The 440,380-nt window shown below is 42.9% G+C and overlaps 3 protein-coding genes and 1 long non-coding RNA gene across 13 annotated transcripts; 1 reads left to right on the top strand and 3 right to left on the bottom strand.

The window, feature by feature from the left end:
• Positions 1-6,865: 6,865 nt before the first annotated feature.
• On the bottom strand, positions 6,866-19,570 carry RIPPLY3 (ripply transcriptional repressor 3). Its single transcript, XM_006125989.4, has 4 exons — positions 19,349-19,570; positions 18,244-18,310; positions 8,954-9,021; positions 6,866-8,145 (listed from the first exon to the last, which is right to left on the bottom strand). Exons 1-4 carry the CDS (start codon positions 19,456-19,458, stop codon positions 7,995-7,997), a joined length of 396 nt encoding a protein of 131 aa, XP_006126051.2. The 5' UTR covers positions 19,459-19,570; the 3' UTR covers positions 6,866-7,994.
• Positions 19,571-32,239: 12,669 nt separating this feature from the next.
• On the top strand, positions 32,240-242,063 carry HLCS (holocarboxylase synthetase). Of its 7 annotated transcripts, none has more exons than XM_006125992.4 (11): positions 32,248-32,358; positions 52,413-52,565; positions 63,120-63,282; positions 70,254-71,224; positions 75,174-75,353; positions 107,637-107,908; positions 223,737-223,804; positions 224,757-224,917; positions 230,760-230,874; positions 237,059-237,272; positions 237,954-242,063. In XM_006125992.4, exons 3-11 carry the CDS (start codon positions 63,231-63,233, stop codon positions 238,123-238,125), a joined length of 2,205 nt encoding a protein of 734 aa, XP_006126054.2. In that variant the 5' UTR covers positions 32,248-32,358; positions 52,413-52,565; positions 63,120-63,230; the 3' UTR covers positions 238,126-242,063. The 7 variants fall into 7 exon arrangements, with proteins under 7 accessions (XP_075767852.1, XP_006126054.2, XP_006126053.2 ...); XM_006125991.4 differs by lacking the exon at positions 32,248-32,358 and adding an exon at positions 34,921-35,014; XM_075911715.1 differs by lacking the exon at positions 32,248-32,358 and adding an exon at positions 36,438-36,623.
• Positions 242,064-244,854: 2,791 nt separating this feature from the next.
• Positions 244,855-328,173, bottom strand: SIM2 (SIM bHLH transcription factor 2). 4 transcript variants are annotated; one of them, XM_006125990.4, is made up of 11 exons: positions 327,999-328,173; positions 316,129-316,211; positions 307,050-307,139; positions 299,808-299,916; positions 282,340-282,425; positions 272,681-272,880; positions 263,433-263,539; positions 257,826-257,973; positions 253,985-254,153; positions 251,832-252,237; positions 244,855-247,618 (listed from the first exon to the last, which is right to left on the bottom strand). In XM_006125990.4, exons 1-11 carry the CDS (start codon positions 328,171-328,173, stop codon positions 246,891-246,893), a joined length of 2,301 nt encoding a protein of 766 aa, XP_006126052.2. In that variant the 3' UTR covers positions 244,855-246,890. The 4 variants fall into 4 exon arrangements, with proteins under 4 accessions (XP_006126052.2, XP_075767896.1, XP_075767888.1 ...); XM_075911781.1 differs by lacking the exon at positions 327,999-328,173 and adding an exon at positions 317,282-317,649; XM_075911773.1 differs by lacking the exon at positions 327,999-328,173 and adding an exon at positions 316,754-317,099.
• Positions 328,174-399,847: 71,674 nt separating this feature from the next.
• LOC142826964 (uncharacterized) lies at positions 399,848-432,129 on the bottom strand. The gene is made up of 3 exons (XR_012901262.1): positions 430,715-432,129; positions 423,361-423,518; positions 399,848-400,857 (listed from the first exon to the last, which is right to left on the bottom strand). It is a non-coding gene; the product is annotated as an uncharacterized LOC142826964 (long non-coding RNA).
• Positions 432,130-440,380: the final 8,251 nt, after the last annotated feature.

The following is a 440,380-nucleotide window of genomic DNA, read 5'->3' as shown; positions in this document are numbered from 1 at the left end:
ACATCCAATGAAGAAGCCTCTCTCTGCGGGGAACCCAGGCCCGCCATAGACAAAGGCTGTTGTGCTTCTGCAGTCCTTCTCTGGGGGGGACCAGTAAAAACATAGGCAGTGTCCCGTATTCTCTGATTTTTTTTTTTCTGGCTGGACACCTGCCGGAAGCCTGACGTGGGTGGCTCTGCCCCTGCCAGGCTTTTGCACAATCATGGGTTCCCAGTGGTGTTTGCGGCCCCGACTCCAAGCTGGGAGGCCGAGCCGCAATCGCCACTGGGTTCCTCTGGTTGTGTCAGAAGCCTGGTGGGGGCAGAGGAAGTGGCTGGGAGTCTGCCCCCACAAGGCTTCTGCACAATCACAGGTTCCCAGTGCCAATCGTGGCCTCGCCTTCCAGCCTGGGAGTCCCAGCTGGGTGGCGGGGCTGCGATCGCTGCTTATCCCGTGTTCCTTATTCCCCCCCCTCCCCCCGACCAAAAAATACCAGGTGTCCGGTATTTTTTGGGAGACCATCTGGCAACCCTACCACCTGCACTGCTGCCTTTGATAGAGAAGCAGCACCAGGGTGGGAGGAGCAGGTAGCTCCGCATGAGCCTGCATGTGTGGGGAGATAGCTTAAAAGCTGTCTTTTCACATGCAGCAGCTCCCGCCTCACCCTCCATGCTGCTGCCTCTGTATCATAGGCAGGGCTTGACAAATCAGGCAATCTGCTCGCCTTTGGCGAGTAGGTTTAACCTGGTGCAGCCGCACAGCACGGTCTGTGCATGCACAGCGCATGCTTCCACACAGCTGGCAAGCAGGGCTCGCCACCACTTGGCGAGCCCTGATCATAGGCATCGCTGCAGGAGCAGGGAGGCAGGCACCTTCATGGGATCCAGTGCTTGCGGGGAGCTGGCTTTTAAGCTGATTCCCTCCAGTCCTCCCCCTGCACTGCTACCTCTGTGGGAGGCAGTGAGGGTGGGGGCCAGTGACTACATGGGAACCAGCATGTGTCTTAAGAGCTGCTCCCCTATTCCTTGCTGCCTCTGATAACGAGGCAGCAAGAGTGTCTGTGTGTGCCTGTAGTCATTTAAACAATAAGTGATCAAACAAGGCTTATGGGTTAATCCTTTAAATTACTATAAGCTAACATCACTATTTAATAGTTAAAACAAGTTACCATTTCATTAGAAAAGGAAATAAGGTATTTTGGAAAACTGTATGCAGGATCTGATGCTGATGCCATTGAAAATAACCAATGTTCTGCCACTAACTTCAAAGGGAATCTTTCCTCCACAGGCCAGCTTGCTATATCTGGATGATCACATGGTGGTTGTCAATTTGGAATCTATAATCTAAGTTTACTTGGTAGGTTGTTTTTTTTTTTATTATTATTGTTGTTTAGTTGTTTTTTTGCAATGGGAGAGGAATCTCTAGCCCTCAGAGCAATGAGAAAAATCCTCAAATTTTCAACTAAACACAAACCAATATAATGTTGTCTACCTGTGCCTGAGTTTATGTAGCTTGAAATAATAGTTCTAAACTGTGTAGCTTGCCCTTGTTCATCTCATTGGAGTGCTAATGCCAAAATCAAATGACTATATTTTAAATGGCAACATTAAGGATACATCTACACTAAACATTTTCTGCTGAAAAAACTTGAATTAGCATAAGTCGGGACATCATTAGCATATGTTCTGCCATTTCTTTTTGCACAAGGGGTTTTTGTGTCCCTGACCTGGAGAGGCATACGGATCTTGCGCAAAACGGGGGTTTTGTGCAAAAAGGGAACATCCACACTGCTTCTTTTTGCGCAAAACCCCTTTGCAATCTGCTAATAATGTCGCGATTCCTGCGACTCATTAGCATACTTTCTGCCAATAAAAACCTCATAGTGTAGACATAGCCTAACTAAATTGTTGGTCAGAATATACAAAAGGTGTGTCTTGGAATCTCATTTTGATGTCTCAGATATTTGAGTGCAGCATTTGATTTGTGACCGAAACTGAAACTGACCAGCGGCTGAATCGGGACGCCTGGGGCAGAGCAGCTGGGGTGCGCCAGGTTGGTCCCTTAGCTCTGCCCCCTGCTTCCCCGATTCAGCTGCTGGTCAGTTTCAGCAGCGGCTGAATCAGGGAAGCCGAGTGCAGAGCAGCTCCAATTGTCCAGCAGCTGGAGCACTTCCGGGTTCCTGATGGTGCCAGACCATCAGGAGTGCCAGAGCATTGAATGCCGGACCAATTGAGTTTTACTGTAGTGACCATATATTTACTATTGCCTAACTATTGGTGGGGAGAAGTGTCATCAAAAAAAAAAAAAAAAAAAGCAACAGTTACCAATTTTTTTTATTTGGAATTCATGACTTAAGTTACTCCAGGGATATCCTATTTTCTCATATGTAATTTCTAATTATTTCCTTGTTTCTTTAACTTTATAGAAACCAATTTAATTTTAATTCTAACTTGACATCTAGTGAAAGCTGTGGTTCTGGTGTCTTTTAAAGTAGGGATTAAATTAATTCCCAGTTAAAGAGGCACAAATCCCTGCAGGATAAAGAAGAGCTACTGGAAAATGCCTTCAAGCCCTAAGAGCACACAAATCAAAGGATTATAAATCTTTAACAAAGATTCTATCAGTGATGAATGTGCCATTTCACTTCCATTGATCTAGCACAATTATGGGAAAACTAACAAAAAGGGCCCTAAGTGACAGACAAACTGGGGCCATTTGTTACTTAAGTGAAATTTGCAGGCACGTAACTCAATCTTTGCTTTTCTGTCATTGAGTGGCAGTACTGCAATGACATTCTGGTGACCTTTACTTCAACTTGAGAATAATTATCAATTTCAAAGATTGTCTTCATGATCAAAATAATATATTCTGTAACACAATGTATATTTTTATGAAGGTTTTTGAATTCGTGATAAAGGTTAAAGGTGTCTAATGTTTGAAACTGACATATCTTGACAGAACATTGTGAATGCTGAGTCTCTTATTACATGACCTTACATGCAGCAGTAATTAGGTATATTTCATTCTTACCAGGTTGAAGGGAGGGGCAGCTACTTTTCACTAGTTCCCTGCAACTAAAGAAGCAGCATTAGTTTTATCTGTTAACTTATTTAAAAGGGTGTATCCAGTTGTCAGCTCCAAGTTACCAGATGGATGATTCCAAAACAAAACCTGACACGATCAAAGTGTGGTGCTGGTTTTACCTCCTTCGCTCCTAAAACATACCCGGATCTGGAATAGACTATATGTGATCAAATATCCACTTCCTCAGAGATTGGCTTTAGTGATGCTAAATCCTAAATTTACCCTCATTTTCACCTCTTGGCCTGACCTTATCAATGGTATCTTGTCACCAAGAAGATTAGTAGTATTTAGTGGACTGCACTGGGGCACATTTATTCTTGCTGAGCTAAGCACAGGGGGTAGCCTTTTGCCAGATTGTGCTCTTACATGACTTCTATTCTTTTTGGCTAGTTGCTTTAAAGGAATTTTGTTTTCAAAAGCTTTTAAATGCCCATCGCCATGATTTGGTTGGCTATTCAGGGCAAATAAGAGCCATGTGTGGAAACTGACATCTTGTCTTCCAGACAGTGTTGAGTTAGATCATAATCGAGCTCCTCCTGTAGTGAAGACCAGGAAGGGTACTTTTGTAGTGTTTAAAAGGAAAAGACCCAATACTGCTACCACTGAATGAAATAGGATGGTATCTGTGGTTCCCAACCTTTTCTATATGATAATCCCATATGCTAAAAGACTCGTGTGTGCATGCAGACACATTATGTTCCTGACTATAAAGCTGAGCAGCCATGCAAAAGATACACCACTGATTTCAGTAGGAGCAGAATGAGGCTGAAATTGATGAGTGATACGAGATAGAAACCTGTGACTTTTTTTTAATGTGTTGCAGTATAGAATGAAGGGCTTAGGGTATAAATAGAAGATGTTTTTATGATGGTTTCTTATTAAATATTTCACAACATTATGTATTCAGTTACACTCATTTTTATTGGAAATATGTTAATATGGGGTCTGTAGACAATACTATAGTGAGATCTGTCCCCTTTTGAGTTGGGTGCTCAACAAACAGGAAAGGAAAAAATCCCTCTGGGGTGCTTACAAAATATTTACATAAGGCAGGCATGGGGATAAAATATTACAAATAAATGAGCATGGTGATAAATTAGAACAGTTATACAAGTTATATGTAGTGCGGTTTGTTTAATTGGGGAAGAGGAATAAAATAATGGAGTAGGAAGTGAAAGAAAATGAAGAGAAAACCTGCTGGGCAAAATTACAACTCAGCATGTGAGTGGCCAGGGACATTTCTGCAGGTGGGAGGGAGAGTCAAGTAGAGCAACACTCTCCATAGGATTAGACTGAGTGAGCACTCCTCACTGTGACATGCAGGTACACCTTTGCTGTTACAAGAGTTGTCTTGAGTTGTTCTACATCCAAAGAACCATCTTTGGAGTCTAAAATGAGAGTCTCTGGCCACACATTTTTCCTATGGATTTCCCTCAGTGGAAGTTCAAGGCACAGACTCCTATAATTAAGTTATAAAATTCATTCATGCAAATCAGAAAGTTAATATTAGCAAAGTTTGTTTCTGCTTGTTAGGCAACATGGAAGTTGATTTGGAATTTTTCTTGTATTAGTTGGGGCAAGCTTCATCTCAAAATATATGAATGGCCTTATTATTTTCCCGAAAGTAAATATAAACATACTGATTTGGGTAATTATTAGAAGGTGTCTAAACATATTGACTACCAATGTCCTCCTAGCCTTCAATTTAATTGTGTTCTGTGTAACAATTTTAGGCAAGTTCAGAAAGGGATTGATACATTATTGCCCTAAATTGTAATCTAGCACTTGCTGGAGGAAATATAATCAATCACTTTATGCTGACAACTATCAAAAGTCCTATGTAACATGAAAATCAAGGTATATTTTAATTATAAATCTTAACTTCCAAACAGGTACATTTGTCACCATAAGATAGAATGTTTCAAGTCTTTTCTTCAGAGTACTAAGGTAACAAACTCATTACTATATGGATACTTTGTGGCCACATCTTTGCACAAGTGATGGATGATTCAAAGGTCATTGAAAGCCTCTCTGGGTCAGGCCCCAGATGAATTAACAAACCAAAGCTAAAAAGTGCAGGGAAACAGAAGACGGTGTATACTATTTGTTCATTTGGAATCTTTTTTGTTAAAGAAGCTGGTAATGGATCTTTTCATTTCTGCAGCTTTTATAGTAGTTTAAGCATTGCCATAATCTGAATCACATTCATGGTAGTCATAGCCTTGTGCAATAAGGATTTGTAAAAGAAATCTTCCTATGTTACAGAAAAGATAATTTACAGTTTAACAAAAATAAGCAGTTACTTGCGTTTTCTTAATGTTTTCGGGAAAACAAATGACCATTATAATCATTGTTAAAAATGGAAAGCCATTAAATCTCCTTCTCAATCTTTGATTCCATATTATTTTAAAATGGTATTAAATGTTTCAAAATAAAGAAATATTACGTTGACCTTGAGTGCCCCATGTGCAGTATGTGATTATGGTGGCATACATGGCCATGTGCCTATACTAGACCTCTGCTCTCTATTTTGTATAGAGAACTAATTCTGCCACCCATAGCTTCTGTGCCACAGTCCTGAATACTAGCCCTCTCTCTCTTTCTCTGGAAAAAAAAGCAAACATCAGCATGTCAGGATACCCAGTGGCTGCCATCTCCCAAAAAGGATCTTTCAGCCTGAAGGCTTTCAAAGATGTCCTATAACTTGAGAAGTAACAATACAGACATACTAGCATAAAAAGATGTCTTTGTGTGTACTTTGTTCAAAATTAAAATGTACAAATGTGAATTTTGTGCCTACCACTACTGTTAATTGATTTTAGATTACGTGGATTTTACAGCACTCGGGTTTTTTACATTAAATAGTTTTTAAAAAGTTAATGATGCATGATGAGAACCTTTTGAACTCTTAATTAAATCTGTCTTTAAAACGGTTGGTTTCTGGAGTCAGGGACATTCCCTGATTTCAGATACACTCTTTTCCTTAAAATCCCATTACTCTCATGCACTGAGCATGGAACAAAACCCAACTCCTTCAGCCAATGAAGTAGCAGGTAACTAACACTGACCCTGATCCTGCCATCTCTTATTCATGTGAGCAATCATGTATATCCTAAAATGATCTACAGAAGACAATACATGCACTTAAATGAATAACTACATGATCGGTCTTATTCTGTTTCCAGAAGTACACTGTAACCATGAGTGACTGCATCACAGAGAAGAAAATAAATAGTAAATTTCTTTTTAACTACATTAGAAATGTAGGGGCTAAGGAGAATATTCATGTTTCTCATTATAAGTGAAACACTTTATTTTTGAATGTGTATATAAACTTTTACAGAGGAGATTTTTTTTAATTAAATTGATATTGTTCCATTAAATCTAATGTTATGGAATGTCTTGTACCCCAATTCTGCAAGCAGTTACTCAAGTACAAAGCTTTAGGCACAAGAATTGTCCCACTGATTTCAACTGAAATATTCATGGACATAAAGCTAAGTAAATGCATAAATCTTTGCAGAATCAGGCGGCTACTCAAAATAAGATGGCAGTTAATTATTTTCAAATAACTAGAAACTGTACAAAATATTTACAAGACAAACAGTAATATTCCAGCGAGACAAATGAGAAACTAAAGCACAACTAGGAAGAGTTATTTTGAATTTGGAAGTTTGGGACTGTGCAGGGCTATCCTTAGAGGGGTGCAAATCCCAAGACAAACCCCTTCCACCACCTCAAGCCCTGCCCCTGCTTCACCTACCTTCCTCCAAACCCCTGTCACACCTTTTCCTGCCCCTGCTCCACCCTGGTCTACTCCCATTCCACTTGTACCCTTTCCTGTCCCAACCAGGAGTAGGACAGTCGAGTGGTACCAGTCGCTCTGCTGCTGGCCACCGCACCCCCCAGGCCCTGCATCCCATTAAAGCATGGGACCTGAGACAACCACCTCAGCCATCCTGTGGCCTGTTGGTGTGTGTGTGTAATCAAGAATCCTTTCAAACCCCTGCTTATGTCTCAGTGTGTAATCTGAAGCAGATTTTTAAAAGCTCCACCTAGAAAAAGGAACTTGGCACAATGTTGTTAAAATGGCTTATAAAAGTAATTTAGTCATCCTGAATCTGAACACAAAAGAAATCAGAGGATTTTACTCTCTAAATACAAACTTTCTAATTGTAATATGCTATGCTAAAATCCCAGATTCAAACCCAGCACTTTTAGAAATGTTTAGAATAGGATTTCAATTTTGCAGTTTGAACTTTTTTACTTTGTTGCACATTTGTAATGTATGTAAGGTCCTTCTTAATTCTCTAATACACACCTGAATTCACTGTTAAATCATATTTTATTATTCATGCTTTGGCACCTCTTCCAAATTAATGGCAGAGCTCTTTTCTGATGACTTAGGAACCAGAACTCGTAACAGCTTATAAGCAGAATCCCAGAGGATCCAGTGGGACAATGGATATGACTTTCTAATATTTCACATTTCACCAAAAGATCTAATTTAGAGAGATGTTGGGGGGCATGTATCCACATGCTAATATTTTCCCACCATCAGGCATAAATTTTTATCTTCCAAAGCAACATAAACTAGTGTTTGTGCTGAGCACTGTGCAATGGTAACAGAGACATTAATGGTCTTAATACAGAAGTTACTCCAGCCAGAGTCAGCTTGGGGCCACACAAACCTCTGCAACTTAAAATTCTAAAAAATTGCTACATAGACTTTTGTTCCTGATAGCCTCCCAAAAAGAAAAAAAAACCTTCACTGTTTGTTGCCATTTGCATCACCCCACTATTTTTCATATGACAGCAAGAAGATGATTCTCACATGACCTTTAGATCTGGTTTATATGATGTTCACTGGTAAACACAGAGACTATTTTTGTCCCTTGATTTAAATGGTCCTTAAAGGCTGAATATGTTCATTAAAAAGCTGAATTCCTTCCTTCCTCATCATCTTCAGAATCAGAGTCATCATTGTAGAAGTGAATTGTGGCTTGTACTGGAAAACTGGCCAGAACCTTCTTTCCAACGTTGCATAGGAACTCCTGGGATTTTGATTTGGGCAAATAAAGTCTAGTCAAACAAAACAAAACCACTTATAAAAACCATGTAAAATTTTTCAATCCTTTTAGACGAACTAACTCAAGGTTTGTGTTTGAAGAATACATTGCTTCCCTTCCTTATGAAAGGGAGGGTCCTCTGCATCCTTAATGGCTTCTCACTTGTCTTCATCTCTCCATCTTTTAAATCATCCTTCTATCTAAAGGACTCACTGAAGTAGTCCTAGCTCTTCCCTGATCAGTACTATTAGTGTTGGCAGTGAATATTAATCCTGAGTTACTTTTGGGGTAAGGAAAGGGCAAATATTGGGTTAACCAGAGGTCTCTATTTGGCAAGTGCTGCTCCTGAGAACATGAGGAAATCTGATTTTTTAGAATTGTGCTGACGTGGAAGTCAGACAGGACAGGTTTGTTAATGGTAGTGTAGAATTTAAGGAAGGATTCTGAAAGGATCCTATCTGTACCAGGACAGAGTTAAGGGCTATGATCTGTTGATTTTGTATGGGGATGGTTCTACTGGTGAGATGAGTGTCTCTGGGAGGAAAAGGAGAATATATGTACTATTAGATACCTGGACTTTCAATTTCCTTTTTTTAAGGGATGATAATTATACAACCTTAATTCACAGTGTGGTAAGTCTGGTCTGTCAGGACTCTTTCATGGCTTTCTAATGTCATAATTAGCATATTGCTTCAGCTGCTTACCTTGTGCATCTTCTCAGGTGAATTACACAGTTTGACACTGCCATAGAAGGAATTTACTACTGAAGAAAAAAATACAAATTTAACTTTTCCCGAAGCAACTTATAGGATTCATCTCACCTCACTGGATGCTGAAACCCCAAAGCTCCTTTTGAGCTAAAATTTCTCTGATCACCGTCCAGTTCAGACTGTAAAGACACATATGTGTGATTTAGAAGCAGCTGTAAAAATTATCTATAATTTTATAATTTTCTTGTCACATATATTAATTAAATCTTAGGTATTATAATATTAAACATATGTGAAGTATTATAATAATATAATATAGTTATATGTTTTAACTACCTGTACTCATACTTTAAATTTCCTGTTTAAATTAATAATTAAATATGTCAGGCTTTTGTTTTAAAAGAAACATTTAAAAATTATTACTTTTCTAATGTAGCACCCATTGGCCCCAGTTCATTCTGCTAGGTGCTGACTAAACACACCAAGACACTTTTTTGTGCTGGTTGGGTTCAGCTAGAAGCAATAACCTCTAAAATGGGGGACTTGAGACTTACCACTTGGTGCTCTTCCTAGTCCCCGGATACTGCAGTGGAATACTGGGAGATACTACACTAGAGGCACTGTGTATTAAATGTTAAATTGAAGTCCCTTTATCCTGGTCCTAGAGAGGGTGCTACTGAGTGAACTCAAAGAACCCAGGGTACTTTTCAAAATGAGGAGCATACCAAGGAAATTAGATATAAAAAGGATTTTTTTACAGATCATCTGTCTACCTGTTCATACAGGATTTTCTAAATTATCCAACTTAAATGTATACCCCAAATTAAAAAACACAATAAGAGAACAAAAAAATGCCACCATAGCTTAACAATTAAGTAAAAGAAGCAGTGACAGATAAAAAGATATCTTTTAAAAAGTGGAAATCAAATCCTAGTGAGGAAAACAGAAAGAAACATAAACTTTGTCAAAAAGAATGTAAAAATATAATAAGAAAAGCCAAAAAGGAGTTTGAACAACAGGTAGCCAAAAACTCACAAAGTAATACCAAAATGTTTTCTAAGTACATCAGAAGCAGGAAGCCTGCTAAACAACCATTGGGGCCCTTGGAGCACTCCAAGAGTACGTCTAGACTACATGGCTCCGTCGATGGAGCCATGTAAAATATTTTACTCAGCATAGTCAAAGAAGCGGAGATTTAAATAATCCCTGCTTCATTAAAATAAAAATGGCCACCGCGCTGTGCCAACGATCAGCTGATCCAGCGCAGCGCGGCAGTCTAGACACAGCGCGGTCGACAAGGGAAGCCTTTGTCAACCACCCCGGTATGGCTCGTGAAACTTGGTTTACCCCAAGATATACCCCAAGATGATAAAATCATGGAAGAGAAGCTAAATGAATTCTTTGCTTCAGTTCTCACGGCTAAGGATATTGGGGAGATTCCCAAACCTGAGCCATTCTTTTTAAGTGACAAATCTGAGGAATTTTCCCTACTGAGGTGTCATGAGAGGAGGTTTTGGAACAAATTCATAAACTTAATAGTTACTAATCACCAGGATCAGATAGCATTCGCCCAAGAGTTCTGAAAGACATCGAATGTGAAATTGCGCAACTATTAACTGTGGTTTGTAACCTATCCTTTAAATCGGCTTCCATACCTAATGAATGGAAGATAGCTAACATGACACCAATATTTAAAAAGGGCTCTAGAGGTGATCCTGGCAATTACAGACTAATAAGTCTAACGTCAGTACTGGGCAAATTACAGTAAAACTCCATTAGTCCGGCATCCAATGCTCCGGGACTCCTGATGGTCCGGCACCATCAGGAACCCGGAAGTGCTGGGGCAGCTGGACAGGCTTCCCCCATTCAGCTGCTGCTGAAACTGACCAGCAGCTGAATCGGGGAAGCCAGGAGCAGAGTAGCTGGGGTGCTGCTGGGTTGGTCCCGTTGCGCTGCCCCTCGGGGCTGCGGGACCAACCCGGCAGCACCCAAGCTGCTCTTGGGGACGCCTGGGGCAGAGCAGCTGGACTGCTGCCGGGTTGGTCCCGCAGCACCAAAGGACGGCGCTGCGGGACCAACCCAGCAGGACCCCAGCTGCTCTACCCCAGGCGTCCCCGATTCAGCCGCTGTTGAAACAGAACAGCGGCTGATTCCAGGAATCAGCGTCGGGATTCAGCCGCTGCTGAAACTGACCAGCAGCATCAATTTCACCAGCAGGCTGAATCCGGACGCCTGGGGCAGAGCAGCTGGGGTCCTGCTGGGTTGGTCCCGCAGCGCCGCCCCTTGGCGCTGCGGGACCAACCCGGCAGCACTCCAGCTGCTCTGCCCCAGGCGTCCCCAAGAGCAGCTGGGGTGCTGCCAGGTTGGTCCCGCAGCCCCAAGGGGCAGCACTACAGAACCAACCTGGCAGTACCCCAGCTGCTCTGTCCCAGGCGTCCCCAAGAGCAGCTGGAGTGCTGCTGGGTTGGTGCTGTAGCGCCGCCCCTCAGCGCTGCGGGACCAACCCAGCAGCACCCCAGCTGCTCTATTGTAGGCATCCCCGATTCAGCTGCTGCTGAAACTGACCAGCAGCGGCTGAATCAGGGACGCCTGGGGCAGTGCCGGACTATCGTAAGGGGGGGCTATGAGGGGTCTGGGGTGGCATCCCCCTCATCCCACCCCACTCCAGACCCCTCATAGCCCCCCCTTCTGATAGTTCGGCATATCTGATAATCCGGCACCCCCTAAAGGTGCTGGATTATCTGAAGTTTACTGTAGTTGAAACTATAGTAAAGAATAAAATTGAAGATGCATAAATGAACATAATTGTTTGGGGGGAAAGCCAACATGGTCTGTAAAGGGAAATCATGCCTTACTAATCTACTAGAGTTCTTTGAGGGGGTCAACAAACATGTGGACAAGGGGGATCCAGAGTATATAGTATACTTAGATTTCCAGAAAGGCTTTGACAAGATCCCTCACCAAAGGCTCTTAAATAAACTAAGTTGTCATAGGATAAGAGGGAAGGTCCTTTCATAGATTGGTAACTGGTTAAAAGGCAGGAAACAAAGGGTAGGAATAAATGGTAAATTTTCAGGGTGGAGAGAGGTAACTAGTGGTGTCCCACAGCGGTCTGTCTTGAGACCAATCCTATTCAATGTATTTATAAATAATCTGTAGAAAGGGGTAAACAGTGAGGTGACAAAATTTGCAGATGATACCAAACTGCTCAAGAGAGTTAAGACCAAAGCAGACTGTGGAGAGCTTTAAAAAGATCTCACCAAACTAAGTGATGGTATTATGAGCTTTGGTGGGCACAGCCAACTTCTTCCGATGACCGGACATGTGTTTTGTTTTGTTTTGATTTGTTTCTTTGGACCCACAAAGCTCATGATACCATCCACATGTTTTGTTAGTCTATAAAGTGCTACCAAACTACTTGTTGTTTTTTAAGTTTATCCATAATAGAATGTGGTACATCTAAAAAAGTATTGGCATAATGTATAAAGAAGGCATGAAATGTTTGTGTGTATTTTTCTGTAGGTAATGGTTTATTATATCAATAATCCAGTTCTATGGAATAATCCATGACAATGAGAAAACTAAATGAAAACTTTAATTTTGGACTCTTGTTAAGCATTTTAAAGGAAAGGATTTCTTAGAATATAATATTTTTAAAAGCAGCAAATTAAGTAACTAAGAAAATAGCTCCTTGATTAGCCTCTCATGTAGTGATAGAAATGACAAATAACTGTACTCAGTAATATTGACAGTATCGTACTGTGTATAAAAATTCTAACCACAGGGTAATCCCCACTTACTTGCCAATAGTTGTAGGCTTCCAGGAAATAACACAAACAAATTAAATATAATTACTCTGAATATATTGCAACAGGAAATACATGTAACATAGGGTATAACAATATTCTCAGAGTGACTGGTACCCACAATGAAATCAGTGTTTCCTGTAAGCTGGGCGGCCACCCAGGGGAGATTAAGTGCTGCCCTGCTGATTAGCAGAGTGTCCACAACCAGCAGCATGTGTTTCTACTGGTGGTGCACATCCACACATGCGTCAGTCCACATAACAAAAAATTCTTCTGCACATTGATAGAAAAAATTAGAGGGAACATTGGGATCACACATGAATTTTGCTAGTCATGTCACCTGATAAAGCAAGAGTAAAATTTAGTGCCTCATAGTATTAATCCTTTCCAGGGTCTCATGATGACCATGATTTCATCTATGGACCAGTTAGCCACTTGGCTGACTGGGTCCAGTGCATCCCAAATGACTCATCATGGGATAAGATAAGTTCCTCCACAGATTTAAGTCAGTGGTTAATAAAATCCCCCAAACCCTTGTCCTCTGTCTTAAGGGGACAAATTAGGGAATAGAGGTCTTCCATGCAATATCCTGACTAACTAACGGTGCATTCACAGCTCCCCAGATATCATCAGGCTTAGAGATCAATCTGGACTTTTCAATCACTGTGCAAGGGCTGATTATAGCTGCTTGCAGGGATCCTCTTCATGCAGCAGTCGTATGCTCAAAGATAAATGAGAACAATATTTGTCCCTCCTCCTTGTATAAATCTTTTATATGCTTTAAATCTGTTATCTTCCCCCTTCATTCTTCTCTTCTTCAGTCTAAACAAACCCAGTTTTGTCAATCTTCCTTCACAGGACATGTTTTCTAGACTTTCAGTCCTTTTGTGGCTCTTCTCTGGATTTTGTCCAATTTTTCCACAGCTCTCTTGACACATGGTACCTAAAACTGGATGTAATACTCTTGTTTGAGGCCTAATTGGCACTGAGCAGAGTGGAGGAATTACTTCTCGTGTCTTGCTTATAATACTTTGCTAATACATCCAAAAATAACTGCTTTTTTGCAACAGTACTATACTGTTGACTCATAGCTTGTGATCCACCATGATCCCCAGATTCTTTTCTGCAGTACTTTTTCCATAGGTAGTCATTTCCCATTTTATATGTGTGCCACTGATTGTTCCTTCCTAAGTGGAATGCTTTACATTTGTCCTTATTGAATTTCATTCTATTTACTTTCAGACCATTTCTCTAGTTTGTTCAGATCATTTCAAATATCAGTCCTATCCTTCAAAGCACTTGCAATCCCTCTCAGGTTGGTATCATCCACAAACTTTATAAGTGTACTCTCTATGCCATTATCTAAATCGTTAATGAAGATTTTGAACAGAACAGGGTCCAGAACTGATCCCTGTGGGATCCCACTCTATATGTCCTTCCATCTTGGGTGTGAATGATTTATAACTACTCTCTGAGAATGGTTTTCCAACCCACCTTATAGTAAGTAACTCCCCCTAGGTTCTATTTTTCTAGTTTGCTTATGAGGTCATGTGAGACAGTATCAAAATCCTTGTTGAAGTCAAGATATACCATATCTGCTTCTTCCCCTCCCCCCCCCGCTTGTTATCTTGTCAAAGAAAACTATTGTATTGGTTTGACATGATTTGCTTATTGATCACAGTATTTTCTTCTAAGTGTTTGCAAATTGATTACAGGCAGTCCCCGGGTTACATGGATTCGACTTACATCGGATCCCTACTTACAAACGGGGTGAGGCAACCCCACACTAGCTGCGCCTCCCCCCCAGCAGACCGCCGAGACGTGCCGCGGTCCTGCCGCCCGCATCCTCCGCGGCGAGAAAAGCCGCTCAGCGTCTTCCTGATCTGCTGCCCTCCCCCCCCCAGCAGACCAGGGAGATGCGGAGCGGCTTTTCTCAGCAGACACCTTAGCTTGAGAATAAAGGACTGAGGGAAGTGAGGTGTGGGAGAATAAAACTGAGCTCTGGAGAAATGTTTGGCTAGAGTTTCCCCTACAATATGTACCAGTTCCGATTTACATACAAATTCAACTTAAGAACAAACCTACAGTCCCTATCTTGTACGTAACCCAGGGACTGCCTGTACTTAATTATTTGCTCCATTATCTTTGTGGGCATTGAAGTTAAGATGACTGGTGTAATTCCCTGAGTTGTCCTTATTTCCCTTTTTATGGATTGACATTAAATTTGCCCTTTTCCAGTCTTCTGGAATCTCTCCTGTCTTCTGTGACTTTTCAAAAGTAATTGCTAGTAATTCAGATATCTTTTTAGTCAGCTCTTTGAGTATTCCATGATGAATGTCATCAAGACTACGTGACTTGAAGACATCTAGCTTGTCTACGTAATTTTAATTTGTTCTTTTCTTATATTAGCTTCTGATCCTACCTCATTTTCACTGTCATTCACTGTGTTAGACTTCTAATCTCTACTAACCTTTCTGGTGAAAGCTGAAGCAAATATTCATTTAGCATATCTGCCATCCAGTTCTAATGTATTTATAGACTATCATTCTTGTTACCCTTTGTGACCCTAGCTAGTATAATTTTGTTTTTTTGCCTTAGCCTTTCTAATTTTGTCCCTACATACTTGTGTTATTCATTTATACTCACCCTTTTTAATTTGACCTAGTTTTTACTTTCTGTAGGATCCCTGTTTTTGGGGGGGAAGAGGGGAGAAAGGAAGGGTTGAGTTTTATATTACTGAAGATTTGTTTAAGACAGTGTGGTCTCTTGCCATACTTCTGACCTTTCCTTTGAACATTTAAATAATGTGTGTAGTGTCATGTAGTATTGTTCATACTTAAATTTTCAATATTAAAATGTTCTAGTATATATTTGACCTACATTTTATATGATCTTCCCTTTGAAATGGGTATTAGTAATTTCATCAGCAACCATATATCACACATTCCTGTTTTAAACCAAGAATAAATATTTAGGTATACATCTCATTCAGTGCCTGTATATGCCATCACATTTTTACTATTAAATTTAACTTTGTGATATAATGTGTAACTTTTTAATATAAAGAAATTTAATAGACTTCTTCTCTGGCATAGACAACGTTGGGAAAAGGTACATATGTATTTAAGGTTGAAAGAAAACCTATATGTCTTGTGTTACATGAGGGAAAGTATATTATCAGAGTCCTGTAGCGGCTTGAGCAGTTGCTGCTCAGTGGTTCCCTGCAGCTGGTGCTACTAGCCCTGGTCCCCCTCCCCCACTTCCCCCCAGGTATCAGGCCCCTGCAGCTTCCCCAAATCATCAGGCCCTCAGCCATATACACCTCCCAGCAGTGCCTCGCACCTGCTAAGATTCAGTCAGGGACATTTATGGTAAGTCATGGACGGGTCACAGGTCATGAATTTCTGTTAATTGCCATGACCTGCTCATGATTTTTATTAAATAAGTCTATATTTAGTCAGAGATATATGATGACTAAACATTACACTGTCACATACGTGCACTTAAGGACTGAGGTAAGACTGCTTGTGTAATGTTGCCAGTTTTCCACTCTATAATGTTTTGCTGTGCAATTTTCATTTTCTCAATGTGCTTTTTGTATGGGATTTCCTGTTTATTTTATAAAAGGAAGAGGGAAAAATAAAGCTACTTCGCTCTTGAGGACTCAAAACTCTGCTGATGTAATATGTGCAACTTCCATAATGCAGAATTACTTGGCTAGACACCAAATGAACATCTTGCCTCATGCACCTTAGGAAGATCATAGATAGATGTCACTCTTCTGCAAATGTAGGAACTCTGTAGTTGAAGAAGCTCGCTCAAGTCTATTAGAATGGGCCTTCCCCCTTGTACTCTCTATATAATGTAGGCAAGAATCTTCCTTAGCTATTGTGCACTTGCTAAGGAGTGAAGAAATGAGGCTTCTCTCTTTCATTTCTCAATAGTTCCCCAACTGTGGAGACTTCTGGTTTAATGGGGGAGCATGGGTGGGCCCTGCAGCATAAAGGAGAAGGAGGGTCTATACAACAAGGAAAACATTAATATTGAAACCAGTTCTTTGAACCATGCATACATTTTTAACCAATGACTGGCTCCTAGCAATTAACATTTATGAACTTCATACTTTTGGTAAATAAATAGTGGGAGCTAGGTACAGCTGAAAACCTCATGTATTGGTTGCATAAAGTGTTTTATAGTGATGTGACGTTTCAAAGAAAAGAGCATTGCAGTTGCCTGATCCCTGAAACCTTCATTCTTCTATGTTACTCTCTTTGGAACTTCTAGCTACTTCATTCCACAAGCTCTCACTGCTGGTTCTGTGTATCCACATAGCTGAAGACTTGCTAAGGAGTGTTAGGTGGGAGCCCCACTCATCTGACTGATACCTGTCAGCAAAGCCTAGAACTCTGATGTACAGGCAGTCCCCGGGTTACATGGATCCGACTTACATCGGATCCCTACTTACAAACAGGGTGAGGCAACCCCGCACTAGCTGCTTCCCTCCAGCAGACCAGGGAGACGCGAAGCTAGCGCCCCCCCCAGCAGACCAGGGAGACACGGAGCGGCTTTTCTCAGCAGACACCTCAGCTTGAGAATAAAGGACTGAGGGAAGTGAGGTGTGGGAGAATAAAACTGAGCTCTGGAGAAATGTTTGGCTAGAGTTTCCCCTACAATATGTACCAGTTTCGACTTACATACAAATTCAACTTAAGAACAAACCTACAGTCCCTATCTTGTATGTAACCCGGGGACTGCCTGTATAGGCACATTCTTCTGTCAGCCTGCTGAAGTTGCCTTCTTGGCTCTCTTTCAGAAGCCATCCAAAAGTGGGTGTCAGCAACAGCTCCCAACCTTAAATGGTCCACACAAAAAAAAAAAGGAATAAAAGGTTCTCCACAGCTGTACACCTTAGGGGAACTGTTATAAGCAGTGACTCTCACAAGGTGTACACTATGGATCATTGTAGCCTTAACCAGCTATGCCTTCAGTAACTTCTCAGATACACAGCTGTGGTTCTGATCCTGCAAACACTTATGCATGTGAGTAGTACCATTGAAGTCAGTAGGATTATTTGCAAACTTAAAGTTGAGCATCTGTGCATAAATTTTTGCAGGACTGGAACCTTCATTACATTTATTAAAGCCTTCTTTGGAGCTATGTACTTTGAGCTAAGCCAAATAATAATAGTAAAAACTTATCACCAAAACATTAAGTACCTTTGACTAAAGTCTATTTTATACCACATTTCAAACGTCTTCTCCTAGTTGTTTTAGCTGCAGTATTGTAAAAAAATCTCCAAACTCACTTTTTTGTTCAAACTTTCTTACTCACCCCATTCACAGTTAGGCAGAAACTAAGCATAAAACATTGTCATTATTTTAATGGTATCGGCATGGGAGTTGTTGTCCAACATTAACTTCTGTGCTTCCTCTACTATTATATCCCAGATTCTGCATAACAGAGTTATAAAGAAAATACCTTGAAACTATTGTTCTATTTTTACAATAAGAAAGCTGGCCTCCTGTGTTCCAGTTTTCACTTTTTAAAAAAACACACTTGTTTTTCTTTGATGATTTTTCCATAACTTAACCTTACATTTTCTTGACGTCCCAGCTGAGTGTCTCTTTCTGTGAGAATCCAGGGTCTCCATAATGTAGGATTGCTGAAAATATGAAGAACAGCAACATACTCTCATAGATAATTCTTTCTGACCTTGGCCATATTTCAGTGCAATGATAATTACTTTCATTACATGCTGTCTGTGTCTTTGAAATAAGTTTATTTTTGGCTCAACACACTGATATTGGTCCAACAGAAATTACCTTGACTGCTTTGTCTGTCTGATGTCCCTAATTAATGTGGATTGCACCTGGCTTTACATGATCAACTTGAGTGTTTTTGCTTATATTTTGATCACAGGGTGACGAATACATTTATTAAGTCAGCAACTTATTGCATTGCAGTGATGACTGCTAACCTGAAATCTAATAATTTTAATAAAAACATACCCACTTTCAGGTATTACAGCAACCTCTTTATCCCTTCTAACTTTTTTTTTAATCTCACAATCATATTTACCTGTTTTTAAATGTCTTTTCTCTTCTCTGTTACTAAATACTCACACATACTCTGCTGTCAAATTCTCAAAGTAAATACACTAAAAAAACAGTTCTCATCTTTCAGCTAAGGTAACCTTCTCTGTAACTAGAGCTAAATGCAGAATGTACTGTTTGGAAACGTTCTTCATTTAAAGGGACTTTTCCCCTCAAAAAATAACAATTCTGACCAGTTCTATAATGTATTTGTAACATGTAAAATAGTAGATAAATCACAACAGTGTTTTCACTTATTTTTAACCTGGTAATTCTTTATGGTGCAGCTATTTCCAATCAACTATTTGAGAAGGTCACAATGATAATGTGCACTTAAAGTCTAAACAACTAGATAAGGTAGTTATTTACATGATTTGTTCTGTTGCAAAAGGCACTGGTATGGATCCCAGCATGTAATTTAACAGGTGGTGTTATTTGAAAGAATGATTTTATCCATAGACACAGAGAACACTGAATTTCATTTCCAGAGATTAAATACCTGCCTATATGCTCATCCTGTCTTTGCCCATTGTCACTACATAGTAATCCTGCAAGAGATTTTAAAAACAGGGGTTTTGAGGAAGCATTTCTCCTTTCTTCTGTCTTACCTTTCTGGCTGCTCTCTCCGATGGAAAGAATGCAGCTGGATATCTCTGGAAGAGTGACAGAGCTGAGTCACTGTAGCCTGGAACAGATGTTTAGCTGCAGCAGCCTCCATAGCACTGGCCTGTCTGCTGTCTAGTACTCCTCTGCCTGGCTGCTTCTCCAGGTATTTCAGCTCCTCCTTTACTGCAGTTCCTCAAGAATACTTATCTAAAACTAGCAAGCCTTCAGGTAAAGGGAAGGAGACGGCCTTAATGAGTTTGTTTTCTCCCAGGGTTTCCAAGTTCTGTGTAGTGTAATAAACACAATATGTTTATTTACTTCAGTCAGTACCTGACAGTGGAAATAACCTAGAGGGTTTCTCTTCCTGCCTTTGTTGTACTGTATCTTTTTACTTACTTTTATTTTATGTGAAGTACACTGTGAATATATGGAGTTGTGTATAAATAAAAAATTAAGTAGGAAAATCTTCAGCCTCAAATATCTAACAAAACAAATGGGGAAACTGCCTATCCAGTCCCCAGGTAACTTCAAAAATACCTTTGTTTTAAAATTGCAAAATAATCTGTTAGTTCCAGATTTCAAAAAAGGAAAAAATACCAGAGTAAAGGAAGATGAAAACTTAAAATGCAGACCTCATGATTGCCATAAAAGCAGAGGATGTTACTTTTTTATCTTGATCTGTTTGGTGGGAGGGAAGAGAAAGATAAGAGATAGACCCTGCAACAATGCATGCTTGGTAATGAATGCCACTCCTTTGAAGGTTTTGCTGTTGCATGATATATAATACATATTTTAAACTACCAGAATTACACAGAAATAAACATCATCTAAGTTTCCAATCCATTGGCTTAATTTGGGCTACTATTGACATTGACTATTATACTGCTTGAAAGATTTATTGCAGCTGGTTACATTACCTGCTTTTCATTGCTATGGTTCATTTGCTTCTGTTCACCTGGCTTTCTTTATGTCTTTGATTTTAGTGAAGACCCAATTCCAAATTACAAAAGGATTGTAAGAACTTTGGGATAGATCCTTTTTTCACTTAAGCTGTTTTTTCATTGATTCAATAGTAGCAAGATTGAGCTTCCAAATATGAGAATGCCTTTTCTTAGGAAATTTCTTTGGTGAAGACAGCATGCGCAAAGATCCTTAGTCACAAATCGTATAACCCATAGCGGGTTGCCTGAAGTAAGCCCTCAAAACTGTCAGCCAGGATGAGTTCAGTAGATGAGGGTCCCACTTTTTCTCTAAATAAGACACTATCACTCTCTAGCAGTGGTATTAAACTACTTCTGAGCTACACATTGAAGCACAATTCCTGGGAAAGCATCAGTGAATTATACTCCATTCAGAGAGGGGGGGAAAATCCTTTGAGAAGAACTTTTTTTTTGGCAGGAAGGAAGTGCAGTTACCATAATTATTAATGTAAAAGCTCTTATTTATTAAAATATCTGGCATCAGGGAGCTTTATGTTATGTGTGTCTGACTTCATATCACATTTGCTCACTTTACCGGTTAAAATACTTACTTTCCTCACTGCCATTCTGGCAGCCTAAGTTGGATTTGACAGTGAATCTGGCTACCTTCTAGCTTTTGCACCCTCACAAGTAATAAATGTTCTGTAGTTTGTGCTAAACAAAAACAAACAAACAAAAAAACCCTCTTAAAATGCTATTTAGAATAGCGTATAGCTCATTCTTTTGTATTTTTATTAGCACTGGAGTGGTAACAGGAGTGTAAACAATAGTTTTATTTTTTTAACAAAGCAAACAGATCATGCTGAAAATATACAGAGATTGGATCTGTTAAACAGGTGTCATTTTTACATTCCCTTTTCTTACTATAATCATACGTCCACAGGTAGAGCCCTGCACGGATATAAAATTTGTATCTGCATCCACAAAAAAGAGCCACGGATATCTGCATTAACATTCATCGATTTGGATATCTGTGGATATGCAGTGGATATCTGCCAATTTATAGGGTTCTAGATACAAAATTTGTATCCACATCTGCATACATATCTGCAAAAATGAGATGTGGAGGTCTGCCTCCATGGTTACCCGCAGATACACAGCAGATATTCATGGATTTGCAGGGCTCTTTTCATAGGCAGCTTGTGGTAAGTACACAGACTTTACCCTTAGGCACCAAAGGGCATGTCTGCACTGCACACTTATTTCAGAAATTTATATTTCGAAATAGCGCATAGACACAGCAAATGCCACAGAAATAGCACTGAGCTATTTTGAAATAGAGTATCCACACTCATTGGATGCTGAAGTACATTTAAGGCCACCCGGAACCACTTCAGGCAGGGCATCAGGTCAGCAGTTACTTCCTGGAGCTGCTGCCTGAGGCTATCTGAGACTTGAGCATAAAGGGACCCCCCAGTACAGCCGTGTCTCAGGTTCTTCTCCTTTGCCTACCTCCTTGAAGGACAGCAAAGCCTTTTCTCTGCCTGATCTGGTTGGCCTTGTGGATACCTCAGCACTCTAGCCATGGAGCCAGACCTGCCTCCCAGCAGTCAACATCTCTTATATATCTTAGTGCACCTCCTGCTGCAGTTTCTGTGGGCTGCCTTCCACACCCTGCAGGAACAGGACCTCCAGGCCAATATGGGTCACCTTCTCACCTCTTTCCAGGCACTACTCATCGTACATATCATGCACCACTGCTGCTGGCAGCTGGACACCAGCTCCGACTGGTGGGACCAGCTCGTCCCGAAGTAGTCGGACGACCAACAGAGGCTCCAGAATTTATGTATGCAGAAGGACCCCTTTCTGAAGCTGGGTGAGTGGCTTGCTCCTGCCCTCTGACGACGGGACACCCATATGAGACCCACCATCACCCTCCAGAAGTGATCACCATTGCCATCTTGAAGCCTGCCACACCAGACAGCTATTGATTAATCAGGAACCAGTTCAGCATGGGGAGATCCACCGTTGTGGCCGTGGTCATGCAGGTATGGTGCTCTCATGCTATTGTCCCAGGAAGTTTTTCAGTCTCTCCTTCACAAAGTTCTGATGAGAAATGGGGCAAGTAGGGGTTGTTCCTGGTGTGTGGGGACAAGAGGAGGAGGTGGGGCTCAGGGGCCTCCTGAGGGCTCTGGTAAGCCTGTAGTTCTGTTTGTTTGTCTCCTTCTGCAGATGATGAGGACTATCAACACCATCCTGCTGCGCAGTCATTAACCTGGGCAACGTGGACACCACCATTGCCAGCTTTGCTGCTATGGGCTTCCCCAACTACACGGGGGTGGCTATTGACGGCACCCGTATCTCCATCTGGGCCCCTGACCACTGGGCAGTCCAATACAGCAACCAGAAGGGGTATTTTTGGATGGTCCTGCAGGCCCTCATCGACCACTGTGGCCTTGTCACCAATATCTATGTCAGATGGTTAGGGAAGGCGCATGATGCACATGTCTTCTGAAACTCCAGCCTGTTCCAGAAGCTGTGTGCTGGCACTTTTTTTCCTGACCACACCATCAGGGTGCTGATCTGTTTTGTGGGGGATGCAGCCTCCCTTCTGCTCCTGGGCTCATGAAGCCCTACACCGGACACCTTGACCCCACCGAGGAACGTTACAACACCTGGTTCAGCAGGGTCTGTATTGTTGTTGAGGTCACCTTTGGGCATCTCAAGGGGAGGTTCCATTGCCTCCTCACCTGGCTGGACCTCAGTGCGTGGAACGTCCCCCAGGTGGTGGCAGCATGTTTTGTCCTTTACAATATTTGTGAAATCAAGGGGGAGACATTTCTGTCAAGATGGGGGGTAGAGGCTGATTGGATTGGCAGGGCCTTGGAGCAGCCACATATGGCTGCTATCTGGCAGGCCCATCAGGGGGCTGTGTGTATGTGAGAGGCCTGGAGGAAGAATTTCCCACAAGGACACCAGTGACACTCTTCCCTGGGCCTCCCCACAAGGGGCCTGTGCATTGCCCCTCTCTGCATTTCCTCCCACATCCCTCTCCTCCCTTCCCCCCTTTCCTTCCCCTCTCCTGCAGAGACAATAAAACACACTTTTTGGGAGAAACAATAGACTCTATTTTTATTATTGGGGTAAATGTAACTGGGGAGAGAATGGGAAAGAACCTGGGATGGGGGAAGAGGGAAGTGAAAGAGGAGGAGGGAGGAAAAAGGGAGGTGGAAGGGGGAGGAAAGGCCCAGGGCAAGGACTGGAAGTGGCACTTGCATTGGATGGTGCCACTGCCTTGTGTGCGGGGCCCATAGCTGCCGGGGGGGGAGGAGAGAAGTCAGAGGGGCAGGAGGCAGCGCAGGAGCGGCCACCCGCTGGTCAATGACCATGTGGAAGACTGTGCAGATAGATCGTCCCTGCTACAGCAGCTCCTGCCAGGTGTCACATTGTAGCTGGAGGTCCTCCTCAAATCTTCAGCCCTGTTGGTCCATGGAGCCTTCATGCATTATGGTGTGTGTGTGTGTGCATGCATGCGTGCATACATATAGGCTACGTCTACACTGGCACCCTTTTCCGGAAATGCTTAAAACGAAAAAGTTTTACGTTATAAGTATTTCCAGAAAAAGCGCGTCTACATTGGCAGGATGCTTTTCCGGAAAAGCACTTTTTCCGGAAAAGTGTCGGTGGCCAATGTAGACGCGCTTTTCTGCAAAAAAGCCCCGGTCGTCATTTTCGTGATCGGGGCTTTTTTGCAGAAAAGACTACTGTGCTGTCTACACTGGCCCTTTTCCGGAACAGTTTTTCCGGAAAAGGACTTTTGCCCGAACAGGAGCAGCATAGTTTTTCCGGAAAAGCACTGACAATTTTACAGTAGATCATCATTGCTTTTCCGGAAAAGCAAGCGGCCAGTGTAGACAGCTGGCAAGTTATTCTGGAAAAGCGGCTGCTTTTCCAGAATAAGTGGCCCAGGATAGACACAGCCATAATGTATATAATATTTTACTACAGCTTCGAATAAATGCATAGTATCTAGTCCTGTGTACTGTAGTTGGTATGCCAATAAAGGGTCACTAACAACATGTATGAAAAACAGTGACTGGTATTTAAATAACAGCGTATTAAGTATACAATATGAAATAAAAGCAAAAATCTGCTCACATATTTAGGCAGCCTAGAAGTTGTGCTGCTAATTGAAAATGATAGCTGATGGCTAAGTCCTAGATCCTGTAATCACATCCATGTGGATGGATGCTTCGGATGATGTGCCTGTTGACTTCAATGAGCAGGGCTTGACAAACGGCAGTGAAATCTACTCGCCAGCCCTTCACTGCGCATGCGCAAGACCCACATTGCCCATGTGCGCACCGCCGGTGAACGGGGCAACCAGCTGAAATCTACTCACCATAGGCGAGTAGAAAGAGCGATTTGTTGAGCCCTGTCAATGAGAGTATAGCTGGATCGCACTATGGCTCTTATTGCAAAATCAAGGCTCAAATTATTGTACCTCCCTTAACTGGGACTCCCTGGTTAGGCAACATCCATGGTCCATGATGGACCACGGACGTTCCTAGACCAGTGTTTCTTAAACTTTTTAAGACCTAGGAACACCAAACAATAATTTTTTATGAGAAACACCATAAGCAAAAAAAAAAAAAAAAAAAAAGTGTGTGTGTGTGTGGGGGGGGGGGGGGGGAAGTTATTGAACAACAACAACAAAAAGGTCACCTACCCCTTCAAGGGTGGCCATTTTTAACTCTGTTGTTCTCCGCAGCACACCTCTGACTGCTTCATGGCACACCAGTGTGCCATGGAGCACAGTTTAAGAAACACTGCCCTAGATCATAGAGTCCAGGAAGAGGGAGGTCTGGTGGTAGGGCAGGAGCACCATAAGGGGTACTAGCGACTCAGCTGGGAGCTCAGAATGTGTGTGGAGGGGAGAGAGGATGGACAGCATGGTGGGAAGTTTTAGCCCCAGCAGAGCTTCCTGGCGCCAGCAGCTGCGGAGCTCTAGACTGGCCACGGTCGTGGACCTCCAGCTCCGACCCCAGCCAGGGAACTCTGGCCACAGTGGCAAGCAAGGAACTCTGGCTCCATCCTTAGCTGAGGAGCTCCGCCTGTGTTCTGGCTCCAGCGGCTGCAGAGCTCCAACCCCATCCCTATGCCCTGGCCACACAGCTCCGTCCCCAGCCACGGAGCCAGGCAGTTATGGATCTCTGCCCTGGCTGCAGTGCTCTGGCCATAGCACTCCAGCCCGGTCCAGGAAGAGCCCCTGGGGGATGAAGCAACAGCGGGGCAGTCTAGAGCCCTAGCCTGGTTGCAGCACAGCCACGAAGGGAGGGACCTTCTCTGGATCAGCATATTTCCTTGTTCAGGACCAGTCAGGCATCCAGGGAACTCTGGCTCCATCCTTGGCCGTGGAGATCTGGGAGGGCCAACCTGTATTATGTGTTGAACTTCAATTGCATAAGCAATCTCATTGGCTTCTGTTGGCTAGTCACATGCTTACATTGCATTTGCAGCCTTAAATTTGCATTTCCTCATTTTTTTGACTGTTTCCTTATGCAGCCATAATCTTAGGGGATTTTAGTATGGTTTTTAATTAATTTTGCTAATTCAGAACTTTTGTTAGTGCTGTTTCCTAACCCAGTATAATTGTGGAGGGATAATGCCATTCTTGAACTCTAATTAGCTTCCTAGTTGTTTTTTTTTAAGTACTTACTGTGTACTCTCAGATAAAAAGCAAGTAGAGTTCTGCAAGTGTAGGGATTGTTGAAACAAACCAAACAAAATCAGAAGAACTTGGAATCTGAAACACTGTATTTCTTTAGAAATTGTAATTTTATTTCAGAAATACTTTGTGTTTTGTTGATAGACATTTACCATTTGTTGCCTAGAAACAGTACAGATGTCAATCCTTAGGGTTTCCTGTCTACTCAGGAAAGCACCCCTAAAGCCCAAACACTGAGGGACCAGAATATTGTTACATAAACAGTGCTGAAGACATGTAGAGAAATGACCATTTCCTTTATCTCTGTTTACGCAGTTAGCATATCCAGTTACATCACAAAGTAATGTACCACTCTGATTTGCCTTGTATATGAATCACTTCCATACTACCATTACTTTCTTTAATTCCTACTAACTTGGGGGAGGGTATGAAGTGGGGATATGGTTGCAGAAGTGGAATGAGTGGACAGGGAAAATAAGCTTATTTATATGGCACTAGCCATAAAAATGCTTGACTGTTGGCTTTTTTTTTAATGTCAGCATTAATTCATTTACAGTTTCCCCATTTTTAAGAAGGAAATACGATTTTCTGTGTTTTATGAAAGCATTACATTTTGTGAAGTCTGATAAAGGTAAAGATCTACAGTCCCCATCAAAAGCATTTTGTTTGATACAGTTAATATTTCTGATCAAATATTATTTTTGTATTAGAGAGGAGAAAGTGGGGGGTGTTTTCCATACTTTTGATATTATCTGAATATAGCTTTGATAGAAGGGCCTGATTTAGACTTCATTGGGATTTAGTAGAGGTAATTTAATTGTCAGGATCAGGTCCTAACACAGTTTTATTGATATTTGGGAATTTTGCTTCAGTACATGACTTTATTGTCTTTGAGGACAAATATGCAAATTTCTCTACATTCTTTTGAATTTATTTGATGAATATGTTACTAGACAAATCTTTGTGTAAATCCATTTTACTCTCACCATCCTTTTTAGTGGGAAAAAAGTGTTTCAGTGGGGAAAAAGAAGGCCTTTCCTCAAATTATCACCTCAAGGACAAAAAAGCACTAGATTTTATTTGGGAGCATCTGTTGTCACTCATGTATCTCTTGGGTGCAGTATTGCTGAATTATAATGTCTCAATTCTTACTGCCTTCAAAATACAGATTTGCTGTAAAGTGGGTGGATTAGGTAAGTCTTTTCCTTTGTTTTCAGTTTCTCATAAAAGAATTAGAATAATTTTTGCACCTTGCATTACAGGCAGTCCCCGGGTTACGTACAAGATAGGGACTATAGGTTTGTTCTTAAGTTGAATTTGTATGTAAGTCGGAACTGGCTCCAGATTCAGCTGCTGCCACTGAAACTGACCAGGGGCTGACTGCAGGAAGCCGGAGGCAGAGTTGCTCTGCCCCCAGCTTCCTAGAATCAGCCTGATCAGTTTCAACAGCTGCTGAATCTGGAGCCTGGGACAGAACAGCTGGGGCGCTGCCCAGTAGATTCCCACAGGACCAACCCGGCAGCACCCCAGCTGCTCTACCCGAGGCGTCCCGCAACAAAAGCCTGGTCTGCTGGGGGGGGCGCACTAGCTGTGTCCCCTCCCCCCCCCAGCAGACCAGGGACACCCGAGCAAAGCCGCACAGGCGGCGGGACCCCCGCCGCCTGGGTGGCTTTGCTCCTGTCCCCCTGGTCTGCTGGGGGGGGGGTCCAGCGGCTTTGCTGGACCCCCCCAGCAGACCAGGGAGACCGGGAGGAGCTTTTCTCACTGCGGAGAACACAAGTGGCGACCTGCAGCCCGTGAGCTCCGGGGCGAGAAAAGCCCCGTTCGTAAGTGCGGATCCGACATAAGTCGGATCCACGTAAGTCGGGGACTGCCTGTACTTGATAATAGTTATACTGTAGCTAGAATTGTTCATTAGGGCTCTAATCCTTCAAATACTTATGCATGTGTTCATCTTTATGTAAGTCAGTGCTGGTTTAATGTGCTATTGATATCCGCCCCATTATTATTTTGTATGGGGTTTTTTTGTTATTGTTTCTCTTTTCTTTCTTAAACCTGTTTTGCTACTCCCTTACAAGTATTCTCATGTCTACTTGCTAAATTTCTGACTTCAGTAAACTTTCCCTATTTATTAAGTGAGAAAGGGCTTGTTTACTCTATTTGAGGCAAAGGATATCACAATTAGGCAAGCAGTGTTCAGGTAGGATACATTTTATTTGTGCCACCCTCCCTTAGAAATTAAACCAACAAAGAAAAACGAAACAATTTGTACTTCATGGATATTTCAGAAACTATACTGATGTAAACAAAACATTTACACAGATAGGCATCAGGTTGGTTTTTCTTTAATCTCTATTTTATTGATTTTATTTTATTGGGTTTGATTTGGTTCCATGTTCTACTTTTAATATGTATTTTTATTTATAATTAATAAACATGCCATTCTTGATTCTCGTAGGCAAAAAAGTTAGTTACCAAAACACAGTTGCTCACATTCAATGTCACTGAAGGATTAACTCTCGGTTAAACAAAGGTACCTGTCCCATCAATAAAAGATTAAATAAACAGATAGGGTTTTGCAATGTGTTTGAAGGTCAGAAACAGCTCTTTGTACTAGTGTGGAGGAAGTGCATTTCAGAGTTCTCCCCTGAAAATGTAAGCTTTGCTTTTTTTGCTCTCCTTTTCCATGTAGTTATGTAAGTGTTTTGACCTGTGTAACACATTCTGCATAAAGTAAAATCTCAGTTCTGGAATTAGTATAGTCCTCTATTCACAGAATAAAGACTGAATAGGTTGTGGCAGTACAAGTCCATGTGTTCCTTCATTTTACTCTAACGGAGGGAGAAAAGTTCAGTTTTTGTATTTTGTCCTTTCTGCTGAAACTGCCAACAATTTCAAAACAGAGACAAAAATCAATGAGCTGCTCTGTCTAAGCTTGAAAGCTTCTCTCTCTCACCAATGGAAGTTGGTCCAATAACTGATATTACCAAAGGTGACCAGACATAACAATATTATCGGGATGGTCCCAATACTAGAGGCTTTGCCTTATATAGGCAACTATACCCCCCAAAGTCCCCATTTTTCACATTTGCCATATGCTTACCCTAATATTACCTTGCTTGCTTCATCTCTTTGATATCCTGGCAACCACTTTAAACCAGTTTTAATTGTTGTGGGAATCTAAAATTATGTCAAATGTGCTTTTTTATGCTCCTTATTCTTCATTCAAACACTCACTATTAGACTGTTGGCTCAAACTGTCCATTTGTGGTACTGAAGGGCCAAGATGTATGCACTAGATTGAGTTGAGTGTTGTGACAATGTAGTTATTCAGGAGGGCGGTCGGGATTTACTGCCAAGGTATACTTACAGGTCTCTGGCTCCATTGATGATGATAACCAGAAGGCTGCTTGCGTGTGTGCTCAGTGATGTGGGCCGTGTTGACTTGTGCACTTAGTCTCCACAGAAGACCCCAAGGGAGCCCCAAAGACCACAAACCAGATAAGGATCGAAGGTGCCAGGCCAGGTTTATTGTTAAGTGAAGTACAGTAATAGTTGTCAGTAGACTCTACTGAACCACTATGCATATGTACCCTGTAGCAATGGAATGACTCCATCAGTGGGAAATTTCCACTGCCCCCTAGGTTATCCAAAGATTGTCCCCTCAAGACACCACCTTATATACAGGTACAACAAATCACACTTCACTGCTGATGTATCAGATTGCCTCCCTATCATGTTGTCAGGTTACCACCCTCTGATGCTACTTAGATACTACTCATCACCCTGTATCTCATGGTTTGATTAGATCATCTCTTTTCATCATGCTGTCATTTTAGACCCTTTCCTGAACCTGAGTCTGTATCTTGAGGAGTGGGTACCAAAGTCTTTTTTAATGAGCTAGTGATATCATATGCTTTCCACTTATGACCAGTACCAATTCATAGAATCGTAGAATCATAGGGATGGAAGAGACCCCAGGAGGTTATTGAGTCCAGCCTCCTGTCCAAAGTAGGACCAATCCCAACTAAGTCAACCCATCCAGCGCTTTGTCAAGCCGAGACTTAAAAACCTCTATGGATGGAGATTTCACCACCTCCCTAGGTAACCCATTCCAGTACTTTACCACCTTCCTAGTGAAATAGTTTTTCCTAATATCCACCCTAGACCTTCCCCACTGTACCTTGAGACCATTGCTCCTCATTCTGTCATCCATCACTAATGAGAACAGCCTCTCTCCATCCTCTTTGGAAACTCCCTTCAGGAAGTTGAAGGCTGCTATCAAATCCTCCCTCACTCTTCTCTTCTGCATACTAAATAAACCCAAATCCCTCAGCCTCTCCTCATAGGACATGTGCTCCAGCCCCCTAATCATTTTGGTTGCCCTCCACTGGACTCTCTCCAATGCGTCCACATCCTTTCTATAGTGGGGGCCCCAGAATTGGACGCAATACTCCAGATGTGGCCTCACCAGAGCCGAATAAAGGGGAATAATCACTTCTGTATACTTGCTAGCAATGCTCCTCTTAATGCAACCTAATATTCCATTAGCCTTCTTGGCTACAAGGGCACACTGTTGACTCATATCGAGCTTCCCACCCACTGCAATCCCCAGGTCCTTTTCTGGTGATCTGCTACTTAGCCAGTCAGCCCCCAGCCTGTAACAATGGTTGGGATTCTTCCGTCCCAAGTGCAGGACTCTACACTTGTCCGTGTTGAACCTCATCAGATTTCTTTTGGCCCAATCCTCTAATCTGTCTAGGTCACTCTGGACCTTATCCCTTCCCTCCAACATATCTACCTCTCCCCCTAGCTTAGTGTCATCCGCAAACTTGCTGAGAGTGCAATCCTTCCCTTGAACCAGGTCATCAATAAAGATGTTGAACAAAACCGGCCCTAGAATTGATCCTTGGGGCACTCCTCTAGAAACTGACCACCAACTTGACATTGAGCTGTTGATCACCACCCATTGGGCCCGACAGTCTAGCCAGATTTCTATCCATCTTACAGTCCATTTATCCAATCCCTTAACTTGCTGGCAAGAATATTGTGGGAGACAGTATCAAAAGCTTTGGTAAAGTCAAGGTATATCACCTCCACTGACTTTCCCATATTCACAGAGCCAGTTACCTTATCATAGAAGCCAATCAGATTGGTCAGGCACGACTTGCCCTTGGTGAATCCATGTTGCCTATTCCTGATCATTTTCCCTTCTTCCAAATGCCTCAAAATGGATTCCTTGAGGATCCCCTCTATGATTTTTCCGGGGGCTGAGGTAAGGCTGACTGGTCTGTAGTTCCCTGGATTGTCCTTCTTCCTTTTTTTTAAAGATGGGCACTACATTTGCCTTTTTCAAATCATCCAGGATCTCTACCGATCTCTAAAAGTTTTCAAAGATAATGGCCAAAGGTGCTGCAATTATATTTGCTGACTCCCTCAGGATCCTCGAATGTATTAAATCCAGACCCATGGATTTGTGTATGTCTAGCTTTTCTAAATAGTTCTTAGCCTGTTCTTTCTCCACCAAGTGCTGCCCACCTCCTTCCCATACCATGTTTCTAGTGCAGTAGTCTGGGAGCTGACCTTGTCTGTGAAGACAGAGGTAAAGAAAGTATTGAGTACTTCAGCTTTTCCCATATCATCTGTCATAGGTTATCTCCCTCATCCAGTGAGGGCCCCACACCTTCTCTAATCACCCTCTTCTTGCTAACATGCCTGTAGAAACCTTTTTTGTTACCCTTCACATCCCTTGTCAGCTGCAATTCCAGTTGTGCTTTCACCTTCCTGATAACTCCCCTGCATTCTCGAGCAATATATATATACTAATCCCTAGTCATCTGTCCAAGTTTCCATTTCTTGTAAGCTTCCCTTTTTATGTTTAAGCCAATTTTTGTTCTACATGTGGGCCTATTACCAATTAGTGTTTTGCACTCTCAGCCCTGTTTGTGCCAAGTTCTGTAAGCTGGGGCCTGCTGTTACCTGCACAAATTTCTCTATCCCTTCCACACTGTAGAGACACACACCTTTACCCAGTTCCTAGGGCTCAAGGTGAAACCCTGTTAATTTACACACCCACCTTTACCCAATTCCTAGGGCTCAGGGCGTAATTTCCTGCGAGTTGGCAGGATCTTTAGCCACTGAAAGAGCCTCACACAGTAATATTCTTATTCTCTATTTATTGACAATTCCCAAACAAGCAGAATGCACATGCTAAGCACACAATGTCAAGGTCACCAATCCTGATAAAGACAGGCAGACTTCCCCTGTTGGCCAGGCGAGATCAGTCTCTCTGGATCTTAGCTGCTGCACGTCACGGTTGTGCCGGAGAATCCTGGTAGCTCTGGTTTTAGGCTGTCTCTTGGAGGTGAGTAGTTCTTCCAGGTCTTCCCCTTCTTCTTGGTGTTCCTTTCTATTCTTGTTTTCCTATTCTGGTCTTCTTCTAGCTGGTTTCCTTCTGCTTCTATTACTTTTTGGACCCTAGTTTATATAATGAAACCTGAGTCCTGCTTAGCTATACCTTAACCCAGGGATTCCCAAACTTTTTGACACAGGGACCAGTAAATCCATTCACGAGCTTTTGGAGGACTGGTAACATTCATTTGCATATTTGCATATTCATTAAGCAAATGATGAATATTCAAATAAGTTGTTTCTGGTCCTCCCAAAGCCCCCAGTGCCAGCTTTAGTAAAGCTTTTGATACGGTCACCTGCAATATTCTTGCCAGCAAGTTAAGGGAATATGAATTGGATAAATGGACTGTAAGATGGATAGAAAGCTGGCTAGACCAGGGTTTCCCAAACTTTTTACTTTAGTTGGAACCTGTTTTTTTTTCAGTACTGTTTTTTGCAGCCCAAAAATATGACCGCATATAAAAAAATTAAAAATTAATAACTTTTCAATGTTTCACCCGGTTGCATCCTCTGCCCAGCGTGGGCCAAGGCTTGGGGAACCCAGCGCCACTCCAGGAGGCAGGAGCAGGAGCAGATTGGGGGTAGGGTAGCTGGCTAGGAGGGAGGGTGCAAGGAGTGGTAGGGTTGCCAGGTGTCCAGTTTTGTACCGGACAGTCTGGTATTTGAGGGTTCTGTCCGGGAAACAAATTGAGAAAATACCAGACAGATAAAATGTCCAGTATTTTCTAATTAGGTAAGTTTTATTATTATTAGGTTCATCAGTCCATAGCTGCGAACCGCCTGGTTGGTAGATGTGCTCATGCTGCGTGAGTGTGTCTACCAGCCAGGCAGTTCACAACTACTTGAGGGAGGGTATGGAGAGAGCGGGGGGCAAAATGGAATCCCCAGGGCCAGACTCACTCGTGTGCCCGGGTCTGTATGTGCCTGGGTCAGTCCTGCTTCCCACTAGCCGATTTGCTCCCCCCCTCCCCCGCTTCTCCTCCCAATCTCCCCTGGCCAGCCCCGCTGCCCCCGGCCAGCCCTGCTTCTGGCAGCTGGTTCGCTTGTCCTCTTCCTGACGATCTCCTCTGTCCAGCCCACCTTCCCCTTGCCCCTCCCCAGCCAGCCCACTGCCCCCAGCCAGCCCTGCTTCCAGAGGCTGGATCTCCAGTCCTCTTCCTCCTCCTGATCTCCCCCGGCCAGCCCCACCCACCCTCCGTCCAGCCCTGCTTCCGCCACTTGGCCGCCTGCCCCGATCTCTGCTGGACAGCCCCGCTACCCCCAACCCTGTTTCCGCCAGCCACCCGTACACCCTCTCCCATCTCTGCCCAACAGCCCTGCTGCCCCCAACCCTGCTTCCTGGCAGCCGGTTTCCCCCTACACACACACCTCCTCCTACCCCGCCCCGCCCTGCTCCCCTCCCGACAGCCACGCTGAGACCTGGTATTTTTTTCCCATGGCCCAGTACCGGGCTGCGGCCCATAGTTTGGGAAATGCTGCCTTACCCAATTATTTTAGTATAATTTTACTAACCAATCATACCCCACCACCTTAATTGATTTACACCTAGCAAAATTAATTATACAGCAGACAGAAACAGCTACAAACCAGACAGAGATCACACAGTCAAACAATAGGAAAGTATGATGACCATAATCATAGAATGAGAATTCCACAACCACAACTATTGATAAGCAGTTTCTAGCCAGACAGAATGGTGTTACTTAAGTTTTCTTTACCCACCTTGAGATCTGTTACTTTAGCTGTTGACAGTGGGGGGCTATTAGGACAAAATCCCCTTCTCATAGTCTGATGTGACACTATTTTAATGCAATTTAGATGGAATGTGAGTATGTGACTCCGGGCCTTACATCTAATGGCTGCTGCTCTCCACTCTGGCTGCAGAAGAAGGCTTTGGCTACAGGCCTTCCAATATTGTTACAGAAAAACCATATTGTTACACTGCGTCTTGCTCACCACTTAGCATTGCTTTATGTTAGCCATGTTTTGTCCATTGTTAGCTAGGCCTCACACCAGTCCTGTGTTGCATTGACTTATGTTTTGGGCCTTCATCTTACCACAGACAGCAGACCAGGGCAACCTGAGCTAGTGGGATGATGCCTGGCAGCCTGGAACTGTATTCCTGTACACACGAACTACTCCTGTAGTGACTAGTATATTAGAATCGACAACAGGAATGAAGATTGCTTTTTAGGAACCTCCCTGCTGCTTTACCTGCAGCTACAGGAGCATATTTATATCACATGCACAGGCAAATTTGGGGTCACACAGCTTTTTCTCATCCATACTACCTTCCCACAACGGCTATCCTGGACTTTCATTCAGCAAACTAACTTATATGTATTGCAACTTTTAGCTGTGTGAAATCAGGCTTATTTTGCCCTCTAGTGGTTGGTCTAAAAAGAATGTTTTGCCCTCTAGTGGTTGGTCTAAAAAGAATATTACATTTTGATGTATAGTAGATGTAAAATCTATGCTGATGGTGTTGCTATTCCTTTAAGAAATAATGATGCATACTGGGATAGGGCTAAGGGTCATTGTTGTATCCATTTTTAGCAAGCCAAGATAAGATTCCGTCTTTTTGAGTATTGTGTGAAATTCCATACTAGGTAAGTATTTTAGATATAAAATAAAGAATACATTATTCTATTGTATTTGAGTGTAAAAACTGCTATATAACACCACTAACTGCAAATAAGATGTTAAAACTGACTTAGAGAACAGAATTTAGTCTTCTATTCTAAATTTTGCTTATGTGTATAATATGCATGACTACTGTTTTATTTACATCTGTGATGCACTCATGTAAAGCTGAGACTCTGTAATCTATCACCAGTGTGCTGAGTCATTCAGTTCCCCATATTCAGACAAACTGTTGTATATGAGCAAAGCAGAGGTCAAGTAATTCCTTTATCTCTTTCTCACTTGCCTGGGAGAAGGAGTGTTTGTAAAACAGAATCCACTTCCTGGAGGTGTGTTAGTGTTTATGGTAAATATAAAATGCTATTTTTATAGTTATAATGTTATCCAGGTAGCTGCAGTGATCCATATGCTAGGGTCTTCTCCAGTCTCCCTGGTTCTAGTGGTGAAGGGACTGAAAAGGAGCATCTGGGAGATGCTCCTTGGCTACGTCTACACTGGCATGATTTTCCAGAAATGCTTTTAACAGAAAAGTTTTCTGTTTATTTGCTATAGAAGGAGCAAACTAGTAGTAAGAAACCATTAATGGTGAATCACTTGATATACTTGCTGCATATATCACAGCTAGAGTTGAGGAGAATGGAATAAAAAATAGGAGTGGAGGAGCACCATATCAAGAAAAGGCAATAGGGTGGTGTTTTGGAGATATGGTTTCAATTCTTGACGCTGCCAGTGCTAAAGATCTTTTTTGGTGCCTGAAACAAGTCATTTAATTGCCCACTCTGTTGCTTCTATAAAAGAAGGATAGTACCTGCTAAATGCCTGTGAGAACAAAATACATCAGTGATTACAATGCTTGGATACTATAGCAATAAGAGCCTGATAAGTACCCAAACAGAAATATCAAGCCAATATATGCTATAATTTGTGGAAAGGGAAGCACCCTATCACTTGACATTTTAATTCAAGCACAAGTTATGCCATTACTGACATAATGTCAAGTAAGCAGTAGAACTGAGTATTGTCCTTTTCAATTATGCTTATGAGCAACCTGCACATAACTATTTTCCTCTACAGGTTTGTAGCCTCATTTTAGCATCAACATCACTTGGGTTGTTGTGGTGGGAATTTGCCCCCACACTGGTCTAGGGAGGGTTAATGAGGATGAGAGGGGGCCAGTTAACCAGCTAAGCCACCCATTTCCCCTCAGCTGTGTTTTAAGTAACCCTGGATTGTTGATGGAGCCCAGCTGAGAAGGAACCAACTGGGCTAGTATAAAGCCAGGAAGTTGGCAGCAGAAAAAGGCTTTAGTCAGAAAACTTGCTATTTCTTCTAGGATGTTAGAAAGACAGGGAAAGAAAAAAACTTGGAGGAGAGGGTGTAAAGCTGAAGGAAAGTGTAAGATGGTTTAACAGAGTGCAGACCTTGGATTGGAAGGGGAGTCTCTCAGCTGCTCCTTTTTAGAGCCAAGTATTCACAGGAATAGAGCTTAAACTTTTAGTCCTGCAATAAACTCCATGTGGACAAACCCCTGAATTCTCACAAAGCTCCATGGAAGCCAGCAGGGTTACATACCAGGTAGAGTGGTCTATTCCTATGGGTCTGCTTGAGAAATCAGTTCTTAAAATGCAATACTTGGTAATCAAAAGTTAATGCATGGGCTTTTGTAGAACCTAAATCTTAGTCAAGCTTTTTCGTAGTTGCCTTTAAAATAATAGCTTTTTAAAAAAAGGAATGTTGTTTTTCTCGCAATAGCAAGGCTACTTATTGGTCTTCTAATCACGTTTATCCTGGCGTTTGCTTCCTTTTGTTTTTGTAATATATCAAATGGTCATATTAGAATAAGTAGTATAGTAACAGAGATGTAGCAATATTAGTCTGCTCTTGCTGAAACAAAAGACAGGACAATGCAGCACTTTAAAGATTAACAGGATGGTTTATTAGGGGATGCGCTTTCCTGGGCCAGCCCAGGCAAACTTATCCCCTAATAAACCATCCTGTTAGTCTTTAAAGTGCTGCATTGTCCTGTCTTTCGTTTTAGAATAAGTAGAGAGCCCCTTTCTTCAATTCATTCTCCTAGCCCGTCAAATGAATGGCTAGTATTACATTTTTTTCCCCCCTTAAAGGTTCCCTTGGGTATATGATACCCGCAATTTCTCTGTGCATTTTGTTGGTCGCTTTTCTCTTTCCGCTAGGAGAGGCCTACAGGGGCGCTGACCCAGTAGCTCCAATCTGTTTTACACCAGCGCGGCTTGAGAACAGCTCTGCTCACCCCCCCGCAGGTGGCTGGCGCTGTGCCAAGGCGCTGTGTGAGGGGGGCGGGGCTCTCCCAGCGCGGGCCCAAGTGTGCGCCGCGAGCCGGCAGAAGCAGCTGCGCTGCAGTTCCCTGCGCAACAGGCTGAAGGGAAGTGGGCGTGACAGCAACAACCAATCAGCAGCCGATTTCTAGGGGGCCTCCAACTAGCATCGCAGTTAGATTGGCCAACTGGCGAGCTCCTTTCTCTTTGCCGATGGTGGGCGGGGCCGAGCAGCCAATCGGAGAAGAGCAGACTCCGGGGGGGGGGGGAAATCCCCCCGCCACGCCCTTTCCCCCCTAGTGCCTCCCTCCCTCCCTGCGGTGGGGGTGGGGCGGCCGGCCGGGCCATGCTGATCACTCTGTGCTACCTGTACCTGTGGGCGCGCTGGGGGGCTGGCTGGGCCGCGCTCATCCGCCGCACTGTGCGCCGCCTGCACCGCGCGCGCTGCGCCTTGGTCTTCAGCCGCTGCGGCGGCGGCGCGAGCGGCTGCCCCCTGGCCCAGCGGCGGCGGGGGCGGCGGCGCAGGCAGGGGCTGCCCGGGCTGGGCGAGGAGCCCGTGTGCGTCAGGCGGGGGGACAAGGTCTTCTTCACGGAGGAGACCCCGCAGGTACTCGCCGCGCCCGGCCTCCTGCGCGGGCCGGCCTGGGGCGGGGGAGAGGGGCGGAGCCGCACCTGCCGGGGCGCGGGGAGGGGTGGCGGTTGGGGGGGGGGGGCGCGCGGGGGTGTCCTTAAGGGCTTGTCCTGTCGCGACCCCGGCGGGGGGGGAGGGGGCATAGGAGGTAACTCGGCTTGTTGGGACAGCCGCAGCGCTCGGCAATGCCCCCTGGGCTCAGCGCTAGAGGAGGGGCAGCTGCACCCCCCCCCCCCCCCGGCACGACCAGTCTCCTCCCGACTCTCGCCTAGTCCTGCTGAGCTCTAGCTGGAGATGTTTGTTTGGGGGGGGGGGGACAACACCGTTGTTAACCTCAAATAAATAAAGTGTAGCCCTGGGTTCCAGTCAGGAGAAGTTGAAGATGAGAATCCTGCCCCCGGGCGTCTCAGAAATAAAATGCAAGATGCGTAATCGGTCTCGTAGTGGCAAGACAAGGCGGGTGAGGTAATGGCTTTTATCAAACCGACTTCTGTTGGGGAGATGGAGGAGTGTTGAAGCTCCCCGTTTTTTTTTTCCCTCACGTCTCTCTCTCGCTCTCTCTCTCCAACTGATGTTGGTCCAGTAAAAGATACTACTTTACTCGGTCTTTCTAATATTCTGGGACAGACATGGCTACAACTATGCTGCATACAACTGTGTAATTCTAAGAGTCATCAGTAAGTTTGGTGCCATACAAACAAGATTAAAGACTGCCTGTGCTGCTTTGACCTTGCAGGCCCTTATCAATGTATAAATATTAGAACACCATACTGACTAGGGTTTAGTGTACAGTGTATTCTGGTTTCTTTATTTGTATAAATCGTTCATCTTTTACTAAAGGTTTCTGTGGAGAGCAACGTTTATATACAAAAGCACCTAGGCTATGTCTACACTGGAAGCTTCTTGCGCAAGAACTTTTTTGTGTAAGAGTTCTTGTGCAAAAACTCTTCCACAAGAGAGTGTCTACACTGGCATGTGCTTTTGCGCAAGAGCATTCGTGGCAGTGTAGACTTTCTTTTCCGCAAGAAAGCTCTGATGGCCATTTTAACCAGAGGGGCTTCTTGCGCAAGAAATTGATGTTGCCTGTCTACACTGGCCTCTTCTGGAAGAACTCTTGCACAAGAGGGCTTATTCCTTGTGGGGAGAGGAATAACTCTTCGGGAAGAAGCCCTGTTTTACAATGCTATATTGTAAATTTACTTCTGGAAGAACAGCCGTTCTTCCGCAAGAAGCTGCCAGTGTAGACGTAGCCCTACTGTGATTGAGCTAAAAGCCTAGTGATGAGCTGAGTTTTAGCCAGACCAGTGTAGCCCATATTAGGCTATATTGCGGGGGGGGGGGGAGAATGTGTGTTTACTCTGTGTATTGAATGTATTAACATTTTAGTTTAGACAAGGCAAAGTGTTTTTAACTGGTCAAGATGACCCTCAGATGCAAGATTAAGGCTTGTTTCAACAAATTAAAATGTTAAAATATAACTTGTTTTGTGTAGTAGTGTGTTAACATCCTAGTGTAGATGTGCTTTTGATATAATCCAGATAACTTTCTCATAAAAAAAATTAAGGAAATTTGACCTAAATGAAATTACACCCAGCACAAAGTAGGTGGATAACTGGTAGAAAAACTGTACTCTTCAGTAGTTATCAATAGCTTGCAGTCACATTGGAAGGGTACATCTAGAGAATTCATGGAGGGAGTTTTGCTAGGTCTGGTATTAGTCAATATTTTTATTCAAGTTCATAATGTAATGGAGAAAATGATTACAAAATGGCAGATGACGCTAATCTTGGGGGAAGGGGTTATTGTAAACCCTTGTGAGCATAGGATTGAAATTCAACAGTAGAAGCCTATTTATTTGACCCTCCATTATCTGCCCATCTATATTAGCCAAACACTCAAGTCCAAAAGTAGCTTTGCCTGTGGCGGCTAGATGGTGCTGCAGCCTCACACTTTCCTGTTTTCCAGATTAACTGAGTTTTTGATAATGTGATCTGACCCTGGCCCCGATTAGATTGAGTGAAGGAGATTGTACTGTAATAGTGAAAAATTGAAGTTTTGGTCTTTATCAGTAAACTGCAATTAAGTAAAGACATATGCAAAGTTTGATACTTCTCAGGGCTGTGAAGTACCTTGCTTCTACTTGCCTTTAGTATTCCACTCCAACTCCACTGGCCCCAGCCGATTCAAGTGCTTACAGGTCCTGCCAGCGTTTGCTCAGCAGTCTTGCAATTGATACACTTCAACCCTGAAGCCTTTCAAGCATCTCTGTTCAGTGCCCCATAGACTGAATATGTGCAGTGTTTAGAGATTTGCTGTTTACAAGAAAAATATATTCCCAGCTTACAATTTCCACTTCTCATCACTGCTCTGGTTCATATACACTGGCTACATTTACACTGCGCATTGTTGCACAAGATATGCAAATGAGGTGTGGCAATGAATATCGGCATGCCTCATTTCCATTCCTAATGAGCCACCATTTTTGCAGAAGGGGCTTTGGCCCAAGAAGAAGCTGTCTACACTGTGCCTTCTTGCGCAAGAAACCCTTCTTGCCAGGAGCTGTTCTGCCGCTTATTTTCCGGGAGAACGGGTCCTCGCAAGAAGGTTTTTTTTGCGCAAGGAGCATTGTAAACAGCTTCTTCTTGCGCAAAAGCCCCTTCTGCAAAAATGGCAGGTCATTGGGTATGCAAATGAGGTATGGCGATATTCATCACTGAAGCTCATTTGCATATCTTGTGCAACAACGCGCAGTGTAGACATAGCCTGTGTGTAGATACTTCTCTAGATAAAGAATGTTTATTTAACAGAGCAGAGAGATTGAATTACAGGTTGGCCCTCACTGGTCCAGCACCCTCGGCACTTGACCAGTCCCAAATGAGGGAATTTGCTGGGCTAGGGAAAGGTCCCCTTCTACCAACCCTCCCTATTGTTGGCCCCAGCTGCCTTCCCCCCTGTCCCCTTCTGGGTTGCTGCAGCCCTGATAGCTTAGGCTGCCATGACCCTGGTCCCGGCCCTGTTACTGGAGCTGCCATGGCTGTGAAAGCTCTAGCTGCACTAACGGGGCTGCTGTAGATGCTGAGGCCCCAGCCCCGGCTATGCTAGTGGGACTCCAGTCCTGCCATGCTCGCAGCTCAGCAGGGTTCCCAGCTGCCAGCCCTTCTGCCACACTCAGCCAAGACCCCCCCTACTGACATAAGTGGGAGACTGGAGAGTTCATATTTCTGAGTTATAGTTTTAGGTCATGTCTAGACAAGCACTTATGGGTGTGAAAAACCCACTCCTCTGTGTGATGTAAGTTTTGCCAGCATAAGTGTTTGTGTGCCCAACATTATTTTGGTAGGAAACTTTTTTCTGTCAGCACTCTTAGAACATGAGCACTCTTAGGATATGCCTGCAGTGCACTTTTGTTGGTCAAACTTTTGTTGGTCAAAGGTGTGAAAAAACAGCCTCCCTTCATTAACAACACTTGTGTGGACAGGGCTTTGTTGGCAGTAGATGTTCTCCTGACAACAAAGCTACTGCCCCTTGTTGGAGTGGTTTTATTTTGTAGGTAAGAGCTTTCTCCTGCTAACAAGGAATGGCTACACTGTGGCTGTGTCTACACTGTCACGATCTTGCGCAAAAGCAGCCGGTCTTACGCAAAAACTTGCTGCCAGTCTACACTGGCCGTGTGTTCTTGCGCAAGTAAACTGACGTTCTAATGTATAAAATCAGGGCTTCTTGTGCCAGAACTCTGATGCTCCCGCTCAGGAATAAGCCCTTTTGCGCAACTGTTCTTACGCAAGAGGCCAGTGTAGACAGGCAACATGAATTTCTTGAGCAAGAAAGTCCTATGGTTAAAATGGCCATCAGAGCTTTCTTGCGCAAGAGAGCATCTACACTGGCATGGATGCTCTTGCACAAAAGCACATGCCAGTGTAGACACTCTCTTGTGGAAGAGTTTTTGCACAAGAACTCTTCCACAAAAGAGTTCTTGCGCAAGAAGCTGCTAGTGTAGATGTAGACATTGTGCGTTACAGCAGCAGTGCTGTAGCAGCGGAACTGTGCTGTTGCTAGGTTTGCGGTGTAGACATAGATAGCCTTATAGCTGCACAACTGTATTGGTACAGCTGTACCACTATGGGCTTATTAGTATAAACATGGCCTCTAGTCTGCAGACTCAGAATTATGGTTAGGCCTTAGGATTTAGCTTAGTGGGGAGTTACTTTTGCAGCTAAGGGTTTGATTATTTTCTGTTTTTAAATGAAAGATTGTGCAGAATCTGTCCATGCACTATACATACAATCAGTCATCTAATAGGCTAGATAGGATGTGTTATTTTTTTTAAATGTGGGATTAAATGTGTCCTGGTGTTTCAGTTAGATAAAATTGCTGTACACAATGTTAGGCTAGAAATAACTGCATTTATAAGTTCAGAGAACTTATACAAGAATAACTAATCCAAAGAAAGATATTTACCACTCAAACTTTAAAAAAAAAAAAGGAGAAACCTTATTTAAGGAAGAAATATTATATACCTAGTAGGGATGTAAGTGGGTAGTCAAGTAGACTATTTGCATTTTCCCCCTCTCCTTGCTGTGTCTATATCAGAGGCAGCAAAGGGGGGCAGGAAGCAGGAGCCGGTACTGGGCGTAAACGACTTAAAAGCTGGTCCCTCCCTCCAGCACCATCTCTGCAGTGCTGCCTCCTCCCACCCCCTGCTGCTGCACAGGCAGCAGCGCAGGGAGGAGGGTCTGGCAAGGGAGGCTGCTCTGGTAGCAGCCTATGTTTGTGGGGGGTCCCCAAAGACGGGCTGCTGCTGGCTGGGCAGGCAGCCTGGCTTAGTCCTGGCTTGCACTGGGACCAAACCCCATTGCAGGTCTGCGTTTAAAAGCCAGCAGGAGCTGGGGGCAGGATGTGCGGCTCCTACTGTGTTTTAAATTGCAGAGCTGCAGTAGGGTTTGGTCCCAGAGTGAGCCAGGACTGAGCCAGCTGCTTTCCTCTATAGACTAATCAAGTAGTAAAATAACTGCATTTTAACATGCCTAATACCCAGCACAGTGTTACCTGGGGAACTGAGGTAAGCAATTGTTGTGTGAGTTAAGGCTAGTGGCAATGACTAACCCCAAGGCCTAAAGCAAGGTGTCCCCCTCCCAGAAGCCAGATTCGGCCTGGTGTTACGTATCTAGTCACCGTTGGATTGGGTAACCACAAATCAGGCTAGACTAATGTTTAGGGCCAAACCATATATTTTGAACATTTTAGCCATCAGGCTTTCTTGCACAAGAAATTCATGTTGCCTGTCTACACTAGCCTTTTGCGCAAGAACAGTTGTGCAAGAGGGCTTATTCCTGAGTGGCAGCATCATAGTTCTTGCGCAAGAAGCACTGATTTCACACATTAGAACATCAGTGTTCTTGTGCCACAACTCCCCGCCAGTGTAGACAGGCAGCATGTTTTTGCGCAAAAGCGGCCGCTTTGGTGCAAGATCGTGCCAGTGTAGACACAGCCCGTATGTGTGTCTAACTACAACATTTTTCTCCCCTCCTTGGTTTAGTTTTTGAGAAGCTACCATTTACACACATGCTGTATATACTTAAATATTAAGAATAGTGTTTAGGTCTGTAATGTTGTTTACATAGGCTGTTAGAAGTTTGGTAGTTCTTGCATTTGTACTTTTTAACAGGTTCAGAAATTAGGTCTTAGCATTTCAGAGTAGTGATGTAAAATCCAATTTAAAAAGTTTACCAGTTAGACATTAAGCCAAGTTTGGGGGCCCTGCCTAGGTTGGGCTGCTAGTTAACCACTTACTTGGTAAGCATCACCTGCAAGGGTGATGCTTACCGGGTAACCGTTTAACACTTTACATCGCTATTACAGATATGTGTTTTTTCTTATAAAAGGTTTATAGAAGTTATTGGCCATTTTTGAGTTTTAAGAGTTCCAAAAGAATTATGACTTTTATGACACAATCAGTTTCTTGGACTCAGGACTGTTTCTACCTGTGTCTTTATAGTGGCTCTTCAAACCTGGTTGAAAGTTTGAAGGTTACAACAATGCAAATTAATATTTCTCAGTATACTGTTTAAAATGGATTCAATTATTACTTACACTCTAAGAGAAAGCTGTTTGTAATCTAATCATGTTTGTTTTTTTCTACATGATTTTAAAGTGCTAGTGATGTGATGTATGGGTCTCTGTCCTCTTTCCAATAGTTAAATCATACGCAGGTGCAATACATAATTCTTCTTCTAGTCCTGAACCTTATGGTGAGGATAGTTCAGTCCTACCAGCTTGGAGTCCTCTGAGGCTTTCAGTGATGTCATTGCTTGTTTGTTTGGCTCTGGACTGTGGTCAGTAGCTTCCTTAATACAAAGCATCATAAGGTCATAAATGGCAGCCTCTCAAGATTACCTCTGACCTTTATCAAAGCAGATGCTTAAGATAATGAAAAGTTTTATGAGCTAAATCCTGTTGACTTTAAAGAGTAGTTGTATTGACTCTGCAACTCTCATTAGTAAAGCCATGATGCCTTGGTGTTATAACCCACTACCAGTCCCTTCAAGTTAATTCTTCACTGAATTTTAAAGATTATATAAAAACTAAAAAGGTTGAAATATTTTCATTTGAATATTGATTGATTGTACACCTTTTAAAGCTTGTTGGGAAAACTGACACTTATTCTGTTATATGAAATTAATAAAGATTTACAGTACACTTTAGACCTGATTTGCTCCCAGTATGGCTTAGTGCCAGAAATGTCTGTGTAGTTTTGAAATATTATTCCCATCAGCTCAAATTAGTTAGATTCTGTAAATGCAACAGGAAAAAAATTCTGTGGTTGAATTAGCTTTAAACACAGTGTGTGGTAGAATAATAAATATTAGATGGCTTGCTTAAGTGTTGTGATCTTCCAAATCAATATTTCTACATTATTGTTTATTGCTACTGAAAGTAATTATAATAAACATGCTTTCAGTGAGTTAGAAGATTTTAGAATACTACTACACTTGAAATCATGTGATGTAAGAAGGAGAGAGGATGGAGCATAGTTCTGAAACATCAGAATATTTGGCTATTTTTAAAGGTGTGGTTGATAGGAGGACAGGGACACAGTGTGTTTTTTAATTAGATTGCAACTTTATTCTTAAAATATTTGGGAATACATGGCAGATAAAATTGTACAGTACAGGCAGTCCCCGAGTTACGCGGATCCAACCTATGTCGGATCCGCAGTTACGAACGGGGTTTTTCTCGCCCTGGAGGACAAGAGCGGCGGGACGCCCAGATGCGCCGTGGTCCCGCCGCCCGCGTCCTCCGGGGCGAGAAAAGCTGCTCCGCGTCTCCCTGGGAGACGGGGAGCAAAGCTGCGGAGCACGCGGGCAGCGGGACAGCCCAGACGCGCCGCGGCTGTCCCGCTGCTGGCGTCCTCCGAGGCTTTGCTCCCTGTCTCCCTGGTCTGCTGGTCTCCAGCAGACGAGGGAGACGGGGAGCAAAGCCGCAGAGCATGTGGGCAGCGGGACAGCCCAGACGCGCCACGGCTGTCCCGCTGCTGGCGTCCTCCGAGGCTTTGCTCCCTGTCTCCCTGGTCTGCTGGTCTCCAGCAGACGAGGGAGACGGGGAGCAAAGCCGCGGAGCATGCGGGCAGCGGGACAGCCGTGGCGCGTCTGGGCTGTCCCGCTGCCCCCATGCTCCGCGGCGTTGCTCCGCGTCTCCCTGGAGACCAGCAGACCAGGGAGACACGGAGCAAAGCCACAGAGGACCCGGGCGGCGGGACCGCGGTGCGTCTCGTCTGCCGCCCGTGTCACCCTGGTCTGCTGGTGGGGGGGGGGGCGCAGCTAGTGTGCCCCTCCCCCCAGCAGATCAGGCTTTTCTCCGGATGCCTGTGGTAGAGCAGCTTGGGGCGCTGCCGGTTGGTCCCGCATCACCGCTCTGGGTGCTACTGGACCAACCCGGCAGCACCCCAGCTGCTCTGCCCCAGGCGTCCTGATTCAGCCACTGCTGGTCAGTTTCAGCAGCGGCTGAATCAGGACGCCTGGGGCAGAGCAGCTGGGGTGCTGCTGGGTTGGTCCAGTAGCGCCGAGGAGCGGCGCTACTGGACCAACTCAGCAGCACCCCAGCTGCTCTGCCCCAGGTGTCCCCAAGTCAGCTTCTGCTGAAACTGACCAGCGCTGACTACAGGAAGCCCGAGGCAAAGTTGCTCTGCCCCGGGCTTCCTGGAATCAGCGGCTCATCAGTTTCAGCAGCAGCTGAGTTGGGGACACCTGAGGTTCTTAAGTTGAATCTCTATGTAAGAACTGGCATCCAGATTCAGCCTGTTGAAACTGATCAGCGGCTGATTCCAGGAAGCCCGGGGCAGAGCAACTCTGCCTCGGGCTTCCTGTAGTCAGCCGCTGGTGAGTTTCAGCAGCGGCTGAATCTGGATGCCAGTTCCGACTTACATACAGATTCAACTTAGGGACTGTAGGTTTGTTCTTATCTTGTACGTAACCCGGGGACTGCCTGTCCTTGGAAATGATCATGGAATTACCTATGCTTTAGGGCTGCAGTTACACCTCTCCCTGTTCCATTCTGGTTCCAGCCATCCAGGTTCTGGGGTTCTGCTTATAGGTTAATGCTATAGACTACACACATTCCTCAACCCCTCTATTAATTTTTTAGCAGGCTGGCCAGCAGCCTGGCTCAATTCTGGCTTGTGGCAGGACTAAGACCTATCTCTGCTATGGCTCTGCATTTAAAGTGTATTAGGAGCCAGACGGACATGCAACCCGGCTCAGTTCTGGCTTGTGCTGGGTCCGGGAGCTCAGATCCCCCCCTAGACAGGGGCTGCTGCCATCCTGTGCTGCTGTTTCTTTATCAGAGGCAGCAGCACTGAGCTAGAGGCAGCCAGTCCATGAGCAGAGCTGGTTTTTAAATTGGCTCCCCTTGTACACCAGTTCCTGTCTGGCATCCTGCACTGCTGCCTTTGATATAGAGGCAGTAGCACGGAGTGGCAGGGGGCTCCTTGGGAGTGAGGCTGGAGTGCACTGGCTGCCGGCCAACACAAAAGGTTCCCATGTAGGTTCCCACTAGTCCAGCCGTGGCCAGCCCGAGGCTTGTGAGCCGCATGCGGCTCTTGCTCCCCAAAAATGCGGCTTCTGAAGCTGCTTCTGCGCCCCCCCAACGACCCCCGTTGGCTCTCCGCTCGACAATTCTGGTCTGGGGGGCTTTTTTTTTTTTGCTTGACAATTCTGCATTTTTTTCTGCCACTGATTTGGCTGTCTTTGTTAAATGGGTTGGCCACTCCTGGAGTAGTCCCTCGACTACTCACTTCCCCCTCCCCTCCGCTGCAAGAGAGGGGAGCAGGAGTTGGTGCTGGAGGGAGCCAACTTAAAAGCAGTTCTCCCCAACACCCTCTCTGCAGTGGGACCGGGAGCTAACCCTGCTTTGGCTCCTCTGCTTATTGACTGACTAGCTAGTCAATGGAAATTCCATCGACTAGTTGATTTAACTAAATGTAACCCCTATAGCGGGAGATGCAGAACAAAGGATTTCCTGTTATTTAAGATGAATTGGAGTCAAAATAACAGAAACCAAGAGATGTAGATATAAACACCAGAAATAGTGCCTGTCAATTGTAGGGCCCACTTCTCCCACACAAAAGATTCAATTTATAGGAGTATGTCTCGACTTGACAAGGGCAACTGCATCCCTTCCTGTGGACTGTTTCCAAAAATTATGGCCTTGGCAAATACCTTACTGTCCAGTCCCTGAGCAACAGCACATAATTGCCTTCAGCTCCTGGGGCATGTGGTGGGGTGCAATTTCTGTTGTCCACAAGGCTTGCCTCCAAATGAGATGTTTACAGGGATGACTGGGACAGGTCTACAAGCCCAATATCTACCCACTATCCAAATCCCTCATCCTCCCAACACTGGTAAAGAAATCCCTGAAATGGTGGACAAGTCCACAGTACCTTTGTTCTGGATTCCCCTTCTATCCATCAGAACCGTCCGTCTCCATGATGACAGATGTTCCTTAGAGGATGGAGTGCTCACCCACAACATCACTTGACCCAGGGTCTGTGGTCCAGCAGCGACAAGAACCGACATATAAATGACCTAGAACTGCGGGCAGTCAGACATCCTTGTGTGAAATTCCTCCCATCATTGTCAACAGTCATGTCAGACTGTATGTAGACAATGTTGCGGCAATGTTTTGTGTAAATCATCTGTGCAGGGCCCAATCTTGAGCACTTTGCACAGAAGCCATAGCACTTTGGATCTGTTGCCTCAAAAACGGCATAAATGTTACCGCAGTGCACCTTTCAGGCATCTTAAACATGATGGCAGCTGGACTCAGCAGAGCCCACCTGACCGAGCACGAGTGGCAAATAAACCTGCACATATTGTTGTGTATTTTTCGACAGTGGGGCCACCACACCATAGACCTATTTGCCACACAATCCAACAGAAAATGTCACCTGTTCTGCTCCAGGGTAGGCATCAGGAAAGGGTCTATGGGAGCCTCCTTCCTCGTCAGCTGGTCATGGCACCTCCTGAATGCATTTTCCCCCCATACTCTTGTTGAACAAGATGGTCCATAAGGCAAGGAAAGACAAAGCACACCTCATTTTTATAGCTCCATCATGGCCACATCAACCATGGGTTTTCCTTTCTAATGAGAGTGTCCTGAGTGACGCCAATCCACTTGCCACACAGCCATGATCTCCTTCTTCCCTCAGGACCCCATGCCACCTAACCAAACCTTGACTCGCTATACTTGAAGGTATGGCTCCTCAATGGTTCTCTGAACTAGAACTGATTTGCTCACAAGAAGTACAAACAGTCCTTCTACACAGTAGGGTGCAGAGCACTCATAAGACTTAGCTTGAAAAATGGAAAAGATTCATCATGTGGTGTGTACGTCACCAGGTAGCACCCTCAACAGCCTCCTTACCTGCCATCCTCGACTATATTCTCTACCTTAAATAAGCAGGCCTTGCAATAAGTTCCATTAACGTTCACCTTGTTGCTATTACTACCTTCTACCTTAAGATAGACAACTCGTGGATATTTGCACATCAACTCACTAAGAGGCTTTTAAAGGGTCTTCTAGCACTTTATCCTGATATCACCCCACCAACACAACCATGGGACCTGCACCTTGTACTGAACACTTCAACCCAGCCACCCTTCTAATCAATGGCTACTTCCTCTCTCCTGCACTTATCCATTGCTTTGGTGAGATGGGTGGGAGAGATATCAGCCCTATTGGTGGATCCCCTATAAACCACCTTTTTTTAAAGACAAGCTCTTTATGTACCCACCCCCAATTCCTTCCCAAGATATGCTCATCCTTCCGCCTCAGACAATACCTCTTCCTACCTTTTTCCCCAAACCTCATGCCAACTCCTCTGAGATAAAAACACACGCCCTTGACCTGTACAGAGCGTGCTCTTTCTACCTACAATGAACTAGACCTTTTCGAGCGTCTCCAAGACTGTCAATAGCAAACCATAATAAGGGCCAGGCCCTCTCATCACAAAGACTTCTGCCTGGATTTCAGACTATATTAAGCTCTGTCACTCCCAATCAGAAGTGGTCCCTCCAGACAACATAAGGGCACATTCTCCCAGAGCCATGTCTACCTCAATAGCATTCCTCTGTAAAGTACCCATAAGCAGGGTTCAACAAACTATAGAATCTACTTGCCCGGGGAGAGTAGATTTCAGCCGCACGCCCCGTTTACCAGCGGCATGCGCAATGCGGCTCTTGCGCATGTGCAGTGCGGGGCTGGCGAGCGGCTTTCTCCGCCGTTTGTCAAGCCCTGCCCATAAGAGACATTTGTGCAGCTGTTACCTGGTTGTTAGACCACACCTTTGCAAAGCACTACGCGCTTACACAGGGACCTCTTTCCATCCTGAAATTTGCTAAGGCAGTCCTTTCCACTGCATTTCTGCAAGAGCCAAAGTCCCTACCTACTTAATCCAGAATAGTTTTGTAGTCACCTAGGCTGTGTCTACACTACATGCCTCTGCCGACAGAGGCATGTAGTGTAGACGTACCCCTAATGTGGAACATCCACGGGGACATCTCTCTCTCAAAGAGGAGGTTATTCACCTGAACAGTAACTGACCTTCTTTGAGATGTGTCCCCATGGGTGTTCCACTACCCTCCCTTTCCTCTCCTCTGCTTAGGAATTTTGGCCTCCTCACTGGCATTATTCCAGGGTAGAAAAGGAACTGGGGGGTGGAGATCACGCACTTTCATGATGCCTGCCACCTAGGAGCATGTAGCTGCAGGTGTGCACATGCGTAGCCTCAGGGATATTGCCCTAAAACAGTGGTCTCCAACCTTTTTACACCCAAGATCACTTTTTAAATCTCCGAACAGGTGAAGATCTACCGCCCCGCCCCTTTCTTGAAGCCCCGCCCTCTCTATTCTCCTCCTGTCCATCATTTGCTATCCCCAGCCCTTACTTACACACTCTGATAAACAGTTTATTTTTAAATTATGCGATGTATAAAATTAAAATCACGTGTTTATAGTTATGCAATAAATGGTCTGTTTTTTATTCATGCTATTTAAATCTAAAATGAAGCATTTATAATTACACATTTTGTGGGAACAGAGTTCTGCGGCTGGGGACAGGGAAGAGGGAACAGGGTGCTGGGAGGGCAGAGGACAGGGTTCTGCAGCTGGGGACAGGGTGCCAGTGGGGACAGGAATAGGGACAGAGTTCTGTAGCTGGGAACAGGGGCGTGGGGACAGAGTTCTGTGGCTGTGGAGTTGTGTGCCAGTGGAGGCAGAGAGTCCCCTGTATCTGCCTCCTCCCAGGATTTCCCCTCCCCCAGAGGGAAACCAGCGTGTGCCTGCCCCGGGGCTGACCCCCTCCGGCGCAGGAAAACGCCCCGTGTGCGCCTGCTCCGGGGGCTGACACCCCCCTCACCTGGCGCAGGGAAGCCTCGCGCGCGCATGCCTGCCCTGGGATCCCCCCCACGGTGCACGCCTGCCCCCCCGCGCGCACGCCTGCCCTGGGGCCGACCCTCCCCCGGCGCAGGGAAACCCCACGCATGCCTGCCCTGGGGTTGACTGCCTCCTCCGGGGTTGACTCACCCCTCCTGTGCGGTGCAGAGAGCCGATGCTCCCTCCCTCAATACACCCGGCAGAGCAGCTAGCACTACTTCCGGAATTGCCGGAAGTGGTGCTAAGCTTCGGACTTCTGTCCATCCCTGGGAAGCCTACACTACCTCCATTTTCACTTGAGATAGGTAGTGGGGCTTCTTGGGGATGGGAGGGAAATGGGGGTGGGGCAGAGAGGACGCCTCGCGATCGACTGGTCGAGGCCTCGCGATTGACCAGTCAGTGACCACGGCCCTAAAACCTCCAGTCAGTGGCTCGGGGGCAGCACTTCCACAAGGAGTAACGGTAGTTCGAATTACAGATCCTAATTCAAACTACCTACTCCGTGCTGCGTGTAGCCGCGGGCACGGAGTTCGGACTAAGGGGGATTTAAAAATGGCGGCGCCCGGGATATTTATATCTTGGGCTTCATTTGCAACTCCGGTTGCCCTCATTTGCCTACCTAGCTCGAACTACCGAGCTAGTGTAGACATACCCTAACTCTCCTGTGTAACAGGAAATTGGTAGTTTGGCTTTAAAGGTTGATACAAAAAGAGCCAGTCATATAAGTATCGAGTTAGCTGTTTAAATGTGCAAGATAGTGGAAAATTACTGTAATTGGTGTAGGGATGTGAACAACTAGCTGAGTAGTTGGCTATTTGATGACTATCCAATAAGCATTTGCTTAACACAGTATTTGACTAGTCCCTTCCCTCCCCTGCTGTCTCATCAGAAAGAGGCAGCAAGGGAGGTCGGGGGGGGGAGAGAAGAGGGTGCTTCAAAGCAGTGCTGCCACTTCAAAACACTATGTGCAACCCAGGGCCAGCTGGGGAGTCCCCAGGCTGCACACGGCATTTCAAAGTGGCAGCGTGTGTGGCGCCCAGGATCAGCTGGGAACTCTCCCACTTACCTCAGGCTCCGTGTGGCGCTGCTGCTTTGAAACACCATGTGAACCTTGATGCTGGGCTCCCTGTGGCATTTCAAAGCCGTAGTGCCCAGGGTCAGCGGGGGAGTCGCCAGCCGACCCCGGGCTCTATGGGGCGCTGCCGCTTTGAAACACTGCAGGGAGTATGGGGCCAGTGGAGGACTGCCTTACTTTACTGGCTCCGGGCTCCCCGCAGTGTTTTCGCCTTTGAAGTGTAGCAACAGCCCTGGAGCTGTTTGTGCACTTCAAAGGCAGAGGCTCCCTTATCGACTAATCGAATAGGCGATGCAGATTTCATCGACTATTTGATTAGTCAAATTTCGTTCAACATCCCTACTTAAAAGCTAAGTACTTGCTAATTAAGGAGCATAAAGATACTTCAAAGGAATTTCCCAAATATATTCATCCTTCTTTATTTCTTGTTTCTTTTAGTCCCTTGATGACTTAAACAAATGGACTTTACTTCTCATATCACCTTTTATTTATTCTGATAAAATACCTGATGCAGATCATATAGCATTTGTGACTGAAAGTGTTTCTGCCCAGACAGATGATTTACAGTCTGTATCTATCTCCTCAAAAAAGGTGAGTAGATATGTTCATTTTTAAGTATAGTACTTATAAAATATGTTTAGTAGTTTGAACTGTTTAAGAACCCTAACTCTGGAAAAAAAAGTTGTATTATGTGATAGCTGGATATAAGAATAGTGGATAAGGAACAAAATATAACTTCTATCCAATGTACCATATTTATCCTTCATTGTGTTTATAATCCACTGTTGCGGTGTCTGTCTTTAAAAGCACTATATTGTATTTCAGAATCAAATCACAGGCATTTTGCTAAAACCTTTACTTCTTAGCAATGTTCTTAAATAAGTAGGTAGATGGCAAGTGTAAAAGCAAAGGTTTTAAAATAGGAAGAAAAGTAGTAGGCAATCAGTCTGATAAAACTGGTTATTGGATTATTGTGGTCTGTTAACATTATACGGGAGCTGTAAATTTTGAGAGAAATTAAAGCACAAACTACGATGATATTGAGGTTTTTGGAGTGCCACAGACTTCCAACATGATCTTGGGCAAGTTACCTAGGGTTTGATTTTCAGATGTGCTGAGCAATTACCAAACTGGGTCTCTTTTACAGCCTGCTGCTATTATAGGTTTTCTCGTGTACTGAGAGAATGGTATGGTAGATCTCAAATCAATAAAGACCTCAAGACTTTTGGAATATGCTGGTCAACCAGTTTTACTTTTGTTTCTTCTGCCTGTCCCTCCTTTCTCACATTTGTCTCCAGACTTCTTCTCCTTGTCCAGATCTATTCTGTCCCCAACTATCTTCTATTCATTTAACTTTTTTAAAATTTTCACTTTAGAGAGAGGTGAGAGAGAGACTTTGCATACGCAAGTTTGAAGAGGGAAAGTAAGGTTGAAGTCTGTTACTTCTCACCTTTATCATTTATTTAAAAACATTTTTGCTGTTAATGAGCATGTTCTTTCTGGAGATATAAATCTACAGTTTGAGAACTGCAAAACTAAGCATCTGGGCGGTATCTTCTAGACTGAACATGGAGTCCCACTGGATAGATAGAAAGAGGAACCTAAATAATCTATACAGATTCCTCTGGAACCCTGTAAGATTGGATCCCTAATCCGTGAACTATTAGAACTCATTTGCAAAACTTTTCTTAAACATTACATGAATATATACTCATACTATAGAATTAGAATTTATAATCCCTATTCCATGATGAGATCTTTGAGCTATAATGTATCATAATTAAAACTCTTTAGAGAAAAAAAAGCATTTTATAAAAAAAAATTAAATAAAAATAATTTATTTTTTTACTTTTTAAAAAATGGTCATTTATCCACCTTGGTCTAAACAAAGTACCACTTCACTTCAGGGAAAGGGAGTGGGTAAAACTGATTGTCGTAGAAGAGGAGAGAGGGTCAAACTTGAGAGACCCTATTACATTTTACAACTTTTTGCTCTACTGATTTATCTGAGGAAAAATGGATATAAAATCCTGAGAGGAGGTGTCAAGATAAATAAGTATGAGACTCCTCTTGTAGACCTGAAGAGTTCTCCTTTATATTATTTGACAGTGTACCATTGAGTTAAAGATCTTGCCAGAATGTTTTCTGCTCTAGAGCTGTTGTCTCATTTACAGTTTCTAGAAACTATATGCTAACAAGACAATTCCATCTTCCACCTCTCATGAACATTTTGAGACTACTAAAGATGCCTTATAAATATATAGAGTTATATGGTAAATGAAGTTTGTAAACTTTAGATCAATATCTGTAAAGAGCTGTCTGTCTGAATCTAGTTCCCTTGAAAAACTGAAGATCAATGCAGGAGCTCTGTGTCAGAAAGCTGGGGATTAACAGCTGTGCCAGCATTCTAATCACTTAAACATCTATTAATCCCTCCCTGAGGTGCACCTGACTGTGCCTAATTAGAAGATTAGAATGGGCTGAAGGAACTGAAGAACTAATTAGTTACTACAAAGCATAGAAGGAGGTACAGGAAGTAAATGCTAAAGGGAGAGGTTGGCTAGTGTAGCAAGAACCAAGAGGAATCTCTGGGTGGACACATCCATTTTGTCTGCCTCCTTGGCAGTAGCATGAGAAGCAATGGATGCTGTAAATGATGTGGTATATGGTTAGTAAAGGTGATGGCAAAGAGCAATGTAAATAATCCGCATGGTGATATTTAACAAAGAAGGATCTCTGACTAATCAGTGTAGGCACAGAAGAGGATAGTAGTGGGATCCCAGGGTTTCATAGGCCCATTTATATTGAGTGTCTTAGGGCCAGACTTCAGGCATTTTCTGAGACTGAGAGATACTTGAAGGGAGAGGGAATTATTCTTGAAATTATTTACCCTGACACAAGAATTCTGAAACCTCAGAGCCAGGTATGGTGACTTTTTCCTAGGTATGTTAATTAATAAAACTTTGTATATCTATCATGAGTCTGAGTTGAATTATCTATAGCTTCAGGTTTTCCTTGTCCTGATCAAATTTATCTTCGGGGGGGGGGGGGGGGAGGGCATACATCATGTCACTTAAACTGACCTTTCTCATAATTCATCAAACAGAATTTCAAATTCAAAGAGAGAGAGTTGAGGTTTCAACAAAGATAAAATGATTGGGAACTGCAGATCTTAAAGAAGGACCATAGTCCACCAAATCTGATGACATAGGTTCACAGATATTGTGCCCATTATAAAATTTTACAGATTTAGAATTTATATGTAAGAGCTTTAGTTGATAAAGATATGATTGGGGGTTTCCTTCTCCCAGATTTCAAACTAGAAAGAAAATTCACACTAATCTGTGCCAAATCCCTAATTGTGAGTTGGGAAATTTTCTTCTTTTAGAAGTAAATTCAGTTTAGACTCCCCAGAGATGAAATTACATGGGATGATCAGGGGAATGGGGAATCAAACAATTTCCAAGTCAAATGTCTAATATTACAAGATCATATACAACTGAGGAAAGAGTGGAATAGACGTCTTAATCTTTAAATTGGGGCTATCCTGCTATTCTCAAAATTGTGAGAGAGAAGGCTCCTCCTCAGCTCACTCCATCTCATGGATGAGTGATCCATCTCCATGATCACTGCTGTAATACTGCATCTGCCTATAAAGGGGAGAGGGTGAGCTTCTCTCCAAATCTATCAATGCAAACCAATTCTAAATGTTCTATTTAAACTTCATAAACTCCCACTAGGAAGGAGAGACTCCTCATTTAATCACACCTTTGTCTAATATAGATTATACTAGAAGATTTACCTGGCATTTCCCAGGTCTGGCCTTGGGTGGAGGTGGAGCTGAATACCTTAGTGGCTAGCGTCTCCCTGGGTGGTGGTGGGCCATACGGGCTTCCCACAGGTGCTCCCTGAGAGCGTGGGAGCTGCGCAGAGGCATAGTGAAGGGGGAACAAGGAGGGGCAGTTGCTCCTGGGTGCCACACTAGGTGGGTGCCGGGCTGGGGTGCGAGTGAAGTGCATGCTGCTCTGGCCCACGTAATGCTTTTGAACAGAGACCCGGGAATTGGCTAAGTGCTCCCGACTCTACAAGCTGTGAGCTGAGGCAGCAGGGCTGGGCGGCAGTAGCGGCCACTTTAAAGGTTAGATTTCTTTACCTGGCTGTTCCGTTCCTTTGGTGCCTGGGGTGGGGGGGGGGGGGCGGATCCTGGTTCAGGAGGAGGGGTGAGTGCATTGGGATGGGAAGCTCGAGGGGGGCCTGGCTCGGGGAGAGGTGGGTGCATTGGGGTACTTAAAATTTTTTTTTAAATAAAAGATACTTTATAACAGAAGGGAAAACCTTAAAAAAATAATAGTCTAGTTATATTTTAAAGACTAACAAACAAAGATCAGGCATGTCAAACTTGAAGCCCACTGAGGGCCACACAAATGAAAACTGATAGCTTTCAGAGCAAGTTGTAATTATTATTATAGATTATATTTTAGGTATATTTTATATTGTTTTGGGTCTTGTTTTAATATAATACAATAATTTGATGTGTAAAATTGTTATTTTCTCATAAAATAATTTTTAATTTAAATATACATTTAAGGTACTTCTACATTTTGTATATGATACATAACTTGTTTTGTTGAAATAAAAACAAGTATAGACCATGGTCAATCAAGTAGAACAGGCGTCTGTGAAAATTTCAGATACTTTGTAAGTTTGAGATTTTGCATAAACATATAATTATTCATGCAATTGCAAAAATTGACATATATTGATATAAAATTAATATACATTTTGTGATTTTATTTGGAAATAAATAAATAAAAACCAAAAAATTAACAAAATATCTCCCTCCACTCCCCCAGAGCCAGGCACTCCCGTATCCCTGTTCTAACCCAGTTCCCCTCCATTCCTCCAGAGCACCCGCCCTGTTCTAACCCAATGCCTCCTCCCTCCCCCAAAATCAGGCACTCCCCCCATACCTAATGCCTGGGTTCTGGACCCAGTGTCACCGCCACCACACATTACTTCCTCAGGTGCTCGGGAGACATGAGCACAGCAGCCAGCTGTGAGCAGGCACTTGATGCCTCTGCAGAGCAGCCCAGCCAGCTGTGATCTGCACTCGGCCACGTGCTCTGAGTGGCCAGTGGGCTGAACTTTATTCTTTTATAAAATGGAGTGGCAGGCCACAAAAAAATTTCGATTGGGCCACATGCAGCCCTCCAGAAGCCTGTTTGACATGCCTGATGTAGATGGTGGAATGAGCTTTGTGGGCACAACCCACTTCCACCCACGAAAGCTCATGATACCATCTACATAAGGGGTGGGCAATAATTTTTGCCCAGAGGCCACTTAAAAATTTTTCAAAGTAGCCCTGGGGTCACCACAGAAGGGGCAGGGCCTAAACAGGAAGGGGTGGGGCTATCCAAACAATGATTGGTCTGGGGTGGGGGAGCCCCTTTGCCCCCTCCTTCCCACTAGGCACCCATGTCTCTGATAGGGCAGGAGGACACTTCGGGCGCTCCCCCACCCCCAGGCCAATCAGGGTTTGACGGAGGGGAAGTGCAGGAAGCCTTCTCCTGCCTTGCCAGGAGTACGTGGTGCTTGGAAGAGCCGCGTGCTGCTTGCAGGGTGGGGGCAGAGCAGAGAGAGCTTGACATGCTTCCCCACCCCCAAGCCCTAATTGGCCTGGGGGCAGGGGAGCAACAGGACCTCCGTGGGCCGGATCCGACCCACAGAAGCCCTTTTGCCTACCTCTGATCTACATGTTTTGTTAGTCTTTAAAGTTCTACTAGACTAACTCAGCTACCCCTCTGAAGCTTATAAAAAAAGATTCTATACTATTCCATTCCTTTTTGCCTCCCTGTTTCCTTTCTCCTTTCTCCTGCGATTTGGGCAGGCAGGAGTTTTGGTAAAAATGTATCAGATGTACACATGGTGCCCGCTCTACCTTATCTGGTGCTGGATAATCAGAGCCTCAGTTCTAAAGGAGTTGGCATTTCTGAAGTGATAGATGACCCCACATTTTGTTGCAGATTTTCTATCTCCCAGTTATAGCATAGATTGGGGATTAACGTGGCTTTCTCAACTAAAAGTCTTATACGTGTTCGGATGATGTGATTGTGAACACCTGGAGAGGCAGTCAGCTCAAGGCCAAGTTGGCCTTGAATCTTGATATCTATGGCTTCAGTTGAATGGCATGTGCGAAATTTGGAAGAGCAGCTCAGAGAGACCTCTCTCCTTTACTTCAGGATAGAATCTCATGGCAGCCTGAAGGAAAAAGTCCTCAAGGCAGACAGAAAGCCACGCTTGCAGGGTATCCTCAGCCTTAGGCTACTTACTGCTTCAAGTGCCTTCAAGAAAGTGAGGGTGATTCTTGTGTTGTGTGTTACTGCAAAAAATTTTTACCTAAAACTATTATTTCAACAGGTAAATTAATCTCTTACATTAATAACTCTCATATAGTTTTTCACTGTGCGATAATGTGAAAAACAGTTAGATTAACTAGGTAAGTAAATGGGCAGTTAGGAAGCATTATAGATTGCTTACAATACATTTTTTAGGTATCTTGTTAGTCTTTAAAATGCTACATAACTTTTTTCTTTGTTTCACCAAGATCAGACTAACATGGCTACCTCTCTATTACAATAAATTTGATATGCTCAAAATCTTTTTTACTTTTTATTCATTAAAGCAATGTTACTCACTTGCTATAACAGTGGTTTTAAATGCTTGAATGAAATATAGTGATGAAATTCATATTTAGGTTGTATAACATTAATTTATCTCGTGTTTTATAAAACTTACATATTTAAGAATTTGACATTTTTTTATGTAAAAGACATGAACCTAATGAGAATGGGATATGAACAAATTAAAGAGGAAAAAAATTGAGAATGTAAACCCCAAAACTTTATAATGTATATGTCTGTAGTTAGTAAAATAAGTAATTCATTAAACAATAAATATATGAAGAGGTGGATTATTTACAGTGGTGTAGTGAGGAGGGTGCCGGGAGGGGGGGGAGGGAAAGTGGCCCCTAGGTGCCACACTAGGGAGATGCCAGTATAGTCCCCCATACTCTCCCGTGATCTTTCTGCTCATCTTCTCCTCCTCTGCCCGCTGCCACCGGTTGGAGCTACCTCCTCCCTGCCTCTCTGCCCTCAGCCTGACCCCCTCCACCTCTGCCAGAGGGTTAGTGCATGCGGGACCCAGCCCCAAACTGGAGGGGGTCAGGTAAGACGTGGTACAAGCTCCCCCCACTCCTCCCGGGGTCGGGCTCAGCTGTGCACCAGGTTTGGGCCCCACCATTTGGCGGGCGGGGGGGGGGGGAAGGTGCCAATTTTGCCTTCACCCCTGGACGCATAATACTCTCACTACGCCTCTGTCCTGGGGCAGGCTGGGGTGTTGGCTGCTGCCAGCCAATTGCTGCCCCCATGTGTTCATTACACACTATAACTCCATCCTTCCAGACACCTCCCTTTTCATTTTATGAGAAACAGTCAAATTTCAGGAATGTCCCATTGTCGTGGCACACCCAGACTCTGGCCTTGCTTTAAGTTGGGCTAAGAGAAAGCTGCATACCGAATTTGGTGGTCCTAGTTCTTATAGTTTAGGAGCTCTTGTACAAATGGACTCACAGACTGACAGATGCACATTACTAAAATATATAGATTACTACCTTTAGAGATTCCAGGGAGGGAAAACCCCTTACTAAAATTCTTATCTTCACTGTTTTCATCTCCTCCAGTAGATTAAACCTACAGGATTCACTACTTTAGCCATTCCATATTTCCAGACTCTCCAAGCCTATGCAGCATTATGACATTAAGGAAGTGTCTGCTTATTTGCTGAGAGCAGCACAGATTTCCAGAAGTTTCTGCACTATTTCCTGCTGGTGTGGTCTGGGCCTTTCAGACCCTGCTCTTTTTTTCACTTCTCTGGGTAGCTCCTCCTTCCTCACAGGTAATAGGTAGGTTCACTTCACTTCCCATCCTCATTATTTTCGGCTTCTGGGCTTCATTTAACCCAAGGGTCTAGCACACACCTTCACTTACTCAGCATTTTAAGGCAAGCTACCACACCACTGGGCTCCAGACTCCAGTAGGGCTTCCACCCTTGTAAGATGACAAATTTAGCTTCCATACTTTCCTTAGTTATGTTTATAAAGTGCTTTGATTCCCCCTAGAAATAGAGGATGTTAAAAGATAAAATAGTAGTCTTAGAAGCATGATACTGACAGTATCCTGTGATTAAAAAAAAAAAAGTATGGAATTAAGATAATATTTATTGAATTAGATTAAATACCTTTGGAGTCCATTGTGTTAATAGTCAAATGCGTGTGCGCCATTTTAGAGTTTTTTGTTATTTTTTTAGGGGATGGGGAATGCTAATATAATTTTCTGGTTAATGGCTCTTTGAAGCGGTAAGAAAACATATTGGGTAGGGCGTTGGAAGGACTGCTCCTGCCATGTAAGGGTTGGGATGAATTCTGGTAAACATACTAGCATGTATGCAGGGTCTCTTACTGTCTCGAGTACGTTTTTGTGGGTAATGCTTTTAACTTATGCATAAAATGAGCTTGACACTGCATAGATCTTTCGTCTTTTGTACCTTAAAATTGTTCTGCTTTAGACAGGCGCTTGTAAGAAGGCACACCAACTAATCCAAGTCACTTACTTTTGCTTCCTGCCCTTGTACTCTTCATGTAATTTTTGTGTTTGAAAGGTCTGTTAGAGGTGTATTTTAAGTGTTGGGGCAAGTGAGGAGATTCAGCTGTAGACTCCAATGCTTTCCGTACTGTTTAATATAGGAAATCCTTCTTTGTGTGCTACCCAGGATTTCCAAAGCTATGATACGTCTGGGGGGAAAACTATTGGTTCCATTTTCCTTTCCTCTCAAAACTTTTCAGAAGTGCTCTTGTTTACCTTTGTCAAGACTGAAAGTGATGTAGCAGCTGCTACAGGCAGTCCCCTTGTTATGTACAAGATAGGGACTGTAGGTTTGTTCTTAAGTTGAATCTGTATGTAAGTCGGAACTGGCATCCAGATTCAGCCGCTGCTGAAACTGATCAATTTCAACAGTGGCTGAATCTGGACACCAGTTCTGACTTACATACAGATTCAACTTAAGAACCCCAGGCGTCCCCAAGTCAGCTGCTGCTGAAACTGATCAGCAGCTGATTCCAGGAAGCCCAGGGCAGAGCAACTCTGCCTCTGGCTTCCTGTAGTCAGCCGCTGGTCAGTTTCAGCAGCGGCTGACTTGGGGACGCCTGGGGCAGAGCAGCTCGGGTGCTGCTGGGTTGGTCCAGTAGCGCGGCCGCTCCTTGGCGCTACTGGAGCAACCCAGCAGCACCCCAGCTGCTCTGCACCAGGCATCCTGATTCAGCCACTGCTGAAACTGATCAGCAGCGGCTGAATCAGGACTCCTGGGGCAGAGCAGCTGGGGTGCTGCCGGGTTGGTCCAGTAGCGCCAAGGAGCGGTGCTGCGGGACCAACCGGCAGCACCCCACCTGCTCTACCACAGGCCCCGGGCTTTGCTCCACTTCTCCCTGGTCTGCTGGGGGGGGGGCACTAGCTGTGTCCCCCCCCAGCAGACCAGGGAGACGCTGAGCAAAGCGGCGGAGCACCCGGGGCCGGACCCGCGGCGCTTCCAGATCAGCGCCGCGGGTCCGGCCCGGGTCCTCCGCCGCTTTGCTCCCCGTCTCCCTGGTCTGCTGGCTCCCCCAGCAGACCAGGGAGACGGGGAGCAGCTTTTCTTGCCCTGGAGGAGGCGGGCGGTGGGACCAGGCGTCCCGCCGCTCCAGTCCTCCGGGGCGAGAAAATCCCTGTTCGTAACTGCGGATCCGACATAAGTCAGATCCGCGTAACTCAGGGTCTGCCTGTTCTTCATACAAGACGTGGTCCTTCTTTGATAAGAATGTTTTGGTGGTGTTTTGGCTGTACTTGAGCTTACATACGGGCGTTCTTAGCCACTATATGAAGAAATAACGGTTGAAATTGGGAACTCTATCTGTCCAGGGTAAAGTTAATTTGCAGTACAGGCAGTCCCCGGGTTACGTACAAGATAGGGACTGTAGGTTTGTTCTTAAGTTGAATTTGTATGTAAGTCGGAACTGGCGTCCAGATTCAGCCGCTGTTGAAACTGACCAGCAGTGGCTGAATCAGACACGCCTGGGGCAGAGCAGCTGGGGTGCTGCTGGGTTGGTTCCGCAGTGCCGCTCCTTGGCGCTACTGGACCAACCCGGCAGCACCTCAGCTGCTCTGCCCCAGGTGTTCCCAAGTCAGCTGCTGCTGAAACTGACCAGCGGCTGACTACAGGAAGCCCGAGGCAGAGCTGCTCTGCCCCAGGCTTCCTGGAATCAGCCGCTGATCAGTTTCAGCAGCGGCTGAATCTGGACACCTGGGACAGAGCAGCTGGGGCGCTGCCGGGTAGGTCCCCGCAGTGCCGCACGTCGGTGCTGCAGGGACCAACCCGGCAGCCCCCCAGCTGCTCTACCCCAGGCGTCGGCGAGAAAAGCCTGGTCTGCTGGGGGGGGGGGAGATGCACTAACTGCGCGCCCTCCCCCCCCCCCCCCAGCAGACCAGGGAGATGCGGAGCGGCTTTTCTCGCTGTGGAGGACACGGGCGGCGGGATCGCGGCGCGTCTCAGCAGTCCCGCCGCCCGCGTCCTCCGCGGCGAGAAAAGCCGCTCCGCGTCTCCCTGGTCTGCTGGAAGGAAGTGCACCCCACACCGCCGGAGGCGGCGACAGTGGGGGAGGCACCCCGCACTAGCAGCTCCCCCCGGTTTGTAATTAGGGGTCCGATGTAAGTCGGACCGACGTAACCCGGGGACTGCTTGTAGTTATTTTTTTAAAACAGCATGATTTTAAGAAAACTGGGTTTGAAAATGTGTTCAGTGATCTTCCTTGGGATTCAGATTTTTTTTAAGATCATCCCTTTTTGAACTGATGATTGTCTCCCCGTGTTTGAATTGCACTAATCTCATTATTTAAGTTAATACTTTCTGTGTTGGTTCTGCCTGTTTCCTTTTAGACAATAAACTCTTTAAGTGTAGACATACCACCTTCGTTCTGTAATGCTTGTCCATGGAGTTATGTCAATTGAGAAATCTTCCCTCTTTAGAAAAGGAAAATGCGTTTGTTTTTTATATTCTCAGATTGTAAAATGGTCTGACTATTGTTCAGCTTTGGCCTATAAACCCGGAGAACCTTATAAATTATTTGCTGAAGCAAGTGTGGATAACTTCAGTAACCTTGGAATAGCATTCATGGAAGACAGACTTCAAATGGATAATGGAATGGTGCCGCAGAAGATTGTTTGTAAGTATCTTTACAGAGCACTTCAGTTTTAGCAAAGTAACTTCAGTGTTTCACTTACTCTGTCTTCTAATGAATACAGTGCTTATTTATACAGGCATAGGAATAAGTGTTCCACTTTAAACAGAGGCAGTCTCGTTTTAAAAGCTAATGCTAAATATAAAAATCTGAACTGTAGTTAGACTGTTGTTTCTGAGTTTTTTAAATTTACATTTGTAATATGCACTGTTAGAATGATGGCTGAAAAAGTAGTTGAATGTATTTGAAATGGTATTTAATTTTTTAAAATATTTTAGTCATTAATGCGTCATAAACTAACCAATATTTAATGTCCCCATTATTATAAATTTAAATTTTTGCAGACAAATCCCAGAGTATCTTAGGAGCTACTGTATAACTCTCTGTAAAGGTTAATAGAAACACCACAAAGATAGTACTTGTTCTTCCTTTGTTGGTTGCCCTGTATATTTTATGGTAACACCTCTGCCTCTTCCTTCCATTTTGTCTGCTCAGAAATGGATTTACTTTTGCAACTTCTGCTGTTCATAGGGGTTTTTGTTTTATTTTGTTTTAAAACCAACTTCTGATGCTTTTTTATTCCTGCTTTCTGCACCCCCTGACTTCTTTTCCAGTCTAAGACATTTGAACTACGCTGCTCTGCCTGAGGACCAGAGACAGTTGAGATTTTTCCATCTCCTTCTTTACTTGTGTCCTATTTTCTTTCTTGTTCATCACAAAGTGATTCCATCTTATCCAGTATAATCCTAGATTTTTGTAGTTCAGTTTTGAACAGCAGTGAGCACCTTTTTTTCTTAGGGAATCATTTTTTCAGGGCTTCTTGTCTCACTTTTCACCTTCCCCAATGGTGGTATAGCAGTTGAAAAGAGAATGCATCTGGGATACCTGCACAGGAGTAGCAGAAGGGATACCATGCTACAGATGTTTTCAACCTGTGAACCCTTGTTCTGTCAGGAAAAGGAGTTCAAAAACTAGCTAGCTTACTGAAACCTTCACATTACAATACAGAATTAAAATCCTGAGCACCTGCAGTTGACAGTGACTTCTATGGAAGTTCTGTTGGTTCGTTTTCTCTGAAAAAACACATCTTAAGTGTTCCAGATTAAGTGCCCAAAATCTTAAGATTCTTCAAGCTAGCTGGATTCTTGTAAAAATTTGTCCTGTATGGCTTATTAAAAGTCACAATAAATAATTGGCAGAGTTGGAAATAGAATATTTGACTTCAGATTGTGGAGCATAAGAATGGTCATACTGGTTTAGGGTCACTCCAAGTATGTAGTTGTGTTCCTGACCATCCTGGGTGGTGGTAATTGATGGACCTATCTTCTATGAACTTATCCAATTCATTTTCCCATTTGTTTTGGCTGCCACTTGCACGTTAAGCAGATGTAAGGAGTTCTCTGAAATAAGATCATTAAGTGGCAACAGCTAAAAGAGACCCCTGTCATTTTGTTTATGTAGTTGGCATTGTGTTTTCCCCATGCATTCGTTTGCATTAATCAACATTGAATTTCATATGCCATTTTTCCTAGTCATACAGTTCTGTGCGATCCTGTGACAAATGCACTGTTGTATTCACACCTTACACACCATAGTAATAATCTTTGTACAAAGTGTGCCTTTAAAGTATCATTTGAAAATTCATAATTTTCTGGTAATATTTGGTCTGGTAAAATGTGTGGCAACATGTGAAGTTATAAGATTGCTCTGTGTAATGATGTGTGATGGTCTGGACTAGGCCCCAACGCCTCCGACAGGAGGCTAGAGGCCTTGCCGCCACCCATCCCAGCTGGAGGAGCAGAGCAGAGGTCCTTCAGATGCTATTAGAGTGGCTGTCTCTGTGGCAGCCAATCAGGACCCAGCAGAAGGGTATAAAAGAAGCTGCAGGGTTCGGGCCTAACCAGTTCCCTTTAGGAGCTCCACCCAGCCAGGTCTGTACCCTGACTGGGAGATCAGCACTGCAGCTAGCTCTTAGTGTGAGCTGAGCCTAGATTTGGGTAAAACCCAGACCCAGTGGCCAAAGACTAGCCACAAGCAGAGACTTACTAGTACCGTGAACAGGGCTAGTCAGGCCCTGGTTCCAGGACTTTGAGGGCAACCGGACAACCTGGCAAGGATCCTGCACAGCACCCCTTGTCTGCAGCAGAGCGCTCACCAGCGGGCGGACCTGTTACATGATAACAGTTTGTTCAAGTTACAGTGTTAGGGTAACTCCATATGAGGTAGCAAGTTATGTGCATATTATTCCCTTGAAGGAATAATGGAGTCAGTACATTTGCAATGTCCAGGAAAGGGCTGGTGGCAGAGGACATATATTTCTGAGGGGAAATCTGAGACCAATGTTGTGGTCACCTGATACTAAACTTGAAGGTTAGTAGGTGCCAAGGTGTGGCTGGCTGGCTGTAGCACACACGGATGTAGCTGAGAATACTTACATGAGGGAATGCTGTTCAGAAAAGGGCAACAAAAATGATTAGGGGTTTGGAATGGGTCCCATATGAAGAGAGATTAAAAAGACTTGGACTTTTCAGCTTAGAAAAGAGGAGACTAAGGGGGAATGTGATAGAGGACCATTAGATCATAATGTGTGGAAAAAGTGAATAAGGAAAAGTTATTTGCTTATTCCCACAGTATAAGGACTAGGGGTCACCAAATGAAATTAATAGGCAGAGGTTTAAAACAAACAAAAGGAAGTTTTTCTTCATTCAGTGCACAGTCAACCTATGGAACTCCTTGCTAGAGGATGTGGTGAAGGCTAGGACTTTAACAGGGTTCAAAAAAGAGCTAGGTAGGCTATTGGCTTCTTCAATGGCTATTAGCCAGGATGGGTAGGAATGGTGTCCCTAGCATCAGTTTGTCTAGGTGACAGGAGAGGGATCATGTGAAGATTGTGTTGTATTTCCTCCCTGTGGGGCATCTGTTATTGGCCACTGTCGGCAGACAGGATACTGGGCTAGATGGACCTTTGGTCTGACCCAGTATAGCCGTTATTATGTACCCTTCAGTTATTTCTTTTCCAAACTGGAAAGTCCAAGTCTTGTTAATTTCTCCTCATATGGAAGCTGTTCCTTATGGCAATCGTGTCTGTTGCTCTTTCTGTACCTTTTCCAAATCCAGTGTATCTTTTTTAGAAGGGGTGACCATATCTGCATATAGTATTCAAGATGTGAGCATACAATGACTTTATATAAAGGCAATATGATATTTTATGTCTTATCTACTCCTTTCCTAATGTTTCCCAAATTCTGTTAGTTTCTTCATTTTTAGGCTGCCACTGCACATTGAGCAGATGTTTTCTAAGCACTATCCAAAATGAATCCAAGATCTCTTTCTTGAGTAGTAACAGCTATTTTAGACCATCATTTTTGTATGTATTGTTGGGGTTATATTTTTCTATGTACCTTAGTTGGCGTTTCTCAGCACTGAATTCCATCTGCCTTTGTGTTGCCCAGTCACTCAGTTTTGTGAGATTCCTTTGTAACTCTTTGCAGTCAGCTTTGGACTTAACTATTTTGAGAAATTTTGTAACCTTGCTGTTTTGTAAGCTTTTCAAGAACGTTATTTTATAAATAATACCATCTACATGTTTTGTTAGTCTATAAAGTTTTACCAGGTGATTTGTTGTTTAAGTTTATCCTGTACAGACTAACTCCTCTACCCCCTGAAGAAATGTAGAAGTTTAACAGTACTGGTCCAGTGCAAATCCCAGCATCACAACAGTCATTTCTGCTTTTTTTCCCCTTTATCTTTTAAGTGGAGTGCTGAGCATTATTTTCAAGATGATCTAATGATCCTTCAGTTGCTTGAATGACGAGTCTTCTGTTGTTCTTAATCACCCTGCCTCCCCCTTGTTATAAAAAACTCCTTGTTGCAAAGGCAAAGATGCAAACAGTTCAAACTCTGTTGCACTTAAGAACTTCCTTTGGAGCCAGGGCATGCAACTTTAAGCAGACCTCAAGTATAAAATCCAGGGGTTCAAACTTCAGGGGCATGCTGTTGCCCCCCATTCCCTTTTAAATGATGCAATTGGCAGCAAGGCAAAGGAAAGGGCACCATAGGTTACAGGGCAGAGGTGGTACAGCTGCTCATTTGTCTGGATTGTACCCTGGTGTGTCTCAGGTCCCTTTTGATCTCTTTCCAGTCAGGTTTGGATTTAACTATTTTGAGTTACTTTGTATTTTCTGCAAACTTTGTTGCCTGTTTTTTAGCCCCTCTTGCAGATCATTTATAAATACGTTGAAGAGCATTGTTCCCAGTGTTGAACCTTGGATACACTGTTTACTTCTCTCCACTGTGAAAACTTACCGTTAATTCCTACCTTTTGTTTCCTATATTTTAACCACTATGGCAAGGTCCCCCCTCAAGCCCCTTGTCCTGGGACACCTTCTGGTTCTGGGACACATTCTGGTCCACAGATCAGCCAGAGACTCTTTCCGGTGTGCTCACCTGTGCCTTTTATTCTCAGCCCTCTTCCCCTCCTCCCCCATTTACAGAGCTTTGGGTTACAGCAAACTCAGCCAGCTTCTCCTTCTGCCTGGGGAAGCACACTCAGACATACCCTGGCTCCTTGCTCCTCCCCCTTTACTTCCCCTCTGGTTGCCTTTTACAGCCCTCTGGCTAATTCGGTCCACAGCTGCTTCCAATAGCCTTTCAGGCCTGGGCTTGCTCAGTCATCTGCAATTGGTCTTTTCAGCCAGACTGCAGTGGCAGAGCTCTGACTTAGCCAGCAGTCTGTCATACTACTTAGGGGTCCATTCCTGCCTACCTCGCTTAAGAACCTTTAGTGGTATCTAACTGCCAGATATGATCTAGGGATTTACAAAATTAAATGTAGACACTTTGTTTGAGGAGAGGTAAATCGTAGTGTCTAGAAGGAGCAAACTTTTTTAGTAGTGTAAAATGTCAACATTTCTGCACCACTGTAAACCTTTCAGGAGTTTGATTTTCATGAATGCTTCCAAGTTTCACTGCTTGGTTACAACATCAGACATCAAAATACAGAAGTGTCATAGCTAGGGCCCTACCAAATTCACAATCATGGGAAGGTGCAGGTGGTGGTGATTTCAGTACCTATCTCCCTTTCAGATAGACTGTCAGACTCATCATGAGGCTCACTTCTTTTCTGTGGCCTGGATTTCTCTTTGTCTCTCACCTTCTGGTCTCCTTCTTCTATAGAATGTGTTGAAATTCACCAATTTCATGACCACAGGATTTGAAAATGGGTAAATTTCATGGTTTCAGCTGTTACAAAACTGAAATTTCAGGTTTTAACTGTGGGATCCCAATCCAAAAGGAGATGGGGGAGGGAGGGTCACAAACCTGTCTTAAGGTGGTCAGGGGACTGCTGCCTTCAGAGCTAGACTTTGAAGGCAGCAATGGCAGAGCTTCCTATAGCCACAGGAGGTTCCAAGAGGTAGAGGTGGGTCTGATCTCTACTAGGGATATAAGAGAGTAGTCGATTAGTTGACCACCCAATAAGCTTAAGCTTACGGTGTAGTTGAGTCAGCTACTCACATTCTTCCCCCTTCCCCTTGCTGCCTCTATATCAGCAAATGGGGGCAAGCATGAGGGGATCCTGTTTAAACTGGTTCCCTCAGCACTGTCTGTTCTCTATCAGAGGCGGGGGGTGGGAGAGGACAGGGCTGGAGAGGCTGCTTTGGCAGCAGTCCCTGGCCATGGGGGGTCCCAGGAGGAAGGTAGGACTCCCTGTGGACAGGGGCTGTTGCCCCCGAAGAAGCCTCTGTTCGTGGCCACGTGTCATGGCCAGGGGCTGCTTTGTGGGCAGCAGCCCCTGTCTGTGGGAATCCCAGGGGCTGCTCCTGGCTAGGCAGGCAGCCTTGCTCAGTCTCACCATGTACTGGGAGCAAATCCTGATGTGGCTCTGCAATTTCAAAGTCAGTAGGAGCTGGGCAGTCTGCCCCCCTCTCCTCTGGCTCCTACTGACTTTGCATTTTAAATTGAAGAGCCACAGTGGGGTTTGGTGCCCAACCTGGCACGAGCCAGGAATAAGTGGGGCTGCCTGCCCCATTAAGTAATATAGTAGATGATAAAAATTCTATTGACTACTCAATTACTAAAATAACCTAAATTTAACATCCCTAATCTCTACTGTGCTGCTGGGAGCACCTAGCTGCTAGTCCTGGCCATCTTAGGAGGGAAAATATTTGCACACTGCAGTTGTTCAGAAAGCTCTGCATCCGTTCCCCCATACTTGTCTCTCTCCTTCCCCTGCCCAGTCACAGCTAAGGATCCCTCTTTGATGATGTGCTTCTAGCAGCACAGGGAAGATAACATTCAATTCCACAAGTCTCCGCCAGCTGCAGGAACCTTAGGCTGCTGCCAAGTCCAAAACAATGTCCTGCAGCACAGGGTGGCACTTGGAGGTGGGCCTGGTCTGGTCCCCTCCCTCCCACATCACCAGAGCATTTTGCAATGGAAGAACAGGTTGTGTCCATCCCCTACCCAGTTGGAGCTAGGAAGCCCCCTTTGATGGTGCACTCTTAGGAATCAGGAGACATCAGATGTCACAGGGAAGGGCTTATTTCACAATCTGTGCTGTGCCTTTCACAGCTGTGAAATTAGTAGCACGCTCTAGTAGCTAGAAAATTGCTTACTTTCTCATTTTTACCATATAAAACAAATCAATTGGAATATAAATTTTGTACTTCTGTATAGTATATAGTGCAGTATAAGCATGTCATATGCAATTTTAGTTTGTACATACTTTGCTAGTGCTTTTTACATAGACTGTTGTAAAACTAGACTGATATCTAGATGAGTTGATGTACTGTTTGGAAGATCTCTATGTACAACCAGAGGTTGTGCCCTTGGTTAAGAGTGACTGATGTAAATGATGTATCAGGAGTTTAAATCTAATGCCAATCTGTGTATTAGGAGTAGTGACATAAAATATTACTGTTTTTATATAGCTTAACTTTTCATTTGAAATCTCTCAGCTGTCCATTTACAGGAATCTGCTCTAAAGGCTCTAGAGCAGGTGGCTGCATCTACTGAAGAAAAGAAGAACACTGACTGCGCGCAAATAGGTGAATTGATCCCTGCTCTTCCATTTGAGGCTATAACTAAACAAGGATCAGTATCAATTGATTCTACAGGAGGAGGTGACCAAGAGTTGAGAGAAGAGAGAGAGAAATCCAGGTCAGAGAAAAGAAGTGAGCCTCATGATGAGCTTGATAGCCTATCTGAAAGAGAAACAAGTATGGGGAAACATCACCACTTGCATCTTTCCAGTTGCCATGAATGTTTTGAACTTGAAAACAGCACTATTGAATCAGTCCGATTTGCTTCATCGGAAAATATTCCAGACCTTCCAGATGATTGCAGTGCCAGTGTGGATGAGGTTATTGATGGTGGTCTGGCAAGAGAACTAAAAAGGGTAAACCTCACTGGGAAGCCTCCCAATGTTTTAATTTATGTAGGTTCTGACCCTATGAAAATCAAATTTGAAAAGATAAAATCAGTTATCAAGGAGTGTATTGATACAAATAGCTACACGATCTACCAGCTGGTTGAGGAACAGGTTCTGAAAGCTCCCTGGCTTGATAACTCGCTGTTGTTGGTTATTGCCACAGAGGAACCGATTTCTGAGGAGAATCACAAACAGTTCCTGACCTACTTGTCAAAAGGTGGGAAGATTTTAGGACTTTCTGCCTTGTTCACATTTGGCACTATACAGATAAGGAGCAAAAGTGAACTGAAGAAGACCATCCAAGAATTAGTATTCTATAAAGCAGACAACAGTGAAATTAAATTAAACTTTCTGACGAGTGGCAATGTTTTTGAGGAAGACGTTAAAGGAAACTTCAGAACAGTGAAGTCATTGAGTCACTTAAATAATACAGATGAAGATATGATCATTGTTCAACTGCCATATGGAGACTGCGGAGGAGAAGCTATTCTGTGTCAGGTACTGTATGTAAGAAGAGCTAAGTGCCTTATTGTCATAGTATACTGTACTTATTTTGGTGTTTCCCGGGGTTTCAACTGACTTCCATTATAAGTTCATTTTTGTTGCTTCTCTGCAGTACTCATAAAGACTACCTGTCTCAAATTCAGTAGGCTAGGCAAAGAGCTGAGGCACAGTTTTTCTACCTACTTTGAAGTTGTGTACAGAGGATTCTTCAATTATGGGATTCAAGTCATTAAAGTAGGAAAAATAGCATTTTGCCTTTTGTAGTGAAATAGGAGAGAGATACAAATATTGTTTACTGGGCTCATCTTACTGAATTCTGGTACAGAGAACCCAATAAAACAAACACAAGAATATAAACTTTAGAAATAGGCAATCTTTACCGTAATTTTAATTGTAGGATAAATTGAGGGGTGGGGTGAGGTTTCTGGACTTACGTATCAGTGTTTATTCTTCAGATAATCATCTTCATCTTGCAGTTACTTAGTTCAGAAAATGTCATCAGGATTTCTCCAAGGTGCTTTTCCCTCATCCACAGAATGTACAGATGAAATTCCTTTCATACTCACTGAGCTCAAGGCAAATCCCCCCCATTCCTTGCTTATACTAGCTGTCAGATTTGCCGTTAGCAATTTAATCTGTCACCTTCCCATATGCCTTTTTTGTAGTTTTCTCACCTAAATGTATGGAAAAACAAATTTTGGGGGAAGTTCTGGAGTATCTTAGGTATGCAGTGATCATGTTCCTCTTCAAAGCCACACCGATTTGCCAGTGTTACTCTTGAGTGTCACTGCCAAAAGACTATAGCATCGTGGGAAAACTTGGTTTTGTTATAGTTTTGTATAACAGCTTCTGCCACCCATGTGTGAGTACTTGAACTAGAAAATTGATTAGGCACTGCTGCTATTAATTTCTTTCAAGTTGCATGGTAAAACCTCCTTTTCTGTAGTATTTAAATTGACCTTCTCCTCTAATAAAATTTAATACTGCAGTGGGTTTCCTGAGAAAAAGGGCAAGGTGGAGAAATTTCAGAAATCAGATTAAAAGGATTAGAATAACAGTTATGATTTTTACATTAGTTCCAGTCTGCATCTGGAAAAGGTGTATTGTTGTTCTTTCCAGGGCTATATTTATAAGAGTATTTGTAGTGTCATCAGCCAGTGAATATTCCAAGTCACAGGGTAGTTATTTCATCTTCTGCACTAGACCAATTACATAACATTCCCTCTTGAATTCAATAAATTTGTGTGGCTGAATTATAGAAGAGTAGATAATGCATATTATAGCAAAAATAAAATGTGCAAAAATGTATTAAAGTACAGTACAAGTAATTGCTATGCCACTAGCATTTAAATGTATTTGCACATAGTGGAATAAAACAAATGTAGCAGAACAATATACATGTATTAAACTTCTTGGAACTTACGTGAGATACAGTGTATAATGTATAGGTGGACCAGTCTGGACTCTGTATTTCAGCTGTGCTCCTGATGGCTTGTTGACTTAATGTGCAGGAAAGCAGTATGTGAATGTACAGCACTCTAGTTTGCTTACATACTAAATCTCTATGTGGATCCTAAAAGTGTCATGGCTAGCTTTCATTTATTGGCTCTTCAGAAATACTATTTAGTAATATTTCAAAGTACAACAACAGAACAACTATTAGCATGTGGTACCAGGGTCCACATGACTAGTTAGTGAACAACAGGGGACAGTGCTGTATATTTACAGCTTGGTTTGCTGTTTGCAGATTGTGGAGACAAGCCTCCATAGTTCACCTCTACTTTGAAGAGTGAATCTTTATAAAATAGTACTGTAGGTTTCTCTGGTAGGGTTCCAGTACAGTTCAAAAATAAAAAGATTTTTGTTATGCTCAATCCTGTGATTTAACTGCATGACTCAGCCTAGGTTCTTTCTGCCTTGTTCCTCACTGCCAATAAATATTCTGCAATCAGAACTGAATTTCCCTGGTTCATGAGCCAGACTAGAATCCAGAGCAGCCTCATTTATGTAGTGATAATAGTAGTAAAAAGTAGCAAAAACTTTTAGTCACTAAGTGGATATGGACTCCAAATAAGTGCAGGAGTCAGACCAGCTGATTAAGAGTAGGTTGTAAGTGACTTGTCGACTATCCGATGAGCAAATGCTTATCGGATAGTTGAGTTGACTAGTGACTTAAAGTCAGTTCTCCCCCAGTACAGTTTCTGTGGGGAGAAGCGTCAGGGCCGCAGTGGGGAACCGGTGGTACTTCCACCTCTCAAAAGCAGAAGCATTGCGAGGTGCCTGGTGCAAGCTAGGGACTCAAACAGCCCTTCTGGGGCTCTTGTATATTTCAAAATCAGGGAGCGTGGGGGCGAGTGGGGGATTGCTTGAGTCCCCTGCTGGTCGTGCTCCCCGCGGCACTTTTGCCTCGGAAATGTAGCAGGAACTGGCAAGGCTCTTGCTATATTTCAAAAGTGAAGGCTCCTTTATCTGCTAATTCAGGGGTCTCCAATCTTTTTGAGCATGAGATATCTTTGAGTTTAACTGCAATTCAAGATCTACTTCAAATGTAAATACCCTTGCCCCACCTCCTTCCCATCCCTCCTCCAAAGCCCTGCCCCTGTTCACTCCATTCTCCCTCTTTTGCCCATCCTCACTCACTTTCATCAGGGGCAGCGGGATGAGGTGCAGGCTCTGGTCTTGGATTAAGGGATCTGGAGTGTAAGGGACTCTGAGCTGCTCTTGGGGCAGGCAGTTGGGATGTAGGAGGGGGTTCTAGGTGCAAGCTTTGGAATAGTATTTGGATGCAGAGTAGTTGGGGCTAGGACAAGGACTTGGGATGCAGGAGGGGGTTCATGACTAGGGTAGGAGTTTGGATGTGGGGCCCAGGAGGGTTGGTGATGCAGTGGGGTTAAGGCAGGCTAAACCCTGCCTTGGCCCACTCTCTGAAGCAGCCAGCAATCTCCCTCCCAAGTCCTGTTGTGCCCTCTCTCTGCTCTGTGGAGATAGGATACAGGGTGGGAGAGGGAGCACCCTGACATCAGCACTCTCTCCTCTCCCTCCCCTGCCCTGCACAGAAAGCAGGAGGCTCCCAGGGGAAGGGGCAGCTCCAAGGCAAAGGGCAGGAGATGAGCAGCATTGGAGGGAGGAGCAGCTGAAGTGCTGCGCTTGATATCCTATTGGCCAAACCAGTCAGGATCACCTGTCAGAGGCTCCAAGATCTACCAGTAGATCCCGATATACAGGTTGGTGACCGCTGCACTAATTGAATAGTACATGCAAATTACATTGACTATTTGATTAGCTGATTAATCTAAATTTAACATCCTTAATTCAGAGAGGGGCATTTTACATGCTTTTCAGAGAAGAACGATAATTTACCTATAGCTTTAGTTGTCTCCTTGGAAGTTAAGGATTCATTAATCTGTACTAGTACAGGTAGTGCAACCTTGGAACTGGACTGGTCCCAAACAAGGGAGTTTGCCGGACCAGGGAAGGCTAGGGCTTTCTGGGGAGCCCTTACCTGCTCCCCTCCTGGCTGCTAACCCCGAGACACTGGTTGGGCTGTGCTCCTATCCCCCCACCTCTCCCCAATGGCTGCTGGCCACCAGATTCGCAGTCTACAGCTGCTGGGGTTTTCTGGTCTTGGGGCTCTCTGGTCCAGCAACATCTTGAACCAGAGATGTTCAACCTCTATTTGCTACACCGTGGATTTATGTCTAACAGTCATTTAAGATGTCAAAACTCTACTCCATTAATATGTCATATTTGTCATCATATAAAATATACCCTTACTTCTAACACACAAGTCACACTGAATTTTACATGGCTCTTATACTCAATTCAGCTAGTAGTAAATTAATAGACAAAAAACCATTTTTAGGGCTGTTTTGCTTTTATCTATGTCAGCTGCTGTCTTTCATATTAGTGACTTCTTTCTCTTTATTTTTTTTTACCTTCCCAGATATACCTGGAGATGGATATTTCTTCAACTACACAAACCCAAGAAGACTTTAATTTACTCAAAATGAACAATGTCAAGAGATATGAAGTTCTTAAGGAGATCCTGACATTGCTTGGCCTGAGTTGTGAATTAAGTGAAGTTCCTTCACTAACTCCTGTTTATTTGCTGTCTCCTAATGAGGTGAGGTTTTTACTTAAATTGCAGACATAAGAGTCAAACTAAGTAGCTTGTCACATGATTTCAAAAAAGCAAAATTATCTTTTTATAGTTGTGGGGTACAAAGGGCTGCCAAATTTTTAGGGCCAATTAGTTTTAAAGTTACTAAAAGTTTGTCTACAGAGCTCTGAGAGTGTAGAGCCATTTTAGGGATGTGGTTTACACTACTTTAGTCACATGGTGTTCCTCACCATGCCTTATGAGTTACCTTTATTAAAATAAGAACAGATATAATGTCCTAGTGAGTGGGCCAATTTTTGATGGAAGCATTCTTCTTTAGGTAAGTCAATAACGGATTTTCAGAACTAGTATTTGTGTTCTGTTTTAATGAGCTTTTGGTAGGACATTGCTGAACTGAGAAGAAAACTGTATCTGGTTAAACAAAGCACACAAGATCTTTTATAGGGGAAAAGGCAGTACGCTGCCTTTATTGAAAATACAACAGTTGAATATGCTTTTCAATCACTCACACACAAACACCTTGCGCACACACTATCCCGCCAGAAAATGTTATAGTTACCAGTACAGATTCTGTATCAGTCTAGTGGCCAGCTAGATTGAACAAAGAGGGGGAGCAGGGCCTTTGTTGGTTGATCGATCCAATGCTCTTCTGGAGTTGGTGGCAAGACGAACCCAAAGTTCCATAGCAAAGCACCCTGCTTTTATAATCCTTTTCTCTGTTGAAATCAATGGATTCCGCTCTGTCAGCCTGTGACCGGAATGTTATCTTGTTGATGTCAGTTGTTCCCAAACATCTCTTAAAGGCTCATCCTGTAATCAGTCGTCTTTTGGGGGTACCAGCTTTACTTCAAGGCTCGTCAATCTGCCACTCTGCCAATCACTCCTTATTACGGGTACGCATTTTTGACGCCGGGTTGTCTGTAGTCTGGTCTTTGCCCACACTCAACCTCCCTCTTTGGCCATCTGGTTCTGAGCAATAACTTTTGCACCTTATCTCGACACATTCATTCCCTTCTCACACATATAAGCAATGTTACAAGGGCTCTCAAGGTTATACAGCACAACATCAACATCTGCATTGGCAAGACAAAGAGGCGCTGTAAATCAGGCAATTAAGGCCTCAGTCTTCAACATCCTTTTAATCTCATTAACACAATATCAAAGCTATCTTTTTACTTAGGCCCATTTACTAAACTCGCAAAACTTTAGAACAAAGAAATAAACATTTAACTAAAAGGACTTAATTTAATAAAATAAATGTATATTAATATATATCTTATATTGCTATATTATTGCTACATTACTATATTACTAAACTTAAAATACAAATATAAGAAGAATAAAACTTTCAGTTCCAACAAAACCAACTGGGAGGGGGCAGAAGTGCACTTGACCATATGGAGATGGGTTAGTAGTTAGATGTCATCGATCTTAGTGAAGTTCAAATCTGGACTTGTAGCTTATCACGATAAAAATACTAAGAAATCTTTATTGGATTGGATTAGTTCAAAGGTCAAGCAAAATTACAGCGATACTGATGATAAATTTTTGAGGAAGAAATTAGGAAATAGCACACTCCTACTTTGGTTACACATGCTTTTCTTGTCCATTTCATGGGCTTGGGCAGGTCTTTGATTAGCAAATACAACAGTTTAAATCTTTATACTTGATGGCCTAATTGGACAGGTTAGGTGTTAAATGTCACTTAATTGAATAGTCGAGTAACTTCATGAATTCTTATCAGTTATTCGACTATTCTATAGTCCCCAGGGACACAGTTGGTAGCCAGCATGATCCGTCCCCACTACCAAGGAGTCCCCTGCCACTCTACGCCGCTGCCTCTGTTGTGTGGGGTGCCAGTTGTCCTCGTGGACCGGCTGCCTGTTGTCCTATGCTGCTTCCTCATACAGACACAGCAGTGTGGGGTGGCAGTAGCCCCTGTCCTGTGAGAGGGAGGTCTGAGCGCCCAGACCCGGTGCAAGCCAAAACCGAGCTGGGTTGCCTGCTTGCCTGTCTCCTAATACACTTTGAATGCAGAGCCACGGTAGGGGTAGGTCCTGGACTTGTCGCAAGCCAGGACTGAGCTGGCCTGCTGGCTAGCCTGCTAAAAATTTTACTGGGAGAGTGGGGTGGGAATGCATGTAGTCTATAGCATTAGCCTGTAAGCTTTTGCTTATCAGTTGATTGACTACACTATTAAAGGACTTAACAGATATGGGTTGCTTAATGGAGGTGGCCTTCTTTAAAAAATAAATTCATGAATTTAAAAATAATAAAACAGAACTATACTGAGGTGTTTTGTGGGAAGGGTGTGTTTTGAGTTCATCTTAAGACAGGACTGGAAAATTTAGTTGATCTAGCCCAGTATTCTGTTTGCTGACAGTGGCCAATACCAGATGCCCCAGAGGGAGGGAACACAACAGGTAATCCTCACGTAATCCCTCTCCTGTCACCCATTTACAGACAAAACTGAGGCTAGGGACACCATTCCTATCCGTTCTACCCATCTTGGCTAATAGCCATTGATGAATCTAATCTCCAAGAATCTATCTAGCTCTTTTTTGAACTCTGTTGAAGTCCTAGTTTTCACCACACCATCTGGCAAGGAGTTCTGCAGGTTGACTGTGCACTGAGTGAAGAAAAACTTCCCTTTGTTTGATTTAAACCTGCTGCCTATTAATTTCATTTGGTGACCTCTAGTTCTTATATTGTGGGAATAAGTAAATAAATACATTCCCTTATTCACTTTTTCCACATCAGTCATAATAAACAAAACTCTTTTGTTTAAATACTTAAATTTAAAAGTGCTTAAGAAAAAAACAACCTCATCTGTAAACTCTATTGCTTTTTTAAGATACAAGAGGTAAAATGATCATGGAAATGTCAAGGAATTTCATATTCCATTTCTAGCTGTGCTTTTTAAAAAGACTGTAGAGGTAATACAGGTTGGACCTGCCAGGTCTGGCACTCTTGGCACCTTACAAGGGATTTTGCTGGTCATTTCTGGGCCCCAGGCCCGGCTGCTGGCAGCTGCCAGCCTCCCCACAGGCTCCTCCTCTACCACTACCCCACTGCCATGCTGGGCTCCCAGCCCCACCAGCTCTGCCACGACTGACCGGTGGCTTCTGTCCTCACCATACCTGTTGCGGGAACCCACAACCTCGGTGCTGCCTCCCAGCCCACCGTAGCTGACTGCTGCCCTGCTGCCAGAGCTGGCAGACTGCTGCCCCACCGGACCCCACTGGCATTCCAGGCTCAACTGGACTTCCACGGCAGGGCTTATGTTCTCAGTTATCTGTTCAAATCCATTGTGTTTCAGGCTTTTAGTTGGATCTGCTTCAGTGACTAATCAAAACAATATTTAAAAATTTAAAACTTCAGGTTACAGTATGGCATGTCTATGATGGCTTGCAGTTTGGAGTAAGGGCATGAATGGCAATACCCATCTAAATACTGCTTTACAACTCCTCTCTGTGAGTGTAAACATCAAAGCTCCTGAGTTTGCACTGATATAGTCTCCTTCATTTTACTTCATTGTGAATTAGAATCTGTTAATTTGTGCATGCAGCATCCACACAGGGGATTGATCAGTGCAGCACTTCGTTATGTGCAACTTCTTATGCCCTGTTAGTCCAAAGAGTGGAACTGTGTAGTTTTGTCTTCAGTCTACTCTTCCTTGCATAAAGTCCAGCACAGTGTGACCTCAGTATTTATCATGACCTCTGGGGACTGCTGAAAGCATCACATTAAAATAGCTATCAATCTCTGTGATCTGGGAAAACTGGAGGCAGTTCAGACCTGTTCATTTAGTTTTTAACTGAAGTATCTCACCACAAGGTGTCACTTCTGAGCTGGATTTACACACAGAGTAGTTAGAATCAACATTGTGAAATTAGGGAGAATAAGGTTCTTGCGTGATGTATTGTGCATAGGTGTACACATGTTCACAGTGGCAAAACATTTAATATTTAACTTTCTTTAATTGTAAAAAGCATTGAATATCACAAGAATTCAGAAGGTGTGCAATATCAAAATACAGAGAAACTAACAGAGTCCATCTTTATTAAGCATCCCCCTTTTGTATGCAATTATCCAAATGTGGAACTGGATTGTACTTACGAAGACTACTTTAAGTAAACTAATTTTTGTTGATCTATTGTGTATTGATCTGAGAATGATTTGTTATAATCAAAAAGAGAATTTGGAAAAGCTCTGATGAGCATGATTATTTCTTCTAGCTAGGAAAACAAGTGGTAATTTCTTTTTAGTGGTCAGTAACGAACTTATGGTGTATTTTTACAAAGTGAGAGACATTCCTCCTTAGATTTGCATAGTATTAGGTATTCATGGTTACTTGTATGTCACGTGTTTCACAATACTCGCAAAAGTATATAGAACTTTTTGGAGATATGTTATTTTGGTATATGTTTGTGTAATTTGGAAAAAAGTAAAATGAGTTTGAGCATCGCTACATTATATGTAGCAATTACCAAAAATTCTGTTCATGATACTGCAAGAATTAAGAAGTTAATAACTTTTTTACCCAAAGTTAGCTCCACATATTCTTAAAGATTTATCTCTGGTGTTAAACTGGTCAGGTGTCAACATATAACACAGTGAGATTCCCTGTAGGTACCTATATTTTTACTGCATTTCAAGGCTTGCTTCAGATAAGTATGTATAGTGTTTCACAACCATCATTCTCCTTTGGTAGTCCTGTTATACTTGATTTTACATGGGAGAACAGAAAATATTAATATAGTTTTTGAGGGTCGTCAAAAATAAAGAAATGTTTTTATCATGCTGAGGTTTGTCTTAGGGCACATCTACATGGCAGGGCTAAAGCCGAAATAAGCTATGCAACTTGAGCTATGTTAGTTGCATAGCTTAAGTCGAAATAGTTTATTTTAGCTTTTGGCACTGTCTACATAGCAGGAAGTCAGAGAGAGCACTTTTCCTCTGTCTTCCCTTACTCTTTGTAAAATGAGGGTTGCAGGAGTCAGAGTAAGAAGTCCTCCAGCTTGACGTTATTTTGACATTATGTCAAATATGTTTGACATAGTGCTTGTAGTATAGATGCGGACTGTGTTATTTCAGAATAAGTGACATTCTGCTGTGTAGACCTAGCCTTAGTCCATTACATCCACAATACATAACTACACTTCGGGGAGTGAATATTCTCTGCTCCTGAGTTTGGAACCCTCCGATAGCGTGCTATTGTGTTGGGCTAAGTCTACTTGCATTCAGCTTGTCTTTGTTGAGATTGCTGTAGGGAATCTAAAAAATAAAATAGAATACACATTGACAATTAATACTGTGATCTATACGGTCTATGTGGGTCTGTTACATGTGTGTACATGATTTTACTGTAATGTAAAGAAAGAAAGAATCCAAAATAGTCATTTCACAACATTCAGAAAGTCATAACTAAAAAAATATCCTTTTGAGTCAGAATTTTATGGTGTTGCCCTTGAACAGATGGTGGCTTTAGATAGGTAGGCTCTATGGCTTTCAAAGAACTCTCTAGAGATCCATAGCAATTCAGCATTGGTTCATGACATCATTCGTGCAAATCTAGGAAAAATGGAATATAGCCCAACTTACAACACTTATTCCCTAGCCTCCACTGTGACCTGTAGCTAATCTATGCATGAAAGATCTGGAAAATAAGAACAGGGTTGTCATTAGGTGGAGTTTTGTGAGATGCTGTCATATTGCCATTATTTAGAAATAAAGGTATTGTCCTATAACAAGAAAGATCAGGATTCAGTTCTCTAAATATATAAATTTCTGCTTACATTGTGCCTCTTCAGCTAAGATAATGTACAGAATTTAAACCAAACAAGATTATAAAATACATACCGAATGAAAAGTAGAAAATCCAATGTTATTGTCTCTATACAGTTGAAATATATTGCTCACAAGAAGCGTACCCATAAGCATTGTCTTTATTTTAAACAAACATTTATGAGTATGTGGATTTGCTGATCATAATGAATGCATTTTTGTCTTTTATGACTCCTACCCATTCTTTGGTAATTGATTTATCCATGCCATAATGAGGTATTGATTTGATTCTTCAAAGACAAATATCAGGTTTTAGATTGTGACAGGAATTTATCATTTTAATCCGTCTTTTATAAAATTGAACCTATCCGGGAAAATGATGATCATGGTTAATAAAAACCTCACATGACTGAGAAAAAATTACCAGTGTTCTTTCATTTGTGTGCATATATGCATATGTGTGTGGTGCTGGTTTAAATTCAAAGTTTTACGTGGCATAATGCTTTGTAGTAGTAGTTACTAAGAGATCAATAACGGTTTTGGATTCTGTTGTGTCAATCACTTGAAGGTTCATTTTAAGAAGTAATTTGAGCTCCCTCCAAATGAAGAAAATCCTGAAATTCCAGATGTACTGTGAATGGAATCTGGCATATGGTTATCTTGTTGGCATACTGCAGGCCTTAAATGAAGGGCTAACTAAATAGCAGCTGTTAGATTAAAGCAAACATTTAAAAGCCATGGTGCAGTGTTTACAACTATAAATATTTGTAAGTGCCTTTTTTAGTTTTTGTGTATATCATTTTCTTAGTATAAACTTGAATACTCAATTATCAGATGTTGAACCAAGGATAATTCTAACAGTGACAACATTACGAGGAAATTAACACTAAATAGCATTGAATGCCGGGTTGTTGGGTTTTTTTTAAGTGTACAAGGCCTTGTCTGTGTGAGCCTTTCAGATCCATTTCCCGCCATTGATAACACCAGATCATCTCTAATACCAGTAACCCCTGTGAAAATGCTAAATTAGGTAGGGTACAGTGGATACAAATGTTTTCATTACTATTGTGTACAGGGCTGCCCTTTACAGGATTAGATGGACTGTTTTCTAATGCCAGTGACTGGTGCCCTGCCTACTTTATTATTCCATTTATTAACACTGAAGCTGCCTCCCTATGCACTTACTCAGTTTTGGCACCTTTCTTGGTAAGGAAGCTTTGTAAGAATAGAAGACTAACAAATTTAGAAGCATATGCACTAAGGGGGGAATGCTGCTACATGTCTGCTGCTGATGTGAGCATAAAAAGCTTTAGTGAAGCAAGAAGAGTGTTTGTTTGTTTAGATTTATCACTGGCAGTGAGACAATTGTAAGCACTTCCGTGAGATCAGTCGGGGGGGTGTTTGATTTATAAGGAGGCTATGTCAATTTGGAATTTGCTATGACGACTGGAATTACTAGCCTCCAATATTCAAAAACTATGATTCAAGCCTCCCAAAATCAGGAATGGATCAACGCAACATGAAACTTTTCAAAAAGAACAAATTTTGCCTTGTTGTTCTGTGCAGTCTCGTATTTGAGCTTTTAGAATACACTTGGGTTACGTTTCCAAGCTTTCCAAGCTTGTGGCTGTGGAGAAACAATTTTAAAAAATGAAACCAAAGTTCTAACTTAATTAGTTAGTTTCTGAAGTCAGAGATTTAAGAAATTAATCAAATATGTAATAAAATGCACAAGTTGGCAACATTGTATTGCTCTATGATGGCCTCTTGGCTTTTTTGAGTTTCTCTAGAAAAGATTTTTCAGCTACAGCAAGAATGCTTAATAAATCATGTCCATTTCAAATATTACAGGCAGTCCCCGAGTTACGTGGATCCGACTTATGTCGGATCCGCACTTACGAATGGGGCTTTCTCGCCCCGGAGCTCTCGGGCAGCGGGACCGCCCAGAGCGCAGCGGTCCCGCCACCTCGAACTCCGGGGCGAGAAAAGCTGCTCCGGGTGCCCCTGGTCTGCTGGGGACCGTCTCCAGCAGACCAGGGACACCTGGAGCAAAGCCGGGGAGGCGGAGGGGTCCCGCGCCTCTGAGGCTTTGCTCTGGCAAAGCCGGGGAGGCGTGGGACTCCGCCGCCGCTGCGGCTTTGCTCCCAGTGTCCCTGGTCTGCTGGAGACGGTCCCCAGCAGACCAGAGGCACCGTGAGCAAAGCTGCAGCTTTGCTCCCCGTGTCCCTGGTCTGCTGGGGGGGGGGGGGGCGCAGCTTGTGCGCCCCGCCCCCCGGCAGACCAGGCTTTTGTTGTGGATCCTGGGGTAGAGCAGCTGGGGTGCTGCCGGGTTGGTCCTGCAGGGACCTACCTGGCAGCCCAGCTGTTCTGTCCCAGGCTCCAGATTCAGCTGCTGTTGAAACTGATCAGTGGCTGATTCCAGGAAGCTGGGGGCAGAGCAATTCTGCCTCCAGCTTCCTGTAGTCAGCCTCTGATCAGTTTCAGCAGCAGCGGCTGAATCTGGAGCCTACAAATTCAACTTAAGAACAAATCTATAGTCCCTATCTTGTACGTAACCCGGGGACTGCCTGTATATCTGTATTTCATGGGCGTGTGTAAGTTGGATGCTGTTGGCTCTGAGCTTTCTCAGCTCCTTGTTGTGGTTCTGGCTTTAACTATTGTGTTTGAGAGACCCAGGAGTGAGTATAGAAATAACTAGGCATAAGAAATTTTTCCTACAAAGAAGACTAGAGGCAAATCTGAGGATTAGTAAATGTTGACTATGCATCAGCCCACCGTATAGGTAGGGCCTCACCAAAATGGATCATTCATTTGGTCAATTTTGTGGTCATTGGATTTTAAAAATTTAAATTTCAGGTTGAACCTCTACTCTGGCACTATCGTGCCTTGACCATTGCTGAACCAGAGAATTTGCAGAAGCCTGAGAGGTCAAAATTGTCGAGCAGCATTACTAACACTTCCACTGCTTACTGGGCTCTTAAAAGACTATAGGGGTGGCAGCACTACCTTTGGAGGTAGTCAGCTGGAGAGTGGCGACTACTGGCTGGGAGCACATCTTTGAAGGCAGACCTACCTCCAGCAGCAGCGCAGGAGTAAGGGTGGCAATACCATACCATGGCAAGGGTGGCAGTCCTGCTACCACCTCCTAAAGTAATTTTGTGGTCCCTTGCAACTGTCTTTTGGATCAAAACCTCCAATTTGAGAAATACTGGTCTCCACCAGTGAAATCTGTATTGTATAGGGTAAAAGACCAGATTTAATGGAATTCTATGCAACTATTTTTCCTTTGTTCCTTGAAAACTGAGAGAATGTTTTCAGCCAGGAAGGTGGTACGGTCTCAGGTTTTAGCTCTAATGATGATATTTGAAGTTTAAAGTGTACTGGGAAATTTGGAGTTTAATAGGTACGGAGTAGGTATCTATTTTTAAGAAAAGGGGGCAGGAGAGAGAAGAGAATATATGAACTTAAAAATTGCATCATTGGTTTTTTTTAATTAAGAACAAGTTTTTTGGATGTATTCTTATTCCCATTTATTTTAAAGCAAGAAGGGCTGAAGCAGACAAGCCAAAGTGTGGGGGGCGGGGAAGGAGGTCTTCCTGGACATGTTGGAAAATATACAACTTGGATTACTCGTGCACTTAGAACTACATTGACTGATGGAATGTGGGACTGATGACAGGGGATGGATTACTCCGTAACTATTCTGTTTTGTTGATTTCCTCTGAATCAGCTGGCATGGGGCACTGTCAGAGAACAGGACAGTAGGCTAGATAGACCATTGGTTTGATTCTTATGTACATTGCTGACTATCTTATTTTTTCTTATCTAACTCAGCATTGTGATAAATGAGCATTGTATTTTCCCCTATTTTTTGCGTATCACCTTTTGTGATATATTGAATATATATGGGGGAAGGGTGATGTTTACAGAATATGGAGGATGTTTTGTCTCTTAACTGAATCTCTTGTACTATTCCTCTGTGCTTGGGAATTTATCTATTTTGTCTTGGATTTTTCAGCTCTGAAATTCAGACCCATCTGTGTTGCTTTTGAATCTCCCAACCTGAGCCCCATGAACCCAAATCAATTCTCCCTGGCTCTGAGACTCCTGTTGTGGGTCTTTCTTTACAGTATAGACATACCACTTGGCTCTGGCAAATTCTGTTAGTGTTTGTGAATATGAAATACTAACTTGACTCACATTATATTAAAAAAGTATTGTAAGTATAATAAATTTGATAGAAAACCTTAAACTGAGAGCTGTATATTGTCAATGCCAACAATGTATTTTAGTATTCTTTTAGTTTTTACTAATTCTATCACTGTTTCCCAGACTTTCAGCAAACAATTTTACCTTTAATAAGAAACCTTTTTGCTCATTCTTGCTATAAAAAATATCATAATACTGTAACATTATTTTAACAGAGCTGGTGTTACTAGCTGATCATACCTGATTTGTTGGACAATTAACTAGGGAACAAAAATCTCATTGTGTTTTTTATGAAGTACTGCTAACTTTAAGTGCAACATGCAGGGTATCCAAATGCTGTATTAATTGCTTTAGATTTTTATCTTAACTATTTGTTCTTTTAAAAAAGCACGCTAAACAAGTTCTCCACAGTTCTTTAATCATTTATTGATAAATGAACAAGTTTGGAAGGTTAGTATGCTTTATTCCCTGTATACTCCTCACATATTTTTGGTTGTGATGTGTGCATGTACATACACTTGATTTGCAGTATTCAGAAAATAGCAGCTTCACTCTTACTACTAAATAGGTGTCAGTGCTAACGAATTAGTTAAAACTAAACAAAAAATAATTGGAAGTCATGGTGCTTCTTGTAGTCAGACCTCTTACTTTAATGTTACAATACTATCTGTTAGCCTTTCTGTAGTTAAGAATCTCTTACTTCCATTAATTCCTTATTTTTGGATTATTAGATGCCTTATAGATTCATTGCAAGGTAGACTACATGTGTTCTTTTTCCTCACATATTTCCAATTAAAATTGGTTTTAAAATGTATTGCAATGGATTTACCTTTATCACATTGTGCTCTGTGATATCACAGCACTTGTAGGAATATGCAGTCTCTATTGGTTAATTCCTGAAATACATATATAGGGACTGCTGGATGAAGTTTGAGCATTAATTCTTAATTTCCTTTAATTATCTTTCCTTTCAGTTAAAGTAGTAGTATGAATGTGTTACTTGTCTAAGGCTCTGAACAGAGTTACCTGGACACTCAGTATCTCGTTATTCTTTCACTTCTTATTTTTATTTTCATCTATCTAAAGATGGCGCAAATGTTAAATAAGTGTGCAGTTTTTTAAAAAACATGTTCTTGGTCTAAAATTTTGCATATCACATTAAAATCTAGGATACATTTTTATAAGAGATTTATGAATGCTGGGAGAAAAGGGAGTTTACTAACGGCTGAACTTGCACAGCTGTAATTAAAACTTCCCAAACAAGATTTGAACTGGACTTTGTTGCTTGGCAAAAGACGTATCTAAACTGTGTCAATGTATGATACTTTATTTAGTTAATTGTACATTTAGCTTATGGATTATTTTCTCCATATAAATGATATGTCTGATTTAAATCTGTATTTAGAATTCCATAAATAAGAAGATTCATGTTGACTTCATATTATTTGTCTGGAAATCCTGGGTGTTTAAATGAGAAATTAATGACTTCTCATTCATTATAATTAAATACAATATCCTAAAATGTCTAAATAAAATTATCTATTATACAATCTATGTTTTACATTCAATTTCCTTTTAATATAAGTATTTTTGATAAATGCAGCCATTTTGGGGTAGTCCACAAAATCTGTTGAAGAGCAAATCAGCCATTGTAACAACATAATGAATGTTGCTCATTCAAATACAGGAGTTCTTAGTTAAATAGACTTTTGGCCTTTCAGAATTGGTATGGTTCTGTTTTATACATAACATGCTATTTTATTATGCATGCACGGTATTAATTTTTTTAAGGTATGCTTTCGGTTCAGGATGGCGTTTACCCTTTGACCTACCCGCTTTCGTACAATAAACAGTTTGTTGATGAGAGCAGCTGCCAAGAAGATTGCTTCCAGACAGTTCTAATGTAGCTGTATGAGAAGAGGAAGACAAAATGTACCTCACAAGGCTAGGTGTTGCTGTATTACCTCTTCTATGCCTCCATTTTATGACAATGGCATATCTTCTGTTTAGAAAATCCATAATGTTCCAGATACCATAAAAAACAAGGTATTTCTCCAACTTTAGCCCTTACAAGAACCTTGATTTCTATATTTATATTTCTCTATCTAAACATTAGCAAACACCCTTTTCATCTTAATATTCCATGAATTCAATAATTTATTATGTTGTTAATTCTTCATGGTTGGCCTTTTTTCAAAAGCTAGGTATTTCTCATTAGTACGCTGGAAAGAAAGAGGTGGGATAATAACTCCTTTCTTGTACTGATTTTGTATGCATGAATGGTAATATGTATAAGTCTTCCATATAGTTTTGAAATTAAGATGTAGTCTTGAAAAAGATGTCTGGTACAATGATCATACTTGGATATAAATATTTTTATCATCTACTGTAAATGTGTGTAATTAAAACAGTGTAGCATTATAGAGCTCATGAGAGACACTTATAACAGAGTAGTATCAGTCTAGAAAAGCTGTATGCTCATCAGTTCATGTTTGAATGATCGACAGTGGTGGCAAAGTTTTTATCTTATCAGTTGCAGTCTGAACAAGAAAACTTCATTCCTTGAAGCTGTGACTGCTGACACAGCTAAGTTGAGGGCAATCTTTCCCTTTCATTAATAGCTGCTTCCTTACTATCTTTGTTTAATCTCACTGACAGCTCTCTTAAGCAACCTCCTTCAGGAAAAGTCATATTTTTTTAAAAAAAATTAGTCAGCACTTTTCACCTAACCACTGTAGGCTTCTGTCAGAAAAGTGGGGCTGACCAAACACCTGATTAATATATTAACTTTCTACACACAGTCAGTGAATTTTGGGAATTTGATACTGGTCATGAATTTAAGTTAAGCTCCCAACCATGAAAAAAATAACCAATGTGGACTAACCTCACCCAAGACTCAAGCACTTTATTAGAAGCAATAAAATCAAGACAGAAGATCAAGAGTATAGTAAATTTTGTTCAATTCTAATAAACTTACTAGACAATATGCTGAAAAACTGGCAAATTTACATTGAAAAATCCGCAAATTAGTCAGTGAAATAGTCTTGTTACTTTAGACTATTCCCACAAACCAAACAGTAGACATCATTATAAAATATTCCAATACCTATTTTTTAAAGAACAAATTGAGGATTGGAAAAAAATGTGAAAACTTGGTCTTGATACTGGTTAGGTCACCCAGAATAATTGGCTACTTTTTCTCTATTTTAAAACCCGTTGCTAGTTTTGTTGTTTTTCTGTTAAAATAACTCAGATGCTAAAAATAATTGCATTGACCACCAGAGCCCTCAACAAACCAGGTTAATAATACATTAAAATCTGTCAAGCTTCTTATCCCCCTACCCTCACTCCAAGATTTGTTTGATTTTTTTTTTCAGCTTTGTGTAAACTAGTCCATGTTAGTTCAAAAATTTCTCTAAAATTGGGACACACAAAATTCTTTTAGATTACTTTGTTCACATGTTTCCAGTGGTCTAATGTCATTTCAGACATCTTTATCAGCTGGTCGGGGAAAGCTCATGACACCCGTGTGTTCAGAAACTCTAGCCTCTTTCAGAAGCTAGAGGCTGGCACTTGCTTCCCCTAGTACACCATCAGGGTTGGGAATGTGGACATGCCACCGTGCATTGTGGGCGATGTGGCCTACCCTCTCATGTCGTGGCTAAAGAAGCCATATACTGGACTCTTTGACTTCAGCAAGGACAGCCTTGATGCCCACCTGCGCAGGACGTGCATGTAGGCGGAATGCACCTTTGGCATCTTAAGGCATGGTTCAGATGTCTCCTGACCTGCCTGGATGTGGGGGAGCAAAACATCCCCCAGGTGGTGTCAGCATGTTGTGTGCTCCATAACATAGTGGAGAGGAAGGGGGGGATGCATTCCTTCCAGGGTGGGGGGCAGAGGCTGGTAGGGAGGGAAGGGCCTTTGATCAGCCACGCACAGATGCTATCCAGCAGGCCCATCAGGTGGAGGTGTGCATCTGGGAGGCCCTGAGGAAGAGTTTCTCAAAAGGCAACCGGTAATACTCTCCCCAGAGCCTCCCCACTAGGGGCCTGTGCCTTGCTCCTCTGTGCCCTTCCTACAACAACCCCTCCACCATTCTTCCCTGCAGATGCTGTTTATAACCAATAACCTGTTTGGTTATGAAAACAGAACTGTTTGGTGATTTATTTGGGGTAGAAGTAACTGGGGAGGGACCAGGGAGAGAACCTGGAAATGGAGTGTAGGGAGGAGGTGGGGGATGAGAACCTTGGAGGGGGCAGGTGAGGGGAGGGAGAAGGAGAGGCTCAGGGCTGGGAGTGGCATGGGGCTTGGGTGCTTTCTCCATCTTCTGTGTGGCAACCTTGGGGTTGTGGGGTCCAGGGATGCTAGGAACAGGGTCAGGTATGGGAGCTGGTGCAGGGCTGGAGCAGGAGTTGGCTCCGGGTGGGTCAGGAGAGCATGCACAGTCACGCACATGTTGTGTCCCTACTGCAGTAACTCCGTCCATGTCTCTCTCTGCCACTGCATGTCCTCCCAGAGCTTCTGGGCCAGTGTCTCATGCAGGTCCTGGAGTATGACTACATGCTCCCGCATCAGGTCTTCCTGGGTCCTCTGGTGCCCGTGGCTCCTTTGAGGTCAAGCAGCTGGCTCGGGTGGTGTTTTCCGTCCCCCTGTCACAGCTGGTCCAGCTGGGGACAATAAAGAGAGATGGTCAGTCATCCCTGGAGACACTGTCCCTGAAGCCTTGCCCTCATCTGTGAGCTGAGACCAAGAGTTCCCAGGTCATATGAAGGTGATGTCCTGGGAGCAAGGCCATGTGGGGCCTGGATAGCAGGCCCTTTCTTACAGGGGCCCAGTTGTCCCCAGGGGGCCATGCTTCCCCCTTCTCCCCCCCGCCATGTCCCAGAGACAAGCAAGAATGGGAAATTGTTGGCTGCACTGGGATATAATGGGTGTGTGTGTGGGGAGGGGGGGGCCTTGAGATGGCTCGACTTCCATCAGCGTACTCCAGGTCCAACAGTGATATCATCCCAAGGGGAGAGAACTTGTATCCTTGGCCGCTGGGGAATAAGGGATGAGGGTTTTGTGGGGGAGGGTTGGGTGTGCAGTGCACACACCTGCACCTGACAGTGCTGTCCCCAGGAATGGGTGCTGCCTTGAGTGTGCAGGCATGCCCATGTGGCACTCCAGATTGTGTCCTTGTCCCCAGTCTCCTTCTAGTGATGGATCCTGCTGGGCGGGTGTCAGAGGTGTGGCCAGTCTTCTCAGAGTCTGTGAGCAAGAGCACAGGGTGCTCAGGTGCTGTCTCCTGAGGCTGTGTGGCATAGACTGACGCTGCATGTGCATCCATGTGCACGGACTTCAACGCAATCCCCAAGCCTAGAAGGCCGAGCGACGATCACACTCCAGCCCCTTAGTGCCTGCCACGCCCATCCTGTCTGTGTGGGAAAACTATGACCACTCAACTAATGTTCCCTCCCTGGCCTTGGAGGTTGTCTGGGACACATCCAGGCTCTAGGGCTCCAGGGTGAGCATGGTTATGGTGTTGGCAGTGTCAGGGTCCTCCTGCTCCTCCTCATCCCTGGCTGGGACCCCCGAGTAGGTGATGGGTGTCTCCAGCCCTGAGGGGTGGGGAAAGGGCTGTACCGCCCCCCAGGATGCAGTGCAGGTCTTCATAACGGGGGCAGGCATAGGGTTCTGCCCCGGAGTGCTTTTTCACCCTGGCATAGGCCTGGCGGAGCTCCTTTATCTTGCTTCGCATCTGCTTCTGGTTCCTGATGTGGGCATTGGTGGCCAGGCTGTTGGCCATGTGGTGGTATCTGTCAGCATTGCAGTCTGAGCAGAAAGACTGGAAGTTTTCCTCCTCGCCCCACACCTCGATTAGGGCCAGGATCTCCACTCCAGACTAGGGAAGTAAAGGATTAGTTAACTACCCGATAACCAAATGCTTATCAGATAGCAGGATAGTTGACTAATTGTTCCCACCTCCTTGCTGCCTCTATCAGATACAGGCAGCAAGGGAGGAGGGAGGGGGGGTACTTATAAGCTGCAGTGCCACACAGATTCCAGGGACTCTGTGCAGCATTTCAAAGCGGCTTGGAGCCTGGGATCAGCTGGGGATCCCCATGCTGACCCCGGGTTTAGTGTGCGCTGCCGCTTTGAAATGTCCGGTGGAGCCTGGGATCTGCTGGTGAATTCCAGCTGATCCCGGGCTCCTTGTAGAGTGCAAGCTTTGAAATGTACAAGAGTCCCCTCTTGTACATTTCAAAGGGAGAGTGCTTATCGACTAATTGAGTAGTCGATGGAAATTCCTGGGAGCTGTCAGACTGCTCCCTGGGATGGGCAGGGGACTCTTGAGGGGCTTGAGTGTCAGCAAGAGTCCACACATGCCTTGTCCACACATGCCCTTTTCCAAAATAGCTATTTCAGAAGAGACGTTATTCCTCATGCAGTGAGGTTTACCAAAGTCGGAATAAGTCATTGGCTATTTCAATTTTATTTAGAAATAATGGAATTGCTGTGTAGATGCTCGCATTATTATTCCGGAATAATGATGCAGTGTAGACACACCCTAAAACTAGTCCAAAATATATACCAATGACGTATACGTTGAACTGTCTGCTTAGTCTCAGAGGCTGAATAATTTTCACATTGGCTGAGTAATTTTTCCCAATGACATGTAAGGCTAGATCAGTGCTGCTTTTTTTTTTTTTGAGGACCCCCCCCCCCCCCCCCCCCCCGAACATGCTAAATGTAACTGGCTATGGAGTGTCCTTGTTTGATTACAGAAAAGAAGAATGTGGGGGATTTTTAAGCATCTGTACTTAAATGAATTGTGATGAGAAGAGTAAAAGGGTACTCACCAGAACAAAGCCAGTGTGTGGCAGGACCAGATGGGGTGGTCATAGTGGCCCAAAATGTACCCAGGAGTAGAGGGTGTATTATTCTCCATGGACCTTGGTAAGAATTCTGTTTTGAGCTAGCAACATCCACCTGCCCACCCATGGGATCAGAGTAGGACTAATCATCAGTGGGCATTATCCTACTTGCCTTGTTATGGTGGAGTAGGGAAGGAATTTTTCCAACTCTGAGAGATTGGGTGGATTCTTCTCTTCCCCCCTCCCCCGCCCCCGCCTTCACTCTGATTGGAGACACAGGAGGAAAGAGAAAGGAGGTTAGGTCAGAAATGTCACATTTTAATAGGTAACAGGTGTGGTAGATGTCTTGTGCACACATTCATTACAGAAGTGGTATAGTTAATGGATAAACAGGCGTTGGAAGAGAGTTCTGGGGGAAGTATCTCTGAAGGAAATTGGACCAAGGAGGGTTGTGGCTCCTTACATCAGATACGGTGGGGGACCTTCCCACACTCCTTAAATCTCATACAATGAGGATGGCAAGGTTCCAGCAACAGTGCTGGGACTAGTTTGGGATGTAAGAAGGCTGGCCCTCCCAAATAATTGCAAGTGATTAAGGAAATACTGATGACCTGCACAGTATAATTTATTGCTTAGGAATTTCCAGGTTAGTTAAGTGAACAAAGTTGCAGCTAATTAAACGGCTTTCATTGTGTCTAATCTTCCTTTCGGTACAGATGAGGTAATGAAAATGGTTTGAGCTAAGCTAGGCTGAACCTTCTGCTTTCCAGGGGCGGGCTCAGCCAGTCAAGGTCTTGGGAGTTATACCCTGTGACTCATGCCATCTGAGCCTTTGAGATGAAGAAGGCCTGAATTGAGAAAAACACCCCGAGGGGTAAGCAAAATGCTCTTAGACACAGTTCCAGAGGAGGATCAAAATTGAAGAGCTTGCTTATGGATCAAGTTGAAACTGGATTTTGAGTGTTTCTGCAGTTTGAACTTATTTTGTAGGTTTGTTTTTCCTTTGTTTCCCTATGTGTTTGTAAGTAACAATTTTAAAGCTTTTATTTTATTTATATTTTAAATAATAGAGCCCTATGCAAGGCTCTAGGCAGTCAAACACCCTCCTGGCCCACTGCACCTCACTTCTCTGCTGCGGCAGGAACTGGAGCTCTCTGGGGTGGGATGTTCTACTTCCTGCTGCTACTGAGAAGCCACATGCAGTGGGCTGAGAGTGGTGGGGAGATGACTTCTCTTACCACCTCCACACCAGGCCTCCAAAATCCCCCCTAGACTCCCATCCATAGGATGACAGGGGTGGCTTGTGGGGAGCCCCCAAAAATATGGGACCTGGGGCGGCCCCCCTGATTCGTCTTATGGCTGGGATGGTTCTGTTTACATCTTTGGAACAGCCTTTTTGTCTTACTGGGCAAACACGGTGGCTGCTCCCACTTTACTTGCTAGTATTTCCCATCTGTCTCCCTGTGGAAGGAAAAGTGAGTTTCCCTTCTCCATTCCACAGAAATTTCTTCTGAGTAGGGAGGTCACAGGCGGCATAGCCTATCCCCTCTTACTGTTCCTTAGAATTAAGGGTGTTTGATTCTTTTTTTTTTTATTTTGCCTCCAGACTACCTGAAGAGGGCCTTTATTTCTTCTCCCTTCCTTAGCTAATAAGCAGACCTGATTCTGCTTGTTAGTTTCTTGTTACTATGCCTTATTCTTGTTCTTTTATACAGTGAGGGTGTCAAGGCTGTTCCCCACTCTGGCACGACAAATGCAGAAGTGGGGGCCTGCAAGAGCACCCCAAAACCTTGTCTCTACAGGCTTTGGTACAAAAACTTCCCCCCAAAATCCTAATAGCCAGACTTTGGGGAATATCCGCTGTCACCTCCCAAGTATTTCAAGAAAACCAGGGAATAGATCACTTGGGAAACCTTCTCCCTAAAACCTCAGATATACCTCAAGCTCTTTTCTCCCCCAAAAGAGCTTGAAAAGAGAAAAATAATCTGCGGTCTGTGATAGCTGACCCCTGAGTCAGACAGACAGGCAGACCTCCCAGGACACAAAAATGAACCAATACCGGTTAATTAGAAAAAGAAAACAAACTTTTATTATTAAAACAAAACTATTGTTGCAAGCATAGCTGAGGTGGCTAGATGGTAAGAGCCACCCAATTGATATACTCAGAGAACATTCCCTGGGTTAGAAAGCTTCATTACAAAAGAGAGTGAGAAAAACAATTTTAACAAAACAGACATCCATTCCAAATCCACAAACCAGAAAATAATAAAACCTGATAGGCTAACTAAACTTTGCCCTACTTACATATTGTAAAAGACTTTCCTTGGAGAGAAAGAGACAGCCTCCCAACTGCCTGTTACCTGGAAGAAACCACTCTGACTCAGACCAAGGAGGGGAAAAGATAAAAAATCCATTGTTCCAGTTCGAAATCCCTACCTTCCTTGCTATTGGTTGACCAGATACCTGGCTAGGGACAGGAGACATAGTTAACCTCTTAGTCCCCAGGTGCTGGTCAACTCTCCTGGTTATGATAGAGGGTCAGGGATATAACAACGATTTCATCTTTTAATGGCAGTTTCTCTGAATGATAAATGGAAATGGTGACTGAGAGGCTTAACTCGCATTGTGTACAAGATATAGGTTGGACCTCCCAGGTCAGCACCCTCGGGACCTCACTTGTCGTGGATGAGGGATTTTACTGGACCAAGGGATGCCATTTCTGCTCCCTGCCCACCGCACTGCTGGCTCTACCCCCTAGCTGGCCTGCCTCCCCACTGGGCTTTCCTGTTTCCTCCTCTCCCCCCTTCAACTCCCCTGCAACCCTGCTGAGCTGCACACTGGGATTCCCAGCTCCTGCTCCCCTTCTTCCCTCAGCAGCTGGGCTTCCTGACTCCTGTATACTTTTGTGTACACAAAATCGTGCTGAGCTCTCCCTCCCTACTGTGTTGGGCTGGGCTTCTCCTGCTTGTGCAGCATTATCTGATCCTGGAACATCCTTGGTCATGTTGGACCACAAATGTTGGTGGACCAGAGAGTCTCGATTTATAGAGATGCAACCTGTATTTTACAGTATTTCAATGGAAGGTGGTATAAACATGGCTACTCATTTACCTTACTAACATAGAAACATAAGGATGGAAGAGCCCTCAGGTGGTTGAGTCCAAACCCCTGCTAAAAGCAGGACCAATCCCAACTAAGTCATCCCAGCCAGGGCTTTATTATGCCAGGACAAAACTTCTGGGGATGGAGATTCCACCCCCTCACTAGGTAACTCATTCCAGTGTTTCACCACCCTCCTAGTGAAATAGTTTTTCCTTATATCCAACCTAGCCCTCCTCTGCTACAACTTGAGATCTTTGCTCCTCATTCTATCGTTTGTCACCACTGCAAACAGCCTTTCTCCATTCTCTTTGGAACCCCACCTCAGATAATTAAAGGCTACTATCAAATCCCCTATCATTCTTCTCTTCTGCAGACTAAATAAGCCCATACCCCTCAGCCTTGCCTGATACATTGTGTGCGCCTGCCCCCTAATCTGGACTTTCTGCTGGACTTTCTCCAATCTGGCCACGTCATTTCAGTAATGGAGCAGCAAGCAGGGGGGAGGAGGGAATTGGATGCAATACTCCACCAGTGCCAAATAAAGGGGAATAATCACTTCCGAGATCTATTGTCAGTGTTGCTACTCATGCACCCCAATATGCTGTGAGCCTTCTTGGCTACAAGAGCACACTGTTGACTCATATCCAGTTTCTTATCCAGTATAATACCTTTGTCCTTTACTGCAGAATTTAGCCAGTTGATCCCTAGCCTATAGTAGTGCTTGGGATTCTTCTGTTACAAGTGCAGGACTCTGCACTTGTCCTTGTTGAACCTCATCAGATCTCTTTTGGCTCAGTCCTCCAATTTGTCTGTCACTCTGTACCCTGTCCCTATCATCCAGCATAGCTATCTCTCCCCCTAGCTTAGTGTCATCTGCGAACTTGCTGAGGGTGCAATCCATCCCCTCATCCAGGTCATTAATAAAGATGTTGAACAAAACTGGCCCTAGAACTGACACTTGGGGCACTCGACTTGATACCAACTGCCAACCAGACATCGAGCTGTTGATTACTACCCGTTGAGCCCGACAATCTAGCCAGCTTTCTCTCCACCTTACAATTCATTTATCCAATTCATACTTCTTTAACTTGCTTGCAAGAGTACTGACATATAAAAAGCTTTGCTGATGTCAAGGTATATCACATCTACCACCTTCCCCATATCCACAGAGCCTGCAACCTTGACGAGGAAGGCAGTCAGGTTGGTCAGGCATGACTTGCCCTTGGTGAATCCATGTTGACTGTTCCTGATGACTTTCCCTCTTCCAAGTGTTCCAAAATGGATTCCTTGAGGCTCCTCTCCATGATTTTTCCAGAGTCTGAGGTGAGGCTGACCAGTCTACAGTTCTCCAGATTCTCCTCCTTCCCTTTTTTTAAATATGGGCACTACATTTGCCTTTTTCCAACTGTCCAGAATCTCCCCCAATCATCTTTCAAAGTTAATAGCCAATTGCTCTGCAATCACATCAGCCAACTCCTTGGGCACCTTCGGATGCATTCGATCTGTCCCCATATATTAGTGCAATTTTTGTGTGTACAATTAAAAAATGTATTAAGATGTGCCTATTCTTACTCAATATAAAACACGTTTTTAACTAACTTAGTTTTAAGGTTGTTTTATGAAACACTGTAAACATTTATCTTCTTTACGGGAAATGAAAACCTTAGTGGCATCCATGGAGTATTTTATCTCTCCTTGGCCAAAGACCATTGCCAAAACCTTGTCCAGCAGTGGCCTTTTCTTGCTGCTGGCCTCCTATTAATGTTCTGGGCTAGAGAGGCCATCACTTTTGCTATTTTATAGATGAATTCTTACTCCTTTTCTAAATTAAAAATATAAAAAGGTGTTGTCTTAACTAAATGTGGAAATAGCCAAGGCGAAGGGGGAAAAATGTTTAGCCATGTGAAGGTGTAATGTCTGTCAGAACAACTACACTAGCAATGGATCGATCATATCCTCTAAACTACTGCTTTTTCCATCTGTAGTCTTCACTAGCAGTTAACATTTATAATAAATACAGAGCCTTAAACAATTTAAGGTAAGCTCAGTTGGTATTTTTCAAATATAAACACACTTTATTCAGTATGCAACACTGTTTTCGCTTAATATTCAGGCAAACCTAAATGTGTTAAACTAGCCATTGGAGGACTCCCATGTCATTCTTGCAGTCCATTGGAAACATATGCAATTACAAGGTGAAAAGGAAATTTATGTAGGGGTTATAGAGTTTAAGTAAGGTTCTAGTTGACAGCTTTTTTTCAAAAGTGAGTCTCCCCTTTCCACCTTTCAGTCACATACCCTTTATTTTTGCCATGCTTTGTAAAAGATCTACCCATTTTACATCTTCTATGATGCTACCATCCTTCCATAGTAGTCCAGCTGTGTTTGACTTCATAATATGTGGCTTCTTTTCTAAAAACATACTTTAGTAAGCAGTGAAGTAGTTAAACGATAGTTATTGCCAACATTGGGAACCTGGAAATGGTAGCTGAAAGTGCACAAATATTTGCAACAGAAAATTACCTTTTTTTTTAAAAAAAGGGGGGGGGGAGGAAATTGATTAGTAGTCTAATCTGCTACCTTGTTGCGAGATCTTCTACCAACTTGATGTATTGGTATCAATGTTAAATACCGTTTATATATGATTGAGAATTTAATAAAATGTTTGCCAAGTGTCTACTTCAAAATTAGGAGGAGGTAAATAGAATTTTAGTATTATGGCAAATGCAAGTAGCTGTAGCTGTTTGTGTCTAACTGTGTTCATATGAATATACAGTAGAGTCCCGATTATCTGACCTAAATGGGACCGAGGGGTGGTCGGATTAATGAAAATGTCAGATAATACAGAAACTGGTATGAAATCAGGTTTATTACTTATTATTCTACAGAACAACTAACATAAAAGTACAGAACATTTAGTATGCAGTATGGCAAAACGCTAAAGTTATTGTTTAAAAAAATTAGTGATTGAAGTTTGTTTCCCAGCTTTGTTTCTCTTCCTTCTTCTTCGAGTGGTCCCCGTGAGTGCTCCACTCAAGGTATCGGGTCCATCACGGCACCGCTGGTCGGAGGCTTTCGGTAGCCGTGGTCGGCCGGGCCGCACATGCGCAGTTCCAATCGCGCGCCGTTCATGCCCTTTCTAATGTCTCACGGCCCGTCCCCTCACCAGTTCCTCTCAATCGTCCTCGATTGCTGGCAGAACTCCGTTGCCTCTCCTCACAGAGACAGCCGCTCTATAAAGAAAAGTTTTAAAAATTAGTTTTCAGCATAATAGTTCCTTAGGTAGTTGGTTAGTTAGTTAAAAAAAAAAGTTTTTTCTCTTACCATTTAGATAGTTAGCTGTTCACTGTTTGTTCCGTTATAGTTAGTTTTTGCTGTAAGACATTTCCTGGGACCCAATATGCCCGAATCACCAGGATTAAAAAATGCTCCCAGTGCAAAGACGCTATGCTGGTGTTCGACGACCACGCTGCATGTATTTGCTGCCTGGGGGAATCGCATGTTCCACAGAAGTGCATACATTGTTCAAAGTTAACGGCCAGAGCGCGTAGAGACAGGGACATGCGATTTTAATTAATACTCTTTGATAAGACTTTATAGCCTTCGGACGCAGCCCCTCAGGATCCAGCTCCAGTACAAAAAAGGAGAGTGTCATTGCTTGGGGTGCTGGCCTCAAAAAAGAAAAAAGCCTCCCCCATCTGTCCCTTATCTGCCACTTTGCAGCCCAGGCTGAGCCGAGACGAACGGCCGGGCACTTTGGGGACCGTTCGGCACCCACCTAGGGCCAGGGCATGGGCTAGTACGTTCAACATCAGTGCCAGCACCGTCATCCGCATCTAAGGCAGGGCACAAAATGGCGGCATCCTCGGAACGGGAGCGATCAGCACCACAGATGGCACCGTTAAGATCCGATACGGCACCGATCTCGGGCCCACAGAAATCACACAGCCCGGCACCAAATACGGCGCCGAGAAGCCTGAGTCAATCAGCACCGAGCCCGGTGAAGGCGGTGCCAGCGGCACTGAAAGATCGACATGGGGCAACAACGGTGTGGGACCTTGGAGATCGCCTTGGGAGAGCTCCAGAGCCAGTGTCGCACAAGACCCGAGAGACGGCACCACCCTCGGCATCGCGGCAGGACCGCCATGTTTCATCAGCATCCGTACCGGCTTCAGCCATGGGTTCTCCTCCCTCATCCGCTTCACGTTCACCAATACTAGTGAAGGAAGATAACGACCATCCTCCTGCCGAGGATACTCATAACGTGACCTCAGTCCCCACGAAAGTGGCTAGGAAATCGGCACAGAGAATATCTTCGCTGTCTCCATCACCAGTATTTTCACCAGCACCCTCTCCATCACCTCCCCTCCATTACCCATCCCATGGCAGATCTCAATCTGGGATTGAGCTTCGGTACCTGTGCAGTCCTCCGTCGTCAAGACGGTACTCGAGGTCCCATCATACTCATGTCTACAGACATGGTCCACCTCACCACCTGACCTCACCTCACAGGTCTCGGTCTCCCACACGCTCCCCGCCTAGATCCTATTGGAGCAGACACGACAGTTCTTATTCTTCTAGAAGATCATCACCAGAGTATTCCGATTACCATTATGGTGCTTACCGCGCTCCCTAGAGGCATGGCACATGACGCTCGTGTTCTCATTCGTCCTGCTGCCACTTATCCTCTAGCAGGCAGCACTCACCACCTGCCCATTCCCAGCAGAGGGCCCTTTCTCTGGGACCCACTCCTAACGTCCCTTCTCTCCCACCACAGTTATCCGAGCCAGAAGAGGGACAGATTACGGACACAGAGGAGCAGCCACAAGATCTTCTACCGGCTGACCTTTCTTCATCATCCCCCGATGAGGCCATCTTCGCAGGGAACACCTTTCCCCCAGATGATATGCACGAGTTCCAAGACTTGATTAAAAGGGTTGTGGAATCACAGGACGTTCAGTTGTCAGCGGTCCAAACTAAGCAGTACAAGCTGCTAAAGAATTTGCACCCTAGGCAGTAGTCCAGATTGGCTTTGCCTATTGACGAAGCAATTCTGGAGTCAACCTCAGAGATCTGGCATACTCCAGCTTCGACCGCACCAACATCTAAAAGAGGAGAAAGAGGTACTTCTTTCCATCGAAGGGATCAGAATTCCTCTTCACCCACCCCCAGCCGAACTCGCTGGTGGTGGATACAGCCATGCAAAGAGCTAAGAACCCGCAGGTGAAGAGCACAGGGGCAGATAAGGATGCCAAGAAGCTTGACATCTTTGGCAGAAAAGTCTATTCATCTTCCACGCTGCTCCGCATTGCGAACTGTGCAGCACTGTTGTCCAACCACAGCTTTTGACAACATAGCTAAACTGACGGATGTGGCACATAGGGATTCCGAAACCAACAAAACATTATTATGAGCAATTGTATAGGAAGGTTACGCGTGCTCAAGGGCGTGCCTTCAGATTGCTATGGATGTTGCAGATGTGGTGGCCTGCTCTGTAGCAACTGCTGTGTCTATGAGAAGGGCTTCATGGCTAGCGACAGCGGGGACACCTAGGGATCTGCAGGCCAAAGTGGAGGATCTCCCCTTTGATAAGCTCACGTTGTTCGCAGAGAAAACAGATGAGGTCCTCCACACAGGCAAAGACTCGCGAACAACATTATGCACGCTCGGGATGTATGTTCCCTCATTCTGACGCAGAAAATATTTTCCATATCAGCAACGGTATGATTTCCAATTTAATAGGCAGCAGAACCGTCCTTTTGATCAGGCACGCCCCGAACAGAGACCGCAGCACAGACGCCCTCAGCCACCTCGTCCAACTAATCCATTGGCATCCAAGCAGCAAGTTTGACTTCTTTGTCGAGGGCATGCACATACCAATTGTTGCTGTAAACACCATTGCCACCAAACCCATTTTTCACCATCGTCTACGGCCCTATTACCACCAATGGACCGAACTAACATCCGACAAATGTGTATTGGAGATTGTAAGGAAAGGTTTCACCATCCCCTTCACTTCCCTTCCTCCCACCACCCCACCAACCCTTTCCCTCTTCAGGGACGAATCTCACGAAACCCTCCTACTGCCTACTTACTATCAGGGCAATAGGGTCCCAAACGAGTTCAGAGGAAGAGGGTTTTATTCGCGGTGCTTCCTAACACAAAAGAAAACAGGCAGTTGGAGACCCATCCTCGATCTTCGCGGTCTGAATCGTTACCTTCGAAAACAGCGCTTCAAGATGGTGACCATTGCTACAATTATCCCATACACAAACGATTGGTTTGCTGCCCTCGACTTGCAGGATGCCTATTTCCATATAACTGTACATCCAGCACACAGATGTTTTCTCTGCTTCGTAATAAATGACAAACACTTCCAATATCGTGTCCTACTCTTTGGCCTGGCCTCAGCTCCGAGAGTTTTCTCAAAAACTCTCGCTGTCTTTGCAGCACATCTCCGACATCTCAGGGTTGTCACTTTTCCATATCTTGACGATTGTTTGATCAAAGTGGTGTCTCAACAAGAGACCGCGCGGATGGTTGCTGTGGTCAGATGAACTTTCGATTCTCTCAGCCTCATACTAAACAAGCAGAAATCAATGCTAGACCCAACACAAAGCATAAAATTCATAGGAGCAGTTCTCGATTCCTGCACAGTGAGGGCGTATCTACCACTAGACAGATTCTAGTCAATTCAAAATCTAGTCTACGTACTCGACAAGGCGCCGACAGTCTCGGTACACGATTGTTTAAAGCTCCTAGGTCACATGGCCGCAACCACCTTTGTTGTCCCTCATGCGCAGCTTCACTTAAGAGCCCTACAGCACTGATTGGCAACTGTATATGTACCTGCAAAACACAGCATCCACAAAATAGTATCTCCTCCACCTCACGTACATACATTCCTATGAGGGTGGGTGAAGTCACAAAACCTCACAATGGGAGTCCCATTTCACCGGCCACAGCCTTCAGTCCAGATCACAACAGATGCTTCCCTCATTGGCTGGGGAGCTCATATGAACGACGAGCATGGAGCGCAAGTGGCTTCCCAGCGAAAGATGTCTTCATATCAATCTCTTAGAACTAAGAGCCATCTTTCATGCATGCAGACACTTTCTTCCACACCTGAAAGGCATGTCTGTCAGAGTCCTGACACAAAAGGCAGAGCTATGTAGCACTTTAATGACTAACAAGATGGTTTATTCGGTGATGAGCTTTTGTGGGCCAGACCCACTTCCTCAGATCAATATGTGGAAGAAAATCGGCACAACCATATATACCAAAATGATACAATCAAAAAAAATGAACGCATGTGAAATTGACAAATCAAATTTTAGAACAGAGTCGGAGTGAGGGGGGAAGGTAAGTTTCTGTGAGGTAATGACATTAGGGGTTATAATTGGGGAAGCCTCATCCCTCGGGTGTTACAGAAGATCAGAATAGAAGCAGCAACAGTAATCCTGATAGCCCCGGCTCGGCGGAGACCGCCGTGGTACCCGTTCTTGCACAACATGTCACTTCGCCTGCCCTGGCCTCTCTCTCTTCGCCTAGACCTTCTCTCGCAAGAACAAGGCTCGCTTCTTCATCCGAAACTGGACGCGTTATATCTGACGGCATGGCTAATAACTGGCTCAGACAGAACGAAACCCTGTGTTCAGACCAGGTTAAAACAATATTGATATGTTGCAGAAAGAGATCTACACAAAATACTTACTTGGCAAAGTGGCGCAGATACTCGCAGTGGTGCCTCCAAAACAGTGGAGTAACTTCCTCTTGCATTGAGGTCATGCCAGCATCTCAGTAACATAACATCACTAGCAGTTGCCTCCTCTTGTTGTTCAACATAAGCCAGTGCCGCCTCGAGAGCCTTGATCCCTTCGCTATGACTAATTCTCTCCGTTTTGTCATTGTCATTTGTCTCTTCATCTTCATCATCTTCATTGTCGTTGTCATCTCAATTCACCAGAGCTATGATGTCGCGGTCAGTCAGTTCTTGTTGCTTGTCTTTCTCCATCCATTCCTCTGTATATCATCATCATTCACCTTCTCACAGCCTAGAATTTGTTGTAACAAATGTAGCAGGTTATCACAATTTTCTTGCACCATTTCTTACATGTTTTCGTCTTCGGAAAGTAACTTTCTTTATGATCTTGCCAGAGTTTGCGGTTCAATCTCTTCCCATGATTGTGCGATCCAATAAATAACATCTTTTATGTTCAGTGCCTTTAGTTTATCTAGCATACCATTTCCATCGTCTTATCGCCTCAATGAGCGCAGTTAAAAGCTTACGACGATATTTTTTTCTTTAACGCTTCAAGCACACCCTGGTCCACAGGCTGACACAACGAGGTGATATTAGGAGGAAGAAAAATCACTCTAATGTCCCCACTGATCAGTTCATCCTCATGAGGATGAGATGGCGCATTATCAATGACAAGTATTGCTTTCCTCAGTAGGTTTAGCGAATTCAAAAATTGTTCTACCGAAGGAAGAAATTCCTTGAAAAACCAGCCTCGGAAAATTGCTGAATCCATCCATGCATTCCGCTGATTCTTGTACAAAGCCGGTAGAGCAGTAGGTGCTATGTTTTTAAAGCTCGTGGGTTTTTTTGCCTTTCCAGTAAATGTGGAAAGGCATTTATTAGTTTGTAGTTACCAGCCGCGTTACTACAGGCTAAAATCATTACTCTTTCTTTACTTCGTTTATACCCAGGAGCTGAAGCTTCAGCCTGGGAAGCTAGAGTTTTTGAAGGCAGCATTTTATAGTTTAAGCCTGTCTCATCGCAGTTATATATCTGCTCACCTGATAATCCTTCATTGTCGATGAGACAATGAAAATTTGCTTTAAATTTCAGAAACCCTTCCAGATTTGCCGATAATTTTTTGCCACATATACTGAGCTGCCTTAACCCAAATCTTTTTTTCCAGTGATCAAGCCAACCTACACTAGCCATGAAATCAGGTTCCCCTTCATTAAATTCCTTTTGGAAACTCAGAGCTTTCTCTTGCAGAATCGGGCCTATAATAGGCATGCCCTTATTCCTTTTCTGTGTGAACCATAAGAACAACACCTCACTCACTTTTTCATATTCACATTTTTTCATCATTTTTCTGTCCTTCAGTCCTGTACTTGAGGGTCGATCAGAGCACCACTTTCCCAACTCACTTCTTTTCCTCTTCTAGTCACCAACTGTCACTCACCCCACACCGAGTTCAGATGCAATTTTTAGCATGGACTTGCCTTTGTCTATTCTCTTTAACGCTTCAAGTTTTTGTTCAATGGAACGAACCACTTTTTTTCTCTTTTCACATTCCGTGTTCCTTAAACAATACAATTATACTACAGTAAGGGGAACATGCAATTGGAAAAATGAAACACAATCACAGCACAAACATAAATCAGTGGCATAGAGGAACAAACAAAGCTACAGCCATGGTGGTATGTGATGCATGGACATGTAAATAGCATGTTGAATGGCTATGTCAGATAAACCGGAAGGTTGGATAAGCGAAGGTTGGATAATCAGGACTCTATTGTATATGCAACTGCTGATGATACTGCCCCTTGTGCCATGTGCCTTGTTGAGATGCTATGAAAAGTGTGTAGAGCTTTTGACGATGAGTATCAGTCAGTTTGAGTATCTGGATAGAAATGTAATTGTACTATTGGTGGGTTAAGAAATTAAGGCCTAAATCCTATATACGCATACTCAATGTGAGTTGGAAATATTTTTTCTGAGTTAACATTTCGATACTTAAATTAAGGTGAATATTTTCCTTGGGATTGTTTAGAACACAAAATAAAATTTTACCTGGTTGTAAGAAATTAAAGCTAAGTGCTGGTAAGAGATAATGGGTGACTGTATGTGGTACATGACAGAGGCATATAAAGACTTCATCGGCAGGAGTTTGGGAATACTATATATTTTATGTAAAGTCACAAGTTTGTATCTCAGATTGGTTCAGAGAAGCACTGCTAAAAACTTTTGTGTCATTAGTTGTGCATATGCAAAAGCTAAACAATGTTTGAGAGAGTTTGATAAATATGATTGGAACTGTTTTTTGTATCTTCCATCTGTAAAGTCAGGTTGTTAGTTGTTTTAGCTCAGTGGGCATAGCTGAAAGGAGTTATAAATATTTAAAAATGACAGACTAGAATCTCTGGACCTAAAAATGTCACTATTTAAAAGCCTGTTATCTCAGGCCCTTTTGTGGCTAGATGCTAGTTCTCTGTCCCATTGGGGAAACATTTTCTTCTTCCTAGAATAAACTCATTTTTTTCCGGAACTACCGGGTTTCAAGATAATGTACGTCAAAATCATTACTTGAATATATAGAAGAAGCTATAGCTTTCACAGGAAAGAGTGGCCCAGCCTGATAGTTGAGCAGATGTAAACTTTGGGAGGAAAATCCGTAGCAGGAGGGTAGAAAAAAGTCCCATTTTTTTTTTAAAGTTTCACTGTGATTTTCATTATATTAGAGCAATTCCTTGGAAATACAATTAGCAAGAAGTAAGCATGTGCCACAGCCAAATGTGTATTAACTATTCTGCATTTAAGACACTGGAGTGGGACTGCAAGCAAATAGACTGGATTTAGAATCTTCTCATTTGGTATAAATTGGGTTATTATGCTTATTACTTAATGTTTTGGGGAGTCATTTATCCACAAGTTTCAGATCCTCAGCTTCTTTCACTGGTGCACCAGACGTGTAATAATGTATTGAAGATTTGAACATTTGGGAAATAGCTTAAAAGTTAGTATTTTTTTTAATCAATACATCAATAGCTTTACTTGCCTTTCCTGCCTTAGTTTCAGTATGTTGCCTACTGGTTTTACCTTCTGTTCCTAGTTGATCTGTAGATATCTAATCCAGTTTAAATTAATATTTCAGAAAATGAGTAGAGAAAAATACGACAAAAAGATAGCTTCTTTTTTGTGGGTGGCTGACTTCTTGTTCTCAGATTGGTACTTAGCCTAATTTTGGAAGAGTCCCAGCATCAACTTTACTTTGGCTGTTTAGAAATAGCCGGTGTTTTAAAGAGATGGCAAAACATCTTATATAAAACCCTCTACAGTAGCATTAGATAATTCCAAAAAATGTATTAATGTGGAGCTGTTGTTTCAAGAGATCTCACAGGACCCATGTAGTCCTACTCACCCATTCTCTTAACTTTGTCTTCAGTATAACTTTTCGCACTTCTAAGGCTCTGTAACAAAAGAAAGACAGCTGAGCATCTAAGTAGGATGCTTTGGAATGAATGTGTGTGTAAACTATGATTTGTGAGTCCTAATTGTACAGATTGTAAATTAAAATGTTTCAAACAGCATCATAAGCTCTGACAAAAGAGCAAAATGGTCAGTGGCTTTTATACACTGATAACAGAATTCTCATAGGGTATGTCTACACTTGCACCCTAGTTCGAACTAGGGATGCAAATGTAGGCGTTCGAAATAGTCAATGAAGGGGGATTTAAATATCCCGCGCTTCATTAGCACGATCTCGCTGGCACGTTACTCTGCTCGACAGCTGTTTCAAAAGTGAAAATGCGCGCTGGGACGCGTTGGCTCGAACCAAAGTCCCGGCGCGCACTTTCACTTTCGAAACAGTTGTTGAGTGGAGTAACGTGCCGGTGAGATCATGCTAATGAAGCACGGGATATTTAAATCCCCGCTTCATTGACTATTTCGAACGCCTACTTTTGCATCTCTAGTTTGAACTAGGGTGTAAGTGTAGACGTACCCTTAATTATGCAAATTCTTTTATAAGGTATTTGTTGGCTTTTTTGTTAATCTTTGCTAGTTCCTTATATTGGCCAGTTCAAATAAAGCCTCACCCAAATAAGATTTATCGGTATTGAGGTCCATTTTTAATAGTTGTCACAAACTCTTTTGCTAGTATTTTCTACTGAGGAATTGTTCACCATTATGAAAATGCTTTTTACTTAGTCGTTGAATCATTTTCAGTAAACTCTGGGTCCTGTGCTCTGTAGCATAGAAGCATTAAGTGGTTAGCATGCCAAATCGCAGAGTATCCATGTGTTTTTAGGTTGGCTCTACTCTTGAATAGGTGAGACAAAGAATGTCTCCACAGAGTCACCAACAGTCTTGTGGTAGGAAAGGGGTTGGACTCTGAGACCAGGAAGCTGAAAAGGAGGTTGGGTTGCAGGTCAAGGAAGTGACAGGCAAGGAGGCAGATCATAATAAAGGGAAGCCTAGAAAATGTATGCTAGTTTTTCCAGTGACCCTTTTAATATAGATGTTCTCAGAAGAAAGTTTGTGTTCATTAATGTGCAATTGTACATATTTCTCTAATTTTCCTTCCCATAGGATATTCGTATTTCTTTCCTGAAGTGGCTTGGAAAAAAAAAAGATGCTCAGGGATTAATAAAATCCAGCAAGATGACCCTTAAATTTGTCTCATCTTACAAGCCAGAAATGGAGATAACGCCATCTCTTATACCAGTTGTCACTGACGTGGGAGGCTTCTCATCTGAACATTTCAGCCTTCAGATGTATCAGCAGAACCTGCTAACAAAGAAGCTTGGGAAGATAGTTCTATTGGCTGAAGTGACCTCAACAACAATGAATCTTCTTGATGGGTAAGGTGCTGGTGTAGACTATCTTTGATAAACATGAAGAATTATATAATGGTAATGAATTGTATGTAGTGAACTACACTACAATTAAAATGCTCAGCTTGAAGTTGAAAACTTTTTTACTTAGCTTTTGCTCAGTAACTTTTATATACACACAAGCTGTTTCTGCTATTGATTAGGAAGTAAGAAGGAAAGAGACTTACTGTTTATTTGTAAATGCTTAGGAAATGCTAGATTCTGTAGTAATGGAAGCCTTACAAGCATTTAGATTTGCCAATTACTTTCTTGGTAGTAGGACTGAACTGGTTTCTCTGTGGCAAAATGTTAATATTTGTAACTACATTAGATAAGCAGCTATAGAAAACTCAGGATTTTTCTAAACTTGGCTGAGTTTTCTTATTCAAAAAGCCATTTTTTCTTTGTAATAGTATACAATTTTTTATATCCCGTTTAATTCCCTTTTTGGTGACTTGATTATTTCACTATTAGATTTTTGTTTCCAAACATTCATTAGAGATAAAATACTTTTAAGCAACACATAAATGACTTTGGTAATACCTATGCAGGATGTCTGTTGAATAACAGTATAACCTGTTTCATCTGAAGAAGTGGGTTATGTCCACAAAAGCTCATGATACTATCTACAGTTTTTGTTCATCCCTGAGGTGCTGCAGGACCATTCATTGTTTACGTTTTTTTCAGTAGAACTTAACAGTTAAATGCTAGAGACTACCATTTACAAGGACTATCATTGTAATGTTTCAGAGCATAAACTAATCAGATGGTTGAAGAAATCTGTCCCACGCCCCTATGTGATATGGCACAGTTGGCCACATACACAGTCAGTCATCATAGCTGTGGTCACAGTTCATTAGTTAATCCGCAAGAAGATCTGTTGTTCTTTATCTGTAGAGCCCAAATGTAGGTCTTACATAAAATGTTTTAGGGTGTATTTTCTTGGTAAAGGAATAGGTGGCTTTGATTAAAACAAAATAAAGCACTGAATTTTATCTAGAATGTGTCTGCATTAGAATAATTTTATAGTAGTTCAAATGTTATGTTTAAGTAACTATTTGAAAGTGTTCATTAAATATTAGCAGTTTTTTCTGTGGAGTTTAATAGTAGTAGATGAAAGGATTTTTTTTATCTGTTAATTTAAAAATTTACATTTTTCCTGATATATACTTTCATCTGATACATAAACAGAATATACAAAATTACTTAATTTATTCAGAAATCCAAAATAAGATACAGAAACTCAAGCAAATTTTGAAAACTTGAAAGCTTTAACATTGTTCAGCTAAATAATTTTAATTAAATTATATTAAACTAATTAATACAATAATTTTATTTAAAAAATCCTTAATATGGAGACAAAACCAGTTAATTTTTCTCACTAAGTGTTAAAGCTGCTGCTTTTGATTTTTTTCCCTTTTTGTTTTTAGCACATTAATTAAAAATAAGCTTAAATCTGAGGGGGAAAAGTAACTTTTTAAAAATATTGGTCCTGCATTAGAATCTGTATGAGTGGAACAATGCATTCAATTTATATCAACATAGAATTCAGTAGCAATCCACAGAGACATAGGGGTCCATTCTTCAGGCTCTTGCATAGGATTTGGTCTGTAATTTTTAGTGTTAAGATTAAATCAGAATAATTATTATTGTCTCTGAAGAAACTGTTGATGTGATACTTCTGTTAATAATTAGGGATCACACCATGGTAGGGGAATACTGTGTAGATCTCCAAATCAGGAAGAGAATGTGGATGAGGCATTTCTAGAATAAATAACAGAAATATTCAAAATACAAGACATGGTACTAATGCAACACTTGAATTTCCCAGTAAGATGGGAAAACACAATTTCCAGTAAGATTGTGTTGGACAAAATTGTGGAGGGCTAGATTAGAAGGGGAGAGAGAGGCAGCTCTAAAAAGCAGAAAAGCCTCTCCTACTTAGCCAGAGCCTAATTCAGGGCAGCCTGGAACAGCTGACCCAGAGTTATCAGGGGCAGGGGCTGCTACAAATTAATTGAGGACCAGCTGATTTCACTTCAGGTTGCCACACATGCCATTTTAAAAGAGCCTTCCCTGCTGGGAGAGGGGGAGAGTGGAAGAGGAGTTTGGAGGAAGGTGGAGAGGAGTTAGAACTGATAAAGAAAGAGTCAGAGAAGCTGATAAAGAGAACATCATAATTGCCGAAGACAGGGGAGAAGATCAGAGGCTCTGACAGGGAATGTTTAGGCTCCCTAGTTTAGCGGGTGAGGGGAAGTAGTATGCCTGTTTTGTCTTGATATTAATAAGGCTTTTTACACAGTTTCACATGACATTCTCATAAGTCAATTAGGGGAATTCAGTCTAAATGAAAATATTGTAACTTGGGTGCACAACTAGTTGAAAGGCCACTCTAAAAGACTTGTAATCTGGCTAGATTTCAAGCTGGGAGGGCATATGTAGTGCACTCCCACCGCAGTCCGTGCTGGGTCTAGTACTTTACAGTATTTCATTAATGATTTAGTTAATGAAATAAAAAATATGCTTATATAATTTTCACATGACACCAAATCAGGAGGGGCTGCAAGTATTTTGAAGGACAGGATTAGAATTCAAAATGACTGACAGATTGGAAAATTGGTCTAAATTCAGCAGAATGAGATTGAGTAAAGACAACTGCATAGTACCTTGGCTAGGAAGGAAATAATCAAATGTACAGCTACAAAATAAGGAATAACTGGCTAGGTGGTAGTACCACTGCTGAAAAGGATCTGAGGGATTATAGTGGATCACAAATTGAATACAAGTAACATTGTGATCCAATGATAGAATAATTTTAGATTTTTCTGTGGTATAGTAAAGGGGGTGTCTTATAGCATTAGTGAGACATCAGCTGGAGTACTGGCTCCAGTGCTGGGTGTCACATTTTAGGAAAAATGTGAATACATTGGACAGAGTATAGATGAAAACAGCAAAAAGGATAAAAGGTTTAGAAAACCTGTCCTATGACTACAGGCTAAAAAAGTTTGGGCATATTAAGTCTTAAGAAAAGAAGTCTCTCTGGGGGATCTGATAAGTCATTAAATATGGTAAGAGATATTTTAAAGAGAACAGAGATGAGTTGTTCCCCATGTTCACTGAAAGTGGGACAAGAAGTAATGAGCTTATTGTGCATCAAGGGACATTTAGCTTAGATATTAAGAAAACCTTTCTAACTTTGAGTAGTTAAGCTCTGGAATAGGCTTCAGATGGCAGTTTTTAAGAACACCAGTCAGGAATGGTATAGGTCAGTGGTTCTCAAACTTTCTGGGCTCCAGAGCCCTTAACATGTGTAACAATTTATGCAGAGCCCCAGCGGTCCACTGATTGTATGTGTTGTACCTATTGATGTTTCCAGTTTGCCAACCTCGCGAATCCCCTGGAGATGTCTCGTGGAGCCCTGGGGCTCTGCGGAGCACAGTTTGAGAGACACTGGTATAGGTAGAGTCCTGCCTCAGCGTACAGGTCTGCAGGGCAGGCCTTACCATGAGGCAAACTGAGGCGGCCGCCTCAGATGCCAGACTGTGGGCGGGGGCAGGGAGGTGCCCCTAGGATCCATAGTGTAGAAAATTGTGTGTGCTGCTGGTGATGTGAGGGAGCATGGGGGAGTCATTTGAGCTCCCGCCTCAGGTGCCAAAATGTTGTGGGCCAGCGCTGCAGGTCTGGACATGACTTTTTGAAGTCCCTTTCAGTGCTACATTTGAGTGATTCTATACATTTGCACTGACGTTTGTTTCTGATTATGCAGTGGCAATAGGAATATCTGAACTCTTGAGTGTTGGAGGTGCAGGGGGGAGTGCAGGCATGTACCAGCTCCCTGCATGCACCGGTTCCTGTGGAGCTGACTTTCCTCCCTGTGTGCAAGCATGTAACCATTGAAATTTTCAGTGGTTACATGTTTACAAAAAAAAGAAACAATTTTTAACATCCCTAATTGAGACTCACTTTGGGGTCCCAAACTACAGTTTCAGCACCACTGATTTAAAGGTATATTAACTAGAAAAAAGAGATGAGTCTTATAGATTGAAACTTGTGTGTGTGTGTGTGTGTGTGTGTGTGTGTGTGTGCGCGCGTGCATGTAATTTGCTTACTTTAATCTAAACCCTTAAAGTGACAGAGTTGTATTGGTCTGTCAATTCAGAATGTCTTTCAGAGCAGACTCAAGAATAACTCCTAGAAATCTTTGCCTCAGCTGCTCTGCTCCTCTTTGATGAAGAAGCTTTAATTCTAAATCCATGTGTTTCAAACTTCACTGAGAACCCCTTCTGACACTAAAAATTACTACATAACCCAGGAGGGGGCCCCTGAAGCCTGAACCTTGAGGGGTGGGGATGGACAAAGCCCAGTCTCCTCCATCCTGGGTGTGGGAGGGCAAAGATGAAGCTCCGGGGTTTCACCTGCACCTGGGGGGCTTGTAACCTGAGCCATGCTGCCCTGTGCTGAAGCCCTTCAGCTTTGGGCCCAAGCAGTGAAAGCTAGGGCTTTGACTTTGGCCCTTGGCCTCAGTAAGTCTAAACCAGCCTTGGCAATCCCATTTGAAAGCAGGGTCATGACCTTCTTAGAGGTTCCAGCCCACAGTTTGAGAACTGCTGTTCTAAATCAAAACTCTCCCCTTGGCATAGTTATTCCAACTCCATGAGAGGGGGTTGCTACGTTGATAGGAAAAGTTATCTTGCTGATATAGTGCTTTCTAAATCAGAGTTGAGGGGTGTTAAGATTGGCATATTACTACATCACTTTGAGTGTGGGTTTTTCACATCTGAGATATATAGTTATACTGAAGTGTGTGGTGTAGATCTGGCCTTAGTTTAATGTCCCTTGTTCTCTGAGGCTACGTCTAGACTGGCATGATTTTCCGGAAATGCTTTTAATGGAAAAGTTTTCCATTAAAAGCATTTTCGGAAAAGAGCGTCTAGATTGGCAGGATGCTTTTCCGCAAAAGCACTTTTTGCAGAAAAGCATCCGTGGCCAATCTAGACACGCTTTTCCGCAAAAGAGCCCCGATCGCCATTTTCGCGATCGGGGCTTTTTTGTGGAAAACAGTACTGTGCTGTCTACACTGGCCCTTTTGCGCAAAAGTTTTTCGAACGGGAGCAACATAGTATTTCTGGAAAAGCACTGACGATCTTACATGAGATCGTCAGTGCTTTTGCGGAAATTCAAGCAGCCAATGTAGACAGCTGGCAAGTTTTTCTGGAAAAGCGGCTGATTTTCCAGAAAAACTTGCCAGTCTAGACACAGCCTGAGAGTTCAGATAGCAAAGAGGTAACTAGTTTTCTTGTGATCCTGTTTTATCTTTTACATTTGACCTTCCAGTTACTGAAATGAGTTACTTGGCCATTCACTAGTCCTTTGTGCTTTCCTATTTCTTAGTGGTCTATTAAATCTTGATAGGTCCCCGTAATAGTTGCAGGGGACCGTTTGCATGTCTGGATTCACATATCCAGAGCAAACATTTTCTGAGTTACAAAGTGAGATTGATTCATGCAGCTAAGTTACAGGTTATTGTTTTAAAGCCTAAACAATAAGGCTACATCTACACTACAAGTTTTCTCAGCAAAACAATACGCTAATGAGGGACTCATTTGCATGAGTCATGATCTCATTTACATATTTTCTGCCGATCCGTTTTTGCCTATGGGTTTTTGCGCAAAAACAAGCAGTGTGGACGTTTTCTTTTTGTGCAAAAACCTCTTTTACTGCAAGATCGGTAAACCTCCTTTTTTGGGGCATAAGGATCTGGCGGGAAAAAGGGTTTTTGCAGAAAAAGAAAATGTCCACACTGCTTGTTTTTGCGCAAAAACCCCCAGGCAAAAACAGATCGGCAGAAAATATGTAAATGAGATCACAACTCATGCAAATGAGTCCCTCATTAGCATACTTTTGGCCGAGAAAACTTGTAGTGTAGATGGAGCCTAAATGTATTAATATAAAATTAGAACCTACCATACAGATGAGCTAGTTTGGTTTCTAGCTATGAGTTTGTCAGTTATTAGCTAACTACTACAGCCATGGCCAAAGCGGGCACCTGGTTTACCAGCACCACAACTAGTTTCATGGATATGTTCTTCTTTCAGCCTCTTTTATCTCTGCCCACTGTCTATCTTTTGTTTTCCCTGTTTCTAGTGTTTTTTTTTTCCCCACTTTGGTATGTATCACCATGTAAGATATCTTTCCACTTTCCATTCTTGCATGTCCAAATCATTGAAGTTGTCTGTTTTGAGTCTTCTGAAACAATGTTATTTCTTACCCTCATCATTTTCCTATTAGTTTCAAGTCTACAGAAAATAAAAAAATTCTGTGTTCCTCTGTCAGTTCATTTCTGCAACCAATGTCTTATATTTGTTGGCTTTAGTCATATTCCCAGCATTCTGACTCATACAGCAGTGTTGGTGGACTGTCTCTTGTATCTTGGTTTTTGTTTTTACTGAAATAATTTCAGGTTTCCAGATCTTAAACTTTCTGAATGCAGAAATCAGGGTTCAAGTTGTCTTTTTTGTCATTTTCACAATTCCCATTCTTTTGTATAAGTTGTCCATTTTTTTCAGTTATTTTTCTCTAAGTTTGAACTTTATCCCGTCCTTTTGTTTCCCAGTTACTGTAATTTTGTCTTCTCATTGCCAATGTTCACTCGGTTCAGAGACTGGATGGCCTCCCAATGAAATTGATCAAAGTAATAAACATGAACATCCGATTCATGAGTGGAGTGAGAGATGACAGGAAGCTGATAGAATGGTTTTATATGTACATTATCACAGTATTTGTTCAACTTGGTATGTCTTCCTTCCTCTTGGTCTTGTATGCAGATGTCAGCACTTGATGTCCAGGTTCTGTAACCAGAGGATGGCCTCTCTATCAAGGGAGGGTAGATGTCAGGTTGAGAGCAGTTTTCTATTCATCTGAGTTGTTGTTGGGAGGAAATAAGAATAGGCTTGTGCAATGATTGTGGCAACTCTGTTGGAACCAGGGAATAGCCTAGGGTATGTCTACACTACCCTGCTAGTTCGAACTAGCGAGGGTAATGTAGTCATCCGCAGTTGCAAATGAAGCCCGGGATTTGAATTTCCCGGGCTTCATTTGCATGAAGCCGGCCGGCGCCATTTTTAAATGCCGGCTAGGTCGGACCCCGTGCCGCGTGGCTACACGCGGCACGGACTAGCTAGTTCGGATTAGTTTGAACTAGCGGGGTAGTGTAGACATACCCCTATTGAGTCTGGACAGGTGGCCAAGGCAGCAGGTGTACAGTGGAGTCCTGGCTTTGCTTACTAAGTGAGACTCTTTACCACCAATGCCTCCACTCTGTAAGGATATAGCCTGGCCTGCTGACAGGGGGAACAAGTGCCCTAGGGCCCATGATTCTAAAGGGCCCGGGACTCCTCGTTGCAGCGACTACTACTGAGGCTGCGGCAGCGCCCAGAGACCTTGGCCCTTTAATTGTCACAAGGGCACCATCCAGTGTGCTCTGGGAAGCTCTAAGGGTGTGAGGGCCAGTGTGGGGTGTTCTGGATGCTGCTGAAAGTTGGCTGCCCCTTCCTGGAGTGTGGAGCCAGCCTTCCCCACCTACATACACCTTGCCTGTGGCTGTCAGCTTACCTGGATATAACTTTCAGTTCCCTAGCAATGCTTATCATTTGTGCTATTATCCAAGAGTGTGTGAGTTGATGTAGCAAAAGGGTGTTAATCCATTGCGAGGGGTATTACACTCTGGACCAAAGGAATAGAATGCCTTCCCTGAATACAAGCAGATCTTTGCATTGCTGATGGAGGAAGTAATGGCTGTAGCACTGGGCTCTGAAACAAGATGAGTCATGTTATTTATGAGGACAGTGAATAACCTTAGATTTGCAGACAGTCCTGAGCTCATAGCATTGACTGAGAAGGATTTAAGAGAATAACTGATAAGGGATATTGAGAAAATAGAAAATTTAGAAGTCCTCATCATTAAATAGCCTTTTGCTGGAGACGGGTGTCCTGGCCAATTTTAAATTCTGTCTACAGGAAGATTCATTTTTCATTACCTGACAGTGTGGCTGGTGGTATTGTGGCCTCGTTGTGTTGGCTGACATACACCTTTATTCATATGTAGTTTGCAATTCACCGAAGCACTTCGATGCTTTGAAAGCCAATGGGAGCTGCAGGAGTAGCACTTGCATTCAGGGGCAGTGTGAAGAGCTGCTTATGGCACCTAGGGGCAGGGTGCCAAGGACCTGACTGACGCTTCCAGGAACTTTGTGGGGCTAGGACAGGCAGGGCAACTGCCCAGGAGTCACTTCAAGTAAGTGCTGCCTAGTAAGAGCCTGCACCCCAATCCACTGTCCAGCAATGAACTCCCTCCTGTATCTAGACTTTCTCCTTGAGCCTGCACTTCCAACTCCATGTGCCAGGCTCTGCCAAGACCACCTTCTACACTCTGAACCCCTCGGTCCCCGCCCAGAACCCACATGCCAGTCCCTTGTCTCATCTTTGTGAAAGTGACAGTGGGGGACAACAGACAAAGGAGAGAAAGGAGATGAAGTGAGTAGGGCCCCTGGAGGGGCGCCAGGGAAAGGGGGTGGAGCAAGAGTGTGTGTGTGTGACTAGACAGTTGGCAACCCAAGGTCCAAGCCAAAGGGAAATTTTTTTGGGGGAAAAAAGGATCTCCTTGCTTGCACTAAAAATAATAGCCATTGAATTCCCTGATTATGCAAAGAAGTCTAGTAAAAATAGTGTGTTTCAGTTCATGTTTTTGTAAACAATTTTTTAACAGCAGATTTGGCTTTTGGAACTTTCAAAATTTTTATTCAGTGAAAGCTGTTGATTCTTTTTGCTATTACCTAAAGGGTACTTTGCACAAGTATTGCATCTTTTATTTCAGTAATTATACTGCTATGTAATACTCATTGTGGCCTGAGGTGTGTTTTTTTTTTAAAGCTGTGCAACAAATGCAGCAAGGTGTCTACCTGTAAAATAAAGGTTTCAAACTCCAGAGATGATAGCTCTTGATTTGCCAAATTTTAAGTCAACTGAAAAGGTGATATAGAAGTCACTTTGTAGGCATTAAACTGTGGTCAGTTAATCAATAATTGTTAACATAATGATGATTAGAAGTATGCTGTTTAAGTTTCAGAATGTAAGATGATTTGAGGTTTTTCCTTACCTTTTCTAAAAGCTGAATGCTGTACCTTACTCTTTCTTCTTTCACACCCCCTGAAACCTCCAAACTTACATATCCACCAAAAATTAAGACATAGAAGAAGAAAGGAGGCTGGAACTAATTTAATGGCTGACTGACCTCACAGTAGAGAAACAGCCGGAGCCTAATAGAGGTCTTTGTCTACATTTCCACCCTGGCTGGTAATGTGCCAGTCAAAAAGTCAAGCAATAGAAACAGGTGGAAACTATTAGACCTGTCATAAAGTTTGAAAAATTGATTCTGGAGTTTTAAATGAATAGATTGAACTTGACAGTGTTGTCCTAAAGATTCTAAGGGAAAATTCTGCAGTTTAATTTTAAATCCCTTGATTATTCATTAGCTCTCCAGACAGCTTGTATTGACGTCTTATATATATTAATATACACACTGTATTATTGTTGGCATACATTTAAATGTACTGTGGTAACATACAAAGTATGAATACACCTTTAAGTACCTTAAATTGAAGCGTATTAGACTAATTGTAAAATAAAGATTTGTTTAGATATTTCGGCTGATCAGTAATGCTTTTGATTTTGCATGAGATATTACTGTTGCTAAGTCCTTTGAGAATATTATCTTTAAACATTTCTTACTATTTTTTTCATTAATCAGTAAAAATGTGTAATGATCATGAGTACTTCAATTTAAGTCTCATTCCAGAGTTTTTGTCTGTCAATCAAACGATCTATCACCAAGTTACCTGAACAGGTTAACCTTTCCAGTATTAGGCCCTCATAGCATGTGTGGGATTGTATGATTTAGCAGTCTTATTATTTTTAAGGATACAGCTGGAATAATGATACAAGTAATTCACTGTAGGGACATGTTTGTTAGTCCAGGGGCACTCAAGAGTTTGATAAATAAATATTTCTAGCATACTTTTATTGAATGGAATAGTTGAACTGTTCAAAAAAATGGAGAATATTAATTAGGTATACATGGTGAATGTTTAGTTTTATTCTTTTAAATGTTATAGTTGATATTAATAATGTTTTAGATTGTAGACTGACTGGGTTTTTGTGTATAAGTCCAATATATGACCTGTTTTAAATGTCTAAAGGGGTGTGTGTGTGTGTCAGTCAGTCAGTCAGTTATAAAAATGCTATTGTAGGACATACTCCACCCATGCATAATGGAAAGAATGAGCTTAAAAACACTCTGTGAGATGCAGTAGCTATGGACATGACACATGATTGTATTCATACAGCAGGACAGTGAATTTTAGGATGGGAGCAGAGTGAGTAAATTGTTCTCATATACCTGATCAATAGGGATATTTAATTAAAATGACAAGTCAAAATAAATACTGCTCAGTGATTTAAAAAGCCCTGGGGCAAAAAATACTCTGAATTTCTGGGATCTCATTTAAGTTTTCTTTAATGCCCTTTGAGAATTGCATAGCCTAAAGTTCACAAAATTGTGACTTCACTTGTGCATCTCATTTTGAAAGTCTCAGAGGTGTAGTGGTATTAGTCTGTAACTAAACAAAAAAAAACAATAATGGTCCTGTAGCACCTAAAAGACTAACAAAAATATATAAATAGTATCATGAGTTTTCACGGGCACAGCCCACTTCTTCAGATGATAAATATGAAGCAAATGGCCCAGAGTTTAAAATATGAACCAGAAAAATATAGGGTTGCCAGGTGTCTGGTTTTAAACCAGACAGTCCAGTATTTGAGCTTTCTGTTTGGGGAAACAAATTGAGAAAATATAAATGTCAGGTATTTTCTAAATAAGATGTAATGTAGATTGTGATGTAATGTCAAGTGTGTCCGGTATTTTTGTTGAAACCATCTGGCAACCCTAGAAAAAGAGCAGAGAAGGGGAGGAGAAAGAAAGGAAAAAAAATCCTGTTGATTAAAGTGTCCATGCTAAATGATGCTGTCATGGCTCCTTCCCCGCTCTGGCACAATAAATGCAGAAGTGAGGGCCAGCAAACATAACCCAAAATCTTATCTACCAGGCTTTGGTATAAAACTTCCCCCCCAAAATCTTAAAACCCTAGATTTTGGGGGATAAAAATCTCCGCTGCCACCACCCAAGTATTGATGTGAAAAATCAGGGGAGAGATCACTTGGGAAATCCCAGCCCTAAAGTACAAACTAGGACACAACCATTAACCAAATACCAGGTTAATAAAAAGAAAAGAGAAAACTTTTATTAACCCCACAATATTCTTGTTGCAAGCATAATGACTAGATAGAAAAGTAACAAAATAATACACTCATGGAGAAACTTCATGGGCCTAGAATTTAGTTACAAAAGAAAGCCAGAACATCAGATCCCATTTCCCAAACCATAAAACAATAAAACCTAACAGATTTATCTAAACTTTACCCTACTTACAGAAGTGAAGAATGGTTTCTTGCAGAGAGAGACATGTCTGTCTCTCTCAGTAACTGGAGAGGAACTCTAACAGGACAAAGGTGGGAAATCTAAAAATTCTTTTGTCCTAGTTTGAGATTCCTACCTACATTCCTATTGGCTAACTCTACCTGAGTTAGGTATAGTTAATCCCTTAGTCCCCAGGCTGCTGGCTAACCCTCATGATCATGACATGTGATGTAATGTCAAGTGTGTCTGGTATCTTTGTTGAAACCATCTGACAACCCTAGAAAAAGAGCAGAGGGGGAGGAGAAAGAAAGGAAAAAAACCCTGTCAATTAAAGTGTCCATGCTAAATGATACTAATAGAGTAGGCTGTAAGTGCCTGATAGTTAGCTTTTGATGTTATTTTGAAAGGTGATTTAAGACTCAACATTAATTTTAAAACTGTTCAAGTTATTTTATTCAAAGAGAAGCAACAATGAAAGGTGTAAACAATTCTGTGTTTCTGACACTTCTAGGAAATTGATAGTGAAGTGGAACTTGAAACAGCAGTTCCAAAGAACAGATAATGTTTAGGTTGGGAGCGAAATAGTAAGCTGAAAATGCATGGGTCCAACCTCTATCATTTCTTAAGCCTTACCTTCTCTAAGTCCTGGTTTAAAGCTTACTTATTCCAAAAAGCCTGTAACTATTGCCTTCCTACATAGGTAACTGAAAACTTGAAAAGAAGGTATAAAACAAATTGTGGAAAGAAGATGGGTATATACCAGGCTATGCCATAGAAGTCCACCATCTTATAGCATCCTGTCCCTCGTGCTTACCTGTTTAAGGCACAATCCTGCAGACACTTGCAGTAGCTCTCACTATGGTTTATCTACAAAGGCCAAAAAAAAAAAGTCTGTCTTCCTATTGTCATCTTAACTTGACTAAAAACCTCCTTTAATGCTCCTGTAGACATAGTTTGCTATGTTTAAGATCGTTAAAGCTTGTCATGTGGTAGCTAGGTATGTTAGCAAATGTTTATTTTTGTAAACATGTAACTGCCATTTTTTTCCCCAGCAATTACACATTTACATGCAGGAGGGCAGGCGGGAGAGCTGGTTCTTGCAGGGAGCACTGGTTCCCACCTACTCCCTCTGCTGCCTCTGCAGAGGCAGCAGTGGGGTGGGAGTGGTACCAGGCAGCTCCGTGGAGCCAATATGCACAGGGCTGGATTACCAGTATATAACTGAACTATATCTTATAGCATCTGAAATAGAATTCTAATTAGTATTGAAAATACCCAAACAATTTGTCTGACATTTGTTACTGTAGTCTTTCATTTTTACATAACCCTACATGATAAGGTATTCAGTCATTTTGCAGTTCCAAGCCCTGCATTTTTTTATGCATTGCCCAGAGAGAGTCGTCATTTTCATAGATATTGTCTTTTTTCCACCCTTCAAAAAGGTCCAGGTTAGTGAGCAGGAAAATTCATGAGTAGCAAAAGGGATAACTTTTTCGTTCTGTGGCGACAATGTGTATTGTTTCTGGATGTTGTCCTTAAATCTTTGTTTTATCCTTAATATTCTCTTCAGAGTTGTTTAAAAATGTTCAGTGAAGTGCAAGTAGAGGAAAATCTGATATATGTAAAATAATGGGGTACGTCTAGACTGCAAGCTTCTTTCGAAAGAGAGCATCCACACCTCAAAACCAGATCGAAAAAGCAATCTGCTTTTCTGAAAGAGAGCGTCCAGACTGCATGGATACTCTCTTGAAAGAAAGCCCTGATTGCTATTTACATAATGGACACCAGGGCACCCGTGCTTTTTTTGATTGCGTCTTCTTTCGAAAAATGTCCCTGTTCTGTATCCACACATGCCTTTTTTCTAAAGCTTTTTCGAAAAAGGCGTTCTTCCGTGTAATTTGAAGTTTACCGATGTTGAAAAAAACCCTGTGTTCTTTCGGTTTAATTTCAACAGAACGCGATTGCAGTGTGAACGCAGGTGAATTTTTTTTTTTAAAAATGGCATTTTTTTCGGAAAAACAATGTAGTCTAGACATACCCATGGAGAGAGAGAGAAAAGGTCCCTGAATAATTGCTGACCCCTGGTTATATTTTGGAGTTACAAAACAAAGTCACCATGTAAGAAAGAAATGTGTGTAAACAGAGTGGACTTTGCAGGTGGAATAATATATGTGCAAACAGAAACCTTTTTTAAAGGTACATAGATTTAAAAATTATTGATGACTAAAAAAATCTACAAATAATTTAACTTGCATGTAGGGTATGAATGTATAACTTGATTACTGAGACAAGAATCCAGCAGAAGTTGGTCCAGGAAAAGACCCTTGCCTACCTCACCCTCCTCGTCTCTCCTAACATCTTGGAAGCAACAAGCCTACTGCTACACTGCAGATAACCTGATTATTGTAAAACACCTGATTATTGTAAAACACTTGAATTACTTACTTATTAAGAAGGTTCAGGAAGCATTTTTTAACTTCCTCATTGTTCAAGTCATTATCATTTTACTTCAGTTTTATAATTTGACATGCAAGTCTTGCAAATAATAAAAATACAAGTCTTTTCTCTCAGAAAAATGTGTGTTCTCCCCTATTAAATACTTCCCTTGCCTGTCTACAGGACAGCTACTTCCATGTTCTCACTCCTGAAGGATTTTCTGGTTTTGTACCCACCTCGGGTGATGTGGATTAGATCAGGGAACAGAAGAAGTCTCTTTCCATTTGACAGGTCCTTTTGCTGCTATTGGACAAGTCTCAATAGTAGCCTGTTTGTTTCTTATTGGTTAAGACAGTTGGGAAGGTACAGTACTTTTATTTGTGTGTGTGTGGGTGTGTGTGTGTGTGTATATATATATATATATATATTTTACTCATTGGTACTCTATGGCAGCATTTGAAATGAAAGGGCTTGACTCCAAATTGATAATTAAAAATTGTGAAAAAAGTTTTTGTAACAGAGCCAAAAGTCATTTCTTTCCATGCAGTAGGAAAGCCAAGAATTCAGATGTACTTGACTCCAATTTGGTTCTGTGCCATTCCCAGTCATTTTTCCATGATACCAGTGTTTTTCATTACATGCTTGTTGAAGGATTTTGTATTTCGGCTTGTCATCTCCACAAGCATATGCCTTGGGGTTAATTTTCCTTGCTTCTCTTTCCACCTGTTAGAAACAGACCCTGAGTGTTTTAAAGAATTGCATTCCTAGTTTGCTGTCATGTACCTTGTGTGTTTGTTTTTCATGGCATTGGAATGAAAACATGTGCCTTTTCCTTTTATGTTAAAGATAGTATATTTTTTTCCTGTTAATAAAAGGGACCGCCAGTTTTATGGGTTGCTGAATATTTTGGGGGCAGGTTTGAGGATCCCAAACTGGGAGTGGGTTATGAAAAGTAGGTACTCTCCTTATGCAATAGATGCTGTTTCCAAGATAGCTGCCTGCTTGACCCAATCACACTAAGGGCAGGTCTACACTGCGGTAGAAGGTTGGCTTAAGGTACGCAATTCCAGCTACATAAATAACATAGCTGGAGTTGACATACTTTACGTAAAGCTAGAACGCTGTCCTCACTACAGGAGGTCGATGGAAGAAACACTTCCGTTGACTTGCCTTTACTCCTCGCGATAGCAGTGTTGCCAGGGGTGTCCTCAACATTCGATTTAGCATGTCCCCACTAGACCCACTAAATGGAATGCTAGAAGATTGATCACCAGTGTTGATCTTCCCAGTAATGTAGACATGCCCTAAGAATTTGGGAGTTGGGACTGACCGGAGGAAAGTTGAGCCAACGTATTTTGCTTTTGGAGCTCCGTCAGCCATTAATATTGTGCAAGAGGATGCATGTAGAAGATACTCATAGCTGTTGCAATAGAATAGGATCTACTGGTTATGTTTAATGTAGGAATGTTAAGGACTAGTTGACTGTCAGATAAGCAAATACTTATTGGATAGTCAGTCGACTTCTCCTCTCCCCTTGCTGCCTCTATCTAAGGCAGCAAAGCGGGGGAAGAGGAGGTACTTCAAAGTGGCAGTGCTGTATAGCTAAACCCGGGATTAGCTGTGCGGCACTGCTGTGCGTGGAGCCCAAAGTCCCAGCTGATTCTGAGCTCCAGCACAGCATTTCTGCAGAACCCGGGATCAGCTGGGGAGTCCCAGCTGACTCTGGGTCTGGGAAAATGCTGCGCTGAAGCCGCAGTCAGCTGTGGAGTCCGCAGCTGATCCTGTGTTCTGCTGGGGAGTCCCCAGCTGATGCCAAGCTCCATGCTGCGCTGCTGCTTTGAAATGTACAAGAGCCCTTGCACATTTCAAAGTTGTCACGCGGTGTACACCCCGGAGTCAGCGGGACTTCCTGCTGGTCCCCAGCTATATGCAGAGTTCCGCATTCCTCCTTTGAAATGTACAAGAGCCCCAGCAAGAATGTGGAAGTACCTATTGACTAGTCATTGACTATTCAACTAGTAAATTAACCGTTACTTAACATCCTTAGTTTAATGTTCTTTGATGTGAAGTTGGATAGGAAGAATCTTTTCTCCAGCAATGGAGGAAGTCATGCTGTGTGCAGATGCTGTGATTTTTGCCTATCTTCGTTATTGTAAAGTTGAGTTAAAATCTTCGCTTTAGTTTGAAAGAAAGTGAAGCTAGTGGCTTCATTGTAATCTCTGTTTTGCATATATGAAAATAGCCCTAAATTCTTTCACAAGATTGTATGTTTTACGTTCTTTGTTAAAGACAGTTAGAATTACAACCTCAAGAATAATTGCAGATCAGGAATGAAGTGTGTTGGCAAGATTATGTGGGGAAGTATGTGCAGCACTTGTTCTAGCACTGTACCTGGCTACATATATTGATACTTTTCTTGGGGGGGGGGGGAGCAGAGAGTCTGTTCTTCTGCCAGGTCAAAAAGTAAATATTAATATTGTTTCAAAATAATGCAGTGACTGTTTTTAAAAGCTTACAACTTTAAAAGATCATGTGACATTTGCCTTAAGCAATAAAAATTAGAAAAACACAGAAACTGAATTGTTGTTCACCTAAATCCCAATGGCCTAATTTATTTTCTTATACTCATAGTTAAAATATTTTAAAAATCTGTTTGTATTCACAGGAAGGCTTGCATTTATCACACTTCATACCATTTAGCTTGAAATGCCATGAACTGCAGAACAGTATGTAGAAAATGAGGTTCCCCTATTGCAGTTTTGTGATCCCCAGGGTTGCTGTAAAATGCTGCACCTCATGTTTCTTTCAAAAGAATTTACTAGCATTGTTCTTGTTACTTAGAATTGTTGGAAATGGATGATCCTCCAGATGTTTACTTTGTGAACCTAAACTGATTTTTTTATTGTATTATTTTCTAGTATACATGGTAAATATGTTTAACGGGTCCTTTAAAAACACAAAAAGTCCCAATTCTGTGAATATACATTAAAAGGGTTATCACAACTCGTAGACACTTCCCTCCCTATTTGTGAATGCTTGGACTGCCCCCGCCGCTCTCAGTTGCTACTCTCAATGGAATTGTGTGCCAAAAAATTGAAAATTCTTCACAAAAAAAATAAATTTTATGCACAAAATATTTTAAAATTCTGCATATGTTATTTGTCACAATAACAAATGACATAATTATGCCAGGTTCAATGCTTTTGGTAATTTATTTAAAAATACCTGTCAGCATGTATGTCTGTAGCAATAAAAAACAAAAAAGATTCAGGAATTATTTTTTCACAAATAGATTCCTTACAGTGTATATTAATACAGAACTCATTTAAACCGCAATATCAATGTCTCAGACTGTCACCCACTAGCAGTGCTATATGCCCTGTGTTGTTGGTCTCCCCCGCCACCCCAAAATCCCATGCTTCCTGGCCTGGTCCCACAGGCACAGCAGTGTGAGAAGGGCAGCTTCTTTCTTTACCCTATCCACAATCTGGGACTGCTCCTGCTCAAGAGCTGCTGTTCTTTGTTCTGAAACTACAGCAGCCACTTCTGTTCTGAAATTTGATTTGTCCTTTTCATATGTGTTCATTCTTTTGATTGTATCCTTTGGTATATATGGTCGTGCCTATTTTCTTCCACAATTTGATCTGAGGAACTGGGTCTGGCCCACAAAAGCTCATCATCTAATAAACCATCTTGTTAGTCTTTAAAGTGCTACATAGTCCTGTATTTTGTTTCAGTAAGACATATAAGTCGTCTTATAATATGACAAAGCATTGAATATGGAGTCCACGAAGAAGGGCAAAGGAGATGCAGCTATTCAAAGAAGGGAGATGAGGAGGATAATAATGGAAGAAGGGTGCAAATGTATGTTTTTAATGATTTTATGTCTTTGGCAAATGTGCAGCATTTGAGGGAGAGAATGAAACAGCTCTCTTGAGCAGTTGCATCATGATTAACTATACAGCCAGAGCAGACAGCAATATGTATCAAATAAAATCAAGTACAGCTCACATGAATTCCTACACAAACCATACCTGGGTGCAGTGTTAAGCACTGACTTGATCATGTTAGTGTAAGCTCAGACTCTCCACCCATACCTTATCTCTCTCATTTGTTATCAGTCAAGTGTTACACAGGGTGGCTAGTACAACAGCAACTTTATTTAACACAACAGTGACTTAACTCATAAGGCAACTAGGCTAAAGAATAAAACACAACATGAAACCAGAACCCGAAATACAAGTAACAAAAACTGGGGCAGTACAAATAAGAGGGGATCATACCACCATGTTCTCAATGCTCAGAGACGAGGTAGGCAGATGTCTCAAGACGGGAAAGGGAACTCAAGAAAGGAGGTCGGAATCGTAGATGGATGCTCAGGGTGACAGACGGTTTTCCCTTTTCTTTTCTTCAAATCTTCTCTTATTGACCCGTTGTCCTGTGTGCAGTATGCGAACAGGGAGGCAAGTGATGGAAGTGTGTGCATATGTGTGAGTAGACATAAGGGACCCAACTGCCTGGACCTTGTGCTGTTATCCTAACCTAAAATGAATATGCTCTGTGCCAGCAACCACTACAGGATTTGAGGACACAGAGTTTCTCTGCCACTGGAGATTGTACCAGACTTTCTCTGGCTGGAGATTTCCAGACTCTCAGTGGTGGGCAGCAACCAGTCCCCTGCCTCTGACAGCCTGCCCCAGCTGCCTGAAGAGGCTACCAACGAGCTGTCATTTCAGCACCACAGAATTGCTCAGAGCCATAAAGGGCAGGAGGACTTTAAGAGGGCTTTATAAGGCCTCATGTTGCTTGGCAGATTAGGATAAGGTGAGCCCATTTCCCCCCTTGTTCTTTTCTCACCTTTTACAGGCATGAGATGGTTGACAGAAAGACAGATCACTACCTCAGAGGAAAAACTAAAAATGGTGGCCACAAAAACACTAGTACCACTTCCCCTGTAGGAGGCCCTTGTTTATTTGGTAATTGCTAATGTTTGAAGTACTCATCAATGGAGATGGATGTGCAGTATCTCCCTCAGTCAAAAAGATTGCTGATAACGTCTCAGATGAGATGGAGCAGTTTTGTTTTTTGAAATGGAGTGGGAATAGGGAGATATCTTAATTTTCTTTTATGCAGGCTAAAAATAGTCTTACTGGTGCCACCAAAAGTTTTCAAGTTGATTCTAGAGATCATTCATGTAGTTGTGATCTGCTCTGTCAGTTTTTCCTTTCACCTCTTTTGTGCAGCTGTAGAAGGCTCTCCATCAGAAAAATTACTAAATAAATGCCTAGATAGAGCTATTTGTACAGCTTACTTTTATACTTAAATCTGTTCAGTGATACTGTGTGTGAAAAAACATGTTATTCTTTTAGAATATACCACAAGGATCATGAAAGAGTAGATTTGTGTAGAACTGACTTCCTAGGCTCTTAGATTTTCCAGACTGTTAAATGCTAAATAAGGAAAACTAAAATAGGAAATGTAATTCTCAAAATAAGTTTTCATTACTTCACTACTTAAACAACAAAACAAACCCCCATAACTTTCAGATGAGATTCTATTGCTTGGGGAGTCACCCAGACAGAATGATGGTACCCCTTAATCATTATGCTTGGGGCTCATCTTTAGACCAACATAGTTTGCTACTTTTATAATTAACTAGTTAATTTCAACTTACTTTGTCTGTGATAGTTCTAAAGAGAAATAGACTTGTTAAAGTAAACAAAGGTACCTTCTGATTTGGAATAGGTACTACAAAACCAGATAGATGAGTTCTGGAAAGTGGTCTTTACATTGATACTGTAGTTTACCCTTAAATGTTAATAAACAACATAGAGATGGCAGTATTTAGATCAGTTATACATTATTAGTTTTAAATAAGTTGTATTTTGCTGGACCAAATAATTAAACATACATCATATATTTAGTTGCCCTGGAGTTTGGTTTTCCAGCAAGAGACAGAACTTGATTTTGCTCATACTTGTGTAAATTAGTAGCAGCACTTGAAACAAGGGAGGTGATAAATCCACCTGTATAAAAGCAAATGTAAGTAATTCAGTTAGGCACAGGCTGTTATTGAACTATTTAGTGTTGACATTGGATTTGAATATATGTCTGACAAAGTACTGTTTCAGTATCAGAAACAGCTCGTTGCTGTGTAGACACCTTGAAAGAAAATCCTGTGGCTGGCCTGTGCTAGCTAGCATGGACTGTGGGGCTGTTACATTGCTGTATTGACTTCTGGGCTCATTGGAGTGTGAGTACTCTGGAGCCTTCTCACCCAGCAGGGTACAAGATCCCAAGCTCTAGCCTGAGCCCAGATGTCTACTCATCAGTGAAACAGCCCCACAGCCTGAGTTGTTTGAGCCCAAGTCACCTAGTGCAGGCCAGTTGAGGGTGCCTAGTAGTTAAATATGAACTTCATCCTAGCCCTAACGGTGAAGAAATGATTACTGTACAGGCTGAACCTCCCAAATCCAGGACTCTCTGGTCCAGCAACATCCATGATCCTGCAAGGCCGCCGATGTTGCAGGACCAAAGAGCCCCGAGAGAGCAGGGTCTGCAAAGTCCCTACCAGGCCAGAAGTGTCAGTTGGACCAGTTGGTGTCAGTTGGGCCAGACGGCATTTGAGAGCTTTCACCCTGGCCAGGGAACTCCCAGCATCAGTGGGGTCGGGTGGCCCTGGCCAGGGAACCCTGAGAACTCCCCGGCAGCAGCAGGGCCATGCAGCAGCCCGGGACCCCCAGCCAGAGAACCCCGGTGGTGCCACCAGGGCTGGTCTAACAGCTCTGGCCAAAAACTCCCAGGAGCCCCCTGGTGGCAATGGGTTCAGTGGCAGCTGGGTGCCCTGGCCAGTAACCCCCCCTCCCCTGCCAAGGGGGTAGCAGAGCTGGGCTGCAGCAACTGGGCAGGCGGTGGCTTGGCAGTCTCAAGACCAGGAAACCCTAGGGAACCCCTAGGGGTACTGGGGCCAGCAGTGGCTGAATGGGGCTGGCAGTGGCCGGGCGACCCTGGCTGGGGAATCCCCAATGGCAGTGGGAAGGGAGTCTCAGCCAGATGAGAGTTAGCGGGGCAGCAACAGAGTGGGGGAACCCCAGCTTTGAAAGCCCCAGGAAGAGGAGCCAGCAGCAGGGCAGCTAGCAGTGGGGCATTGTCCTCGCCTGCTCCTGAAATCTCCCTGGTTTGGGACGGCTCATGTCTTGAGGGTGCTGGACCACGAAGGTCCAGCCTGTACCTTGCATCTCTTTGCTTAATTTCCTTAGCTTCCCTGCCTTCAGTATATTCTTTGTGCCATTGGTCTCTGAATAGCTTTGTCAAAAACATATATGTGTGAAATGTAAAGCTTTGCAGAAAAGTCTTGTATGATCTCAATAAGACATCTGTTAGGCTTCTTTGGTAAAAGAAAAAAAATCTAACATACCAAACAAGGCTATGGAAAGGAAGGAACAGCATTTTACAATAACTTCAGAATTTTAGAATGAAATTAAATTCATCAGTTCTAAAGATATTTTTACTTGAAATCTTATAAATCAGTTCTTCCTTTTGTGTGCGTGCGTGCATAATTTTATTTATAAATCCCTTCAGACCTTATATGGAGTATCATACCAGATGTGAGATTAAAAAAAGAAATTGCTGGTGGCCACCTGCTTAATGTGTATTAAAATCTTGTGTGGTAGCTGATGTCATACAGAATGCATGTGATAGGGAATAATTTTTAGTAGACCATATCAGGTTAGTAAGGATCAATGCTAGAAGAATGTTTAGAATTTTCCATCAAAATATAGCCATCTGTTTTGGAAACAGGGAAGATGAAATAATCACCGTAAGCCAAGGGATTTGAAAAAGCAATTGAATGAGTGGGATTTTTCCTGTGATAGTAGCAAGGACTCTCAGAATGTACAGTTGAATATAGTGCTTGTTCCCAAGACAAAGTCTTGAAAAATCAGCAGAGCATTAATCATCTCTTTTCATCTTTCTTTTTATTTTCCTATAACCTCATTCTTTGATCACTCAACTGCTTTTTTTCATGTAGGTTACTCAGGAGCTCTGAAACTTAGTGATTGCTGCTTCTGGAGCTCTCTTCTCTTCTCTTCTCTTCTCTTCTCTTCTCTTCTCTTCTCTTCTCTTCTCTTCTCTTCTCTTCTCTTCTCTTCTCTTCTCTTCTCATCACTGACAGTGAACAAAATATAAGCAGGCACCATCAAATAATATAGTGTGAGTGTTTATGTGTATATAATAGGAACTTCTCCAAGGAGCTTACCATTTTAAAAGGGGGTGAATGATTTAGTAAACAATTTCAGTTTCTTCTTCAAGTGATTGCTCATGTGCATTCCAATATAGGTGTGTGCACACGCTATCGGAAGTTTTTCCCTCAGCAGTACCCTTAGGGCCAGCAGGGAGCCCCCAGGAGTGGCGCCGGTATATCGGCCCATACATACCCTGCTGGCCCCCTCACCCACTCAGTTCCTTCTTACCACCTCAGCTCCTCAACATGATCATTGTCTTCATTGTTTTTCTTCAATCTCTAGTTAGTGTTCAGCTAAGTGTCTGCAATTTAAGTTAAAGACTCTTTTGTTGTTTTCTGTTGATCGTTCCCCGCCGCGGCGTGCTGTATACCCACAGCAGGACATGCCCGGCCCACAAGGCTTTAAGCCAGTGGTCCCCAACCTTTTGGGGCTGCGGGGCTGCCCGGGGGCGGGAGCTGGCCCTGATCACTCGGCGGGCGTGCATAAATGCCCCGGTGGGCACTGCGTTGGGGAGCACTGCTTTAAGCCCTGCAAAAAGTGTAATAAGCCTATGCCGTGTGGTGACCTGCACTCATTGTGCTTAAGGTGCCTGGGAGAAGCACACCTTACAGAGGCATGTAAAATCTGTAAGGCTTTCAAGCGCCTGACGAAACACAAGAGGGAGTCGCACCTTAAGATCTTCTTCATGGCAGCGGCGCTCTGACCGGCACCGGCCTCCCGGAGCACACTGGCCTCAGTGTGCAACAGTTCCATGCACCATGCCTCTCCGGCAGCACGGGGGCCCCAGAGCGGCTCTCAGTCGCTGGTGCCTCAGAAGAGGCGGCCTAATGAATCGGTCCCCGCCTAGGTGTGCATCCTCCAGTGGGGCATGTGGTGCCAACGACCCCGGAGCCCGGGCCTTCTAGGTTGGGTGGGCCTGCCTCCCAGTGAAGGGACGTGAGCCCTCAGGAGGACTTCCCAGAGCTATCCACACCGGAGGCTTTGGAGGCAGCGAGGGTTCTAATTGATTCTTCTCCCTCCTCTCCTCCTCCGACTCCGGCACCTCCTAGGCGCCACGGGGGCGCTCGGCACCGATTGCCTCCTGGGGCGACCGAAGGCGTGGTGCATGAGGGCAGACATCGCCTAGCCCTGACAGCACCGCATGCCGCACTGGCCCCCCCGGTACTGGCCAAAGACACGGCACCAGACTCGGCGTGGCCACATTGCCCAGCACTGTCACCGCCCCAGGGCCCATCGGCACCTGCCTCCGTGCGGGACTCCCGCATGGCCATGCCTCCTCTACCACCTAGGCACTGTGGGAAGCTGGAGTCCATGACTTGGCGCACTGCAACTCCTTTGGCATTGGTGCTGGCACCGCCCTGGTCCACCTTGGAGTGCTGATCCAACTCAGAGGCGGAATCTGTCCAGTCCTCGAGGGCCTCCCGATCTTGCTTGTGGTGCCGCTCCTGCCCTCTGCACTGTTCCCGGCACCGTAGTCCTCCGCTCCCGTACCAGCAGCAGTGGGCTCAGCCAGTTCTGGTGCCCATGGTACAAACATAGCCCCCCAGCCTCCGGGGCAATGGCCCTTCTGGACTCCCTGGGCTTACCACCAGAGCCAGGGTGTGGACCCACCCAGACTGGCTTCTGTCTCCTCGGGGCCACCTCTTGTCAGGTCCCCCACCTCAGGACGTTCCCTATGTCCAGGCCAGTCGTCCTCAGGTCCAGGGGGGAGCGCAGCTCCAGTGAGCCAACTTCCCCCCTCTATGTCCATAGACACCTTGGACGTTCCAGGTCGCAAGGATGCCCCTATGGGTGAGGTCCAAAAGGGGTCATCATCCTCCTCCCCAGACAAGTGTTAGCCAACTCCACCCCATCCATGCCCTCCATGGATGCTAGAGCCCATCAGGACCTTCTTCACCGCCTGGCCCACAGTTTCTGACCACTCGGATCCTACTGTTGACATTCTGCATGCTGATACCCTCTCTAGAGTGGCTCTACTGGTCAACAAAACAGTGGCTAAAATTTCCAAAGCCCTGTGGCAAACTCCCACCTCTATTCCTCAAATGGATACGCGTGTGGAAAGGAGGTATTTTGTCCCCCAAGAGGGTAACGAACACCTCTTCTCTCACCCTCCCCCAGGCTTGTTGGTCGTGCAAGCTGTTAATCAAAGGGCGAGACAAGGGGAGCCTGCTGCCACCCCTTAAGAACAGGGAGGCCAAAAAGTCTGACTTGCTGGGATGGAAGGTCTACGCATCTGGGGACATCCAATATTGCATTGCCAGCCCGCAAGTCCTCTTGTCCTGTTACGCATACAACACTTGGGCGTCCCTGGACAAGTTTACGGACTTGCTCCCTAGAGACTTCCACTCAGCGTACAAGGCTCTTCATGACAAGGGGAGAGCAATCTTCAGAGTGGCTCTCCAAGCGGCTCTTGACGTGGCGGAAGCTGCAGCTTGAGTGATGGCCAGCGGGGTGGTTCTGCACTGTAGCTCATGGCTGCAAGGTTCTGGGGTGCCACTGGTGCTCCAAAACACCATTCAGGACCTCCCGTTTGAGGGTCCCTCTCACTCTTTTTGGAGCAGACCAACCAGAGGTTTCATGGTCTCAAGGATACCAGGGCGACGTTAAAGTCCTCGGGCCTGCACACTCCTGCTACCCAAAGGCATGCCTACTCAAATAGGAATGTTCCAAGAGTGCTTCCCCAGGGTTCACGCCCCGACTTCGCCCGCCGTAGGATCAGGAGTAGCAACGGCAGGAACGAAAGGTGCTGGCTGCTCCCAGCCCCTAATAATAACCAGAGGCCCCCTAACAAGCCCCCGGGACCTCATTAGGGGGTTTTGATGGGACTCTCAAGGGCATCTTATTAGTCTCCTTTCTACATTTCCGGAACCGTTTATCCCATTTCGTCCAGGCCTGGTGGTCTGTTACTTCGGACCGATGGGTGCTGGAAATAGTGGAAAGGGGTTATGTAATCCTTTTCCACTCACCCTCTCCTTCCCCATCCCCTACCCCGTCCCTTTTCAGGGACCTCTCTCACGCGCCTCTACTACAGGAGGAAGTAAATCATCTCCTCACTCTAAGGGCAGTGGAATGAGTTCCCCCTGAGCTTCGGAACAGGGGATTCTATTCCTTTTACTTTTTGGTTCCAAAGGCAAAAGGGGACCTTTGTCCCATTCTGGACCTCAGAGCTCTAAATTCCTTCATCGTCAAGACAAAATTCAAAATGGTGACTCTGGCGTCCATTATCCCTTCCTTAGCCCTCGGAGACTGGTACGCTGCCCTTGACTTAAGATGCTTACTTTCACATTTCTGTGTAAGATTAGATATATGGAATAAAGAAAAGTCTTCTATGAAAACTGATGCCATTGCTTAATGGCTGTGTATCAATTGGCAGAGACTCAGAATAGCAAATTCACGTTTTGAGGAAATGTATGTCTGGTTACATGCCTGTAAGATTTTTTTATTTCCAATATATTTTAAGTGAGGGGTCTGTTAATTTGCCTATCAATAGTAATTATATGTATTTTCATCTAGGCATATAACTTGGTGTTCGGAGTAGATGAGGCACAAGCTAATGAGACAGAGAATGCATTAATTAACAGCTCCTGCAGAAATTGGGTTCTTGACTTTTTGTTTTTAAAGCATTTTGAGGTAGAAAATAATATGACCAATGTTAGCTGATAAATAAAATATCACTGAAAATATGAAAGAGTCCGAAGAGGAAAAGTCTGTTTCCAGCTACGCGATAGATCTCAACTTGGCAAAGAACATTGAAGCCTTTTCTTTCAAACCTCATTGCGTTTGGGGAGTCTTCATCCTTATTCAAACTACTGGATGATTCTATAATGCCAATATGTAGTAGTAATATTGCAAATGAAAATTGGCAGATTTCCATAAGATTTTCTGAGATCAGCAGAACAATGAGGAGTGAATCGAAAAATTGACTCTTAAAACTTTGTTATGAACAAAAGCAAAAGATTGTGAGACCAGAGAAAATGTTGTAGTAATAAAAGATCACCACACTTGTAAGTTGCACAAACACTGGGAATAGACAAGAGACCGTATTAATATAAATTTGTTTTGTATATTTGGTAGACGGGAGAGAACTCATCTTATTATATTTAATAATAATGACATGAGCTATTGATTGCTTATAAGTAGGACCATTTTGTGGCGCGAAAAGACTACAGAATATTTTTATGGAAACCAGTTGGTTCAGGGAGCATGGAAATCTTTAAGTTGGAGGATTGTATTAAGTAATGTCAGGTTTTGAGAAGAATGAAAGGAAAAGAAAACTTCTGCTATATATTTTTCTGTCAAGTTAGTACTTGACATTGCAATTAGAGTCTTATCGCTAGCTATCCAGCAGTGCAGACTAGAGTAGCATTTAGTTATGTGAGTGTTTGTTGGTTATTGTCATGTTGATGAGGAAAGGCTATTGAAGATCCTTCATTTCTCTTTCACTAGTGGAATATAAAAGGTGTGGGGAGGATGTTGAATAGTCAGTATTTGGGGTAAGAGGAGTGTGTTCAATAATCTGCTGCCCATCTGACACAACATATACAGGTTCCAGCATCTGATGGTAAAGCTGTGAAGCGAACATGTAGTCCAGCAATAGACAACCAAGAGCTGCATGTGTGGCACTCCTTCATCTCAGTGTGTTGCATGATTCCAGTGGTGGGCCTTCGCCTCCCGCCGTGGCGCTTGGCTGATGTCTGCGCCGCTCAGCCGGGACACCGCGGGGGAGCCCAAATAGCTGCTTGCTTCGCTTGCTCCCCCGCAGCGGCCCGCCCCCTGGCCATGTACATCACTGCACCAACCCCCTTCCCCTCCCGCCATGGCACTTGGCTGACTTCTGCGCCGCTCATCCAGGCCGTCGTGGGGGAGCAAGCAGCCGTTTGGGCCCCGCACTCCCTGTGCAGCACAGCATGGGGAGTGCGTGACCCATACGGCCACTTGTGCCACTTGCTCCCCCGTGGTGGCCCGGCTGAGCTGCGCAGAAGTCAGCCGAATGTCACGGCGGGAGGCAACAGTGCCGCCCAGAAGAAACAGCAAGTGTTACAGAGTCACAGACATTGGACTACTATATTTATGATGAGTAAGCTTCTGAGAGCAATGTGGGCAGACCCCTTCACTGCAGACCCTCTCCATATGAGTAAAGAGAAGACTGTTGTGTAGCTGAAGTCATTACATCAAAGTATTCAGTAGAGTAAAATAATTCAGAAATTAATATGAATAGATTTGTATTAGGTTTTAGTTCTAATAAATTGTGCATGTGACTATGCAAGGTTGAAGCCTGAAAGGTGTTTTCTTTTTTTACCAGTTTTCTTGTGTCATTTGTGGCCATGAAATATTGGAAACGTGAAGAGATAAAGTTTCAAACAGAGGGTTTTTTGCAGTGTATTTTTTTAAAAAAAGCTTTTTGTCAGTTGATAGTAATTTGTAAGTGTCAAATTGTTAAAGCAGATAATTGCCTCCTTCTCTTAACAGAAATAGCTGAGTGAAAATCTGAAGTATTCAAGTGTTTATTTTAACACTTGAAACACTTATTACTCCAAATATTCCCCTGTTGTACATAGTATCTGTTATACCAGATGTGCCACCTACAAATTAGATGTGGCTCATAAAATTTTGTAATCCCAGGTTTCTATACAGCTTTCCAGAAGTGATGTTTTCTTTAGGTTTGTTCCCTATGTCCAAGTTAAGTTTGAGGCCTATAATTTTATGTTTCTTAATATTAAGATTTTTGTACAAAAATTTCCCATTGTATTAATGCATACCTTGTTCAGTTTATCATTTTAAGAATTAAAGACTTAGGTTGAATGGTGATGAGCACCACAGAAACAAATAACAATTATCTATGAATATAGGATCTACATCATCTACAAACAAGTGTGCTTTTGTATTGTCTGGTAAGTGTACTTGTAGGTGTTGACTAAAAAATACTACTCTCAGAAATATGAAGACAGCATTTATGCTTTGGTACATGTATTTACTAAAATTTGTGCTAATTTTATGCTTTTGATGTGTAGGTGGAAAATGGATAAACTGGCATATGAGAAGACCAAATCTGTTTGAAAAGTGTATATATGGTTTATGTAAATATATTCAAATGATAATGTTATAAGTACAGTACAATCTTGTATAGCTGCATGTCCCTGACAAGTAAAACCAGGTGGCATACAATAATTTAGATAAAGGGAGGGAAGCCTTTTGACAGGCTGTGTTTCAGGCACCAATCCTAGAGCTTAATTAAGAGACTCAAGCCAGCTTTGCAGACAGGCTTCGCCGAATATATTGTTTAATTCTGGCTAGGGTGGCAGGCTCAACTAATATGGAACCCAGTGATTGTGGGGAATCCTGTTAACCAACTGTGGTTAACTAGAGTTCAGTAAGCTAGATTGTACTGTACTTGATAAAGTCACTTGAAGTATGAATTTCTCAAACCATTTTATGAACATCTGTAGAGGTGACAGATACTTAACTATATAAAAAGTAAAATTGAGTCAATCATGTTAGTGACCAGCAACAGACTAAGCACTACACTTTCATTTTAAAACAAACCCAGTCACTTCAATTGTTTTCTTTTAGTCTGTTATATATTGCAATATTTGTAAAGGCCTCTTTTCATAATGTGATATTAAAGTCATTCAGGGAATGAACTGTTAGGCAGAAGTATTTGCCTGGTATGTGTTTTCAGTTTTATGTGTTCTAGTAAATCTGAGGTGCTTCGTGTTGGTTTTCAGGTTTCAAAATACATTAACTATGTATCCATCTCCTGCACTGGCCCATACTGACCTCATTACAAAAAGGGTAGGAATGTGATTCCTCAATGTGGTTTTCATAAGTAGGCTATTTTTGGTGTGGATGCGATACTGTGCATACATTTTTGCAGTACACTACAGTAGGTAGTGTATTTGGTTTTCCTGCAGTTGGTTACTTTGTAAAGTGCTTTTTATTTGTATGTATTCAGTCTGGAACATTTTGAAACACTGTTATTGGTATCATTAGGTGTATATATAATGTGAGATGTGCATTACAGGCAGTCCCCGGGTTACGTACAAGATAGGGACTGTAGGTTTGTACTTAAGTTGAATTTGTACTTAAGTCGGAACTGGCATCCAGATTCAGCTGCTGCTGAATCTGACCAGTGGCTGACTACAGGAAGCCCGAGGCAGAGTTGCTCTGCCCAGGGCTTCCTGGAATCAGCCGCTGATCAGTTTCAACAGCAGCTAAATCTGGACGCCTGGGACAGAGCAGCTGGGGCGCTGCCGGGTAGGTCCCCGCAGCGCTGCACATCGGCGCTGCAGGGACCAACCCGGCAGCACCCCAGCTGCTCTACCCCATGTGTCCCCAAGTCAGCTGCTGCTGAAACTGATCAGCGGCTGATTCCAGGAAGCCCTGGGCAGAGCAACTCTGCCTCGGGCTTCCTGTAGTCAGCCGCTGGTCAGCTTCAGCAGCGGCTGACTTGGGGACGCCTGGGGCAGAGCAGCTGGGGTGCTGCTGGGTTGGTCCAGTAGCGCCGCCGCTCCTCGGCGCTACTGGACCAACCCTGCAGCACCTCAGCTGCTCTGCCCCAGGCGTCCTGATTCATCCGCTGCTGAAACTGACCAGCAGTGGCTGAATCAGGACGCCTGGGGCAGAGCAGCTGGGGTGCTGCCGGGTTGGTCCAGTAGTGCCGAGGAGCGGCGCTGCGGGACCAACCGGCAGCGCCCCAGCTGCTCTACCACAGGCATCCGCGAGAAAAGCCTGGTCTGCTGGGAGGGGGGGGGAGGCGCACTAGCTGCGCCGCCCCCCCCCCCCTCCAGCAGACCATGGAGACGCGGACGGCGGGACCGAGACGCGCCGTGGTGCCGCCACCTGGGTCCTCCACGTCTCCCTGGTCTGCTGTGGGGGGGCCCCCAGCAGACCAGGGAGATGAGGAGCAAAGCCGGGGAGGACCCGGGCGGTGGGACCGCCCAGATGCTCCACGGTCCCACCCGGGTCCTCTGCGGCAGCACCGCGGCGCGTCTTGGTCCCGCTGTCTGTGTCTCCATGGTCTGCTGGGGGGGGGGGGCGGCGCAGCTAGTGCGCCCTCCCCCCACCCGCCCCAGCAGACGAGGCTGTTCTCACGGATGCCTGTGGTAGAGCAGCTGGGGTGCTGCCAGTTGGTTCCGCGTCCTCCGGGGCGAGAAAAACCCCGTTCGTAAGTACGGATCCGACATAAGTCGGATCCGCGTAACTCGGGGACTGCCTGTATTTGCTAGTACAGTAAACTCCAATTGTCCGGCATCCAGTGGTCCGGCACTCCCGAGCAGTGGAGTTGGGGAAGCCATGGGCAGAGCAGCTGGGGTGCTGCCAGGCGCTGAGCAAGAGGGTGAGGGGCGGGGCTGCGGGACCAACCCGGCAGCACCCCAGCTGCTCTGCCCCCAGCTTCCCCAAGTCCGCTGCTCATCAGTTTCAACAGTGGCGGAGTTGGGGAAGCTGTGGGGCAGAGCAGCTGGCTGCTGCCATGTTGGTCCCGCAGCACTGCTCGGGCAGAGCTGCAGGACCAACCCGGCAGCACCTCAGCTGCTCTGCCCCGCCACTTCCCCAAGTTGCCGCTGCCACTTGCAGCCCCAGCTGGCCTGTCGCCTGCAGCTGCATGGGGCTTCCCTCGCCTCCCTGCTAAATGGTGGAGGGTTCGCCCCACGCCTCGCCGTTCCCCACCGCCCCCCACGGCCCCTCCTCCAGCATATCCGATAATCCAGCACCCCTGAGTCCCAAAGGTGCCGGATTATCGGAAGTTTACTGTAATTTGTGTTGGATTATTGTTTCCGAAAATTCCTCAGAATTGTAGCACTAATTGTTCTGCACATCCTGAACTCAAAACTCCGGTCATCTGAAAAGGTGGGCTGTGCTCATGAAAGCTCATGGTACCATCCACATGTTTTGTTAGTCTATAAAGTGCTACCAGATCATTTGTTGTTTAAGTTTATCCTGTACAGACTAACTCAGCTACCCCCCCCCCATACTGAAGCTTCTGTATGTCCACTGTAATTCTGTCCACATATATTCAATAACACCAGCTGTATTGCAGAACATCGCCATAAGTTTTGATGCTGCAGGCATCCTCAGTAGCTCTTGTGTGTCATCTTGCTTAATATATTCATTTCCTATTAGGAATCTAATTGCCTGTCAAAATCGTGACCATAAACCACCTCCCCATCTTGTGTGCGCCACTTTCTGCTCTTGTGGTCCACAATTGGAGAATCTGATCTTCTGTAGATGAGGAAAAATCTTTACTGGCAACTCATTCCTTTCAAGTCAAATTTTAAGATCCTTGTTACCACTTGGTAAGCTCTATACAGCTCTCTTAATTATCCTCCTTTGTTACGGTGATATATGTGCTCATTGGTGCTAGCTGACAAAAAGGTTTCACTAATGTCAACAGCTCCCAATAGGCCCTACTCATTCACTATATCCAACATATTGCTGTTATAGTATTTATCCATAGATTAATCATCAAAATGTTCAAAATTCTGGGTACAATATTTTCAAATTATGCAAAATTATGCATATTCTATTTGACAGCATAACACAATATAATCACATTAATGTCAATTATTTTTGTAATTTATTTCAAAATACCTGGCAGCACGCATGTCTAACAATACGGACAACAAAAAATATAATTACTAGTTATATTAATGCACAACTTTTGAATAATAATTCATTTAAACTACAGTACAGAAACATGTTTCTTGCAGCCCTCAGATGTAGAGCAAAGGCTCAGAGGTAGGGGGAGTCATTGTAATAGAGGAATTGAGGGCATGGGCAGTAATTGCTGGGAAGAAGAATGGGAACCTGGAAGCTTATTGGGTATGTATGAAGACATATGGAACAGGGCATGGGGGGCAAGTTATGGGGAGCTATGGAATTGTGGAGTCTCCCTGGTGCAGACTCTGGCTGACATTTAGCTTCTCCCATTCAATCAGGCACATCTGTCCTGGTCCCCATGTGTCCCCCAGGCTGCCACTCCCATCACTTCCTGCCCCAGTGTGTGGGGGACACTAATTTTTTGTATGCACAGTGGTGCAGAATTCCCCCAAGAGTAATAGATAGGGTCTTGTGAAGTATAAAATGAGCACTGGTGTCATTTTGGTCATTAATATTGTGAAATGTATGTCTTGATATTTAAAAAGTTAGGTATATACTGAAGCTATATCTTGAGATTCTGTATCCAGATGACAGTGGCAGTGACAGATTTTCTCTGGTCTTAGGGAGTGTCTGTCTGTCTAGCTAACTGGAGTATAAATTAAGCATTGTTCCAGGAAGAAGGACTGTTAAGCAGAGATGGGGTCTACCTGTAAAGGAAGGGGAAGAGCATATTTTGGTAGACTGGCTAACTTAGTGAGGAGGGCTTGAAGGGGGCAGATGACCAAAACCCACAGATAAGTAAAAAACATGGAACTTTGGGAGAAGGGTTGGAATTTGAGAGGATGATGGGCTTTTATAGCAGGGGTATTGGAGAGAGAAGACAACTGAAGGGGGGAATGGGTGTAATCAGAATCTTATCTCTGTATACTAATATGAAAAGTATGGGGAATAAGCAGGAAGAATTTGAAACAGTAGTAAATACACACAACTATGACATTGTTTGGCATCATAGCATCTTGGTGAGATAACATGCATGACTGGAATATTAGTATAGAAGGGTATAGCTTGCTTAGAGTGGACTGGAAGGTAAAAAAGAGAAGAGATGTTGCCTTATATTTAAAATGCCTACGCTTGGGCTGAGGTTGAGATGGAAATAAGAGACAGATCAGTTGAAAATCTCTGGGTAAGGGTAAACGGCGTAAGAAACAAGGGTAATGTAATGGTAGGGGGTCTGCTACAGACTACCCAACCAGGAAAAAAAGATGGATGAGACTTTTTTTGTTGTTGTTGTTTAAGAACTAACACAGAACTTGGTGGTGATGGAGAGAACTTCAACTATCCAGATATCTTTGAGGAGAATAACACAGATTATCCAACAAGTTTTTTAATGTATTGGAGATGTATTTTTATTTCAGAAGACAGAGAAAGCTACTTGAGGTGAGGCTGTTCTAGATTTGATTTGGACAAATTGATCTTCTCAACAAGTTTATTCCTCTTTTTGAATTTAAGGACTAGATTTCCAGAAGCCCTGCTTGGCTCAATCCATCTCCCGCATTATACACACTTCTCTCATCTTCACTTTTACCGGGCTGGGGCAGGAGTTTGGTGGTGTGGGTGCAGGCTTTGGGCTAGGATTAAAAAATTGCACGTTGCTCCTGAGAACCATATGGATAATTTCTTTGGCAGTGAAATCACTAAAAGTTTTTGATGTCCAATGTGTACAATTTGGTGTTCTTGGTACATACACCAAGTTTTGCATGCACAATTCATTATTAAAACAACCACTTCAGAGGGAACTCCATTGTACTTAGCTGGTGGTGATCAGCCATTGCAAGATGCATGGTAAATAGTACTGTTGCTGGTTGATAATACTGTGAGGAGGTGGAAAACATTACTTTCTACAAGCTAGAAATAACTTTAATTGTTTGGGGGTTCTTAATGTAAAGATGCTGGCCCCTTCTCAATGAATTCTCATAGAGACTGTAGTTTTAACCCTGGAACTGTTTGAGCAGCTGACCTTGGAGAGGAGTTCTGAGAGCTTGGATTTTCATGCCAATAACTGAAAGCCTAGCTAATAAGCTACAGAATCTCTCACCTGTGTAAATTCAGCTGAGTTGATTGTGGGTTAAAAGTTCTCATCTAATGTTTGGTCTTCCCACTCTCAGATGAGTTTGGTCTCTTTCAGTTCTCACATCAAATGGTCAACTGCACTTTGTGCTAATTGACAGATGTATCAGAGAAGCAAATAACTACCTGGACCATAAAAAAAGTAATACTCCTTTTGCTCCCAGATCAGGGTTCAGACTTCCCTGCTGCCATACTAGTATCCAGAGAGGATATTAATGTGTGGAGCAGCTGGGATGAGAGACTGAATCTGTCTCTAATCATAAAAAGACAGTGCCATAGGAATGCTTTTGTTATTCTTCAAGTGCATGTTCACGTCGATTCCAATCAGGTGTGTGCATGCCACATGCACGAGCATCAGAAACTTTTTTCCTTGGCAACTCCTATAGGGTCGGCCGTGGAGACCCAGAGAATGGTGCCACTAGATTAGCAGTTGTATACCAGCCCTGCCACTCCTTCCGTTCCTTCTTACTGTCGTGGTGGCGTTGCAACTTCTAGCTGTCATGCTTAGGCAAGCCTCTAGTCCCTAGCTTAGTTCCCAGTGAATTGTAGAGTTATAGCTAGTAGTTAGACAGACAGTAGTTAGTAGTGGGCTATTGTGCCTATGCATTTAGACCTCTGAGGTACTAGGGCATACCTAATGCCCCAGGGTTTAAATCTCGCATTGTTTGAAAGAATCCAGTGCCAAACAATGATTCACACGATTCGTGTCTTAGGTGGTTGGGAGAGGATCACTGGATGGAAAAGTGTAAGATCTGTAAGGGGCTCAAGCCCTGTATGAGGAAGGACCAAGAATTTCTGCTCCAACAGATACTAATGTAGGTGGCGTTGAGACTGGTGCCATAAGAAAGGTCGGCACCAGAAGCAAGCGTTGTACTTAGCACTGTGGCCTCAGTGCATGAAACCACACTGAAAATGGGAGCGGCAAGGGACTCTACGCACTTACGTCCACCAGCACTGAAACCACCGGCACCCAGGTACTGGTCCATATCTCTGGCACCATGCAGTCAAAAGGAGGCCAGAAGATGGATCTCCCCATAAGAGTCACCCCCAACAAAACCCGGCATAGCATAAGAAAACCTTTGCGCACAAGGCCCAGAGCTTGCCATTGACTCTGGCCCTGAGGAGGGCACCACTGAATCCAGCACACAGCCTATTGTCATAATATAGCAGCCCAGTGCAGGTGCTAAACTCACTGTCTATGCTGGACGTGTAGGAGGCCGCAAAGGACCTCATTATGATTTGCAAGATGGGAGTGCCAGTGGTGTGAGACAAGCCACTGGCACTGCTGAGAACACATCAGTCAAGGGGCAAGCCAGCAATGCTGTGGCACCCACAGTCTAAAATGAGCAGAAGTCTGCAATTCTTGTTGTTTCTGGTGGCAACATCATGGTCCTCACCTCAGTGTCTGGCATCTGAATTGGACACTCTTTCTTTGTGCTCTCATAGGAATCGCAGCAGCAGGCGCAGAAGGGACCCTCTGGCACTGTGGTCATTGATGGACCTTTTGGACACCTTGGGCTTATCATCAATCCCAAGGTGCTTCTGGGACATTTTGATTAGTGGCACTCAAGAACGCCCTCAGCTACGGTCTTACCCACAGAGGCCTCTGGGCCCATTCCTATGCAGGAAGCCACCCCATTCAGAGATGGGGGAGGAAGATCATGGTCTGCCAGCATCATCTCTGAACCCACTGCCCTGTCTAGCTTTTTCGTCTTCTTCCCCGGATGAGGCCATAGTGGGCACCTCAATGGTGGAGCCCATGCCAGTCAATCACAGAGTGTACAGGAGCTCTTGAGACAGGTGGCATGCAACATGAATCTTCTGATGGAGGAGGTCCAAGAGTTGGAGGACCCTATGGTGGACATACTGACGCCGCAGGGTCCCTCAAGGGTGCCATTACCAATAATAAAGACCATCTAGTCCAACTACAATTTGCTGTGGCAAATGGCAGCCTTGATTCTACCCAAAGCAAAAGGAGTGGGGAGGAGGTACTTTGTGCCTTGCAAGGGTCACAAATTCCTTTTCTTGCACCCTCATCCATCCTCGCTGGTGGTCTCAGCAGTGAATGAGAAGGAGAGGCAGGGCCAGCAAGCATTAGCACCCAAGGCCAAAGAGGCTAGGATGCTCGACCCTTTTGGCTTAAAAAATATATTTAGCTAGAGGTCTTCAGCTGAGAATAGCAAATCAACAAGCTATCTTCAGCAAATATTCCTTGAAGTCTTGAGAGGCAATGGCTAAATTCAAGGAGCTCCTCCCCTTTGACTCCAGACAGAAGTTTGTGGCACTCACTTTGGAGGGCTGAACGGTTGCCAGAACCTTCCTGCAGGCCTCACTAGATTCAGCAGACTCAGTGGCGAGAACCCTGTCCACTGGGGTTGTAATGTGCAAATCCTTGTGGCTTCAGTCATCAAGCATGCTGCTGGAGGTTTACAGAGCCTACAGTGCCTCCTATTTGAGGGCTGGAACTTATTCTCTGAGCACATGACTCCAGGTTCCATTCGCTGAAGGACTCAAAGGCCACTATGAAGTTGCTGGGCATGTGTACCCCGGCAACACAGACACACCCATTGAGGCCTCAGCCTTCACAGTAGAATAGTGATAGAAATGTAGCCGTGTTAGTCTGGTGTAGCTAAAACAAAATACAGGACTATGTAGCACTTTAAAGACTAACAAGATGGTTTATTAGATGATGAGCTTTCGTGGGCCAGACCCACTTCCTCAGATCAAATAGTGGAAGAAAATAGTCACAGCCATATATACCAAAGGATACAATTAAAAAAAAGTGAACACATATGAAAAGGACAAATCACATTTCAGAACAGAAGAGGGATGCGGGGGGGGGAAGGAAGGTGAATGCCTGTGAAAGGAAGGTGAATGCCTGTGACGGGGGGTCACTCCAAGATTTTGGAAAGTGGTCGAGGACCGCACGCTTCCATGATATTAGTGGAGGAGATGTGAGATCTGGGATGGAGGTTGGGTGCAGAAGGGAGCTTGGGGTAACGGATTGGAGTGCAGGAGGGAGAATGAAGTTTGGGGGGGAGTTTTGTTGAAGGAGTCTGTTGTGACCTAGGGCAGGGGACTGGAGTGCAGGGGTTTTGGGTGTGACCTAAGGTAGGAGGGGATTGTGATCTGGGGCAGAACATTGATGTGCTAGATCTGAGAGGGGGTATGGGTGTAAGGGGGAGCAGAGGGTTTGAGTACAGGCAGTCCCCGAGTTACGCGGATCCGACTTACGTCAGATCCGCAGTTACGAACGGGGCCCTCCCTCTCCCTGGTCTCCAGCAGACCAGGGAGAGGAAGCAAAGCGGCGGAACATGCGGGCAGCGGACAGCCCAGACGCGTCTGGGCTGTCCGCTGCCCGCGTGCTCCGCAGCTTTGCTCTGCTTTGCTCCCCGTCCCCCTGGTCTGCAAAGCAGAGCAAAGCAGAGGAAAGCCGCGGAGCACGCGGGCAGCTGACAGCCCAGACGCATCTGGGCTGTCCGCTGCCCGCGTGTTCCGCCGCTTTGCTCCCCGTCCCCCTGGTCTGCAGACCAGGGGGACGGGGAGCAAAGCAGAGCAAAACCACAGAGCCCGAGGGCGCTACTGGACCAACCCAGCAGCACCCCAGCTGCTCTGCCCCAGGCGTCCCCAAGTCAGCCGCTGCTGAAACTGACCAGTGGCTGACTACAGGAAGCCCCTGCCCCGGGCTTCCTGGAATCAGCTGCTGATCAGTTTCAGCAGCAGCTGACTTAGGGATGCCTGGGGTTCTTAAGTTGAATCTGTATGTAAGTCAGAACTGGCGTCCAGATTCAGCCGCTGTTGAAACTGATCAGTTTCAGCAGCGGCTGAATCTGGACGCCAGTTCCGACTTACATACAGATTCAACTTAAGAACAAACCTACAGTCCCTATCTTGTACGTAACCCGGGGACTGCCTGTATGTTGATTGGGGAGGCAGAGGGTTGGGCAAGGGAGGAGCTGGGGTGCCAGAGGCAGGCTCTGGCCAGGAGACTTGCCTGCCTGCAGGGCTAAAGACTTGCAGAGCTTAAAATGTTTCCCTGCCAGTCAGCCTGCTTGCTTGGCCGTGCGCTTCAGTGAATAACTGAGCCGAGAAGAGGGAGTGTGGTGGTTCTTGGCTGTCTGTTGTTCAAACAGGCAGCTTCCATTGGCCAGTTTCTGGACAGAAACCGGCCAATGGCATTGTGCTGGGGGCAGGGGCAGCTCCTGAAACTCCCCCCCCCCTTAAGTTTTAAAACAGAAATGGGGCCCGGCAGCTGCATTTCTGAGTGTGCGAGGCTATTGGGCAAGCAGGGGATCCTGCCTGGGTCTCCCCGTTACCTGCACAGGCCAGATCTGGTGGCTTGGAGGGCCGAATATGGCCCTCGGGCCATATTTTACCCAGGTCTGCATTAGACTATTGGGTCTTGCATACAGTTGGGATGGGATATTTCCTGCAGTCCTTCTCACTCCCACTTTCCTGCTCTCCTTTGCTGACCCCTCTTCAGGGACTTCTCTCACAAGCATCTCCTTCTTCAGGAGGTCCAGTTGTTCCTTATGCTGGGTGGGATTCAGGAGGTAAAGGGCAGAGGGTTTTACTCCCAATTTTTACTCATTCTGAAGGCAAAAGGGGGGCTGAGGCCCATTCTAGACCTACAAGGTCTCAGTCAGTACATGTGAAAGCTAAAGTTCCAAATGGCCTCCCTGGCCACTGTTATCCCTTGTCTGGATCCAGGTGACTGGTATGCTGCCTACAACATGACGGATGCATATTTTCACATTGCGATTTAGTGCGGGGGAAGCAGTTAATGTACATGTTTTCCCCCAATACCTCTGTTTCACAGGGTCCTGTTGAAGGCCCATAGGGACAGAGCATACCTGATCCTGGTGGCATTGGTGTGGCCATGCCAGCACTCGTTCTCCACCCTCCTCAACTTGTCAGTGGAAGCCCCAAATATCTCCCCACTCCCTCCAGACCTTCTCATGCAGGACCCAGGGGCAATCATGGCATGGAGGCTGAATGGCTCAACCCTAGAGCTTCAGTGCTCAGTCCAGGTGCAGAAGGTGGTCTTAGGCAGTAGAAAGCCCTTCACAAGAGCTGCATACCTAGTTAAGTGGAAAAGCTCTTGGTGTGCAGAGCGCAATATTTTGCCTGCACTGGTCCTGGTTTCCACAGTATTGGAATACCTCCTACGCTTGCAATTTCAGGGTATGGTGCCTTCTTCCATTAAGATCCACCTAGCAGACTTTTCAGAATGTCACTTGGGTTGCTCCCACCATGTCCTGTTAGTGTACCCTCTGCTGACTTGTTTCAGGAAGAGTTGGATGGACTTCTCTCTTACTCCCACCCACTACACTTATGTAGTACATCAACCTTGTTCTCAATGAACTCATGGGACCCCATTTGAACCAGTGGTTGAAGGTTCATTACTGCACCTTTTGCTGAAGGCTATGTTCCTGGTAGCCATTATGTCCTCTAGAAGGATGTCTGAGTTTCATCAGAGCCCTCATACACAATTTTTTTTACAAGGATAATAAGGTGCAGCTTAGACCACACCACACCACCTTAACAAAGGTGGTTTCTGAGTTTCAAATGGGTCAGGATATTTTCCTTCCAGTGTTCTACCCTAAGTCCCACACTAATGCTAGGTAAAGGTCATTGCACATGCTGGATGTACATAGGGCCTTAGCATTCTACATTGAATGTACAAGGCCATTTAGGAAGTCTACACAGTTATTTGTGGCAATAGCAGACAGAGTGAAAGAGGACCTGGTTTCAGCCCAGTGTATATCCTCAGTGTGTATGCACTTGCTATGACTTAGCGGAGGTCATGCCCCCTTGGTAACAGGACACTTCACTAGGGCACATGCCTCCCCCACTGTATTCCTGATGCAAGTTCCTGTTCAAGAGAGATGCAGGACAGAAACATGGTCATCATTACACATGTTTACTGCACACTATGCCATTGACAAGTTCTCAATGGAAGATGCAGCTGTTGGTAGGGCAGTGCTTCAATCAGTGGTTCCTAACTCTGACCCCACCTCCATGGTGTAGTGGCTTGGGGTCATCTGATTGGAATCAGTGTGAATGAGCACTTGAAGAAGAAAATACAGTTACCTGTTCCATTAATTGTGTTCTTCGAGATAGGGTGTTCATGTCCATTCCAATACCCGCTCTCTTTCCCCACTGTCGGAGAAGCCAACAAGAAGGAAGGTTCGACAGTGATATATTACCGCGGATATAGCGGCACCACTCTAGAGGTCTCCACAGATGACCCTATGGGAGCTGCTAGGGGAAAGTTTCTGATGCTCATGCATGCAGCACACACACACCTGATTGGAATGAATGTGAACAACATATCTTGAAGAACACCAGTTACAAAACAGGTAATTATCTTTTATCTGAGCATGGTTGCTTGCTGTGCCACAGGCCTTTAGAAACAAAACTGTTAGACTTCCAGTTATTTCTCCAACTGTAGTGTTTTTCTTGGAAGCTGTATCGGGGTGCGGTACTTACTGATAGAATGCTCAGTAATATGGAGGATTTCTTCTCTAATCACAAATGTACGTTATTCCTAGATAATGCAGAAAAGCTAATGTTCTGAACATGGAACTTGACAGTACTTCAGATTCAGCCCTTTTAAGTCTTTTCTAAGTTCAGGTGGTAGTGGTGGGGAAATCCTGTAATCTTAGGAACAAACTGAATCCTATTTGGAGATGCAGGGAAAATCCCACTAACTTCAGTGGGATCGAATTGTGTCCTTTAACTTCGTAAATTGCTTTTTACAAATGTATTTAAAATATGTAAAAAAAATGCAGATACCAATACACTAGTAAAATCTTACATACTTTGGACTGTAATGTTTGAGATAATAGAATTTGTATATGCTGTAAATTGTAGACTCAACTTGGTAAAATATTTTGTGTAGTTTTCTTTATATTAGCTTTTAAAGTACTATTGCTTTTTCTTTTTTCAAAAAGATGTGTATAAATATCCAAATTTGTATTGAATACTTTGCATTTCAGGGATGATCATAGGTGTCTAAATTAGGATTTGTCACACAAATAGTCGCTGCCATCTCTTGTTTCCTCCTTGAAAAATCCAGCCCTGCTAGGTGGTTAGGTCAGGTTATTTTTTGTGCTATAGAAATTGTTCCAAAAAACCCTTTTCTGTAAATGAATTATCCTTCAAAGCGAGAAAGATATTTGACTTGTATGTTGTTGACACTTGCCAAATGTTTCTCTACTGGAGTATTGAGTTAATTTGCAGTGAGCCAGGTAAGTACATAAAGCTCTCTGTAGAATTTCATCTTTTCTCCCCGCTCGCTCCTATGCCTTCAGACAGCAAGTCCTTCTTTTGGTCTTTTGCATTTGAAAGTCATGCATTTCTCATGCTATCAGTTTTGTTTTAGAGATTCTGAGGTTCTGTTTTGAACATAATAGTTTCTTAAAAATTGAATGCTTATGAAGAATGTCAGGTAACGATCTGATACAGTGGAAAAATATATTTCTCTTATTGTGTGTCAACAAAGGTTCCTTGCTTTTTGTAAGAATGCAGTGGATTTCAACCTTTTTGTCATTGGCGGAATCCTGAATTTTTTTTTAAAGGAAATCTTAGACATAGTTTGCAGACTGAGGGGCATGTGGACCACAGGTTGAAAACCACTGCTGTAATCCAGTTAAGTTTTATAAACTGCACAGGATCATCACTGTCTTGGGGAGACCTACAAAAATATTTTTTATGCTGCTGAAGTGAGTATTGTTGATTAAGTAGGCTGTACTCTTCTGAGCTAGTACTGTACTGGTGCTTTATGGTCTTGCATAATCCTCCCAAATCTACTTTTTTTGTTCATTACCAGAATCTGGGAAATGTCTTCTATATAGATAAGCTGCCAGTGTGTTCATAAAGCAGTCTGTGCGAGTGGCGCCTGCCCTCTTTTGGATGAGTTTTAACTGCAATCATTCATAGCATTTTTTGTAAGAGTAACAGTGTTAGTCCAACTGCCCTAGCCAAACTCCAGTTTAGGTAATCATATTCTACAAAGCTAAATTTCATTTTCAAAACAAAGTTGTTTTACAGAATATGAATGATAATATCAAGGCTCCTTATCTGTAGTAAGCCATCCATTTCCCTTACAAGAAATAGAGAAATTCAGTTTGTTTAAACTCTTAAATGCTATATGGAGGTAAAATGATTAGTTAAAAAAAATCATAAGACATTGCAAATATCCTTGCTAGTAAGTCACAGCCAGGATGGATGGGGTGATAAATTTTTAAAGCCAGTGAAAATGGATCAAGCTGAGTAAAGACAAGTCTTTATTGATGAATGTTTTCTGGAAGCTATGTTGTTTGCTTTCAGATTTAGCTGCTGTTTGGACAAGTAGGACTCATGTTACTTGCCCAGAATTGAGAGCACAGCATCAAGGTTGCAAATATAAAGAACTTTTATAAGTCTTATACTTTTTCCTATTCAATATATTGACTATATTTCTATCAATAATTTTAAATTCTGTATGCTAGCTGAGTAACAGAAGATACTAAGGGTTAACAGTGCCATCTTTGTAGCACTCTGGGCTCAAGAAGCAAAGATTGAGCTAGAGAGTTGTAATTGGATTTCAAGCAAGATTTGTGGAAGTGACGACAAGACTTTCTTCTCATGCAACATTACACTGAGAACAGTTCCTGTGCTGAATTATAGCAGGCAGGCAGTAGTTGTATCTTTCAACCCTACATAAACTATTTCATTTTCATGATCCTGATAAATAGTAATTCATTTTCAAATGTCAGATCTGACAGTGTAATTGTAGCCGAGTCGGTCCCAGGATATTAGAGACACAAGATAGGTGAGGTAATATCTTTTCTTGGACCAACTTTGGTTGGTTAGAGAGACAAGCTTTCCAGCTACACAGATCACTTCCTTGGGTTTGAGAGAAAGTTACCTTGAGGCCTCGTCTACATTGCCACATTACTGTGCTGTAACTCTGTCGCTCGGGGGGTAAAAAACCACATACATGCATAGAGTGCAGAAAGTTACAGCACTGTAACACACCAGTGTTAAACAGACTGTCAGTGCTATGCTACTTCTCTTGTGGAGGTGATTTATCTGCAGCTCTGGGAGAAATGTCTCAGCGCTGGTGCTATTACTTCACTTCTGCATTAAAGCACTGCCATGGCTGTCTGTGTAAGTGAAGCCTGGGCTTTACACATTTAGAAATATAGATAAAGCCTTAATGTCAGAACTAAATGTAAAGTAGAACAGATTGTTAATGTAAGTTGTTGTAGCACATATTTTAACAGACTATTCAAGGTAAATGTTTCTTGTTAACACCTCTGTAGTCATAGGACAAAAAGAGGTGGCTAGTGGGACATAAATCCAGTCTCTGTTCAGTCCATGATTTTTAGTGGTTAGCAGAATAAAAATCATGGACTGAAGAGAAACCCTAGATTTATAGGTTATTAGTATGATCTGTAACTCACTAACCCTGTCTTTTTTCTCTATTACTCCAAAAGTATTTGTAACCCTTCTGCCAGGACAAGTTAATTGCAGCAAGGGCTGGATTCAATATCTAGGGGTCTCTTCCCAACAACATAATACAATGCCGGCTCGAGCCCTCACCCAGTGACCTGGGAAATCTTACATACACCCCTGGGTGCCTCAAAGAGGCAATTCTTCCCCTCTCACAAGCTCAAAGCCTTGGTATAGCAGTAAATCTTTAATAACACAAGGTAACCGACATCAGCATTGAAGTGGGAAAACACCACAACTCAGATTCATAAACCAGACATGAGCAAAGACCCAGCCACAGATCACCCAAGGTCCCCAAAAGTCCAACACCCCAAAAGTCTCTGCCCCGGGTCAGTGCCGCCCCAGGGTTCAAAAGTTCACCTGGCAGGGTTTTACCAGCACAACCTGGGTGCAATGGAGGGGGCAGGGGTTGATACACCTTACGCGGTCCACCGGCTGTTCCACCTCTCCGTAGGTTTCTGCTGCTGCCGTTGACGCATATCATTCCACCACACTCCACCTGCTGTCCTGTGAGCTGCTCCAGCCATTCCATGGAGCAGTGTCTGCTCTGCCAGCCCGCCTCGGTCCACACTCCTTGGCCACCAGCTGGTAGGTCCCACAGCTGCTCCACCGGCTGCCCATCGGTTGTCCCCGCCAGCCACTCGCCTGCATCCACCAGTCACCCCCGCAGACTGCTCTGCTAGCCGTCCCATGATCTGCTTTGCTAGTAGCTCAGCAACAGTGATTTCAGCTCTTCAGCAGTATGGCACCAGGCTCCCCTCAGTACCCAGTGATTTCAGCTCACAGTAAAAGAGCCTCAGTGCAAGTGCACCATTGGCCCACAGTGAAGCCAGCAAGAGAGGAGGAGGAGGAGGTGCAGTTGGTGTGTTTTGGGCCCTCAGACAGGACTCCCACCACCAGGTACAAAGCCTCTCTTAGTCTGACTGGGTTTGGAACCCATGCCCCTTGTCTAGGGAGTGCTACTTAGTTTATGGAGAAACAATTCCACTATTTGATTCACATAATCAGGATAACAAAATTTTATCCCCCCTGCCTCAATAACAGAGATACTTGAGATCCCACAGTGGCCAAAGTGACCATTTGGCTGCTGAGAGCACATACTAGGCAGGGTGGGCATGCCTATGCAAATGAATTAGCCCCTGAAGTCTTTTTGCATCACTTGCCACAGTTCATCCCCAGATGTTAGGGTAGGGCTTATCCTGACCCTGACTTGCCACAGTTCACCAACAGATGTCAGGGTAGAGCTTATCCTGACCCTGCTTACATATTAATGGGCCATCCTATCATGAATGCTTTCTTACAATATGTGCCAACTTCTTGTTGGAAACATTCTGTTCCTATTTGCATTTTTGTTGTGATGCTGGGAGTACCTTTCCCAGACTTGAGGCAGGGCTCTGTGTGGTTCAAAAGCTTGTCTCTCTGACTAACAGAAAAGATTCCAATAGAAGATCTTACCTCAGCCATTGTCTCTCTAACTGTAACTATTAAATTTACTGCACTTTTCAAATCATAGTCTTGTCAGGGATTTTCACCATTAAATTGCACATACAAAATTAATTGTTTTATTTATTGTACTTGCCGATGTTCCCCTCCATCCTCTTTGAGCAAGTTCCATATGTGTGTTAAAACATTGAGTATTCCTGCTTTACACCCAGTTGTTCCAAATTAATACTACTACTTTTTCATATGGAAGACTACCTGAATGACTCAACGCATGTTCACTCTTTCTTCCTCCGCTCTCTTACACAGTGGCTATCTAGAAATGCTGCTAAATTCTTTGATATTGCCAGTTTGAAGAAAGTTGGATGAAACTCTGATTGAGTATTGCCAGTTAGTAGAATCTATTTTTAGATCTGTAGCATATTTAACATATTTAATTTCTTTTCCTTGTGACCAGCCATCAGCTTCCACTTAAAAGGTTATTAAAGCCCATTAGAAAAAGTGTGCATACCACAGTGCTAGATTTTTATAAACAGTTGTTCGTCCTTTCTCCAAAAAATGAGTGAAGTGCCTTTAATAGAATAGATGTTTTGATTTTAATAACAAAATCAAGCACCTATATCCACACTATTCATAACCTCTTCTCCCACTTTGTATAACCTCAGCAATGTGCTGTAGGTACAGATGAAGAGGAAGGAAAATGGGTTATTTGGTGAGGCATGAGGTGTATGATCAATGTTTGTTGTTGTATGAAATCACAATCAAAATTGACACAAGTTGCTATTAAACTCTATTTCCTGTGTTAGAAAAAGTCAGTATAAGCTAAAAAGAAACCTGCAGGAGTAGATTTGCACATAGACCTTAATTGGCCCAATTGACCTTCAGTGCTGTATTTACAATTGCCTTAAAATTGTAAGCAGATGTTTGAGAAACTTTTGTTAATAGGTCCCTAACATCTGTTTCACCAGTGATATTGCCCACCAAAGCAGTTGTAATTAGTAGAGCACCCACTGCACACATCTTTTTCTTGCTGGCCTTAATGATCATATTTCTCCCCTAGGTATTATAGCAAAATCTTGTTGGCAGATTGAGTTTAATAAATTCTGCTTCATTTCTTTTATACAGAGGAGCAGTGTGTTAGCCAAGTTGTGGAATAATGTAATAGCCTTTCTCTGTGCAGAATTATCAACAATATGCAGTACAGTATCAACACATCCACTAACACTAGACATAAGTCAGGATGGTAAAACAGGCAAAATGGAAGGAAAGAAAAGTCCCTTGGCTTCAACTTAGCATCCATTTCAGAGAGATGAACAAATCTTCTTGCTTGTTCAGTTTCTGAAGCAGCTTTTTTAAAGAAATTATGACAATCTGTGAGGGTAAAAGTTCAAACTTATATTATTTGCCAGGCATCAGAGCTATCACAACTACCTATTTAAAATAAATTGTGATTTGAAAGTTATTTAATGTCTACTTTATAAAATATATTATGAAAGCACAAATTGGAGGAGAACTACTAAGCTGCCTATACCATCTTGTTCAGTTATTTCTCTTGGGATGTGGGTGTCAGAGACCAGGGGCCCCTTTCAAGAAGAACAGGATCTTTATGGAGGTGCTCAACTTGCTCATGAAGCAACTGTTCACTTTCACCACGTACAGGGTCTTTCTTTAAAAAAAAAACCCAAGCCTGGGAAATTCAGTCATATAGAAACACTCCCTTGAATATCCACTATAATCGGTCTGCTTCTCCCCTAGTGACACAGATTTCACTAATAGCACAACCACAAACCATACATCACACAACTGTAACTCTGCTCTCATGGGAGAGGAAGAAATTTGGGCAAAGTGATTCTTAAAATCTGATCACCTACAGGACAGAGGCTGTGTCCAGACTTCAGAGCTTTTCTTTCGCCATCCCTGTAATCCTCATTGTATGAGGAAGAAGGGATGTGTTGAAAGAGGAGGTTTTTCTGAAATTTGGTCCCAGGTAGACGGGCCAAATTTCAGAAAAGCCTCTTTCGAAAGAAAAGTGGAGAAAGATACTCAAATTGTGGTTCGCAATTTGCGTATCTTTTCCCAGCTTTTCTTTGTAGCATAGACCAAGCCAGAGTTAGGGTTGTGGTGTGAGGTTTGTGGTTTTTTGTGGGTATGTGCTATTAAGGGAGTCTCTGGATGCAGGAGCAAAAAAGTATGTACTGTAACTTTAACTGGTATGTTACATACAGAACAACATTAGCTAATACACAGTATTTTTGTAACTTAGAATTACATTTTCAGCTTATGTATTATGTAATGTCTAACAATTACCCATTCTAATTTATAATTTTAACTGGGAATGTTAAGTTTACAAAAAGATTGCGCTAATCATTCAGCTAAAGAAGGAAAATATTTTGGTTATGAATATTCGCATCCTCTGTCAAGCTTCCTGATGCTGTAAAGAAAAGAATTTTACACTCTCTCTCAAACTGAAACTAGAATAGTCCCCCTCAGTATATTATATTAAGAGCAATATTCAAGAGTACCTTCTTTTTTTGTTCATTTTTTGTGCTGTTACTTTTACAAATGACCTAACACCTGAAACATGGCTGGAAATAAGTGTTGGTCATTGTCCACTACAAGTTCCGTTTCTGTGAAAGCTATTCAGGTATGTTATAATCACATTTTAAAATACCTCAGTATAACTTCTTTCTTCACTTTCCTTCCCAAATAAAAAACTGGAAAATAACCTATTTTTTTATTTTTATGTGAATAATAATGAAATAGGTTTCTCTACAAAGACGCCAATAACACTTCATTTGAATTTTGGAAGGAGACATTTGCCTGCCTCTCTACCTATTTACACTGACTAATGTGAAAATTTTAAAACATTAACATGAAAGAGAGCATGTGGCAGCACTTTTGAGAATTTTTTTTCAGGCTATGATGATGTTTTATTGATGCTTTGGGTGTTACGAAATCAAGAAACTGAATATGTGTACTATGTCACATCTGATGTCTGAGATCTCTTGTCAAATTAAAATACCTATTTTAAATAAGCTATTCTCAAAGGGCTATACAGCCCACTCAATTTTGAGTTGTTTGAGCTCAAAGTGACAAGCTTAACTTGTTCAGGTTTAGTGGATTTGTTACCCAAAATAGGTCAAATTGTATTTAATTAAATTTGCCAAATAATAAAAATTCCCAGACATAGAAGCAGTGTGGGAAGTTTCATTGTGAAGTCTAAAGAAATTTTGACACAGTTGAATTAAGAATGTTGTTTAAGAGAAACCCTCCCTACCCTTTATCTGTTACATGGAGAGGGGGAGATTTACAAAACTTCCTAAAAGATATAAGAGCACAGTCAAGTGGGACATGTTCTGCTAATTTCATATGTAGATATTACTTTGACTGTTGCTCAGGTTGGAGTGCGGGCTCTCAACCCCACTCCCTTCCCTTCCTCAGAGGCTTCAGAATCTGAGCTGCAGTGTCTACCTTGCTATTATTAGAATACTGGTGTCAGCCTAGGATGCATCTGGGCATGAGCATCTCAGAATAGACATGTCCATAGTCATTTTTGAAAATCTACCCTGAAGTTGTTCATGTGGCATATCATTTACTACTTTAAAGGGTATCTGGATTTTGTGACATTTAAGACCTCATAAATATATGTAAATATTTCAAAATGTCAATAAAATTCCTTTGAAATGTTTTGTTAAATCTTCTTTATAGATGTACTAGAAGATTTGCCTATTGTTGCGTGGGTCCTTAACTCAATTTTTGTTTTTTTGGAAAATAAAATGAAAATGTACATGCTTCATTTAAATCATTGATTTGGGATTAGGGTGGGGATAGGGGGTTGGGTATGCCAGCTGCCCTGGGAAGAGAGGTCTACCACAGCCCCCTCTCATTGCAGCAACTTGGGGCTAGATGAGAAGTACCTCTCCATGGCCACTGCAACTGCAGAGGGCAGGGATGCATGTTCCCTTGCAGGAGTAGATTCCGGTTGGTCTGCCCCCTGCGCTCCCCAGGCAAAGTGAGGAATGCAGCAAACTGCACTTTCCCTTTGTCAGGGAGCAAAGGGAACAGCCAGCAATGTTCCCGTACAAAGTGAGGATGGGGGTGAAGAGACCTTCGGCCCTCCCCAAGAGGCTGCTGGGGCAATCCTGGATGGGGGGGGAGGATGTGCCCCCAGCTAGCCCTTTTCATCTGCCTGATAATTCTGTCTCTCTTGTGTATGTTTTTCTGAAAAGCAGTCCCATTCCATTCTAGACACATTTAGAATGGCACAACCAAACTCTTACCTTGCCTTAAATTATGATAAGAGGAATCTGTATACCAATTTTCGTGGTCCTAGCTCTTATCATTTAGGAGTTCTTGAACAAACAGACATGAAGACAAATTCTCTCAAATATATTGTAGATGTAAATGCCATTAATAAGAATATATTAATATGAAATTTGGATTTTAAAATTTTTAAAATTGGTAGATAATATATGAACACTACCAACTTTAGTTTTAAAATTGTATATAGATGTTTCACGTTTGTGTGTACAGATATCTAAAGCAGCTTTGTTTACTAAATTCCTGAGCTGAAAATGCCTTTAGACCTGATTAGAGACAAGGAAACTAAGGTAATATCTTTTATTAGGCCAGTTTCTGTGGATGAAAGACACAGACTTTTAAACTATACAGAGCTCTTCCTCAGGTCTGGAATACACTTAATATACATAAGCAGTTTCATAAATATGAAGGAATACTGAAAATACGTTCGTAGTGTCAGTCATAATGTAAAATGGTGGCATCCAAATATTCGTGTCAGTAATTTTTACTATCTAAACTTGGATTAATTTGTCAGTATTGAAGACTGTATGATGTGTTGTCATTTCACATGTGTATAAAACACTGCTGAAAATTATTGGTGTGAAATCTCAAAGCTTTGAAATAATAGTCAAGGAAACTCTATGAAGTAAAAATCTTTAATGTTCAGAAATAGAATTTATGCTAGACAAAAATAGCCCATTGAGTGCTACCTTTTTTTTTTTAAATGTGCTCAGTTGTACTTTCAAGATTGCCCTTCCCTACTGCACCTTTTCTGATTACACCTGTTATCATTTCTGGATAATCTTCTGTTGATATTGTAAAGGTGCAGTAGGGAACGTTGGAGGTAGACAGTCAAGAACACCTTACCTTACCAAGTTACCTTAATGCAAACACCTCTCCTCTCCATGAGCAGCAGATGAACTTCTGGCTCCAGAAGGTTAGCCACTGGCCAGCCCCACTTCCCTTCACACATCAGAGCCCAGAGGTTCCCCCTGTCTTTGGCTGTCGGTAGTCCACCCCAGCCCTCCCACAAGATGGGTGGTCTGCATTCCCTTCAGTCCCAGTGTAGGCAGCCTCTGAGCACAGGGTAGGCAGCACCAGCTACACTCGGTCCTGGCCAGAGGCCAGTTGTGGCCACCATAATCCCAGTACATTTACTTGAAGAAAAGCAGCCAGTTTGCCTAGGCAGGAGAAAATGAGGAAGGGCAAAAAGGAGGCCTTGCAGGCACATTGGGGCTGTGTTGGGCTTTTATTGGGTTTTTATTTTTTGTGTATTTGTTGTATAGTGATGGCTATATTTTACTATTTCTGGTATGAGCTCCTTTAGACTTGTAGGTATAATTACACCTCTTTATTCAAAGAGTGCCAGGTTGTGTTTTACCTTTTTGTCCTTATTCCCCCTGCCTCCCCCCTTTTCATTTGTCACTTAAGCACTTACCAGCTAAACAGAATAGTGACTATCGTGTTATTGCTGTGAATTTCAGTTGTGTGTGGTGTATATATATTTAAAAAGAGCATCAGTATAAATCACCATGACCAGTATTGTCAATTTTAAGTGCAGAAATCCTGAGCTAGGCTGGAAAAAATCATGGGTAGCATTTTATTTGCCTTCTGGCGTCTGAGCCTTTAGGTCTTTTATTTTCAAACTTTTCTCTGCAATTATGAGGGTTGGAAACTTACAGGGTGTTTTTTTTAAATAAGAGTTAATTTTCTTACGTAAAGCCTATCCATATATTGTATTAAGTAAAACATCCTCGTATTGTTAGACTTCTGATAAAATCACAAGAGTTGGCAACACTGCATTTCCATGGCTTCAGCACATCTACATTATGGTTTTAGACCAATGTAGTTACACACTGATGCACCAGTGGCTTTAAAAAACCCAGTGTAGTCAAGGCCTTATGCAGAATGCGAGTTAGGCGGGAGCTCGTACTTTTTCTTTAGAAATTATTTTGCATGTGATTCTCTTCTAAATGATCATGGGCCCAGCTCTTCTCTGCAGCAATACAATTCACCATTGGGATGAAATTTGTTCCAGGGATGTCTGAAGAAACTGAATTAGAGGGTAGATGGTAATAAATAATAACCTGAATATTCTTTGACTCCAGTGCAACATACTTACAGTTAACGATCACTATTGTTCTTAAAGTCAGGAAGCAATAAAGTGCATAAATAAGTATTGTACAGGTATTGTTAAAGCTTATTTTTTTTCCATTTCAGGAAACATGGTCACATTTTGTTGCCAATTTATATGTTGTTGCTCTTTAAAAAATTGCTGTAGAGGGAATAACCAGGAATCTTGAGTGTACTGAGTAAACACCTGACTGAATGTATAGAATTTCATGGTTTCACATTGGGCTGTATGGAAAACAGTAGCATTCATTATATAGCTTGACAAAATGTTCATGATTGCAGTTGACTTGCAAATTTCTCTAAAATTACACTTCTGTGAGAAAACAACTCTTTCAATGTGTAAAAATTACCATTCATTTCTTTGGTTTTGACCTCTCTTGATCTTACTAATACTTAGTTACTCTCATATGTTCTAGCCTTGGCTGGGAGGAAAAAAGGGACTTTTAAATTTTTTTTATTACATTCCTGCCAGAGATGTTGGGAGATTGTTTCTAAGAGTTATTATAACAGCGCCTATTAGCTAAGTTAAGGATCAATTCCCTCTTCTATTATAAAACTTTTTTAGGGATTTATTAGTCAGCCATTTGAACTCTCTTTGGAATGAAACTTGACATGGAAGTTGTCAGCCTAGATGCTTTTGTGCGTGTGTGCGGGTGCATGCGCATAACATGTGTGTTTAAAATTATTTGGTTAAGCATATTTAAGCAACGTTTAATACAATAGTGTTCAATAAACGTTGCTTTTTATTTTTTATTCTTAAAACTTCTCAATTTTTAATATGAAAAAATAGTCTAAGTAATTAAAATAAGATCCTCATCTTTAAAATAAATAAAAATAATCTGTGATTTTGTATACTTGGTCTTCAAAATATTTTGCCCAATTAAACTGTGAACATTAGAACTACCACAACATATGTGACTAGATTACTACACAACTGGTCAGAAGATTTCTATAATAGTTTTTGTTTGATTTACGTAGTGAAGTTCATCAGTTGCTGTTAAGTCTTATTTTTGAAATTGAACTTTGCTCTTAGGAGAGCCAGTGTTGCATACAATAATAGACACTTTGGAGCAAAATATGTACCCCCAACTTTAAAGTTTACTTCCAAAACTGTGAATTTCAAGTAAATACTATTGAACTATGAACTTCTAGTTTTCTTGCACTTTTGTATTCCTGTGGAAACAAGTAACCTTGGTGTAAGGAATGCATTCTTATTATCTGTCTTGTCTTTACTTTTTCTCACCCAGCTTTGTCAGTAACAGCGTTTTGAGGACCTGCTGTTCCCTCCACCCTTCCCAGAGTTTATGTAACCCCCTTTTTCCTCCCTGGGTTACTCGGGAGCAGGTCACACTCACAGGTGTGCCTGGGCACCTGATGGTCTTGACATAAAAGGAGATCCTGAGCACCCCAATGGTACAATGTACAATGGCGGTGCCTCCACCTGGCTGGCCTTGTACACACTTACTGGTATGCCTTGAGATCTTTACTTAAATAAACAGGGTTTAAAAGATTAACTATGAATAACATTAAAAAGGGCACAACAATAATTGGAACTTACATATCTAGCGTTTGCACTGCCAATACTGATCCCACCCCAGAGCGTGCACACCTCTGGACTCAGAGGCCCAGACTCTTGCTTGCATGGGCATGCTTGAAGAACTGCAACTGTAATGGAGATTCTCTGCAGATAGTGCGTATGAAGGTCCAAGCTAGGCAGAAGCTCTGTCCCAGGCAGCACTTTCCCACAAATGCCCAATTACTTACAGTATCATGCTGTGCCTATCAGAAGCAGCCTGCTAGATCCCAGTTCCAAAGGCATCTAGTCCCAGTCTGTAGCTGCACTCTAACAGCCCCTGTACTGGATCAAACTCCTCCACAGCAGCCTGGCTCCTTTTCTGTTCCAAAATCCAAAGGCAGAGTCCCAGACTGCTAGGCCTCTCTTCTCATGCACATGGAAAGACTCAGATCTCCTACACAAGAGTATCTTCCTTCCTGTTTTTCCCAAGGGCTCATGGGAATTGTAGTCTGTGAGGCTGGATTGCAGCACACAGGATCGTCCCAGAAAATAAGCAGACACACCTTTAGTATGGGGACTATATTTATAAACAGAGACAGGGTCATTAAGATAACCTAAGGTTTGATGTGAAATTAAAGATCTTTAGATGATCCTGAAAGCATTCCCAGCTACTCCAGTTAAAATATAGGGAACAAAGGATAGGAATAAATGCTGCATTTTCAGTAGGGATGTCAACATGTAGATGACTACATGATTAACCGATAAGCTTGGGCTTACTGGTTAATCCTATCAACTACACGCACTCCCCTGCCCTTACTGCCTCTGTATCGGAGGCAGCAAGGGGAGGGAGCCGGCAGCATCGGATCTTGCAGAGTCACCTGCCCCTCCACCATGCTGCTGTCTCAGAGCCTGTACATGGAGGAAGCTGGCTTTCAAGCTGTCTGCCTCTGCATAGTGACTCCCATGAAGCCACTTCTCTCCTCTCCCCACTCTTTGTGCTGCTGCCTCTGACAGAGGCACCGGCTGGTGGGAGCCAATAAGCACGTGGGTGGGCAGGGGAGGCTGTAATGGAGCAGCCTCTGTCCGTGGTGGTCCCAGTAAAGATACCAATTATGGACACATTCAATAACTAAAATATGAAAAGTGTATAAATATTCTGAAAATAGCTTCTCCCCAAAAAACTGACAAAGTATCCCTAACACAAAAACATACCTCTTCAAAAGTACCTACCAGCAAAAACAAAAAGTGAATGCCTTTGACAGTGAGAAAAATATTGTTATAGCTATCTGCCATGTCCTGCAGAGTATCCATGAAGCAAAGGTGGGAAATTTCCACAAGAATGGAGGTGGAACTGCCTGCTGAATTAGAGCAGTCATATACAGGGACTATTGGATGAGCTCAACATGGAGCTATACGACTCAGGGAGGCTTTGAAAGACCATTTTGAGACTGAGACGAAATAGTGTGTAGTGTTTATGGTATGCTCTACCTGCTCCTACTCTTCTGTGTCCTGATAGAAATCTTGTGATTGCTGGACATGTAGGAATAAAACATTATTAATGCACTTATTAATTTTGTGTGTGAATCATCTGATGAGTTGGAATTGGTGCTTTCAAAACTGCTTAGCACTCAACAGTATATTTTGAGTTAATAAGGATATTCTTCCAAATAATTTTTTTTAAACAAAAATCAATGCAAAAAATCCTTGTTCAACTTTAAAACAAACAATTAAATAAGTATGTTCTTGCACATTCATAAATTCAGTTCTAGAGTCCATTTCAACTGCATATTCTCCAAGCATGGCTTTCAGATGACTGTATGCAAAGCTGTGATTGTCTTTAATGTCCCCTGGGCTGGAGTGGTAGGTCTAATGTGGTGACCCGTGATGCCGTGTGGATTGTTGAAGGGGATGTATAAAGAGGTTCTGATATTGAGTTCTCAGTGAGCTGCAGAGGGAAGTAAGCCTGCATATCTACCAGACTCTGCAGCATTTCGATTTTTCTGCTCAAATAGCTCCATTATGTCCTGGTGCATCTCTCTCTCCTTTTCTGGGACTCCTCTTCGCTCTCTTCTCATGATTGGGGCATGGGCAGTCTAACCTACTGATCAGACCAGGAGTCAGACTGGCTCAGATACCGGAACCTCAGACTCTGAGAGAGACCAGAAGGCAAACAAAGTGTCAGGAGGTGGGCAGAGTCAACTTACCAGGAGATCAGAAAGTCGTCCTAAGTAGAGAGATCCAGTTGTATGGTCTACTTCCTGTTCATGTGCTGACTTTATACAGAGACTGTGACCAATCATGGCCCCCAGCATTGTGTCAATTTGATTCCATAGCTGGAGTCTTCCATTATGGTTCATCTTTTGTTCTGTCACCTGTTAGTAAGTGAATGGGTGGCAGGTTATAATTAGAGATGTAAATACCCACTTAAAAGTTAATCACTTAACAAAAGTGGGTTAACTGGTTAAACAATATGCTTAATGAGTTAACTGTGGAGGGCCAGGATCCAAATGGTCATACAGCAGAAGAGAGGGGCTTGCTCTGGCTGGCTGTGCTCCAGGTGGAGGGCTTGTACCAGCTGGGCCCACCACACCACAAAGCAGGGAGCTTGCTGGCCCTCTGGTTAACTGGTTACCCTGTAAACATTCTGGTAAGGCTATTGCTAAACAGGTAACCAGTTAACCTTTTATATCCCTAGTTGGAACTTACAAACTCCTAACAGTCCTTTAACTAAGATTCATGATCTGCATTCTCTGACAGCTGTCCACAGTTCATCCTCCAGGCCTTGTGGTCTGGGTCTGATATAGTGCCAGCTTACAAGATCTCACTGAACAAGTAGGTTATCTCAAGTTCTTTTCTTTCTCCTCCTTATCTGGCTCAGATGATGTGTGGGTGTGCAGGGGGAGACCATGGAGGCACAATAGATAAAACAGCAGACATACTATATTCAGAAAGTGAAACTTAAGATGCTGAAATTTCTCTCCTTGCTCCTCAAAAGCTTTAAGTACTGTACTACCTTCTTACTATTGTTTGTGATTGCTTTATGCATATCACCAATCACAGCACTAGTCATGTTTAGTATGGCCCGCTGTGGGGGTTGGGGAACTGAGGAGGAAATGACTCAGTAGCATGATCCTACTTTTCCAAGTCAGCCCTCCTTGGAAATTTTTGGGAACAGATTTCCCAAAATCCTGCCGAACTCTAGAGCAGGGGCCAGCAACGTTTTCAAACCAAAAATCCAAACTACATCAAAATTCAGAACAAGCGGTCAATAAAGAGCCATATAAGAATTCCATTTGCACGACTGAAAATATACAACTTAATATTATTGATAATTGACATAATAATAATGGCATAAATGAAATATTGTACTCTCAGACTTAATTTAATAGCACTTCTGCTGCATCTTTACACACAGTTCTTCGAAGTTTGCCATAACTGGTCAAATGCTTCATGCACACATTCAGGATGTCTTCTGTTAATCCTATGGCAGGGAGCTAGTGATGTGAGGGTGCAGGAATCTGGGTTGGGGTATATGAAGGACTCAGGGCAAGAAACGGAAGTGTATGATGGATTCAGGCCACAAGGTTGGGGTGTAGGGAGGTGCAGGAATGTTGCAGCAGAGGACTGGGGATATGGGGGTGCAGGAGTCGGTGGATATGGGAGTATGAGGGGCTATGGGCAGGGATTCAGGAGTATGATGTGCTCAGGGTTGGGGGTGTGTGTGCAGGAGAGGGTTATGATGCTGCAGCTAGATGAGCACTGGGCCCAAATTGGGGGCTTGTTGTCCAGGCTCCATTTTTAAATAAAGTAAAATATTATGTCCAACACAAAATATTTCAACATTGTTTTTATGGCAGGAGTGGGGAACCATTTTTAGGTCGGGGGCCACTGACCCACAGAAAAATCAGTTGGGGACCACACAAGTGACAAGCAAAAAAAAAAAACCTCCAAAAAACCCCAACGCTTACTCGTGACCCCCCCAACTGAAACACCTCATTCTGCTGGTGCTCCAGCCCTATAGTGTGAGGAGGAGCAGGGAGGACTGAGGTTCAAGGCCTCAGGCCAGATTTACTCTTTTGGGATTCCAGGGTTAGTGGATTTTGTTTACTGCCCCCCCCCCCCCCGCCTCTGGGTGCCAAAAATAGGGTTACCAGGTAGACCCCCCCCCCCCAAATACCGGACACACTTGATCATGGGAAGAGGGGGAGGGACCGGCTGGGAGGGGGGTGGAGCTGGCAGGGATGAAGGGAGGTGGAGCTGGTGGGGGGGGAGCGGAAGGGGGCTGCGGGGTGGGATGAGAGGAGGGGGGGCAGGAAGCAGAGCTGGTATGGGGGAGAGGTGCAGCCACTGGCTGCAGCTGGAGTCCAACAGGCCGCACCCCCAGCAGGCACTCCCTCTAGTTGCTAGTAGAAGCCACTCCCCCCGCCCGGCTTCTTTACGCAACTAGAGGCTCTCATCTGGGAGGCGGGGCCATGATTGGCACTGGGAGCCTCTGGTTGTGTGCAGAAGCCGGGCAGGGGCAGTGGCTGGGAATCCCAGCCACTGCCCCCGCCCCGCCCTGCCTCGCTTTTGCATGCGACCACAGAGCTCCCAGCGCCAATCTCGGCCTGCCTTCCAGTCGCTCCCGCGCCCCCGCTAAGGCTTCCGTTCGGCGCCCAGCTGAAAATTCAGAAAATACCGGACATTGCACATGTCCGGTATTTTCTGAATTTTTCTACTGGACAGAGGGCGCAAATACCAGACTGTCGGGTAGAAAACTGGACACCTTGCAACCCTAGCCAAAAATGAGGCATTAAGTGTGCAGGACAGGGCTGCCAGTAAATGGGATCGAGAGGGGAGTGCAGGATCTGAGTGTGAAGGGTTGGCATGGGAGGCCTGCAGGACATGTGTCCCGAGGAAAGGAAATGTCAGTATGCCTGGAGCCATCTTTGGTTCTTGGTTTCCCCCACACAGAGAGAAGGAAAACTCTTGTCGCGCAAAGCGAGGTTTAGCCTGCTTGTTCCCTGCATTCCAGATCCGGCAGGGAGGGGGCTTTCCTCCCCTCCCTTCTCCACAGGAAGCTGCGCTAGCATTCGAGTCTTGCTGGGACCATAAGGCTGTAGCACCAGCGCTGGCTCCTTGGTGCAGGGAGAGCTGGGGCTCCAGAAGAACCATATCTGGCTACTTACAGTGCCACAGGTTGCTGACCTCTGCTCTGGAGGGGAATGAAAAGCAAATAGTAATGCTTCCTCTCTTGGTATAACAGTACCTCCTCAGGCATAATTCAGTTAATGAGAAGTCAAAAGGTGTGTCCAGCTACTTTGGAAATGCCATCCCTGTAACTGAAAATAAATCTACACACTTACCCAAGGGTTCCTCCCCCTGAATCGGGCTCTATTGGATGGATTGCAATGAAATCAAATGCAGATTCTGATGCACTGTACAACTGAATATCTCAGTCATGTGTTCTCCACATTGCTCCATCTCTTCCTTATCCACATCTCTCTTGCTGTTCATGGCAGAGATCTGTGGCTCAACCTCCTTAGAGGTATCCACAATGGTGTGTGTGGGAACGTGTAGCCAGTATGGTGAGCTGAACAGTTGCATTCAGCAATGGAGAGCTGCGAAGGTGTGCTCTCCAATCCAATCAGGAAAAGGAATTTTTAAAATTTGCAGGGCTTTAAAGGGGAGACGGGCTGCCAGTCTTCATGAATGTTGAGCAGTGGAGTTCACCGCTAGCATTCATTTGTTACAAGAGTAGTCATTGTGGGACAGTTGCTGGTGGATAGTTAGGATCAACATAAGTAATTTAGTGTCTACACTCATTATGCATGGATCTAAGAACATTGTTCTGCTCAAGGAGGAGGTGTTACTTGTCAGCACATCTGTGGGCTTCCATTGGGTAGGAGACATACTTTAATGTACACATGCACAATTAGATCACCATAAACTCTTTTGCATCAACCTAATTTTGTAGAATAGTTTGGGTGTGAGTATCAATGGGTACTCAATTCTCTTCCCTTGGTGCTAAGCATGCTGCTTTTTCAACATTCCGAGAACTGGCTGGCCAGTGACGTACTTGTGTGGGCAATGAGTTGGGTTTTCTGTTTTGTAGTGCAGGTTGCCACCAATAGCCAGAATTGGTTTTTACATAGCCAGAGGCTTAATTTTTAAACCGAGATTGTTATGACACTTATAAACAAGAAGTAATCCTGTGGCATCTTAGAGACTAACCAAAAATATATATATATATATATAGTATCAAGATGAGCTTGACTGAAAATGTGGGTTTTGCCCATGAAAGCTCACAAACTATATATATATATATTAATCTATAAGGTGTCACAAGACTATTCGTTAAGTATCAGAGGGGTAGCCGTGTTAGCTGAATCTGCAAAGGCGGCGAGGAGTCCTGCCTTATAGACTAACTGAAGTGTAGGAGCATAAGCTTTCGTGGGCAAAGACCCACTTAGTCAGATGCATGTAGTGGAAATTTCCAGAGGCAGGTATAAATATGCAGGCCAGGATCAGGCTGGAGATAATGAGGTGGATCCAATCAAGGAGGATGAGGCCCACTTCTAGCAGCTGATCTGGAGGTGTGAACTCCAAGAGAGCAGAAGCTGCTTTTGTAGTTAGCGAGCCATTCACAGTCTTTGTTTAATCCAGAGTTGATTGTGTCAAACTTGAAGATGAACTGTAGCTCAGCAGTTTCTCTTTGAAGTCTGGTCCTGAAGTTTTTTTGCTGCAGGATGGCTACCTTTAGATCTGCAATTGTGTGTCCAGGAAGATTGAAGTGTTCCCCTACAGGTTTTTGTATGTTGCCATTCCTAATATCAGATTTGTGTCCATTGATTCTTTTACGTAGGGACTGTCCAGTTTGGCCGATGTATATAGCAGTGGGGCATTGTTGGCACATGATGGCATATATTACGTTGGTAGATGTGCAGGAGAACGTACCAGTGACAGTATGGCTGATCTGGTTAGGTCCTGTGATGGTGTAGCTGGTGTATATATGTGAGCAGAGTTGGCACCGAGGTTTGTTGCAAGGATTGGTTCCTGAGTTTGAGTTATTATGGTGCGGTGTGTAGTTGCTGGTGTGAATATGCTTCAGGTTGGCGGGTGTCTGTGGGCAAGGGCCGGCCTACCTCCCAAGACCTGTGAAAGTGAGGGATCATTGTCCAGGATGGATTGTAAATCACTAAAGATGAATTGGAGAGGTTTTAGCTGGGGACTGTAGGTGATGGCCAGTGGTGTTCTGTTGGTTTCTTTCTTGGGCTTGTCCCGTAGCAGGAGGCTTCTGGGTACACATCTGGCTCTGTCAATCTGTCTCCTCACTTCCTCGTGTGGGTATCGCAGTTTACAGAATGGTTGTTGAAGATCTTGTAGGTGTAGGTCTCTGTCTGAGGGTTTGGAGCATATGCGGTTGTACCTCTCTGCTTGGCTGTAAACAATGGACCGTGTGATGTGTCTGGGATGGAAACTGGAGGCATGCAGGTAAGTGTAGCGGTTGGTAGGTTTTCAGTATAGGGTGGTATTGATGTGACCGTCACTTATTTGTACCGTGGTGTCCAGGAAATGGACCTCCCGTGTAGATTGATCCATGCTGAGTTTGATGATGGGGTGGAAGCTGTTGAAATCATGGTGAAATTCTTCCAGAGTCTCCTTCCCATGGGTCCAGATGATGAAGATGTCATCAATGTAGCGTAGGTAGAGAAGGGGTGTAAATGGACGGGAGCTGTGGAAGCGTTGTTCCAGGTCAGCCATAAAAATGTTGGCGTATTGTGGGGCCATGCTGGTGCCCATAGCAGTGCCACTGGTCTGAAGGTATATGTTGTCACCAAATCTGAAATAGTTGTGTGGGGGGATAAATTCACAGAGTTCAGCCACCAGTTGTGCTGTGGCATCATCAGGGATACTGTTCCTGACAGCTTGTACTCCATCTGCATGTGGGATGTTTGTGTAGAGCCGTGGTCCCCAACCCGGTGCCCGCGGGCGCCATGGCGCCCGCCGGGCTCTTTACATGCGCCCGCTGAGCAATCTGGGCTGGCAGGTGCCAGCCCCGGGCGCATGGCCGGTCCCGGCCCCGGGGGCGCCGCACGTACCCTTGCCGGCGCCGGCCTTGGCCCCGCCCCCGGGAGCACCGCGCGTGCCCTTGCCGGCGCCGGCCTTGGCCCCACCCCCGGGAGCACCACGCGTGCCCTTGCCGGCTCCGGCGCCGGCCTTGACCCCGCCCCCGGGAGCACCGCGCGTGCCCTTGCCGGCTCCGGCCTTGGCCCCGCCCCCGGGGGCGCCGCGCGTGCCCTGGCCCCGGCCTTGGCCCCGCCCCGCGGCGCTTACGGGGGGAGCGCCGGCCCCAGGCGCGCGGCACTTACGGGGGGGGGGGTGCGCCTTCCCCGGGCGCGCGGCTATGGGGGGGGGGGGCCGGCTCCGGCCCCGTGGCTATGGGGGGGCCGCCCCCGGGCGGGCAAGTGTCCCCGCCCCCTGGCGCCCGGCGGGCGAACGGCCACGCCCCCTGGCGCCCGCCAACCTGAAAAGGTTGGGGACCACTGTTGTGGAGAGCCTCTACATCCATGGTGGCTAGGATAGTGTTTTCTGGAAGATCACCTATGTATTGTAGTTTTCTCAGGAAATCCGTAGTGTCACGGAGGTAACTGGGAGTGCTGGTGGCGTAGGGTCTGAGCAGAGAGTCCACATAGCCAGACAGTCCTTCAGTAAGAGTACCAATGCCCGAGATGATGGGGATTTCCAGGTTTGTGGATCTTGGGTAATAGATAGAACAACCCTGGTCGGGGCTCTAAGGGTGTGTCGATTTGTTCATGTGCTTGTGTAGGGAGTGTTCTGAGCAGATGGTGCAGACTATTCGTTGTTTTTAAAGATAGACTAACGTGGCTACTGCTTGATGTCTCTTATACTCACTTTTAGAGATACACTGGAGTGAGTTGAATCTGTATGTGCAAAGAGCTGTGTCCAGTGGTGTGGTCCTAAGATTTTAGAGATACAAAACAGGTTTGGGACCAATAACAACCTTCATTTCCTTTTGTCAGTTTGTTAAATCTTTGCTGCTTATGGCGAAACGCCTTGGGCCTTTCTTCATACTTCAAATCCTTTTCCCTTAAGGAAAAGTTTTCCTTTGAGCAGTTTTTCAGTTTGAATTATTTCCTTTAACCCATAAAAAAGTGTCCATAGACTAAAACGGAGGAGATGAATGCCTGTTAACTTCTGTTACTCGTAGCTAGGAATATGGTGTTACCTAAAATTGAGAGCTTGCAATTAAGTCTTAATTTCCTTTTTAATTTTTTTTCCTACCACACTGTCATTCTCACTGCAAATTACGCATAGCCCTTTACTTCTGTGAGGTTTAACACTCTCACAGCTTATTATTGTTATGACCTGGTCTAAACACAGCTTTGTGGCAATTTTAGGGATATTTTTTAAAACTCATATTGGCACAACCTCTGTTGTGGGTGCTGTAACGCAGGTATATTCCAATGTAGCAATAAGTTGTGATTCAAGCACATTTATGTTGATATAACTGCATCCATACTAGAAAGATTATACTACTTTAACTATTACTAGTATGATTAAAGAACAACTTTTGTATGTAGATAAAACCTTGGATTAAAAAAAGAGATGTTTCTGTAGGCAATGTGTGCTGCTTACTTCATTTGTCAGTGGAACAAGCTCACTTGTGATTTTCAGAGGAAATTTTTTGTTTTGGTGAACTCACCAAATCAAGAAGTAATTGGGTAAAAGTACATTATTGAAGTGCAAAGAAAAGTAGTGATTTTTATACTTATGTAAATGCTTACCTTATGTTTTAAAGTGCTTTCTTTAGATATAAGCAAGAATAGGTTTTTAATCTTTTACTTCCCATATTTGTAAATTATGCTTATGCTGTACTTTGGTAAACGGGATTTACTCAATTAATCAAATTTACAGATTAGTTTTTTTATTGATCACAACTGTTTCATGCTGAAGGTCAATGCTAATGTACTTTAAATCTTTAATTGCTAATCCTTTTTAAAATTAATATTGATGTTTGTTGATATAATCCCTACTAATAGAGAATTTAATTTGTTTGGTGCAGTGAAGTACTTTCTGATATTCCTTAATGCATTCATGGAAGTAAAAGATCACTAAGTAAGCAATTAATTTTTTCTATTAAAAAACCCAGAAAATGGTGTGATTTAGCAAAAAATTCATGAGTTCAACTTAATATGTTCAAACAACCATATTTTTGTGATGTATTTATATATTTGTTATATATAATGCACCATAACTTAGTGTATATGACAATAAAAACATTTGTGACAGGGTCAGAGCAGAAGGCTATAAAAAAGTAGTGGAGAGAGTGTGTGTGTGTACACACACACCCCCACACACACCCCTCAGATTGAGGGGATCTCTGTTTCAAGGGTAACAGGGAGGGGCTGGTTTGGAGCCAGCAGAGGCAGTCAAACACGTAGGGCTAATTTGACCAGGTCTGCAGAGTCAGGACAGCTTAGGCTAGTTAGGACACCTGGTGGTAATTAAGAAAACAAGTTCAGACTGGCTATAAAAGAGGCTTGCCTGCAGTTGGAGCATGCGTATACCTGAGAGGACGGAGGAGGGTGCTGCTGAAAGCAGGAGGAAAGGAGACAACTGAACACTGGGAGGATGAACCAGAGAGAAGGAAAGGGCTCAGGAAGGTCTGGGGAAGTAGCCCAGGGGTCTTGGAGATGTCTTATAGCAGGTGTCGGACTAACACAGGCAGCTGCTATTACAGGACCCTGGGCTGGAACCCAGAATAGCAGGTGGGCCCTGGTTCCCCCCAACACCTCCCTCCCCATTTCCACTCAGGAAAAAATACTTTATTCTTCTTCAAATGATTGCTCATGTGCATTCCAGTTAGGTGTGTGTGCGCAGCGTGCACGTGTGGTCAGAAGTTTTTCCCTCAGTAGTACCCTTAGGGCCAGCGGGGAGCCCCCTGGAGTGGCGCTGGTATATCGGCCCATATATACCCCTCCTGGCCCCCTCACCCACTCAGTTCCTTCTTACTGCCATGACGGTCATTGGGACAACTCTCAGCTCGTCTAGCGATAGTTGTCTTCAGTATTGTTCTCTGTTTCTTCAGTTAGCGGAAGTACCTGCAGTTAAGTTAAAGACTCTTTTGTTGTTCTTGTTGTTTTCATTGCTGTTTTCCGGCATGCCCAGCCCGCAAGGCTTTAAGTCCTGCAAGAAGTGCCACAAGCCTATGCCCTGGGGCGACCCTCATTCCTTGTGTTTAAAGTGCTTGGAAGAGACGCACCTCGCTGACACCTGCAAAATCTGCAAGGTGTTCAAGCCACGAATGAAACACAAGAGAGAGTTGCGTCTTAAGATCATCCGTATGGAGGCGGCTCTCCGGCCAGCGCCAGAGTCGGTGCTGGGTCTTCAAAGCGCACCGGTGTCGGTGCTGGATTCCCCCCTGCACTGTGCCTCATCGGCACCGCAGAGACCTTAACACCGGTCTCGGTCTCTGGCATGACAGAAGAGGAGGAGGCCTAACGGGACAGTGCCCTCTGTGCGCCCTTCATGGGGCATGCAGTGCCAGCAAGTCCAGAACCCGGACCTTCCAGGTCGGGTGGACCTTCCTCCCAGTGTAGGGAGCCAAGCCCCTTGGAGGACTTTCCCAAATCCTCCACACCGGAGGCCTTAGAAGTGGCAAGGGTGCTCATAGACTCTTCCCCCTCGCCACCCCCTACTCCAATGCCTTCCAGGCAACACGGGATGTCCCAGCACCGGCTGTCAAAACAACCCGAGGCCATGGCACCGGAGGCCCAGGCCCACCGCCCTCCCCTCCCGGCTCCACCGGCACCGCCCGCAGCACCGACCAGCGGCACATCCCTGCCCGTGGTGCCCCATCAGGACGCAGCACTGGATACACCGTGGCACCATACTCCAGCATTGGCTCACACCATTCCAGCGCCTACCTCTGCACCAGATGTCCGTACCACGATGCCACCGCTGCCTTGGCACCGTGGGAAGCTGGAATCTATGGCCAGGCATGTAGCCACTCCGCAAGTGTCTGTTTCGGATCCTCCCTGGTCCGCCTCGGAGTACACATCTGACTCCAAGGTGGAATACACCTGGTCTTCTCAGGGCTCCTGGTCCCACTCGAGGCACCGCTCCTGGCACCATAGTCCGCCTTGTCCATACCAGCAACAGTGGACGCAACCAGTCCTGCTACCGATGCTCCAGCAATTGTGGCCTCCTCAACCTCCGGCCCAGTGGCCATTTTGGACTCCTTGGGCCAACCTCTGGCCAGTCACTGCTCCCCAGCCAGCAGTCTCCTGGTCCTTTGGAGAGTGCGGCTATGGTGAGCTAACCTTCCCCACCGTCGTCCACTGGACGCAGCAGGATCTGGCACTTTCAGGGGTATCTGTCGGAGAAGTCCGAAAGGGATCATCATCCTCCTTCCCTGACGAGGCTCTGAGAGACCCTGGACCATACATGGCCTCTATGGACAACAGGGCCCACCAGGACCTCCTCTGATGTCTGGCTCAAAGTTTGGGAGTCCAAATGGATAGGGTGTCCAATGACTTCGAACCCAAGGTGGACATCCTTCATGCGGACGCCCCCTCTAGAGTGGCCCTCCCGATTAACAAAATGGTGGCCAAGATCTCCAAAGCCTTGTGGCAGACTCCCGCGTCCATCCCCCGTACGGATAAGTGGGCTGATCGGAGATACTTTGTTCCCTAGGAGGGTAATGAGTATCTTTTTTCCCATCCCGCACTGGGCTCTTTTGTGGTACAAGCCGTGAATCAAAGAGAGACACAAGGTTAGCCCGCCGTTGTCCCTAAGAACAGGGAGGCTAAGAAAACTGACATGCTAGGCCAGAAGGTCTACGCATCCGGTGGTATCCAGTACTGCATTGCAAACCAACAGATCCTCTTGTCCCGGTATGCGTTTAACACCTGAGTCTTGATGGACAAATTCACGGACCTACTTCTCCTAGAGTCCTGCACAGAATTCAAAGCTCTCCATGAGGAGGGGAGAACGATTTCCATGGCAGCTCTCCAGGCAGCTCTAGACGTGGCGGACGCTGCTGCCCAAGTAATGGCCTCCGGGGTGGTCTTATGCCACAGTTCCTGGCTGCAGGGTTCTGGGGTTCCCCTAGAGCTCCAGAGCACCATACAAGACCTCCCTTTTGAAGGCCCCTTGCTCTTTTCTGAGCAAACTGATCAGAGGCTCCATGGCCTGAAAGACACCCATGCTACCCTAAAATCACTGGTCATGCACACCCTGGCTACTGTGAGGCGCCCCTTCCCCATTAGGAATGTTCCTAGAGCACCTCCCCAGTGTCCGTGTACCGACTTCTCCCGCCGTAGGACTAGAAGCAGGAACAACAGGTGTTGCCCTCGCCCTACCCCTGATCACAACCAGGGGCCCCCCAACAAACCCTCCGGTCCCCATCAGGGGTTTTGACGGGACCAATGAGGGCAACCTTACAGTCTCCCCATTTCTCTTCTGGGACTGTTTATCCCACTTTACCCCAGCCTGGCGGTCGGTCACTTCGGACCACTGTGTGCTCAAGATAGTGGAAAGGGGTTATGTAATCCCTTTCCACTCTCCTCCCCCTTCCCAACCTCCTATCCTGTCCCTTTTCAGGGACCCATCTCACGAGCCTCTGCTTCAAGAGGAGGTCCAACATCTCCTTACAATAGGGGTGGTAGAATGCGTTCCCCCCGAGTTTTGGGGGAGAGGGTTTTATTCACACTACTTTCTGGTCCTGAAAGCCAAAGGGGGTCTGCGTCCTATCCTGGACCTAAGAGCCCTCAACTCCTTCATTGCCAAAGCAAAGTTCAAAATGGTAACATTGGCATCCATAATTCCCTCACTAGCCCCCGGAGATTGGTACGCTGCCCTCTACTTAAAAGACACTTACTTTCACTTTTCCATTGCCCCCCACCACCGCAAATTCCTCAGATTTATTGTGGACCCTGGACCACTACCAATTCACAGCCCTCCCATATGGTATTTCCATGGCCCCTTGGGTCTTCACCAAGTGTATGGCGGTTGTAGCCGCTGCACTCAGGAAAAGGAGTATCCAGGGGTTCCCCTATCTAGACGACTGGCTCCTGAGGGGGAGCTCTGAGTCGCAGGTGCTAACGCACATCACCGTAGTGCGTGCACTCTTTGATGTCCAGGTTTAACAAAAGACCTAGATCAAGTCATCCCTAATGCCCACTCCAATAATAGAGTTTGTGGGAGCCATCCTGGACTCTACCTCAGTAAGAGCCTCCCTTCCCAAGTGCTGGTTTTTCATGATACAGGCGGCAGTCAGGGAGCTTCAGAACTTTCCAGTGACCACCGGCCAAACTTGCATGCGCCTCCTGGGTCTCATGGCCACCTGCACTTATGTAGTGCAACATGCCAGGCTCCGTATGCACCTGCTACAGATGTGGCTATCGCGAGCCCACAACCTGGTCGTCCATTCATGGGACAGGGTGGTGACAGTCCCCGCTCCTGTCGTCCTCACGCTGAACTGGTGGACCAACCAGGCAGAGGTCTCCACGGGGGTACCATTTTCCAGGCCGGTACCATCCACCCAACTCGTCACGGACGCGTTGGACACCGGCTGGGGAGCCCACCTGGAAGACATCCACATGCAAGGTATATGGTCTATGGATGAGATCTCCCCACATATTAACATAAGGGAGCTCCAGGAAGTCCAACTGGCTAGTGTGGTTTTCCTTCCCCACTTCAGGGGCAAGTCTGTCCTCATCCTATCGGACAACAGTGGCATATATAAACAAGCAAGGCGCGGCCCATTCCCCTCACCTGTGCTTGGAGGCGATTCATCTGTGGGAACTTTGTGTCAGGATGGATATTCACCCGACGGCCTTGTACCTCGTGGGCTCCCAAAAGACCCTGGCGGACATACTGAACAGGTCATTTGCAGGATACGAATGGTCTTTGAGGTAGGATGTAGCCCAATCTGTCTTCCGTGTGTGGGGGTCTCCCCATCTGAACCTCTTCGCCACAGGGCAGAACAGGAAATGCCACCTATGCTGCTCCCTCATGGGACAGGGACAGGGCTTACTGGGAGATGCTCTCCTCCTCCCCTAGTGACAGGGCCTACTGTACGCCTTCCCACCATTCCTGCTAATCCACAAGGTCTTATTCAGGGTGCGGGAGTTCAGGGCACCCCTGATTTTAATCACCCCAGCCTGGCCCAGGCAACATTGGTTCTCAACCCTCCTCAACCTGTCATGCAAGAGACCCATGACACTTCTCCCGGAGCTGATTACCCAGGACTAGGGCAGGCTCTGCCACCCGGACCTATACTCGCTGCATTTGACAGCGTGGAAGCTCCGTGGCTAACGGCCAAGGAACTTCAGTGCTCGGAATGGGTCCAGGAAGTCCTACTGGGTAGCAGGAAGCTCTCCACTAGGGCCACATACCTGGCTAAGTGGAAACAGTTCTGTATCTGGGATGCCCAGAACGGGATACACCCAAGGCGAACTGCGATCCCCTTGATCCTGCATTACCTGTTAGATCTCAGGCTCCAGGGCCTCTCTTCCTCTTCCATCAAGGTTCATTTGGTGGCCATTTTTGCCCTCCACCCAGGGAAAGGGGGAAAACTCTGTTTGCTACCCCTATGGTCAACAAGACCCTGCATCCTCTCCTACACCCCTCCCCCCTCTCCTGCATCCATAACCCCTCCCTGACTCTGTACCCAATGTCACCACTCAAACCCTGTGCACCCCCATTCTCACAGGTCATAACTCCCTTCCAGGCCCTGCACCCTCTCTTACACCTCTCCTCCAAGCCAGAATCCTCTCTTGCACCCGTAACCCCTCCTAGACCTTGCACCCTAAGTCCCTGCCCCAGATCATAACCCCTTCCTTCGCCTAAACTCCCTCTTCAGAGCCCACACTTCCTCCTGCACCCCAGTCCTATACCCCAAGCTCCCTTCTACACCCCACCACTGTCTCAGACCCTGCACTCCCTCCACAGAAGTGTGGCCCTTGACCACATCATAAAATCTCGGTGTAGATGCCTATTAAAAATGATTGCTCACCCCTGTTCTGTTGTCTTCTGAGGCTGCATCTATTGTTCTAGAGCTACCCCTGAAGTCAGATCATGACAAAGCACCTCATCTTTTTGTGTGTGTGTATTTTATCCTTTAACAATCTGTGAGAGATGGGAAGTGTCCATTTGAATCCACTGTGATCTAAGGCTACTTGGCATCTCATTGGAGGCATTTGCCACTTTGCTCCATTTGGTACTAAACCAGTGAGGGTGGTGAGAAATGAAGTGGCGGGTTGGCTTATGTCACTGTGAAAATCAAGTGCCTGACACATCTTAAATCAGATGCTTAGATATTTCTGGGTACAATTTTTTAAAGTTTAAATTAGTCAGCTTTGGCTTCTGCTGGTACTTAAGCATTAAAAATGAAATGTGGTCAAGCAGTACAGGCTTTCATTTTATGTTACGGTTTTGGTTATCACATGGAAAAAATCAGCCTTCTGTCGTTTAATTTTCTGTATTCCAAATATTGTATATTTAGGTATTTTTTGAGATAGATGAAAACTTTCAATATGCTGAAGCACCTACCTAAAACTGCATATTTTTAGTGATAAATAGCAGACTTTTGCTGAAGTGTCTGCTGCTTTTAATTGGCATACTTGTCAACATGTAACCTTAGAATATAGACACCATAGCAACAGTTTTAACAGTCTGTTTAAAAGTATCATTGTGTGGAGCACAAATAGAAACATCTTGAGTCTTATAGTGTTTTAATCTACTTAAAGAAATGCTTTTCAATCCATGAAAAAGCATTTTTTAGATCTTGTCGAACACCTGTCTTAGTCTGAGGAATAAAAAAATACAAGAAGTTCTCAAATGCCAAACTAGTAGATGTAAGGAAAGCATAACTAATTCAGTCAAGAGACAATTATAGACCTTTAAACCAGAGGTAAACAGTATTTAAATACTGTATTAGATTTAAATTAGAGACTCCTGAAAATATGAGGTACTGAAAGTTCACATTGCAGTACTCTTTAATAAAATTTGTTTGAAGTGCAGTCTGGCTCCAGTTCAGCTAGATGCTTAAGCCCATGCCTAACTTTAAGCCCTTTTACTTAGAGTACCACAGTTTAGTGATCAGATGAAGAACTAAAGGAATTGGAGACAGTTGTGAAGATGATGGTTGTTATCCACTCAACTGTTAGCAGTAGCCTGATGAAGTATTTGAGGGCGACATTTTCAAAAGTGTGCTCAGCTTTTGCTTAACTTTGCTCCATTGAAATCAAAGGGGTTACGTCTAGACTGGCATGATTTTCCGTTAAAAGAATTTTTGGAAAGGAGCGTCTAGATTGGCACAGACGCTTTTCCGCAAAAGCACTTTTTGTGGAAAAGCATCCGTGGCCAATCTAGACGCGCTTTTGTGCAAAAAAAAAGCCCCGATTGCCATTTTCGCGATCGGGGCTTTTTTGCGCAAAACAAATCTCAGCTATCTACACTGGCCCTTTTGCGCAAAAGTTCGGACTTTTGCTCAAACGGGAGCAGCATAGTATTTCCGCAAGAAGCACTGATTTCTTACAGTAGGAAGTCAGTGCTTTTGCGGAAATTCAAGCGGCCAGTGTAGACAGCTGGCAAGTTTTTCCGCAAAAGCGGCTGATTTTCCGGAAAAACTGGCCAGTCTAGACACAGCCAGGGAGTTTTACTACTGACTTCAGTGGAATCAGCAGGCTTTTGAAAATCCCACCCTTAGGTTTTTTGCCATTTTAAGGCTGGTAAATAAATCTGTCTCCAAAGATGATCGTAAGTGATGCTCTAAAGAATATATCCTGGCTCCAGAAAGAGACAGTCTGCTAACATCGGTAGCAGTTAGCCAATTTCTGGCTTTGGGTGGGGGCAACCAAAATTATAAGTGAAGGGTGGGAGGCTTAGCTTCGAAAGTTTGAGAACAGCTCAGGGTGCAGGGAGGGGGTAGCTATGGGCTGAGTCCAGACAATGTGGCTAAGGTCTGTGTGGACATGGGGGGGGTAGCTCAAGGTGTAGGAAGAGGAGTGCTAGGGGTTGTGTGCTGGGAGGGTTTCCCCTGTGGTCCCTGTTCCCAGAGATATCTGCCAGCCATGGAGCCAGATCTTTCACCTGGGCCACTCTAACTGGCTGCATCTTCAGAGCAAAAGGGGCTGGAAACTGAGGAACAACTTTAATCCAGGGCACCAGCAGGGGACAAAGAAATCCTGCTGCTTCCTGCTCCATCACACTTGCCAGAGCAGGAGCTGTCCTACGTTGCCTGATTTCCTCTAAACCTGGCTGATCAGAGGGGTAGGTGTAGGAAGAGGCAGCACCCTTATATATTGGCAGCTCTGCCCATGGGCACAGGGCTCTGTCGCACAGGGAGCACCAGGGCTCAGGGATTCAGCCGCATACTTTCTGACTTGAACTCTGTGGGAGATGGTGAGATTTGTGACTTCAGCTCTAAGCCTCCTGACTTCATCTCAGCAGAAGGCCTCGGCAATTGTGACCTCAGGTCAGCAGAGGGCCTTGAGAATTGGGGGCCGCTGGAGCTCAGACTCTGGTTTTCAAGCTGTTGGGCTCTAGTTGAGGTCTATTGGAGAGCTCACGGTGACGGAAATGTTGGATCATCATCACTTTTCAGAGCGCTCATTAGTATTGGGTCCACCAGTTACTATCAGAGTAGTCTTCCCAGTGGCCAGGTCACCTGTTACAATGTGATGCAGCAGAGTTTTCTGCTACTTTAAAAAGATCATCCTGGTAAAGTTGGATGGGTTTGGTACTCTCATTCTGACGAACTAGTGCTACGTAAAGGGGTTGTGTGATGCTTATACATAAGCCATTTGTGGTTGTCTCTCTGGCATGTGAGGCCATTTGAATCACAAGCAATCGTCCTTTAACATAGGAAACAGATAATGTTGGTGACATTGTTTAGCACTGTAGTAAAATAGGATGTTTGAAAACTTACCTTGTTATAACAGTCACAGAACTAGTGAAACTTGGCTCATCGTCCTAAACACATTTACATTGTTTATTTCATGTACAGATATATTGTTAAATAATGCTCATCTGAAAAATGGTGTGTGTATAAATATATAAATAATTGTGCCTACAATACAGATATATTCAAGACTCATTATTTTTGACAGGCATCGCATAAACAATAAAAATGTCTTGATTAGCAACATGCAATCTCTTCTGATATCCCCTGTAAGTATTTGCTATCATCTCTGTATCAAATATAGTTTAATAGTTCTTACCCTTTCTAGGTTACCATGACCCTCTTTCTTCACTGTCACAGTGCTGAGTTTATTTCCCATAATTGGCTTATCTTGGTAACTTGATAATAATTGATATTCTGGTATGGAAAACTGAGTACAAACTTTTCAACTGTTCAGAAAACTGAGGCTTGAAAATTATATCACCATTGCTGGTATGCAATTTTTACTACAGAATTAAGTTGCCATTAAAGCTATTTTTATTGCAGCTTTAAGGGATGATGAACTCCTTTGGAAGAAAAAAGGGACAGTCCAACATAGTTGGATTTCCTTAACGTGTGTGTGTGTGTGTGTGTGTGTGCGCGCGCGCACACTTATATTTATCTGTCTGAGAATAGTTTTATCTGAAACACATTTTTGCTAAAAGATGAGACCTAAAAGATCATCAGCAATATTTCTCCATGGTGACGTATTCTGAGTAGTATTTCCCAGACTTTCATGTACATAGCTGGTAGTGAGGCTGGCTTACTTTTGTGTGGCAGGATAATATTCATAGTTTATAATTTAGTGATTAGGACATGCAAAATCATTGTCTAGTTAGCAGCTAGAACTGTGTGATCTTCCCAACATGAGGTAACCAGTGTGTTTCTAACATTTAGATTACTTTTAGCTCAATTGTATAATGTAACTGATCGATCTGTAATAAAGCATTATTCTGTAGGGGTTGAAGCATTTTGACACACGTATATCTTGTAGGTTGTGAGAAACTAAAGCATTTCCTATGTGTCAACTTGTTTGTGAAATTGCACAGCTTCAGTGTCAAACCAGTCTCAAAACAAGTGTTAGATACACCTCCTATTTTATAACAGGGATGATACAAAATGTTGTTCCTTCTGTCAACCCCTCCATCTCTGCATGTCAAACAATTTCAAAAGTCAAATTTTGTCTAAGTAGTTACTGTTTATACCTCTGTTACCTGGTGATGTGAGATAATCACAAGAAAATTGTGGCCATTTTCCTTGTTGCAGAAATGTGAGGTTTCAGAACATTTCTAAAGTTCAGGTACAAAATTTTCACTTCCCTTGTACTGTGAGATGGGTCTTTGTTTTGAAATTTGAGTGCTGCTCTGAAGAAAATTAGCACCTATTTCTACAGTGATTGGGAGAATGGAAAGCCTGTTATACAAGAGGAAACTAGAAGAGCTGGGTTTGTTGAGTTTAGCAAAGTGAATACTGAGGAGAGATGATGGCTCTTTGTAAATACACCAGGGAATGAATATTAGAAAAGGAGAAAGCTAAATATGCTGATGAAAAATATTGGCATAAGAATACATTGGTATAAACTAGACATGAATAAATTTAAGCTTGAAATTAGAAGAGGGTTTCTAACCATCAGAGAGGTATGAGTTTCTGGAACAGGACAAGGAAGTGTAATAGGGGCACACAATTTAACTAGTTTTAAAATAGATCTTGATAAATTCATGGCTGGGATTATGTGATAATATCACTTTTGATATGGAATTGGATTTAACCCAAGAAGTTCCATTTTAGGCTTATATTGCTATATTTTACCCAGTCTTATGAGTGCACATGCCTTTCTCGTGCTTATACATCTTGCAAAAAAATCCTGTTCTTATTGCACAGATTAAGTAATTGTACCACATAATAGTTGCATCCCTGGAAGTGAAATGGGAAGGAATGGAAAACTTGCATAATACGGTTGGAGTCTCTTCACAACTCCAACTCCCACCATGGGGCTTGATTAGGTTTTGTGACCCTACTGCCCTAATTCTGCAGATAGTAATGGGTTATTCCCAATATCCTCTACATAACAATGCACAGAGAACCCAAACAGAGCGTAGCTTTACAGCACCACAAAGGTATGTTCCTTTGCTATTTGAGTTCTCCCAGTCCTTCCCCTCCTTCCCAAGGAAGCAGTAAGTACAGGCCGTCCTTGCTATAAGTGCAAGATACGTTCCAAAAAACTTGGACTTACAGCAAAACAACATAGTTGGGAATTTTTTCCTCGTGGCTGATGTCCATTTGTGCAAATTGTTTTGTTTGGTTTTTTTTGCGTGACTTAAGAGCGGGGAATGGGAGGACTTACAATGCATCAGTTCTTACAAGTGTCAGTGACTTTAGTGCGGAACAGATGTACACCAGGGTGACTTACAGCCGGGTTGCCCTGTGCCCAAGATCTCTTGCTTCTGGAACCCTCCACACACATGAATAGAAAACAGGATTTCCCCTTCAGAAACACCTAGTCTATATTTAGATCCTTCTGGTCAGGAGAGCCAACAGACTCACTGGGCCCTGCGGCAAGGTGTGGAGCGGGCTGGCTCCACACTCCCAGAAGGAGTGGGGCCCAGAGTGGCAGAGGCAGGGCTGGGACTAGCCAGCCCTTGGTGTCTCCAGGTCCAAGTTGTGCCCACCACCCCGCCAGCCCTCACTGCCATTTGGAGTATGGTGCAAGGGGTTTTGACAGTGATTTATAGAACCCTGTGCAGATACCTGCAGAGTTGCAGAGTTCTAGACGCAAAATTTGTATCGGCACCCACATCTGATTCCACAAAAATGAGCCCTGGGTATCCACATCCTTAGCTCAAACAATTTAAAGTGATTTTAAAGCAGCCACTACTGCTGTCATAATAGTGGCAGTGGTAGCCTGGAGTCCTGGGCCCTTCTGAATCTCCGGGCCCTATAGCAACTGCTGCTTTTGCTTCCTACATGTCAGCAGGCCTGCTTCTGGTTCCCATCCTTTGCTGTACTCACGAGTCCATATTATCTCATGCACAATAGGTCTCCCTTCACATATATTGCTGCTTGTGTTTTAACATCTTAAACTTTCACCCTCTTTTTACTATAAACAATGAGGATTCATGTTGCTGTGTATTTATAGTATTGCAGTTGCAACATGTGAACTTCTCCAATAGAACTTTAATTGCTTAAGGTTTTTTTTATTTTTTACCTGAATCACAAGGAACAAAATCCTGAAAATGTGTTTAGACATGTACAGTAGATGTTACTAAAAAAAATCTGAATATGTTCTGTACTTAAAATATTATTTAAAACTGGTTAGGTCATGCTATTGTGCAATACATGTGCAACGTTATTGAAACAGTGTTTGCCACAAAAATATTAATGTTATTTCCATATCGTGTAAGTTTTCAGTGATTAATTTATCTGGAATCTTTGGTTGTCACTGTATCTCAAATGTATTGGCTATTTTCTATCAACTATATTGTACAAAAGTTGATTCTTTAAGAGCTTGCACTTTTAATGAGCCATTTTATTGTCGACACTCAGAATCTAATAGTGTGCCTTTTTGGTGACGTTGTTGAGAATTTTAATGCATTTTAGTTCTCATTCGGCACGGCCTATGTGCTCCTCACAGGAGGTTCTTTAGAAATAGGATTAACTTCTAGAGGAATGCATTAGCCATGACACAGAAGTAGCCAAAGCTCTAACTAGCCTGATAGATTGCTCCACGCTTCAAATCCCTCTATCTATCTCTCCCCTCCTCCCCCCGCCCTTTATTGACAACTTCTCATTAAGCGGCTAGAAGCATTAGTGTATTTAGGAGTTAGAAGTTTTGTATCATCTTAGTCTGATCTCATATTCGCTTTCTGAAATTAATTCGACACTGCTTTACATGTTAATCCGCAAAGGATTGATTTGGGGAAGGTCAGAGCAGTGCAGCCTCTGAAAATGGAAGAAAAGCTCCACTTAAAACAGCTCATTTCAGTTCCCAGAAGTAAGTATAGATGCCTTTTCATTGTGACACTTAGCCAGCTGTAGGAGACTTGGTCATCTTGCAGAATACATCAAACAGTGTTGTTTGATGTGGTCTGCAAGAAAGTTGAGCTAATTAAGTTTAGCTTCATTAACCAATTGCAGTTTGAAAGTTGCACAACTGCTCTTTGAAAGTCTTCAGTGTAACAGAATAAGTAATCTTCTTTTGGCCATAAACATAATTGATAATTGAGTTGTACTTTAAAAGCAACAGTTTTTTAAAACAGCACTATTTGATGGTTCCTATTTATTTTCCCTCTATCTCAACTTTCCTTTCCAGCATACAGGGAATTCCATAGTCATTTTTTAGGACATACCCAGAAAAAAGACATGAATGTGGATCATGTTGACGTTGGATCATTACGATAAAGATTAGTCTTTCTTCACCTAGAACTACACAAAAGATCAGGAGATTTGAATGACATATTGCTGTGGCAAAAGTGAGCTAATAACTTCTCATAAAAATAAAGGAATACAAATAATTTGATTCTCTCCATATGTATAATTATAATGTGCTGTAAGTATGCACACACAACTTTTGCAAAATATAAATAACTCTCTACCAACCCAAGAACAAATTTAAACCGCTGGGTCTTTTTATATGCTCTCTAATGATAATGACAAAAATATATTTTACATTTCCCCTTTAAAAATAATCATTGCAAAAATATGTAATATATTCAACAAAGTACTTTTCTGTCAGTTAAGATCTTTTTGTAATTATAAGAATAAAATCCGTTCCGATTGTAAAAGTGTAGTTCATTGACTCTGCATCTTTCTAATGCTAATGGGCTTTTCATTTTTACTTGAATGTTTGCTTCTTTAGTTTGTACTGGAGCAAATTATGAGCAACTACTTTTTAAAAATACTCATTGGTTTGGATCTATGTCTATGTTCTGAAAGTTCAGACTGACTTAATTCCTCTGCTTCATGCCCATGAATATCTGACTTGAGTGTCATACTCTCAAAAAAGATATACAAAGAGTCTTATATGAAGTTCACAAATTCTACATTTTATTGTTTCATTTTTCTAGTTTGAGATGGAATCATGTTTATCCATTTATATTGCCTTTTGAAATCAGGTATTCGGTTATGTGAAATAAAATCGAGAGTGTAAATCCAACAGACCCCCTATACAACAGTATATATGCCCCAATGTACCACTGGGGTAAGTGGATGCTACTCTTTTGACTTTAGTGGAGTAGTATCTGCTTATTTACTGTGAATGTGGTTTATGGATTCTATATTATTTAGATAGGTCATTTATATTGACTGCTTTTTTTAATTTGAGGAAGCCCACAGATTGCTTGTTTCCTTTATCAAAACTCATGATTTCCTAAGTAGCCTTTAATTTTCAATTGTTTGTGATGATTGATTAAGATATTGATTTTGATGGCCAACATTTTGAAAATCTGAACGACAGAATTCAACAGTAAAGGGTGAGTTTAACAGCAAAAAATGCCTTAAAGCAGCGTTTCCCAAACTATGGTCCGCGGCCCAAAAAAAATGCCGGGCCTCAGCGTGCCTGGTGGCTGCCGGCCCTTAGGCCGATTGACCCATCTGGTCGAATCGGGCCCCGCGCCCCTGCACCCGGAAGTGCCGGCGAGTTAAGAGTTGGGCCCTGCTCTAGCACTATGTGGAGCTGGGTCTCTCCCTGGCTCTGCCTGGAGCGGGCCCGCCCCTGCGCGTCCTCTCCGGCCCCACCCCCAGAGCGTCCCCTCGGCCCCGGATGTCTCTGCCGCGCGCGGCTCCTCCTCGCCGCCTGCCGCCCATGCGCGGCGAGGACGTGACGTCACGGCCCAGGGTTTTGAAACCCGCACGAGGTACGTGGTGGGGCCCTGGCTGGCTCCGGGTTTGGCCTCCGGGGCCTGAGCACAAAACCGGCTCGTGCGGCGGCAAGGAAAGGAGAGGGGTGGGGAAAGGGGTGGAAGGAGAAGGGGCTTGGGCAGGGGAGGCACCCAGGGACAGGGGTGCGGGAGAGAAAGACAAATGCCAGAGGGCCAAGAGCAGACCATGAGGGAAAGGGCAGGAGGGGAGTTGTCAGTAGGAGGGGGGAGGGGGTGATGCTGGGAGAGGAGAGGAGGGGGGAAGGGCATTGGGGGCTGGAGGGGGAGGTGCTGGGAGAAGGCTTGAAAGAAGGGATGGGCATGAGGAAAGTCAGGATGGAAAAAATTGTGTGTGAGGGCACAGAGGGGCAGGAGGGGAATGGGGCAGAGAGTGGTGAGGGGGTGGGTATTAAGGGAAAAGGATGCACCAGGAGGGTGCTGGGCTAAGGGAAGGTGCAGGTGCCAGGGGATTCTGGGGTGAGGAGGAGGGGAGAGCTGGCCACCGGAAGCAGAACTGGATGGGGATATTGAGGGGCCGCTGGAAGCAGGGCTGCCAGAGGGTGCGAGGTTGGGGGCAGGGAGCTGGCTGGGGAAGATGTGGGCGGGTTGGGAGAAGTGGAAGGAGGGCTGGACGCAGGCAGCGGGGCTGGCCAAGGGAGACTGGGAAGAGAAGCGGGAGAGAACTGGCTGCCAGGGACGGGGTTGGGGGAAGTGGGGCTGTCCAGAGGCGCAGCAAGGAGAGCAGGGGGAGGAATGAATCGGCCTGCAGGGAGTGGGACTGACCCGACCCCGTTCCCCTCTCCCCCCCACCCACAAAGCACGAGTTAGTCTGGCACAGGGATTCTACTGGCGTCCGTCCCCTCCCCTCTCCCCCCCCCCCCCCACAAACCCCTCGAGTAGTTGTGAACTATCTGGCTGGTAGACACACTCATGCAGCCTGAGCACATTTACCAATCAGGCAGTTTGAAACTACAAACTGATACATCTAGTAATAATACAACTTACCTACTGAGAAAATACCAGACATGTTATATGTCTGGTATTTTCTTCGTTGGTTTTTCATGTGTATATATTTTTGGGCTGCAAAAAGCAGAACTGAAAAAAAGGGTTCCAATTAAAGTAAAAAGTTTGGGAAACCCTGGTCTAACCAGCTTTCTGTCTGTCTTACAGCCCATTTATCCAATCCATATTCCTTAACTTGCTGGCAAGAATATTGTAGGTAACCATATCAAAAGCTTTGCTAAAGCTGGCACTGGGAGATTTGGGAGGACCAGAAACAACTTATTTGAATATTCATAATTTGATTAATGAATATGCAAATATGCAAATGAACATTACTGGTCCTCCAAAAGTTCGCAAATGGATTTACTGGTCCCCGTGTCAAAAAGTTTGGGAACCCCTGCCTTAAAGGGAAAAAAACATATTTAAGACTGTCATGCCATTATCTGATTAGTGATTTAATCATGTCTAAATTGCACCAATTCATTCTGAGTCTCTAGGAACAGAAGGACCTTTGGTAGGGGGAGTGCCAAGGTATAAGCCATTCTCCACCTCTGCTTCTCTGGGGAGCATGAGGCCGTCGTGTCTAAAAGATAACACCTGCCTTGCTTTGCCCACAGGGGTAAAATCAAACCAATAACTCTTACACCCGATTGGTATGGAAAACTGTAAACTGCTCTTATTGAGTCCATCTTATACATATCACTTATTTGTTAGCACAGAACATTATTCCAGAAAAATAATCTTAATAATTACATACTGTATTTGAGTAACATCGTGTGTTCAGAAATCTCAAAACACTTTACAAATATATGATTTGATTTCACTCTTCAGAAAATTATGTATAGGGAGACTGGGGGATGGGATTCTGCAAAGCACTGAGTTAGTTCCATTCTTCCCGGATTCTCAGCATCAGGCCCTTAGCAATAGTCACAATAATCACTCAGCTAATCAGGAGCACATTAGGGAGTAAAATTCAGCTCTCCTGAAAAGTTCTTCGTTGCTTATAAATATAAATACTGGGATAGTTTTGTTTTCCAAACTTATTTTCCTAGGAAATAAACTCTTAAAGCTTGAGCTGTTTGTTTGTTTGATAAATAGCCAGTCTTTTTCCAGGGTGCATTTTATTGAGATTGGCACATTAGCATCAAAATTATAGGGGAAGAAACTTTGAGATTCTAGACCCAGACCCAAAAGTATGTGGCAGAGCAAATGAAAGTTACAGAACTGATGCATTTGTTGTTTGGCTGTATTCTTTGCATTGCTCAGCAGCAGTTCCTGTACTCTGCACAGGAACAGTGTGCTCAACATTTCTGAATCAGAAATACACGAATGTATATTTAACATTGATGCCTCTAGCAGCAGAAGCCCAGGAGTCCATGAACACTAGAATATAATGTCATAGAATTTTGCCTTATGACTGAGTTTAGATCCTGTCCTTGTTTTAATGAAGAGAGATGAAGGGGAAAGCAAGAACTGAATGTTCCCTTTTTTCTTTCACTTGTATTTTTATTAATATTTATCTAAACTATCTAAAAATGGTGCTAGGTGTGTATATCTATAAATGGCAATGGTCAACTTATTTTAGGCTAAGCTTTTTTTTTTTTTTTTTAATGAGTAAGTTACAAAACATAGCTTGCATAGAAGTCTTCATGAAAGAATGGGGTAGGATAAGAGAGAATTTTTTTTAAAAAAAACCCAACAACTTATCCCCTTCAGTATTGCTGCTTTGCAAAACTCGACTGTCAAACTGATCTGGCATTGTCCTCATGTAATCTTGGAGTAAACCAGAAATTAAGTAAACTGTATAATGGTAAAAAGTAAATTTAAAACTTTAAATGCAATTTGGAAATTCAAGATATCATCAGTAACATAGGTTAGGATTTTTTCTTCTTGAGCTGACTTAATTGTCAGGAATATCACTTTTTATAGGAAGACGTGAGATGATAATCAGTAAGGATATTGGTAGATCTCATTTAAAGTAGTCTTGAACTTCATATTTTGTTGATCTTTATTAATAACATAAAAGTGGTTTTGTATATAATACATTATCATATAAGCTTATGTGTATTTTTTGGTAGCAGATTTCAATATGAAAGTATTCAATTTGATTACAACCTGTAAAGCTTGTATTGTTCAGTATTGGTCAATATCTGATATGTTGTTGTGTGATAGGATGTTAACTGAAGCCATACATGATCAGAGTTTTATTTTAGTTAATAAATATAGTGTAGGGCAGTATAAGAAGATAATTTGGAGTGGGGAGGCTAGATTTTCAGGGTAATTAATAACATTTTTTAAAAATCTCTACAGTATGTCTCCTTCAGGTTTCTAAGGGGGGAAAATGCTCCATTTTTCTGCTTTGGAAATTTAGAGGGATGGAAACTGCAAGTCTTCAAAAATTATTTCTTTGTCCTGATGGATGAGAAACATTTTCACATGAAAGAAACAAAGCTAAATTGTTTCATATGATCTCTGATTTCTACCTGCTTGTCACCTCATGAAAGTATGTACGGTACATTTATTTTTATGACAGGCAAGAACGTTTTTTATTACTCATAATATTCATAGACAAAATATAAGGAATAACTTGAGCAGTGGAAAGTAAATTAGAATGTTTTAAAGTATCTGTTTTGTGGGTATAAGATGTGGAATTTTAAACTTTTAATTAGTGCTGTCATAGGAGCGTTATAGATGGAGAAAAGTTCATCTAATTAAAAATAATACAATGCAAGAAAGCAATTTCTTAAATATTAATTTATTCAGATTAATTCATTAAAACTTGTGGGAAAAGTATAAAATATACTGACTTTGTTCTTCAGTACTTAATTCATTTCATATTAAAGGAAAATTCATGTCTGACAATACTGTGGACTAATGTATTCTCATTTTATTCACAGAAGAGATTCAGCAGAGTAAATATAGTGCAGACTTTCTCATAGTATCCTGTCCGTTCGCTTTAGCAAGTTTTGGAGGGACAAATTTTGTAATTAAATCTTTCAACATCAGTCATAATCCCTGTCTGTAGTGAGAAAGCATTTATGGAATATTGTGTTCAATCTGAGCATCTGGGAATGGAAAAGCTGTAAACAAACAAGAGGGAATTCAAAAGATGACAGTGATTAGACTCAAGGAATTGAAACACAGGAAGATTACAAGTACTGATTTCTATGTCTGAGGCTTGACTAAGCAGTGGCAGAGATTGAGGACATAACCAGATGTAAATATTTGAAGGGTATGAATGCAGTGTAGAAAGATGACTTAGCATAGATGCAAGGGAATCAGGGGAAAAAGTAGGAGAAGCCTAGTATCTTGGAACATTCAAAACTAGAATGTGGGATATTGGAAAAATGACACGGGTTACTGCACTTTAATATTGAACTGTAACAAGTGTGAGAGAGCTTAAAGTAAAATAACCAGTTAAAGGTAACATTTTAGATCAGGGTGTTTTACCTTTCGATACATCAGTTCATGTGCAGATATCATAACCTCCTCTGGCTGACATAAATGCAATTTCAATAATTACATTGTGAATCTCAGGAAAGGATCAATGCTTAATTCCCTAAAGCCGATTGAAGTCATAGCAGCCCGTTTTTACTGTTCCCAGCTTCTTAAGTATTTTTTCAGCTCCCTTTACATTTGGTCTGTTTCAAATCTTCAGGTTCTGCAATTTGTCAAGGTCCTGAACTTTGCAGTGAAGAGTCCCCTAGTTACTAAATCTTGCTGTTCTCCTCAGCCCTCAACCCCGGATTATTTCTACTCTCAGTACTCAAATTCAGTTGGTGTTTCTGATTGGCTGTTAAAACAGTTTCTTCCAACTTCTCTTAATTCATGATGTGTTCATTAACCCTCAGATTGTACAAAAATGCTCACTTTTTCCTTTATGCCTAAGAACTAAACCAAAGCTCCTTTGGTAAATATAACTAAATAAAACTGTTAATCATTGATTTAAAATAATCATAAACAATCACAAAAGTTGTGTTTTTCACAAACCTCTGTGCATGACCACCTGGAAACACGTAGAGAAAAATACTAGGACCTTTCACTGTAAATCTGAGATTTCCTCCTTTCTCTATTTTCTTTAGTTGGCCTCTATTGAGACCAGTAATGGTGCTAATTATGGGAGGAAGGTGTCTTTCATAATGCGTATGCTGCTTTTTCGAATAAAACTAAAATGAGGCTACCACTCACTTCAGACAGGCCACCAAATATGTCTGTTTGCTACAAGTTTTATATAATTTTTAACTGGTAATCCACAGGTAATAGGTCCCTTACCTAATACATCATTTCCTTGGGTCATCTATTCCTTGAAATTACTTTTTTTATGCCATATCACATGCAAATGTTTTGCTCTGAAATGAGAGACACTTCTTCCAAAGTATTCTTAGACTCAAAACAGCTTTTAGGAGTTGTGTTGGTCTTTCCCCAGTCTAACACTGTTGAGAATGTTTAACGCTGTTGGCCCATGACTAAACAAACAGTCCCTTAACAGGCAAGTTTCAAGAACTGTGAGCCACTCGTTCAGTCACAAGTATCAAATAGGAGCAATGATATGCCCATGTGTAAAAGTACATATTTCTGAAGACAATGCCCATGAAAACATAATACCAAGTGGCTTGGTTTATCCAACAAAACACATAATTTGCTATTGTACTGTATAGCATTGGGGGCAGAGGAAAGAAGGACTCAACAAGCTGCACCTCGGCCTGGTCTTTTGCAGATGTTTAACTCAAATTCCTGCTCTAAGGATAATATGAAGTAATCTAAATTTCCATCTCCAAAAGAGCCGTTTCTTTAATATCTTAGCCAATTCAGGGCTCCTGATTCTCCATCTATAATGTAACTACTGTGCAAAAAGGTTCAGTGTGAGAATTAAACATTCAGCAATTCTTTAGTCTTTATCAATCTGACAGATTCCTTATGGGAAAAAAAAGTCTCCATAGAAATTTAAAGAGCTAATTAAAAAAAAATACATACACAGTGACCCAATTTAAACTTTTCCAGTTAGTATTAAGAGCCACAGGTTTCACCTAGGAACTTTGTTTCCCAGGCTGTCCATCCTGATAGGAATAGATTTATTATTACTTATTAAAGCTGTAATTATTACTTATGTAGCAATTTAACTATATAAAGTAATGTATGGTAACTGAGCTGTGCCAAGTATAATACAGAATGATACTAACATATGGAATGATATACAGTATAGGCATTATGTCTGGAATACTTTATAGAATAAGAGGCCATTTTGGAATCTCTTCTTCTATTACTGGGGCAGTATTTTCAACATCTGACACTCTAACAAGTGTCTGAGGTTTCCCCAGTATAATTCCAAGCTCCCTGTAAAAGCTAAATAAAGACTTCTGTTTTAAGTTTTACTCTTTCATGTAATAGATCTAACTTGTTGAACATACCATCTTTTAGTTCAAATGCAATTGTTTTCTATTGCAGAATAATTTATGGCTATGTAGAGACTTGAATTACCATCGTCCTATAGCAAGCACATTTTGTCCCTGAGTGTTTATCTGTCAAGTGTTTTTAGAAAAAAGGACTGATACAAGCAAATCTGATTCTTGAAGAAAACAAGCCTAGATTCAGGGTATGAATTTTTCTTCATTACTTACCAAACTGCTCTATCATGTCAACTGTGAAGATTGAGAGTTTCCCTGGAGTAGCAGAAGTAATAATAGGGATTTTGTCTAAAGCTGGAATAAGTGGAGGGAGTTAGTGGATGAAAGTTTCCTGTCAAAAGGAAGAGAATGTGTAATCTTGTGGTGCAACTGAGTCAAGGCTATAATAAAAGGAAGAAGTCATACCTTGGAATCTACGATCCAGTCTCCAGGCTCAGCAAGTTTATTAAGAAATTGATGCAAAAGTCTTCAGTGCCATCATCTGTTGCCAACATCTTGGATCCATCCCAGTTGGGATTTTGATCAGGCTCTGCGTCAGAGAGCAGCATTTGTTGCCCTGCCAAATAACTTCCTACTTCCCCATGTAAATGGGGGAGCATTTTAATCCTTGTCTTGCAGAATCTGAGCCTGTCAATCGCCAAACTGAAGAAGCTGTAGAGAAATAGCTCCCGAAGGTTTAAGGGCACCTATTTCATCTCCAGCACCTCATATGGGGCACTACCAGGAAGACTCAAGTCTTTTATATAAAAATACATACCACACATGTTCATTGGGAGAATTAGCAAGAAACAGATTTGTATGCCAGCAATATACAGACGTTACTCCTAACTCCTTGGTAAATGTGAACTGCACCATCTCAAAGCGTTCTTGATGCTTAAAAGATCAACAGTTGGTTGAACAGCTGGCTTAACCTGAACCCAGCTATAATTGAAATGGTTCTGTTAAGAGGAAACCACTTTGTAGACCTCTCAGCCTCAATAAAAACAACTCTTAAACAATGGTATCCCACGCTAGATAGTTCATTTACTCTTTGTTAGTAGACTTGGAGTTCTCTAGGTTGTACTGCGTTTGGGTACCCAAACAACATTGGTGACAAAAAAAAACCCAAAAAACTTCTCCTGTTTGTGTCTGGCCAAAAGATTACACCTGGGATTATGTGATTTAGATAATGCTACAGTGATCCATGCTTCCATAACATCTCAGTTTGTAAGAATGACTACCCTTATCCTGAGAGCGCTCTGATTGACCCATAGTTGCTGCTTAGCAGCTCAGATAATCAGAACTACAGATATTAAAAAGCAATTAATTAGGTAACTGAGTAGCCACTGAAAATGTTAGTGGTTACATGCTGCGGTCTCGGCAATATAAAGCTTAGCAGAGCTTGCAGTGCAGCCGGCTCCCTTGGAGCAAAGCTGGCTTGCCCCACTCCCGGAGAACCAGCTGCATTGTGAGCTCTGCAGTATACTGCAGAGCCCAGCTCCCGGGGAGCCAATACACACTGGCTTTTAAGTTGGCTCCCACACTCACCCCACTGCCAGGGAACCATCTGCCATCCTGTGCTGCTGCCTCTGATACAGCAGGGGAACAGGACCAGGAACCTGCATGTAACCATTAACGGTAACGGATAGCCCAGGCTTATTGATTAATCATTTAAATTATTATACTTTTACCTCCTTACTCAGGACCACATCACTCTCCATGGCTTCCTATTGAACACTACATGTTCACTATCCTGATGTTTAAATCCCAGTATGAAGTTGGTCCTAGGAACAGGAGATACCGTTTCTACCCACAACAGGTGCATCCTACTGGAACAGTGAGTCTGTCATCCAGCAGAGTGGCAAGCTCATGGTGACGGGAAACCAGACTTTCACAAAGGCTGGAATGGGGACGTTGAAGCTTAAAAAAAAGTTTTAAAAAATGTTTTAAAAAACCCAAGCAAACAAAACTTCTAGTTTGAGCCTTTAGAGTGCACTCAAATCACATTTTCAAGCTTTCCTTCCCAACCATCAGCGCTACAAATGTATTGTTTTTAATGAAAGCTGAGATTCTCACATAAGCCCTAGTTCTAGGAATCTTGTAGTTTAAAAAAAAATCAAATATTGCAAGGCTTCCATTAAAATACTGACAATTAGCATATATGCTCATGCTGCCATGGCTACACTCTGTTGTTATTGTGCTGGTTTATTAAGCATTAGTGCTAGTATGTCTCAAGCTGGGAATCACATCCCCAGCGTGAAGTTTAGGATTAGTAGCCTAGTGGATGATCAGGGTGGGGAGAATTATAGATGTGCTAGATCTTGATTTTTAGTAAGCGTTTTGACACAGTCCCCATGACTTTCTCTTAAGCAAACTAGGCAATTGTGTTAATTAAATTACTAAGATTGGTGCAAAACTGGTTGAAGGAATGTAAGCTAGGTCTGTCTTGGGTCTCGTACTATTAAATATTTTTGTTAAATATTTGGATAATGGGGTAGAGATCATGATTATAAAATGTATAGATGAACCCAGGCTGGGAAGTTTTGCAAGCACTTTGGAGGACAAGTTTAGAATTCAAAAGGATCCTGACAAATTGGAGAACTTGTCTGAAATCATTAATATGAAATTAAATAAAGTGAAAAATATTTTACTTGGGAAGGAAAAATCAAATGCACCACTACAAAAGGTGGTTGTATTACTGAGATGGATCTGGGGGTTATAATGGATCACAAATTGGTTATGATGTAGTTGAAAAAAGACAAATATAATTCTGGGTGTACTAAGACGAGTGTTTTATCTAAGATAATGGAAGTTGTTGTGCTGCTCTTTTCAGCACTAGTGAGGCCTCAGCTGGAGTACAGTGTCCCATACTGCATGCCACAGGTTAGGAAAAATGTGAATAAAATGGAGAGAGTCCAGAGGAGAGCAATAAACAGGGCTCGACAAATCATGTAATCTACTCGCCCATAGCGATTAGATTAGAAGCTGGCACAGCCAGCGCAGCGTGGTTTGCGCATGTGCAGCTTGCAGAACCACACAGCTGGCGAGCAGGGCTCGCCGCTGCTTGGCGAGCCCTGGCAATAAATATCATAAAAGTTTTAGAAAACCATCCTACCCTAAGAAGAAAGGCTTAGAAAAAGGGTATGTTTATTCTTGAGAAGAGAAGATGGTGATGTTCGGGGGTGGAACCTTATAATGTTCCAATATGTTAAGGGCTATAATAAAGAAAACAGTGGTCAATAATTGTCCATGTTCACTGGATGTAAGACAAGAAACAAGTGGCTTAATCTCTCCCAAGAAAACCTTAGGTTAAATAGGAGAACTATATAAGTAGATAAGCACTGAAAGAGGCTTCCCAAGGTGGTTGTGAAAACCCGATCACTAGAAGTTTTTGTGATTAGTGGTCTAGGTATACTTGTTTCTGCTTCATCACAGTTTTCTGGACTAGATGGCCTCTGAAGGTCCCTTCTAGTTTCTGTGAATCTGGACTCTATGGCTATGTCTACACTGCACAGTTATTTTGGAATAAGCTATTCTGGAATAGTTATTCCAAAATAGCTTATTTCCGGAATAGTTATTTCAAAATATCTTATTTTGAAATAGCACGTCTATACTGCAGGGACGCCTCAAAATTAGGCAAGCTTTCCTAATGTAGATGTGCTATCTCAATTTAGAGCCCCAAGAGGAATAACTTAGAATGGCTCTGAGGGGCTATTTCGAAATAGCAGAAGTGGAGTGTCTACATATGCCTTATTTAGAAATAGCTATTTCAGAATAGGCATTATTCTTCGTAAAATGAGGTTTAAAGACATCGGAATAAACCGTCCATTATTTTGAAATAATTTCAAAATAACTGTGTAGACGCTTGCATAATTATTTCAGAATAATGGCCATTATTAGTAACTCTTTGAGCAAATTTTCTCCAGAAACAATTCCTACAGTAAATGATTCTGTAAGGAATTTAAATGCAAATTCTTGACCAAGTAAAGGAGGAAATATGTCACTCTCAACCAAAAGCATGTGCAGTTTGACTCTTCTGTATACCCATAAATTTTGTTTTGATGCTGTTTGTGGTTGAATCAGTTATTCCACAAAAGCAAGAAAAAATAAATTATATTTGCCTAATGAAAAGGGATTTTGAAGGTAATCGATTGCTATTCTCAATATAAGTTCCTATAGCAATAAAAACTTTCTTTATAATTTGTTAAAACATGAGTGCATTTTTATTGCCTACCCCAGTTTCTCTAACTTTCTCAGTGTGCACTTTATATATATGAAAGGAGAAATTTTCCAAAGGGAAAAGGTGATTTACAATAAGCAGAGAGAGAGAGACATTTTCCAAAGGGAAAAGGGGATTTATAAAATGTACAAGTCCTATAAAATCTGTAATTGTGGGGAAAACAGTCATTCCATACTCTTTCCTATAAATAGACGGTGCACAGCTTCTAAATAAATCAGACCCTTAAGTATCCCTGTGCCAGATTTGAATTATAGTACCATGTATTAGGAGATTGTTGTACTATATGGAAACAGAATAAGTAACACATTCATTTTTGACAGGGTGCTGCCATAATTGTCTGTATTGATATGTGGATATGACACTTCTGAATTTAAGCAGTAATAATCTCACACATGGTTTGTTAATAGTTAAAGTGAAGAATTAAGAATGGATTTGTACTATAGTTCATAAGTTCATTTAAACAAGTTTTTCTTAAGTAAATGAAGGCCAGGTATTAAAATGAGATGGATGACAAAATAACTGTTGCATTTAGGGTTGCCAGGTGTCCAGTATTGACCCGGACAGTCCGGTATTTTCAGCTTCTGTCCGGTAAAAAAAAAATCAGAGAATGCTGGGCACCTAAAATATCCGGTATTTTCTGAATTTTTCCCCAGCCAGGAGGTGAAAATGCCAGGCACCTGGCAACCCTACAAACACTCAGCGCCCGGCCCCCAACACCCCCTCTCCCCCCCCCCCCCCGGCCCCTGACCCCAGGCCCCATGCTTATCTGGTTCCCCAAGGCTGCCGGCACAAAATGGCTGCCACCCAAAAGACCTAGGGGAAGCAATGCTTCCTCTGGGTATTAGTGCTCAACTCCTCCCCTGTTCCTATCCCTGCATTTAAAGGGGACATGCTGTTTTAATGCTGTTTTATTTTAATTTTTTTTTTTTTTTTACTTAAGTCCTTGGAGGGGTTTTTTTTTTTTCCTCAACAACTTTGGTCTCCCCCCCTTTTTTTTCCTTCAACAGTATTTTTTTCCCGGTGGTTTCTTTTTTTTGGGGGGAGGGAGGGCAGAGGGGTGTTCGGTATTTTTGTTTCAACCATCTGGCAACCCTAGTTGCATTTAAGTAGAAAATTAAAAGTCATTATTAAACTGTATTGCTGTAATCTCCTTACTTGGGACCATCAACCAACCATTCCTATTGTCTTGAAAAATTATCCTATGCCTTTTAAAAAATGAATTTGATTTTGGTGAATGATATTGTACAGGCTGTTTTAAATCTGAAATCCTATACGGAACCAGGTATAGCCCAGATGGAAATATAAGCTTTATTTTGTTGCTTTTCCAATATGTTTTGAGCATGATGTGGAGGAACCACCGCTAGAGAGGGCAAAGTCATCTTCATCTTTGGCTTGTTTGGATTGCCCACAAGTGCGTGGTTAGTGCTGTTTGATTTGGTGCTTAACATGTGTCTTTTTTTTTTCAATGCGAACTGTTCTTTCTGTGAAGTAACCCTTTCAAATTGAGGCCTGGCAAACTTAGGAAAGCTGCACTTTGATTGGATGAACACATCTTAGTTATTCAGAAATTAGATAGAAAATCAAGTTTGATTAAACACTTGGTTGTCTTTCACAAAACCTTTTCCTTTTCATAGATCAGCTCTTGCTATAAAAGTCTTTTGATATTTATAGTTTGGTATTAAGGACTCTATAAACAAAATTATATTTTATCTTTCCTAATAAAAGGAAATATTTGGTACAAAATTACTCACCATCTCCTGTTATCTTAGTTCTATTCACACAGCTCCCAATGCATTACCTACTCCCAGTGTAGGAAATTAAGTCAATGTAAAAGTATACTCTGTTTTTTAAAAAGAGGTCACGAATAGCCTTTCTTTCCTTGGTAGTTGCCAGTGTTCTTATTACACTTCATTTATATAGTTGGAGGACTCGGGAAGGACCAGCTGGGCTCCCTGTCTGCACTCATCAAGAGTTAATTTCTGAAAGAAGTGCTGTTGTCATGAACAAGTGCAGAAGGTGCTCTGGTGGTCCTGCCAAACAACAAGAGCTCTTAATTAGCAGAGATGTTCAATCAGGCTGCTTAACCTGCCACAAAGCTGTGGAGGTCATGTTCCTTTCTGCTATGCTGCCAGTGTAAAAAAAAAAAAAAAAAAAAACCCCAAGAACTGATCCCAAATGTTTTTTTGGTGTGAGCATGGTTCCTCAACACAGTGCATGATCTACTAATGTATCTTCACGGTTTTAATGCTGTCTGAGGGGTGTCTGTTTGTTTAAAGCAATGTGGGGATACATGGGTTTTTGGGGGGGTTTTTTGTTATGAAATGATCAGGTTTTCTCTCTCAGAAAATATCTGTTAAACACTAATATTACTGATATATGAAGAGTCACAAGCTTTTTTAATGGTTAATTCTGACTTTTTTCTGATTATTCTAAGCAGTTGTATGAGGTATTTACCAAATTTAAAAAAATCCCACAGTTGAATTGTGTTGTAATGCATAAGATGATATACTATGCATGTTATAAGTTATTATATTAAATACTTACATCATTTCTGATCTTACATTAAAGAATTAGTAAATTACATGAGGGAAGAATTCCATTATCCATCTGGCTGTCTTTTGAATGGATCAGTGACATTTGTAGAACCAGTGGTTTACAGGATTCATGGTGAATCATACTGAATATTTAGTGAATCCCCTGATTACTGGGAGAGAGTCTCCTATGTAACTTGAACATATACAACAGCATTTTAAAATAATTCTGTACACAAACACAAAATTGAACCTGTGTTTTGATATCAGACCCATTGTTAATATTTATTAAATTAAATTACATTATTTGTATTACTGTTGTGTCTGGGAGCCATGATTATGGTGCTATACAAACAGAGCAAAAGATCATTCCTGCCTGAGCTTATGTACATTAGTTTTACTAGTAATATAGGAATGAAGGTGTGGTAAGCACTTCACAAACATATATATTAAGGCACTTAATGCAAACAAATAGAAAGTGAAGCAAGAGAAATAACCTAAAATAATAGGAAAATAATTTTTTACACAAACCTACAATATATGCTGCACAAATGAGGTGTTCCTTCAAACAAATGTTAAGGAACTTCAGTTGCTAGAGAAAGCAAAGGAAATGGAGGGGGCTTGTATTCTTGCAAACTGGCTGAAAAATTTATCAGCACAAAAAGAACATCTGCTTGCTTGCAGTTTATCACAAAGATTAATAGTTAGGGCTGTGAAGTTGTTTATTTTGTGAATAATATGATTAATTTTAAATTGCAAAATTAATCACACTGTTAATAGAATACCATTTATGTAGATATTTTTTGTTTTCCACATTGAAGTATATTAATCTAAATTACAACAGAACACAGTGTGTAGTGCTTACTTTATTTTTATAATACATATTTGCGCTGTATAAGAAATAGTATTTTTCAATTCACTTAATACAAGTACAGTTATGCAATCATTGTATCATGAAAATTAAATGTACCAATATAAAATTATTTAAAATACACTGCATTGAAAAATGAATCACTGTAAAACTTTTGAGCCTACAAGTCCACTCAGTGCTGGTTCTTGTTTGGCCAATAGCTCCGACAAATAAGCAAGAGATAATGTTGCTTGTTTCTTGTTTACAGTGCCACCTGAAAATGAGAACAAGTGTTCATATGGCATTGTTGAAGATGGCATTGCACGATGTCTTGTGGTTCGATTTATTTTAGTTCTAAGAGAAACCAGGATACTTCAGAGAGACTTAACCACTTTCTTATTTATTATGAGCTTTAAGTAATTAATATAGTTGTTTGTTTTACAAGCCTTAAAAATTACTGTGCAATTTAAACCTTAAATGCTATAAATTCTAAAACAATTAGTATAGTGCAAAACAATATAAAAGCAATTAATAGAAGATTTATTGTATTACAATAGTTAAGCCTTACACATCACCCGTATGCCACATATAGTACCAGGCAGGTGGTCCCTTTAACTCCCACACTTCAGGACACCGTGCACTGCATACCCGGTATGAAGGGTCTTTTTTACTTCTAGTTAAAATGAGCAGGACCTATGGATCAATCCTGCTCAATACCTCCCATTGATTCTTTTTTCTAAGACCATTTTATAGCAAAGCAAGACTTGGTCATTCTAATACCATCTATCAATTGATTATATGTTATATAAGATACTCAAAATGCCTAATGCCCTTATTTGGGCTACATCCTGCTACTCAAGATGCTGCAAAAACTATGTGCTTGGGTTAATGGTTTTATGGCTATATCTTGAATTTTTGCTTATCATAAAGAGTGTACCAGTACAGGGTTCCTCCCAATGTCCCTGTCATTGTCTCACTGTACCATGATATATCTGCATGACTGTGCAAAAAACATTCCTGCCTCTCAAAGCTTCCCCACTGGCCTTGCCTGCGTGCTTATGTGCACCAGACTTGAGATAGGCCTGGGTTTTGCTTTGTTACAGATCCGCACTGTGGCCAAGGCAGACATTATTATTTTTGTCAAGGCAGGGCTGTCCAGGCTCCCCTACAGAAAATATTTACATGTCAGATGCACTAAAGATTCATATTTCCCTTCATGCTTCACTCTCCATTACAGAGGTGATTCGTCCATGTTGATAATAGATTCTGCTTAATAAGGATCCAAAGCAGTGCAGACCAATTCATTTTCATCATGAGAGTCAGATGCCACCAGCAGAAGGTTGATTTTCGTTTTTGATGGTTTGAGTTCTGTAATTTCCAGATCTGAGTGTTGCTCTTTTCAGACTTCAGAAAGTATGCTCCATGCCTTTTAGAAAGCATTTTGGAAAGTTCTTAAACCTTGAGTTGAGTGATATAGCTATCTTTAATACATGTCAATTTGTATTCTATTTAACAGTGCAACTACAGTGCAACTGCTTTTAGTTGCGATTAATTTTCGAGTTAATCATGTGTTAACTTTGATGAATTGACATTTCTATAATAATGAAAAAGTGAATGATATTTTGCTCATCCATTTAAAAAAATTTACTCTCTACATATAAAGTAATATTTTGCATAGCTAGAGTCAAATTAAATACATAAAAAATATAAGATCCAAGAAATATACCCTGAGCCAAATCCTTCACATAAATCAGGGTCAAAGCTGTTAGAATATATAAAAATGTAATTCCAGTTCTGAATGTTTGTTAGACTATATGATTCTTAGGCTGCACACTAGTAAAGAAAAATGTTACTAAAGTTAAATGGGCACACGTATCAGTAAGATTGGGCCTGAAATGTGGTCCAATTAAAATTATTAGTCTGGTGAGGAAAGTCATGTGGATTCTTGTAATATTAATGTACTGTACGGCCACACCAGTCTGCTCTCTGAATCAAAGTGGTGGGACACAAATTTCTTATTAACTATTCTGTTTAAATTGACCTTTTCAACAGATGACTCTCTTCTACTGAGAACTTTTTAGATGTCTCTTTTTATGTAGTTGAAGAGATTTGGCTCCCTTATGCAGGGGTACCACTTCACATATTGGTTCGGGGAGGGGACAATTTTCACTGACATCAAAGTTGGCTGGTCAGGAAAGGTGCACGACTCCTGTATCTTCTGGAACTCCTGCCTGTTCTGAAAGATGTACGCTGGCGTTTTTTCCCTGATCACACTATCAGAGTCAGGGAGGTGGACATGCCCATCATAATCCTGGGAGATGCAGCCTACCTCTTGATCCCCTGGCTCATGAAGACCTACATGGGCAGCCTGGATCACACCAAGGAACACTTCAATGCCAGGCTGAGCAGGTGCCGCATAGTGGTGGAATGTGCATTCAGCCATTTAAAGAGGAAGTTCGGGAGTCTCCTCACCCATCTGGACCTCAGCAAGCGCAACATCCCTGTTACGGTGGCAGCCTGCTGTGTGTTCCATAACCTATGTGAGAGCAAAGAGGAGACTTTTCTGCCTGGATGAGGTGCTGACACTGACCAGCTGGCTGGGCAACCGGACACCAGTGCCATCACGAGAGCACAGCAAGGGGCTGTGCTCATTAGGGAGGGCTCGAGGGGGAGAGTTTCAAGAAAGGCCAGTTGAGACTCTCTCCCGTGTCTCTTCACAAGGGGCCCCTGCATTCCCTGTACTGTATATGCCTTTTCTCCCCCACCCCTCCCTTCACACCATACCTCCTCCCCTGCAGAGCACATAATAAAGACATGTTTCTTGAAACAACAGGATTGTTTATTTGGAGGGACGTAGAACTAGGGGAGGGACTGGGTAAAGAATCTGGAATGGCGAAGTGGGGAGGGGAATTCAAAGATGAGGCTGGGAGTGGCGCCTGCTTCTGGCTAGTTGGGAGGCTTCAGCTGCCGGAGAGGTCCCACTGTCCTGTGTTCTAGAGCTCCAGTGCCTAGTAGAGGAAGCCGTGCGAGGGTGGGGATGTCATGTGCTCCATCACCCAGATGAAGAAGGAGTATGTGGCATCTGCTGGCTCCTCAGCTGGTCCCAGAAGGCCTTCCTTTGTTCCCAGTTGGCCTGGCACTCTTCCCGATCGGCAGCCTGCTCCTGGTACTGTTCCTCAAGCCTGCAGATGAGGGACTTCAGGCACCCATCTGATCCCTCAGAAGGTCCTCCTGGGTGCATTTCTTCCTCCAGATCATGCAGAGTCGGGTAGTTGGAGTGGGAGGTAGGGGATGCACCAATCTCGCAGCTGGCCCAGCTATGAAGAAAATTTGCAAAGGCAGTCATCCTAGAAGAACCTGTGTATGAAGTCTAGCCCTAATCTCTGAGCTGATACCCAAGGTCTTAGTTCAGACGATGGTGATGTTCTTCGAGCAAGGCCATTTGTTGCCTGGTGTGACGGGGCACCATCGCCCCTCACGGTGAGTCCCGCCGAGCAGGGTTTGGTCGGCACCCAGGTGGAGAAACCCCGGCAGTGCACTGAGTGATCCCGCGCGGCGCGGTGGCTAACCATGCCAAACAACCCGTGGGCGGTGGGCTTGGAGTGCGGCGATGGGAGCAAGGATGGCATGGAGGCATTCCTCCGCCCCGTGAGCCCAGCGCAGCAGGGAGGCAGCACGGCGTGGGGAAACGTGGGCGCCATGGCAACCCGCAAGGGGAGGTGAGCAGGCTTGGAGACACGACAGCCCCGCCCCCTGGACGTCAGGCAAGGTGGAAGCGGCGCAGCGTTTAAAAGCGTTGCTGCCATACCCAGAAAGGGGGGATGGGAGGAGAGAACAGCCGGGGCCGTGGCGCACTGGGAGAGAGCTCGGGGGACGGCTAGGGTAGACTGGCGCTAAGAGTCCGGCGACTCCGGTCGACTGACTCCTTTTCTTTGGCAGCCTGTCCGTCAAAGGGAAGGTGAGCCTAGAAGTGGCAAGAAGCTGCGGGCAGTGGGAAAGGAATCAGTCCAGGGCAGAACCCGGCAGGGTTGGTGAGCTGACGAGTTACGGCGGGATGCCCCATCAGCCGGACCGGATCCGGACCGATCCGTGTCCTTAGGGCCCTGGGCTGGGGCCCGTGAGTGAGGGTGGGCTCGGGCCCCCCTTCTCTCTCCCCCGTTGCCTTGGGGGAGTGCGGTAGACTGTCGGCAACACGGAAAGTGCATCCGCCGCGTCGGGACGTTTGACCAAGCGGCCGCCCAGGAGGGCGTATGAGAGACAATAACCCCCAAGGAAGGGGGGGGAACAAAGGGTACAGCTGGGTAGGGCTGGTACACCTGGACAGTAGGCACTTTCCAGCAAATACACAGATGTCCCCAGGAGAACATTGCTACGCCTATGGCCCAGGGACAAGCAGGCATGGGAAGGTGCCAGTCAGGTCAGGAGTCTTGAGGATAGGAGGGGGCAATGACGCATCTTGGTTTCCTTCTGTGTCCCACATATGCTGTGTGGTTCCATGACCAAAGACTACTTTGTAGTGGCTTGTCATGGGAAGATGTCCCACCAGAGAAGCCGGAATAAGGCAGGCCTCTCAAGGAGCCCTGTGAGAAGGACTAAGGGGTTCCTGTGTGAGAGCATCATGGATCTGAGTGCTCTGGACTGGCGCTTCATGTGCACCCACGTGTGTAGGCTGTTGTGCGACACCCCCCCCAGGCTGAGTAGGCAGAAAGGAGTGTGCTGTCCCTTACATCCCATCATCTGCCCCTGCGTATATATAGAGAAAATTATAGAAGTCACCTGAAGTGCCTTCCCCCATTCGTCTGAAGCCTGGGAGCCATGCTGGGAGGAGCGAACTGGCTCCAGGGTGAAGAGCAGATCCTGGCTGGCAGATATGGTTACCTGCTGCCTCCTCATCGTTGTTGTCCGCCACCCCACTCTCTGATGCTGGGCATGTCCTGGCCAGACTCCACGACAACAGCAGGGGACATGACCAGCTCCCTTCTAGCATGGCTTCCAGCTGGTTGTTATATCGGCAGCTGTGTGGTGCCACCCTTGAGCATCTGCGCTGCTCCCTGCCCTTGTGGTAGGCCTGCTGGAGCTCTTTGATTTTCATCAGGCACTGGTGTGGCCTTTCTCGGGCAGGCTGCCAGCAATTCAGCTATAGAACTCTGCATTCCTCTTTCTGGTGCAGAGATCCTGGAGGTTGGTCTTATCCCCCAGACCTCGATGACGTCCAGGATCTCCGCAGCTGTCCTGACTGGAGCACTCCTGCATCCCTGGCTAGTGGCAGCTGAGGGAGCAGCAGGAGTGCTGATAGCTGTCAGAGGCTCTGAGGGAGTGTTGGAGTTGCTCATTTCTCCTTCACTGGCTGCTGCCTCATGTGGGGCTTTCAAAGCTGGCCACATGCAAGAAGCCATTCTCCTGCTGCCAGGAGTTTTAAGCTCCACAGGAGAGGGGGAGCAGTGGAGATGCCAGGTGAGGCCAGAGGAGTCAGAGCTACAGCTGTGAGGTGCCTCTGGAGGCCAATTATTTTGAATTAGCACTGGAGCATCCACAATAATGCTATTTCAAAATAACTATTTCAAAATTAGCATTATTCCCCAAGGAGAGCAGGAGAACACATTTCAAATGTTTTCCCCCTGTTGTTATGAAATAATGGGCTTCATAGTGTGGACACTCTGCTTATAAATTCGACCAAAGGGGGTTTATTTTGAAATAACTCCCTAGTGTAGACCAGGGCAGGCTGTATTAGGGTTAAGAGTTCTGTCTGGAGCTAGGGTGAGTAGACCTCTAGTACAAAATTTGGGTGCCCACCAATTGATGCCTCAACATTTTTGTGCATATAAAATATTGCCGATGGAGGGAAATTAAAACAGCTACCAGACAACCCATGTTAAATTTCCTGACTACAATGGAAACATTGTTTATTAGGTTTTGCATTGACCCTTATTCACATTAAATCATGTGTTAGTCTTTAGGTTATGTCGTTGAAATGCAGCTTTTTGTAAATTAAAGTATTATTGAACACGAATAAGGGTTACAGAATCTGGCCTTTTATTAACAAGGAAAAAAGAAAGTATTCCTCTCAAGAGCTCCATTATTAATGTAAGTTGTTTGGTATTGCAGAATAAGCTTCTACATGGGTTTTTAATTTTGAAGTTATTAGCAGGTCCTACAATGTCTCATCTACTTTCCCTTTCTTATGGCTGTATCAGAGAAATCCTGGAAACTATGGGAGGAGTTGTCTTCCCTGTAAGCACTGTGCTTGAGCGGTCAGGAGAAATTCAAATGCCACTCAGCTGATTAGCAGAGCATCCACTGCTAGTTTTTGTGTTTCTACTTGTGGTGCACTTTCACACGTCTTGGTGCACATACAAAAATTTATTCTGCACATGGATGGAAAAATTAGAGGGAAAATTGAAGAGGTCCCAAAGCTTTTTATTGTTAGAAAGCATATCATATAGAAAAGATCTGGGAATCACTGAGCTTCTGGAAACCAACTTTCCATATGTTTGACTTAATGAAAAACATATTTTCGTTAAAGTATTTATTTTCTACATTTCACAAAATTACTTATATTTTGAGGACTAACATAAGCATTAAAAAGTGATTATTCATTTAAGGAAAATGCTTCTTATTAAACTTGCCTATATAAAATATTTAAACTCTATTGTTTGAAATATACAGTACGATAGAAACCTCATCCACCTAATTATATGTTCTTTGATTTAATATCATAGGAATTTCATATAGAAGGAGACTATGTAGCTATATGAATGGAATAAAAATACACTGAAAAACAAAACAAATTAAAAAAAACCTTATTCAAACAGGGTGACGCTGTTACATAAATATTCATAGTGGGTTCAGTTATTAAAAGTCTTACATGAGTAGTACCTTATGCCAAAAAAAAAAGAAGTCTTATTTTAAGAGAGTAAGGTTGGCAGAAGCTTACCCATTCATAGGTAAATCAGATTTTACAATATGTATGCTTCAACAAGTCTGAAAATTCCTAAAAGAAGAAAAATCTATATTGTGGAAAAATATCTCTTATCATGTGGATAGTGAGATGGTTGTTCATTAGGTCTGTATAAAAATATAAAGATTTAGTGCTTAATACTGTTGGGTCACTCCCCAAATTACTCCTAGAGATCTGTCCCATATATGGGTAGCACAGTTGGAATCTTTGCAAAGGGAACAAAAGAGATTGTTATGCTCTTAGAGCTTTTTGTACTTAATGAAGTCCTGTGATCACTGTCTTGATCTTCCACCTTCTTTAAAAATAATGTTAATTTAAAATGCTTTTTTAGTGTTACTCTAACATGGAATGTTGAAAATCTATATTTGAGAGAGTATGTCTTTGTTCAAGATATCCTTCTAAATGGTAAGAGCGAGGACCATCTATTTTGGTTTGCAGCTTTCCCTTATCATAACTTAAAGTAAGGTCAGAGTTTGGTTGTGCCAGAAATCTGGGATGTAACTGGTATGGGATTGATTCTTAGGAACCCATACAGAAAAAGAGAGAGAATCATTCAGGCCCTGATCTCCCCACTCCTCAGGCACCATTTGGCCAGGGAAGGAGACTGTGATATGTTGAATGTTCAAGTGAAATGTAAAGATCGTTCAAGTGAAATGTAAAGATCATCCCTTGGCTCTTTTCTTAAGAGTTAGGAGCTGGGTTTCCTGGCCATATTTCCTGTTAGTTTTTCATCTAGAGTAATTACACGCTGGCCATCTAAATTCCTTTTGTGGTTTTAAATTGGACAAATCATTTACCTCATTTTCTGCAACCAACTGTTGAGTAGCCATGTTGTATGCTGTTAAACAGTTTCTTTGGTTAACCGCAAAGGTGATCTCACTTAATGGGCCAATATTTGTGTGTCCACTCATAGAACTCTGAATGGATAGAAAATTTTTATCTGTGTCCAATCCATGATCGGCAGATATGGTCCATGGATATCTGTAACCAGTGTTTTTTGTGTGTGATGGTACTGCCCGGTACGCAGTACCGGCACCTCCAGATGCAGTACCAGCACCTCCAGTCAGAGCTCAATGACTTTTCTCCTGGAGTACCAGCACCTTTTTTTGTTGTCGTTGTTAACAAAAAAAGCACTGTCTGTAACCATGGGTGTAAAGTGGCTATCTGCCAGTTTTCAGGTTTCTATCAGTTCAACTTTGTAAAGTGCTTCTGGCTCTTGTAATATGAAAAGTGCTTTTATTTGTAAGATCATGGTGCTTGTGTGTTTGCAAGCTTATAGGCAAGGGAAAAAAATATTGTTTTAAAATTGCCTAGTGCCTTTCATCCAGAGATCCCCAACATCCATTTCTGAAATGGAGAATGGCAGTTCTTAACTAAAGGTGCAACCATACATATACAAAAGTTCAGGACAGAACACCATGGCTAACTGAAAATATTTAAACAACAAATAGTCTAGCAGCACCTTAAAGACTAACAAAACATGTAGATAGTATCATGAGCTTTCATGGGCACAACTACTCAATGAAAGCTCATGATACTATTTACATGTTTTGTTAATCTTTAAGGTGCTGCTAGACTATTTGTTGTTTAAATTTTTCCAGTTACAGACTAACACAGCTACCCCTCTGAAACTTTTTAAAATATTTAGAATTTTAGATGGTCAGAAAGTAATTGTATAATTGGAATTTAGCCAATATGTTTGGATTGGTACTTCTAATCTGGAGTAGTAAGCATTAATTATGGTTTGTAATTAAGTTGACACAATGAACCATAATGGTTTAAAAGAGCAGTTATATTTTACTATACCAGAGATTCATAGTTTATTAACACTTTAGGACTGAGGGTTTTATGTAGGTACAGAGATAATGAGACCTTTTTTGCAGTACCTGTACATATATCTGACATTCTCTGCTGCCGCACTCAGGAGACAGTTTGATATATTTTAAAGTGCACTTGGTACACCGTAAGCCATCAGCTGTACACTTTGGGAATTCCTACTCTGCAGTTAGACACAGCTGGCCAGTGCCAGCTGACTAGGATTTGGGGATACTTAATTTCAGTGTAGGTGTTCAGGCAGGATCCCAGAGGGATCCTAGTGCCTAAATATCTTCACCACAATTAAACAGCTAGATGAGCCTGAGTCAGCTGGCATGAGTCAGCCACAGGTTTTTAATTTCAGAGTAGACCTACTCATAATCTCATGGAGACATCTCTGTTAGTAGAAGAACCAAATAATTATTAGGGAGGTGTATGAGGCTCATAGTGGACAATTCATTGAGAGGATACCAAGTTACAAATAATGTCAATTGCAACAATTTTAAAGGAAAAATATAATTGACGTGCACAACAAACTCCCTATTTAAACTTTATATTTTCAGTGTTGAAAGAGATGTTAATCATTAAGTTCTAATTAACATCAGTGGGAGTGACAAGGCAATAATACCTATGCAATTCTGAGAACATACTTCTCTGAGTTTTAGTTAAGTGCTTAAAAACTTAGAAATTTGGTTAAGACAGTTCTCTGAAGGACCTGAAAATAATGCATTTAATATGGGGGTGGGCAATAATTTTTGATGGGGGGCCACTCTAATAATTTGGTAAGTGGTCAAGGGCTGCACTCTTCCATTGTATTAATGGGGGAGGTGCACAGGGTCTGGGATGGAGGTTGGGTGCAGAATGGAGCTTTGGATTAGAGATTTGGAGTGCAGGAGAGGGTATGGGATCTGGGAGAGAGTTTGGGTGAAGGAGGGGGTTGTGATTTGGGGCAGGAGATTTGGGTGCAGGAGGTAATACAGAGTCTGAGAGGGGGTATAGGTGCAGGAGAGGATTCTGACTTGGAGGAAGAGTGTAGGAGAGGATACAAGGTGTGGGAGGGAATTGTGACCTGGTGTAGGAGGGGGTGCTGCGATTTGGATTATGGCCGGGGATAGGAGATTGAGGTGCAGAGATACCTCTAATATCCCAGAAAACCTCTGCAGTCTAGACATAGCCTAAATCATGGAATCGAATCCAGTCTTCTGCCCAGTCCTACAAATTGCTTCATGTAGGAGGACTCAGTCACATGGAGAGCCTCACTGACTTCTGTGTTTCTCAATATAGTCTAAGAGTCCACTCATGTAGAACAAATTGCATGATCAGAGTCAAAATTAGTAGTAACCAAAAATCAGGAAAACTAGTATACAGCGAAAGTAAATGATACATTGGTAGAGTGTTATCCATATGATGATTGGAAAGTATTTAACTAACATGAATAAATTAAACTTTACAAGATCTTGATGAAATGTCAATAAATTTTATGTACATTTTAACCACCGATAACTGAGTCACAGAGGTTTTGACTTTTATCCAAGTTCACTCTGGTATTTATGGAAGAAATTGCATATAAAGGTAGAAAAAAGTCCATGTCCAAACAGAATATAATTCAATTTTATATAGTGATTCAAGAATCTCAAGCTTTTGAAGCAACATAAAATACTAGAAATGTAGTGTAGCTGACAAATGGGGGTAGCTGTTTTGGGATTTAACAATAGCTTGCCTGCAGTCTTAGATGTTGTAAATCATTTTATAGACAAGGAAATTCAGCGAGAACATCAATATCATCCCTAAGCTTTTTTAAGTAACTGAGATCTTCAGCATCAAATACGTACCCAGTGCCATTAACTGTTTGTTGGCCCTGTTGAACTTCCTGGGATTTTTTTTGGGGGGGGAGGGGAAGCTATAATATGGAAATTTATTGATTCTGTTGTTTTTCAATGCTGAATTGTCATTATGCCCCTCCTTCTCCATACTCTTTCGTTAAAATAAGTTGGAGTCTGCACATCAAACATTTGGGTTAAAAAAAAAAAAGCTTTATGGGCTACAAGGCTTCTGTGGCAATGGAAACTTAATCCCAGTTTGTCTGGAAAACAGGCAGCCATGTGAACAGCTGCATTTCATGGGGCCCTGTTACAAACTGTCCTACAGATAGAGTTTTCAGTGGCTTACAAAGCAAATGAAAGTATAAAAGAGGATTTAGTCCAGGTATAGTAAACAGCTACATCAAGAACCTTGCCTGCCTAGCTGATTTGCCCCCTTTTACTTTCAGTCCAAACCTTCCTGTATTAAACCTGTATTAAATATAAGATATGACAATAATGAGCAGTTTAGTGGCTTTAAAAGAAAAAGAAAATAAAAATTAGCCATTCACAAGAATAATAGGTGAGGTCAGGAAATGTTTGATGCTGGGTTAAGTTACTCTTTCTTTTTTACCCCATATTCTGTTTATACAGCAGCTCACTTTATCTACTTATTTATCATATGTTTAAAAAAATCTTAAATATTTTAACTTTCAGCTAATGCTGCTTTAATCAGCTTTTCAGATCTTTGGTAGTTAAAATCTGTTTTAATAATTGACTTATCTGATTGCTAAGTTAATAAGCATGCATGTGAATTCTTAGTGTAAGTAGATGCACAGCTCACAATTAATGTTCTCCCTATTTAATGAACCTGTGGATCAAGCAACTTTAGGACACTTTGGAGATTGATAACCTCCAAATTTGACAGATTTTTTCCTCTTGCTCAGTTTCATAGTTTATACTCTGTGTGTAATACTACGTAAAGTCAAATATTTTTCTTTAAGGTTAAAAAATACAACAAGAATCAGTTGTAGTAACTCTACAAAAATAAATCATCATGCATGTGTGAAAGGGAGAAAGAAGCCAAAATACATTTGTTTATGTACTATTTTAAGGAATTGTTGTGGAAGGGAGCAAAAAAATATTTAAAAAAAAATGACTTTCATTGGTAATGGGATATGGTGCCTTTGACCTAGGTCATTGGTTTGTATACAGCCCAAATTGGTATTGACAAGAAATTGTTACCATCTGAAGGTTTTTTGTTATGTGTAAATGACATCATAATGTGATTTTGTGGGCAGATGTTCTCATCACAAAAACTACCACTATATCAGCTCCTTGACTGTCAATCTCAGAATTCAAGGATTATGAAAGGATACATACAAGTGAGCCACTTCACTTCTGTAAGCTTCACCCTTTACATTTAACACACTGATGGAGCAACGTTTTATCAGAGACTTGTGTTGTTTCTGCCCATGCTATAGACAGGTAGAGGAATCTGTCTCCATATTGCTGCCTAGCAATTTTCTTAAGGTCTTGAACTCATAAAATTACAAAAATTGTTTCAGAGCTGTTCATTTTATAGTCTCTGTCACATTCTGGGGTGCAGTCCAGACCACTGAGCAGTTGTGTTATTACCTGACCAGTAACACAGTGCCCAAAATGATGATCTGCTGAAGCACTGTTGAATGCTTCCAGCACCCATACCAGCATGTGCATGGTTGTGTGTTAAGCAGCTCTGACTCAGCAATTCTAATTCCAAAAACCTGCTTGTTACACAGGTATCACACTCTGGCCTCTCTCCACCTTGTGATGCCTGGCAAGATAAGACCAGCTCTACCCAGTCCTGAATTTTCCCAAAGCTGTGCATTCTAGAATGACTAACCCTCTCCTGGATTATTTAGAAAGAGATTAAGGTCTGTTTGTTCCTTTAAAGCAGGGTTATTCAACATGCGCCCTGCAGCCCATTTGTTTGCGGCCCACGGGGCAGTTGGATTTATGTGGGGCTCAACACATGGCCTGCAGGTGGGAGCCAAAACAAAAAAGTAGACAATATAATGGTCTTTTGTTGATATGCATTTTAGTAGTTAAATTCCTGGACTGTCATTGCTCATTAAAAGTGTTGTCATAGGGGTGGAAGTCGGGTAAATACTGCATTTTATTATCAGCAGCATTGATTTAAATGGGGCCTGCATGTTGTGTAGTCTTGCCTTAATCTTTGTATTCATGCCTGTCTGTGAAAAGTTATTTGCATATATTTGCATGTATGTGCAACCACACTTAAGTTACGGCCCTCGGCATGTGCTGTAAGTATCATTGTGGCCCCTGGGGCTTCCAGAGTTGAGTAGCCCTGCTTTAGAGATACAGTACCCAGCAATTTGCCACATTCACTGAAATTAATACAGGAGGCCCCAAAGATGTGGCTGCCCAAGTTCTGACCGCCCGCATTTACAATAATTTTTTTAAGTGCTGAAGGGACTGGAAACTCCTGACTTATGTTCTCAGCCTGCATTTACAATGGCGCACAGTGCCTACCATAAATTCAGGTTCGAGTTACGACACCCTCACTTGCAACGCATTCTCCAGAATGAATCGCATCACAAGTCAGGGGCCTCCTGTATTTGTTTTTTATCAAGCTCAGTCATTGATATGGGAAATAGGTATGTGGGGGTGCTACAGCTCCCCTTGCCATTCAGCCTAGCACCAGGGATGACGGCTAGACTCGAGCTCCCCTTGCACTTGCAGTCGTGTCTCCCGTGATGTGTCACATGGTTTGATCAGAGGAGAGACAGACAGCATTGAACCAAAGACTCACTTCCCCCAGTGGCCACTCTGATATCTCATCCCTCCAAAAAGAACCCCTTCCTTTGCATGTTACGGTAAACAGTCCTCTTCCTAGGGCTTCAGGTTGTCCTGACACAACCAAACCCTGATTTAAAGTTAGGAGAAGAGGAAGCTGCATACCAAATTTGGTATCCTGGCTTAGATTTTACCATTTAAGAGGAATTTTTGAACAAATGGACTCACAGACAGACAGATGCACTTTTAGTATAGTCTAGTGTTGGTGGTCTTTTCCATCTAAGAGATGCATTTGAGTCTTCACCGGCACACATCTTAAAATCTTTCATTTTTTTTCTTGTCAGCAACATTGGTTTTTCAGGATTCATATCCATAAATTACTATGGAAAAAATTAAGCTTTTCACCACTCATACTTCATAGATTTTGAGATGCCATGTTTTTTCCACGCTTTTATATTTCATCAAAGCATATATTCAAATTCCCATTTGTTTCTAAAAAATTGAAATGCACAAATAGACTGAAAGTCTGAGAAACAGGGCATAAAGTATTAAGATTAGATAAGCAATAAATACGGGTAACAGAAATTTCAGGAGTTTTTCCATCCATGGTAGTGCTGCAGCCTTCATAAATTTCCCGGACCAATTGGAAAAAGTTCTTAGGCATTCCAGACTCTCATAATGTGGCAAAAATGAGCTGGTGGGGCAGGGACCTAGAAACATTTGCCAGGTTGAGCCTTGCAATGGCCCCTTGCCTCTATGCCTTACTGGCCTTATGGATTGCATTCTGAGGGAGAAAGTTTGTGTTTGTAAAAATCTTCACATCACATGAAGCCTGTCTGGATAGAAGTGTTGGCTCCTCTGTTCACCAACCAGTCTGTGACCCCACACGTGAGGTGGTTGGCATACAGTTTGTACATGATGAAGCAAAGCAAGATGGGTCTCTAGTTGATGGGGGTCATCTCGCTTGCTGTTCTGGTAGATGAGCATAATCAGAGATTTCTTCTAAGAGCTGGGAGTACAGCAGAACTGTGCATTAGTTGAAAATGGCAGTGAACACCAGGCCACCATGATATTGTTTTTTTCAAGATGTTACAGCGAATGCCATCTTTTTCTGGGACTGTGTTTTTGGTCTCTTGATCACGTAAAGTCATCTTCCAGATCATCCTGTGAATAGACCATCCAGAGTGGAGGATGAGGGCACCCTGGTTGCTACATGTTGTTCCAAGCTATCCATAGTAGTGTGCAGCAGATTTGTTCCCCTCAACCCCATTGTTCTTAATTTAGTCATGTAGCTGCTCATTTGAGTGATCTCCAGTGGTGTAGGCAGTTTCAACTTGAATGGCAACAGAGTGAATATTCTGACCTACGCAGATGATTTGGTCCTGAATGCAGACAACCCTGAGAGTCTCCTACAAATTCTTGATGGCATGAGCCATGCTACTAACTTGATCAGTCCAGCTATGATTCTTTCCCAAATCTGTCCTATTTCTTGGACAGCTCAGAATTGCAACTCACAGATCATGTAAAATGCAAAATCAGAGGGGCACATGCAAAACCTCAAAATACAGCTGCTTGAGTACTTTCCGGTTACCAACATGAACAATGACTGGATCAGAAACCTGTTTTTGGATCTTGCTACCAACATAATAAATGCAGATTTGACATTCCCAGAACAAGACATCTCGCTGAACTGTCATGTGACAACTTCTTGAGCTTGTCTTCAAATAAAATCCCTGACTGACTTCTGGTTACGAGTTGTTACTGAATATCCAGAACTTTCTTACAAGAGTCTAAAATATTTGATGCCTGGGATTTGTGATCCGTTACTTGCCAGTTTTTAAATTCTCAGCCATTTTCAGCTTTTTTTACACTTTATGAATTACACCTGGATAACAGAGTACTTTTTTATATATTTTATTTTACTATAAATTGTTTAAATAGTGTCTCTTGTTTGCAATTATCCCAAAGTACTTGACAGGAGGTTTGGGAATTATTTCACCCACTGCTAAAACACAGCCTCTTCTTGTAACATGGCAACTAGTTTACTACACGCAACAGTTTAGAACAGGAAACAGAAACTGAAGAGAAGTTTTGGTAGGCAGAACTTACTTACTCAAATGAGAATTTGGTGAGGAGACTGGGGCTAAAATCTCTGTACAGGCAGTCGCCGGGTTACGTACAAGATAGGGACTGTAGGTTTGTTCTTAAGTTGAATCTGTATGTAAATCGGAACTGGCGTCCAGATTCAGCCGCTGCTGAAACTGACCGCCAGTTCTGACTTACATACAGATTCAACTTAAGAACCCCAGGCATCCCCAAGTCAGCTGCTGCTGAAACTGATCAGCGCTGATTCCAGGAAGCCCGGGGCAGAGCAACTCTGCCTCGGGCTTCCTGTAGTCAGCGCTGGTCAGTTTCAGCAGCGGCTGACTTGGGGACACCTGGGGCAGAGCAACTGGGGTGCTGCTGGGTTGCTCCAGTAGCGCCACTCCTCAGCGCCACTGGACCAACCCAGCAGCACCCCAGCTGCTCTGCCCCAGGCGTCCTGATTCAGCCGCTGCTGAAACTGACCAGCAGCGGCTGAATCAGGACGCCTGGGGCAGAGCAGTTCGGGTGCTGCCGGGTTGGTCCAGTAGTGCCCAGAGCAGCGCTGCGGGACCAACCAGCAGTGCCCCAGCTGCTCTGCCCCAGGGTCCGGCAACAAAAGCCTGGTCTGCTGGGGGGGGGGGAACACTAGCTGCGCCCCCCCCCCCCCCCAGCAGACCAGGGACACGGGGAGCAAAGCCGCAGTGGCAGCGGGGTGCCGCGCCTCTGAGGCTTTGCTCTGGCAAAGCCTCAGAGGCACGGGACCGCGCCACAGCTGGGGCTTCGCTCCCGGTGCCCCTGGTCTGCTGGAGACCGTCTCCAGCAGACCAGGGGCACCAGGAGCAGCTTTTCTCGCCCCGGAGGTCGAGGTGGCGGATCGCTGCCTGTGAGCTCCGGGGCGAGAAAGTCCCGTTCGTAAGTGCGGATCCGACATAAGTCGGATCCGCGTAAGTCGGGGACTGCCTGTACTTGCAAAAGGTGCCCTGTTTATTATCTCATCTAAAAGGTGATAGATGACAGGGTTGTATAAATTCAGTGCCTTTTGTTCTGACTCAGAGGGAGTTACTTATGATCAGAGTAGTAGGCTACGTCTACACTGGCCCCAAATTCCGGAAAAGTCATGCAAAGCTGGTAAGTCAGAATAGGGAAATCCGTGGGGGATTTAAATATCCCCCGCGGATTTAAATAAACATGTCCGCCGCTTTTTTTCCGGCTTGGGGAAAAGCCGGAAAAAAGCATCTAGACTGGCGCGATCCTCCGGAATAAAGCCCTTTTCCGGAGGATCTCTTATTCCTACTTTGAAGTAGGAATAAGAGATCCTCCGGAAAAGGGCTTTTTTCCGGAGGATTGGGCTGGATCAGGGCCAGTGTAGACGCTCTTTTCCGGCTTTTCTAAAAGCCGGAAAAAAGCGGCGGACATTTTTATTTAAATGCCGCGGGGGATATTTAAATCCCCCACGGATTTCCCTATTACCATCTGAAAAATTAGCATGCCCCTTCCGGAAAAGGGGCCAATGTAGACGAGCCCTAAATGTTTTAATCTGGGCAAGAGCAGTTAGATCTGTTCTTGATCAGTATAACTCTCTGGTTCACTTTTGAAGACATCACTCATAATATGTTGTGATAAATTTGTTTTACTACAACCCAATAACTACCCTGTTTGTTAAACCTTGGCACTGGAATTCATTTTGAATGAAATCCATTTCATTTCCATTTATTTTGTTAGCTTTTCATAATGATTCAATTAGGGGTTTTTTTTCCAAGTAAAGAAGGGTCATGAATTGAAAGATTGCTTTTTGAAGGAAAAAAATCCAATTGTGGAGAATGGGTTTTTAAAATTAAATTGAAACAACTTAAGTCCTAACTTCCCCTCACATCTCCCTTGGAAACTCCCTCCTTTAACATAACCTTGTGGTCTTGATGATATTCACAGAGAAGCTGATTTACTGAATAAAGAAGTTCTTTAAGTTTTGAGTTTTGGAACATTACCAGTGTGTCTGAACCCTGGTTTCAAATTTTACTGGCATTTTGTTGGCAAACCAGTTTTTTGAGTCCCTTCTTATTTGAGAATGTTTCCTGACACTTTTGGCTGCGTGTATTACTGTGTTTTTTCACATTCTGTCTCTTTTTTAAAAAAGTATTTAAACATATACAAAGAATTAATTATAAAATTTGAATAAAAACACTAGAAAAATTACCAACAGAAAAATACAGAGAGCACAAATAAGTGCCATTTTTATTGCTGAGATATCAAAAGTAGCAATGTTATTTCCTGTCCAGTCACTGGGCCCAGTCCTCAAAATACTTCAAAGGAAGGTGCTTACAACTTTGTGTAGCTATACTGACTTCATCTTCCTCATGATAGCAGTATGTCTTGTAATATGTGTTTATAGATTTGGACTGTAAGGTTGACACTTTTGTTGCTAGCAGAGTTTTTTCCCCAATAACTTGCCAATGTGTGCGTAAATGTAAAACATTTGGTTTTCAGTCTGTGGTCTGTAGATGCAAGGGAAGAATTCCAAAGATCCACAAATGAAAAAGTTGAAAACTGCTGCTGTAAAGGAACTTTGTTAGCCCAATTTCATTCATGGTGTCTGCAGATACAAGTCAGAAAAAATATGATGATCTAGTATGGTAGATTTTTCCTTGTCCAATAAGTGTTATAGCAAGGTAGGAAAAGCTAGCAGTGCAAAATTTCAATGATTTTTGTATATCTACAGAAGTTTGGAATGCCGTCGTCGCTTTTTTTAAAAAGAGACTGATGGAAACTAGTATATCTGGAGATTTAAAAGAGACTACAGGCAGTCCCCGGGTTACGTACAAGATAGGGACTGTAGGTTTGTTCTTAAGTTGAATCTGTATGTAAGTCGGAACTGGCGTCCAGATTCAGCCGCTGCTGAAACTGACCGCCAGTTCTGACTTACATACAGAATCAACTTAAGAACCCCAGGCGTCCCCAAGTCAGCTGCTGCTGAAACTGATCAGCAGCTGATTCCAGGAAGCCCGGGGCAGAGCAACTGCTTTATGTGAAAGTCACTTAGAATTATGCTATAAAAGATAAATTTACTGGTAATCTACTGATGAACTTCAATACGTGCATTAATGATTGGTAGGCTAGAATGGCTATGATTGTGTTGCAAACACTGCACTAAAGAATCAACAATTTCAGGTAGTCTACACCATGTAGAAATAGATGGCTGTCCAGAAGTAGCTGGATTAGAGGCCCTTTTTATGTAATTATTCTGTGAAAATAAAGGGTAATTTAACTTGCAAACTGCTCTGTTCACAAAGATGCTTTTTTCGCATAGATAAACTCATAATTTTATTGGTATAATTTGAATTTAGTTAGAATAACATGTAGAAAACCTAAAGACTGTAACAACTTAGGAACAGAGTAAAGAGTTCTTTAACATGATGGGAATAGCAGGTAGTACACAGGAGAAAACTGAATGGATTTTTAGCAAAGAGACTGAATAGTTTGACAAACGTTAACCTTGAGTTTGCATTTATTGACGTACGTGAGCTTTAAACTAGACCATAGGAAGTTTTAATGTGATATTTTTTGCCGGGGGGGGAGGAGGGGAGAAGGAAATAGAAAGATGATTTTTTTAACTTAATTGAATTGTGAGTATGCACAAACAACTTATTTACCTGATGAATAATTTATTATTTTGTTGTTTGAAAGAGGCAAAACCATCGCTCCTCTAAAATTTGTTATATGACTTCTTATTGGCATACAACAATGTGTTGATATACAGAATTCTACTATAGAGGGTATTTTTATAACTAAGAATTGGAATGGAAATGTCAGTTGAACTGTCATTTAGAAGTAAAAGTCTTGTCTGATCTTAAAATGTATTACTGAAAACTTGTTTTCCCTGTGAAAACAAGTTATTGAATTATAAAACCATACAAGCCTGAATTATAAAAAGCCTGAATTATAAAACTATACATCTCTCCATGTAGTAACCTAAGCATTTCTGTCATAGTGCATTATGATCTTTTATTATCTTATCCTTTTTTTTATGGTCCTAAACATCTTTGTAGCTATTGAAAATATTTTAATTTGTATCAAGGGGGGAGGCTTTGTTTTAGTACAGTTTATTTTCAGCTCAAACTATTAAGGCAATAGATTAGACATTGGGTTTCAGGCAGTATAATGAAATATGTAACTATATACATCATCAATATGTACACGGCTAATTTCTAGAATGGATATAGTGGACTATGGGTCTGTGAATGTAATAAAAATAGAACAGACAGTTGGCAGATTATCTCATCTGAAATATCATAGGAGACCTCAATCAAGTGGCACGTTCTTTTTTTCAGTTTGTCTAAAAAATATTATATCTTCGTTCTAATACTAAGTGTTTCCAATTGTATGGCATCCTCTGTAAATGAAATTACAAATATAATCAAGCAACTTAAAGAGTGTTTTTTTGGGGGGAGGGTTGTTTTTTGGGGAGTTTTTTGTTTGTTTTAATTCTCCCTCTGCTCACCCAGAACAAAAACATTCAGAGTTAAGGGCAGAAGACTGCCTCTAACTATGCCCAGGTATTTCAACATCTGGAATGTAATGTTGCCTTTTGGAATACCTCTGCAATATTGTAACACAGCAGGGTAGATTAATGAGACTTTCAGCCTTTAACCCACAACATCCATGAAATTTATAGTTGTCAGGCACTTAACATTATTCAAATGTAGTTTCGGTGGTTTCAGTTCCCATTTTATTTCATCTTGCTATATAAAGAAAAGCCATCGCATTGGCTAGCTGAAGGGATTGATGATCTTTGGCACTGATATTTCTATGAGCCATTTAAATATTGTTTACTGCTTTTGACAACATAGACTATAATTTTGTGTAAAAAATTATTAATGTGCTAATGTATTACCATTTGATATTTTAGCGACTTTAAATATCTGAAGTACTATGATCACAGGTGAGGTACCACAAAAACGTCATTCAATATCTTCATCAATGACTTAAATATCAGCACAGAGAGTACGCTTATTAAGTTTGCAGATGATACCAAGATGGGAGGGGTTGCAACTGCTTTGGAGGACAGGATCATAATTCAAAATGATCTGGACAAATTGGAGAATTGGTCTGAGGTAAACAGGATGAAGTTTAATAAGGACAAATGTAAAGTGTTCCACTTAGGAAGGAACAACCAGTTTTACACATACAGAATGGGAAGTGACAGTCTAGGAAGGAGTACGGCAGAAAGGGATCATGGGGTTATAGTGGACCACAAGCTAAATATGTGTGACGCTGTTGCAAAAAAAGCAAACATATTTCTAGGATTCATTAACAGGTGTGTTGTGAGCAAGACACGAGAAGTCATTCTTCCGCTCTACTCTGTGCTTATTAGTTGTAGTATTGTGTCCAGTTCTGGGCACCACATTTCAAGAGAGATGTGGAGAAACTGGAGAAGGTCCAGAGAAGAGCAGCAAGAATGATTAAAGGTCTAGAGAACATGATCTATGAAGGAAGACTGAAAGAATTGGGCTTGTTTAGTTTGGAAAAGAGAAGATTGAGAGGGGACATGATACCGGTTTTCAGGTATCTAAAAGGGTGTCAGGAGGAGGAGGGAGAAAAATTGTTCTTCCTGGCCTCTGAGGATAGAATAAGAAGCAATGGCCTTAAACTGAAGCAAGGGAGGCTTAGGTTGGACATTAGGGAAAAGTTCCTAACTGTCAGGGTAGTCAAACACTGGAATAAATTGCCCAGGGAGGTTGTGGAATCTCCATCTGTGGAAATATTTAAGAGTAGGTTAGATAAATGTCTATCTGGGATGGTCTAGACAGTATTTGGTCCTGCCATGAGGGCAGGAGACTGGAGTCAATGACCTCTCGAGGTCCCTTCCAGTCCTAGTATTCTATGATTATGGAAAGGAAAATTTGAAATTAAATTGAAGCATTTTTTTCCAGAATCATACAAGTATTTTTTTACATGTCAAGTAAATTTATTTTGAATGGTTCAATCTTCTGGATTCATCAGTGAGATCTTCTGTCTGCATTATGCAACAATTAAATGCCAAAACACAGAACTTTATGAAAACATGAATTCATATCACATTATACCAGGGTGGGCAAATACTGGCCTGCAGCCTGGATCCAGTCCACCAGGTTTAGCCTCTGGTGGGTCCCTACCACAATATTTACATGTGCCTCCACAAGTATGTACCTTCGCAGCTCCTGTTTGCTGTGGTTCATTGTTCATGGCTAATAGAAGCTGTGGGAAGTAGTGTCCCCTGCTGCACTGCTTCCCACTGCTCCCATTGGCTGCAGCCAGTGGGAGCTGCGGTCACCAATACCTGTGGAGGTGCAGGTAAATATAGTGGCAGCTGCCTGCTGGAGGTTCATCCTGGTCACTTGCTATCATTATGTTGCCCAGTCCTGCATTATACCATTGAGTAAATCCTTTTCCTCCAATCTAATCAGTGACAAATATAATAATTTATTTCTTCAGTGGGAACATCAATAGCTAAGAATGCAAATCCACCTACAATTGCTTCTTTCTTATAGTAAAGAAAATTCAAGCAGCTTTTCTTTTCCAGAAACAAAACAACCCCACTCACCCCCAAAAAGCCCACCACAATTTATTAAGTTCAGAAGTACGTTGTTATTTCTGTGGTGCTGTGTGGACATGCTCCCAGAGCTATCTCAGATAGCAGAAATAAATCTTTTTTCCAGTTGCCTCAGACTGGGTATTAGCACCTTCCCCATGTTGTGTCCCTCCTTACAGAATTTCCTCTGGCCTAAACAGTGCAATCTCACTGTTCTCAAACTCAATCTTGTTAACTGCTGACAGACGTCCAACAGCTCAATACATATGATCCCTTAATCACATCTCTTTGGTTTAGAGGTCTGTGTTTGGTTTCAGAAGTAATTTTTTTCTTGTCTTGATTTTTTTTTTTACCCCCATTGGTAACATGACTATCTATTGTTTGCCTGCTATTTAAAGAACCTAGGTCATATAAACAGAGAGATGACAAACATATTTGTTTCAGCAAAATTTGTAATCTGTCCTTAGACCCATTTTTAGATGTAATGTCCTTGTTGGAGTACCATGAATTCAGTATTGTAGCTGAAGTGATGCTAATGAGTAAAAAGGACCAACCGACCTCTCCGGATCTTGCTACTACCTTTCAACACAAGGAAAGGTGTACTTCAGTATTAAAGATTGACTGTAGATAGGCAATCATAGTCTCAATAAGCAATTCATGGTGTCCAAGAGAAACAATTCTCAATCTGTATTTCATGTGAAATGGAAGTGGGATTGGCAAAGAGATCTTCTGGCTAGTGTTCTTTGAAAATGTTTTACATTGGTTCCTGCAATAATGTGAAAAAAAACTCCATCTGTTGAACCTGTTAAGTCTCCTGTCAGCTGTGGTTCAAGTATTTGTAATTAGTAAAGGTGTTTTATGGTCCAAACCTGTTTTTGACCCTTAGAATAACCTACTGCTTTGATAGTCATGTGACCAATTGAACCATTATGCAGAGATGTTCTGAGACTTCAGGAAGCGGTTACTTTTCTGTATTTTTGCTCTGTTTCCTCTCCCTTATCTAGCCACAGCCATTAATAAAATACCACTTTTCAAGTTGAAAAAAAGGGCAGATGAATAGCTCATTCAGTAGCTGTCTGCCATAACATTCATTCCCAGTAGGCAGCAGAGGGTGCACTTGTACTTAGTAGTCCTTACTATACAGTGTCATTATCTTAGTTATAAGAGAACTTTCAAATCCTTGAATCTATTTCTTAAATTCAGACTAAATAATTTTGAATGCCACTTAATCTTTCCTGAGTAGTATGGCACATATTGCCTTCAGCAAAACCACCCTTAGTTTAAATGAATTACTCTTTATTTGCATTAAAATGTGATTTTTTTCAGACTATAAATTATTTAGTGAATTTATCTTGGTTAGCCAACACTGGTAATATCATATAGATCTTTTCTATATGTTAAATAATTTATCTCTTCCCCAAAACTTAAAATGAAGAATCATAACACAATGGAAATATGTTTAAAACCATTCTTATAGTATGTTTTTTTTAAAAGTTAATGTTGACTCATTTGGTGGTGTTCAAGTGCACTTTCTACATATTCCCAGAGGTAAGTTAGTATTCTTTTAAGTGAAACTATTTTAACAGCAGAGCTCAAGTCTAAAACTAGCCAGTGTTCTCTAGAGTTCTCAGAAGGTGTAGATTTATTTACTGTAGTTAAATCATAATTAGTTCTCAGGGGATAGTGTATCTTTTAAACTGCTTTATTGCCACCATATTGGTTTTCTAAATAATCAGAAACTGCTGCTGTTATATTCTAGAGTATGAACAAAAATTTGCTGTAAGTAGAAACAAATGCCTCGAATAGCTACTTGTTACTTATTGAAGATAGTGATACAAGTTACAAGAAATAAGCACTTATTTGAGAAAACTGAGGAAATGTGGCCATATGTGTTTTAAAAAGCATCTTAAATGAATTATGATTATATCTTTTTTCCAAAATTATAGATTCATTGTTATTTCACTTGATCATTTCTCAGTTTTTTTCTCTTTTTGGATTTTCCCTTGCCCTTTTCACCTAATCATAAATTATAACTGAAAATGAATAAATTATGCTTTTAATTTGAAGTAGAATATTAGCTTCTGTTTAAACGTTGGTGCTAGATTTTTGTGAACATAGTTGACTGTTCTAGTTGACCATCTTTTTCCCTTAATTGGCAGGTTGATGTTTGATTTGCCTCAGGAAATGGATTTAATAGCAATTGCAGTTCAACAAACACAAGGGAAAGGTGAGTAGGTTTTCTTGCAACACTAACAGAAATAAGATACTTTATTGAATTTATTCAGTAATATAGCTTATGTAGAAAAATGTATAGACACAGTAAAAATATTCTTGGATAGATCAGAGAATTGACAATTGGAGAACAATTTTTCACTGATTTGAATCCATCGCAGGTAAAAGTGACCAAAAGTAGTTACCACCTTGATAATTTTGGTGTCTTATATAGAATGAATTGCTGATCTGGTTGTAATTTCTGCTGAAGTCTTCTACATCACACAAACTATCATCATTACAGTTGGTACTGAACCAAACCTGAATTGATTTCATTGCAGCAGAAGAGGACCCTGAATTGGCATGGAGAAGTGGTTCTCAGTCTGTGGCCCAGGGGCTACATATAACCCAATAAGCACGTAGCACCAACATCCTCATAGCCATAGAGGTAGCGCATAAATATTTTGTTGGTGTGGCTCATATAACAGAGAATGTTACATATATAGTTTACAGTGGTAAATAGGTTGAGAACACTGACATAGGGTCTGTTCTGTGGATAGAAGGCTTCAGTCTCCAGGAACCTCTCACAAGTACTTTTTCAATTAAAAACAGATAAGTAGTTCATAAAAACATATGATCTCCAAGATACTAAGGAATTTTGGGGAACATCTCGTGCAGCGCTTTTGATTTCTTTATGAAGTTTCTATAAAGATGACTACCTGAACACACATACACAAAACCAATATTTTATAGTAGCTGTAAAACTGAATATAACTTTCCTTCGAAATAAACTAGAACAATTTTAGAGGTCTCATTGTAGATTTTTTTTCAGGTGGGTGTTATTTTGAGGAAACTAAATCTTATTCTATTGCTCCTACATTAACTAGTATGAGCTTTGTAAAAACAAAACAAAGCATCTACTATTTCTCTGTCTTGTTTGTTTATTTAATCTGGTGGACTTTTTTCAGGTCGTGGTGGAAATGTCTGGCTCAGTCCTGTTGGATGTGCTCTATCAACTTTACATATTTCCATTCCTTTGTGTTCCCAGCTGGGACAGAGAATTCCTTTTATTCAGCACTTGGTATCCCTGGCTGTGGTGGAATCAGTGAGATCAATACCTGGCTATCAGGTATTAAATTTACATTCATTTTAATATTCCTATTATTTTCACATTTCAGTGAGTTCAATCTTTTAACCTGACCTTCATAACTAGGTTGTGTCATTGAAACCATAGCATAGTGAAACTCAGACAGAGGTTCATGAGCCGCAAATTGCTCTTTAATGTGTTTCCTGTTGCTCTTTGCAGCACATGATATAAAAAAAAGCTTTAATTATTAACCAATCAGGATACTTTTTCTGTGTTATTAACCAGTTGTAGTTTTGTAGCAAATTTAACCTGGCGCTGCTTGGGTGTGTAAGGGCACACCCAGGCCCTGTGAGTAAACGGGAGGAGGGGGCAAGGCGGGAGAAAATCCCCAGACCCTGGGTTGAAGCAGTGAGCGGCAGGAGGTGGGGGGGAGGTGGAGAAAGGGAGAATTGGGAATCCTCGCTTTGTGGGTGAAGTCGCTGGTGGGAGGGGACAAGGTAGGAGAAAGAAAGTATCCCTAGGCCCCATAGGAGCCGTGCTGGGGTGATGGAATGGAATCTTCAGCCTCTGGTGATGCGGGAAGGAGGGGGAAAGAATCCCCAGGCCACGTGAGGGTGTGTTGGGGGTGGGCAGTGAAGGGAATCCCCATGCTCTGGGTGAAGTGGTGGAGGGGAGGGGGAAATTACTAGGAGCCTCACAAAGGGGGAATCTCCATGCACCTCTGTGGAGCAGTGGGGGAGGGAAAGTGTGCAGGCCCCAATAGGCAAGGGGGTGGAATCCCTAGGCTCTGTAGCAGAGTAGGAGGGTAATGACCAGGCCCTGTATCTGCGGGAGGAGGGTGGAGAATCTTACCCATAGAAGGTGGCCTGGCCCCAACATGCAGAGTCCTGTCCCTACCCGGTCAGTCTTGTGCTAGTGTGGCTGTCCCCAATGCTCACTCTGAAGTATCCCATCCCTGCTCACTGTCCCCAGTAGTGTGTGTGCATCCCTGCTTTCTCTGCCCCTCCCTTCCCATGTTGTGCAAAGCAGCCCCATTCCTGCCACTTTCCATTTTCTCAGCACAACCGAACCCTGACCTGGCTTTAAGTTAGGAAAAGAGGAAGCTGCCTACCACATTTGGTGGCTCTAGTTGTTACGGTTTAGGAGGTATTCTTACACAAACAGATGGACAGACATTTCATATATACATATTCCCTGACATTTTGTTCAAATATGAATATATTGAATCATAGTAAACAAAACAATGAATTCAAACTACTCTGGCTCTTTTGAGCAATGTTCATCCCTAATTTGGCTCCTGATTTGCCATGGAGGTCTGAGTATCGCTGCCATGGAGTCTAACTCTTTGGTAATACTGGACTGTATAGTTTCCGGGTGATTAAAAGAATGGATGGATGTGTAGAGTTCAGTTTTATTTGTGTGTGTTTTTAATAGCTCTGATGCTTGCAGTGAGTGCTTTCTATGGACTAGATTGAGTCTAATAAATTCATTTCATTTATTATCTGATGAGTATTTGAGTCTCCAACTCCAACAGTGAAGATGAATTTACCTTTTAATTTGTCTAACTGTTGTATTAATTTGTTTTGGTTATGAGAGTCTTGAAGAAGAGTTAGAAAAACTGACAAAAGCTTTTTGTGTGTGCGCATTTCAGTGGCCACTTGGTCCATTTTAAAGGATTTTTTCCAACGCTTGTTGAAGGTTGAAAACTGATTTTTAAATTAAAAAGATAGGAGTATTGCTCTCGGGGGAGAATCAAATGTCCTGTCATCAGTGTTCAAATGAAGAACCAATCTTCTTCACCTCATACATCTCCTTTTTTTTTTTTTTTTATATGTTACCATAGACTAGTATTTGCTAACTATAAAATTTTGGTATTTTACAGAAGTAGTTAACTAAAGCACATGTTTCCTATATTACTCAAAATCAATGACTTATACACATTTACACATGAACTTTATTATAGTGGCACCCAGTCACTTTGTTGTAGTTTAGGATCTGTCAGCCATTCTATTAAAACCTCCTAACTTCATAACTTGACTGTAAAAATTGCTTCAGACTGAAATTTTCAGTGCAAGATCTTCGGCTGGGGAGGTCAATATTTTTAACCATTGAAAATAAAAAGGAGAAATAAGTGTCAGTTGTTTTAAAGTACTAGTCCAAAAGCAAAAAATGGATTTATTAATTTAAAAATCTTTTTTGCTTCTGTGCCTCTCTCCATATTGTGGCATATGTATAATGGCTAATTTTCAGTGCATTTTTTTTAAAAAATTAGTCCATTGAAGAGCAGCAACTTGATTGACACACTAGGTGGTGATGGTAACACAGAAGGAATAATTGTGTCTATAACACGCACAGTTGAGTCTGCTGAGTATACATTTATATTTTTTTTAAAGTTTATTCTGACCATAAAGAAGTTGAGTTCATCTTGAAAGAAATGCACACACATTCATCCTAAGAATGAATTAAGTACATTGTTGGAGCTATTAAATTCCATCATCTCAGTGTTCGCTAAATAAAGAGGAATTGCAATATCTGCTTTGACGGTTTGTCATCATTCTGAACTCAGTGGAACAAGGGATTTCTGTACTCCATTTTTAGGGTTTTTTTTTTTTAATTAAACACAGACAATGGATTAAAACAATGTTAAGGTCTGACTGAAATCCATAAAAGCAAGGAAATTTAAAGCTAAATCTGAAACTCTATGCTTCAATTGTTCCATTGGACCTAGGGTAATGCCAGTCTCACCACATGGTGGATGAACACACATATATACCATATGAGTGGCTGGGAACAATGGGCTAAGTTATGGATGAGGTTTCAATCTTAGCTCTACATTTCCATACCTTTCTGCATAAGTCAGACCTTTATTACTACTTTAACATACTTTTGTTCAGCTCAAACTGCACATAAGAATTTTCATACAAAAGTATCAAATGTATACATCTCAGGTTATTAGTCATTTTTAGTGCTGTGTCTTTAGTGTTCACAATTCTAAATGAACAGCAGTTCAAGCTACTGTCTATCGTTCAGAATTCTCAGTGGGAAAATGTGACAGTTCAATTCAGAGTTAAATTTGTAGATGACAATGCTCTGAATACAAACAAACTTTGTGTACTATATATTTTCTAGTGTCCCTATCTCAGAACAGTATTTAAGACCCAGTACATAACTTACAAATAAAAATGTGCCACCTCTACATCAGAGCAAAATAGCATGTTATATCTTATATTTTGATGGTAAATGCTTAGGAAGCAATGGAAACAGCTCATCTTGCCTCATTGTTACAACAAAAACTCAAGTTGCCACTATAGTTCATCTTGAAAACTAGTACTGTTGTAGAAATATCTGCTGTTTTCCATATTCAGCAGATAGTTCCTTAGCAGTGCAAATGTTTCTGATCTATGAATTTGTCTACATGGAATGCTAGTGCTGAACAAGCAGGGATGTGAATTTATAGCACAGTAGCTATCTTGCTCTAGTTCACCACAAGGTACTCTTATTTAGATGAAAAATGTCTTTGATTAAGCTTAGTGTACTTTAAAGTGGAGTTAGTGCAAAATAGCTATTGCATAAGAATGGCCATACTAGGTCAGACTAAAGGACCTTCTAGTCTAGTAACCTGTCTTCTGATAGTGGCGAATGCTAGGTGCTGTGGAGGGAATGAACAGAATCAGTAATCAAGCAAGCATTCCTATATCACCCCTTCCCAGCTTCTGACAAACAGAGGCTAGGGACACCATCCTTGCCTATCCTGTTTAATAGCCCTTGATGGACTTATCCCTCATGAACTTGTGTAGTTCTTTTTGAACCTTGTACTCATGGCCTTCATAATATCCTCTAGCAAGTAGTTCTAAAAGACTGACTATGAATTGTGTGGGGAAGAAAACCCTTCCTTTTGTTTGTTTTAAACCTGCTGCCAATTAATTTCATGAGATGACCCCTAGTTCTTCTATTATAAGGAGTAAATAACACTTAGTACTTTCTCCATATCAGTAATGACTTTATAGATCTCTATCATATCCTCCTTAGTCATCTCTTTTTCGACTTGAAAAATCCAACTTGCCTCATAGGGCAGCTATTCCATACCTATAATCATTTTAGTTGCCCTTTTCTGAACCTTTTCCAGTTCCAGTATATCCTTTTTAAGGTGAAGTGACTATGTCAGCATGCACTATTGTGCTTTAAATGATACCCTAACTTATTCCACACTAACTTCCCCATGTAGACAAGCTAAAAATGTGTATTTTTAATTCCTGAATTTTACAGTTTTACTTAGTAATGATGTGCACAGGATGCCTTGAGAAGATCTGTTAAACCATTCAGCATGTCAGGATTAACTGTCCATGCTTAGAAAATTATCTCTCTTAAGAATCCTCTGAAAATCTGCATTGAAATGTGTACAGTCAAGTGTTGTGGTAATGATATGAACTAGTGATGTTCTCTTACAATTCTTTATGATACCAAAATAAGTTAGCATTTCCTGTACAGATATGCAAAGACATCTGTGTAATGGAATCCTCCCTGGCCTTTAAATCTGCCAGGAAAGTAGACATAGACCCAGGTGCAGTTTTCACACATCCTGTAAAGGGATTTCATAATCTACAAAAGGGGAGGGTGTAACCAGATTCTTGTACTCATGGAGCACCTCCCATAATTTGTCTCTTGGGATCCAGTCATAAGCAATTTTTCAAGCTCCAGGAAGCACATTTGCTTTCTTTTTACATTTAAGTAGCTGGTGCAAAGTTTAATTCAGTTCTGTGGTTTTAACAAAAACTTCTCTATTGCAATGGAATGGTGTCATATAGTGCAGTTTGTGTTTCCAATACCATGGTATAGATTGAACATAACTGCATAAAAGGTGAATAGTTTTAGAACTATTTACATAGTTGTGAACTGGAATTTTCTCCTGTCTACTAAATTTCCTTCCTGATCTTCAGAATATCATTGCCTCCCTGTCTGGCTTCTGCAAGGACCTTGGGATATATTTGTTCTGATCATTGTAGGCAGTTCTAGAGATGCTTAGCAAAGTTGATTGTCTTTCTTGAATAGATGATTTGTATCATGAAACAGATTTTTAGGGAGAATAAAGAAATTCAATAAATTTGTAGGCTAATAGATTAAAGGCTAGAAAGGATTATTGTGATCATATGGTCTGCCCTCCTGTAGAATAGAAGCCAAGGCATTTCCCTAAAAATAATTCCTTTTGAACTATTGTTTATTTTTTCTTTTAAAAAATCCAATTGTGATTTAAAAATGGCCATTGATTGAAAATCCTCGTAACTCTTGATAAATTGTTCCAGCTGTTAATTACTGATTGTCTGTTATTTTTAGATTTACAAGGAAGACCTCTGTCAGGTTATTTTAGAGTCCCTATTTTTCATGATGTATAGTTCCTGTAAGCCACTAATATTCACTGGATAGCTTTTTACTAAATAACTAGCCTCACATCTGTGATTACTGCCAGCCTTCATAATATACACCACAAAACTTGGGTTGGATCAAGGCAGCCACATGATGCACATTTCTGTAGAATAAGCCACAAGAAAGGGCAAGAGTTTTTTTTTTTCAAGGTGACAACACCAAATTTCTTCTTGGTATTTGGATTTTTGGCAGTCATGATTTAATGTTACTACCCTTACCAGAGTAATCTCAAATGCGTGCTTAGTCATGACAACTCACATTAAAAATATAGTTCTGTGTCTGATTGATTGCTCTGTAAAGCATTTTGATAATTTAATTTTTTATTAAATGAAGTATATCATGTTCCATGGTAGCAGAGAAAGAGGGCATTTCCAGAAATACTGAGTAATGGCAGAATCTACTGTAGTTTTTATTTAAAAAGCAGCAAACTATGGTTGTATATATAAACATTTATTTTTTTAAGGATATTGACCTACGAGTGAAGTGGCCAAATGATATTTACTACAGTGACCATATGAAGCTTGGTGGGGTTCTGGTAAATTCTACACTTATGGGAAACACATTTCACATACTTATTGGTAAGTGTCCAAATTATTTTCAGACTTGTCAAGCCATTTCTTCTAAAGCTTTTTTATTATTCTTAAAACCCTATACAAGTTCACATTAGAAGAAGAGCACATAAGTAGTATTGGTATGTTATGTAAACTATGATACTCTCAAAAATAAATGTCTTCAGTGATCGATACCATTCCATACCCGGAGGAGTTAAATCTAAGCATCAGGGCTGGTATACAAGATTTTGAAGAATTAAAAATAACAGGTATGGAAAATTTCCTTTGTCAGTGAGTCTCAAAAGTAGGGTAATATAGCGAAAAGTTTACTATATTTTAATGTTTTTTTCCCAACAAGGAAAAGTAACTGAGATGTTAATAATTATGCTTTTTAACCCAGCAGGAAATGAGTATGTACGCTCAGTATTTTCATTCCCCCATTTGTTTTTTCCTAATTGTTTGATAATGATCCTTGGTTGATGATATGTATGTCTCTCCACAAAGAAAATAAAATGAATAGCTAGTTCTAACACATTAAAACTTATTGCAAACTTACCCTAAAACTGTTCTCATTTCAGGAAAAAGCCTCCAACCCAGGGAAGATCTTTTTTTTCCCTGGGATCTCTGGCTATTCCTTAGGGTGTGTCCAGATAGCCAAAGCCCAAGAGCCTGAACACTTTGCATCTTAAATAAACTTCCTTTGGGCCAAGAATTTGTTGCAATATTCCCCACCTTCCATGGTAAATTATTTGGTCAGACCCTACTAGTTGGGGTGGTCACATCTCTTCCTAAGATCAACCATGGCTTAGACTTAAAGAATAAAGGAGGCTATTTACAGGTTATCACCCAGACATTGAGATGTCCAAGCATTCAAAACACCCTTGATGGCTTCCATTTGCACATTTTAAATCCTAAACCATTCCATACCCCATATTTCTAACTTTACATACCAAAAAGAAACATACACCAAAATAAGATATATGGATCCAGCAGAGTGTGACATTAAAATTGATACTGTTACATGAGGTATTTTATCCAAAGCATCTTCAAGTTATACATATTTGTATACATAAGACAATGTCATATAGAATGGGGAGTGGGTGTCCATCACACAGCTATTGCAACTTCTGTTGAATTCATACCTTTAAAAGGTAATTTTCTTTGTTAATGAATTTAAAATAATAGACGGTGCTTGGAGACATGGTTACAAAGCCTTCTCTATGTCTTTTAGAGCATTTGGTCTTTCCATTTGGTTTTTGTTTGTTTGTTTGTTTTTGTCATTCTAATCCAAGGATAATACCGCTAAAATTAATTAAAAAACATGAATGTCAACCCCATCTTAAAAAGAAATAAAAATAACCTTTTTTATGGAGTTACTTCTCTTGATATCTACTTACATCATGTGTTAGACATGGAACTGGTTTAAAAAAAAAAAGTACCAATTCATATTCAAACTGAAACTTATTCAATCCATTTTCTCGGTCCTCTCTTCTCATTTTCTGGGGAGACTTCATGACAAAAGTAAATCTGGAAAGAAGGTAAGCAGTAGAACCTGTTTTATAAACTAATTGGGGATTGTGGAATTCAATAAATCCAAAAACTTATCAAATTGGAACTCTGGAAATGATAGTAGGTACTGTGCATAAGTTAATTTTATCAGTTGTTCAGTGATAAATGTACATAATGAATGCTGGCAAATGGATATAGTGTACCTGACTGGTCTTGGAGAAAATTGCACCTCTTTGCCACTGAATCTCTCAGAGTATATCTACACTAGCCCCCTAGTTTGAACTAGGGTGGCTAATGTAGGCATTCGAACTTGCAAATGAAGCCCAGGATTTAAATATCCCGGGTTTTATTTGCATGTTCCTGTCCAGTCGCCATTTTTAAATGCCACTAGTCCAGACTAACTGCGCGTGGCTACATGTGGCAGTTAAATGGTAATTCAAACTAAGTCCTTAGTTTGAATTACCTGTTACTTCTCCTGGAATGAGGTGTAACAGGTCATTCAAATTAAGGACTTAGTTTGAATTACCGTTTAACTACCACGTGTAGCCACGGGCAGTTAGTCCGGACTAGTGGCATTTAAAAATGGCAACCGGACGGGAACATGCAAATAAAGCCCGGGATATTTAAATCCCGGGCTTCATTTGCAAGTTCGAATGCCTACATTAGCTTCCCTACTTCGAACTAGTGGGCTAGTGTAGACATACCCTCATTCTTTTCAAACCAGTACAGCCACTTCATGCTTTCAGCCAACATGCTTCAGTGGCCAAAAAAAAAAAAAGTTTGTAAGATCAGTGTTCATAAAATCAGAATTCTGCGTTAGTTTCATTTACTAATCAGACCCATTAAATTGGAAGTTCCTGAGATTTCGGTACCAGTGTCTGTGCTACCAATGGAAGGTTTTTTTCTGGTTTACACCTCTTCCCCATATTTCTCTAAAAAATACGTGAGCTGGTAAATGCATTGAGTGTTTTGGTGACAGCATTTAGAGTACAGAGTAATCTACCCATTCTTAGTTCAGTATCATGGGCAAACTCCCACAACTCAATACAGGCAGTCCCCGACTTACGCGGATCCGACTTATGTCGGATCCGCAGTTACGAACGGGGCTGCCCCGGAGTACACGGACTGCGGGACCTCGCGGTCCCGCCGCCCGTGTACTCCGGGCGAGAAAAGCTGCTCCGCGTCTCCCTGGTCTGCAGACCAGGAAGACGTGGAGCAAAGCCGCTGCCCGAGCCCCCTCCGCCCCCCGCGGCTTTGCAAAGCCTTGGGGAAGCCGGCAGCGAGGCAGCCCAGGCGTGCCTGGGCTGCTCCGCTGCCGGCTTCCCCGAGGCTTTGCAAAGCCGCGGGGGGGCTCGGGCAGCGGGGCAACCCAGGCGCGCCTGGGCTGCTCCGCTGCCGGCTTCCCTGAGGCTTTGCAAAGCCGCGGAGGGGCTCGGGCAGCGAGGCAGCCCAGGCCGCCTGGGCTGCTACGCTGCCGGCTTCCCCGAGGCTTTGCAAAGCCGCGGGGAAAGCCGGCAGCGGGACAGCCCAGACACCCTGCGGCTGTCCCGCTGCCGGCGTCCTCAGAGGCTTTGCTCCCCATCTCCCTGGTCTGCTGGGGTGGGGGGGGGGCGCAGCTAGTACGCCCCCCCCCCCAGCAGACTAGGCTTTTCTCTGGACGCCTGTGGCAGAGCAGCTGGGGCGCTACCGGTTGGTCCCGCAGCGCCGCTCTGGGCGCTACTGGACCAACCCAGCAGCACCCCAGCTGCTCTGGTCCTGATTCAGCCGCTGCTGGTCAGTTTCAGAAGCGGCTGAATCAGGACGCCTGGGGCAGAGCAGATGGGGTGCTGGTGGGTTGGTCCAGTAGTGCCGAGGAGTGGCACTACTGGAGCAACCCAGCAGCACCCCATCTGCTCTACCCCAGGCGTCCTGATTTAGCCGCTGCTGAAACTGACCGGCGCTGACTACAGGAAGCCCGAGGCAGAGTTGCTCTGCCTCGGGCTTCCTGGAATCAGCTGCTGATCAGTTTCAGCAGCAGCTGACTTGGGGAGCTTGGGGTTCTTAAGTTGATTCTGTATGTAAGTCAGAACTGGCGGTCAGTTTCAGCAGTGGCTGAATCTGGACGCCAGTTCCAACTTACATACAGATTCCACTTAAGAACAAACCTACAGTCCCTATCTTGTACGTAACCCGGGGACTGCCTGTATACAGAATGTGCTATCTGTTTTCTGCAGACATGTGGCTTCATCATTAGCTAAGTTGAATCATTTAATTCCAATGTGGCAATGGTAATAAATATCAAGAGCGGGGACACACACTCACACTCACACTCTCTTTCTCTCCCCCTTCCCCTCCCCCCCAAGGTAGTCAGCTGAATTTAAGTGTCCATCTCAGAACCATGCAAAGCAAAATGCAAATTTGCTCTTTAACTAACTGGCATTACCAGGTTTTCTACTTATGGCAAATCATTCATTTCATATATCCCATGAAGAGATATCTGTGGTTTCAGCCTGTTCACATGTTTGTCAAACTCTGCAAGATAGATTATGATTTCTCTTTTGCTGTCTCAGTTTTCTTGGGGAAAAAATATATGTATATATATATGTTTGAATGCAAATAGCTGTGTTTGAGTTATTACTACTTAGCATACAGGCAGTCCCCGGGTTACGTACAAGATAGGGACTATAGGTTTGTTCTTAAGTTGAATTTGTATGCAAGTCGGAACTGGCTCCAGATTCAGCTGCTGCCACTGAAACTGACCAGGGGCTGACTACAGGAAGCGGGAGGCAGAGTTGCTCTGCCCCCAGCTTCCTGGAATCAGCCTGATCAGTTTCAACAGCTGCTGAATCTGGAGCCTGGGACAGAACAGCTGGGGCGCTGCCCGGTAGGTTCCCACAGGACCAACCCAGCAGCACCCCAGCTGCTCTACCCGAGGCATCCCGCAACAAAAGCCTGGTCTGCTGGGGGGGGGGGGGGGCACTAGCTGTGCCCCCTCTCCCCCCCCAGCAGACCAGGGAGACCCGAGCAAAGCCGCCCAGGCGGTGGGACCTCCGCTGCCTGGGCGGCTTTGCTCCTGTCCCCCTGGTCTGCTGGGGGTGTCCAGCAAAGCCACTGGACCCCCCCAGCAAACCAGGGACACCCGACAAAGCCGCCCAGGTGGCGGGGGTCCCGCTGCCTGGGCGGCTTTGCTCCTGGGCAAACAAGCAAAGCCACCCAGGTGGTGGCTTTGCTCAGGTGTCCCTTATCTGCTGGGGGGGTCCAGTGATTTTGCTGGACCCCCCCCAGCAGACCAGGGAGACCGGGAGAAGCTTTTCTCGCCCTGGAGGACACGGGTGGCGACCTGCCGCCCGTGAGCTCCGGGGCGAGAAAAGCCCCATTCGTAAGTGCGGATCCGACATAAGTCGGATCCGCGTAAGTCGGGGACTGCCTGTATTATGTTAATTTTTCTTATCTTCTTTAGATGATCCACTTCACTCTACTTCCAATTGTATTGATATATTTTGCCTAGATACTACCGTAGATCAGTGTTTCTGAAAGTGCTCTGCAAAACCACTTTGAGAAACATGCTAACTGGCTGCACCGATTTGTATTAGAGGTACCGTGGCCACGAAGCTTCATAGCTTCCATTGGCTCTGGTTCACCATTTGAAGGCTCTGTGACCGCAGAACCAGTAAATAAACAAACCGGTTCAGCCAGTTAGCATGTTTCTCAAAGTGATTTCATGGATCACTTTGAGAAACACTGCTGTAGATCTCTATTTTGGGTGCATATTCTAGTTGTTTTGTTTTGAGTAACTTAGTTCCTGAAAATCACCTTTATCTCCAGGTAATCCTACGTGAATTAATTCTATAGTTTTTTGGCCTTATGAGTATGATGTTTATAAAATAATGTAACCTACTGCTTCCTACACAATGGGAAAGGAAAATCCACATTATATGTGGGTTGCAGACTATAAATAGTTAATACAAAATTTTCTTAAATCTCTCAAAACTTTTTTGAGAAAGCTGCAAGAAAGCTCCCCAAGAGCCATATAATAAGAATGGCATTTTGCCAGTATCATCCTAGCTGGAGAGATCTCAGTGAGAAACTTGAGGCTTCAAAAGGATACTACACCAAGATAGATTAAACTATCTGGAATCTAACCCTGAAAGTCTGACTCTTCAGGGCTTTTCCCAGAAAGACAGTTGCTGACTTATGAGCTGAGGAAAAAGTCTTATTTTTCAGACACTAAGATCAGTTAACTGTAGTAAATAGAAAAGACTGAGAGTCACATTCTGGGCTGCTACATTCATAGTGTGGTTAATCCTCTGCTTTCAGGGTTTTTTTGGTAGCTGGCTGTCAATCCCACGGTTAAGCGATTTTTCAGTTTATTGGTAATCTAGACACCACAGCTAGCACCTTGCTGGTTCCTACATCTTCATTGTAGTCATAAATTATGAATTTGGCAAGGTGGCATTTTCTTGATGGGACCATATTGGGGCTGTCTGAACTTTCATTTATTGGCAGAAAGGAATTTAAAGGAGAATGTGGACATAAAATGTTAGCTGGACTATAATTAGCATGCATGGATTTGGGAACACAGGAGATTGATGAATGATGGTACAATGCTGAAAACTTTTAGAAAGCTTTGCACCAAATGATTGAAGAAAGTACAAATGCATTTGTTATATGATAAGAAGTAACAAACATTTCCTACTCAAGACTCTTGACTTTTCTTCCTCAGGCTGTGGATTTAATGTGAATAATAGCAGTCCCACCATATGCATCAATGATCTCATCATGGAGTACAATAAGAAAAGTATGACAAAGTTAAGGCCCTTAACAACAGACTATCTGATTGCTAGGAGTGTAACTGTGCTGGAAAGACTGATAGACATGTTTCAAGAGAAAGGACCTAATGGAGTTCTTCCATTATATTATAAATACTGGATACACGCGTAAGTATAGCTGTCTCTTCTATTCTTCTTTTCCTAAACTTGACTTTTAGAGAATTGGGAATAATGTATAGGTGTCTTGCCTTCCATTGTGAATGTTCCAGTATATTGCCTTTTACAGCAGTAGTCATTTACTTGTGTTTTACTTAAGAAAATATTTTGATTATTTATATGGTTATATTAGAGGAGCCTAGATCAAAATTTTAATGTATTGGTGTTTATTATACAGTTTCGCTAGGGATCTTGCATGAATTATCCCACAAAATAGAGACAATGTTCAAGGTTTATAGGGAGGTTTTTTTGGTTTTTTTTGCCTATGTTGAAGTGCTGTTCTAATTTATCAAATTTTTTGTTGTAAGTGTAATGTGAATTAACCATGCATTCTGCAAAAGGGGTCTATGGAGAAAATAAAGAAGCTCTACTAAAGATCATTATCTCTAAAGATTCAGAGAAATGAAGAATAACACAGTGCTTTCCCTGTACTATTTATCATAGTTTTAGTTTGTTAGTTATCCATGTTGAATTGTTTTAATAATTGATATCAAATCCCCAACTAGCTCTGGTGGATTTCAACCATTGTTTCATTTCAAGAAGGGAAAAGTTCATGTGTAGCTAATATAATTGGTTATATTTGTGATGTGTTAAAGTGTATTTTTAAGTAATAACCAATGCTTTTTTTTTAAGTGGTAAGCAAGTCCATCTCTGGAGTGAAGAGGGCCCAGTAGCATGGATAGTTGGAATAGATGATTGTGGATTCCTTCAAGTTCATGAAGAAGGCAAAGGTGTAGAGTCTGTGCACCCAGATGGTAACTCATTTGACATGCTGAAAAATCTTATCATTTCAAAGCAGCAATAGACATTGCAGTTGGTGAAAAGGCTGCCCTAAGAAGACTGTTCAGTATTTGGGGCTTAGCAGGTGAACTTGGCTATAAACAGTATATCAAACATGAATAATTTGGAGGTGAAGTATAGAAGCCACAAATAGCATCTGTTGTTTCATTTCTGCTCCTTTTTTTCTAGTGGCCCTAATGACCAGTTTGTATTTTCTATGCATTTTTCATGTTGCATATTTTAAAGTATAGCGATGAAAGATAGCTTCTGATTAGGAGAAATAGTTTTTTTTACCAATCTCTGGTTACTTCTTTATTAACATGGATAGTTAAGTTGAAAGTTGCTACACAAATAAGTGTTATCCCATTACTGAAAACCTATAGTCTTTTGCGATAGCTATTTTTTTAAATCACTCATTCTTTATTCTTTCCTCATTCTGTAACTGGATCTCTGGTCTGTAAGTCCTTTGCACCTTTCTTGTGGGTCTTATGCTTGGATGTCCCCCCCCTCCCAGCAGTGCCTGTGAACTGGGTTCATTAATAACCCCCAAGATACAGCTATTTTCTGCTTTTCTTAGCCTATTAACTAGCTCTTATTCTTAGTAAATCACCCCATGCCTCCTTGTACCATGGTTTTTCTTTCAAGAGCTCTTATCCCGCCTCAAAAATTGCCCAATTATTGAATCACTTATTGTCATTGCCTATGCTATAATTGGCCATCATATCCTCGGTGCAAGGCTGGATAGCAGTGTTGACTGTACTTCACTCAATCCCTGAGAGCTGAACTCCATCTAAATGATGAAATAAGAGAAGGGACCTTGCTTTATGGTCTCCTCTGCTAGCAACTACTCCAGTAAAAAAGGCATAGTGAGGGGACCTCTGTTTCATTCTATTTGAAATCTCTTTATTGTACTTTCATACTGTGTCCCAAAGCAAGCCGCCTCTTGTGGTTTAATAATTGAACCCAAAGGATTTAAGGCTTTTTGACTTGAAAGTGCCCTGCTGTCCAAACTACAACTTATACCTAACAGCTTTACTGATTGAGTCAGATCCCATCAGTATGTGGTGAGGATGTAGATGAGAAGCTGAACTTGAGCTCCCAACTGCATTGATAGGTTTTCAAGATCTTCTGGTCCAGTCATATTTTCATTTACAGCTTGGTCACCCGAACATTGACCTCAAGCCAATCCCCTGAATTAGTGACCTAGCCAGGGGTTAGCTATGTCTTCTAATGTGGACTGCCATTTGGTTATTACTACACCCTTATCCTACGAAGCTTGGCTAAACCTAGTGGGTTCTCACAAATACACTCCTGTCGTTTAGCAAGAAATGGAATTTATGGGTTAAAGTTCATTTCATAAATAACCAGAAAATGTAAGGAGATCTGTTCAATTACAAATCCAAGACATCTTAGAGGAGAGTTGACCTGTAATGGTAGATTAGAGTCAATCCTTCCTTACTAGGATTTGGATACATTGTCAGTAAATGGCTGGCAATTAAGTTTTCTGTGTATTTACAGTAAGTATTTTGACCTCCATGTTATAGCTTCTCTCTTTCTGCCTTTCAAAACAGTTCCTTACATCAAACAGCATTGTACCCCCAAAAAAGGGAGAAGTAACACAATCAAGACTAAATATTGAGTGATGTATTTTTAATAATTAATATACTGTATATGAACAGTAATACCCAACTTCCCTCATAACATTTTGGTTAGAAAGAAAAAAGCTTAGTTTTAATACTGCTTTGGGCTAGGAACTTTTGACTACTGACTTACAGATGTGTATTGTTTTTTTTAATACTCAAATTTAATTTTGAACTTCCTAATCTTAAATACTGAGGAACTTTTGTGATGTATTTACAGCTTCCCTTTTTATCCTAATAGTTTTTTGCCTCCTTGTCTCTTCTTTTCTATCTTTTCTTCATACAATTTATGAACGATACATGTTGCTATTTGTTAACAGCAGAAGGCAGAATTTTGACACTGCTTTTTACTACTTGCCAGCATTTCCCGCTATAAGTAGTGAAAAGTAAATTCAGCAATGCTCTTGGCTCTTCTTGGTCTGGTTTATTTCATTGTGAAAACCTCCCCTTAATACAGAGCAGTACATTCCCAGTCTGATTCTTGTATTGCTGAATTAATTCTAGAAAACAGAAGTTTGTGCTACAGTCCTTAATATAAAATCTGACTGTTACTATCAGGGTATAGTCAGGCAGCCTTTTTGTAAAAACACGCTTAGGGGCATAGCCTACTTTTCCCCCCTCCCCCTTTCAGCAAGAAGGATAGTGCAGAAATCCTCAACTAACCTGGCCCCAACTACTTTCTGCCCAAACTGTCCATACTTGTAAACTTTCCCTTTCTCTCCATCTGCTGAAAGTGAGTTGTTAGAAGGACAACACCCTTTTCTTTCCAGCTAGCTGGACAAAGACTGAGGGGAAAATGCACTATTCCTTATGGGCAGAGCTGAGTTGCTTTACAATTCCTTTTAGCTGAAATGTCTCAGAACCTGTAGAGCAGGCAGATGTATGACTTTAAGTATATAATGAAGGACCAACAGTCTTTCATAGCTGCTATTATTGCTTTTTTGGAATTCTGTAGGGGATACTTAATGAAAAATATGTTTTGTTTATGTTTTAAGCTGTGATGCTGTTCTGGACATGTCTGCACTGGAAAATTATTTAATTTCCTTTTTGTAAATGAAAACTAATGACTTGTGGACATGTCAGAGTACAAATAGATCGTGTGGGATTACTATTTTTCCTTTATGCTTTGTAATGGCTTGTTCTTGTGTATATAAGGCTACCAGTTGTCTTGAGAGGAGAAAAACAGACTTGAGTTCGATGGAATATTTCTCATAAACCTGACTTTTTGCTTCAGATATACCAAAGAATTTTACAAAGAAAATTCCTGTTTTATACAGAACAGCTGAATAAGGTCATTCTAACTAGCAGTTGTTCTTGTCAAGAAAGCCTTTTTTATATACTACTCTCATCTGAAGGTTAATAGGGAAAACAGCCAGTAATCTCATCGGTTTTGTGCTAAACATGGCAAAAAGTCTCAGAATATTTGTGTAGCCACTACTTGTTTATTAAAAAAATCCCTTGTACAAAATAGATAAAAGGATAGATACGTATGGGCAAAGTAGAATTACATCCCAACATCCATAAGTATCGCACTGAAATTGTGCTATGCTATTAAAATGTTCAGATTAGTAAGACACCTATTTCATTTTTAGTCTGTCAAGCTATTTTCTTGATGAAGTCCTTTCAAAAATATATCATTATGGGACCTATATTTCTTAATTTGAGGGTTTTTCCCTGGCCTCACTTGTAAAACTCCTCAGATGTAAAAATACCTATGGAGATTGTTTATTGATAGCACTACTACTTCTGAGCAAGTGTGGGCGTGTCTAAAAGTGTCTTTCTATTCAGACAGAACTGAAATCATTTCCAGTGTTTTTAAAATTATATCGTGCACTTAAATTTAAGAACTTAAGATCAAAGCACATCTCACTCTTGTTATAATGATGTATAAGAGTTTAGTTCATTTTTAAATATATATTCTGCAAGAATAATATACCTCAAGGGCTATTAGCTAGAAATTGTATTGAAAAATGTTTAAATCTTTATGCTCCAGCTCAACTATTGCAGATAAGAAAATGTTTTGCTTTTGGTGGGTTTCTGGCAGACGGTGGGAGGCATTTAAAGATTATTTTGCTCTCTTTGATTCAGCCATAGAATCTTAGAAATTTTAAAAATTCCAGTTCTGAAACTAATTGGGGAACTGACACACATAGTTATGTACAAACTACAGTTCGGAAATATTTGGCATGGAAAGTAGTAGTTACATGGTTGAACTGAAGCTTGAGGTAATATCTCTTTTAGGGTGTGTCTAGACTACATCCTTCTTTCGACAGAGGGATCTAATTAGGCACTTCAAAATTACAAATGAAGCCAGGATTTGAATTTCCCATGCTTCATTTGCATAATTGCGTAATGGTGCTCTTTCAAAAAAGTGCTATTTCAAAATTGAAACCGTAGTGTAGACGCAGTTCTTTCGAAAATGAGGCGCTTTTTCGAAAGATCCTGTAAACCTCATTTTTTAGATTTACAGGCTCTTTCAAAAAGGTTTCTTTTTTTTGAGAGAACTGCACCTAGACAGCGGTTTCAATTTTGAAATAGTACTTTTTTGAAAGAGCGCCATGATGCGATTATGTGAATGAAGTGCGGGAAATTCAAATCCCAGCTTCATTTGCAATTTCGAAGTGCCTAATTTCCATCCCTCTGTTGAAAGAAGGATGTAGTCTAGACACACCCTTAGTGGGGTAAGATGCCATCATTAGAACCTATTAAAACTAACTGATTTCCTGATGAGCTATATTTATAGAGCACACATGCATTTGTCAGCGGTATTTATGCTACTGTATGCATAACACTGGCCAGGTATGTTAGTAATTAAACTGTGGTGAAGCTGCATTTTCACCATTAAAGTTTGGGAACAAACACGGAAGAATTATAACAATTAACACCGTATTGCCCCACAAATAGTTTAGGAAAAGTATTTTCAATCAAATACTATAAATTGTGATGTATTTTAAAATACTCACTTGGTAGTTTTTTTGCAGCAGATAAGATTATTTTCAGACCTTGAAGTTAAGGCTGTTTCTATAAAACTACTATGCATAGTTGGAAGACAATATATTAAATCCTTGTATTTTATATTTTGAAAGAAAAATCTAAGTTAATGCTGTCAAATCTGTGTTTACAATTAAAAAATCTAAATGTTCAAAAAAAATGGCTATGTGTCTTCTACACTTTATGCTTGTATTTTTAAAAAGTCAAACCCAGTACTCTTGGCTAGAGTATTTATGAACACTTTTATGTAATAAATAAGCAAAAGATGCTTTATTTTTAAGAATTACATGCATAATTTTGATCATTAATAGTGTGTGTGTATTTTTTGTTTACTTTTCACATGTATTTGCCAAATGCTTCATTTCTGCATCATATTACAAAAAATAATGATTTGGGGGAAAGTGGACCCAAACACACGTGTTCTGAGAATAACTGAGATGGATTGAAAAAATACATTTACTGGATGGAACATTTTGTGAATTTCAGAAAAGTACTACTATTCCAGCAGATATCCCATTCTTTCATAAAAATAGCATCTGCTTTGTGTGAGCTTTATTTTCTCACTTTTAAGTTGTGCATATCACTGTTTTTTGAATGAGTAAATCCACTGAGTAACTCTTTAGAAACTTCAGGGCTGTATTCAATAGAAAAGTGCATTACTGCACTTAGTGTTGTGATATTTCTGCTAATAGCATACAAACTTTGAGACACCAATAAATGATTGTTTCCAATTTCTTTCTTCATTAAAGCACTATATTTCTCTTTACGTACTTTCCTTGCCATGCCAAGAATCCCCCTAAGAAGTAAAAAAATCTGTTGAGTAGCACAATGAAGTATTTCTGGCTCAAATGAATAAGGTAGAGAGAAGGGAAATGAAATTTTTTCCCCTAGCATATTCTGATTTACACTCCACCTACGTGGAATATTTTCCTAATATTAAAAAAATTGCCCTCAATTCTTGCACCGTATACCGTGCTGAGAATGCACAGTGAACATCTGTCCTTTAACTGTCAAAGTATATATCTAAACTCCTACTTTATAGAATTCTTCATTCATGTTCCAGATGTGAATATGCAATCAGTGTTTCTATTTTGGGGTGTCCTGGGGAAATGTTGCACATTTGGTTTTTTAGTTACAAATATATGTTCTGAAACTTAATCCACATTATCATATGTAAATGCATAATTGATTCTCTATTTTCTAACTATAACCCTCTATGTATCAGAACCTCATATATTGTAAAACATCTGCAGAATGATGAAACACCTCTATAATGCATATTCATTGAATACAGGCACAAAATATAAATAACAAAGTAGATGCTGGAAAATGCTTTGTGGTATTGTACTTTTTAAAAAAACCTAAAGCTAAATTTGTACCTTTCTGAAATCATGTTTTCATAATGAAGACCTATGCAGGAGAACAGAGAAATACTGATTTTTGTGTGCAGCACACCTTACTAATGATATATGTAACAAAATGCAGTATGAGAGTGTTGCTCACCAGGTTTCCTTTTAACAATGCAGACAATGTTAGTTTGCTCATTGACAGACATTTTTAATATTAAAATATTAACACACAAGTTTTGGCATCATGACTCTTTCAGGAATTAAACTGGGTACATCTATTAGTAATACCAGTTTGGAAGGTCAATTAAACAATGAAAACAAAACACTTCTATCTAATCATATCAATACCCTTAATCGGAATCACTTGTAAAATTCCTTTTAGACCTGACTCCCTCCCCCCTTCTATCTTTAGAGAAGCACAGAGTGCACTTACATTTTTGTAAAGGCATCAAAATTCTAGTAACTACTAGTAAATACTTTTGTTGAGCATTATAATGAAAGTATGCAAGGGCAAAGGAAAAAAGTACTTTATGCAATTTAAAAACTAAGTTAACTGTGACCTTGCAAGTTGAATGCATCAGATGACTTGCAAAATAAGGCTTTCTTGATGCTATTGATCTTTTCATAGTAAGGCAGTAAAAATATAGAAAATTGTTTTTAACACACATCTTTAAAGCATTTCTGCTTACTGTGTTTAAACATTTACTATTTTAAGTATTCATAAAAACCTAGGAAGGTGAATGAATTTTGTTGCTGTGTATGAAATACAGAAAATTCTTTATTGATTAAAAATGTTTATATTTTATAACAACTTTTAACATATTTGTCTTTAATAAGGTATAATTCATGAGCATGTATTTTTCCATATTGCACAAGACATGAGTACTTTCTTTAGCGATACTCCTACAGAGCATGAGACATTTCTATTTAGCTGTGGCAGATAAAAGCTTTTATAATGTAATCTAGCCTTCAAGTGAACTAAAAAATGAAGCTAAATATTGCAGATTCAAGTCTACAGTGCAATCGTCCTATTTAAAAAAAAATCTGGCTCCATTGTTTCCATTTGTTAATGTTTACATTTTAGGGAATCGTTCGTCATTTTCTCAAGAGCATAAAGAATTTGGGGAGGTGATGGAGAAGGCTTTGTATGCTGATCATGTCTACTCTGCAGAACATACATGCAGTAGAAGAACTTTAGAGAGTGTTCATAACTCTGAAATGTTTGCAACTGAACAAAACATGGTTCTCTCGAAAGTTTTCAACTGAACATTAACAGCTTTGAAACTTTATTATACAGAAGGCAAAGTGCTGCTTTGCTTTGCTTTTTTAGTAGTTTACATTTAACCTAGTCGTGTGCTATATTCAGGTAAGGGGGCATCTCTGCTGTTGCCTGATTGTGTACTTCCAGTTCCAAATGAGGGGTATGGTTAACTGGTTAGTTTGCAACTCTGGTGTTTGTAACTCTATTGTAAAAACCTATGTCTCTTTATTTCCAAATTTGTACATCATAGGAACAGGTAAAAATTAAAAATTGGTACTTTATTGAAAATACTAAACATAACCAAGCAGCTGGGGATTTTCTGCTAATTTTAAATGTTTTTCCTCGATGTCATTGACTACACCTAACAACGAGAGCTGTGCCAAATGGTCAGCTCTAAACACAAATGTACTCCAACAGCTTTTTGTAACTTGCAGATGTTTCGTATGTCCAAACTGTCCATCAAAGTTTTTTGTGGTATGAGGGGATCTGTTAAACCCGAATCTTTACTTAGGGTCGATAAGAAGAATTCACTTTGAGAGAGACCAGCTTGTTAAAACCTGAACGTTTTCATGACTTTAGAAATTGTGGACACGATTTGAACCAAGCTTGTAAAGGTTTCACTGAACTCTCTTTATTATTTCCTTCACTTATCTATAATAAAAAATTTCTAGTGTTCCTATCACGATGGTCTCTTAATTTGTTTGAAAAAGTTCACATTCTCCTCCCACTGGTACACACTTCAAAAAGTTATTTTTTATCATAGCTTTGTTGTTGTTGTTGAGAGTAATTTTCAGTCCTTGCTGTATGACTTTGTTGTGCCAGTCTTGCTATGACAAAATCAATTAATATATACCTTGTGTCTTTGAGTTTGACATTTTATCATCCCTCTGAAATACACCATGATTGCAACAAGCTATGAATTCCTGACTCCATGTTAAAATATATCAAAAAGCTAGAATGATCAAACTTTGTTTTAGACTATTAAAATAATAAGCATTCCAAGACACAGTGATTTGTCACTAGCTCATGCAGTTATTTCATGGATACTTAGGATTAATTACCATGTTTTATACACAGTTCATTTGTCTGATCATTTACAATACAGATGCAAAATTGCTATAATATTTCACAGTGTCTGTCATAACATTTAAACAAAATTTTATGGTTTATATTAATGGTAAAAATCTTGAATATACTTAGAGTCCTGTTTTTAAAAAAAAGAAAAAATAGTTGTCTCTGTATAATTCTAGGCATATAACACCCTTTAATTGTATTACATGTTGTAAAATAACAAAAATATGATCTTTATATGGCTTCTTACTAGCAGACTCTACACCAGAAGTTAATCTGTAACAATGAAGCACTGAAGCTAGATGTGTATTTTTTTGACCTTTAAGGTACTATTACACATGACTTGCCAAGAACACACACAAGTTTCTCTCACTGACCTTCTGCCATGCTCAGTAAATGTAGCCATGTTTTCTCATGCTTTTTAGAAATCATTACAGTTCGGATTTGTTTTTAATTAAGATATATGTTTCTATTATTGTCACCTCCCATTGGCTATTATTACAGACGTTCCAATATAATGGGGTAGTGCAGTCTCCTTATGGGTTTCTGGAGAAGAGGCTGATGATGGACTTTGGTTTTTATAAATAAATGTATTTACCTCTTCAGAAGTGTATCCATAATTTTCTGCTACATGTCCTGTTGCTGTACACGATGAAGTTTGAAATGTACCATGTTTGGCTAAAACATGGTGATAGTTGAGAAATACAAATGGGACTTGTCCAGTAGTTCTGGTATCCATCATGTGTTCGTTTTCAGAATCATGATCAAGCTTTACTGTCATTCTGTCACTGTTGTCTAGTTCATCCAGATTTGTAGCGTGATGGCTAATATGCCCATATCTTGGTTCTTTCATACATATTCTCCGTGTTTGTTCATATACTGTTGGCACTGGCAGGAGATGACTTAATTGTCCAATAGCTTTAGCCTGGAAACATTCTGATTTTGGTAACAAAGAATTAGCTATGGAGTTTGAAAAAGTCTTTTCATTGATAAACACTTTTTCTTGTAGGTCTCTGCTGAAAGCTAATTTGTTTTCTTCTTTAATGAGATGATGAGATGAATGTAATCGGCTTTCCATTTTGCTGGGTTTCGTGATACTGGAGTTGTAAATCTCTTCTTTGTATCTGGTGTTTGTCATGGATGTTGCAGAGCTTGTAAAGCTGTCACATGTAGCATCTTGGCTGTATCTTCTGTTAGGTATGGGCACTTTTAGGGAAAATAAAGAATATTAATTGCTGATGAATGGAGCTCATGTACTATGAGTTGTGTTAGAGACAATCACTTTTTAAAATTTAATATTAATACCAGCGAAGTTTGAATTTTATCCAAAACTGGATGACTTTAGTAGCTTTGACTCAGACCCTTTGACTGTGCTGAAAAAAGAGTGTGTAAGGCAGCTGATAGTTTAGTTGCTCCACATTTCTACTTTTCAACTAGGCAAATGTTTTGATTGCATTGTTAAATGAACTTCTCATTGTCTAAAAGACTGTAAATTGGTGTTTTTTTAAAAAATGATTAAATCAGGAAATTTAACAAGGACTTAAACATTTAAAAAGGAATATTAGTGTGACTCTTAACAAATCAAGTGTATCAAAATTTTATACTGCTGAAACTTCTTTGTGAAGGTTTCAAAAATCTATCCCCAAAATACGTTACATTTGTATTATGTATGCAATTGAGAGTCAAACAGGACTTGACTCTTGTTGCCAATTTGGGAGGAAATAGTAGTTGGACTCTTAGGCTACATCTAGACTGCAAGCCTCTTTCGAAAAAGAACATCTAGATAACAGAGCACTTTCAAAAAAGGCGTTAATCCTCATAAAACGAGGTTTTCTGCGGTCGAAAAAGCTGCTGCATTCTTTCGATTTACTTTTGAAAGAACGTGGCAGCAGTCTAGATGCAGGGGAAGTTTTTTCGGAAAAAGGCCACATTTTTTCGAAAAAACCCTGTAGTCTAGATACACCCTTACAGAAGCCATCAACAAAGGGATCTAGACTTATGTCCTTTATTGGTTTTTTTAATTGTTTCTTTGAAACAAAATCTAGCATTAGACATTAAAAATATCTGTAGCAGAGAAGCTGAAATGCCAATTTACTATAAGAATATTATACTTTTTGCTTTTAAGAGAGATTCTGATAGGTCAAAAACAGTCCAAAAACTTAATGTTTGAAGGTCAGAATATTAAATCATGGATGAGCCTAAGGTGCAAAGTCAGATTTGGATCCCGGGTATCCCAGAATATCTTCAGATATATTTGAATGTGGTATTTTGGTTTCATCCATCTATCTCTCTGAAACACAAAAATGTCTGCTAGATCTTTTCTCAATAAGCTCTATTCTGTCCAGGGTTTAAGGATTCATTAGTCAGTAACTGGTTGCATTGTTTTCTTTTTGTCTCACACTGCATTTCTGTTTCATGCCATTTTGCCTACAATAATGAGAGAAGCTACCTACCTATTTTAGTTCTATCCTCTCTGACTGAAGTTAAGCAATATTCAGCCAGAATATAAAATGCTGTTTCTAGTTAGTAACAATCTGAGCTTTCTATTCTGCACCACCATGATTGCTTGTGTAGCACATCTGCTGAAGATGCATTAATGGCAATGGGCGAGTGTTTTCCTGTCAGCATAAAACTCAGCCTTCACAAGAGGCGGAAGCTATGTCATTGAGAGAGCATCTCCCACCAACACAGTGCTGGTATGGACAGTGCTTAATTTGATGTAAGGCTCCTAAGTGACTTCTGAAAAACAGACCTTGGCTCTTTCAAAAATTTCACCCAACATCTTATAAGGTATGGCAACATTACAGTTAGGATGTGCTTACCAGTGCAGGCAGAAGCACTAGGTTTTCTTTTGATCTAGCATATTAAAAATAGCAGTCTAGCTGGGGGAAGCCACTCATGTATGTAATGGTTAATTTACTAGTCGAGTAGTTGATGGAATTTTGATCAACTACTCGGCTAGTCGATAGGCACTTCCACATTCCTCCTTTGAAAGGTACAAGAGCCCCCATTGGGAAGTCCTACTGACTCTGGGCTGCACGCTACGTGGCAGCTTTGAAATGCACAAGAGTCGGCAGCGCTGCATGGAGCCCGGGGTCAGTGGAGGATTCAGCGGGACTCTTCCACTTAACCTGGGCTCCATGCTGCACTGCAGATTTGAAATGCCACGCAAAGCCCGGGGTCAGCTGGGGTTTCGGGCTTCGCGTGGCACTTTAGCAGAACCCGGGATTAGCTGGGGACTCCCCAGTTGACCACGGGTTCCACGTGGCATTTCTCCAGAACCTGGGGTCCTCAGCTAACCCTGGGCTCCAGGCGTGGCAGCGCTGCACAGCTGATCCTGAGCTCAGCTGTGTGGCGCTGCTGCTTTGAAGTATCTGACAGAGGCAGCAAGGGGGGAAAGGGAGAGAAGGGATATCAGATAGTCGACTTGTCCTAACATCCCTGGTATGTAACGTAGAGGTATGAGTGGGTTTGTACCCAAGTTGCTGCCTCCGTTACCTCAAGCTACAGTGCTATTTTTAGCATGCTAGCTCAAACAGAACAAGCTTATATCTGTCAACCTATGCTGGAAATCACACTGCCAGCCATGGTGTAGGTATCCTTACTTAGGGTTCACCCTTCAGTAATTGCTGACATCCATACACCTAAAATAGTCACAGTACTGCTACAGACACTAGTGAAGCCAACTACACACCATTTCCATGGATTTCAGATGCAGTACCTGACTAATAGAAAAATTTGGTCCAGCATGCTGGACTTAATTTTTCCTTTTACTTATCAAAAATTATCTCGCAAATACTTCTTTTTGGAAATTTCATACAAAACAGTATATAAACTCTAACAGACAAAATGACTCCTTTCCCAAGCAAAAGCAGTGCAATTCTTGTAATAACATAAGACATTTACTGCTCATTTCCTAGGGCTGAACTGTGTGGAGTAGAAGCTGTTTTTACAATGGCGAAGAATCAATTCTGGACTCTTTTCCTGTCAACTCTCTCTACCCCCTCAATTTTATTCTGGAAATAAATACACCTTTTCACACTAGTTAAGAAACTGTACTCTTGTCACCTTATGCAAATTCACAACATTCATGAGAGGAGTTTGGAACAACCTTAATGTCCACTTTGCTCAGAAAATGTATTTACATTGAACAAGGCAATACGGAACTCTTTCCTTGTTGTTTTTTTTCACCCAAAATGCAAAGGTAGACTTGTATTTGCAAATTGGATACAAAGTCTCAGGAACCAAGATACACAAAGTCTTCAAGACTCATTCACTAAAGAACATGGCAATATCATGGCCACAGACTGCTTTGGCCTTCATGGCAGAGATGAGTAAGGCCACAGATATTACTTGAAAGCCAGTTTAGTCAGTCACATTAAAATCAATCGTCCTGCATCTTCAGGCATCACTTTTCAGAACAGGGTGCCCAGGTGAATGAATCCTGGGCTCACTAAAAGCTTTTGATCCAATCTGTTGTCTCATGGTTTCCCACCAGTCAAGACATTGCACAGAAGAATGGTAAACTTCCTTTCTTCTGGAAATATCTCTGCTATTCAGTCTTAACTAGTGGTTTCCAGTTTATCTATGTTACTTGCAGGCTCCCATTACCACTGTTTTTCTTTTCTGCAGAGTGATGTATGCAGTTAACCACTGAGTAAAGAAATATTTAAAACCTATTTCACACAAGGAGAGGACTGATTTTTTTTCACCCTCTTATTTTATTTTTTCATATACCATTTCCTAAAGCCTTAAGAGTACACTTCTGTAGGTTGCTCGGTGGAAGAGGCCAACATCCTGAGTTGAGTTGCCCCCATCTTTGTGGTCAGGTGGAACAACTCCCATCAGTGAAGTCATTGCCCGAAGAAAATTAGTAAACAAGACAATTTCCCATTAATTTCAATCCTAAAAACACTTACTAATTACATTAATTAGGGAAACAGTAAGACTAATACTTTAAAAATAGGTACATTTTTGAAAAGCATGGCTTCCCTTTTGTATGTATGCAATCACGCCTGTACTTTGGCTTTTGCGTTTGAGTTGTAGGTGCAGATGTGAGTACTTCCACTTCTTTCTGATCATGCTGGCACATTCTGAACCTGCATTTAAACTAACTGTATGAACAACCTTGGGAATTGTCCTGTAAAAGAATTGGCTTTTATGAAAATTTACACTCATGGCTTTTTTTTGTTTTACAAACTAACAAAAACCCATTGGCTTTTTTAAACTACATGAAATTCCTATTCAAGTGTTCAAAGGGGTAAAAGAGTAGGTCTAAATGTCATGACAGCATACCTTCTAAACATTCTGGATGTTAAACCCACACTTTTTTTGTGTTCAGTTCCATATTTCATATTTTAAACATACCCATTAAAAATATCTGTGTGCTATGCTGCTTATTTTTTTAAACAACACTCACCTTCATAACTCTGTGCAAGATTATGACGTGCGATATTCACTGCTTGATCAGGAAGATTTTTAGATGGCGACTGGCTGGTGGGTACTAAAGAATTGGTGTAATGCCATTGGCGCTCTCCACTTGTCTGCAGCGTACTCAAGAAAAAACGAGCCACTTCACAAGGTGATCCTTGAGCTTGCCCACATTTAGAAGGCATTTGTTTTTTGCTACTGAAGACATGAGACTCTACAGGGAAGTGTCCATAATGGTAAGAGAAAGGCAAACTATACGAGGGCGCATACAAAAGTTCACTGTTTTCTGAATGGAAGTTCTGTTCTTGTATGGTGCCAACACTCCCTGGAGGGCTGGATCTCCAGCTTCCAACCTGGCCACATTCCAGTTTGTCTGTTTGGAATGAACTGAATTGCTGAAAAATAAAAGTGTTCAACTGTATCCATGTAACACTGCAGTGTAGTAGCCTCCAGCCCTGCCACCTGGAACTATGACCTCATTAAATCTCATAAGCTAAGTAGTGTTGAGGCGGGTCAATACTTTGACACTGAAGTTGTAAGGAAAACTGGTGATGCAAATGATGTCAATGTCTCAGTAGATAGCATTCTTCCCTGAGTAAACATCTCCCACAAAGGCACTGTATTAAAGTATATAGTTGCTGTGAAATAAGGCTACTGATCAATTTATATTAAAAACTCCATGTGACTTTTCCCCAGAGTTGATCCCTTAATCATAGTGTTCAGTCAAAAATCTTACTCAGATTAGAACATAAGAATGGCCATACTGGGGCAGGCCAAAGGTCCATCTAGCCCAGTATCCTGTCTGCCAACAGTGGCCAATACCAGATTATTATGCCTATCTAAACTTTCCCCTCTATTTTGTAACTCGACAGAGTTTAATCACGGTGTAAGGAATACTGTACACCAAATGGTACACTGTACACAAAAACTGGCTGCTTTTCAAAACTGTGGAGATCCTTTTAAATGGCAGGTTTGCGACTCCGTGGAGATCCTTCAGGATACATGCTGCTATGTAAATACAAGAAACCCCCGCGTTACGACGGACAGAGTTGCGACCCCCCCCACACACTTATGACCATTTTTGTAAGTGCAGAAGGGACTGAAAACTCCCGATTTGCATCCTTAGCCTTCATTTATGATGGCACCTATCGTAAATGTGGGTTCAAGTTATGACGCCCCCTGACTTGTGACGCTTCCCTAGGAACCAATCGCGTCGCAAGTCGGGGGCCACCTGAGAATACTGTTCACTGACTAAAAATAGCAGTAATTTTGTTGTAACAGAAAAATAACTTCGGCACTGCCTCAAGTCATCTTAAGGGCAAGGAAAGCTGTTATGTACATAGAGATCAAAGGATATACTGTCACGAAAACAGGTAATCTTGATTAAATGACATATGAGTGTCATTTGCTTATGTTAAAAAGATTAATGTGGGAAGCTTTGAAAAGTTGGCAAATTAAGATCTGTTCTTTCTATGTCTGTTAAATACCACAACACAAACTTCCTATACATGCTTTACTGGCTCCCACTATGTTAGTTTTTCCCCATTTCTGATACATAAAAAATCCAGTTTTTATCATTTCCGAGGGCTGTTACAAAGGAGGTCAATATTCTTATTCCCTATTTTATAGACTAGGAAACAGAGGCACAGGGAGAATAGGTGATTTGCCCAGTCACCCAGCAGACCAGAAATTGAACCAAGGTCTCCTAAATCCCATGTCAGCATCCTATCTACCAAGCTATACTCTGCTACATGAGGAAGCTGACAACATTAATTTGGAGCCAGATCCTTAGTTAGCAAATAAATATTGGTGTATTTTTACACCAGCTCAAATAAACCAGACAGTATCTGTTCTGAGTTAGTGTTCTTTTTTTGCCAAAATCTGAAAATCTAAAATCCAAAACCTTTGAGTTCTGAATGACAGCCAAATAACCCTGAAAACTCTCCTTGCCCAATCCCATGTTTTCTCTATTTCTGCTGTGCCATTTACAATGGCCTTCTCGTGACCCCCAAAAAAGGACAAGTCTTGAATTTCAAGGGATTTTTTTGGCACCATTCTGCTATCAGCAGGTAAATCTCATGATGATCAAGCTATTCCCACAAATGCTCTCTGTACTTGTAGTTGAGTATTAGTGAAAGTTACCTGTTGCGGATAAGGAGTCATTCTGAGTTTTGCCTTCATTTTATTACTTTTGGGTTTCGCTACTTTCCTTGTTTCTTGTGAGGTAGGCATTGAGTTCCTACATGAAAACTGTGACTTAGAAATGTTAACCTGGTCCAGTGATAACTGAAGTTCTTTATACTCAATATCTCTGAAAAAGAATGATTGTGATAGGTTAAATACTTCAATGTAGTGAACAAATGAAAAATCTCATATTTGAAAATAATTTAGCTCCACAATGTTTTCATTACTGTCCACCCAAAATATTCATTTAGTCTGCAGTGGTAGAACTTGTTTGGGGGGAAATGAGTCAGAAAGACTGATACAACTGCCACAGAAGAGGAATGCAAAAATTTCACCAGGAACAGGTTGCAACCTTGGTATTAAAACATCCCTTAACATCTGAATTTAAGCTCTCCTAACTCTTTTTTCATCCTGTGGCACTTTGTCTTGGACAATGCTGGTGTGGAGTGGATCTAACAGTAGGGCAAAGATTAGTTCAGTGTCCGCCCATCTTCCTCTAGCATGAGTTCATCTGTTCCCTGATATATCTGAATACTGATATAAAAGAGGGAATGTGCTACTACAAACCAAGCCACAGAATCACTGGCAGTGTTTCATTTTAGGAGATATCTATCTTTTCTCAGATGTAATCTGTTCTATACAGCAGATTTTAGAAATTATGTTAGATAATTGTGTACAGTAAGATCTGGATCTTTCAGGTGTGGGGCTTCTGAAATGTTGTTTGGTGTGTTGGTTTGTTTTTCCATTTATTGCGACAGTTCTGATTTTTTTTTAAATCCATTCTTTCAGGTCTTAACCAAATCTTTTTAAAGGGCTGTAGAGATGATCCTGACAATTACAGACTAGTAAGTCTAATGTCAGTACCAGGCAAATTAGTTGAAACTATAGTAAAGAACAGAATGGTCAGACACATAAATTAAATGTAACTTGCTGGGGAGGAAGTCAACATGGTTTCTGTAAAGGGACTGGACTGTATGCAGTGGGTACAGTGTACTTAATTTCCAGAAAGCCTTTAACAAGGTCCTTCACCAAACGTTCTTAACTTATAACAAGTTACTTTACTTAAGAGGGAACTTTCTTGGATAACTTGTTAAAAGATAAGAAACAAAGAATAGAAATAAATTGTCAGATTTCAGAATGGAGAGAGAGAACTAATGGTGTCCTCCATTATGGGGTCCATACTGGACCATACTGGGACCAATCCTATTCAATAGATCTAATGGGGCCAAATATAATGCATCCAAGGGTGCTGAGGGAATTGGCTGGTGTGGTTGCAGAGCCGTTAGCCATTATCTTTGAAAACTCATGGTGATCAGGGGAGGTCCCTGATGATTGAAAAAAAGCAAATGTAGTGCCCATCTTTAAAAAAGAGAAGAAAGACAATCTAAGAAACTACAGACAGGTCAGCCTCACTCCAGTCCCTGGAAAAATCATGGAATCAAGGAATCCACTTTGGAGCACTTGGAAGAAAGGAAAGTGATCAGGAACAGTCAACATGGATTTAACAAGGGCAAGCCATGCCTGACCAATCTCACTGTATTTTATGACAAGGTAACTGGCTCTGTGGCTTTGGGGAAGGCGGTGGACTGGATATCCCTTGACTTTTGCAAAGCTTTTAATATGGTCTCCCACAGTATCCTTGCCAGCAAATTAAAAGGAAGTATGGATTGGATAAATGGACTGTAAGGTGGACAGAAAGCTGGCTAGATTGTCGGGCTAAATGGCTAGTGATCAATGGGTTGATGTCTGGTTGGCGGTCGGTTTCAAGTTGAGTGCCCCAAAGGTCAATACTGGGGCTGGTTTTGTTCAACACCTTTACCAAAGACTTGGATGAGAGGATGGATTGCACCCTCAGCAAGTTCACAGGTGACACTAACTTAGGAGAAGTAGATACATTGGAGGGCAGAGATAGGGTCCAGAGTGACATGGACAAATTGGAGGATTGAGCCAAAAGAAATCTGATGAGGTTCAACAAGGACAAGTGCAGAGTTCTGCACTTGGAATGGAAGAATCCCAAGCATTGTTACAGGTTGGGGACCAACTGGCTAAGTAGCAGTTTGGCAGAAAAAGACCTGGGGATTACAGTGGATGAGAAGCTGGATGAGAATCAATAGAGTGCCCTTGTAGCCAAGAAGGCTAATGGCATATTGGTGCGCATTCGGAGGAGCACTGCCATCAGATCTAGAGAAGTGATTATTCCCTTTTATTTGGTGCTGGTGAGGTCACATCTGGAGTACTGCGTCCAACTCTGCTTCCCTCCTCCACCCCTCCATTACAGAAGGGATGTGGACACACTGGAGAAGGTTCAGTGGAGGGCAACCAAAATGAGTAGGGGGCACATTACCTATGAGGAGAGGCTGAGGGATTTGGGCTTATTTAGTCCATTTAGAAGAGAAGAGTGAGGGGGGATTTGATAGCAACCTTTAACTACCTGAGGGGAGGTTCCAAAGAGGCTGGAGAGAGGCTGTTTTCAGTGATGACAGAACAAGGAGCAATGGTCTCAAGTTGCAATGGAGAAGGTCTAGGTTGTATACTAGAAAATACTGTTTCACTAGGAGGGTGGTGAAGCACTGGAATGGGTTACCTAGGAAGGTGGCAGAATCTCCATCCCTAGAGGTTTTTAAGTGCTGGCTTGACAAAACCTTGGCTGGGATGATTTTGTTGAGGTTGGTGCTACTTTGGGCAGGGAGTTGGACTTCCTGAGGTTTCTTCCTACCATATGATTCTAACATTCATAAATGATACAGAATTTTCTAGGGATGGAGGCTTTGAAGTAATAAACACAGCAAAGGGCTCATGGCTCTGGCCCTTGCAGGAGTAGCGCTGTGACAGGGAGCTGTTAGCTATTTAAATAGGATCCTGCTGCCTGAGCCACACCTGGAAATTCAGTGACATAGGCAGCAGGATATAAGCAGAAAGTGGCCAGATGCAGTCTGCAAGCCGGATCAAAGTGTTAGGTATACCAGATCCGCCCCCGGGCCACATCTTGCCCAGCCCTGATCTTTGTGCTTCTGTTTCCTGCCTGTAAAACTGGCATAATATTTCCTTTTGTCTTGTCTAGTTAAACTGTAAACTCTTCAGGGCAGAAACTCTGCTTGGCATACAGAGGTTCTGATCACAAGTACAGCCTGCCTCTAGGCTCCATGATAACCCAATTAATTACCAGTCATGTGACATGTTCATCCCAAAGTCATTGGGATTCTTTTGGATGCAAGTTAGTAGTGTGTAAAGGTAACTCAATTTATCGTGTTTCATTTATACGATTTCTTCTACAAATGAAAGAGAGGGGTTCTGGGGAAAGATAAATGACTGTAGATTGTATACAGGTTAAACCTCCTAAATTCGGGACTGTCAACATGTTGCTGGACCAGAGACTCCCAGTGCTGGGGAATGCAAACCAGCCAGGAGTCCAGAGGCAGGGAGCCCCACGGGCAAGGCCAGCAGTGGAACTGGCTAGCCCCATCCCTGGGGAGTCCCGGCCAGGTGTGGCAGAAGCAGGATCATGGTGACTGTGGAGCTCCGTCTCTAGGGAGCGCAAGGCAGCCTGCTGTGCTTGAACCCAGCAGCAGCAGGGCTGCAGCCCAATGGCAGTGTGGCTGGAGTGGGCAGTGGACCTCCCCACTCCAGCAAAGTGTCTCATTCAGGACGGGTCAGGTCCCAAAGGTGTTGGACCACGGAGGTCCAACCTGTACAGGATGATACCAGAAGAGATTAATACAATAAACATAGATAAATAATTAAATTAGCAATAATTAAGTAGTGATAAATGTGTTTAAGGGTACAAAATATTTTGACTTACGTAAGGACATAATTGACACTCACTATGCAGTGAGGCCGTGATGAACGGCTGTTATGCACAATGGTAGCATAACTCTGTACCCAAACCCAGCCTCCATGCTTGGACAGTAGTCGATAGTACTTGGTTGTGACCTGGCCTTTCACCAACACTGTGAACATAATGCAAAGAGTATTTCACATTGTTTGACTTTGTGACCAGTTCCTACAGTGGTTTATTTATAAATAGGAAAACCAAGGAAACTTGCCCTCTATAAACTCTGCACTTCCCTGCAAAGACCACGCTCCTCTATCCCCCAATTTATTCTGCACTCATGTCCTAACAAAATAATGATTTATGGAAGTGCAATCACCACCCCTATCTTTGGACTGATTTTTTTTTTTTAAGACCCAATAAGGAGGATCCAAAACTATTTGGAAACAGAGAAAGAGCTGCTTTTACTTTTAATTTTACCACAGTATTTGGAAGCATTTGCAATTGATAGATTGAAACATGATTGAGCATTTGTAATGTATTTTTGGCTGCATTACTTTTTCCCCCCAGGAAAGTATATTTTGTGTTCTGAAGACTGAGCTTATTTTTTAAACTTGACAAATTTAAAATGTAGTTATTTTGTTCTGTTCTTAAACATACAAATAAAGAGCAGTCTCGGGAAGCAAATCAGTTACTGGAGCGTTTTTACTGGAGGTGTAAATCCCCTAAACACCGTGTTTGGCTTCTCTGTGAAGGAGTATGCTAAAATTGGAGTTGGGTATAAACTCCAAATATTTAGTCTGGCTCCTTCTCCATAGATCTCTTTGGTTCAGTGCCAAAAATTTAACTAATACTTCACAACAAGGCAATAACTCCAGCTCTGGAACATTCTTATATGACCCTAAAGAGCTTACTGGGAAGCTCTACCTCACTTCTTTTCCACGCAACTAAATATTTGTTTTAAGTTGAGAAGGCAGTATGTGATGTTCAAATGCTCCAGGTTAGCCAGTAGCAGCAGCTCGCTATAGGTTTGTATGATACACACTATGAAGAAACAGAGATTCTTGCTAAGGCCAGGTCTACACTATGCGGGGGGGGGGGGGGGGGGGGGGTCAGCTTAAGGTATGCAACTGCAGCTATGTAAATAACACAGCTGGAGTCAGCCTATCTTAAACTAAACTTGGCATCATCTCCATAGCAGGAGGTCGATGAGAGAAAGCTCCTGCTGACTTGCCTTACTCCTCGCAGCAGCAAGGAATACCAGGGCCAACAGGGGCATCCTTAGTGTCCAATATGGCGAGTCTTTATTAGACCCACTAAATCGAACCCTGGAAAAGTGATTGCAGAATGTCAATCCTCCCGTAAGTGGAGGTGTGACCTTACTCGAAACCACCCTGAGTCTACATTGCACTGAACTGGATGCTAAAGCTCTCAGATGGAATTAGATTGATTTTTCAATTCAGGATCAAGCTAATAAGTGGACCTGACAAGCAATAATTTTCCACTTTAATCCAGTGGTGGTGGAGAAAATGAACACTTGAAATAAAACTTTTGGGTTCATCAGATTACTTGTATTCACAAAGTCATTTTGATGGTGATACATCCAGTAGTAGGGATGGAATAGAAGAGCACCCATAGTACTGTACTTTATCATTTGGTAGTTAATGACCTGTTTTTTGGTTTTGGGGCTAATTATGCTCTTGTAATTCTGATAGTGGTCAGATGCCACAGTGATGTGCATGTTGTGAAGGACCTGGTTAGAGAGATTGACATGCTAGAGCTAGATATTTAAGTTAAACGAGTTATGGAAAGATCAGAACCTTTGCTCTTGGTACTGCCTTCCCCCAAGTTTGAGTATGCTTGTAATTACAGTAGGCAGGTAGTTTCACAATAGCGTCCTCTCATTTCCATCTACACAAGTGGTAACTCATTAAACTTTTCTTCAAATCCAATCACTTTTGCCTGAATTCCTCAGGAAATACCCTCCAAAATTACTCTGACTAGGTCTTTCTGGCTTTGGAGTTAGCTCCTGCTCCACCAATAGACAAGTCCATGTTCATTTTGAAGCTACTAAGGTAAACTGCAGCATCCTTTGAGAGAGCGACCAGTAATCCATCATGGTAGATGCCATATTGTTTGCTTCTTTTACCTCAGAGTCCCTTTTGAGTTGTCTGGCTTTTTATACCATGTTCAGTTGCCCTGTTTCTCTAAAATATAAATTAACTGAAAGGTTAGGCTCTTGGACAAAAACAAAGAATCTCATTCTTCAATTTGCTGTTTTAGGATTTAGTATCACAACTCTGATTAATGCTACTGTACATCTGTGATGTTACTAATCAGACTTATCCAGTTACATCTCTGTGCATCGTGCTTTCATGTTTACCTGTGCTCTAAAGAACTCAAAGCCTCTCAATGATACTCTCTCATTTTGGCTTTGTGTTCTAAGTTTTCCAAAAGTAAATTAGGGGAGTGAGTCTCAGCTCAAGCAGACAGTCTTGCTATCACTCATCAAGCTAACATGCTAAAAATAAAATGTAGCCACAGGAGCAGGAGGGGCTAGGTGTGTCACATACGTGCCCATCACCACCACTAAGCATGTGCTCAAGGTGGCCACCCCTTCCTGACAGTGACGTCACTGTGGTTACACTGTATTTAGTGCACTAACTTGATCAGGGCTAGCATGAGTAGGTCTCCTCAAGCTGAGACTCACATTCCCAGCTCAAAATACAGTCATACAGTCTAATTCTCAGGTTTCTCTAAATCACTAGATGATTTGAATTCAAGATAAGTCTTCCAATGCATAAATTAACAGTAATAGAGCACCTTCTGCTCTATGCATCCACAGCAGAGTTCTTTGTGCTCCACCCTTGTTTTGCCAGTTGTCTTCTCATTTTCTTAATTCCTGTTTTAGGTCCTCTATTAAGACAATGTTTTAAAGCTTGCAAAAGAAATGAGGAGTAAATATAGCACTGCAGTTTCACTTCCTAATTCTGCATGAACAGTGTCTCTCCTGTGCTAGGGATGTTAAATTTAGATTAATTGGCTAATTGATGCAATTTGCATTGACTATTTGATTAGTCCATAAGGGCACCTCCACCTTTTAAGTATAACAGCCCCAGTGCTATTGCTACATTTCAAAGGCAAAAGCGCTGCAGGGAGCATGGGGTTAGTGGGAGACTCAAGCAGTCCCCAGCTGGCCCCAGGCTCCATGCGGTGCTGCCACTTTGGAGCAGCCCCTCCTTTACTCCCCCCTCCACCCACTGGCTGCTGCTTTCTGATAGAGATAGCAAGGGGGGAGTGTGGGGAAGCAACTTGTTGACTAGTTGTTCACATCCCTATCCTGTGCTGCTGCTGTTGGTAATCTCTGAAGAAAGCATGTTGGACAAAGGATAGTGGCCACAATTCTAATACAGAATGTTAGCTCAGTTTGCTGTTGACCTTGCATTAAATTGTTCTGTCATCTGCTGCCTGAGACCTCAGTGATGTCCTTCTGGGAGAGAAGTGTCCATTACCAAGGTAACTTGTGTAGGCCCAAGTCATCCTCACTGCAATCAGCTGGTTAGGGTTCAGCTGCTTTTTACTCTTGGCTGTTTGATTTAAAGTTTTCTTTTACCATTTCTGAATGGCTGTTGTGGTTCCCTGCCTGGTTGAGTGTGAAGGCTGAAAATATTGGTTAGATGGGCTAGCCTAACTGGTCTGTCATAAATGGCTATTTTAAAAGGCTACACAGATTTCATTAGAATGCATCTTTCACCAGCCTGTGCTAACGGTTACAAATATAGAGAAACTGATCTTTCAATCTTACTCTTGCTATTGCAAGAGTAATTGTCTTAGTTTCTCCTGGACACACTGGATTCCCTACAACTGCATGGTCAGTGGCTGGTGCCCCAACAGCCTAGCAAGTGCAAACACCAATAGTGTCGTCCTCAAAGTCTTAAGCATTACACTGGGACCAGGTCTACACTGGTGGAGAAAAATCAATGCAAGAAACGCAACTCCAGCTACATGAATTACGTAGCTGGAATCAATGTACCTTGTACCAATTTTCTGAGGTTGACCTCCCACTGTGAGGCCAACAGAAGAAAATTTTCCATCTTCCCTCACTCCTTGCCACACTGAGGAGTACCCATGCCAACGGGGGAGCCCTCAGCATTTGATTTGGTGGGTCTTTACTAGACCCATTAAATCGAACCCCTGGAGGGTTGATCACCAGTCAATCCTCTTGCAAGTAGAGATGTGACCTGGGAAACAACAGGTTCAAGGAAGTGCAGAGTTTAACCTGCACCTCTCCCATTATACTGAGCATTGTGCATATGCAGGTTCCCTTTCAGGAAGCAGCTATATGGCAAAGAAATGCCAGCAGCTGTGCGTTGTACTATGTCTGCCCTGGCATAAGGATCTCGTTCCTGTACAAACTGGCAGCAATTTATGGAGCAATCAGAAACAATGGAATTGTAACAGCTTTGATGCACTGAACCCTCCCTACAAAGCAAGCAGGCTCAGGAGAAAAGACAAAGCTGAAACAAAGTATTTTGTTTGCATTGAAATGGCTTCACTTTTCCTGTTTTGTAGATTATAAGTGTTTTAGGCAGGCACTCATGAGCTGTGGTAAGCTTCCCCTGTTGTACAGCAATTCCTTGCACACTGATGGTATTGTAGAAATAAGAAAACTCTCTGAAATATCAATATTTTTTCTTCAACCTGGAAACTACTAAATGTTTAAAACAGGACACTATTTTTATATCTGCATGTGTTCAGCAAAATATGCACATCTACTACTCTTGCCATTCTTATTACAGCCTTTATACTTTTAGTGTGATTGTTTCTTTCATGGTTCTAATGCTTGTCTTATAGTTTTGTTTTATTTTATTTTAAAAGCATTAATTAGCTCAGGTTTTTTAGTTCCCTAATTAAGAGATGTAAGATGTAAATCAGATGTAAGATTTTTCTCTCCAGATTAACATCAGGTGACTGTTAATAATCAGACTGTTTCATAGAGTCTAAGTTGTGTACATTCAGATCTGCCAATCTTTTACTGTTCATACTCAGGCAATTTTGATGGATGGTGGGGGAGTTATAACAATGCTCTATGGAGGCACAGAAATTTGTACATTTTATACCTGTTTTAACCATTCTTGTTGCTCACTATTTATACCATGCTCATTCACATGCTACTAAGGAACATGCATTTCAGAATGTTTGTTTTTATTACTTCCAGCATTTTAGACATACATTGATTATTATCAATGTGCTTGCAAGACACCATGAAATTGTTGCACAACTTTTTTTTTTCTCAAACCAAGATTATTAAGCAATTTTTCAAGAGAATTCAGCACCCACAATCAGGGACAGATTTTCAAAACAGCTCTGCTCCCATTTGGGCAACAAAATAAGTAGCCACATACATTTTAAAAAGAACACAGCATGTTGGATGATTTGAAAACCAGACCATTTATTTGCTACCTGAATGGGTGCTGAATACTTCTGAAAATCTGGTCTCAATGATGGGTGCTGACCATTTGAGATCTGGCCCTTTTTGGGTTAGTTTTCCTTGAACCATACAGTACCTGTTTGCAGAACTCCTGACTACTTCAGACTCTAGAAGTCTGAGCCAATCATATTATGCGAATTACTTACAGAGATGGTGAGCATATCGTAAATGGAAGACATCGCAGCCATGAACATGGTGGTAGAGGGTCTTCTCTATCAAGTCTTGGGGTTCGTATCCAGTTAAATCAGTCACCCTAGAAGAGGAAGGGATGACTCATAAGCAGCATATCCAGAAATATTCAGTTTCAGTAAACTAATATTGCTTTTGCCAACTTATCAAGTGCTAAAAGGCTTCAGCGAAAACAGACACAATCATCTTTTCCAGAAATTTAAAACCTTGACACACTTTCCAAATACAAGGTGCAGCAGTGTTGTGCACCAGGAAGTGAACAGTGTCCATTAATTTATTTTGGCATTCGATTTTTACTTTGCTTATCTTATTAGCATCAACGTTGGGGCTACTAACATACATCAACCTCTTCACAAGGACCCAGTTGAAGAGCTGTTGGTTGAGTGGGCAATGTAATTTTTTATTATTTTTTAATACTGACACATTTTCTCTTGCCTTTGCAAATGTATGAACATAGAAAGGATAATTCTACTGTGGCCATGGTCACAGTCTTATAAATATGTTCAAGCCAAGAGCCTAAAGGATGGCAGGCAATTATTCCATTTTGGAAGCTGAAAGGAGAAGGAATGACAGCAATGCCTGGAAGTTAAAGGAGGAAAAGAGTACATGTATCTCTGGCTGAGAATCACTGCATTAGAGGACCCTGGGCCTAGAAAAGCATGGAGGTTGAGTGAGTGGCTAGTGGACTGCCTAGAGTATCAGTGAAAGCTGACAGGTTGACAAGGACAGTCCAGTGTCATCAGGACAGTCTGTTTCTTCCAGAAAGAGATGATGGGTGGTTAGCTTGGCTGAGGAGAAATCACAAAAGCTTTTCACAGAAAGATTAAGATGTACCAGACCTAGATGTATAGACCTTTAATTGGTTTTACCTTTTGCTTTATGGGCTTTGTTCTTCTGGGAGAGAAAAAAAGCTAACACTGTTAGGAACTACTAGAAAAGGAATAGATAATAAAACAGAAAATCTCATAATGCCACTCTATAAATCCATAGTATGCTCACACTGTGCCGTTCTGCTTACCTTATTGTGAAGATATATTAGGACAGTAAAAATGATTAACGTCTATGAAGGAAGATTACAAACAGGATGTATATCAAACATTGTTAAAACTGAAATACCCACCCAGAGAAGTGAAAAAACAGACTGACAGAGACAAAGTACCCAGACATGAACTACTTCAAGACAGGCCCACAAGAGAAAAGAACAGAATTCCACTTGACATCTACAGTCCACAACTTAAACCCCTCCAACACATAATCAACAATCTACAACCTATCCTAGAAAATGACCCATAACTCTCAGAGGCCTTGGGGGAAAGGCCTATTCTCTCTTACAGACAACCCCCTAACCTCAAACAAATTATTTTCAGTAACCATGCAACACACCTCCATCATAATCAGCCAGGAACCCACCCCTGCAATCAGCCCCGGTGCCAACTCTGCCCACACATCTACACAAACGATGTCACCACTAGACCCAATCACATCAGCAACCAAATCAGAGGCTCATTTAACTGCACATCTACTAATGTGATCTATGCTTCAAATGTCAGCAATGCCCCAGCACCATGGGTACTGGCCAATCTGGACAGTCTCTATGGGAAAGAATTAATGGACACAAATCAGATATCTGAAAGGGCAATACACAAAAATGTGTTGGAGAACACTTTAATCTTCTTGGACATTCATTACTGGATCTCCAAGTCGCCATTTTGTTTCAGACTAATTCCACAAGCCAAATACACAGAGAAGGGTTGGAACTTAACTTCATTCACAAGTTTAACTCTTGTGCAAATGGTATAAATGGGGATATCGCATGGCTTACACATTATCTTCCACATCTTAATGACTGGCTATCCCTCCGAAGCTTTTAAAAAGTTCAGGTCAGTTTAGACAAAAAATGACTAAGGAAGTATTTAACAGTGGTCTATAAAATCATGAATGGTATTAGGCCAGTGTTGTTTACTCTTTCACATAATAAAATTAATAAGCAGCAGGTTTAAAAACAAACAGAAGGCAGAACTTCATCACACAACACACAGTCAACCTGTCAGCTTGTTGCTGTGGGATGTTGTAAAGGCCACAAATATAATTAGATTCAACAAAGAATTAGATATGTTCATCGAGGACTAGGGTTGTTAAGGACTAGTTGACTAGTTAACTATCCAATAAGCAAATGCTTATCAGATAGTCAGTCGACTAATTGATTCCTGCCCCGCTGCAGAGGCAGCAAAGGGAGGGGAAGAGGGGGTACTTGAAAGCGGCAGCTTTGCACAGCTGAGCCCAGAATCAGCTGTGCGGCGCAGCTGCTTTGAAATACCAAGGCAGCATTCAAAGGGGCAGCTGCCACACAGCTGACCCCTGGCTCAGCTGTACAGTTCTGTGCACGTGGAGCCTGGGATCAGTTGGGGACTCCAGCACGAGGATCAGCTGTGAACCCCACGGTCTGGGGAAATGCCATGCAGAACCCGCCGTCAGCTGAGGAGTCCCCAGCTGACCCCTGGCTCCATGCATTCAGCACCGCAGAGCCAGGGATCAGCTGTGTGGCGCTGCGCACATGGAGCCCAGGGTCAGCTGGGGACTCCCAGCTGATCCTGGCTCCATGTGGCATTTCAAAGCAGAAGTGCAGCATGGAGCCCGGGGTCAAGGGATGGGACTATGAGTGGCCTGCTGACCCCGCGCTCCATGCTGTACTGACGCTTTGAAATGCGCAAGAGCCCCTGCTGGGGACTCTTGTGTATTTCAAACCTGGCACCCGCATGCAGCCCGGAGTCAGCAGGACTTCCCGCTGGCCCCAGGCTGCACACAGAGTTCCACATTCCTCCTTTGAAATGTACACGAGCCCCAGCAGTCTATTAACTGCTAGTTAACATCCTTGTTGACGACAGGTCCATCGATGGCTATTAGCTAAGAGAGTGTCAGGGGCACGCCCCTGTGGTGTGCTGGGTGGCATCAAACCTTCAACTGACAAAGTGGGATTTGGTAACAGGGGATGAATCATTTGAAATTGCCTTGTTCTGGGTATTCTCAAACCTGCAATTATCTACTGTGGGCAGACAGGATACCGGGCTAGACAGCCCATTGGTGTGACCTAGTGTGGCTGTTCTTATGTTCTGGAGCTCCGATCTGAGTCATTTTAATCTATTCTGGTAACAGGTTCCACAAGTGAAACAGCTAGGAGCTGCCACACTCCGCTGTGCCTGTTAACATAGTTGAGAAACAGCCCCAGAGCCCCATCTAAGGTCAATTGGATCACAAGGTTGCATCCAGGATGAGGTGTAGGAAGCTTGGATGTGGTGTCACATAACAGGTGCCCTGGTAAGTGATTAAAATGGGTTTAAGAGAGAGTTTACCCTGTAACTGTGATGGGTACATTCAACTGCCATTGAATTACTGCACCTTGAGCCCTGATCAGATTTCATTTACATCCGTCACTCAGAGCTCAGTGGAATTAAAACAAAGTGGTTTCATGGGGCTTTCTTGCTTAACTAATTCTCAAAGACCAGCTCAAATGAAAATCCTGGATCTGAACATTGCTAGATATTGCATCTGCAGGCCCTTTCCTTTGCAGATACCCATAAAATGGTCAAACTACCCCTAACCCCCCCCCCCCCCCCGAGTAAGGATGTTAAGTAGCGATTAATTTATTAGTCAAGTAGTCGATGGAAATTCCATGGACTACTCAACTAGTCGTTAAGGAAGGGTGCTTAAAGTGCTCACTTCCAGCTTAGGCTGCATCTGAGCACAACTCCCAGCTGCTTCTCTGCACTCTTAAAGGGACAGAGAGAAGGCGAAATGCAAAGATGCTGGCTCATTCTCTGGTCCCCTGCCAGGTATCAGAACAACCCTCACACTGCCACTTTGCATTTTTAAGAGACACAGAAGTGGCAGCTGGCCTGTGCTGAGACAGACAGGCTGCCACTGCTGTGTCCCTTTTACAGACACAGAGAGGAAGCATGAGGGTTGTCCTGAGACCTGGCGGGGGACCAGAGACTGAGCCAGCGTCTTTGCATGCCGGCTCTTCTCTGTCCCTTTAAGAGTGCAGAGGGGGGAGGGCGCAGTACTCCTGCTTGATGGGTATTTGAGTACTCCTTAACTCAGAGTTTGAAAAAGTTTTGCAGCTGTATTTATTTCTACTCCAACCATCACTGGTATCCTTTTGGGGATGTTAAAGGGGGCTATCGACAAGGAAAATACAAAGGGGAACAGGGATGGCTAAAATTATCGACTATCCCCTCCAATGTCCCTTGAAACCGTGGCTATGAATGGATACACATCTCCTAGGTGTGGTACTCTGTCCCATCTATTGCCACTAGGACCACTTAGAGAGACTAATGAGTCTGTACTACATCTTAGCCAAGGAACCTGTGGCTTTTAGCTCATGTATTTAGCTACAGAGGTCTCAGGTTCAATCCACCCTCTCCTCTCCCCTTTCCCCCGCCCCCAAACACACACACACACACACACACACAGATGATTGGGGTCTGTCAGTGTTACACATACCACAGATTGCTTTTGACTATTTTGACTATCTGGCTATATGAAATCCTGTATGTTTAAATTTAGCTGAAATTGTTTCTCCTTAAGGCAGATACATTTTGCCATCTTCTCCTATTACCATGTAGGGCATGATTATTCCCTTGCCTGTGTGGGTACACTACAAATACAGTAGAGTCCCGATTATCAGGCCTAAACGGGACCGACAGGTGGTCGGATTACCGAAAATGTCGGATGATAGGGAATCTACTGTAGCCGGCGCCGGTTGGTCCCCATCCCTGCCTGGCCCTGGCCTCTTCCTTCCCTGCAGGTCCCGGGTGCGGGCCGGGAGAATGGTCCCACTCGCTGCCCCGTCGCTCTCCTGGAGCCGCTGATGCTGCTCCTGCCGGCACCGCTTCATCCCTGGGAGCTGCAGGGTCGAATAAAGCGGAATGTCGGATTACCAAATGTTGGATAACCCGGACTCTACTGTAGATGAGAGTACACAGCAATACCTTCCTGTCTCTAATATACTCTCACAACAGGTAATAATAATTTGGACAGCCGGGCTGGCGCATGCCAAGGGAAAGTAGCTGGCCAGCACTACTGATAATGCTGGATACGCCAGGGCTATGTCTACACTGGCAGCTTCTTGCACAAGAACTCTTTTGCGGAAGAGTTCTTGTGCAAAAATTCTTCCAGAAGAGAGCATCTACACTGGCATGTGCATTTGCACAAGAGAGGTGCTTTTGCATAAGAGCATCCATGCCAGTGTAGACGCTCTCTTGCACAAGAAAGCTCTGATGGCCATTTTAACCAAGGGCTTTCTTGAGCAAGAAATTCATGTTGCCTGTCTACACTGGCCTCTTCTGGAACAGCTCTAGTGCAAAAGGGCTTCTTCCTGAGCGGGAGCAAGAAGCCCTGATTTTATACATTAGAACGTCAGTTTACTTGCACAAGAACACACGGCCAGTATAGACAGGCAGCAAGTTTTTGCGGAAGAGCGGCTGCTTTTGTGCAAGATCGTGCCAGTGTAGACACAGCCCAGAAGTTCATCTTTGTGGAACAGGGGCAGTACCTCATCCTTTTGCTTGCTGGCAAGAGTGGGCACAGTACTGGCTGTATCTTTTACAGTGGTTTAAAAATACCTTTTGTTCACTGTGTTCCTATCAGCATCTCTGATTAGACTCTCTCTTATGAAAACACTCATGCCTCCAGTCAACTCCACTTTGAATCACAGGATGAGAAGTAGTTCTTCTGCTCCATGCCTCAACTGAAGAACAGTAGCCAGTTCTGGGTGCCAACATCTCATGAGAGATGTGGACAAACTAGAACAAGTCCAGAGAAGAGCAACAAAAATGATTTAAAAAGTCTAGAAAACATGACTGCTAAGGGAAAATTGAATACATGAATTGTTTAATCTAGAGAAAAGCAGACTGAGGAAGGGACATGAACACCCTTTTCAAGTACATAAAAGGTCATTGCAAGGATGAGGGAGAAAAATTTTTGTTCTTAACATCTGATGTTACCTATCAGCTCAGTGTTCTTGGGAGAACCAGGCTCCATCACTCACTGAAGATCCTTCCCTCCCTCTGCTTGAATTAAAGCCAAAGCAATAAAAAGGCAGAAGATGCACCTAAAAACCCCTCTGGAAAATGGTGTTACCCTTAAGAAAACACTCTTAGCTGTTTCCAAGATAGGACAGAAAGACATCTCCATTAGCATACAAAATGGAGAACAGCACTTCCAAAACAAGCACTGCACTGTGGGATACAGAAAGCCAGACAGCATTGTCTGGTGGGAAACCTCTGCTCCAGATAATAATGAACCCGCATCTGCTCACACCCAGATCAATAATTATCAGACCAATTTTAGTAATAAATCCTCTACTGGTATTCAAAATACTGAAATTGCCTAACTGCATTATGAGCTCCCTCAAAGGAACCCAACCCATAGCCAGGAATGATCAGTTGTTATTGTCTAGCCTAAACAACACAACTTTAGATTTGTTTATGGGTAAACAGATGGTTCAGGGGAGTAATTTAGTGTCCCCTCCCCCTTTAACCTACAAAAAAAACCCTACCTATGGTCAAGTAAAGTATTCTGATGCCTGGATCTAAAATCTTCATCAATTCCATTGGGACTTCATCTTCACCTGATCATGCTGGGGTGCTGCAACATTCTAGACCACCTGGGAACCTCGATCAGTTCAAACTTCACGGAGTGATGAGACCTCTCTTCTCCCCATCCCTGTATTAGCCTTCCCTACCCTGCCTTAGTTAATCAAAATTATGGCTTGCTAGCCCTAACACAGATAGATTTAAGTTTGGCTCCCCTTGTATGGTTACTACCTACAAATAAATAACATTAAGTGTTAAAGCTGGTTGCTTTTCTCTCCTCACCTTGGGGGTGTTGTTTTGGCTTCCCCATTCACTCTGCAACAATGTTCCTTGTACCTAAGCTAAAGATCCCTGTATTGTCCAAAAATCCTGTGGGGTTTGCTCATCAAGTAAGTTATTAGCAGAACGATTGTGGTGGGAAAGTGGGAACAGGGAGGTTTATAAGGGCAACAGCTTATATTGCTGTTAAACCCAGGCCACTAAGTCCAAGGGCACATGAGGGTCACAGCTTGGTACTGCTATGCAAGCCAGCTTACTGAATCCAGGGACATATAAGGGTCAGCTTGTGAGTGCTGATTAACCAGTCCTCTCTCAGAAGTTCTTCTGATTCTAGGGTGGGAAGAACCCAGTCCTGGGGAGCATATCCTGCAGGAGAGCTCCATTGGAAGAGGATAGAAGGGAAAAGTAAAGCTCCATATAAAAATACCAGTAACACAAGCAGCATACTGACAGGGTTACTCTTATGTAGGAGGTTAACTCTAACAAAATGAGCATACCCAAGAATAACAGGCAAATCTGGTACCACTGAGGACAGGAAAAGAAGCAATGGGGTTTAAATTGCAACAAGGGAGGCTTAGGTTGGACATTAGGAAAAACTTTCCTAACTGTCTGGGAGGTTAAGCACTGGAATAAATTGTCCAGGGAGGTTGTGGAATCTCAATAATTGGAGATATTTGAGACCAAGTTAGATAAACAGCTGTCAGGGATAGCGTAGCTGGAGTTTAGCCCTAATGTGAGGGCAGCGGACTGGACTTGATGACCTCTCGAGGTCCTATTAGAGCACTTCATCCTTATCTTAGCTCTGCCATGTACAAGCCTAATGCTCAATCTTAGGCCGTATCTACATTAGATATGCTACAGCAGCACAACTTCAATACTGCAGCTGCATCACTGTAGTACAGACACTTACTACAATGGCAAAAGGTGTTCTTCCATCATTGGAGAGAAAATCCATCTCTGAGAGGTGGTAACTAACTATGTCAACAGAAGAGTTCTTCTGGCATCCTAACAGTGTCTATAACCGGGGCTTAGGCTGCTTAGCTAGATTACACAGAGCACCACATTTTTCACAACTCTGAGCAAATATAGTTAAGATTAATTTGGTAGAGTAGACCAGATTTCAGTGCTTAGCAACCGGATGTGTTGCATTTCACATGCAAAAAAATAAAGTGAAAACCTACATGAAATTGTAACTTACATTTCAGCAGTAGGTTTCATTGAGCTTAGCCTGGAGACACAATATACTTATGAATGTTTAAATTGCCCTAAAAAAAACTTCTCCTGTGGATTGGACATAGACTTTTTCCTTGAAACTACAGCATGTCTTGGAAGTGAAAAACTAGGTAAAATTTTGTTCCACTGTCCTAGTAATGTGGAAGGTTTTTTTGTATTGTTTTTAGCATTATCTGCCTGTCGGTAGTTAAACCTATCAGACTAGAAATCTGATAGAAGGGTCTTCCCTGGAGATGTCTAAAATTGGATCATACAAATAATCAAGCTATATTATAAGGCATAATTATGTTTAAAAAAGATGACTGATTTCATGTGTCCCTGAGCTCTGATCTGTGCTTTTCAGTTGCCCATGTGGGAGTTTTTAGTATCCAAATTGGTTCTATCAGTAGAGTGTGTTGAGATAGTTCTGTTGGCTATTTCCCATAAATCCAGGCAGAGCTTGTGCCCTACTCAGTCTTGCAAGGTGTCCCAATAGCTACTCTTTTTCTGAAGAGATTGAATATAATGGGTTTTTTTTAATTTCCATTTGGCAGTTCTGTCACTTGTATCATTTCATAAGTCAAAAATGTAGGCAAGGTTAGGAACATTAGTCTCTCAGCTAAGGTACTGAACTAGGACTTGGGAAATCGGATTCAGTCCCTAGCTCTGTCACAGACTTCCTGTGGCACCTTGGGTAAGTCGTTTAATATCTCTGTGCCTCAGTACCTGTAAGAGAGGCATAACAGTGCTCCCTTTTTTTCATTTTTTAATCTAACGTGCCTGCTAACATTTTAAACTCTTCAGGACATGAAGTGTTTTACTGTGTTAGCACAATGCCTAGACCGACCTCAGTTAAGGCCTCTGGACACACCATTACACAAATAACTCTAGTATAGAAACAGGTTCCACAGGCTTGATATTTTAAAGTTAAAACACTGCCTTATTTTCTGAGGATGAAATTTCCACATACTTTTACAGTGCTCTAGTTCAATTCTAATTGATAATGTAATCATTAAAAAAAATTCAATACACTTCATTTTAAAGGTGTATTTAGAAACCCTAATATTTTGACAAAACAACTTCCAGATGCTACATGATGGAAACCAAATGATTTTGCTTACCTGGAATCAAGGAATATAAGTTTTAAGTCCAGACTTGCTCTGAACATGAACATGTTACTGTGAAGCTTGATCTCAGTGATTGCACTGGGAGGCAAAGACTGACCCACAGCCACCAGTCCTACAATTTGATAGCAAGAATCATATAAGGACATGTCCAGCATATACTGACGTATCTTCAAATAGCCACTGCAATGGATCACCTACCAAGTAAAGAAAGCATAGTAAATACTTGAAGGTAAAGAAAGAGGTGTTACAGATGCATCTTGTTGGCATCTATTTCTCAGTCTTTCCTGCATCTATTTCAATGGTAATACAAGCAGTTTCTCTGAACTCCATTTGTCTGGCTATATAGTTTAAAGCTGCTGAGCATTTTATTTCTAAGTAGAAATGGAGTTAGGTTGTGTGCCCGCATTACTGCCAACAGCACATAGTAATTTGGTGTTAACAATTCAAGGACCCTGTTACCACATGGACTGCTCTTCAGTAAATGCTGTAAATTAAGGCTCTATAATATACATTTAATGTAGATACCATAAGAATTGTTATGCATTAACCAAATACACTGGAATTTGCTTTAGATGGTAACAATTACACAACAGACATATGTACAGGCAGTCCCCGACTTACGCGGATCCGACTTATGTCGGATCGCAGTTACGAACAGGGCTGCCCCGGAGTACACGGACTGCGGGACCTCGCGGTCCTGCCGCCCGTGTACTCCGGGGCTTTCTCCGCGTCTCCCTGGTCTGCAAAGCCGCGGGGGAAGCCGGCAGCGGGACAGTCCAGACACCCCGCGGCTGTCCCGCTGCCGGCGTCCTCAGAGGCTTTGCTCCCAGTCTCCCTGGTCTGCTGGTCTCCCAGCAGACCAGGGAGACTGGGAGCAAAGCCGCGGAGGACCCAGGCGGCGGACCGCGGTGCATCTCGGTCCGCCGCCCGTGTCTTCCTGGTCTGCTGGGGTGGGGGGGGGGGGCACAGCTAGTACGCCCCACCCCCCAGCAGACTAGGCTTTTCTCCGGACGCCTTTGGCAGAGCAGCTGGGGCGCTGCCGTTTGGTCCCACAGCGCCGCTCTGGGCGCTACTGGACCAACCCAGCAGCACCCCAGCTGCTCTGGTCCTGATTCAGCCGCTGCTGGTCAGTTTCAGCAGCGGCTGAATCAGGACGCCTGGGGCAGAGCAGATGGGGTGCTGGTGGGTTGGTCCAGTAGTGCCGAGGAGCGGCACCCCAGCTGCTCTGCCCCAGGCGTCCTGATTTAGCCGCTGCTGAAACTGACCAGCGCTGACTACAGGAAGCCCGAGGCAGAGTTGCTCTGCCCCGGGCTTCCTGGAATCAGCTGCTGATCAGTTTCAGCAGCAGCTGACTTGGGGACGCTTGGGGTTCTTAAGTTGATTCTGTATGTAAGTCAGAACTGATCAGTTTCAACAGCGGCTAAATCTGGATGCCAGTTCCGACTTACATACAGATTCAACTTAAGAACAAACCTCCAGTCCCTATCTTGTACGTAACCCAGGGACTGCCTATATTCCACGCTCTACTTTAACAGCCAATTTGATGTATTAAAACTACTTCTAATGAATGTATTTTTCTTTATGATGAAAAACAAATACATTCTAATCATTTATAATAAGGGATCTATTCATAAGTATATATTAGACACATTATAAAAATTGCTTCTTTCCAGTCAGGATTGGTTGGTCTCTGTTGGCAAATTAACAATGTCAATACCTAGGGGCCAAATTCTAGCCTCGCATACATATACATAATTCCAGTTGCTGTAGGGATAACATATTAATGTATTAAAAATGTGATTCCCCCAAATGGAAGTGACTCCCCATAATTTTTTCCCCACAACTTAAAGTGTTTAGATTTATTATTAATTCTTCTTATTATTATTATTATTTGTTAAGATTGTTAAATGTTTAGATTTATCATTATTATTGCCCCTTTAGAATATAATGTATTAGGTCATGTAACTTAGAACTGTTAAGAATATAATCCTATGTAGCCAGAAACAGCACCCCCCCCTTCTGTGCTCCAGGGCATGCTCAAGTTTGTGCAAGGGGGCTGCTTGAAATTGACATTGCAAAGATACATTGTAACAATGCATTGTCAAACCACTAACTGCTATGGGAGCCAAGCCCTGTAATTGACTAAGGGCATTGTTACTTAATTGACGCCTGTTCTCTTTAAAACATTGTAACTTTACTCAGAACTCAGAGAATGTTTTAAGCAATACCACCCAGAAACTTTTTGTAACTACAACTCTGATATATGTAAAGTTATTATTATACAAAAATATTGTATGGGAAACATTAATTAAGGAATGTATGTAAGAGAGAGAGTGCTTGGACGATGAATGAATGGTTCTGTGAGGTGCCAGCCTGAGAATACAGCAACAAAGGGCTGAAGAAGGAATCAGGTGCCAGTGCAACTAAAAGGTGTTAAGTGGAGAAAACCAAGTACTGGAGGTCCACCCGATGAGATCACTGACGAGCACCTGGCAGCCACCCTGGAAACATCAGCATGATGCAGCAATTTCCATAGACTAGCATGGGAAGAAATTCCTACAAGAACTGGACTAAAAAACTATGGAGTCAGAGTCCAAGGTTCTGCTGCCAGCCTACCAGGAGCTTCAGATGCGCATCTGATCAGGACTTCGCTCCCCACTACCATCACTTGTGTACAGAATACCTGGCCAGTATTCTGTCACAAGCAACTTCCAGGCTGGTAACTATAACAATACACAGAACCTGAATGAATGGATGAATGAATGTTTATATGTATAAGGACACAGACTGGCTTAACCTTGTGAGGAGGGCTTTAAACTAGGTTTGTTGGGGGCAGGTGAGCAAAGCCCACAGGTAAGTGCTGCATGTGCGGGACTGGGAGATGGGCTGGAAATGGGGGGACTACGGCCTATAATGGCAAGGAGAAAGGAGGGTCAGGGCACAACAGGGAGGCAAGATCAAATCAGTATCTTAGATGCCTATATACAAATGCGAGAAGTATGGGTAATAAGCAGGAAGAACTGGAATTGCTAACCAACAAATACAACTATGATATCATTGGTATTACAGAAACCTGGTGGGATGGGACGCATGATTGGAATGTTGGTATGGAAGGGTACGGCTTGCTCAGGAAGGACAGACAAGGAAAAAAGGGAGGAGGGGTTGCCTTGTATATTAAAAATGTACACACTTGGACTGAAGTGGAGATGAATGTAGGAGATAGCTGTGTAGAGAGTCTCTGGGTTAAGCTAAAAGGGGTAAAAAACGAGGGTGATATCATGCTAGGAGTCTACTACAGGCCACCTAGCCAGGTGGAAGAGGTGGATGAGGCCTTTTTTAAACAATTAACAAAACTATCCAAAGCCCAAGATTTGGTGGTGATCGGGGACTTCAACTATCCAGACATATGTTGGGAAACTAACACAGCGAGGCACAGGCTATCCAATAAGTTTCTGGACTGCATTGGAGACAACTTTCTGTTTCAGAAGGTTGAAAAAGCTACCAGAGGAGAAGCTGTTCTGGATTTGGTTTTAACAAATAGGGAGAAACTAGTTGAGAACTTGAAAGTGGAAGACAGTATGGGGGACAGTGATCACGAAATAATAGAGTTCATGATCTTAAGGAAAGGTAGAAGGGAGACCAGCACAATTGAGGTAATGGATTTCAGGAAGGCAGATTTTGATAAGCTCAGAGAACTTGTAGGTAAGGTCCCATGGGAAGCAAGACTGAAGGGAAAAACAACTGAGGAGAGTTGGAAGTATTTCAAAGGGACGTTGTTAAGGGCCCAAAAGCAAACAATTCCGCTGTGTAGGAAAGATAGAAAATATGGCAAAAGACCAGCTTGGCATAACAAGGAGATCTTGCACGATCTCAAAATAAAAAAGGAGTCATATAAAAAATGGAAACTAGGACAACTAACAAAGGATGAATATAGGCAAGCAACACGGGAATGCAGGGGCAAGATTAGAAAGGCAAGGCACAAAATGAGATCAAACTAGCTACAGGCATAAAGGGAAACAAGAAGACCTTTTATAAATACATTAAAAGCAAGAGGAAGACCAAGGACAGGGTAGGCCCACTGCTTAGTGAGGAGAGAGAAGCAGTAACAGGAAACTTGGAAATGGCGGAGATGCTCAATGACTTCTTTGTTTCGGTCTTCACGGAGAAGTCTGGAGGTGTGCCTAACGTAGTGAATACAAGCAGAGAGAGGGTAAGTTTAGAAGATAAAATAAAAAAAGAACAAGTTAAAAATCACTTAGGAAAGTTAGATGTCAGCAAGTCACCAGGTCCTGATGAAATGCATCCCAGGATACTCAAGGAGCTCATAGAGGAGGTATCTGAGCCTTTAGCTATGATCTTTGAAAAATCATGGCAGACAGGGGAGATTCCAGAAGACTGGAAAAGGGCAAATATTGTGCCCATCTATAAAAAGGGGAATAAGAACAACCCAGGAAACTATAGACCGGTCAGTTTAACGTCTGTCCCAGGGAAGATAATGGAGCAGGTAATTAAGGAAATCATATGCAAACACTTGGAAGGTAATAAAGTGATAGGGAATAGCCAGCATGGGTTTGTGAAGAACAAGTCATGCCAAACTAATCTGATAGCTTTCTTTGATAAGATAACGAGCCTTGTGGATAAGGGAGAAGCGGTGGATGTCATATACCTAGACTTTAGTAAGGCATTTGATACGGTCTCGCATGATATTCTTATTGATAAACTAGGCAAATATAACTTAGATAGGGCCATGATAAGGTGGGTGCATAATTGGCTGGATAACCGTAGTCAGAGAGTTGTTGTTAACGGTTCTAAATCCTGCTGGAAAGGGATAACAAGTGGAGTTCCTCAAGGGTCTGTTTTGGGACCCATACTGTTCAATATCTTCATCAATGATGTAGATATTGGGATAGAGAGTACGCTTATTAAGTTTGCAGATGATACCAAACTGGGTGGGGTTGCGACTTCTTTGGAGGATAGGGACATAATTCAAAATGACCTTAGCAAGTTAGAGAAATGGTCAGAGGTAAACAGGATGAGGTTTAATAAAGAGAAATGCAAAGTGCTCCACTTAGGAAGGAACAATCAGTTCCATACATACAAGATGGGAAGCGACTGTCTAGGAAGGAGCATGGCAGAAAGGGATCTAGGGGTCATAGTGGACCACAAGTTGAATATGAGTCAACAGTGTGATGCTGTTGCAAAAAAAGCAAATATGATTCTAGGTTGTATCAACAGGTGTGTTGTAAGCAAAACTCGTGAAGTCATTCTGCCGCTCTACTCTGCACTAGTTAGGCCTCAGCTGGAGTACTGTGTCCAGTTCTGGGCGCCACATTTCAAGAAAGATGTGGAGAAATTGGAAAGGGTACAGAGAAGAGCGACAAGAATGATTAAAGGTCTAGAGAACATGACCTATGAAGCCAGGCTTCATGAACTGGGCTTGTTTAGTTTGGAAAAAAGAAGATTAAGGGGGGACATGATAGCGGTTTTCAAATATCTAAAAGGGTGTCACAAGGAGGAAGGAGAAAATTTGTTCCTCTTGGTTTCTGAGGACAGGACAAGGAGTAATGGGCTTAAAGTGCAGCAGGGGAGGTTTAGATTGGACATTAGGAAAAAATTCCTAACTGTCAGGGTGGTCAAATATTGGAATAAATTGCCACGGGAGGTGGTGGAATCTCCCTCTCTGGAGATATTTAAGAACAGGTTAGATAGACATCTGTCAGGGATGGTGTAGGTGGAGCTTGGTCCTGCCTTGAGGGCGGGGGGCTGGACTCGATGACCTCTTGAGGTCCCTTCCAGTCCTATTATTCTATGATTCTATGATGAAGGGTTAAGTAGTTAAACAACGTTGTTTGCTTCTATCTTTTCTTTATTTTTTTAGTATTATCTTTACAATAAATGTGGCTTTTTGCCTTATCCCCCTCATAAGATCCTACTTGCTTTTATTTGGTACAACATTGCTGTCTACGAGAGTTGCACGCATCTCTCTGGTGTTAAAAATTAGCTATTTAAAGTGTAAGAAGGGATAAATAATGGTTTGGGCAACAAAGATAAATGCAAAATGTTCTTAGTAGCAAAATGTTCTTATGTACATTCTGGCAAGGTTCTGTTCCATATATCATGAGGGAAACTCCACAAGTATCAAATATCAAAAACACGTTCTATACATCCTTCAGTTTATTTGTAAAGTTCCTTTGTTTTGACTTGTACATTCTTCCTGTAAAAAGTAGCATGTATCCACTGCCTTAAGCAATCCTTGGCAATCCGTTATCTATATAGCTAGAAATAGATTCCTCTGAAAGCTCTCCCATTCAAACATTAATTAATATGGTAGCCAATAATAACCCAGTGATAACAACATACTTAAAATCTCCCTCCTTGTTCCCTCACAATTAGGCATATTTGGTTTCCCTTGCACTTAGGCTATGCAGCGGATATTTTCTGAAGTGCTGAGCACTGACTATCTTTGAAGGCACTGACTTTCTTGAGAGCAGAGTTACAGCAATTCTAGAAAAGCAGGGCTTCAAGAGGGACAGTGGCACAAGATTCTGCTTGCTGATAAATTGTCATCAGAGGGAGGCACTCATGTCTGCAGGGCATAGAGATCACAAAACACTGGAGCACAGCCATCAGGACAGGCATCGTGGGATACTGGTGGATGCTAGTTCTCTTGACAAAGCAAACAACAGAGTCCACAGTGGCTCTCTGTCGAGAATAAAGGGTGCAGAAAAGACAAAAGTGTCTTGCAGGTGTGGAAGTTTTTTGTCACCAAAACTGAGTGTTTTTCCTGACAAAAGTTGCATTGTAGTGTGTGCGTACTCTCTCAGGGTATGTCTACACTACAGCGCTAATTCGAACTAACTTAGTTCGAATTAGTTAACTCGGACTAAGCTAATTCAAACTAACGCATCTAGAACTAAAAACTAGTTTGAATTAGCATTTTGCTAATTCGAACTAGCGCGTCCACATTAAGTGGACCCTGAAGCGGGGTTAAGGATGGCCGGAAGCAGTGCCGGCAGGGCATCAGAGGAGGACTTAGAGCGTGGAGATGCTGTCTCAGGCTAGCCGAGGGCTGTGCTTAAAGGGTCCCGACCCCTACCCCGGACAGACAGTTCTCAGGGGTGCCCCGCTTGCAAAGCAGTCCTGGCTTGGAGTGCCCTGAGTGCCCACACTGGGCACATCACAGCACTCAGCCATCAGCCCAGCTGCACTTGCCGCAGGCTGTCATCTGGGGAGAGGGGGCAATTGGGGGGCTGCAGGAGAGCTTCCACCCCCAGAAGCCTGCAGAGCCAGCCCAGTCCTCCCCATCGGGGGCTTGTGCCCCATTCCTCCCTCACCTCCTTCCACTTACCCTTCCCTAGCCCCTCTTCTTGATGTACAAAATAAAGATAACGTGTCTTCCAAAATGGAATCTGTCTTTATTGAACAAAACTGGGGGAGACTGGGAAAAGGAGGTGGGAGAGGGGAAGAGAGATGCTGGGAGAGGGGAGGGCAACTAAAATGATCAGGGGTTGGGAACAGGTCCCATATGAAGAGAGGCTAAAGAGACTGGGACTTTTCAGCTTAGAAAAGAGGAGACGGAGGGGGGACAGGATAGAGGTCTCTAAAAGCAGGAGTTGGGTGGAGACGGTGCATACAGAAGAGTTCTTCATTAGTTCCCATAAAGAAGGACTAGAGGACACCAAAGGAAAGTAATGGGTAGCAGGCTTAAGACTAGTAACAGAAAGTTGTTCTTCACAAAGCAAAGAGTCAACCTGTGGAACTCCTTGCTGCAGGAGGCTGTGAAGGCTAGAACTGGAACAGAGTTTAAAGGGAAGTGAGATCAAGTCATGGAGGTTGGGTCCATGGAGTGCTATTAGCCAGGGGGTAGCAGTGGTGTCCCTGCCCAAGGTTTGTGGAAGGCTGGAGAGGGATGGCACGAGACAAATGGCTTGGTCACTGTCTTCGGTCCATCCCCTCCAGGGTCCCTAGGGTTGGCCGCTGTCAGCAGACAGGCTACTGGGCTAGATGGACCTTTGGTCTGACCCAGGACAGCCATTGTAAGCTCAGGGCTCAGGGTCGGGGGTCTCAGTGGACCCCCTTGATTCTCTTGCACACCTGCTCCCGGGTGGCCAGGCTGGCAGCTCTCCTGCCCAAGCCGGCCACTCTCCTGTGCCTAGTGCGGAGATCGTGGACGAGATCCACGATGTCCGCACTAGCCCAGGCGGGTGCCCGCCTCTTGCGGTCCCGGGCAAGCTCCTGGGAGCCGCCAGCCTGGTCCCGGGAAGATGGGGAGGGCTGGGGGGCATCGGGTGGGTGGCTTGATCCGTGCCAGGTGCAGGGTCTGCTGGCTGGGTGCTGGCAGGCTTGCACCTGGCACGGGCACCGTAGCCAGCCTATGCCCCTTTAAGGGGTCCGGGTCCGGGAGGGGGGCAGACGAGTTTCCCTGGTGTTGGCCAGAGTGGCCACCAGGGAAACCTGGGGAGGGCTAGCCTCCCACTAGTTCGAATTAAGGGGCTACACACCCCTTAATTTGAACTAGCTAGTTCAAACTAGGCTTAATCCTCGTGGAATGAGGATTACCTAGTTCGAACTAAGCACTCCGTTATTTCGAATTAAATTCGAACTAACGGAGCGCTAGTGTAGCGCCTATGAAAGTTAGTTCGAACTAACATCCGTTAGTTCAAACTAACTTTGTAGTGTACACATACCCTCCCTGTTTTGTCAAGGAAAGGCATTTTTGACGACACAACGTGCCAGTGTAGACACGGCCTTAGAAGAAAAAAAGGAATGCAACCACATACTCATGTTTCAATATAAATTGGGGGCTAGAACAACCTACATTGCAGGACAGGTGAGTAATGGGGACTACACTTACAGAAATAATTGTTCATGTTTAAATGGGTAGATAAATGTCTGCACCATAGGAGAACTCTAAAAATACCAGGTCACTTTGAGGTGTACACATTTATCTGCCGTAGAACTCTGTGCATTTATTCTCCCATAAGATAAACATATATCCACAGGCAAAATAAAGCTGAAATTAGTATTACAGCATTTCCCATCACCCATGTTCAAGAGCAGTAACTATTAAAACAATAAGTGACGATGAGTCCTGTGGCACCTTATAAACTAACAGATTTATTGGCGCATAAGCTTTCGTGGGCAAAGACCCACTTTGTCAGATGCATGCATGCATCTGATGAAGTGGGTCTTTGCCCATAAACGCTTATGTGCCAATAAATCTGTTAGTCTATAAGGTGCCACAGGACTCCTCGTCGCTTTTGCAGATTCAGACTAACATGGCTACCCCTCTGATATTAAAACAATGTACACTGAGAGGTTGATGATAATCCTGAGATGGTGGTAGATATTAATCCTGAATTAAAATCTGCAGGCATGTGGGGAGCATATTCTGATACCCATATTTATCCTGAATAGTACCTAACTCCACAGGCAGTCCCACTGATTTGAGTGAGATTATTTTCTGTGCTGTTCAGGATGAATAAGGGTACCAAAATCTAGCCCATAGTTTCAGGATATACTGTTGCATTAATAAGAAAATCTGCACTTAGGGGTGGCATTCTGATGCTTTTCTGCAGCAGACTTTGCTTTATAGCTATCCCATATAAGAAAACCTGTTACTCTTTAAATATCAAAAAGCTTCAGCACGTTACCTTGTAGCCGCTACACGTCAACCCTGCATTCCTCTTGGCCAAGACACACTTCATCCGGAGAAAAAATGATCTTTCTATTTCGTACTCTGAAAGCATAAATCCATGGCAGTTTAATTATTAACAGAGGCTTCAAAAAAATCACCCATAATATTTATTTTGACAATAAGTATTTGCCAGGGTACTTCAGCCATTTATATTAACCTTTGTATTGTCATTATTATTTTTAGGGAAAGAAGTCAATAAAAATATGGCCATGACACATTATTGTCCCCATTCATGATCAGCGGTCTCTGCTGAAGATGCTGATAGTTATGATTTATTTTAAAAGTTAGAGTTGAAGGCTGTGATGTTTTGGGGTTCACTCAGGCTAGTAATACTTGCTTTGTAATCCTGTGTGTCTTGTGATTGTGCAGCTCACTTTGATCACTGTGATGGATCCTGATTAGAAAGGCCAGTAAAAATCTAGGAACACTGTTCAAGTCCGTTTCTCTCTCACCCACAAAAAGTGTAGTTTGCTAGATTAAATTTTAGATAAATGGGTTCACTTTTATTTGCATGTAGTCATCTCTACCTTTATTCCTTTTACTGGGCATCACTTAATCTGCCCTCTTTTGTTACTACATTTGTTTTGCTGTCCTTATGAATCATCAGTGCTGGTACAGTTCAGTGAAGTGTGTGATCCTGCTCAGATGGTAGATGTGAACGTTCTACTGTCTTTATAGAGGCAGCAAACCCAACACTTTTTCTGAGAAGATCTAGTTAGTGAGAGGGACTGGACCCTAGTGAGAAGACCTGGACCTTGAAAGAAGAATGATTTAGAGTGAATTCGGACCTGGGAAGCACTAAGGTCAGCCTGCAAAGAGTATTCACGTTGGGCAAATCTATGGCGAGACTTATGGGCTGCTGAGGTAAGAGCTCTGACCCAGTGCTGCACAGTCACACAAGATAACCAGGGCTACAAGGCAGACAATGACTGAACTCCTCGCTGGCCTCGGTGAATCTCAGAATGTCACAGAGGCACTGGACCTCCAAGCTTTAAACAAAAGGCCTTTCCCTTGAGCAGTCACATCTCAGCATCTGCTGGCCTCAAGTGGAAGGTACAAATTCAGTCTCCAATATGGTAGGATCATGGTCTTGGAATCAAGGTCTTGGAAGCAGAATAGGAAACTTATTGAAAAGTTCACAATGTTGTAATTTCCGTGTACAATTCCAGTCATTGGGTCAAAACTTCAAGCCTAAATATTTTATAAAGTTGGTACATATTCAGGGCACTAACAAGCAGGCTCCTCTTAAGGTAAACTTTTAAGCAAAATATTTTTACTGGAAAAGTTACTAATGTTTTGTTATTTAAGCTCTGCTCTGGCTTAAAAAAATTTCTTATAAAAATGTAAAATCATCCTGTAGCAAATATTTTTTGAGGAGAACTGTGGTGGGTCTAATAAATCTAAAGGCAGTCAACAGTCCTAACCTTTTGCTATGAATGCTGCTGTTTTAGCAGGGAAGGATAGAAGCAGCAGAGGAATCTCACTCTGTACTTCAATGAATAAAACAAAAGGAAAAACTAGGTAGCATTTTAAAGACTAACAAGATGGTTTAAATAGGTGATGAGCTTTCGTGGGCCAAACCCACTTCCTTTTGTTTTAGCAAGATCTGACTCACACGGCTACCTCTCTACTACTCTTCAATGAATAGGCACTTCAAAAGGTATTTTCAGTTACGTTTCAACACATTGATTTCTTCCCAGCCTGAGGGCTTGATTCAAAGCCCACTGAAGTCAATTAGGGTGTGTCTACACAGCACTGTAACTCGAAATAAGATATGGAATTTGAGCTACACAAATTGCATATCTTATTTCAATGCTATTTCAAAATAGCTTATTTAGTCATTTCAAAATAAAGCGCTATTCCAAAACGTCCCTTACTCCTCGTAGAAATGAGGTTTACAGGGATGTTGGAATAGTGTGCCCAAAATAATAGGCTTGCTGTGAAGACATGGGATAGCTGTTTTGGGATACTCCAGTAGCGTTGCAGTGTAGACGTACCCTTAGAGTTGTTCCATTGACTTAATGGGCTTTGGATCATCCCCTTGTATATCATTCTAACAACCTATCTTAATTTGACTTCACTGCAAATGCTGTGTTGTATATTTTTGTTCATCTGTCACCCATTTAACACCTGCAATTATTTTAACCTCAGATGCTACACAGAAACTATTAACTCTCTGTGTTATACTCTATTTAAAAATCTTAGAAAGCATCTAAAGAAAAAGGGGGCACTTTTCATGTTAGAGCTCTGCTTAAAGGAATAAAAGCAATACACACTGACACTCACGTAGTATCAACCTTCCAAATGAACAGCTTTTTCTGTTCAGTGAACTGAAGGCCAAATGATTTCCTTACAAACTTAGGGTACGTCTACACTACAGTGCTAATTCGAACTAACTTAGTTCGAATTAGTTAATTCGAACTAAGCTAATTCGAACTAACGCGTCTAGAACTAAAAACTAGTTCGAATTAGCGTTTTGCTAATTCGAACTAGCGTGTCCACATTAAGTGGACCCTGAACCGGGCTTAAGGATGGCCGGAAGCAGTGCCGGCAGGGCATCAGAGGAGGACTTAGAGCATGGATATGCTGTCTCGGGCTAGCCGAGGGCTGCGCTTAAAGGGTCCCGACCCCCACCCCGGACAGACAGTTCTCAGGGGTTCCCCGCTTGCAAAGCAGTCCTGGCTTGGAGTGCCCTGAGTACCCACACTGGGCACATCACACCACTAGGCCATCAGCCCGGCTGCACTTGCCGCAGGCTGCCATCTAGGGAGAGGGGGCAATTGGGGGGCTGCAGGAGAGCTTCCACCCCCAGAAGCCCGCAGAGCCAGCCCAGTCCTCCCCATCGGGGGCTCGTACCCCATTCCTCCCTCACTTCCTTCCACTTACCCTTCCCTAGCGCCTTTTCTTGATGTACAAAATAAAGGACAATTGTGTTCAAAAATGGAATCTGTCTTTATTGAACAAAACTGGGGGAGACTGGGAAAAGGAGGTGGGAGAGGAGAAGAGAGAGGGTGGGAGAGGGGAGGGCAACTACAATGATCAGGGGTTGGGAACAAGTCCCATATGAAGAGAGGCTAAAGAGACTGGGACTTTTCAGCTTAGAAAAGAGGAAACGGAGGGGGGACAGGATAGAGGTCTCTAAAAGCAGGAGTAGAGTGGAGAGGGTGCATACAGAAAAGTTCTTCCTGAGTTCCCATAAAGAAGGACTAGAGGACACCAAAGGAAAGGAATGGGTAGCAGGCTTCAAACTAGTAACAGAAAGTTGTTCTTCACAAAGCAAAGAGTCAACCTGTGGAACTCCTTGCTGCAGGAGGCTGTGAAGGCTAGAACTAGAACAGAGTTTAAAGGGACATGAGATCAAGTCATGAAGGTTGGGTCCATGGAGTGGTATTAGCCAGGGGGTAGCAGTGGTGTCCCTGCCCAAGGTTTGTGGAAGGCTGGAGAGGGATGGCACGAGACAAATGGCTTGGTCACTGTCTTCGGTCCATCCCCTCCAGGGTCCCTAGTGTTGGCCACTGTCAGCAGACAGGCTACTGGGCTAGATGGACCTTTGGTCTGACCCAGTACGGCCATTGTACGCTCAGGGCTCAGGGTCGGGGGTCTCAGTGGACCCCCTTGATTTTCATGCACACCTGCTCCTGGGTGGCCAGGCTGGCAGCTCTCCTGCCCTAGCTGGCCACTTTCCTGTGCCTAGTGCGGAGATTGTGGACAAGGTCCACAATGTCCGCACTAGCCCAGGCGGGTGCCCGCCTCTTGCGGTCCCGGGCAAGCTCCTGGGAGCCGCCAGCCTGGTCCCGGGAAGAGGGGGAGGGCTGGGGGGCATCAGGTGGGTGGCTCGATCCGTGCCAGATGCAGGGTCTGCTGGCTGGGTGCTGGCAGGCTTGCACCTGGCACGGGCACCATAGCCAGCCCGTGCCCCTTTAAGGGGTCCGGGGCCGGGAGGGGGGCAGACGAGTTTCCCTGGTGTTGGCCAGAGTGGCCACCAGGGAAACCTGGGGAGGGCTAGCCTCCCACTAGTTCGAATTAAGGGGCTACACAGCCCTTAATTCGAACTAGCTAGTTCGAACTAGGCTTAATCCTCGTGGAATGAGGATTACCTAGTTCGAACTAAGCACTCCGTTAGTTCGAATTAAGTTCGAACTAACAGAGCGCTAGTCTAGCACCTATGGAAGTTAGTTTGAACTAACGGCCGTTAGTTCGGACTAACTTTGTAGTGTAGACATACCCTTACTGTCACTTTATGCCAAAATGCCACCGTTCAGATTATTTCAGAATTATGGTTTTAATATTAAGTATTTTAAAAGTCTAATTTAGGATTTTTACAATGATATTATATTTGACCGAAATTCTGGCAAAATATTGGTATTATCTGTTTATTTTACTAATGAAAATTAGTTTCTTGTGGTAAGCTTGGGCGCGTCACTGAATGTCATACCTTCTATCAAATTTAAATAAGAATATACACAAGGAGGTGGGAGGAAGCTGTAGAAGAATGGTCCTGGGGTTAAGGCATGGGATTTGGCTTTGATACTGGTTTTTGGTGTGAGTTTCAGCAAGAAACTTACTCTGCATCAGTTCTTTATTTGTAAAAGAGAGACAATACTTTCATCCCTCATAGATATGTTTGGATGGTACCCATCACCATTAATGGTTATGAAGTTATTCTAAACACCTGAATACAAGATGAACAATTTTTATGATAAGTTATTTTCTAAAGATCATTTATGGAAATAAAAGCAGGGTCTTAAACTTCAAATAAATGTCCAGACCTAAAACAGTCACACTAACATGTAACCTCAGGAACCCTTTTCTTTTTTTAGAAAACACTGTATTTATTAACAGAGCCAACGAATTTTAACAAATATTTCTGTAGTACTAACTTTATAATTCCATCAAGAATAGGCTTTGTGTATATTCTATACAATAATTCCAATACATAGCCTGGCCTTCTTGAGTCTGAGGGCAATGGCAAACTAATAAAGTGGCAGTTTGACAACTTCTACCTTCCTCAGCAAAAAATTCTCAATCTCTCACATTTCGTGGTGAGGGACGATTCTTTCCTGAGAAATTCTACTAAGTTTTTACCATCTTGTGACAATTATCAAATGGTTAATCATATATTTGTGTCTATTATACAGCACAGAAATTCATAAAAATACCTGTCATGTCCTTAAAGGAGTTTCCAATCACTTTTCAAAGTGTCTGAATTTTTTGATTCAGCTATCCATATGTGAAGAAACCAGCCCACTTTCTTACATTCATTTCAGCATTTGCCCATGCCAGTACCATAGATGTGCTTAACAGGCATTAGGTACTATTGACAGAGGAGTTTAACATAGTTTCCTTTTATGAACATGGATATTGAGGTACAAGGACTGCTGTTCCTAACACACATCCTTAATTTCCTTGCACAAATCTGTATTCCACCTCTTCATGAAAAGTGCATCTCTTCTATACACAAACTGAAAATAATTGTATATAAAGGTGGAAAATAGATCCTTGTTGTTTCAGAATAGTGACTAATAATATTAAACTGTTAATTTTCTGCTCGGGTTCACCTTTATGATGGTGAGTTGAAAAATGTTGCAATTGCAGATAATGTTACAAATGGAACTTCAGTATCTCTTGCAAGCTGATTTTTTTTCTTCAAATTATCTGAATCAAACATCTCAGAGTAATTGCCAATCCGTGTAATACAAATATGCTGCCAGGTTTTTAAGTTTCCCGGGGCTTTATTAGGGTAGAAGTTGGTGTTATGTACTATGGACATGAGAAGAAATGGGTCTGAGCTTCATTTTTTGTTATCGCCAGGCCTCTATTGTTGTGCTCAGAAAAGGGTAGGTTCTAAATTATTATAAATTGTCTTAATCCAAGGAATCATGTGGCATTTGATTGTAGGACACTGTGCCTGTTCTCTCTGTCTAGTTGTTACTCACTCTCTTCTATCTCCCTCCCCCCCCCCCCCCCCAGTTATCCAATACAACAAATTTCTGCAATTTTTTGTAGCATTAGTCTGCCTGTTTGCCAAGGTCCTTGTAGGCCTGTTTGGCTTCTTACATCCTCAAATAAATATCCTCCACAGGGCTGCCAACCATCAAGATGTTTCCCGGGAATGATTATTGCTAATGTATGGAAGAGAAAACTGATCAGAGGTAAGATTCATTTTAACTGATACAATTCTCCATAGATGTGAGACTTTGTACTTTGACAGCTTTCTACATCTGTTCTAACTTAATCAGAGTGTAATTGATATTATAGAGAACCTGCTTTTTTATATATGTACTGCTAGCTTATTTTAATAAGCTAGTCACCCATTTGTATTTATCATTTATGGTTTTTTCAAGTTGGGATCCCTATCAAAATCCCAAAATTTCAGACTTATCGTAGTTTATTTTTAAACCTGAAAATTTAGTAAATTTCAGGTTTTCCTCTAGTAATTCAAGGAGCCTTTTCTGTTTCACTCATATTTCTTCATACTGTCACATTATCCTGTGCATGTATCTACTATAATGAACTCTGTATAGTGTGCACTTGAATAGATTCCAGCTACTAAAATAAATTAGCTCATTAAATACCATATATACGAGAAATCACAAAAAAGTTAATGTAAAACCCAGCATAACGCAAAATAATTATTTAAACACCTACTTTGCAACAAGAGTGCCAGTTCCTAATCCAAGAAACACATTAAGAAGAAAATTAGAGAGAGAATGCATTGTATCTGGGGGTTTTTAAATAAAATTTACTGTATTTTAGTTTCCACAAAGTGTGTCATTTCAATTATCCCTTTTTCCTTTTTTAGCTGGTATATCAGACAATATGTCTGACTTTAAGCACTGTTTAAAAATAAAATGGCCTGCTTAGAATTCAGTGATTTGTTCTTTCCCCTCAACCCCACCTCCACCCCCCTCTGCTGCAAACAGGATAAATGTCATAGTGCAGTAAATGAAGAACATCTGGCTATTTTGGATAATGAATTTATGCATTTGTTCACTCACTGCACATGACTACGAAACAAGATTCTCTAAGCATTTCTGTGAAATTATGGTTAGCTTTACACAACCCGAAATTATCCTTTGGGGTGAAAGTATGAAATCCATCTTCATTGCTCTAGGTCATCTTTCATCTCTTATGAAAGAAGGCAGATACTAAAATCCTGGGAATTTATGTTTTTCTTGTAACATACATTTAGAAAAGATCATCATGTTTCTTTCATGATTCCTCCTCATACATTACTTTCCATGAGGTAAAGGTCACTGCTTTATATCTTTAGCCCATACATCAGAAGGGCGTGCAGGTCAGGTTGGCAGGTGGTACAAGGGCGGGGAGAAAAAGATGACCAATGTTGCCTGCGGGTTGGAGCTGACATGTAGATGCCCACTGATCACAGTGTGTCCTGGATGTACTTGAGGGAGTGGAGCAACTCATTCGTTTTATCACTGAAAAGCATATGGTTTTTGAAGGGGAGGTGCTCAAGTGTAGCTTGAACCTCCTTCAGGAAACTGCTCAACTCCAGCCAAGAGTCATGGCACAGCACTACCCCAGAAGCCAGGGAACAGGACTCAGTGCTGGTGGCATTGACAGTGGCTTGAAGGGTCACCTTGCCAACCAGCTTGTCTTCATCCAAGAGACTTTGAGAGTCCTGCAGCTTTTCAGGGGGGAAATGAAGGCCTGGAAGTCTGCCAACTCAGTGTGTGATCATAAATTGTACTTAGCCAGGCCTGGAAAGTGGCAATGCAGAATTGGAGACATTCGGAGGAACAGATTGTGTCCCCAAGAAGGTTGAGTTTCTACACTGCCCAGTCTGAAAAGGTGGATTTGAAATGTTGTTGGCAGGCTCATGAGTCACATGGACCACCAAGGACGTAGGTGGAGGGTGAGAGAACAAAACGTCTGTTCCCTTGGATGGCACGAAGTATCATCACTCTGCCCACTCAAGGGTGGGGGCATGGAAGGCTGGGGTGTACCAAACAGTCTATGCATGGAGGATGGCATTATATATGGCAAGATGGTACAGAAAGGTTCAAGGGATTGCAGGATGTCCAGGAACAGGTCCTGGGGATCCCGGGTATCTTCCACAGGCAGATGGGAGGCTGCTGTCATGCAACGAAACAGGGGCTGATACTACACATGGCCAGAGAGATGAGTGCATTATTGGTTACAAAACTGGAGGTGCCAACAGTACTGAGGGTGCTGGCAGGAGCAGGAGTATCCTGAGGGGCCTCATAGGCAGTAGGAGGAATGGTGTTGATCTGGTATGGACAATGATCCAGGCACAATGGGAGCCCAGGGTAGCAGTACAGGTCCCAAGTGTGCCAGTAAGGCCAAATACATGGGTTGCCATGTGTAAGGGAACCACAGGTCGGAAGACAAGCTGTAGACTGGTGGATAGGGCTGGCTCCAGGAGTCCGGGCTGTAGGATCATGCCATTGAGAAAGGCAGGGTTAGGGTTGGCAGACCAGTACAAGTCCAAAGATGGGTCCAGCAAAGGCAGGGCTGACAGGAACAGAGGCACAGGATGGAGCAATGCCAGGAGCAGGAGTGCTTCTGTAGCAGAGGACGGCAGTCCAAGAGCAACCAGAGGGCCCAAGTGTAGAGGAAAGCCAGGACACCACAGCATCACCTCAGCCACTGGCCTCAAAGGAGCAGGTGTTCCAGAGTGTGTGGCTCTGGACAAGAATGGACGGTCCTGGAGCCGAGAACTGTGCTGGAGGCGAAAGCAGTGAGCCAGTCACTGTGGCTGAAGGTGTTGGACATCCAAAGCACGGTGGCTGGTCATCCAATCTGCAGGAGAGCTCTTTGGAGCAAGAGTATCTGGGTCGACCCTAGATCTAGTGTGGCTCAGGGAGGCAATGCTAAGTTTACAGGCAGTCCCCCGTTGGAGACTCATCTTTGTGCCCATGATTAAGCTTCTTATGTGTATGGCAGCACCAGGTGAGAAAGTCCCAGAGAAGGACTCACCACTGATGATGGTTGGTGCTCTAACATATCTGCTGCTGCTGGATCACACATCACACAGGAGCACATAGTCTCCTCCATAAGGAGCTTGCGTAGGTGACACTCTCTTGCTTTCCAAGCATGAGACAGGAAAGAGCAACAGATGGAACAGTGAGGGGCAATGTGGGCTTTGCCCAGGCAGTAGAAGCTGTATTGGTGCTCATTGATCATAGAGGAGTGGGAGCAAGAACCACAGTACTCAAACCTAGCTTGCTGGGACATGGTGTCGGCAAGAGAATTGTCCCAAAGGGAAAGTGTAAAAGGGTGGAGACCTAGCTGACTGATTTATCTCTATACAGCTAGAGGGGAAAAAAGCTATACCCAGAAGAAAAAGTGTACAATAGTTCACTTAGCAAGCTAAGAGCACCTAGGTACACAAGTGTGCTGAGACTAGTAGCCTTCTAGACAAGGCTGAGAGCTTCTAAAGGAGTCTTTGATTCCTAATCCCTTTAACACCCATCAAGCCTTAACCAGGGTGCAGGGCTACTCAGGAAAGCCCAGGCTTTAAAAAGCCTGTTCTTAAGTGACCAAAGAAGCATAGCAAATAGGAGCAAAAGGAGGAGGGGGTTGGAAGGGAGTTGAGGACAAGCTTGAAAGGAGCTAAATACACTTAACGGTCTTTCAGCTAAAAGCAAAACTGCCTAATTAAAACAAAACACACATGAAGAAAGGAATACGCTGTAGGAGTAAAATGAGAATGCGGGCAGAAACCCAGCAACAGAGTGATGGTTATTGCAACTAATATAGCATGTATGATTACCTGTCCTCTGGCACGTGGCATGCGCGTGCATTCGGTGCAAGGAGCTCCTCGCCCTCAGAGACAAAGTATGGGCTTTGAAGACCAGGGTGGCTGTACTGGAGGGGCTAAGGGAGGCAGAGAGGTATGTAGACAGGGGTGGCCTGTGCCTATAGGCAAACTAGGCAGCCGCCTAGGGTGCCAAGTTGCATGGGGCACCAAATTCCAAACCCTGCCTCTTCTATTTCCTGTGCCTTACCTGGAGCACGGCTTCCCTGCGGCCAGGAGGGGGGGGGGTAAAGTCCTGGGAGAGGCAGTGTGTGGGAGGGTTTCCCCTGTACCGCGGGGGGGACAGGGGTCGGCCCCGGGGGGAGGAGGAACGCGGGGGGGGGGCCGGCCGCGGGGGGAAGGAGGGTTGGCCCTGGGGGAGGAGGAACGCGGGGGGGGGGGGGGTTTCCCTGTGCCACGGGGGGAGGGGGGGGAGTCGGCCCAGGAGAGGCACTTTCTGGGGGGGTGGGATCTTGGGAGGAGGCAGGTGCAGGGGAATCTCTCCCCCGACTGGCACCCTGTTACCTCTCCCCGGCCCCCAGCTCCCGAACTCCATCCCCTGGCCCCCAGCCCCAGAACTCCAACTCCATGCCCAAACCCCTGGCTCCCAGCCCCCAGCCCCCTGGCCCCCAGCCACAGAACTCCATCCCCAGCCCCCCTCTCCCCAGCACAGAACAAAAACCCTCAGTTGATATCTGCCCTTGGGGTTGGCGGGGGGGGCTGACTGCATGGTTCGCCTAGGGTGCCAGTTGCTGGCAGCTAGTCTAGGGCCACCCCTGTATGTAGATGAGGCTTGCCAGGACACAGTAGAACAGTCCTACCTCCAGTCAGAGAACCTCTGTGCTGTAGAGAAGGGTGAAAGTCTGAGGGAAGAAAACCCAATTGGAACACAAGGAAATTATCCCATAGTTGGGACTCTCCTTCCAGGTGGTGATATGGTATCCTCTCACACTGGAGGCATCCTGTCCATGGGAAGGGAATACCAGTCATTAGGAAAAGACAGATGGTAATAATGGGGGGATTCAATCATTAGAAACATAGATAGCTGAGTTTGTGATGACTGGGAGAACTGCATGGTGACTTGCCTGCCTGGTGTGAAGGCTGGGGATCACTCAAGACATCTATATAGACCTATGTATAGTACTGGGGAATAGACGGTTGTCTTGGCACAGATAGATACCAATGACAAAGGATGAGAAAGAGGTCTTGGAGACCAAATTTAGGCTGCTAGTTAAGAGACAGAAGTCCAAAACCTCCATGGTAGTGTTCCCTGGAATGCTTCCCGTTCCATGCACAGGGCTAGGTACACAGGCAGAACAGCATGGATAAGACAATGGTGTAAGGACAAGGGGTTTAAAAGAACTGGGAAAACTTCTGGGAAAGGGAGAACCTTTACAGGCAGAATGGTCTCCACCTAAAACCAAAATGGAATCAGATTGCTAGCACTTAAAATTAAAAAGGCGTAGAGCAGTTTTTAAACTTAGGGTTGGGGGAAAGCCAACAGGTGGGGAGAAGCACATGGATTAGACAGAGACATCTCTGAGGGGAGGGTCTATTAATAGAGATTATTCCACTGAAGATCACAGCTTCTCTTCAAGAGAACACAGATTCTCCATGTCCTCGTAAAGAGGAGATGATGGAAGACTATAAAATATGGTTAAAATCAGATGAGAAACAACCAAATGAAAAAGAGTTCCATTGATTTACATCATGTAATGGCAGACAGCTAAATAATGACAAGTTTTTAAGGGCTTATATACCAACACGAGAAGTCTAAATAATAAGATGGGTAAACTGTGGGTGGACTCCTCACTTCTGAACTCAATCAATTAATTTTGCCAATCACAAAACTCCCTTTGACTTCAGTGGGGCCAGGTTTTTACTCTAGACTTTACACTGGCAAGGTTTTTCCAGAAAATCATCTGATTTTCCGGGAAAACTTGCCAGCTGTCTACACTGGCCGCTTGAATTTCCGGAAAAGCACTGACGATCTAATGTAAAATCATCAGTGCTTTTCCGGAAAAACTATGCTGCTCCCGTTCGGGCAAAAGTCTTTTTCCGAAAGACTTTTGCCCGAAAGGGCCAGTGTAGACAGCACGGTAGTGTTTTCCACAAAAAAGCCCCGATTGTGAAAATGGCGATCGGGGCTTTTTTGCGGAAAAGTGCTTTTCCGGAAAAGCGTCCTGCCAATCTAGACACACTTTTCCGAAAACGCTTTTAACGGAAAACTTTTCCATTAAAAGCATTTTCTGAAAATCATGCCAGTGTAGACGTAGCCAAACAGTTGAGTCCATAAAGGCTTTGAGAATTAAAAAAAAAAACAAAAAAAAACAGCAATGTGATCAATTAAACAATAACCACCCCTCCGTCAGTTTTAAAATGTGACAACTAAGCCAGATGCATGTCCTGAAACACTAAAGCAACCCACCAGCTCCATTTTGTATTTTTGTGACCCACTCTCTGCTCTGGTCCAGAAACCCTATGTGAAGAGGGGGGCAGGAGGCTGTTGGTGATTCCTGTTCCATGAGCTTGAGCCCTGTTCTTCATTGCAGGCACTGTGACCTGACCATCAGTGTCACAGCACCACTATTTTGGACCAGCTGCCCTAAAGGGCAGAAGTGTATGTTTCCTTAAACCAAGGCCCTCTGATGGGTTAATCCGAGCCTGGACACAGCAATCCATCTAGAATTTTCCCATGAACACACTCATGGTCATAATCCACTATGTGGCAAACACAAAGGATTAACTTCATTACTTTTGCATGAAGATATTTGCCTAAGCAACACAGGAACAACAACAAAAGTCTAAATTCCAAAAAAGATGTTGGCAACTATTCATCTTAATTTCCACCAATACATTATGGAAGAGAAAATACGCATATAGAAGTTGATTACCAATCATTTCCAAATTTGTTTAAAAACTCTAAAAGGACCACCCAGAATCCAATGTATGATGCAAAAATCTCTCCATGTGGAATATAAAATTGGTAAAGGAGCTACACATGGCAGATGCCATGAGCAGAGCAAAAAACAAAATATCCACCACCTAAAAGGAGGTATGCAACTCACCATGAAGCAGGTGTCTACTATGGTGCTACTTATAAAAATCAGCTGATCTCCACACCGCAACACAAAAAATCAGTTGTGTGTAAACTGAAATTAACATTTTTTACAAGATCAGCCTAAAGAAAGAGCATAATTACACCTCGACCTGAGACTATTTTGGAAAAAAGAGTAGTATGTACCACAATATACAGCTATAGGGAAAGGGACCAATTCTTCAAAAAGTGTTGAGAAAATAAATGCTTTGCTGACTAAAATACATACCAGTTATCTCGGTCTAGAAAATGAAAGCAAGGAACAGCAGACATCCTGTTTGGGGCTGAGATTAGAGCTTCTATAATTAATGTGTCAATGCAATGCATATAGAATTACTTCAGACAAGCACAAACAAAAAAGCCAGTCATTAAATCCTATCCTTACCCTGAATGAGCCTTAGAGAAGACCTCTTTGAATTTGACATTAATCTAGTTCCTACTAATGTATCACAACTTTAAATTAAAAGAGCTTTCACAACTAACATGCTCACCAGATAAAGGATAACCATTAAAAAGTTGGCAAATGTGTCAAGCTCCTCCTGCTGGATCTTTTCACATTAGTCTGGTGAGTGTCCAACTGCTTAATCCTACGTGCTTTTAGCTTGCTGGAGCAGGGCAAAGTTTAGGCACCATACTTGGCTTAAGACTCTCCTGCACTCCAGGGGCATACCTTCTGTGTCCAACAGTGGGAACTTCATAGTCCAGTTCCCTAGAAACTGGTGCCATTTCCCCTAATCTTCCCCCAACAGTTCTTGCTCAGCTTAGAATCTAAACAAAGCATGAGCTCCTGGTTTACAGCTTACCTTTTGAGGAGTATGAGCTAAGGGAACCTATGAGACAGAAAGGCTTTGCACAGAATCCTAAAACACTAAACTCTTTACTTAGAAGCATAAGAAATACACAGTACTATGCACCTACATGCATTTCTCTGCCTCAGATTTCCTTCGCCACTCTGGAGCGTTCTTTCGACTTTGATAGAGTCCTCTGGTATGTCTAGTATACTTTTCCTGAAGCTCATGGCTTCTCTTCAGGAACATGAAACCTTCTTTACCCCAGCTAGTTTTCTCTGTCCTTGGTTGGGTCCCACCATTAAACTAGAGCTCCCTGACCCCTCACTTTTCTCTTTTTCTCATCGTCCCCAAACTTCCTGTCCCTCTAAAAGCCTTCAAAATTCCTCACATTTTTGTCACCTTTGTCCTGTTGGGGATTCCCCACTCTCTCCATTTACCCCTCAGTAATTGGGTGGTGGTCATCCTTCCCCATCTGGGTAGGAGGAAGGCCACACCACCTCACTACCTTGTCAGGATCTCAGCCTAGTATTGGGGAAATTAGCAAATTGGTACTAGTGTCCTGACGAAGTGAACAGGGACGGGTTCCCAGATCGGCAACTACCTTCGACTTGTGGAGCAGGTTCTCTCAGAAGTCAGTATGCCCCATCCAAAGGCAGGTCTGAACAGTCAATAGGCTACAGCCATATGGCTCTTTGGCTACAGCATCTGCTCAGACCCCACTCAATCTCTACTCTCTTGCTACAGTGATAAGGCACACCCAGTAGTCATTCAGCTCTGGCGGCAGAATCAGAGTAAGCCCACAGTCAATTAGTCCAAGCCCCTTCAAGCAGAGCCAAAGGAATCTAGGGTTGCCAAATACCTTCACAAAAAATCCCAAACATGGCAGGGGACCAAACTTGTTGAGCAAAAAAAGAAGGAGAAATATGGCTGGTATTTTCTGTTGTTGTTTTTTTTAACCAGACAGTAGAGGAGATTACCGGACTGTCTGGCCAAAAACTGGACACCTGGCAACCCTAGAGGAATCTAGCTGTTAATTAGCTCTTGGCTTTTGCAGCACAGCCAAACAAACCCAGTAGTCATTTAATTCTGTGCTCTCATTGCAGACCAAGAGCAGATCTAAGTAGCCAATCAGCTTTGGACTCTGGTTGCAAAGCCAGAGAAAAAACCCCAGGGATCGGACATCCTAAATTCAGCAGATGACTGATAAACACAGGCCAGTGGGCCTAGCAAGGGGAGGCTGCCACCTCAGGGGAGGGGTACCAAGTGGGGTTGGGGCTCACTGTCCTCCACCAGATCCCAACCCTGAGCCGTAACAGTGGTGTAGTCAGCGGGGGATTCTTGCCATAGCACACCGACCCCACCTCAGGAAGAGCTGCAGCCCAACTATGATCGGCTGCCCTGAGTCACTTCCTCCTCTCCCCTCAGTGTGGACCTGGATCAGCAGGGCACTGTCTGCATCCTCCAGATAGGTGACCAAGGTGACCTTCCAGCAGGTCTGGGGCAGCAGCAAGCTCCGCAGTAGGCAGAACATCTCTGGGCGCAGCAGCAGGGTCAGTTTCCGGAAGCATCTCCATTCCAACTAAGCAGAAGGCCCCGCCCTTTATGCTTCCCTGTTCTGGTGACACACTTCTGGTAGGAGTGAGGCAATCCTGGCTGCACCCACTTATACAGGGAAGGTGTTTCCTCCCCACTGGCTCGAAGGGAGGCCACCGCAGCCCCACTACACCCTGCCTTCAGACAAGCTTCACTCAGCCTCCTTGGTATACCCATTGTTCAGTCCAGAACCTGGTCATTAAAGGTAATAACTTGACTTTACTATAGAACGTTAGATAGATGTTCTATAGCTCTGTCAAAAATGGGGGATTCAACATCCACACAGACGATACAATTTTAATTACTTTCTTGGCAATTTTCATAATACTAAATTCACACAATCCACTAGAATTCATAAGTTGCATGGGCAGTTTTCCCAAATCATCACAGCTGGACATGGAATACATGAGGATAGATGTTGATTTTCAATAGCAGATTTTCAAGAGTTTGTTGAAGGTCGGCCGCTCCATCTGAACTCACACCCCTCTTGCCAAAACAGCCACAGAACAACATGTTGTCTACAAGTTATTCAAAGAGGATAAAATCTCTCAAGGAAATCTAAATATGATGGATACATCGGTCCCTGGAAGTCTACCAAAAGGATTAGTTCCCCCAGAACTATGCAAATAAATGCTCAAACAAAAACCTCACTTCTGACAGAAGTTCAGTTACTCATACCCTGAACAAGTACAAAATGTACAATGATGACTGGAGAAAAGAGAAAGAAAACACTATACTTTGACATAAATACAACACCACTGTCCAGTGAGATAGCTGGGCAGCTAGTCCACCTCAGAATGGACAATTAAGTTGGAAGCCAGTTAGTGTTGTTAGATCTACAGAGATATTGAGAAAACAGACAACCAGAGATACTTGGGAAACCATTGAGATTTACTTAAAATACCTGAGACAGCCCAGAGATCTGTCAATACATGGAGAAAAAACAATGACAGTTTGATTCTTTAAGGAAAAGATGAGTGTACACAAAGACCTCTGTTCATTCTGGTGGAGTCGCTGACAAGACCCCAGGAGTGGCGATTTCACAGACACATGTACAAGCTGTGTCCAACACTAAGCAGAAATGCAACATCCGCAGCCTGGTGCAAGTGTCACGTTATTAATGGCCATGTCCCGAGAAAACCAATCCAACACTTACAGGACTGAAACAAGCTATAACTGATTGATTTAAGTAATTTTAAAAATGTGTCAATATGTATTGAACATGATGAATCTGAAATGTTCTGTTATTTTAAAGTTCAAAATATTTTCATAGGGGATGTAAAAGAGAGGGTAAACAGAAATCATTAGTATGGCAGTAGTTATGCTAATAACATGATGTAATATTAGTAAGTGAGGGGCAATGCTAATTAGTTGAGTATTTGAGCATGCCTACTGTGGACTAGATGTTTCCAATCTGAACTATATGTTTCATATAGGCAAAACACTGTATTGATTTTCTCCTCTGACATGCCTGATTGTTTACTAAACTTTACACTAAACAGTACTGTGCTAGATCAGTACTCAATACTCCGCTATACCTCCACATGCTATAAGAAGTAACACTGGTGATGCAGTAAATGACTCTTTTTGAGTTGGTAATGAAACAGCACCCCAGTTTTATGTTCGGGAAAAATTATCCTCCTAGAGACGCTCTCTCTTCATTAAGACACTAAACCCAAGTCATGACCACTTGTGGTTATTAGAGAAACTGTTGCATTCTTCATAAAAAGAAACGGTATTCCCTCTGGTGTCAAAGCCAAGTCTAACAAAATGCATTTAGACACGTCCTCGTATTTTCTATTGGATAATGTATTCTTCTTCCCTTCCCTCTGAAAATACTGTATAACATAGCTGTAATGTTCTACCTCTGAGGTGGCTTCGTAGCAGAGGTGCATGAAATGATCCTTGTGCAAAGTTTGAATAGAAGTTAAAACTGCAAATGATCCAAGATCCTTTGGGATGAATAATACTAATAAATCTAGAAAAGTTGCTTATTACCTATGCTGCTGCAAGCCAAAATGCCGAGCTATAATATCAGCTTGGTATCCAGTCTGCATTTGTGTACGCTAAACTTTACCAGATAATGTATAAGCTTCACATGTTGAATGCAGCTTTCTTTTTTAGCTTTTCAGCTGCAATTTGATCACATTTCCTGGAAGTACCTTGTAAGAGGTGAGGATGAAGAGGCTGGTGTGCTGTAAGCACTGCTGTCATCTCATCATGGTCAGAAGGATGTATATACTCATAAATGCTATTGCCAGTAAGCTCCACCTGTCAAGAGACATATAAAACATTAGGCAGTACAAATGGCCTTTCTTTTAATAATATAAAGCATTCTTCAGTGACCTACGTATACTACATCTGTATACTGTGAATATAGTCCATTACTCTTACAATGTGTGGTTTTTACTGGACCAAAACCATGTCCCAAATTATACCTATTAAACTGAATCATTCCTCCTTCAGTGGTAACTAACACTTTGGAAGCTTTTGTGGGAATTTCTCGTGCTATTTTGTACACAGGGGAGTTGCTAGTGAAGAAAGCTGGCAAGTGAAAAGATGAGCTAAAGGAGCTATAGAAATGTTAGCTTCCCACAAAGAGAAAAAAGTTCTCCACAAGCTGCATAAGCTATTCTCACAAATATACACTAAAAATTGTTCATATTCCCAGAAACCATCACCTAGGTTCTGTCTGTGTTTGAAATTTAACAGCCAAGCCAGCAAATTAATATATTTCCTGTTGTTGGGTTTTTTTTCAGTAAATACCCTCCAAAAATACAATCCAAACTCATCTTAGGTCCCAGTTCAGTCCCCATTTAATTCAGTGGAGCTATTCCCACTTACATCAGTGAGCACTAGATCCAGCACTTCCTGCTTCAAATAAATGTGCAGAATTAAAAAAGCATAACAGCTCAGCCAGAGGGGTTTTTTTGTTTGTTTTTTTTTGTCTTTCATTTCTTCAATATCATATGCTCCTATTTCTCACCTGCTCTGAACCTCTGTTCACATATGGGTGTGTTTCTGTCATATGTACATAATAAATTTAGAGGCTGGGAGCACCGTTATAAGTGCCATCTGCTGTGTGTCCTTTTTGCTAACTTTATTTGGCACATGTAAAAATGCATCAACAAAAAGTCTCCAGATAGATGTAGTAATGGATTTAAGTAGAGAACCAATACTTTGAGCCTGTGTTTTAAATTAGTGTCAGGCTGCCCAATTGTTCATTGTGGCCTGATGTGCATTGGGCCCCAAAGATCAGAGACAGCTGAGAGGTGAAGTAATTTAACCTATTCTTCTGGGCCAATCCTACTGATTTGCTAAGATGTGTGAGTTGCCTTTTCTTTAGAATAAATGAAGTTGTCTAGCCCACAAAGCAATCTTTTCCTGAAAATGTCTCTCATAGTTCCATTTTCTGCATTATTCATGGAATGTCTCTTCCCAGCACTAGACAAACTAATTCTTTCTAGCCATCTATTGCTTACTGTTCCCCCTCCACCTCTCTCTCCCCTCCCCACCTTCACTTCCCAAAAACCCTGGTATACATTCAATATTCCAGCCAGCTATTTGCACATTCTTTAAACAGAAAAAGTTTTCAGTTGTACAAGGAAAAATGAGACATACCACATTAACTACGTTAGTTCACATAAATCATTGCCCCTACAAGAAAAAATCTGGAACCATTCCTACTCAGGATTATAAGTGGGGACATCAATACCAGTGTATTTTAGCTTTAGCGGCTAGGGAAGAATTGGAAGTAAACAAGAATGAATCTTGCAACTTGTGATTTTTTTCACTCTTTGTAAAAGAAATAAAACAGGCAAAAGTAGCAGAATGATCCATAATATGCCTATTATTGAGATAGGACTATGACTTTCACAAGCACTCTAATATTGCATTTTTAAAGTATTGTGATTTGATTGCTCTAAGCTCAAAAGAGACCAGAACAAGCAAAAAAAAAATCTTATTAGAGAAAGACTGAGTTTGGGTGAATGTTCAAACTGAAATAGGGGAGAGGAAGTATATGGACTTTCCTGTCCCTCTAAGTTTAACCCTCTCTCTGGAACCATCCACTCCAAAAACAGCTTTTATTCTTAGCTCACAAAGATATTTCTGAAGAGCAGGCTTTGTGCCTTTGAAATGAATCAGACTATACCAAATGGAATGTGGTTATAAAAAACATTCATAGGAAGGAAACTGTGAGATCTCTCTCATTCTACCCCCTGTACAAAAGCATTCTTCCTTCTATTTGCCCTGCAAACCTAATTACAAACACCAATTAAGTCAATCCAAAAGATTTGCATCTTTAATTGATCATAACCATAATCTTCACATGGGATCCAATCCTGCAAAACCTAACTCCTGAGAGTAGCTCTTGCTCTTACAAATAATCCTACTGAATTAAATGGAACTACTCACCCAAGCAACTACTAGTCAAGGAAGGATTCTTACATTTGGACCCATAGTCACAATTTTACCTACACTGAGATTCAGATCATATGGCTTACATCTCAAAGTTAACATAGCTAGCTTTTCTGAATATACACCTAGGGATAAATTCTATTCTGTTATGCATGTTTAACCCCAATGAAATCAGTGAAGTTCCGCATATGTAAGTGACAGCAAAATTTGACCTGTTGGGTATTAAATATAAGAAACCTAAAGCCATTTTCAAAAATCTGGGGCTATGTAATAGTCAAATAACCAAAGAGTGCACATTTTGGTTATCTAGTCACTGTCTCCAGGTATGTATATTTTATATGTGCTTTTAAAACATGCAATAAAATACTAACAACTTAAAAATAAATTATATGGTTGAATCCATAAAACTCCTATTGACTCACAAATTTGGCTTATTAAACCAGACCCTGGATGAAGCATTTTAGTATTTGTAAATACAGGCAGTCCCTGGGTTACATGGATCCGACTTACATCGGATCCCTACTTACAAACGGGGTGAGGCAACCCCGCACTAGCTGCTTCCCCCCCCTGCAGACCAGGGAGACACGAAGCTAGCACCCCCCCTCCCCCCCAGCAGACCAGAGAGACGCGAAGCGGCTTTTCTCAGCAGACACCTCATCTTGAGAATAAAGGACTGAGGGAAGTGAGGTGTGGGAGAATAAAACTGAGCTCTGGAGAAATGTTTGGCTAGAGTTTCCCCTACAGTATGTACCAGTTCCGACTTACATACAAATTCAACTTAAGAACAAACCTACAGTCCCTATCTTGTACGTAACCCGGGGACTGCCTGTACCTACTTATTACTGGTTGCATTTGTTTCCTACTAAGAGCTTTTTTTGTGTGCAACTCAGCTGTATATTTTCTTTCTGCCAAGAAATGACTCATAAGAAACGGAGGACTAAATAAATGGATTCTGGAAGATAATCTAGTATATAAAGCAGAATGTTTGTATGCTAATAACTTGGGCACTATAAGAGCTACCGCAACCAAACTTTGCATGGGATAACCTTTCCTCCAGGAGAAGGTTTTAAGGTACTTTTGGCAGTGCGGGGAGAAGTGACTTCCCGGGGGAGGCGGTGGGGATAGTCACTCACTAAGACCGGTGGCAGAGGTGCGAGGGGAGGGGTGGCGCTCCAAGCAGCAGCTGCCCCACTCACCTTTATCAGGCCATTCCACTGCACAGGTGCCTCCTCCCTCCTGTCCGTGATGTCACTTGGCCCGGGCCCCTCCCCTCCAGCAGCAGCTGAGGGTTGCCAAGCGGCGGGCTGGAGCTTGTGGCCACTGCTAGGGGGAGGCTGCAGGTGCAGCAGGGCAAGCCCAGCAGGGAGCCAGCGGCAGCAGCGCTGGGAGCAGCCCGAGGAGAGGGGACCCAGTTGCACAGCTTCCTGGTCGCGTGGCAGGGAGCCCGGCACCTTCTCGCTGCAGCCTGCGGGAAAGGGGAACCCCCAGCGCAGCCCCATGGCACGGCAGGTAGCGGGGCGAAAGTTTCAGGGTGGGCGGTGGGGTTGTTGCTCCCCATACACCTGCAGCCCTGGGTGCGAGCTGGGCTGCCCCGCCCACCCTAGGGCCCATGCTCACTTCCTCCCGCCCCTCACACGGGGCACCCTCAGCAGGACCCCAGCGCCTACCCTGAGCAATGCCAGGTAACTCCAGTTAGTAATTATATATTTTGCCATTAGCATACTTACTGGAAAAAGGCAAAATAAAAACACTAGTAAGTTCAGATGTTTTTGGTTAAATATTTCAAGATTTATCAAAAAATCGAATATGTTTGACTCCCTTGTGGAATCAGATAATTGTTGGAGTTCCAGCCCAGACTTTCAAAACTGCATACTATTATTTTTCACAATTGTTTTCTTTACTTCTGTTTTAAAAGGGTTTTCTCTACAGTCTATAAGTCATGTAAGCACTAACGTATGTACATGTACACACAGATATAAGTTGTATTTAAACTGTATAACCCATATTATATCATCAAGTTTTCAGCTCAAGTCCTCACAGAATTTAATAAGTGATTCTGCTAAAGATTTGACATTACAGTATGGCGCTGCTGCTTAGATACATGGATATACTATTTGCATTTTTTGAACTTTCATATTCAAAATGTTAACACAAGAATAAGTGGATCATAAAGTAAAATGGTAATATGAATTTAAATGGTAACGGGTGATGCATTGTGCCAGCAGTTTTTAAGAGCCGCTTCACCGGGGAATTTGTCCCATTTATCATTCATGGAGTAAAGACATATAGGGCAGATTCTCAGGTAGCGTAAATCAATGTAGCTTCACTGACTTTAATGGGGCTATACTGATTTAAAGCAGATGAGCGTCTGGCCCTCACTATTTACTATTCCTGTTGCAAAAACTGACAAGAATTAAGCTAGGGCTTTTAATAATCATTGCTTCTGACACTTGTATGTACATTGTGTCTAAAAATTTGTATTTGTGGGGAAATACAAGTTAAAAAAAATCTTAATGATACTTTTACAACTGTAAACATTCAGTGTTTGGCTTCCAAAAACCTAATTCAGAAGGGGAGCATCTAGACTACATTCCTCTTTCAAAAGAGGAATGCAAATGAGGGAAAATGAAATTGAATTTAAGGATTGTGGATGATATTCACGCCTGTGCCTAAGGCCAGCATATGTCCTATTCAGAGACCTGAATTAGTGCACAGGTCAGAGGTTGGCAAATACTGGCCTGCAGGCCAGATCTGGCCTGCCAGGGTTAGTCCTGACAGGTTCCCACACTGCTGTATTTATCTGAAATTCTGCAGGTATGGGGGAAGGAAAAAAAAAATCACAGCTTCTGTTGGCCACGGATCACTGGTCCTGGGCAATGGGAGATGCAATCACCCATACCTGCAGAGGTGCAGATAAATGTAGCCATTGCAGCCCACCAGGGGCTAACCCTGGTGAATCGCCGCTGTTTTAGGCTATGTCAGGCGTGGGGAACCTCAGGTCCGGTTGCAACCCCTGGCTTGCCTGGATTGGCCCCTGAGGCTCAGCATTAGGGAGCCCACGCCAGTGCTCCCCCCCCAACCGCCACTCCACCGCAGGGCTGGAGCACACAAAATCTACTAGCCTGGGTCCCCTTAGGCTTTGGTGCATGAGGGAATGTGTGGAGTGTCTTTCTCCTTCTCAGTCAGGGGCTACATCAGTGAGGGTTTTTTTGTTTCTCGCTTGTGTGTGGCCCCCGACTGATTTTTCTGTGGGTCAGCAGTCCCCAACCCAAAAAAGGTTCCCCACCCCTGCAATGATCCACTGCACAGAGATAAAACTGAAATAATGTATTTAAATCTGGCATATTCAACTTCCTTTTTACTCCAATTGATTCTGTAGTTCTGTGATTTCACTGGGAGAGATAAATGCGAGTGCGCACACCACAGTGAAATCTACAACATCCTGAAGACACATCAGTTCTACATTAAAAAAATTAAAACAAACAAATAATCTAAAAGGGAAAGCATCTAAGCAATTAGCAAAGTAACAAACACTACCGCACACAAATGACCACCAACACAAGGGAATGAAGAACACTTCAACAACAGTTGGTGGAGCACCCATTGCTACAGAAGAATTATTTTGCGTAGGTGGCTCAGTTTAACTAGCTATGGTTATGATGGATCTTTTTAATATGTGAGTGAATATAAAGATGCTTTGAGTAAGAGTTCTAAATGGAAAATAGAAAATACAGCTTCTTATTTAGAAAATATTTAAGGAAAAGGCAATACATAAGAGAAATTTAAATATCCATTTAAAATTATGAAAAACACAAATATATGCAACAGCAGACTTGATAAACAAGTGGTTTACATTAAAAATTCTCCTTGTACATGTTCAAAAATTCAGTAGAAAAAGAAAATGTCCCCCGCTCCTTAGAGTCCCCACCACCATACCCAGTGCAAGCCTCCTTTTTCCACAGCGCCCTGCACCCAACCCCCCAAACCCTCCCCAGTCCCCAATATTAGCCCAATCCCCAGTGCCCGCCTTGCCCCTGTAGCCTCCTCACTACTAACCCCACCACTCAGAACCTCCCAGTGTCAGCCCCCATACCTCTTAGAGTCCCCCACTTCCTAGAGCCCCCCAGTAATAGCCCTGCCCCCAAAACCCCCAGTTTAACATCACCCTCAGAGACCCCCCCCCGTGCCAGCTCCCCATCTCTTAGAGCCCCCCGCCCCCAAAGCCCTCTAGCACTGACCCCACCCTGGAGTCCCCAGTGCCTGCTCTGCCCCCCAACACCTGGCCCTGTGCAGCCTCCCATCTGCCTGCTGAGCAAACCACGGCGTCCTGGAGGAGACCCCGCCCCTGCCCGGAGCTGGTTGGCTGAGAGGCAGGGAAGGACACACCTCTCCCAACAGCCACTGCAGGAAGGTGCATCCCAGCCCCCAGAGCCACTATGGCCCGACAGTCAGCAGTTTGCGGCCTGGCACTTGGGAATTGCTGCTCTAGATAAGGCTGAAAGGGACCATCATGGTCATCTAGTCATTTAGACTGACCTCCCGCACAGGGCAGGCCACAGAACCACGCCCCTGTGCTCCTGTAATAGACTCTCTTGATATCAGCAGTTCTTAGCATCACACATAACCCAAATGGTATGGACTGGAAAGCTCAATGTTTTTCCCCTGAGATGTACAGCATTACCACACAGGCAGTAAATTTGAGTTCCAGGCTCAAGCTCAGAACCTGGCTTGTTTTTGCAAAAACATTTACTAACCTTCTTAAAGGTAACAAAGTAAAAATGTAATTGACAAGAAAAGATACAGGTAAGAATCACTGCAGCTGTAAGTAAATGGCTTTACTAAAATGACAGACAAGTTTAATTCAGAACAAAATTGAAGCTTAAGACTGCACTGCAAAAAACTAAACCTAGTACATGGAGCCAGATATTACAATTGCCTGCAATTGAACATCAGTATTTAACAGATGGACAGAAAGTTACTCGTACCTGGGATAAGCCGAGATGAACAGATGCAGTTTCAGAGATATACATAATTTTGCCGTCAGATGCTACCACAAAAACAAATCCATCTAATGTCTGTAAGAAAAAAATATTTTGGATTAAAAAAAAATATCTATCCATTTAGACTGATAATTTAGAATAAAGATTTTTAAAGTGTTCCCCCTCCTGGGCAGAAAATATATTATTAAAAATAAATATTTAACCATACTGTCTCTGCAAAAAGTACTAATTAGGGAAGTGAAAGTGTAAATGTGTAAACAATTAACCGATAAGCCTGGGCTAAGGTTACCAGATGGGTTTCAAAAAAATACCAGACACACATGATCTTAGAACGGGATGGGGGCGGGACCAGCCAGGAGGGGAGTGGGCTGGCCAGGAAGAAGTTGGGGAAAACGGAGCTGGTCGGGGGAGGGTAGAGGGGAAGGGAGCGGCCGGCGGGGAGCAAGGCTGGTCTGGAGGGGATCGGGGGAGCGGAGCTGACCGGGGGAGATCGGGCGTGGCGGAGGCAGCGGTGGGGATCAGGCCAGCGGGGAGCAGGGCTGGCCGGGAGGACGTTGGGGGGAGCGGAGCTGGCCGGAGGGAACCGGCTGGCAGGGAGCGGGGCTGGCCCGGGCGCACGCAGATCCTGGGGTGTTACCCATCCCGTGCACGGTCCCAGTAGGGCGCATAGGCGAGTCCAGCCCCAGGGATTCCATCCCACCCCCACCACGCTCCTTTCTACTGCATAGTTACGTACTGCCTGGTGGGTAGACATGCTCATGCAGTGAGAGTGTATCTACCAGCCAGGCAGTACTCAACTATGTACTGATACTCACGATAATAATAATAAAACTTAATTAATTAGAAAATACAGGACATTTATATGTCTGGTATTTTCTCAATTTGTTTCCCAGACAGAAAGCTCAAATACCAGACTGTCTGGTTCAAAACTGGACACTTGGCAACCCTGCCCTGGGCTTATTGGTTAATGTTCACTGTTATACGCAGGCTCCCCACTCCTGGGGAGCTAGCTGCCACCCCAGGCTGCTGCTTCCATATCAGAGGCAGCAGCGCAAGGGTAGCAGCCAACTCTCCGGGGCAGAGCTGCAGGGGGAACTGCTGCTTTTAAGCTAGCTCCCAGCATGCACTGGCTTCCGCCTCACACTGCGATTGCAGGTAACCATGTAATAAGCTGGTTATCCAATTACCCACTTTTTAACTAATCACACATAAATTTGTGAAATCTACTTCACAGACTGGCTAACCTTGTGAGGAGGGCTTTAAACTAGGTTCGACGGGGACAGGTGAGCAAAGCCCACAGGTAAGTGCTGAATGTGTGGGACTGGGAGATGGGTTGGAAATGGGGGGGACTACGGCCTATAATGGCAAGGAGAAAGGAGGGTCAGGGCACAACAGGGAGGCAAGATCAAATCAGTATCTTAGATGCCTATATACAAATGCGAGAAGTATGGGTAATAAGCAGGAAGAACTGGAATTGCTAACAAATAAATACAACTATGATATCATTGGTATTACAGAAACCTGGTGGGATGGGACGCATGATTGGAATGTTGGCATGGAAGGGTACGGCTTGCTCAGGAAGGACAGACAGGGAAAAAAGTGAGGAGGGGTTGCCTTGTATATTAAAAATGTACACACTTGGACTGAAGTGGAGATGAACGTAGGAGATAGCTGTGTAGAGAGTCTCTGGGTTAAGCTAAAAGGGGTAAAAAATTAGGGTGATGTCATGCTAGGAGTCTACTACAGGCCACCTAGCCAGGTGGAAGAGGTGGATGAGGCCTTTTTTAAACAATTAACAAAACTATCCAAAGCCCAAGATTTGGTGGTGATGGGGGACTTCAACTATCCAGACATATGTTGGGAAACTAACACAGCGGGGCACAGGCTATCCAATAAGTTTCTGGACTGCATTGGAGACAACTTTCTGTTTCAGAAGGGTGAAAAAGCTACCAGAGGAGAAGCTGTTCTGGATTTGATTTTAACAAATAGGGAGGAACTAGATGAGAACTTGAAAGTGGAAGACAGTATGGGGGACAGTGATCATGAAATAATAGAGTTCATGATCTTAAGGAAAGGTAGAAGGGAGACCAGCACAATTGAGGTAATGGATTTCAGGAAGGCAGATGGTGATAAGCTCAGAGAACTTGTAGGTAAGGTCCCATGGGAAGCAAGACTGAAGGGAAAAACAACTGAGGAGAGTTGGAAGTATTTCAAAGAGACGTTGTTAAGGGCCCAAAAGCAAACAATTCCGCTGTGTAGGAAAGATAGAAAATATGGCAAAAGACCAGCTTGGCTTAACAAGGAGACCTTGCATGATCTCAAAATAAAAAAGGAGTCCTATAAAAAATGGAAACTAGGACAAATAACAAAGGATGAATATAGGCAAGCAACACGGGAATGCAGGGGCAAGATTAGAAAGGCAAAGGCACAAAATGAGATCAAACTAGCTACAGGCATAAAGGGAAACAAGAAGACCTTTTATAAATACATTAGAAGCAAGAGGAAAACCAAGGACAGGGTAGGCCCACTGCTCAGTGAGGAGGGAGAAGCAGTAACAGGAAACTTGGAAATGGCGGAGATGCTCAATGACTTCTTTGTTTCGGTCTTCACCGAGAAGTCTGGAGGTGTGCCTAACGTAGTGAATACAAGCAGAGAGAGGGTAAGTTTAGAAGATAAAATAAAAAAAGAACAAGTTAAAAATCACTTAGGAAAGTTAGATGACAGCAAGTCACCAGGTCCTGATGAAATGCATCCCAGGATACTCAAGGAGCTGATAGAGCCTTTAGCTATGATCTTTGAAAAATCATGGCAGACAGGGGAGATTCCAGAAGACTGGAAAAGGGCAAATATTGTGCCCATCTATAAAAAGGGGAATAAGAACAACCCAGGAAACTACAGACCGGTCAGTTTAACGTCTGTCCCAGGGAAGATAATGGAGCAGGTAATTAAGGAAATCATATGCAAACACTTGGAAGGTAATAAAGTGATAGGGAATAGCCAGCATGGGTTTGCGAAGAACAAGTCATGCCAAACTAATGTGATAGCTTTCTTTGATAGGATAACGAGCCTTGTGGATAAGGAAGAAGCGGTGGATGTCATATACCTAGACTTTAGTAAGGCATTTGATACGGTCTCGCATGATATTCTTATTGATAAACTAGGCAAATATAACTTTGATAGGGCCACGATAAGGTGGGTGAATAATTGGCTGGATAACCGTAGTCAGAGTGTTGTTGTTAACGGTGCTAAATCCTGCTGGAAAGGGATAACAAGTGGAGTTCCTCAAGGGTCTGTTTTGGGACCCATACTGTTCAATATCTTCATCAATGATGTAGATATTGGGATAGAGAGTACGCTTATTAAGTTTGCAGATGATACCAAACTGGGTGGGGTTGCAACTTCTTTGGAGGATAGGGATGTAATTCAAAATGACCTTAGCAAGTTAGAGAAATGGTCAGAGGTAAACAGGATGAAGTTTAATGAAGAGAAATGCAAAGTGCTCCACTTAGGAAGGAACAATCAGTTCCATACATACAAGATGGGAAGCGACTGTCTAGGAAGGAGCATGGCGGAAAGGGATCTAGGGGTCATAGTGGACCACAAGTTGAATATGAGTCAACAGTGTGATGCTGTTGCAAAAAAAGCAAATATGATTCTCTCTGGAGATATTTAAGAACAGGTTAGATAGACATCTGTCAGGGATGGTGTAGACGGAGCTTGGTCCTGCCTTGAGGGCGGGGGGCTGGACTCGATGACCTCTCGAGGTCCCTTCCAGTCCTATGATTATCTCCTTACAGAAGTCATGCTGCACTATTAACGTGGATTACTTTAGAACATAGCACAAATCCTGAGTTACGTGATACAAAGGAGACAATCCAATGCTATGCAAGCCATTTTTATGATAGAATGACAAAATTGAGCAACGTTTTATATTCCTTCTATTGTATTTTTATGAATGCCTGTTTAGACCAAAGATTATCATCTTCATAGCTATTTGAAACTTGCTGGAGATAAAAAAGCCCATGACATTTTCAGAAAGAAACAAGACTGTCACATATTGAAGTTCTTCACTACTAACACTGAAACTTATTAACCATAACTAATGGTAACATTTAATGCAAATATAGGACCTGATCTTGCTAATCCTTACTCACACAAGGGCTAACTTGGAATTAATTGTTACTGATGTGAGTAATTGTTACAAAGACAGGACAAATAGGATAGAAATGAAAACTGTAAAAAAAAATGGCCAATATTTTCAAAAGTAACTGATGATTTTGGTTGCCTCAATTTTTGGGTTCCCAACTTAAAATTTGAATGAGGGCTTGATTTTTCAGAAGGCCAATTCTTAAGTAAAAACTGAGGACTCTAAGAACAGTAATCATTTTTAAACTTCCTGATTATATACCTATATCTACACATAGATCACTGAAAAATAAACATGTATTTTGAAATGGAGAAACTAATTTCTGAAGTACAGAGATAAAACAACTGCTTTGTCTACTTACTAATTCATATTTTAGGATAGTGAACTAGGAGGAAATCAATAAAATCCTGTAAGAGTGGGGCACACAATGTGGCCCTAATAAAAATATTCCAATTTATTCTCTGGCCAACTAGCTATTTTTACAGCATGTAATTGGAACCAGATTACTTTTTAACTTTACTCTTATTTCACCCTTCAACATAAACAGAACTTTGTAGATGTATTAAAATGGGAAAGAAATTATTGTAGCCTTAAATAAAAAATTTCCTTTAAACATTCTTTGTCAACTTGCAATTGCTGTTCCCAGTCTTATTGTTAAATATGTGTCAATTCTTTCATTAGACTCTATTATTGTTAGGGATTTCCAACTCAACTAGAAAAACTGTTGCATAGAGTTGAAATTTGGCATACAAAATTTCAGCACAGGTGAGGAATTGACAATAAACGTTCAGGCTTACTGCAATTTTTGAGCATGCATAATTTAGAACTAAAATCAATTTTATACAACAGTTACAGGTAATTAGAGCCTCTTTTGATACTAAACAAAATATAAAATAACTAAGAGATGAAGTGGCTGCTATACATGCAAAGGCTTTCATAAAGGTTTTTACTACGTATCTACATTCAAATTTTCAAGATTGATCACTTGGCTTGGAGCCATTGCTCTATTTGAATTTATATCAAATATTTTAAGTATATATTTAATAGGCAACTTGAAAACATCTCCAGGAAAGAAATCACCAAATCGCGCTTATATGTATTAGGGATTTCAAGCAATTAAAGAAAATGAATCGTGATCAATTACACTGTTAAACAATAACAGAATATCACTTATATACATGTTTTGGATCTTTCCTATCTTTTCAAATATTTATTTCAACTACAACACAGAATACTAAATGTACAGTGTCCATTTTATATGTATTTTTATTACAAAAATTTACACTGTAAAAAACAAAAGAAATAGTATTTTTTAATTCTCCTAACACAAGTACAAAAGTGCAATCTCTATCATTAAAGTTGAACTTACAAATATAGAATTATGTACCCAAAAAACTGCAGTAAAAATAATGCAACGTAAAACTTTACAGCCTACAAGTCCACTCAGTAATATTTCCTGTTCAGCCAGTCACTCAAACAAGTTTGTGTATACCTGCAGGAGATAATGCTGACTGTTTCTTGTTTACAATGTCACATGAACATGAGAACAAGTATATGCATGCCATCATTATAGTCAATGTTGCAAGGTATTTATGTGTCAGATACGCTGAAGATTCCTACGTCTCTTCATGAATGTGTCCAAGTTGATGGTAGATTCTACTTAATAATGATCAAAAGCAGTGTGGACTGACACATGTTCATTTTCAACATCTAAGTCAGGTGCCACCCACAGAAGATTGATTGTCTTTTTTTTTCCCTGGTGGTTCAGGTTTTATAGTTCCACATTGGAGTGTTGCTCTTTTAAAACTTCTGAAAGCATGCTCCACAACTTGTCCCTTTTAGATTTTAGAAGGCATGTCAGATTCCTAAACCTTGGCTTAAGCGATGCAGTTATCTTTAGAAATCTCACATTGGTATTTGGGTTTTGTCAAATCTGCAGTGAAAGTGATCTCTAAACAAACAACATATGCTGGGTCATCATTCTAGACTACTCTAACATCAAATATATGGCAGAATGCAGGTAAAGCAGAACAGAAGGCATACAATTCTCCCCCAAGGAGTTCAGTCACAAATTTAATTAACACACTTTTTTAACAAGCATAATCAGCATGAAAGCATGTCCTCTGGAACGGTGGTAGAAGCATGAAGGGCATACAAATGTTCATCATAAATGGCACAAACACTTTACAATGCTGGCTACAAAAGTAGCATGCAAACATGTGTTCTCACTTTCAGGTGACATTGTAAATAAGAAGCAGATAGCATTATCTCCCATAAATGAAAACAGAAACTTATTTGTCTTCCCAACTGGCTGAACAAGAGTAACGGAGTGGATTTGTAGATACTAAAGTTTTACATTGTTTTGTTGTAGAGTGCAGTTATGTTACCAAAAAAAAAATCTACATTTCTAAATTTCACTGTCATGATAAACAAATTGCATTATAATTCTTGTATAAGGTGAACTGAAAAATACTATTTTATCATTTTTACAGTGCAAACAGTAATCAAGAATAACAACAGAAAGTGAGCAGCGGATACAGTGTATTCTGAATAGTAATTGAAATCAATATATTTGAAAATGTAGAAAAACATCCAAAATATTTAATAAATTTCAACAGGTATTCTATTTCTTAGCAGTGCAATTAAAACTGTGATTAATCCCAATTAATTTTTGAGTTAATAGCCTAGGCCACACGTGGGTGCAGTATGAGGGGTCACACTGTACTGCTAGATGAGTCACGTGCATACTTAGATTTTTATTGCTGAATCCGAGTGCCCTCACTTCTACCGCACTTTTCTGCCACCCTCCACCACACGGCACAGATTGCTTCTGATTAATCACATGAATTAACTGTGATTAATCGAGAGTGCTAATACTTGTCTGAATGTATATCTTTTCTAACTGATCTATGCTTTTGTTCTTTTCTTGCTATTATTGGTTATTTGCCTCAACTGTTTTACCTAGCTCACAATGCTTTCTAGGTTCAATCTTAAAAAGTATTCCAAGGGCCTGACACCATACCCTTGGAAACTAATGAAGAACTTCTACCACTAATGTCCATGTTTCTAAAATTGTAGTTATAAGAAACCTTCAGGTTTTCAATGTACTATTATTCACCTCACAGTATCTTATGTTCAAAACAGTGAGATTGAAGAGAGAGACAACTCATTGCACTAGAACAGTGTTCCCCAACACGGTGCCCGCAGGCGCCATGGCGCCCGCCGGGGCATTTGTGTGCGCCCGCCGACAACCTGGGCCAGCCCCGCCCCCTGCGCGTGGCACACGGGAGGCGCCGGCCCCAGGCGCGCGACACGCACCGGCGCCTGGTGCGCGGCGCTCGGGTGGCCCCGGCTCCGGGGCACATGCGGGCGCGCGACGCCGGTGCCAGCCCCAGATGCACGGCTCAGGCGGCGGCGCTGGCCCTGGACCCACGGCACAAGGCGCTCGGGCGACCCCGGCCCTGGGGCACATGCCGGCACCGGGTGCAAGGGCATCCCCGCCCCTGGCGTGCCCCTGCCCCCGGCCGCCCAGCACGTGAGTGGCCCCACCCCTCGGGGCGCCCGGCGCGTGAGTGGCCCCACCCCCCGGGTGCCTCTATAGGTTGGGGACCACTGCACTAGAATTTATAGACCTCAAGCCTTAAATCACATGAACTGTACTAAGGATGTAATAGTGTAGTTGATTAACTGATGAACCGGTAAGTAAAAGCTTACTGGTTAATGCTATAGACTACATGCATTCTTCCCCTTCCCTCCTTGTGGATCTGCTCCCGCCTGGCACCCCACACTGCTGCCTCTGATGCAGTGGCAGCAGCACAGGGTGGCTGCTGGCCCCACCACTGGGGACTACAGAATAGTCAAGTAACCAGTAAGAATTAATAAGGTTAATTGACTATTCAATTAACCGATATTTAACATCCCTAAATTGTACCAGTGTTGCATACTTCTTAGAACATCATGTACATAGTGCTTAGTACGATGGGACTTGGACTATTCTGATACAAACTTGAAAAGAAATAATTAATTAATACAATAGCATGAAAAGCAGAGTGACAAAGCTCTCTGAGTGCACCTTTGACGTCCCACAGCTAAAGGTAGACAAATGGTCATGCACTATGTTAGGAATGAGTTTCTGAAAGAGTTTTCAGCACTCATAGATCCTAGGCCGAGTTTCTCCTTAAGTTTAATCACCACCCCAGTGTCCACTTAAAAACAGCTACATAACTAGAAATTAACCTTTGCCAATAAAACCGACCATTAATAACAATTACAGTTTAATATGTCTTTCCTTGAAGGTTACAAACATAAAGCTCCCTTTGGGTAACCTCCCAACACTGCTCCCTAAATTCTCTGCTGCCTGGGGAGTCCACATGGAGAGCAGAAGAATTCCAGAGCAGATCAACAGGATTTGGAACAACTGTATTTTCAGGTGCTAACGTAAATAGGAGATCTAATCCAGATGTTCACCTCCTGCTGCAGGAGCCATACGCTCTTTTAAAGGTTTTCCCTACTGAGCAATCTGTGCAGAACTATGATCTCCCATTTACAAAAACACTCTGACTGGATTGTTGATAGTAAATACAATCCACATTGCAATTCACCAGGGGCCGGTTGTAGTACCAAAAATGATTCCTTAGTGGTGTGGGGAGAGGGAGATTTATTTGTAACTGTTGGACTAGTCTTACCAGGCAAACTGTTCTTATTAATGTAGGCTGTTTGGTACTGCTAAAGTTCAGCAAAAAATTAAAATGACTGGCTTCTCTGAACAGCTGAAAGAAAACTGTGGGTCTAGGTTGTCTCAGCAGAATGATTTCAGTTGTGTGTAAGAACTCGGTGAGAAAGAGAGGGGGAATAGGGAGGATTCATACACAGACACAACACAATCCCATTCTAAAACTCGAGTAAAGCATCTTCTACCTGAAGCAAATGAGATCCCAGCTCTTTAGCCACATTATCCAAGGGGCCTATTCTGCTCGGCTGTCCCCAGGCGTCGCCCAAGCCTGCAAAAGAACCGACAAAGAAGTTAGAAACGAGGTGATGGGCATGAACGCGAGCCGCGCGTGAACCCGGTGCACTGGGCTGCGCAGGGTGTGGGGCGGGGCGGGCGACACGGACACCAGAGCACGTCTCCCCGCGAGTTAGTGATGCTCCCGGTAGGTGCAGTCGCGCCGTGACCTGGGGGCTGAGGCTCCGGGCGAGCTGCGCCTGCAGGAGGCGGCGCGCCCTGGCCCCGCGTTCCTTGCAGTAAAGTGCCATGTGCGTCCCAGTCCCGCGGCCTGCGCCGGGTGGTTTTCCGAGCCCTCCCCCCGCCCCACACACACAGTTACACACCGGGTCCTTTTTAAACGTCTCCCCTCGTGCTGAGCGGGCGAAATCCTGCGGCTCCCTGGCTCCCTTCCCGCCCACCCTCTAGTCACTCTTGAGACTCTGGAACGGGGCCTGCAGGGCATCGGCACCTTGTGTCCAACCGCGGGGAGCCAGGCCAGAGTCCCTGCGGCTGCACTACGGTCCAACAAGGGGCGCCGCGTCCTCCTGCTCCTACCCAAGCGAGCCTGGGCTGGAACGTCCCTCGGCCCCACCAGGCTGCGGGCCCCGCTCCTGCAAGCTGTGCCCGACGGCAGCGCCTGCCCCGTGCGGTGAGGGCGGCCGCAGGGCTGAGCCCGGGCGCTGCGAAGTTCCCATTGACTCTCCGCTGCAACTGGGGGCAAAAGCGGCGCGCGCGTGTGTAGCGAGCGCTCAGCTGCGCCTCGCCCCGGGCCAGCCAGGAGCCTGGGGACAGGCACAAGCCCCTCGCCCTTGGCCAGCGCGGTGCGCTCCCTGGGGGGCTGTGGCCCCGCCCCAGGGCGGCTGGGAGCGCCCCTCAGGGCACCGACCGCGCCCGCAGCAGAGGGCTGGGCGCAGCAGCAGCAGGGGACGGAGTGTCACTGGCGCGGAGGAAGGGCCGGTGGGGGACAGTGGCTTGGCTGCGAGCCGCTTTCCCGGCTCGCCCCGGCGGCGCGGGCTGCAGGGCGGGCGAGGGACTGCAAGCGGGTCGGCAATGGCCACTTCGGGGCTGCCGAGCGCCTTTTACCCCGCAGCGAGGCTGAGCCGGGCCCGAGCAATCCCGCGGCGCGGCGGGACCCAGCAGCGGCCTGGCTGCCCCGAGGAGCCCAGCAAAGGCCGCAGTTTCGGGGGCCGCACGCAGCCCTGCAAAGCGAGAGGCCTCGCTGCGGCGCTCCCTGGCCGGGCTTTGCCACCGGGACCTGCCTGCCCCGGCTCCGCTCGCCGCGAGGTTGTCCCAGGGAGCCGGGGCTCAGGCTGCCGCCCGGCGCGGACCACACAGCGCTCGCCACGCCCCGGCCTGGGGGGAAGGCCGCAGCCCTAGGCCGCCGCTCTCCCTCCCTTCCCCACGGTGCTTGGGTCCGCAGCGCGCGGAGCGGAGCCAGGAGACGCTGGACTCGGGGCTGTCACCGCGGGCGAGAGCCTGGGTCCGACACCGGGGCCCCGCTGTGCAAACTCCTCCCAGGGTGCGGGGGAGGGGAGCCGGGCAGTGCCGCTTTGCTTCAGTGGCCTGGGGCTAAGGTTTGGGGCACCTCGTGCGCGCGGCCCCGCTGGAAAGCGCCTGTCTGTGCTTCTCCGGCCATTTTAGTTGTGAGGCCCCCGGAGATTAGCCTCACCCCGGCGCCAGCAATAACGCGGCCAAGCTACACGGCACGGTGGCCAAGGCAACTTGGGCACCTGCAGCTCCCCTGAGGGAGGCGCTAGAGACCAGCCCAGAATCGGGGCAGGGAACGAAGCGGTCCCGAGTCACACCCCACCTGCGGCCCAGCGAGCCCCCTCCCCCATGGCCCTGGCAGAGGCTGCGCGCAGCCCCGCTGCCCTTGCCTGTCTATGCGGCTCGTTGAAGCCACGACGTAACCAGTCGCCCCGCTGCACACTCAGCCACTTGCAAGGGACACGGAGCGGGGTCCAGACCAGGCCACTTCTGTTACACCGAAGGAGTTAGTATTGGCGGGGGCCCTGCTCTCAGGCCTCCTCTCCCCTCCTCCGGGCAACTCTTTGTCACTGTTTATTGCTAAAAGCTGGGAATTAGGCGTCCGGGATTTCCCTTTGCTTTGCTTCACTGGCTGCAGGTGAAGCAGACAGAGCCTGGTTCAAACCCCAGGTCGTGGGGAGGCTTGGGACAGGCAAGGGAGGTGAAGGGGGGCGGGAAGGAGAGGACGAGAAGGTCAGTATAATTCTGTAGTTAAAAAAAGGCAGCTGCTGTGCTGCTCTTACAGACCGATATTAGTGCTAGCCCTGCTGTCTGTATCCAGATTATGAACTCCATGGCGCAGAGACTGTCTTTCTGTTCTGTGTTTGTGCAGCGCCGAGCACAATAAGTCCTGACCCCCTAACGGCTCCTAGACCTCAGTAATACAAATTAATAGTAATATTAATAAACAGTGTTTCAAGGACATGATTGTTCTTACTCCATCTCCGCCATTACCACTGATCTTCCTGTAACTCAGTCATTCTTTGATATGTCTGTGCCAGAGGTATATGTCTTCTTTGAACACAAGCATTAGCCATCAGATTTGCCTAAGTGGATGCTTCAGAAAACTGAACGGCAGAATAATTTTACCTATATAATACAGGCTGTTTGTTTTAGCTTTCGGGTATCGAATAGTCTGACTATACTTCGTAAGTATTTCCCTATGGGGGTGAAATTTCATTGTTTTAAATAAACAGCTTCCATTTATCTACTACTGCTATCCCTCTACTTATCTCAAAGCACTTTACAGCCGTTTACAAATTCTACTGCTAGGTAAACTATTCTCATCTTTCTCTGCTGAAATGCAGCCTTCGCTGGAATGGAAAGTATCTGCTGTTTAAAGGAGCACAAATATAGTGAATTTCCCTTGGCAAAATGAGGCTAAATGAACGAGTTAGTAATTAATCGTGTTGCTGCACAGACTGCTCCTTTTTAATAGTGAAAATTATAAAGTCACTTTGGGCCATTCAATGAATTCACTCATAAACAGTACTGGTACGAATTTTTTAAGTGCTTTTATGATTAAGAGGTCTCCTGACTAATTGAAGTGTAAAACAGGTTTGTTCTTTGAACTAATTAAACAGAGGATTTTCAGTAATGGTATGTGAACAACTGTCCATCGAATATACCAATAGCTAGTCTTATATTGGATTGCATCATTTGATTTTATCAATATCATGTCAATATTTCCACTATTTTAACGGAGTCTTCAAGCTCAGACATAAAATCTCCAGCCATGTTTTCCCAACAAAATTTAAAATCGGTTTAGCCATTTCAAAAATTTATTAAATTTGAATATGTTTAGTGTATTCTTTTGATACTTTCCCATATTTAAATCAGAGGATTTTGTCATTGTAGCAGTCGAAATATTTTCTCAGAATATTATTTACAAAGGCGCAAACAAAGCGAATACACCCTTAAACTCCGAATAAGGGGACCGCTGCACCTGAACGGCTCTTCCTAGGGACCTGGAGATGAATGCAGTAGACTCAGAGGAGCTATTCCTGTCTAACCAGTAAACACGGTACATTTCACTCATTGCGCTGGACTAGCCAAAAGTGCTTCTGGTACAAAGTAAGCGTTCTGTAAATTACTGAAATGTAATGTGTAATTACTTAATAGACCTGAATGGTTCCAAATGACTAGCTTGCAGACCGGTTTTAAGGGACTAGTCTATAGAGCAGATCTCACAGAGCTGGATGGACTAGAATAGCTTCAAATAAATCATTTTGAAGGAGGCGTTTAAGGTGCGAGGAAGCTGAGCAGCTGAAGGATTTTTTCCCCCTGAAAAATATGAAATATTTTAACTACAGTCAAGGGGTGCCGTTGTTTCCCCTATTCTGGTTTAAATGTATGGGATTACGTCTATCAATTAAGGTGAAATTTCTCTGGAGCAAGTCACGCTCACAAAGCCACCAAATTCGAAGACTGAACTCCAGAGTCGGGCACTTTCGTGCCACAAACAAACTGAACCCGAAAGTAGCCTGTTACCGGTAGGGGAAGCAAACGGTGAAGCAGATTGTCAAAAAGAAAATATCTATTTTAAAAAAACAACTCAATAAGCTGCATGCCCTTGTCCTGGAGGCTTGAGTTCTGAGTTGCTTCTCCAAAGCTCATTTATGCAGCCACGCAGCCATTTTGGGTAAGTCAATGATCGCCTCTATTTTATAAATGTTAACTGGCTCTCCTCACTTTCTCCATTTTGTATTCTCTTCGTCCTAACTCCCCTGCGCTCTTTCCTCATTTTGATGTTGGTGTGCTGGGAATGCAGGGCGGCTGGGTGTCCCTCTAACACCAAGCGCATTGGAACTTAAATGTTGGTTGAGCCTTTGCGTGTTATCTAGTGTGGCCGGTTGTGGTTAGAAGTATTCCTGGAAGTTTCATCACATGGTAATCTTTAATGTAAAAAAGAATCTTTTATTCTCGGAGACTCCAGGACAATGCTGCCGAGTTGGCAATCCTGCTGCAAATAACTAAGTAACAGGTTGTATTTCTTTCCCACACATTGAAGATTTTCTGTAGTCGGGACTGCAGGGGCCGCTTGGAAACTGGCAACTTCTAGGGTTTTCGACGGGAAAGGCAAAAAATTCCATGGCAGGGCACTTGAAAGTAGAACAAACCTCGTGGATAAACTCTACGGCAACTGAGTCTCGTTTTAAAATGTTCCCTTTTATTACAAAGTATAGACACGAATCTCTCCTTCAATCTGACATCTTAATATTCGCCTCGTGGTACTTCAGGGGGAAAACTGGGTTAGCTTGTAACAAAACCTGGAAGCATTTTAGGTAAGGAAAAGGTAAAAGCTTTTCCCAATAGCTTTTCTCTGTGGGGTTCTGCTGAAAGAATGACTTATGTAAATATATCTGATTGCCCCGTATCTTGGAGTATTCCCTTTGTGTCTCTCCCGTGTTGTACAGCCCCACTCCCCTTTTTAGTGCACGACCCTTCGCGTTATTCAACAGCCATCATTCAAAGGAACTTGGGTCAACTACAAACGTTGGGGTTTCATCGCTGTCTCCGAGGGGCATTTCACTAGCTGTGGGGCATCCTCCCCCGCTGGCTTTGCGAACAGCTTATGAAGAAGAAAGGCACGTTGCAATTATACAAGAGGCGGGAGGCAGCGGCAAACCAGGCGACACCACCCGTCTGCAAAAGACAAAAAAGGTGGGATGTCCCCCGTCTTCCTTTCCCTCTGTACTGGAGGATCTGATGGCAGCCCTAACAGCAGCCAGGTTTCCCGCCGTCACCCATGCACAAACACATCCTCTAACAGAGACAGGACCTAGCCTGATCCCCCAGCCGTCACGGGGAAAATAATCACTGGAGCTACTGGGGTTCGAGGGACCCCATCACTGAAGTCAAGGGTAAAGTCCCTTTCATTTCTTTGGGGGCAGGATCAGGGCTAGTCCCACCCCGACTCTATTCGGGACCGTGGAACTCGCGAGACACCTGCAGGTGCCCTGATCAAAGCGGGCTCTAGATCCGCAGACACAGGTAGGGAGACGCATTTCTCGCCTCAGAGGACTAGCGCTTCCCAGCCATCGCAAGTCGCGGGGCTCTGGAATTCCAGCGGTTCTGTCTCCAGCTGCTAACACACTGTCTGTCCTCACCTTAACTCTACAGGGGTTACACTAAATGGGATTGGGGGAAACTGCCTTGACTTTGTGGTACATAAATTATCGCAACACTTGACAAAATTAGATCGATAGCGTCCTTCAATAGTTAGCGCAGTCTTAGCTGTCGGAAGCCGCTTGGGTTTTAGAGATAGCTAGGACGTAGCAGATTAAGAGGAAGGGATAGGGATCTTTGTCTGACTCTGGGACTAGGGCATTCCTGTCCTATTAGTGAATTGGAACTCTAATATAATATAATTAATTATTTTAGATCCACTAAAGATGTGTTAAGAGTCCACTTATTTTCTTTGGTATTTTTTAAGTCGCGTATTGGAAACATTAATGCGCTGGGGTTTAAGATTTCCCGAGGAAAAAAATGGGGTTTTTAGACCAGCTCAACCCAGCGCAAATCCCAAATACAAACGAGAGAGAGAACCGCGCCTGGATGAAACCTATTTAGACGCAGGAGTGTGGCGGATATATTAGAAAGTCTCACAACAAGGGCAACATAGAAAAACTACAGGGCAGAATTGTCATTTTCGGGTGATCGTGCCACTCACATTTACGCTAGGAGCAAACTGAAATGAGTCTTGTCGCAGATGAAAAAAAGCCCAGCTGCTAAAAAACGATGGAGGAGATTATTAAAAATCCCTGGATTATTATAATCCTCTCCCGATTTCCAAATCTTTCTCGCAAGCAGCCCACGATATACCTGTGACTGCTTCCCAGTTATGTATACCTCCAACATTTCAGTGAGCTCTAAATACCACCGATTTAGATTTAGAGCAAGCCTCAAAGGAAACCCTAATACCGTCAATTTTAATAAACCCTTTAATACCGCCAACTACTATTAGCCGTATTAAAATAGGCATGCACGGCTTTGTAAATGGCTCACTCTCAGCATTGTTTGTAGCCTTTAAAGAGAGCCTTTAAAACCTCGCAGTTATACTGAAAAAGACTTGAGCTGAAACTGTTGCAATTCAATCTGTGTTATATTCCTGTCGCTATTTTAAATACACGGAGGACAAGAAAATATTTATATGCCCTTTAAAGAAAGTAAAATTTCTATTTGTAGGATTAAGTAACAGATCCCAGATTTTATTGTAAAGACATAAGGCCAAACCCAGAAATAAAAGAAAAATTCACAATATCTCCCAGGGTTTGGTTTGGTTTTGAGGTAGTGGTGGGAATAGTATATGCTACATTTTTAGTCACTTATTAATCAGCTCATTCCTTTTGGTTTAATCATTAATAAAAGGGCCGTTTTGAAGCTAGTTGTGGAAAATGTGTGGAGTCACAATTTAACCTCAGCTCCGTAATCTGGTGGAAGGGATCTTTTCAACCCCACAATAGTCCTTCCTCCGCCCCTTCCACTTGTTCATTTGTGCAAAAACAGATTGACAGCCAAACACCAAAAATATCTCCTGGTATATTTTTGTTCTGCAGTAATAAATGACTTGGCAAAACATCAAAACGCGCCAGGGGAAGATGTTACAGAGGCTGAGTGTACGGACATACGTTCTGTTTCTGCCTCCTGGAAATTAATTCAACAATTTGAAGGTTGGAGCAAATTCATACGGAAAAAAATACTATACAGATGCACGAAATTATACCCTTCAAGACTGGCCCTTTGGGAGAACGAAGGTTTAATGTAACCCTCTTTTGACACTCACTTCGGTGGCCCTGTTCCCGACCCTACCGCAGGGAGTTCTGAGGGCCCAGACTAAACTGTGCATCTTCCAGCCATCCAATAAATAGTTCGATGGGAAATCTGATTGCACCAAGCCCCAAAGTCTAGCGGAGCGTAGATATGTTCACAGCCGCTGATGAATGCCTTTTCGAATGCCTTAAAAGTTGTCTACACTATGTGCCGACTGATTTTTAAACTATTAGCTACTGAGACTTTTTTAAAATCCACCCATTTTCCTGGCCTATGCAGGGCTGGAAGCGAGTTTCACAGCTAGACAATAATTCTGATCAAATGTACCGGAATTTCGATGGCCTAGCAGCATATGACCTCTCTTTCCCACCGCTCCTCAGAGCCTTAGCCCAGTTTAGAAACGCAAAAGTGGCTCCGCGTTGTCATGAAGATGACGATTCCGTAGAAAAAGTGGATATTGACACACAGGAGAGAGTGGTGGTAGTGCACTTTACCTTTTGTATTTATAATGTAATTTTATATCTCAATATAGGTTCTTCTAGATTTTATTCACCTTTTAGAAATTCTGGCACAATAAAAGGAAGCTGGTTTCCAGCCAGGAATCACTCTTCCGGGACAAATTCTGCTCCCATGGATGTGACTAGCAAATTTCCATGGACTTCGATGGGATCCAGATTTGGCCCTGAAGACTTCTTGGTTGTCTGTCATGCGCGGGTTAAAAAGTCACATCAAACACTGTTGTGGTCATATATGCATAATATTTACGTCTTGGAGAGACACGATTGTTGATGGGTACATTGAGTCACTAGACATCTGCAAAACCTTTAAGTAATTTTCTGTTACGAGAGAATTTCAAATACTGACTGCAGACACAACATCATCTATTCCTCTCAAAAACCAAGATCTCAGCAAAATATTGTATATCAGAAAATATGCACGATGGCTCTTTCCGAGATCAACAAACGACGGCTCTCCAGGCTCTGTTTCACTTCGGGGCACTGATCCCAGCCTGCACTTGTCTGCAATCTTAAATCCAAAAAGAAGTTATTTCTCTTTTGCTGACTAAGGCCATTAAATAACGATATTTGGGAAAATATCAAAGGGAGAGGGAGACGTTCATTATAAATTTCCCTATAAAACAAACCCAGAAACATTAGCTCTTTCCTGAGGAAAGATACCCAACTATGAAGGGAGTAATTGACAGTGAAAGGAATTATGTCTCAAACAGTTCCCCACAAAAGTATCTGGCAGAGAAGAGAACCCTGCTTAAACTTTGGAAAGTTTCAAGCTACGTTTTAATGGACATGGCTGAAATAATGTAAATACCACTTTCCAGCGGCTCTCCCCTAATAAGTTTTTAAAAGATCTGTTCGGAAATTATTCACTTCGTCTTTCATATACCGTTTCTCGGAGTTCTGGTTTTAAATATTTGGTATGCAGTACTTATGGCAAAACAGTACACGTTTGTCACATGTATTTTAAACAAATGTGGGGAGTGCATTTGGTCCGAAGCGAATTTATACTTAAGACACCGCCATCCTAGATATATACACTAGCAAGCTTTCATCCTCTGGTTTTGAAAACCCGCCCCTCCCCCCCAACCCCTGAATGACATATTTAGAAAAATACATACATTGAGAATTCTCTGGACAGGGACAGGTCCTATTACAGGTTTTCCCAGACAAAACTCCCCTATTGAACAAACTTTGCCAATTGAGCAATCACGGTGTGTTCAAAGAACAAATATGCGATCAAAAATTAGCAACTCCCCCCCCCCCGACATTACTACAATATACTGTATTTTTTATTTTGAACTTTTATAATATGACTTCAATTTGCGAAAGTCATTAGCAATATACCAAAGCACGGCGATGTTTTAATTACTATAACTGTAAATTAATTCATGTTATATGTTTTATAGAAGCCTTTCGTTTAAAACAGAATTATTGGTGGTAGGTAATACTAAACAATCATTGCTCATAATTATCGATGTAGCTGATAAAGCTGTTCTCGTTTTTCATTTGCTACCCTGTCATAAGCTCCTTAGAAACTGAGATGAATAACAGACTTTTTCATTCTGGAATGCTAATTGTTCCTCCCCTCCCCCATCATCTGTCCAGACAGGCCAAACAAATCACAAAGGGGGCGATTTGGGTTTATTTAACCATCTAGAGAATATTAACCAGCGTTTAATTTCATTTCTCTCAACAGTTTAGTGCTCACACAAAGTGACATATAACAAACGGCCCCACACAATGTATGTCAGCTGGCCACTTCCGCTCAGTGAAAGAAACGTCTGAAGTGTGTACTTGTGTCTGGGGGAAGGTGTGCGGTAGGAAGGCGGGGTGTGATATTTTCTGGATTCAGTGTTTGACTTTACAAAAAAATCCGAGGGAAAAATAAGTCTTATGTACATTGCTCGCTCTCCCTGTAAAGGACACTGTGTTTACGGCTCGGTCGAGCAGCCTGGGGTCTGCACAGCAGCGAGAGCCAGTTTCTGATCCCTTTATCGCAGCTGCATTGGCCTGCGTATCCCAAAGGCGCTAGCTAGAGACTCCGAGGAAGGCGCTGCTCAGTGGGGAGTAAGGGACCATAACTACCGCGGACACGGGTCCCTCATTTCCCAGCAGATTTTCAACTGCCCCGAGAAAGGCCGCGTCCTACAGTCCCGGCTCGAGCAAAGCCTCCCTTTGCAAAAAGCCCCACTGGGGATTTGGTCCGAGTTACGGTCCTCCCCGGCCCTTGCACACGCGGGGCCTGATCATTAGCGCCCAAAGATGAAATCTTTAACCTGTAGCTCATTTACAAGAGAGTTTATTAGTCTACTTACGGAGGCGAATTGTTTTACAGCTCGTTTCGCAGCCGCGTTCCCTGCCAATTAACCCCAGTGTTTAAAGGGGTTGGCGTGGGTGCAAAAGACGCGGGCGAGGCTGGAAGTGCAGAGAACTCTGCGCTCGGCGTTGAATCCCTGAAGGCAGGTGGACTCTGGGCAGGGTTTGAGGACCATCCGGCTTGGTCAGTGCTGCGTTTTCTGAAACAAATACCCGCCGGGGATCTCTCCCCTCCCAGGACAACGAAAACAATTTCCCATGCAATTAGTAACGGGCTGGGAGAGGGACCTTCTAGCAGATGTCCTCAGCGTTATGTAACTAATTATCTCCTCCTGCTGTCCAATGGACTCCAGGCTGATGCATCCTGCCAGGGGGTTAATCGCGCCGGCCCACCTAAGGCAACTCATTCTATCCATCAGGTCCCGGCGCGCTGCGGCTGCTTGGTTGGGGTTGAGAGCGGCGCCGGGGCTGCTGCAGGCAGCGCGCTGAAGGAGGTGAAATCAAACCAGTCTGAAAGCGGGGCCCGCGTTTTAAAGCTGTTGGGACAAGAGCGGCGCGCTAAGCGCCCGGCAATCGAGCGGACAATGTGTGTGGCAGAGAGGAAACCAAGCCCCAGTAATGGTCTGGGCGTCTCGGTGTTCTGGCTAGTGCTCTGCGTGCCAATGTTTAGACTCCCCGTGCCTCCTGGAAAGGGCGGGAGGACGGCTTCAAAATCGCACCTGCCAGTGTGTGACTCGTCTATTCTTCCCGCGTGTTTGAAATAGGTTCCTTTGTTGTGGTGTCCGCAGTGTTCCATTTATGGGGATACATCGGCCGGACTCCTAAGAAACTTCTACATCTCCCCCGCTTGCCAGGGAGGTGCGCGGGAATTGGGGCTCTCCTATTTTCCACACCTCCCATGCTTCAGGCTTTCTCACTCCGAAGTGGGAGGGTGAAGATAACGCTAGGGACCAGTTAGTGTTTTAGCCAAAGCTATTCTTGGGTCCTAAACCTTCTCAGTGAGGTGCCCGACCAGCTGTGTGTAGGCTGGATCCCCTCCCCCATTCGGCCTCGGTCTGGTCTCTACACTTTGTCCGATAGCGCCCTAAATTAGGAAAATAGCTTTTAAGCAGCACTTGCCTCCCAAGCTAACCGGCCTCACCCCGCCCCCCACCCGGAAAGAAAGAAAACAAAGTCACAGAGCGTACCAAGCACAGATCTTGCTTTGTGTGTAATCAGCTGCCTGGCACCATTTCCCCAAGATCTAAGCAGCCGTGAGTTACAGCTCTGCGTCTTCGCCTCCCTGCTCGGCCGGACTCAGCCTAGCGCAACACCGCCTCCCAGCAGCCCCGCTTCAGACTCCGGGTCTTGATTGTTTACGCTTTAAAACAATGCGGATTCATACGCGTAATCTCGGTGCCAATCGCTCTGCCTAGCACCTTGGGCACAGGTTACAACCGGAAACACCGTTCGCACAGGCGGCCTGGAGCGGGTATGTATAGTGCGGCGGGCGGCTATTTCTAAACAGTCCCTGCCTTCCAGGGCAGACAGCCACCCTTCCAACTACAGTCCCGGTTCACTCACATCCTCTGGCACCCTTGAAGCATCAGCTAAGACATGTGCCTCCCCCCATGCATAGCCCCGGCCTGCTGCGAAGCAGCAGGTGCCCCCGAAGCCGCCGAGGGATTTACCTTCTGGGAAGACAGCGCGCATTTTCAGGTAGCTGGTGGTGAGGCGGATGATGGAGGCCTTGTCCAGCTGGGAGGTGATGGCTGAAGGCAAAGGCAGCAACTTGGCCAGTTCATAGAACTCTCCATTTTCTTTTTCCCTTCTAGTCTTCGCAGCATTCTTGGACTTTTCCTTCATGGTGGCGGTTGCAAGGCAAGGGGGACGATGACACTGGCATATTAGACCCGATCCTTCCGGATTGCTGCGACCATGGACTTTGACTTGATCGTTAATACTATGCGCCTTTCAGACCCGGAACGCCCCTCCGCACAGAAATTGGGCGAGGAGGGCGCAGGACCTCGGTGCCACAAGCCGCCGCGGGTCTGAAGAACGCAGTTCCGGACTGACTCGGCAGTGCAAATATTGGGAAGCAGAGGCCACAAAAGATCTACGCGAACCAGGACCGCGGTTACTGCTGGAAATGGTTGGCCTGGTTCACAGAGAGCATATCCCCTTTTTTTCTTTGTTTAGCGAGCGATTCCCTCCATGCAACTCTTCCCCCTCCGAAAATCAAAGCCTTCGAGCCACTGCTCAGCAGGAAATCATTATGCTAGGCAGTCTGCAATTATTAAAAAAAAAAGTTTTGTCTTCTAATGAACTCGTGGTCCCAGAGCCTAAGGTGCAGAGGAAAGCGGGCAAGACAGGCCCGCCATAAAATGAAAGTCACAGCCGGCGAGGAGGGAGCTAGCGGTGGGATAGGCTCTAAAACTCCAGGCTTGCTTTTCCTTTATACATTTCCCTCTCAATCAGATCGGGGAGAGCGACCGCTTGTCTTGCAACTAGTGCTGGAGAAATATGCGGTCACCGCACACGTGTGTGTCAGACTGTGTGTATTTTAGACCACTCGTGCAGCACTTGCCTGAAATTCTGCCTAGCCCTAACCCCGTTCACCTTTCATCAAGATTTGGGGAAGAGTGTCTGCAGCAGCCAGCTGATTCCGCTGCTCCAGCCCGCGCTCTAACTCCGGTTCTCCCGAAAAGTTAAATTCAAGGATCCATTTTCCTTCGGGCCAACGCCACTTCGGTGCTGTCACTCTCCGGACAAGTCCAAGTGCTGGCCAAGGCAATTCGGCAAGAAAGGCTTGATAATATATAGAGAGATTTTATTTGACACGTATTCGAAAAAACAAACAAACCCCAAACTGGTGCGAAGCGAGAGAGCTATTGACACGCGACTCACTAGAGAGGACTCTACCTTACAGGAGCAATAAAGGGTTTTGCTATTTCACCTTCCAATAGCTGACAGCAGCATTCTCCGAGCTCACAACCCAGCAGCGATCAGACACAAATTCCTGCCTCTCCCAAATCCTAACTTCAGCGCTCCCACGCACAGAAACACTAATCTCCGCTGCTTCCTCCGCCTTTTCAGGAACAGCCAGACGCGCTGGGGTGGGACCTTCGGCTAGTTCTTTAGCCAAGGCTGGAGAAAGCGAGCAGCGCCTCGAGTGGGGAGGGGATAAATGTGCCCCGTGACTTGTCCGCCCGAGCAGCGCCTTCGGAAGGACCCAAACACAGAGGCGCAAAGAAAGGACGGCAATTAGCACTTGCAGTGGAAGGGGGGGGTGGGGGGGGGGGAACGGGAGGGGGAGGAGTTTTTGGCGCAGTCTCCGGCTCAGCGTCCGGATCCCACTCACTCAGCATATTTTACACACCCGCATCTCCAGACACGCAGATGTCTGCGGCGGTCCTGCGTCAAACACAGGCACTGTGGACATATTATAAATAGCGCGGCTGAAAATAAGGGGCGGGGGAGATACGTTCTGCTAATATCCGAGGCTTTGAGCTGCACAACAAGGCGGCAGCCCGGAGAGAAAGTGCTTGAAAGAAGCGGGGGCTGGCTAGAGTCTCATCTCACAGACCATCCAGATCTCCTCTCCTGCCATTGTCCTTGGCACATCGGAGCGATCCGGGTCCACTGAGTGCGCGTGCGCGCTCGTGTGTGTGTGTGTGTGTGTGTGTGTGTGTGTGTGTGTGTGTGTATACACACACACACACACACACACTCACTCACACACACACGTTTCGTTAGCCAAGTATTTGAAGATTCGCCTGCGCTCGCGCATAGTCAATTGCAAAGGCGGCCCCAGCCTGACGCTGAGGCTCCAGGCTGAGAGATCCCTGCTGGTTGTATAGGACACTCCGGTGAGTGTGGAAAGTGTTTGCCGCTAACAGCTGGGAACCGTGAGCCCCGGCGTGGTTTCAGTGGGCTACAGGATCGGGTGGGAGTGAGCTGTGCTATGGTGCACATACGGCACCGAGAGATCAGTGTCTGACGAGCTTCAGCCAAAGTACTCGGGCCTTTTCTTTCCGGAGTATTAATCCATCGATATTAAATCTGTGTCGGTGGCGATCACACAACCAATAAAGGGGAAATGGACGAGGACTGACTAGCAGCAGCTCCCAGTTTTCTTTCGCTTGAAGAAGGCAAAACAAACCAGGCCAAACAAACAAACAGCAAGAAACAAGGCAAGGGGCGGTTATCAGCCCGAGTGCTACTCTGGACAGTAGTTTAATAATCCCGAATCCCACCACCCTGGCCCTCAGTGCAGTCCCCTGTGTGTAGCCGCGCTCCCGCGGACAGATCCAGATGCGCACAATGTGCACGCCCAGTGTGGGGCAGATACACGCGCACGGGGCCTGGGAGCAGGGGGGTAGGGAGATGATCCCCGCTCGCGGCTGCTGTGATTTCTCCAGCAGCGACTGCGCCTCCCTCTCCTTTGTTCTGTAGCAAACAGCTGGATGGGAAAAGACAACCCCAGGGTGCTGCTGGGAGGGGAAGCCCTGCCCTTGGCACGCTGCCTTTGTCACCCCCCCCCCCGCCAGGGTACCTCACGCCCAGAGGCTCCAGCCTCCCCCCTTCCCTCTCCCGAGAGTCCCCCAAAGTCTGCTGGATTCCTCTCATTTCTCACCCTTTCCCCAACTCGGTAGCTTAAGCCCAGTCCTGTTGATCCCGCGAGGTCACCGCCGGCAGCCCACCCCCGCTACATCCCTGGCATCCCAAGCACGTTTGCGGGTCCATCTGCCTGCAGGGAACACGGGACACTGGTACAAAACTGACCCGCCCCGACCATCTCGCAAACTTCTCTGGCGGCTGATCCAACCCGTGCGTGTGTGTAGGTCTGTTACAAGCCCGGCGTACTGCTCCCTTCCAGCGGGATGAGGGTCGCCGGGAAAGTCCCGGCCCTTTGCCCGGGCAGGGCTGTTCCTCGTGGGCCTGAGTGGATTCTCCAGGCCGCTGGCAAGCCCTAAACTTCCAGCCACGGCCACGGCAAGAATTTCCCACCAGCTCGCTGGCCACACGTGTTAGCCTGTAGAACGGCCCGCGGGCCCATATGCTGCCCCGTTGCTAACGGGATGTGACCTTTCAGCGCAGCAGGCGCGGGCGCGATAGCGCAGGGAGAGAGGTGTTTGTGGGTATCTGGCTGGCCTTGCCAACTGAAGGCCGGAAGGGCGTTCACGTGCGGTAGGGAGCCCCGAAAGCCTGGTGCTATTGCTGGCGGGGTCACTGGGTAGCTCCGACAGGCGATTTAAGAGGAAAGTACGAGGCACAAGCGCCAGAGAAAGTGGCTGGGGCAGAGGGGAGCTGTGGAAGATTTATTCCAAAGTACAACAGCAAAATTAACAGCCACTAACTCACCCCCAGCGCCAAGTGGGGGAACGCAGCTTTAAAAAAAAAGGCAAACTCCTCGCATTAACAACACGTGGCGTGAAAGCGCTGGCACCTTTCTCCGCGCACAGGGCTTTGCAAGGACGGAGGGACTGGGGAAAGCCAGGCTCAAGTCGCGCGTCTCACCCTCCGTGGTCTGGAAAAAAGGGGGATCTGAAAGGGAAAAGACAGAGGATGTGTGCGCGCCCCCTAAAATATCTGGTCAATTTTCCGTGTCAACTACCCCCAGCTGGTTTCCCTGCAATTTACCTGGACTCTGCTCAGTTTCTGCGGACACTTATCCCCTAGAGCTCACAGATCAGCCAGAGCTACAGCAGCAACGCGCAGATATTTACATAATTTAACCCAATTAACGGTGCTATTGTTATAGCTGCTCCAGCCGCAGTTACAGGCGATCCGGCTTCAGGCAGCTCCAGGCTGTACTGCGAGGGCGACAATTTTGTAGGCTTAGGGATTTATTTGTGTTCCGACTTGAGCTATTAATCGGTGCTTAGGCTCCGCGTGAAACTATATTTCCACAGAAATAGTCAGGATAAATATAATTTAGCAGATCGCATGTTTGCAAACCACAATAATGGTCCTTAAAACTAATCCTGACGCTCCGCATCCCGCTGCAGTGGGTGTTTAAGCTATCACGCTCCTCTTTAATTATCTTATTACACCAGAAAAGCAAATCACCCTTTGCATAGTTGTTTCGGAGAACGCTGTGCTCTTTAATCTCCAATTACCCGACAAGGAAAGTTATATCCCTGGGCAGGGCTTTGCTGGATTCAAAATATATCGCTCCCTTGCTTTTCTAAACTTCGGTAATCAAAGCTCCTCTTTTATGTTCTGCTCCCAACGAGAGCTCCTCACTGACTGATCTTTTTACCAAACACGCGTCTATATCTGTCTCGCCGGAGCTTTTAACAAAGGGGACCCTTGTCACTTTTTCGGGGAGTACATTTCAAATTGTTTCCTGAGATGGTGGAATAAATACCATCCCGAAGGACTTGTTTTCCATCAGCATTTTGTGCGTTAACATGGAAACTGCAGACATCTCTTAACTTTCTGGCCACTGAAAAGTTCGTGCCTCGTGGAAAAAAAAAGGGGGGGGGGGAGCTGCACAAATCCTCAGACAAAGAAATTGTGCATATAAAATCTCTTTTCTCCCACTACCTATGAAATTGAAAAAGAGCCGTCAGTATAATTTTCTCAACGCACGGACATAATATATCATCCAGCAAATAACCAACCCATTATGGCTATCATAAAAAGAAAAAATATTTGAGCATCTTTGGTTTTATAAAAACATGACCGGACATCCCTTTTTTAATAAACCTTGTTTGGTCTTTGGAGGCTAAAAAGCAAACTGTCCTTGTTCTAATTGCTCCGGCTTCTATAAATGTGTTTTGAAATCCCACGCCAGCTTTTCCCATACACTCTATATTTTATTCAGTAATCATGATCGTGAAAACCGATTCCTATAGCGAGCCATATCAATGGCTGGAAAAGGGTTTTGGATTCAGAGAACTGCAAACTATTCTGAACTGGGGAAGGAACTGTAATTAGATTTGACCTTCACTTTCACGCAGTATGAAGAAAATCAAATCAGTTACACATGTGAATACCTAAGTGTGAGCTTGTTTGTCTTTCCCGGTAATCGATGTCCCAATGTAATAGCAACATATTTTGCACAAATCCTGCACAAACAAGACGACCGTGTTTACAATCGGCGATAAAAGTTCTTTCAAGCCGCGTTAAATTAGAAAAATGTCACTGAAATTTCCCCCTACAAACCTGGACCTCTCAGATGATTCCCTCTCTTTCAATCCCGCCATCATTTTTTTATGCATTATATAAGAGAAATTTAGTCAAAGCTGGTCGCATTAGAGGGTAGGGGGTAAAGGGAACATTTTAGGGGAAAATATCAAAGACAAGATAGACGTATTTAAAAGTCACGTAGAGGGGAATTGCATGCTGTATCAGATAAGACAACATGTTTCACTGTTTCTATTTTCCTGCGGGATATTTTTGATGCAAATGAAAAATACTTTCCCCTAAAGCGGCTACGATAACTGATTATTCCAATCAACCTTTGGATAGCAAAAGGAAAGCGACCGTGCAGTAAATTGCATCAAATAATCTTGGATGGGAGAAGGTTCTTTTAATCAGACGTTTGAAATATAATCTCTAATTAGATTAAATTTAAAATAAATGTACATCTCTGAAATCGTGTCCCAAACTGACCAAGCAGTGTCCCAAACTGACCAACTCAGATCCTTAATATACTTGTCTCCTAAAGACCGTTTGGTAAATAACTCCCAATAAACTTGGGACGCTGCTACAAAAATCTTCCTCTCTGGTGTTTTTCCTCGATCTCCTTTATTAAGAAATTCCACACATGGGCTTCGACGATAAAATAAATACAAACTCGAGAAAGGAGGCGTAGTTCTTGACTTTGATTTGCACCATTCTTTGGCCGTCCGAAGAGCCCGTTTTAAGGTAACCCGTTGGCTTTTCTTTTCAATGAAAATGCTGTGATTTTTTTGCTATTGTGTAGTTTGCGCAGAATTTCATCTTTCAACAGCCCACACTTAGATTCACTCCGAATCAATTACTACCTCCCCGTCGGCGCGCGGAGCGGGCCAGGAATCAGCAGAAAGCAAAAGGCTCGAATCTCTGGACTGAGTCCCAGGGGAAATTGTTTACACGTGTCACTAACTCGAGACTCCTGCTTTAGAAGGAGACTGTAGAGTTGGGCGCGAACGTGGGTCGGTTTGGGCGGGTTGGGGAGAGAGGGGCCACGCGCCAGGGCTTGCTGCTGTTTTGCCCTCGATATTGCTTAGCCCAGGGAATGGCCAAGCGAGTCCTACATTAGCGAACGGCCCGGTCCCCTGGCCGCGCTGGGTTCCCCTGGGCTCTCGGCGCCAGGAGCGCTGCGATGTAACTTCGCGCCGAAATGGACGCGGTGTGGCCGCGCCACCACGCACCGCTGGAGAGAGGCCCGCGGCCCCGCCCTGCTGCCCGGCGGGAGCGTGACCGAGAGGCTGCTGCCAGGGACCCCTCCCCTGGGGCTTGTTCTCCCCCCGGCCACGTGGGCGCAAAGGCAACTCTGCCCCCATCCGTGGCGCGACTGCGGCTGCAGCGGAAGGGGGGTTTACACGGGCAGCTCCAGAGTTCTCCTCACTGCCACGCCGCTTTCCGGAGCACGAGGCTGGGGCTGGCTCCCCGCCCGGGTGCGGCTGACGCCTGGTCCCACAGCCCGGCGCATTGCTCCCGGCTGGCCCCATCCATCACCTCCTGGCTGAAGAACTCAAAGGGTCCCCTAAGGCCGTCAGCCCCGCCGCTAGTTCCCTCCTGCCCCGGGCCGGGCCAGGCCGGGCGGGGTGCTGCGTGGGCAGCCCTGGGTAACGCCCTGGTGCGTGGGTGGCAGTGGGGACCAGCTTACCTCAGGGAACAGACCCCAACTTAATTCAGCGTGGTGGGGCTTGATCAGAGGCACTGCAACTGGGAGAGGGGCGGGGGATTTGCTGCAGCACCCCTTGACTTGACGTGGTTTCCATCACACACAGGGTTTCCAGGTGAGTTCAAGAGCTCTCAGGACCCCCACTGTACCCACTGGTGCAGCGCCCATAGACTTGATCCATATTCGACCAAAAATCTAAAGGACTCATTTGAGTAAATGAGGCTGTAGCTTACAGACCCCCTCTATTCTCATCAGCACAGCAGTAAGAGAATCAGAATGCTAGAACTGGAAGGGACCTGGAGAGATCATCAAGTTCAGGCTGCTGCCCTCATGGCAGGACCAAGCACTGATCATCCAGGATAGATGTCTATTCAACCTGCTCTTAAATACCTCCAGAGATGGAGGTTCCCTTTAGGTCCCCTTGCTGTAGGCTCCTTTGCAAGAAGGCGGATATAAACTACAGAGTGATGCTATCTATTCACAGTGCAGAAGTCAGGGCAAGGTGTGGAGCTGTCTTCAACACACATTAACTGCCCTTGGCCCTGTAAAGGTGGTACCCTGCAGGCTTGAGTTTTGTCAGATTTATTTGGAGGTCCGGAAATCGGTGTGCCTAAACATTGATCTGGTAAAGCTTTCCATGAGGAAGAATGGGGATTTCTTTAGTCTTCGAGATCAACAAGAGACAAAAAAGACGCAAGACAGAGGAGAGAAGGCGTCTCAACATCTGGCTGTTTTAATATAGCACAAATAGCAACGTCTAGCACACTGATGCAGTTATTAAAGATGTGTATAACTTAGAATAACAAGAGAAGCCTCCTATATCTGGAGGCAAACTTCAATCTAAAAGGAGGAACAGTCAGTTAAGCTGTATGGTCCATTCCCCTTTTCTCCTTTCTGCAACACCGCAGAAACAAAATGATCAAAGCTAGGGATATCACTCATTGTGTGAAGAGGCCCAAATTATAATATTAAATATAGTCCAGTGTCTACATTTAGGACTACAGACTATCCTCAGTCCAGGTTAGAATTCCTGCTGGGTAGTGATGGTGCTGAGCATTTTTGAAACTCTGGCCAGTGGAGGCTAAATTGAAGCCGGGCTCTTGAAATGAGGTATGACAGATCTGCCCATGCTTTATGAAGTGGACTTATGGACACAAATATGCCTAACTCAAAGATGTTTGGGACAAATTGTTTTATGTAACCTATCAATCTTAATGGTTTAATCTGCTGGGTCTATATATCTTATTTTTGTGTATGCATCATTCTTGTGTGTAAAGTTAGATATATGGCGTATGGAATGGTTTATGGTTTTTAAATGTGCAAATGAAAGCCATCAAGGGCGTGCCCAGTGCTGGGTCGTCTCAACATGTGGGCAAACATATGTAAATACCCTCTTTTGTACTTACGTCTCAGAAGTGGTTGGTCTTAGGAAGTCACGTGTCCACCCTAACTGTTAGGGGCCGACCAAATAATTGTCCATGGAAAGACGGTATCTATAAAACAATAGGAAGCCAGGAGTTTCTTTGTCTTTAGCTAGTGTGGCACACCCAGTAGGATAACTAAAGACCCCAGGGAAAAGGGGACTTCCCTGGTTTTGGTGGCTTAGCTGTAATAAGAACAATTTTAGGGCGAGTTTGTAATAAGTTTGTACAGAGGTTTTAGTTTTAGAATTAGCTAAGTGTTTTCTGTTATTTTAAATTTGTAACCTACTTTGCTCTTCCTGTTCTCACTTATAACCACTTAAATCCTACTGCTTGTACTTAATAAAATCACTTTTATTTACTATCAAGCCCAGTGCAAATAATTGTTACCTGGGGGAGCAATCAGTATGTACACCCTCCTTTCATTGTTAAAGGGGACTTACCTAAAGAATTCATTTGGGATTCTGATCTTATTTGGGGAGTGGTATCCCAGGAAGCTGAGCCCCAAAATGCATTTTCCTTGGGCCTGAAGAGTTTCAGTGTCTGTACTGCTCCTCTCCGAGGGGGAGAAGGATGGGGCAGTGATCTCAGCTCAGTGCCTTGGCTGGAGGAAACCAGGGAACTGGCCCACCAGGACAGGGTAGCGAGAAGCCCCAGAGAGCAGGAAGGCAAGTGGCAGTGGCCTTGTCAGCACCCCAAGTACCCTCACGGAGTCTTCTATGACTGCACCTCCTCACATAGAACCTTTAGATCCTGCAGAATCTGAATATGCCACATGGTCTCCATAAATCAAGCCAGCAGGCTGGGTATTTGACACCCCTGATTTTAAACAATGGTATTTCTAATATGTCAGTCAGCACAGTTTCTAGATACCAAAGGTAAAAGCTAAGGACTTGTATTAATTTTGAACTTAGAGGACCTTGCCCTTTACCTCTGCACATACTTTAAAGAGTGGTTTTGGAATTAGAGTATATAACTAGTCTGGAGGGAGGGGGAGAATGGTACAATCAGTGAAAATTGTGCTGTGTGGAATGGAGTACAATAGGGGTACGTCTACACAGCAGCGATATTTCGGAATAATGGATATTATTCCTAAATAACTGATGTTATTCCTAAATAACATAGTGTGCGTCTACTACACTACAAACCTTTGTATTGAAATAATGTCGAGCTGGAGGACTTTTTATTCCGACTCATGGTAACTCCTCGCATTTCATGAGGAGTAAGGGAAGTCAAAGGAAGCGTGTTTTTCCTTCAACTTCCTGCTGTGTAGAGAGCGCCAAAAGGAATTAAGCTATTTCTACTTCAGCTACGCAATTGATATAGCTGAAGTTGTGTAGTTTAATTCGACTTTAGCTCGGCTGTGTACATGTACCCTAGGAGAGCCTAATCAACATAACTTTCAATTGCAATTAAACAATGATGGAGGAGTTTCAGAGTAAGGCCCCAATTCCACCAAGGTTTATGCATGTGCCTAACTGTTTACACTGAGAGGAATCCTACTGAAAACAACACGACTACTCTCAATCCATAACATTAAGCATGGTTTAAGGGTGCCAGTTACTAATTTTTCTAATTATAAACTGAATCCTTAAAGCCTCTGGGGACTGGGGAAGAACAGTTCTTTAGAGTTAGACATGATGCACGTTACTAACATAGGTCTGTGGTGTTCAGCTTACACAATGACTGGCATATTGGAAATACTGTGGAGCTTCTCAAGTGAGCTCAGTTAATCAGATTTTTTAATAGTTGCAGGGTTAGACCCTCGCATGGTAGCAGGGTGTCAGCATTGGTATTTGCTCAAGAACTAGGGCCAGGTCCTGCAATCTCTTAACTAATACTCGCTAGTGCCAATAGCTACTGCTCTCAGGGGAACAAAAATAACCCTCCATCTACTAATAAGTACAGATTCCTTGGGTTCTGTTTGGAACCAACAGAATTGCCACTTGAATCATGATCTCATTTTGACATTCAGCTGGTTGCCTCTGTGATTGAGGACCATTAGGTGAGCATGGGCTGTGAGATCAACCTTCTGCATAGTGTGCTCCTTGAACCCATTGCTGAAAAGAAGGTACATAACACTAATTGACAAAAAATTCAAAATTTATGATGAATAATTTCCAAAAAGTGTTACATTGATGTTGTCAGAATTATGAGATTAAGCCCTTGAACCTGTAACTCCATACAGTATGTAAAAATCAAGCACATGTGCAAATCTTTGCATGATTGAGACGCAAGATTGCACTGAATCATTTTCAGCTCTTTCGCTGAACCTGTATTATCATTACTGGCTGACTTTTGCAGGATGCACAGATCACCATTGGTAACTGAAGACAAAATTATTTGCAGTGGGCATAAATCTGGAAATAGTCATCTGGGATGTGGGTTGCATTTCTGCCCAGGAACAGAGGGAAGGAGAAATCAGTGTTCTCTCTCTCATTGCACATGTGGCATTTTTAGTATTTGTTAAAGGCTACTTAAGGTAATTGACTAGAAAATCCCTGCTGTTAAAAAAAAATAAAGGGGACCTTTTTTAGAACTAATCAATTTATTTATATTTCTGCACTGAGTGTGATCTACATGTTATTGCACTGGAAGAGCTGTCAGTGTTGATGGATTAATGCAAATGGATGACATTTACAAAAAAAGTATGTGTAAGTTATATACACACTGACTGCTGATGTTTGTGGGACAAAATCCATCAGTTGATTTTCTTTTTAATTTTCAGTTTCTGAAGAAAAATACGGTTATTTTGGTCTGGCCAACTTGATTGTTTCATTTGGGCCTGGTATTTGATGAATTTTCTGAAAGTATTGCAAAAAAGGGGCAATTAATATTAATTATCATTAGCAAACATTTGTCTCTGCTGATATAGGCTGCAAAGCAGTATTTCTTTAAGCTACAGTAGATAGTTTAAAAGGTGAAAGTCTTCCCTGGGAACATGAGAAGCAATATATCAACCACAGGGAGGAAATATCCATGCTGCAGAAATAGGAAAAACCTAGTTTGAAAAGCACACACTAGAGTATTTTTGTTTCATTTGTCTGAAATCCTCTGAACATTATGAAAGTGTTTTCTTAGCTCTGTTCGCTGACTGGAGCTAGTGCTCAGTGACCCTCAGCTTGTATGAATAGTGTGACTAATCTAGTGGGAATGAATAATGAACCTTTAAGGAATATAGGATTTGATGCAAACTCTTTTTGGGGGTGTGGTATTTTTGGCTGCTTGGCATTAGATATATTATAAAATGGTTGTCATAGGAACTTTGGTAATACTTTAAGGTAACATTTATAAATACTTTATTCATGATTTAGAAATGATTAATATAACTTGCTGTTTCTACATGGATGTATGTTTTACCATTTTGCAAGCACATTCATAAATAATTGTATGTATTCCAGTTTACAGATATATGTTTAAAGGTTGCTAAAATATCCTGACTAAATTTTTTTAAATCTGACTTCTGAGTATTTCATAGCATATCCTATAACAACTAACTTGTAATACATCCCTCACCTCCTCACAAGGACTGATTGATACAGTATTTAATCAAAGAACTAGGTGTTTCTGGGGCATAACTATCTTGGGTTAGTAGGGGAAGTACAGGCTCTAGTGAAGTTGCCTCACAAGTCTAGATCCATATATTGGAATCAGACCTGCACCACTTGATCCCTGCAGCCACATGAGACCCATATGCCCATAAGGAACCCCCACTGGCTTCACAATGACTCTACATAGGCACAACAGTATTGCCAATTCTGTACACTGTATCGGGGGGTGGGGGGGATTTTGATAGCCTACTAACATGCCTGGACCCCTCCCTACAGCTGGAATACCATTTGTTATGTTCATTGCTGAAAGCAAGTACAAAGGCCATTTCTGAAACCTTAGCACAACTAACAAACCAAGAGAGGAGGGGGAAGTGAGTGACCATGAGGACTAAATATGACCCTGTGTCTTCCTGCCAAATATGATAAGGGTTTGCCAGATGGAAAGGCTGGCAATAGTTAAATATGGCCGTGTGAAATATAACCAGTGAACTGATAGAAAACCACAAACTGCAAGCTGAAAATGCCACACAACTTCCTCTTCAGCAGTTTTGTTTAAAAAAATGAACAAGTTATATAATACAATAATATAAAAAGAAATCTGAGCTTGATAGACACCTCTCAAGATCCCCTTTAGACAGAAGGCTGGCCACTTTTGGCCTAGAAAGTCATTTGACTGCCTCAAGATCTTGGCTAAATCTGAATCTAGGGTTAATTTGGGGTGCTCTGCCAGGCCTGGATTTTGGGCTCTGCGCATTCAGGGCCCTGCGCTGCCCAGCTCCCAGCTCCACCCACCGGGCCGGGAGCCACACGGTTCAGCATGCTGTCTTGGGCCCTGCACACTTTTTGGCTGGGCCTGTGCTCTGCTACTCTGTAGGAGATGTGTGTAAAAGCTGGACACTGAATAAAGTAGAACCATGATACTCCAATTGAGGCTTTAGAGCTGTAAGTGACTCTATAATGGTCTCCCCTGCATCTCTTTGCAGCATGACAGGAACACTGGAACAGGACAATAAACACTGAATAAAACTAAACCCCGAATATGATGGAAACCACTTGAAGGCAGGGAGTACAGAAACACTTCCACCATCTTGCCTACCAGCACCTATTGCACATGATATTAAAACACTGTATAATTTAGTTATTAAATCAAGGAGGATTTTTACTATGTTACTAATAGACAGAGTTGATAAAATAATAATATTCAGTCAGGTTTTTTTTCCATGAGAATAATATACACAAACTAGCAAATGAAACAATGAACTGACACAACTTTGGCTCCTTTGTTAACGTTGATCACTAATTTGGCTCCTGAATCGCTGAGGTCTGAGTATTACTGAAGTAGGAGCTTTAAGTGAAAGCGCTTTTGTTGGCTTGCTTGTATGAACTATCTGTTGGTGGATTTATTGCCTGTCACTGCCTCACAAAGAGTAAAGTTACCAAGAGCTTTGGATTCAGCAAAACCCTGGGTAATAGTACCCACATGGATTGGACAGCAGGCATGAGAAAGGGTCTGTGTCCTGGGGAATATGGGGAAGGCCTATATGAGGATGAGCATGGGAAGGTTCGTTATTCATCCACAAGCTCACTCTCTGAACTGCCACTGAGGATCTGGCACTGCGACTCCAGTCTATGGGATGGAATAGCAGTCCTGGTGGGACCCTGGTATTCAGCAGACTTGCTCACTCTTTTCAGGTTTGAGGTAAATGAATATTGCTCTCTACACCCTCTGCATTTTCTTAAAGCCAAATGACTCAGCCTTTGTAAGGGTGCAATGGAATCACCCTTGGGATGTCTTTCCCAAGCTCTGTGGCAGAGTGACGACCTCTGGGTTCAACTCCTGACTTCCCATAATGTGCTTCAACTATAACATCAACTTTATTCTCCTTAGATCATCAGGACCCTCCTCACTAGCAGCTAGATTTCAAAGAAGATTCTGCTTTGGTACTCCAAGAAAAGCTAATAACCACAAACCCAAGTGCACTCATACCGAAATATTTCAAAAGCATTCTGAGCATCTATTCACCACGTTTGCAGGTATCAATAACTATCCACAACAAACTCATGCCAGTCAAGGGTTTATATCTGAGTTGCTCAATATTCTGCAAACATATCAGGATGTTCAGCTCTTCATGCAGCAGACTCATGTTATATTTTAAATTATTGCTTCAATTAATGGCTATAACATAGCTTGTTTTTTTATCAAGACATCTACATGCCCGTGGCAGCTTCTGGAGCGTATTGATTCTTCACTGAATAACGAAGCCACAGCAAAATTCTTTGTTAGGACCACATTAAGGCTGAGAAGATATTGCCCTCTAAAACAGTCTGTGTTCTAGGCACTGTTTCTGAAATTATGTCCTTGTGAACCCATTAACACCAATGGGACTATTCACATATGTAATATTCACTTACATCAGTGTGTACGCAGAAGCAGAGCCTTAGTCTGTAAATTCAGGGGGCAGAAGGACCCTTTCTTGCTGTATGTTTGGAAAGCACATATTGCATTATGGGTGCTAGAAGAAACAAATCAATAACTGCAGATTATAACTCTGTGACTGGAATTAGAATACTCAATAGCACAGACTTAATTTGTGTGTCCCCACTGGTGAAAATCTCCCATCCTGTGGGAGGAAGGTGGATAGGGAGTAGAAGCAATGCTGAGTTTTGTGTTGAAACCTTTTAACTACAATGTTTCAAGCTCCAAGCCTGTACCCATGGATGGGTAGGATGGCTATGTTCTAGGCCACATCTCTATAGATTGAGTTCTGGGTTTCTCTGGACAAAGGCCCGGAGAGCCCATCAAGAGCAGCCGTAGGAAGAGTAGTCATAGGAAGAGTAGCCCTAGCCATAGGAAGGCAGCATACAGTGTCTCCTTGGCTCTATAAATCAGGAGGTATATATGCCTAGGATTACTTACACATGTAGCCACTAGTCCCTGGAAAGCCAGAGAAGTCTATGTTTGGAAAGCTCTGGTCTCTTGTCATTAGCAGTATACCATTGAATAGACCCCTAGCATTCTTTAAATCACCCCAGGAGCCAATGTGCTTTTATACTGTATTCTGGTATAAGATACCAACCATCTATTCTTGGTAACCTCCTGAAAAAGATAGATTAGAAACAGGATGTTCATATCCCATGGCTCCTTACTCCCCTCCAAATCTAGATGCCTCTCACTTCCTGTGAGGGGTCCCCTATGATCCAGGGTTAAGGAAGTTTTCCAGAGTTTCTCCTGCAGCAGGAAGGAGGGAAAACTACACATGCCACAATGGAAAAATGATTAGGAAACTCCATAAAAAAGAAAGTATGGCATTTTCTCACCCTTCTTCCTGCTGGTATGTCATCTTAAAAGTCACTAAATCACTGCATCACTCAGGTTTGGCCTGGCCTCCTATCAATCGCGATGAAGGAACAATAAATCCACATTTGAGTTAACAGTGGTGTGACCTCTGGAGCAGGGAGCTGGACCTTGAGATACAGCCATTGCCATTGCGAGGTACATGGCTTGTTCTCCTCCCTTCCCCCTGCTACCCAACGCTCCCTACATGCTATTTGTCCCCTTGGGTTTTTTTTTTTGAAAGTGTGTTGGGGCCTCAGTTTCAGATTTAGCCCTGCCTCCTTCCCCCAATCTATGTGGCCCCGGCTCTAGTGAAAACCGTTAGCTTCAGGTGGCAGTCAGTGTAGATTGTGGTCCTGCATCTGGAAAACGCTGCATTCTACCCTAGCTTACATAGAGAGCGAATTGCTGCTCTATCTTAGGGTAACCAAAATAGCGGAAACAATGGCAACCTTCATTCAATACACTGTTCACAATAATTGTGATACTTGTTTGCAGTCTCAGAAAGGAAAACAACCTAAACCCTGCTCTACTCTTGCTCCTGCCAGGCCCAGAAAATCTGGTGGGGCCATGTGCAAAAGCTTTCACTGCTGGACTTGTTCTTTACATAGGGAAGCAGACCTGTTTATTTGAAATCCTCAACCAAAATTGCCCCTGAACTTGGTAGGGTTTGAATTAAAATAGCATCAGTAATTATCCTTACTATAAGTTTGGTCTCATCTAGAGAGCAAAGGGCTTAAGTCCCTAGGGCTGTGTAGCTGATATTTTTGTGAGCACTGCATTTTTTAAAATGTTCCTTATCTGAGACACAATGTTCACCCCACAGTGAGGTCTGATGTGCCTTTATCCAGTGCCAGTTCACAAATAACCACCTCCAGGAGACACTTGAGCTCTTGATTTATCCCAGGATTTGGGTATCTCCCAAGGTAGCCATAAGGTGAACTAGCACAACCACAAGTAGAGATTTCTTGCATTGCCATTGATTTCTTCTTTAGGACCAGAAAATAACAGAACAGGATTCATTTTTTTCTCTTTCCTTTCCTTCTCTTCTTTATCTTCTGTTTCCTCTTTAAGCTTTGTACATTCTAGGAATTGTCCAAGGGAAACAGTAGTTGGAGTGAGATTTGAAAACAGCAGTGTACCCTGCATATATTTTAAGTATTGGATTGCACAGAGGAGAAATAATGTTAGTATTGGAATCACTATGCCAATTCCTTTAACCTTCCAAGAATATCCATTGGGAATTAGAAATACCTCCAGAAACAGAGACCGTGTCAGACTGAACTGGATATTTATATAGTTAATAAAATTGCTATGCCTACTGTCTTCACAAACCTGGCCACTGAAAGTACTAGCCTCCCTGAGATCGTGTGATGGAATTTGAAGTCAAATTGCAAAAGTATGAGGGATCCTGGTAGACAGAACAGAAATTAATCTGGTCTGAAGAGAGTGGAGGGAGAGAAAAGAAAAGCAGGAGGAAAACAGAGAATGAGAGTCACATCAGCATGTCTGGCTAAAAGGATCAGCTGGAGAACTGATTGACCTTATAGGGCAGATAAAAGAGCAGGGCTAGTTAACAGATTAGTGAAGCTAGGTAAGAGAGAAGGATCTGATTAAATTAGGAGAAACAAGATAGATATTATGGAAATAGGTTCTAGAGAAAAAAGTAGCTGATAAAAAGGAAGACTGAAGATCTCCAAAGGTTCTGATACAATTTTAGACAAGAAGCTGAATCCTGAAGCTTAATAAAGTCACCTACAAAATCTCTCTGAGGTTTGCTGTAACACTAGTGAAAATGCCAAGTTCTAGTGCAGTGGGCAGGGCTCCCACAAAAGGGCTAAACTCCAGGAAGCAGTGTCATGGCCTTAAAGTATGAGTTTAAAATGTTCAGTCGCTGAGGGTTTTTCCAATGATGTCATGTTTATAACTTGACAGCCTTCTATGGAGCACTGGTTGATGGGGAACCAGAGAGAACTGAGATGACCTCTTGCCTGCCCAAGTGGCTGTTAAGTAGTTTAATTAGTTTTTTTCAGATTCAATTGCTAGAAAAAATAACTTGCCTCTGGACTGCTACTACAAACACAATATACAGACCACATATTTAATATATTAAGCAGGATTATTCTCTCCATATCTGCTTCTGTGATGGTAAACAGCAATTGTGCATTTTATTTTCTTGAATGTAATCAAGTCCCTCTCTTTTTGTAAATAAAATGGAAAGAAAAAAATGATCAGATTGTCTCTGTGACAAAAAATGAGCAAAAATACCCACCCACAAAAATCTCTATAACTTGATTTTAGCCGTGAAGCAAGTTAAGGATGGTGTTTTAGCCCTTAACTCTGAATTTCCTGGGTTTTGTCAAATTAAATCAGAAACGTCAAGTCATTTTACTTTAGGCTATTCTGAGCAAGTGTGTGATCTGTATTTTTTTTTTATTACATGAAGCTTTGTCTCAGTGTTATTTGATTTAGGCCACTAATGGTTCTCAACTGATTTCATTTTAGTATTTATAAATTTTCCCACAAAGGTAGACATACACAGTGTATGAATAACTTAAATCGAGTACCGGTAATTCAATAAAAAAACCAACTTACTGAGAAAATAAGATTTTAACTGTTGATCCAGAACAGCTCTGCATGTAAACAATGGATCTTTGATGTTTACTGTATATTATCATCTGTTAAATACAAAGATGACTGTTTCCTCTGGTGTGACAATTGGCTGGAGGCTCTCACTAGTAGCCATTATTAGTAGCAATGACACGTTAATTGAACTTCACTGCTTCCAGGTGTGTGGCACACTCCAGGGTCACATAGTGCACCAGAGTTTCATGTGTATTCAATTACTGTTGCCTTATGAAGGAATGCAACATATCATGCATTACAATGTCAGTTATCACTTTTTAATAGAGTAGCAGGTAAACTGAACCAATCAGCTTTCCTACTTTAGGTTTCATCTCACTATAAAAATTAGGAGGAGACGGACAGAAGGAGAAATCAAGTACTGTATACTATCTCCAAGCAGTCAGTCAGCATTTGTTCATCCGGTGCCCTTTATGCCACACATACAGCCAACAAACGAATTACAAAACACAGATTAGTATGGTCTATTGCTAAGTCCATTGTGGTGTTGGAAACGGAAAAGGCTAATACTCATCTAAAGAAAGGAATTATGTGCTTGCATTTTTTTATGAACACAAGCTGTTTACAAGGAATATGTTAGCTGTCTGTCTTTGCGCTTTGGATGTTCAAGGCACAAGATTCAGGGGTTTTCAGAGACTATGTTGTCCATACTATTGACATTCTGCATTCTATATAGCTCAGTGACGATGTCCTCACCTCTAAGCAAACTCAAGTTTCAGCCATTTCTCAGGGTAAGTCTTCCCCCACTCTACATGCCAGAAAACATCCTCCTGAGTAAAGTACTTTAATCATTGAGACACACTTCTTTCATCTCCCCATCCAATTTACCTTCCTTTCAACTTCTAACTGGTGGGGATTGTCAACGTCTCCACCAGTGGGGCACCATTCAAAATTAGAACAAAACCCAACCCTTTTATCAGTTTCCAAACATGGAATCTTTTGAGCAATTTCAGCTAATGGGATGCAAGAAAATATATTCTTGTACTGTTATATTAGGGATTATAGTAATATTCTGGCTTTTGATCTATGATTGCCAACATGATGAGGATTCATTCCCTAACTTCAGCTCCACACTCAGCAAATGTTTTCAAAGTATGTTTTAGAAATGTTATACCGGGATGATCCTATGACAAATGCAATCTGGGTTCTGCAATGGCCATCTTTAAATTAATCAATGACATTTGTACTTGCATAAGTTTGTAGGTAAGCCAGTACAAACCTTATGTTAGCAAGGTTTATATATGTGTCCCTTTAGTGCTAATTACCTGAATGCTTATATCGGGGGAGAGGAGAGGAGAGGAGAGGAGGGATTCCTTTTCTGACTTTTTGATACCTACATATATGACATTTATGTTAGAACATAGGGAGTCTAAATTAGGTCCTGAACCTGAAAGGGGAAATAGATGGGTAGATTCCTGTACTTTATAGGAGATTTGTTGAAATCAGTCAAACTTCATATGAGTCTAAGGGCCTATCCACAGAACCAATTTCTGGATCAGGGCCCTAGACTGTAAATTGTTCAAGGCAATGGGACCATGTCATCTGATGTATGTGAAAACACTGCACCTAGCTAAAGAACTGTATATGTAATGCACTGGAGAGAGAGAGAGAGACTCTGTGTTCCTGCCTAATCAAGGTTTAAGAACCCATCCAAGGCTTTAAATGAAAGTGCAAGGTGGAATAGGATGCCATTTGTTGTAGTCCTGAAGCCAAGCAGACTGTAATCAATAAAACTATTACATCACAATGGTAAGTTAATGGGGGATTTTAATTAATCACCAGAATTCTTTATGGAGATAAATGCCTTAATAATGGGTTTCACATGATTAAGCAAACTTTCCATTAACTTTGGATCAAATAATATGCATAGTAGACCCAGATCTGAATATATGATGAACTGAGTGAACTCAAGTGCCTTAGTTCTCCCATCTTTAAAGTGGACATAAATGAGGAGGAAATAGGATATTAGAACATTCATTCTCTGCTAGGCTAGGGTTTCTTTTGGATACCAGGGACTGGCTTGCTGCCTTCCTAAATTGTGTCAGAGAGATCTAGGGTGCAGCTTTGGTCCATGGACCAGTCATTGAGAAATACTGGTGCTAGACTAAAAGGCATTACAAAAGCCAGTGTATAGAAGCTGAATTTGGCCAACTTTGATGTGGAAATAAGACAACTTTTTAATAGTGAGAGTAAACAACCACTGGATTTTTTTTATTTCAAACAGATTTGAACAGATTTCAATATGTAGGCTCTGTTGTTCATCCACTAGCAAGGAGAGATGTAAAATGGTTAACTGATAAGAATGAGCTTTACCGGCATGCTTAAAGGGTAACTGATTAACTGGAGGGCTGAGCTGGGGAGTAGCTTGCGAGGGGTGCAGTGGGCCTGGCCAGGACCGGAGCAGCCCCCTGCCTGCAGCAGGCTGGCTGGCAGGACCTCTGGCGGTTGTTGCCCCTATCTGGAGCAGCCCCCACTAGGGGTTCACCAGTTAAATGATTAAAATAAAATAATTTAACATTTGTTATGGGCATTTACATCCGTGGTTTTCTGCAACACGAAGAAATCCTTAAATGCAGTTCTGTGGCTAAATTATGTAGGGGATCAGACTAGATGACCATAATGATTCATGCTGATTTTAAATCTACAACACTGTCCACAAATCATATAGGAAATCTTTAGCAGGCAGGGTTTCCCAGTCCCCTGTGCCTTACCACGTACAATAGTCAGTGTCATATAGAGGGGAAAAACTATACAGGCAGTCCCCGGGTTACATGGATCCGACTTACATCAGATCCCTACTTACAAAGGGGGTGAGGCAACCCCACACTAGCTGCTTCCCCCCAGCAGACCACGGAGACGCGAAGCTAGCGCCTCCCCCAGCAGACCAGAGAGACGCGGAGCGGCTTTTCTCAGCAGACACCTCAGCTTGAGAATAAAGGACTGAGGGAAGTGAGGTGTGGGAGAATAAAACTGAGCTCTGGAGAAATGTTTGGCTAGAGTTTCCCCTACAATATGTACCAGTTCCGACTTACATACAAATTCAACTTAAGAACAAACCTACAGTCCCTATCTTGTACGTAACCCGAGGACTGCCTGTATTAAAAAATAGACTAGGGGGCAGTGCCCCCTGCTTGCTACTCCCTCTTTGGGGGTAGGCAGTCCTGGCTCCCTTCCCCAGCTGCTGGGGAGGGCTCGGCTGAGGTGTGGCAGTTCTGCCCTGCCCCAGCTCTCTCCGGCTGGCTGTCACGTCCCCTGAGGCCAGGCCAGCCCCAGCTCCTCCTCCCTGGCCGGCGAGGGGTCGGGCTGGGCCAAGGCTGGCCTGGCTGTCTTTCTCCAGCCGCCAGGTGTTTGGGCCGAGGCTGAGACTCTCCCCACACCAGAGAGGGTCTGAGGCCACCCCGGCTCTTGCCCCCCTCTGCTCTTGCCCCCCTGGCCTCTTCCACCCCCACCCACTGGCCTTGGCTCTTACCTCCCCCCGGCCACCAGGGAGGGGGGCCGGGGCCAGACTGTCCAGGATCTCCCCCTGACCTAGGATGTTTTGAGGGGGCTGCGATATGGGGAGAGGGTGCAGCTCCTGCCCCCCTGAATCACCTGAGAGAGTGAGGCCCCCTGGAGTACTGGAGGGGGGAGTGGAGAGGCTACATGGCTTATCCCCCCCCCCTCCCGAGCACCAGGTGGGAGGAGAAAGGCCACGTGGCTCGTGGCTTCCACCCCGCTCCAAATGGTGGGGAGAGGAAAGGCCATGTAGCTCCTGGCTTTGGCCCCCCGTCCTGGAGCATGGGGTGGAGGAGAGGAAAGGCCACATAGCTCCCAGCTTTGGCCAGCTCTCCCTTCCTAGAGCACGAGGGTGGGGGAGAGGAAAAGCTGTGCGGCTCGCAGCTTTGTTCCTCTCTGGGGAGGGGGGCTGCTCCAGGGCCTCTCCAGTCGCACACAGCAGCTGAGCACTGGGGAAGTGAAGGGATGGAAGGAGGAGGCAGGCGGGATGCAGGGTGATGTGAATTGATGCAGGGGCCTCTGTTGTCCTGCAGGAAAAACTATTTTTATATATAGAGATAAATGAATCCCGTCAATTCCAAGCTAAAATAAAATGTTTAGGATACACTGTGACAATTCTCTAAGTTCCCTGGTGTCAAAAGAGAGTCATTTTAATGGATTATTCTTAGTAATACAATTGCCCCAGGCACCACTTAAATATTTTTGTAGTGAACATTTTCTGTTTAAAGTTACAAAAACACCCACATCCATACAAAATTAGATAACCGAGATTATGCCACACCTCATTTAGCAGAATCAGAGTAATTGGCCATGTCTATGTCTGATTTCTCAAAACACAACAAAAAACAGCAACTAATTCTAGTTTTAACACAGTATTTTAAAAAATGAAAGTGTAAAATGTGGACTGTGACCATGTGATGTATAATTATGTATATATGCTATATATAAACATTAAATACAATTTATTTTTAAATTTAGTACACAAAGGCATATTGTTAATAGACCTTCAAAGTAACAGCCTTGAAAGATCCAGTATGTTTTATACTATATGAATTAAAATAAAAAAATACAGAAAATGTGAATGATCTTAGCAATAGAATAATGTGTAATGAAGAAGCATGAAGCCTTACACAGTGGTGACTCCTGTCTTACACTTCTATGCATCATTAGCATTAGCAAGTGAGTGATTTAATATCTTCTGGTCTTTGTTGCCAGAAGGCAGAACAGCCTTCTTTCATAAATCTCTCCCTCACGTTTTATTGAATTTTGTAAATTATTTTTTCTGATGGGACATAAGTGTGTCAATTCTGGCCGTGGTTTTTTTGATGCTGATGCCTGCACATTAAAAATGGGACTTAGGAAATTCATCAGCCCCCTGAAAAGATAAAAAGGCAGTAATGTTTTTAAGACACTTTCGGGGCCCAAACCCCAATACAGGAAGATGCTGACAACATGCACTGACTTCCACAATTTGCTCATATGATTACAGTTAAGGAAGCACTTTGGAACCTTCCTCAGTCAGAGTTCAGACTAGATTCGAAATGGTTGCTTGGAAGCAAGGACTTCATATCATATTAACATTAGCAACTGTCTAGCTACCATTTTTCTCCCACAATTCTGCAGCAGTGGCACATGGACATTTCAAAAAGTTTCTTGTTTTAAACAAACATTTCCTCCCTCCTCTGCTAACGTTTTAAAAGTAAGTCAAAACTGGGCATATAAATATTTTCTTGCTAATAGATTATAATGCTATCTTACATTTGGGGGGTGGTATTTTTATCCTATGTCTCTCCCCACCTTTTTTCCTCTTTCATCTTTCCTCTCCTGCTCTTCAATTTTTCTGCCATCTCTTTCTTTAAATTAATGCAGGAAGAAGAGCAGAACACAGTGCAACCAGACAAAGCATTGCAAGGGACAGCAGGAAAAAATGACAGCATAATGGGCAAGTGACATACAGAGACCAAATCCAATGGGTTAAATCCTGGGGACCGGTAAAGGAGCACACAGTGCACGTCAGGAAAGATGCAAAGATGACTTTAATCCACTCTTGCAATCCTTCAATATGCACCTCTCGATTGTTTGGCCTCCAGGCACAAATCAGGGCAGACATTCATTGGCTGCCATGGGCCCCAAGGGCTACAGCGAGCTTTGGCCATGTCTTATGTCCAAACTGCATTTCAAAACTTACACCAGTAAGTTTCAGATCCCAGGTCTACAGATTCAAGCTCAGGTTAAATTGCTTAAAACAGCTGTGCAGACATTTGGGCTCTGACTGAAGTCCAGCCACCTCCTCCTTGCCAGTTTGAGGTGGGTTGTGGCATGGTAGCCACTAGAGTGAATGTTAATTGAGGATTCCTCTGTGCTGGCAACGGGGCCCCTCTGAGCTAGAAGAGCATCACAAAATACCATGGCACATTACACGGTATAGCCCTTCTTGTACCATACTTCATTATCTTACCCAAAAGAAGTGTTTCAAACTAATAACTCCTCCTCCTGATCATGCCCGTCCTTTTTCCAGGGAGGGGAGAAGAGGAGAAAACTCCAGGAGGTCCATTAGATATCTTAAATGATCCTGGTAAGCATTTAGACACTACTTTGAAAAGTGATACAAAAGCACCAAGACAGATTTTCCTCTCTTACACATTTAGTTCATCCTGACCTTTAAGGAGAAACCTTGAATCTAGTGAAGCCAATAGGAGTTTTGTGATACACATCAATGAGGGCAGGATTTTACCTTTGCTCTGAAACATTCCTGCTAACAGGCAGGAGTTTTCCTTGCAAAGAAGATGTCTTTTCCCCCTCACATTTCCTTTGCTATATCTCATGGAGTCTTGTATAATTCCATCTACAACCGGGGAAATCTGTCTATGGAGAGATATATTTGGAGGCTAAAACTTGGTCCCATTGAATGGACCAGGATTTGTCCATTAGTTAATTCACAAAATCCAGGATGGAAACAACATCAAGGTCACAGTCATGCCATTAGCATAATAAGCATTATCTTCTCTTGGATTAAATAGTTTAATATCTGTTGTATTTTCCCCTATTGATCCCCTTCACTACTGACAAACTGAAATTTGTCAAAAATCATTCATAAAAATGATTCACCATTTAATTCAGTTTATAAATGATGTTAATGTATCTGGAAAACTGTCTTTATTCAGTTCTGATTCACACATTGGATGCCGATTATTCCACTCAAGCACTTCCGATTATTCCACTTGAATATCAACCCTTCACTATGCTCCAGAGATAAAATAAAAGTCAGCTATATTTATTATTCTGAGATTAGTTGACATCAGGATCAATAAGTCCTGACAGAACCTATTAACATTGTAATGAGTTACACGGTAGTATTCTAAAGGAGTGTTGGCAAGTCATGACTCCTTTAATTAAGGACACATTTCTTAGACTACTGTAAATATATATTAAGAGGTCTAGAATGTGAAGTTGTCACTTGTCAATTCCAAAAAAAAAAAAAAAAAAGGGCAACACATCATGAATAAAGCTCAGAAAAATAACTATCCAATGTCTATAAGAACTGTTATATATGACATGACCTTTTAAGATGTCACTCATCTCAACCAAACAGATAAAGCTAGATATTAGCCATGGGTATCCTGGATGGTTTTCATGTATTTAAAGAAATACCCATGATGTCCAACATCCTTGAATGTCTGTACTTTACAGGAGGGAGAATATGGGCATGTATTACAGGAATGAATGGCAAGCAATCAGGTACAATCAGCTAGTGACTGAGTAAATGTGAAAGTAAATAATTATACAAGCTTTACTAAGTCTTAAGAAAAGAGCCAGCAGGATTACACAGGAGGGTATTAGGGAGAAATGTACTTGCACAATGATGGGTTTTGTGCATGCCATCACTAGAAAATCAGGACACGGTAGGACAAAACCTTGAGAAATTGCATTAACATGATGTTAAACATGACTCTGCAATCAAGTCGGGCAGGGACTATCACATTGAACATATTGGTTGTGGGTAAAAGCTGCTGACCCTGTCTATGTTGACTGCAAAGTCATATTTAACATCATGTTAACATGATTGCTCAAGGTTGGGCTCTAACAAAAAATAATCTTTTTGTGAGGAAAAGTCGTAGAAAGCAATCACCACAAAAACAGCAACAACAGTGCTGTACAGATATAAGGATCACAGTAGTAGAATCAGTGTGGTGATCCCAGCATTAGACCTTTAGGGCAGGACAAATTTAGACCGTTAAAGGAGAAAGAGGCTAGTAAGGCTACCCCATAAACCTGCAGAAATATGGAAGCCGCCAGAAAAACAATATCATTAGACAGTAACTCCTCCCCTCCTGCTTACCTTATTCACACAAGCAGTTCCATTTACTTCAGCTGGACTGCTTGAAGGAGTAAGTTGTATGTGATTCAGCTCAGTCTTTGTAACATGCTCTAAGCATGGGAAGCAGTAGTAATTATTACTACTGAGATGGGGAAAAGCTTTGGGAAACGTTCCCAAAGATTGTGTGTGGTTGATACAAAACATGCTGATAATTTCTTATTGTTACCATGTTTTAGGATATTGCCACCATGAGTTTCTGATACCTACCATGCAAAAACAGATCACACTGATATAGTTAAGAATAGAAGGCATCACCTCCCCATGTGATCTCCCATGTGACTCTGCCCCACCCCAGGACCTCCAAACTTTCCCCCTCTCCTCTGCTCCCCATTCTCTAGTGGTAAGAGGAGTGTGGAGGTAGGGGGGAGGGAGAGCAGTACAGCAGCCAGAGGAGTTGCTAGCAGTTTTGCTCCTTTCCCTGTTCAGAGGGGCAGCAGGAAAAGGATCAGAAGGTCAGCAGCTCCTCTGGCTGCCACAGCAGTCCCAGTCCTGCCCCCCAGACTCCAGCCTTGATTGTACACAGGGATATAGCAGCTCAGTGGAAGGCCTGGAGATGGCCAGCAGGGAGTCTTTTTGGTACACCAAACTGGACAAAAATAACCAGCTGATAGGACGTACTGTACCAACCCACTTGCACCACTGATGCCTTACAATGTATGCCTATTTGCATATTGAGCCAGATGCAGATTTAAAAACTGCAAAAATCTACAAGACAGGAGTATACAGGCTATGGATAAAGACACTGGATTGTTTTGATATACTTCGGGGTTCAAACAGGTATCTGGGATCTTTCACCAAAGAGGCAAGCTGAAAGAGAGCTCTCATTTAAAAAAAAAAAAAAGAGCACAGCCAGAGAGCACAGCCAAGGCTGATGGTAAAATACTGGATCGATGAATGTTGCTCCATGAGACATTCAAGTACCTAGATAGGTCAGGCTAGGTTCTGGAATGTGTGTTATGATATTTGATATGTAACCATTTGCTTCTAATACTTCCACTTGCTATCGCTCGAATTTCTATTCTTTGTTAAATAAACTTTTCCTTGTTTGCACTCTAAATATAGCTCAGTGCTGCATGTGGAGCAAAGTGGCAGTCAGAAGGGGAGTGTGCTGCCTCTTTGGAAGCAGCAAGTCTGTGACTGCAGTGAATGTCCAGTGGAATAGGGTCTGGAAACTCCAGAGAGAGACACTTGGAGGGCTCAAGGCAAGGAGCAAGCCTGCTGCTAACCTGTTGCGAGATAGCAGGACCTGTGTAGGCCTCGTGCAGAGGAGCACTTGTGTTGCCTGTGGCTTTTGGAGTTGGGGAGCTGGCTTCTGACAGCACAAACAAGGTTGCAGATGATAGCAAGGTGCCTCACAAAACTGGGCATCCCACTTTCCAGAAGGGGGCCAATGAATGGGTGTGTGAACCCACTGACACTCTTCTATACTTATCTACTCCTCTTTGAAAGGTAAGGGTGTGTCTAGACTACCTAGTTTTGTCGACAAAAGTGGACTTTTGTCGACAAAACTATACCAGCGTCTACACTACCGCAGAGTTCTGTCGACATAACGTCGACAGAACTCAGCAGTTTTGTCGACGCTGGTATACCTCATTTTACGAGGCATAACACCTTCTGTCAACAGAACTCTGTCGACAGAAGGTGTTATTGCCTGTAACATTGCGTCTAGACTACAGAGTTCTGTCGACAAAGCAGCTTGCTTTGTCGACAGAACTCAATGTGTCTGGACGCTCTTTGTTGACGGAAGTTTTGTCGACAGTATGATAGCAAAACTTCCGTCGACAAAACTTCCGTCGACAAAACGCGGTAGTCTAGACGTACCCTCTGTCAGGCATTTAGGCTACGTCTACACTACAAGGTTTTTTCACAAAAACCAGCGGAGCGTCCACACCTCAAACGTGCTTTTGCACAAGAAAATTGACAGGACAGAGGGCTTTTGCCAGGAGAGTTATTCCTCTCCCCACAAAGAATAACTCCTTTTTGTGCTTCAGCTCTTGCGCAAAAAGGCAGGTGTGGATGCTCTGGAGGGGTTTTTGTGCAAGAAATCCCTAACAGAACAAGTACAGGTGCTCTGATGGCCATTCTGTGAATGGCCATCAGAGCTTTCTTGCGCAAGAGTGTCCATGCAATGTGGACACACTCTTGTGCAAAAGCGCATCTCTTTTACGATGCACTTTGAGGCCTGGACGTGCTTTTGTGCACGAAGTTTTTGTGCAAAAACTCTTGCGCAAAAGGCTTCCTCTGCAAAAACCCTGCAGTGTAGACAAAGCCTTATTGTGCAACATGGGCAAACACAAGCATAACCTGGGAACTGTCTAAATCCTGGCATTACTATACCCGATAGGCATAGTATAGGGTATTATACAAAAGGTGCATAAAACGGTTTGGTGAAGTATGAGAAATTCTGAAGGCATCTTGCTTTTTAAAAGAATATCTGTGTAAAAAAAAATCTGTATACACTAGAAGAATAAAATGGTATGTGTCAAAGTTTCACTCATTCATATTCAGACCTGCTGTATGTGGATGCAAATCTGCTGACTGCAGTGGAGTTCCATGCATGTAAATTAAGTCCTATTTCTTCTCGGAGCTCAGTCTCTCTCTTTTTAAAGCATGCTTTTAAAAGCATCTCACTGTTCTATAGAGGCTTTCCCCATAGGTTACAGTGAGAGAGTTAAAATCTCCCTCATTTTTTTAAACTTCCTCAACCAGAATTGTGCTATTTTAAGTGTTCTGAACAAGGTCCTGACTCCTGATATAAAGTCCACTGAGGCTAATGGAAAGACACCTATCAATTTCTGTGGGCTTTGAATCAGGCTCTCAAAGCCTTACAATACTATCAGATACCATGGGAAGACTGGAATGTTTCAAATGCCAAAAGTCTTGCAGCAACTCAACAGTTTTCTGGGAGGAGAAGATGCTATTTGGTAGGCATTCATGGCAAGATTCCTAGGCCCTGACTTAGCAAAGCACTTACATACTTAAACTGAAACATATGAACAGTCCCATTGACTTCCTTCCAATTTATTCACTCCAACTTTAACTTTGAAAAATTGCCTTATTGGATTTTTTTTTAAAAAATCTGCACAGGAAATCATCTCAACCTTTTTTTCTGAAGATGAAGTGTTGTTAATCCACAGGTGTAAATAAGTGTCACTTCATTACAGCCAACAGAGCAGCGTTACTCCAGTTAAGGATGTGGCTTATATTTCATAAATTGCTGTTCTATGACTTAAAACATAAATAAGTTAAATTTAGGATTCAAAGCTATGGCTGTCATAGTAGGCTGCCAATGTGTTTGGTATCTAATATGGTTTGAAAGGCCATCATGAACCACGTAAATCCCATTTAATCTCCAGTTTGAAGAATTGAAAGGATTTAGGCACTGCACAGGACTTGAGCTAGCCCACTACACAGGGGTGAATTTCACCTAATTTGAATATTGCCCAGAGTCTTTCCTTTCCTGTATTCCCAAAATCATTCCTAGCAATTTTGGTAAGATTATTATATATGTCTAATGAAATGGACTAGGCCAATAAAAAGCTTCCAGTGGGACAATTCCATGCTGGTTACTAAGCAGTTCTGGTAAAGAATATTCACTACTTAACCTCCCTCCTTAATGAGGTTATCTGAAGAAGCAGAGTTTGTAAGTAAATGCTAACACTACAATACAAGCAGACATTATGTTTCTACTCCTAGACTGCACTTTTAACATGTTATTCCTTTAATGGTAACTGATCAGGATGATAAAGAGGACTAGAGCGGCCTATCCAACAAATCTTATGAAAACAGAAAATAAGATCCAGGAAATAAAATTTATAGAGCAGGAAAGGTTTAGTGACTTCACTACTCAGGTTACCAGCTGGATATCAATTTCATCATCAGCGAGCTTCAATTTCCTGTTTTGCTGATCATAGAATTACTTTTTTTAAAAATGTTTGCACAGCCCATATGGCATCATCTTTACAAAGATTAGATATGGGATTGTTCTTTTATGAGGGATTAAATTGTATGTTTGTTTTGTGATATTTTAAGAAATAAACAAAGATATCTGCACGGTCTGACTAGTTATAATACCTGCAACACTACTCTATTTTTATCATTGGAAAATATAATTCATCTTGAAATGTGCATTAGAACTCTGTCCTTAGCTGATTTGTGTTCTGCTTTGGACGTCTTCCCTCTGAGTGAGTTATAAACCCCCTAGACTCCTGGAGCTTAATCATACCATTATATATTTTCTCTAGTCTTCCTTATAGAAATCTCTGTTTTTCCCCTGTACCTACCTCTATAAATCAATAATTATGTCATCTCCCTGCACCTAGGAGCATTCAGAATAACTCTGCAAAAGGGATGGTCAATTGCTTTCTGTCACACCACTATTATGCATAGAAAGCCCATAGAAAGAAGCATAAACTCTGGCAAATGAAGTATAAAAATATAATTAGGAAGGCCAAAAAAGAATGTGAACAACAGCTAGCCAAAAACTCAAAAAGCAATTGTAATTTAAGTATATCAGAAGCAGAAAGCTGGATAAACATACTCCTTCACAGAGCCGTAAGCAGGTGGTGTTGGTGGGTGTTTGGATAGCGGTGGGGTTTGGGCTCTGGGCATTCTGGGCACCACCAAAATTTCCACAAACCTGCTGCCCCTGGAATTAGGTACCTAATATTAGGTATCTGAACTTGGAAAATTTTGGCATAAACTCTCATTGATATAAACAAAAAGTCTTTGATCTCAAGTTTCCACAGTTTTGATGGGAGTACAGGCAGTCCCCGGGTTACATACAAGATAGGGACTGTAGGTTTGTTCTTAAGTTGAATTTGTATGTAAGTCGGAACTGGTACATATTGTAGGGGAAACTCTAGCCAAACATTTCTCCAGAGCTCAGTTTTATTCTCCCACACCTCACTTCCCTCAGTCCTTTATGCTCAAGCTGAGGTGTCTGCTGAGAAAAGCCGCTCCGCATCTCCCTGGTCTGCTGGGGCAGGCGCTAGCTTCGTGTCTCCCTGGTCTGCTGGGGGGAAGCAGCTAGTGTGGGGTTGCCTCACCCCGTTTGTAAGTAGGGATCCGATGTAAGTCGGATCCATGTAACCCGGGGACTGCCCGTACTGACCTCGCAGCAGGCACTTTGCAGGGTATCCTGCCTGAAAGAGAGGCTGCCCTCGCTAGTTGGTAACCTACTATATATTTTAGAGAGTGTGTCTGTCTGTCTGTTCAAGACTTCTCCTCAACAATAAGAGCTAGGACCACCAAATTCCATATGCAGCTTTCTCTTATCATAACTTAGAGCAAGGTCAGGATCTGGTTGTGCCAGAAAAATAGGATGTGCCTGGAATGGGATTGCTTCTCATAAAACAAAACAGAAAAGAGATAGAATCAACAGGGAGGTGAAAAAGTCAGGCTTGGGGCATGCCTCCCCTTTGGGACTGCTCCAATTTCAAGCCTCCCACCCCCTGGTGCCCTTTATGGGGGGGGGGGCGGGGGCTGAAGCACCTTCTCTCTCCCTCCCAATTCATACAGGGACATTGCTGGCTGTTCCCCTTGGTCAGGGAGAAAGAGGAAAGTGCATGGTTTGCTACATTCTTCACTCTGACTGGGGACATCAGGGGGCAGACGAACCTGGACCTGCCCTAGCCGAGGGACATCCAGCCCTCCCCCAGCTGTGTCCACTGGAGCTGCAGTGGCCATTGAGAGGCACTTTTCATCTGGCCCCAAGTTGCTGCAGTGAGAGGGTTGGAGTAGTCCTCTCTCCCTGGGGCAGCCTACAAACAGAACCCCTCATCCTCAGCCTCACTCCAGAGCAATAATTCAAATGAAGCAGGCACATTTTCATTTTATTTGCCAATAAACAAAAAATTGAACTAAGGACCCAAGCAACGCTGGGTTACTCTTCTAGTATTTAGATATATGGGAAATAGGTAGCAGAATTCTTTGAAAATCTGCCCGCTGGACTATCAGGGTACATCTATACTTGCTCCCTAGTTCGAACTAGGGATGCAAATGTAGGCGACCGAAATTGCTAATGAAGCGGGGATTTAAATATCCCACGCTTCATTAGCATGATCTTGCCAGTGCGTTGCTCCGCTCAACAGCTGTTTCAAAAGTGAAAGTGCTCGTCGGGACGCGTTAGTTTGAACCAAATCCCTTGGTTCGAACTAACGTCAATCCTCATTTTTTGAGGAGTAATGTTAGTTTGAACCAAAGGATTTGGTTCGAACTAACGCATCCCGCTGCGCACTTTCACTTTCGAAACAGCTGTTGAGCGGAGTAATGCACCGGCAAGATCATGCTAGTGAAGCGTGGGATATTTAAATCCCCGCTTCATTAGCAATTTCGGTCGCCTACATTTGCATCCCCAGTTCGAACTAGGGTGCAAGTATAGATGTACCCTCAGATACTACAATGCTGACACCTCCACATTCTGTGCTGCTATATCTATGGGCACTCTTGATAAACGAGAGGACAAGTTGATCAACCTCTCATCCAAACTATCTTGCTGCCCCAATGCCAAAATACATTGACTCTGACTAAGAGTACGTCTACACAGTAGCATTATTTCAGAATAACATAGTGCATGCCTACACTACAACCCTTTATTCTGAAATAAGGTCGAGCTGGAGGACTTCTTACCTTCACTCATGGTAATCCTCATTGTACAAGGAGTAAGGGAAGTCGAAGGAAGAGTGTTCTTCCTTCTTCTTCCTGCTGTGTAGACAGAGGCAAAAGCCAAATTAAGTTATATTGACTTCAGCTATGCAATTGACGTAGCTGTAGTTGCATAACTTAATTTGACTTTAGCCCTGCTGTGTAGACGTACCCTAAAAGAACTATATATTCAGATTTAGAATTAAGATGTTAAAGATTTGCCTTCATAAAGCTGGCTACTATTTGATTCTGCCTTACAAAAAGCAACCTGTCTAATTCCAGGTAAAAATCACTTTGTGCGCCAGTTGTGGTAAAGTTTGAAGACTCTGAAATAAATGTATACTGGTCAGGGGAAGAAATGAAAATGCTTTTTCTGATTCAGTCAGAGAATCTACATATATATGGGTTAATATTAGAATTAGTACCAGGGGATTTGAACAACTTACATTCTGTGAAACAACAGTATGCATCCAGTACCTTCACAAAGCTAACCAACCAAAGTGGACAATTGTACTGAATGTGCAAACTCAGCACTGATCAACATGTTGAATATTTCATACAGAAGCTAGAGGATTTCAGGGTGTTTACTTAGAAGGACATTGTGGAGAGAAATTCCATAGCAGAATTCAGCAAGCATTATTATACGCCTCGTCACTGCCTTCATTCTGTTTCCCCACCTTTATTGTTTATTTTTATATATAGTTCTTAATGCCAGTGAGGGAAAAACAGTGGAGCAATATCAAGTGGCAATTGTTAGGTAATAATAAAGAATAATGCAATTAATTTACTAACATACTAACACTGTCTCCGTTAGAACCAAACAGAATATTTTTATAAGGTTCAACAATGTTTGGATACATGGCTGCCAGTTAGTCAACCAAATTACATGCTGTTTGAGTGCTATATACAGCAACCTCTAGATTACACAGTCTCTAGTTGGAAAAATTCTTAGTTTTCTCTAGTTAGCCAATTGTCTTTGGGGCTTATGAGTGGAATGAAATACTCTTTTCTATTTTTATTTAAACATACAGCACAAATTTATATTTGTATGTGGTCTTTCCTTCTTGTTGCTACTAAGGATAACCACACAAAACTATTCCCTTTGTTGCTCTCTAACCGGATTTTGTTTCAATAGGTGCCCTTTTGTGGAGTTGAAATTCAGCTAGCACTCATGTCCCATCAGGGCACACATATATAGACCTGCAGCTATTTACGCCAAGGAGCATTTGTCCTACTCATTGCAAATTCACATGGAATATCTGGTAGGGCTTAATACTATGAAGTAGGACATGCACATGGGAGTTTTTGACAAAGGCTGCTTTTAACAGACTTATCAATCTATTGTGTATTGTATTTCACTCACACATTATGAAGTAAGGCTGAGGAAAATGTTCACCTATGAAAGATTCCCCAGAGAGAAGCATGCTAAGACTCCTAGTCTTTCTATACTGTTATGAATGAAATTCAGTGTTTTAAAGTATGAACCACAACAGAAAGCTCTGGAGCTTTCCACTGATTTTTGTTTTCAATTTAAGTAACTGCAGTAGAAGTGTATGTTATACAGAAATGTATAATAGACATACATAGTGAGAACAGTATACAGCTATTTCAGAATGCTGTATACAGTATACAGCTGTTTCAGAATGTTGGGTATAACAATGAAACTGGCTACAGTTCAAAGAATACTCCATCTTTTGGAAGCTCTCATGACAGCCAGGAATTAGGCCCTTTACGTCAGAGGTGATGGGGATACTCTTACAGATATGAGAGGGCTTTAGTATAAGAGAAAGCTTTAAGGTTTTTCCTTATCAGTATAGCTGAACCACACAATTATCTCTCTCCCTCTCTCCTCTATTCCCAAAAGAACACCATATCGACAGAGAAAACAGCTCACATTTATACTGCAAGGGTTATACCTTACAACAGTGGAACCCACTATGTATCACTGTCCAGAAATATATACAGTTTTCACTCTCATAGATAACTGGGGTTCCCCACCGCCTTGTAACTTCCTGACAAAGATGGTTACCAATATAATCCATGTGAGGAAAAGAATCACTATGTAGGAAAATTAAGTTTACAAATAATTTCCATACATGTTATTTCAAGATCACCATCATATTTTTCTAGGTGGCAAAGTATCACCATATTACAGGATGAATCTCCTTACACCAAGCAACATCTTTCTTAAATCTTCATATAATCATCCCAGAAGGGATTAAAAAATGGGGCTTGTTTCTGCTTTAAGTCTTACTATTCCTACCCAATGATGTCAAGGGACTTACACTATTGCAACAAATTAAAATGTGGCCCTAAATTATCAGTCTTTAAACAGTGGGCCAGAGCTTCAACTTGCATAAATTGTTGTAACTCCATCGAAGTTACCGGAGCTATGCCACTGTATGCGAGCTGAGATGCTAGTCCAATGTGTTATGGAATACTGGGGTATGAAGGGGGAGGGGCAGCAGTAGAACCCTTACACCTTTGGTGCTCAGACTTTTCCTATCTCACCTCCCTTTACTAGGACTGGAATCTCATCTCCTTTGCTCACAGCTGGGTCAGCAGAGGAGCTTGGGACGAAGGAAGCGCTGGGGGCAGGAGTGGGGATAGGGGAGGAGCTGAGGCTAGAGGCAGGGAGGGAATGATGGCAGAGTTGGGGAGTAGGGTTGCCTCCTGTCCAGTAAAAAAATTCAGAAAATACAGGACACCTAAAATGGCCAGTATTTTCCGATTTTTTCCTGGCCAGGAGGCGAAAATCCCAGGTGCTTACCGGGTTCCGCAGGGGAGCTGTCTGGTCCAGAGCAAGGAAACAAGATGGTGGACGGCCGCTGGCAGCTGTTAGGGCCAAAAAGCCTCAGAAGCATTTCTTAAAGGGGCCACACTGGTTTTTTTAGATTTAAAAAAAAAATTTTTTTGTCTAACAACTCTCGGGGTCCTTTTTTTTTTCTCAATAACTTTGGTCTCCCCCCTTTTTTCCCCTCAACAGAATTTTTTCCACAGTGTTTTTTTTTGGGGTGGGGAGGGCTGTTCTGTATTTTTGGTTAAAACATCTGGCAATCCTATTGGGGAGGGGGCAGAGCAGAGCTGCAGCTGGAGGTAGGCTGAAGGTGGTGCCGGGCTGGAGGCAGAGTAGTGCTGTGGCTGGAGGTGTCTCGTGAGATGGAGAAGAGCTGTGTTCAGAGCTGGTCCAGGGGCACAACAGGCCTGGATGATACTCCCTATCCACTCTCCATGGGTCTAGACTGAGCCCAGCTGCACACTGCTTTGAATCTTCCTCTGTACCGCCCCATAGGGGTGCACCCTGCAGTTTGGGGATCACTACTACAGTTACAGTGAAAACTGCTACAGTCATCGGTTTTAAAGTAGATTTTATGTTTGGTTGGTTTTTAATGCTTTGTTCATAAGTACTAGAATGTGAAAATTAAAATATCTGTAGTAAGACAAATTTTTGTTTTTCCATCAATGTTTGTAATGCACTTAGCCAATGCGCCACCCACTTCTGTAACATACAGATTATTTAAGTTCCCTGGACTAGATAGTATCCTTGTTTCACATATTTTTAACTGATCAGAGATTCCTCCACCTGATACAGTACTTGAAACTGGCAAAAGCAGTATGTTCTATCTTCTGTCAGAGGCCTTTTATATACATCTGGGTTTAAATTTTGGAACCTACCACAAATCTTGCATTTTTCTTTTAGCTTGTGAGACATAAATGTGATCTATGCAGATATGCTTAAAAGTAACTGATCCTTGTTTTTAGTATGGAGGTAACTGATCCCTGTTTTTTAGTAGGTAATATGTATGTATTCAGATAAAAACAAGACCCAACCTGAACATTCACTCCAAACAAACTGGAACTTGAGAGGGGTAGCCAAGTTACTGTGTAACTGGAAAAACTTAAACAACAACGAATAGTCTGGCAGCACCTTAAAGACTAACAAAACATGTAGATGGTATCATGAGCTTTTGTGGGTAAAACCATTTGGGTTGTGCCCATGAAAGCTCATGATATCATCTACAGGTTTTGTTAGTCTTTAAGGTGCTGCCAGACTATTCGTTGTTTTTGAAACTTGAGAAACTGTGAAGGTTTTAAAAAACATTATATCCTCTTCCCTTCCACATTTAGCAATGATTGCACAACTTTGCATTTTTAGGTTTTGGTAAAACCAGAAATGAAAAAATAAAATACAGCAAGAAAAATTGTTTGTCATATTTCTGGCTTTGCCCAAAACAGTAAAGTCTAATGAGAAAACAGATCTCCTTCATTTCTAGTCTATCAAGACCAAAGAGATTTGAATAAATTGAGATAAATTCTGTGGATTTGCTCAGCACATGAGCTGAGCGAGACTCTATTTTTGAGTCAAAAGTAACCATACTCTCACTGGTTTGGGTTTATATGGAGTCCTGAACCTACTGTTTTGCTTTGAGTTTGGGATTCAAATTAATCCAAAAGCTCAAGCAGAAATGTAACTGCCATCTTGATTTTTCCATTCCAAACTGCAACCTGGCCCATGTTTTCTTGAACTTTGACCGGATTTTCCAGAAAATATGCAACAACTGCAGCGAACCTAGCCCAAATGTAAGGGTCTTTATTTCTATCAAGTGGCAACTGAAGTCCCAAGTCAGGATTGGGGCATCTATGCAGTTTATACATTATACAGCTACTCAGGTGGCTATGGTTCCTGTTCAAAGTACTTTGAAGCTACCATGAAACTTCCATTCATTACAAATAGCTTAAAGGGTTCTAGTGACAAGGAATAAACCTATATGCTATTTAGAACTTTTTTCAGGAAACTTAAGCAGCCAAGAGAAAGTTTCTGAAAAGTATCTATTACTGTGTTGCAAACCCAAAGTGCTTCCCTCTGGACTAAGAAGTGGTAGAGTCTGTTCTTTTGGGGATTTTCAAATGAGCATGCATCATTTCGTGTAATCTGTGAAGAATATAGAAGACCAGGGTGTCGTGGTAAGGGATTTTTTAAGACAACACCACCTACAGATGTGCAAGTTAGTAACATCAGGAATATGAAGATGTGTCAAGGACAAAACATACCAAACCAACCTGATTTCATTCTTTTACGGGATAACTGATTTGGTGGGTAGGAGGGGAAACATGATGGGAATAACATACCTGGATTTCAGCAAGAATTTTGTCACAGTTCTACAAGGTATTCTGATAAGTCAGAGGGAGAAATGTGAGCTGGACAGACCTACCATTAAGTGGATATCTAATTGGTTAAAGAACCATAAACAAAGGTTAATTATTAATGGAATGATGCTGGACTGGAGGGAGGTCTCAAGCGGTGTTCCACAGCGAATGGTTCTGGCTCCAGTGTTGTTTAAGATCTTTATTCATGACCTGGATGTAGGTACAGAGCAGGAGGGACAAGTTTGCAAATGACACAAAGCTAGCGGGCATTGCCCACACTTTGAAAATTCAGAGGGATCTTGATAAATAGAAGAACTGGTTATAGACAACCAAGTGAAATTCAATATACAGTAGAAACAAATGTAAGGTGCTACACTTAGGGAGTAAAAACTAAGGCACAATTACAGAACGTGAGAAAACTGACTTGGCAGTTGCACTGCTGAGAAGATCCGGGAGTGAAGGTGGCTCATACCTGCAAAATGAGTCAAGAACGTGATGCTGTTGGGGAAAAAAAAGCACAAATGCTATTTTAAGTTGCATTAGCAGGGGCATATAATGCAAGTCACTGGAGGTGGCAATCAGGATATGGAGAGGATGTGTGATATATTATGCCCATATTGGTGTACATAACAAAATTCATGTGGGAGTGGAGCTGAGGGGTTCAGAGTGTGGCAGGAGGCTCAGGGCTGGGGCAGAGAGGTGTGAGATCTCTGGATGGGGAGGATGGGTGCTCTGGGACTACACTGGTTGAGAGGGGACTCCCCCCAGCTCTCTTCCTGTAGCAGCACCGGAGGCTGGGACCACACAATAGGGACCTGTTGAGGAGAGGTGCCTCAGAGCATGTGCAGTCATGCAGTTTACAGGGAACTTGGGTGACAATACTTGATGCTCAGGCCTCAGCTAGAATAGTGCCCAAGTTTGGTCACCTATGTATAGAAAGGAGTAGAGAAGCTGTACAAGGACCCACAGGTAAATGACAAAGATGATCAAAGGGATGGAATGCAAGCAATATGCGCAAAGGCTGGAGGAACTGGGTATGCTAAGTTTGGAAGAGAGATTAAGGTGGGGGAGGGGAATGGTAGTGGACTTCAAATACCAAAAAAAGCTGTCATAAAGATGGGGAATATCTGTTCTCTCTTGCCACAGAGGGCAGGACAAGAGGCAATGGGTTCAAACTTCAGCATAGTGGATTTAGAGTAAATCTCAGGAAAAAAACTTCCCAAGAATTGTAGGACAATGGAATAGACCGGGGGTTTTCAAATGCAGGGTGGTGGCTTGTAAGGGCAAACCGCTAGCTGGCCATGAGATGCTTTGTTTACCGGTGCCTCTGCAGGTACGGGTGATCACAGTTCCCTATGGCTGCGGGTCACTGTTCCTGGCTGATGGGAGTTGTGGGAAGCGGTGCAGTTTCTGCAGTACCTAGTGGTATTTTGGTCCATGACAAGGCCTCTTAGGTGCTATAGTAATATAAATAATAAATATTTAATCATATTGGTGACTAGACCTTCTAGCCAGGATAGCAACCCCAGTGTGCTTGGCACTGTAGAGACAATCCATACCCCCAAAGATCACACAGAGAAAAGACAAAGAGTAGGAAGGATGCCATTGCCATTTTACACCTGAGGAATCAAGGCACAGAGATTGGCTTGCACCAGGTCACAAGGAGGGGTCTGAGACAGAATGGAGAACTGAACTCAGATTTTCTGAGGTCAAACTCAGTCCCTTAAACTCAATACCATTTCCCTCGGTACGGCTTGTCTACACAAGCCCCCCACACCAGGCATGCATGAATTGTAGGCTTGGTATGTAAGTGCCCTTGCTTGACCATGAAAGTAAGAATTTAGTTTGCATCTGCAGGGCCTACTGTGGATAGGTACTGTGCAGGGTAGTCTGACATGAAGGGACATGCCTGTAACACTTCATGAGTGTTTAGTTCAGCAATGGGCAACCAAAACTAGCAGGTGACCCTCCTTTGTCTCAGTGGGTTGCATGACCAGTGGTGGGCAACATGTGGCCCAGGGCCCACTGGAATTGCACCTATGGCTTGTGCACCTCCTTCCTTCCCTCTCGCCCCACACCTCACAAGCCCAGGGCCCTCGAGCCCCACACTTCCTATTCCTCTGCCTCCCTCCCAGCACTTCCACAACACCATGAACTGGCTGATTTGCGCTATGTCCCAGCTCCTCCGCCTCCCTCCCGGTATGTCTACACTACAAAGTTAGTTTGAACTAACTTTGATAGGCGCTACACTAGCGCTCCGCTAGTTCGAATTTAATTTGAACTAACGGAGCGCTTAGTTCGAACTAGGTAAACCTCATTCCACAAGGATTAAGCCTAGTTTGAACTTACTAGTTCGAATTAAGGGGTGTGTAGCCTCTTAATTCGAATTAGTGGGAGGCTAGCCCTCCCCAGCTTTCCCTGGTGGCCACTCTGGCCAACACCAGGGAAACTCTACTGCCCCCCTCCCGGCCCCGGACCCCTTAAAGGGGCACGGGCTGGCTACGGTGCCCATGCCAGGTGCAAGCCTGCCAGCACCCAGCCAGCAGACCCTGCATCTGGCACGGCACAGAGCCACCCACCCGATGCCCCCCAGCCCTCCCCCTCTTCCCGGGACCAGGCTGGCAGCTCCCGGGAGCTTGCCCGGGACCACAAGAGGCAGGCACCCACCTGGGCTAGTGCAGACATCGTGGACCTCATCCACGATCTCCGCACTAGGCACAGGAACATGGCTGGCTAGGGCAGGAGAGCTGCCAGCCTGGCCACCCAGGAGCAGGAGCGCATGAAAATCAAGGTGGTCCACTGAGACCCCCCCCCCGACCCTGAGCCCTGAGCTTACAATGGCCGTACTGGATCAGACCAAAGGTCCATCTAGCCCAGTAGCCTGTCTGCTGACAGCGGCCAACACTAGGGACCCTGGAGGGGATGGACCGAAGACAGTGACCAAGCCATTTGTCTCGTGCCATCCCTCTCCAGCCTTCCACAAACCTTGGGCAGGGACACCACTGCTACCCCCAGGCTAATACCACTCCATGGACCCAACCTTCATGACTTGATCTCACTTCCCTTTAAACTCTGTTCTAGTTCTAGCCTTCACAGCCTCCTGCAGCAAGGAGTTCCACAGGTTGACTCTGTGCTTTGTGAAGAACAACTTTCTGTTACTAGTTTGAAGACTGCTACACATTCCTTTCCTTTGGTGTCCTCTAGTTCTTCTTTATGGGAACTAATGAAGAACTTTTCTTGATGCACCCTCTCCACCCAACTCCTGCTTTTAGAGACCTCTATCCTGTCCCCCCTCCATCTCCTCTTTTCTAAGCTGAGAAGTCCCAGTCTCTTTAGCCTCTCTTCTCAGGGTGACCAAAACCCTGAGAGGAGTGGGAAAGTCCGATACCGGGAAGAAATGCAGAGAGGAAGGGGCAAGAAAGGAGGACCCATGTTTCGAATGGAGAAGATAGGACGATCAACTGGTTACCTGAAGTGTTTGTACACTAATGCGAGAAGCCTGAGCAACGAACAGGAAGAACTGGAGGCCCTGGCCCAGACCAAGAAATATGATTTAATTGGGATAACAGAGACTTGGTGGGATGACTCGCATGACTGGAGTGCTGTCATGGAAGGGTATAGACTGTTCAGGAACAACAGGCAGGGGAGAAAAGGAGGAGGAGTTGCACTATATGTAAGAGAGCACTACGATTGCTCTGAACTCCAGTATAAAGAGGAAGAAAAACCTGTTGAGAGTCTATGGGTTAAGTTTAAAGGAGCAAACAACAGCATTGATGTTGTGGTTGGTGTTTGCTACAGGCCACCGAATCAGGTGGATGAGGTAGATGAGGCTTTCTTCGGACAATTGAGCGAAGCTTCCAGATCGCAGGCCCTGGTTCTTGTGGGGGACTTTAATCACCCTGACATCTGCTGGGAAACCAATACGGGAGTACACAGGCAATCCAGGAAGTTTTTGGAGAATGTTGGGGATAACTTCTTGACACAGGTGCTGAAGGATCTGACCAGGGGCCGTGCGCAGCTTGACCTTCTGCTCAAAAATAGGGAGGAACTAATAAGGGAAGTGGAGGTGGGTGACAACCTGGGAAGCAGTGATCATGAGATGGTAGATTTCAGGATCCTGACCAAAGGAAGAAAAGAGAGTAGTAAAATACACACCTTGGACTTCAAAAAAGCAGATTTTGACTCCCTCAGAGAGCTGATGGGCAGAATCCCCTGGGATGCTAACATGAAAGGAAAAGGAGTCCAGGATAGCTGGCAGTATTTTAAAGAAGACTTATTGAAGGCACAGAAAGAAACCATCCCGACGCGTAGCAAGAGAGGCAAACATGGTAGGAGACCGGACTGGCTTACAGGGGAAATCCTTGGTGAACTTAAGCACAAAAAGGAAGCTTACAAAGAGTGGAAACTTGGACAAATGACCAGGGAGGAGTTTAAAGGTATAGCTCGAGAATGCCGGGGGGTTATCAGGAAGGCGAAAGCGCAAATGGAATTGCAACTGGCTAAGGATGTGAAGGATAACAATAAAGGTTTCTACAGGCATGTTAACAAGAAGAAGGTGATCAGAGAGGGTGTGCAGCCCCTAATGGATGAAGGAGGTAACCTAGTGACAGATGATGTGGGGAAAGCTGAAGTACTCAATGCTTTCTTTGCCTCTGTATTCACGGACAAGGTCGGCTCCTGGACTTCTGCGCCAAGTGATGCAAGATGGGATGAAGATGGACAGCCCGTGGTGGGTAAAGAACAGGTTAGGAACTACTTAGAAAAGCTAAACGTACATAAATCCATGGGTCCGGACTTAGTGCATCCGAGGGTACTGAGGGAGTTGGCAAATGTCATTGTGGAGCCTTTGGCTATTATCTTTGAAAAGTCGTGGAGATCGGGAGAAATCCCGGATGACTGGAAAAAGGCAAATGTAGTGCCCATCTTCAAAAAAGGGAAGAAGGATGATCCAGGGAACTATAGGCCGGTCAGTCTTACCTTGGTTCCTGGAAAAATCATGGAAGGGATCCTAAAGGAATCCATGTTGAGGCACTTGGATGAGAGGAAAGTGATTAGGAATAGTCAGCATGGATTCACAAAGGGCAAGTCGTGCCTGACCAATCTGATTAGTTTCTATGATGAGGTAACTGGCTCGGTGGACATGGGGAAGTCAGTGGATGTTATATACCTTGACTTTAGCAAGGCTTTTGATACGGTCTCCCACAATATTCTTGCCAGCAAGTTAAGGGATTGTGGATTGGATAAATGGACGGTAAGATGGATAGAAAGATGGCTAGAAGGCCAGACCCAGCGGGTAGTGATCAATGGCTCGATGTCAGGATGGCGGTCGGTTTCTAGCGGAGTGCCCCAAGGTTCGGTTCTAGGACCGGTTTTGTTCAATATCTTTATTAATGATCTGGATGAGGGGATGGATTGCACCCTCAGCAAGTTTGCAGATGACACTAAGCTGGGGGGAGAGGTAGATACGCTTAAGGGCAGAGATAGGGTACAGAATGACTTAGACAAATTGGAGGATTGGGCCACAAGAAATCTGATGAGGTTCAACAAGGACAAGTGTAAAGTCCTACACTTGGGACGGAAGAATCCCAAGCATAGTTACAAGCTGGGGACCAACCAGTTAAGTAGTAGTTCTGCAGAAAAGGACCTGGGGGTTACAGTGGATGAGAAGCTAGATATGAGTCAACAGTGTGCCCTTGTAGCCAAGAAGGCTAATGGCATATTAGGTTGCATTAAGAGGAGCATTGCCAGCAGATCCAGAGATGTCATCATTCCCCTTTATTCGGCTTTGGTGAGGCCGCATCTGGAGTATTGTGTCCAGTTCTGGGCCCCCCACTACAAAAAGGATGTGGATGCATTGGAGAGGGTCCAGCGGAGGGCAACCAAAATGATTAGGGGGCTGGAGCATATGACTTATGAGGAGAGGCTGAGGGACTTGGGTCTGTTTAGTCTGCAGAAGCAAAGAGTGAGGGGGGATTTGATAGCAGCCTTCAACTTCCTGAAGGGAGGTTCCAAAGAGGATGGAGAGAGGCTGTTCTCAGTAATGACAGATGGCAGAACAAGGAGCAATGGTCTCAAGTTGTGGTGGGAGAGGTCCAGATTGGATATTAGGAAAAACTATTTCACTAGGAGAGTGGTGAAGCACTGGAATGGGTTACCTAGGGAAGTAGTGGAGTCTCCATCCCTAGAGGTGTTTAAGTCTCGGCTTGACAAAGCCCTGGCCGGGTTGATTTAGTTGGAATTGGTCCTGCCTAGAGCAGGGGGCTGGACTTGATGATCTTCTGAGGTCTCTTCCAGTTCTATGATATGGGACCTGTTCCCAACCCCTGATCATTTTAGTTGCCCTCCTCTCTCCCACCTCCTTTTCCCAGTCTCTCCCAGTTTTGTTCGAGAGAGACAGATTCCATTTTTGAACACAATTGTCCTTTATTTTGTACATCAAGAAAAGGGGCTAGGGAAGGGTAAGTGGAAGGAGGTGAGGAAGGAATGGGGTACACGCCCCCGATGGGGAGGACTGGGCTGGCTCTGAGGGCTTTTGGGGTGGAACCTCTCCTGCAGCCCCCCGATTGCCCCCTCTACCCAGATGGCAGTCTGCGGCAAGTGCAGCCGGGCTGATGGCCGAGTGCTGTGATGTGCCCAGTGTGAGTACTCCGGGCACTCCAAGCCAGGACTGCTTTGCAAGTGGGGCACCCCTGAGAACTGTCTGTCCGGGGTGGGGGTCGGGACCCTTTAAGCACAGCCCTCGGCTAGCCTGAGACAGCATCTCCACGCTCTATGTCCTCCTCGGATGCCCTGTCGGCACTGCTTCCGGCCATCCTTAAGCCCGGTTCAGGGTCCACTTAATGTGGACATGCTAGTTCGAATTAGCAAAACGCTAATTCGAACTAGTTTTTTAGTCTAGATCCGTTAGTTCGAATTAGCTTAGTTCGAATTAACTAATTCGAACTAAGTTAGTTCGAATTAACGTTGTAGTGTAGACGTACCCTCCCAGAGCTTCAGCAGCTGCAATTAGCTGATTCAAGGCTGCTCAAGCTGTGGGAGGGAAGAGGAGGAGTGGAGATGGTGCGCAAATCAGTGGCTTGGTGGTGCTCCAAAAGTACTGGGAGGGAGGGGGAAGAGCAGGAATTGCAGGGGTCCAGTGCCCCAGACATGGGAGAGGGGCATGGGGAAAGGGGAAAGACAGGGGATGTATGGGCCACAAGTGGAACCCCAGTAGGATACATGTGGCTCGCAGGTTACCCACCACTGGTTTTAGTCTGTGTAATTCTGAAGTATTAATTTTCAAAGAAGCCTTTCTTGTGAGGGTTCATTCCCTCTTTTAATTACTTTCATTTGGAAATGGATTTTCCCAGCGAGTCAGCAAGTGCTCACAGCACATGGGATGCAGATTGTTTTGCTTAGCTGGTTTCTCTTCAGCTGTGTATGTACCGGGGAACCTCTTTCATCTCCGCTTTAGGGTTTTGTTTTTCTTCTGTTAATTGGTTTTGCAGATCCCAGGTTTACTTTATGATGAGTGGCTAAAGTACATTGCCCTAACTGGAACTTGGCTGACCTTTCTGGATCTCTTCTACATGGGTACACTTTTCTTCAGCCTGTTGTTTGTACCCAATTGCTGGGGTATCATTGCAGTCCTTGAAGTCAGAGTCTTTGTCCTTTTTCCCAGTGGAACGTTTTGAGCTTGCTATCAGCCTCTCTGAGCGTCACTGATTCCAACAACACGCACTAGAGTTATGAAAAAAGTCACATGGGTGGGAAATTTGTCTCCCTTCTATCCCCCTCCCCATCAGGAATAAAAACAAAGTAATTGCTCTTTGAAATGTTAAAAAAAAAATCCCTTCTTTGCCAGTTCTAATATGCAGATTTCTTAACAGTAACAGTTTGATTTGACAAGAACCCCCAGGGTTAGAGAGCATATCTAAGGTTTGTTTCTATACTCACTTCTGACATCTCATCCCCCTCTCACTTCATTTGGCTTTCTTCTCACGCAAAGTAATAAGGGAGGGAGGGATATCTGGAATGATGTAGTGTTAAAGATTAGGATCTCTCAGACAGTGGAAGTGCTCCTTATCGCTGGAATTTAAGATATGTCTACACTGTGATAAAAGGCCTAAGTCATGGCTGCAGGCCTGGAACTGTGGAGGAGACAGCCAGCTCAGGCTTGCAGGCCTGGAACTATGGAGTTACCACATTGCACTTGGGCTGGATGGGTGAGGGTCTCAAAATCCAGGCTCCAGTCCAAGCCCCCAATGTCTACACTAATTTTTAGCCACACAGCTCAAGTCCCATGGACCCAAGTCGGCTGAGCCAGGCTCTTGGTTTCAGCGCCATGGGTTTATCATTGCAGCGCGAACATATATCCTTAGATTAATAGATTCCAAAGTTCCAAGGGACTGCGGTGGCCATCCAGTCTGACTTCCTTCTTGCCAAGCCCAGGCCTTCCCTGGAATAATTCCAGTTTGAACAAGAGCCTACCTTTTAGTGAAAACAGCCTTAAAAACGGCCAGTGGTGGAGAATCGGCCATGACCCTTGGTAAAATTGTTCCAACAGCCCAGGAGCTCTGACAGCCTCCAAGGGCCCCTGGGCAAGGTGTGGGATGGGCTGGCTCTGCATTCCCAGAAAGGGAAGGGAGGGGGGGCCTCTCAGGCAGAAGGGGAAGGGCTGGGTGCACTTCAGTCTGGAGCATGTCGCTGCCCCCCACACCCACGAGCCCTCCATGCTGCCGGCATCAATTTGAAGGGCCCAGAGCTTCAGCTGCTGCTTCAGTAGCAGGAGCCGCCATGAGCCCTAGACCCCTCTGAATTGCTGGGCCCCAAGACAATTGTCCCTTTTCCTCCCCTACCCCCCTATTGGTGGGCCTGTAACAGTCAACTGCCCTCACTATGCAAAAAAACACCCCACTGCTAGTCTGAATGTGTCTGTCTTACATTGCCAGTGAGTGAGCCACTGGATCCATCTCATCACACCTTTACTGGACTGAAGAGTCCATTATCCACCCTAACCTCCTCCTTTGCCTTTAAATGCACTGCAGAAGCACTGCTGCCACCCAGTGGCCACAAACAGCAATTTTTCAAATACACCAGTGACCAGCAATAGAGAGTGCGGTAGCGAGCCAGTTGGGAACCTTTTATGCATCTTCAATGCTCTAGGAACAGGTGCATTCCAATGCTCAAGAAGTATACCAGTGACTGACTAATGCACAACCTGGCATGATTCATTGCTACAGGAATGAGTGCAGATATGGTTCATTCATCTGAATCATTAAAAACATTCCAAACTTTTAAATTTGGGAATTTTTATTGAAGGTAGAAAGACCAATATCCTTACACTAGGAAAACTAGTTCCTATTTGAAACTAAGGAAAATAGCAGGAAGAGTTTATGTTCTAATTGTTCAAGAGGCATTTATATTTTAAAATTTCTGTGTCATGCAGATAATGCTTCCCACCTCAGTAAACTCTAAAGACTCTTCTTCCTGCTCTGACCACCTTCCTGCTTGTCTAGAACTAGGATTGCTGATGCTGCTTCTAAATATCTCTCTGTGCAGGATGAGCAATTAGGATGCAAAGATTAAAGGATAGGAAGGATGAAAAAGAATAGGAGGCTGCTAACTGTCATTTGGAGAAGGGATTGCTTGACAGAGCCTCGGCACTCAGAAGTAACAGTTCCTATGAACCCAGGACTAGCTCTGCCCCTGCTTTCATGTGCTGAGCCCTCAGGACCTTCCATTCCCAGGACCACCTACTATATTTTGCATGCAGTCTCTATGGTCCTGTCAGAGCCTATTTCTTAGGTTAGAACAATTAATTGTCTCCCCCACCCTTTTGCTTGTGGTTATGGTCTGAATGTATTCTAGATGATTAGACTGCTTTGTCCAGCATTTATATTGGGTGCCCGTTTCCTATATGACGTGTCATTAGATCCCGTGGCGCAAATGAGGAATAAGCTGCATTATTACTGTCAGCAGAAGCAACATTATTATCTTGTCAGAGGTGGTGTGTCCAAAAATCTAGGGCAGAATAAACTTAAAATGAGCCATAGCAATATTGTGGTTGCTTAGAATTGAGCCACACTAAAAAGGCAGATATATATGGCATCAAAAGGAACTAATCAATATTCTTGTTCATATTCTACATTCATACACATTATATCACAGGTACACATACAAAAGTTAGCCTACGTAAATGCTCTTCAAGGCTTCTACAATAATTTTTTTGCCTTTCAAAACAACCTCGGATTTATTAATGTAGCAATTAGTATGCTGATCATGTGCAGGATGTTTAAATCTTTATTGGCTGTATGCACCACCAAATGTTTTAGTTTTATTAAACCTTAGCCTCCTGCACATTGCTGTTTAGTGTGTGTTACAAAACTAAGATCAGCTCTGACTGTAATGTAACCCACATGTTGGATTGCTTGCTTCACTGACTTACTGAAATAGCTCAGGTAGCAAGTAATTTCTTACTATCCCGTTATAAAAAAAGTGTGTGTTAGACACACAATGTTTGCATTATTTGTTCCTTTTCAGTTAGAAAAGGGAATTTATACAACTATCTATTCCATTCCTGTCATTATATTAGAATGCTTTAAATTATATTAACAAATGGCTTTATGATATTAAGATAAGCACCATACATTTCAAAGGAGATTTGCAATACAGTAGTGAAATGGCTAATTTAGCATACAATTTTTTCATCATAGATAGTGAGACAGTGAGATATATAGTGGGTGGTTTTCACAAATCTGTGGAGTAAGTGTATACTTTTCCAACAGTAGCTTAGGTTTTCAGGGAGGTCTATGGATTGTAGCAAGTCTAGAAGCAAGCCCCAGTGCACACTGCACTTCATACTTTGGTCATTTCCCTACCCCCCTCAAGATAGAAGTTTAACATGGTAGAGTATTCCCGCGAGAAGCCCTCATTAAAACCCAATTTTCATTTTCAGGAGACAATGCTGTTCTGTCTGCTAACTGGTAGCCAGAGACTAGACCGGACTTGACCAATTAGCAGGTTCCCCCCACCCCCACCCTTGGCATCCGGTTGCTGGACTTGTGTGGCCATCCTGCAGGCAAGACTAAATTCAGGGCTGTTACGGTTTGTAAAATATTCACAGCAGGTGATTTAAGAGGTAGGGCAGGTGATTCAAAAAAGACCGTTCCCCTCCCCCAGCTTTACCAAGCTCATCTCAGCTGGAAGGTATTTTGCCGTTCTTATCCCACCACTCTGTTATCCGAGATATTCTAGAAACAAATTAGCAATTTTTCTTTTATTTTAAAAAAGTGAACAACGAGCCCAGTGATCAGACTGACAGCTTTGAAAACAGATGTGCTCTCTCTATAGCACAGGAACAGGCAAGGCAGTCCAAGCTTTTCTGATATGACACTATCAATGTAACCAATCCAGAACGTCCACTTACAGGCCTTTGAATGCAGTTCTGGATGTATGGATGATGTACTTGTTCTCTTTCTGCTGAGACTATCAACAAAGATGACCCCAGGGGAAAAAAAGCCATGGAGAAATAGATCACCCTTGTAGGGAGACAGTTAACATGTGTTCCATCAGAAGGCAAATATGAAAGTCAACTAAGATTCTGTTGAGGAAAGTAAGGGGTGAATTTCAGCATCTAGCCTTTAATAATGACCTGCATACAGATCCCAGACGATATAACTGTGTTAACTTGAGTGTCCCATCTCATCTCATATGCCATGGAATCATTAAAAAAAAAAAAAGAAAAAAGAGGCAGACTACAGCAGACAAAGCCATCATGACATTGTTAAAAAAAAGAGGTATTAATTGAGCTCTGTATTGGTGTCCTGTGACATTTTCATCAACTGTTTACAAATAAGAATGCCTGTTTTTTCTAACTGCTGAGAACTTTAGCTTTGAAAGTAGAGTTGGGTTTGTTTATATTTTTATTGCACATCATCATCAGTAATATGGAGCGTTAGGTCAAGTGATGGCTTTGCCCTGCCGATCAGGTATGTCTGGAAAGCTGTAATAGGGACCCCTCAAATAGGTAAACAGGACATGAACAAAGCTTCTTAAAGGAAGTGGGAATTCTCAAATAATAATAGGTGACCTCATGATTTCAATGAAGTTAATGGCAAAACTCCTATTGACTTCAATGGGACAGGATTTCACCTTTTGTCTTCTACTTCTTCTGGATGTTCCTCCCAACCTGGCGTTATCGGGGCTCAGACTCAGCCAGGTAGCCTCCATCTATCTAAGGTACTTTATAGCCCCATAATATCTGAGCACCTCAATTTTTAATGTAGTTCTCCACACCCACGCCTGTGAGGAGGGCCGTGCTACTTTCCCCGTTTCACCGAGGAGGAACTGATGCACAGAGATGACTTGGGCCAATGTCACACTGGCAGTCTGCAGCAGAGCAGGAAATTGAATTCAAGTCTTTTAAGTCCTATGCTGATACCTTAACCACTTCTCCCATTTGTGGTTATACTTAGAATAAATTCCTTAAATATGCTGTCTAGATCCACTGAAAGAGGGTGTATGACAATGAATTGCCAGTAAGCTCCAAAGAGATGATTTCTATTATTTTGACTAGTCTCTCTGCAGGTCCCTGCTTCAGCAGCTTCTACAGCTGCTCTGTTAGTGTCATTTTTTGGTAGCTTCTCCCTTCAGTTTTTCTCTCAAAGAACATGTGGCTGGGGGAGGGGAGGCATGAGGTCCTACTGCCTCTGGAGTGGGGGTCCCCATCAGAGTTCTGGGTCTGGCAGGTGCTGGATGCGTGGCCAAGTGGCCCTGGCTGGGCTGTATTTTACTTACTACTTGCTTAAGCTGCTCCTGCAGCTGCTTATGTATCACGATACTGAGGAAGTCAGCTAATGGATTTACTATGCCACCAAAAATCTTTTTTTTTTTTTTTTTTTTTTTGTAGAAGAGTCATGGACAACTGGGCAAGGTATTGAAAGATTGGAGAAAAGCAGATGTAGTGGTGATGTTTAAAAAGGCATATTTCTGGCAGTTGCCATATGTCTAACTTGTGTAGTAAAGTAACAGAACAGATGTTAAGAGATTAACCCTGAAGGCCTGATTTTGATGAACACCTTAGAACTAGGCCCTAAATTTGTAGGTCACAATGATCATGATTCAGCATGTTGTCTAAGCACAAAAAAGGAGGAGGGGGAGTCCCAAGAAAACTGATGTACTGAAAGTTATGCATAGGCACATGCTTAAGTACCTTGCTGAACGAGGTCCAAACTATCAGAAAATAAAAAACGTGGATCTATAAAGAGATCTTCATAAGCTTCTTTTTCCAGGATTACAACATTTATGAGCAAAGAAAATGCAGTAGAGTCACGATCCCTGGATTCTTTCCCCAGCTCTGCCAGAGTCGTGGTCTGGGCAAGTCACTTAGCTTCTTTGTTTTCTTCCATTTCCTTATTGGAAAAACGGACACAGTGGTCCTTGCTTTCCTTTGTACATCACTTTGTGATCTACAGCTGAAGAAGAGAGCTATCCAGGAATTTAGTCGTAGTATTGTTTGGATTTTAGTATTCATTTTCCAAAGGCATTTGCCATTAAACTAGCTATGATAAAATTACAGGACCATCCATTTTTATGTTTCAGGAGATAAGATATTTGTATAATGTTGACCGATTAAATGCATTATTGGGTTTAACATTTGTCCCTGAAATATCCAGTAACAGCCACTGGCACAAAGATTACTAGGGTTACCATTGATTTGGCCTGGCCTGGTCTCTACTATACTCCTGTATGTCTTTTATTAAACTCTTTTGGGTCTAACTTATTGAACACTAAGTCCATGTCTTCACTAAATGGAAGATCGATGCTGCTGCAATCAATCTTCCAGAGTTCAATTTAGCATGTCTAGTTGAGACTTGCTAAATTAAATTCAGAAGGCACCCCCATCAGCATCTGGTACTCCTGCTTCTGTGAGGAGTAAGAGAAGTGCTGTGGGAACTGCGGGGAAACTTGAAACAAGGTACAACAACACACTAATTTAAGCAGCCCTCGGACCTCACAAGTCCTTCTGTTTTCTTTGTTGCTGATGACTTGCTCAAGTAATCAAATCAGCACCATGGAAAACAACTTCTATATGCTTTTACTTGCATGAGCTTTTACAGGGTGTATGCGTGAATCACATACTTCAAACAGATTTCTCAAGCCCTTGATTTTCTTGACAGAAAATTAACATTTCTGGGCCAAAAATAAACAAACAAACCTGGCCCTGTATATGCACATGTTTCTAGTAGGATTTGATCCCGGTTATGCTTAAGTATTCATATTCTGTATAGGCAGCAGTGTCAAACAGCAGGCCAACATATAACTGCAGCTACAATGAACTTTTGGCCCCCTCAAGTACACTGAGCCCACTAATCCCTCTCCACCAGGACTACTAACTCTACCCACTTTAGATTTTTTAGAATAACAGCAATAACAGTCATCAACAAACAACTCCCCTCCCCCCACAACCGCTCTACCCAAAACAAAAAAAAAACACACATCATCAAAAAAACCCAAGCAAACCACATTTCATGTGCAGAATTATCCTCCTGGAGTCACACTGCCTATTAGACCAGAACTGGCAATATTCAGTCTTGCAACAGCGACAGGTTTAAGAACCAATACTGCTGACCATCAGGGCTAGAAGAGGGAGCTTTGTACCAAAGGAAAATTTCCCTTTTCCGGTTGTATAATGGACTAGCTTTTACCCAGGGGAAAAATCAATCACATTTGTGACATTATGTAGGAAATGTACACTAGTCTTTGGACAGAAAGTGTGTGACCTAATAGCCTTTCCAATCTTGCAATAGCTAGAGATACAAAAATGCCCTCCTTACCCAGTTCAAAGAGGACATAGAATACAGAGCAGATTGAGTTCCACTGCTATTCTGTAAGTCTTAATGAGCAAGCTAGTGCATAATTGTGAATATTAATGCAGTTATCAAATAATGAGGGGGCAACCCTCTGTCTTTGGAGTTTTGTGCAAAAGCAGTATTTTCCCCTCATGAAGCTTTAAATGAACATCAAGAGGTGTTGGCCTCTGCCAGATTATTCCTTTCATTTACCTATGTTAGTGATACCCAGAGTGAGGCTTGAGAGCTGCAAGTAATGTGTCTCCCGTGACTCTTTACAGTGCATGAGATAAAAACACTGTCTGATTTACTTATTAACCAAAACAGGATGTTTTCCCTATGTTATTAACCAGCTGCAGAATACTTGGTCATTTTGCCATGAGAATCACATAGTAAGTGAAACAATGAAACTATACAACTGTGGTTCTTTTGGGGAATGTTGATTCCTACTTTGGCCCCAGAACCTCTGAGGTCTGAGTTAAACATGCACACGGCTGCATTTTGGAACAGGGCGCCTCCCCCTTCCAACTGTAGCGAAAGCAAGTAAAATGCTCTTTGTTGCAGGCAGGATTGAGTGGGGAAAAACCCGAGTATGGTAATTATAGTTTTAACACTTAAATTTAAGGGATAGAAAGAGCTAGGATGTTTTGCCATCTAATTATTTTTGCATGATTTAAGGACGGCTTGATTTATTTTTTTAGTGTAAAATAGTGTCTGAATTCCTTTTTTAAAATATTTAAAATCAACTTTTTTGTGGTAGCATGGGAGAATCTGTCTCTTACAGGGTTTGCAGGATCTGAAGGTTTTGTGTGTGGGCAGGAGCGGCCCTTGACTAGCTGCCAGCAACTGTCGCACTAGGCGATACGTGCAATCGGCACCCCCACCTCCAAACCCCTCAACAATATTGCACCACCATTTGGTGCCCCATTTAACGTGGCACCCTAGGCGACCACCTACTTCGTCTATATGGACGGGCCGCCCGTGTGTGTGGGAGCAGGATAATAGAGCAAGAAACAATCAATGCAAGACAGTGTGGGAGTGGGGTTTGAAAAATAGTCCAAAGCAAGGCATCGGCAAGCATGCCTAATTCCCAACAAAATCAGAGGGGGAGACAGCACTTACAGTTACTTCACAGGTTTGGTGCCATGATGGGTAATTGATAGACATAAGAAAGGCATAATAGTAAAGCCCACGTGGAAGATTAAGTGAACATTTGCAAAGAGAAAGGACCAGGAAAGGGAGTATCTTCTCCCCATAAAAATATGTAGTTTGGTGTCATTCCTGACAAAAAAAACCCCACACAAATAGAAAGAAACCTGCTGCTCTTCTGAAGTATATTTGTAAGACAGGATAGTTGTTGCTCCCATCCCTTCATTCTCCCTTATAAAAAAAATAATTTATGAACCCCCAAAATATCCACCACTCCCATCTCTCCAAAATTCTATACCTGTTCTCGTCCCCCAGTTCCAACTCTGCTGTTCAGCACCCCTTATTTTAATCTCGTTATTTTCTCTCCTTATCAGCCCTACTGGTTCCACCTCCTCTCTCCCACTTAACTTCAATCCCTCACTCCCTCCTCTGCTCAGGGCTGTTCTTTCTATTTTTACTTTTCTTGCATTTATGTTATGTGGTAGCCTACTCATCTGCGTAGAGCAGAAACATCCAGGTACCATCAACATTCATATTAACAAACAGAAAAAACCCAGATTTATTATAATCCACCCAGTAATGACACACATTGATCCCAGTACTTCACACATATGTTGATTTTCTACCAGACACAGCCAGCGGCAATAGCACATGCACCAGTGTTAGTGGGTTCATTCTGATCTTTTTATACCAGTTTCACAGCAGTGTAAATCCACTGATTCCAATGGAATTATTCCTGAATTACACCAGTGTAAGTGAGATCAGAATCTGGCCCAATGTGCCCTCTTGGAAGTTAGTAAGATGGGGATAAAAAACACAGGGCAAATAATTCAGACATATAACATTTAAATGTTGCTTATAGAGTGAATGATAAAGCTTAGCTCATTTAGGTCGATTGCTTATTTTCCAAATGGGGTGTAGTAAATACGTATTCTGTGTCACGCATCCCATTGGGATGGGAAAGGAAAAGAAATAAAGGAGAAGAGCGCTACAAGAAAAGGAAGGCAAGCAGTGCAGTAACTAGATAGAAAGATTAGGAGGTTAAATTCTTAGCCAGTTCAAACTTTTGGCCGTGCACTGCCTCTCAGACTGAAAACTTTTAAATTTAAACCAGGAACCTTTTATCCAGAAAGCTAATTTCTTTTGTTTGCAATGCCCAGGAAGTCTTGCAGCCCAGGATTTTCACAGGATTCCTTGAAAGTTTCACTTTGGTCTTAAGAAGATTTCACCTACAAGTGCTCTCCTTTTCTGATAGATCCAAACAAGACTCACCCTTTTCTATGAAGATTAATTTAGATTTTCTATTGCAGAGGCAGACATTCCCCAGTCACATGATCCTTGTTCTTTTGAAAACTAGGTAAAGCCTGTAAAGAGGCAGCTGTGTTCCAAGCTCTTTGAACAGTATCTCTTATAGAAGAGGAGAATGGATAATCTGTCCTGCAAACACTGTTAGTGAAGACTAGTAATCAGTATAGAAGGAGTCTGCACTGGGAATGAATGTATCAATTTATCTCAGGCTGTGCACTCCAGAGATGGGTTTTGCTCTAGACTGGTGATTTTTAAGCTTAGTCTGTAACTAAACCACTTTCTTACTGCAATTTAAAACCAAAAGCTTGAACATTTTTCTTGATACAAAGTTCAAGAATATTCCATTTTATTTCTGGTTCATCATAGGTTTGAACCCTGATCTTTTGATACAACCGAAACAAAGTGCAGTTCACCCTTTCCTTCCTCCAGATAACCTGGCTATAAACCAATAATTAAAAAGCATAGTTGTGGAATGTGTAGGATTTTTTTATTTGCAAAGGTCATGTAATGCACTTAGAAAGTGGAAGATGTAGAAAAAGTGTCTCTCAGTGAACTGTAGTAAATCATGATCTGCATGGTATCGTTTTGATATTTCAGAAAAAAAGCTGTGTCTGCATGATAGTTTGTATGGCTTTTATTCAGTGCTTGGCAAAGAGGAGGTTAAACACATTACTAGCTGTATCATTCCCCAAAACTATAGGTGGGATGTTCAAAATTATTCATTGTTGAATTAACTCTGCTCCCACTGAAGTCAGAGAATGAAATCCTGGCTTCACTGAGGTCAGTGGCAAAATTCCCATTGATTTTCAGGGAGCCAGCATTTTACCTGGGATATCCTACCATTGGTTTCAATGAGTACAGAGCAAGACCAAGCTTGAGCATTCTTGAAGATCCCGCACTACAACAGATATATGCTTTCAATGGAGAGACTGCATAGGAAGCCAAGCCAGGAGGCAGCTGGCATGCCTATGTACTAGTTGTACCATAAACAAACAACTCCCCAGTCCCTTCCCTCAAAAAAACCCCAGTAGAGAGGGGCACTTGTCTGAGTGTACTGATTCAGCCATCCGGTACTACCATAGACCCATTCAGAAGCCTTCACAAATACCATGAAATCACTGGAAGCCACTATACATGAGGAGACAAGAATCCAGTATAGGCCTGCAGACAGAGCCAATGGGATTTCTGGCTGCCAAAGACACATTCAACCACCATTCTACACGGATTCCCCTACACCCCCCCTAGTGAGGAGTGTACACCCCCTGTGAATTTCTCCACCCCAGAAGGCAACTGGTTACATCACCGTGTTGCCCAAGTGATCCATTTTGTCTGGTATTGGGTTACAAATCACTTGAATGCTGGGATAATGACCAAGGGCAACAGTGCATGGGGTGTGATGGAGCAAAAAGTGAGGGGGGGGATGTTAAAGGAACATTTCTTTGTTAGACGTGTGACTGGGAAACTTATATAGATACATCCTTCCTAAGTAGACAAAGATTTTAAAAATGCATTACTGCTAGCTTGAGGTGTCATTATCTTGGGGAGTTTCTGTACTAAACCTTTATCATCATAATTTTTACAACAGAATGGCCATACTGGATCAGACCAAAGGTCCATCTAGCCCAGTATCCTGACTTCCAACAGTGGCCAATGGGTGATTCAGAGGGAATTAACAGAACAGGTATCATCAAGTGATGCACCCCCCGTTGTCCAGTCCCAGCTTCTGACATACAGAAGCTAATGCAGGGCAATAATTTCTGATGAGGAGCTGGTCCAAGATTTTGGTAAGTGGTCAAGGACTGCAGGGTTTGGGTGCAGAAGGGAGCTTGAGGTAAGGGGGCAGAGGTGTAGGAGACGGGGTGGGGACTGAGAGGGAGTGTGGGTGAAAGAGGGGGTTGTGAGAGGCAGGGGATTAGGGTGCAGGGTCCAGGATGGGGTAGGAGTGCAGGAGATAATTTTGACCTAGAAGAAGGATGTAGGAGATGTAGGGCTATAGCAGGGTCTGGAAGGGAGATGTAGCCTGGGGGAGGAAGGATGCAGAGGGTTTGAGTCAGGGAGTTGGGAAGCAGGAGGGGTTGGGATGCCAGAGTCAGGCTGTGGCCAGGAGTCACCTACTTTAAGCAGTTCACAGCCAGCAGACCAACAGGGACCCTGACGAAGGTTCCCTGCCTGCTGCAGCCCCAGGCTGCTCAAAACAGTTGGAGACTCCCTCCATGTGCCACTCAACACCACATGCCCCTTAGTTGGGGGCGGGAGACTTCACACACTGCCCTGTCCCCCGGCCAATCATTGTAGCTCCTATTGGCCACCAGCCAATGGAAGCTGTAAAGACTGGCCTGGGGGTGGGGGCAGTGCACAAAGTCTCCTCCCTACCAGGGGCACTCAGCACCTACAGGGAGCTGCCAGCCATTTTGAACAGTCTATGGCTGCAGCAGGCACAGAGCCTCGCTCAGGGTTTGGATGAGGGTGGGCCACAGGCTGTGGGCCAGATCAGAAGGCTTGGCAGGCTGGATCTGGTCCATGCAGGGCTGGATTACCCAATAGGCAGACTAAGCACGTGCTTAGGGCACCAGCAAAGCAGGGGCACCAAAAAAGGAAGAGATTTTACGGTATAGTATTGTTTTTATTTTGAATTACATATGGGGGGGGCACCATAATCTTTTCAGTGCTTAGGGCCCCTAACGGTCTTAATCCGGCCCTGGGTCCATGGGCCTGATCTTTCCCACCGTTGGACAAGGGACACTTGGATCATGAGGTTGCATCTCTGCCCATCCTGGCTAATAGCCATTGATTGGCCTGTCCTCCAGGAACTGAGTAATTCTTTTTTTAACCCTGTTATAATTTTGGCCTTCACAGCATCCCCTGGCAACGAGTTAGAATCATAGAACCATAGAGCTGGAAGATACCTCAGAAGGTCATCAAGTCCAGTCCCCTGCCCAGCGCAGGACCAATCCCAACTAAATCAACCCAGCCAGGGCTTTGTCAAGCCGAGACTTAAACACCTCTAGGGATGGAGACTCCACTACTTCCCTAGGTAACCCATTCCAGTTCCCAGGGTTGACTGTGTGTTGTGCGAAGAAATACTTTTTTAAAAATCTGCTGCTTATTAATTTCATTGGGTGACCCCTAGTTCTTGTGTTATGTGAAGGATTAGATATCACTTCCTTATTCACTTCCTTCACACCAAGCAAGATTTTATAGACCTTGATCATATCTCTAGTTAGTTGTTTCTTTTCCAAGCTGAAAAACCAGTCATTTAAATCTCTCTTCCTGTTTCATACCCCTAATCATTTTAGTAGCCCTTCTCTGTCCTTTTCCAATTCCTATATATTTTTGGGAGGACAGGATAACCTTCCTGCAAACAATATTCAAGATGTGAGTGTACAATGGATTTATATAGCAGCTTTATGGTATTTTCTGTCTTATCTATCCCTTTCCTAATGGTTCTTAACATCCTGTTAGCTTTTTGACTGCTGCTGCACATTGAGGGGATATTTTCAGAGAACCATCTGCAATGACTTCAACATCTCTTTCTTGAGTGGCAACAGCTAATATAGACCCCAACATTTTGTAGGCCTAGTTGAAATTGTTTATGCCCAATGTCTCTTGGTCAGTGTCACGCACAGTTGCCTCCAAAACTTCTGCAACCACTTTACCTACTGTTGACATTGCTACAGGTCCATTACGAACCATTTTGACGTGGTGGTCTGGGATGGCCCACTTTCAGACAATTGTAACAACTCATTTCTGAACCTACATGGCTGCCCTTATGTGCGTGTGTGCTCTGATGCTAGAGCAAGCTGCTCACAAAGCTGCAGAAACATAGCTTTCTTCATGCAAAATTTCTGGAGACACTGCTGGTCATCCCAGGTCTGCATGACAATGTGGTCCCACCAGTCTGCGCTTGTGGCCCAGCTCTAGAAGTACCAGTCTATATAGGGGGGCATCAGTGGCTATCCTGAGAATTGTGGGCAGCAGGAGCAGCCGCCAGTACAAGACTTCCATGGCTGTACATTCTTCTCTGTCAGGTGCCTTTGGTAAACCAGAAAATATCGCTGGACCTTCCCGCAGCATCTTCTGGATGCTCCACCCATTTGCTGAAAAAAGAATGAAAGTGCAAGCAAAAGATGCTCTCCAAATGGGGACACCACCATGTTGCTAGTTCTGGATCCCAGGAGCATGTGGGATGTGTTAGAAACTTGGTGGTTTGCAACAACTTCCTGTGACTGTCCACCCTGAACATTAAATTCTCCCACAATGCATCACTAACCATGGTGGCCACCACTGGGGAGGGCGCTAGGAAGCTCAGAATATGGGGGTTTGATCTAGATCTGCATACTGCTGTATGGATGCTGGAGCTCCAGGTTTGGGGTTCAGACCCAGCAACTGTAAACTAGGGTCACCAATGAGCCTGGACACTCAAGCAATGGATAAATGTAGCCATACCCTATACTTACAGGTCTTTGCATTGCTATAGTATCTTTCATCTAAGGATCTCATATCCCTTTCCAAAGATTAATCAATTTAACTTCACAACACTCCTAAGATAGAGTATTTTGAGATGAAGTAAGTGAGGGAGCGATTAGGGCCCCAATTGTATGACTATTTAAGCACATGCATAATGTCTCACACACGATTGGTCCCAGTGGCATCGATGGGACTGCTCACACGATAAAAGTTACATACATGCGTAAGTGCTTGCAGGGATGAAGCCAACATGACTTGCCGAACATCAAAGGGAAAGTGGCTGAACCAGGAATGGAATCTAAGTCTTTGGATTCCTAGTCATTCCTAATCAAAAGTCCATCTTACCCCAACTACAAGGAGGTGAATTGAGATTTTAAATAGAAGGAGCCATATTTTTTTTTTAAGCTTGTGATCTATCTTGGTGATGTGTTTTGCAACACATATTTATAATTGGGTAAGAGATAAACATAGGCACATGGAAAAAGGTGAATAGAAGCGGCATCGTGCGACCCAGTGGCTTTGATTGATGGAAGAGGGACTGAGTGCAAAAAAGTGAAAAAGGAACCAGGAGAAATAAAAGCGGCCAAATACCATTAAACTCACACAAAAGGACCAAGTATGTTGGGTACATGTTCATGGTATATTTAAAGTAAGTAGGCTTGATGAACGGTTGTCTCCTTCTCCCATTTTCTCCAATTATTTTATTGATATGGTTATTTAAACAGGGGAAAAGTGATTGGATATTGACACTTTTCTCCAATTAGATCTTGGAAAGATTTTCTAATGAACACTGATGCAATGGTGTTATAACTGTGTCACTCCCAGGATATTAAAGACAAGGTGGGTGAGGGAATATCCTTTATTGGATCAACTTCTCCTGGTGAAAAAGTCAAGCGTTTGAGTTTACATAGAGCTCTTCACATCTGGGAAATTTATTCAGAGCATTATACTGTAGCTAAATACAAGGTGGAACAGACTACCTAGCATAAGTAGTTGGCATATTTCAAGGGATCAGTCAAGGTAAAGAAATATTAAAAGGTATCACCCTACCCACTTTGTCATTTATAAGAAATGGACACAGATTGGAAGACAAGCAGGAAGACTGCTTTGGTCCATTCTTTTTTAAATTAAAATACTGGACAGCTGAGGTTATATGATACCCCCAACATAATGAGTGCCTAATTTCTGACTACACATACCTTACTCACCACACACATATTCATATTTAGAGGATGGGAGGAGACAGACTGATAGATTGTCAGGATATTTTTTCATAAGAGCTAGAAGTAACTGCCTGGATACAATGTTAATAACAATGACAGATTCTAAGGGGCTGAGGTGTGCAGTTACAAAAGACCAAGCCAGCTGCCTCATCTAAGCAGGCACTTAAAACAAGCATCTTCAGAGCCTAGCTTCAGACCTAATTGCAACAAACCCCCATCTGTCAGGGAAACTCCAAAGATTTTCAGAAGATCTCAATGGCTTTTTTCAGAGGTGTGTATTGCCATTTATGATATTTAAAAAACAAATGATATAAAACTAATTAACTTAGAGATGAAACTACCCCTCTGAAAAATAGAAAGATCAAACTACTTCTCATATTTGGCCAATGTAGAAGGAAAAAAAGCTTCTGTACATAGTTATTATTAATGATCTTGTGACAGACGGCTGGCTAAGCCAGAGCTCTGCCACTGTTGCCTGGCTGAAGAGGCTGATGGCCACAGCTGAGCAAGCCTAGGCCTGAAGGGCTATTAGAAATAGCTGGGGGCCTCACTGGGCGAGGGCTATATAAGGCAGAGGAAGGAAGCCAGGAAGGGGCAAGAAAGAGCAAGGAGCCAGGGTGCGGCTCAGTGTGCTCCCAGGCAGACGGAGGAGCTGGCTGACTTGACTGTAAGCTTTGTAAATAGAAGGTGGTGGGAACTAACAATAAAAGCACAGGTGATGGCACCAGAAGGGTCTCTGGCTGATTTGTGGACCAGAAGGTATCCCAGACCAAGTGGTCTGGGCAAGGACTCCACCACAGATCTTTAAAGGACATTACTCATTTTCTTCCAAAGTTGCCCTCTGACATACATATAGGCTGCATTTAGACTGCCATGATTTTCCACAAAAGCTGCTGCTTTTGCGCAAAATCTTGCCGCCTGTCTATACTGGCCGTGAGTATTTGCGCAAGAACACTGACTTTGTTAGTTAAAACTTTTCCGTTAAAAGTATTTGTGCAAAATCATGCCAGTCTAGACGCAACCGTATAGTACCCACACATGATCTAGAAATGTTCAAAAAGGCAGGATCTGACCAATCCAAATCCCTCAATTGCTAAAATGTGACAATAAAAATGAAAGTGAATGCAGATTCATTGCGCCAAATATTTTCAGTATTTCAATTGTCACAATTATACCTATCAACTGATAAGGGAGGGTACCTCACACTGGCACCTCCTTTTATGTCAGATCCTTTGGAAACAGAGCTGCAAGATGGCTGAGACTATACTTGACTTCTAAAAACAAATGGAAGGTGCTATTCTCATCTCATCAGAAGCCTGATGGATTCTTTAAAGTCAGAAACCAGATCTTTGAAAAGATCCTAGTAGAATTACTTAAATAAACTTTCAACAGGATCCCAGAGTGCTTCCTGAGTTCCCTGTTTGAATGCAATTTGACCCTGAAGAAGTGAAGCTTATTCCCTTATCCACTCCCTTCCCTCCCTATTAGCTGGCCAGTCCTGTGGCAATAAGAGCAGGGCCTTGCACTACACAAAGTACTCCTAGATCCCTAATTAAAGGTACTGTATGCCTCCCTTGGCAAACAATGGTTTAAGTCTTAAAAAATAAATCAAAACCAACCAAATAAAAAAAACAAAAAAACAAAATCCCAACACCACTACCCAACGCCTTTCTGTTTTGTAAGTTCAGCAGCAACTATTCAAGTCACCAACGGTAGTATTTTCTCCCATCCTCACTTTTAAAAATGTCATGAGCTCTGTGTTGCTACGATGATGTTTGAGTAAAACTACACGTTTTAATCTAGTTATAAAAATACATACATAAAATAACCCCTCCCTGAAGGTTCTGAAGACCAAAGTGTATTTCGCTAATAGCATCAATTGAGAGACTTGCTAAGTGTTCAGCAGTCTTGAAAATCTGGCTACTTTATTTAGGTGCCTAAGTGTGAGCTGAACTCTTTTGAATATCTGACCCTAAAGCCCTGATCCTGCAAGCCATTTCATGGGGCCAACTCCCCATGGAGCCTGACTGCCTTCAGTTGGGGCTTCATAGGGGCAAAAGAGGTTGGACTGCCAGGAGCAACATATAGGATTGGAGACTATATGCTTTCAATTTTTTTCTGCACTTACATGCTTAGTCATCCTTCAGCCTCTTTTTTTTTTTTTTTAACAAAAGCCAAACAAAAACAAACAAACAAGCAGGGCCTCTACGTAATTTTTGTATTTCATTTGCCCAGTGTATTTATGGTGTATTTATGTTGTGTAATTATAAAGGAGTAATTGAAAATTGAAATGAAAGCCATTTTCAGTGACCTGCTCACTTTGACTAGAATTGGTTTATGAATTAAATCCCTTGGCCCTTAATGTTATTCCATCTGCCCTCTTGAATTACCAGAGGAGTGTAATATAATTAGGCACAGCACCATTTCATTTAGGTTGAAAATCTCATTGCTCCAAGAGATGAAGCTCTAGGCAAACAAATGTACCATGTTAGAATCATAGGAACACTACCACTACTAAGTTACTTTTACTCAAGAATGTCAGCTGGACTTAGTGTAAAGAGCACCACTAATACTGATGTTTACACATTTAAATTTGTAGCATATACACTTTCAGCACAATACCTTGAAAATCAAGGCAAAAACTGATTGTTCGAGGAAGAAGAAAAATCTCTCCATTTCTATAAATAATGAATTTTATTTAAGATGTTAGATCACAGCTTACCTGTAACATACCTCAGAACATACAACACTATTTACAATTGGGATTTGACCTGTGGCGTGTGTCTGTGACTACCAAAATAGTCAATTGATTCAGGAAATTTAGGGCTGCAGCACCTGCAACCACTGAAATCAATGCAAATGTTGCCAATATTTCAGTGGGACCAGGACTTATTTGTCTCCACTTCCTCCATTTTTATCATGGCAGTTAACATCACCAGTCAGCCCATCCTCCTGGCCAGTCAAACTGACATGTCACTTTCACATCTTCCCCATGTCCCTTCACTGGTACCATCTCCTCCCTGCCATTCCTTTGATAATCTCTGTCTCTTCAAAGCCTTGCATAAGTCTGTTCCCTTCACTTCAACCTCATCTCTTATGGCTTCACCCTCTGCCCTCAAGCTCTGCCACTGCCTGCCTGGGCAGCCCTATCTGTCTCTCACAGCTAGTCCATGTTTTCTTCCATGCCACTTCCACACATGGAATGACAAGCCCAAGCAACTCTTCTATCCTCTCTTCTTTCAATCCCTCCTCTATACCCTCTTCTAGGATGAAAACATTAAGGAACTAAATGAGCTGATTCTGGCAAGCTTGTGGGTTAACTAATTGGAGATAATCTACCTAATAGGCAACTGAAACAATGTACATGACTAGACTTGACATTATCAAGGCACTCTCACTTGTATGTGGCATCCCTCCCCCAGCCTCCATCTTTGTTTTTTACATTTTTAGATTACCTGCTCTGAGAGGAAGGATTGTCCTCTCAAGTTTGTACTTGTACTGGGCCTAGCATGTTAGGTGCTACTGGTAACAAATAAATAGTAAGATGAGTTTAGAGCTCCTGAAAGGTGTCATTTTGGAAACTGAGGTCCTTGCTTCAGCCTCACAGAACTTTACAACTCTGACTGTAGAAATTTAAGCGTCTTCAACTACTCCACTGTTGTGTGTCCGTTCAGGAAGGGCCAGAGGCAGCAAGTAGCTTAATCTGTCTAGCCATTCACTCCCCAGCCTCCAAGTTGGGACTGCCCACAAGGCTGCTGTGTGCTTGGACGGTAGCTTTTAAGCTGCAAACAGCTGCATATTACTGTACTAAAGTGAATTGAAGCCTTCAATTCACCTTACTTAAGAGAGACTATGAAGGTAGTTTCTGTATCTGAACTGAGAGTTAAAGTATGGCTGGGGGGGTTCAACTTAGGGGCAGATTCAAAATTATGGTGAGGAGTAGAAGACATCAGTTGTTCCTGAAAAGGTGTAGGCCCCAAATGGCAGAGATCTCATAAGACTAGGTATTCTTGTTAGACTTCCATCACTTGGGAAAAAAATAAATCTCAAGAGAGCAGATCTCACAAAAATTCAAGCACATTTGAACTGGAACAGAACAAGAAGCCAGTTCCAGCTTTGAGCCCAACACAAATCTGGAACAGCAGATTGAGTGAGTTATATGGGAAAATCAATCTTTAGCTATAAGGCTGTCTTTCCAGTTGTTTATAGATGTATTTAATAAGAAATGGACAGCAGTGGTGACATTAAATTATTTTCTTGGCTATCACTGCAGTCTGCAATGTCAAATTATTGGTATGTTATCAGTTATACTTACAGTATATGTAGTCTGAGTTATCCTGGCATTATGGTAAAAGATTTTATAAAAATTGACTGGAAGAAACCCCATACATTTTTACATTGGTTTAATTTGCTTTAAGTGTTACATGGCATTAAATTAACATGTGCAATGTGTGCATCATATTGTGTAAGTACACAGTCAAATTTAAGTTGTTGTTTAATTATTAAAAGTAAAATAAAACCAAAAAAGCCTAAAAGCTAGATTTAAACTTGGTTGTAAGCTTATTATGATTTAGGAGTTAACTTTAGTTAAATGATTCAGAAAATGTGTATCTACATAAATCACCAAATTCCCATCTTTTGAGGCAGCATTCTTTAGCATCTATTAATCTAGTGTTGGCTGCTCTTGAAGATCTATATGGGTCCCAGAAGGGATTCTGTATCTCCTAATTAAAACTGTATGCCTACGAGAATTACTGCAAAAGTTATTTTTAAAAAAATACTACCCTCTCTTAAAAATGAGAATTACAACTCAGATTGGAAAAAAAAAGGAAGTGAAGTGGAAGAGATTCTTTTTCTACATACATATTTTAAAAACAAAATCATAACATGCATGCTGTAAGAAAGCAACACTCTGGCTTTTGCAGAGTAGTTAGTTCAAGCTATCCCCTTTTGTGCTGAAGATGAGGTCTTACATTTGATGAAATCCAGGACTATAGATCAATACACAATGGGATCACGATATGCTCTGGAAAATGTAGTTCCTGCATCTTTAATATTCTCTATTTCCTTTTATCTTAACCTTCACATTCCCAGGAGCTTAATAGTTCTTAGTCAGGTTGGTGGCTTCAATACCTCCTCTTCATGATGGCAGTCATGGGTCTTCCTCCTTGCAGTGTTGATGAACATGAGATACCCTCATTTATTCTACAGAATCCACTGGAAAGGGATACAGAGGCCAGACTATACATGGATTTTCAAATTAATTCTGAAGGTCAGTTAGTATATGCAGCATTTGGGTAATGTTATCTAGATTTCAGAGATTTGGTTACATGAAAGTGGGAATATAAAAAACACTTTAGCATGTAGCAGAGTACTATTGCACACATTTGGAAAGGATCAAATCATGACTACCTAAATCATTCAATAAAATCTTGAACATAAAACATCTAATAAATTGTAATGGCAAAGGCTTGTACAGAGAGGCTGAAATTCCAGCTATGCTCTGAAAAATAAGAGTTTGGTCACAGTCACTTTTTTTTTTGCTGACTTTACTAGCCACTAGCTGTAAGTGTCCTGTTTCACTGGAACACCACAGAAGATGTTTGGCACCAGTCTCAAAGGAGAAATTATGTGGTACACTGTGCTTTGCTTTATGATTTTGGGGATACTTCATTAATCCCTGAAGTCTCAAGTCACTTAAGACCATGACTAAATAAAAACAAAATTAAAAAGGTGCATGGTATAAATGCAACTCATAATTTAAAAAAAAGTTAAATCACAAGATGCCTAGGATAACAAGGAGTAATAAAAGATTTCATAGTAAATTACTGATTTACATTGTGATAGTATCTTGCATGAAAATAAGACTCGCTAATTCAGTTACATACACCATAACTAAAACAAGAATGCTGCTAGGACAAGATTTTTATAATCATATTAGTAAGAATGATTGACTCATGTTCCAAACCTTGTTCTTCACTGTCAATAAGCCATCAGCTCCAGTGCAGAAAGAGAAAGGGGGAAAAGTCTAAACATCTTACTACAATAAAGCTGAAAGGGAATATAATCTACCTAGGAGGAATACAAGAAACAAATACATGCATCCAGATAGCAACAAGGCATTTTAAAACACTCAGGGTAACAGGGCATGTAATGAAACCACCTCTCATTGGTCTGGATTGCATCCCAAAAACACAATACCTGGGTTTCATGAATTTTAGACCTCACCCCTTTTACATAGTGCATAGCGTTAGGGCAAGAACAGGTATAGTTTAAGAGCCTTGTGCCATTACAGTCCCTGAAAGTTTCTAAATTGGTTTACTGACAGAAGTATCAGGACCAATGGCACTGACAAAAGTTATGATTTGCAATTAAATAATTTTAAAATAATATAAATTAGAATCTAAGCATTTAACAAGGTCAACTGAATAATTTACCACAGAAATGATATAGTTGTATAAAAAATAGACAAGAATAAATTAAAATAGAAGAAGTTACTTTCGGTAACAAACCTGCATTGGTGTTGGGAATAGAATACATGAGGCAAAAGGTCATTTCCAGTCCTAGACTGTGGGGCTGAATTGCCTGACTAGTCCCTTTGCATTTCCCCTGAGAAGGGGCTACCTTCCCCTGCCCCACCTGATATATGGTGAGACAAGGTGAGTTAAGGGATAACTTCAGGGTGAGTTAGGGGACCAATTTCTGTTGGTGGAAGGGACAAACTTTTGAGCTCCACAGAGCTCTTCTTCATCTTGGCTTTCTAGGACTAAATAGTATGCTATTAAACTGAGGAGGTGAAATATTTGTATCATTAGCAACACACCTACCCTGAAACAGGAAAGTTCGGTTTAAAAACCCCCAAACCCATCAAAAATGCAAAGGATGACACACTGTATGGCTTTATAGTAAAATTCCTTAAAACGCCAAATAATCTACATCTAAAAGAATTAACCTGAATCCTATGTGTTCAGAGATTATCATGTGTCAGAAATTGCAATTAACTCATGTAGGCTTTAAATTTGTTGTTAGTATTTATTTACTCAAATTCCAGATAAAAATCTGAGAGAGTCAACATCTCTTCTCCTTCCCTTAAGCCCCCATTCAATATCTCTGGTTCCTCCAAATAAGCAGTGTTGTCTTCAAGTCATCATTGTCAAGTCCAAGTCGAGTCTCAAGTCTTAATTTTAAAAATGTCAAGTCATTTTTGTACAAGCCATCAATATCGGCATTTTTGGACAATTTTTTCACCAAGTTGATTTAACAAAATTAGCAAGTCTCAAGTCAAGTTACAAGTCACAAACAATGAACCGGAGTCGAGTCTCAAGTCGAGTCACCTAGGCGACTTAAGTCGGACTCGAGTTCAAGTCGTGGGACTCGAGTCAACAATTCTGCAAATAAGACCTCTTCAACAAAGAGGCAAGCTTGGACATTCCTCATATTTAGAGGGTAAAAATAGGCCAGGATTTCCCCTGCCCTTCAGGCCTTTTATATCAGAGAGGCAAGGAAACAAATCCTTTTCCCTCTTCCCCTCGTAAAGTTATGTTTCAGCCAGGTAGGTAATATTACATTATCCTCAAGAAAAAAAAAAAGTAGAGCACCAATTTCTGCCTAATATTCACTCTTCTTAGTGAAGTCAGAGGGGAAAAAATGAGAACTGACGAGGGTTTTTCATTTATATCAAGTTAAAAATATATCCGTGATTTCCAAATGATTTCCTGTAATAGGAAACCCCGATTAATGCCATAGAACTGAATGTTGATTCATGGAATTAACTATTTCAAGCCAAGACAAAGTGCATGTCATATCTCAACTTCAACACAAATATTGTTTTTTCCTCTGGAATTGGACGAAGTCTCTTTAGAACAGGAAGAAAGCCACACCCACATGCATGTGGACTTATAGATCCATGTCCAGGCCATCAGGATGTTCTAAATTACTTCTCCCCGCTTCCCCCCAAAATTGCAGCAGTGAACTGGGATACAGGATGAGATACAAGCATGTATGTGTGCGCGCGTGATTGTGTGTGAGGGGAGGGAGGGATTCTTATTTATTTACACCTACAGCAAGAAGCCAGGCACAATGAAGCTAGGATTGTTCCACGTGGAAGCTTTCCAGTGAAAGGAGTAAGAGGATAGTTTTCCCTCATTCTAATAAAGTTCTATATCCAGTGTCACATAACAATGGGAGAAAGGGAAATTTGCCCAGATGTAACTATACAAAAGGCAGTTGGGACTTTTTAAAATCCACATAGGGCTTCAGATATAATTCTGTAGAGTTTACATACTTAGCTTCATGGAAGCAACACTGGGGTCTTGAGGATGAGTCCATCTGCTTGGATTTAAACCTACTAGGTAGCTCTGCAGTGCCAATTCCCTTGCTCCCTGCCCATGTTTCCTCCCTTGTCCTCCATATTTTCTCAACATTTTTCTGTCTTAGTATTTTATTGTTTTTCTTGAAAGAACTAAAAAAGCCCAGATTTTAGCTCAGCAAGTAACCATACTAAACAAGAAAATGACACCACAAAAGGACTGAAATTAAATTATTTTTTAAAAAAGCTATCCAGGAAGAACTGCTGCATAAATAACTATAGGTAAAGATTCTATCAAATGGGGTTAGGTGAGCAAAAACATGGTACTTGGCAAAATGCCTTCAGAAGGGATGAATGAAGAGAAGATAGATATAAAGAGGCATACAAGACATACTATGAAAAAGCTAGTGAATCTGGCTCAAATCCCAATACCTCAGGTGTTGAATTTGTTAAAATGCTACAGATTAGAATATTCACAAAAATGTTTAATGCCTCTCTCCTCACTGGCAGCTAATGCAACTATACAAATACAGAACTGGGAGGAGTATGACAGGAATGATAAAAAACTAAATGAGAAGCTTTATTTAGAAGTACAGTGTAGTGTCAATTTTTTTAAAAAATTGGAAGGTTGGTAAGCTGAGAAATAACTATAGTACATACCAAAGTTTTAGTATCAAAAGTAGTAGGGAGCATATGCTTGCATGCATATAAAAATACAGGTGCTAGTCACGGTTAAGGCTGATTTGATCTTTGTACTCCTCTCCATCCCACTCCACTCCACCCCACAGGCTAGGCAAATTAAACTAACAAACCATGCATACTTTTTTTAATACATGTCAACCTAATTTAGAAAACCAAGGGGAAAAAATAAACTAAAAAAGGCCCTAAGAATCCTTACAGAAGCTATCTTAAATACATTCAGAACACAAGGTGCTCCAAAAGAAAAGCACAAGAAAAGCCCAAAAACCCTAAGCATTGAGTCACCTAATTCAAATCAGGAACATTTTAGCGCATTTAACTCCTGACATCTACCAACAAGACAAAATTGGGAAAAGAGTCATAACTTGAGGATGATGCTCAGAGCTGTAATTGCTGCAATCCAGTTGCAATATATCCATTTTATGAGATGTCTGTCTTGCAAAATAACGTCCTTCCAGTGATTTTATGGATTGCTGTCTCAAGGTCCAAAGCCTACTAAAGACAGTGGGAATTTTTTCCAATAATTTCTGTGGCTTTTGACTCAGGAAAGGGAATTTGAGGTGCTTGTCTTTTCCTACTCTGTTCAGATAGATTTTGCACAAATTACTCTTATTTCACTTTCAATCAGTATAGTTCTGCACTGTAAAAATCAAGTATGCTGAGAACAGTTATCAGCATAGTGATCCTACTGAACCATGCTAAGTATGCGCTAATTAACACCCTTATATCATCATTTAAATCACCATTGAATCTGTCCAAAAGTATGAAGAGGATAGAAGTCTCTGAAAGCATTTACCCTTCTTGGCTGGCTGGTTTAGCAAGGGAATCAGATGCAGGAAATGCAGCGAGTGAGAACTGAAGACTGGACGTAGGGTTCTATAGGATTTCAGACTGAAAGCGCCAAGTCATGCACTGACACGTACCCTGTATGATCTCACTGACTGAGCAAACAGTGACACGAGCCTTAAGATTTAATCTTGTTTTCTGATATACTTATATTAAAAGAGAAACTATTGAGATCATATGGTCAGAGGCTTGTTTTGAAGGCACACACCTCTGAATGGGGAGGTGAATCTAATGTTTTCCTCTTCCATGTAGGAGGCCTGTCAGAATGACAATATTGCACAGCACAGTGCTTGAGAAACCCTTGCATAAAACAAAGCCAGGGGTTGTGTCTAGGGAAGTCAGCCTTTGCCAACACTGCTAGTGCTAATGGAGTAAGATGGTCTGCAAAAGAGTGCTTGTGACATAGAGCCCCAGAGCTTAATCTGTAATGAAAGAGGTGCTGGGGCTCAAGCAATTAAAAAAAAACCATCTAAACTTTCAGAACTGATGCAGCAAGCCCAGAGGTGGGGGAGAGAGGCTATGAACGGCCACGCCTAGAGGTGCGGGGGCTCAGCCTTGCCAAAAATGAAGAACTACAGAGTCCAGATGGAAATCTGGCATTCTGGAAAGGTAACAAAAGCACTGTCAGCAAAAAGGGGTGGAAACCATCCGCTGTGAGAGACTGCAAAACCACAAAAACCATACCAGACTGGAATCACCAAGGGGAGAAAGGATGAAGATGAGGGAAGGTATCAAAGACCACCATTTGCATCGACTTTTGCAATTACCACTGTCTGACTGACTAGTCTCTCTCCTAGGATAGGCTTTCAGATTCTGGCACCTCATAATAAATATTCCAACAAGAACAGGAAGACACAGCCCAAACGCATTTTAAACACCAGCTAGTAAGATGGACACATTGCAATGTTAAAAGTGTAATCTTGTGGTCCTCCTTGTGTAGCTTATTACTAGTTTAAACCAATTTGACTACCACTATCCATGATTTTGTTTTGTTTTTTTGTTATAACAAAGTATTTTTGGAGAATGTTTCAGAAGTCCTAGTTTTTTTCCAATTGGCACATAACAGCAAGTTGCTTACAATGAATCTTATGACTCTGGGCCAAGTCTTGAAATATATAATCAGTTGCAAATGTTTTGGGGTGGATGACTGACGAATGCAGTAACTTTATCACTTCTCCTATTTTTTACCATTAGCCAATATTAGAAATTTCGAGGCAGGAAGCACTCTTTTTTTGTTTTTATTTTTTTTTAGCAAAACTGGAGAATAATTTAAACAGCTGCTAGACACTTTGAAATTGTGGGTTTCTAGTAATAATAATACAGTAGCGACGGTGCAGTAGCATCTGGTCTAAAGTGTTGCAATCCAGAATGTGGTGATAGTTTTTATCACAATAGAAATTAACAGAAATATACAGTATTTTTACCATCCCTTGCAAAAGTATTTTCCTTTCCCCTATAATCAAGCAGCAACTTATTTCACTCTGCTCCATTGCTATACATTATGTTTCAGCAAATAATACAGACTCATTGGAACACAAAACATTCCCCTTTCCAGTCATTCCATTTTTCTCCTATTGTTCTGTTGAGAGAACAGCCAGTTGCTTCATTTAGATCCTCCTTTTTGGAGTTTCCAAACTTATTTATCATTTACAGTGACAATTTTTCCACTCAGTTGGTCATCTGTGATTTGTATATATAATGAGAACAACCAGGAGTGCATTAATAAGGACTGGAAGAGTTTGGAAGGGTTATATACCTACCATTTTATTTCAGGGCACAAGCCAATCTCTAACAGATAGGTATGGGTACTCCATACATTGTCTACTTCATGTTTTCTTGCACCTTCTCCTGCAGCATCTGGTGTTGGCCACAATTTGAGATAGAGGGGACTGGACGGACCTCATCTCTGATCCAGTATAGAAATTAGACAGTAAATTCTGAACACACACAGCCAGATTAACTTGTCTGTGAAGAGCTTTAGAATACTTCTAAAGCTCTTGTTGTAAATGAGGTGGGAATTGTAGATGATGCTGGAGTATATAAGGTTGCATCAATGACTAATCTAACTGCCGTGGGAGCTTTTCCGGGGGCGGGAGAGGAAGATCCAGAACACCTGCACGAGTCATTTATTAGAAAACCAGCACTCCATTCGTTCAAAGAAGCTCACCTTACTTTGAGGTTTGGAGGGCAATCTTTTCTCATCCATTTACGTTTCAACACCAAATAAATCTCTCTCAGTTTACGGCATTTTTAAAAAAACAGCTGAAAGTGGAAAAAAGTGTTTAAAAGTTAAAGCACAGTTGCATTTAATTGCTTATTTTTAAAAAACAAAAGCTATGTAATAGGCAAGCCTTAAGCATTCATCCTTTTCTTCTACTCTCAGCTTCTGCTTGTCCCCAAAGAACTTCAGTCCAACAGTTTGAGGGGGTACTTTAACCCCTAAACCAAACAAAAATAACTTTCCAGCCCCAGCTAATATGATAAGGTACCTTTCGTCCAAAAATCAAGTCATAATGGGCTTTCCAAACTTGTTAACTGAGGTACACAGCACTGATATACATTGATAAGGTATTGGACTGGCAGGCAGGAGACCACAGTTCTGTTTTGGGCTCTGCCCAGTGTTCCCTCTAAGGTGTGTGCCTGCATGGATACTCACCAAGAATTTGCCTCCTGCCTACCTTCTCACCACAGCCTTGCAGTGACTGCTCAGCTGTTCGGGGGAAGGGGGTTGCATGGCAGGTAGTTGCTTTGCCCCTGGAGCAGCACGGCAGCTACCACATGGCCCTGGTTCTAGCTTCAGTCCTTACCAAAGGCTGGAGCTGCAGGTTGTGTGGTGGGCGGCTGCTTCTCCAGTGACTCCAGCCAGAGCCAGGGTTGCATGGTGGAGGGGGGGGGGGGGGCGCTCTAACAGCTGCTCCTCCAGTGGCCCTGGCCAGGGCCACATAATGGTGTGTGTGTGCAGAGGCTGCTCCAGCAGTCGGGGCTAACTGGGGCCATATGGTGGGGGGGTGGGCTAACTGGGAGGATCTCTTGGGGAGCAGCACCACTGGTGGGTGGCACAGTGGCACACATCTAAACAAGCGCACATCATCTCATTGGGGGTGCTCACTCCGCTCATGGATGGAAAATCTTGGAGGGAACACTGGCTCTGCCGTTGACCTATCATGTAATCCTGGGAAAGCCACGTTACCTCTCTGTGCCTCTGCTTCATTTTCCACCCTTGGCCTATAATCTCCCGTTAGAATTGTAAACTCTAGGGTAGGAACAGTCTTTTACTTTGCATTTAATACAGTGTCAAGCACAATGGAGCCTTCACCTCAGCTATTCTAGGGAGGAGGGTGTACCTATAGGTACCACCACATTATAAAATAAAGAAACAAGGGGAGAGAGAGTGTCTTAACCGTAAATTAAGTGAAATTCACAACAGATTTTTCCCTACCAATATTTGCCCCCCCCCACACACACACATTCAATTGGACTTCTGCCTCTTCTGTGAAGCTTTCAAGAACATTCATTAATGAAGAATGAATTTTGCAACTTTTGGGGCAGATCCTCAGCTGGTGTAAGTTTTCCTAGTTCCACTGACTTCATGGAAGTCAATGCAATTCACCCATCTGAACTTCTGCTCCTTTGTTAAAAAATATTTACATGTTCATGCTAGGTCACTGGGATAGAGGCACTGTTTGCACAGTAGGGCTAGAGGATTTTAAAAACTCCTTTGCCAGAGCTGTGGTCTAGAGGCAATTAAACAAGACAGAGAAAAATAGGAGCACACTTTTGCACATAGTAACTTTTCAGAATTTAATTTTGTTTCACCAAACTGACACAATAGTAAGTCTCACAGTGAGAATTTTTTAAATATAATTATGCCTCAAACAAATTTTGTTCCCTATAATATTTTTTAAACTTGAACACCTTAATTCTGTTTGCTGCTAATTCTTGAAAACTGATGCTTCTCACCAAGTAACCAAAAGTAAAAAAGGCTTCCAGCTTTTCTCACAATTATAGAGGAGAGCCATACTCTCCCATCCAGGAAACAGTAACAATGACATGAACACAACAAATTGCAGCCACCCAATAAAGCTTAGATTTTGAATAATGAATACCTGCAGCAGATGCTTGAAGAAAAATCCAAGGAGCAAAAATGAAACAATTGTTGAACAAATTAAAACAATCATGAAGTCATTACAATTTCCTAGCAGGTGTTCTGAAAGTAAAGAGGAGGCTGTATACACTGAATACATTTTCCCACCAAAAATTGTTGGCATAGCTCTAACAGAAGCACTCAGGATGAGAATAACACTATTGAATTCAATGGCATGTTCAGTAACATCTGAATTCTGTCACCACGGTGCAGTGCAGTATGTAGGAAATGAAAAAGTTACAGCAGACATGGCCAAAAACAGGTGCAAACCAAACATGGAAGGGCTTGCTGGGACACATATCAAGGCCCTTTTCCTTCTTTACCTTACAAGGAAGCAGGAAAAAAAGTCTTATGTTATGTATTGATTAGAATGTATTATACTAGGTGATCCCTCTCCTACTGGCTAGGTTATAGGTGGGTGTGATTTGAGAGCGAAAGGCCTTAGGTTTGAAATAAATTGTTTTTTGGTGGGTGGTAGTGCCTTTTGCCACCTCTGGGGTAGCCAGGCACTACCGTGTGAGGGGTGTGGCTGCAGTAATGTTGGATTTTTTATACAACATAGTCTCACCACCCTTCCTTCAGAAACCTCTGATGTCACAATATCAGAGTATGAAGGGAAGCTATTATTCCTCGTAACCCTTCCCCCTCCAATCTTTCTCTAGACCTTGCCTCATGTCCCTCCCATTCGCATACATACAGTATGCTCAGTGGCTTTACATGGTGACTCATTTCTTGTCAAGTTCAGGACCTTCCCAGGTGAAGCTAGATGTTGTGTCCACTCTCACAGAAAGGATGCTTTGAAGTAGAGCTGGATGACATTCTCTCAATTGAAAAAAAACTGAAACCAAACTCCAAATACTTTTACCAGAACAGTTTTCAGGTTTCAGTTTTTTGACTGAAACCCAGCATAAATATTGCTACAGGAGATTTTTAAAAGTGAAAAGTTTCCTGTTAAAAAAAAAATCCTGACTTTTACTAGTTCTGGTTTGTGGCATCTAAGCAACTTTAGCAACTACCTGAGACCTCTGATTCCTTGGGGAGAAAGGCCAATCCTCGCCTACAGACAACCCTCTAACCTCAAACAAATTCTTTCCAGCAACCACGCAACATACCTCCATTATAATCATCCAGGAATCCACCCCTGCAATCAGTCCCAGTGCCAAGTCTGTCCACACATCTACACCAGCGATTTCATCACTGGATCCAACTATATCAGCCACCACATCAGAGGCTCATTTAACTGCACATCCACTAATGTGATCTATGCCAGCAAATGCCAGCAATGCCCCACTGCCATGTATATTGACCAAATTGGACAGTCTCTGTGGGAAAGAATTAATGGACACAAATCAGATATCCAAAAAGGCAATTGGAGAATACTTTAACCTGCCTGGGCACTCATTAATGGATCTCCAAGTCACTGTGTTGTTTCAAGCCAATTCCACAAACCAAATATACAGAGAAGCGTTGGAACTTAACTTCATTTACAGGTTTGGGACCCATCATGAATAAAGACATTACCTGGCTAGCACACTATCTTCTACTTCCTAATGACTTAAAAACAAAACAAACAAACAATGGGTACTTAAGAACAATTTGCACTTTCTCTATCAGCTTCTTGTAACATGAACACTCTAATTCACTACTATTTGTTTCCCCTTCCTTCTTCCTCCCCCCCCCCCCCCCATCCCCTATTTATTTTGGAACTGGACTTTTAATACTCCATTCATCTGAAGAAGTGGGTTGTGCTCACAAAAGCTCATGATCCCATTTACACGTTTTGTTAATCTTTAAGGTGCTGCTCGACCATTTGTTGTTTTTTAAGTTTTTCCAGTTACAGACTAACTCAGCTACCCCTCTGAAGCTTTTGTGCAGTCACACATTACTTTAGGAAATACACAGGGGAAGTTTTTTTCAATGGCACCAAAGAGAATTAGATGCCCAACTCCCATTGAATTTCACTTGGAATTGGCTTCCTAGTCCTCCTTTGTGCCTTGGAAAATGCTCACCATGGAGCTCTGTCAGTCAGACACAGCGGTATGTTATGCACCCTTGCTTCATTTGGCGGATGGTAAAAATGCACAAACTATATTCAAGATACTGTTCAGGTGCAAATATTGATTTTCAAACCTCACGATTTGGTCAAATCATCACAATTTGTCACCGCCACATTTTAATACTCTTATCATTAAAGACTATTTAGCCCTTAGCAAAGCTTTCATGAAATGGTCAAGTTTATAATTTGTAAAAACAAAACAAAACAAAACCCACCTGGAAGCCAGGAGAGTTTCTGAGGATCTGGATTTTTAATGTTATTCTATTTTATTTTTTTTCAAACATTTTCCGTGTCTTGGTATAAACATAACTAAAACTCTAATTATGAAATAAAGCTCAGGTTCTATTTAGGCCCTGTTCTTGCTTATGTATGTGTGTAACTTTAAGCATGTGAATTGTCCTACTGGATTCAATTAGGCTAATCATGAACCTGACATTAAGCACATGCATAGTGTTTGCAGAATTGGGCCTCAGCCTAAGTCAATCCTAAATGTTACATGAATCTCTGGTATTAAAAGGAAACTACTTTTTTAAACCTCAAGTCTCTGGGGAAAGAAATATATATGTCCACTACATTATTACAAAAACTACTGTATCTGAATATGATAGTCTGAATGTTTTTTAGATTTAAGAAAACAACTTGTGAAATAAAATATATTCCTATACACATGAGTAATGTGGTTTGCCTGTTCTCTTTTACCCAATTTATATTCTAGTAAGGATGATGCATTTATTTCTAGCCAAAGCAGCCCCTTATATTAATGCACATGAATTTGTATTACAGAAAGGTAAAGTCTTTTCAGCTTGAAGGCCTGACATCAAAATAATACTGTGTCATTCCAGTTATAATCTCATTTAATCACACTCCTCATAATTGGAACAAGATGCAGTAGCACCACGAGGTTCCAGTTAAGGATTAGAGCTGCATTTTGCTCGGCAACACATACACATACAATGCAGGCCCCATAATGCTTACAAATGAAGGGCTAGATTCACAAAGGAAGCTAGGCATGGCCACACTAAGCATCACCACACATCGGCTAGGCACCTAAAAAAAAAGAGCAAACAAAACAAAAAACAACCCCCCCCCCCCCACAACCTTGGGATTCTGAAAGCTTGCATAGGTGCCTTCACTCCCACACAATGAATGGGGAAAGATAGGCAGCTCAGAAAAGGATTTGCAAAAGCCAGCATTTCTAGCTAGGCATAGGCAGCTCCATGCCTAAACTAGGCAGTGGAAAGTGCCAAGTAAAGAAATGTGCACACTGAGCCTTGCCCTCTCAGGAAGGTGCCTCTTCCTGTTTGGGATGCTTAGCTGCAAACCCTCTCTTGACATCGGCACCTATGCAGTTTTTGTGAAAATCTGAGTGGGGGAGGGGGAAGGAAGGAGAAGACAATGACTTCCTTCACAACTTTTACCCCCTCGATTATTCACCTGGGGTGCTGGAGACCAGTGTTCCCTGTAAGCTGGGTGCTTGTGTGGGCACACAGGAGAGATTCAAATGCCTCCCAGCTGATTAGCAGAGCGCCCACAACTAGGTTTTTGTGATGCTTTGGTGCACATGAAAAAATGTATTCTGTACATGGATGGAAAAATATGATAGGGAACATTGCTGGAGACCATTGGGTCAGGATCCCCACTGCCCACTTTTGGCGATGGCTGCAGGAATGCCATTTCAGATTTTAGTTGGGGGGGGGGGGGGGGGCGGCCTGTGCATGCATTGATGTGGGGACAAAAATGGAGAGAGTGAAAGTATGGGACGGCAGTCTGAAGACAGCAGCTTCAGCAGTGGTACTGAGCATGCTCAGTACAAGCTAAGCAGCAAATGTGGGAGGACCACCAATTCCATTTGTCCTTCCTCCACACACATGGCATCTCTTCCTAGGGCTACTAAGGCCCTAGAAAATTCTAGCTTTTGGGCAGATAATTTAGCAATTAGCTGATGGGAGCACTGTATCTAACTCCTATATAAAATGTAAATAAATATTAGCACCACTGAGCTCTAATATTAACATGTTCTGACATCTTGTGGCAAGTCACTTAAGGGACACGGCTTAGCCTTAAAGTTTTAATATATATTCTTACTTTGTTACTAACTCTGGAGAGAGAGAGAGAGAGAGAGAGAGAGAGAGAGAGAGACAGAGACTGTCAGGACTCCTGTGTTCTCTCTCAGCTCTGGAAATGGAGCAGGGTCCAGTAGGTTACAGCAGGGGGAAGATACATGTGGGCATCTATATAAGATCAGAATGACCAGACTGGGTCATACCAATGGGCCATCTATCCCAGTGGCTTGTCTTCCAACAGTGGCCAATGCCAGGAGCTTTAGAAGGCATGAACAGAAGAGGCAATCATCAAATGATTCATCTGTTGTCAACCATTCCCAGCTCTGGCAATCAGAAGCTAGGGACACCATCACTGCCCATTCTGGCTAGTAGCCATTGATGGACCTGTCCTCCATGGACTTATTTTGTTCTTATTGGAACCCTGTTATAGTGTGGGCCTTTCTGCCATCTCCTGGCAAAGAATTCCACAGATTGACCATGAAGAAATAATGTGTTTTGTTTGTTTTAAATCTGCTGTCTATAAATGTCATTAGGTGATTTGTGTTACGGAATGAAGGAATAAATAGCATTCCCTTGTTCTATTTTTTTCACACCATTCATGAGTTTACAGACCACTAACATATCCCCCCACCCTTTAGTAATTTCTTTTCCAAGCTGAAACGTGCCAGTCTTGTTAATTTCTCCTCATATAGAAGCTGTTCCTTACCCCTAATCATTTCTGATGCCCTTTCTGTTCCTTTTCCAAATCCAATATATATATATATTTAGATGGGGTGAACAAATCTGCATGCAGTATTCAAAGTGCGGGTGTACCATGACTTTTCATAGAGACAATATGATATTTTTTATCTTATATATTCTTTTACTAATGAGTCCCAATATTCTGTTGGCTGCTTTAAAAAAAAAAAAAAAAAAAAAAAAAAAAGACTGCTACTGAACATTGAACCGATGATTTCAGGGAACTATCCACAAGGATTCCAAGATCTATTTCTTGAGTGGTAACAGCTATTTTATACCCTATCATTTTTTATGTATGGTTGGGATTATATTTTCCCCATGTACATTACTTTTCATTTCTCAACACTGAATTCCATCTGCCCTTGTATTACCCAATTATCCAGCTTTGTGAGACCTCTTTGTAACTTTTTGCACTCAGCTTTGAACTTAACTATTTTGAGTAATTTTGTGTAGCTGCAAGTTTTGCCACCGCACTATTTATCCCTTTTTCAAAAACATTTTAACAGCACTGGTCCAAATGCAAACCCTATCAGCACAACACTTACTCTTCCTTCCCCTCCTTTTCCTATCTGTTAAGTATCTGGCAATGTTTTCATTATAGTCTAGCAATCCTTCAATTACTTGAATGACTAGTCTTTTGTTCAAAAGCTTCAGAGGGGTAGCTGAGTTAGTCTATAACAGGAAAAACTTAAAACACAACAAATAGTCTAGCAGCACCTTAAAGACTAACAAAACATGTAGATGGTATCATGAGCTTTCATGGGCACAGCCCACTTCTTCAGATGACTTGAGTGTTGGATGTCCAGAACCAAGAATAAATGGGGGAAGGAGGGAAGGGGAAGGAAGGGGAGAAGAAAAAAAAACATTGTAGGGGGAGGGGAGAAAAAGAGACAGTGGGTAGATAAGTTTCAAAGGGAAAGCAGAGCCAGTCTGTAGCAGGAAAAACTAAAACACAACAGATAGTCTATTAGCATTTTAAAAACTAGTTAGTTAAAAGAGGCTGATAAGAACCATTAGTTTGCACTTGGAGAGGAAGAGTACTAACAACAGATTCTATACAGACATTAAGAACCCCTGGCACCTTCATTGTTTGGTTGGTTGATAATGTCCCAGCCATCCTATATTGTGATTTAAACCATCTGCATGAGAATTAAACTTATGAATGAAGTGGAATTCCAATTCTTCTCTGTGTATTTGGCTTGTGGAATTGGTCTGTAACAAAACAGCAACTTGGAGATCCCTTAATGCAGTGGTCACCAACCAGTAGATGGGGATCTACTGGTAGATCTTGGAGCCTCTGACAGGGGATCTTGACTGGTTTGGCCAAGAGTCTTGTCAAGTGCAGCTCTTCAGCTGTCCCTCCCTGCACTGCCTGCACCTAGAACCCCCTCCTACATCCCCACTGTCTGCCCCAAGGTCAGGTCAGGTCAGGGCCCCTCTCACACTCCAAATCCCTTAATCCAAGACCAGAGCTAGCAACCCAACTCACTGCCCCTGCCTGGTGAAAGGAAGGAAGGATGGGGGAGGAAGGGAGATTGGAGTGAGCAGGGGAGGGGTCTCAGAGAAAGATCACAAAGAAGGCGGGGCAAAGGTATTTGGGTTTGAGGTAGATCTTGGATTGCACTTATATTAAAAAAGTGATCTCATGCTTAAAAAGATTGGAGACCACTGCCGTAATGAGTGTCTAAGGGAGGTTAAAGTGTTCCCCAACAGGTTTCTGTATGTTCCCTTTATGGATATCTGATTTGTGTCCAGTAATTCTTTCCCGTAGGGACTGTCCAGCTTGTCCGGTATCTATTTCAGTGGGACATTGCTGGCATTTGATGGCATAGATCACATTACTGCATGTGCAGTTAAATGAGCCTCTGATTTGGTGGCTGATGTAGTTGGGTCCAGTGATGAATTTGCTTGTATAGATATGTGGGCAGAGTTGGCACCGAGGCTATTTGCAGGGCTGGGTCCCTGGATGCTTATGATGTAGCTGTGTAGTGTGGTTACCGGATTTGTTTTCAGGTTGGGGGGTTGTCTGTAAGCGAAAATAGGCCTTTCCCCCAAGGCCTCAGAGTGAGGGGTCATTTTCCAAGATAGGTTGTAGATTGTGGATAATGAGTTGGAGGGGTCTGAGTTGTAGACTGTAGGTAATGACAAGTGGAATTCTGTTCTTTTCTCTTTTGGGTCTGTCTTGAAGTAATTCATGTCTGGGTACTTTTTTGGCTCTGTCAGTCTGTTTTTGCACTTCTCTAGGTGGGTATTTCAGTTTTAGGAATTATCTATATAGATCCTGTTTGTCTCTGTCTGTGGGATCGGAGCAAATCTGGTTGTATCTTAGTCTTTTGTTATTCTTGATAACCTGCCTCCCTCTTTTTATAATAAACTACTTGCCCCAAAGGCAAAGCTGCAAGCAGCTCAAACTCCTTTACACTTAAGAACTGCCCCTGGAGGCACGACATGCACTTTAAGGATGAAATCTAGGGGTTCAAATGTTAAGGGGGCTACAGCTCCCCCTCCCGGCCTCCTTAAATGGCACCCTTGCATAGTTGGAATACAAGAAACTGGGCTAGATAGTCTCTGATCCAGTGTGGTCATTATGTTATTATGCTGGAGAGGGAGAAGGAATCTGAACAAGGGTCTGCTTCATCTCAGTTGTATATCCTAGGTAGCACAATGCTCTCAACCTTTCCAGACTACTCTACCCCTTTCAGGACTTTGATTTATCTTGTGAACGCTGAAGTTTCACCTCTCTGAACTGCTTACTGACAAAAATCAGATCTAAAAATACAAAAGTGTCACATCACACTATTTACTCTTCCGTTATTAAGTAATTTTTAATACCATAATTATTAGGGCTGCCAAATAATTGTAGTTATTACATTAACTCAAAATTAATCAATCGCAGTTTTAATTGCACTGCTAAACAATAGAATCCCAGATGAAATATATTACATATTTTTTCCCCACATTCTCAAATACATTCACTTCAGTTACAACACAGATTATAAAGTGTATATTGGTCACTCTATTACAAATATTTGCATTGTAAAAATAGTATTTTTTAGTTCACCTCATACAAGTGCTACAGTGCAATATCTTTATAAAAGTGCACCTAAAAAAAATTGACATTTAAGTTACAGAACTGCACTCAAAAACCAAAGCAGTGTAAAACTTTAGTACTTATGGTTCATGCAGCCCTACTTCTTGTTCAGCCAATCTCTTAAGACAACAACAACTGATGGAAGATAATGCTGTCTACTGCTACAGGCTAAATCTCTCTGGTTTGGCACCAGTTAAGTCCCAAGGGTGCTAGAGTAGAGAATTTGCCAAACCACAGGAGGTCATAGAATCATAGAATCATAGAATAATAGGACTGGAAGGGACCTCGAGAGGTCATCGAGTCCAGCCCCCCGCCCTCAAGGCAGGATCAAGCTCCGTCTACACCATCCCTGACAGATGTCTATCTAACCTGTTCTTAAATATCTCCAGAGAGGGAGATTCCACCACCTCCCTTGGCAATTTATTCCAATATTTGACCACCCTGACAGTTAGGAATTTTTTCCTAATGTCCAATCTAAACCTCCCCTGCTGCACTTTAAGCCCATTACTCCTTGTCCTGTCCTCAGAAACCAAGAGGAACAAACAGTATTATCTAGCAGCATTACCAGCACTTCCACTGCTTACTGGGCTCTTAGATGACATTCAGGGGTAAATTAGAGCAACATAAAAGCACAGAACACTGTGGGTATGTCTAGGTTGCATCCCTCTGTCGGCAGAGGGATGCAGATTAGGTAGGTCAACATTGCAAATGAGGCAGGGATTTAAATATCCCATGCCTAATTTGCATTAAAATGGCCACCACGTTTTGCCGACTCAGCACTTTGTCCGCAAAAAGCGGCAGTCTAGAGGGGGATCTGTCGAGAAAGAAAGCCTTTTCCGACAGATTCCTTATGCCTCCTCTCTTTACATAAACGTTAACTCTTTTCCAGCTTACTGTGTTTATCTATGTATGTGATAGGGTTGCCAGGTGTCCGGTATTGACCTGGACAGTCTGGTATTTTCGCCACTTGTGCAGTAAAAAAATTCAGAAAAATTCCAGACACCTAAAATGTCCAGTATTTTCTGATTTTCCTGGCTAGGAGGCGAAAATCCCGGGTGCTTACCTGGTTCTGCAGGGGAACTGTCTGGCCTGGAGCAGGAAGACAAGATGGCAGCTGGCCGCCGGCAGCTGGTTAGGGCCAAAAAGCCTTAAAAGCATTTCTTAAAGGGGCCACGCTGTTTTAAAACAATTTTTTTTAGCTTAACAACTCTCGGGGTCCTTTTGGGAGGGGGGGGGGTGTTTGGTATTTTTGGTTAAACCATCTGGCAACCCTAGTATCTGATCAGTTATTTACTATAGTTTCAAACAATTTGCCTAGTTGGGAAGTTGGGTTTACCAATATGTAAATTTGCAGGATTGTCTCCAGAGCCTTTTTTAAAAAAAAGAAATGTAACATTAGCTATCCTCCAATTATCTGATACAAAGGCTGATTTAAGGTTACATGCAACAGAGTTAACAGTTCTACAGTTTCATATTTGAATACCTTCTGAACTCTTGGGTGAATACATCTGATCCTGGTGTTAGTTTACTGCATATCAATTTGTTCCAAAGGCTCTTTTATTGACACCTCAGTTTGGATAGTTCCTCAGATTCGTCACCTAAACAGAATGCCACACCTGAGTCACTCTCTCCCCACCCCCATCCTCTACAATGAAGACTATAGCAAATAATTCATTTAACTCCTCTGCAATACCCTTGTCTTTCTTGAGTGCTCCTTAAACACTTTGATCACCCAATGTCCCCACTGATTGTTTTGCAGACTTCCCTGCTTCTGATGTACTTGAGACAAAAACTATCAGCAATTTTATTTATAGCTGCTCTTCAAATACTTTTTTGGCCTAATTACACTGTTACGTCTGTTTAAGCTTCTTTCTATTTTCCTCACTATGATTTAACTTCCAGTTTTTAAAAGGAAGCCTTTTTGCTTCTAGCCACTTCTTACTCTGTCTTTTAGCCTTGAAGGTGTTTTTGGTTCAATTTCTTTTTCTGTTTTTGAGATATATGCTTAATTTGAGCCTCTATTACAGTTTTTAATTAGTTTCCTTGAAGCTTGCAGGCATTTCACCCTTGTGTTTTTTCCTTTTAATTTAGATCCATTTTTATGTAGTTCCCCTTTTTCAGATTAAGGGGTCTTTTGGTGGAATTCTTCAGTATTTTACCCCCTACAAGCATGTTACATTTTATTATATTATGGTCACCATTACTGTGTGGTTCAGCCATAGGCACAGAGTTCTCCTCTAGCCAGGGAGTGCTTGATTTCCCTTCTCCCATGCCCTATGCCCTGTCCCTAATTCCACCCCTTTTATCAAGCTCACGCTCTATATCTTTCTACCACCTATCTTACCTCATTCCCTGTCCTCCCAAAGCTCCCTGAATGAGGCAAATCAGCTGTTCTGGAAGGGCAGGGAAGGAGTTGTAAGTGGGGCCACCAGGATGCAGGTTTGAAGGGGGGAGCTTAGCTACCAGTGGGTGCTATACACCCACTAAATTCAGCTTTTTGACAACATCCTCTAGCAAGGAGTTCCACAGGTTGACTGTAAGTTGTGAGAAGAAATACTTCCTCTTGTTTTAAACCTGCTACCTATTAATTTCATTTGGTGACCCCTTAGTTCTTACATTATGGAAACAAGTAAATGGGCAGATACAAAGCCCGTCAGCTCCTTCACCTAGCTACAACTCATTGATGTCACCCACAGGGCTGGCTCTACCATGATGCAAACTGAGGTGGCTGCCTCCGGTGCCAGACTGTGGGGGGGGGGGGGGGGGGGAAGAGGGGCACCACTAGGACCCAGAGTGTAGAAAATTGTGTCTGCTGCTGGTGCATATGTATTCTCTCTGCTCTAGATGCACAGAGGTGGTGGAGTGCTGTGCTGGAGGAAGGAGGGCACAAGAGACCTTTCAAAGTTTTGGCCCAAGCAAGGGGACATGGGGGCGTCATTTGAGCTCCCTGCCTCAGGTGCCAAAATGTTGTGGGCCAGCCCTGGTCACCCAGCATAAAACCCCTGTTCAGCTTCCCAGAATTAATCTATTGATACCATGTGTGATATCCTCCATACAGTCAGACTAAAGAGGGGAGTTGCAGGGAGTCCCTAAAAAGTGGGAGATGGAAAGGTGGCACACAGTGAACTTGTGGGGGCAGACATGGAGGAATGCAAATGCCTCTGATGGGTACAGTGCACTCAACCAACAAACTACAATGTGAATGATCTCTTAGTTGTAGAGGTTTTTTTAAGTTAGTTCATGGAAAGCCTTCCAGTTGTTTTGTCTGCAAAACCACCTTAGGAAAAGCCCACTGTCAAGCACATAAAGCCAAAAGCATCACCAGCATTTGACTAGCTAAAAACAAATCTATTTTGCTTGCCATGATTCTTCTTTCAGATCATAAGGAGACCAGATTATTTGTCACAATCTCCTAGGAAGTGATAACAAAACTCTCTTTGAATTTAGTGCTACTAAGATTAGGCCCTGAAGCTAATACAGGTTCAAGAATGAGTTCATCATAAATTACACCTAACAGTGAATTCAAATAATGTTTTCCATTGGTGAGTAATAGACAGGAAATGTGAAATGTCATTACAAGGCTGGTTAACCATCTGGTCAAAGCTCCTGTAAGAACAGTGCAGATGAACTATATTGAAATATTAAAGAAACATTATCTGAAGCTAGTTAGCCTCCTCAGAGACTTATAATTCATGCATGGTGGGAAGGTAATAATGTTCAATTATTCTGGAAACAACTAAACAAGTCACTTTAAAATTGTCTCATTTGCAGTGGATCCAAAGTTAAGTATTTTTTAAAGTATCCATCATTCATTCCAGGTAACACAACCAAATAAACTTATCAATCTCTGAGGAACTGCCTATAAATCAAAAGCCCTGTTGAGAAGTGAGCAATTTTTCATTATTCCAGGAGTAACATTTTAAAGCTGACATACTGACAGGGTGGTCTAGATCTATGAAATTATCACATCTGTGATGACCAGCCAAACTTCATGCAATAATCATAGGTTGCTCATTTACTATTTAATACAGTTTCTTTGGTTGTTTTACAAGAAATGTCTTGATGAATTTTATTTAGAGTTGTAGCTGAAATAAAGGGTTGGAAACATGAAAATATATTGCTAATATTACATATGGAACAAGACTTGGCATTGCAGCAATTTATCTTCATTAGTTCCAATCCATCACAATAACCAGGCACTGCATCTCCGGAACACAAGTAGAAATTCAGCCTCTCTTCTGTGTTTCAGGGCCCAAACTAACACCCATCCAAATAAAATGGAGACACTTCAATGAATGCTGAATCAAGACCTAAATTTGGGGTTCTCGCCTCTGCTGCAATGGATTTTGGTTGATTATGCTACATGATAAAATTCCAGCACAATAGCTGCCAAGCCTCTTACAACTTTATTTATTGAGGACTTATTTCAAGAATCTTTTAAACCTTGACAAGAAGTCAAGATCTAGAACCAACAATTTTTCATCCAGAACCCTAGATCTTTTCATAAGTATTTTGAACCTGTCCAGCTATTTCAGGATGTGAGACCATGATAGAAAAGAAACTGAGACTAAACAATTATGCCTTATGAACACAGTCTACTCCACCCCCCACCTGATCCTTCTATGAGAAGAACTTGCTTGAAAGGTAAATTTGGCTACCAAACAACATTAGTATGTTAAAAGTTAAGTATCATTGTGTTTGTGTTCTCCATATAAGTTCTTTTCATAGAAGGATCATAGAAGAGGAGGAAAGGAGAGAGAGAGAGAGAGAGAGAGAGAGAGAGAGAGAGAGAGAGAAAATAGCTATGTGGGGATACTAAATATTTAAGTCTTGTTATCTGGGTTTATAATGGATCACAAAGTGAGTACAAGTCAGTATGATGCTGTTGCAACAAAAGCAAATGCCCTATGAGGATGTATTAACAAGGGTGCTGCATGTAAAGCACGGGAGGTAGCTGTTCAGCTGAGGCCTCTCCAGTGCTGAGTAGAGCAGGAGTACTGCATCCAGTTGTGGGTGCCATACTCTAGGAAAGGCATGGTCAAACTGGAGAGAGATTCCAGAAAAGAGGAACAAAAAAAATGAGGTTTAGAAAATGTGACACACAGTAGGCATATTTAGTCTAGAGAAAAGATGGCCAAGGGGGTGAATAACAGCCTTCCAACATGCCATCCGCACTTGCTATCAGAAGGATGGAGATCAATGATTCTCCAAGTCCACAGACAGAAAGTAATCAGCTTAGTTTACATCACGGGAGAGTCTTAGGTTGCATATTAGGAAAAATCTTCCCAACTTTAAGGCTGGTTAAGCACTAAAATAGGCTACCTAGGGAGTTTGTGGAGTCCCCATCACTGGAGGATTTTTAGGAACAGGTTAGACAAACACTTATCCTTGATCCTGCCTCAGCTTGGGAGTAGAGAGTAATTAGGAAAAGATAAACTAGATCTCTTGAGGTTCCTTTAGCCCAGGGGTGGGGAACCTAAGGCCCAGGGGCCAGATGCAGCCCTCAGCTTGCCTGGATCTGGCCCCTGAGGTTTGGGGCTCCCTTCCTAGCCCATTTCTGCACTCTTCCTCTTGCCTAGACCCCACACCGCCAAGCCTACTTCCCAGCAGCCCCCTTCCTCCCATATACTGAACCCCTCATTTTAGCCTCACCCCAAATCCTCGAGGGGCCTACAAAATCTACTAGCCTAGGCCCTCCAGGCTCTGGTGTGTGAGGGGAATGTGAGGAGCATCTTTCTCCTCAGTTGGGGGCCATATCAGTGAAGTTGTGGGGTTTTTTTGTTTTGTTTTGGGGTTTTTTTTCCTTCTCACTTTCATGGGGCCCCTGACTGATTTTTCTTTGGGTCAGCGGCCCCCAACCCAAAAAAGATTCCCCACCCCTGTGTTAGCCCTACATTTCTGTGCTTGCCTGACTAGAATTAGGTATCCTCAATGTTCCTTGTTTAAAAATATAAAACCTTCAGTGTCTTCTCAAACCAAATTAGAGCTGTGAAGCTTTAGTTATTTCCTGAAATCCTGTCATGTTTGCTTTTATGGGTAAAGAAACAAGTATCTAATGGCATTATCAATTAAAAACAAAAGTAAAGTCTCCATGATGAGAATGCATGTAGTTTTAGTCTCCCCTGATGCTTTTCACTGAACTGTATGAACAAGAATGGCTAAAAAGCCACATCATTTTTAAAAAGGGATAAGTACAAAAAAAAATATGTTACTTCATAGCTAGATATCCCTGTGCTGCCAGAACTGGTGTTTTCCCACTGTACTCCAGTTATTTTTGTTCTACTCTCCTAAGTGCATGTGTCATATAAGTCAATGGTTATCTGCCAACCAGCTCAAATTCACCTAATTCATTAATACATTTAAAAAACAACACTGGAATAGTAAAGACTGCTCTTACCAAAATCTCTGCTGCAAACAGGACATTGTCACAGAGTTGTCAAGACAGCCTTAATTTTCAATCACTTTTGTATAAAAATAACCTGGAAATCCCAACTTGTCCTGCAAGATTTTTGTGTCTATCATACTTAATGACTGAAGACAAGGGAGAGAATTTCAGCCAAATCATGATACATAACTTGATTTTGAGTATGTTCCAATCATACCACTCTGCCTCAAGGCATCTCAATTTAAAGAAAGGCTTTGTGGCTAACATCTAATTTTTTGATATAACAACTATAAATTTAATGTTTATAATATGGACCTTCAAAAAGGAAAGACCCTGACTGGCTACGGGAGGTTCTGACTATGCCAACATTTAGAACAAGTTGAGGCTAAATTAATTCTAAAAAGTAAAAATAATATATTTCAAGAAGTAGTTACACTGATGCTTTCTATAAGCAGACAGGCATTTGGTCAGCAGGGCACCATCTCACAGATGGTTGCATGTAGCACAATGTTTAGAGCTGGAAATTAGAGATATGTAATATGAAAATTATGGTCTATAATTTTATCTAGGAATCACTATTGATACTGAAAATACATTGGCATCTTGGTCATCTTGTTCCCACTATCATCCCACTCAGCTGTAGGCTCACTCTACAGCAATTTAAACAAAGTAGCAGCTGACCAGCAGCAAGGAGTGATGCAGGAGCTCATCTTTGTTTATGCACCAGGAGTCTGCCTCCATGCTGTACCATCTTATCTTTAGTAACCACTTAGCACGGACAACAAATCTTAGCTGAAAATGTTAGCCCCAGAAACTCTTCCATAGCCATCAATTTCAGGCGTTATTCCCCCACCTCCATTTTATTTTGTGAAAAAGGTGTTCTGAGAAAAAAACAACAAACAACAACAACAAAAAACCCAAACATCACTACCACATTTTACACTTAAAAAACAACAAATAGTCTGGTAGCACTTTAAAGACTAGCAAAACATGTAGATGGTATCATGAGCTTTTGTGGGCAGAGACCACTTATTCAGATGACCAGAGTGCTGGATGTTTGGTTCTGGACAGCCAACACTCCAGTCATCTGAAGAAGTGGGCTGTGCCCACGACAACTCACGATACCATCTACATGTTTTGTTAGTCTTTAAAGTGCTACCAGACCATTTGTTGTTCTTACATTTTACACTTGTTAAACATCGCTGAAAAGTAATCCGGCAGAATTCATATTTGCTACAAAAACTGGCATTTTTGGCTGGTTCTGGTTCTAAGCTGTTAGCAGAATTCTTCACTGTTTCAAGTATTAAAACCTAAGTCAGGACTCACATGTTCATTCACTTGAACAACATTGACTAATTGGTTATATGTTTTATGGGAATTGGTAACTCCCATCATGGTATTGGCTGCTGCCGGGGGTAGTATACCAGACTTGATGGATTAATAATGACAATTCATAGGATATTCAGATCCCTATCTATAAACCTGCGAAAAGGCAAAAAGCTATCTTAAACATATTTAACCTCTTTCCCTATTACTTCTCCCCTCTTTTCCTCCTGTGTTGGCTTAAGGCAACTCCCATTGAAAGCAATGGGAGTGTTTCTACTGACTGTAACGGGAGTTGGATCAGACTTCAAATGAGTGTTAATATAGCACCACTCCTGAGTCTGTGTCCGAAAGCCTGTCACAGCTATCCCAACAACATACAGTTGTTTTCAGTCTGGGCGGCATACACTTTCCCTGCACATTCTTTGAAGTAGGTAGTGGTTTGGGGAGAAGTTGGGCTTTACAGAAAAGCCCCTGTTTCAGACATTCTGATCAGAGCCAAGTTTTAAAAACTTTGATACTTTGCTCCTATCAGGAAGGAATTTTTTTCCCTTTAAAATGACAGATTTCTCATAAAGGCTGGCTCCCACCCTCAAGCTGCTGCTACGATGAAAGCTACAGCAGGCTTTGGAGAGTTACCCTATTCTACAACCCCCATGTAGGGGAAAAATCCCTGAATACAGCCTGTAGCTCAAATAAATGAGCTGTGAGTTTTGGGAAATAGATTTGGGACTGAGAAACAAAGTCTTCCAACTTGCAGCAGCCATGCTGGAGCCACTGCACAGCTGCTTCTGTAGATACTTCAACAAGAAATTAACCAAGACTGACAACTCCCTCCCCTCCCATAAGGCATCAAGAGCCAAAAGATTGACCCTCTCACCGAAAAATTGTGTCAGTTTTCTGCTGCCTCCTGTCATTCACCTCTATGTGTTTTCTAAGCCACAGGTGAGACAATAGGATGTGTGGCACACAGAACTGGCTTAAAGGTCATCCTATTTACTAACCCAAGGGACCCACTGGCAGGGAGATACCTGGTATCAGAGATACTGAAAAAATGGTCACTTACATTTGTAATTGTTGCTCTTCGAGAAGCATTGCTCATGACCATTCCATGTAGGTGTGCTCGCGCTGCATGCACATCTTGTCAGAAGTTTTTCCCTCAGCAGCACCCGTTGGGCCAGAAGGGGAGCCCCCTGGAGTGGCACCACTATATCGGCACATGTGTATCCCTGCTGACCCTCCACCTCCTCGGTTCCTTTTTACCGGACTACTCTGAAGAAGGGGAGGAGGGCAGGATTTGGAATGGACACGAGCAACACAGTGACGAAGGTAAGTCAGTCTTTTTTCTTCTTCAAGTGATTGCTTATGTCCATTCCATGTAGGTGACTCCAAAGCACAAACCCAAGGTGGCGGGGTTGGAGTTCTAACCTTCTACCCAGTGGAGGACAGCTCTGCCAACAACCGCATCCTCCCCAGGATGCTGAACCAGAGCATAATCATTGGCAAAGGTATGGATTGAAGACCATGTGGCACTGAAGACCCTATAGATGTCTAGAATAGGGATCTGAGCCAGAAGGCCTGCGCCCTAGTGGAGTAGGCCATGAAAGCAGGGGCTAGGACTCCAGCCAGATTAAGGCAATCCCTGATGCAGGAGGTCATCCAAGAAGAAATTCTCTGGGCGGAGACCGGCTGGCCCTTGAGCCTCAGTCATCCAGGTAGGGAAATACATGGACCTCGCGCTTCCTCAGGAAGGCGGCAACTACAGCCATACACTTTGTAAAGACCCAAGTAGTCATGGAGAGGCCAAAGGGAAGGACTGTAAAGTGACAATGGTCCTGGCCAACTGTGAATTGCAGGAAACTCCTGAGGTAAGAGGCGAAAACAAGCATCAAGTTGAGAGCCACATACCAGTCTCTGAGATTGAGAGAGGGAATGATCGACACCAATGTTACCATCTTGAATTTGGCAATGAAGGCGTTCAGGTCCCTGAGGTCTAGGATAGGGCAAACCTCTCCTTTCACTTTGGAGACTAGGAAGTACCGGGAGTAGAAACCCTTGCCCATGAACTCTGGGGGACCACTTTGGCCACCCTAGGCTAAGGAGCTGCTGCACCTCTTCCCACAGGACGTGCTCATGAAAGGGGTCCCTGAAGAGGGACGGGCAGGAGGTTGGGAGGGAGGAGACCAGTGGAATGGGATAGCGTAGCCTCTGCCTACCATCTCCAGGACCCACTGGTCTGAGGTGATGGAAACCCAAGCCCGGTAGAAAGGGAATAAGTGGTCCAAAAAGGGAAGAAGTGAGACTGGTGGGCACCCCTCCAAAACCCTTGCTGAGAGCCCTGTTTTTTACCAGCCGAACCCGACCCTTGGTAGGATGAGGGGCGGGAACGGCATCTGTTGTTCCTGCCATTCCCATTCCTTCCCCTACACCTCAAGAAGTCAGGGTGGGTGCCCAGCTGGGGAAGCCGGGGGGCATTCCTTCTGGGGAGGGATTGCCTCTTGGGGAGGCGGGGTGTTTATGGATCCTCAAGGACTTCAACGTGACTGGCGTGTCTTTCAGACCATGCAGACTATGGTTGGTCTACTCCGAGAACAGGCTGAGTCCTTCAAAGGGCAGGTCTTGGATGGTGGTCTGAAGCTCTAGGGGCACCCCAGACCCTTCTAGCCATGAGCTACAATGCAGTACTAGGCCCGTGGTCATAGTACCAGTGGCTGCATCCAGGGCATTTGTAAACTGTACTTTTGTGAGAAAGAGTTACACTACAATACTTGCATGAGATGAACTGAAAAACATTCTTTTATCTATCACTTTGACAGTGCAAATATTTAAGAACATAAGAACGGCTATACTGGGTCAGATCAAAGGTCCATCTAGCCCAGTCTCCTGTCTGCTGACAGTGGCCAATACCAGATGTTCCAGAGGGAGGGATCATAACAGGTAATCCTCATGTGATCCCTCCCCTGTCACCCACGTCCAAAGAAACAGAGGCTAGGGACACCATTCCTATCCATCCTGGCTAATAGCCATTGATGGACCTAACCTCCATGAATCTACCTAGATCTTTTTTTGAACCCTCTTAAAGTTCTAGCCTTCACCACATCATCTGGCAAGGAGTTCCACAGGTTGACTGTGCACTGAGTGAAGAAAAACTTCCTTTTGTTTGTTTTAAACCTGCTGCCCATTAATTTCATTTGGTGACCCCCTAGTTCTTTTATTGTGGGAATAAGTAAATAATTTTTCCTTATTTACTTTTTCCATACCAGTCTTCATTTTATAGACTTTCATCATATCCCCCCTTACTCTCCTCTTTTCTATGCTGAAAAGTCAAAATCTTTTTAATCTCTCTTCATACGGGACACATTCCAAACCCCTAATCATTTTTGTTGTCCTTTTCTGAACCTTTTCCAGTGCCAAAATATCTTTTTTGAGATGAGGTGACCACATCTGTATGCAGTATTTAAGATGTGGGCGTACCATGGTTTTATATAAAGGCAATAAGGTATTTTCTGTTTTATTCTCTATCCCTTTTTTAAATGATTCCTAACATTCTATTTGCTTTTTTGACTGCCTCTGTACTCTGAGTGGATGTTTTCAGAGAACTATCCACAATGACTCCAAGATCTTTCTCTTGAGTAGTTGTAGCTAAATTAGTCCCCATCATATTGTATATATAGTTGGGATTATTTTTTCCAATGTACATTACTTTACATTTTTCAACATTAAATTTCATTTGCCATTTTGTTGTCTAATCACTTACTTTGGTGAGATCTTTTTGAAGCTCTTCACAGTATGCTTTGGTCTTAACTATCTTGAGCAGTTTGGTATCATCTTCAAATGTTGCCACCTCACTGTTTACCCCTTTCTCTAGATCATTTATAAATAAGTTGAATAGGATGGGTCCCAGGACAGACCCTTGGGGGATCCCACTAATTACCTCTCTCCACTCAGAAAATTTACCATTTATTCCTACCCTTTGTTTCCAATCTTTTAACCAGTTCTTAATCCATGAAAGGACTTTCCCTCTTAGCCCATGACAACTTACTTTACTTAAGAGCCTTTGGTGAGGGACCTTGTCAAAGGCTTTCTGCAAATCTAAGTATACTATATCCACTGGATCCCCCTTGTCCACATGTTTGTCTTCAAAAAACTCTAGAAGATTAGTAAGGCATGATTTCCCTTTACAGAAACCATGTTTACGTTCCCCCAACAAATTATATTCATCCACGTGTCTGACAATTTTATTATTTACTATAGTTTCAACTAAAAAATATAAAGTGAGCACTTTATGCTTTATATTCTGTGTTTAATAGAAGTCAATATATATTTGAAAATGTAGAAAACCCAAACATCTAATAAATTTCAGTTGGTAGTCTATTGTTTAATAGAGCAATTAATCATGATTAATTGTGATTAATTCCGAGTTAATCACATGAGTTAACTGCAGTTAAAGGACAGCCCTAATGTGGCTATGACAAGCCATCTCAGCCATTTAAAGACAACTTGGGGTCAACCAATTGTTATAATGTTATAAAATACATTAATACATATTTAACCCTTTATTAAATTGTAACAAACAATACACTATACATACCAAGTACTAAGCTCCAAACTATACCCCTTAAACTGTTCTCTGTTGAACAAGTCAACAACACACCAAAGGAACTTGTATTACAGGAAAAGGAAAGAACATTTTCACATATCAAATGCAATAGAAATTTTTAAAACAAAAAAGTATATTTTTCTAAATCACTCAAGTCTTTCCTTTTACTTAATTGCAAGTCCTTGGATTTAATAGTGATTTGTTCAACAGCTGCTTATAGAGAAAAGCTTTTTTATTATTATTTGCAAGTATGCTTGATATAGGAAGGGAAGGAAGGACTGGAAGACTATTTCACATCTCAAGCAATTTTCACTTTAAACAATTAACTATGGCCAAGACTATTCAGCTGGGGTAAATCAGCTTACCTCTATTGAAGCCAACATGGCAATGCCCAGTTACACAAGCTGAAGATCTAGCCCAGTGTAACATGCAATTTGAACTTCATCAAGTTCAGCTGCTTTCCAACTCAGCACAGTGTAAGATTTCTACATTCAGTTTTTCACACATACAAGCTGGAGATTAGCTGCAGAAGAAAAACGCTGAAATGAATACCGTCTTTCAGATATTTCTGAATTAACGGAAGTCATGGTTAACAAGAAGTTAAGGCAATGTGGAGACACTCCTATGGACATATTCTCTCTGTTCAAGCGACTGCAAAGTTTGTACTATGACCAGGATCATAAGCACACATGGGACAAGATGCAGAGAGAGGAATAAAACACTGAGAATGCAAGGAGATTTGGTCATGACATACTAGTAAATCATTAGCCATATTGGCCTGTGATTGTACTCATTTAAGTAAATGGATCCAGATCAGTGGCCAAAACCAAAAAACTGGCTACATCTTGCAGAAAATTAAAGAGTAAAAGAGAGCAGCACTTAGAGAGTAGCCAACCACATGAGGAGCCAAGCTCATTTTTTCAGGAATATAGGTTCTTTCAAAAAAGGGTTTTATTTTCCATCGATCCCCGTCTAAACAGCCGTTTTTCTTTTGAAAATTATGCAAATGAAGTGCGGGAAATTTAAATCACGGCTTCATTTGCAATTTCAAAGTGTCTAATTTACATCCCTTTTTTGAGAAAAGGAATATAGTTTAGACACAGCCTTGGTTCTCACCTAGGCCTCAATCATTAACTATGACCATAAATGTATCATAAATGTCCTATACCTACCATTTTACAGATAAGCCAAGGCAATACTCATTAGGGATGTTAAGGACTAGTCGACTATCCGATAAGCAAATACAGCAAGCGGGGGGGAAAAATGGGAGTACTTCAAAGTGGCAGTGCTGCACGGAGCCTGGGGTCCTGGGCTCCATGGCACTGCTGCTTTGAAACGCTGCTGCGGTGTTTCAAAGGGGAAGCTCTGCACAGCTGATCCCAGGCTCCATCCAGCACTGCCCCTTTTGAAATGCCACCACAGCGTTTCAAAGCGGTGTCGCTGCCCCTTTGAAGTGCGACATGGAGCCCGGGATCAGCTATGCGGCACTGCCCCTTTGAAACACCATGGCAGTGTTTCAAAGGGGCAGTGCTGCATGAGCCAGGGGTTAGCTGGAGTCCCCCAGCTGACCCTAGGCTCTGTGCAGTTCTGTTGCTTTGAAACACTGCAGCAGCATTTCAAAGGGCAGCGCCGCCCTATCAACTAATTGAATAGTCGATGCAAAAATGCACTGACTAGTCAATTAGTGAATTAATACTTAACTTCCTTAATGTTCATTCCTCAAGAGTTCATAATCTAATACAGATTTCCATGTCTGGGCCTACATTAATCCATGAAAAGGTTATGGATAACACTACTGGAGGGAGAAAGAAAGGGCAAGATTTTTAAGTTAACACTATGCAGTTAACTGTGGCTTGCGGTGCATATGTCTTAAGGATTTCATAATTAAAAAAATAAAAATACTATTTTTCTGAGGAGAAGACTAAGGTTTATAGACCTCACAAAAGAAGTGAGTTTTAATGAAATACTTAAATACGTTATTCTTCCCTAATTCCTCATCTATCCTGTAGCCGACAAATTGTATACTTTCAGAGGTGGTTGATCTTATTTCTCCATTTCTTCCTCCACCAGTAACTTTTCAATTTTGCATCAACAGAATGATAGATGTTAGAGTTGGAAGGGACTAGCTAGGTCATCTAGTTCATCCTCTTCCAATCCAGAATTGTTCCCTACAGTATCCTAGCTTGTGGTTTATCCAGTCCACTATTCAATGAGTTAAGCAATTGGACTTCCAGCACTGCCTTTGGGAAACTATTCCACATTCCAGTAAGAACACGGTTAGGAAAGTTTTCCTAATATATTAGGAATTGATGAAGTCAAGAGGGTGGATACCTGACTCTTCCAAATAAAAGTTATTTTTCTTATGAATTTCTCCTCTTCACTGCTCACTGTAAAGCAGAACAAGGAACATGAATTGGTGAGCATCTTCTAAGCTGTGATAATTTCCTGTGTAACAATAAAAAAAGGAAACTGTCCAGATACCTGACTGATTTTTTAAGCTATATTTGACAGTTTTTATTAAAGTTTTACCCACATAATTTGGAGGAGGATAAATACTGCTGTGCTTATCATGGCTTGTTCCATCTGGATTCTTTTATTTAAAAAAAAAACTGCCCAGGCTAGTCATGTTCTTTGCAAGATATGATCCCTTGGAACAGTATACAATGAACACATTTTACCAGGCTGCCAAGAGGTGATCATGTAGTATCAAAAGGATTTTTTAAAAAAATTAGGAGTGAACTGTCACAGTAAGACACTATACGATTAAAATTGGCCCCAAAAGCTTTGGACTAGAAAAGCTCGGAACGCTGTAGGTGCATGTGGGGGCACAGGCAGGAGATGAGATTTTGAACTCATCTCTGGATTCTCTTTTTAAAGTGGCATGAACCAAAAATACCAGGTCCATGAACCCTTGAACTTCAGTGTGTTTGTGCATGAACAAAAAGATCACAACTTCAAAAGATGGCCTTAGAGAGGCATTTGTAGATCTTTATTTTACACGTGCCATCAACCATAGATATGTTAATATTTTCCTAAAAGGAAAGAGACGGGATAAGTTAAGGAGCGCTTCATGACAGTGCCTTGAAAGTTCAATAATAAAAAAGGACTAGCAAAATGGGAATGCACTGTTGGTTCAGGCAAACTGCATTAGGAACTTCAAGAATGTCCAGTGTGTGCATATCAGTGAAACACACTGCACAGAAGATAATCAATGAATGCTCCCCCATCCCCGTTCTTAGGTCCTGCTTGATTCCAAGAGAAGTGTGCATGTAATAGCTTTTGAAATTACCTTCAGTAATTAGGGAAATCTACAGTGATGTAATTACTTGATTTGGTGTTTAGTTTTGTAGCCCACCAGCAAGACCTCTGATGGTTCCTGGAAACTTTTTAGCAAAGCATACAAAGGAGGTGTGTGACATTGGTGTGGGAAAGGCAGGGAGTCAAGATTATAAGGCTCCCTTACAAAATGGTCCACTAAAAGAAAAAATACAGAGGAGAGGACTTAAACTAACAGATCATACTGACATCTAGTGGATATTTATAGAATTACTTAATTGTAACCAAGACACAGACAAAAGAACGTAAAAGATATCTAAAAAAAATGTTTAACCACAGCCTCGTTTCATGCTCTGTTTACAACCAGAGGTACAAAAATTGGTTTTCAAAGCACGTGTTAAACATTAATGAGTGATTTTAAGCTTTATTTTCACTGTAGAGAGGTTTGAGACAGATGGTGCATCCCCAGATGATAAAGAGTCCTTGTACTGGTAATACTTCACTCCATGAAAGGGTTGGGCTTTTTTAAACTACTCACTGTTTTTTCCATGTTTACTCAGCTCTACTCTTCAAAATCTGATAATTAACAAGCTTTTTATCATAACTCACCCAGAGATCTCAAAGCAAAGCACACAGGAGGCAGTTATTCCCATTGCACAGCTGTGGAAGCAGAGATACACAGTGCTGAAGCAACTTGCCTGAAGTCACCCAGAAGACCAGTAACAGGGGCAGAAATAATTTGGGTGGGAGTGGACTGCTAATTAAAGGTGGAGCCATTCCACCTCTAGTAGATAGGTTCAAAATCAAGTCAGACTGGCAATGATCACAAAATGTCCATAATACTCAGGAATTCTAAGAATACTCTCCCACAATATGGGCCACACTGCCTCCCTCCCAGAGAAAGGCCTGGCAGCACATGTAGGATTAAGGAGAGTTTTTAATGCAGGACTTCCTGGGGACTACAACTGCATGGTTCCACTAAAGAGAAAGAAAGGTTGTCCCAACCACATAAGAATAAGCAGCAAACACCCTAAGCTAAGAGGATTCTTAAGAGTCCAAGATTTTCTATGTAAAGCTCTATGCCACACTAGCGTGGGGCCTTTTCTCCCAGCTATGACCAATGTTGGGGCATCCTTGGACCATAGAGGGGCTACATAGAAGAGCTAATAGATGCTCAGGCTGAATGATCTTTTCTTGCAGACTCTCCATAAAATCAGAAGGAGGAAAGTACTCTTCTCCCTGTACACACCCCAGGTCCCCACCCTGTATTAAGTAGAGTAGGGAGAAGAGACCATGCCCCTGAAGATTCCACACTTCTGCCTGGGATGGTGCAGGACTAGGGATAGGGATGAATAGATCCCATCATGTTAAAATTTAGCAGCCACATTGAAAGGACCATTAATTAAGACAGCCCACCTGTGATGGAGTTCAACTTAAATCATCCTGTCAGAGATTACAGGCAGTCCCCGGGTTACGTACAAGATAGGGACTGTAGGTTTGTTCTTAAGTTGAATCTGTATGTAAGTCAGAACTGGCGTCCAGATTCAGCCGCTGCTGAAACTGATCAGTTTCAACAGCGGCTGAGTCTGGACGCCAGTTCTGACTTACATACAGATTCAACTTAAGAACCCCAGGCATCCCCAAGTCAGCTGCTGCTGAAACTGATCAGCGGCTGATTCCAGGAAGCCCGGGGCAGGAGCTTCCTGTAGTCAGCCACTGGTCAGTTTCAGCAGCGGCTGACTTGGGGACGCCTGGGGCAGAGCAGCTGGGGTGCTGCTGGGTTGGTCCAGTAGCGCCGTCGCTCCTCGGCGCTACTGGACCAACCCAGCAGCACCCAAGCTGCTCTGCCCCAGGCGTCCTGATTCAGCCGCTGCTGAATCTGACCAGCAGTGGCTGAATCAGGAGCCTGGGGCAGAACAGCTGGGGTGCTGCCCGGTTGGTCCAGTAGCGCCCAGAGCGGCGCTACGGGACCAACTGGCAGTGCCCCAGCTGCTGTACCACAGGTGTCTGGAGCAAAGCCACGGAGCACGGGGGCAGCGGAACAGCCCAGACGCGCCGTGGCTGTCCACTGCCCGCGTGCTCCGCGGCTTTGCTCTGCTTTGCTCCCCCCCCCCCCTCCTTCTGGTCTGCAGACCAGGGGGATGGGGGGGGGGGCAAAGCAGAGCCAAGCCGCGGAGCGCGCGATCAGCTGACAGCCCAGACGCTCTGGGCTGTCAGCTGGCCGTGCGCTCCGGGGCTTGGCTCTGCTTTGCCCCCCCCCCCCATCCCCCTGGTCTGCAGACCAGGGGGGGGGGGGGGAGCAAAGCAGAGCAAAGCCGCGGAGCACGTGGGCAGTGGACAGCCACGGCGCGTCTGGGCTGTCCCGCTGCCCCCGTGCTCCGTGGTTTGCTCCATACACCTGTGGTACAGCAGCTGGGGCGCTGCCAGTTGGTCCCGTAGCGCCGCTCTGGGCGCTACTGGACCAACCGGGCAGCACCCCAGCTGTTCTGCCCCAGGCTCCTGATGCAGACCAGGGGCAGACCGGGGGGGGGGGGGGCAAAGCAGAGCCAAGCAGAGCCAAGCTGCGGAGCGCGCGATCAGCTGACAGCCCAGATGCTCTGGGCTGTCAGCTGGCCGGGCGTTCCGGGGCTTGGCTCTGCTTTGCCCCCCCCCCACAACCCCCGGTCTGCAGACAGCCCTGTCCGCTGCCCATGTGTTCCGCTGCTTTGCTTCCTCTCCCTGGTCTGCTGGAGACCAGGGAGAGGAACCCCGTTCGTAACTGCGGATCCGACATAAGTCGGATCCGCGTAACTCGGGGACTGCCTGTATTTATCTCTGGTACTCATCAAAATACTTCACTAAAGCTTTTGTAGGGCTGAAAATTATGCAGAAGGGCAGATATTTTCAAGATGTTTCCTGGTGGGGAAACCTGAGTGGGATCTTCTCCACAAGAGAGCTCTCAACCCTTCCCATCAGGTTACACAAGCTGAACACTTGGGTCGAATATTTTCTTCAAGAAGAATGATTTCTACCATGTACTTTTACTGAGAGATTTCTTGCCCAGCAAAGCCTGCCTCCCTCTAGGATTAGGAGAAAGGGATTTGACTTCCCAGTTCTGTACCTGTCTGCAGCACAGATTCCCTTGCTACAAGGAGGCATCACCTCAGGAAAAGATTACAGAAGTCTCTTGTTACATTAATGGCATCAGGGTCAAACATTCTTGCCCATCCCCAATTTATCTCACCTTGCTTACTATAACCCCCTCCCAATACCTGTTATTCTCCTCAAATCAACCCCATTCCCTAACTATTAAACAGCTATATTGGCTCCTCTTTTGAGCACTGCCTCATCCCCACACCACAAAACAAATTTAAGCCTGTAGAAAAAGCTCCACTTGAGGGGGAAAAAAAGACACTGTTTTGTAAGAGCTGAGGATCTTCTCCTTAATCTCACCTTCAAAGTTTTCTGAAACTCTGCCTAGTGCCAGCTGTCTTCTGTTCTGTCATTCAATTAGTAGCGTAAGCCTAATGTGAACCTTATACCCTGTGCTGCCAGTAAACTGGAATAGAGACTGATTCCCCTCTGAACATCCTACACAAGGATTTAGGCCATTGTATTCGCATAAGTGAAGTGGTGATCCAGTAACTCACCCTTTCCTCTGTCCCATTTTCACTGGTCTTTGACATTTCAGTCTATTCAGAGTTGGTACAGAATACCTCCTCCATGGTTTGTATTGCTCAGCTCATTCCCAGAATTCATGCAGAAATGCACCATCTAAAGATTGCAGTGTCAGGACGCATGCACAGGCTCTCTCCAATTGGAGGAATTTCCATCCTTCCTGCCCAGATGAAATTCTATCAGAATATGTGAGCTGCTTATTTAAGAAAGTCAGTTAAGTGAAGTACTAGAGAGCAACAGTGTATAATTCAGTAAGGGATAGGCAAAGAGTTTTATATGATAAATGAAAGCAGCAAAGTTTCACACTACAGATGCTGGATTGAGAGTTAAGCTGGCCTCAATATTATCATTCTGTTTCCATACAAAGTACAAAAAGCACAATCTCTGATATGAATGACTTTTCATTTAAATACACAAGAAAGCATAAAAGTTAAATCTCCAGGAGAGAGCACAATGCAGCTTTTCTTTGATTAGGCTGCAGCTTCTTTGGAAAATAAACTCTTGACATTTTATACCTATAAAGTTCTTGTTTCTTTGAAAGAAGCAGTACATAACACATGAATCACAGTTTCATAGCTACATATGCCACAATATCATTGAAATAATGTATAAATTCAATAACAACTGCAGTAGCATCCTGAGATATTGACTCATTCCTCACTTCATAGATAAACCCTGGATGTTGCTTTCCTGGTACACTAATACAACATAAGTGAATTTAACATATAGTCTGCACTGCAGTTTTGTTAAAAAAAAAAAAAAAAAAAAAAAAAAGTCTTTACTTACCCATTATGACCCATGTTCTCTCAGACTCAATCTTTGTGATAATAAGTGACATCAACAAGCCCATGAGACTTCAGATGGGATCCAGTTACACAGTACAGCTTGCTTGCAGGATCAGGGTCTGAAGCAGCCCAGGCAATGCAGCAGATCCTTGGAATTTTTGCTGGATGTAGGTGCTTGTTTGTATTCTAGTTGCTCCAGTATAGTCTTTATTTTTAAAACAGAAAGGGTTTCCGGGCAGTCTTTACAATTCAGACAAGGCTATTGGATTTTCTTCTCTTTAAAGGAGACCAGATAAATGTGGTGAAGGCCCACTATATGGTCTGGTTTAGCTGTTCAGTCCCTGAAATGCTCAAGAGAGATTAAAAACAAAGACAAGTCTCTTCTGCTTCATGTTTCTCCACAACAATAAATAGTAAACATGGCCTAATTCAAAAGGCCTCTTGAGCCATTGTTCCTAGAAAAACCTTTTGACCCCACTGTAAGGGAACTGGGTCACCTTTCACCTGAGGAAGGCACACCCAATAGACAGGAAAGCAGATAAATGCTCCCTTTAACGATCATCCTTTGTTTCAAGAAAAAAAAATTAAGGCCAATAACCAGCCCTTCCCTCTTAAACCCAGATATTCTATTCAGAGGTTTAAAAACAAAACACATAAAACCTCCTTTTTCTTTCACAGACCAAATAAAGGGTCATTTTTATTCCCTTCCTCGGTTACTTTCTATGCTATCCACAACATTCACAAAACCAAACTTCTCACACAAGCATAGAGAAAAAGGAAACCTGCTTTAGCTTTGGTTTCATTTGCCTGATCAGCCACAGCTAAAGGTTCTTCAGTCCAGACTTGCAGTTTCTACAGGTGGGACTCATTATCTTCCCTGGCTCTAGCTGCCACTATTAACTCTATCCTGTCCTGGAAGGGTGGGAGGTATTCACATTCTGTCATAACAAGTTATTAACATTTGAACTGCACAGGGAGCTGCAGGCCATTCATTGGGTTAGGAACAAGGCCTGTACAAAATAGTCACAACAAAATTGAGGTTTTCATATTTTGTTTTAATTTTGCAAAATTGGTTCAACTATTTGAAGAAACTCAGAAATGTTTACTTGAGTGGGAATACTCATAGGTGTGAAGTTAAGCATGTATATGACTATCTGCAGGAGCTGGACCTTAGGCCATATACCTACCATGGTTTATATTCGTGAGTAGGCTTACTCATACAAGTAGTCCCAATGGAACTACTTTCATGCTTAAAGTTTCTTGTGGGCATAGAAGGGTGTGTAAGATCAGGCCTTACCTAGAAAAATCAAATCTGTTATGCACTTTCATAGAATTCTTTTATTTCTTTCATTGTTATTGTCAGAAAAAAAATCTTAACTCTGCATTTCTTGACTTTTATGGGCTTAAAAATAACTTCAGCATAGTCTTTGTGATTTAATAAATTTGCAGCTGTAATTAGGATTATTCTGAATTTGCCAAAATATTTGACATATAGATAATTAATTTGTGTGAAAGAAAAGGCAGACCTCAAATCCCTTCCTATTGGAAAGAAAACTGAAGTATGTACTCACTGGGGTTTTTTCTGGTAGCCTTTCTGATAAGGGGAAGGTAATTTGTAAAAGTCCTGATTAAATAGAATTATCCATTTGTGGTGTTTTAAACATTCCTGAGCAGGTTCCCTAATAAACACAACTACACTTGAAATTGTGTTTTATGTAAATAGCTGCGCATAAGACTTCATTTGCAATGCACAACAGAAAAAAGTTTTTATTGGTCATAACGAAAGCCAAGAACTACACCATATATTTGTGAGGCCAAATATCTGTATCTTTTCTATTAGCTAACTATTTACATCTATACAGGCATCTCTCCTAAAACAAACTATTCCATGATCCTTTCTATGGCTCAGTATGGATGTAATACAAACACCTAAGAATGCTAGGTGGAATTTTTCAAAGGCATTCAGTAAACTTCCCTTTCACTTAAATAAGAATAAAGTTCGTCCATGCTGAACATCCCACCCAATATATACAAGTCCCATTTCCCATTAGAACTGCACCTCTGCCAGACTCTGGTATGTGCTGCTTCTATCATACATGTTATGTCTGTAGCTGCTCTCCATTTTTGTCCACTGGATATTGGTCACAAATGTTTTTTTCTGGTAATCACATTCAAGTGAAAGTTCACTAGGTAGAAATGAGAGGCATATCTGTTTTCACTGGGCCATATTCTGCACCCTTATTTGCAACAATTAGTACTGTTATGACAATAGTCACTGTGAGAACTCTTCAGTCTGAAGAAATGCCATATTAGTGTTAGTTTTGTGATACTGTTGTTTCTTGTGGGACCTAATCCAACAGCAAGAGAGTTTGCTCATTTTCTTAATCTAACACAGTGGTCCCCAACATGGCGCCCGCGGGGGCATTTGTGTGTGCCCGCCAAGTGCTCGGGGCTGGCCTGACCCCGGGCACATGGCGCATGCATGGTGCCGGTGCTGGAGCCGGCCCCAGGCGCATGGTGAGCGCCGGCCCCAGGAGCACCACAAATTGGCTGCTGGTGCTCTGGGCGCGCGGCACTTAGGGGGGTGCCGGCCCCAGGCACACGACGCTTGGAGGGGGCACTGTCCCCGGGCACATGGTACATGGGGGACCCCGCCCCTGGGCACACGGCTATGGGGTACGCGGCTTTGAGGGGGCCTTGCCCCTGGGCGCGCAAGTGTCCCCGCCCTCTGGCGCCCGGCAGGCAAACGGCCACGCCCCCTGGCACCCAGCAACCTCAAATGGTTGGGGACCACTGATCTAACTAGAGTAAATTCTTGTGGCAGGTCCACTCTCTGAGAACTGGGCACTTGCATTCCTGAAGGAAAGGATTACCTGCATCCTGCTCATAACCACCTCCATTCAAGAACCGGTGTTTATCGTATACATAAAATAGCTATTTTCTTTCTGTTGGTCATATGGGCATAGAAATGATTATGGACACCACAAAATACCAGTATGAATGGTTTACGAGCAAAATCCTTATCAGCAATGCTGACAAGCCGTTTGCATGCTGAAAGCACCAGTGAATAAAAAATGGTTCATATCCTCCCATAATTTTGTTCTATGAGATGTGTTGCTCAAGTCCATCCCAATTTAGGTGACTCCCAAACAGTTGTACAGGTGGAGAGTTTGGAGTTCACTGACACATTGATGTAGCATTGCTTGGCCAAACCTTGCATTGTCTCTAGCTCTAAAAATATCTCTGATAGATTCCATGGATGAGGGCTATTATAGAGGGGACAACCTTGTGATCTGGAGACAGAGGTGGAGCTGGTCTCTCCCTGAAACAACTGTCAGTCATACCAAGCCAGGATGGAAGAAGCAAGCTTTGAAACTGGGCTGCCCTGACAGAGGATTTTGTGCATGAGGCAGAGAGGACCTAGAGGGTCGGTAGAACAGGCCCAAGTTAGAGGCTAAGAATAGTCAAGCCCCCAAAGAAAGCTCAGAGAGTTGTTTATATTGTCTTCCCATCCTCCTGTTATGGAGTCAACTCACCCCCTTTCCGAGGTTTTTGATCTACAGTGCCTATGTGGACTGTGCCTCAGAACAGAAAGGTGGGTCACCTTCCATAGGGCCAAAAGATGTTTTTAAAGAGGGATCATGGGCCTGTGATACAACCTTATGGTCTAATGATCCTGCTTCATTGAAATTGATAGCATTGACTTAAATAGATGCAAGATCAGACCCTTGGAAAATAACACATTTGGCCGTTGGGATAGGCTTGGTTGCTCTGAAAGGGAAATAGAAGAATGTCATGGCTGGGAGGGGAAAGAGTGTGTGAATGTGAGAAAATAAAGGTTCTGGCCATTGGCAGCATCATGAGAGAACCAGTCAATGTGCATCTCCTAATCTGTAAGATGTTCTCATGTGTTGCACTCCCTTTATATAGATTTTAAAATAGGCAATTGCTGTTTTGTTGTGTTCTCTCTAACATACGGTTCTAAAACAGCTAAGTAAATGAGACTGTTTCCAGTTTACATGGGAAATGTGTACTGTATATCTTGTCATGATACCAAAGAATTCCCCCAGACTCCAACTTATGACCTTATCCTTCACTTTAAATAAGTGGAAGTGACTCCATCATTAAATGTTGGCTAAAGGCCACAAACTAAAAGTGAAATTGGTGGGGGGAAATGGTAAACACTGATTTACAGATCATAACAGCATGAGGTAAATAGCGCTCCTGAGCTTAACACCAGAACGGACAGCTGATGGAATGTAGAGAATGCTGGCATGCAGCCAAACAATCTGACAGGAAGATGTTAGCAGAAGTGTCAAGTTCTGACAGTGGGGGAAAAGGGTCAGTGTGTCAGTGGACAGTTGACCACCCAGCTGAGGAGTTCACGGAAAGTACATCCTGATGAAGAGTCTGCCAGTTGGCTGGTCACTGAAAGAGGAGCTGACAGAGAAATAGCTGCAACAGCAGCAGTGACTAAGCAGCAGCAGCAGAGGGACTCCTGTCACTGAAGCAAACAAAGCCGGCAGACAGAATAAAACTGCCTGGGTTAATAAAGGTGTATGTATGTGTGTGTGTGGATTGTGAAAGAAGGGCTAAAGAACTATTGCCGTCAGAGACCTATTATAGACTGGCCATCTCTAATAGGGCACAGCCACCTAGAATCATCTTACCTATATTATGTTATTATGGTTTGGGAGCGTTGTTTAACGTGTAAGGAATTTGTTTAGATTATTAGATTATTATTACATTAGAAATGATTATATGCACCTAGAAAAGATGCCTTATTTTGGAATGAGTACTGCTTATGTCATTTATCAGAATGCTGCTTCCATGTCTTTCGGATATTTCCTTAGCCACCTTGGAGACTTATACCTAATGAAAGCAGATTGCTTATAAAAGGTGGGCTATTCTGTAGCTACCCTAATCAGTTTTGGAGGTAAAAGTAAGAATCGATAGGTAATAGGTAAAAAAAAACAGCTTGAGGTTTAAAGATGAAATGCAAGAAATCTACAGACGTAGGCCTGCAGGATATTTTGTTGAGCCAAAATAGGCCTTAGGATTTAAGATAAATTAAGATAATACATTTGCTGAGCTCATGTTTATGTTTGTATGCTGATGTTTTGAAAAATAACTGCTGAATTTGGACAATTATATCTACGAGAGAACAGTAGACTGTTGCTAGGTATGGTGACTTCCTTAAGGTTGCTAGTATGGTGATAAAGTGACTTAAATGTTATTGTTAAAATAAGATTATGCAACTAGCCTGTCAGATGAAGAATCCCCACATGAGGGGGTTCAATCTTTATGGATATTTTGCATATTAATAAGCTTTGGTAAGCGTATGCATAATTTATTATCACTTAGAGCCTGGCTGATGGCTGGAAGTTGTCACTTCTTGCACTTCTTGAGAAAGAACTGGAAACACTGGTGTGGTACACTATTTTTTCTAATCTTTGCAATGTATGTGACAGTTCTACGAACTGAGGTTTTCTGTGTGATAAGACTTTAAATAAAGGTACATCTGATTAAATACTGGTTTTGTTTCTCTCCTTTTCCTCAGGTCTGAATCAATGATAATAGCCTACTTGGTGCCGTCTTGGTTCCATTTCTCAATTACTATACTTCTCTTTTGGTCCCAGCTAGTACAGAATACAACAGCACATTTGCACAATGAAATAGTCAGTCATAATATTACAAATGCTTCCTATTAAGCAGTGGCTTAATAGGTTTGAGAGAGATCTGGCTGTATAGAAGACCACTTCACTGGACCTCACTTGATGGCTAGCTGTATTCTGCCACCACACACCTTTTGAGAGTTTCATAAAAAACATGGCTTAGTAGATCAGAAATCATAATCAATTTCTGAGAAAGACCTGTGGCAGAGTGGGTTAGCTGGAGAGGTCACTGGACAGGGAATCAGGTGGTCTAGGATTTTATTCCTAGCTCTGTCACAGACATAGTGGCTACGTCTACACTGGCCCCTTCTCCGGAAGAGGCATGCTAATTTAGAACTTTGGAATAGGGAAATCCGCGGGGGATTTAAATATCCCCCGCGGGATTTAAATAAACATGGCCGCCGCTTTTTTTCCGGCAAGCAGGAATAAGAGATCTTCCGGAAAAGGGCTTTATTCCGGAGGATCGCGCCAGTCTAGACGCTTTTTTCCGGCTTTTCCCCAAGCCGGAAAAAAAGCGGCGGCCATGTTTATTTAAATCCCGCGGGGGATATTTAAATCCCCCGCAGATTTCCCTATTCCAAAGTTCTAAATTAGCATGCCTCTTCCGGAGAAGGGGCCAGTGTAGACGTAACCAGTGTGTGATCTTGGGCAATTCAACATCACCCTATGCCTCAGTTTCACCATTTATAAAATGGAGATAATGGCACTTACCTTCCTTTGTAATATGCTTTTAGAGCTATGGATTGGATAAAGCTATGCAGAAGCTAAATATTATGACCACCACTTCATTTTGTGCTTTGTGGGATGAAATTTAGAAAGACTCCCCTATTATAAATTGGCATCAATCCCCACTGAGTATTGAAGAAATATAACCTTACCCAGCACTTTGTTCAGTTATTGTGTGTGCTCAGTCTGCCACAAACAGTTTTTCCTTCCCCACCCCTCAGGAAAATCTGAGACCTGTCGGGTAGCATCTATTCATTGTGACTTTCCCCATAGCAGATACTGTAGCCTCTTCCTGTTCACCTGCCAATATTATGTGAAAACAAATATGATTAAAGATTTTTATATTCCACAACCAAACAACAATAAAAGCTTTTACTGACCTATTGCCACTTGCCTCAGGACCTGGAAGCTAGCTACAAAGTGCATGTGACTCAGAAGGATAATATAAATTCTGTATGCTCTTCATTTCAAAATGTTGACTCAAGTCCTCTATTTTAGCAGAGCTGCTCTCAGAATTCGTAACGGGAAGAGGCAAGGCAAGGTAAGAAATATGTGCAGGTAGGAGCTTGAGAGTTCCCTCTCACACAGCAGATGGCTTTCCTGATAGAATTTTGGCTTGTAGCAGTGTAGATGTAGTTATTATAATCCAGCCCCAGAAAAAGCAAAACTGAGGATTTTAGCCAAGTGCAAACTTTGCTGGTCTATTTACTTAGAGTAGTTTTTCTGATTTTCTATCTATCCTGAGGGGAAGCACTTAAAGATGTTCCTACCTTGAGACCTGGATCTGGCAAGATGCTGAATGCTTTCAACTTCAATTGACTTCAGTAAGTCTCTACTACTTTAAAGGACTAAGCCCTTGATCCAGTTTTATTCTCTTAAACTACAATTTTTAATGAATTTTATGCCAGATCCACAGCTCATGTACCGCAGCGTAACTCCACCGACACTGAGGCTACGTCTAGACTATGGGGGTTTTCCGGGACACCGGAGATATCCCAGAAAAACTCCACTGCGTCCAGGGAACGCATCTGCTCTTTTGACATTTTTTGCAGAAGAGCAGACATGCTCTTTCCGGAGCCCTGTCTTCCTCATGCCACAAGGAAGAAAGGCTCTTCCGAAAGAGGAGGTTTTTTTTAAAATTTGGCCCAGTGTAGACAGGCCAAATTTTGGAAAAGCCTCTTCTGAGAAAACTATTTTTCCAATAAAAAGTGGCAGTGTAGACTTAGCCTGATTGTGCTATGCTGACTTACACCAACGGGGAATCTGGCACTGTGTCCATGGCTCTGCATACTGAGGGCAGTCGGTAGCAACATTAATTCTGTTTTCAACTCCCACAGAGCTGCCTTTCTCTTGTCTACTGGTTCTTACATTAGTTTATGTTCCATGGTATTGAAAACCTGCTCAACCTACTTCCTTCTCAGGTTTTCTCCTTTTGCATGAATTCTTCTAACGGATGACTTCTATGTCTGGCACATCAAAGCACTCAGAAGATGTCTCTCTAGTCAGTTTTACTCTCTGACCTTTTATTTATTTTTGCAGAAACAGAGTAATATAATAATGGAGGCTTGGAATGCATATTGCTTTCATGGTGTATTCAGAAATAAGACTTTCAGCTGTAATTATTGGAGGATCATTTTTCATTTTATTGGTTTAACTTTTCTCCAGTATCACTAATTGCCAATAAGATTTTTTTCCTGGACCACTGGGTGCAAGTCAAAATAATATGCAGTGTAATAAAAATAGTAATAATTGAATAGTGATTTACACAGATGTGGCTAGTCAGGTTTCAGGGTTATTTTCTCAGTGGAAGTACCATAGTTCCATGAGTCTGAATTTGCAATTTACTTTTCATTTTAGAAGTTTCAGTATTACTTCTAAGAATACATACGTTTTTACAAAGAGACTCTAACAGATATAACATAAGTGTTTTAAAAACAAATTCTGGAAATAAGATTCGACTTCCAGTATTTTAAACATTATACTCAAAGCCTTGATGTCAGCTATTCAAAAATTATTCAGAGACAAAGAAACTCGGGATCAGATTCTGCCATTGTTAATCATAATTAGTTTCATTTTACTTCACAATAGCTCCATGAAAGTAAATGAGGCTACTATGGATTAAGGATGTTAAGAGGCAGGTAATCACTAATTGTGTAATCCATACAGTTTTTATCGACTACACAATTAGTCAATAAGGGATGGCACTCAGTCTCAGCTCGTGCCAGTTACAAGAGCTACCCCTGCTTGCAGCTCTGCAGTTTAAAAGTAGTAAGAGCTGGGCACACAGATAGCCCGGCTCTTACTACATTTAAAATGCAGAGCCACTGTGGGGGAAGGTCACGGACCCAGCACGAGCCAGGCGTGAGCAGTCCCAGCTTACACTGGGTTCATCAGTCCCTGTCTGTGGGGGGTCCCAGCAGGGAGCTGGGCCCTGCTGCAGATAGGGGCTGCTGCTGGAGCAGCCTCCCCTACTCCCTTTCCCCCTCCCCCCACCCCCGCTGCCTTTGATAGAGGCGGCAGCACGGGGTGGTACAGGTGGTACCATGGAGATGGTGCCAGGGGAACCAACTTTTAAAGTGGCTCTCTCCACTCCCTGCTTGCTGCCTCCGATACAGAGGCAGCAAGTGGGGGAAGCAAGTAACCGAGTAGTTGACTCCTACTATGGATTAAAGTGCTACTCAGCGTGAGTAAAGATGGCAGTTTTTGGCCCTATGTTACCTGACATTTTGCAAACATTGCTAAGAACTAAAGGCATTTAAAACACTTGCAAAGACTAATAATGGTAAGTGAATGTATGGATGATTAATATCCAGAAGTAATTACTGTTGTGTAAAGCAATGATGTATCATGGTGTCACTGACCTTTCTACTTCTGTACTAACCAGCTATTTGTCAGAATTTGTTTACATCTGATGCAAAAAAATCCCACACTTCTTTTTGAGTTCATTATCTAAAATAGCATGTAATTGTACGAAAGAGTCTTTATGAAATATATTGGCCCAGATCCACAGCTAGGAAAAAGCAACAGTTCCATTTGCTAAGGATCTCCTTTGTGTTTTACATGATGAAAAATGTGTGTCGCATAGAGAAAGATAAAGTCTTATTCGCTCGGTGAATCTATGATCACCTTTATCCCTCAACATACTAAATACTGACTCATGTCTGCACTGTTTAGTATTGAATTTCCATCACAGTCACAATCATATTCCTCTTTAGCTAGATTACAAGAAATGTTTTAGAGTCAAAGAATGCCATGAACTAATATAA

The sequence above is a fragment of the Pelodiscus sinensis genome, chromosome 1 (assembly GCF_049634645.1).
Source record: "Pelodiscus sinensis isolate JC-2024 chromosome 1, ASM4963464v1, whole genome shotgun sequence".
Taxonomy (NCBI): domain Eukaryota; kingdom Metazoa; phylum Chordata; order Testudines; family Trionychidae; genus Pelodiscus; species Pelodiscus sinensis.
This window is presented reverse-complemented; position numbering and strand designations above follow the sequence as displayed.

What these genes read in the sequence shown, in the direction of transcription:
- HLCS (XM_075911706.1), top strand. Translation starts at nt 37,689, where the DNA reads ATGCTGATCACTCTGTGCTACCTGTACCTGTGGGCGCGCTGGGGGGCT. An exon ending in GGTGCCGCAGAAGATTGTTT is followed by an intron (nt 63,283 to 70,253) that starts GTAAGTATCTTT and finishes GAAATCTCTCAG; the next exon opens with CTGTCCATTTACAGGAATCT. An exon ending in ACAATGAATCTTCTTGATGG is followed by an intron (nt 107,909 to 223,736) that starts GTAAGGTGCTGG and finishes CTTAATTGGCAG; the next exon opens with GTTGATGTTTGATTTGCCTC.
- RIPPLY3 (XM_006125989.4), bottom strand. Translation starts at nt 19,458, where the DNA reads ATGGAGGCTGCTGCAGCTAAACATCTGTTCCAGGCTACAGTGACTCAG. An exon ending in CGGAGAGAGCAGCCAGAAAG is followed by an intron (nt 18,311 to 19,348) that starts GTAAGACAGAAG and finishes TCATATTTTCAG; the next exon opens with CAATCCTACATTATGGAGAC. An exon ending in GGGTTTCAGCATCCAGTGAG is followed by an intron (nt 8,146 to 8,953) that starts GTGAGATGAATC and finishes TTGTTTGACTAG; the next exon opens with ACTTTATTTGCCCAAATCAA.
- SIM2 (XM_006125990.4), bottom strand. Translation starts at nt 328,173, where the DNA reads ATGAAGGAAAAGTCCAAGAATGCTGCGAAGACTAGAAGGGAAAAAGAA. An exon ending in CTTATATTCCTTGATTCCAG is followed by an intron (nt 263,540 to 272,680) that starts GTAAGCAAAATC and finishes TTCCTCTTCTAG; the next exon opens with GGTGACTGATTTAACTGGAT. An exon ending in AGTGTCAATTATGTCCTTAC is followed by an intron (nt 254,154 to 257,825) that starts GTAAGTCAAAAT and finishes ATTCTTTTTCAG; the next exon opens with AGATATTGAGTATAAAGAAC.